At 39.5% G+C, this 576,716-nt stretch overlaps 17 protein-coding genes across 22 annotated transcripts; 6 read left to right on the top strand and 11 right to left on the bottom strand.

Moving 5' to 3' along the window:
- Window positions 1–12,286: 12,286 nt before the first annotated feature.
- Window positions 12,287–43,875, bottom strand: LOC131084310 (cytosolic phospholipase A2 epsilon-like). Its single transcript, XM_058025668.1, has 21 exons — window positions 43,849–43,875; window positions 42,040–42,112; window positions 33,915–34,046; window positions 30,508–30,644; window positions 27,160–27,291; window positions 26,024–26,064; window positions 25,559–25,601; window positions 24,730–24,793; window positions 23,877–24,040; window positions 23,525–23,617; window positions 22,952–22,989; window positions 22,195–22,330; window positions 20,591–20,727; window positions 19,930–20,152; window positions 19,378–19,492; window positions 18,734–18,871; window positions 15,717–15,824; window positions 14,618–14,809; window positions 14,042–14,208; window positions 12,706–12,892; window positions 12,287–12,511 (listed from the first exon to the last, which is right to left on the bottom strand). The coding sequence occupies exons 1-21, from the start codon at window positions 43,873–43,875 to the stop codon at window positions 12,303–12,305; spliced, it is 2,556 nt and encodes an 851-aa protein (XP_057881651.1). The 3' UTR covers window positions 12,287–12,302.
- Window positions 43,876–48,428: 4,553 nt separating this feature from the next.
- On the bottom strand, window positions 48,429–72,101 carry LOC131084786 (cytosolic phospholipase A2 epsilon-like). Its single transcript, XM_058026509.1, has 20 exons — window positions 72,075–72,101; window positions 70,456–70,528; window positions 62,785–62,921; window positions 62,350–62,481; window positions 61,961–62,001; window positions 61,091–61,133; window positions 60,460–60,523; window positions 58,952–59,112; window positions 58,776–58,868; window positions 58,098–58,135; window positions 57,283–57,439; window positions 56,673–56,809; window positions 55,993–56,215; window positions 54,694–54,808; window positions 53,875–54,012; window positions 52,937–53,044; window positions 51,649–51,840; window positions 51,008–51,174; window positions 49,479–49,662; window positions 48,429–48,667 (listed from the first exon to the last, which is right to left on the bottom strand). Exons 1-20 carry the CDS (start codon window positions 72,099–72,101, stop codon window positions 48,429–48,431), a joined length of 2,469 nt encoding a protein of 822 aa, XP_057882492.1.
- A 3,149-nt stretch (window positions 72,102–75,250) lies between these two features.
- LOC131084472 (cytosolic phospholipase A2 epsilon-like) lies at window positions 75,251–107,867 on the bottom strand. The gene is made up of 21 exons (XM_058025998.1): window positions 107,841–107,867; window positions 107,370–107,405; window positions 101,279–101,351; window positions 97,496–97,632; window positions 96,643–96,774; window positions 96,002–96,042; window positions 89,857–89,899; window positions 89,338–89,401; window positions 87,940–88,082; window positions 87,703–87,792; window positions 86,927–86,964; window positions 85,166–85,301; window positions 83,152–83,288; window positions 81,774–81,996; window positions 80,736–80,850; window positions 79,893–80,030; window positions 79,513–79,620; window positions 78,520–78,711; window positions 77,898–78,067; window positions 76,653–76,839; window positions 75,251–75,781 (listed from the first exon to the last, which is right to left on the bottom strand). The coding sequence occupies exons 1-21, from the start codon at window positions 107,865–107,867 to the stop codon at window positions 75,573–75,575; spliced, it is 2,439 nt and encodes an 812-aa protein (XP_057881981.1). The 3' UTR covers window positions 75,251–75,572.
- A 6,373-nt stretch (window positions 107,868–114,240) lies between these two features.
- On the bottom strand, window positions 114,241–133,010 carry LOC131084471 (cytosolic phospholipase A2 epsilon-like). Its single transcript, XM_058025997.1, has 21 exons — window positions 132,984–133,010; window positions 132,607–132,690; window positions 130,636–130,708; window positions 129,865–130,001; window positions 128,983–129,114; window positions 126,026–126,066; window positions 125,479–125,521; window positions 125,092–125,155; window positions 123,714–123,880; window positions 123,477–123,569; window positions 123,087–123,124; window positions 121,857–121,992; window positions 120,761–120,897; window positions 119,895–120,117; window positions 119,140–119,254; window positions 118,107–118,244; window positions 117,533–117,640; window positions 116,894–117,085; window positions 116,176–116,342; window positions 115,150–115,330; window positions 114,241–114,479 (listed from the first exon to the last, which is right to left on the bottom strand). Exons 1-21 carry the CDS (start codon window positions 133,008–133,010, stop codon window positions 114,241–114,243), a joined length of 2,535 nt encoding a protein of 844 aa, XP_057881980.1.
- A 10,774-nt stretch (window positions 133,011–143,784) lies between these two features.
- Window positions 143,785–167,841, bottom strand: PLA2G4F (phospholipase A2 group IVF). Its single transcript, XM_058026271.1, has 20 exons — window positions 166,245–167,841; window positions 161,822–161,894; window positions 160,377–160,513; window positions 159,008–159,136; window positions 157,556–157,596; window positions 156,925–156,967; window positions 156,502–156,568; window positions 156,039–156,208; window positions 154,300–154,413; window positions 153,895–153,932; window positions 152,841–152,976; window positions 151,976–152,112; window positions 150,686–150,908; window positions 150,028–150,142; window positions 148,747–148,884; window positions 148,173–148,280; window positions 147,073–147,267; window positions 146,573–146,739; window positions 145,343–145,529; window positions 143,785–144,691 (listed from the first exon to the last, which is right to left on the bottom strand). Exons 1-20 carry the CDS (start codon window positions 166,353–166,355, stop codon window positions 144,462–144,464), a joined length of 2,559 nt encoding a protein of 852 aa, XP_057882254.1. The 5' UTR covers window positions 166,356–167,841; the 3' UTR covers window positions 143,785–144,461.
- A 1,817-nt stretch (window positions 167,842–169,658) lies between these two features.
- Window positions 169,659–193,129, bottom strand: VPS39 (VPS39 subunit of HOPS complex). 2 transcript variants are annotated; one of them, XM_058026570.1, is made up of 26 exons: window positions 192,978–193,129; window positions 191,322–191,387; window positions 190,537–190,563; window positions 190,038–190,102; window positions 189,232–189,274; window positions 188,158–188,252; window positions 186,842–186,940; window positions 186,056–186,148; window positions 184,722–184,905; window positions 184,098–184,218; window positions 183,655–183,775; window positions 182,903–183,032; window positions 181,645–181,787; window positions 180,667–180,810; window positions 179,960–180,101; window positions 179,615–179,701; window positions 177,605–177,678; window positions 176,926–177,024; window positions 176,583–176,700; window positions 175,983–176,111; window positions 175,417–175,519; window positions 174,505–174,550; window positions 174,003–174,152; window positions 173,715–173,849; window positions 173,064–173,155; window positions 169,659–171,815 (listed from the first exon to the last, which is right to left on the bottom strand). In XM_058026570.1, the coding sequence occupies exons 1-26, from the start codon at window positions 193,048–193,050 to the stop codon at window positions 171,740–171,742; spliced, it is 2,655 nt and encodes an 884-aa protein (XP_057882553.1). In that variant the 5' UTR covers window positions 193,051–193,129; the 3' UTR covers window positions 169,659–171,739. The 2 variants fall into 2 exon arrangements, with proteins under 2 accessions (XP_057882553.1, XP_057882554.1); XM_058026571.1 differs by lacking the exon at window positions 190,537–190,563.
- A 1,995-nt stretch (window positions 193,130–195,124) lies between these two features.
- On the bottom strand, window positions 195,125–219,032 carry TMEM87A (transmembrane protein 87A). Its single transcript, XM_058026523.1, has 20 exons — window positions 218,901–219,032; window positions 217,382–217,439; window positions 213,799–213,896; window positions 212,900–213,016; window positions 211,258–211,311; window positions 211,101–211,157; window positions 209,392–209,536; window positions 208,609–208,670; window positions 206,565–206,748; window positions 205,669–205,768; window positions 204,839–204,932; window positions 204,508–204,579; window positions 202,744–202,852; window positions 201,565–201,623; window positions 201,248–201,351; window positions 200,810–200,883; window positions 199,591–199,652; window positions 198,638–198,693; window positions 197,409–197,439; window positions 195,125–197,083 (listed from the first exon to the last, which is right to left on the bottom strand). The coding sequence occupies exons 1-20, from the start codon at window positions 219,030–219,032 to the stop codon at window positions 197,042–197,044; spliced, it is 1,710 nt and encodes a 569-aa protein (XP_057882506.1). The 3' UTR covers window positions 195,125–197,041.
- Window positions 219,033–219,271: 239 nt separating this feature from the next.
- On the top strand, window positions 219,272–243,980 carry GANC (glucosidase alpha, neutral C). Its single transcript, XM_058026426.1, has 24 exons — window positions 219,272–219,300; window positions 220,390–220,452; window positions 221,653–221,761; window positions 222,291–222,418; window positions 222,955–223,137; window positions 223,393–223,438; window positions 225,211–225,277; window positions 226,705–226,801; window positions 227,401–227,581; window positions 228,420–228,573; window positions 228,975–229,210; window positions 230,210–230,336; window positions 231,304–231,383; window positions 232,255–232,398; window positions 232,786–232,882; window positions 233,264–233,365; window positions 233,870–234,113; window positions 235,844–235,908; window positions 236,425–236,501; window positions 237,700–237,774; window positions 238,182–238,295; window positions 238,824–238,936; window positions 240,203–240,306; window positions 241,176–243,980. Exons 1-24 carry the CDS (start codon window positions 219,272–219,274, stop codon window positions 241,283–241,285), a joined length of 2,745 nt encoding a protein of 914 aa, XP_057882409.1. The 3' UTR covers window positions 241,286–243,980.
- A 1,876-nt stretch (window positions 243,981–245,856) lies between these two features.
- On the top strand, window positions 245,857–272,038 carry CAPN3 (calpain 3). Of its 2 annotated transcripts, none has more exons than XM_058025462.1 (24): window positions 245,857–246,147; window positions 251,835–251,904; window positions 252,364–252,482; window positions 253,064–253,197; window positions 253,564–253,732; window positions 254,325–254,465; window positions 256,818–256,901; window positions 257,875–257,960; window positions 258,536–258,613; window positions 259,062–259,222; window positions 259,763–259,932; window positions 260,563–260,574; window positions 261,732–261,940; window positions 262,459–262,495; window positions 263,495–263,509; window positions 264,598–264,699; window positions 266,031–266,108; window positions 266,778–266,835; window positions 267,427–267,491; window positions 268,522–268,590; window positions 269,159–269,237; window positions 270,715–270,831; window positions 271,295–271,353; window positions 271,968–272,038. In XM_058025462.1, the coding sequence occupies exons 1-24, from the start codon at window positions 245,857–245,859 to the stop codon at window positions 271,992–271,994; spliced, it is 2,430 nt and encodes an 809-aa protein (XP_057881445.1). In that variant the 3' UTR covers window positions 271,995–272,038. The 2 variants fall into 2 exon arrangements, with proteins under 2 accessions (XP_057881445.1, XP_057881444.1); XM_058025461.1 differs by having other exon boundaries at window positions 262,459–262,504.
- Window positions 272,039–273,987: 1,949 nt separating this feature from the next.
- ZNF106 (zinc finger protein 106) lies at window positions 273,988–314,319 on the bottom strand. 2 transcript variants are annotated; one of them, XM_058025458.1, is made up of 22 exons: window positions 314,226–314,319; window positions 306,311–306,396; window positions 304,944–305,005; window positions 300,652–300,849; window positions 296,433–298,505; window positions 294,966–295,584; window positions 294,016–294,085; window positions 292,266–292,420; window positions 292,105–292,165; window positions 291,433–291,774; window positions 287,315–288,086; window positions 286,893–286,948; window positions 286,257–286,402; window positions 285,818–285,952; window positions 284,802–284,918; window positions 284,175–284,366; window positions 283,539–283,601; window positions 281,860–281,979; window positions 281,319–281,390; window positions 279,951–280,022; window positions 279,111–279,257; window positions 273,988–278,132 (listed from the first exon to the last, which is right to left on the bottom strand). In XM_058025458.1, the coding sequence occupies exons 2-22, from the start codon at window positions 306,362–306,364 to the stop codon at window positions 278,076–278,078; spliced, it is 5,583 nt and encodes a 1,860-aa protein (XP_057881441.1). In that variant the 5' UTR covers window positions 306,365–306,396; window positions 314,226–314,319; the 3' UTR covers window positions 273,988–278,075. The 2 variants fall into 2 exon arrangements, with proteins under 2 accessions (XP_057881441.1, XP_057881442.1); XM_058025459.1 differs by having other exon boundaries at window positions 287,315–288,083.
- A 1,164-nt stretch (window positions 314,320–315,483) lies between these two features.
- On the top strand, window positions 315,484–334,484 carry SNAP23 (synaptosome associated protein 23). The gene is made up of 8 exons (XM_058027016.1): window positions 315,484–315,564; window positions 322,660–322,765; window positions 323,326–323,367; window positions 324,660–324,708; window positions 325,234–325,351; window positions 328,412–328,564; window positions 329,127–329,271; window positions 331,781–334,484. The coding sequence occupies exons 2-8, from the start codon at window positions 322,709–322,711 to the stop codon at window positions 331,844–331,846; spliced, it is 630 nt and encodes a 209-aa protein (XP_057882999.1). The 5' UTR covers window positions 315,484–315,564; window positions 322,660–322,708; the 3' UTR covers window positions 331,847–334,484.
- Window positions 334,485–337,152: 2,668 nt separating this feature from the next.
- LRRC57 (leucine rich repeat containing 57) lies at window positions 337,153–342,730 on the bottom strand. Its single transcript, XM_058026076.1, has 6 exons — window positions 342,631–342,730; window positions 341,746–341,916; window positions 340,595–340,730; window positions 339,289–339,557; window positions 338,652–338,837; window positions 337,153–338,080 (listed from the first exon to the last, which is right to left on the bottom strand). The coding sequence occupies exons 2-6, from the start codon at window positions 341,827–341,829 to the stop codon at window positions 338,039–338,041; spliced, it is 717 nt and encodes a 238-aa protein (XP_057882059.1). The 5' UTR covers window positions 341,830–341,916; window positions 342,631–342,730; the 3' UTR covers window positions 337,153–338,038.
- A 45-nt stretch (window positions 342,731–342,775) lies between these two features.
- HAUS2 (HAUS augmin like complex subunit 2) lies at window positions 342,776–347,387 on the top strand. Its single transcript, XM_058026263.1, has 6 exons — window positions 342,776–343,066; window positions 343,230–343,322; window positions 344,983–345,052; window positions 345,841–345,973; window positions 346,619–346,727; window positions 346,857–347,387. The coding sequence occupies exons 1-6, from the start codon at window positions 342,776–342,778 to the stop codon at window positions 347,025–347,027; spliced, it is 867 nt and encodes a 288-aa protein (XP_057882246.1). The 3' UTR covers window positions 347,028–347,387.
- Window positions 347,388–350,126: 2,739 nt separating this feature from the next.
- On the top strand, window positions 350,127–441,370 carry STARD9 (StAR related lipid transfer domain containing 9). Its single transcript, XM_058025513.1, has 34 exons — window positions 350,127–350,175; window positions 362,203–362,272; window positions 363,567–363,683; window positions 381,958–382,074; window positions 383,885–383,917; window positions 384,006–384,067; window positions 384,535–384,647; window positions 389,690–389,759; window positions 392,524–392,596; window positions 393,466–393,533; window positions 394,508–394,605; window positions 394,823–395,008; window positions 395,406–395,503; window positions 397,279–397,356; window positions 398,059–398,133; window positions 398,633–398,812; window positions 402,629–402,680; window positions 404,266–404,403; window positions 405,850–405,932; window positions 406,962–407,065; window positions 409,192–409,239; window positions 416,275–416,465; window positions 418,846–419,326; window positions 420,194–431,326; window positions 432,121–432,318; window positions 433,466–433,649; window positions 434,160–434,306; window positions 434,947–435,052; window positions 435,643–435,785; window positions 436,025–436,089; window positions 436,178–436,383; window positions 436,784–436,863; window positions 437,247–437,405; window positions 438,487–441,370. Exons 1-34 carry the CDS (start codon window positions 350,129–350,131, stop codon window positions 438,586–438,588), a joined length of 15,105 nt encoding a protein of 5,034 aa, XP_057881496.1. The 5' UTR covers window positions 350,127–350,128; the 3' UTR covers window positions 438,589–441,370.
- Window positions 441,371–442,241: 871 nt separating this feature from the next.
- Window positions 442,242–474,030, bottom strand: CDAN1 (codanin 1). The gene is made up of 28 exons (XM_058026585.1): window positions 473,899–474,030; window positions 470,613–471,313; window positions 468,862–469,068; window positions 466,339–466,532; window positions 465,786–465,905; window positions 464,842–464,920; window positions 464,335–464,455; window positions 463,233–463,342; window positions 462,447–462,536; window positions 461,308–461,383; window positions 459,072–459,280; window positions 458,333–458,447; window positions 457,386–457,529; window positions 456,603–456,769; window positions 455,935–456,016; window positions 455,167–455,256; window positions 454,064–454,118; window positions 452,921–453,054; window positions 452,158–452,261; window positions 450,546–450,695; window positions 450,080–450,143; window positions 449,509–449,587; window positions 448,345–448,502; window positions 447,353–447,460; window positions 446,913–446,976; window positions 445,594–445,796; window positions 444,799–444,906; window positions 442,242–444,048 (listed from the first exon to the last, which is right to left on the bottom strand). The coding sequence occupies exons 1-28, from the start codon at window positions 473,992–473,994 to the stop codon at window positions 443,923–443,925; spliced, it is 3,954 nt and encodes a 1,317-aa protein (XP_057882568.1). The 5' UTR covers window positions 473,995–474,030; the 3' UTR covers window positions 442,242–443,922.
- Window positions 474,031–474,334: 304 nt separating this feature from the next.
- Window positions 474,335–477,915, top strand: LOC131084322 (uncharacterized). Its single transcript, XM_058025683.1, has 2 exons — window positions 474,335–474,788; window positions 475,594–477,915. Exons 1-2 carry the CDS (start codon window positions 474,335–474,337, stop codon window positions 476,250–476,252), a joined length of 1,113 nt encoding a protein of 370 aa, XP_057881666.1. The 3' UTR covers window positions 476,253–477,915.
- Window positions 477,916–479,757: 1,842 nt separating this feature from the next.
- TTBK2 (tau tubulin kinase 2) lies at window positions 479,758–560,969 on the bottom strand. 3 transcript variants are annotated; one of them, XM_058025725.1, is made up of 16 exons: window positions 560,856–560,969; window positions 538,582–538,741; window positions 534,605–534,752; window positions 528,997–529,070; window positions 527,839–527,979; window positions 525,983–526,087; window positions 514,369–514,434; window positions 513,711–513,803; window positions 512,599–512,724; window positions 509,488–509,645; window positions 508,322–508,538; window positions 506,705–506,916; window positions 504,958–505,546; window positions 499,566–499,814; window positions 488,531–489,792; window positions 479,758–487,536 (listed from the first exon to the last, which is right to left on the bottom strand). In XM_058025725.1, exons 2-16 carry the CDS (start codon window positions 538,648–538,650, stop codon window positions 487,068–487,070), a joined length of 3,978 nt encoding a protein of 1,325 aa, XP_057881708.1. In that variant the 5' UTR covers window positions 538,651–538,741; window positions 560,856–560,969; the 3' UTR covers window positions 479,758–487,067. The 3 variants fall into 3 exon arrangements, with proteins under 3 accessions (XP_057881708.1, XP_057881709.1, XP_057881710.1); XM_058025726.1 differs by lacking the exon at window positions 560,856–560,969 and adding an exon at window positions 560,013–560,100; XM_058025727.1 differs by lacking the exon at window positions 499,566–499,814.
- Between the last annotated feature and the right edge of the window lie 15,747 nt (window positions 560,970–576,716).

Raw genomic sequence — 576,716 nt, 5'->3', positions numbered from 1 at the left:
ACTCCTTCAGATTTTGAAAAATAGGTCTATTTGAAAACTGCAACTGTTCAACTGAATGTTCAAAATTATTTCCATATGTAAAAATGTATCCAGAGCAATAGGATAGTCCACTCATTAAAAAAACCTCAGCGTCTTTTTATAGTGCACTGCCCTCCCTAAGTAAAACAAATATGACAGAAAAAAACTAGGCTGAGCATGAAGCATCTGAGGGTTGAGACTCTTTACACCTAACTCCAGGTAGCTGTAAAATTAGTGTTTGTGTCTAACAGCTGTTTAACATTTCTGGATTCTCATCCTAAGGTAGACATTACCACAGGACATGCATCACACTCTGAAAATCTCTCTTTCTGACTACTAATTCTCAAGGGCATTTATGGGGCTATCTCAGGTACAGATGTTTTGCACTTTTGTTCACATTACCGAGCCCAACCTGCACCAGAAGCAGATGTCACATCTGGCTCTGCAGTGTGGCAGCTCCCCACCCTTCCCATGATCTCAAGAGCTGCTTCCAACTTCCAAAACCCAACAGGAACCAGAGCTCCTGTTTTGCACAAGGGTCAAAGCTTAACCTGTCCCCCTTCTGTTTAAGGGCTGCAGCTGTCCCAGCTGCACAACCCTGAAAGAACAAGAAGCCCATGTCTGGCAGGGAAATGAGGTATGACTTGACCTGAGATACGATGCATCTTAGCCTTATTAAAACATGGCTCATGCTGAATTTAGAACTACGCATCCAATTGTTCCCCTCCCCTTCCTTCACATGCATTATTATATGAAACCTGCTGCAATCCTTAAATATTTTAGTACAAACACTAATGTCTGAAATACCAGAGCTGGCTCTGCCTGTTACTGTAGCATGGGCTTAAGTACCAGCCAAGGCCCAAATAATACAGATTTCTTAATGCAGATAAAAATCAGCACGTTGGTGTAAAGATATATGCAGTTGCTGGCAAACGCTGCCAAGAGGTTTCTAACAGACAATCCCTCTGAGCAGGCAGAGGCCTCATATTTAAGTCTTCTGGTAGTTTCAGAGATGAAAAATTAATATTTGAGAAAAAATTATGAGGACAGAAAAATACATATGCATTCTTTACGTGAATGAATGATTGTTGGTGTAGCCAAATAATGATCATACAAGTGCATAGGCTGAAGTGTGGAACTCTGAACACATTTGAAAAGAGTCCTCTGTAACCACATGCAAAAACAACTCAGTCCATCACCAATGCATTGTCAGGAATTTTGTAATTTTATAATGTAAAAAGTAATCCTTCAGTGTGAGACAGTGATCTAGCGGTCTAGAAGAAGGTTATGGATATATCAAATTATTCTTTTGGTCTGCTACTGTCACATCTGTCCCCTTAAATTTCATGACTCTTAAATGTCATTGATCTAAGTCTGTATCCTGAGCACACAATGGAAAAACAAACACATCCCTATGTGGGATTAAGAAATGGAGACAAGAAGTTACTTGTCATATGTATAATTATCCTAAGTAATTATAACCCGGGAGTTCAAATCTTTTTTCTTTCTCTCATTGTGCTTTAAAGTTCCTGACCCCTTGCAAGGAACAGATATTATACCAAAAATTGATCAATATTTTTTTCCACCTGTTTTTACTATCTACAGTATTCTTCATCCCACACATGAATATTAGTATCTTCCAGAATATTAGTATCTTCCCAGGCTGGAGATACGAGACATTGTAACTTAAATATTTGCAAGATGAAATGCCACAAAGACCTTAGACTTATTATATAATATATTCTGTGAAAATACAGTATAATTTTTTAACACCACTATTTTTTTTAGTAATAATCCTAATACTGAGAAAACACAATAGCTAAACTTTGAAGAGTGCATGTGAAAAAACAAAAAATTCAGTGAATATGAATAAGAATTTGTTTAAATTTGTGAGCATCCAAACTGCAGCAGAACTACACAGCTTATCACAAAGCTCACCTGCCTGCCTGTTCACAGTATGATTTCAACTTTCAGACTTTTCAGTTTCATTTTGCCTCCGTAGAACTTGTCGGCATAGACTACACTGCAAATTTCCACAGAATTATCTGCCTCAGAAGCAAACACTTCATGGGACAAAATTGTTATATATGAATTACTCAAACTTCTCCATTGACAGATAGGAAATAATGCCCAGACTCACCACACAATACCAGAATGAAAACTCCCATCAAAACCAGTAATTTCTAACAAAAAATAAATCTTTGACTGGCACTCATGCCCCAGAAATAGCCCTAGCACATTCAAGCATCACTCCTTTTACAGAATCCCACTACAGTTTCTTTCCTGATGGAGCGCAGTGGTCGTGAAAGATCAGGGTTCAATAATCCAGGACTCCCTCATAAATTGCAAGGATGGAGATCGTGCTACCAAACCCATTGCAGCAGAGCTGCAAGGTCTCACTGTTACTTCTGGCCCTTTAATTTACAAAAAGTATTGTGGAACAGAAAGCTCACCAGTGGATTTCTTGTACAAGAAAGTGAGACATTAAAATACTAAATATTCAGCCTGTTCCAAAGAAAATGTAACAAGGAATTAAACAATTATGGAAACTGAGCCACCTGGTCCACTTGAAGGTGTCTCTGCTCATCGCAGGAATTTGGAGCAAGGTGGCCTTTAAAGGGGCCTTCCAACTCAAACCATTCTATGTTCTATGAAAATTATAAACTTAAGAGGAATAAAATTATTCAAGCAATAAATTTAGGGGCCTTTCCCTTGTAACACTCAAGCTGTGGCCGTCATTCTTTATCCTGCTGCCACCTGAGCCTTCTCCCCTTTTGAGAAAAACAAAACCCTTGGCAATCTTTGGTTCTAAATTATCTTGGTCTTAATACCTTGAAATCACCTTGGTCTGCCCCAGTACCATCGTCTTGCCTCCTTTGCCATTCACCATCTCCCCAGGAACCGAGGCCTGAGTTTCCATCCTGAAGAAAGGAAGAAAGAAACAATAAATGATAACGTTAAAACAACAGCAGCAGCATTGTCAGGATAGATAATTAATTTCTACTTGCAACAATTTATGATGAAACCTCGATTAGAAGGGCTGTTGGCTACACCCAGCTGCGTTACCGCACTCGCATTAATGAACAAACCACCACATGTTTTGTTGCACACTGGCACAAAATCCATGTCAGGGGTACCCTTTCAATGAGAAAATTAAGGAAGACCATCACAGCTGTAAGGTACCCAGAAGGTGTCTCTATCCAGTAAAAAAGGTTTTGCTTTTTGTTTTGAATGTGATCTTTTGGCAATCTGCTCTTACCAATATTATACCTCAGTTTAAAACACCCCAGAACATCATCTGTGATTTTGAACACAGAATGTGATACACTGCAGTTGCAAAATTTTAAATCTAATGTTTCAATCTTTTTCAGGAAAGAGAAGTTCCAAAATACTTCTGCAGTGTAGGGTGCCCCCTTTTGAAGCACTTCATAAAGCAACATTAAAGGACAGTTTCTACAAAAAAATGTTGAAGCTGTTCCGCTTCTAAGTCCAAAGCTCTTCCTGAAGTGATGTGCCTTCATCCAGACAGGGAGCACATAGAACAGTGCATAATGTACTGAATTTAAAACTAAATGCAAATCTTGAAACAATGCAAGGAATGGAAGCAAAATTTTAAAAATTCAGAACAAAAAAGGGAGTGTGTAAGTGAAACTGAATTCTCTATTCCTGGTCACTATCCTGTCCTTAACGCATTTTCAACAATAAAAAAATGGGTTTGACACATCATTATACATGCCAAAATCTTGCTATTTGTATAGAAGTATGAAATTTTTAATAAAAGCAGCATTTAATTGCAAAAAAAAAAAAAAGCTGACAATTCAATCCCCTGAAGAAAGTTTCTCCCCTGTTCATTTTTTCCCCGTTCTTATCTTTTTTTGTCCCCTACTACTCTGACTTCTCTCATTTTGTATATGAAGATAAGATCTTTGACTTCAGTGGATTCAGAAGGAGTTTTTCCACTGACAGCCTTGAAGAGAAAATTTTACCTTAAACTCCTTCAGGCAGAGGAACTGCTGTATAGTCCCATCAGACAGCAAATTTGCACACTAGCTTGAATACAAACACACTCACAAAGCAGGACTTTGTTTTCTGTCAAATGCAGAGGACATTAAGTGAAACTTTAAAGCTATTTTCTTACCTCTAGTGCATTTGATGGTATCATGGTCTTCCCTTTCATGTAGAAGAGTTCTTCTGGCAACTCCATGGGCTGCAATTCTTGGGACATATTTGTAGAATATACTTCTGGCTCCTCCATGGGCAGGCATCCTTTAGACATGCTTTCAAGATATAATCCTGGCTCCTCCAGGGGCTGGAAGCCTTTAGACATGCTTTCAGGATATAATCCTGGCTCCTCCATGGTCAAGAATCCTTTAGACATGTTTTCAGGATACAGTCCTGGCTCCTCCATGGGCAGGAATCCTTTAGACGTCTTTTCAGGATATAGTCCTGGCTCCTCCATGGGCAGGAACCCTTTAGACATGTTTTCAGGATCTACTGCTGGCACCTCCACAGGCAGCAATTCCAGAGATATATTTTCAGGCTCTGCTCCTGGCACCTCTGTGGGCAGTGGCTCTAGAGACACATTTTCAGGATTTACTCCTGGCACCTCTGTGGGCAGTGGTTCTAGAGACATGTTTTCAGTATCTGCTTCTGGTACCTCCACTGGCAGCACTTCCCAAGACATGTTTGCAGGATGTATTCCTGTGGGAGTCAATGACTTGTTATTTTATAAAATTACCCGAGGCCCCACCCATCTCATCTAAGTAGAGGACTGCCCTCCCACTGCGAAGGCAGTGGAGCACCAAGGGTAGAGTGCTCCAGGGAAGGACCTTGCAGCACCAGCCCCACAGCCAAAAGGAATGTGGCACCTTCCTCTGGCTGGGAACCTCTCCCAGCCTGCGCCTGCCCCACGGGTCCTGCCCTGCTGCCCTGCCACCCTTCTCTGTGTGTGGAGGTGCTGCCACCGAGGCCTGCTCCTTCAAACCCCTGCCCTGAGCAAGGACAGCTCCTGTGGGGGAGCTGGACCCTGAAAAAGGCCTGTGCATCTGAATAAGTGGCAGTGACTTCCCTGCATGCTGGCACAGCCCTGTGCACTTTGGTGAATGTCTCCCCACAGGTGGGGGGACCTGAGCCCAGGGCCTGCAGATGGACATGGCCATCCCCAGATCACTGCATGGGCATGCAGCTCCCAGCTCCTCCTGGGCTGCTCCTGTTCCCTATTCCCAGGGGAGAGAGGCCGTGGTGTGGGTGCAGGGCTGGGGCTTTATTTTGCAGAGGGGAGCTGAAAGTGGAGGAGGAGGCTGGGAGCAGCAGCACCAGGGTGTGACAGGAGAGCAGGGGAGAAGGACAGACACTTCCAGGGGGTAGCAGAGGTCTTGAAGTCAGTGCTATGGCTCCAGGCATAACCCAGGACCACCGCTGCACCTTAAATATAGCAAAAAAGGCACGAGGAAATATCCAATAGCTGTGCAAAGCAGGTAAGAGTTATGCTTTTATACATTTTCCAGAGAAAGGCAGTTGAACTTCAAATGTCAACTGTGGGAAACTCATCCCAAGATGAATGCAATATAGGATCCAGTGGTTAAGTTTTATCACTTTTATTTTACAGAGATTTGTTCAACCAAAGAACATGAACAAAAGAGCAGCTGAACATCTCCAGGCTTACCCAATGGAAATTACCATCTTCAACACAGAAAAACAAATGAATAACAAACTAGAAGTCCCAGTAACAGTAGGCTTTGTCATAGCATCTGCATTCCCAGCATGAAAAGTAGCTCTGGCCACACTGGAAGTACAAGAGCATCTTTTGGCCTCAGGTCACAGACACTCGGAGCTGCATCCTGGAGAACTCCTTTTGCAGCTTAATTTAGAGAACAACAGTCTTCAGGGATTTTTTTTGATGCTTGTTGTTTTTTATTTGTTTGTTTGGGTTTTTTTTTTGTTGCTCTTGTTTTGGTGGTTTTTTGTTTGGTTTGTTTTTTTGTCGTTTTGGGGTTTTTTCCTTTAAATCTGGTCAGAAAAGAAGACCTGGTTGACCTTGGAGAACCTGCTATGTGATACTAAAAATACCAGGATACTTCTCATTAGAGCACAACTTTCCCAAGGCTGGTTAGTTCAGAGAACCATTAGCATAACTGAGGATAAGTGATAGAAATGCATCTAAAGTTGGTGAATCTTAAGAAAGCTGAGATTCTCTGTCCTCAAGAAAGCCTGTGGACAAGAAGGATGGATCCTATTTACAGACTTCCATGTCTGCAGAGTGAATTCCCCATTACAGGCACACTTGGCTATCTATAATAATCTGGACAGCCTTCAGCTAAATCAAGGTACTCTGCTCCCATCTGAGTCACTCCACAGGGAGCAACATAAAGAGAGAAAACTGCAAGGCACTCATTAACAACTGAATTAGTGCCATCTCATTTAAAATCTGAATGTTCAAAGCTGGATGGTTTTCAGCTCAGAGAATGAAAAGCAGATGCTTCAAATGGAAATACTTCATGTGTTTACATTGCATATTTCAGTAATTTAAGGATAGATGAAGGAAAATAACCCACCTGTTTCAAAGATCTAAATGTAGCTGCCCTGGCAGCAAATTGCACACTACTCCTTTAGCATAGTGATATCAGAGTCTTATCTGTTTATCACACAATGTGCCAAAAGCAGCACAACCTTGTACTTCCTCCACTGCTTAGGTTTCTTACTCACCCTGCAATGCAGTTTGTAGAAGCATCACTCACCTGGCAAAGGAACCTGTATTACATCTGACTGCAGAGACAAGCTGTGGAGAAATGGATCTACATGACAAAATTTTCAACAAGTTCAAATGTAGCTTTGCAATTCCTTTTAATCAGAGACTTGGACTGGACCAAAACCACAAACAACCAGTGCCCTCCTAAATGCCTTGCTACAATATATGCTTGCCTAGCCTCAAACAGGCCAGGCAAAATGAGCCTGAGATTATTCTAACAAGGCAGAAGCACAACCAGGACTGGCTGTGACCACCTCACTACTCTTAGACATAAAAATACTTCTATGCAAAAAAAACAGCACTGGAGAGCAGAGTCAGATGGGAGTTCTGGCTCAGCCACATGCTCTTTCTGCAGGAGAGGAGTGGTGTATTAGGCCATCACTTGTGCAGTTACTGAAGGAAGGAGATTTGGAGCAGAAGAGAAAACTCATGGGAGACAGGGGCTGTTTGTTATCTTACCCCTGCAACAGGTAAAAATGAATCTTCTGGGAAACAAATTTTAAACTAAAAAGTTTAAAAGTACTAGAATGTATTATTGTTAAGCTCATAACAGAGAAAAGTATGTATCCATTGCATAGATGCATCAGCATTTGTATGCATCTAGCATATATATAACTAGAACAAACCACTGATACTGAGAAGTATTCCTTTCCCACTAGGGAGGCTACCATCATTAGTGATTTTGTGCATCTCTGCACTCACAGTTAAACACCTGTGTACTTTTCTTTCGTATTACAGTTACTGATGCATTGGATAAAGCCCAAAACATAACATACCAGTTTTTGAGCTGCCTAATTGAAGTGTAAATTTATACTCTGTTTTATCTCTCTCAGATTTTATGCATGTTTCAAATGCAGAGTGCTCAGTGGTTACTTGTAAAGTGAGAAAGTCCTCTGTGCCTGGAGTTCTCTCTTTGGAATGTTTTTCTGTACTTGGAGAAAGTTTCCCAGGACTTCAACTCTGTGAGAGCAGTTCCCAAAGGTGTTGAATCACTGCTCATTCTCCACATTTCTGCAGACTACATGCAAGTTTATCATATCCCCATGAGCTGAAAACCAGCACAAGTGCAGTATGATGAGCACAGTTCTTCCTCCCTGTGCCCAAACCCAGCAGTGGGTTACAGGCCATCAACTCCTGCACCAGCAGAAATCATGCACTAGAGAATATGAGTGACTAGAAAAGGTGTTTGTTAAACATCTGTGAAGGATTTTCTGAATTATTTTTTGTATATGGGACCAAAGCATTTAATCTTCAACAAATTCTAGACTATCAGACAACCTGTTAAATGTCAAAAAGAATTTATAGTCTATATTAACAAAGTAGATATTAAGTAAAGAGAAATGCAGCTCAAGGAGGAGTTTGGAGCATGAGTTGCTTTTAAGACTGGCTGTCATCCAGCTGAATAGCAGAAATTGCAAAATTGAAGAAACAACTTGCTCAAGATTTAAAAGTACATATTAATGTATGTAGAAACTTGCAGCTCCTTATCTGATAGTCACAAAGGATGCTCAATTTCCTCAGCAGAAGAAAAGAAATAGGAAGGGAGAAAATTAATAAACAGATTATTAGCTGGAAGAGAGAAGGCTGCAATAAGCAGTAGTTGGCAGAAAAAGTTAGACTGCTAGGGGCCAAGGAACCATCTTTTCCCAGTGTTTAAGGGCAGAAAAAAAAAAAGAGAGCTGGGAGTTAGGAAGTACTCACAGTGTGCATATCAAGTAAGCCCAGATGGTCAGAACCATGGTCAGAACCTCAGCAGTAAGATTTAGTGCCATGAAATTTTAGAGATTTTTAGTTGCTCTTTTTTAAAAGGACAAGCTTTGAAAAAAAAATAGACGAATGATATACCTTTATCTCTGTTTTCGTCTACCACCTTCTAGTTCCTGATTTCCTCTTTCTTTTCCTCTTTCTATTTCCTGCCGTATTTTCTTTGACTTTTTGGATTACAAAGTATGTTTTCTTTCTTTTTTTATCTCAATACCTCATAGCTAAAATGTAATTTTTCACTTTTTCTCAGTTATTATAATTTGTTTTTCTTCTATCCTTTCTCCCTCCTCACGTCTTATACTATCTTAATCTTACTTAATCATTCTTAATCTTTCCCTTTTGTCTCATATCTCCTCTGTACTGTAATTGTTTCTCCTGAAGCTTCAGGTTTGAATGATGGAGGTTTGGCCATATTTGGAACAAGCATGAATACTACAAGAATTAGGGTAGCTGATATCAGGCTGTGACATCTGGATGAAATGTCCAGGCTGCACGGAGAAAAGGAGATAAATGATAGTGGGTTGGAGGGAGTGCAAAGACCACCTCAGGACCCAAGGAGGAAAAAACATGAGACGTGACAAGATGTCACGTTGCAGAGTTTTGATATCATGAACTGGAGGTGTGGGAGAAGTGCTGAAGTACTTTATGAAGACTGTAGGAGTGCTGGGCTCCAGCAGGAACCCTACAAGGGAGAGACTTTCAGGAGGAATTCAAAGGTACAAAGCTTCAGTGGCATGAATAACACAGAACTCTCAACCATTTTAACTGTTGACCAGTATAAAATGACCAGGACATGAGGAAATAAGGCCCTGATGGCCTCCTCTGCAGTGTTATCACTCTAGCAAGACAGTGGGATATTGCACGTGGACAGCAGAGCTGTACATGTGAGCAGGTTTTAGCACAGGGTTTCTAAGACAGGACTGCTGCTCAACCACCCACATTCTCCTATATCTGCTGTGGCAAACACATTTCCCATCACTCACGTGGTGCAACCTGTAGTCTCACGAATGACTAGTTCATTTCACTCAGAATGTTTGCAATAACCTCTTGTTTGGTCACTCCTTGCACTATAGAACAAGACAAAATGCTGCTGCCAACCATCCCATCAGCTCCTATTTCTCCAGTGGCACTCACCCAGTAGGACTGCCCAAGTTCTCACCTGCCTGCTGAAGAGTTAAAGAATCCCCCTGCTGCTTTCCTTAGGTTCCTGTGGTCTGAGTCACCTCACTGAGCTGCCCAGTTCTTCATGCACCTTTGTGATAATCAGAAGGGCTGTGGCACAGCTGCAATTGCATGCTAATCCCTTCACTGACTATAGATAATGAATAGGTAAGAATGAAAAGACAGACACAGAAAAGATTCAAAACATATTAATTACAACTAAGGAGGTCATCGTGTTAGTGTTTGTAGCTCCTATTACCACATGAACCAAGAGCTCTATCTTTTAAAACATTTAGGAAAAATCAAGTGAACTGCTTGCTGGTATTAACACCATGATACAGCATGGGCCTAGATTTTTGCAGTGCTTCTCTCCCCTCTAGTTAGTTTTCTTCCTCAAATGGATAATTCCATGAAGTCACTCCTCTTTCCTGTAAAAAGGGACACTCCCAACCTGTAAAACCAAAAAGCGTTTTTAAATGCCCACATCTGCAGCTGTTACCTACATTCCTGAAATGCTTCAGTACAACTCAGAGTCAGAGCATAGGAAACATAGCCCATTAAATGCTGAACCAGAACAAAACAATGCCAGCAGACAAAGCCACACAAAACTTCCCTGCTGGCCTGCAAGGAAAAATGACAAGGATCTTCTGCAGGTGTTCTCCTGGAAGGTGGAACAAACACCCTGGCAGGTTCAGCAGAGAACACCTAAGTGGCACACTGAGAGTAAATGGAGTTTACTCTCAGTAAACTCTGTTAAACCAGCAAACCAGAGAACATCAAGGGAAGCAAAGGGGTATAGTTAAAGGCAGGAACAGGAAGAGAGAAGCAGGCTTCTTGAAATTTGGTGTCATCAAAGACTTGGATGGCAGGGGTAGGAACTCCATTTGCCGCTCTTGAAGGTGCCTGAAACCTCAGCAGTAAGATGAGCAGTTGGGAGAAGTAGCAAACACATGTGTCACTCCAAATGGGGTTGCCATAATGATAACCAGGGAAGCCTGGGAGGGAAGTAGAGCTGGGACAGAGGAAAGGCAATGCCAGGAGGGACCAGGTGACTCAGCAACAGAGATCACAAAGAGGGGAGCCCTTGATGAGCACCAACAAGTAAACAGCCATTTCAGCACACCGGAGGTTTGAACCCAGGCTGCAAATTGGATGAAGGTGTGAGGGCCTGGGAAAGCAGCTGGGGTAAGGACACAGCACCCCTAAGGGGGCTGAGGTCATCAGGGGTGAGCATGGGAGACCCAGGACAGCAAAAGATAAGAGGAAGACAAGGCATAAAGGAATGATTGAAGGAAGAGAGGTCATGATAGCAAGAAGGAAGAGAATTTTTTAACCTTTTAGAAGTTCATATTTCATTCTGAATTAAAAATTATTTTCTATTTTTGCTATGATGCATTATTCATAGCTCTGTGTTTGCCAATACATGTTACTTCAGCACAGACAAGCTGCTGCATTTTATTTAAATTTGAAGTAATTAAGGGCAACCGATACTGACTGAAGCATTATATCTTTTTATTTTAGATTAGTATCTTTGTTGCAATGAAACAGGTTTACGTTGTACTTGTCTTATTAAAATTCTTCCTAAAGCAATTATTTTGGTCTTCATCTGAAAAATAAGCAGTTTCAACAAATTACCTTGCGCAATTTATAGTAGTTACATATATCCTAACTTGCTTTTAGACAGGCAGGGACTGACAAAGTCATGTGATTACCCATGAATTACCCATGGATATCAGTGTAAAGTACTTAGCTTGCCTTCTGACCACAAAACCTGTCTCTGTTTTTGATGTTTTAATTCTCACAGCATCTCATAATAACAAGAAATACTGTGAAAACTGCTGAAATTAACAGGATGTGGATACTGAGCTGGATCATCTAAATACCATGAAAGGTCAGTGGAAAGTTGAGCTGTGGATTAGATAGTTATACCTGCACTGGAAGAGCTGATCCTGACTCACGTTATGGCTTGAAACAGTAGTTTCCAAGAGATTTTCAAAAAATAAGTACTGCTGGTGTAATAAAACTTTTAAATTCAAAAGTATAGAAAATGTGTATTTTTCATGTGAAGTCCCAGATTATCTATTATGTTTAGCTTGGTGTGTTATTTCTAGCAAAAATTCCTTGCTGACATTGTAGGAATAGACGGTTTTCATGTTCTTTGAAATTGTCCACATTTATCACGTATTTTTCTGTTGCACTAGATTTGGAATAAATTAAATATCCATAGCTCATTTGTCTTCACTTCACATACAATTTCTATTAGTATAACAAATTTTGAAAGCATTTGTGCTGCTGTCCCAGATTAATGCATTTCAAAAACTTTTCAATAAATCCAATGTCTTCTGACCTTCAATTTACTGCATATACATGTATATGCATGAAAAAAAGTTCACTGGCAGTGAAATCCAACATAAATAAAGCACAAGTGTAAACATTATTTTGTTTGATTGGTTGATTTAAGATCACCATATAGTAGAGAGGAACCACAGCCTGAGACAAGTCTTTACTTTCCAAAGTCTATGCTCATTTGAAGACAACTCTTGATTCTTCTCCAGAGAAGAATAAAAAAACCAAAATCATGCAGATATCTTTCTGAAACTCATGCGAGTGTTTATTTTTTGTGCTGTCGTTTCTGCTGTATGGCTGAGTTCAGCGCCTGAAGGATCAGATGCTGGTTGTTCTGAATGTTGTAGCTGGTCAGTTCTATCAGCTTGTCAAACGCCTCCCCTGTGTAGGTAAAGCTGTTTAAGCAGTAGGGGGAAAAAATGGTGGAAACATCCACGTTGCCCTGAGCCATCTCAGCAGGGCTGCGCTCCACACCTGACAAATAAAGAAACATCATCAGTGGGGTAGAGATACGGTTCCACCTCCTACTTTCCAGGGAGGCACAGCATTTCTCCTTGCTCCCTTGGAATCTGCATTTCTCTGCCACGGGAGGAGACCAGGCTACACCATGTCTCCCATTCCACAGCCAAAGGGCTGCCAGGCGGTGGGAGAGCCATCCCATGGCTTACCAGGCTCTTTGTATTTTCTGAAGGAGTCATTCACCAGCGGGAAAAACACCACAGTTGGTGCCTCTGGGGTCTCTGTGTCTTCAAAGATGTAGCACTCCTTTAGATTTTTCTTCTCTCGTTCGCTCATTTGGATTTTGGGAAATGGGATTCCCTGCTTTTGAAAGTATTTGGAGGCTTCTTCCAAAGGCTGAATTCAGACAGAAAAGAAGAAAAGTCAGAAGTTCTGTCACACTCTATCACTTTTCCTAATGCATCCATCAAAAGACCTCCACAAAGATTTGGGAGCAGGGTTTGCTGTCAATATTTCTTCTCTCCTACATGAGATATTAAGTACTGTTAACAGAACAATTCAATACTCAGCCTCCAACTTGCACTCCTGATTGGTGTTCTACCTTCTCCTTTTCCTCATTAGCCTTTATCTCTAGAGGATAGGTAAAATGTCTGTGACTATGGGAAGGGTGGCCTAGCAGCTTAGGATACAGAAAGATGACTTGTCTGGAGAAGATCCTGAAACAAGTAGCATGGGCAAGAATCTGAAATAGTACAGTTTTTAAATGCAAAATCACAATTTTTTTTTTTTTGACTTGGCATAAAGTATTTAAAAACCCCTGTCTTAGATGCCTTAGGATGGTTCTGAAAAGTGATGTAAGCAAACAGTGATCTGGGAGCAAATAGTATCTTAACTAAAAGGTTAATCTTGCAGGTGTGTAATCAATTTTTGAAAGTAGGATTTTTCTTCCTGAGTCTGGTTGGCATGTATGAAAATTTTAGTCCTTAAGAATTTCTGTCTTATCCATATCTAGTAACAGGAATTATAGACCAGATTATTAGATGGTGTCTGAAAGAGCAAATGTTGTCAAAGGACGATTCTTTTCCAAAACTTTGAACAACAACAAAAAAATCCAGTTACTGTTCTAAAAACAACCGGACAAAATATTTCTAATTATATGGCATGTGGGTAACTTTATATGAACATCACAACACAACCATAATGAGTTCATCAGCGGTGGTAACTAGAACTAGATAAACAATGTGAGTGAAATCTAGATAGCAAAATGGAGATCACAGGCACACATAGGTCTAGGAAATAGCATTTAGCTATTAGAGGGTTAGTTCAAATAAAATATTTAGAAATCTGATATTACATCTGTTCTCAGGGATTTACCTGAGCATCACTTGCAAGACACTTGCAAGTGTCTGCACAGGGAGCTGTAGACCAAGGATACTTTTCTCCCAGAATCAGTTTATTCTACATAAATGATTCTGAATCTTTAGGAATTAAGGAGGGCTAGAAGGCAGCAGTTATTTATCAAAGAAAAGAGAGTGTTTTTCACACCAAGGTCTGCGATCCAGAAGAATAGTTTAAGTGCAGGACAACATCCACTTTCCTCTCTGGTCTCATGAGTGGTGGGTAGCTAATGTCGATGTATCCCGCTGTGTCTGCCAGGCACATGAACTCTGCTGTTTCTGTCAGCTGGTTGGGGAAATGCTCTAGTACAGTATCTAAAAGGAAATATTTGTTATGATGAGTGATTCACTGAAGAAACGGTACATCTGTTGCTTGACTAATAAGGAAAAGTTGGGAAAAATGCCTCTTGGCTATCCATTACATTTACTTTTTCTAAAAGATCCTTAAACACTGCAGATGTTCAGCCTTCACACATGAAAGACAGACCTGTTCAAGGTAAAAAGAGGGTTCTTTCACTTCTTGTGTTGCTATCCTTCCACCCCAGATGAGCAGTAATTTTCTTTCCCTGGAATCAAGGAAATTCCTGAAGCTGATTTAACTGCATGAAATTTAAATAGCTATCTTGAAATATTAATTTCCAAATGTTCATCATCTGCGTTCTCTTCACTGATGAAAACACCAACCATCTAAGAAGGTACAAAAATTATATTCAAGGATGTTTACCTTTCCATCTACAGAAGTTTTTGTTCTGAAGGTATTCATTGTGCAACTGGAATCCCTTCAGGAAGTTGTAGAACTTTGAAACCATCACCCGCTCTGTCAGGATCCGCCGAATGATGCCCATGATGCCACATTCAGGGGTGACCAAGTAAGTCTCCAACTCATGTCTCCTGTCTGATGGAGAAGGCTCTTCTCCTGAAAGACAGAGGAGATGAACAAATTGTTGTTTTGAAACAGTTCTTTTCAATACTTAAAATAATAGAGGGCATCTCGTATTAGCTAGGGAAAAGATCCTAATAAGACATTGCAACATACAAATAAATCAATATCAAAATAGGAAAAACAAGAAAATTAGTCTTCAGTAAAGCCTATTCCATGAGAAACAGAGTGGCAACAAACTTGCTAAAACTGGAAAAAGTGATCCATTCTTTGATAGAACTCACAGATAGATTCCCTGTGTGAAGGTTAGGGTAGATTCAGAATCTGGACCTGTTCCTTTCAAAATAATAAATATCAGCTTTTCAAGGAAAAAAAGCTGTCAGGAGACTGAGACATCCACAAAAGAACAAAGAAATAGGGTTGTGCTAAACAGTACCTCATGAGATGGGGAAGAGAGGCAATGACTTTCTATCACATACATTTATTGATTTCTTGAGCTTAGGGCTTTGCAACACTTCCACAGAGAAAGTGATAGAAACCCGTAAACCAAACTCACTAACTGCCCTTAAACACAGGAAGGACAACCAAGGCCTCTTAAAAAAACACAGGTTTATATCAAGATCAAAGAACACTGAAATGGCATTGGATGCAATTGAAGTCTTCAGCAACAAAGTATGAAAAGCACCAGCTGCTGAGGCAGACAGAGCACAGCACAGAGGTGCTTGTTACAACGTGGAGGTTCACCAAAGGGCCCTTGGCAAAGACAATCTGCTTAAAACCTTCAGTAGTTTTATATTTCCCTAAATTCAGTATAAGAGAGATTAATGGAAATAATATTGCTATGAATAAATTCAGAGAGGAAACCTAGTTAGATAGAGCTGACAACATGAAGCCTCTGGATTTATGAGGCACCAGGTAAAACAGAAACAGAAACATAACTGACCAGTATCAACAGTGCTGTGTTGGGTACACCTCAGTGAGTGCCTCTGTGTAGGGTTTGATGAATGCCAGGCATCCAAGAGGTTGTACGAAAATACATTGCTCCACAGGCCTGTGCAATGGTAGAGAACAGGGAAGCTTCTTCAGAAACATTCCAATGGAAAATATCCCTTTAAAAAATAATCTCTCAGCTTTGAAAGGAGTATTGGAAAGCCTCAAAGTTTCCAAATTATCACCAAAACCTATATGAAGTTCTGTTCAGCAATTAGCATTCTGTTGTCAAAAGAGGAGCCTAAATAGTTTAAAACATTGTGTGAGGCTTTCAGCCACTGTAATTCCTTGCCACATACAAACCAACATTTTCCATCCTATAAGCACCTGTCATAAGTGAGCAAAACCATGCCATTTCCTATAAAATAAGGATCTGGTCTACAAAATATGTCATATACAAGTGGATAGTCAGTTAAATGTTTGGAAGCTTGTTCTGGACAGTCAAGAATCAAATGGTTAGAGTACAGTCTGGGATAGTCTGCAGAAAAGTTCTCTAAATAAAAGACATCTTTGCTGTCCCTCTAAAATTTCTCTCTGCACAAAGTCTTTTGAGGGAGACCCTTCTCCTTCTATTTTTTATTCCCATAGTGCTTCTCCCACTTTTGCCATCCCATGTAAAAGAACATCTGAAAATGTCTTCACAGTGCAGAAATCTCCAGAAGTCTCTTGGATTTTGAAAAGCATCTCTTTCTCCACAGCACCGTCACAGGCCCCCAGAAGAACTCTAGCAGAGAAGGCAGGGCTGTGCTTTGCCTTGAAAATCTCTACCAGTGAAAGTTTTGCAAAAGCCATACATTGTACAGGATGCAATAACTTGAGTTGCACAACGAAATAATTATTCATCCCATAAATTATTAAGAGAAATACAACTCCCTTTAAAACATGGCTTGTTTCTAGAGTGAGACAGAAATCCAAGAGCCTTCTTTTTTAAAGGAAGTCCTTGTAAGAATAGACTCACTTAGGAAATATTAGAAATGCATAATAAGAAATCAGGTTCTGATCTACACTTAGTTGTCAAGCAGAGTTCATTTGCACATAATGACTGGCCAGTTTCTGTCAAGACAACCTCATCTCCCAGCAGCTTGAGAAGCTTCTTTCTAACCCTGCTACGAGAAGACATCTCTGGTTTCTCCTGTCTTGGCGTCTTCTCACTCTGTAACTCCTCTGGTTCCCTCACCCCTGGAGTTACACACTGTTCCTGCATATTAACAACTTTCAAACATTGTTGTCTCCTCAGAACTTGTTTATAATTACAGGGCAATGTTGCCCTAACCTCTTGCACTGAATTTTCTTTGTACCTATATTGGCTGAAGTAAGAACTGTGATGAGGGATGCTGTCTTTTACTGGGCCATCAGAATTGAAGAGAGTAAACAAGTTCTTATGCACCCCAGCCTTTCATCTGGAAACATGAGGGTCTTGTATCCCTGTGAGCTCATCCAGTGTTTCCAGCTCTAGCCACTGCTCTCAGAAAAAGCCTTTCCTCTCCCCGTAAATGACACCTTGCTTTTATCTTTAAACTATCAAGCTGTAACTAGCAGCACATTTTAACAGTAACCCAAGAGGGCATTGCATGTGGTATCACTAGATGGCAACATTGCTTTAAGGCTCTGCCTTTTCCTTCATAAAGATACCACTACCCCACTGCTACTGAGGAGCTGCAATGGAGGCTCAACACGCTCAGAAGAAGGCTCTGCAGCCCCGGCTGGCTCTGCCACCTGCCTCCTACCTCTAACAGGCAGCAGAGAGCGCTTAATGGAAGAGTAAAAGAAAAAAGGGAAGAATGAAGGGATTTCTCCAACGTACTCTCCAGCATCTCAAGCTCCTGGATTTAGAATTTCTGCTACTGGTGGCTGCATCTGAACTACTGGATTTCAGAGCCACCAGTGGTATTTACTATGCATTAATTTCTCCTGCCCTTTTCAGATCTATTAATACTCTTGGATACTGTGTTTTCTTCTGAGTCTTTTCCCTCAAACAACTCTTTTCTTAATTCATGACACCACTGAAAGCTTTATTAGCTATGCTAATAAAGCTGTAGGATTTAGTGCTTGTATGACTGAGCACAATCTTTTCTTTCTTATGCCCAGCTATTGTCTCATGTTTGGAATAATATGATTCTGGAGTCCTCCTGCACAATACAGACATTCACAGCTTCTCTGAATACCAAATAAGGAATACCATGAGGTGTTGGTGGTTGTATGGATTATTCACTTTCTAAGTTAGCCTTTGTTTACCTGTATCCTTGGTGTCCTGTTGTGTCTGGTGATTATTTTTATGCAAAATATCTGTTTAAGAGCAGATGGACCTGTCTGCAGACAGCTTTACCCCAGAAAACCAATGTACAAAGGGACACAGTAGAAAGCAAAATTAAAACAAGAATTGCATAAAACCTGCAAAACTGTTTTTCATATATTACTGGGTGCTACCCAATTTACTGAATTAAGAATGAAAAATTGCAATTATTCATAATGGTAGCAAAATTACAGAGGATTTAGGATACTATTAAACTTGCAAGAGTATCAGTAGCAGTTCACAAAACTACTCTAAATTGCTGTATTTTGTAATAAACTCAGGAACAACATTGCTTTGGCATCTCAGATCATGCCATTCATAGACAAATTTGATTTTGGGATTTTGGTTTCAAAATACAAATATTTTTCATGTGGAACTCTGCTGCTGGTTGGTTCAAAATGAACCTAGCCTCTTCAAGCAGCCCTGAAACTTCAGGCACGAGCATCACTATTCAAGACAAGAGCAACAGTGAATAGTGTGGTTCGAAATTTCCTCTCAGTACTTTTAGCCCATCTCCATTGTCTAAGGAACTCAGTCAGAGGGGAGAACAACATGGTGTACAATTGGTTTCAGTCCTGCATGATGCAGGGCACTGGTTGTAATATGCAAGGTTTGCATTACATTAAAAATAAAGAACATATTTATGCAATTCAAATTTTTGCAGTAGACCACATCACCTTTCATGAAGCAGATTCGGGACTCTGGAAGCTTCTTCATCAGGCGACCCATGAAGAACTCACTGCCAAAATCCTCAGCACGAATGAAGGCACCATATTTCAAGAACCCAACCTCATAAGGGGTGAACTCCACCCATTCTGCAGAGACATAAAACAAACTTTTAAATCTTAATCTTTTCCCTACTTCCCTGCTAGAAGGGCTACGAAAAGGCAAAAAGGCAGCTGCAGGATAAACCCTGTCTGTGGGGTGACCACAGACTGGCCTTCCTCAGGGTAAAGATTTATCATTCAGCTGGTGTCAGCCACTCATCAGTAACCTTTCGCAGTGTTCTTCATTCAGAACTTTCCAATTACCCTCTCCAGAGAGAACATAAGGGAAGTTTACACCAAGATGGGTCAGTCTGAGTTACCCCAAATGTAGAGGTAAGGCTTGTGAGTATTTGGCTGTCCTTAAACACCTCCCCAGGATTTCTCCTGCCCCGCAGAAGGTCCTCCCATAGCCTAGGCATAAAGTCTGGAAATGGAAAAGGAAGTTAAGGAAGAAAAGAAACTGTTTATAAATGCTATGGGTCAGCTGTAGAAGAGGTTGAAGTACTGATAATGCAGATAGCTCAAACACCAAATGAGCCCATTTTTGCCATCACCTTTGAACTCTGAAAGGCTGTAATCTTCTTTCATGTTGAGGATCATGTAGATAGGTAGGGGATTTTGACCCTGACTCAATGCCTCTTGCTCATCTGAGAGCTTGTGGTTATTTTTCTGTGAATTGATGAAAAACAAAGAGCAAAATCAAGGGACCTTCTTGGCATAGTTTATAGGCTTCCAAGAGTACAGCAAAATACATAGCTGTTTCCCCTCTTAATTTCACTATTCTCTCAACTCATTTTGTGTCCAAACATTTTTTTAACCCAGGAGTCATCTAAACCTTTACACATCCACACAGGCTTATTTAATTACAGGTAGAGTTGTAGGACACTTTTTTAAAAAAAATGGTCTCCTATTCTTTTTAGTAAATACATCCACTTCACATGGAAATTTGTTCTCACAGGGATGAACAGAGGAAAATGAACCAAGACTCTTTAGTTAGGTACTCAGATTCTCATACTTGTAGAAGGAGACATAGGTTTTCTTCCCTACAATATTTTCCATACAATAGTTTTCAGCAGCTGTTTGAGAAAACATAGGAAGAACACTACCCCATCATCTAATGCTTTTTCCAGCAGAAGGCCCCAAAAATCAACACTAGAGATCTGGTATCCCTCTTGCTTCCGCAGTTTTAGCTCCTTTGCATAGTATTGCAAGCTCTCCAGGGAAAAGCAGCTTAGCTTGCACTTGGTCATGTGTCTGCGGACTTCACTAATCGGTCTTGATAGATCCTCGTGCGACCAGTCGGCACTCTGATACAAATGTGACAAAGTCCTGGGGAAAAGAAAGGAAGTGCATTGTCATGTACAGAGAAGCTTTCACTTTTTAGACTCAGATTTATGATCCACATCAAATGAACTAGCTGAGTTTCTTTAAAAGCACCTTTTGGGCTTAGTATGCTATTGAAAAGACTTTTTGATTTAGAGGAGTTCCCCAATTCACTAGTGAAACTTGAAGACTTGGAAAAAAAGCCCCTTCTTGCTACAAAAGTTGATGCACAAGGCTGTGATTTGCACGCCAGTGACTCAGTAGGAAAGATCCTAGAGCTGAAACAAAGCAGCACCTGGGCCATTCACTGGCTTGGGCAGTGTGCTCCTAATGCAGCAATAAAAAAAGCTTGAGACTGCCTTTCTTTACAAAAATGAAGAGAATAAACATCTCACAGCAGACTAGAGAGGTGATGAGTGATGTCTTCATTCAGGGTGTCCTTACCATGTTGAACCAGATGACCCAGTGATGAATGAAATAACATCCAAGAGACCCAGCTTTTGAAGACCCAACAGGTTGCCTAACAGAGATGTCAGTGCCCGGGTGCCACCTCCTGTTGTCATCACTGCTACAACTGGTACCTGTTTAATCATCAACACAACAATGGTAAGCAACACTTTGTTTACCAGCACAAGTGATCAGAGCTGAGTGAAATGTAGCATGCCAGTACCACAAAAAATTCCAACATTTCACCATTTCCCCAAGCAGGGATGAAAAAAAGAAAACTGTGTATTTTGCAGAGGAAAAAGACAAAACAAAACAGATTTTGAGGATTTTGAATAAAATCAATCATTTTTGATTGTAAATTTTTACACGCTGGCTTATCAAAGCTTATTTTTCCAAGGCATTTCAATATTACACTGCATTTTCCTTAGCAAAACATCTTCTCTTGAGAGGTCTATTCTGATACCAAGCAGAGCTTATCCTCTCTGTAAGTCAAGCATAATAGCTAGATTACATTTCATACAAAGTACCTAGAGAATATAATTGCAGTGATGAAACCTAATTGGATGGAAATCTAAATTGCGTTGCAGGAAGACAAATTTCTCTAAGAAACCCACTGAGAGAAGAGGAGCCCATTGACATTTTCCACACACATTTCCAGACAATTGCATCAAAGAAATACTCAATAGTTTCCTGATTCAAATTGAACATTTCAGGTCAAAGCAAAGTATTCTGATTTGGATTTTCCTGACTATAAGGAAACATTCCCTTGCTAGAAAATCTCAAGTACTTCTCCTAAAAATTCTCATACTTAAGAAACTGTCTGGGTTTTCTCACTATTGTGCCAATGAGAAACAATGTGGTAATATGTTCAGTTTGTGAGCAGGGACATAATTTATAATGTCTAAAACCATGTTGTCATATATCACCTAATATGACTTTGGTCCAACTGTCCTGGACAAAGGAGAAAACATAGGTGAAAAAAATTAACCAGCTCTCAAGTTGCTTCTTCATTTCTCAAGTTCCTGATCACAGACCATGCTCCTTCCCTAAAGCACCACCCATCCTCATGCTAGCATTGACATGAACAAATGTGAACCCTAGCTCAGACAAGCAGATTAGAGAAAAAATGCTGAATGTCTTTGTTCTCTTTGAGGAACTACAGCTGAAATTATGAGCACCAGAGGAGAGAAGATAAAATAAGACACTTCTCATCGGCTGGTATTATGCATCACTTTAACTGTTAGATTTTTCTCCCTCCAAAAATCCGATAAAATACATTATGAGGTCTTGGTCTTCTTCTTGGACTGAACCAAGACTGATCAGCTAAAACAGTCAGACTATCCAGGTCTATAATGCACAGATGAAAAAGAAATAGAGAAAAAATTCTGATTTATGGCATTATGTTTTCAGGAAAAATGTGTATCAAGAGGGTTTGATGCTGGCTCTTCATCTAAAATAGAAAATGTAGAAAAGCATTCCTCAATGCTTTACATGGTGTAGTGAATGTATCAGGGCTAGTTATGGAACAATATGCAAAAGGCTATGAGCATAACATTTTCCTGTTACATAGCATGTTACTGTCCCTGGGGTGCTCCCCATACCTCATGATCTTCTAGGTCTTGCTCTAAATGTAGTGCTTTTTTCAGAGCAGAAGCCACAAACTTCTTCCTTTTCAGTAGGAAGTTTTTCTCCTCTGTACATAGATCGAACTCTAAGCGAACATCTAAGTTTCTGGACCTGAAGCAAAGTCCAGGGTTAAACAGGGAATGCACAATAACTTAAAATTAATATCTGGATGCTTGCCTACAACTTTATTACGAGGTTTAGAAAAGCTGCTACTGTGGCCCCACAAAAGCACATACCACATGGTATAGATAAGGTAGAGAAAAGGCTGATGAACTGCAACGTAGCAAAATCTTACAGAAAGAAATATTCCTTATTTCTACACTGCTTTTCAGGAAGTGTCTAAGATAAATACTGCAATCGATACATGGATACTATAAACATTGGAATATTTAGGATTTCTTGCCTCAGAACTGCCAGATTTTATAAATAGAAATACTTTGTATTTTTTACAAGTAAGGAAAGGAAAGATAGCTTTTTCTAAATATATATCTCTACATATGTTGCAACCAGAAAATATTATTCTCCCCATCTAAACTGAACTTCTGTATAGCAGCATAACAGGAAATTTCACCTAGCACAGTTAACCATCTTCTGGACATGGGTATTGAACATAGGTGAATAAGGAAATATAGTAATTGACTAAATACTTTCCCTTAGTTACAGAAATAGACTAGGAGGCAAAAAAGCATTTCTTTTTTCACAATCACAAAACCCTAGGATAGAATTGCTTACCAGTCATTTGACTTCACATGTAAATTGATTGTCTCATCCTAGGAAAAAAAACCCAAAACACAATATAAACACTGGATATAAACAGTGGAGATCATTTTATGTTCTTTCTTTACCATCACCTCTGAAGCCCTTCTCTTTTTCTAAAAGCTACATTGAGCCAGAAAGCCATAATAATCAGAAAATCCATCAAAATCTTAAAATTTGTCCAAGTCCACTTTATTTTCCTTAAATTGTTTTATACTAAAGATAAAGAGAGCAGTTACACAGTAAAAACCAACACCGGCTCTCCCAGTGTGATCCATCCTGCCTCATCATTTGCATTTGCTCTGATCTGCATTAGTGCCTGAGGTGGTCACAGAAATCCCTTTGACCTGTGTTTGGCTGTAATATTTTTGTTCTGCTAGATTCATATGAAAATGTAGAGGTCCATGGTGTTAGGAATTGCTAGGAAGCTAAGGGCACTAACAGTTACATATCTCAATCCCTACCTTCCTACACTGATCTAATTAACTCATGCCCATTGATCTTTGGTCTATAGCTTAACAATTATTCTAAGAAGTTGGTATCAATCACCTTTGCTACTGCCACTTTCTCACTGAATGGAAGTGAATCCAGAGGAATACTCAGGGATGCATGGCAGTCGTTTTTGTCTTCACCTGAAGTACACTGAAAAATAAATAATAATGTAGAGAAATATTTAATGTATAAACCATACAAAAACACTTTGCTTTTTTTAAATGGGGTCCCTGTCCAGCAGTTTTCCAGTTGACATCAAATATTTGTATATCTTAGAGTTTACAATGCTGTTTCAGAGCTGAGTCCATTAAAGAACTTCTTTATTCAATATACAAACTCTTTCCATTTGCCTCAGTAAATGTAGAAAACCATGAGTTTACTGTGCTTACTCAAGCTGATGATGACATACCGGGCAGAAATGAGGTTTCTTCTCTGCTAGAGCCATGCACAGCTCTGACAGTCCGTATTTGATGTAATGGAAGTTCAGGGGCTTCAGAGGTTGCCAGAAAGAGCCCAGTGACAGGGTCTGGCTCTTCTCATATGATCCCTTCACTGAAAACAAGAAGTCTTTTTCTGAAAAAAAAAAAAAAAAATCCAAACATGAAAAATATACAAAGAAGTTAATGACTATGATCCCAGAAATGGAATATTAAATGGTCTTTCAGAACCTTCAACAATGCTTAAAAGCTTCCAAACTCTATTTATCCAGCAAGGGAACAGTACAAGAAGTAAGAGGAGAAAAGCAAACAAGCAAATCAAAAACAAACCACAAAACACCAAAAAGCTTATAAAGCTGCAGTAGATGTTTTAAAAACTCAGACATACAGGCAAATTGGATAAAACCTAGTTGAAATAGAAATATGTATTTTCTTTTACTTTACAGCATTTATAAGATTCATTCCTTTAATTTCAAATTCCAGTTTTTATAGTTAGTTAGCACAGACTATAACTGTTGGATCTGTGAACCTGCATATACACTCCTAACTATCCAGTTCCTGTGCTCTAATTGTAAGAACAAAGTATAAAAATTGCCAGAGAAGAAAATGACAAAACAAACAACAAAGAACCAAAAAACCCAATACACACAGACAAAAATCCAAACAAAACCCCCCCCAAAAAACTAAAACCAAAAAATAATTGAAAAAAAAACCAACAAAAACCAAAAACAAACAAAAGCCCCCAAACCAACCAACCAACCAACCAACCAAGATAAGTCAGTTAACCTAAAATAAGGGGGTTTTGCTTCTAGTTTGAGGTCTAACCTGAAGGTTCTTTTTTTGTCCATTTGCTGTCCACTAGGACTTCCAAGCAGGAAATTTCACGAGACTGTAGCAGGGATAAAAAAATGGGAGGTTAAAGTATATGCCATATCTGGGTGACTTCATTGCTGTCTCTCTTTGGTCACTTGAGCCCCTGGGGTCTGGAAAACAGTCCACCCTCTCTTTGTTAGGCTGATAGGAGAAAGACTTGGTCACTCTGAAAATATGACAGGTTTCAGTTGAAAGAAAAGTTGGTGTGGTGGTTTTGGACAGGATTGGGAAGAGAAAGAGAAAAGTTGGTGTGGTGGTTTTGGACAGGACAGGGGGGCAAATGGGAGTGTGCTGAGACCTCCTGAGAGCAAACTGATGGGTTGGCCAAATCACAGTGATGTCCTTGCTTCCCTGCTTTGGTGAAGCTGGACAGTCAAGTTCTACCTCCTCTAAGTAATGAGTTAAGGGCAGCTGAGAAAGCAACTTCCATATCATCCTGTGGAAGAGGGGAGAACAGGATGTCCATGAGGGAGTCACAAAAGAAGTTTCCCAAAGGAAAGATAGAGCAGCAGTGAGTCAGTGAAAGACCACTTCAGGCTTTGTCAATAGGCTTGGTTTCAGCCTGTGGTGGTGAACAGGTCTCTGAGTATCCCAAATGAGTGTGCACATTCTTTCCTAACACATCCTCCCGCAGGGAGCAGCACAACAGGATGGCTACCTGTGTTTGACCCCCATCTCCCTCCCCTCCAGCCCTGCCTGCAGGGAGGTGTTGGGGCACCTGCCAGATTCACCATTCCTATCACTATTATGAAAACAAAGAAGAGCAATAGTTTAAAATTACCACTAATACACCATTAGTCACAAGCTTTTCAGGAGGAACTGGACTGAAAGAGAAAAAAAATGCAATCAGAAGTAGTAACACCTAAGTACATCCTTAAATGAACATCAAGAAATGATACCTTCCTGGAAGTTTGTCTTGTCCAGCATGATCTCAAACATGTCACTGATTTTTAATTTAGGGACACATCTGAAAGGTGGTTTTCCCTTTTTTTTTAACCATAATGGTAAAGAATAGTTGTAATAAGTATGATGACTGCAATTCTTATTATCCTCCCTCATTCAGTGAGTAATAGGATAAATTAATAATTAGGATGATTCTTGGTAGATAAGGAATACAGAGTTTTAGCCAATATGCAACTAACTTCATCAACACCAGCTATGCTGAGTATTTTAAACTTTATAATACTAAATGCTAGCATATGTTTTACTGCTTCCAAAGGGGCATTTTCCTGTGGATGTTACTCACATGCTCTCCGATGTAAACTCAACCTCTAGCATCTCCTGCGTCTGCAAAAAAAATAATTTATTATAAGCATCTGAATTAATTTTCTTTCTCATTAGCTATGGCTGTCAATTATTATTCTGGCTCCTGAAAGAGTTCTTCAATCAAATCAAATTTCCTTCCTGATCCAGGATATAGTGTGAGGAGTGAAAGCATTTGAGTTAGAGTGATTTTGAAAGTGTTCTCCCTCCTTTGTTAACCAGCAGTCCTCAGGCCAAACCGCCCTATTCTTTTTGGTGGTGAGGCAGAGTAGAAGGGCAGGCAGTCCTGCAGCAGTAACTGTTGGTTTAAAACTGTCCAAAGGCTTTGCTTTTTGCTGTGTAATGTTATCTGAAGAGGGATGCTGCTGAATAGAAGAGGGCATTTGCAATTCTTCTCATCAAAAGGACTCCTACAACACAGACAACACATTGACCAGTGCCCGGAGAAGTTAAGGCAGACTGCCTGCCAAAATCACTGTGCAGCTGAACACCTACATGTACTGTGTAAGAAAAGTCAGTGAAATAGCAAATCTATGGAAGTGTCTAAATTGAATACCCACATCCCACGTTGAAGTCATGATGTTTTCAGTTCAGGCACACTGAAACAATGAAATTGCTTGAGCAACTGGCCATCAGCTGGTTTTAGCGCCTCAGTATTGATCTTTGGATTATTTTCAGGTGTATTCAAAAGAATAAAAGGGCAAGGAATCAGTTTTTAAGGGACACTGCAGCATCTGTGCCAGAGTATGCCCAAACTCACAAGTGCTTGTGCTGGGAAAAGAAATTCTAACAAAGAAACTTTGTGCAATGGTGATGAAGTTCTGTATTTCCAACAAAACCTGTTTGAGCAACAGAGTCAAGAAAGAGGGGGGGAAAAGGCAACTCTGGTGTCAGAAAAAACCATCTGCTAAGTGGTTTGATGAGCTAGCAAAAGCCTTCAGGATCATGCCCTTGTCCACATTGCTGATTAGATTTGGAAGGTTCTTCACAGGGTATATGAAGTGCATACCAAGAGGAAACAAACTCTCCTACCTACAATTGCTTTAAAAGAACTTATTCATGAGGTAATATAAAAAAAATGTATTTTCTTCCTGTGACCAAGGCAGTTTTATCACTCACCTTGGGATTTAGCTGAAATGTCAAGTGAACTGTTTCTCCAAGCTGGATTTTAGCAACATCAAAGAGAACAGTGAAGAGGAGGTCATCTTTAGTGACTGCATTTTCATCATAGACTTTCATCTCAAGAATATTCTGTGAACAGAAGTTCATAATTAGGATCCTATGTGGAGACCTTACAGAGACACAAAATGATGCTGATGTGGTCAGCATGTTAAGAAAAGCAGGGAAAGTGTGGGGAGAAGTGAGAGAGCATGCAGAACCTTTGCATCCACACAGAGATGAAGAAAGATATTCTGAACCTAACACAGAGTCAAGTTGGTTGTTCAGTTTTCCTGCAGAGTAATTTAAACAACAAAAGCTAGTAGAATCACTGAATATTGAAAACCATGTTTGGCCTCCAATTTGGTTTGAGGTCACCACTTTTTCCTGAATTGTAGGAAACCAGCTAGTTGTCAGGACTTTGTTTTTGGTAGATTAAAAACCCTTGGATATAAGCAGCAAATAAAATACATTAAGAATGTACCATATAATTACTTCATGGTTGCATAATTTTATCCTGTAAATTATTAAACAGATATAATTACCATGGAATCTACAGAAAGCAATATGCTTCTGCTAAATTGCACAAATACCACAGTATAAATCCCCTCCTCTCCCTGCTCTGTCAGCCTGTTTGGATGGGTAACAGCCCCTCCTGTGCCTGATTAGTAGCTCGACATGGGCTGGCTCAGAGATGCCTCCCAGGTGCTGAGCCTTAACTCAGTGGGGCAATAATTCAGGCCTCCCTCAATATATTCAGCAGCTCATTTTCATGCAAATTACAGGGAGCGCTTATCTCAGATTCTTACTTATGCATCAGATTTAACTTGCTAAGAGGCTTGATGTTTATTAAAGACACACAGGTTCATGGTCTCACACACAAACACATGGATAAAAGAGAGTGAGCATGTGAACATTGTTGTCTTAGAAGTTCACAATTTATCTCAGAATGGTCCATACCTAAATGTAATAAGTGATTGACTAGACAAATAACACTGAAAGAAAGCTGCAAGAAACTACCAAGGGAGAGATGGCAAATAACCTTGAGTTTGCAATTTACTGTCAGAAGACAGAAATGTTGTTGACCTTTAAGGCCATCTACATAAAAGTATTGCACTGAGCTCAGCCCTGTCCATGACAACTGCTAATAGAAACATACTGTCAAGAGATAATCAGCCACAGCACCTTGGTTTATAGGCCAGCCATAAACAGCCTGTAAAGGATTATGGAAAGTGATGGAGATGACATGCCTAAAAACAACAGTCTGCAGTTAATAGAAGTCAGGCTTGCACTGAAAACCAGATCAGTTTTTCTAGCTGTGATACTGCTCTGGGATATCCTTATCTGGCTTAAATGCCTGACTTATTTTCTGAGTGACCGACTGATTTGCAGTCCCAGCTACTCCCAGCTGACCAGGAGAGGCATGCACAGGGTGCTGGCTGGCCAAGGGAGATCTCTGGCCATGCCCCTAGCATGCTGTAGGGGAAGCAGCCAGGGATGTCTGGGCAGCTCACTCTTTCTAACTCTCCTGACAGAGAATATCAGGGCAGCATCACTGGGAGCCAGGTAACGAACAGAGACAGCCCTTGGCAGGGCTGTGTGCCACCAGCTCTGGGAAGGGTCACCCTCCTGGAGCTGTGGGAATTGCGCCTATAGCACAAGCCTGGGAAACCCTTTCCAGCCAACTGTTTGTCAGACATTCATCAAAACAGATGCCCATCAGTAAACACTGCTGTTCCTGGGAAAAACCAGCACAAACATGCCCAAGCCATGCCCTGTCTCCTTTCTTCCACAGCGTCAGTATTATATGGTTTTACTGAGCTCTGGCTACCATAATTTGGGAAGATGAATACCTCAGCAAAACACAGGACAGGAAAGAAGAAAATAACCAGATCAGCAAACTCTGGTTCTGCTCAGAGGATAATGAGCACAGGAATTGCAGCACGTACAGAGAAACCTGCAAGAGCCTTATCTTAACTGCTAAGCTTTGGTTGTCCCAGATCCCTAGGATACATTTTTGCAGCCTACACTCAAGCCACAGCCACCAACACCATGCTGCAGTTGCCACACACTGAAAACTACTCCAGCTAATGCCACATATCTTGTCTCTTGCTGCAAATTTACTGAAATTTAAACATAAGGTCTTCCCAAGCACTACTTCTGAAGAATTAGTTCAAGCAGCTTCCATGGCCAAGGTATTTTTTTAGCTGTTCTGTGTGGTATTGCAGTCTTGAAAAATCTTTCAGGAAGAGCAGGTGCTCCTGTGCAAGAGTTGCAGATCAGTAGGTGTTTGTTCCCATGCTGCAATGTTTGTCCCTTGCCTTTCACCTCCCTAAAAACCCTGCAGGGCTTCATGCAATTGTGCCTCACTGGAATTTTGAAAGAAGTTGGAATTTTTTTAGGTTTACAGGGAAAGCACTGGCTGTAGGCCACAGATGGGCAGACGTGAAAGGTGATAGTTACCAAACAGGGCCAGTACCACCTAACTGTGGCAGAAAGCCTGAGAACATGCATCATGGGCAACTTCTGCAGTCAAAGGCTAGAGGGATTGTTCACTGGAGATCCTGTGGTGTAGGAGCACATTGAGCTGTTCCAAATGCTCCTTTGGAGGATTTTATCAATTCTTGAGCGAGCCAAAGGACTGGCCTGCTGATTTGCCTTTTTAGAGAGTCCTGATCTGGCCCCAGCACTAGGAAATGAACAGTGCAAACTGTAAAGCAGAGATTGTTGCCCCGTGTGTGAAATAAGCTTGGTTTGCTTAGCCTGCCACAATCTTTGTGGACTCCTAGACCCTGATGTTGATGCTGCCTTTTGGAGGGAGAAGACAGTGGGACTTGCAAATCTTCTTAAGCTTTAATATTTATCATCATGATAAAAGTTCATCAAGCTCTCTTTTGCAAATTTCAGCTGTTGGTTTGTGACTTTTTTTATTTTTGGTCATTACAAAGGAATAATAAAAAAGTACCACCCTGTGATGTTTTCACTACCTAGCTCATACATATCTTTTACACTATTCAATTTACTCCGAAATTTTCACATTTATTAGTGAAAAGACATGATTAAAAAAGGAAAAGAAAAAGTGAAAAGTGATAGAACACCATAGGAATGGTTATGAAGTATCTTGGTTAATTTTTACATATCAGAAAACTAAATTTAATTTTGCTGCTACATTTTATTCCAAATCCCCCTACCAAGCATCCTTGCAGTCCTTCACACATATTTATTTCTGGTTTTATTTTGCTGTACATGTTGATCACACTATGATATCTCTGCCCCAAAAGAAAAAAAAAAATGCACTCTGCATCTTACCTTTACTTGGCTCTGGATCCTGAAGCAAAATGTTTCATTCCACACTGGATCTTTGCAGTTCTTGATGGTTTTGGTCCGGACAATCTCCGGGGAAGCAGTGGGCAAGGACAGGCTTATGTAGCAGTCAGTTTGGCTAACTGTATTTGAAAAGGTATGTTGCAACTAACAAATTACTACAAATATCTTAAAGCATAGCTTTATAGCACTGCATGTATACGGCAAATTGCAAAAAGGATGTGTTTCAATAATTTTTCTGACAGCTTTTTATTCAAAACCATTCATTACTATTTGTTGCCTTCTGAAAGTGGGAGCTCAGGTCATGAATGGCGATTCAAAGAAACTGCTGCAATACATGCAACTGGCAAGAAAAGAGCACACAGAGCTAGTTTGACTTAACAAACCCATTATTGATATGTGCCCTGTTGGTTGTAAATGAAGAGATTTCTGTGATGGAGAAGAAAATTGCCTACACATTTTAAGAGAACCTTTTTTCAAGAGTAAAATACTTTCTTAACCAACTTTCCCATCTGGTCTGGTGCCCCCACATATCTGTAATCCAGTCCATGTAATGAGCTGTCTCACCCAACAGGTGATCACATACCTTCACCATGAAAAACAATATGCAAAAATAGCAGTGCACTTTTATCTTACTGTGATTTAAACTCTGAGCCCCGATAGAGAGGAAAATTCTAATTTCTGACAAAGGTGGTAATGTCACAGAAGGTTGCACAGTGAGCTACAAATATGGCATTGAATCTTAATGCAACAGCAGTGGCTTTGGGTTTGTTTTGTCTCCAGACCCGCCTGGGTGGGCACAGCTGTCACAGAATCATAGAATGGCCTGGGTTGGATGGGATATGAAAGACCACCCAGTTCCAATGGGATATTAAAGAGCACCCAGTTCCAGCCCCTTGCTGTGGGCAGGGACGCCTCCCACTAGACCAGGCTGCTCGGAGTGCTGGGCACGGCCACACGGTGTGAATGAATTGTCTCCTGAGCCTTGCCAGAGTTCAGGTGAGAGGCGGGTTGGGTGCTCAGGTATCTGTGCAACCAACGTTCCCGTTGTGTGTCAGTCTGATATGTGTGGAGAATTTGGCGGTGGTTAGGAATGTCTTTGATACCGCTAAGGAGATAATTGATTTTTAGCAGGGAGCCATGCAGGGCATTTGCTCCTAAGAGTGTAGAACAGTTGCCCTGTGAACCTGTGGTGATGAATTGAGACCCTGACAATGCAGTGAAGAATGCTGGGACTCAGTCTCTCTACACTGTCATCCACCCTTTCCAGCCCTCCCATTTTGAGCAAATCTGCTGTCCTTTCAAGGGAATTGACATTTCCTTTGTTCTCTGGGCAACTACAGCTGTCTCCAATGTCTCCAGCTCTAAAAATTCGTGTATTCCCACTATAGCTCAGATTTGGGTATAGTAACATGCAGTTTGGTACTGTACATACAGACATGCTGAGAGGCAGCATGACCAATTGGGTAACCTGCTGGAAAAGGTCTCATAACAGGTTGGTTCCATTCCCAGCCCTGTCACAGACTGCTAAATCACTCTGGGCAATTGATTTCATTTAAATTTATCTTGCTTCTCCATCTGCATTTCCCCACTAATAACACAGTGATAACTATCCTTTCCACTTTTGTAATCTGCTTGGATGTGACCCAGGAAGAGTCTGATCAGTAATTATATTATTCTTTCTCTACCAATCTCTTGGGTCTCCTTCCACATTTTTCTTTTAACTTGTGGCGTGAGCCATGCTGCAATGAATAGGTGTTACTTAAAGCAACTTGTGCAATCAGTGTACGTATGATTTATCTTTCAAGTCTTATGATACTGTCTGAACATGAAACATCTTCGAGTTTTTCAGCATGCACTTGATTGTTACACCCTTAATCCTATAGTAGGTAAGAAATTACTTTAACATGGCAATAATGTTTAAAAATATCCTAATATTACACACAATAATGAGACATCTGCATTTGTAATTTTAAAATGCAGAATGTATGCAATACATCTGTTGATAATAATTTATTGGTAATGAAACTATTTGTTTAGCTGTCTCCCACACACTATTTTCGAAAACTCTTTCATTGATTTTTAACATTTGAAAAAGAACTTTGCATAGTTAGTGGTACCAGAGGAGCAGGCTGTTCGTTCATAACTGCAAGTTACGCACTAATGATGTATGGGTGTTTTAGGGAATTTGTTCATTTATGGTCTGGGATACCTCTTTGTTGTACACACGAGCTGACTCCTGGTTTAGAAGAAAGACACTCATTATTTTCAGAGTGTCAAAGAAGTGATAAACTTATGACTTACACGCTTGTATCTAGATAGAGCTGTGGTAGGTTCAGTTCTTCATCCTCCCTGAACATAACAGACCTATACCAACCTGAAAGGCTAGCTCAGTCTTTAGCAAGGCTGCTTACCCTTAATAAGAGCAAAAACAGAGTCCCACAATCTGATGATCCACTGATTTAATACCAAGTAGGTTAGCAACCAGTGAGGTCTCAGTCTCAACATAGCCTAAGACAAGAATGTAGGTGGAGACAGATATTTGACTCTGAAAGCAAGCAATCAAAGGAAGGACACTGCATGAAGAATAAAAAATTATACCCCAGAACTAAAATGTTGCAGGATGCATCTGGCAAGTTACATAAACAACACAAATTTAATTACATTTTTGACCAGATCCCAAACACACAATGTTAAATGTCAGTGCAGGTGATCAGATTTAGCACTGAGATGCTTTTGCATACACTTTTAGCCCTGGAGAAGAGCATGTGGATGCTCACTCAGTGTCTTCCATGTTGTACTCTCTTCCACTCTTTTCCTCTTTCCACTATAAAATGCTTTAACTCTTACCAGCTATTAACCATACCCAAATTGAGAGGATTGAGTTAGGCAGCCTGGCATATGAGAAAGAGCTGAAAGACTTGAGTTTACTAATTAAACAGCAACAAAAACGTTGTCAAATAATCAGTTCTGTAATGTCCAAATGATTGATACAAAGAGGATAATGATATGTGTCTCTGTGTGAACGGAGGCAAAAATTAGAATACTGCTCCAGCTCTTAGAGGATTAGCTCTAGCAAGAGAGATTTTATAAATTTTTTAGGTAACTCACTTCAGACTGTTCTAGTACTCAGACATGTATGAAACTGTGACAGACAAGCTAAATTTCATCCTGCTTCAAGAGATGAGGACCAACCCAGGTGAACCTGTAAGGTGTCATATGGAAATGCTGCCATTTCCATGTTTTTGCTGGAAGGCAGAAAACAGGATAATCATGTCAGGCCAATTACAGTCACGGAAAACAGCTAAGCCATTTCCCTGCCAGGGTTGACTATCAGGGAAAGAAGCAATAGGACAACTGTATATGGTACACCAGCCCAAGGGATCAATTACCAGATAGCTGGGTGCTGTCTCCAAAACAACTCCAAAACTCCTTCTTTGACACACTTGAAATAAGACTGTAAGTTCCTTGGAAGAGTTGCCCCCTTTTCATTCTAAAAAGATACAGTGTCTGAGGAACAAGGTCTAAATCCATACATAGAGTCTCCAGGTACCATCACAATACAATCATCAAAATGAAACAACACAAAAAGCAGCACAATGTAATGCAGAGAAGCCCATGCACAGCTTAACTACAAATCATGCATTTCTGTAGGCATTCCCTTTTCAGACTTTTTAAAAGTATTGCCACTCTTTCACTGTTCCAACCTCAGATAATCAGCCAGTAAGACCCAAAATGTCATATATTTTTGGAAAAGTGGTATTACCAAACATTCAGATTTTCTTTGTTCCACCTGAGACCATCTTGGGGTGATAATGTGGTGCAATCTCAGCTCTATTGCTAGCTAGGATTTTTAGGAAGGTTCTTTAATTTCCTTTTAAAAATAAACTAGCCAAAACTAAGTCTTGCTCAGACATCAATGCAGATACAGAGGGTAGTAACAGCATCTAAAGAAACCATTATCAGAAGAAAACATCATAGAAACAGATTTGGAAACAGGCTGCAAGCAGTACACACAAATGCTTTGGATTTCAAAGAAAACAGGAGTGGGAACAAAATCAATACCAGAAAGAGCTAAACCACCAAATCAACACTCACAAATTTTCTTTCTTCAGAAAGTGTTCACAAGAATTGTGTTTACTCAATAAGGGAATAGAAACAAAATTGTTTTAAAAGTTTAGCTAATACTTTTTGTTTCCTTAAGCATCATTATTTTGACTCAGAAATGCCTCTGACAAGGCATTCTTGGTCGAGATTGATCCTAAACAAGTAAGAAAAGATGAGCACTTTTGTCAGGAAAATATTGAGGACTACTGTCAATTTAACTGCAGAATATGATGCAAACAATAGCACCAAAATTTGGGAGTGAATCTTACTTTTAACCTTCACTGGCTACTTACTGCAGCACTACTTTATTGTCACCTGCTGAGGATACAGTCATAGAAAGTGCCCAAGAGAGGAGCCATAGTCCCATGGGGACATTCTCATGTATCTTCTCAACAGTGCCAACAACCACAGCCATGTCAAATCTAGCCTCTCTACTTTGCACTGGCCTCCCACATAATAGCAAATCACATCTGGGTTCTTGGTCCTTATCTACAAGGTAATCAGTGTCTTCCATTCAGCAAAAAGGTTGCCCACAGCTCCGCAGAGCATCACTGATGAAGGACCTCAAGCTCTGAGAATCTTGCCTATGGGCAGGGCTTTCCCTGGCACTGCTCCAGGTGTTCAAAACCTCCACAGTGACCAAGACATACCACAGGCCTTATTGCATTGTGCCTTTATTGTGCCAGCCACCTCAGCAGTGTTCATCTAAGTTCGTTGGTAAGGAGGCTAAGAGAGAGATGCATAAAACAAAACATGTCTGCTCAGAGGGCAGAGAAAAAATGAATCCCCAATGACAGATATCAGTCACACTGCATAATACATAACTGGATGAACTGCAGATGCTGCTGTTTTTGATGAAACAGGAACAACCAAGACTGGTACTGAGGTGGAAAAAAAATCTATTGGGATTCAATGAACAAAAATGTATTTTTCATAATATCAAACTTGAGAAGCTCTACATTTGCCCTGTGTTCTTGTTCCAGCCAGAGCAGGGTTAATTTTTGCAGTAGCCAGGAGGGGGTATGGCCAGGACCCAGAGATTATTGCCTGGAGATGGAGGAAGGGAGTCTCTTCATTAATATAGTTGCTGTTACTGCTTCCTTTCTTATCTCATTGCTGTTTCCAGTAAATTGTTCTTATCTTAACCCATAATCTTTACCTTTTTTGGACTCCAAGTCTCTTCTCCAGCCCACCCAGCAGGAGAAGCAAGTGGCACTTTGTAGGAAGAGTCTTAGTGGGAGCACTAAATTGGGAAGTACATTTCTAAACCACAACAGACCATCATGCAAATACCAAAAAAAATCCTGAAGCATTCCTATAATGAGTAAGCCTTTATTATCTATTGTCTGTTTATTTATGAATTATCAATAGTTATAATAATTGAATAATTTAATTATCAATATCTGCTACTTATGAATTCTTTGAATATCCAAATAGCAAGTAATAGTACTGTAAACACAGGTTTATTGATATTCAGTTTGTGGTTAATGTGGTTAGTGTCAAGCTAAGTATACTTTGGTCCTAGACTCAATACACATCTGTGCAACAGTAGGGAGGATATAGAGTAGAATATGTCCTTATCAAGGATGATCAAAAATTCCAAGGTATAATAATTTCAAAGAAGATGTGGGAGACTATAAGTATGGGAAAAGGCAATGCTCAGCTCATTTTCTTAAATGGTGAGAAGGTGTTACTCAGCTCAGCCCAAGGAAATGTGTAAACAGAAATCCTATTCAGGAATCAAAAAACACACTTCATAATTATCTGTTTTCTGAATGCAAACTAGAAAGGTACTTCCTGAGCAATGTCTGCCACTGCCTTTTAACTCTGAAAGCGAAATGGCAGAGGAAGAATGAAGGATCTTGGATCACCACATGGACCCGTGTCCTCTCAAAGCACCGTGTGGTTCTGCATTGCTGCCATCACCACCTACTCATTCCAGCCTCTCTTCTCCACCTAAGCTTCTCCCTTGTTCATTTCCATTGCCTCCACCCTTCTCAAACCTGTTTTAAAACTGGTTTTGACATTTTAAAATATTTTGAAAGCTGTTTCAACCACTCATTAACGAGAAGCCCCCACTAAACAAGATGATAATGAAGCCTACTAGGACCACATCACAGTCCTTAAAGTTCATACCTCTTCAAGGAAGGACAGGAGATGCAATGCCACCTGCACTGGTGCAGTATTAGAGCACGGTAGCTGATCTCACCTTTCCTTTTGAGACAGAGATGAGCATACCATTTACCTAAGGTTCTTTACTTTCACCAGTCTCTCAGTCAGTAAATCAGTTCAACTTCCTAATGCTTCTGTGAGGCTTCTGGTGTCCTTGCTGAAGCCCTGGCTCTGAGTTTCTTTGAGAAACTCTTCTGCTTTAAGACTACACCAAGAATCTAAAGGAAGCCATGGAGGAGCATCACACACAATCCCTTTGACCACCAGAACAGTTTTCTGTTCCTGCACACAGAAACACACAGAAGCCAGCATGGCTGCAAGAAGATGCATGTACACCTACATACAACCCATTGATACCTAGCAGAAGAGATGCAATTATTCCCAGAGCTGTAAGGAGGTGTGCAGAGCAAGTAAGGATCTGCTTGACTGTAAATAGCACTGTCCTTTTTAGTGGCAGCTTATGCTGCTATCAAGGCACAGAGAAGACTTGTCTCCACACTATTTACCATTAATACAATAGAGTAAAATTGTATATAGTACAATATAAGCTACATTCCATCATGGCCACCAAAGACTTGGAAAAAAGGAAAGAAAAAGGAATTAATCTTCTGGTTTAGAGAATACAAAACAGGTGACCTGAGGGAAACTAGGTTTATATACGTGTTTGGTAACAATGAACTCAGCAAGAGCATGAGCAGGCTTGGGTCACATGAGTTGATGAAACCAAAAAGAAGACTGAATAGAAAGGAACAGAAAAAATGCTGCTGTGAAACTGATTCATGTCATACTCACTGAGATTATCCATTCAGTTGGTACTCCTATTATTAACTGTGGTTATGACTTCATTACAAACATCAATCGAGACCAGGCCTTCATTTCAACAGGTACCTCAGTAGTTGTGCAATAAGTTCTTGAACTTGATCTAGCAGCTTACAATTACAGTAAAAAAGCCCTGCTCCGGGATATGACATCACAGGGAGGATCTTCTTTGTGATTACTGGCTGTTTTTATGCCTGTTTCAGTTTCCTAACCAGTTAGGAAATCCCTGTTTACAGGATTTGTTGCAACCTGGCAGTTATCCATATAACGACTTCTCTGTCCTTGTGCAGATTCTTCTTGCCAAGCATTTGTCTTTGGGCTCTTTTAGGCTTTCCTCTCCACTGATGCAAAAGCAGCCTGTCTGAGGAGGCAGTAGCATCAGGAACCTAAATGAGGTGCCCTGAAAAGACACTAACACTCTTTTTGAAAGGATCACATCCCAGGATTATTCTCAACCATTGCAAACATCAATGACCACAGGAAGCAATTTTACCCTAAAGTGAGAGTGCCATTAGCCCTGGCCAGCCCAGTCAGCTGCCTGTTGGCACTGACCACGTTGCCTGACTGCCCTCTTGGCACAAAGACTGCTGCTACCTTCTCACACCAGTGGTACAGTCAGAGATGAAGTAAAAGGAAATATACACAGCACATTGTGAGCGAATCTTCAGTCGGTCCTTTCCACACACACTTGTTTCCTCTGGAGAACATGGCTTTGAGAGGGGTTTTGTTGTTTTGATGGTGTTACACGGGCTTTAGGTGATATAAGGAAAAACCTTGCAACTTTTAAAATCAATAGGTAGGGTAGCATTGTGAGCTTGCTATGAAATTACATAGCAACAGGCTCAGATTTAATAAGGCCCAGATTTAGTACTATAGCTAATGAGGAGCCTAAAGTTTTATCGATTGAGAATGCTGATTATCTTTTCAGACTAATGAAAACAAACAAAAAAAAATTAGCTGTAGACTCTTCCAGGAAAAACTTTTTGTAGCCTTGGACTTTTTGAAATACTAATTAGGATGTGCCACCAATTCTAAAGATATGTTTTTGTTTTCTGAATGGAGTATTTCCGTTAAATATATATATGTATAAAATGTTAAGTTTATATTTCACTTGTAGCCCATGAAGCAAACAGGTTTCTCTTCCATAGATGCCAATTTGCAGTGAAGAAGATATTTTATCTCCTGGAAGATCAGTGAGCCCAGCCACTGAGAAAAACTAGATTTGCCAGCTGTGCCAGCCCATGGCCTGCTGTGACTGCAGTGGTGGCAGCCTCTGGGATCAGTGAGTGCTGGGTGTGCTCCAGTGGGGCTGTACACAACAAGGCAGGTCTGGGCAGCCACGCTGAAAACAAGATCTGCTCTGGGGGATCTGCACAACACACATCCATCTCTCTTTATAAGCAGCATATAGGGTGAAATGCAGTGGTACTTTGACAGTACTTGGCTGGCAGACAAGTCTCTCCAGAAAGTAACTGTGCCATGGTTAAATGGTGGAAATGCAGAGCCCGGCATAAAGCTGGCTTCTGTGAAATAAATGTGGGATGTGAACAGAAAAACTGTGCCCTCTTCCAGTGATCTTCTCTGGTGGACAAGCTTTTGGAAAACAAGAGCATGGAGAGCCCAGACACCTCAGCTTGTGACTTTTGCTCCTGATGCTGTCAGTGACTCCCCATTTTTCTGGTGCCACAGGTAAGTCGTGTTTGACAGTTGCAGAGAAATTGCAACCTCCAGGCAGATTTTGCAGAAATGCTGGATGTATTTATGAAGATTTGTGACAGCCACAAAGCTGTCTCAGTTTTAAAGCAGTCATATAATGATAAGCATTCTGCAATTCTTGAGATAAATACAAGGGGGCAGTTGTCTTGGTGTAAGAGCTGACATATCTAATATGCAAAAAAGGCCTTTTCACACCAGCCTGAGATGGACCAGGTTTTCTCATGCAGGCATTTCTGCTGGCCATGCGAGGCAAAGAGAAAAAAGAAATGTCTGTAATTATTTAGTTAGCAATATAATCATATAAACCTCCCCAAAGAATAACATCCTGAAACTGGGAATGGTGTTTTCCTGTGAAACTGAAAATGAGTATCTGTGTGTAGAGCAAAGTGAAATGACAAGTATCAAAATAAGATCCCTTAATGGCCTCCAGAAGCGAATAATCTGGGGTATGACAATTAAATGCAAACACTACTGTTGACTCAGAAGCCAGATCTCCCAGCCACAGACCTCAAGAACCACAGACCTTTTGAAAGTGGGGCAGGAAAATGCATGGTTCAGTGTTTGCCATACCCCAAAACATTTATCGTAAGCCAATTCTGGGGACACGTTCTCAATTCAAATGAGACTTTGGACTGGTCTGGTATCACTATTATTTTAAATTTTCACTAGGAAAATTTAGCCAAACTCAAACATGACTAGAAGTTGCAACAGCTATGTCTTCATTATACATACTATTTAGATTATAGTTCCCTGATAACCTTCATCATTAGCGAGCCATTCCTTCTGGTTCATAAGTAAGCCTTATTCCTAACAGACTTTAATGCATATTAGCAGCCTAATCCTTGTTATTACGCACAAACACAACCTTTTGTCTGATACACAGGGAAAAGATTATATGTGATTGCCACAGCTAAGCATAATAAAAAATAAGTCCTATATTGTATGTCCATGTACCAGAAGACATGGACACTGTGGGTAGCAGCCCCTCTGCACAAAGAGAGCCCATGAGGGGTGCAATGCCACAGCTGAAGGAAAGCAAAGTGTACTCATGCTTGACAGGCAGTCTTCCAAAACCAGATTCTGACTCCAACAGAACACCAATGGCTCTTTGCAGCTGTAATTATTTCTGTGCCATCTTTCAACTCTCTGTCCTCATCTCTGTCTCTCTTAACAACTTTAAGATGTACAGAAATAGTAATTAAAACAAATAAATGTGAGCCACATAAAGAAGTGTATTACACTCTCACACTGGTTTTCTTATTCAATATAATGCTTTTTAACAGTCTCATTTCTTGTGCTGTGTGTATCACACCATGTGGCATGGCTCTACTAACAAAATTATTAGCTCTGAGATTGTGTATGTACACAGGGGAGATAAAAACTCACTGACTCTCTGCTGTGATACTGGTAACTTGGTCCTGATTCTCAGAGGGTAAACAAAATGTGATGCTCTCTTGCACACAATAAAAAAAAAAAGCAGCTGGAATAGGGAGTGAATGAAGCAGCTTCTCTAAGACCCTGTCACCTAGCACTGCTTCTTCTGCTTCTTTGTATCCAAGACCTTCTTCCACATCTGGCTTTGGAAGCAAATCTCCAGTGTTATAGCTTCAAACCTGAAGTCAGGTAATCAATCATCTGCTCAAAATGAAGATACAGGATAAATACTAATAAAAGATAAGCAGCTAAGATAAATAGCTATGGATTTCTGGAAGTTCTGTTGTCTGTAAGAATGCAAAGATCATAATTTTGAAACATTTTAAAGTGCTGAGAAAGAGAGAAACATCCCTCATTTTAAGGCCAGAGGTACACATTTGGTTATCAGCTCTGCAGGTGGTTGTCTTGATGCTATTGCCTGTCAGGGCAGCTTAGAAATTCCCTTGGGGTGGCAACATGCCAGAAAACTGTTCACCTGAGATGGAAATGACAAAGAGGAAATTGAAACATCCTTTCACTTTTTTCTAAAGATTTGCTGTTTTCAAATAAAGACAGTATCCCTGTGCTAGACACAATGGCAGAAAACCAAGAATTAAATAGGAAACTCCATGGAGGCAAATACAGTTGCTGTGTTCACTTGGTCTTATTTGATACACAAAGATTTATATTCACTTCCTTTCATTTTTGTTCCTGACTTGTTATTTCTGAGTCAGGAATTTGAGATATTGACCTTTCTTTCTCCTAACTGAGGAACAGCTGATATTTTTCTCTCTTCACTCCCACTTTTACCCATTCCAAGTCCTCAGAAACATTTCAGTGGTATTTGTTTATCCTGAAAAGTCTAATTTGAATACATTTCAGTGAAATTTTGACAGAAAAAGAAGCTGTTTGACAATAGGACATATAGTGCTCCTTCTACCTTTTATTTTCTTTAAAGTAAAAAGAAATTCAAAAACTGCAACTGAGAATTAACACCTGAATTTGTTCATCAGTCTGGCTCTGAACCTTGTTAGCAGTTAAGGTACTTTACAGTACACCACAGTAGACATTTATTATTTCCATTAATAATAGTAACATGCTATAAACCAAAAAGTATTGTTTATATAAAAATGTATTCAAAGCATTTTCCAAATTCAAGTATTCATCAATATTTGAAACCATAGTGTCACTTCATACACAGATACTAGTTACAATGCCAGTAGCAAGCACACATTCTCTGCTTTCAGAACCAAACTACTAAAAAGTGCAAAGAAAGACTGCAATACTCACACAGATCTGCCTTTCTAAGATTTTTCATTCTTATGATTTTCACAAAGAATGAACAGCAAGGGCATTCATCACTCTGCAGAAAAATGAAAAAATTTATTACCTGCATTAATATTAAATTGCTTATGCTTCATAAAAGATGCTCTCCCACAAATTCCTGTTGCAATTTTCAAAGCCATGCAGCAAAATTGGACTATGAACTGCTTGCACTACTTTGGAAGTTAAAATCACATATACATAGAGTTTAAAAAATGGAAAAATTTTGAAGGACTACCACTGTGTATGTATGTCATTGACACAAGAAATATTTTTTTTGTGGCACTGTTTAGTGAGCGAGGCACCATTAGCACAATGCAGCACAACACAAAAAAGTAGATGCAAGAAATCAGCTTTGGAAGAGATGTTAACAAGACTTCCCCAATCAAACCAGATGTTGGATATCTGCAGAAGGATCATTAGCTGAAATGTCAAGTGCAGAAGGAAAGGCAAATAACAGACCTGACTCAAAATAATCATAAATTCTTGCAGATTTTAGTACCTGAAATTTTAGCTATTGCTTCACTGAAAGCATTACCGAGTTCCTCTCCTATTCTCTACAAGCAAAATGACTCCACCAAATTCCTTAAGGGAGTTATGTCACTCCTCTCTTTTTATCTAGTTAGGAATTGATCCAGGTGAGAAGTTACAAATTCTCCCATCGCTCTCAAATTATGATAAGCTGACCTTGGTATGTTTTTATGTCTAACTCCAAAAGAGAAGGGCATGTTTTAATGTAATCTGTCTGGGTTTAGGTTCTGGGTAGAAAAAGTCTCCCCTCACTCCCCTGTCTCTGAGAAGTCTCTACTTTTATTCTTGATGCTGTGTCAGTGGTTAAGGGAAAGGGGAAGAGCAGAGAGGACAGTCTCTTTCCTTGCTTTCTATGCATACTTTCCACACAAAGACCATTGCCAGGTTCTGTTTAAAAAGATGAATTTGTAGATGCTTAGTGTTTCTTTGACTAGACTGGTTAGACGCTCATGTGTGTTATTTCTTAAGCCATGGGGATGCCCCATTTGAGATCTGCAAGCATCCATACACATTTATCTCAACACATATCCATGTATATGGAGAGAAGCTCCATAATCTCCATTATACAACCAGGGAAGCAGGGCACAGAATAATCAAATAACTTGTTCATAGCAAACTGAAGGTTAATTTCAGAACTGAGAAGGAGACAGAGTATGTTCATTCACTGGAACCCAACAGTCAGTTTTAGGGTTTTCTCTTCCACTTATGTTCCATCAAACAAATAAACAAAAGAAAAAAAGACCCATGCCCCAACTTCTTAGACAGATCAAGATTTTTTTTGTGCATAAGTCATGGACCAATGTGAAACTAAGACCATCACCATTAATCACTGGTTTTAGGCAGTGACCTTCCTGAGTGCATCACTACTGTGGTTGCCAGCACAGCTACCTGGACACCATATTTTTATAGTCACAGCTGGCAGATGCTGCACTGTGAAAGAGCACAGCTTACATAATGCTTGGGTCAAACCACAGATTCATCCCAAATTCACAGAAAGCTCCTCTGAGGCACTCAGAAGCTTCCCAGCCTCCGTGTCCACCACCCATTGTGGCTGAGCTTCACTACCAAGACTGCCTTCCACAAAGCAACTAATACCAGCAAAGGTACAAGTCATCCTTACATAAATAAGTAAATACATGCATGAACTTAGAAAGAAAAGCTCACGAGTCCTCTTCTCCTGACCAGAATCCCAGCCACAAACACACCTCAGGCCATCTTCAGTTCCTAGAGCTTTCACACTCTTACCTCAGGAGCACTCCAGTATGAGCCCATCCTGCTCCCAGCTGCATACAGGTCAGGGATGGATTGTCACTTCACTGTCAGAGGCAACAGCTGTGATTCACAAACTACCTATGCAAAATTTAAGGAGGCACCTGGTGAGGAGCAAGTGGTATATCCAAGCCCCACCTTCCTCCTTGCATGGAAGGGAAAGTATGAGAAGAAAAGGGGAGGGAGTTTGCTGGGTTTATTTGATGGCTAAATACCAGAGATGTGTGTTTGGGGAAGGCTGTACAAACCGAGGTGCCAAGAGTTATCAGGCATTCAAGATAAGGGTGTGATAACACACAGCGCTTATGCATGGATATCTACGTTCTAGAAGCCTCAGCAATTACCAAACCAGAGAAGATAATAGCAGCTACATGTAGGCACACAGCACCACAATCAGCAAACAAAAGTGTCATAAATAAAATAACTTTAGAAGGCCTTTTCTTCAACCAAATTGTATTTATTTTTCTTTTCTTGGAGATAGAGGGGCTGAAGTTGCTTATTGGTAGATGTTTTCCCTATTTAATTTGTATATTTGCTAGTGGGATATAAATTTTCCTGCTTTCAGAAGACTTGCACAAACACAAAACTTCAAGGCACACATTGATTCATCTTTAATATTAACATCTTGATATTTTAAACACAATGCAGTGTCATGCAATTGTGATTTAAAAATGACACCAAAGTCTTCAAATTTATGTCAGAAAATTGTGCAGGAGCAGATCAGTAGCCATTGTATGGGTCCAGTTACTCACATGCCCAGACATCTGATATGAAACCACCTCTTCAGAGCTGCAGGAGGTGATACTGTGTGCTCAGAGCAGCCACAACCTCTCTTCTCCTTCCACCCTCACACTCCAGGAACATATGCAATAGAGTAATTTCTGACCTTAGAACTTTTTTTCTGAATGAAAATTACTTAAGTAAACAACCATTTTAGGGTTAGGAATCTACTGTGTATAACCTTTCAGTTAAAGAGATGCAAAAGAAGTGTGGCCAACAGGTTGAAGGAGGGGATTCTGCCCTTCTACTCTGCTCTTGCTGGGGTGAGACACCACCAACAGTGCTGTACCCAGCTCTGGAGTCCTGGCACTGGAAAAATTATGGACCAGTTGAAGCAAGTCCAGAGAAAGGACAGGAAGATGATGAGAGGGCAGGAACACCTGTTAATACCCAGACTATGGAAAAATATGTTTTCCCCTTAGGTAAACCCTTCTGCCCCACACTCCCCCAAAAAAATTCCACAAAAACACACACACAAAACAACATAAAAAACTCCCTAAAATGCCACAAAAAAAAAAAAAACTCAAAACCCTCAACAAAACACAACCAAGCAACACTGAGAAGATGTGGTGGTTTGACCTTAGCTGGATAGCAGGTGCACACCCAACTCACTTTATCATGTACCCCATCCTTTCCAGCTGGACAGGGGAAGGAAAACTTAATGAAAGGCAAATGCATTTAATTAAGGGCAGGGGGAGATCAGTCACCAATTATCATCAAGGCAAAACAGACTCAGCTTGGGGAAATAAGCCTACTTTATTACAAATCAAATCAGAATAGGATAATCAGAAATAAAACTTAAATTGTAAGACACCTTTTCTCCACCCCTCCCTTCTCCTTGGGCTTTATTTTACTCCTGATTTTCAGTACCTCTTCCACCCCGGCAGCTTCACTTTCTCCAGTGTGGGGTCTCTTCCACAGAAACCAATCCTCCATTAACTTCTCCAACCTGAGTCCTTCCCAGAGGCAGCAATTCATCACAAACGGCTCCAGGGTGGGTCCTTTCCATTGGGGTGCAGTCCCACAGAAACACACCCTTCCAGTGTGGGTCCCTGCCAGCAAACCTGCTCCTTTTTTCCTTTTTTTTTTTGGACTCCTTTTTCCATGGGCCCACAGGTCCTGCTCCTTCACAGGCTTCCCACAGTGTCACATCCTCCTTCAGGCACCCAACTTGCTCTGTGTGGGGTTCTCCAGGGATCTGCTCCACCATGGACCACCAAGGGCTGAGAGGGACAGCCTGCCTCACCATGGCCATTGAACAGCCAGTTAAATAGTTATTTAACAATTGTTTAGCATCAGGGGAATCGCAGCTCCAAAATCTAGAGCTAGACCTCACTGACCTTCATATCTGCAGGCCTGCTTCTCACATGTTCTCACTCCTCTCAGTTGATGTTGCACAGGGTTTTTTCCCATTTTCAAACACATTATCCTGGAGGCAGTACAACTGCTGCTGATGGGCTCGGCCCTGGCCAGAGGTGGGTGAGTCTTGGAGCCAGCAGGCATTGACTCTGCTGGAGATGGGGGAAGCTTCTGGCAGCTTCCTCACAATGGCCACCCTCACGGGTGCACCCTGTGCTGCAGGAACCTGGCCCTGCAGAGTTAGCACAGCCGTGTCCAGCCGAGGTAGGGAATGACTGGACCACCCTGTGGTGGTGTAACACCAGCCAGAAATTAAACTCTAGATAAGCCACCCCCTCTCCTCCCTCCTGTTCGGTAAGGGAGGGACAAAAGGAGGGATTTATGGGTTGAGATAACAATTTACTGAAAGCAAAAAACAGTGGGATAAGAAACACACAGTAACGGCAGAAATATTAGTAACAAAAGTATACAAAAAGAGGTGTTTTACCCACAAAAGATGTGTTCACTAGCTCAGCTTCTTACAAGGAAGGGAAACAATGGGCCAATCTCTAGGCCTCTGTCACCTCTCCTAGCCAAGGGTTCTCTCTGCAGGAATTTTCTCCACAGGAAGTGCTGCAGGGCATGGAGCTGGAGAGAGCTCATCTCAGACATTGGCTGTCAAGGCTGTCAAATGCCTCTGCTTGAAGAAAATCTAGTAGTAGTGCCAGAACTGGCACTTGGGACAAAACAAGTGTGAACCTACGAGACACCATGCCAGTGGCTGAGAAGCTACCTTTTCTGGTTTCCTTCAGATCACCTGAGATTTTAGGGTGCATCACAGATTCTGAGATGGGACACACAAAAGGTAAAGCAGGCTGTACAAGACATCTACAGGGAGCTGTTTTCATTGTCTCAGGAATACGTGTTTTCCAACCAGTATGGGGCTGGTAAAATCAGGAAGGAGCAGGTGCTCACCATCACTGAAAAAGTCAGAGGCAAAAGTCACAGTATCTAATCCTGACAAATATTTCCAACAAGGAACAACAGCTGAGAATTGAAACTGCACCAGAGTTCCTGGGAACCTGCAGAATTTACAAAGCTGTAAATTCCAATAGGATATTGGAACTTTGCAGTCGTGGGAGGACTTTGACAAATAAAATTATATCCTCCCTGGCAGGCATTAAGGAGTCAGTCATAATACCCATTTTGACAGTTCTGGTACCTTAGTTTAAGTTCATGAGCTCAAAAAAAACAGTGAGCAGGATTTCAAAATATAAGGCAGAAATTATCCATGTACCTTGTTGGAAAATTTGTGGAATGAATATACTCTTCTATAGCTCTTGCCTACTTGTTTAGGCTCTAAGGGACTCCTGTAAGGCTTATCTTGGCTGACCCTTGACAAACTCCTAGATGCCAGCATCTGCCTTTCTTTCACAATGTTTCTTTATGTAAAACCAGTAAAAATCAACATTTTAACCAGCTCCAGATCTAGAAAAGAATACCTCTCTCTCTCCAGTTACCTCTAAGGAAGAATTCACCAGAAACAGAAGCTCCACATCTCTCTCTGCTGGACCTTTCTTGGCCTTAAGCGTGTTTGAGTGTGGGATACACTGTGATGCAGTGAGCAGAAAATTGGTATCTTACTGCATGTCCCCAGTGTTCAATTACCATACATCCTGCAATCCCCTTCACATGCTCTCTGATTTCAAAATAGTTCAATACACTGTACTAAACAAGTTCCAGATGATACTAAGCAAAATTGCATTTCAGGGAGATACCTTCAGAACATATGTGTGACCTGAGGCAGGACGCAGTTGGTTGTGAGAGGAAATAGCAATAGTCCTTCAAATCAAATTTCTAAGTTTGGTTTAACTGATAAGAATAGATGGTCAGAGACCTAAATGGCCACTGATCCATATCTCTGTTGTCCAACACAAATTTGAAAAATTAAACATGCTTCATAAAATATTGATTTCACGACAATTTATGAGCAAAAAGAAGCACCTGGGAAACAAAACTCTTTAAAGGTAGAAGCCCATTTCTTTCAGGTTATTAAAACTAAGTAAAATGTTTTAAACTGATACTGCATGGCAATCACCTTTGATGTCTGAAGAGGGCTTTATGGTTTTGCTACCAATAGTCCCAAGGCCAAAATATTTTGCATATGAAAAAATATTAGCAGCTAGGCACCAAGACCATAAGAGATTGCAGACAAGGAGAGCTAATGCTATTTCCCTATCACACACTGCTGAATCTTCATCTTTTGAACATCACAGTGAGATGGTATTAACAACAGAAACTGCTGAGTTTAATACCACAATTCTGGATAAGATTGAGAAGGTTACTTAGAAAGCTATGGCCCCTGTCAAGAATGGTGAAGTATTTATCACAGGTATGCTGTCTTGGTAAATGCTTAGTGAGGGACAGGGAAGTGCTGCTCAAGCAGAGGGCTGTGCCTGTGATGCTGGCTGGCTCAGGGCTTGTTTCTTCCGTGCCACAGCCATGCGCAAGGCCTGAAGAATCATGTTCTCGTTGTTCATTATGTTGTAATTAGCCAGCTTCAGCAGCTTGTTGAAATCTTCTGCTTTCAGCGAGACCTCCCTGGTTGAGTATGGAGAGGAGAAACTGGAGATGTCAACTTTGCCCTGTTCCATTTCAGCAGCAGTACGTGTCATGCCTGTCGAGGGAAAAAAGGAATGTGTCTGTATAGTCCCACAGAAATACCATACTTTGATAGGTCAATAATAATTAGGGAGAGATCATAGATGCAGTTACTATGAAGACAAGTGCAGTGCTATGATCTCTGAGAAATCTGCTTCAGAACAAAGCCCATTGGAATAAAACAAGTGTAATTTCCATTGCAATCAGCACCATCTACTGGCCAGCTCATGCACATCATTTTGTGAGGTCACCACTGCCCAAGGCTTACCATGCAGATTCTTTGGTACAACACAAACTGAAAGGAATAGAGATATACGGGACAAGACGAAGCAGAATATTCGTTGGCCTGGATACCATCTTAAAAGCAAAGTCTCCGTCTCAAATAGTAATCCAGAAGGACACTTTATGTACGATTGCTTTGATATTCCAGCATATTAAATCAGCATCTTAAATGGCCTAAATAGTAGGCATAGTGGCCCTTCACAGAACCAGTGACTCTCACCTAGATCTGAGTGTCATAAAACCACACATAATTTGAAAAATATGCTTTGTTCTATTCACAAAAGTAAACTCTCAGAAATTACAAGAGGAGATTATTCTTCTAGTTGAGGAACGTATTTCTTCTATTCCCTGAATTGCACCAAGACACAAATAAAAATATGCACAAGACTTCACCAGATTTTGCAGTTTGAATCGTCCCATTTTGCAATCTATTCACTTGTTTGAACAAGCAAACAAAAGGAGGTTCTGTTGGGTTGAGGGAAAAACACCCAGGGAGTGGGAAAGTTCCTTGAGTCAATAAAGTTACCTGGGTCCTGTTAACTTACCAGGTGCTACATATTTTTGAAAAGTGTCATTCACTAATGGAAAATAAAGCAGCAGAGGAGCTCCTGGGGTGTCTGCACCATCAAACATGTAGCACTCTTTCAGGTTCTTCTCATCATCCGTCAGTCCAATGCAGGGAAATGGAATTTCCTGCTCTGCAAAGTATTTGCAAGCCTGCTCCAGGGGCTGGTCAACAGCAGCAGCACAAGGAACAGAAAAAAGAGCAAAGATCAGACTGCTGCCAAAGCCCAGCAGTTCATGCAAAGTTGCATGAAACAGACTGAGAATCAGACAGCAGAAATAACACAAACACATGCAGCCCCAAGGACTGCTATTCAGTTGCCCGAGGAACCATTTGGAAATAGTCTTCCAGGAAAACACCTAATACCAAGATGGCAAAGAGAGTTTAAACCTGTACTAAGGCACATCTCTAAAATGAGAATATGATGTAGAAACAGAACAGATAAATTCAAAACACTTTACAGACCATTAATTAAATGAGAACTGAGTGAGAAAAAATATGCCTCTAAGCAAAACTATATTTGCAGTCTAAGGCAGTAGGAGTCCCAGTCCCATTATGTGTTTATATAGCAGGATAACTTGTGCATTGACCTCAGTAAACTTTAGCAGGGTTTTAAGACCAATCTACCCATGTCTATAGCTTTGAATTTTAGAAGTAACATGAGACTTTCAAATAACATGCTCTAGACCTCAAAATATAGCACTAAAAACATTCATCAGAAAGCCCATTTGTGGTGACCAACTTTGTTAAAATATCTAACAAAAAAGTATCACTTCATTTTGAATTAAGTATTTCCAAAAGATTTCAGACTGTAAGAAAGAAATATAGTTGAAGATATTATCATTTTCACTGAAGTACAAAGACAAGTATTTTTCATGTATAATTGCACCATTTAAATGTTTTCCACTTGAAAAACTGACGGAACATTCACCAGTGAACTTTGTAGTTAAATACTAAATACTGCTTTCAAAACGTATATAACCATCTTAACCAAATTAGATACCTGCAAGAGCAGTAAATGCTCAAGTCCACCATTTAGGGAGAAAAAATGTATTTATTAAAAAAGATAAAATAGAGATGAAGAAACCCATTACTCACTAGGCTGTTCTTGCTAGAAAATCAACATTAAAATAAAAATGGAAGAAAAAACTCATGCATTTATAAGCAAAATGCAGATTAAATTCAGCACTTGAATAACAGACATTTCCCAACTATATTTGTGGTGTTAAATATTATATATAAGACCATAATAAACATTGCAGCAAGGCTTTCTTAACTTCACTTTGCCCGTTTGTGTTTCACTGGTGAAGAACTTAGTGATATTTCAAAAGTAATTTGAGAAAAATACACATATTTGCCTCCCTAGAAATTTCCATTCTTTTTCAAAGGTTTGAAAACAGCATGTTGCTAAATTCCGCTAAGTTCCACGTTTCATAGACACCTGTTTGAAAGTAGTGAAAAGCAAAGCAAAAGCTGTTGTGAAAGGAAATCAGTTTTGAGATTTCTCACCAATATCTGTGATCCACCTGTGTAATTTAAGTGTATGATGACGTCCACCTTCCGCTCTGGTCTCAGAAGGGGTGGGTAACTGGTTTCAAAGAAGAAAGCTGCATCCACCAGCTCCAGGTGTTCAGAGTTGCCTCTCAGGTCATTGGGAGAGGTGTCTAGCAAAGTGTCTTAAGAGTAAAAGATTCAGAGCTATTAGGAAACTGCAAAAAGGGCATCTGTCAAGTTAGAAGGCAAAAGGAAGGTGAGCTTCCCTCCCACCCAGGATTTTCCCTTTGCGCCAGAGTAGGTAGCATGCAGCAATCCTAAAGCTCCTTCAGCCTCTCCACTCATATTTTGTTGTGTTTCTAAACCCATGAACTGCACTGAAACCTACACAAAGGTTGCCTTATATGCAGAGCTCCATCCTAGGAACTTTTATTCCTGGGAGGATTTTGAGTACCCAAGGACTAAATAATTGAACATTTGTGTTACTGAAAGTGAAAGGTGTGGGTAGCTCCTTCATTCTCCCTCTTCTCAGTGAGCATGAACAGGAAACCACAAAACCCACTCAGCTCTCTTCGGGACATGCAAACATCCCGCTAATTCCCAGCCCCCTGTGCCTGCCCCAATGAGATTTGTAGGCAGGGGAGAGCCATCCACACCTTTCCATTTCGTGAACTGCTCATGCTGGATGTACTCATTGTGCATCTGGAAGCCCCTTAGGAAGTTGTGGTACTTGGAGACAGCGGGGCGATCCGTCAGGATGTCCCGGAGCGTGGTGGAGAGGCCGCTCGTGGGAGTGAAAACGCACGTGGCCATCTCGTACGGCTTCTCAGGCAGGTCCGGCTGTTCCTCTGCAGACACACACAGCACAAATGGCATCAAAGTGAATTATAACCATAGTTAAGCAGAGGCTAGACACAAAGAAAAGAGGAGAAAGGGTCACTGGGTCTTCTGTAATCGTGTGTTCACAGCTCAGCGCTGCGTGATTTTCCCTGTGACCTGCTGTGAGTTTCAGTTAATTTTGTGGCAAAAGTATAAACTTGTGTTTTCTAAACCCTGGTTGATTACACATGGCAAAAAGAATATGTTTCTCATAAAATAATATGATATTGGTACACACTGAAGTAATTCACTTTTCCAAGCAAACAGGGAAAATAATTTTATTAATACATTTTAAGGGATTACGGCTTTTAGGTTAAATATTAAATTTAAAGCTTATTTTGAAAAGCATAGAAAAATTTCAGCATTTTAATTTCTAACTAAATATTTTTACTTTTAAAAAGCTAGATTGCTCTATTTGGTTCAGTTGTGGACACCTGAATTCAACAAAACTTGCAAATTATTTATATAAACTCGAACATAAGACTTTGGGGATATTTTATGAAAACACAGTCCGCAGAAATGTGGCCCAAGTCTATTCACTGACTTTGCTTGAATTTTGTTATGAAGATGCTCATGAGTATTTCCAAGGAGTGGTCTTTCAGCATGGAGCTGCTTCTCTCAGCTGCTGTAAGAGCTCCACCACATTGAACTTGTTTGTTGTCTACTAAGTCTTTCAGATTTTGAGGGAGGGATGTGCTGTTCAGGGCAAGGAGATATTGAAACAAACAATCAAGTTTCTTTCTGGCTAACAAATAGATTACATGAGGCTTTGACACAAGTGTTTCTTTCCCAGCTTTTTAAGGACAACACTTTAGAGACCACCATATGTGTCCATCCCTATCTCCTTTACATCAAGGCCTGTCTGATGGTGCTTTTCCTTCTTGTCACAGTCTCACTATCTAAGCAAAGCACTGATTATTCAGTAAAATCAAATAATGTCATTTTTCTGGTATATCCCATACACAGAGACTGAGAGAAACAGGATGACAGAAAAGCTCAAAAAATGGGAAATGTGAATACAATTTCCCTTTTTACGGGGGTCTGTAGGAAAGTATTTTGGTTTACCTATTTCAGTCACTTTGTCCTGGGTCCACCTGTGCCAGAAGTCTTCTGAGTTGTCAGCTGCATGCCAGGCATCCAAGAGATTTTTGGAGAAAATACTACTCCACATTCCTAGAAAGTCAGAGAGGTATAATAAGCAATGCAGATGTAAACACAAGTTCTTTTAAAACTGCCTTCTGCTCCTTCCCCAGCTCTTCTCTAACTTGTTCAAATTTCTATTCAATTTTTGTGTAAGTTCATAATCTGTTTCAGTGGTAGACTCCAAATGCAAACTTATTTAGGCAAACTTATTTCATAAAAAAAGTCCAAGCCTTTTCCCTCTCACTGCGTTTTACCTGGAAATATTTTTAATTCAATTTTCATGTTCTTATTTTCAATTCCTTTTTCCTTTCATAAAGAAATATTTTTCAGACAGCTCCTTCTCTGATTGTCCTCTTTCTCACCCCACTGATTTCTTTACAACATTTTCTTTGGCTTCCAGAGAGTATCATAGATTTTCAATTTGGAAAAGTTTTCGCAAGCTACAGGAAATGAGTGCCTCAAAAGCACTCACAAAGTTACATGACAACGTCTTTGCCATTTTAGTTTATTTTTCTCTTAGACCAAATGATAAAACCACATTTGCTGACACGGGCAGTTGAATGAGCCTCAGGAAACATAGAATCATAGAATACCCTGAGTTGGAAGAGATCTGCAAGGATCATCCTGGCCCTGCCTAGACAACCCCAAGAATCACACCGTGTGCCTGGGAACACTGTCCAGACTCCTTTTGAGCTCAGGCAGGCTTGGTGCTGTGACCACTTCCCTGGGGAGCCTTTCAGCTGACTCACCCTGTGCGCCTCTGCTGCCTTATGCTGACAGCAGCAGGTTTCCAGGGACGAATTCCTGAACCGCTGATGTTTCTATTAAAATCTTGTCACTCCCCCAGGTTGGTGAGTTACCTTGCATGAAGCAGATTCGTGACTCAGGGATCCTCTTCATCAAGCGGCCCATGAAGAACTCGCTGCCGAAATCCTCGGCGCGAATGAAGGCGCCGTATTTCAGGAAGCCCACCTCGTACGGCGTGAACTCCACCCACTCTGCCAACGCATGCACCAAGGTTAGCTCCACTACAGAAAACAGCCCAGCTGCCAGGTTTGGAATCAGCCTCTCAGACACTGGCTCTCATAAGAAAACGGACTCAGCGCGTGTCCTGAGCAAACCCTGCCAACAGCTGTTGCTGAACCAGCAATCACACTGTCCCCGGGTTTGTGGAAGAGCTATGTTGGGGCTGGAGAAAATTCAAATTCTTCTTTATATTTAGTGAGTTCAAAGTTTTCTCATGGAAAGTGGACTAGAACTCACATTGACTTCTATTGCCTTTAGCCAGCTATGAGAAACAGAGTAACAGAATAGTTTGGATGGGAAGGACTTTAAAGATCGTATAGTTCCCATCATGGACCAAAACATATACTCAGCAAACTTAAAGGTCTAGTGAATTACTATCTTGAAGAATTAATATAATCTCTGAGACTTTGTCACAGAATTATGTTGCGTTATTAGTCTGAAGTTAATACCTGAAAATAGACAATCACATGCCAAGAAATCTTACAAAATATTGAACTCTTGACATGTATCATGCCCAGTTACTCATTACATTTCTGAACACTGCTTCTCTGGGCTTGGAGTGAGAATTTAAAACAATTCATCATTATTTACTGTATCCCCACAGTGTATCTCCCTGGGTGAAAATATAGCTCTTTTTACAATTGAAACATTACCTCTGAAATCTTTGGTGGCAACTTTGTCCTTGACATTAAGGGCAAGGTAGATGGGCAGTGGGTTCTGACCTTGGTTCACTGCCTGACGTTGATCAGAAAGTCTGTGGTGGCTTTTCTGGATTTGAAAAAAAACCCAAAGAGTTAGCTTATAATCAGTTCCTTAAAAACATCAGCTTATAAAGATGAAGACATCATTTTCCTGAATTCGCTCCTAAATTTACTTCCACGTGCTTGAATAACAGAGGACAAGAAAGCAGGAACAACTTCTGTTAAGATAACCAGCCATGTTCAGCTTTCAGTATACAATGACAGCAGTGAATCACTTCACATTCTGTTCTAGCTTTGTGTGGTTAAATGTAAGTAAGACTATACTGCATATCTGGGTAATTCAGCTATTATCATATACTTCATCTGTTAATGATAAGAGCTCTTCAAGGCAGCACATTAATGACCCTTCTAATCAAGATTTCTTTTTTTAAATACTATATTGAAAGTTAAAATCCACAGAGGAAAAGTCCTTGAGCTGTCCAATACTAACAACTTATACAGGAAATGGAGGTTTTGAGTATACTTCAGCCAAATTAGGTTCTAGCAAATTTTGCTATGTAGCACTGAGGCTGGAATCACTGTGTGGAATATTATATGAAATGAGAGAATTTATTCTTATCTGTTTCATCTAAAAAGTAAACCATGTTTACATAATTTTGAAAATTTTTTCAAAAAAAACTTTCCAACTTTTTTCCAGATATCATCAGTCTGGAGAAAGTTTGGAAAGTTTTTGCTTGTATTGTTACAATAAAATTAGAAATTGAAGATTCTGGGAGATCAAATTCAAAATAGCTGAAAGGCACTCACTGTAGCTAATATATCTCACTAGCTCTGGATCTATATACTTTCTTATCACTAAGTCACAAACTGCTGAACATAATGGGTACATCTGCAGAACAATCAAGTTAAGATTGCAACTTGTGCAAATATTGCAGCAGTAGAGAGATAAAATCATAGGATCATAAAAAACACCTAAGAACCTTAAAAATTTCTTGCACAGCAGTAGTGTTAATCAGCAGTATGCTTACTTTTGAGCTAGTCTGAGCATTTCTGGCACATTCCATCACACTTCAGGCTCCAGTGTAGACATACACTCTGCCTCCAAGATATTAATGTAAATAATTGGTGTTCTGCCTACACACCAAGTACAGTGTTACTGGCCAGGTGTCTCTTCCTAGGGGTATAGTTTCTTGCAATGGTTGTAAATATTAAGTCAACAACTTTATGAGAAGAAAGATGTATAGACATTACCCCATCATTTAACATGGCTTCAATCATGAGCCCCCACAGATCAATAAAAGATGTTTTATGTCCTGCTTGGGTCCTTTGGCTCAGCTCTCTGTAATAATTCCTCAGACTTTTCAAGCAAAAAGCCCCCATCTTGCACTTGGCTGCTTGCTTCCGTGCTTCAATAATTACTTCCCCAAGATCCTTACGCGACCATTCAGCATCTTCATACAGCTTTGTCATTGTCCTGCAGACAGGAAACACAGTGGAATGCAGGGAGACATTACCAAGATGCTTTTGAAACTCAAAGAAAACCTTGTAGAGTTTTGGATGCATATAATTTTATCTTTTAGTTACTCTTCTCTTTGAGTTTACTTTGAGCAGAAATGAAAGTCTAAAGGCAACCAGAGAAAAATCACTTAATCTGAGATGCAAGACAACAGCTGTCAATGCTGTTTCTGTCAAACAGTAGATAACAATGAAAGATCATTTTCCATAGAATTAAGGATGTTTAACTTCCAATAAAGTCTCCTCTTTTGGTTAGGGATGGATCACAATGCTCAATAATTCTTTCATAGGTGACTCATAGCCCAAAGATGGAAGCAATAACTCAATTGATCACTTTTACCTCTGAAACCGCGACAGAACATGGGCTTTTCTTAACACAACAAGATCCAAACAACAGTATCAAAATGATTCCTCACCATGTTGTGCCAGATGAACCACTGATGTATGAAATACAATCCAGAACACGCAACTTTTGGAGACCCAAAATGCTGCCATACATGGCAGTGAGGGCTCTTATGCCACACCCTGCAGTGGTCACAGCCACTATAGGCACCTGTTTGATGCAAAAAAGAGCAGAAAGTATAGATGAAAGAGTGGCATTAAGGCACAAATAATGTCAAAAGATTACAGAAATGCAAAAGCAGCATCCAGACACTTGTAAGATAAAACGCATAAATTAAGAGATAAAGCAACATTTCTCTATACTGTACATCCCTGTGGGATAAACTAGGTCTTGGCACTTCAGAGAGGATTTTTAAGAAACACAAACCAAACTATTGGTTTGAAATGCCTTCAACTAATTCACTTGAAAGCTGGGTGGAAACACAGATGCTCTATTTTGCTCATCTAAATAGACAGTTTAACTCTCTAGCTGAGACTACACTGGTGGCAAAGTGTCCTGGAGAATGAGCTGATGTTAACAATCCTCACTCCTTATCCAGATGGAGGTAAAAAAATCATCCCTTATCTCCAGGCTTGAGGGAAAGGAGAGAGAAAAATCCCCCAAAAGTGCCCTTAACTAGTTACCTCATGCTCTTGCAGATCTTCCTCCAGATGAAGAACATCCTTTAGTGCAGCAGCAACTACCTTCTTTCGGTTTTGCAGGAAATTCTGTTCATCTGTGCAGAGGTCAAACCCTAGGCGAGCATCAAGGTTTCTTGGTCTGAAACACAGACCCTGAGTCCTGAGACCAGGGCACAGATATTGTGGTATTATTAGTCACTGTGGACAACTCCAGATGTGCTTGTGTGTGTTTACAGACCAGTTTGTGGACAGCATAATGTAACAAACGGGGAAAAACAGCACTACAGACAGGCCTCTGCTAATTGCTGTGGCTAAAAATGAGAATGTAAATAGGAAGGCAAAGCAAATCATGACACTATTATGGTGTCTACTACAGACTTCTGGTTTTATTTGCTCATATAATTTATTTTTCAAGTTTCAGTAGTGCTGCCATGCATCCTGTAACTAGATACAGGCACTGCAGCTGTGATATTAGAGAAATAGCTACCATGCCTTGAAGTTATTTTGTTTGTATAATTCAGAAATGTGATTTCTTTGTGGAGCTGCTTTCTCCATCTTTTGGCACAGTAGTGCACACAAATCAAGACCTCTTGCTGAGATGCGCTAGCAGCTTGGAAATTTGGAGGACAGGGGACCCATTATTTAATTTGCCATCAATTAAAAAGGAGAACCTCACAAATAAAAGCCTACAACCCATGATGAACTCACAATCTGCTGCCATCTGAGCCTGCATCGACCCCCACTGATTTCAAATGAGCTTTGTGTAGAAGCAGATGTCCTCCAGTTACAGAATCAGGTCTTGCTGGAGACTCACTTACCATTCATTTGCCTTTGTGTACAAGTCAATTGTCCTGTCCTGAAAATTGCAATACAGACAGTGTAAGCAAGCTCAGGTTGTTACTCCTGCCCCTCCCTCTCTCACTCCACCTAGGGCCTGAATTTCACTATCTTTGAATTCAGCAGTGTGGCTAGAGATTCTGGCCAGCAATGGTCTGGACTGTGAGAGACCTTCACAAGTTCCAGCACAATCTGGGTTGAATAAAAGTAAGCCATTCACCCAAGCTAGGTGGGCTTAGGGCTCTTCAGCTTCTCATAGTTTAACATTCATTATTTGGGAAGGTTGTTGAAAGCTGGACAACTGAACCATACACATATGGATGATCTCTATTTTATCTTCTACTTCAGGCATTCACTTTGCAAATATAAGTCCTAATTGCCACACTGTTAGGGTGCATACTGTGTTGATAAACATACACATTAGACATGTCCCGAGGAAGTTAGTTTAAACTCAGAACAGGATTTCCCAGGGCATGCCTGGATCCACCGCAAAACAGAAGAAAAAGTAAATGTTGCACAGTTGCAGAGCGACTGTCATTCATACCTTACACCACAGCATGCTGTGTCTGACAGGAACTGAATCACTGAGCTCTAAGACTAACTATCCACCGAACTGAGTGGTGTTGGGCTGTTTTCTGCTAAGAAAGACTTGTTCTCACCTCTCCTATTGATATTTTCTCTTGTATAGGAAGCGAGTTCAGAGGTAGAGTCACAGATTCATTCATATCCCTTTCATTTTGACTTGATACAGACTGGAAAAAGAGTTAAGACAAAAATAAACAAGTTACTGATTTGACCACAAAAAAAAAAAAAAAAAAAAGTGGTGCTCACGTACCCTGCTGAGGCGTCTGCGCCGCGGCAGAGCCACCGTGAGCGCCGACTGATTGTACTTGATGTAGTGGAACCTGGCCGGGGACGTGGGGCACAGGCAGGAGCTCAGCGTGTGCGTCTGGGTTCCTTCATATGACCCGTCCACAGTCAGTGCAAACTTTCTCTCTGAAGCAAAAGGCGTCCAAAATTAAGCTCTTCAAAAATAGTGGGTAATTTGCTTGTGCAGTAATGTAATGTATGTTTTCCTGAAGTAACAACATCAGTTTGATACCCAAATTACAGGAAGAATAAATAGACTGGTTTATCTGAGGGTTTTAGAGATGGTGTACAGAACGTGTCATGTGGTGACTATTGCCACAGCACCACTGCACTTCCAAATACATGTGATAGCAGATACTATGGCTCTGTTCATTAGGTAATGATTTACAATAATAGTTTGGGGGGACACTCTTCTGAAAGTCTGAAATGTGCAAAATACCTTATTATTTCACCAGAATAATGTAGTAATATTATATGCTATCTTATTGCTGAGATACTTTGTAAATTTTGGACTTTGGGGAGTGATGTGTTTTTTTTAATCAGACCACAGTTCTCTTTGATATCAGTTAAATCTCAGTCCCTCTATCATGTTTCTCTTTCCTTCAACCTGTAATATTTCTTTTGAAATATTTCTAGCACTTAAATAATGTCTGATGGTTTTTTCCTTTCATGCCAAAAGCATCTGATATATCTGTTGCAGTGATAAAAAAAATGGCCTTTGTGTAGAAAGATATCAATCCACAAGGTTCAAGGTGAAATATATTCTGTAAAGCTACACAGTCCAAAGTATATAGTCAGCCTTCAAAAGAATTACCTCACTAAAACATTTTCAGTCACATCTAGCAAACTTTTTCTCTGAACTCAACTGGATCATCCAGGCGCTTAAGCAGTGTGCTGGATTGGGGTCATCATGAGATGTTAGAAGAAGATAGTTGAAAAATTGAGTAGGAGGCACACAGCTCCACAAGTATGGGCTTGACATGGCAGTGATACACTGCTTTAGTGTTCAGTAAATGTCTTTCTCAATATACTGTGTCTTGTGTTTCACCCAGTGGCATGTCTTATGTTGTTACACCTAAAGTATTCTATGAAGTTAGGAGGTAAAAGAGGCCCAATTCTCATTCTGCCCATTACTTTGTCCCGGAATCCAGAGACGACAGGATTTACTTCAAGTATAGGACCCAAAAAACCTCAATTCCTTGCACAAACGCTTTGGAAAATTGTAAATATCTGGTAAGGTGTCACTAAAGAGGAAAATATTTTGTGGGGAAATTAGACCACATGCTCATGTCACCAAATTCAGGAATAATCACTATGTTTTTGATCAACTACAACCATCTCCACGGGCCACTGGCATCAGTGAGATTTTGTGTTGCGTCCTAAATAATTTTAAGACCAGCATATTCAAGTGTGAAACACGGAGTGCTTCTGCCATTAAGAGGCCTTTGCTCTGTAAGTCAGTGAAAGGCTCACCCATAGTGTCCTTCCTCAGCCTGCCATCGTTCACCTGCACGTCCAAACAGGAAACCTCACGGGACTGAAAGAGACAACAGGGCAAGAGACAAAGGCATTCCCTGTCAGCAGAGCTCAACCTCATCCACTACACTCAACCCATGCCCACAGGGCCTTGGGGCACAGACCTCAGGGGAGAGGGGGTGCCAGCCTGTAAACCCACTACCAGGTCTAGGCAGATGGGATTGGACTTCCCCACGGGAAATAACAATGCACAGAGATGAGGAAAGACAAGGGATCTGCTCGCTCTGCCTGCAGGAATGGCCCTGCAAGGGCCTGCGGGAGGATCAGCCACAGGAGAAGGCTCTCCAAACAGGGTGCCCAGCTCTCCCCGGGCAGAGGGAGGGATGTCATACCCCTGAGCCCAGCTCAGTTTAGGCAGAGGTGAGCACTCACAGTCTTCACTGCTCTAAGCTCTTCCCAGTGTGAACTGGGACCACATGGGACAGCCAATGCCAACACCAGCTTTAGGCTGTGTGTGTTGGACTTGGTCAGTGCCTCCATGCCATCACAATGGCCTGGTACCTTTAACACCAGCTTTGCAACAAGCATTCCCATACAGAAGGGAAAAGGATTATGAAATAAAAATTACCACTAGAACGCCATTAGTAATAATGTTTTCAGGAGGATCTGGACTGAAAGACAAAATGGAAAACAATCAATTCAAAACCAGCACATTCTTATTTTTCTCTTTTACTGACTCTTCTTTAAGCATTATTTCATTATCTTTTAAAGTCCATCTTTGTACAGGCAGCACAGATAAACAGAATCAGAAATTCCACATGCATATTCAATCTAATTTGTCTCTCACAGGTTAGTCTGAATTTTGCAACATTTGTGGACATCCACCAAACAGAGAAGTTCCTCAGTGTATTAGAGAGGATAATTTTCTGACACGCTGAAGACAATGTACACAGATGGCATAATCACACTGTTGCCCAAAATTGTTCAGTTCAAACTGTAGAATCAGAGCTAAAAATTTGCTGAATTCATCCAACATGTCATAAAAAAAGGGGGGGAGGAAATACCATTTGCCTTAAAAATCAGCAGCACAAGGACTGATCGACATGTTTATTCTTTCTATAAACTGTACAGTCAGCAAAGAAACAGAAAAAAAAACTAGTTATGACAGAGCAAACATCTGGGATCCCACAGTAAAGAGGGGAAACTTAAAACTTCCTCCTATGTAGAATGTGCCTTTCAGCTTGATGAACAGCTGCCATCAGGGATATCTCTATGCTCCCACTAACACCTGTGCTTGCTTCTCTGTGTGTCTGGATGCCCAGTGTAGATGCATGCATACCAGGCACCATCATGCATTCTTTCTTCATTAAACACTGTACCCAAAGTTACCTTCTGTTCTATTCAGATGTTGGCAGTGTTAGGGGCCTGCAAGTGTGAACTAATTTGTAGCAGTGCCCCTGTGTTTCCATCTTACACTTCCAGCTTTCGTCTTACACACCTGCTCTCCATTGTGAATTCAACCTCCAGCTCCTCTTTTCCCTGCAAAAGAAAATTAAGGTAGTCACAACAGCTTGGTATCCTGTGGAGAGAGATACCGTGCAGGAATCTGTGCCCTTCAGGGGTCTCTATAAACCTTTTGTTGCTTCACATGCCACAGACCTAATTTTCTTCACGTTGTACCTGAAATACTTCCAGTATCATACACTCCTAGCATCTTATCCACTAATTTAGCTGACTCCTAGTATAGGCCTTGCAGGACAAATGGAATCCATACTGCAGGGCATCTTGGTGACTGCTCCCCCCTGCTCTCTCTTGGCATGTTCTCCACACAAGCATATTCTCACCTGACCACACCCTCTTTACTTTGTCTTTGAACTTTATCCATACCTGTGGATTCAGCTGGAAACTTAGTTGAATGTTTTCTCCAAGCTGGATTTTGGAGACATCAAAGAAAACAGTGAGGAGATGGTCATCTTCAGTTACTTTGTCCTCATCACAAACTTTAAGCTCCAGAACGTTCTGGGGAAAAAAAATGAGTAAATATGAAGGGTTTTACAAATATAACATGCTACAGATATTTCATTTTAGCAGAAGAATCTTGGGAAGAAATGAAAAAACAGAAATATTGCAGTTGCTCTCGGTGTACTCTATTGACTGTGCGGGCAGATACAGTCTTAGCAAACCATCAAAATATAAATAAGTACAGTAAGAGAGTGTGGATACTGCACAAAGGATCTCAGAAGGACCTCAGAGGGGAAGGACTATATGGTGTGCATGGTATCTGGTAAGAATAGCTGTTGGAGGTGTCTGGAGCAGTCTTACCTTAACCTGGCTCTGAATGGTGAAGTGGAAGGTCTCGTTCCATGTTGGGTTCTTGCTGTTCTGGACAGTCTTGGTGCGGAACTGCTGCACCGAAGCTGTTGGCAGGCTCAGGCTCACATAGCAATCAGACTGACTTACTGTTGAAGACAGGAAAAGCAGGAAAGCAATGGTCCAATGCAACAATCTAGTCCCCCGTAAGGTGGGCATTTTTAATCTCTGTACACAAAGCAATACATAGAATTCAGGCCTGGCATTAGCTAAGATACCATCAGGCTGCTGCTAGAAAACCATCTTGCTTTACTATTGTGAAGGCCTGTGAGTGTGTTCTTCTGAAGAACTACTATTTTAGAAGTCCCGTGGAAAAAAAAGTAAACAATCAAAATACTCAGTTGTGTTGCTGAAGAGCCATCCATACACACAGGGGCACACAGAGTAGCCTCACAGGGCTGGCCACCGTGGACATTAGCAGCTGTGACAGGGGCTGCACATGGACAGAGACCAGCTCCTACACATGAACATGCCTTTCTATGTCCAGAGTAGGTCTGGATGTAAGTTCTGTCCTGTCCACTTCCTGAGCATCCTTTCTTTCCTCTAGGACCTCTGGCTGCCAGCACAGAGGAGGCAAGAGTTTCTTTCATTTAAGGTTCCCATGAAGCCAAATTTCTGTCACAGAAGGCACATCTTCTACCAAGGCACCTCATTTCAGTCTGCTTTTTTCCCTTATGAAAGTTAAAAAAGGAAACACTCAGGAACAGAGTTTTTAAAGAAAATATTTAAAAAAATTCAAGAAAAGAAGATTAATCACCTGTGGAGAAGAAAATATTGAATTTAATCTTCTCTAAAGATTATAGGAAAGGCATTGAAATGTCAAACAGTTTGATGGATGACATTTGCTTTGAGAAGCAGCTGTACTGGGGCAGAGTTTTCAGCAATAAAGCTGTATTTAAAAAAATGTATTGCCTAATGTCACTATTTTCACCTACATCTCCGTGCCTCAGCCAGAGTGGCAAAGGTATTTGCAACACTTCATGTACAGGTGGAAGCTTGTCTGTTCTTCCCAGCCCAGAGTGAGCTGACACTGCTTCTTTGCACAAAATTGCATTGCTCTGCTGTTTCCATTTGGGGCAGGTACAGGTCGTAAAGTTCACCTGTTAATTTTAATATTTCCAGATGTAGCAAGGGCAGCTTCAGTGTTTTTATTTTCCTTTCTCTGCTGAAGTGGCCACTTATAAAGTGCAGCTTCCCACGTGAACTCCACGTAGGAGCTTTTAGTTGGAAGGAGTGGTTAGCAGCAGTCTGCAGGGCTTGCACCATCAACAAGCACTTTCATTCTGAGGTCAGAATAATCTACTGACAAATATATTTGTCATCATTATTAGGAAATGAAAAAGCAAGCATGAATCATTAGATCAACGATCTTGTGGACCCACACTCAAAAGTCAGGGATGGTCTCCCTACAGAACATGATCTCTTAGTTACAGACACCAACCTACACAAGTGCCAAAGATAGCATGGGGAACATTTCCATAAATGCCAATCCCATTAGTAGATTTATGTTTCCTCTTTTTGTGATACCACATACTCAGGCATTCCTGCCATCACATAGCAGACACACCTTCATCTGAACGGCATCTGAATAGGCCTAACTCCTGTCACCCTTCATTTTACTATCAGACTTGACTTTGGGAAATGAAAAATAATTTACTTGACTCCCCATGTGTACCTCACTAATTAACAAAATCCGCCTTTTATCTGTCCCTGATTTCTCTGAGGCTTAAGTCATGTTTTCTGAGTAACTCTGAAGGAAAGAAGAGTAACTTTGACTGATGAAATAGTTTTTGTATCTATTAAGATATTTGATTTCTAAAAACACCATCAAAGCACATAGCCATCTAATAATTCTAAAACTCCCAAAATTCTGTGTGCATAAGGAAACGTCCCTACAAAAATCTTTTTTGGCACTTGGGAAGCCCTGACCCATATTAGCACAGATTGCTGTTGGCTCATGTCACCACTAGGAGAAGGATCAGAAGGATCCGAATGGGTAAGTCTATGGGTAAACCAAAGTTTATTTCATTGACATTTCCCAATTAGTAACACATGCTCTGATTTCATCTGTTGCAAAGAACGCAGTAGTATTTTGAAACTCCATTAATTATTTCTTGGTCACTGTCTGCTACTGCACTATATCATCCACCTTTGAGAAATAACTACCTGTCAGACAGCAGAATCCTGACTTCTCATTTAATCTCTGACTTTCTCTGGGAGATTTCTGACAGCCACTAAACAAGCGTGCTTCCCCCTTCCCATATGCAAAATGCATTTGGTGATGCCTTTTGCACTTCAGAAGTGTCCTCTGTAACCTAATTACCTCTTGCTTATAAATTATTTTCCAGCTGTTAAGAGGGAGGCATTTACAACACCCAGAAAACTTTTTTACACATACCGGACACCTCAGGCTGGTGTTCTGCCTGACCACCTCCAGTTATAAGCGGGTGTGTGTGTGTGTGTGTGTGAGAAATGGCACTCCACAGCCTGTCCTGTGCCCTGCCTGGGGGTCTCGCTGCAATACCCCTCTGCCTTTGCATGCACACACACACACACACGAGGCTCACACTGCCAGCCACGTGCGAGCAAACCCCCAGCACCCTGTGCGTCAGCCTAACCAACACCTGACTGCAGCAACCGAGCTCTGACAGGACACACACAGCACAGCATCACACCAGGGACCTCTCGGGTCCCTCCCCTCCACCGTGACACATTAACAGCTGTCACACATGCTTGGGATGGCAGCCGTGGTATTCCTGTGGGGCAATATCCGGCCAAAAGAAGGTGTGGCAGCAGGTATTTATGAAAGCATGGTCTCCTCGGTCCACTTATTGCACTAAGTGTCTAATTATCTTCCAGGGTAATAGCAGGCAGGACTGGATCTTAATTGTGTGTAGGAAGCATTGCAACAGCATGACCCATGCTAAAAACACCATAGCCACAGCCCCATGCTGCATCCCAAACAGCAGGACACCCACACATCTGGCTCAAGCTGAAATCTCACCTGCCTCGTTGAGAGCTCAAATTTAAGCAGGGCTCAACCAAACGTTTTCTTTTTAATTACACCTCCTTTTTTAATGTTAACAGATGCAAGCTTCAGCCCATCTGTAATCTGGGCAGAAGCCTCAAGCATCCTTCTCCTTATGGACTGCCTTTAGCTCCTCACTGTTTCTGGGAGGTAGATTTTTCATGATACTTAAGGTTTAGTTTTTTCTGATTGTGCTGCTAAAAGGACGTGAACCAAGAAAGTGGTCTCAAACCCTGTTTGCCCAGAGCATCTCCTTGACCTGGTCTCCCTGCACTTGGATCCAGTCAGGTCACAAAATATAAGCTATCAATACCAGGGGAGAGGAGCACTTTTCTTCTTTTTCTCCCACTTCATAGCTGAGTAGGTACCTTGCTAAGGGCAGGGGAGCAAGTCAGCAGCACTGTCTTCCAGAGGGCAAAATACTAGATAATTGATGGCATTGAAACTTTTAATACCATCTTTTACATAGGAATGTGGGCTACTTCTGTGGCCTTCCAGAAGGCAATTTACAGGCAGCCTTATCAGAATTTGTTCTGTCCAAGGAGATCAGTTCCTGTCCCCAGGGAGCATTCAGTATTCATCTTGTAATAGGTAAACTTAAAGAAAAAGCTTTCACACTTTCTCCCACCCTCCCCTTAACACTGGGTGGAGCACCCTACAAGTATCCCTAAAACTATACTTATGTAATATCATTTACATCCCTCTTTTAAACACTCCTTTGTTGAGATATTGCTAAACAACCTTGCTTGTTTGTCTTTATCACGCCACATCCTCTGATTTTATAATCATATTTCACGCAGCGCCTAGAACAATAGGCTGCTAGTGTGTAGTTGCCAGTGCTTAAATGGTGAAGTAAGTAATAAATAACAATGAAACAATAACAATAGTGCAAGAGCAGAACACCAGAGGAAGTCTACATGTTCCTGCAATAAATATCATGGTAGAACACAGTTCCTCAAACAATAATGTATTTTACATACTATAATTTTTTCCTGGATCTCAAGGGACTTTAACATGAATTGATCTCATATGTGGCAGAATTGCTACTGCAATTCTGTAAAAAAGTTTTGTTGAAAATATAAAATATACTTAGTTGTTTTATAAAATATAGTACCCAAATTTGTGTTATATAAAAGAAATCCAAAACTTGAAGTTTCCAAAATTAAAAAGCATAGTTAAAATAAAAACCTATAAAAGCTTAGAAAAATATAATTTTCTTACTAAGAAAATAATGAATAATATTTTTAACTCTATACTGGTCAAGGTCCATTTAGCCAAGGCCCCACATTCAATGTCCACTGAGAGGTCTTGGGCATTTGCAGAAAGCAGAGAACGATGGCTTAAAATTCCTCAACTTACCATCCCCATGCAGTAGCCTACTTTCACATTGTTTAACCCTTAACACTTTGTTTCTTTGCTTTTCCATTTGTTAACTCCACCTAAAGACTCAATTTCTCTGCAGCATCTTGGTTTTTAGTCCCCTTGCCCACTTTATTTTTTGGGAAGGACCTTTGGTCTTATCAAGGATGGACATCATGCCTCACATTTATAAATGGGTCTCTAAGGAAAGTGTAAGAGAGAAAATATAATTTACTGCTCTCTCAGTCCTCACAATTTATGATATATAGATTTCCTGAGCCTACTTTAACTGGATTTTCCTTTTTCTTCTATGAACTTGTCCAGACTCTGCCTGCAACCTGCATAAGCTTTGGCATTCGTGGTGTCCTGCCATGGGGAACTCCCAAGCTGAAGCACATGCTGTAAAAGCCATGTCCTCCTGTTTGTCCTGGAGCTATCGCGGTTGCCCAAGGTGAGCAGCTGATCTTGAAATCTGCAAAATCTCAGGAGACAAAGCTGTGCATTTCAGGGTGGGTTGGATTGGTGCACATCCAAGCCCTACCCCATCAGGGAACCAGGATGCTGGCGGGGGACACACCCAAATCTGGGAACTGGCAAGCAATCCAGGAATATCAAGAAGCCCAATGGGCCTGATGAGCTTGTGGGTGTGCTCAGTGAGAAAGGGGAATGTGAAGAGCACAAACAAGGCACTAAATTCGCATGTGTTATTAATGATATCAGATATGCATTAGTACACAAGTGGAAATTTGTGTTATAAATTACACACTAAGGGATCAGTGGGAAGGGTGCACTAAAAAGATTGGGGGTTTAAAAAGCAAAAGGAAACCCTTTAAATTGTCTTAGTTAAAAAAACTCTCTTATGCACTGAACTCCTATTAAAGGTCTTTTACTATGTATTCCATAAGAAATGGTAGTGAGGTTTCGAGATTCTCTTGTTATGGATTAATTTTCCTATCTCTATTACCTAGAAAACACAGCAGATAGACAAATAATAAAGTTAACCTGCAGCACCAGGTTGGGAGACCTTTTAAGCACTGGATGACTATTAAACAAAATTATCTGAAAACTCTACAGAAACCTAGTGCAAGGTTAGGCACTATTGGCAAGAGATAGAAGAAGCCAATTCAAAATGTCAAAAATCAGTAAGGTGAATCAAAAGTAGGTGACACTTGCAATCTTGCTCTATCTATAAAACTTTGCAAGAAAGAGAAAGTAATAAAAACAGAGCTGAGAAAATGAAGAATGAGAAAAAGTGGTAAGAAAATGGTTAAGAAAATGGAGAAGAAATGGTTAAGAAAATGGAGAAGTCCACTTTGCTGGTGATGGAGGACATGTGCTTCTGAGTTTGTAAGACTGTGTCAAGCTAATCTCTAGAGAATTGTAAAGATGACTGAATCAACTCAAAAATACTCCCCTCGTTTTACACAAACCAGCAAAATTTTGTTTGCATTTTTTATCTCAAGAAGCCCATTTGCTGCTTCTCAGTGGAAGTCCTATAAAGTTATGGACATGCAATATGCATTAGCTTTTACATTGTCAGAAAAACTAAACAGAGGTTAAATTAATTCATTTAAGCTTTTGAAATATAGGTTTATTTTATATTATACAGAGCCTGTCATTGAACTCTGTGACTTCTGTATGTCTGGCTGCATAGAAAATATGTCCTCAAACAGTTTAAATGCAAATCTTTCTGATAAACACAGCTAAAAATCTTCACACTCTGTAAAATTAAATGTTACTGGAAATAAGCAGCTGTCAGTCAAAACGAGATTTAACATTTAAATATATAAGAAAGGCAGTGCTACCTGACTGGTATGATTTTCTTTTCCTACACAATGAACAACCAAAACAAATATTCACCTTTTGCAAGTGTGTGTCCTCGGTTTTTTGTGCAAAATTTTTCCGCTCCAAAATCACCTCTCACACAAACTTCTCCTTTAGAAAGCTCTATGGAGGGGTGGGACATGGCTTGGACTGGGAAGCAGAAAAGGCTGAGCATTTCGCTCAATGTCCCATGCCCTAGAAACTTTCTAATATTGAATAGGACACCATCAAAACAAAATAAACTCCACTCAGAAAAAAAAAACCAGACAGCCTAAGGATAAAAATGAAAAGCATTGATCTAGATGAGAAAAAGGTTGAAAGGAATGTTGGTAAGCTCATTGTCATGCAGCCCTCTTAATAGAACATAATTACATAAGGGAGATATCTAAGCGTTGCAATTTTTCCACACCTCTTTTTTCAGCTCAGTGTGCATGTTTGTACATTCAAATAGGTTTTAGCTGTAGGAAGGGATTTTTCTCCAGACTATAACTGACCTTCAAATATGCTTTCCATGCTGTAGAAGTAGTCTAGTCAGAAGGTTCATATGGATTCTTATTCCCCATACATTCATCAACAACAAAGCATCTTACTGCTCTTCACTAAAAATCAGAATGAAAAACTCTTCTTCACATATCTTTGGACTCTGTACAAACTGTTGCAGAACTTGAAGCAAATAATGTTGGAAAGGCACAAAAACATCTTGTCCTGGATCTTTTTAAGTGAACAACTTTAGCTTTGTCCTGCTCATATAGAAACTTTCTGCATTCAGACCTTTCTATGTGTATAAATGAACAGATGCAGGACGATCAGCCCTCTTCTCAGATAAGAGGACATGGTTGTCATTCAAACCATTTTTTCTAATGTTTCGCAGTTATGATATTTATGGACCCTTAATAAATATTTGCATAACTGTAATTCTTGGGCAGTTTGTAAAAGTTTTTAAGAATAGAAAAAGCTAACTGTGAGCCATGCCTATTGCTGAATGAAATTTGATAATCCATAAGAGGTACCAAGTGTGCAGTTCTGAGCTCACATCAAATATTCTTTGATAGGCCCAGGGTTACACAGGGTGGACATTTCTGTAAGAAGGAACCATGGAAAGAAAGCTTTTACTGCAATCTTTCCTGTGAATAAAAGAACATTTATTTGCAGATTCAAATATAAAATATTTTATGCAATCTGTGCAAACATGTTCTGCATTACAACTGGTGCCTAGACTTCAGTGTTATATGGACAAAGTTATAAGAAAAACAATGTCTTCTAACTGTGTTGCCTCATCTTCAGCATACCAGGATGACACATCTTCTATCTCTCTCCTTTTAAATGTAGTCTGTAGTGTTTGTGTCACTTGATATATTCAGAGTAGTTTTACAAGCATGAGGATGCTCCAGGGGTATAGCCAAGATACTCACACAAGTCTGCTTTCCTGGCATTTTTCATCTGTATTATTTTTACAGTGAGCAAGTTGCATGGAGATGGTTCTGTCTGTTGAAAAGCACACAAAATGCATGGCATGAGAATGCAAAAAAGGAAGAACAGAAGTATAGCATGAGATAGAATTGAATTAGTGTTTCAGTTCCAAGCAACAACAACATTTCTGAACTGAGGCTCCTCCTTGTGCATTGCTTTCTTCCCAGAAGGTTTGTAGCCAAGTGTGACCACTGACCAGACCTCTGACGTCCTCCCTTGTCCATTCTGAGAACACTTGTGGTAAACCTTCAGCCTGAGGTATCTGACTCTTACAACCCAATCTCATAGAAAGGGGTGATAAAGAACCTTAATGTGTTATTAATACAGCTGACACACATCTTGGTCTGAGAAAATTCACAGGATGTCATATATATCCATTATATTTCACAACAAACAATCTAGCAGGGCAGGAATTAGTAACAATATCACGGTGTAATGATGCTGCACATCAGTTGATTTTTAGCTACGTAATTACATTCTTATGTCTGATATAGAGACATAAGTGATGGCTTTTAAAAAATGAGGACCTGGAAAGGGCCTTCCAGATACTATCCCAAACTTCTCAGGAGGAGTGAGTGAAAGGCACAACTCTGTAGTTAATTACTTCTCTGTGAATAATTCAGCTCACTCAATCTTCCTTTAAGCAAAGCTCTGAGGAATGTATCAAAGGAAATGTTTGCAGCTTTCGGTACTTAAAGGGGACTTTTAAACAAGAGGGAGAGTGACTTTTCCCACAGCTAGTTATACGATGAGAAGGGATGGTTTTAAACCAAAAAAGATATTTTGATCAGATATTAGAAAGAAATTCTTTACTCAGAGGTGCTGAGGCACTGGAACACTTTGCCCAGAGGAGTTGTGGGTGCCCCATCCCTGGAAGTGCTCGAGGCCAGGTTGGATGGGGCCTTGAGCAGCCTGGGGTAGTGGGTGATATCCCTCCCCCTGGGGCTGAGGTTGGAGCTAGATGATTTTTTAAGGTTCCTTCCAAACCAAGCCTTTTTATTATTTTGGGAAACCACCTAAACCTAAAGGTGGTTACCAAAAGACACTTAACAAACCTGTGAGGAAATGCACACTACCTACAGAGCAGGGAGTATCACTGCAACAAATACATAGATCAGTATATAACAGTACATTACCATTCATTCCCTTGTGCCCAAAAACTGCCACACTTTTAAAGAGAGCTATATTAAACATCTCATATAGTATTAGTTTCCTTACTTTCCCTATGCATTCATTGACATTAGTGATAACTCCTTATTTTTCCTCTGTGCATTGTTTTGCCTAGCCCAGTTAGGTGGAAGCAAAAAGGTATTTTTTTAAAATTAATTAGGAATCTCCAAAACAATAAATTACTACATCAATAAAGTTTTTGCATTCCTGAAGGCCAAAACACAAAGTAGTCACAAAACCCAGTCAGAAGGAAACCCTGCTTTGCTCAGGATAATCCTCAGAGCTGAAGGTACAAGAGGTGAAACATCAACATCCCCTCCTGGAGCAGGTCCCCTCTGCCCCCAAGGCAGCCTTCTCAGCCCATTGCAGAGCTCCTCTTGCCTTTTCCTACCTGGCTCTTGCTGTAGAACAGCCCCATCGTGGTCCTTTCCCGTCGGAGCCAGGTGTGAAACGTGCTAGTGGATGGCTCTGAAGGAGCCTCCGGCAGGCAGCTCCTGTGCTTTAAGCGGCCAGGAGCCGGCAGGCAGGTGTGTGAGTGCCTGACTCAGCGCAGCCTCACCCCGCCACCGCCACCTGAGCAATCCCGGCTCCTCCTCCTCTTCCTCATCCTCTCTGCCCGGGAGCGGAGCGCGCACCTGCACAAGGGAGGTCTCTGCACTTATTGTGAGAGGGAAATGAAGACTCGAAAGTGATTTTTTTCCCTTCAGGGTTACAGGCACTGGACAAATGGCTCCCGCTTTTAAGCATCCTCATCGCTTTTTTGAGGAGAGCACAATGCTCTTGCCCACAGGTGAGCTGTCAACCTGCAGTCCCTTGTGGGGTAGTGACTGGCAGCAGCCAGGGACCGGGACTTTGGCCAAGGGCATCCAAACGGACCAATGTGCATACAAAAGCCTTTTTATAGCTTTCATTGCTTTTAGGGAGTCGGTGTTCTTTGCTTAAAGACACATATGAAAGAAATTTTGTCATCTCCATCTCACCTTCCATTTTGCTCTGTTCAGGCAGTAAATTGTCTCTCAGCCAAGCAGATGTTGCAGTGACAAATACTGCATGAAACAATTCCCCGAATCACCTGTGGAACCTGTGAGAGAGTTTGCCTTGTAAGAAAAAGTTTTAAAAGCTCAGTTTCTCAGAAATGTTGTAACTTTGTGCATCTGAGTTAAGATGCTTCATTGAGCGACCTCTAAGAGGATATATTTGGGAAAATGAAAAAAATGTTGACATCAATGTTAATTACTCCTCATGTTCTCACATACTCTTTGTGTCTTCACATTTATAAGACTTCACTGCACAGGACACTACACAGCATGTGAGGTGGTCCCTACCTCATTGAGGGAGTAGACAAAATTAGTAAACAAGAAGTAAAAAAATGGGAGTTTGGATTTTGGTTTTGTCTTTTTAAAATCATCCTTGCTATTGTAAAAATTAACAGATAAATCAATTTCAAAATAATCTCATTTCGCTTTGCAATTAATTGAGAACCCAGTTGAGAAGGTAACTTCAATGATATGACATAATTTTATTTCCTAAAATATTTGGCACTTTAATACATTCTAACCTAAGAACTAGATGTCACCCAGACAAATTTTGAACACATTAAGAATGGGTAACTAACAGATCACAGAAGCAGCAGTAAAAGGAAGTCACCCCAAAAGGAAAATATTCCTGAAGAGACGGCAAAAGCTCGATTACAAGCCTGCATGTTTTTATCAGTCATCCTGAATATCTTGAAATTAACAATTTAATATATATATATAAAAACAATCACTATTAGTACTCTGTTTCAAAAAGACAATATTGAAACACTGGGGAAACTGAAGAGCTTGAGAGTAGTAGGAACTCTCAGAGAGGGAAAAGCAGGTTTCGTGTCAGCCAGCAGGACACAAAGAAAAGCAGCATTAATCAGTTTCAGCCCGCATATTGCACTTTCCTGGTTTTTTTCCATCCTGTTGCTGAGCAAGTTTCCCCTGTAAAACAGATTGAAACATCCTCCATCCTACTTTGTTTCATTTCCAGCGAAAAGGTCTAGGAAACCATGAGAGTAAACTGAAAGACATCTCTAGAAAGAACCCAGAAGCATCCCATGAACTAACTATTCTAGTGTACTGAAGCACAATTACAGCTGCCTCACACTTGGAGGGACAATAATCTAGATTTAAACATACAATATTGTACCTGAAATCAGGGTTACACTGTGCTCTTTCAAGAGTTTCAGGTATATGAACGCAATGAACATGCTCATAAGTGAAAAACATTGCCCTCTCATTCTCCCCCTCCACAAAAATGGCTCTTCAATGGCCCATCAGCTGGTTAATTTTTTAGGAATAAATCAAATAATCCTATTCTACCATTTATTACCTAGAACTTCATTCTATGCTAAATAAATTGTCATTTCTGAAGATAGTCAAAACTATACTAACTCTGCCCTGCTGACTGTCTGAATTTCCTCACAACAGTGGAAATTTTTATTAACAAATGGAAGCTAATCCAAAACATTTTCTGAGCTCCTGTGACTAATCTCTTCATGAATCACAGCTCCACAGTGCAAGGCTGATGTTGTGAAAGACTGAACTTGTGATCTGCCTGTTAGAGAGCTGTGAGAGGAGTCTTGGCAACTACTGTCTGCAAAGACCATTCTCCTGTAAGTGTTGTTATCATATTGTTGTTATCATATATCTAGAGTCCCATACCTTGTGGGTGGTTTTCTCACACACAGCTCTTCACAGCAGTGTTGTTCCTGCTTCTTCATCAGGGCTCCTCCAAGGCTCTCCCTGACTGGCCAACCCACACCCTTTTATCCCAGTTATCTTCATTAGCCACAGCTGCCACCCAATTAAGGACATCACAGCTGCAGCCCATTTAGAGCAACTAGGATCGGGGCAAGGCCACTTATAAATACATATATTTTACTGAGACTCATAGGCCACTTATACAATGCATATATTTCACTATGGCTCAAAGGCCACCTATACAATACATACTAAGATTCAATGGCCACCTATATGTAAGTGTTGAACAGGTGTGAAAGCTATGGAAGGGTCTCTTGCATTGCCCTATTCTGCACAAACAGCTAGCAGCCACTTCCCATCTTATGAAACACTGAGAGAAATCACAAGGTCATCCTTCAGGAACAGTGAAGGCAGGTAAAAGTGAGTGAGACAGGACAATCAGGAGAAACTCCAAGAGAAAAGTGAAGGAAAGTTGGGCAATGCGTCCACTGCTTAGGCTAAATCTAAATGGGTCTGGGAACAGCAGCTCAAAGAGGACATGTTTGATCTTCTGAAACAAAGATGATCTAATTCAGGGGTAATTCTTTATTGATGGTGAAAAGTGTATAAATTTTAACAACACTGATATTAACTTCAGAAAATTATTTTCAGACTTGTGAAGACAGTTAAATAAAAATCTCATAGTGGACAGACAATCAAATCAGAGATGACAACCTTCAATAATTAAATAAGCAAGACCAGCCCAATTAATTAGTTATTTACAAAAAAATTACAATTCAAGGGATTGTTGCCCTGCCACACAGAAAACGCACCATATAAATACTCTTTGGATACAAATTTTAATAGGCCACATAATTCATTATTATCTTCCACAACATTATAATAATTTATATTGAATATATGTAACAATTAGTAATGTAACTTGGTAAAAAAAACTAAAAACAAATTTACTGCTTTGAGGTTTGTTTTGGATTAAACCACTGGTAAATTCCAATCTGTTTTTCTGAAGAGCCATGTAAATAGGGTGGAGTCCAGAATGTCCTTAGGATGATGTGATTTCCACTGCAAGTATCACTGATAAGAATCAAACATCTTGACCTCACCAAAACACAGACGACCCAAGAAATACCACATGAAAGACTGAAGGTAGTGTGTGGTGGCTAAAAATTCCTCTGCTTCCTCCGTGCCACCGCCAAGCGCAAGGCCTGAATAATCAACTTCTCGTTGTTCAGGACGTTGTAATCTGTCAGTTTCACCAGTTTGTCAAAATTCTCTTCGCTGAAACACACCTCTCTTGTTGTAAATGGGGAGAGGATGCTGGAGACATCAACTTTGCCTTCAGCCATCTCTTCAGGACTCCTTTCCACACCTAAGGGGACAAACCACGGGGAGATGCACCAAGAAGGTTTTATTGCAGTATGTGGCTCCTATCAGTATTTACATAATCACAGGTGAAAAAGGGAGACTTGGAAGGAAAGATATAATTTGCCAGAGGCAAGTAAAAGTACTGTGCTAGTAGCACTGTATTCTTCAGCCTCTGGATCAAGCCTCTGTCCAAATATGATTTTACATCATTTGACATTTACATCACTCAAACAGCTTGAAATTAGAAGAACATCAGCAGCAGCAATGCTAGACCACTGCTGGGACAACATAGACTTTTTTACCCAGCTAGAAAAGCACAAGCAAAAAGGAAACCAGATACTCTTATACTAGACAAAATAATAGCCACCTCACTGAAAGATCAGGAGAAATAATTGCACTCAGACAGAGGACATAATTCAATTAAAATCAAAGATCTCTGCCCACTCAAACCTCAGTTTCAGAGACTACTTTTAAATATGTGAAAAAAAAACTTGAATGAATGGGTTTCACACCAAAACCAGCAGAAGGTTTTTCCTTGTCTTTGTTTGCAAACAGCAGTGCATGACAAGTCCATGTCTGTAGAGAAAAACATCTTGTTTTCAGAACCTACCCCTCAAGGTGTAGAAGTATCAGAATTTTTGCTTTCATACTACCTCTAGTAGTTCTTGTGAAATAAGTGCCTGTGCTTTAAGAAAGATTCTGGAGTTCATATAGTTCAGATGTCATGAGACAGAGCAGTTATTTTTTTCAGTAATGAGACCCATGCTGGCATTGGAAAGGTCAGAGATGACAGTGACAGACACATTAGATATGAAATTGAAAGAATTCACTAGGAAAACAACTTTTTATTAAAATTGCTATTACAGATGACTCACCAGGAGCTTTATATTTCTTGTAAGTGTCATTTACTAGGGGAAAGAAAAGCACTGTTGGAGCTTGTGGACTGTCAGCCTCTTCAAACACATAGCACTCCTTCAAGTTTTCCCTGTCTTCCTCACTTATCTCAATTTTGGGAAATGGAATTTCTTGCTCTGAGAAGTACTTCGCAATCTGATCCAGAGGCTGGATGAAAGAAAAAATATATATATAAAATTATTGCAAACAATGAAAAGTAATACAGAGACCTGGATATTTTAAACTAAATATCTTATTATTATTATCTTAAATATTTTAAACTAATATTTTAGCAGCAGCTAAAATGAATATCCCAAGGTTTGACTCTCCCTCTGGCAAGATATTAAATTTCAGATGGAAACAATCATAACCACACCAGACATTGCAGCTTATCTTATTTTCTACACGGCTTTAAGCAAAACAAGAAAGCAGTCACTTTCTCTGAACTTGAAAATTAATCTAAAACCCACAGATCTGATTTATGATCCCATTGAAAGAGGTTCAGAAGGGGAAGGAAAAGAAACTACAAGAATGGTGAAGAAACACATCAGTCCAGATTAGTCTTCATCATTGTCTTGAATTCTTCATTATTTACCACTTTCCCAGTCTTTCTGTTCTCTGCATAATTGGTGTTACCTGATAATGACTCCCTATTAATAAATACACTTATCAACATATCTTGTGACCTCATAAAAAAACTTTAACAGTTATCTTTACTATAAACCTATGTTTGTTTTTGTATTATTATCATTATACATGCAACACTATTATATTATTTCAAATTATGAATCAATCTGGCATTAGCTGCTACATTTCCATAGGACTGGTATGAGATATAAAGGCCAAGACAGGTTTCCTCATTTAGTCTGTTAAAATATTTTCAGGACTTTCCATTGCCTTTGTAGTTTGTTCAGTACAAGGATAACCAAAATCAGTAGAAGAGTTTCAGACTACTCCATCAGTTTATAATATAATCCAGAATATAATCCATCAGTTTTTAAAAGCTATTGGATCCACTGCAGTGAAGATCTTGATGATTTTGAAATGCCTATATCCATCATCATCTTCTAATATCCTTCTTAGTTACTGAGAAATCAATTGCCTAATGATCTAAATAATAAATTAGATACAATAATAATAATGTAATTCACATTCCAGTACTGACAATTGGCAGAGACCAAAAGGACATGAAGGAAAACGATTTCAGATATCATGGCTTTTCTTACCAGTGTTTGGGACCCTCCGCTGTAATTCAAATGCAGGAGGACATCGACCTCCCTGTTTGATCTCAAAAGTGGTGGGTAGCTGGTATTAATGAAAAAGCCAGTATCAACCAGGGAGAGGTCACTGTCTGCTGTTTCCATCAGTTTATTTGGGAAGGAGTCTATCACTGTGTCTGAAACATAATTATTTCTCATTACTACAAATAAAACGCAAGAATGGATTTCTCCTCTGAAGGAAGGTAAAGAAGAAATAATCAAGAATTTTGTCCTCACTCCAGCTGTACTTATTTACAGGAGTAAGTGACATGCTACTGTTTTTTCCTTCCCCCTTCCTGAGCACCTCATGCTGCTTCAGCCCTAGAGGGGTGATCTCTCGTGCTGTCTTAGGCTGAGCTCACTTTATCCACAGGAACATAATCCCCAGACAGGCAGGTATAATTTCGCTCTTCAACACCCCCCCACCAAAACTGAAATGCTGTTCAAATCTGGCTTTCATGTTTCCAATTTTTAAAGGGAGAAGTGGCATTTCAGAAGTCAGTCTCAGCTCTTTGTTGGAAATCCTAAGTGAATTCTTAAACCTAAACCTTCTTAGAATATTACTGAAAAGCATGCTGGTTTACTGTGCCTTTCCAGGTAGAAAATCCTTCACTCTCCAAGTACTTGTTGTGCAGCTGGAAGCCTCTGATAAAATTGGGATACTGTGCAATGGTTGGGCGTCCTGTTAAGACATCTCGCAGAGTGGAGGAGAAGACACTCGAGGGAGTGAAAAGACACGTGTCTACTTCATAGGGATTCACAGACAGAAAGGGTTCTTCTGCTGCAAGATGGAAAGAAGACATTTTAAGTTTAGGATAATTTTCTGAAATGACTAGTATTTTGAAAAATTGAGTGACTAATAACGACAGGTATCATCTTCCCCCACTCCAAAGTTAATCAAACATAGTTATAAGCCCTTAAGGTCTATGCCACCAAATAAAATTCAGCATTAGACAGTGAATTAAATGACCGGCTACCTGCAGGCAGCAGGCTGCCAGGCAGCAAGGATCACCTTCCACTCTAAGCTTTCTCAAATGATGCCCACCTCTACTGTAGCATGTGGTGGAGGAGAGAGAGCAGTCTCAAAATATACAGGAGACCTGTCAACAGGACACCTTCAAAATGCATGTGAGTGTCACCCAGCCTCAGCATCAAGTAAATTAGGAGACCAGTCACTACAGGTTCCCTGTGCAGTTAACAGCAAGAGCAAGCTTTCCCCGTGGGTAGTTCAGTGGAGAAATCAGCCCTCTGCAAGAGCCATTTCTCTACCATGTTATTACTGGCCAAGGAGGACCATATCCTAATTTAACAATCTCAAGATATGTTTTTGATACAACATGATTTCTATATATCTGAAAGAGACTGGGTTTGTGTCTGTATGACCTTCAGGAAAAGGTACAGCTTTTACACAACTTTTCCAAAGAAGAGCAATTTAGTTTTAAATTAGGCAGAAAAAAATTCTTAGTTGTCATCTCTGCTTTTCTTTCCTCATCTTTTACTCTCTGACAGCATTTCTTTATGCATGACACATCTTCACAAAACATAAACAATATACCAGTGGTGCAAAATTTTAAAATCTCACCTATATCTTTTACTCTGTCTCTGGTCCATCTGCACCAGAAATCTTCTGAATCAGCAGCCAAATTCCAGACATACATCACATCTATGGAAAATATACTACTCCACATGCCTATAACAGGAAAGAGGAATAGAAGCTGATTGATGGAGTGGCCTCGGAAGAATCTTAATTGATACATACCTTCAGTTCTTCCCATTGGATACTTCCTTTCTGTCTGTACAGATGCCTTTGTGGGCATACTTCATGAGTACATCCTTGCTAGTGTAAACTCACACCTGCTCAACCTGTCTGCCGGTGTATTCCCAGTGGTGTCCACCACAGACCATGTGCTCACCCTTACCAGCTCTCTCCAGTAGACCACCTTTCCCCAAGGCAACATTCACCTTGCATATAGCAGATCCGGGTCTCTGAGAGCTTCTTCACCATCCTTCCCATAAAGAATTGACTTCCAAAGTGCTCTGCGCGAATAGACGCTCCGTACTTCAGCAGACCAACTTCATAAGGAGTGAACTCCAGCCACTCTATGGCAACAACAGCCAGACCATGAAAAGGGAAACATGTTAGACAACATGTTAGATGATACTAAACAGAAGAGTTCCAGGAAGAAAACCCAATGAGAAAGATGCTGGCTAGTTGACAGCATGCCATTCACCAGCCATGGCTGTGTCTGTATTGCCGACAGTACTGATGCCATGAGGTCCTTCCACACTGGGGCAGGGCAGTTCCAGGCTGTGACAGAGCAACCTCCAGAAAAAAAAAGCCGTGGTCCGAATGAAACCACAGGCATTCCCTTAACAGACTTAATCTTACCCCAAAGTATGTGTTGCTCATGCATAACTTGTTGCCTTTAGAGCTCTAGGGACAGAGAGCTTGGCATTCACTTGGTGTCATGTTCTTAGCTGCTCATGTTAAATGCTGCGCAAACTAATAGAGGAAATAGTGATTTACCTGACATTGGTCCCAAAAATTCAAAACCTTTTCTTTAATTGTTCAAAATAAGACCAAATGGAACCATATAAGAATTTGTTTCATTCCAAGGCTTTTATGATAGGATAAATTGTGACTTTGACATCTTGAATCTGAAAATTTATTGACTTTTGGGTAGGGTTTATTTGCAATTAGAATGAAAATACTATTGCATTATTAAAGCTGTTTATATCCACATCATCTTAGTTTAGACCATTTAAATTATAAATTTGTTAAGAAATGTAGATCATAACCATTACCTCTGAATGCCTGGGCACTATAGTTGGACTTGAGGTTGATGGCCACATAGATGGGCAGCGGGTTCTGGCCATTATCCACTGCCTGACGCTGGTCCGAGAGTCTGTGCTCATCTTTCTGGTTTTGATTTAAAAGGGTAAATGGAATGAGGTGTAAAACAACTTGCATTTCAAATAATATAATGTGAATTATCAGCCCTATCCAGCCTTATCTAAGTTCTCCTTTCCATTCCCAGGTAACTGGATTGTTCTGAAATATCTGTCATGGGATATTCCAAACTTGGCAAGTATCCCATAAGAAGCAGCTACACCTTATATGGGTTCTCAGATTTTGAGATATGCAGAGAAGTTGATTGTAGATTCAGTCAGGAAAAAAAAAAACAAAACCAACAACAAACCAGTTCCAGGAAAAATCATGCAGCTAAGTGAAAGGTAAAGTTCTTTCCTTGGCTAGGTCTTGGAAAAGAATTTTAAGATATTCTGCAAATATATACATATTCAAGAATATATGCTATTGCACATGACAATTTAAAACTTTATTGTATAAACTTCAACCAAAAGGAAACTGTTTAAGATACACTATTTTTAAATTAACAAAACTTCTTAAAACTGGGTGCCATATTTAGAAAATGGTCTTTCTCACCATGTGAACCATATGCAGTCTATACCTAGGTCACTTTATAAATGCATATCATAATTTATGCTGGAGAAGCAAATTAATTCAAATTTTTAAGTGCCTCTTATAGTCAGAATATTTTATGTCCAAAATGATTTATTTACAATTCAAAATACTTTTTCTCAGGATACTTCTCTATTTAAGGGGAAAGAACGCCTTTAACTGCTATGACATGGCTCCTTCAGTTCAAGGTCAAGCTCCCTTTAAATCTAGAGCAGTGTTTTAATAATGGAACTGAATATCATATTTAATCAACTGCTAAACTAATTATTTGCATCAGTATTAGTGAATGGCATGCAGGATTTATTTTCTTCTCCACTGTAGCTCTAGAAGCTCTGCAATTATGTGAAAGAAAGGAGCAATACCTTATCATGTAGCATGGATTCAATGACGAGACCCCAAAGGTCTATGAAAGAAGTGTTATGTCCTTCTTTAGTCCTCTCCATCAGGTCATTGTAATAGTACTTCAGACAATCCAAAGAAAAACAGCAGATCTTGGATTTGGTTACTTGCTTGCGAGCTTCCTTGATTGCATCCTCCAGATATTTTTGTGACCAATTAGCATCTTCATATAAGTTTGCCATGGTCCTGAAGAAATGTTAGTAGAAAATAATGAAAGAGGCATAATGCTGTGGTTTGCTTTCAGAAAACAGATGTGCAACCTATTTGCCTGTTTCTTAATTGTTATGGGGTTCACACTTAAAAAACACTCATTTTAGGAGCAAACAAAACCTCCAAGTTTTCCTGGTTTGGATGTTTTAAAATGGGCTCAAGAATTACCTTGAAATTCAAGGGAGAAAAGAAACCAAGACCCGAGGTTTTCAAATTCAAAGGTTCTGCAAGTATTCATCTAATCTATTTCTTGGAAGGTAGGGAGTATTTTAGGGACCAGTCACTACTACTCTGCTCTGGTCCTGCATTTGTTCCCATATATCTGCTAATGACTTCTGCCACCAAGAAAACTTGGCAGTTTTGGGCATGTCCTTGTATGACCATTCTTACTTGTCCCTTGAAATCCTAACACAGGTAGATTCAGATCTCCACATATATACAGAGAAGTTAAAAGAAAAACCTACCATTGAAGTTTGGACTTACATAAAGTGACCCATAACTCAGTGAAAAAAAGCTCTCCGCTTCCAAACAGGTGTAGAGGATTGGGGTACCTAGAACCTACTTGATTAAATACTTCGGTTATTTTAACTATGGCATCATCTGCTCTATGCCCACTGGGAGAAGAGAGCACTTCACAACAAACCACTGTATCTGCAGTCTCTCCAAGGTGAGTAACTTGATATCATTTGTTGGCCTTTTGTGACAATATTAATTCCTCTAGCCCCAAATACATCTTTTACCAGAGGGAGATGCACTGTAAATCCAAAATGGAAGTGAGAATAACCAGCAAATGGCAGGCATAAATTCTTCTTCCCATCTTTCTTCAATTTCCAGTCTAAAGACAAATTTATTGTATTTAGTCTAAGGTACAACTGATATAATATGAAAAGGGAATAGAGCATTTAGATGAAGATATTAGGCATAGACCGAGTCAGCGAGCTGACAAAAGCAGTTGATGAGTGTGATGATTGATCTCTTACTCAGTATGTTTTGCTTCCTTGCTCCAGGTGGACAGAGAGTGGGCAGAACAGAAATGCTTTTGCCTTGCTAAGTGCCATGTAAGCTAACAGTATTGTACGGAGTCAACATATTGAGCAGAGAACACACAAAGCTTGTTTGCGTCCCTCTCACCATGTGGTCCCCGACAGGCCCCCGATGTAGGAAATGCAGTCCAAGAGGTTGAGTTTCTGGAGGCCCAGCAGGCTGCCATACATCGCTGTGAGGGATCGCGTTCCGCCCCCGGTGGTTGTGATGGCCACCACTGGCACCTGGTCAACACAGCAAGGCAGAAGGAGCAAAAGCTGTGCATGAGTTAGATACAAACAGCCCTTACTGCAGAAAGCAGATAGCAGGTCACGGGCATTGATACAAGCAGGGATGCTGCTTGGGATGGAAAGGATGTGATTGCTGCAGAGGGTTTGTTTGCCACCACCTGACTGCTGCAAGAAGGAAGGCTTATGTCTTACCCTCTCTGATGGGGTGAGAAGGTGTTTACTTAACATACAACTGGAAATCAACCTCACCACCCTGGAATTTTTCTCAAAGTGTATTATTAGCAGCTGTCACAGAAAAAAACACAAGATTTACCACACTGGTGCAGGTTAGGGATCCATGATTCTGCCTCTAACAATGACCAGTGTCACACAGGAATGTGCAGCACCCTGTAATCAGCCAGACCACACAATAGCCAAAGTCTTCCTGGCCCCCGGCCATCAATTACTTTATGTCCTGAAGCACAGTCATTGATAGGGTTTCCCCCTCCATGAGCCAAGTGTAATTGAAGAGACAGACTATTCTTCTCCTTATCTTTTCCTGATCTAGTACACCCTCTGCTTCCGTTAGCAACCAGAGTGTGGATGCTTACACACCCCATGGAAAATGTCTATTTATACCTTTCAAGTATTAGCTTCTAATTTGATAAAGGAATCTGTGTTCCAAAGTCAATGAATAGAGCCTGAAGGAAATAATTCTCCTCCTCTATGAAAAGAACAAAAGCTCAGAAAAGGGAGAAAACAGATGTTCTTTGTACCATAAACTCTTTTTAAATATAGGAAATTTTATAAAATAATGAGGAAAATCTCATAATATTAGCTAAAGTCAGAATAAACTCCAGAAATTATATTCTGGGGTTTACATTTTCTAACGTATTTTTTATAAGTTAAAATACTAATGATTTTTTTTCAGTTCAAATATAAGTCAGCTAATTAAGTAGAGGGGATATTTCCCCATATTTCTGAAGTTAAACACATGAATAGGAGAGCCACAGTAATTAGGCCTTTCAGAAAAGAGTTTTCTGTGTGTGGGGAACCTCTCAGACAGCTTGTAAAAATGGTTGAAAATGTTCTTTTCAGCTTTGTTGAAAACTTTGTTTCCTGTATTATTCTCTGTCCTGAAATCCAAATTAATATTTTTGAATCATATTTTCCACAGCACTCTTTTTTTTTTTTAACTGTCAGCTGAAGAGTGTCCTTTCTGTTGGTATGTGTCTACTTTTCTGATTGTCAGCAACCCAGTTAGGCATCAGCAGTTGCAAAGCTTATGACCCAATTACAGGGCAGGAACAGGGTCTAGAGTGATACAGCTAAACTTACAAACAGCTATTTCATCAACAACTCAGTGATACTGTAAGATCCACTCTTCTTTGCCAGATTGATAGCTTTATTCTATCCCTCATTTTTCCCAACAATACAGCTAATTTTGCTGCAGAAACCACTCCAAGAATTTTCATTCAGATGTCTGTGAAAATTTTTCCTTCTTCCTCAACGCCCTTTACACACATGCCATGGCCACCACCTCATCTCTATGTTAAGGCCCTCTATTTTGCAAGCAGCATTGCCCAGATGTTCCATGTCTGCCCACTATAAACTTTTCTCCTGAGATCCATGAGCAATATCCAGAATAAACAGGAATGGGCTGTTTGAGGAGCTGCTCAGAAGTTTTTGGCTCCATAAAGACATTATCCTGCCTCCCTCACTCTGCTACATGAACAGGCCACAGCTTCTCTTGCTCATGCCTTGCCCTAGGTGACCATGCCTAGCCCACACCAGCAGGACTAATTACACTGGGATTTTATTTGTTGTTTGAACTTGTAAGCCAGGCCTTGATCCCCCGAGAGCAGTTGCTACCAGGGATTGCATTGGCTTGCCTCATGCTCTTTCAGATCCTCTTCCAAATTAAGAATCTTTTTCAGAGCAGCAGCAACATATTTCTTCCTTTTCCGCAGGAAGTTCTGCTCCTCCCTGCACAGGCTAAACCCCAAGCGCACATCCAGGTCTCCTGAGCTGGAACAGACAATGGGACAAATCAATGCACACATCATTTATAGCTGATTTCAAGATCTGTAGGGCAGGTAATAAAAAAAAATCATCTGTAAAATAAGTTATTTCCAAGTCTGCGTATTGATAAAGGAAAGAAGGAAAACAAAACCACCCCATTTCTACTGCCAGCAAGAAACAGCAGTGTGGATGAAGAGGAGTTTCCAAGGTACTGTAGATCTCTTGTGAACATGGACAAAAAGACAAGACACGCAAGTCAGGGAAAGACCACCAAAAGGAGTAAATTCAGAAGTATTTTTTTCTGCACCCATTCCTGTTTATCACTATGACATCCTGGAAAATTCAAGTGATGACATTATCACTTGTTCTCGGGTTTTGACAATCCACTACCAGCATTTAAAGTGAGAGTTCTAATGAGTTATGTGATGAAGCTTGAGCTGCAGGGCAAACATCACCCCCAGCTCAGTCTTGGGAATTCCAGCCTTTCACCTGTGTCCTGAACATATTCCTAGATAAGTATTCACAAGCTTCGTCCTGCAATAATACAAGAATATCCATCGCTTTCTTTTTCACATGCGCAGACACATGAAATTTTGTCCCTTGAAAAATGTGAAGCAAAAGAAAATTCAGAAAAAAAGGTGGAAATCCAATCAAATTGCAGCTAATGTTATGTGCCTACAGCAACATAAATACACTTATTACTGAGAATAACACTAAATATTGACCAAATCTTCTGGATCACATCACCCTCTGGTGGCTGCAAACTCTGTCCGGAAAATAATTTTCACCAATATTTCACAAATACGAATGCTTCAAGGATTAATGCTGCTAACCTTTCTTCTCCAGCAAATTTGATTTATCACACAGTGTAATTTTGAAAAGAGAATAAGGTCAAATGATTTACCTTACGAGAAACCCAACTCTTTGAGCAGTATATTAACATTTTTTTCTTGCTCCCTTTCTATATGTGTGCCTGTTAAATGTACAAGTCAGATATTTGTTATGGGCTGAGGTTGTACAGGTAGCTCTCCATTTACACAAAGTTTTCTTGTGCTGTGAAAATCCACACACCTTCCTTCTGTATCTCATCCCACACGGGGATGAGATGGGGGTGCTGGCTGTGAACCATAGGAAGTTCTCAGCTCTACCATAAAATGTCACTGTCTTCAATTTTACCTTTCACTGGTGCAATTCTGTCCCTGCAAATGGGTTGGCAGAGGTGCAGCTGGTCAGGTCTCAGCTCCCATTCTGCCCAGTGAAGCAGAAGGGGCAGAAGCCAGGCTACCCTATGTTTGTTTTGGTGATTTGGCAAAGTTAGAGACTGCTAAAGGTTATTTCACCCCATGTGCAGATCTTGGCATAAACGGGGAATAAAACAATAAGTGAATGGCACAGTTTTATTCATGTGTGAGAACAAAAGGCATAAAACCAACGAATTTACTCTGAATGAAGGCTCACAGACTCCTGCAGAATGCACAGTGCTGTAAGTGCAGCAGGCTTGCACTTACCTTGGGCACCAGTGAGCACAGCACTCACACAGTACGTGTTCATCTCTGCACCTATCACAGAAAAAGCCTACAGAACTAGTTTACAGCAGTCCTGGGGGCCAGGACTAAAAGAGGCTATCTTACCATTTTCTTGCTGTCAAGCACAAGTGAAATGAATTATCCTGGAAAATGAGAAAGGTAAAGGTAATTACTACCAAATTTTAAAACATTCCTTCTCTTCAATGCTCTGACCGAGAGAGGTGGTTCTCAAATAATAAATCACATGGCTAAGGACATTATTTTTATACAATTAACCAAAGCCTCACTCCCTGCCCTGGAATCAAATTTTCGCTTCTCTAATAGGCCTGTATGTGTTTGGGGCAGGTAGTGTGCCACAAGCTTGCATGTTTACACCACTTCCCAGTTTGCACATTTAGAAGGGGCAACAAGAATGAAAAAAGTTACCTTATCAAATTTAAAAAAAAAAAAAAAACCCAAAAAAAAAAACCCACAAAAACTCACAACAGCACCCCCGATATCATTATTAAGACAAACTAAAATCTGAATTAAGCTCATAATCTGGATGGGTCTTTTTTCAGTTCTTCGCTTGTATCACCCCAATATAAAAAAAAAAAATGTGGTTTTGAACAAATGTACATTTTACAGTAATTCCTTGTTCCTTGAAACCACTTAATTCTAACAGTAGGATGCAGGTTTGCAATGACTGTTGTATTATTAAAATTATTGTTAACACGTTCTTCCTCAAAGTTGAATATAGTAACCTTAAATTTTGTTAACATTTCTAATGAATAGCTGTATAATTTCATACAGTGATTTTGTTTACTTGGTAACTTTATTTCTAGCAGGACAATATTAAGGATATTTTAAATTACGTATTTAAAAAGGTTCACAGCACTCACCTCTTCTAGTGTTATTTCCTTCTGTAAAGGGAGTGAATTCAGGGGAAAAGAAAGGACCCCAGGTTTCTCTGTTTCATTTCCATCAGCCAGCTGAAAAAATGTAAAAAAGCAAAACACATAAAAGGTTTATCATCTCTTGAACTTCTCCACTCAGAAACCTAGTTCAGTTTACTGGTTCTATTAATATTTTGTTCTAATTTCATTTGAGTAATAATAACAAACAGAAGGAGAACTTACTTCTTCTGGTAATATGATATCCAGTCTTGTCTGCTCATTTATGATGCAGTGAAATATGATTATATGAAGGCTGGGGCCAGAGTCCAGCAAAATCTTCTGGCTTCCTTCATGTGATCCTTTCACTGTAAATGTAAGCTCTGGGTCTAAGCGGAGAGGCAAGGAACAAACAGGAATTTAAATATTACAAGCAAGCAAACATAACTAATTTAAAAACCCAATCTTCACTTTTTGTTGAATTTTCCTTACACCACAATGACTAAGTAGACTTCAGGTGGCAAAAACAGACTGAAAACTGAGCTAAAATATCTTGGTGAATCTACATAAATAATGAATGTACAGAATTCAGAGATTTTTAAAATACTATAGCTTTCTATTTGTTAGATGCTTTCCATGAATAAATTAAACCAAGATTTGGATTTAGAGGAGTGTCAGAGGCATTTTGGATTATTCATGTTGCATAAAAGTCATTTATTTGATGTCAGTCTGTTCTGGTTCATAGTAAACATTTTATAATATTAAGACTCACAAATAAATCTATAAACCCACAACTCAATCAGGCTACTTGGCATGTGCCCCCACATCACAAAACTGAAACAAGCAGCAGGCTGAGTTTCTTGTACAGAAAATCCTTTATGTTTACAGAGAGGTCATATGCTGTTCTCCTGCAAGATCAGGGCCAAGAGACATATAATTTTAGGTCACTAACCTTTCCTTCCTCTGTTACATCTCAGTCTGAAACTTCCTATAATGCAACTTAGTCATTGCCACCATTTTCTTCATAGAAGTCAATTTTCCATTCACAAATTAACTCAGAACAGTCATGAGGTTTTGAGGTTTTCCCCCAGGAACAGCATTACACAAGCTACAGTTCATTTAAATCAACTTAAAAAGAATCCTGTTGTATTTGTTAGAGTTATATTTTATAGACAAAGTACTGTTTTGGTGAGTCTATGGTAGCAGAGAGCTTCCCTGCAATTTGCCAAGACCCCTTTGATGCAACTTTGCATTTGAACTTAGGTTTATTTTTTTTATTAAGGCACCAAAGGGATAAGATTCCTACATATTACTTATGAGATAATTTTTAAAGATCCCACTTAGAAAAAAATTGTTTTGAACAAACAATAAATAAAAAGAATTAACCTCATTTTTCCAAGTTTTTCAGTCCAGTATACCTGCCTCTATTTTTGCATCAGTTTAAAATTTTCCTCATAACTAAGCACTCGATGAGCTTGAATTTTGACAGATACAATCTTTCTGCAAGGTGGGGCATGGCAAACCTAAGTATTATATGACACAGATAGAGCAATGTACACAAGGGATTATTAATTTTTTTCAACATCTGATATAATGGCTGAATCACAACACAAGAACAATAGGCTAATGAAGCAATAACCTCACTTGTGGATTGCTGCTTCAGCTTCCCTGTATCCACTCTAACCTCCAAACAGGAAACCTCACGTGCCTGCAGCAAGAGAGGATGAATAATGATTGAGAGAAGTGCAAATGCCATTGCAAGTGATTCATACTGTTCCCAACCAACCCCTCTGGTTGATCAATGAGCAAGACAATTATTATCTATTACTATGTCTTCAGATAACACGAGGACAATAATGATATGGTATTTCTTTCCAAAACTGAAATAAAGAGAAACAACTCATGAACTGCTTGAACTTAGAGAGACAATTAAGCAAAGAAGATGAGCCCTATTCAAAATAATGAGTGTATTAACATATGGAACTATTTTTATGAGCATTGTAACACTTTCTTCATTAACTCCTGATAGTTCTGAGCCTATCATTTATAGAAGAAAGTAGGCAGCAGTACTGGGTTTGGGACACAGCTCAAAGTTTCCAGAGTTAGAAACATGAATATTTGTTATTCAGACACAAGAAAGATCACAATAAATATGTACTTTACCACTAGTACTCCATTCGTAATAATGCCATCTGGGTAATCCAGACTGAAAAAAAAAAAAAAAAAGAAGATAATGTCACAGGTGGAAAAGCTCAGACAAATATTTAAGTCTATGGTTAACACATTAGTTCTTACATGACTTTGACATTTCTGACTTTAACATTCTCACTCAAAAATACTTTAAAGCTTAGGATTAGCTGATGAGCTGAGTTGCAGTTTTTTCCATCCACTCAGAATATGAAGCTGGATTTACACTCCTGTGGTCTTAACCATTTGCTTCAGTAAACCATGCAATAAATACTGGTATGAGACATACTGATTTTGAGGACAGCTGCAGTTAAATCCATCTTGATTCTTTTGAGCATTACACAGTTTTACCCAGGTTTTTGTCTAATACAACAGCCTAGCTTTTCAAAATTTATAAAAAAATTTCCCTAATGGCAGGAAAAATTGTATTTACCTTTATGAAGTGATCTGCAAATCACACATGAGATTGTAATAGATCACTGTACGTATAGATGTGTTTCCACATCTAAGAGCAGGGATGAATTCACATACTGCGGCCAACAATTTCTATATTCTAAAATATTTTCCATCAGAAATATCAGGCAGTGTCTCATTAAGGATATCTCACAATTTACCATTTCGTTAAATTACAGATGTAAATTCAAATAATCTCTCAAGAACTGAGATGGCTCCAAAGGGAATATGTACATATGTATGGACTATTGACAAGGACTGAGCACTGACTCCTCAATCTGCTGCAGAGAGTATGAGCTGTCTATTCAGACTTTACAAGCCATGGATTACACATTTGGAGTTCTCATATAGTTCTATACTTGATATATGTATTTTATCTCAGCTGAAACCAAACAATATAATTCCTTTAAAATTAGATGAATGACATTGTTTTTATCCACTTAAAGAGAAAACAATTAGATTTAAGTATAAACACACATGATAGCATTCACTCAAAATTGAAAAGTTCATAAACAGTTTTAAGTTTTGTTTCCAAGTCAGTATTTTCTTTAAGAGAATATCAATATTTCCTTTAAGAGAAAAACATGAACTGGCTAAATACACTGCAGAAAATTCAGGAAAAACTTTCAATTATAAAAAACATCAACAACAAACTCAAGCAAACACCTCTGGTCAAAAATCCACAATCATAAACTTTAAAATTTTGTAAATTTTTTGGAAATGTATTTCTAAAGAGTTCAAAGAACGTTGGTCAGGAATTGGTGAAAATATACTCAGTGTTTCCATCTCTATACAGGTAAATGTGTGCAAGCACCACTCCAGTTTTGTTTCAGACACAAATTTTTGTTCTTAATTACTATTTTGTAGTCAAATAGCTCTAACATTACATGACATAGGGTGCCACCATCCTCAAATAACTCATTAAAAATCAAGGAAAACAAGAAACAGCATGACAGATATTTGAAGACCTCAGCCTGCATAGCCTGGTGAAATGAAAATTCACAGACAGGTGAAGATATCTGTTCATGGAGGTAAACATTCAGTAAAGTGTAGTGTTATTTGAGTTGCTGGTATCAGCAAAGGGTAAAGTTAGGTTCAAGGAGGTGCAAGGCATGGCCTTCAAACAGGGTGGGAGACCCTGCATTGTTTTGCAGAACGGAGCAGAGCTTGCAAGAAGAACCCCTGGGAAGAACCAGGACACCTCAGTCATGAAGGACCAATGGCTGAGATGTCTCTGTTGGGTTGTCACCTCTGCTGCCACCCCTGTAAGGAAGCCCAGCTGCTGGTACTTGTTAGTATGGTGGACCTGGTAGTCCATACCTTTGTTTTAAGAAAAGCAAGGGCACTCATCTTTCTCTGAATCTTAGGAAATCAGCTGTGGCTAGAAACATAGCTGAGCTGGGTGCAGAAGAGCTCAGGTTGACAGGGATCTTTGAATATTTTGCCTACCTTTGGAGCACTGAATAAGTTCCACTAGTTGGGATTAGCTGGTAATTTCTCTGATAACTAACCTGCTATTAGACAGCTCTCATCACACAGAGTTATGTTCCTGTTCTCTTCTCCATCACAGTTTGTGATTTGAGGGCTTTTTTTATTGCAGGCCTCAGTTTCACTAGGAGAACTAGGAGTATATTATGACCTGTAGCAGGGAAAGACAAAAACAGAGACCCTGGGCATCCTTCCCCACTCAAAGTCTGTTGCAGGAATGCCTAAGGTTGCAGTGTACTCTATGAATCCAAGGATCATTTCCCATCACCTGGTATACATCAAACTTCTGCCTTCTCCTTTCTGGATTATGCCTGATATAATGGAATGGGTAATTTTGAATATGAACTTACAGTCACACAGATTCTTATATTGCAGTTCTCATTTAGGCTACTACGCTCCATTTCACCAGAGAATCTGAATTTTTGATACTTATCTAAAAGTTTTGAATTCTTTCATGTCAGATCCAGCTTTTCCTTCCTTTATTAGCTTCCATAATAATGTAGGCTACTTTTCTGAGCTTTCTGACAACCCAGGAGAAGCATGGGGGATGGTAGCGTTTCAGTAAATAAAGCTGTAATCATCTCAAAGGTTCTTTCTTAACTTAAAACTTTTGCCTTCAGTGCTCCTCCACACATAAATACAAACAGTGCATTTGGCCCCCAGCTGATGGAGACTCAGCCTGAGGGTTTCTCAGCAGTGCCCAAGCCAAATGGCTGGCATGATCTGCTGGCTCCCCCTTCACAGGAGGGGGATTTCTCAAAATAACACAGCAGAACTACAGAAAGAAAAAAAAGACTTTTATTTTCTAAAAATTCTGCTTTTGCCATATTTCAATAATTAAATATTTAACTTTTATACAGCTTTTTGTACACCTATTTACATTTATTTCTGTTGATTGGGCTTTGTTTTAAACATAGTCTTTCACATTTGAAAAAAAAAAGGGAGAGGGAGCAAAGATGAAAGGTTGTGTAAGAGTGGTCCTTCATTCTTCTAAGAGTTGTTAGAGATGCACTTCCTCAGCTTGAGACATCTGAAAGATAAGAGAGGCCAAAAAGAGGATCAGCAGGTACAGCAAATACCCTGGGGCTCTTAGACCTTTCCTTGGAAACTCAAATCACCTTGCAGTTCAGCAGAAGCCTTTTGCGGCCCTCAGTGTCAGGCGTGGCCCTCAGTAGAAGTCGGAGGGGAGCGGGATGTTGAGCGAGCGCAGCCACCTGCTCCAGCGGGACCCCGTGCCTGTGGCAACGCGGATGGGCTCGTTCTGGTGCTGCACCCTGCCCGTGGAGACACAGCAGAAAGCCCAGGTTACCACTGAGGATCACCCGAGAACAGCTCCAAAAGCACTAAAGCACACGAACCAGCGGCCTGTGTACAACGGCCTTACCTTTTCTGTCACTGCTGCCCAAGCACAGCAGCTCTCCCGCCAGCTGGGCTCCTGTAATGGGCCCAGAAAACATTGGGCAGGCATTTGCAATCCCTTGGCTTGGTTGCTGGTGAAAAGGCACTCGGAGGAAGGAGCATGCCTTCCTCTCTGTGTCCTTAGGATCAAACATCTGGCCCTCAGTGCCTGCCACTCTGCCGCAGAGAGGTGAGCATTTGCTGGTACTGCAGCAGTGGCATAAGGGTGAGGCAAAACTAGAGAGGGTGTTCATCTTGCTGTTGTGGAAACCCACTAACAAAATGAAGCTTTTCTTCCATTTTAAATAAAATATAGCAGGAATGGATGCAGGAACAAATTATCGTACAGCCTTTCAGTGTAACATGAGGTAATTGTTATAGCGCTGTTTTTGGTAGAGGTAACACAAAGCACAGCCTTTGCAGTGAAGTTATAGGCAAACAAAACTAGGAGTGGCAAAGCCACTAGGTGCAACCCAGGAAACATTCTTGGCCTGGGGTTACCCATCATGTGTGGTATTATTCACCTGAAATGCTGGAAAGAAAGAACAAGCTAATGTAATAAACCTTGCAATTCGTAAAATCTAGAACAAAGATGGGGAAGAAATTTAAAACTGTGAATAAAGAGCATCAGGAAAAATTGCTGGTGGGAATAGTTTTAAATTTCAGAAATAAACTGCCATATCACCCCCACAAATGTAAGTTCTTCTTGTTCCCATCACAATACAGGATTTCTAGAAACTATCCCACATGCCTAGCTGTACTCCTTGTTATCAGAGGGCTCTCTTCCACTGAAAATTATCTCTAATCTCTGTCAACACTTCTCCCATCCCACACTGACAAAAAATCTTGCCAAAACCTGCTGAGCTTGTTCAACACAGAAGAGGTTGGTTTGGGTCCATAGCTTTCTGGTGACCCATCTCAACTACTTCACTTGAGTTGTTCAGACCTTTCCAGGGCTCTCCAGTTTATCAATGCAATCCATTGTCTACAATTTTAATGTACAAATCCTTTCATTAATTACTCCTGACATCACACATTCCAAAGTGAGGGAAAAAAAAACCACCCTCTCAATATCCTCCCAAGACCACATATTTAATCAATCCAGATGTGGATCCACATCCAGCCCTTATTCCAGACTCAGTTGATGGAAGAACTGCATTGACTGCCACACAGACACAAGAAATGTGAATCAGGAATGGCAGGGGAAAGGTCTATCTGCCTTCTGGCATCAAGCCCATTTTCTCAGTCCTACTATGAGCTCACAGGGACATCCCCTCCCTTATAATGCAGCACCTTCTTGCCTTTGCATGTGGAGTTCTTCATGCCATAACTGTTGCATTGGTCACTCAGGAACCACACTATGAATGAAAAATAGTAGATAAGATGCCTTCTTGCTGGAGCAACTGAGCCATGACTGTCATGCTTTTTAAAACCTCTCCCTTGAGACTGCAAAGGATCATTTTTAATGGTACAGTTCCAACCATCATCTTCTAACCAGTAGAACTCATACTCAGGCATCACTTGTAAAAATTGTCCCATTTCTGATTTTATTGAATACAACTCCAGAAAAATGCAGTCAAAAGAGTTTGGCACAGAGCTGGTTGCACACATGCTCCAAGACAAGTTCCAGCCTCTGTTCCCTTATACAAACCCACTTGTGCACAACATCAAGCCAGGAAACCTACTTGGACCTCCCCCATTAAAGACAGGATTATCAAAAGTGTGATTCTCTGTACCAACTCCATAACCCATCCTGTAACTTGCAAAAGAGGGAGGACCCTAGACAGGATATCTGCAATGCCTACTGGAGCTTCCCCATTGCCATTACTGATGTTGTGACACTCCTGCAATGTGACAAGCACCATCTGCCTTGGTATTGCTGGCCTTCTGCCAGTTCTGGTGCACAGTAAACAACAAACAATCCACCCTGATGAGTCTCCATGAGTTGTAAAAAGAGATTTTGAGACTCTTTCAGCTCTGATAGTTTTTTTTGCATGTGAACACTGAGATCTTTCCTTCTCCAGTTCTTAACACTCTTAAGGGCTAGTGTCCTTACACCAGCAAGTTCTTATTTCCCCTGCTGTCAGGAATTCAAGGTATCCACTCAAGTATTATCCTGCAAGGCCTCCTGAAGTGGCCCCAATGCCTTGAGAAGGCTCCAGCAGTACCATCTAAGAGCAGTACCTTATCTAAGTACATCCTCTAAATAGTAAAACATCTTTCAAGCCTACTAAGTGAAGCTACTGCTGTCCCTCCAGCTTTCCTGGTTCCTCAGACTCCCACAGTGGTCTTTGGACCTTACTTTATGCAGAATATTTGGTTCCTTCCTCTGCCACAGCTCCCCATGTATAGCCAGATGAATTGAGCAGATGAACTTATGGAAGTGCACTTCATAATGTTGTGCATTTGAAAAACCAGATTCCCCAAGAAGGGGGTAATTAGGGCATTTAGGCTTGGCACTCCTAAGGGTCAAAACTTCCTGAATATTTTCATTGTCCTCATACTTTCTTGTGTATCTCATTGTCTTAATGAGAAAAAAAAGAGAACAGGAAGAAGTTGCTGCCCAAAAGGCAGAATTCAAACAGGGAGAAAAATCGCATTTCAGATATTTGAAATCTAAAAGTATGTATTCTAAAATTCCAATTTACTATACTTGAATGAAAACATCTTGCTACTGCTTTTAGAGTTTGCAGGTTTAAGAAGCACCATCGCATATGAACCAGATTTTCAAACTATTTTTATATTGAATATAACACTTTATTAAGAATTCAGGACTACTCACGTGTTCTGCAGTGTGAACTCCACCTCCAGCTCTTCACGTGCCTGAAGAGAGGAGATAAAAGAAAAGAACGACTGATTACTTATTTTTCTTCACAGCTTTCATCATACCAGTTTCATATAATTTTTTAAATATGCATTTAAAATAGAACTTAGGAAAATTCCCAGGATGTAAGAAAACCATAGTTTTGACTTAAGATATTCAATTTTTAGATATTGAAGAAGCAGTTGCTAAAATGAAATTTTTTTAATCTAAATGCTTTATAAGCATATCTGCATGCTTAAGAACTGCTATTCTGCTGAAACAGCCATTTGTTCAGATTTTAATTCCCAAAACAAAAAGAATTAACCTCTTCAATACCATTACAGTGAAAAGGAGCTGAAAATTCAGAATTTACACCAAGAGCCAACAAACATCCCAGAAATATTCAGAATGAAGACTGGATAACTAGTTATAGGTGGTTCCATCCTGTATTTTCAGCATAGATATTTGTTCTAAACAAAAGCTAGCAAAAAGCACGATTTCTTAGAATTGCAGCAAAACACAGTTTAAACAGACGTTCCCTAAAAACAAAACACTGTAAAAGGATCTGTTGGGATGGAAGAGGAGAATTTCCTTTTGCTTTCACCACTTCCATTGCTCACCTGTGGATTCAGCTGGAACTTCACGCGGACAGTACGTCCCACGGTGAGCTTGTCTATGTCAAAGAGAACTGTGCAGAGTTCATCGTCCCTGGTGACCGTGTCTTCGTCACACACCTTCAGCTCCAGCACGTTCTGCACAGAGAGGTCGAGAACACAATGGAGTTACTGCCACATCTAAGAGCTCCGTAAGGCAGGAAAATCTCTAGACTAGGCTCTCTTTACTTGCTCCTTCAGTTTTATGGGAAGGAGAAAAATGAGAAAGGGAAAGAGAAAAAGGAGAGATTTGGGTTTATTAGATGTCTGATTACTGATAACTCTTCATACAAAAAAGAAGCAAGTTTATTTCTTTTCCCCAGGCAGACAAGACAAACAAGTCATGCAGAACATTCATGAGTTGGTGATAAATTATTGTATTAAACGTTTCTACATTTAATGCAGTAATTTAAATATTTTTATGGCCTTTGGTTCTAAGTGTATAAAACAGTCACAGGTACATAAAAATGGCTTAAAGGATTTTCACAATATCTAGAACTGAGTGGTTTTGCTATTTTTATGCAATCTTTTTCTTGGATTTTGCTTGTTTATGTCAAGATTTGGGACAGGATAGTAAGGCTATATTCTGAAGTACATTTTATTCCTGCTTATTGCAGTATAGTACATGTCTAAGTAACAAATAAGGGGACTAGAACAACATTAAGGAGAATGTAAGCAACAGTTTGGGGTTTTTTCCCTGAGGAATCTTTAACATCTTCTGTATTTGGAACTAGCTATGTAAGTATTGGTTTACTGCATCTCTGTGTAATCTAATGACTAATGCAGACACCAAATGGTGAAAAGGATTGATGTCAGTAACCTTGACACGGCGGTCAATCTTGTAGCAGAAAGCTTCATTCCAAACGGGGTTTTTGCTGTTCCTGATGGTCCTGGTCCGAACCTTCTCCGCTGAGGCAGTGGGCAGCCACAGTGTCACATAGCAATCTGAAAGGGTGACTGTGCAGGGAGAAGACAAGCACAGTTAAAATGTGAGAAAGAATTTCTGCACAGTGCCCATTTAACCCTAATAAGACAAAGATGGTGCAGCTGGGACTTTCTTCCTAAAACATACAGGATTAGGTGTAAAGCACTGTCAGTGAAGCACTGACAGGAGAACAGACATCCTCACACATTTGCAATGTCCATTTCCACCTTTTCAGTCTTAGTTAGACATACTTTTTTTTATTTTAATTTTACTTTGTACTTGAAATTGTGCCACCCTCCACAGACAGTAGAAGTTGCATTTAGCTTTATCTTCATGATTATCCAAATGGCTGTGACAGGCAGTGCGCCTCACAACCTTCCATCTGGGCTATAGAGAGACTTGTTTGCTATAATTTCTTCCCCAGATTTTGTACCTTAGCTTAATGAAAGCCTTTGTTAATATGCTAGCTTAACTGAAGAACAGATTTTTTTCATAAAAGGTGTTCTCGCATCAAAGCTGAAAAATTTGATTTATCACAAATCAGAATGTGCCTATTCCTTATTCATTCATATATTTGACAAAGTTTTTAGAAGTTGTGTGCTCCTCAGCAGTTCTATCAGAAAACAAAATCCATTTAATCACCATAATTAAATTACTGTGTGTTCAATTCCTTCCTATTGCTCTGTCTGCAGACTGGAAAGATGCTGCCACCACCCATGTTTGGGAAGGAAGCCATGAGTGCTAATGAAGACATCAGCTTCTCCTATATTCTGAGTCCTCAAATTGGAGGGAGCACTCCAGGGAGTGAGACTTAACAGAAGCATGATACAAGTACCAGTGGCCTTTCTCTCACACCTGTAATGCAATCTCCCTATTCCACATTAGCAGTGCTCAACCAGTCACCTGGTTCTTACAGCAACCTTGTGAGTCAGAGAAGGCCAAATAATTCAGCTCATAGTCAATCCCTGCATCATGCTCAAAATGTGTAACAGTGTTATTACATTATATTAAGAGCAATTACTTCACGTATTTCCTCTTTATCTTTCCATAGCAATCACAGATTTAGGTTTTCCTACAAGCCAAGCCATGCCTTCACTGTGTTGTTAACCATGCTATCACAACCAGCAAAACCTGGATTGTGATTGTGGGAAGGAAAGCATTTCCAGAAAGAGACCTAAGCCACACCTGATCAGAAGACTGTGACTGATCAGATGTTCAGCAGAGGCACAAATGTAGGCAGATGAAAATCCAAATGGTTAATGATGATTAAATGCCATAGTTTCCATTTTCAAAGAGGATGAGACACTCTGATTACTTCACAGTAGCACTATAAGGATTACACAAATAAGTACACCCAGAAAACTTGAATTTCTTGGAACTGTTCAAGACAATCATCCCCCTGAGTAGAGCTTAGATCAACCTGATCTGGTGGAAAGTGTCCCTGCTCATGGCAGGGGAGCTGTTTTAAGGTCCCTTCCAACCCAGACCATTCTATGATGCCATGCTTTGCCCAAGATCCCATAATGCAGTCAATGTCAGGGTCCAAAACATAGTCTAGATTTTCAGGCCTCTACTGAAATTTATTAAAACTATCTTGTTCTGAAACATCAGTAGGGAGGAGTACTTTTAAAGCATTTTTATTTTTCACTAGTAAATTAAATAGGAACGTAAGAGTCAATGAGCAAGAAGAAATGTTCGCTTCAATAAATAAAGAACAAGCACTCATGAGAAAATATACGCAAGAGAAATAAAAAGTCACAAGGAACACCAAGATTTAACCAGCAAAATTGGAAAGCTACAGTGGAGGAAATAAATGTAACTCAGAATTGTAACAAGCATTGTACTTTTACTATTAGACACAGGTAGAAAAGAGACATTTTCCTGCAGCTGAAAATACAAAGGTTTCAAGGAAAACTAGCTGAAATGTTTGCCTTATTGATGTCTCAGAAGATGTAAGCACTGCCTGAATACCCTTCCCACTGCAGAGAAAGAAATGGATAGTAGAGTTTTTTCAATACATTTTCTGTTAAGAAAATACTCTTAATGAAAAGCTTACAAATCTCTCTACCAGATACACTTTAAAAATGTCTTTGGGACGCCAAAGACAAAGAACAAAAGTTCTGAATTTGAGGCATCTCAAGGGGATCAAGATATGATATTCATCTGCTCTTGAGGCCAGAACACCAAGTAAGAAAGCCATATGGTGTGGCAGACGTACCAACAGGTTTAGCCAAAAAAGATCCTGATGATTCACTGTGATAAGGAGTGACTGAGCAAGCTGCTCTGAGAAGGACAGCCACAAGGAAATGAAACACAAACAGGCAGTACAGGAATACAGAAACGCACACTCAGTTGTTCATGTGGGTTTGTAGATGCAATTTCAGTGGTGGCCTGATCAGATCACGTATTTGGTTGGCGCAAAATACCACTTAGGCATTTTAAAATTTGGGTTTTGATAAATAAAAAGTTGTACGTACAACTATAAGCTCATGGAATGTGTGCTTCTATACATAAAAAAAGAACTTTAAGAAACCCCTAACTTTACACCTTATAAAGTGTTATCACTTTGTCTAACGAGCCAAAGAAGAAAGAGAAATAAGCAGTAATACATGTAATACAGGAGTATTACATTGTGGAAGATGCTTAAGTAACCCAGAATACCACATCTAAGTGCAGCAGAGATTTCTTCCCTGATAGTGATCATTCAAAAATACTGTTGTAAAGCACAACTTCTATGTGATCTAACCACATCCCTCCTGCCAGAAACCACCAAATCCAACCTCTGCTAAGTTTTTCCCTCTACTCTTCACCCATCACACAAGTTAAAGTCTATATCAAAATATAGAATGCATTAACCAAAATTTTCTTACAAACTATGATGTGCTGCACGAATTCTGAGCATACCAAAAGAAAATTGGTTTTGGCCATGTTCAGCAAGATTTTAGGAAAGAGTGTGACTTTTTTAATATATCTTTCAGATTTATTCATGTGGCTTAAGATTTGAATTTTCTAATTCTCTTGATCTTTATTTCACCTTTTTCTTTTGAAGTCTCAATTTGAGATATCCTTTTTTCACTTCCCTTCACTATCCTTCACTTAAACTCCTGTCAGGTGCTCAGAGTATTGCTCTGTTGATTTTTTTTTCTGACTTTTAAATGGCTCCATTCTGTAGGTTAAATAAATTCCAAGACACAATGGATTTTATCATCACTTCCTGGATATGTACAAATTCTGCAGAAGTAATAGAATGTTTTTGCTTGTAAATATTTTGTTTTCATAGGGTTTCTTGCTACTGCTGATTTTATATCTGCATTTCCGGTTCTCTCCTTTCTTCAATCCAGAAATTCTGTAGGAAATACTCAGGTTTCTTACTTAAAAATACAAGCATTTTCATTTTTTTCAGAGCAGATCTCAGATCACCAGTTAGGTCAGAAGGTTAGGAAATATATCTCAAACAGTAAGATATGAAAAAAAAATATAAAATGCATCACCTTGCTTGAGTCAGTCCCTTTAAATTTAAAAGGAGAAAGCAATGCTTCAGTATTATAATATGAAGGATTCTTTGAAACTTACAGCAATATATGCTTTTATTCCAACAAAATTTGAGAACAATAACATTGTCCAAATATTTTCTTTGAAAAGTTATAAGAACCATCCACCAATAGTAGAAGTACTCACGCAAGTCTGCCTTCCGGGCATTCCTCACTCTTAGTATTTTTACAGTGAGCAAGTTGAAGGGAGATACTGGTGCCTGCACAAAAATTAAGAAAAGGAAAAAAGGAAAAAAAAAGATGACATTATTATTCTAGCCTGTAGTCACAGACTACTGTAACCCTGAAATTTTGAGGACGTGGACAGAACAGTTTTCAAGGTTGAGACAATACAATTCATCAAACCAAGTAGAGCAGTCAAAAATCTGTACAGATTTTTGGCACAGAACTCTCTTCAGGCCTGAAATAGAAGTAATATGTTTCAAAATCAGTCAAGTTAGTGATAGGTGCCAAGACTTTGATTTGATAAAGATCACGTCTTCCGCTCACGGCTCCCTTATTATCACAACAAACACCCCTGGAGCACACTCGTGGGTGTCCTCCCCTCTCACACACCACTGCCTGCAGTGGAACAGGTTGTCTCTGGGACACTAAATACTGTCACAGGAGCTGTGAAAGTAGAACTGTCTACCATGCACCAGTACAAGCTCCGATACCAGCACAGAGTTCTGCACATAGCCAAAAATAGAAATGCAGCTGACATGATGAGATACTTCTCTTGAAGACTCTGGTGAGCCTCTGATCCTCAGCTCTGATCCCCAGCAGAAAGCTACAAAAATCATCCCAGAGTTGATCTTGGGAATTAACTCACAACCCCACTAGATATCAGAAACCTTGAACTCAGAGATATTAAATCTATAATAACTCATAACCCCCATGGCTCATACTAATGAATCTTCATATTCCTCAGGCTATAAATTAACCCTTTCCCCATTTCACCTTTGACATAACTGCTTATCTTCTTACACTCTCACACACACTAATATCTCCTCTTCCATATATACCATCTTTCATTTTAAACAAATTTATGTACAGATACCATTTCTCTCAACACTTGCTTAAATTGATATTTAGCATTCCGCTTATTGATTCTGTTTTAGAACAAAAACGGATTTTAATGTGCCCCAAATTCTATCTAATCTTTCTATCTGTACCAGCTGGTGAGAACAAGACACTAATACACTCTGGGGAACAAGATACTGGAGAGCAGTGCCCCAGGAAATGTACATGGGGTCCTGGGCTGTGGCAAACTGGATGTGAGTCTGCAGTGCCCTGGCAGCCAGGAAGGTCAAGCTTGTCCTGGAGAGCATCAGGCACAGCAGGGCCAGCCAGGCAAGGGAGGGGATTGTCCCACTCTGCTCTGCACTGGGGTGGGGTGGCCTCACCTCTAGTGCTGGGGGGAAGTTTTAGTTTTATGCACATATTGCGGCATATTTAGCCACAATACAAGAAAGACTCGAAACTATTAGAGAGTGTCCAAAGGAGGGCAACAAAGATAGTGAAGGATCTTGAGGAGAAGCCACATGAGGAGTGGCTGAGATCACTTGTCTTGTCCAGCCTGGAGGAGACCGAGGGGAGACCTCATTGCAGTCTGCAACTTCCTCATGAGGGGAATAGGAGGGGGAGGCACTGATCTCTCCTCTGTGGTAACCAGTGACAGAACCCATGGGAATGAGATGAAGTTGGGTCAGGGGAGGTTTAGGTTGCATACTGAGAAAAGGTTCTTCCTCCAGAGGGTTGTTGGGCACTGGAACAGGCTCCCCTGGAACAGGGAAGGGGTCACAGCACCAGCCTGACAGAGCTCAAGAAGAGTCTGGATAATGCTCTCAGGCACATGGTATGGTTCTTGGGGATGGTGCTGTGCAGGTCCAGCAATCTATGGTCCTTGTGGGTCCCTTTGTACTCAGAATATTCTGTGATTCTACCTCTACCCATAAGCCCTCTCTCTCTTATTTTCATAGATATATTATAACCTCACAAAGCTAATACAGCATCCTAACACAAACACATGGGTTTTATTGCTTAAGGCAGGCATCAGAAGTGCCTATATTCATCATAAAGCAGGAAAAGCAAAAACTATACACTGATGTTAGCTAATAACATATACCTTGCTATTATTTCCTTCATATAGGCTATACATTTTGCCAAATTATGCCTTTTCAGCAGTATCACAGGATTTATCCTGAAGTGCTTCACAATGCTTTGCCAGAGTGTCAAGCAACTGGGACCATAACATGACATTGGACAATAAGACAATGTAATGAAGGAGGTCCTAGTCCTCACCAACAAAAACCTCAGCACCTCTGAAAAGTCAGCAGAGAACATAAACTGTCTCCAAGAAATAACCTGAATAATTCCCAGAGGATCGTCTTGCACTTCCCTTTGAGTTGACAAGGGACCTGAAGACGCAGAGCTGAGGGGCAGTGAGACAGCAGCAGGAGGGTCAGAGCAGCCACTGATATGGGCACGTTTGTTCCACATTATCTGACCTGTCCAATCTCTCATACAGGGCAGTTTTACAGAGCACAGTTTGCAAACCCTGGGATTGTCAGGTGTGGGACATTCCAGTTGTCACAAAGACTGTATCACACCTCCATCTGCTCCATTGCTCCAAACATGTCCGCAAAGGATAACTTGGATAGACTTGAAAGAAAAAACGTTCTTTGGGGGAACAAACAAACAAACAAACAAAAAAGGATTACAGTCTCCAATCCCAAGCAACCAAAAGGTATCAAGCCCAGACTCTACAGCTGAAGTGCTACAACTAATTTTCTATATGAATAAAGTAGTAGTGGGTAAAAGTGAAAAGCCCTCCTACACACAGGGACCAGGAGCCAAGGCTTGTCTATCCCTGACATCTACTGACATGATTTTTACATTTATGTTTTGTCCCTGCTTTCCCCATCCAATAAATTGTAAGTGTTTTTGACCTCAGAAATGTTATTTCAGAAGATGGGGAACATCTCTCTTATCCAGAAAGGAGGAGACTTGCATTCCTTGATTACAGAAAAATTGACTTGGGCACAAGTTCCCGTTCCATGGAAATTCTATTAATTACTGGGCTTAACACCATTTAAAAAGAATAACCTTGGCTCAGCTATTGGAAAACAAGCACCAAGACCTTTACTTTGTGAACCTCAAGTGAATAGTGATATCTCCCTGCAGCCAAGTGCCATGTGGGGATAGGAACTGTGAAAGTTGTTCCCAGCTGTCCATGTTACCTGGCTGTTTATGCAATTTTCTGCACAGCTATTACAATTCCATTCTGATGTATCTTACTCTCCAAACTTTTGGAAATGATCCTCAGTGCTCAACTTTGGGTTGTGGAGTGCCTTCCCACACTAAAGTCCTGGAAGTCCAACCTTACAACTCCTAACTTTATGGTGCCTGAATGCATTACCAAGCCTAGCTGTCAGCCACTTACTCAAAGTCACACAGAAAAACTTCTCCTAAACTGGATAATCTCCTAGCAATTGGCAAGGACTTCCTCATCCTTGCCTTTTATGTGATGATGACCATATCACAGACTGGTAAGTTTTGAGGCCAGCTATTACAGTCAGTCATTACACACTCTTCAACTTTCAGCTTCTATATTTATTTCATCTGAGACATGAATCTTACCTCATAAACCGGAAACACAAGCCAGGCATTTTAATGATCACTTTTGAAATGACTTAAATATATGAGGTTGCAAATGCAAGACTTGGTCACACTGTCCTACGTCAGATAAAAATTCAATTAAGTCCTGTGGCACACTTGTGCAATCCTCACATATCTAGTCTGAAGGAAGGCAATAGGAGTGTTCACATAAATGAGTGCTCATCCACATGAATTAATTATATAACTGGTCTCTAAAATTGCTCTATTTTAGTAAAGTTCCAAGCTAAAAAGTCTTTCACAGAATTTTTTTCTTAAGGAGAAAAGAGTGAAACTCGTACAATATTCCCAAGTCGCGTTAAGAGATAAGGCAGTTATCAAAGTGCGTATGTATTTGGGGGAAAGCACTATTGCCTTAACCTTCTCATCAAAGAGGAATATAAATCTCATCACTACTTAAAAAGCTATGAAAAGCAACAAAGAAATCACTCACCCTGTCAGAAAGAGTAGCAGGACTTTAAAACACAGATCACTGCCTTGCTTCTGACCTGGGTCAGGTATGTGGCACCTTTTAACTTCAAAGAATTTTGGAGCCTCAAAGGCAGGCAGGAGTTCACCTCAGGCAAAGTTAAATGCATAAGAAACACTTTTCCTTATACTGCTATTTTGTATGTATTTCACCCATTTTAAAATACCCTGTAGCTGGGTCTTATCAAGTCAGTAGAAGTCCCCACGTTTGTTTCAGGATAAAAACAAATGGAGCAGCACTGAGTCAATGGCTGCTTCTTTCCAAGAGCTATGCAAAACTTCTGTGGCTTCAGACTGCAATTTTCATGTGGTTTTTTTTTTTCCCCTTCCTGTTTGCAGCTCCATAGCTGGACGTGTGTTGGAATGAATCCAAATCTGAGAAACCAGGATTCCCATAGTTCAATGTGTTTTGTTTCCTCAAGACCACAGCAGTCTTTATCAGTAATTTATGTGACCTAAAAAGTATTACTCTTTTGACTGTCAGCATGAGGGCACTAACAAATTTTTCTTAGGAGCTATCTTACATATTCTTCCTAATGTATATAGCTGCTCAAATTGAAAACCCACACATCCTTCTAGTTGCCCTGAAACTCACTCTGACAACAAAAACTCATTTCCTTGACTGAGCCCCTGAGTAACAAAAAGCAACTCAGGTATACTAGGCTTATGTACTAATCATAAATACCAACTTTCATGGAAAAAAAAGGAATAAAGTTCGAGTCCTTCCTGAATTTTACCTCTGTGAACCTTGGAGATTCAGGGCAGAAAGAAGAGGGTCTGGGTCCTGCTCTAAATTGTAGGTACTGTATTCATGTCATGTCACCCTAAATACCTTGAAGATAAAAGTAACAATCTAAAGCCATGCAATTGTACAGGTCTTGCACCTAGGGACCTACTAACAATGTAAAAAGCGCTACAGATTAAAAAAAAAAAAAAACAGATTGGTCTTCAAAACACAGGCTAGAACTCAAAATAATAATTTTTATGATTCTAGCACACCTCTCAGGGCTGCAAGATTATATACAGAGACCTCCATCATTTTAGAACCCAGTTTTTGAAGAAATTCTGCAAAGTTGTTACCACAGCATTTCACTTAGAACAGAGAAAATATGTGACTCTCAGGCACAACCAAGCATCACATACTATCAATAACAGCAAACCTCCACAAGGCAAACAGAATTTACCACCATTTAAAAGATTCTCTGTATCACTCTGGTCTCCCTAAGTTGATGGAAAGCTGAGAAGTGCCCACATCACTGAAGGAGGGGCAAAAGCCCATCTTGCAGACAGATCTCCAAAGAGTTTCAACTGATACTGGCAGCCCCAAACCCACTGCAAATGCCAGAGGACAGCCTCATCCTGCTGTCAATGCCTTTGCTCCCATTCACTGGCTCATAGGAGCTTATCTGATACATTTTCCTTTATGCTAATACCTCTTAACATAAATGCCTGCTAATTAACAGCCATTTTTAATTTGCCTGTGCAAAGAATTCATCCTCAATTCAGCTTTTACAAAACACCTTTTGCTCCCTTTAAGCCTTCAGAGAAGTTTGGGCACTACTCTCACTCCTACTAGGCTGATAAGATCAAGCTTGTCAGGAGACTGAACTCACCACATTTTTTCCACCTTTCTACCTGTGAATGCTGTGCTGCACAGAGAATTACAAGTTGTAGGACAGACCATCACACTGCAAAGAAAGGCTACAAGGAATACCAGAACACTAGGAAGACCCACATAAAAGCTCTTCTTATAAAGGAATAAACTGTAAGAAAATGGGACTATTTCATCAAAAGAAATCAAAACACACAAGAAGGGAGGAATTAATAATTTGATATAGTTGAAGTACAAACCAGCCCAGATAAAGTGCAACACATAAGCATCAGACACCAACAGCAGCCACACTATTTAAAGCTTATGGAAAGCCATGGCAATACTCCATCTACAGAGCTGAAGTTGCAGCTCAGCTTTTCAACGCTCAGTAAACTTTGCAACACAGTTTTCCCCCGAGTCATTGAATTCCTAAAATATTTTCTGGTGATCTACATTCAGCACTGGACAGCATTTAATGAAGGGCCAGCTAATTGCTACCTACCGTTCTCACCGCTGGTGCTGAGGTGCTCGTAAAAGTCTAGGAAAAACAACACAAGGCAAAGTTAAGAAAACTAAACTACATGTTAAATGCTTACTTTAGGCTGACATGCCAAATCATCTCACATTCAAGGATACATTTAGAGCTATGCTTTTAGCTGCATCATTAAGCCCTTTACCGACCACCATCACAACTCTCTTCCAGCCTATTTCCTTTTTTTTACAGGGAAGCAGAAGCACAATAAGCAATGTTTCTAGCCCTAAAATGTGGCTTGAAAAGACAAGTGCGCCATGAGGTTCTGCAAAAGCCTGGACTAGGAAAGCCATCCTTGCAACAAGATCGGAGGAACAGCAAACTCGATTTCCCTTGATTGCCCACACAACACAAACCACTCGTCCTCCTCAGTGATAAACTTCACTGGAACACCAGACTATTTTACCCACTTTACACTTGCTATCACCTTCTTTTGCTTACCTCACTTGTACTTAAATTTGATCCCATTGCAGTCCCAGTTGCATGTAAGTCCAGTGTTAAAGGCAACTGAGTCGGATGGCTGGCAGGAACTCCTCATGCAGGTTAGGGGTGGAGGAATAGGGATTTTATGACGAGGCTCTCCTGCCCCACCCCCTGATTATTTCCAGTCATTAGGCAGTCACCTCCCTGCTTCCTGCAGCCTATTAGAGCGCCTCAACTGAGTCAGCAGAATGAAGAGCAATTCCTTTTCTACCCACTGCGATGTTCGTGAGGGTGCTGAAGCCCCTTTCTGCCCAGGTATTGCTCCCTTGAAATACTACTGGTAATGAAAACTTTTGCATTTATGCAACAGCTCTAACCCCCAAGCAAAGTGCTTCTGACTAATTAAATCCCAGCTCTCTGAGTATCTCTACACTGCCACCATCATGCTGTAAGGCAGTAGAGATGTCAGCAGCTTCTTTCCAAACTATAAATTCCAATACCTGTAGCAGTCTTCCCATAGCAGCACAGTTCAGGCAGGTAAGTCCTGCAGTTCAGCAAGGTGACTGAATTGTGATGCCACAACTGGATGACTGCAGCACCCCCAAAGCTACTTTGAGCATCTCTGTGCTACATTTAGCAACCTCAACACATGCTGAATGTACTTTGCCCGGATATTTATTGTACATACAGAAAAAAAATGTTAATCCATGTTCAGAAATCTTGCAGTTTGAAATTAAATCAAACAAGAGGGAAGGGATGAGCTATTAGCAGCCGGTGAAATTTGGGAGTGGAAGGAGAGAGTGTTGTGCTCTTCTGCATGGCCTTGGGGAGCACAGCAGTTCACCCACCCTCAGAGCTTACTTCAAAGGGATCTGTGCGTGCTGGCTCTCACAGTGAGCCCAGCAGATACGCTGTGAGAAACTCCAGGGCACAAAACCCTCCCTGACTGCTCTACACCCCGGTGTACAGTGACTCACTGCCTTGTAAAGTGTGTCAGGGTAGCCCTAAACTGGCATGCATGTGCAGGCTGGTAGATTTTGGAACATGCAAGAGCAGACTCTGACTCTGCAAGACTCTTTCTGGCCACTCTGACCGATGATAGGAGGCAGCAGGTACTCAGTCTTGCATCGTGAAACTGAAATGATTATTTTAAACCAATCTTACTTGTATTGGTATTCAATACAAATTCACTTGATGCAGGCAAAGAAAACTGCAGTGGGTGCCACCTTAGTGCACTCCCCTGCGCTAGGGAGGCTGATATCAAAATAATTCTGCACAGAGGAAGAGAGGAGGTGCTGTCCAAGAAACGTCACTGGAGTAAAATTTTCAGATACAAGTGGCTTCCTTCTATGTTGATGTCTGTGTGATAAACATATGTGATGCCTCTTCAGAAGATCTTATTCAAAATATGCAGCGGTACTCTCTGGTGGTTTCTGTCTGAATTATTTAATGGCTAGCTGCTTGCTTCATAGGCACACTTTACACTGTCTTCTCAGAATCAAAGCAAAATGGCTCATAAACGTGAATCTACAGCTTCTGAAATGCTCCTTAAAGGAACAACCAAAAGCTATTTCCAATGAACATGTGCATCTCTACCCCGAAGACAAAACACCCTCTGTAACTTCTCTCTTTATATCTGTGCTAAATCCTTAGGAACAAACTCAGGTGGAGCAGTCACAGCTGAGAATCACTTGCTTGCCCTCTCACACAACTAGTTCTTTCCAGCTCCTGAAAGAATGTTCCCTGGAAATATTCCAGTATTAAAATTTAAAGTAGGAATTAATTTTCATTAAAAACATCTGCAAAACTTCTATCAAAGGAAAGAGGATAGGATATCCAGGTCACTTCGCCCAAGTTGTCCCAGCAGATATTTACAACTATACAAAGTCATATCATCCCAGCTGTTTCACAGCCAAACAAGACTCCCTGACACTACATTCTCTTAGCCACACTGTTTTTAAGATCCATACATGAGACAGCACTTCACAATTTATAAAATTATTCCAGAGTCAGTGCATCTTAGCCACTAAATCGTTTCCTGATGTTCAGACTGTTTTCCTCATCTCAAAACAATGTCATTTTTGCCCTTCCCAAAACATGTTCCTAAATATTTCTCCTTCTCCTGCTCATGACAACCATCAGGTTTTTGGCTGGCATTTTCTCCCTTAGCCCCCTGTCCACATCACACAAAAAGGTTTTGGAATACACTGTGTTTTAAAGAGCTGGCATATTTATGGAAGGCAAGAATAACAATCTCAACAGTTTCTCATTCATGCAGGGAATACATGATAGGACTAAGCACTGAATGCTCACACCTCTCTGACAGTAAGTCCTTGTCAGCACTGACAAAACTTGATGGCTTATTCACTGATGTCTACTACACCACATGCTTAAAACAAAAAATCATGAATTTGCAGTTTGTCCCACTGGACTTTTAGAAGTAGAAATGTGTCCCTAGGATCACAATTTCCAAAATATTACAACTTCCAAGGTCATGTATTATGTTGGGTTTTTTGCATTTTTGCAGACAATTTCAAAGACAATCATTAAGCATTCATTAAGCAAATTCATGTCTGAATTTACCCAAAGTCTAAAGAGCCATATATTGCCTCTTTTTAGCAATCACATTTCCACATTAATAATTTTAAATTGCCAGAGATCATCATATGCATACTACTTACACTCTTACTTGGATTTTTGAAGATTAGAGAGACTGTGTAACTGATGCAAAACACTCAACAGTCTCTTTAAAGCTCTGAACATTAACAAGGAGAGTAAAAAGGAAGATGTCATTTTCCTCTGCCATCATGCACTTTCAAGTGCACATTTACATGCACATGATCTTGCACCTATGTATTCATTAAGGCAAGGTGGAGAAAATATATCATTCTGATCTAAACTGGCCAGCTGCAAATACTAGTTTCCCCATCATGACATTCAGGTAATTGTATATCTGACTGCAATAGGTCACAGGGAGGAATAACAGCTGCTTTCAATACTCCACAATTGCCTTATGTACCACTTTTTCATCTTCTGATAATCCAGGACTACCAAAATGCATGATTAATGGGGGACTTAATCTTACTGCAAGAGCATCCTTGAACCATCCTTGGGATGACGATGGGAGCAGTCATAATTTACACACCCTGAACATAACAAGAAGGGTAAACATTCAAAGCACATGCTAAGGTGTTAAAAAATGATAGCCAGATGTCACATTAGAAAAGAATTATTCAATATTAACAAATTAAGCAATTTAACAAATGTAGTGTCATATCTGTAGCTTGGGATTTTCCCTGGGCTTTCACTTCATTTTCCTTCTTTTTGTATAATGCTTCCACAAGTTACAAAATCTACTAAGACCTCATCCTGTCAGTCAAAGAAGAGCAAGAAGCTCAAGTCCAACTCTAGTTACACAAAGGACTTGAACTCAATAATCTCCAAAGACAAGGTGTACCATGGATGACAAGCATCACTTTCCTATCCCAAGGTGTTGGATTTTAGACTCTGAAAAACTTAACTTTGACTTCGTAATTTTTGGCCTGAGGTTAATTTTAAGGAACTCTTTGGTATAAAAAACCAAAGAGAAACACTAAAACCCAAAACCAAACAAAATATTCCCCCCTATATATATATATAAGTATATAACATTCACATTAATATGATTATTATGTTGGCATTTTATTTTCATGTTTCAACATACCACACTTTCAAAACACATGCTCTTTAAAACTCTGCAATATTCTTTTAGTCATTGGAGAGAGAGATCGTGCTAGGTAGAGGGGTGGGGGATTACATTTTTGCTTGAGACACTATTCTGATTATGACATATACGAAGGAGGGCTTGTGCTTTCAAAAGACTATTGAGAAACTGCATTAAAACAACTCCACATGCCCTTGATATGTTTTGGAGAGATAAAATCTTGCTCCTCCTACTCACTCACATGAAGTAATTGGGCTGCTTTTCCATTCAAAAATCATCACTGAAGTGTTCTCCCATCTGTTAATATATGCAATCCTGCCTTCAGATTTGTTGCAACAGAATTTCAAATGCAATCCTCATCTCAAAAACCAGTAGCTCAAAACCTTTATCTCTGCCCCTCCCTGTACTCTGTAGACCTGGGCATCCAACAGCACTTCTCTTTACCTTTGCAGGAGCACTCAGAGGTTGCCTGACCTTTCCAGGTTCATTCAACACTTCAGGCACTCTTCAAGCACCTATTTCACTGCCCTAACCCCAACAGACCACAGCTGTGAGGAATACCAGCACCAGCCTGTGTCAGCTAATTACCTAATAATTAGGCAAGACACATCGCCCAGGACCTTTACAGGGAAATCTAGAGCCTATTTCAATCTGAACCAATTCTCAGAATATCAAGAAACCACCTCATATTGCCAGCTAATTAAGGGGGTAACTTCATCTACAGTCAGACTAAGAGATGTTTGAGCCCTAATAGAGACTGCAAAGATTCACAGCTAATTGTTTCCAGGATCATGACATTACATTCAGCAGAGCTTGTGTGACAGGTCACAAACAAGTGTTTACCAAAAGAAAAAAAATTGCTGCTGACCTACCTGGGTCGTAAATAGAACAATTACATCACTGCTGAATCATTTTGAAAAATCCAGCTGATATGTCACTGAGCCTAAGACTCAGATCCATCCTTGAAAAATACCACCAGTAATAATGAATGTCTCTGTTATTTTTTGATTAATAGCTGGCAAGCCACTCAAACAAATATCTCTTCCCCTGTCCTTTCATGCTGCCTTTCACTGTCACATCACAGGCAAGATTCTGAACTATCTCTGCAATGCGAAAGTCATCAATAGGTCTTTAAAGAAGCAGCCTTTCCTTCCCCAAACAAGAAACAAAATCAGTCCATTTTGGAGAAAACTCACAAGCCACCAAGGCAAGACCATTAATCTTGGCTCTTCCAGCTAAAACATTACTTTCATGCAGCGTTAGGTGCTTGGAGCCAGATCCCAACACAAGCACCAACATCTGTCTGACTTAAGTCAAAATACTGAGCTGCCAAGCTAGACCATTTAGGCAACCTAAGATTTTTTAGTGGCTTGCTAAATAGGCCCAGACTTCTGAAAGCAGACTCCCTTTCCTCAGCTCATTCTAAGCCATCCTAATTTTCCAGATCAGCGGCCAAAAGCACACATCATCACCACACCTTGGGTGAGTAAAGCTGAAGGCCCAGTGCCAAGTGTTGCAACCACCAAAACCCAGTGGGTGGAATACACAGGCACACACTGAACTGCTTATATTCATTCTTCCTGGAGCTCTAGTAATGAAACTTGAAAATCTTAAAAATACTGAAGAGATACTTTGCAAAAGAAAATAATCACATATTTAAACCTCCATTTCATTATTGTTTAAAAATATATTCATGAGCATAACTGAGCTGTCAGAGTGACACTTCCTTTTCTTCTTTTCTCACAGAAAACTATTGCAGTCTTACTAGTGACACATAACATCAAGTTATCCAAACGAAGGGCAAGGAAAGAAGGTGAAAAACTGGCTTTCTGCATAAGAGGGCCAGTGAAACAGAAAGATCTATCAGTAACTGAGGAAAAGGAAAGTTGTTGGACTTGACTGCTTTAGATCCATGAAAAGGACACATGAAGGTTACTGCCAACAGTTTCCTCTTATGAAGGGAGACTTACTGGTTTGATTGATATTGCAGCAAATCTTGACAGACACTGGCGTTATCTCCTGTTAAATGAACTGATGCACAGAAAAGGACTGGCTTAGAGGTAACAGTGTTATAATGTTATCTCCTGAGTTATCATTCCAGTCACCTGCACCCTTGAAAGCGGCATTTCCTTCCATTTTTCATTGTCCACCGTTGAAGTGTCAGCTTTTCTTTCATTTTTCCTCAAGGATTATTCACAAAGCTCACTGTTCACTCAATATTGGATTTCTTGGTATCAAAAGCAAGGATAACTTTTTCCAGAGCAACTCGCTAGCTGAGCTGAGTCCATAGAACTTAATAAAACCCCCAAACTTCAATTATTTCAACAACAAAATTCTTATTTTTAATAAGATTATGCATGGCTACTTAGTATTTGAACAGTAGCTATTACTCTGCCATGCCCCAACAGGGCATGTATATTTTTGCATACAACAATCAGAAAACAAGTTCTAAGAAAGACCAGTTAAATGTACTTTCTTAAGAAACCATTTTTTCTAAGACAAGTACCCTGTTATTTGGATAGCAGTGGGAATAAAACTGTAGCAGCAGCCACACACCAGCCATCTCACTGTTGCAGAAGTCAAAGGAGTTGGTATCACAAATTCTGTTGCCATCGCAAACATCAGTGAGTTTGCAGCAGGTGAATATTTATTAGTCCAGTACCAAAACATTTGTGTATCTCCTTCTGATGATTTTTTTTTTCCCCTAAATACACTTTAAGTGTGTTTACTCGAATTAGGTGATGAATAGTTTTTAAGTTGCTTCTTTCGTTGCACTGCAGTTCGCAGAGCCTGGAGAATCAAGTGTTTGTTATTCAGGATGTTGTAGCTGCACAGGTTAAGCAGCTTGTTGAAATTCTCTTCAGTGTATGTCAGCAGGCCAGTGCCATAGGGAGCAGCACAGTTGGACACATCCACTCTTCCCTGCTCCATCTCTGCGGGACTGCGCTCCACATCTGAAACCAGAGCCAGGCAAAGGCGTTGAGGAAAGTTCCCTGGACCATAGAAAACTAGAAATAATAAAATTGGAGCGGATGCATGCAAAAGTATTTGTAAACTGAAACTGAATTTGCCAAGTAGGTTTGTTTTTCTTCTAGTGAAACAAACATTTCTTCTATTGCTGAACTAAAGGAAACAATCTGGCAACTTATCAAAAATTATAGGTATCAAAGCAGGCTGTTACTCTGGCAAAGCCTTTGCTTCATTATGCATTTCCAGCACTTTCTATTCTTAATTTTTTCATGTAAAAAAAGTAATAGGAGAATTCCAACTTTGTTAACCAAGTAAACATTATATCTCTTCATGAGACTGTGAGGTGACAGCATAAATTACCAGTGGATATAACTTACTAGCCGTGTCCTCTTCTTTATTGTCAAAGTTACATGACCTGTTTCAGGTGCCAGAGGGGGTTTCCCTCAACGTACAGCTTGTCATGCTTTTATTTTTAAACCTCTTCATTCCAACCCCTGATTAGCTGCCCAATACTGTATGCATCACAGCTGGACTAAGACTATAATAACTTAGCCAACTCAGAAGCTTGCCAGTGCCTTGTTTTGGAGTAGGAACAAGCTCAATGGATCAACTGGATGAGATAATCTCAAAAAATGATTACTGCTGTCAACTTACTCGGTGCCTTGTATTTTTGGAAGGTGTCACACACCAATGGAAAATAGGCCAAGATTGGTGCCTCTGAGCTGTCCTCAAACACATAGCACTCCTTCAGGTGCTCCCGGTCTTCCTGGCTCAGCTCTGTGCTGGGGAATGGGATCCCATGCTCCAAACAGTACTCTGAGAATAGGTCCAGTGGCTGGCTCAACAGAGAGCAGAGATGGCAACACAAAGAGAGCTTGAAGTAAGACCACCAAACCTCATAATGTTTTGCTGCAATGGACAATCTGAGATTGATTAATTTGTTTATAAATAATGCTAACTATGCACTGGAACAAACATACCATTTTAATTTTAATATATCCTGGGTAACAGAAATTTGGTTGATTTGCTAACACTCTATATTTTTAAAGCAGGGTTACTATTTACTGAAATGTATATGACATTCGGGTCAATTTCTGTGATTTAGTGAGCACAGTAGAGGATTTGGATAGGGAAACTTTGATTATATGTGGCTTCTCAGATCACAGGTTCTTAAATATTTGCATTCAGCGCATCTAACTATGTCTTTATGTCCTCTTACAAATAAATTACATTAATTTGAATCATATAAGACTGTCAAGGTTTCTTCAAATGCAGAAAATAAAACCCTGACTAAAACTCATGTCACCAAGAGTCAAATGTACAAGCAAAACTTTTCATTCAAAAAAAAACCTTCTAAATTATGCATTGTATATTAATTACATTGTAGAAGCCATTTAACTATTGAGGAACTTATTACCAAGACAACATTGAATAGGACATCTTTTGTATGTCTGTGTTCATATGCCTGTCCCAGAAAGACACTGAAAACAGCCCTGATAAAGGCAGTGACATTATGGTCATAACTGTGAATAGTACCACTGATATGATCATTTAATTTAATAAAAACTAGACCATTTTCTGAAAGAAAATTTAAAAAGAGAGAGAGAGAGAGAGAAAGCCGTGGTGGTAATTCAGCTGCTGGAGTCATACAGATAAAGAATCACTGCTTCAAAACATCACCAGAGTCTGTGATCCTCCACTGTAATTTAAGTGAAGAATGACATCCACTTTTCTCTCTGGCCTCAGAATGGGTGGGCAGCTGGTGTTGATGAAGAAAGCTGTATCTATCAGCTTGAGGTAGTCACTCATTTCATTCAGCTGGTTGGGAGAAGAATCCAGCACTGTGTCTGAAAGGCCAAAACTACTATTATTATTATCATTATTTATTGCAGGCTCAACTCTCTTTTTTTCCAAATTAGCATGAAAGAGGAGAAAGAAAATACAACTGATGCATATTCATCTTTGACACAAAGCCCACAGTTACGTATTTGTCTTTGACACAATTTAGTATTTATTTACTAAATAAATAGCTCAACTCTGAGATCAGCGAGATGGAGCAGTTCTAAGACTCAGCTTCATCCAAAGTGATAAATTAGTCTTCTTTCTCAAGATGTGTAAATTTGTGGCTATTTAACTTCCTTGGAAGATTCAAGTCACTGTTTGATGACTTTTCCTAGGAAGATGAGAATTCAAGCAAACATGCTGTGCTTCCTCCAAGACAGGATCATGACCCGGAATAAATCATCTACGGCTTGGCAAAACCCATTCCACAAACATGTTAATCAAATAATCTTAATCAAAATTTACCTCTATGATAAAACTCATCAAATATTTGTCCTCAGCAAGTATCAGCCCTCAAATCTCCTTCCAAGATATAACTAAAACAATTTCCAATTACCTTTCCACATGGAAAAGCTCTCATTCTCCAAATATCTGTTATGCAGCTGCAAGCCCTTGAGGAAATTGTGGTACGTTGAAACCACTGGCCGCCCGGTCATCATTTCTCGCAGAGTTTTGGAAAGGTAACCCTTGGGGATGGATAAGCAGGTTGTCTGTTCATGAGGCTTCTTGGGCAGAGCAGGATGGCTTTCTGCAGGAAGAACAAGAAGAGGGTATGTGTCTGCATTCGGTCAGAGTGTTTCTCTGATGATAAAAACAACCAAACCACCCTGGCTCCCAGCCCCGTCTGTGACTGGGTGCACACGTGGACGTGCAGTGTTCTGGGCAGTGGGTTTCAGTGTCACACCATCACCTTTTTCTTTCCTCTCTGGCCTCTCCCTCCCCAAAGGGCTTTAGTAACCCTCTCGTGACTAACAAAGATCCCCAGGGATGTTGCACAGTGAGCAGCACAATGTTTTTTTCCTGTTTTACAGGACAACTGTTGGTCTCCTGCTTTTCCTTCATTCTCAAGGGCTTGGTGTCCCATAAGCCAGAAATAGGACACAAAACCAAACCCTTTACTAAATGTCAGGTTTCACATTTCAGAGAGGTGTGAAGAAAATGCAGATACAAGAGAAAAGTAATCTGAAGAACTAACCAATGTCATGCTCAGTGTCTCGAGTCCATCTGTGCCAGAAGTGTTCTGAATGACCCGAGAGGTAGACAGCATCCATAAAACTCTGGGAAAATATATTGCTCCATGTGCCTTGAAAGTTTAAAAAAAAAAAAGGCTCCACACTTAATATTAGTTTGAATAATTAGAGCACAGCTATGGCAACACACCTGAATCCACTTTCTGTTCTAGTTATGAAATACCATGAATTTTCCCTTAACTATCAAATGCCACGCCATTCCACACAATGTCTGGCTTATGACCAGGCCATTTTCGAAACTTGGCTGTCTATAAAAGTCAGGCTGCGAGTTTAAATACTTCAGGTGATCAGTTTGTGTGTGGCCATGCATGAGTTCTGTTTAGGTCATTCTGCAAGACATTCAGCAGATTAGTCACATTTGTCTCAAAAATTGGTTTCCTCTTTTGTCGCTTTTGGCTGGTTCATTTGAGATTGAAATTGTGTCAGATACATTCTCTGGTGTACTAATACTGCAACTTGCAGACTATCTCTCTGTGTAGCCAGCTCTTAAGGTGATGTTTTCTTAAGGTAGTAAATTACCTTCCAAGAAGCAGATGTGGGATTCTGGGATCTTCTTCATCCGGCGACCCATGAAGAACTCACTACCAAAATCCTCGGAGCGAACAAAGGCCCCATATTTCAGGAGACCCACCTCGTAAGGTGTGAACTCCACCCACTCTGCAAATAAGGCATCAAACTGGATTTATTTTTATTGTAAAAATCAGCTTAGAGATTCAGAAGCTGGAAGAACAAGGCCTATAGCTTCACCATGGTGGTGACAGACAGTTCAAACCACCATGATTTAAAACAAAAAGGTGTCCTTCAACATACATGAATGCAAAAGCTAAAATAATTTCCTCTGCCAAAATCCATTCAGCTTGGGATTCAGATCCATTTCTAAGAAGCAAGACCAGGGGCTGAAGGTCCACTGATTGCTAAGGCCCTGCACACAGTGTGGCATTTTGAGATCCTCTGAGTCAGCAATGACACCAGCTACCATGCATTCTAGAGGCTCTCATAATCACTGCCTTGAGGATGAAAAACTCTGACCAAATCCCCTCCCCACACAGAAAGCTTGGCTGGGTGCACTGGGACTGTAGCTGTGCCTAGGAGCAGATGACCAGGTTCAGTTGCAGGATCTCCTGCTTCATTTGTGCTGGAAACCCCACGGGAACAGTGATCAGGATCACTGAGCAGAGCACAGAGCCCTGCCCCTCCTCAGATCCTTCTCTGGCTGCTGGGATCTGACTCCTGCTCTCACCTTCTCCTTTCTCCTCCCCACTCTTGACAGCCTCAGCAGAACACCCAGCAGCTGAAAGGGCTGTGGAGGGTAGGTGGGGATGACAGAGAAAAGAGCAGCAGTTGTGGCTCTCAAGGCTGCCAGCAGAAAGCATCTCCATGCCCCCACTGAGCAGTGCCTACAGCACAGGTATCTCCCTTCCACAGAAGACAGAGGAAAAGAAATTATTTAAAAGATTTTTTTGGCTTGGACTTACAGGAAGAAGTTTTGGCATTCAATCAGCCTTAGAAGGAAACTCTTCAGAGTTATAAGAGGGTGTATGATAATCTATACCTTTAAAATCCAAAGTGCTAAAGTCATCCTTGACATTGAGGGACAGGTATATGGGGAGTGGATTCTGCCCCTGATTGACTGCTAGTTGTTGATCGGAGAGCTTGTGAGTACTTCCCTGTTCACAAAGAGCAAAAGTCATTGTAAAAAGATGAACATGATGCATGGACTTACTACAGTATCTAAGCAGGAACTATCAATGAAGTATCTGCTAAACCTCAGCAGGTTTTGTTCTGTGTACTTCAGCTGTTTGGCCACACAAGTGTGTACATGTGTTTTCTGCCGTGAGCTTTCACCAAGGCATTGTGCTTATGGGAGCTTTGGCAAGGGGGACAGGGCAAAAATGCAAGAAATGTGTCTGTACAGTCACTGGGATATGACTTGCTTTAAGGAAATAGAGATATTTAGTCAACCTGGACCCATCTCCTTCCAAACTGCTTATGGGTATACATTGCTGTGCCTGAACTTAGCTCTGTCACAGCCTTCTCTCCTCTGGGTGTTACTGGAATTATCATCTCACCCAAACGCCAAACTTAAAGATGGAAAATCAGTTTCCTTAACATCTTGAATTTTTGCATGCTCTCACACCTCTTCTAGATGCTTACACTTTAGGGATACTTTGTTACTTTTATTCTAAAAAGCCAAATATTCAGTCCTTCAGGTGTTTTCAGACCCTTTTCTCTAACTGAATCAACAACCTTAGACATGGGAAGTTAGAAATCCGGTGAAATAAGAGGGAGAGAAAGAATATAAAATACCTGATGATGTAGCATACAATCAATGAAGAGTCCCCATAAATCTGTAAAGGACACCTTGTGCCCCTCTTGCTTTCTCTCACAAAGCTCATTTTCATAGTATTTCATATGATCCAAAGAGAAACAGTGCAGCTTGCTCTTGGTCACATGTTTCCTGATATCATCAACTGGCCCTCTGAGATCCTTTTGTGACCAATTTGCATCTTCATATAACTTTGACATGGTCCTGGATAAAAGAAAGGTACTGAGGTTCATCACAGGGCACATGTCAATTCATTAGCCTATAACACACATAAGTGTTTTGTTTCAGGCTACACGAGGTTCTTGCCCCCAAACTTTTACTTGGAAGAGCATTTCAAAGCTGAGGCAGAGTTTAGACTGTGTAATGATTTCTCTTTCTGTCTCACAAACTTTTAGAGCAGCCCTTCAGAGGCAAAATGTTTTAAATCCCCTCAACCCCTCCTAGTTTGTGCAAGGCAGTCACCATTGAGTGCATGAGTGACACTCTGCGTTTCTCAGGGCTGTTCTTTAAAAGTCTGCTTTTTGGAGACATGTAAGAGTTGAGCCAGACAAATATTACAAAAGGACTTGAAGTGTTGCATGCAAGATAACAAGTTACAGGCAAACCATCCTGGCTTGTGTTCTTTTCTTTTGGCCTCTGTAAACACTTCAGTGCAGTTACAGAAATACTGTCATTCTCATTAGATTTGTTTCTTGTAGGAGGGCAGCACTGAGTGATCCCATGAAACAAGTCCAAAAGTTAGCCAAGTGCCCACATCGAGCTGAGTAAATTCATCAGTAAGGCAGAATCGTTCCCTGGGTTATCACTCTGCTAACACAAACATAAGTGCGATCCCAGCTGTCCTTACCATGTTGTGGCAGATAAACCACTGATGTATGACACACAGTCCAAAACACCCAGCTCCTGGAGAGCCAGGAGGCTGCCAAACATTGCTGTCATGGATCTCACTCCCCCTGCTGCCGTCACCACTGCCACCACGGGCACCTGCCCAACACACAGAGACGGGCACAGAGTCACTCGTCACCAGAGGAAATACAGGAATGATGGCCATGCAAAAAAAAGTAACAGCAACACCTGGTTCAGGTAGGTTTTGATTCATTCACCTCTTCAGGGCAGTGCCTAGATCTGTGTTTGAGCTGTGTAAACTTTGGTGGAATTTAGTGTATGCTGAAAGCATTTTCCTGAGCAGTGATGCTTTGGAAGGCCAGGAGCTGTAAGTATGGATCTTGTGTGGGGAAATATATTTTCAGATTTTCTCAATTTATTTAATTTATTTAAATATATTTGACTTGGTTGAAAAATGCTGTCCTGCACACATCATAAAGGGTTGAGTGTGCTGGGAACTGAGCAGAGCAGTGCAGGAAACACCCCACAGGCACATTGTCCCAGACTCTTGCCCCAAGCACCAGAGCCCCAAAACAGATCTTGGTCTTCCAGTAACAGAGCAGCTCCCTCTGAGTTCAGGGATCCCCAGGAGAGAAGCAAGCAAGAGGTAACACCAAAAAAACACACAAGGCAGATGCTACTGCACCAGTGTGCTATGGGAGAGTTGGATCCTTCCCTTTGAACCTTTTGGCAGCAGAGAAGACGTGCCAAAGCGGAGAAATGGTCTCGGTTTCAACAATCAAATTTCACCAGGCTTGGTTTTACACACCAGCATGCCAGCAAATACAGCCTTTGGCTGCCCCTGGGGGAGGACAGAGGTTGGCAGAGAATAAAGGAGTTATAACTGGCCTCCTAAAAGTTCCTCTTTCATTCTCTGTGCCAAAAATTTGGATATGGTCTTAGGTGCAAGTGACAATCTGGCCAATACTATTTAGTGTAGAATATGCGGAAGAGCTGCACAGGTAGTCATGCATGCACATCACATCCATGCACATCACATCCACTTCTCTCAAAGTGGGTCATGTTACTTCAAGTTCCCAAGACGCTGTCCCACATACCTCATCCTCCTGTAGGTCTTCATCCAGTTGAAGAAGATTTTTCAGAGCAGCAGCAACCACCTTCTTCCTTTTACAGATGAAATCCTGCTCCTCCACGCAGAGACCAAAGCCCAGCCTCAAATCCAAATCCTTGCAACTACAACACAAGAACAGCACAAGGGATCACCTGCAGCCATTTCAGCTGGAGACACTCAGCTAAACCAAAAATAATAAACCAGTTTAAAGAAATTATACTTCCATGTACATGAAAGTCCCCCTATGTACATGAAAGCAGGTATATGGGTATCCTATGTCCTATATCTGTGCCTTCCTGTGGAGATTTTAGACCAGAATTATGTCCTGAAGAATTTCACACAATCATAAGGAAGTCAAATAAATAAAATCAAGTTATTTCACATTGAACTCTGGCATTCGGACACCTCTTCACGTTCTCCTGCTGTGCATGTGTTTTCTGAAGCACAAAGGGGGCCTAAGTGGTTATTTAAACTTAACACACTTTAGTTAAAAGAGCCCTAAAACCGAGTTAGGCTTATCTTTACAAAGAATTTGTGCTCTAAGTCAGAAGGTGTCTCTTAAATTTATCCCTTCTGTACATTATCATAAATATCATGTACATGATTCATTCTATAACCTTTATTTTCACAGGGTTCCAGTTTCAAAGGTTTTTTCCAGGGGAAAAAAAAACCCCACAAAAACTTCTCTGTATCTTCTCTGAATATTATTCAATGACACCCTCTGATTAAGGCTTGCAATGGAGCTAACATACCAACAGGGGGTAATGTTGCCCTTCAGAAAATCTCAGCAAGCCCAGTCAATAAATAAATTACTATCCATGTGTTTCATTGAAAAATTACCTGTAGAGGTCTTGTAAATGCATAAAGGCGTCAGACACCTTAGAAATCTGGTATACATAAATATGTACTTATTATAGATAAAGGTTACAAGACAGAGGGATGTTCAGGTTACTAAGCATCAGCATTAGGAAAAATATTGGGCCGGTTTATACCCCATAACTAACTACCACCTATCCTATTCTAAATTCTTACCAACCAATTTAAAAACTTTAAAAGCTTTAAAGCATTTTATTAACGATTCCTCATATTTCAGTCATCTTTATTTCTTGTTTTGAAATTAGCTACTTTAAGATGAAGCTTCCTTTCATCTAACAATGATATTATGAAAGAAGAGGAGATGGCCTAAGTAATCATTCAAAAGCAACAAAAGATTTACCTATTTTCCTCATTCACAGACACCTCATAAGATTCCCCCTGAAAAATCAATAATGACAGCACCATAAATTTTAAATAGAATTGTAATTTTGTAGAAGTAGGTTTTACAGTATTAGCAATTATTCACATATATAGTATAATGAAAAAGTTTTGGCCTCCTCTCAAGCATTCAGCACACAATCTTCTAAACTACTTTTAAAGCAGCCAGAAATTCAGAATATCCTATTTTCCCTACAAATCATAGTTATATTTCTATATTTCTATGCAGAGCTAAGCATACAAATAACTCACTTATGCATTTTTAGCAACAAAATTAATACACGACCAGATTATCACATATATACAGTTTACCTTGTTGAAAGAATTGCAAATACTGTCAGAGGACACTCACTCTCATCACTGTCACTTTCTTTCCCAAGTCCAGAGAATGGAGAGGCACAGCCAGGGGACTACTTACATCCATTTCCCTTCTACCTGAGCCGGGCTGATTTAAAGAGGGAGGAAAAAATGTTATAAGAAGAATATTATTTATAGACCCTAGACACAGAAATACCAGATAAAGGTTAACTCATGATTCTTCTCCCAAAATTCAGGTTAGGTGTTATCACCAACCATAAGCAAAACCTACACAACAGAAGAAATGCTCCTTTGGCAGAGTCATGAGCAGTCTGGGTTGACTGTGCTTGATGTAGTGGAACCTGGTGGTTTCACTGCTTCCTGGTCTGGAGTGGGGACCTATGGAAATATCCTGGGTTTCTTCGTAGGATCCTTTCATTGTGAAGGTGAAATCTCTCCCTAAGAACAGGAAGCAAACCACAGGGAGATGTTAACTGTGCCTAGTTCTGAGATTAGCAAATAAAAGTGACGTTTCAGCCTTAGTGCTGCAGGCTTAGCTAAAGTTAATTTGGACCACAATGTTTTCCTTTCCCTGTGAGCAGTGTGCAGCACCTGGCCCTTGAGTTCCCCTGGGCTGCAGGGGCTCAGAACTGACCAGACCTCAAGTCTGCAATACTCAGAGAACTGATCCCAAAAGCTGATGGCCCAACCCTCCATCCACAGAGAAATGCAAAGGCATCTGTTCTGAGTATTTCACCAACCTTGAGGGGAATTTTTAGCAGGCACTTTGGTCATAATTTGTACATAATTCTTTGTGTAAAAATGTGTGTGAATTGATTTGAGTACCCCTTAGCAGGTGTAGTATGAATGTTACCATCCTACATTCATAATTAAGTTATTGTTCTGCTTATTGTAAATCCCATTGAATTGCTTTGTAAATGCTAAATTATGGGATGATTGAGTACTGCTGAATCCTTCAGACAAAGGATCAAGTCTGAGGCTAAGTTTGGCAAGAGGGCCCACTCTGAAACTCACAACTCTGTGAGGATCTTCACTCCTGGCACCCTTTCCTTTTCCCTCTTTATCCTTTTACATCCCTGGTCTCTACATAAATAATTCTAGATTTTTTCTAATCTGAATTTTGTTTGCATGTTTCATGCATTTAGTGGTAGAGCAAATCTTGCCATCAAACTTTGTCACACTTTTACAAACTTATATTAAACCTACACTTACACATTGGCTGATACCTCTGCCAATGATTAAGTGACCTAAACCATTTGTGACACCCTGCCAAGTGACAGAGAGCATGTGCTACACTCGTGGATGCCTCTAGCAGCATTCACATCCCCCTGAGCTTTCACTGAAGTCTTTCTCCTCCTGAGAGTTGTGTCTCCCTTTATTTAATTTGTTTTCACCAGAAAACAGAGGTTAAGGTGTTTCGGTTCCATCCACACCACAGTGCTGTTTCCAAATCCCCCAGCCACCTCCCTGTGGAGTTACAGAGTCATGTCTTCTTCTGAGGACTCTCACTATTAGCAAGTAGGTAATTCAGGAAATACCCAAGCACCCCTGATGCAAACAGAGACCAAAACAAACCAAATATTTATCTAGATTCAGCTGCATATCCCATAGCACAAAAAAGCAGCAACAATTTAAATCAGCACCCTCACTTTTGCAAGAGCTCTTCTTTTTTGCTTCATTCACATGTACTTCCAAACAGGAAAGTTCACGAGACTGGAAGAGAGAAGCAATAAAACCACTGGTCACAGAAACAGTTCAGGTTTCTCACTGAGGTTCTAGGGGCCCTGTAGAAACACAATGCTTGGCCATGGTGGTCTGTGGATGTGAAGAATTTGTAGAAACTGAGTATCTTGTATAAATCTTGCAAGCAGTACTGTGGTTAAGGAAGCCAGAGTAACTGGGGATCTGTCATTACACCTAAACACCATTCAGCCCCCAACAGTTAACACAAGAAATTTTTCTCCCTATCTTCCAACCACATCCTTCAGTTCTGCCCCACCATAAGATTAGCATACCAAAAAAAAAAAAAAAATTACCACTAGTACACCATTAGTAATGATCTTCTCAGATACACCTGGTCTGAAAAAAACCAAAAACATTTATTTACAAGTGTGCATTTAGCAATAAACTTTCAAAAGCACAGTTCTCTGAGCTCAGTTTTTCTAGCTGGCAAGTACCATCAGCAGTTCTATCCTTCCCCTCTATCTTGCAGCCTCTGCCAGATCACATCCATTTCCTTATTTCCTTCCTTATTTCCTTCCTTCCTTATTTCCTTCCTTCCTTATTTCCTTCCTTCCTTATTTCCTTCCTTCCTTCCTTCGCTGAGGAGAATCATCTCTCCTTAGGCTGAATCACAAAATAAACATCCATTCTCAGCTATAAATAGTAAGTGAGACTGTCACTCAAATTTAGGACAGAAAAGCAATAATGGGGATGATGCTGAGATGAGATAGCTGAGCTCAGAAGTACATGGAGCCACTTCCCCAGTGCTGCATTACCACTCTCTAAAATGCAGTTTTCTGACAACAAACTCTACCACATTTATGTTTTACTTACGTGTTTTTCCAGTAGAAATTTACTTACATGTTGTCCAGTAGAAATTCCACTTCTAGTTCTTCCTGAGTCTGAAAATAGGACTTTTTTAAAATTTATGAATGAAGAAATATTTTCCTCTGATATGACTTTGACAACTTATTTATAACTCTCGCTCCATTCCCACACCCTCTACATCATAATATAAACAGAGATTTCTGTGGCCACACTTTGATTTCACCTCTCCACTGCTCTACTATTTACAAACCAGCTGTACCATCACAAGAAAGAAAATATTAAGTATCGTTGAATAGGGAGCAAGGGTCCTATTATTAATTCATTAGTAGGATAAGACATGGGTCAATCAATGCTGAGGAAGGGAAAAATAGCAGGTGAATGATGCAGGAAAACATAATTAAGAATGAACGGACTTAGTGCAGTGAAAAGATAGGGAGCATGCCTTGGTTAAAACAAAAGAATTTGCAGAGTAAAGTCATTAAACATTAAAAAAGGCTGGGAGAAGGGTCCAGCCTGGAAAATAAAAACTGCCAGGGGAAGGGAAGAAGAGAGAAGACTGAAGATGTGAAGGGGAATCAGGGAAAGAGATGAGGGGAGACAAATCAAGAGAAAAAGAGACAGGAAAAGTACAAGAATGAGGCAGCAATAGAGTAGCACACCAACAGTACCAAAGAGACTGAAGAACTGTATTACTCCAGCCACTTGCTATAGGATACAGCCAATTCAGGAAAAACCAGACTAAAAAAAATTATATCAGAGAGATCTTCTGGATCACACATAGGGAGGAAAACACCAGTTAACAGTGATATAAATCTCTTTCTGGCAAGTGATAGTAGCATTTTTTAATTTATATTCAGAATAGCTAACATTTATTGACAAATATCCCTTCTGTCCAGCTGCACATCGTATTTTAACATTGTGAATCGACTGTCAAAAACATGCCAAATCTGACAATGCAGTTGCCATGGGAAAATCATCTTTACAGTAAAGTACAGAGCAATTTCGTATTTACTAGTTCACATCAGTAAATGAAACATCTCTGATGGCTTCTCTGATAGCTGCATCTGTGGCATGTAATGCAGGAGCAGGTACCTGTGCTTGCTTATTTCCCCCAAAGTGTCTATTCCATGAGAATTACAGTGGTTGCAAAGTTGTAATAGAATGCTGGGGCACAGATTTTAGAAAGCAGTCACCTTACTCAGATGCAAGACAGACTGTGCCAAATATTTAATTATGCCCAGACTATACTATGCAAACCAACTGATGCTCTGTTACCACTTTGTCCAAAGAACAGCAGAAACAAGGTTCAGAAGAGCCTGGCTCATACCATCTGCCCAATTCTGCTTGCCTTATGTTCCTACCCTTCTTATGCTGTTTTACACCCACACAAGTTACATTTCTAGTAAATCCCACTCACATATTTGTGGGTGAAAATTCCAGAGCATCGCAATGGAAATACTTGTTAGGCCACGGAGAGCAAGAGGCACAGCAAAGCAGCCCTGCTGCTCTGACATCACCCATCTGACCTCTTCAGCCTCCCTTCTGAGATACCTTGGTAGATTAAAGAAATCATTATGGGCAGGAGCGGCACTACAGCCTGTTATTAAGACTGCCCAGCCTGTTGCATTACTAAGACACTTCCAAAAAAATAAAATAACCCAAAGTCTTCTGAAAATCCATATAGAGACCATGATCTGTGATGCCTCAGGGGGGGCCTGATTCATCACAAACTGAAGAAGGGCAGCTTGACCAGGATGCTCCTGAGACAGCTCACCTGGTCTGACCCCCACCACTTCCACCTTGCTCATGGGCTAAGGGCTCTGCACATGCCTCAGAGCAAATTCAGGGCCTGAATCACACCTGCCATTATCTCAGTCACACGAGGGATTTTCTGAGGAAGGCTGTAGCCAGCTGGAACAGGGTTAATAAGCAGTCCTCAGTAAGGATTGGTTGTCTAAAAGAGTAATTAATAAACCTCTTCAAAGCAATAGTAACATAAAAAACAGGCAAGAGTCTTTTCCAAAGAGCCTGGCTGACACAGTGGTTTAGAAATAAATGGAGCACACCAATTCCTGGGAGCCGTAAACTGAAACTCTTGGCAAAATGTGAAAAAGCCCTGAAGTTGTTACTACACCCTCCAGAGAAGGTGTTACATTGTGCAGAAGGAAATCTGAGTACATATTCGGCTCCCTTTGAAGATGAGTGTGATTTCTCCGCCTCTCCTCTCAGCAACTTCATCTACTCAGTGTTTCATAAGATACTCTGTATCTTTATTTTGGTTGTTTATACAACTGAACACTGTATTTTTGATACACACGCAGCAAATAAAACTCTTACTCTTCTTCACTCACTAAGAAAAAAAAATAAAATACTGATGATATTCTCACTCATGAAGGTCTGCCTCTCCTGTGCTGGCTCAGCCCCTCTAAAATAATTCTGTAGCAAGGGAGCATCAGTAGACTTGCTGTAATTTTTTTCTTAAAGTTGTTTAGTGGAGGAGGAAAAAAATCCCAAAGAGATTTACACAAGAATTAAATGCTTCATTTAGAGAGCACGTTATTTGAAAGAACTGGCCAAAATCCCCAGTGAAGCTGAGAGCAGATAGCCCTAGTGAGCTACTGGCCAAAGGGTAAGAGCGACTGCCTGGAAACCGGGATAGGTTTGTTCCCACCCCTGCTCTGTCAATCTCCTACAACAGAAATGAGACCTCCTAACCAGCAGCTTCTTCATTTTTGACTCTTTTTCTCACTGATTTTTTCAAAATATCGTTTTGAAATTAAAAAAAAAAAATTAGGAATTCTAAAAGTACTTTGCATCTTATTCCAGTCACAACAGGGGTGTTTGTGACCCCTCTCCTAAAACCCAAGCATTCAACTTTTTTTCGTAACATCCTTTTAAACAAAGTCTTCGTGTGTGAGGACCAATTTAACCTTCAATAGAGGTAGCAACTTGAGACAAAATTCTAATCAAGAGTATTATTTTCACCTCACCTCTGGATTCAACTCAAAACTCAAGCGAACTTTTTCTCCAGGTTGGATTTTAGCCACATCAAAGCGAACGGTCATGAGATGGTCATCTGGTGTGAAAGTGTCCTCATCACAGACTGTCAGTTCCAGGATGTTCTGGGCAGAGAGGCAGAGAAGGATGTAAATCACATATTCTGGGACTCCTGAGCCCAAAAGGAAGGCCCAGCAAGAGCCAGCATTCAGCCCTCATGTGGACAGACTCCTGTGACAGCACAGAGCTCAGCTCTCAGCACAGAGAGCAGAGTCTGGGACTAACAATAGAGAGGCAAATCATCAGATTTGGCAAACAAAAAGAGCTCCAAAAGAAGAGGAAACATAAGGGACATATATGATGGTAACACGCACCAGGCAGAGCAGAGGTTACACGCACTGTTCTTCAGATCGTTTGTGGATTCAAAAATCACTGCCTTGAGAAATCTTGGCATTTTGTCAGAAAGTAATAATAAAGGGGAAATTCTTAACCCTTTAAAATGAAAGTTAAAGCACACTACCAATCTCTCAACAGGATTTGATCCCTTGACATTTCCTGAGGGCTCAGGTTACCATGAGAAGATACAGCTCTAGTAAACTATGAGAAACTGATCCAGTTTGGATTTTGTATCACTCTCACTCTGACTGTTCACCTATTTCTGCTAACTCTATAAACAATTTATCAGTCTTTTACGACTGTTCTGGGACACAAAGAAGCATTCAACATTATTCCAGATATTCCACAACCTTATGGGCTTAAACTACTTCTTTCAGTCAGGTTGTCCATGTGAGTCTCGAGCCCTTCAAAAAGAGTTTGCCCGCAGCAGGTGAAGATGCCCCCTTTAGAAAGCACCTGCTCACTGTCACAGATCCCACCTTTACTTCACTCTGTATCACGAAGTGGAAAGTTTCCTTCCAGACAGGGTTTCTGCAGTTGTGTACAGTTCTTGTCTGGGCTTCCTGACGTGAAGCTGTTGGCAGCCACAGCTTGACATAGCAATCAGTTCGGCTCCCTGCGTTAACAACAAGTTGCACAATTACTACAGCAGTACTTTGTTATTGTTTTATTTGCCCAGTCAGGGAAAGAAAAGATTAACTTCTGAGGAGTCCTAGATATTTCATTAGACCCAAAGAAAATATTCTGGGTTTAGAGTTTATTTAACTTTTCTATTTAGATTTATATCAGTTTCAAAAAAGTCACTTTTAAACCACTAATTCTATATGATACCAAGAGCTAAAGTATTTTATTTCAACAGTGCTGAACTAAGTACTCTGGCTCTTGTGATTTTTTAACTCCTATTTTCAAATACTTGCCACTTCCCAAAAAAATTCATGTACAACTTCACTTCTTCAAGTGGCACTTTTTAAAATTAAATGGAAATTTTCGTTTGGAAGATTTTCATCTATTTGTAATGCAAAAGATAAAGGGAAGGACAACTTCTTCAACACAGAATTTCTAGACTATTTCCTTTCTGATTTTAAGTGTTTTCTAAATTATTTTGAATTTAAATGAAAATAAATACAACTTCTTCACCCAAACCCCTCCGAAATATTACTGTAATCCAAGCAACAGGTGTACAAGAGCATTAAAATCAGGTGACAGTAGTTTTCTTGCTAAGCTATAAATGTGACATCAGTGATACTTACACAGATCTGCTTTGCGGAGATTTCTCATGCCAATAATTTTTACAGAAAGCCAACGCAACTGAGGCACTTCTGGCTGCAGAACAATGAGAAAGATACCTCCATTATTAGCAATTAACTCAGATATAAATAACATTGTTTATCCTTCAGCACCAGAAAGGCCAATCTATCATTATATTGCAGTGAATTTGATTTCAACTATTTAAGACATTTTCTAAGAAGAAATACTTTCTTGTGATTTGACATTGAGTAAAGACAGCCTGTCATTCACAGCTAGGGCCAACATTAATCAAACTGAAACCTCATTAATACAACAAGCAGAACTGATACATGAGTATAAACCAGGGGGGGTTTAAAGAACCAGAACTGAAGAAAGTGGGAATCACTAAAGCTCTAAACAATGTAAGAAAATGGAAAGATGAGAACACAAGGTAAAATCAGCAGTGTGTTAGAGAATGTAATTAAACACAAATAAGCAACAAAAAGCTATAATTGTATGTAAATGCACGTACATCCCAAAAAAAAGGCACAAAAGCACAAACAGACAATTCAGAATGTCTTGGCTGCATCAGAGGACAAACTTAGGCTGATCTGATTGATCTACAAAGGAGAAGCTCTGAGGCACAGCAATATTGACAACCTGTACTGCAGGGTTCTACAGGGAGAGAAGGCTCTTGAAGGCTCCACAACTCTCTCCATTTTTTCTGTTCTCTCTCCAATCCCTATCACAGCTACACAACCCTTCACTCGGTTACTGGGAAAACAAGACAGTGTTGAAGAACGTCAAGAGTAAAAACACTTCACGTAGAAGCAACAGCTCCATTAATTGAATTAAAAGCAGCACTTAAATACCCAAAGAACCATGATTTCTGAGAAACTGCCTGCTCAGGACCTCTTTGTGTACCTCTTTATTTTGATACTCCCCATCCTGACAAAAGCAGACTAAACATCTAGAAAGCAATAAGCCACCAAGCCAAATGTTATTTACAGCCTACTGGAACAATTCTCAACAATTTTCTCTCAGAAAGTGTCATTTGAACAAAAATAGAAGGTCTGAAAGAAGCCCATCTACCTAAGCATAATTTTTGGCAGCAGCATTTCTGGAGATGGAGGATGAAATAAGTACATGATTCAAATTGCTGAAAGCTCAACATTTCATCCAAACACAGAGGATTAATAATTCATCCTCAGATTTAGTACCATCCATATCCATGAGTTTAGAGAAAACTTATTCATGAGATGGCTTAAATACTAAGCAACTACACTGACATAAACCAAATTATTATTCCATAATGCTAGCAGTGAATTGACTGCTCTCCTAGATCTAAGAAAGAGTTAGCTTCATTCTTTTCTACTGAATACGGCTAAGGAACAGAAGGAAAAAACTCAGGGGCAAAAAAACTAATACTATTTTCATTTTTTAAATTATTTAATATATTTTTGACTAACCATTAGTCATAGAACAGAATAATTTGCAACATATCTAGAATGCACCATATTCAGTACTTTCCAAAACCAATTCATCTTCATAAAAATCAGTGTCCAGAAAAGTGTCAGACATGGAAGTAAGCCATTTTATTTGCTCATCTGCCTCCATAAAGTAAAGGAAAAACAATTTAAGGACTAAGCCTTGGGTGTTGTGAGGTATGACTACCATCATATAATCATACCACAGTAAACCAAGACTAAAATCTAGCTCTCCCAGTTCCTTGCCTAGCATTTAAACCACAAGTTCATCATCTTCCCAACCCCTAAGTCACAGTGAATGCTCTGCACTCTAAATAGCACACTCCCAGAAGTAGCAAATATTCCCTTAACTATCTGTTAATAAATGTGACCTCTCACAAAACAGTTAAGCCTGGGAGAGACTGGAAAGGCTGACAGCAGAACTGCAGGTATCATCAGGGCCATGCACTACCCTTTATGCCCTGCAGCTCTCTCCTTGCAGTCCAGAAGCTGCCTTCCATACAGTACCTCGTTTTCAGCACTGCATGGCCTTTGATGATTCCTCCTCCTGATTCCAATCTTCCTGTGTGGATTTGCGCGGATGAACCGGTCCTGGAGACAAAAAGCCAAAAGAGGGCCAGTGATGAAACCCATCAGTCAGTAATTTTCAGTTTCTGCTCAGATTCACTATGGAAGGAGACCCTAGCATGTCTCCCATTTCTCCTCTTCATGATGGGATATATCTATCTCACCAGGACCATCTACCTGCTGCTTTTACTAATATATCTGCCTACTGTAAAGGCATTTGACATTTAAGGATCAAAACTCCCCAAGCATTCGCTTTTGATCAATCCCAACCAAGACCACCAAAAAGATTCTTCTGCCCCAGCAGTGATTTCTCTTACCAAAGGTGAATAGGCTGATGATCCCATGGGTATCTTTGTTTCATAAAAGGCACCACTGTAAGGCTCCAGTCTGTGTGTCTCCCAGCTGGTAGGTGCTCCTGGACCACAGCTGTGGCCAGGAAGAAGAGTTGTATAGATTGACTCACGGCTCCACCTCCCGCTGATTTCAAAAGCACAAATGATGCACTTGTGCTGTGCCACATAAAGACATTTTCTTTTTTTTTCTTTTTTTTTTTTTAACACCACGGTGATTTGGAGAAAAAAGGAGATGGGTCAAGCATTTTATCAAAGGGCAATTCCGGAGTCATTATCCACCACCATAAGGTCTGAATAACTGCACACAAAGGGATCTCCTGGGGCAGTTCCAGCTGCCACCAGCTTCTCCAGTCAGATGCACAACAACAAGGATTTTCCCCAAGTTCACTGCAACTTACAGTCCTGAAGTGGAGGACCTCACAGGCACTGGCAGATAGTTAAAGAAAGCACCTTGTAGCTTTTCTTCTGTCTTATTGTTTTGCACAGAGGTTGTTAAGGTGTCAGCAGAGTCAACAGAAGCTTTTGCTACGGAAACGTTTTTCAGCTAAAGCGCTGCTTTCAATTGAATGATGTTAAAATCTCATAAGCTTTAACAAAAATAACTACATACCATTTTTTCAAAAGACTTTAAACATCTCCATTAAAATTGCCAAGTCTGATCTCTTTTAAATTTTATAGTAATTTCCCATTAATTTTCTGTAACAGCGCTCAACATATAAAACCAAAAGGACCTAGTACTGTTATGAAAATGCAAAAATAGCACAGAAGGCGGCTATCACACTCAACATTATAAAAATCAGTAAAAACAGGTGTTTGCAACAGTAAGAAGTTGCAGTTGAAATAAGATTTTTTAAAAACTCAGAATTTTTAGAATTCTAAAAAATAAAAAGTCAGAATGAAAACCCTTTTTGAAAGCAGCAGGACATCTTAGGAAAAAATAAAAAACTTATTTTCAACCCTTTCTAATAAAAGTATTTGAGTATTCCAACTGTCCTATAAAGAGCTACCTTAGGTGAGACCTATCTCAGATAAGGTTTCAAATTATTATTATAATTAGTTCTGCCTTTTAATAGATTCCAGCATTCAATGCATGAATGTTTCTGCTTTCGGCTGTACTGCCACTTACACAAAAAAAGCCAGATGACTTCCCACTTAAAGTTTTTTGTTGTGTTGTTTTGTTTTATTGTGGAACAGGTATTACAATAGATAATTATTTCACTTTTTTAATACAACAACATTTTTGCAGTAATGCTCTAAATGGAAACAAGAAATTCAGCTCACAGGGTTACAAGAGGCTGAGCCCAGCTGCCATTCCATCACTGAACTTTGGCCATGAAGTCATTTTGTGTCTCGGTTTGATGACAGTGGATTCTCCTCACCCTTGAGGAACCAAAGTTAGCCATCCACTTAGATAACATGCCATGCTCCCCACTTAAATTCCACCCTTTCCAGAAGGTCCACATTTTGGCCTTTTGTGGATTTCATAAATCAAATTAAGCAATTAACTGCTGAAGCTGCCATGTCATTACACTGCCCTTGCTTACTCTGCACATAGTAAGAGAAAAGAACCCAACTAAACAACTCTCCCACCCAGAAGCAGATGTAACCCAGCAATAATATTAAATTACCTGATAACTTGACACTGTGCATCACGAACCACAGTGCAGGTGAGTCACAGTCAGGAAGCCACAGGCCAGAAGACAAGGTGGCATTTCACCAATACCATCACAACAACAGAAGCCCACAGCAGTGATGTGAGGTCTGGAGTCACACAGCCCTTGGACTGGGCCACATAACTTGCAACAGGGTGCAGAGGAGCAGAGAGCTTGCAGCAGAACCAGCCCAGGCTTTGCAGCCTCTTGAGAGGCAGCTGCAAGCTCTGGAGATGCCCATTTGCCACCAAAATCCCACACCAGTTTTGACACAGGCTCAGAATCATTTTTCTCTCACAGAAAACAGAGACTGATAATAATTTCTCCAAATTCTCACAGGGTTTCCACAGATATTTGACATCAAATATTTAATATTTAATGCAAAGCAAAGGGGAAAATAGCCTTCAGAGTCTGGCTCACAAGCTTCCCAAGACCAGTAGCTTCTGAGAGGAAACTGCCATGGTAAAGAGACAGAGACCTCTTGGTCTGAGCTCTGATACACCAATGCAGACACAGGGTCCAACCTCATTTCTAAAAATACTTGTGCTTTGATCTTCATAACCTGCTAAAGCAAAGCTGTTGGGCTGTTGATTCATTTGTGAAAGCAGTACTATTAATGCTGAAGATGTGCGTCTAGACACCGAACAATTCGATATTGATCCAGTCACTGATCTGAAGACTGTGCTTGAATATACTAATTTACTTTTCTCTTAAATAATATCTCTAGATCTCAGACTTCATTTACACAACTCAAATAAGCCATCCCAAAACTTAATAATAATCCTTTTTGACCTAGAATCAGACAAAGACAGAAGTGACAGCAAATTAAATCCTTAAGAAATTAAATCTTCATGCACTTGTCATTATAAAGCATTTGGGGAAAACGAAGAACAGGGGCATTGAGCTACATTTCTTGTTTTGAGAACAGAGAAAATTCCACAGGAAACATCTCTCTTGTGAGACAATAACAAATAAACTGACTTTCTATTGTCTGCTGCACAGGAGTCGCACAACTGTACAATATCCTGTTAAAGTTTTGTTCTAATACATTATTCAATATGTCTACAAAAAAAAAAATTCACATTCACATTGCAAACTTAGGCCTTATTTACAAAGCAATTGCATCAAATTTCTCAGATTATACTGTAAGCACATCAACACAGTCTGAGGTGAGTTGACACAAGTAACAACAACAGCAAACAAACAAGCTGCTTTGTGTTACTGCTCAGGAGACATCTCCAAGGCACTGAATTACTCAAAGGGCACCTTCCCCTCAAAGGATGCTACTGGGGTGACCCCAGTCACCACCAAAGGAATATCTAGTCACAGCACCCAGAATACACCTTCATCTTCAGCTCTGACCAGAAGACATCACCTGATGTCACTGACTCAGAGGAGACAAGGTGGTCCCATATTAGAGGCCCTAAAGTTGCACCTACACCACCAGTCAAGCATGTGATTTGGTGCAGCCAAACCTTGAGTTTTGAGCCCCCCACTACAAAAAGGACATTAGGTTTCTGGAGCAGGTCCAGAGAGGGGCAACAGAGGTAGTGAAGGGTCTGGAGAGTAAGTCAGATGAGGAGCAGCTGAGGGAGCTGGGATTGTTTAGTCTGGAGAAAAGGAGACTGAGGGGGGACATTATCACTCTCTACAAGTGCCTAAGAGGAAGTTGTAGCAAGGAGGACATTGGACTCTTCTCCCAACTAACACACAACAAAACAAAAGGAAATGGCTTCAAGTTGCTCCAGGGCAGGTTTGGATTAGATATTAGGAAAAAACTCACTGAAAGGGCTGTCAAGCACTGGATCAGGCTGCCAAGGGAAGTGGTTGAGTCACCATCCCTGGAGGTATTTAAGACACATAGACCCAACCCTTAAGGACATGGTTTAGTGGTGGACTTGGACACATCATGCTAACAGCTGGACTACACAATCTTAAGCATCTTTTCCAGCCTAAATTGTTCTATGAGTCTACATGGTCTTCAGACAGTTTGCCAGAGAAACTGAGTCTTGTAGCAGCGCTCAGGTAGGCCTGATACTTCAATATGTTTGGTCATAGTCTAAAGCAGAGGGAATTAGAATTTGGAACATTTCGACCTTCTGCTTTAGGTCAGAATCAAGAAAAACCAGAATCTTTCACTCAGGATGATTCACGTTTTACAGTACTGATTTCAGTTGTTGGTGTATTTCTTCCGTTCAAAAGCCATGCAAAAAGCCTGGAGTACCTGGCCTGTCAGTCTGGGTATTGTACTTATAAGAAGTAGCTTGCCAAAATAATCCTTGCAGTGGATCATATTCATTTCCTGAGACAAAAAGCAGCTGTCAGTGAGAAGGACCACTCCTTCTGCCCACACCTTCACAACTGTGCTCTGCTCCTGTGTTTCTCTGCTTCTATGTTTCTCCCTCTGAGGAGGGAGAAGGAGCCATTCCTGTTAGCAAACTTTCAGATGTCAAAGTGGCTGCACAACAGGCATCAGTCTTGACAGCACCTCTGCTTGTGACTTACAGGCAGTGCTTTATAAAATTAATGCTTAGTGGAAAGATTATTTTAAGAGCAATAACCTTCCCAGTTGTGCTCACAAAGTCATCAAAAGAAAAAGAAGATTCTCATGCTTATCTCCTTCAGGAGCAGCAGGTGATGTGGATGAAATATATAGCAACAGTAAGGCAGAGTTGTCTTCTTGTGTTATCACTTGGTCAGGGAGCAAGTCCAGTTGCCAGCCAGGAAAAAAGACACTAGCAGAATATTCAGAAGGTTGGTTTGTTCTTGTCTTCTTTATGTAAGGAAATTGAGAGATCTCAGCCTTCCAGATACAGGGAGCCATGAACATCTGTCTCCATCACCATCCCTTTACCTCACCCTAGAATAATTCCTTAGAGTAAAACAGAGGTTTGGAACAATTTAAATTCTACCAAAGCTGAATAGGTGCCACAAAAGTGGGACTTTAGGAAAAAAATCAGCTATTCAGATAAACTTTAGTAGTTCTACAATTCCACCTTACAAAAACACAAAAGCCACCAAGAATTTCCAAAATATCAGTTTTTCCCATGATTCAACTAAACAATAACTGATAAAATATTCTTAAGTTCCTATGGGATCATCACAGATAATGACATTTTACCTTTTCGATGTAATTTATAGTGACATATTAAACTAATTAGCTCATCCAATTACAGAAGTGTGTTTTCCTTATTTGCTAAAGGATTACCACACTTTAGCTCCAGATCAACCACAACTTGCTTAATGAAGTCACAGTGTAACATCTCATTAATTTTTACTTTTCTCTTAAATAATTCTTGGGAGGTGCAGGCCTCTACCTCCTTGATCCCCAAATACCTGAGCTTTGCAGAACTGAAGGAAGCTACAGGCTGTGTTTGTCAGAGGAGCATCAGGAGCAGATGCAGGGGACAAGCAGGCGTGTCAGATCTCCAAAGAGAAAGCAGCACCACCAGGGTGCTGTGGAGGTGACGACCAGGAGCAGGCACCAGAGCTCGCCATGACCTTATTGTGATGGTCAGCCATGCAATAACTAGTTCAGAAAACAAACAAAAAACAACCACAACCAATAAGTCGGCCACTGGCCCCTGAGGGCTGACTGTGGGAAGAGAAGGAGCACGCAGCAACAAGGGTTTCCATGGGCCTCAGAGATCCTACTGAACTAAATAATTAATGAAGCAATTGCATTGGGCTGAAAAAAAAAAGTTGATAATCAGTGGATCTACCAGTATTTCAGAATACTGGTAAAGTATTCTTTACTGCAAAGACCATGGTGGTCTCCTTGGATCTGTGTCACTATCAGTGAGGGAGGCACTAATAAAACCTCAATTGTCTATGCAGCTATCTGTTTTTACAGACTTCTAAGGATATTTCTTTAATAAATAAGTTAAATTCTGCTGGGATTAGCCACAGGTTGAAAAATAGGGAATAATGTCTCCTAAATCTTGATGCCTTAAAAAAAAAAAAAAAGCCATTAAAAAAAAAAGAGAGAGAGAAGGAAAATTACAGTTCCTTGGAAATTTATTTATTAAGAAGATTTAATAAGCATTTTTATTATTATTTTAAAATAATCCTAACTGTTTTCCTAAAAAAAAACAGAGTTCACACAAAATAAGGCTTCTTGGAATACTGAGACAATTATACCAGTCCAACAGTTACCTTTCAATTAGCAGCCAATGCCTGATTCTCTGACAGAAGAGAAGTAGGGGATTTTGCCCTCAATGCCTGATCAAATTACAAATACCCTATGAGACTCAGATAGAAATCACCAAAAAGAGAGAAAACTCAAAACAGCTGTAAATTGAATGGAGCTGACTTTCATTTCCTGATGGTTACTGTGAACTCTACAACCTCAAGTATCGTAAAATCATAGAATGGCTTGGATTCAACCAGAATAGATATTTTTCTGACTTTTCTCACACACATTTCTTCCTGAAATATTGCTTTAACACTGTTAACACATTATAAATTAACTTCTGGTGTAATACTATCATTAAAACATCATATGCATCATTATGCAGATTCCAGTAATGGTTCCACAGTAAAGCCCGAGGTGAAATTTGCAGATAAAACTTGCTTGAACTTGCCATGTTTCACAATGGACTAATGAATGCAGCTGTCCAGATGCCATTTTCCAGCACACCTCATTACAAAACAGGGGCTAACTTCTGCAAGCAAAGCATTCACAAAGCACTTGAAAAGTACAGTCCCACCCACTCTGGTCCCTGTCAAGCCTCTCAGTTCCAGCTCTGATTTTAAATTGCCACAATTTTCTAACAGGAAAAAGTCAAACACACACAAAAAATCCCAACAAAAGTGCAAAAAACAAAAACAAAATGCAAACACCAACACACCCTTAAGAAAAAAAAAACAGAGTGAGTTGGGAAATAATCTTAGCAGGGAACTTCCATTGCTCTGCCACATTGGTGCTTTGCCCTGTGGTGGAATGTTGAAGGAAAAATATCCCCACACCCTACATTTAAATCATGGATGTGCCTGCAATGAGTCTTCTAATTCTGACTAGAGCTTGACACTGCTATGGTTGTGCAGTGGTAACACTATACTTTAGATTTAGGGGTTTATAGCTGCTTTCCAATAAGAACCTTTAGCAGCAGAGATGGAAAAGAATGCATTGCAAAGATATAGAGCCTGGTTAACTTCACAGAAGTACCACAAAACCTTCTTTAATTTCTACTTGTTACAAAGCAGAAGGAAATGCTTGTGATGGTTAAAGTGGGCAGGGACAGTAACCACATCTAGACTTTTATAAAGATATTTTTCCCCCATTGGGGCTATGTAAAGATTTGATTTATAGCTGAAGGTCTCATATAAAATTTAATTAACTTTATGATATTGTGGGATTTTTTAAAAAGAGAAAATCATTTGAAATTTTGTCTATAATTTTCTGAGCAGCATTTTTTTACCACACCTAGCTAATCAAGCTTTACAGCTCTTTGTGTTTACCCCTAAGGTAAACTCAGCCTGCTATTTACATCAACACCCTTGGGCTGAAAGCACATAAGGTATGAATCATAGTCTCTGTGGAATCCTCAATAGAAGTTCTGGTTTGTGTGACATTATACAACTCTTAGCTGACCTTATTGTGATGGTCAGCAATGCAATAACTAGTTCAGAAAACAAACAAAAAACAACCACAACCAAAAACTCGACCACCTGCATGTGCTGTTGAGCTTCACTGAAACCATGGATAAAAAAGTGCAATAGTCAAAAATGTTAGCATGATTACAAACTCACAAAATTACAGAAGATGGGGTACATGAAAAATAATTAATAATTCATGTTTTATCTATATAATTTATATAATGTATATATTTATATAGTAATGTTAATAATTTATGAAGCCTATAGTTTGTAACAGAATGCGTTCCCACATGTCTCCCTTATTACTAACTCCAAATCTGACTGACATATTTTGCCCTGAAATTGAAAACTCCCTCTATCAGATGCATTTGGAGGAAATAAGCCTGTACCAAATATCATTTTACAGCAAGCCTGCTAAACGCAGCAGGCTATTCTAGCTCAAGGTCTTGTCTCATGATGTTTTAAGATTATAAACACAGCAGGTGATGCCTTGTTGAGAAGTGTCATGTAAGGGGGCACTACTCCCTTTAAAGGAATTGAAAAATGTGACAGGTGTGAAGAAGCACCCAGGTGTGTGTGTCAGTGCACAGACTGTACTCCAGTCCTGCAGGAGGATTTATTGTAAGGAGAAAACAATTCAGGCTCCCGTTTCTTATATGGAGCCCAGGGAGATATCAGCATTTCCCTTCCTACCAGTTGTTGAGCCCTGATCACAAAGATGTGAAACAAGAGAACATTTCTTAAAAACATTGGCATACCAATGTTTTTAATGTTTGTAAAAATCATTTGTTCTGTGTATAAATCATTGTTCTGCTTCTGCTTTACATGTCCACCAATAAGTTAGCCTAACGATTCTCAAGGTTTTCATAGATTTCACAAAAATCTTAAACATTATTTTTATGTTCAGCCTCAGTTTATTCCTTAATATATTTCTTCTCACGCCACCATTGGCCTTCCAGCTTTATCTCCCTTCTCTAAGCTGCTCACATGTAGAACAGACGGGTCCATTCTCAATTGTTGCTGTGACAAACAAATTAACCTACAGTCATCCAGACTCCCCTCAAATGGCAGGTGTTTCCTTTCCCATACATACTCCTTCATCCACGCCTCTGCTGTGAGTTAATTTTCCTCAAATATGGGTGACATTCCAGCATAAAAACTGGTCTACATAAAACCCTATCAGAACTTCATTCAACAGTACATTTCCTTTTTCCACTGGAAATGTTTCAACCTCCCGCACCTCTAGATCTTGTTACCCTTTTCAAATCCAAGTCATATCAATATCAACTTATGATTAAACATTGTTTTCTGTGTTTTTCTTCCTTTTGAGGTGTTTAAAGTGCCTCAACTGGCAACTGAACTAATCACAAACATGTGAATAAAGTCTAGCCTGGTGTAATATTTACCACATCAAAAGCAACAGAGTTAGCAATACTTCTGTCCCAGATTAAGATTTTTAGGTGTGGCTTCAGATAAATTTTTCATCTACTGGAGTTGATAGATTCCAAAGATTTTGCACTGAACTATAAAAAAGTGAAGTTCAACATAACAACATTGCTTGGCTATGAACAAATTTGGAGATATTGGAGAAGTGGAAAAATTAATTCAACCATTCTATTCCAAGGTACAGCACCCTTAAGAAAACATCACCACCTTTTGTTCTGTTTTCCTGCATTTTCCCAGGCAGCTCTTTTTCTAGGACACCAAGACCTTTACTAAAACTCCTGCTCCACAGAACTGGCTTAAACACTCTCAGCAGCAGACCATCAGTGGTTTTCTCTCTCTGCCATCACAAGGTTCTGCTCCCTCCTTTGCCCTGGATTTCCTGTTTACCTGCTGCTGCCCTGAGCAACCTAACAAAGAAGCAGATCTTTTACCTTCACAGCATTTTGGTGCTTGCATTTTAAGTTTAATTCCTCTTAGAATCACTGCACATACAATAAGACCTGTATTGTATCTGACTGTGTCAGAAGTGACTGGAGATGCTATCAGAAGATCTGCTGCCACACAGAAGTTTGTCTTTAACACTGCAAGGGCGCACAAAAAAGCAGATATTTTCATATGAAGTAATTATTTTCTTATTAGACTATGATATCCCATTAGTTACTTTATGTTGTTCCTTCACTACTTCAGGATTCAAAAATCCACAGCAGGAATTATTATAAAAATCTTTCGAAGTTTTTTTTTTTTTAATATAAGAATTAATTGCTGATACAACAGCATCAACCAGTGAACTTACAAAACCTTAGTTGCTAAGCACTTAGCAGAAAAGAAGATTCAGCTAGAGCTTATCAGCTATGTATAACACGGTCATCATCTGCAGAGGAAAAGAAACCCATATTATTGTGAATGCAAAATGATCCTTGTCTGTGGCAATCTAGCAAGCCCACAAAAGGAAGATGACCTTACCTGCAATACCTGTGGATGTGAGTAGATGGTCTTGCAGATGCAGGCAGTGTGCTCTTTTTCCATTGTAATCATAGTTTCCATTGTAATCATAGATCAGATCAGAGGCTGAAGTACCTGGTTAACTCACTTAGTCCAACTTAAAACCAAGAAGTTTTTAGAAACTCTTCTTAAAATTATCCTGCTGTAGGGGCAATTGAAGCAAGGTGCTTGTGATTCCATTGTGAGTCAGTTGAATTCACCAGCACAACTTCCAACTCTTAGTAAGATAGCAAAACACCACAGTTCTTGACCTTGAAAACTTAGTCACTTTCAATTTCTCAGTTGAAAAAGGTTTTCCCCATTTTTAAGATTCTTTAGGAAGTAACTGGTATTATCTTGCTTATCCTCCCCTTGATTAGATGGTCTGTAGTAAACAGTAAATACAAGGTTTTCTGTCTTGGCTCAGCCGCTGATTTTCACCCACAAGCTATCAACCTAGTTGTCTCTGACAAGTGTACTTAAGAAAAACTGAAGAGCATGTGAGCAAACTAATATTTATTAAAAGAGAAACACATGAAAAAATGTATTAAGAACCAAACTCATCTATAAGCCCTTAGATAATTTCATAAGACAAACCTCCTGTCCTCAGTTTTAAATCCAGAATCCATACATTCAGCTCAATGTAAAAGCCATAAAACTAACAGTGCTCATTTGCCACTGTTCTGCATTGCATATTTTCCAACTGCATAATTCAGAACTTTTCTCTGGGCTTTATGCAAAGTGAGGTGAATCCCATCCCACAGCACAGCAGCATTTCACATTATTTTATTAATTCACATTCATAAGGTGTGCCTACCTTGACTATTGACGTTTCTAAAATATGTAGACACTAAAAATTCCTTCAACAAAGACCTGGGTAAATTACAAGCTGAAGAGTAGGGAAAAAATATCTATTTCAAACCCTTCAAAGGAGCCTTCCTTCCTCTTACACAGAAAGAGAAAGCTGAGACTTATGGCGTTTTCATCATAGTTTCATCATCTCATGATGATCAAACTATAGGAAGCAGTAACAAAATCCCACAATGTGTTTTTATTGTTAAATATTAAAAAACATTTATTTCCTTGTTTACCAAACAATTCTTTTACCAAAATAAGATACTCTGCATAGAATTTCTGAGAGACTAAAAGCCATTAAAATCCTTGAGAAGGACAGGAAGGGAATTGAAACCGTGAATGGAAAAATGGGAAGCAGGTAATGACTGTTCAGTCTTGAAAGCACATGGGCATCAGCCATAGCAAGGTGAAAGAAAAAGGAGCCATTTCCTCTCTCAGTGTGTCATTTTCATCTGTGGAGCTCTTCTTCGGATGATGTGACTTGTAAAAGTTCATTAAGGGAGGTTCACAAGCAAGAGATAAAACAACAGAAGGAAACTGTTCCCTCAAACACCAACACACCTTTGACAAAAAAGAGGTGCATCACTCAGCAGAGGCTGGAAGATTATTCTCCAGAAGCTCAAATGGTTTGTGTAGACCTCTCAAATAACCTGGAATCAGCCACTGTGATTGGAGATACTGAGCTGAGTAATTCCTCACTCTCATCCACACAAGGAAGCAACATCCATGTTGTACTGTACATTCCTTGAGTTTTCATCAGAGCACATAACCTGGAATGAGTTTTCAGTGTCAGGTGTACTACTCCCTCCCCAGGAAGAGAGTTTCTAGCCATTCACTATCACTATATTATCTTGAACCTCACAGCTTTTGCACACTGCAGCCCCTCTCTATCCTCAGCCTTGGAAACTGCTCATGTATTTGACTTATTGGCGACTTTCTTCAACTTCCTCCTTTGCAGAGCCAAGTTTAGGGTTTTGAGGAGGGTGTCCTTGTTGTTCAGAACGTTGTAGCGATTCACTTCCACTAACCTGCTGAAATCATACGGCTCAAAGGTGAAGTTTAGTGTCCGGTAAGGGGAATCGTTTGACTCGATGATAAAGTCACCAAAGGATTTCTCCTCTTCTGACTCACGTTCAACTCCTGCAGCAAGAAAGAAAGAAAAATAAAACCATAAAAAAAACCCTCTGCTGTGGTAGAATCATTTTGGTGGAATTCAGCTAGGAGAGGATCAGAGATAATGCTGTTGAAATTTAACTTTTTCCCCAAAGCTCCTCCTCAGAAATATCAGCTCCTTCCAAAATATTTGTAAGCTGAAGGGGCAAAGTATTCTCTTTCTATTTCCACTTGGCTCCAAAATACAGTGCTAAAACACATTTTCATTGTGATAAATTTTAAGGTTATCTTTTATTATTATGCTCAAAATAAGGAATATAAAGCTCAATTTTCCCCGGACGTGCTGCTCTACACTAAAGTGAAAGACAAACCTCAAGTTCAACTGGCCCTAGGAGTACCATGCCCCTTAAATTTAAATACCAGTCTTAAAAGATGAACAGCAAAGTAGTTTACTACAAACACTTTTGTGGAGGAAGGGGTGTTGTGAGCCTCTTCCCTCATCCCGCCCTTCAAAAAACTAGTGGAAACTGATTCTGCCTTAAATGTAAATAACAATTTTAACAATTACAGAGTAGTATTAAGAAGAATCAAAAGAGAAAACACTGACCTCACTGAATTTTCCCCATCAGCACACCCAAAGAATTGTTAGAAGAGTGCTTTAAGAGGCAGCTAGTTTACCTGGAGCTTTGTATTTCTGGAAGGTGTCATTCACAAGTGGGAAATGGAGTACAATTGGAGCCCTTGGATTATCATCATCCACAAACATGTAACACTCTTTTGGCTTCTTTTCATCTTCCTCTGTAAATTTGATTTTTGGGAAAGGAATTTCCTGCTCCTCACAATATTTCTGAGTCAGCTCTAGAACCTGTTATCAGAGGAAAAAAGATAATTGCAAGACAACATCAGCAACACTTCTAAAATCATCTAACTGCAATCCTCAAAAGGAAAGAGGTTTTCATTTAAAAAAAAAGTGACAGGAACTCAGCTTCAAATCAGCAGAAACAATTTCTCCAGCTGGTAATATAGAAGAACGAAGAGCAGAACTGCAACAAATATCAACAGATTGCAGCTGAAGCTTTTTATGCTTTCCTACTCTAAATTTATTCACACTGACTTTTCTGCAGTTAATAATAAACACTTGTATGTACAGAAAATAACTTGTTTGTATGAAGAAAATCACCAACAGCCACTCTTTCTTTAGAAGCACATATCTAAGTGACAATAATCTTATGGGCCAAACAAATAGTCTTATTTTACTTAATCTGTTTAGGCTTCTGAAATTTTTTTAAATCTTCTTACAGTTGTCAACTTTCTGTTTTCTCATGACCTTCACAGGAAAAAGCATAGCAAAATAACCTTTGAAATGTCTTTCCATAGGAAGACAGGCCAAGAGAGGTGGGGCTGTTCAGCCTGGAGAAGAGAAGGCACCGGGGAGACCTTGCAACACCTTCCTGTACTACAGGAGGCTTACAGGAAGGAACTGGAGAGTGACTTTTCACAAGGGCATGCAGTGACAGCACAAGGGGGAAACAGGCCTAATCTGAAGGAGGGTAAGTTTAGATTAGATATTTGGAAGAAACCCTTCACTGTGAAGGTGGTGGGACACTGGCACAGGTTGCCCAGAGAAGCTGTGGACTCCCCACCCCTGGAAGTGTTCAAGGCCAGGGTGGGTAGGAGTTTAAGCAAACTTGTCCAGTGAAAGGTGCCCCTGCCCATGACAGCAGGGTTGAAATGAGATGATCCTTAATGTCCCTTCCAACCCAAACCATTCTGTGATTCCATGAAAGACATAAGGATTTGGTTTCATTTGTTGATTTGTGTTTGTGTTCAGCTTCAAGTGATCTGCTGCCACTGAGTATGATTCTGTGCTTTTATGTCCATGTAATAATGCTCAGCTACATCTCTCACCTCAAATGGAGCTTCCCAGGAAAAATTGAATGACAGGATAACATCCACGTCCCTCTCTGGCTGAAGTACCAAAGGAAAGGGAGAGTTAATGGAAAAGCCACCATCCACTAAATACAAGTTCTCTTCCATGGGCGTCAGCTGGTTGGGAAATGCATCCAGGTGACTATCTGTAAGACACTCCAAGCAACACAAGTAACTATATAGATTCATTATACATGTATTGGCAGAAGAACAAGACAAAGCTCATATTAGTGTTATAAGAAGAAAAAAGACATTCCAACATGCACTTTCATCTGAGACAGACCTATAAAATCTGATGATCAGCTTGCCTTATATGACAGAACAAATACAGTGGATCAAAATTTTTGCTATGGTGTAAGAAGGGACATATGCTCTGGCTTCAGCAGAACAAAGTCAAGCTCACTAATGTTCTGTGACATTGGGATATTTCATAGTGTGTTAATATTTTTTGATAGTCAGAAACACATAAACTCCTTTACCTCTCCAAGTCACAAATTTCTTGATGTTTACATAATCTTTATGAAGATACAATCCCTTCATGAAGTTGAAGGTTTCCCCACATGTGACCCGGGACATGAAGAAATCCTGAAATATTTGTAACAAGGGGCCCCCAGGTATAACCAAGCGAGTCTTCAGCCGTGCTGGGTCTCGGAAATGGAATCTTTGGCAGTCATCTGCAGAAGTCACAGAAGGATGCAGAACATGCACAAAATGCCAGCTCCAACATTTCAATTAGGCCTTTTTGTACAATATTTAACCAGCTGTCCTAAGGCTGAAGTTGTCCCCTAATAAGGGTATTGCAATGAAATTTAAATGAGATGCACATTGCATAGGTGGGTGATTTACTAGCCCTGTTTAACGGGAAAAGCATTACTCATAAAACATTGCCTATATTAATTTCAAACCCACACAAAGAAACCTTTGTTACCAAGTGACAACCGCTTCTGTTACATAAGACATCAGTCAACCACACACAGTAGCATTTACAACTACACAAAACAAAAAGGGTTGGGGTGTTCTAGGGGAACCAGGGCTGGAAAGAGAGAAAAGAGAGAAAAAAAAATCTCTTCATCCACTAGTTACTATAAGGCCATAACTATGCACATGAACAAGTCCCAGCCTCTAAAACACTTCACTGTAACGGACAAATGGAGATCAATGAATGAGCACACAACCAGCTTATCCAATACTACAAAAAGCATACCATGGGGGAAACTGAAAGCCTCTTTTTTTTTTCCATTTCCAGCTTAGCAAACCAGCTTCTATTCTTCCCTTCTCAGGATTATGATGCCTGCACTTTAATATGTGTTTAAGACAGGTCCCAGAACTAGCCCAAATTTTAGTCAAAGTCAGATACCAATTCTTTTTAAAAAGAAGAGGAAGTGTACTAAAGAAACATTTTCTCTTCACTATAAGAGTGATCAAAGGGAATAACACACATAAAAGAGATCTGTCCCAATCCACTCTTTGTGCTAATCTTGAAAACTACAAACAGCACATTTTTGCATCATATTATTTGTGATCACTAGAAAATCAGTCATCTTTTGAAAAACCCAACTATTTTTATGTATGTTCTTACCTACAACTTTGATAACATCTTTGAAAGAATCTAGAAAGCTCAGTCCTCTACCAACCACCTTCAGGCAGATATCATCCAAGCTTGCAGCAAAGGCACTGCCCCACATTCCTGCAGGAAAAATGCAGAAGAATTTAACACTCAAAAGGTTTCTCACAGAACCAAAAGACCTATAATTCACCTGACATTTTTCATGGGAGAGGGCCGTCACTTGATTCCCTACTATTCTAACAGTTCTTGGTGTTAATCAGGTGACAAATCATGATGTTATGATATGATGCAGAAAATTTTCCCAGAGAAAAGCATGGAAAAGACATTAAGAGAACAGGAAGATTGACAGTAGACAGGCAATTTTTGACAGGCAGCTATAATAGAGTCATCTTGCAGACTCAGGACACCTGAATGCAACACTGTGAAACAACTATGAACCTAAAGCTCTGGAGAAAGACTGACATGTTTCACTTCTTCAAGGTCTTTTGGAAGGGAAAAAAGGCATGGACTACAGTTCATAAGTCCCCAAAGCAGCAAAGTTCCTTTCCATCTCCTTATATGATAATTTAATCATATAAATTCACACCTTGTAGAAAACAAATCCTGGGCTCTGGATGTTTCTGGACAAGCCGTCCCATGAAGAACTCGCTGTCAAAATTCTCTGTCCGAACAAAAGCTCCGTATTTGCGAAATCCAACTTCATAGGGAGTGAACTCACACCATTCTAAGAACAAGCCAACAGGATATTTACTCATCTCAGAGGAAACATAAGTGAAAATATTTATCTGATATCTGCTCACACAGGGGAGACAGAAGGGACTCTCCCCTCACTTTTCACAATCACTAGTGATTTCTCTGCCCCTCTACTCTAGTTTCTATGTACATATTGACAAAAACTCTTGTGAAGGCTTTCATTCCATCTTGACTTTGTTACTATGGAAACAACCTGCATATTTTACTTTTTATTTAAACCATTTTGATGGCTCCCTTTTCCATCCAAATTGAAGCCGCATTATTTTTTTCAGCTTTTCCCTGCACGACAAACCATCTCCCAGGAACTACCACAGTACTGGCTTGAAAACCCAATTTACCCACTGCATCAGACTTCACTGTTTGCTTAGCCAAGTGCCTCCTCATGCTTGAAAGATTCCCACAAAGAGCTGTCCAACTCCTGGGCCTGCATAGATCAACCTGACAAAACATGGCATGCATCTGGAAGCATTATCCAAATCCTTCTTGAGCTCTGGCAGGTTGGATCAAATTGAATTCACTGCCATACACACAACTCCTCAGAATAAAACAAACAAGTTCCCCAGTGGTACACAGGTGGACACAAGCATTTGTGTTCCTGTCTCACTCATCTATCCCCACGTGTTGCATCATATTTAAAGTTTCATTGAAAGACTACTTTTCATATTTTTACTGTAAGAACTCAGACCACTAAAACATACAATTTTGATGATGCATATTACAAGGTGGCCAATCCATCATTTTACATTAATCCTACACATATTTTTTTATCTAAGACTATAAAAGAAAATGGTTTCCTTATCACCAAGGCCTCTAATTCAGACAGAGGCACATGTATTACAGGAATATTCTCAGCTCCTGAAAATTTCAGGCAGTTTCTAGCAAAACTTGTGGAGTGGCCAACAGTTCTCAATCTCATTTCTCCATTTTAGCCACAAAGTAGACATTTGCTATAAGGATGATAATACTTTGCCAATCGATTTCCTATTGCCTCTTGTACTACCACCTGCTGCTTGAGCTGTATTTCCTGTTATCAGCTGCTCACTACCCAAGCAACTGGATAGATGAAATAAAGTTATGGACTTCAGCAAGCAAAAATAAATTTCCATGTTCATACCTGCAAAGTCACCACTGCTCATATTGGGTCTCACATTGACAGCTGCATAGATAGGATAAGGGTTCTGGGCCCATTTCACTGCTTCTTGCTGATCAGATAGCTTTGATGGATCTTCCTGGTCACAAGCAAGGAAGGAGGAGCCCACCTAAGTCAGGTAAATTCTGTACCCATAGTTTGATAATTGGTAGCTGTTGATTAGCATTTCTGATTAACAACACTACTAAGTCAAAGTCCTTTTTCTCCTCCACTGTCCAGGTATATGTTTAGATTTGTCCAAAATATTTCTGCAGATGTGTATTTAGAATATTTAATGTTAGTAATAAACTAGCTATCCCTCTGATTTTCAATCTCAGTTACACAGAAAATATTGCACAATAACTCCATTTTGCAAAATGAACATCATTCTGCCAGGCTTAACGTGCCCAGTACAGAAGCTGTTATTTTAATAACAGTCATTCCAAATAAAAACTGCATTTTTCTGTAACATTGATCCATATGAATTAGAAATTCTTTACTAAGGAAGATACTATATTTATTCCACAGCATTGCCTATACAAAGACGAAGAGTAATTGGTTTCTAGACTCTAAATACATGGGTCAGCAGAGTTCCCACTTGAAAGACAAACAGCAGTACACATCCAAACACGAATTCTTTTACCTCTTGTTGTAGGAAATATTCCACAATAAGGCCCCACAAATCTGTAAAGGAAACCTTCCGTCCCATGATCTCCATTGCATTCAGCTCCTGGAAATAGTACTTCAGTCGTTCTGGGGAAAATGCACCTGCTTTGCTGCTGGACACAGTGTCCTGAGCTCTTCTGATTGCATCTTGAAGGTCTTTCTGTGACCAGTCAGGGTCTCGATACAGCGTTGATAAACACCTAAAAATGCTTTTATTAATGACATCAGTAATAAAGACCTTCCTGTAAACAGTAATTTTAGCTAGTTGTAATTAGTGCTGCAGCACTTGAGAAGTCTAGCTAAAAGAGTGAAGAATATATAAATAAAAGATCTCTGAACTCTAAATTGTGCTGAAAACCCTGACACCTATAGGACATCTTTGTTCTGATTGCTAACCTGCCTGTCCAAAGACGTTCCAAGCATGCTACCCATGAACCAGCCCATAAACAAATGTTAACTCCAGAACAAAACAACCACGATGTGCTGGCTGATGGCAAGGGTGCAGTGAGCAGCAATAGAGGCTGTGGCCTTTACCAGAAGACAGGTCTGATTGAAAGAGAAGCTAGTTTGGACCATGGACTATCTGTGCAAACAAGATGCCTACATTTGTTTGGAAGTGTCTCTGAATCAGAAGGGGCAGGAGAACTAGGTACAGAGGAGTTAAATTAACACAAAAAGCTTGGAAGGAAGGATTACACTGTCAGGTTGCGCAACTCCTCTATGAGATGACTTCACAAAAACAAGGGATGACTTCACCACAAACTCCAAGAACTGAGTGACTGAGAAACATTCTAGGCACATCTAATATTTCAGCACATTGCTCCAGTCCACCAAAGGGCAGGACAGTGCTATGCCTCTCTTCAGCCTCCATGCCATTTTGGAAGGTGATGGCGTGGTGGCCTGCACGGACGTGTTCCCAGTGACTTGCACCGCCTCAGTTATCTTCTAAGCAAGAGTAGGGAAATGAGGAAGGTTTTTAAGTCAGTGCTCTGAGTTACTTCACAGCAGTCTTACTCATATAAAACATTCTAATATTTAACTGCCACACTTGCGCAAGCAGCAGATTCATAATTTTAGCCAGCAGCTGTATGGGTTGGACATGATACTGGATGTCTTAGACTGTTCAGGATCCCCAGCAGAACTCACAGGTGAAAACTGGTAAAATCCTTGATTTGCTGTCTGCCAACAAATGTAATTTTGGCCTTATTTTGCATCAATGCTACCATTTCACCTCTAAGCTCCTGAATCAAAACTGCATGTAGCTTACCAGGTGGAGCCAGAAATCCCACAGAGGTACATTGCAGCATCCAGAAGGCCCAGCTGCTGCAGCCCAGCAAGGCTGCCATAGAAGGACGTCAGCGCTCTCATCCCACCTCCAGAGCCCAGCACTGCCACAACTGGAACCTGCAAACAGCACGCTCAGGAGTCAAAACCACAGGCTTTTGATGGCCATTAATTACAGAACTAACCCCATTTCGGTCTCATTTGAACAAAAAAAATAGAACATAAAAAATAGAGATAAAAATTCCAATAGAGATATAAACTCTAACAAAAATAGATATAAACCTTCATTTATATCTACATTACAAGTAATTTTGGGTTTGATTTCAAGCTGAACTTCTTTCTCTATTTTGTAATTGAAATATTTTGCTTACTATAAAGCATAGCACAGTCATCTTAGGAACAGTCACTTACCAAAATTGTTATGTATATTATCACACATTTACTTTCTTACAATACACATGTAAGAGGCAGTTAGTCTTGTAACAGCAACCAAATACCACTAAGCAAGGCATGAGTATATGTAGATGTAAGTTTCCTCAAATAAACAATTAAAATCAATTCCTGTAGTGTCATTTTCATTTTAAACATCCTGAAACAAAATTTCTCATCACAATTCCAAGCCCAAAGCAAAGTACATACGTGCTGAAACTTCAACATCTGTGCTCCAAAATACACATACCTCCTCAAAATTTAAGAAATAGAAAAACATTTAGACTTCAGAACTGAAATATACTGTCTCACACCATAGTGAATGCAAACCGTGTTTCAAACAAGGATTCCTACATTGCCTAATTATCAACCAAGCCTAAAGAATTTCACCAATCTCACTACAGGACTGTGCTCAATACCTCATCTTTTGGAAGGGATTCTTTTAAACAAAGAGTCTTCCTCAGTGCCTCAGAAACTACTTTCTTCCTTTTGTCCAAAAATTCTCTCTCCTCTTTACAGAGATCAAAACCCAGACGTATATCAAGATCCCAAGTGCTGAAACAGAGGGAAAAAAACCTTGAAATTTTGGAGGATTTGTAATCAGTATGGAAATGCAATTTTTGCAAACACAGAATCTAGGTGCAGGTCTGAACTGGATCAGATGAAATTTTAGTGTATACATCAGCTATTTTGTACAACAACCTTTTAGAATTAAAAATTAAATGCTCCATATTGTATTTCTCATTTAATGTTTAAATTCGAAGCTCCTGTCAAACAGTACGCAGATTAGGCTTCAGGAATTTCACAAAGAAAGAAAAGATTCTTGTAAGTGAAGAAGATTGTAAGAGGAGCAACTGACATCACTACATCAATGTGAACATGAAACGAGGGAAAGAGGGATTTTAAAACAGAAGATTCTGAACTTAAGAGGAAGGAGGAGGCAGCTGAATACGAATGAACTTGTTAGGAAGCTGTAAAACAGGAATAGGATCTTCAACTGATGACTGGATACCAAATGACCCTATCAACTTACAAGCCAAATTCTTGGTTTTCTGTGGTTTTTTCCCCTTTTTACTCCTTTCTTGCAGCCTTCACCTGTTTTATAGTTCAAGCTCTTCACACACTTGTGTCCTTTCCTATCTCTCATTACATCACTTCATATTCTGGTATACCTGTGCATGACAAAACTACTTAATATTTACATCAATAGCTATCGTACATTTAAGTATTAGGAACACAAAATTTGTACATGTGTCAGCAGGATTGACACCTGTCCAATAGATAATACTGCAAAGTAAAGGGTCACAGCCTTCCAAAAATTATCAAAAAAACCTATCAAATATATTTTTGTTTAATCTATCCCAAGAGATCAATGGAGTGAACAGAGCTCCCCAGAACAGCAAGGAGAGTCACTCAGCTCCTTTACATGAGAATAAAGGCCTTTCCTGATTTTCAAGTGGGGTTCCCACTCACCTCTCTTCAGTTTTCAAACTCATATCCAAACTTTTTCCCTGTCAAAAGAGAGAACACATCTTGAAGTTGACCGTAATTACACAGGTGGAACTACAAAATAGAAGTTAGGAATTATTTCTTCTCCAAGTGTCTTGCCTTTTTCTTCCTCCTGATACTTTTCTTCCACACCCTGAAAAGACTTTTTTTCTTCAGAAAGTGATGAACTTTAAACTTCATTTTGCAAGACCCAACCATGAAAACACATTAGGAAGAATTGCACTGAGTAATCTCATTCCTGCATTCTAAGACATCCAAGAAAACTCCTGAGATTCAATCACATGTTGCCTAACTTTCCAAACACCTGGAGGCAATGGAGGAAAAGGTTATCTCATGCATGTTAAAGCAAGAGCAAAACATTGACATTACCTCTCCTAGAGAAATGATTCTATCAACTTTTTCTCCAATAGGAAGGGAATTAACTGGTACAGTCCCCAGTCCCAGAACTGTTGTGTGCTTTTCAATATCAGGGTTCACGCCATCCTAATAAAAGCAAAATCTTATGTGAGATAGAAAAAAGTTTAAAAAATTATGACTTTCATACATTGAAACAGCAAACAATTCTTAATACCATTATAGCTAAATATTTACCAAATTTCTAAGGCTTTTAAAGGGCATTCTGCTTTCTCCTTTTTTTTTTCTTTCACTCAAATAGGTTCTTTTTTGTGGTTGTTTGGTTTAGTTTTGGGGATGTTCTGTTTATTGTTATTGGGGGTTTTTTTAATATACCTGTCTGCCATAATTTAAAAAAAAATTCAAGTACAAAATTTCCCCCACAAATAGTTTTGTGCTGGCATGTGTCACAAAACCCACAAACTTGCATTTCCATCTTCCAAGCAAGATTTGGAAAAGATACCGAAAAAGGCAGCAGCATTACACATACATCAAAAATACCACAAAATAAGAAATAAGAAATAAGGCAGTTTGTCATTTTAAAAGCAGAGCAAATTAAAGCTTGCCAGGAAATATTTGGGTTTTCTGCCATGTAGCAAATGGCAAGATCTCATCATGCAGAGCTGTGTGCAGATTGCTAAATGCAAAGAGCCATATAAAAACCCCCTCATATCAGAGGGTCCCAAAAGCCTACAGAGCCTCCACGTGGGCTGGAGCCCACACACCAACGACAGGGCTCAGTACCCAGGAGGAGACCAGAAACACTAGGCTGTCACCCTTCTCACACCAAGGGCCGAAGTCAGGCCAGGAACCACCCACAGACTTCACAGGTATCCTCTGATCAGTAACTGCTGTCCTGAGACCAATGTCCCTCTAAATTCACTGTCCCCTTCCTAACAGGGGCAAATAACATGCATTTAGGCACAGGGCAAGCAACACTACAACGTTCCTGGCACTCTCCCACATCTGATGAGAGAGAAGAGGGCAGACTGAAGACTTTTGTGGTCCATGCCACTTGTTGAAGGAGTATGTTCTCCTAGCTAACAGAACTGGTTGGCAGAGGTTTACCACCTGGGGCAATCTCCACTGTTGACCTCTACAGTGTTTTTTCTTGCCTGCCTCTGAGTTTCTGACCACTCAAGCCCAGGTGTCTCTGTTCAGCTCATGTTTGCTGCCTCACAGACCCCCAGGCAAAGCTGCTCTTCCATATCCTTCTTTGTGTCCTCTTCTCCACAGCTGCCTCTACAGTAGTTAAGATCATCATTTGCAATCATGCTACCCAATTGCTCGTTGGGATAAAAAGCATCATGGAATAAAGAGTTTCTTTGCTCTCATTTTTGGAGAATGAATATTCAGTCACTACCTGGAGAAAGTGCAAAGTAAAAGACAAAGCTAAATAAACCTCAGCAAGTGGCATCTGATCTACAAATTTCTAATAGAAAAGAGTCCCTATCTCAACAGGTGAAAGTAAAGATGTCTACATGTAGCAAGCACGTGCAGAGTAACATTTTCCTAATCCTTGAGTTTGAACAGATGTTAAATCTTTGGGGAGCATAGACTCTTAAGGTAATTTCAGCTCCTTACACAACATCAAAGATCCAATGCACAGTCTGACATTTTTAAAACAAACAAAAAAAAGCACGAGTGTGTAAAAAATAACAATCGAGAAAAACTTATCTCTCTGTAAGCTTTAAGGAATGAGCATGGATGCTTACCTGTAGGACAGATATGGTTTGCTGCAGCTCCACTTGCAATTCTGAACACATTTCTTTATCCACATGAAAGACAAATGAGGTTCCACCATCCTTCTCATTGTCTGGTGTCCAAGGAATAGACAACTGCTTTTGATATGCCCCTGGGACAGACACCTTGACCTCACAGCCTCCTGTGCATTACAAAAAGAAGTTTAGACCACATGGGCCATTTGTTGAAAATCAAGTACTTATTAAGTGCAGCTGAGACTGTAAGTACACAGGAAAAGACTCTATTGTGGTACCCAGTAGAAAATACCCAATCTTACTAATTACTGAAAATAAAAGCAAAATTTACTTTAAAAGCCAAATTTGTAGTCAGTAAATTAAAATGCACTGTATAGACAGAGATTCAAATCTCCCCTCTCTCTCAAGGAACAAATGTGTTGAATAGTAGTCCTGACTTAAACCCTCCAGACAGCCCTACCTTGCTGTTTTTCTTTTGCATTTTCCTCTTTGTTGACAGTGCCTTGAAGACACAAGCAAGGATGAACCTATGAAAAAAAGAAACCAGCTCTGGTCACACAATTTTTAGCTCACTTCTTTCTTTGAAATTTAATTCACCTACTATATTAGTTGTAGGTTTACAGCTGCAAACTGCCAAAAAAAAACCCAACAGGCATTGTTTTGTCATTTCAAATAAAGCAGCTTTCTGTAAGTTGGCATCAAGTTTAAAAATTGAGGAAGATTCTAAATCAACAAATGAAAAAGAGAGAGGCAGATCTTGGAGAGAATAGGAGCTATTTGCAAGTAGGACTGTAATACTCAAAAATCCTTCTCCTCTTTCTGCTAAAAACTTATCTTCAGGAGTAAATCACAACATAGATGATTCTGGCTTCCATGTACTCACCACAAGGACTCCGTTGGTCAACACTGCTGTAGGGGCATCTGAGCTGTGAAAGCAAGAGGTTTATTGCAAATGGCAGCTGGTTTTAATTTTGCCTCATCCTACTTTACAAACCAATTGGCTGAATAAACAGTGTGATGAAAAGGTCCTCAGTGTGGGAGATCCAGGGAAACAGCAAGTATATTTCCCCTCACAAAATAATGGGGGATTGGAAAAATTGAAAAAAAATTGTCTGCAAATATAAGCATGTGCTATAGGATCTCCACATCCCAGTTATTCTGATAACCTAGAGAAAAGCTGAACTTAGATAGACTACTAGAGAGATAAAGTATATATTTGTGTATTTTGCAAGGTTAACTGAAAACTTTCCAATCCCAAATAACTAATCCAGAAAGTGTTCACTTACATCCCATGAAGTCCAGCAAAATCTTATTTCTTTTTTACCCCAAAAAATTTTGGTGACTGGAGTAATTAAGGATAATTTTGGTCAGCCATTAGTGAATCAACTCAATTCCCACAGAGAACTATAAAGTACTATCCTTTCTTGTGAGCAAGACTATCCCCACACAGAAAAAAACCCCTAACAACATATCTGCAGAGCACAAGTGCAATCAGCTCTTCAAGTAAGACTCACCATTTGTCCAAGAAAAACTCTACATCCAGCTCTTCCTTAGCCTTTGAAAATAAAAGTTGGATATTGGTGACCCTTGATCCTGAATATATAATTAAGGATATTTTTCCAAGAGATTAAGCTTTACTCATAATTCAGTAACCACTGAATTATGGCCTGGACCAGCCTTGAAATCAACACACTCACCATCCTCCCAATAATCTCAAAATCCCCCCATCCACGAGCCATTGAAGCTGCCACTAAATATTTCCTGACCCAAGCAGCTGCTTCTGCCCTTGTCTTGTTCTCTAGCATAGTAACATATTTTAACTTCCTGTTAAAATAACTGGGTTTGTTCCTTTTATAAAAGTTCTAGCTAAATTTTGAAATGGCTAAATGTAGCCTTTAGCCTTTAAATTCTCCTCTTCTTCTGGACATGCCCTATGTGACCAGACATATCTACATTTGAAGATGGACATGCACAGAAGCGAGAGGTGTCTCTCAGATCCATTACTCTGCTAGTGAGAGAAAAAAGCCTCCTCTGGCTCAAGAACCACTGCAACATCATCTCTGCAAACAGCTTCTACATGGGGCTTTGGGCTTCTTTCTATCTCTTATTTCAGCAGCTTGCACTCTTAGCTCCTTGCTGTCTTTGTCCTCTACAGACTTGGTTCTAGCCAAAGTCTTTTCTCCTCCCATAGCATATAGCAAATATCTGATATCACACCTAACAGTTTTTCAAGTAACAAACTAGAAGCTGTTTTGGGTAATTTTCTTTGCTGAAGTTGAAATTTCCAGTCTCTTAATTACAGACCAAGATGACTTAAGCATTCAGGAAATGGATAGAGCTGCTGGGAGCAATGGAATTATTAAGCCTCTTTCCATGATCACAAATGATTTGGAGTGCCTGTGGCACTGCCCAACACCTCCCTGTGAACTGCACACTAGTTAGTCTGCTTCTGACCACACCAACAGCACTGAAGCCCAATTTCTCAAGAAAACACATCATTAGCTCACCTTTAATCCAGAACTATTGTAGCAATGTGTTTGTGGCATTACAAAATAGATCAGTCTGTTGATGGGGTTTTTACCCACGTAAAACAGGCTGTCTTGTGAGTCCATGAACAGGTGAATAGGGCTTGAGAGCAGCTGATCACCAATACCATCTACATGAAGCAGAGGTTAAATGTACTGAACATAATCCAGGGAAAATAAGCATCTCTTATGCTTTTGACTTATCAGATATAGAGGTAACCTCTGCAGCAATAAACTTGTTTTTTTCAAACAGACGATGACAAACTAAATAAGACAGTCCCTACAAAGATTACTGACTGCAAATGCCTTTCACTTTAAAATCAGTTTATCTTCCTCTAAGCCTCATGAAAAACTGTTACAACATTCTGGCTTCTCCCAGCCAGATGAATGAGGGACAGGCACTGCCAGGTCTGTGCAGGAGGAGCTGGGCCAGGGCCTCACCTCAGGGTCCAGGCTGAAGGTTTGCAGCAGGGGCTCCCCCGGCCTCACGCCCCCCACGTCAAAGACAACAGAGGTGAGCTCATCACTGACAAGGACATCTTTATCATAGAGGGTCAGCTCCAGAATGTTCTAAAAGCAGAAAGAAAAAACGGCCTAGGATGAAGGGGCAGAAACACTGAGAGACCTGGGTAGCTGTATACAATGGACACTTTGTGCATTAATCAATACCCCTTCCCCAATCCTAAGGAAAATTCAGTGTTTTCAGCAGGGCTTACAGCATAAAAAATTAAGCAAAAAGTTAAGCAGAAAACTCTCCTAATGGACACCTTTTGGCTAAAGCATTTTCTCAGCTTCCCACCCAGAGGGAGGCCCCAGGTGAACTCATGTGGCAGTACTCTCCACCAGCTCCAGGCACAGATTTGCCCAAGGTAGCAACAGCAATTTCCACTCTTCCATGATGATTTAGTCCAGGATGTTATAGGGATCAATCTCTTCCTGCTCAGCACTGTGTCAGAGATGGTAAATTCAAGAGAAACTGAAATAGATACAGTGAGGACATGTGGCACCCAAAAGTTCTCAAGGAGACAAGACTGAACCTGGAGTGTTGCTGGCAATCTCCAGCAGTAACCAGGCTGAGGTCTCATGAGCCTGGAGGGAAAGAAAAAGATCCCACACCCCAAAGTTTAGCTTTCAATTTTCTTACCAGCCTAGTCAATTACCATTCCACATTGGTCACCAACCATTGTGGAAAAGCGAGGGGGATAGTTTCTTGCAATAGACACCTTATTCCAAAGCCAGGGATGTTATTCAAAGCAATAGTGACCCACTAAAACTGATTTTTTAAAGTACAGTTTCCTTCCCTCTGCCATTAGTGTCTGCTTTGTGAGTGAATGCTGACAATCTGAAGACTTTGTTAAATATTGTATTAGGTCCTACACAGTCTCTACCCAAGAGTTTGAATTTGGTTTTCTCAATCATCGGAACTGATGGCAAAACTTGACTGAATGAACTACATGGCAGTGAGTAGAAATTTAGTTCCTGTGAAAGAAGAAGCAAACATCAAATAGAAACTTGCTTAATCAAGGAATTTCCTTGAATTCCACCAGGTAGTGCCATAACTTCCCTTTCCTGAGATGTATCACAAGGATGTTTATGGAAAATTCTAGCAGCAATTTACTTAGAACAGTTAACCACAGTAGTTTGTATCACTGGACATGCATGGCACAGCTTTCTGTACCACTGAAGACAACTGTCACCTTACAAGCAACACTAGTTTTGAGGGTAATAAAGAACCCTTGATTTTGAATGGAGTATCAAAATCAAGCAGAAAAATACAAGCAGTCCAACCCACGCCACACAGTGCCCTTACCTTGACAGCGCTGTGGATCCGATACTGGAAAGTCTCATTCCATTCTGGGTTCTCAGAGTTGTCAACAACCTGAGTCCGGGAGACACTGGGAGATGCCGTGGGCAGCTTTAGCTCCACATAGCAGTCTGCCTTGGACACTGCAGCACAGAGTGAGAGACAGGCACCAGAAAAGCTTTATTCAAACACACTCTTTCCCGTGAGCTCTTCATTTGCTAGATCTCATTGCATCATAGAAAAGTGCAAATTTAGGGCTGGACTTCTAAAGCAAAAGCCTTTAATGAAGTAAATGCCTTTAAACAGGAGCAAATTGAATATTACGTACCTTTTTTCTGGTTCATCAAAATGATAAAGCCCTTAATAAAAAAGACTAGTATTTAAAATGAGGAAGATCAACTTTAAAAAAAGATTACTGCTGATACCAGGGCTATTGCCTCCTCTCCTGTCCCTGAGCATCACTGAAAGAGCTTAAACCTACCAAAGTCCAGGGAGACAACATCTACTACTGCTGTACCCTTGTTTAGTCAGGCAAGGAGCTGGGCTGTTTCCATTCCCTGAAAACAAATTACTGTCTCAGAGCCCTTCTTTCTTCGATTTAGGACCCCTTCAACAATGCAAGTATGGGGACCAGTCTTCACTCCAGCTGAATAGACAGGCCATAGAAAAGAACTCTTCACAACATTATTCTAGCCCTCAGCCTCTCAGGAGGCTTTTCTGTTCCCTGAACAGCTATTCTGCATTCCAGGTAGTTCAATGCTGGATGTCAGATATAAACTTAAGGTGGACTATCTTACTTGATCTAATCTGAAGTAATTTAATATAAATGAGTTTTAAAGATCCAAAGGCCCCAAATGGGCTTGAGATCTTTACACAGGTGTGTAAATAGGAGGGAATATACACCATGCTATCAAAACCAGGAACAGATAAAAAGCAGTTTATCTTGGAATCAGCCAACCCTCTGCTTCCTTTAAAGTCTGCAATGACAAATGGCAGGTACATGAAATAAAGTACTGCTACAACTGAGAAAATAAACCTTTGGATGCCAGAATTAAAGACTTGTGCTTCCAGTTTCAGGAAGACTGTTCAGCAGGAGCAAGGGTGAAACTTGCCATACCCAGAAGGCTGAATCCAGACAAAGGAATACAGAATGGGCCACAGTAGAACAGGAAAAGGAGTAGGGAAGCAAAACCTTACCAGGACTTATGTGATCTTGTTCTGCAAAGTAAGAACAGCTGCAGCTGCTTAATCTGCAGACTGGCCTCACAAAAAGCTTTTGAAATTCAGATAATATACTTAATATTATATATATAATGCTTTGCATGAGAAGCTTTTTTTGAGACATAAAGGCAATGAAGTATGTTAAGAGGCTCCCTTAACAATGCTCTCTGTGCTAGAGGTATGCACCAAGGAACCAACATGTTTTCATAATGCCTTGGGTAAATACTTACACACATCTGTACCCTTGATGTTTCTGGCTCGGAGGACTTTTACTGTCAGGTTGTAGTAAGGATGCTTTTCCCACTGAAAAGAGAGAAACAAGCTCAGCTTTTAGCTCAATTGCCATGCCTGCTCTGTAACCACACAAGTATTTGACCAGAGAAATGGATCAGAAGTAGCCAGCCCAAAATGAGCTATTAATGAATCAGTTTGGGAACACACACAGCACTTGCAGTGTCCTGGAGGACAACTAAAGGTGCCCAGAAGGAAACTCAATTCCCTTTTGGCAATGTCTTAGGGTAACTCCTCACAGACTTCAGCAAGTAAGCCCCTTATTTAGGGATTCCTCCATTTATAGATCGGTTTTTAATTGCTTTGTTAGTACATTCTTGCTGTGTGAGGAACAGGTGCTAAAGCTGCTCAAACACATCCATGACAGCTCGTTCCAGAAAAGTGGCCAAGGGCACATGAATGCTTGAGGAAAAGCAGACATGGCAAGAATCTTAAGAGCAGGGTCTAAAGTCATAAAAGGCACATGCTGTTTACAATGAGAAAAAAAAACCAAAATGCTTGCCAAAACATTTAATGGCAGTTTGAGTTAGAAAAGACAAAACTTAAATTCATTTTCATTCTGGACTGTTATCAGCATGCTAAGCATGCACGTCACCTTACCAGCACAGACAAAATGTAATCCTCACTCTTGAAAGCTTCTGAGAGACTATTTTTGGAAAGTAATATTAGTACTTAAATGCCAGGGTGTGAAGTGGGGAAAAAAAAGTGTGACTGGATCCTAAAATAACATGAAAGAGAAGTGGGGGGAGAGCAGGGGACAAGAGAAAACAGCTTGAGGTGATTTAGTACAGAGACTACTTAGACAGAAATAATTGTGTAAGGCTCAGGAACAGAATGGGATATTGCCTCATTTTCATCAGTTATGACACAATCCTGGCCAGCTAAGAACTTTTCCTATTCTTAAATCCCATTTTCAAAATGCTTTTCACAAATGGTCGTTACTTCACGTTCACAATTTTCAAAAAGGTTGGCTTGAGACCAGAGTTTAATTTTAGATACGCTAAGTATTCACTTACAAATAAATTCAACAAGATCTTCACTTACAACAAAATACTGCAGACTGACAAATAAGGCACTGGAAGAGGCTGCCCAGAGAACCTGTGACTGGCCATTGGAAGTGTTCAAGGCCAGGCAGGAGCTTTGAGAAACCTGGTCTGGTGGAAGGTGTCCCTGCCCATGACAGGGGGGTTGCAACAAGACTTTAAGGTCCCTTCCAACCCAAACCATTCTTCGATTTTATGATTCTTGAAATTTTATATCAAAATGTAGGGCCCACATACCACTGAGTGGGATCTCACAGAAACCAGTGAATCCTGAACTGTTAAAATCTTGTTGAATGTTCCTTATCTGATAGATTATACTACGTTTGTTAAGCAGTCACATTCTTGGGGAGTCTTCCTTATTTTTCATCTTTTGGAGGTACTTGCCAGCTTTTGCAAAACAGGGTTTGAACACAATAAATCCAAAGCATGCAGAGTATACCGAACATTTTTGTGTTAAGCAAGCACCGTCCATCCTGACCAACAAGCAAAGACCAAAAACTACAAGTCACCTAAGATTTCTTGCATGCAGGTACTAAAATAAATTTGTGCAAATAAACTTCAGTTATACTGTTACTAATCTTAAAGAGACTTACTTGCAGAAATCATTTGTTGAAGATATTCATTCCTTTATTTGTTTCTGCAAACAAGACACGCCTTCACAGTGAATTTCACCATGACTTCCACACTTCAGATGCTAGTTTCTTTCATCTTTAAACCTTTCCTAATCACCTTTCTTTTATTCAATTCCTGACATTAGTTTCTCAGGCAAAGGCTGACCACCTTTCTACTTCATCAAGCTGGGGAATAGATTACAGATGGAAATTCAAGATCGTGTCTTGTTATTCTCACCAACTTCCTAATGTTCCTGCAACTCTTCTGTTTGTTGAGACACAAAGCTACATAATCATACCCCCATGGCTGTGAAAGCAATCTTCATTCACTTCATAAATCAGACACTATCAGAGCAAGTGCAGAGTACCATGAAGATAGCCTAGCCTTCTTTTATTGCACACCATCTGTCAAAAATGTACTTACATGCTCAAAAGAACGTCCTTTCTAAAGGTCTCTAACACTTTCAATTTCCAGTCAGTCATTACACAGCTAAGGATACATTTTCCACATCCAGTTTATAATTTAAGGGCATACAACTCAACAGAAATGTCACTGGGCTCCCAAGCCTATGTGATCATGTATGCCATAACCTCCTCATATGCCTTTTTTACTTATCTTTTACCAAAGGCACAGCAAGGTCATGGCATGCTGCCAGGTGAGTTTGCAGAGTAATAAAGCATGGGAGTATCAGATATGCCTTATCTGAATGATCAGGGAAAAGGCTGGCAAGAAATCCATATGGGAAATGGACAACAAATACTGATGATATGGCACCATACCAATGAATGTGACTGGCAGAAGCAGCTAAAGCAGCTAACTTCTGCTTTGCATAATGATTTTTCAGAATCACTGCTTATCCAGAGCTCAGGAATACACCTGAAGCAAAAAAAAAAAAAAAAAAAAAAAAAAAAAAAAAAAAAAAAAAACAAACTACCAAAAAACCACCACCTTTAAATCCTAAAATAAGGGTACAAGGCTGAATTTTCACATACTCAACTTCGCAAAACTGTCTGTACCTTTCATCTAAACTGAAGATGCTGATGCAGCTGGAAGTGACTGTAGAACAAGTAATCCCAGCTATGGGACCCAGCAATCTTTACTTTCATGTAGTCCAGGATACCTGCCTTTAAACAGCAGGCAGTGAGTGCTGGGATCCACCCCCACAGGTCTCAGTGAGGGCAGAGGACTCACCATAACCCTGCCAGAATCATTACAAAAATGCTGTCATAGCAAATTGAAACACAACTTCTAACACATATTTTGTGTTCTAAGATATACTTTGTGTTCCATTGGGAAAATTAGGCAGCTCAAATAAATGCTCAGTTTATCAATGGAGCAGTTTCTCCCCACCTTGCTCCTCCTCCCAAAGAAACACTGCTGCACATCATTGCCTTCCTTGCGGCCAAAGCGTCACAAGTCTGCTTTTAAACCCCAAAGCAAATCCCTGCCTTTCCTGGGCACCCCTTGCACTGTCCCCCCTCCCTCAGGAGACTCACAGAGCCAGCCCTTAGAGCCAGGCTCTCCTGGCAGGCAGGATTTATGGCCAGCCAGGACATGAGCAGCGCCAGCAGCTCAGTAACGCGACTGCAGCGGCAAACACCAGGTTCACTGTCAGTTTATTGTTGTTTTTAGAAATGAATCTAAGGCTGAACTCTGGAAAATTAAAGCAGTCTGATCACGTTAAATTTACCTACAATAGTCTGATCACGTTACATTTACCTACAAAGCCAAAAGGGTGATCTGCTGCCCCACCCCTTGCTCAATTGCTATCAATTAGTCAATACTAAAATCTCTCCCTACAGCCTTAAAATTTTATTAAGTAATGTTAATTTTTTTTTTAATTTAAATAGCAAGTGCCTGAGGGAAAAGATATTCAGTGGTTTACAGGTTAATTGAGGTTTACATGAGCCTCTTCTAACCTGATCTCCCAAGTACTAAACAAAAATATCAAAAAGTCAACAAGTTTATTTCTTTCACACAGCAAGCAGAAGTGCAGAAAGCTGTACAAGCAGCAAGTTGTCTTGTGACAATTAATGGTCATCTCAATTTTAATTGTATACTGAGGGGCTGGTGTGATAGGATACGACAAGGGTGATCAGCTTATAGATCAAATCTCCAGTCAGAAGCTCCTTCATAAACATTTAGCTTAATTCAAAATTGCAGTTATTAGCTTGACCCTCTTATACAATGAAATTATTTCACTCCACTTAAAGGACAAACACCTCAAAACCACTTTATCTGTTGTGGTTGCACTGCATTATGAGCAGGAGCTGAAGCCATGATTAGTCTTTGTCTACCTGAGACCATTAATCCCTGTAAGGTAAGATAGAAAGCAGAACAGAAGGCAACTGTAGTCAAGGTTATTTTGCAAGAAAACACATAAGCATGATTTTGTCTCCACTGATGAAAAGTGCAATATTCTGGACTCCCCCCAAAAAAGTACTTGACATCAGCTCAATTCTGCTCCCCAAAACCTAAGGAAACACAGATCTGCTCTGGATTTCCTCAGGCAGACCCTGAATTTAATAAAAACCCGAAATCTCCATTAACATGATCATTAAGAGAAAAGTGTGGGTAGCGATAAATTTTTCGTTCCTGCAGAAGCGCAGGGCAGGTTTTCCACACATGCAGCAACAGGAAGTCCCTCCTGAGCACATCAGCCAAGGAATGCCATCTCAGATCCAGCACCACGCTTGCTTTCTCTTACCCGCCACTGGTAGAAGCCAGTGTCCCTCCTCTCCTTCCTTTGGAAAAGCACTGCCGCCAGAAAAGGCAGCACTCTGGGTGGAAACGGGCCCCGAAGCACCTCATGGAACATGGGGAAAATGTCCTGCTGTCTCTGCAGAAAATCTGACAGGGAAACCCAGAGCAAGGCGAGCCCAGGACGCCCGGCTGCCAAGCGCTGTTCGCCGCGGACTCATCCGAAGTTTTGCGCAGGACTGGGCTGTGCTCCAGCTGTGACAAGTGGAGGTGTGGCCCACACTTGCCAAACAAGCCAGCTCAAAACCTCGCTGGCAGGATTTTCCAATGTTGCTACAGGATAAGGGCACAAAGCAGCACCAAACAGGGAAGCCCTGGGCAGGAGGAAGCACCACTTGGTGATCCAGCCACGACACCTAAACCCCAATCCAGATTGTCTTTGAGAGTTCCAGCAACCTGATGTGCAACTATGGCCATCTCAAATCCTTTTCAGAGCTTCAGCACAACCTACCAGTATTTTTAAACAGAAAAATTTTTCCATCTTACAAGCCTGAAGTAAAGCAAAATTTGTCACTGACTGTAGCTGTTCAGAGCAGTTTCAGGGAGGCCAGAGTGGAGACACCACACTTTGGTCTGCCATAAGATGCTTCAGGGAATATCAACTCCCCACCACATCTCTCCTCTCTGAGCAACCTGCAGAAGTCTCCCCTTTTTCTTCATTTCCATGTAATACAGTCTTAATTCTTCCACCAAATGTTCTCAAAAAACTTTACAAGAGACAGGACAGATTTTTTTAAGAGTCTATCGCACTTGAAAAAATAACTGAATAGTGAAGGAAATAGTTTGCTAAAAAGCAATTAGCTTATTAGAAGCTGCTGACAGTTGTCTTGCTGGAGCATTTTATCAAAGAGCTCAAATTCATAAACTGGAACTGCAGACCAAGTACCAAACTTTAGAGATACAACAATTAAAAGTGGCAGAAAATGTATGAAAGCCAGTAATGCAGCATGTCATTAGCTCCATGCAAACATGAGAATGTGTCACATTCTCAGCAAGGTCCCATTCATTAATCATTTCCTGTCATTAGCGCCAGTCACCAGGCTAGAATTTGAGAAAATTAATAAAAGCACAAGCACTGACATTTCAAACATAAACAAGTCAGCACTAGGTGGGAGCCATTGTGGTGAATTCACAGAATGAAGAGTCAACACACAGGCAAAAAGCAAACATAATGCCATTGTGAAACAGCCAGCAACTACCCTAAAGCCCTTGTGTCCTACTAAATGTGATAGTGGGCTGGAAAAGCTATTCCTTTGCTTTTCTACTCACCACTGCACTGACGGTGAAGGACTGAAGCACCACCCCAAGGATGGAAGGCTGAGAGCTGAGGCTGTTCAGACTGGATAAGAGAAGGCTCCAGGGATCCCTCATAGAAGCCTTCCAGTATTTAAAGTGGGCTTTTGAAGAAAGAGAGTGTTTTTGCACTACACATAGTGATGGAACAAGGGAGGATGGTTTTAAAGAGGGTAGAATTCGATTGGATATTAGGAAAAAACTCTTCGCTTAGAAGATGGCAAGGCACTGGAACAGGTTGCCTACAGCAGTTGTGGATGCCTAGAGCAGTTGTGGTTGCCTCATCCCCAGAAATGTCAAATGCCAGGTTGGGGTCCTGGAGAGTTGAATTTAAAGTATATTTAGGGTTCCTTTCAACCCAAATCATTCTATGACTATCACATTAGGTTTTATTTATCTTCAAAAGGATTGTAGAACCGTAAGTGTACTTTTTCTTTTACATTTAATCTAATGCAGTTTGACTATAACTTACAAGAAAGCTGAGGTGACCTCACAGTACAGCACCATGGAGAAATCACATTTATTCTAGTTTATTATAGGCAGTGGATAAACCCTCTACTTTGTCCTGAGTGCCCAATTGCACATAAATTCAGCTTACCTGTCTTCTGACACTCTTTCCTCTTCCAATGAAATCTCACTCAGCACAGGGATCTCACTTTTACAGAATTTCTCTTGAATCTCTCAAGAAAAAATGAAAGCTCTTTAGAACATATGCTTGAGAATTGTTTCATAGTCAACAACAGATCACCTATTAGCAGTGTCTGTGTGCAGTTTCAGCCATCCTCAGACATTGTTGTCAGCAAACTTAATATCCAAAGATAAACTACTTGGTTTTGTTATTTCCCATCAGACTAAGAAAACAAGCAAGCACAATGGCATCAAAAGATGAGGCAAAGAAATCTTCCCACCCAGTAATTTAACTTCTGCTTTCATTAGCATGCCCACAGGGGTAAAGATAGATTCTACATTGCAGTTTTGAGGTTTTTTTATCAGAAAGCATTAAATTACATCATCACCAACTATATTATATAATATTTTAAATGCATGTAGGTATCACAAGGGACCCATTTTGGTCACATTAGCAGCACCAGGAGGAGAGCTGAGATGCAGTATACAACTAGAAGAGATGAAAATTTCAAAGGATGCAAGCAAGCATAGGATTTGATTTGTGTTTGCTGGGGATTTTTTTTAGTTTTCTCCAGAAACACCAATAGACTTAGTTGTTCATCAGTGACTTGGATGAAGGAGCAGATGCCTCCTCAGCAAGTTCACTGATGACACAAAGCTGGGAGGAGTGGCTGATACCCCAGAGGGCTGTGCAGCCCTTGAGAAGGACCTCAACAGGCTGGAGAGATGTGCAGGGAAGAACTGTCAGAAATCCAACAAAGGCAAGTGCAGGGTCCTGCACCTGGAGGAATAACCCCACAGCACAGGCTGGGGCTGAGCTGCTGGAGATGCCCCTGCTTGAGCAGGGAGCTTGCGCAGGATGATCCACTGTGGGTTCTCCCAGCCTGACCCATCCTGTGACTCTGAGAACATGGAGACAGGAGACTTCCTCTGTGCTGGTGCTTCCCATGGCTACAGAATAGAAGTGAGGATCTATATTCTACTTCCAACACCAGACTCTATGACCTACAGCCCAAGCAAGTGCAAATCTGTGAATCTAAACATTTCCTGATTTGGTCACACAGAGCTCAACATCCCTCCCCAGCACAAAGCCACTCAAACATCACTACCCAGAAAAAACTTGTCAGTAACTTTAGTGTTCTCTAATAAGTGCATATTTAATAGTATAATGGTGTAAGACTTGCAAAAACATTATTCAAAGAGATAATTCAAAAGTGGTTTTAGTAGGATTTTGAGAACATTCACAAGCAAGTATAAACTTGTAGATTTAAAAACCTACATTGAGAATTGCCACACTTGATTTACACATACTAAAGCAAGGGGAATACTGAGATACTGCACTGGGTCTGACTTCCAGGAGAAAGTGAGGTCTAACATACAAATAAAAATAAAACCTACATCAGCCCAGAGAAGTTTAACTGCACAAAGACTGAAACACACACTGGTTCACAATATTTATTACAACCTATTGCTTTAGATAAACCTGCTGTATGGTTAGGAAACCCAAAGTACATGGTATGAACCAACAAAAAAAAAAGTACAGCACAAACCACATCTCTGTAAAAGGTATGCAATGGAGATGAACAGAGGCACAACTTTAGTCTTGTAAGTAAGAGCACAATGAAGATCCTGGTTACAGATAATGAAGGCAAATAAAAATCATACTACCAGTACTAAACATAAGATAAGTAAAAATCAGAGTAGCATTGTTATATCTGTATACAAAGAATGCAAGGTCTTTTTAAATGCCCTCTCTTCATTCTCTATGACCTGTAAACACAACTCTCCCAAACCATCTTCCCTCCGTACCTGAACTAGTATATAAAGATCTATACAGCATGTGCAAATCTAGTGTAAGTATTTTTAGGCTCTCTTCTTCAAACAGAAGAAATACAAGTTTAAAAACATTAACACCACAGATTCCCTCTATCCAGCCTCTGCAGAAAGTATTCAGTAGCAATACTGCCCAAGACATCCAAGCAAAACACTGGACAAAGAAATCCAGAAGAATGCATAACAATAAATACAAACACATATGAACAAGGAAAAAACAGTTATCAAGGGAAACTCTTAACACTGGCAAATGAAAGTGAATTAGAACTGTTTTTAGCCTACAGCAGATCTGTTCCTAAAAAAAACCCTCACATGATTTAAGTAAACTTAAGATGTTAACTGAGGTTCAACTACACTTTAGGCAGACCAGATTTATTCATCAGCTTGTTCTTTAAGATGTGATATCTGGTAGTTACATGTCATGCTCCATAGCACTTAATAATGATTTATTTATAAGTATTGCTAGACCAGGATGTTGGAATTCAAACAGTCCCTCCACTGGGTTATTTGCTACTGCTGCCTTTTCATTACCACTCCACAGATTCTTTCTGCAACGAACATTTTATTTTGTCCCTCATACCAATCTGCTACTGATTAATGTTTCTGAAAAAATAAGTTAGACAAAAATATTACAGTCTAGAGTGAGTATGGTACAATTTAGTTCTTGTGTTAAGACTTCTGGCCCAAGAGTAATTTGAAGAACAGTACCAGCCTGAACAGAATGCAGTTCTAGAGCATTTCAAATACACAGATGTTGAAACAGTCTGGATTTTACTTCACTGTTGGAAAGTGAACCAGAGACTAAAGAATTTATATACAAAAGTCTCAAGCATAGTCCAGAAGCTCAAGCAGTAACTAGAGTTCACTCCTTCCAGAAATTGCTTTAGTGGGTGTTCTTTGCTTTTTCCTTTGAGTGCAGATGTGAACTTCTTCCAACAGTCTCTGAGCTTCCACTCACACTAAGAGTGAACACAGTCAGTGCAAACAACACACAAGTTAATTCAATTTATAGCTCTCAAACTAAAACAAAAAGGGAAAAAAAGCTTCTTAGTGGTATCTACCATTTCTCTAATTATCTCCTGTGAAACAACTTACCAGAAGGTCAAGCAAAACCACAGAATACCAATAGAGAGTCCTTTGGCCAGCACTTACATCATTTCTGCTGCCGAGATAAAAGCTGCACTTCCTAAGTCTAGAAACAGACACAGAAGCCTCCTTTATGATAAATACCTGGTGATCTCCATGCAATGCTGATATGGCTGCAAAGACTTTCAGGGAATTTTCTTTTTTTGAATAAATACTTACATACAAGGCCAAATCACAACATTGCCACCCTAAGAAAGTACATTTTATTGTAAAGACTTGATTTGTGGTGAACGTCCAACAGTTGTCTCACGGTTCATTTGCAAGGCTGGAGTGTGTTACAAAAGTCACTACAAAAATCAGTTTCTATTCTTCATCTGAGGACTGAGAGGTTCAGTGTACTTGCCAGCGCTGTAACAACATGGTTAAAGTAATTTTCTAGTAAATCAACACTGCTGGGTAGGTACAGTCAGTCCACAGATACAAATGATTTCTACCCAGTGTAAGAGAACCTAGCAACAAGCCTCAAAACTCTCAGACACATCAACTTCTTTAGTCATCAGTACTGAATTTTGTATAAATGTTGGGATTATTGACATGACAAGGTCAGGTGTCCAGTGTGTTGACTTCTTTGGAGCAGAAATAATGCACAACTATTGCATTAGGGTATCGAGCAAATGCGCTGTAAAGAGAACAAAACACAAACATCAGCAGTCAAGACAAACATTGTTTTCCACATTCAAACAAGAGCATCCAATTTGGGCAGAATTAGAGAGAGACACATGATAGTGACACTTTTTTAAACTATAGCCTGAATGTATTATAGAGAAAATAGAGAAAAGAATTCTATGGATATGGCAAGAGGTTTGCTTGGAGGTTTTCAAAATCTATTTTCATTTCTGCAAGCACACTTTACTTGGACATCACTGGTAGCAAGTTAAAGACTAAGGGGCATGCTTCAAAATCTTACTGATCTTAACAGTACCAGAAAAATTCTATACAACCAAAACAATATCGCATATGCAAATTTCAATGCTGAAGCTACATGCTGAATGTTAAGAACAAAAAATTTAATATGCGTAGCAATATTTAGACTGCGTATTAAAATGTTTTGGGAAAAGAACTTTTCCCTATCATTGTTAATAGTACTCATATCTCAGAAGGGCTCCCATCAAGAAGAAAATAACGACTGAATCATGTAGCATTTCCCTCCACTTGAAAGAAAAAGAAAAAAAAGCCAAAAAAAAAATAAATAAAATTTGCATTCTATATTAGCTACTAGGAACGGTAGAAGAAAAGTTCACAGATTTATAGAATATTCTGAGTTGGAAGGGACCCACAAGGATAAAAGTCCAACTCTTAAATAAATGGTCGGTACAGTGATTGAACACTCAACCCTGGTGTTATCAGCACCATGCTCTAACCAGCTGAGCTCATCTCAGGGTCACTGTCATCCAAATAATCAAGCAAACTAGTTCTACTTTTCAACATCCTATGGCATGTAGGCTACAAAACATAAATCAGTCAGGAAGCCATGAAGCCATCAGATATAGAAAAGTACACATGTATCTCAGCCTAACATTATATCTTCCTCCCCAGTTCTAGTTAAGAAGCAGGTTCTTAGAAAGGCAGTGTTCTTACAAAGTTTTCAAAATTCAGTATGAGGACCAATTTCATGCCTTCTAGAGTTATGCAATAAGAACTCTTGGGAGTTTCTGAAGGGGTTTTATTCTCCTTTGTTGCAAGGAGGATTAAACTCTTGCAGCAAATTCACTGACCAAAGCTTTAAAGTATTCCTAACCATTCGGCTAATTAATGTAATTTGTAATTCAAACACTCTTCAAACAGCTCCCTCATATTGCTGTTCTCTCTGGCTATACATACATCCAGTTTTCCAACATTCTTAGTTAAACTGTACCAGATCTCTCACCTGTTACCTATCTTCTTTTTACAAACAGTGCACACCTTCTCCTCTGTAATTATGCACTTTACTTGCTGATGCAGGATCCTCTCCTCCTGGACCTAAAGGAGGACAAAAATCCCAAGCTGCTCAAAAAGCAATGCCACACCTTGGTCTGATGAAACCGCAAAGCATCCCAGCATTTAACTGTTAGTGGCTGTATCTACATTACCAACTTGTGCAGCACAGAAGAAGCTGTTCTGTGGAGCAGAGCAGGTGGTACTGAACACCCAAAACCTACACTATATGAATCACAGGGTTTTACTTTTACCTTGGTCCACAGCCTAAGGCATTCAACCACTAAAGGGGTGTTAAGAAGCACGATTGAACTGCATTCCCCTGGCTCACTTCATTTGAAAGAAATCCAGTCCAAGCTATCTGAGATGATTCTGCATTGCACACCACAGCACAGTGAGCAAAGACAAACATCTCATCCAAACTGAAATGAATGTACACACCATCTCCTGCAAAAAGGATGTTCAAGCTACATAATTCCCATGTAATTTCAGGTGCATTACAGCCCCATCTAGAGGACACCCATCCCCTATAAGAAACAGTAAATTTCAATTTGAACATATTTTAAAACATTATTCCAATCAACAACAGGTGGTGGATGCTTACCCTCAGAAACTCTGCATGGAGAAGGTTCTTGAGCACTTGATTAAATCTTTTCTTCTGAGCATTTTCTTCAAGTACTTTCTCTAAGAAGATGCGAATCTCATTGATCTGTGTGTTTGCTGGGAGTAGGTTTATTGCCTGGAACAAAGTTAGAAAAAGTTAAGGATAAACAGAGACCAAAACAGAATAGAAACTGACACATTTAGATTGACACATTCCATTCACTGGCCTACTCCAGTACTTTCTGTAGTCTCCTGCCAACAGCACAGAGTACTTAGAGATCTGACTTACCTTAGTGGTATCCAGTTTGCTGTGGTGCAGTTCCAAAACCTGCAGAGCAGCCTGCAGATTGGCTTGAGGCTCCAGCACCTCCATCTTGATGGGTCCCAGGCAATGAACACTGGGTGGGGAGAGATACATGCGCAGCAGGGACAGATACACCTGCAGCACACACAAGGGAAGCTCTAAAACTGCTGCACCTATCCACAGCTGACAGCGCTGGTAAAACCCAGCAATGGTACTAACTTATACCCATGCCATCCAAAATCGTGCACTGCTCATTTAAAAAGCTCTTAATGTAGGCTCAAATCCAATGATACAGTAACATTCTCAAGAAAAAACACCCCACGATGATCTAGGAGGTCCTAAATTCCAAGAGATTATACACAGGTTCCTATACACTACACAAACCCTGAAGAAGTCTATACAGAGCAAGAACTTTCAAGTCCTGAATGAAGTGTGTATATATATATATATAGCCTTCTACTTCCTTACTGAACAAGAAGCTACTTACATCTTTGTTGCCATCTTTGTTTCTGTCATAATGTTTATGGCAGTAGCTAGAAGAATCAACAGAGAAGAATTAAGACAAATACGGAAACAGTTACAGGACTCAAAGAATTAGTTTACAGAAATTAACATTTAATTACTACTGAAGTCGTCCAAGTTAAGTGACTGTACATCGGATTCACGTCAATTCATCAAACTGAACATCAGGATTACACAGTTTACTCTGCATCACAATGCTGAGAGAAGCAAAGTTTTGTGCAAGTCTCCCACTTCCAATCAACTTAAAAAGCTTTATTGCAGAAGCCAAATTGAATTTAGCTGTGTAAGAAAAAAGAGGGAAAAGATATCCCCAATCAACACATCACAGCATAAAAATCTATGTGTATATATATATATATCTAATTAGTGTATCTGAACCACAAGCAACTATGTTGAACGGGTCCCTGTGTTCAGATACACCTGCCAGTATTGGGTAATTCTATTTTTACCTGAGGGCTTCTGATTCACTCAGAAGGTTCCCTGACACAAAACACACAGAAAAATGCTGTATCTTCACTAACAAGAGTTCTTTTTAATGTGGGCTAGTGAACATCTCTCCAAACAGAAAGGAAACAAAACAACACACAAGATCACAGACTAAGGACAGTTGTAAAATATTAACTCATTGATGATGGTCACATTGTTCTAAAGCACAATGAGAGCACAAAAAGGCAAACCTCAAGGGGCCAGCAAGCAGCATCTGTAATAAACAGATACCCAGAAGAGGTTCAAGGCCAATAAAATGTGAAAACACAGAAGATCCTGAAGACTTACAATGTTCATGCTCCACATATAGCAACATTTCACTACACATCCTATCCACACAGCAGTCAGCAAAATAAGTCTTGCAAAAACTCTAAAGTAAAGAAATCCTTACTTTTCAGCCATGTTGGTGTCCTTCAAAATATGAACATAAATAAACAGAGCTTGCTCATGCTTCCCCATTCGACCCAAGAGCAGAGCACGTTCTTCTAGGAGACCTAGTGATAGCATGAAGGATTAAATCAATAGCTGCACAGGGCAATTACAAAATTAGTGCCCAGACTAACAGAAGGAAGTATTAATCTGTGCTCAGGCTACTGTATAAGTTACACTGACACTCTAAGCCTACATTTCACCCTAGTCTCAGAAACCTTTCATGAATTCTTAAGTCACCTTAAGGAACAACCTTCAGATCTACTGCACAACTCAGGGTCATCACAAAGTTAGGCTAAATAGCTGGGAGATGCCACAAGGTCTTAGGTCAACAGTTACAGGAATCCTGCAGAAACTGGTAAACCCAATTGTGCCAGCAAAAACAGAGTTAGGACACACACCAGTGGCCTACAACTACAGACAGGGTCATCCTCTCTATCTGTAGTTACCATGACTCTATGATAAGTGAGGAAGTTTTGCTGCAAGCAATAAGCTAGGGTTTAGTTATCCTACAGAAACAGAACTCACCATCAAAGGGGAAGTCACTGATAAGTCGACTAGGTTCATAGCAGCTGGACTTCTCCAGAAAAAGCAGCAGCTTCTTCCTGTAATCCCCCAAGTCTCCTCCTTCCTCCCCAGCAGGCACTGGAGCTCTATCTATATGAAAGAAAACAACATTAGCTAAATTATTACAACTAACTCACTACACTAGTCTGTACTAGAAGACATACAAATCATTATGAAGAGGAACTTCACGATGATAGAACTGTTACATGGGTTGGAGCTGTCATGTACCTGCCAAACTAATTTCAGCCCCTAAAAACACATCACATGGCTGGTTAAAGCAATACTCAAGTTATCCAAAACCCTTCCCTACCCTTAACATGCAGAAGTCAGGGAGCAGTAGCTGCCATTCAACTTAATTGTGAACAAAGTGTTACTTGGTCCCTTAAAAGATCTCTTGAGAGGCAACAAACTGTCCTACAAACACACATGTTTTCCAGTTCCCTCCATCACTAAGGTATCTTATGGTGGATCTCAACAGGGAAGGATTACAACACGGTATATGAAGGCTGCCCCGTGCTCTCCCACACTCCTGGTCCTCCCCCCAGAAAAGGCTAGACATACCTGCAGGGAAAGAACTGAGATATTCTTTCATTAAGCCCTGCACTTTCTCACAGTACAGCTGGATCAGACAGTTGTGGAAATCTGCTCCAGTTTCTTCCCAGACATGAATGATGTGCTCCTGTAAATACATGTTAAGGCTCAGCTGCAGACACTTCCTTTGAGATGTAGTTCTTTATAAGGAACAGCTCCATGCTTGCCTTTACCAAGCTTGACCTCAGGATTTCGCGTATTTTAATTATGCTTTCTTTGTCCAACAGACTCCAGCTCCTGAAGAACTAAGATCTTACAGGTAACATTTTGTTTTACTGAAGGTAAAATGCAGTAGTAGAGATTGAGCTCTTACCAGGTAAGGAATAGTCAAGCTTTTAAAATTTTCTATCAAGAAACTGAGCACTTTGTCTCGTGGCAAAGCTTCCACTTCAGGGAGGTCTTCTGTAAATATCTGTTAAATAAAATTTTATTCAGATTAGTGATTTTCTTTTCTTAAGTGCCACAGTATATTTTTCTCTTAAGGCACTGAACCCCAGCAATCCATCACATGTTCCAAAGAGTAAACAAGAAATATAAAAAAAGATCTGAGCAGCTTATTCAGGCACTGAGAACTTACTTCACATCTGAAAAGACTATCAAACATCCCCACTTCTGCCCTAGTGAACACCCTTCTCTTACAGAGCCCAACACCCTCCAAATTCAGGGAGCCGATTTTATAGGGAAACCAATACCTCACATTTAAATACTCGATTAGGCTCTTGTGCACAAGTGTGGCATCAATAACATGAAATGTTCTATCAAAGGTTCCTAGCTATTTATTATAAGGTGTTCCAAGAATGGAAAAGCATAAGAAAAAGTGAAAGATTGACCTGTTTTATCTACTGCTAACATTAGCACTGAAGCCAGAAACAAAAACCAAATTATATATTTAATTGGTTTAGCATTAATGAGATTCTTACAATGACTTATCCAAATTCCATATACTGCACTAAGAAGGTCAACAACAAGGTAACTCTTTCAATCACACTAACCTTCAGTCCATCTTCAGGAAAATCTCTTAGCACCCAGACAGAGTAGGAAAATACCAAGTGCAAGTTCTCTGTGCCTGGAATACAAAAAGCAGCAGTGCTCATTGTTAAATTCTTAAATATCTATCTATTCACAACACAAGCAGATGCCTCCAGAGCCAGCAAAGCCTAATTTACATGAAGAATCCAGTTGTTGCTCAAGTCAAGCAAATCACTCATTCCAAAGCTACAATTTCATTGCTTCACAAACATGATTTCAAACCAAAACAAAAATTAACTCAAATACTAAGTGCCACCAAATGTAAAGAATTCAGACCAAAACCAAGATGGGCTGCCTTAATCATGTTCAAAGGTCTTCCCTTTCAACTTCTTTTAATTAGGGTACAGAGGCAGTGAAATTCTCACTTGCGTGACTTCCTTCAGTCCATTTCCAGCCTGTCAGTCTAATGACTTCTACAGCAAATGGTCAAATTCTTTATAACAAGTAGTGAAGCATCATAGTCCTGAAGTAACTAGCATAGAAACTACATGACAGGTAACAGCTTCTCAGCTTTTATCAAAATGTAGGACGTGCCCCTTTAAAAAGAATACTATAGTTTGGACAATTTGGTTCACAATACTAATAAAACATGTTAGGAAACAAGACTTTCCCTTCACCCTCCTGCTCAGAATCGGAGGCATTTGCTGCCTGAACAACATAACACGATATGGCAACACTATACAAGACAGAAACTTAAAGCAACCCTATAAAAAGGCAGTCATTGTTTGCTTTTCTCCATCCCACAATAATTAAAACAAGCAGCATCTTCATATCAGCAGAATTTAAAAAATAAGTTTTAAAAACGCACATGATGTGCACTGTAAAGTAGAACAACTGAAATAGTTCCCAGAAGAGCCAATCTCAAATTTCAGTAACAAAAGTGTGACTTGGCAAACGGCAATAAACTTGTGGGCCTGAATTTTGCTGAACTCTATTAACTTTCTGAATTTACAGGGCATACTGGCCTCACAGAGAACATTTTAAAAAAAGACAGGACAAGAAATGAAAGTAAGACTCTGTTTTACATGAAGACTAACTCCTTAGAAAGAAGTGTGACATCAATTAGAATAGCCCCCTGCCAAAACACTGATCAAGGTGTCTTTGCTGAAATCGCAAGCAAATCAAACATGAAGTTAAAACCTACTCAAATCAAATATAACTACCAAAGCTTACTGATCAGTATACTAAAAGGAAAACACCACACTGCCCCACAGAACAACTGGCTCCCTCAGCACATACCCTAACATTCATCTGCATGGGGATTCCCACAGGCAGGGCATTTCTCAACTTCCTCAGTAACAAATCCTTAATCTAAACATGAGCAACAATAGGAAAAGGTTCTGCATAACGTTATTTTAAAAGATAAAAAGAATAATGCAACGCAGAAAACTATCTACCACCCAAGTAAATAAACAATTCTCCTGCACACTGACAAAGCATATTGTTGATGGTCAATCACACAGTTAATATTTGCTTTGATGCAATAAACAAGTGCTTACTCTATTGACACAAGGCTAGTATTAAACACCCATCAGTAATACACACTTGACTTGAAAGACCATAGCTGCAAGCCTGGAGGAATTTGCAATTACTTGAGAACTACCTAGAATATTGCATTTAATCCCCAGAAACTGACAGAATAGAGTAGATTAAGAACATTTTCTACTTCATTCAGAATTATTTCCTACTTTGCTCTTCATCACTGGAAGAAAATTCAAATTATATGGCCTATTTTCTCCCAGTGGATATTTTAATCAGAAATAAGGAATGTTTTCCAAAAATATATTTAATTTTCAATGAAATTTGAATCCCTTGAGCTAATACTTGAAGGTTGCATTATGCCAGAAACCAAACAAGATAACAAGGATACCCTTTCAGCTTGATAGCCTCCAGAAAGCTGCCAAACAGTAGAATAACCACTAAGCCAAACAAGAATAAAAACTCACAAAAACACTGCTCTTCTTCACACTCACCTAAATGCTGCAAATATTGCACTGTCCTCTCATGACCCTTCAAAGGGGAGTTGGCTTTCTTTGACTGATCCACCAGTACCTGTAATGCTTTCAAAATAAAAGGAGTCAATTCCTTTGTAACTGCCAGCTCCAACATAAAGCACAAAAAAGTGCATTTTTCCTGCTATTGAAAAAAAACCAAAGTTTTGTTTTGAACATAGAGACCAAATTGTAACAGGAACAAAGATTTAATCACAAGATAGCAATTAAACAGCCTCTTCAGAACACTGTCTACTTCCTGAAGTCAAAACACAACACAAAGAACACATGCTTCTAGTCCTCCTCCTCTCCCAACCTCAGAATTACCTTTCTCGTGCAGACCTTTTTTCTCATACAGTATTATCAGCTCACTATACTTGTGTGCCTTCTTCAGTACATGCTCACTCTCCTCAATATGGCAGTGATTGTTCTCCAGACGCAGCAGTGGTGCCACCAGTGCTACATTTGTCTGCAATTAAAAAGGGAGCACTTAAAACTTCATTGGAATTGCACCTTCTAAGTGTACAGTACAAAACACAAAGCTGGAAGTGGGGGCAGGGGAGGAAGGAAGCCTCACAGCATAAGAAAAATAAGAAATGACAGTTTAATACCTTACAGTAAGGTCCACGGTAATTTCTGTAATTTTGAGGACAGAAAGAAAACAACACACCAAAGCTCCTCCCCTTCAACAACAGAGGTCAGGCTTTGAAAAACATCAAAACAGCAAAGATCCTACTTTGCTCTGTTTACCAGTATAAGGCAATAAAAGCATTCATTAGACCTTCAAAATACACAGCCATTTTCTTCTGACAGAGGCAGCAACCAGGGACAGACATATCTGCCTCATTCCCTGAAACTGCTTCCTGACCAGACAGGAAACTAGTTAATGCTCAGATTTTACACATTATTTTCAGATCAACAGACAGTTGTGTGAGCCTTTCTGAAGTAGCTGCTTATCCTCCTTCTTAAAAGTTTCAGTCTGAAATTCCATCAGAGCTCCCATGGCAAAGCCTCCAGGTCAGACAGAAACTCACATGCAGGTAACACTTCAACAGGGTGGTATCAATGATTTGTAACAGCTTCTTTTTGGATTTGATCGTGGGTGTTCCTTCCATGAGGGGTGAGGTACTGGACTGATGATCAGAATCATTTAGCTTCTTCACTAGCTGACTCCTTTTCTGCAGGACATCAAATGAAATTTTAACAGGAAAAGGCCATGGATTTCTACATCTCACCCTCAGCACATATAACCCACCAACTACAAAGACTAAATTAAGCCAATTTAGTAACTTATTTTAATCAACTGTTTCCCAAAAATTTTATTGTCACTAACTATTCAACACAAACCATATTCAGGTGTATGTATTTTGCACCTTTATAGTTTTGAAAAATGTCCAGAGTCTTGAGAAAATTGTCAGAAGGAAACTCTGTTAACCTGAGCAGACATTTTAGAGAAGTCAGGAAACTTTTTGAAAACTATTTAGATTTTGCACTACTAGGCTTAAAACCTATCCTACTTCAGGCACAAGCTTCCTTTTACTCTACTAAGGATGGCAACCAAACAATTCAGGTTCCAGTTATGACAAAATAAAGAGGACAGGAACTTACAAGGCTCATTAATTCCCTTCCACCTTTTACTGCATGGCCTCAACCTATCTCACGGACAGAGCGCCCTTAATAATAATCATTGAACAAAAACAAAAAAATGAAGTGCTCAAGTTTTCTTCAGCAGGATACTAGAAATAAAATACTGGACTCATAATCAGATCCACTGCATAAGGAAATTTTGTCCAATCACACGTGATATTTTCCATATATCTGTGGGGTCTCTCATGTGTTCCACTTCCCCTGCTCACTCAGGGGCTGCAGCCACACTTTCCAGCCATTAAGACAGCCCATTAAGGCCAGCATGACAGAGCTGGGCTAGGTGTACTGCTTCCAGCACACCAAAGCTAACAGAGCATGCTAGAACTGAATAATCCTGCTCTAAAACCAGGTAGAGGAGCACTCACTTGAGTTAGGTAGTCTATCAGAGCTAAATGTGCCTTCTCCAGCTCTGCCCCAGAGAGCCCTGGCAGGGGGTTGGGATACTGTAGCTGTTTCCTGTAATCTGTGGGCAGGAGGTCAGGATACAGACCCATCACATGAGTGGGATCTATGCAAAAAATAACTGGTATTAGTAACCATTCATATTATTTTTACAAACTTAGAGTAAGTTTATCTTTCTAACAGAGCAGTCTGCACTCTACTTGTACATCCACAAGATTCTAGAGCCTAAATGAAATTTGCTCATTACAGAAAAGAAGCTAAAACAATGCAAAAGAAGCTAAAGAAAAACATGTTTCGAAGTCCAAGCACAGGAATTTCCAACCTGTGCACTTGGCACACTTGGAGGACAAGCCATTAATACAATCTTACTGCTCTACTTGCAGATTCCTAGCATTAACCTGACAGTAAGACAGAATTTCTAGGAACATACAATGTTTTATGCATCTCTAACTAATGCATACTTGTTTTCACAGAGTTTAAGCAAATTCAAAATTACTATCCTCTAATTCAAGCTCAAAATATTTTGAGTTCTAAGCCCTTGTTTTTCACTGTAGTTTTGCAAAATAAAAACTAGGTGTCATGAATAAGCTTTAGGTTTATATGCACATGAGAATTCTGTCAACAGTAAAAAGAATCTCAGTCTTAAGCACTATTCTATGGTACAGTTCAGTCTTCAAGCCCCAGTATCAGAGACTACTGAGACTTCCAAGAGCACAGGAAAGCTTCCTGGTTTCAGCATCTTGGCTAAGCCAAGGGTTAAGGGTCCTCATCTGAGTCCAATGATTTTGCAAATGTACAGATGTTCCATATTTTTCATTCCAAGCTACAAGTAGGCTTTTAGCAGCTGCTGAAACATTCTGCTTTAAAGGGTCTGTGCACATGCTATTCATGCTTTAAATACCCTACAAAACAAATATATTCTGTAAAAAAGGGAAAAACTCCTGATTTAACTTAATTTACTAAGTGCAGTTTATTAAGTATTTAATTGTACTTAACTGTGTAGTTAATTAAGTTATTAAGTAATTAATCACCAGTTCCACCCAAAAATAACTAAATAGCTGCACAGGCTATTTGCTGTTCACAGGGGATTGATGTGCACAAGATAGCAGTGTTTTGAACTAAAACAAAACAGAAAACAAACAAAAAACCCCATAAAATAGCCAGCGACCTTGACTTCATTCCTCCTAACTGAAGTGATTCAATGCCAACCCAAGCATTTACCTGTACCAAGCTTGGCAAAAACTTGCATGGATTCATCAAAACGCTTCTGGCAGAACAGGTTGAAGGCAAAGAGGTTCTTTATGTGGTGGATTTGTTGTCGTTTCTCACTATCTGAATCATCTTTCATTTCCTGCATACAAATTAACAAACATTAAAAACTCTCAGAGTTTACAGAAGAGAGAAACATCCTAGAGAATTAAGAGGAGCATTATGCTGTGGAGACAGTAGGAAGAAAAAAAGATAATCTCTCAAAGTGAACACTGGTGGTGCCTGTCCATGCTTATTGTGTGTGGGAGACAACCCACAAGATCTGAAAGCTACTTCTGGTTACCTCTATACCTGCTCCATCACAGAAAACATCTCTTCATTCATTTGCCTTTTCAATTTTTTTTTTTAAAGTCAGCAATTCAAAATGTAATTAATTAAGGGGAGTTTCCAAAAACAAAAAAATTTTAACGCAGGAAGAGCAGTATAATTAAACATACTAAACATAAACAGTTAAGACATAATCTTTCATATAAGAGATGATTTCTCAAAACCTACACCACAACAGATCAATATGGAGTAATGGCAGCACAAAACTAAAACTTAAGTTTAAGAAGTCTAGAGTTTACCAGCTTGTGCAAAGTGGACAGTTGGGAGGTTATACTGACTGATTACTGGACTCATTACAGTTCAGGAGATGGCAAACATCCCTTTGTGTACTTCTGCACAATTGCATCCACTGCAAACTCAAGTTCTTGAGTACTTACTGCCAACTGCAAAGCCAACTCAAACTGTTTGTCCTGCAGAAGCTGCTGGATCTGTGTGGCTATGGACACCGGAATGAGCCTCCAAACAAAGTGATTACTTGCCACATATATAATGTTTGTGCTGTAAACAAGATAAAAAAGTCAATTATTAAGATTCAGTGCTCAGAAAGAAGCAATACCCTATCCTAAAAGAACCCCAATCCCATAATAGAAACATGCATCAATACAAGAGCAACCGGAGCATTACTGCAAAGCAGAAAGAAGACCGTCCCTCCCGCGTCACAAATTCTTAAAGACCCTCAATTCTATCCTTTCCTCCTCAAGGCATGGCCTCCACCAATCTCCACAAAAACCCAACAGAAAAGCTGCTCCTCTCCCAGTTTTCCAGCGTGCCACGTGCAGCCAGCCAGTGGGACAAGAGCGGCAGTGAGTAGCATGGGTACCCTCCGGAGGTGATGAAGCGCGGCCTCTGCAGCTCGATGCTCTGCACCAGCAGCCGGGGCTCAAAGGTGCGGATCTCCACGTACCTCGGCAGGACAGCAATGATGTAGGGAGGCTGGTGCTCTGCTCATGAAACAAGGGAAACGTTTCAGCTGTTTGGTCTCGAGCACTCCTGGAAACAAGCTATGACTTAAGGCCTCTCTTCAATTTTTCACGCCCTGAAATGTGCCCCTTTTAGACACTCAAAACAAAATTCAGTGCCTGACACTGACAGCAATTTGCTCACAGAATACTACCAAGCCTTTTGCTCATCCTTCACCATAATCAAATTCTGAGGCACCCAGATCTACAGTGCTTTAACACACTACCTTCCATTTCAGACCTTGTCCCTGTATAAAAGACATGGACTACACCTATTTTATGAGAGAAGCCCACAGACCACAAGCAAAGAAGGCTAAGAAGCGAAACCAAACAAAACCTTCCCCAGAGTACAACTCAGAATACTGTAGAACCTGTCACACTCGAAATCCAGCTGGTTTCACAATACTGCAAACACGATTTTATCACATACACAAGAGTAAAGAATTAAATTTAAACAAAATCAAAAACAAACTGCTACTTCTCACCCATGGCTATAGGAATATCTGTCCAATTCAAGGCACATTTCTGAGTACAGACCCCTTCTTCATTAAGCACAACTGTTAGATCATCTTGGCCAACTGCAACTTTTCCATCAGCTACAGGAGCTACCAATGGTTCCAGCTGCTTCCCTGTGGGAAACAGTTCTTTGATGGATCCTTTTCCATCCACCTAGGATAAAAAAAGAACATAAAAAGAAAAAAAGTGTTTTGCACAATAGCCTTTTCTTCAAAGCTACACAAGACTGAAGCAAAAACCCCTAGAGGGATTTTGCAGCCCAGGATAAACACTAACAGGACAAGTGCAAATTTAAAGAGTTTCTGCATATCATAATTCATCCTGATTACACATCATTCTGAAATAAAAAATATTACTTTTATGTCTGAGGTGATGATAGTAGCTGAGCACATCATTCACACCAGTTTATCAAATCCATTATACCACAGCAGCAAAATTATCTAAAGTGTCCAAACCCCTCATTTAGGCCAAAACTTTTAACACTCTTTTATTCTGGCATGAGTGAGCACTGCCACATAAAAAAAAAACAACTAACTTAAAGCCTAGAAGCCTAGCCATTTTCCCCTGAGCACCTGCACCACCACTTCGATTACTAGAATGGCAGGAATCAACATCTAAGAGAGCACTGCAGAAAGGCACCCCTTCTTTTGTGAGCAGCATCAGTTCCAAGTGACTGTAAAAATTATGTGTGGTTTTCCTTTTGACTACAGATCATTGTTGCCACCCATGTGCATACATGTACATGTGTGGTGCACCCCATCTTCATCCTATTTTCCTGTAATATCTGCCAATTACAAAGGCAGAAAAAAGAATAAACTATAGCTGTAAATGAAGCTCAAGTGGAAATTGCAATAGTAAATTAACAGTAAGTTCAGAGACTTTCAAACAATTACAGTTCAGCTAGAGAATGAAAAATGAAAGAATGGGTAAGCTTCACTGATGAGTGTCTTGGTCTCTTTGTCCTTTTAGTGCTAATCTCATTTCTTAATACATTAAATAAAATGCAAACTGAGCTTACACAGACTGTTGCCAAAACAAAATGTACCTTCCCCAATTCCTTTTATTTTTTTTGCAAGAGCTGCAAACACTGGTCTCAACAGCAACAAACAGAAAATGACTTCCTGACAAATATCCATTTAAAAGGACAGGCTTAGACTGCCCTTTCTAAAGCCACAAATAGCAGAAGTACCAGATGCTGTTTTCCATAAATCTGTAAGCCAAATTCCTGAGCACAGGAGCAGCCTCCATAGTGTCTGCTGCTACCCAAATCTTCTTAAAACACTATTACACAGCCCCGTCTCACCCGTATCAGGTAATAGTCCCTCTTGAAGCCTACACAGATGGAGTTTTCACACCAGGCCATAGACTTGGGTACATCAGGTACACTGAAGTCCCCCTGAGGAAAACAAGTTAAACTGGTTGTTATGAATGAAAAGCAAAAGTCAAATCTGGGAACACACAGTGTAACAGGCTGCTCTCTTGTTGACACCATATTCCCCACCACCTGTGCCCAGCATCTACTGCTCAAGGAATGGCAATATTCAGCAAAAAGGCTAGACTAATGTACAGCAAAGAGGTGTGCTCTGAGTTAACTCATCATTTTTAGTAGAAAATTTTCTAGTAGAGGATCGTAGCTGAAAAGGCTCCACCCATTTCAATTAGTTATTTTTTCTTATTCCAGTATGCACAACTGCAGCTCTCTACACTTGTCAGAAACTATCTTCTGACTTAGTGATATACTTAGAGTAGAAGTGACATACTTAGAGTAGAAGTGCACCTACTTCTATGTTTTTGAAAGGTATGCATGCTCACTGACTTGAAAGTCAAGTACTTAAAAGTGCACTACAACCAGAACAATAAAATACAGGACACAGCCCTTACTTTAACTTATGAAACTATAAATGCCATCAACTGGCATTGATTTCAAACATGCGTTTTCACTTCTCTCTGCTGTTCCATTGTTAAATTTCTGCAGAACCAACCATCGATGCTCTGAAAGTCAGCAGTGCCTCAGAGTAACATGGCAAGCAGTGAAGAGCAACGACCCTCCCTGCTGAGACATGCTGGCCACAGAAAGAACACAACTCACCTGGAGCTCATGGAACTCCCTGTCCTTCCAGAAATAAAGCTGGAGCTTCTTACGCACCGCCACACACATCCTCAGCACCTCCTCCCCTGTATCTGATTGCTGTGAAAACAGACAGACCCGACTCACAGGCACTCACAGAGAGCCAAGTCAGGTGAGACAAGGCCAAAAGAAGCCTCTGCTAGAAGCAAAGCTGTCCCCTGAAGAGCAGCTTTGTTCATCCATAACAGAAGAGAACTCCCAAAAATAGGAAGCATGGGGGAGGGAGGAAGGAGGCAGGGGAGGTGGCAGGATACTTAAAAACTAACTTTGACAGGGATTGTGACATCAAGAAAATCCAAAAAAACTAAGAGAGCACAAAAGGCATAGACACACACAAACAGAGGATAAGTACGAGCTATCAGTCCAACCCCAGAACTAGGATAAATGGCTGGAACTCCATGCAGTATAGGAGAGGTGAGGATATGGAATGCAAAGAATGTGTTATACTAACAGATAAAACCATTAACAATCTAATATTCTAACCTGTTGGAAAAGTTTCTTGACAAGAAACACTAGGAAAGCTAAGTGCCTGGACACACAAACAACAAGCCACTTTGCAATGACCAGATGTAAAGGTGCTTTGAAAGACATTCATTTTCATGTCTAGAAAACCCCAAGTACTTCCTAGAAAATATTTTAACACTAAGCTCCCATGGGGCAAAAATGTAAAAAAATTATAAAGGGCACTAAACCATCTCTTCTGATTATGCAAAAGATGTCTGAATGATATGGGCATGCTAAGAAACTCATCTGACTAGAAATTGCTCACTCAATGACCCAGAGCAAATGAACAGAGGACTGCCACACCCTACAGAACAATTTTAGGGCTTCATTCTACCACAACTGCTCTAGGAGTCCTTGAGCCAATAAAGAGAAACAAAAATTTTAAAAAACCCAGATAGAATTGCTTGCAGAAGGAAACCACAATGAGCTAGTGCACTGGCAATGCAAGGAAAGAAAATGGCTTTTATATTAAGGGGACCTTTCAAAAAAGAAGAGTCAAAGTCATAGGACAAAAATGCTTTGAAGTCTTGTATCAAAAGTTCTGTATCAAAAGCTGCAATCACAACAGGCACAGGAAAATACCTTGTGAAGCAGAGTAAGAAAAATAATTTTAAACTGTTGCCTTTAGCAAATGCAGTAGGTACTAATTTTTAAAAGCCCTGGTACCCAAGAAATTTTCATCTAACACAAAATCTAATCCATAGAGCAACATGAAAGATGAATCTTTATTACAAACAGTAAAGACATCTGTGCAGCTGTATTCCTTCCCTTACCTGGAGATCACAAGTGAAGAGAGATGCACCTTTTGCCTTTGAAATTGTGGTGATTTGTTGAAATGTCAACAGGTCATGGACGTAAATATTATTTTCTGTTTGAAACAAAACTCCAATCATTATTTAATATTTTATGCAGAGGCGTTGCTAATTCAAACAAGTTACCATATTTTATGTTCATATAAAAAAGAACTTGTGAAACAAAGAGCTGCAAGAAAGGAAAAGAAGTGTTTTCCCAAAAGCTGAAAAATGCTAAGGCACATACAAACACAATAAATGCAGCAAAGAAGACTAACAGCAGCATTGGTAGAACTACAGGAAGGTACTGCTAACCAAGCAGGGGAAGGCAGAGTGGAAGGGACAGCAAGCAGGCCAGAACAGAGCAAGCGCAAGAATGGAAGATTGCATGACAAAGATCATTCTGAACTGGCTCCTGAAATTAGTGGAAAATGAACAGCTGAAAATGCAGGGTACTGTTTTTGCATGCAGAAGGATGCAAGCAGCAGAAATCTACAAATACTGGAGCTGGAAGACTTGGGACTTGGAGATCATAAAGAAGTGAGTAGTAATGTAAGCAAAAAAAAGACACTAGAAGACCCTAAGTTAAAGAAAGCCAGAGCCAAGCAAACTTAAATCTTCCACAAGACACTAAAAGATCACATCTGAATATAAAGTGAATTTGGTGCAAGACATCAGTGCTAAGTTTGATACATGGAGCAAATTTAGTCAGAAGTTCCAGTGCCTATCCTACAGTGCACACAGATTCACATGCATGCCTATACATGTACATACAGGGGCCAACACAAACTGTATTTTACACACACACTTCAGAGCATGCACGTACATCTTCATTCCTAATCACAAATCAGCATTAATGCTTTGTTCTCCCAGCTGGCAAAGCTGCTTCTCATCTATGCTGCTTAGTGCTTCCTCTGCAAAATGCAAAGCTTAGCTCTACACAATGACTTCTCAGCAACCAGACTACCATGCTGGTGTGTGGAAAGGGTGCCACATTCAGACAAGTAACTGCATCTAGAAGAACTCATTAAATATAAAACACTTTTCTTCACTTACCTAATAGACTGACCAAAATTTTAAATTGAGAAACAACGTGGATCTGAAAGGGAGAATGCTGTTAGTGACTCCATTCATAAACCAAAACCCTCAATAAGGTTTGATTATAGTCTAAGAAAATCTCAAAATAATAAGGAAGGCAGTTTTCCATGAGCAAGCTTCCTTCAGCTACTGCAACTCTTTTCAGTTAAGAGGTTTTCAGTGTAACTTTTCACAAGCTGGCATTTGCAACCTAAGCTGATTGAAAAAGGTGTAACGTTGTTATGCTACTAGTACAGAAATACTTCTAAAGCACACACAGAGTGCTGCATCCTGAGAGATGATCCATAATCTTTACAGTGTTTTTCCTGGAATCAATATAATCATTGAATTCAAATTCTCAAAAGAAAAATGGCAGCAAGACTGGCAGTTACTTTAGTTACTTTATTTCTACATTTCAAGTACGTGGAATTACATTCACATTCCTATAGAATGTCATCTGAGAGTCAAATGATACATTACAGTCTGTTGATGTATTACCATCACTCTTACAAATATTCATAGTCAGAACAATTGAGGACCTATTGCTAACAAATGCCAAAAATAAACCTGCAAGTTCCAATTCTTTGGTTTCTGCTTTAGCAATCAAACCAAGCTTATTCTGTTATGAGAAGAGTGGGCAAAAACATCTGGCTGTTACAGCCCTAAGAAAAGCTTTAGGTCTGGGAATTTGTTTTGTTAAGCACAGCAGAGACAGCAGATGTACATTGAATATTTCATTTATTGGCTGAAAACGGTTCCCACATCAAGAAGATGGTATTTCCTACCTGTTGAATCTTCTTTGAGAAGTTCTTGTTGGATTTCTCTAGTGTCACTTCAAACCTGTTGCAACCTATCAGAAAGATTGAAGAGGGTATGTAAACTGAAGTTGCTCATGACTGTGTGTGTCTTACATTAAGTAAATTACAAATAATTATGAAAGCAAACTTGGCCACTTTAAACTGGAAGACTAACACTTAAGCACATCTGTGTTTAAATGCATCACAGGGTCTTCTACAGAGTCAGGTGAAAACATAAATTACACTTCTTGTACACAGCTGAGGGCATCAACAGTAGTTACATTTCTGCCTTGCCCAAGTTTTACATTGCAAGCATTATATTTAAATAATTTGAAACCCAGAAATACAAAGATACCCATAAAGATTTTATCCACACTATTCAAGTATCAGTAACTTAAATTCCTAGGATGCACGTCACTGCAAAACAGACAAGGAATAAAGACTACACCACAAGGGTTTTAAAGGAGTTTTAGGGAGAAAGACTTACAGACACTTTCTGATGACATAACCTCTCCTGGCATTGATGCAAAAAAGGGGGAGAAATTTACCACGTGAGATAAGACACTAGCAACTCAAGACTAGCATATTCCAACTGGACAGACAACCTACAACTTTCACAAAAATCAACTGAATTCAGTCTCTAGAATCCAAGTAGCTACAAATTAATATCTTTCCAAGAGCTGACGAACCTGGAAACTTACATTTGGTGTTTACTTTCCTGTGTCATGCTACAAAATATTACTGCATTCAAAACCATCAGTTCCTACATAATAGCACATAATGTGAAATACAAACATCTTTAGAGAAAATCAATTTTAACTAAAGCAAAAATAGAATCATTCTATTTGTGGCATTCCTAGAACAGACTACGAGCACTTAGGACTCTCAAAGAGGCAGGGAAAGGGTAAATACCAGACAAAACTGGTTAGTATTTATCCCTCTTCCCCATCCATGATGGTCATGGATCCAGTAAATGTATTTGCTCTCTCACTAATCCAGTCATTAAAAGATAACACACATCAGAAGTCCAGCAACTCATACACTGCACTGCTTTTACATATATTTGTACACTGTATTCATAAAAATTAAAATTGCTTACTATAAATTTAAACACAAAGAAACCTGAGATAAAACACATTTTACATACATGAAATCCATACAGGAAAAAAATCAGCAATTAATCACACTTATGTTAAAATCACTACAGCGCTAAAAGTGCAGGAAATAAAAATAACAATCAACTTTTTTACCCCATTTTTAAAATCAACTTACCTACATCTTTCTTGATCCTGTAAAGCAGAAGATGCCCTTGTTTTGTACCAACAAGGAGCCATTCCTCTACAAAGACAGGAGAAAAGGAGTCTAATTAGTTCAACAAAATCTGCCCTTCACAGCTGTGCTGGTTTTTGCTGGGGTACAGGTAATTTTCTTCACAGCGCCTATTATGGGTCTACCTTACATGTATCAGAACAATTGGAAACTTGCATCAAACACCAAAAAAACTTTCTGTAGTGACTACACAGGTCTCCTATCATTTCTCCAGTACAGAAGTAGCTTTAACTCTCAGGAGAGGACCGCCAAAGAGCAGGCAGTAAAACAGCACAAACAGCCTGGCCATCACATCAAACTGGCTCACAGAGAAGTAAAGACACAAACCACTGCATCTTGTGTGCCATCAAAAGAAGCAACAAACTACTCTTCAGACATTATTACCTCTCAGAGAGGAACTGTGCTACATAATGGGAAGCATTGTCAGAAAGAAAAACATCCAGTTTATGTGGGTTTGATTGTTAAGTTTTTTAAGTCAGGTTTTTAAAATGCCTCTCTGAAATAGTCAGCTTTGGTTGGACAATCAAGAATCATTCAAGATTCATAAAGGAGGGCCTTTTTATACAAACTCTAAGGCACAGTTTCAGACTCATCCTCTTTGCAGCACTTATACCATACAAAAAGCACAAAATCTTTACAGGCTCATGAAATATGGCTGAATTTCTTCCTCACTGAATATCATACAGGAAAGCAGCATACATGAATATTTCCTTCTACATCTAGTACTTCCTCGTCACCAAAGGAATTTGTATTTTAATAAAATCTTATTACCTGCAAGGTCTTTCTTCTACTACTTGGTAGAAATATTGTAGAAAGAGAATTACACATCTTTTTTACAAAACCATACTGCTGTAAGTCTGTATGTTTAGGGTTTTTTTCCTAGTTCAGCAAAATAAATGCATTCAAAGAGAGAAAAATATAAAAGCTGCAATGCAGAAATAAACTACCTTCACATCCTCTCCAGTACATAACTCCTTCATAAACCTCCATGAATAACAGGAGTATTATTATTCAGGATATAATTCTTAAAACAACTAATCAGGGTCACAATTCCATAGAGTGTGGAGTTTTTTAAATTGTCGATTTTGCATGATGGTGCTGATTTTACATCCAATGGCACCTGGTCGCAGCTTTGAAAAGCCTTATCAAGCCTAATCATTAGGACAGCTGGTGCAGTCACCTGACCAAAATCTTGACTCTCCAGTATGCCCAAAAATAAAACCCACAATTATGCATCATTAACACGTCCAAACGTATTCGAAATCTAAGACTTCAACACACCACCGGCCCTCCAAATCAGGTTTAAGTCACTACACAGCGAATGCTTTTTTAGCAATAAAGTAGGCAGCCCAGGGTTACAGCCCCGGGAGTCCCGGCAGCCTCCCCAAAGCCGGGCAGGGCAGAGCAGGGCAGGGCAGGGGGCCCGCGACCGCCGCCGCTCCCGGGAGTGGAGCTCGGCACCGGGGAGAGGCTCCGGCGGCGGCAGGGCCGCGGCCACTCAGGGCGGGACAGGGCAGGGCAAGGCGCGGCAGCCGCACGAACGCTGCCGGGACGGGGGAGCGGAGCGGCTCGGGCTGCGGCGCGGCCCCTCGGGCTCACCCCAGGCCGCCAGGCAGTCGATCTGCAGCGGCAGCTTCTCCAGGATCGGCACGTGCTCGAAGGCGTCGTGCATGGCGGCCGCTCCTCCGGCCCCGGCTGCCGCCCGGCCCAGGCACAGGCGGCACCGGCGGGAACGGCCCCGACGGAAGCGCCCCCGCGCCCGCGGCTCCCGCCCCTTCCGGCAGCGCCCGCCCGGCGCCGCTTCCGCACCGCGGCTCCGCCCGGCACGGCACAGCACCGCCCCGCTTGGCACAGCACCGCCCCGCTCGTCCCGGCTCCGCCCGGCACAGCACCGCCCCGCTTGGCACAGCACCGCCCCGCTTGGCACAGCACCGCCCCGCTTGGCACAGCACCGCCCGGCACAGCACCGCCCCGCTCGGCACAGCACCGCCCGGCACAGCACCGCCCCGTTTGTCCCGGCTCCGCCCGGCACAGCACCGCCCCGCTTGGCACAGCACCGCCCCGCTCGGCACAGCACCGCCCCGCTCGTCCCGGCTCCGCCCCCGCCAGCAGCGCCCCGCCCGCCGCGCTCAGCTCGCCCAGGTTGTGCCTCCGGCGCCCCGCGGACTCCTCAAGGGTGCTGGCGCTGTCGGGGGGGTTCCACCAGGAACGGCGCTCTGTCCCAGCCCCAAAAACGGAGCTCTGCGCCGGCATCAAACCGCCCGCCCCGGGGGCTCGGGCGCGAACGGGAAACGCGGGTCGGCACGGCATGGAGGGGACCCTGACATAAGCCTTATGCATCTTCATAGAGCCCGAAAAGTGGACAGGCTGTAGGAAACTCTCGTCTTCGCAAAACGTCACTACAGGAAGTGTCCGGTTGCTGTTGACTGCCGTAAACCATAGAAAAGTCACCCGGGATGCAACGGCAAAAACTGACCTGCATAACCAGATGAGCACAGCGAGGCATATCTTGCAAGCACATGTCTATTTTTTGAGGTCATAAGTTTTGTTTTAATGAACTTATCCTATTAACTCGGCCAGTGAATATCAGTCTCCAGGAGGAAATCTTTCTTGGTAGTCTGTCCCTTCCAGAACCGGTCACGGTTGCATTTATGTTTGTGGTGGAGAGGTGCAACGTTCACAATCACTGACCTAGAAACTAAATTAACTAAACCGAACTCAAAAAGCACATGGTACTAAATTCTACAAGCATCTTTACCAACAGAGACCACTTTTAGAAAACAGGGACTGAGGATGCTCTGTGCTGGAAGATCAAAGCACAGGAATGGGAGAACAAGCATGGCATTCTTGCATCCAACTTCTTTCCTCCTCAGGAATGAACATTTTGTGCTTAGCACAAAACTGTGCTAAGTCAGATCCCTCCTCACAGATGGCAAAACTCCAGATTTCCAAAGGTCTCATGGCTCAGGCATATAGCTGTCTTTTTTAACCAAGGATCCCACAAAAGGAAAAGGGACATGGCACCGATTAGTGAAAGGAAATGTTTCAGTAACACTGGCTAATAAAGACTTCACATGTTTGTAGTCCAGAGAGCAAATGATTTGTGAAGCATTACCCTCTTCAGACTTACAATGTAGCATACAACTAAAATGCCATATACAGTGAACATGAGGATAAATAAAGCCCACAAACTCACACACCCTACATCTGCAGAATAAGACAAACATAACCTTCCCTAGGTCTTATGATCCTGACTCAGTCTGTGCCTATCAAGCCTCTGGCATTTCTTTACCAGGGCATGTGATCTCTTACTCAGTCCCTCCTTTGGAGTTCCTAACGGGGACATCTTGTCACCCTAACAAAAAGCTGGTCAACATCATCTTCTTCACTGTGTTTCCAGTTTTCTGTATGGTATATGCTACAGATATATGCAAAGGCTGAAAGGGCCACAGTGCTATGTTTATTTTAGAATTTAAATTAATAATTGAACTATTAATACAATTAGGGAAACTGGTTGGTTCTTTTACCTTTTTTTTTTTCAGAAATTCATTATTTGCCCTCTGTCCATTAGCTTTTCAAATGACAGACTTCATTTTCAATCTTAAAAAGAACTGAGAACTTAAAAAGTTGAGACTAACTGCATTATATATACCATGGACTAAAGAGCTAAAATCAGGCAGCTTTGTGAAGGTGATAACACTTCATGTGAGAGAAGCAGGAGTAAGAAACTGGAAGGACACAATGTGAGCCTTTCTACTCTTTGCCTAGCCTTTATTAAATAGTACATACAAACTTTTGTGCTTCTAGTAGAGAACATTTTTACCTATTTGTTTCAAAAAACCCAAACAACCCAAACCAATAGGATTTCTTTAAAAATGAAAACAAAACAAAAAAAAAATTTAAATAGCAAGCTTTGTGTAGCTTTATTTCACAAAAAAATTTCCTCTCCCAAAAAGGACACAGGGGTAATACCTTTTCCATCTATATCAATTAGGCATGGCAAATTAGAAGTGTTTTCTAATTAAAGATTCTATCTGTGGTCTGAAGAGGATGGCAGAAGAGCTCCAGCAACTCTTGCAGAAGCAGTGAGGTGCTATAGCCACACTTTTTTTCTCTGCCCTTCCCACAACACAGCTAGCAGAAGATGCTGTGTCCTTGTGCCCCAGCTACTGTAAAGTGCCATGTTCAGCTTGAATTGCTGATAAAGAGGAGCTACAGCTAAGCTACCAGACCTTACAGTGGAATGAATGAAGTACAAGCACATGTTCACTTCTGCTGACATAGCTATGAGAAGACCCAGAAAACCTGATGCTCTATGCCGTTCCAGCAGCAGCCACATCTGCTTCCTAGATATCCAGCTGCTGCTTGCCTCCTAATCATCAGTTCTAAAGGTTGTGAACCCAAATTAGAGCTTTTGTCATACAGTCCACAACAGGTTTCCATGAGGAAGTTATTGCAACTTCAGCTGTTGCAGCCAAGCAAAAACCGGAACATTGTCCAAAAGCTCTTCTTCATTTAAAAAAGAGAAACAAAATGCAATTATATAGAACAGAAACCTGCAACTTCGACTGAAACACAGTGATCTCAGAGTACCTCTTGGCCACGGGGACCAGTTGGGACAGGAAAGCCCAGCATCAAATCACTTACATAGGAAGCAATTCTAAACAGACACTGGGAACAGAACTATCCCAGCACTGTGGACTCCCCATAAATCCTCTTTCAAGTAAGGCAGGCAGTGCTCGCCATCTTCTCATAGAGGAGTGCCAACTTCTTGGTGGGAGATGTTACACGCAAGGGGAGAAGAGTTCTGCTGAAACATACAGTTAATATCTGCTTAACATGTAGTCAAGCACTTGTGGAGCACTGCAGGAGTGGTTCTGGTGATCTTTGCTTTTGTTGTTTTATTTGTTGGGGTATTTTTTAAAATGAAATCATGCAACACATGAAAGGCAGGGGCAAATCGTTTTTCCAGGCATCCACCACATTGCCGGCAATGAGATGTGCCACAACAGCGAGTGTTAGCTCTAGGCAGCTGCTACCTACAGGCCAATGGCATTTAAAATAGAAAATCTTTCATACACAGTGTTATGAATAAAATTGCACTTGATTTTGTTAAAAACTCATATCACTGTAACTTTTCCAAATATTTCCTTTCTGGCATCTTCATTTTCTTAATCAACAGGAGCTTCTCTCTAAAACTCTTTCATGCATGTTGAACACACGACATGCAACAGCAGCTGTTATCTACCAGAAAATGGGTCTGTTGTTTCTTCAGTGCTTATTTCTATCTGTCCCCACCCTCCCCCCAAACAGGTAGAGGCAGTTCACCTCTAAGTGTCAATTGTAACATCGAAATATAAACTCCTCAAGCAGACATTAGGAATTTTAGTTTCACAGATTAAATATTTGAAAAGTTACAGAAGGTGCTGGAATAGTACACATGTCAATTGCTTAAAAATCCAAACTTGCAGCAACTTTAAATTCAAATTTCCAGGAGTTTTATAATGTCCTTGTGAACTTCCTCCACAGCAAGACACCCTCCACGACATTAAAGCATCAAACTTTCAAGGCTGAGATCAAGAGACAAATCAGCAGGATGCACTTGCTCCACCAAGCAACTTTAAAAGAGGTGTCTCCACTTCCAAGAGCAAAAAGCTACTTCTTCATTCCATTTTGGACCTTTCAAAGTGGGTAATCATTCTTTCCTAGAAAATAAAATACACAACCTTGTAATTTTCCCCAGTAGATTTACATTATTCAGAACATGCACATTCACAACAAACAACACTCATATGCATTTTAAGTTAGGAGTCCAACTTACATAGCAGATACACCACTTATTTTAGAACACATTTGTACTTTAAGAAGTTGTATTGTGGTTGTTTCCACTATCCTTCCCCTCTTGTAGTATTTTACTGTTGTGCTGACATGAGCAGAGTCCAGTTCTGATAAGCCAAGACCTTATCAACTGACTCATGACTCCCCTGGCATGTCAGAAGACTAATTTGAACTGAAGATTTCTTTACTGACCTCATCTGAATCCAGAAGAGCTGGAAGAGCCCTGCAGTGGGGGGAAAAAGAAGTTAAAACAATTAGAGCACACACTAAGAGCATACTGACAACCATTTTCAACCTTATGTTTTTAGGGCACAGAAAACAAACAATGAAGACACACCTTTTAATTTATAAGAAATTAGAGAAGGACACACAAAAAAGGAAGAGCCCAAGGAGTATCCTCAATGACCTTCATAGTTTTTATTCTTTTTTATTATGGTTCTCATTAACAAGTGAACAATTTTCAAGTTGCCATGAAATAAGCTGCTTCACTCACACAGGAACAGTGCTGAACTGCACTGAAGACATTTACAATATGGGACCATGTTATAAAAACATGTCCCATAAGTCAAACAAGTTCCACTGGAACTTCAGCCTTTCCAGCTACAACAGATCTCCCATTTATTGGGATCCTGGCTCTTCGCAACCCTGATCACACTCTCAGAAACAGCAAAACCTGCAACAGATTACCTCAAAGTGCCCTCTCCTAGTTTATACCAGTCTAGTCCTTTTTTGCTTAAGGAATCCTATCAGTCTTCAAAAAATAAGTACTAGGACTGGGAAAACCAAATTCAATTGAGAAAATACACTTTTCTTCCTCTTAAAACTTCACCTAATTTCTTTTTTTTACTTAAGTCCAAGCAAAGTTTCATACTTCAATCCAGATCCTCTGCCAAAATTACCTGTTCAAATTTGTGAATACACAGATCTATGAACTTCAGTTTTGTTATGGAAAACGCAGACACAGGCACTGACACTTCTAGCATGTAAAAGTTATTAAAAGCAAAAGAGATATAGACAGTGTACATAGCTGACTATATTACCAGAAGCACAAAAATCACATCACATCTTCCAGATAAAGCTGAAAACTGGATTACATTATTCTATGGTTTATATTCAGCAAGATACTCAAAGGTCTCCTCAGAGCACAAGAAAGGGGTTTGTTTGTTCTTTGTTTTCTGGATTTATGTATATTGTTTTAACTTCAGTAAAATGCAGACCAGTCTATGGTTTCACACACCAAGAGACTGCTCCTTAATTCAGCCTGTGTGCAACCCCTGCAGACTCCATACAAGGGATCAGAGGCCAGTGCCAGGCTGAACCCAACCTCTGCCCCTGCAAGTGCAGCATACAAGTGATAAAGTATTCTGATGTATTCCCATGGGAAAGGAACCTGCCTTTATTGAGACTATAGAAATACTCACACATCTGTCACTGATGAAGGAACATTCTCTTCTACCCATTTCAGGTCATCCTCTTGCTACAAGCACAGAAATTAAACAGAAAACAAAAGTCAGTTTTTCCACAATGCTGTCATATGCAAGCCTATTTCTTTTCAACTTACTTGATAAAAAAAAGGTATTTTAATGTCAGTTAAAAATTAAATAGAAACACACACAAAAAAAACCCAAACTCATTCAGTTTGATTTCTGGATTACAGAAAAGACATTTCAAGGATAAAAAAAAAAGTAAAGAGAAACCCACTCACTTGCTGTGAACTCTGTAACAGTCCTCAACACCACCCCCTTGCAAAATAGAAAAGTTTCATCTTATCTATCCTCAGGTAAGTAGTATACAGCTGCAACCAACTATTGGGAAAACAATGCTAATGACAAAAATATGATTGCTATTATAATGAATTCCTACAGGTACTTTCCACTTTTAAATTTATGGATGAATTCTTTGAAAAGATTCCAAGACATATTTTAGGCCTTCTATATAAATGTGAAAACATCTTGCTTATAACCACAAAGAAAAAAATGCAAGTCCTCCAAAGTATTTAGGTAGGTAGATAAAAATATATACATCACCCCACTCATGTAATCAATCACCAATCTCAGAATCAGAGGGCAATTTATTTAAAATATGTCTCAGTCTCCCTCTCACACTGACAGATTTGTTAAAATAATACATTAATCACTATCAGAAAATTGTATTATACAGTTCTCTCTACAGTGAATTATGGAAACATTACTGAAGAACACACTGAATTCTTACGTTCCCATCGTATTTACAGGAAATCTCATGAGAAACCTGTATCTACTTTCTTTTCAGCAGTACTGTGTTAACTTATGATACTTTGGCTCCAAGGCAAACAAAAAAGTTAACAAAGAAGAGCTTGATCTTATATTCTCTGAAGTACAGAGATCATACTCACAATTTTGTTTGCTTTTACATTCCCATTTGGTTCTTGCTTTGTACTTCTCATTTTCATTCCCTCTGAAGCCAAAAAAAGAAAAAAGATTGGGGTAACTGAATTATAATTGTTCATAGACTGTACATGAAAGTGTTTAGTGTTCATTCAGGATATTTCATCTCAGTCAGAGAGACAGAATTAGACAAGCTAATGATTTCAACTGCTTCCCCTTTGAAAGGCTTGCAGTATTTTTTCCTGACAGATGGAGTATGTAGTTTTTACCGAATTTTACAATTTTACCTAGGAAATACAAATTTCTAGTACTTTTATTTAAGCCAGACATCAGCAGCATAGAGCTCAGACATAGTTCCCAGAGAGGCTGTGGAATCTCTGCTCTAGAAGATACTCAAAAGCCATCTGGACACAGCCCAGGACAACGTGTTCTGGGTGATCCTGCTTGAGCAGGGGGCTTGGACAGAATGACCTCCAGAGGTCCCTTTCAACCTCAATCATTCTGAGACACAGGCAGCTCCTGAAGTTTACTTTGCCTACTGACTGCTCACCAGCCACTTGATTGCCTTAAAAGCTGAGAAGCAATGTGGCCTGGCAGGCAGCCATATAGTGCTGGTTTGCCAAATGCACCAAATGGATTACATACTTCTCCTCAGCTCCTGAACAAGCCAAACAGCACTGAAATATCCCAGCATAACTGATTTGTGGACAGACAGCAGTAGGCATGTAGCCCTACCTTTCACACAGCTTATAAAGAGAGGTGTTACAAAAGACAATTTCATGAATAAACATATTCACTCCTACATTTACACTGGACATTCCTATGCTAAGCCCTAATGTAAAGAATGAAGAAGATTTCACAGTTGAGAGAAGAGATAATAAATGAAAATTCTTAAATGGGATTTTAAAAGAACTGCACACTAAACCTCTGTCTAGCAATAATATCCAAGAGATGCTTGTCTTCACAACTGGATTAAAACCTAAGACATGACATATTTAATCAAACAAAGCCCACTGGACAGGGCAAAGCAACCACAGCAATGGCAGTGTTTTCAGTGTCAAGAGAAAATCCCAGAATTTAAACAGGTGATGTAAACACTAAACATAAAGCCAGTGTTTCCTCTAGAATTCTGTGTATCAATGGCAATTTTTGCCAGAGAGCAAGACACCTTCCTCCACAGAACTGCCTTCAACATTGAAATTGAGTGGAAAATTTTTTTTCTCCTACCAAAGCTTTCCTTTAACATTGGCTCTTTCTGCTCATCATCATCCTCCTCTTCTGACAGTGGTGAGAAAGCAAACCTATGTGAAAGAATAGTGAAAGAAGTGAAAGAATGAAAGCTACCTTAGTATTCCATCTCTTGTCTCCCAAGAGATCCATTACTCCAACACATACATGGCTTGATTATTCTGTGAACCTCACTGATTATGTTTAGTGTCAATCTTTAAAACAATGCTTAAGTTACTTCTTTTGGAATAAGCTGAGCACCGTGAACAGACTGGATTTTATGTATGTAACTTCTCTAGGTTTACCTTTCCCTACAAACACTGCTTAGTATCCTTATTGATCAATGGACAGCAACTAAAAATCATCCAGCAGTACTCTTTAAATAAACAACCATTCCTACAACCCAGGATTTTTAGAAAGAGGTAAGAAAAGCTGAACCTTTGGTTGTTAGCAGATGGTCTCCACAGAACCATGATGACAAAAAGGATCATTGAAAACAATAAACGCCAGATGGCATCATCCACCCATAGCTCTTGCCAGTCCTGTCAAGAAAACCAGCACAAATGAAAGATGTTGTGAAGCAAGAAAGGTCATGTCCTCATCTCTTTCCAAGGATGAACTATAAGCATCTGTCAAAGAGGCTCATTGCCACAAAGCACCATAGGCTAAAAGTATCACTGTTATGGGTAATCTCACTGCCAAACATAAACTTATCAAGAGGCAGCAATTGTAGAAAACATTTAATATAAACTCACCGACTGACAGTCCACCAGCCTGAACTTCATGGTTGTCCAGATGATGAATACAATAGATGCTGCAATATTCAAACAAACAAGCTGCTTATTACCACAAAATATGTCAATCCAAATACCCAACTAACAGGACTGTGTTTCCCAAGCAAAGATCAAAGACGTCAAGTCTTGAAATGCAATTTAACAGTTTTGGAAAACAAGAGATGGATCTATTGCACTGACCTTAGAAATTTAGGCATAGACTAGTATATTTTACTCATGTTTCTTTACAGACACAAGGCATGAATCAAATACTGAGTTTTTAACCAACTCCTAACTACTATTCATTATTCTTGTATCACTTTAAACTAGCATTCAAACCATGGTTTCATTATCACTTGACAAGTAAAGTTGACCTTACCCCTGAAGTAACTGAACAATCTGATCTGCTTGAATGCCTTAAGCATTCAGATCCTGACCCATAACAGTTCCAACACTCAAACCATGCTCTTACCACAGTTATAGAATTGACTTCCCTCCACTAAAGTATTTTAAGATGACCAAGAAAGAGGTGCTGAAAGGAATTTCATCAGAGCCAATTTTCAAAAGGAATGTACTTTTTTGATTGTTTGTTTAAATAAAAAAGCACAGTCTTTGAACTTTTGTGTTCATTGTATTTATAGCAGAGAACCTGGAAGTACTGACAAATTTATTCTTGAAATTCAGTTGATCACCTATAAATGGAAAAAGAAACTCAATCTATATTCTTGCAGAATACAGAGGGCATTATGCTACAAAACTAAGAATACAGTTTTTCTAAGAATCACTCTGATCTTCAGACATCTTAAAACCCCATCACATACAGTAGCATCACAATTTTGGCAAAAAGTATCTCTGTGAAGTTAACAGCATAAGATAGTAATAAACTTTTGCCCCTGGCAGCTTGAAGTGGGACATAAGTGCTCTGTTAGAGGAGCTGCATAGAACTACTGATCTTGTTAACATCAGGACTAATAATCCACTATCTCTGAAATATCGACATAACCCTTGGCAAAGACCCACTTTTAGAAATGGGTGAAGTGTTAGAGATACCAAGAATTTTGACTGTATTTGCAGAAAGGCCACCAAACTTAAAATTTGCAAATCAAGCCCTATATGGAAATGAAAAGTGCTTTTATTTAACTGGAAAAATTTTCTGCTTACCTGCTACTGCCAAGATGAGTGTGTTGGTGAAGTGCCGATACAAAGAGAGTTTCACAACATTCCTTCGAAGCTTTAGCAGCTTCATTGTTTGAGTTAAGCTGATGAATATGTATGGAAAGTCAAGGAAAAGTCTCTGAAGGGACAAGCTAGTCACAAACTTAGGAGGACACAAACTTTATGATCAACAACTCTCTCAATCACACACTTAACCCTCCAAAAAATTAACTATTCTCAGTAGAAGATTTATGCTATGACAAAGGTCCCAGAGAGCAAAATCTGTCCTTTTCATGTTATTTAATCATCTACACCTATAACTCTTGTCACACAAAGATGGCATCCAAACCTCTATTTTGGACTATGGCCTTTTCCCTCAGGAATGAGCTGGCTGTGCTTTGGATAAATGAAAATGAAAACCTTAACCAGAAACCAGAAAATAGTTAAGATCTATTTAATGCATATGGGTGCCTTCGCATTTTTTTCTTTATTTCCACAGTGACAAAACAAGTGGTTAGGAGAGACATCATGATAGGGGAAAACTGTGGTTGTCACAGCTGGGCAGCCAGCTATTCACATTTTAAACATTTTTTGTGATTGACTTTAGCTAAGAACACTTTAGAGGGATTTTGCCATACACAAGTTCAGCATTTGATGTCAATTGCTAAAGTCACACAAGATTATGGTTGCTTAAAATGAACACATCAAGACACCAAAAAATAAACACTGCCTCATTTTGTCACTTGACTTCAAGACTAGTTCAAATTTTACAGAGACTTTTAGGTTTGATGTTGCTAAGCAGCCTTCTACCTAAAACATAAACTGATTCCTTTCTTCAAAGACTACTGCTCTGGTGCCATGACATGCTATGCACTAGGACAAAATACTTTAATACTCAACAATGAGAGACTGATAGTAGACAGAATATATTTTGGAGCAGCTTTACACAGGCACAACCAGTTCAGCAAAAACAGCAGAGGCTTACCTGAACACTCAATTATAGAACTTCTATAACCTTTACCAGAAGTACAAAAAAATATACACTTAGATCTTACTTAAAAAAAAAAGTTCAGCCAAGAAAAGACTCAAAAAAAACCAAATTCAAAAGAAAACACAACCCATCAAGTAAAACAGTGAAGGATATCCACCAGCACAGGGCAGTATCTAGGAAAGCCAGGGGAATAAAAGCCAAGGAGGCAAGATCATTCTGGGCCTGGAGACAAAGAGAGAGCCAATAAGAACAAACTGAAAAGAAAACAAAGTAGAGAAGTAAGAAGGGTCAGGCTGTTTTATGAGAAACCAACAGTATGCCACCACAACACTTCCAAGTTTTGCTACAGAAACAGAGGGCTTAAACCAAGAGTTTTGTCCAATGTACAGAGAGGAACTGACAATACCACATTGACAGTTCTCCACCAGCAAGGCAAGAAACTGTTTTCCAGATTAAGTCACTCTAGCACTGTTAAAAGGAGCCTCTGCTGAGGCAGCTGCTGTGATTAATTGCTCTGGCCACCTCCATTACAGAAAATTAGCAACCAGCTTGTTAGAGGTGTAGTAATTAGATCTTGTACACTATCCATGGATGAACTGAAAGCTCCATTGGCAACCATGAGTTTGACTAAAAAGGCAAAACTTGCCTTTGCATGTACATCATAAACTTATCAAAGTCCTAACAGAAACAAGCAAAACACCTTTTATTCCTTTCAAGGACAAGACAGAAATAATAAGCTATGAGCAAGGTCACACATTCTGCAGCTTTTAAAAGGATATCCACAAAATAATACAGGCATCAATCATGGACAGGGCCAAGTTTGCTATCAGAGCCACAGTGTCATAGAAAAACTGGAAAAGTATCAAATATACAACAGGTTAAATACTTTAAACCAAAACCAGAATAACAGAAATCTACATCCCAAGAGGCACTTAATGAATCCAGTAGCATCACCACTCACACACACTTCCCCAGGCACAGCCTTCAAAAGTGGAGCAGTGGGAATTTGGTTTGGTTGTTGGGGAGGGGGAGGGAAAGTAGCTGCTCACACAAGTACATACAGCCAATATGTCTGTGGCATATGGGAAAATTCAAGCAATTATTACTGACCCCTGTGACTCTAAGAACACCTTCCATGCCAGAAAATAACAGATAAAGGGCTCCAGCCATAACTACTTTGTGAAGAGTCACTCCAAGGCGAGGTCTGTAGGGAACAATGTGAAATTCAGATTCAGTGGAAACAAAAAAGTAAAGTCATGTCAACTTGAATCTAAACATAAGGTATGAAGCATATGAATAAAAGGTCCTTGTAACAAGCCACATCTAGACCCAGAAATATTATTATGGTGCTTGAAACTTACTATTCATTTTGTCTCAGGTATGATGTGACTAAGGGAGAGACATGCAACAGTCCTGTTTCTTAGTTAACCTGTTTAGCTTTTTATGACCATTTCAATTAGTCTCATCCCAGTTCTTCACCAATGTCCCCAGCAAACCCACACTTGCCAAAAATTCCCACTGCCACCTAGCATGTGTTTATACCACTGAATACAGCTGTGGACAGACAAATGAGCCACAATCTTACTGAAGCAGATCCCCTCCCCTATCAATGGTTCCTGACCCTACTCCATTTATATAAGCTTCCTCTCTCTCAGAAGGCAAGGCCATAAATTTCCCATTCCAGTCAGTGGAGCATCTCAATAATGACTCAGAAAACCACCCTACAGTAGCACACAGAGGTAGATGGAAAGCAGAGTAATCACAGTATGGAACTATCTCTGTTTACTAGAGAAGAAGTCTGGATCTTCAGAGCACTTAACTAAAGCACTTACCTTTAAACAAGCAAAGTACAGGGAGATGAATACTGCCCTAAATTCTTAAAAACCAATAGTGAAAACCCTTTAAATAGATCACAAAAAGCCTGTAACAGAATTACTCACTTGACTATCCCATATCCCAGGCTGACTATGATGACCAGAGTTCGAGCCAAGGAGCGCTTCACAGCAGAAAGAAGCTCCGCCAGTATTACTGCTCCTTGAACTACCAAAAGCAAAGAGGAGAAAGGGCATTAAAATGTAATTCCTGTTTTATAAACTACTGCATGCAATTATAGTATGAGAGCAGACATAAAAGTAGGCTAATGAAGTGCATAATCTTTTTATTATCTACATCTGGAGTTAGCTTTCAGAAAATATAGGTCACTTAGCATTAAAAAAAAAAAAAGCTACAGAAAAATTTTACATCCAGCCTACTCTTTGGATACTCTTCCAAACAAGTCAACCAACAAAACTTTCTGCACCATGGGTATGGCAAATTAGCAAAGTCATAATGACATTTTACTGGCAGTGTTTCATTTGTATGCATCCAGCCTGATAACTCAAAACCAGAATAAAAGAGTTTTAGGTAAAGGGAATCACTTAAGATGAATTATTAGGCTATGGGATGAATACTAAGTTATCCACAATGCTGTCACGTTGAACAAGGAGTTTCGGAGTATCTTTCCAAGGTCACTACCAATTGTGAGAAATTAATTACAAGCTACACTGAGCAAGTCCTATTTTAAACTTAAAACCAGCATTGCAGCAACAGAATGCAGCATTCTATATACCTAAGACACTACTTTCAGGAGTCAGAGAAAGCAACAGCATTTTACCTTTAGAAGAACACAGAGCCATGTTGATAACATACAAAAATACAGAAACTCTAGTTCCCTGTTCTTTGTTTTGAAACAATCCTCAAGGAACCATATAGTTAACATGTATGTGCCACCCCAATTTAGCATAAGCTGTTAGTGCTATCCCCCTCAATCACCCTGCACAAGGCAGCTGCCACCTACCGGACTCGCCCGTGTAGCGGATGTTCTGGAACTCGGCGTAGAAAACAGCTTTCTCCAGCATTCCCAAGAAGATAACAGCACCAATCCAGAACTGGATCCTCAGGAGATCCCTCCAGTAACAGGCTGACCACGCAAGCCACAGAACCCCAAAGAACACGTACACAATGCACATCACCATGAAAAACTATTGCACAAAAAGAAGAAAGACATAGGAACTTCAGACCCAGAAAAATAATATCCTTGTTTCCATTCCACAGCTGTAAGACAACTCTATTTTCTCCTCTAGTACAGCACACTTTGGAAGTTTTTAAATAGACAAGCATTGTTTCATTTGTCTTCTCTGGACTCTTGAACAGTGAGAGTCTAATTTCTCACTACCAACAAAGGGAATGAGAGTAACTGAATTTCTGCGCACTTTCTCCCTTGAAGAATAGTCTGGCAATTTTTTCCAAGGAAGATACATGCTACTAGATTCCAAAAGGTAAGAATTCAAGCAAATAATCAAGTACTAGAAACTCTATTCGTTCTCATGTATTGTTCTATTAATAACTTCATCATACATTTACAGTACTCTGCAAATAAACTCACAGACCACCTTTAGACACCATTCCATAGAACAGAGATGAGCAACCAATGCTTGCATGCCCTGTGTTCAAATAATTTGACAACTTTTCTCAAAAGTTGATTTCTAGCAAACTCAGCTTTTTACCAAGTTTTAGGCCAGCAAAAAACCTGCAGCTGACAAAGAAATCCAGATATTCATTTAAATATTAAGATTTTGTGATTTTTTGGTTCAGTGTTACTCGCTTCAGAAGAACTTTTCATGGTGTGTCTCATACAGCAAACAATAAGCTTGACAATGTTACTCAATGCTGAATTTTCTAATCATACCAAAGAAAGGCAAAAAGAGGAATTAGGAGAGAATAGGACATTAAGTGAATAGCAGGAAGTAGTTAGCACAGGACAGTGCTTAATAATTAAGCAGTGTCCTCTTTCAGAAGTAAGATTTTTTTTTTTAGAAAACCAAGCAAACACTTAATTTCTTAGCTGCACAATCCACCAAAACTTTCACAAACTGAAAACACCTTCCTTAGTAGAGTAGCTTACTGATCCTTACACATTTTCACACCTGACCATTCCATGCAGTTCAAATGCTAGCAATCTAGGCAAGACAGCTCACATGCAGATGCTGTGTTGAGAAAACATTTAGAGATACAGATTCTTTTCTGGTCCTGTCACATGGGATATTTTCACTGATGAATTACATTTCAATAGGGCTGCTAGAGGCTTTTTGCTTCTCCAGGACATAAAATGTGCATTTCAGAAATGCTGCCAGGCTCTACTATTGACAGGCTGCTCTTGCCAAAAGAGTCAAGCAAGAGACCTTACTTGTTATTGACCCCCAGCTAAAGTCTGTCTTCACTACATAAACATTTTACGTTCCTTCATTGTTTAGCCTTCTCAACAGAAGAAACTAGAAACCAAGTCAATAACTCCTTTGAATAAAAGGGGGATTAGCTCTTTGTAGCTCAATTATGCTTTCACTGCTAAGCAGTGTTAAAGACCTCCTCATGGGGTGTAAGGCAGCTGGTGGAGGAAGCGAGATTAAGCTATAAAAGAACAAAGAAGGCAGTGACAAATGAAAGGGTAGCTGCAAACAAAAGCACAGAATAGCAGATTTTCTAAGACATGAGCTAAGGAGAAAAACAGCACCAGTAAAACTTGTCAGTCTAGAACTAATAATACTGATAACTTCAGGAACAAAAAATTAACAACCATTAATTCAAACAATCCAGAGAAGGACAACATTGGCAGCACATGCAAGGAACTGAAATCTCTGTCTGTCTCCCCTATCCTGTACTGAGTACAAAAATAAAAGCCAAACAAACAAAAAAAGCCCATCAAACCAAAAAACACCCTTGGCTAAGTAACTTTTGCTCCTGAGAAACTAGCTCTGTGTTTCCAGAAGTATAACAGCAGTGTATTTAATTGGCATTCAAATCAACCGACAATTTTATAGATCAAAGAAAAGCTGTTTACTTACAATCATCAGAGGGTAGTCTGCAAGGGAAAGATACTCATACGGCCCCTTCAGTTCTACTGTCACTGTCAAAAGACAATCCAATTACAAAAATCAAACAAGAACCAAAAGGAGGAAGCCAGGACTTAATTGACTTTCACTTAAGTGTAAAGAAATTCCACATCTTCACATGGCCTTTAAAATCTAACTTGCACTTTAATAAACCTAAATAAACCTAAGACTCATAACATACTCAGCCAAAAAGCATGCAGCTTAAAATTACACATTCCATTACCAAGTAACTCATAGTACTTAAAAGTAATTTTTGCTGGACATGCATGTCTAACAGGAAAAATTCAGAAACACATGTAAGTTCACTTCTTAAGGGGATTTTTCAATTTCTCTGAAGTTTGAATAGGTTATCAATGCACTGTTAAATATAATACAATAGTAATTGTGATAATTATAATCTTTATACTCTAAGTTTTGACTTATTAGTATAGATCACTGGATTGGTCTGCACATTTCTGAAACAAAAAAACCAAGCCTCAAAATTGAAACGCTTGGGACTGACGTTTCCTGAGTTCTATCAGTAAACTGACAGAACAGTCTTAGGATCTTCAAGAGAGAAGCAATTACCTCTTTTCTTCAATGAGCAGTAGTAATACCCTACCTATGTGAAGTGAAAGACAGTGTCTTATGAAATTAAACCATACAGTATATGCTAGGAGTACCTTAGAATACTTTGACTGGGAATACATAAAATAGTGCTGTATTTTCAGTTGACTCTGTAAAGAGCTATCTTACTTGTAAAAGGCTTGCTCTGATATGAGGAAGGTGTTGTTCTTTCACTTCTTTTAAGCCTGGCAGCAGAATCCTTTGCAGTTTGTACAATTTGCACAATAAATATATATGGCCCATCTCGCCAAGTTTTGATAACAGCATTCATTGCCTGAAAATAAAACAGCTCCACATAAACAGTGCACAGTCAAGGAGACAAGGAAAAGACAGAAGTAGACTGGGCATATATGAGTGGTAGCTTCATGTAAATACAAATTTCATCTCTTCCTAGACCTAAAACTTGTTAATAATTATCTGATATGGGAATTTTATAGGTACTTATTAGACATCACACTTAAAATTTAGTTGTTTGATTCATGAAGAATCCTCAAAGACCTGGGAGATGATCAGGACTTTTTCTGCAAATCCAACACTGGCTTACTGCAAAAGTACTCAAAGGTACTGCAAAAACTACAAAGAATTCAAGAAAGCATCACACTTTTTTCACTACAGAAACATTAGGACCACCACAGAGATTCCTGCTGAAGTCAATTGCTTGGGAACTGCAGAGCTACAGAACTCATCTCCCTGGTGAAGCCTGAATTCTACAGCATAACACAGAAGTAGCTTAGCTGTAAAAGATTTCCATAGTAGCCATTTCCTATGGACACTACTACGACAGTCCCTGCAACAGCTCTCAAACTTGCAAAGCTCCAATCTTGCTAGTGAACTAACAGAGGAGCCTTGTCCAGATAAATATTTGCACCATACATCAAATCAGAGGTATCTTGGAGTTCCAGCACACAGAACTGTTAACTCCACAAGTGAAGAAGCTCTAGATCTCTCAGAAGCTGCACTATTTATTATGAGCTTTAAAGTCAAAACTTAGATTATCTACATGTATGCCACTCCCATGACTACTCCAGAACTGCAATAAAGATTTTTTTTATAAAGGCCTCTCCAAGAGAAAGTCAGTATCAAGAGCATCCATTTCTTTTAAGAAACCTCTTGACTGCAAGATGCAAAGCAAATAGAATATTATATATATTAAAAAAAGTTTACGCTAATATTCATAAAAACACAAAACTTAGAAACACAGTAAACTTGAAAGAAAATGGATAAATTTATATACACAAATTTTGCCTTTAAAATGCCACCTCTTCTTGCTGCATTGATTCTTTACTTCGTAATTGTACGTATCTACTTATGTTTCAGCTTTACAATAAATGGCCCCTTATGTACACAAGGAGTAAAATACATTTTCTTTCTTGGTATCCAGGACATTAAAGTTGAAGTTATTTTGAGAAATGTTCCTAGTAATATAATATATAATAAAAATACTATGAAGTAATCAGTAAACTTTTTAAGTATAACGTCTCTGAAAAAAAACTGACTGAAGACAAAACCAAATGTATTCTGTAAGAATTGGTCATCATTTAAAGAAGATAATTTAAATTACTCTTTTAAATTACAATGGAAAAATAATTTTATTTTTTAATTTATACCATTGGTTGGAATTGTATCAGTTCTGTATTTCACTTACAGAAGAAGCAATTACTCTGTTTTCTGTTTTCCCAGCCCTACCTAGTTTCAAGCTAAAAAATTCCAGGTGTCAAAAAACCATAGAATATGCTACCATCAAGTTCGTACACAAAGAAATATAAATTTTAAAAAAGCAAACAAAACCAAAATAAGACTGCTGAATGACAAGCCATGCCTAAATTCAGTATACATACAGTTTTATCTGTCACCATTGTGTGATTTCCTGCACTCTCCTTCTTATCTTTTAAGCCCTTAGGGAGAAAAAAAGAACACAGAAAAATGAACAAGTAAATATGCCAAAACTACATTTTCCATGACTACACTGCATCATTAGAAGGAAAGGAAAATTACCTCTTGTTTCTCAGGTGAGAGAGGCTCTGGACGAACAAATTCTTTATAGAAAATCTGCAAGATATAAAACAGGCAAATAATTTATAGACACTTAATAGGCACTTTAACATTTATAGGCACTTCACACATTAACATGACATTATCAGAACAGCTTCCAACAAACTTCATAATTCTTTAAACAACTGTATTGGAGAGCTTTCATTTTTCTAAATCAAACAACTGTCCATTTATGCAAGAAGACTTGAATACTTAATGTTTTGTAATTTGAGAGTTACTTTTCCTCCCCTCAAATAACAAGCATCTAGTTTTAGAAACCAGACATGATAGTATGAAGTTCATTTTCTTTTTGAAACATGAATCAAGTTGTGTATGCCCATCACATGATTAATTCACCACAGACAGATACAGGGTTTTGAGATTTCTGCCTTAATCTATGCAAAGGTAAGTCCCTGGATGAGTGAGTGCCTATTAGAGATCAAATTTTTTCTAACTCTCCTGAACTATGGTGACTCAAAATCTAGTGAAACTGCTACACCACAAGGATAAGGCTAAACATTTAGAGAAGAAATTGCTGCGAAACTTCAGAAATTAGTATCTGACAAGAATATATTGTTAAGAATTCCACAGACTTTCCAGAGGCATTGGAGAAAAACTTAAAGATTTTTAAAACCTTAAGCATGTTTAGTTAGGATGCCCAAATCCACGTTACACAGGTGAACTCACAACATCTCTTCTACAAAACCAAGTAAAAACAGTAAAAGCATGTATCATTGCTTTTTTTCTTTCTGAAAACCTTTCAAGCCATCTTCACACATCAAAGGAATTAGAGGCATGCAAATAGATTATTAAAAGCCATATTTAGGCATTAGTCTTTTTTCTTAATTAAAAAACCCAAACAACCAAAAATACCAAAAAGCAACCCACAACACTAGTTTCAATAGTTATGAGACATTTCCCAGTATTTTCTATCCATAATCTTTTGTCTATGTGGGGAATGGCTGAGCACAGATGGAACACTCCATAATTTGCCTTCAATTCTTAAGTATACCATTAAATAAAGACAGCAAATTACACTGGTATTATCATCAGTCTGCTGATATACAGCTGGTGTAGAGCTGATGTCTGCACATTACTTCCCTATGCTAATTTTGCATTGTCTTGTTGCTTTTACTTGATTTTTTTCCAACATATTCTAGCACTACTACTCCATAATTGCTAAAGTAATTCATTTTTCAAAACTAATTTTCATTATTTGACTAATAAATGCCAGTCCTTTATTGATTCAAGTTTAGTGGGATTTTGACTCTGCTGCCACTTCTAATCAACTAGCAGTAGCCTCCTGTACATGAAACAAATTCAGAATAAAAAACCACAAACTAAAAGAAGATTGATCTGTACATAATTCTGCAGGATTTGGTAGAGGTTTTCTCATTACCACGAGCAAAACATTGAAGAGCAAGCCAGAAGTGAAGGAAAATTAAGAACTCATCATCACAGCTTGGTTGTCATGAACAGATAAAAAGAAGTACCTCCCATCCTACAGTGGTACTCACACAGGATGCCAACATATCTACCAGGAATTACCACCTTCTCTATATATTGTATAAGACAGCAGAGCAAACTCTGAGGTTTCTACCCATACCTGAGGCCTGAAGAGCTCAGAGCAGTTTGGAAAGAGGAGAGAAGCAGTGGCATAGTATCCTGACCAACCCGGATGCTCTTCAGCTGTAGTCCCAAAATAGTTATCTGCTTGTTCATCCTGCCAAACAGAGTAGAACTTAGGTTAGCATCAAGTACTTCAAATGGTTTATTGCAGCACACAGCTACAAGACCTGGAAAGCTCCATAGTTTTGCTCTGCACACATTCTTGAATCAAATTTAGTAGAATAAAGGCATCAAAACTACACAAGACTATAGAAATGATGGTATACAGGCTTTGAGTAAGAATTAAAAAGCAGAGATGCAGCAGAAAAAATAAACTTCAGTCTACACAAACAAACTCTGCATTATCATTTTAAAGAGTGAAGACTCAGTCCTGTGTTGGATTAGTAGTTACAACATAATTAATAATTTAAGTAAACATGGAAAAACATTAACCATAGAAAGCACAACCACGTTCTACCACATTAGCTAGAAACATACATTTTGCACAAATTGCTAATGCTTGCCATAAAGAACAGAATTTAGAGTTAATATGTAAATATTCAAATTTTTCTATTCACTGTCATTAAGCATTCCTGCAAATATTTTCAAACACTATAAACTCACTCATTTTAGAGTCACTGCATTCACTTAGGTTCTCGGTTTAAAACAATTTTGATAAACTCTTCCACCTGACCCAAAACCCAAAAAAGCCAGCAATTGCAGCAAGTTGTGGATAATTTCAATTCTATTCCATATATTTGTTATCTTCCAATGGAAGAATGTGTCTTTCAGGCCCAAATCACAACGTGGATGCAAGAGAGACATCTCTAACCCCCTCCTTCCAAAACCTGCTTAGCTCTAAAAACCATAACTTACGTTTTCCCATGGAATTCTTACCCCAAAGTTGAAGACTTCATTGTAGCAGTCAGAGTATCTTAAGTACCAAGTCACATTGAAACCCTGGGAGGCATCACAAGCTTTTTCATCTCCCTCAACTAGGAAAACAAACAAACAAACAAAAAATCAAACGTGAGATATGTAAGACACCACCTGCCTTCCAGGTTTCCAGGTTTCTTCTCCCATTCTGTGCAAAACCAACATAATTAAATTTTAAACGTGAAGCTGAAAGCAAAACGATAGAATATTTTCCTCAAGTAATTCATTACTGGTCAGTGAAAGAAAGAAGCATGTGAACAGAATTCCATTACAGCATTATACAATTCTATTAAAGAGCTGAAGAACATCTGGAAACTTTTTGTTCTGAAGACAATCAAGGATATTTCAGCAACTGCAAATACCAAATGAGGAGAACAGCAGTGACTCCAATAGACAAAAAGGGCCTCCCTTTCAGAGACAGGAGCACATGTAACAGGCAGAGAAAGCTAGGAACAGGATAATGCTAAGCCATTTCCATATATAATTTAAATATATCAATGCCATCACCAAGGAAATGAAGGTAAGATTGTGCCAGTCAACAACCAGCCTCCCAAAAGACACACAAGGTATCTACACACTGGCCCATGCTGTCTAAGCTGCAATGCCACCTAAAACAGCAGTAAGACAACTTTCCTCTGTGATTTACTTTAGTAACAACATGCATGAAAAGTGAAACACAAGACTTTCTCCCTAGCCAGGAAAGGTTGTGTGGTGTTTTGTGTTTCAAATCTCATTCTTAAACTAAAGCCCAATGAAGAGATTTTGATATTAAGAAGACAAGCTCAACCCTTACATAAAATGAGCAGTGACTATTCAGAGTCTTGGAAGAGCCACTTAGATGATTACATTTGTGTTTCCCCAGTCAGCAAATGGCAAAACTCTTTTGAGTTAACAGATACACACAGTGGCTAAGAAGTTCCTACAACTTCACAGACAACATTCATAATCAGAGGAGGCATCCACAACTTTCTTACATGTACACTTCTAAGGAATGTTTCCATACTGACCAGGCAGAAAAAGCAATTAGAAGGAAAACCCTGCCACCAGGTATTAATTGACTAATCCCACTTTATACCTCGTGAGTACTAAAACACATTTTTAATACCAAAAAATTAAGCAAAATCACTAAAAAAAAGGAGTTTCTTTATTACACCTTCTGGTAAGCATGAAAACAAGGTATATATGTTCCACATTGCCCTAGATGTTGCAGAGGGCACAATAAGGAAACTAAAGCACTGCAGTGACATGGGCAGATGCCAAATTCTTTGGTGACACAGGCTCTTCTGATAAAACTGACCAAACGAGGAGTATCTCAAAAAAAGTGCTAGCAAAAAATAAGATTCAAAAACACCTTTTAAATACTTTTTCTCCGTGAAAAATAAATAGGGAGCTACATATTCAGCGGCAGCACCCACAGAGGTAAAATAGGTCACTAGAACAAGCTGCAATTTCTGCAAACATCAAAATTATAGAAACTTTAAAAAGGAAGTACTTCAGAAAAATTATCCATGGCATTTACTGAATTCAGCAATATGGAAATTTAAGTTCCTCAGCCTTCAAACAAAAGCCAATAATATTCAGCTTGAATGCAGTCTTTGTACTCATTTACAGAGAGCAGGATTTCTATCACGATCCTATACAAGAAATTAAATGCCTTCTAGAACAACACTTCAAAAAAGTAGATAAAAATAAATTCATTATTGACAACACTGCATGCCAGCAGCAATCTTCCCAATCAGAAGCAGAAAGCATCAGACACCAATGTGCCATACAGATTTAAAAAAAAAAAAAAAAAAAAAACCAAAAATCAAGAAGAGGGAAAAAAAGGAGAAAAAGAGATGCAGGTGCTCAGGAAAGCCACGAACAGGCCATGAGCAATCATGTTTGGCAAGAACAGTCATTTTTTCCTCACAAACATCACAGTGCAGATGTAAGAGGCAACAGATAGGAAACCAAAAGAGAATAGTTTCCACACAAGCATGGGCAGAAAAAAAAAAATCACAAAGTTGAAGCTTCCCAGCATCAGATGCAGTTTAAGTTTCATCTAGTCTGAAAAAATAAGTTCCCAGCCTTTGTTCCTTCCTCTTTCATTTTTCAAGTTCACATCAATCTTTTAATCACACTGATATGTAAAACAGGTGTCTTCACTAAAGAATTTTAAGGCTTAATGCCTGTTTAAAGGTTAAAAGTACAGTGTAATTCAAGTCCACATCAGGAGGCAGGGGGTCCAATTCTTACTGACAGAACTGCCCTACAACAAATAATTTTTTCCTATGCCTTAGCTCCATCCCTCTGTTTTTTTGGCACAAGTAGATTTACCACACACATCACTTCAGAGACCTGTATCTTAGATGCCATGCCACTACAACACACTATTTATATTAAACTTTAGACAAGAAAGCCTAAAACCTACCAAAGCACCAAAATGCCCTTTCAACCCCCACTCCTCTTCCCAAGCAGCAGATTTCTAATTTTGATCCTGCAGCTGTACACTTGCAATTGTCTCACTGCAAGATGCGAATTTCAGTGGGTCAGTTACACTTGTCAAGTGGGAAAGCCCTAACACAGAAGTGATGCCCCTTCTCTAATAACCACTCAAATTCTACCCTCCTGTTTCAGATTCATGTGGGACCAAGAGAGGCACTTTAACAAACTCTCCTTGAAAAACTGTCCCAAGAAGGGCATGTATTGGAAATTAAACCTGAAAAACCACAAGTACAGAGACTAAACAGCCTTCCCTCATGGGAAAAACTGGTGCAAACAACCACTTAAAAGTGTTCAAAAAAGATTTCACACCTTTCTAAATCAACCAGTCACTTCTATAACATCTTACTGCCATCTAGATGCTGTCCTCATGTTCACAGGCAAGAGGGTATTTCATAGAAACTTTCCTTGGACCAGAAACCTACATAACCCATAGACCTGGCCAGATCAGTGAAGAGCAACACACAGAAGAAATCAGAAGGCTGCCAACATGTTTGCTCGACAGAACAAACTCCATGATCCCAATCAGGCACTGGGATCAGGAGAAAACACCTCTCAGGAGAGCTCTGCTGCAGTGTGCAACATTCCCTTACAACACCCAGAAGCACCCAGCTAATAAGGAACAAGGCTTCAAACAACATTGCCTTCTGTACTCCCATCAGTATACAAACAGCCCCTGCCCAGCTGGCACCAGATCTCTCAGACATTTAACAATCTTAGATAGAAAGAGCACATCTCACAGCACAGTGCAGCACACCCCACACATGGTTACACACTACATGAAACAAAGTGGTGCTCCCATTGCCCATCTTGCCCTCTCCACAAAGAGCATGAATAGAGCCATTCATTTCTGCTACAACCTAAGCAGACCACAACTGGGAAGCTCCAAGGCTGTTAACAGACTCAACCACATCAGAGCTGTGGCTTTCATGCAGTGCTAGATTAGCTGTCTCTGGAGCCAGTGCAGTTTAACACTTCACAGTGTTTTGAGCTCCAAATGTTAAAAACAGGAGGGGCATCAGAAAGCAGAGAGAGCAGTAAATTCCTCATAACCACTTACATCTCAGGAAAATGGTGGTGTTGCTGAAGAGAATCTTCCCAAAGCTAAACTTCTTCCCCTGCAAAGGCACAAAAGAGGAAGAGGTATTAGTGGGTTTGACACCTTATCAGCCCTAAAATCACAAGCCAAACAAGTTAGAAATGATAAAAAGCAGTTACCATTTATTGACAATGCTCCAGGTGCACTTATGGTGGAGCACGCACATGATGTAGGGCTTCAGCACTTTTCTAAGTTTAGCAAATTAGCATAATTGACAAGAATCCCCAATTAGAAGTACAGTAAATGAAGTAAATTCCCTCTTGGTTCCACCCCCTACTGGAGCCTCCCCCTTGCTTCTAGCTCCACGCTGCTTATCCCTAAATACGTGGGAAAGTGAAATGCCCTCAGTTCACTGAAGAAGCAAGATCATAGTAAGATTCCAGGAATGTGTTTGTCTAACCTAACAGGGTAGGAGAAGTACTGAAGCTAGCTAATAAATTATATAAGTATAATAGTTTATAGAACTACTAATAGATGAAAAATACATACATCTTTTGGCATCAGGCTTAATGTCATGAGCTTAAGTAAACATAATCTTCCATTTTCAGTTTTAAGTCAATACAGTAATGAAAGCAAATGTCAAATCTGGAGCCAGTCTTACTGGACTTTCCAGTCACGCTTCACCACCCTCCAACATACTCCTGAAGACGGTTTAAGAGGCTTGGGGTTTTTTGATCCGCAAGCGGAATCAACTTCACGCTGACATCTGTTGAAATGATTACAATTTTCTTGCTGATGAGATGGTCTGGACCATCCAACAAAAAAAAAAAAAAAAAAAAAGTTCTAAGAACCAATAGGAGCATTCACCGTGATCCTTCAGTTCTGTTCCTGAGGCTCAAAAGCTTCACACAAAGTACATAGTACTCTCACTGTCTGATAAAGTCCGACCGAATTTGAGGCAAAACAGCTTTCCTCCATGCAAATTCAAGCAGGCAGGGTTTATGAGAAGTGCCGGAATCCCTTCACCTGCCCTAAGGCCCACATCTCTCTCGGTCCAGCGCCGCAGCGGCCCGGCTTCCCCGAGGCCAGGCCCCGGCGCTGCCCGGCGCTGCGGGCCGCCAGCCCGGCCGCACGGGGGGCGCAGGGCGGCCTCTCCCGCACAGGGACCACCGAGGCCGGGCACCAGCCGGGCAAGACAGTCCCTCCTTCCCCATGGGCCTCACAGGGGCGGCTCTCCCTCCGCCGCCCATCGGATTATTCCCCGTACAAGCCTTCTCTCCCCTGCCGCCACCGCCGACCCGCCGAGAGGGCTCAAGCCCGGCAGCAAGGCAGGAGGCAGCCACGGCCCCGAGCCCCCGCACCAGCTCCGGGTCAGGCTCCACAGAGGCGCGGCCTGGGCGAGACGCGCCCGAGGGCAGCCGTCCCGCCCGAGGAGGACGCGTGGAGCAGCCACGGCCTCCCGCCCGCACACCTTCGCTCCTACCGTCGCCACACCGACCGGCCCGGCGGCGGCGGGCCCGGTCCCGCTCCCCGCACTCACCAGGAGCACCGGCAGCCGCCATTTGGAGCGCTGCCCGGCGCCCGCCGTGCCCGCCAGCAGCAGCACCGCCAGCAGCCGCAGCAGAACGGCTCCGGGCCGCCGCCGCTCCCCGGAACGCGGCGCCGCCGCCATCCCGCCGTACGGAAGCCGCCGCGCTGGCCGCGCCTCTTCCGCTCCCCGCGGAGGGACGCGGCCGTCGTGGGCCGGCGAGAGCGGCGCTGGGCGGAGCCGCTCTCGGCTCGGCCCGGGCTGTCACCGCCCCCGGGTGTCACTCGCCGGCCCGGTCGCGTTTGGGGCCCGCGGCGTTCCGCGGCTGGCGTGGCGGGTCGCCACCCCTTCTCTCCGCGGGGGTCGCTCGGGGCAGCTCCGCCATGGAGGCGGGGACGCCGGGGGGAGTCAGGTAACGCAGCCGGGGAGGCGCTCCTCGGCCGGTCTCTCCTCGCTCCCGCTGGTGCCGGGGAGGCTCCGCCGGTTTGCGCGGGGAGCGGCGGGGTCAGAGCCGGCCCCATGCAGCGGGTCGAGGCTCGGGGCGGGCGTGCGGGGCCGTGCCGTGCTGTCCTCGCCGCCCTGCCCGGGCAGAGCCTTCCCGCGGCGGAGCGGAGCAGCGAGCGGAACCGCAGCGCCAGGGGTAGTTCGGGCTGCGCCGCGTTCATGCGCCAAGAGAGGCACACGAACTTGGGGCAAAACCCGAAAGGACGTACGTGTCTTCAATCAAAAATGGAAAGGGCTAAGTGATCTAAGTATACGGTCACTGTGAGATCTCAAATAATAATCGACGACTTGTAATTGTGACTGAGCCTCAGTGGGTGCCGTCTGCATTTCCTATATTGCATGTATGGAATTAATAAGTATTCCGTAAGCATCAGTACTTTATCTGCCAGAACTAATACTTCATTCCCTTCCGTCTGAGCCCAGCATAATCTGGGAAATACTTTGATGATAGACACTACTGGCAGCCCATTTTCTTTCAGGCAAGTAAAAACTTTACTGTTATCTAATAAATCTAAAAGTTATTTCAAGCCTAAGATAACATAGAGCTGTCATCAGGAGCATTGGAAGCCTCCCTCCTTTGTCGGTCCCACTGAAGGTTGAAGAAAAGGATGCAGTATTACTTCTTTTCTGGCAGTCCTCCCCATTTCTCCATTCTTATTACTGGAAAATAATAATTAACCATAATGACTGCAGAGGGAGATCTGGCTTCAAAATGCATAAGAATTCAGCTATGCTGAAATCCATCTCTGTCATAGATTCAATCATTTCTCAAAATTTCAGGGTTTAAAAAGAAATGGTTCAACATGAAACTAAATGTGTAAGTAACTCTTCCCATATCTAAGCACAGTAGTTCAAGGTCCATCACATTTTATGTGGGACCAGAGTTTTCTGCACTGTTTTTAATCCTGACCTCTCTTGAAAAGGACCCCCGTCATTTGATCATTCAGCAGGTGTGTGATGGACACATCTAAATACTTCCTTTATCTGCTCTTTCTAGTGTCCAAGATGAGGCTGTGGACAAAAGCAACTTTAAGAAATGCAACCAGATTGCTTTTTACAGGTATGGAGAATTGTAGTGTAGTTACACATTGACTTTTAATCACAGCAAGTCTGCTACTTTCAGGATTTATCTTCCAAAGGTGAGCATTCCACTTACCTATCAGCAAGCAGCTATCAGCAGACTTTAAAACATGTAGTCTTACACCCAGAATGTCTTCTGTTAAAGTTCAAAAGGATCCGTCCTCTCATCTGACAAAGCCACAGCAATATTTTAATTTAAATGCACAAGAGATTGTTCTCTTGACACAGATGTTTCTTGACCATCTGCAGTTCAAAGCAGCAGAACACTCAGTAGAAATCATTTGTCTGTGACAATAGCTGACTGTGTGATTACAGTTCTGTTGAGCAAGTACCTTGCCCAGAATTCAGTGTCAAATCTAAATTCTAGCTCACTAGTCCCTTAAAGTTAACCTTCTGCTAAGTCATATTTCTCATCTCATTCCTAACTGTGCTCTCAAGTTTTTTCTTCCCTTTGTTGTAGTCTTTCCTATGCTGACTGAAAGAAGTGATTGTCTGTTGTTACACCAATTAGTCACTGACATATTTGGTTTATTAAAGAAAAAGTTTGTCTTTAAGGTAGCGTCCAAGACAGTTATCTTCAAATACTTCATAAAACCTGGGCTTGGCATGGAGAATTCTACAAACATTTGAAAGAGCCTTTATTTCAGGATCTCTGACCTAAAAACATTATCGGGGCCAAAAGCTGTAGTCAAAACTGTGTAGTCATCAAATTTATCAAGAAAGAATTTGCTTGGTGCCTATTTGAAGGTTACACATTACAAACACACAGTGTTTCATCACCCCAGAATGTAGAAGGTGTTCACTGTAAGTTACAGGGATATATGACAGCAAATGAAAAACAGATTATTCAACTGAAATTTCAGGGATAAATGAAAGAACAATAATGGAATTGTGCAGTCAAGAACTGGACACTTGAGACTATTATTGTTATAAAAAGCCATACAGAGTGGTGATGGGTGAACCCCTGAACCCCTCTAACATCTCATTCATAAGCATTTAGGAGTGCTCAGAACTATATTCCTTCTTTTTCCTCTTGACTTAAAGTGCTAATAATTGTATTTCAAGCTCAATAAAAGCTCAATAAAAATGATTAAATAAACATTTCTAACAATATAATGTCCCTCTGTATGATAGAAGCTACAAGAGCTGGGGAGACCAAAAATAATTTCTGTCTTGACAGGCGTCAGAAACTTTTACGTCCTGGAAAATCCCTGTATCGAGTTTTGTTGGATTCAGTCACATTAAGTGATGAGAATGTCAAATTCCAAATCATTCACGAGGAGAATAAGGTGAGCTACCATATAGCATAAGAGGGTGCTTACAGAAAGAGCAGTGAATGTTGTCAACATGACTAATAATATTTACAGGTTTTGAGATTCTTCAGTATAGATATTTGAGAGATAATGCAAACTATCAGCCTAAATATGTCCTCACTAATCAGCATTTTAAGTTTTAAAAAATTAATGGCTGTATGAAAAAAGAGAGTTCTGAATAGAATACTTTTTTCCTAAAAAATATTTTTAATTCAGAGTTTTCTCCACTATTTCAAGGTAATAAGTTCTTTTTTTGTAATGCTAGATATCAGATGCTTGAAGATAAAGAGTTCACTTAAAAGGCATTGCTCCTTCAAAGGGGTTAAGTAGAGTTAACTGGCGTAAATTCATAGGGATGATGAATTTTACTCTCAACAATGCTAAAGAACAATCAATCAGAGAGCAGGCTTGTTTTGTTTTTTTCCAGACAGTAAGTGTTTGGTGATGCTATGTTAAAAATAAGTAATTTTTATCCTTATGAGTTTATCTGTTTGTTTGCTCACAGGTTCTTCTACAAGTAGAAATTTATGAAATAGAAGGCAATATTTTCAGGCTTAAGATTGATGAGGCATCTCCTCTCAAAGCAAGATACAAAGTTCCTGATGTTCTTATAAAGGAGCCTACCACCCAGAGGTAAGTGATGGGTGATTTAAGTGATGATTATTTAGCACCTCAATATCTTATACACATTCCTCCTTTATATTACAGTACAGTTGTCCCTCTACAATATAAAGTTCCTACAGAAAGAGAAAACAAAAATGCACGTGGTTTATTTACTTTCAAAAATTTATGTTAAATACTTAGGAAAGTATTTAAAAAGTAGAGAAAGCTTTATCATACACACTAGAAAACTGAGCCTGTTTGATCCAATCAGAAAATAGCCTACTTGTTACAATGCAAAGTTTTTACCTAAGGCATTAGCTGTTAATGTGAAAGGAGTGCAAGCTCTGGATAGTTTTCATGGCAGTTCTGTAGCCATTTTTTGCACTATGCAGTGAACCCTGAGCACAGCATATATTTCTGGCCTTCTTTGGCTTGACATTAGCCTTGAGGTTTGTGTAATGTATGCAGATATTCTCAGCCATCTTCTGTATCTATTGTTATTTAGTTGCAGCAGATTTCATGTGCTGTTGATTGCTATAAAGCTGTTGTTGCTTTTCATTCGCCAGACTGTTCCTATCCCACAAGGAGGCAGGTATTTTGGTACTGTCAAGTGTTAATGAGGACTACAAACTTCGAGTCACAGCAAACCCCTTCCAAGTTGAGCTGCAGTCCCAGGGTGAGACTGTTATGAGTGTGAATTCCAATGGTTTGTTGTATTTTGAGCACCTACAACCACCTCCCAGTGACAGGTAGAGCATTTGTATATCACATCATCGTATATACTGGTTGTGCTGTAGCTGAAAATAAAGTGTGGAATTGCAGTTTCTGAAAGCTCTTATGCACTGAAACATGACTTCTCTTTTACTTCATTAGTACAGTAAATACAAGGGGAAATTTGTTTATTTAACAAACAAATTCTAGATCAATTAGCTGAGGACTGCTTTAATCCCTTGCAGTAGCCATTAACAATAAACTGATTATTTCTGTGTATTTGTTTTCATTAGAAAACCTACAGCACAAAACGAGGAGGCAGCAAGTGATTCCTCTAAGGTAACACATACTTACTGCAATTCAAGCAGGAATATTTTGTAAAAGAAAATTAAATTACATGTTCATTTTGTCCTATAGTATGTTTATAAATACAATCCAACCACCTTCAAAAAGGACCTGGTATAACATTTTGAGATATTTTACAAATTCATAGTTGAAGGAAGGTTTATGTGTTTTACCACCTTGTAGAAGGCATCAGTCAGGTAGATTTAGCCCAAAAAAGTTTTTTTCTATAGCCTTTTTATTACTAATTTATTTCTCTTTTGTTCTCTTATTTGAGCTGGAGTAGATGTGTAAAAGGGAGCTTTGTGGTGATATTTGTCATTTTCAAATTCCCCGTTCATTGCAAAGAGAGTTTCAAAAGAACAAGACCTTTTTTATAACAGTCAAAAAATATGTCTCCACATACATTCAGGCATAATACAGAAATCAAATTCTCTCTTAAAATAGACCACGTCCTGGCAGCACATAGAGGCGCATAGCAGTTTTCCCAGGAGGCTGAGCTGTGTCTGGGATATAATTTTAGCCCCCTGCAGAGCAGATGGCTGCTTACTCTGCTATCCTGTTATAAATGGCAGGAGCTGTGCTGCCTTCAGCATACTTATGTTTGAGCTCTGATTTCTGCCAGGGAAAGCACACAGCTGCAAGAGGCCACGTCCACTTACTGTGGGATGAATGTAGAAAAGAAAACTAGGGAAGACACTGCAAGAAGTGTAAATTCTATGACAATGAATTACAGGACACAAGTGTTGGAGAGTCTGGTTCCAGCATGGCTTAAAGAAAGAGGCCATGAAGGTATACAGCAGAGGGAAAAGTAAAAGGTAGTTGTAAAGCATTTCCCAGGCTTGATTCTATAAACAATTACTCTCTCTCAAGCACCACTTTATAAACAATAAGATTCTCAGACAGTTTTCCCATAACAGGCAAACATTCTGTCCTTGGGCTCTCTGAGAACACTGATCCTGTTTTCAGTGGACAAACCACAGGTGTTGTGGACAAGGGGAGGGGTTAGAGTTTTCTCTGTTAACCTATCGTGAGCTTGGATTTTGCAGTGTGCATGAAGTTGATTAACACTGTTGTATAAAGTGGCTGATTTAATCAATAAATCGGAGTCGATGCTGATCAATTAGGATGGGTCGACTTCCTTCGCTTTCAACACACAAGGAGGTTAAAAGTATCAGTTACAGACACTCCAGAGTGTCTGAAGAGCTTTTTCTGTGTCTGACCTTTACTCTTTGGGGGAGTGAGTTGGTTCTGTTTGTATGTGTTTTTTCTGTTTGGTTCTACCCATGCATTTCATAAATTTGTTCAACATCAAGGAGGAGCACATTTTTCACAGTGAGAATTATCAGTCACTGGAACAACCTTCCCATGGATGTGGCATAGTCCCGTCATGGGAGGTTTTCAAGATTTGTTTGGACAGGCTGCTAAATAATCTCATCAAGGCTCCCTTTTACCATTAAAGGGTGGACTATGTGATCTTTTGAGGTCCCTTTCAAACTGGCCTATTCTATCATTCTGTGATTCTGTCTAAGATCTCAAATATTATTTTTATGCTGTAGCAGACTGCTTGTTTACAGCATATGCACATCAGTTCTTCAGTGTAAATTCCTGGAGCTGAATCTGATTTGTGGTTTTGATTTATATATATTAGCCATATGTGGCCAAAAAAATAAAGCAGTATAAATCTCATGTGAACAATCATGTTTTTCTTAAAACTACATTATGTGTGCAGTTTCATTTGCTAGGCTTAGCTATTTTTGTTTGTACAGGAAAGACAAGAAGATCTAGGTCTCTGGCAAGAGAAATTTGGCAGTTTCTTGGACATCAAAGCTCATGGTAAGTCTCAGTCTAGTTCTGAAAACAGCTTTACTGTTTTGTATATAGCTCATTTGTATATAGCTCATGTAAATAGTTCATTCATATTTCTGTCTGCTTTCTGTTTAGCTGTTTAATGTTTATCAATGTCCCACTTGCTCCTGCTTTTCAGTTGCCTTAACTTTGTTTTAATGAGAAATCAGTGATGGGTAACAATTTGACAGAAACTCTGCAAATATTCATTTGATCTCTGTTCAAGAGGGAACACATTAAATGTGACCCATTGCATCAACTCACTGTATGCCATTTCTGACACAGCATTAACACTATCTGCATTGTCTGACTTTGCATGTATATATTGTATATAATACATTTTTTCCTTTTCTTTTTTTTTTTGTATTAGTGCATAACATTGACTTCACCTGTAGTTTATTCTCATGACATATCAGAAATCATTATATCTAAGCATTAATAATTGTCACAAAGAAACCCTTTTAAGTGTGGACTAAAAAAGGGAATACGGAGCAATCTTAAGTGATAAAGACAAAAGTTATAGACACATGAGAGCGGTAACTCAAATAAAATTTAAATTATAAATTACCAAAATATATGATGATCTGCTGTCCATCCCCTTGTATTCTATATTAATTAAGTTGCTTGGCTTTGTCCATTACCATTATCATGCAGACTTTTATAGTGATCAGCACTACCCAGCAACTGCAGTAGAAGAAGGGAAGTCTGAAAGCAATTTCTTTTGGTGGCACAAACTTCCTCAGTTCACAGTCAAGATCCAGAGGGCAGGAAGCTGTTGCCCTTGTTGTTTATGCTATTTCTCATGTCTTAGGCCAGCATCATGTTTTTGTGTTTTCTATGTCAGAGGAATAAAGTCCATATGATCAGATTCTGATCCTGAAGCCACTGCTTGTCAGTCTGCAGGTTCTCAGGTTGCCTGCCAAAAGTTGCTCTGGATTCAGTAGCGTGACAGGATGATATCACTGGTGGACACTCTTGTGCATGCTACTCCCCTGGCTGAGGCTGAAGAGAAGACCAGTGGGAAACAGGCAATTCAGATCCTGAAGTTTGCTGTGCTGCAAAGTTTGGCTTTTAGGTAGGGGTAGAAACAGGATATAATTTTAAGTAGTTTCACTACCAAATAAAGAAGTGACCCATGATTACATGGATTTGGGATTTTTTTCTGTTAAAGTGATTCATTTTATCTTGTTAAGAAGTTCAAAATCAAAAGAAATTTAATAAAATCTGTTTCAAATATGACCTCTATAGAACAGAAGTAATAATGGAAGTGAAGTTAAAAGGAAGCATAAAAGACTTAATTATTGAAACATTAAAACCTATTTTCTTTTGGTTTATCCAGTTATGTTGCTCTGCTTTTTTCCTTTCAGATAAGTCTAAGAACTCTGTATTCTCATAATTTAATATTATTTCCACAGGTCCTACTTCTGTAGGCATGGACTTCTCTTTACATGGATATGACCATGTTTATGGAATACCACAACACACAGAAACACTTCTTCTCAAAAACACCAGGTAAAGGTGTCAAGGCATCAGATTGCTCATGAATGCAGTGTCTTTTTTTGTTTGTTTTGTAAGAGAGAGCTATAACATAGTATTATTAATTTAACCCAGACAAGAGCTTGAGATATGTGTATCATATAGTGTATTTTTTAGTTTAATATTTTAGTAAGTTGAATTGTAGCCTGTATCCATGTGGAGTAAGGCATTCTGCTTTCCCTAGTGTGCAGTTTCATGAATGGCCCTTTCTGTTCTCTCCCAATTTTCCATGCAGTTTTTTTCTGACTTCCAGGATTGGTCATGTTTCAGCAGAACTCATAAAAGAGCAATTCTATGGGAGGATGGAAGAGTTCAGAAATAATATTTTAGGATTTAAAGCAAACTCACAGTAGTGTTCCTGGCAGCAAAACTCTCGTTTGCTTCAGATAGTGAGCACCAAAGCAAAGAAGCAGTAATCTAGGCAGTCCATATTTCAGCTCTGGATGCTAAACAAAAGACTAGAACACAGAGCACTTACTGAGTATTCATCAGGTTTAGTGAGACAGCAATAGAATTAAAATTAGCCTAGTGCAAGGTGCTAATGTGTAACAAACACATCTGTTTGTTTGTCCTAGTGATGGTGATGCCTACCGGCTTTATAATTTGGATATTTTCGGCCACAAGATACATGACAAAATAGGTATTTATGGTTCAGTACCCCTTCTCTTAGCACACAAGCCTAACAGAACTTCAGGGATCTTCTGGCTGAACTCTTCAGAAACACTGGTGGATATTAGTACAAAGGCAGTAGCTGAGGTGAGAGTTATTCACGTTCCTCAGAATTAAATTACAAAAGAAAACACTTCAGGATAAGGCCAACAGGAATTTAACACTATTGGAGATTTATCTTTTGCTCACTAATGAAGAATTGTAAGTCTCTTCCTCCTGTCCTCCCTTTTGCTAAATTTGTTGTATTAAACTAAAAGAACAAAGATCACTCCTTGCAAGAGCCAAGTTATAGATTTTGTATCTTAACAGATCTACAGGAGGAGACGGAGAGAAAATACATAGAAAAAATCTACACTGATGTAGAAGGCAGAAAAAATGGTGGACAAAAATCTTGACGTTCACTTGGATTTGAGAAATTTTTATGAGTGTTTAAATTCTTGGAATTGCCACAGATTTCTGCTTAGCAGGCTCATTCTTCTGTGGAATGTAATTGACCTTGAAGAAACATAAAATGTTCAGGAAAGGAACTCACTCTTGAAACACAAACATGAATTCTGTTAAAATTGAAACAATGACAAGCAAATCTTGCTTTTCCAGAACTGCATTATGTGGTTAATTTTATTTTTTTATTTATGATACAGATATTACTCAAAGATCATACAGAAAATTCACAGTCCTTAATTATGGAAATGCTTTAATATTTTGCAACTCATTACTCATTTTTTGTCATAACCCATTACTCTACTTTGTGTAAGTGGTATGCAAGGTAAAGAATTGTGAAGGATTTATAAGAAACATTCAGTGTGTATTCCTACTACCTGCCAGGTATGTGGTGGTGAATTTTGTGTGTTCCCCTATTTGCTCCTTCATTGAATAAAAGTATGATAGAGAGAGAGATTCAGGTTTACCTTGTTTTCCTTCTAAGCACACTCCATCCAGATGTGCTGCAGAAACTGCTAAGCAGAGAGCAGTGCCTCTAACTGATGTTCGCTGGATGTCAGAAAGTGGGATCATTGATGTTTTCCTGCTGATGGGACCCACTGCATTTGATATCTTCAAGCAGTTTGCACAACTGACAGGTACTAACTGACATAATTGGAGTCAGAATGGCACGCTTATCCAGGAGATTGTCTGAGGAACATGCTGTACCCAAGAGTGGGTCAATATTTACCTAGCCCATTGTGTTCAGGGGCCAGTTGTTCCCAAACTGCAGTGTGTAGATCAAAGGCTCGTGCTTTGTGAAGACAGGCCTCTATCCTTGTTTTCTGTAGCATTCACAGCTGGTCAAACTTGCCTGTAATTGAGAAGCCAGCATAATCACTGCTATCTGAAACTGCACCCTTAGATGAAGAGGTGAAACGCAGGGGGATAGAACGGCCAGTCACAAGACATGTATCACAAGTATCAAGACATGCCACCTTTCAATGTGAAAAGACTGAATTTATTGAGAATTTTATCTTCATTCATATATTCTTTCTAGGCACTCAAGCCTTGCCCCCACTTTTTTCTCTGGGCTACCATCAGTGCAGGTGGAATTATGAGGATGAACAAGATGTCAAGGCAGTGGATGCTGGCTTTGATGCACATGATATTCCTTATGATGTCATATGGCTGGATATAGAGCACACAGATGGCAAGAGGTATTTTACTTGGGACAAAAAGAAATTTCAGAACCCCAGAAAGATGCAAGAACACCTCAGGAAGAAAAAACGCAAGGTAAATAATATTGCAGGAAGAAAGAAAGATTTCTCTGTAGTGTGAATCTGCCCAATCTAGCTTTAAGCATGGTACATCTGATACTGGAATCAGGTGAACTTAACACATTAAATTAGACTGTGTTGCCATCTGGTCATGCTCCCAGCATGCAAGCTCCCTTGTTTAATTCAGTTCCTTATACCATTTTATTATTTAGTAGTTTGTTCTGTATCCTGACAATCCAGCTAAATTTGACCCATGTGGAACTCCATCTTACAGAAGCAGCTCACCACTGATGAACACAGCAGAAAATCTTCTTAACATGATCTTTCACCATTGATACTTTCTGTGGTTGTTTCAGCTTTTCTTTGTGTTTCTGTATTTCTGTTTTTACCGCTAAAACATTTTCCTTGGAATTATTGCGTTTTTTACCGCTAAAACATTTTCCTTGGAATTATTGAGTTGTAGAATTGCTTAATGCTTGATCTTTGCCAAAAGTCAATGAACAGGGGATTGTTGAAAACATTATTCAAGTTTTATGGTCTCTCAATTGGAGCTATAGTACTTTCTCAGCTCTGCAGTAAAGCAGCAGAATGTAACTGCAAAACACAATACTTGTTGCTGTTGTATGATACACAAACTAAAATAAATTTAACTGTCTTAAGGCATATGATTTTAAGCAGGCACATGAGCACAAAAGTCAGATATTTTCCCATTCACAGAATACAGCAATGAATTAAACAGATTGTTTTTAGGGGTTGGGGTACTTGCTTTTATCTGAAACAATGGCTTTTGTCATTTATTTCAGAAGGGTAAGTTCATGCAGTCCTTGTAAATTCAGGTCCTGTACACATGTCTAACACAGTATATAAAAAACTGGTATCTGCTTTTTAAAACTAGGGACGCAGCTCTCTTTACCTGAGATGAAGTCATTCTCTGCCTTTTAGCAAAAGTGAACTCTTACTGTTTTATTAAGCACAGCTGATCTTAATGATGTGTTTTATTTTCTTACCCTGACAGCTTGTGGTCATCGTAGATCCTCATATTAAGATTGATCCCTCATATGCCCTGTATGCACAGGCAAAAGAAAAGGGATATTTTGTGAAAGACAGAAATGGGCAAGATTTTGAGGGCATCTGTTGGCCAGGTAAAAAACACTGTGTCTTTATATTTTAAGCTGTTTATTTTAAAAATTTTGCAGAATAGTTTAATTGGGATGCATGGAAGCAGAATTGAATTCTTATATTCCTTTCAGATTCCTTACATTCCTTGCAAATTCCTTGCATTTGTTGAAAATATTAGTAATTATAATAAAAATTAAAAAACAATATCATTTATAATAATGGGGGAGGGTTGGTCTTCCCCATTATGTCCCAATTGCCTCAGCTGTATAAATTGCCTCTGCTATATCTATTGGATGTGCAGCTAGTCTCAGTGCCTAGAACTAGAAGAGCTGGATATATTGATAAGAAGAGCCATTCCTCTTCCCAGCTTGTCTTGGACGCAGAAATGCAGTCTGGTCCATTGCAGTGAGCACAGCTTATGTAGGCTGGATGAAATTTAGTGAACCCCGATCCGGAGGATTTTGATTCAAGAGAAACACAGTGATTTGACACATTATGTTTCATGAGATCTCATTGCAGGGAGGCAGAGGAGGTTGTCTCCCTTCTTTACAGACAGGAAGCACACAGTCTTGGCAAAGGAATGATTACAGGAAAAATCAAGGACATATTGCAACTTCTAGTAGCATGGTCGGATGTAGTTATTCAGCTTCTCAGTGACACTTTTCTGTTTGAGCTCAGAATACCGGTGGTGATGGCTTTCCCTGACTACTTGTTCACATGTGAACGTATTTGAAATTGCTAGCAGACATCCTTACATGGTGCTTAGCTTCAGACCTCCTGAATCTAAGTGTGTTGATCTTCACAACATGGCAAAGGGTGTGCTGAATTCCAAGTCAGCCTGGAATTTGGTCTTGAGCTTTAATTTCAGAAAAAATAGCAACTACATTATTGCTGCCTATGGAAACCACTGTAGCTTTAGGCCATTGTATATAGGTGCAAAGACAATATTCTTAAAATCAGATAAATAATTGGGATCTCCAACATCCCCAGGTTCCTCTTGTTACCCGGATTTCACCAATCCTGAAGTGCGAAAATGGTACGCAGATCAATTTGCCTTCAAAACATACAAGGTTTGTATTTATTTGCTCTGATCTACATATCCCAGAAAGCCTGAAAAGGGAGAAGAGAGAAGATACTGTTTAAGCAAGTTGTTGGCCTTTGTAGCTCTATTATTGTGTATAGGAAAATGCCTTGATAAGCTGAAGTACCACAGAAGGATTTTCTCCATGGACATGTCTACACTGAGCCAGTTGGAACCCATATGCCACCAGTGAACACACACTCTTAGTTGCAGCAATATAAGGGACAAACTGCAGGCATTTTAAGAACCCATAAGCTGAAGCAGGTGCTGCTATTCCAGCCTTTGCTACCATGATAGCACACAAGGAGTGATGTGGAAGTGCACTCTCACACCTTAGTCACTTCATCCTGACCTTCCTGCCTAGTGCTGAAAGTGTCTGGGTGACCATTGCTGCACACCTCCAGTTCCTCCCACCCTGCTTCAAAGTCCTAGTTTGCAGGAGAGTTGTTGAAATCACTTCCCTAGTAGACATACATGGTAGATATTTCCCATGCTGCTTTTTCTCTCCAGCTTTTACATCTGGCCTTCTCTGATTTTTCCTAATGGCTGTTTTATACTTTTCTTTTCCCTGCCTCTTTCCCTCACAAGAAAGCAGGAATAGCAAGTGCCTAACTGAATTTTGTAAGAATTGCAAAGATCAAGTGGGCTTGCAGGCTGCTACCCTGACTAGAAGGGCCTCTGAGAGGGATGAGATGACTAACTGGGGGCTGTCAAGTGACCTGAGAAGTGTAATTACCAAGTCTTGCTTTTGTCCTGCTGTTTCTACTCATACCCCAGACTGGCCCGACACCCACTTGAGATAAACACTCAAAATCACAGGATTGATTCTGTCATGACCTAATTGAAGCCCTGTGTCACAGGGATCCACTAATATCCTCTTTGTGTGGAATGATATGAATGAGCCTTCGGTCTTCAAGGGGGCAGAACTAACAATGCAGAAAGATGCTGTGCACTACAACAACTGGGAGCATCGGGAAGTACACAACCTCTATGGATTCTACCAGGTAGAGTATCTGGAGCCACAAACTGCAGTTATTCTATGGAATATGTGTGATGTGGTACTTCACACAGTAGTAGGTATTCTATAGCCTTCATCAAGGTCTGAAACTCTGCTGGATATTGCAGTGTTTGAAATAAACTGTGATTGGTCACAAGAAAATGTGACATCATTTGTGCCATAACTACCATAATAATGTAAATTACATTGGTGTGACTACTGAATATTTTTGTTCACATGTCTTCTAATAAGAACATGTTATTTAATAATAGGTATTATTTCTGGGAACAGAATTGCCTTAGCTTTTCTGCCTTAGAAGGGCTAAAAAGACAATGTAAAAAGTACCCTAATTAAAGAGTTTGTCTTCCTGACTTTTCTATTCATGACTTTTCAGCAAATGGCAACTGCAGAAGGACTCATCAGACGTTCTTCGGGAAAAGAGAGACCGTTTGTCCTCACACGATCTTTCTTTGCTGGATCACAGAAGTATGGTCAGTAAGGATTAGCTGAATGCCTTCCTTGTTGCTTTATTATATTGAGTTTGACGGATAGTAGTCTAGAGAGGACAGAAACTGTTTTAGAAATACTGATGTGGTAAGCTCATAAGAGTGCAAGCAATTAAAAAAATCAGGAGAAGCTGGCAAGGTGTGTATGAGTCAAAGGTAGAACAGCAATCTGTGTCCTGTGATAAATCAATAGCTGTTTTTATTGCCTATTTCAGGAGCACGGATTTATAAAGAAAAAAGAAAGGTGTAACGTACAGGAATTCCAAAGTAGTTCATGATTATTCTTGTCTTCTTTCCTTAACTACAAGCATAAACTGAGATATACATTCGATTTTCCTGCATAATCCTGAAACTGTGAATTTCCAGGGGCAGTGTGGACTGGAGACAACACAGCAGAGTGGAGTTACTTGAAAATATCCATTCCAATGCTTCTTACCATCAACATGGCAGGGATTTCCTTCTGTGGAGGTAATGAGTTTCTCACTGTGCATAAATTGTGCCATCAAGCTTGTATTCCCAAGGTAGACTTCAACACAGACAGTGGAAAGTTCAACAGCTCTCTGCATTTCCAGGTGGTTTCACAGATTAGTCTGGTTTCAGAAGCCTGAAACCTGGCTCTCACCATCATGTCTCTCTCCACTAACTTTTGTGCAGTGTTTTTGTCCCATCTGGAGTAGCAGTCCTCAGGTAGTGTTCTGTTTACAGCATCACTGTGATAGTGCTCTGTCCCTCGGAAAATCACTCACTTAGCCTTCAAAACCTCTCTTGAGTTGTTTTTTTTCAAAGCATAACTTGTTGCACTGGTGTTTTACTCTTATTTGGACAAGCAGCTGCCCAACAGGTGAACAGAACAGTGAGCAAACTGTGAAATGCATGGATTTATACCCTTGGGATGTTTGTTAGAGGAGAGCTTCACATTTTCCAGAGCAATCTCCACAACTGTGTATTTTTATTTGTCTGCGCAATATCTAGCTGATGTGGGAGGGTTTATTGGAGATCCAGAGCCAGAGTTACTTGTTCGCTGGTATCAGGCGGGAGCCTACCAGCCCTTCTTCAGAGGTCACTCTAACATGGAGAGCAAACGGCGTGAACCGTGGCTCTTTGGGGAGAAGAACACCCAGATCATCAGGAGAGCCATTAGAGAGCGCTACGTCCTCCTGCCCTACTTATACACTCTGTTCTATCGGGCACACACGGCGGCTGAACCCGTCATGAGGTAAGAGCCTGAGCCAGCAGGCCTAGAGGGTATCTGCAGGAGCTTCCTTGGAGAAGGGAGGCTAAATTACCACCTCTTAGTTTTGTAGTTCCTTATTTGGCCATTAAAAGGGAGAAAATCAGACAAAAGTTCTAATAATGAATTCTCTTTTCATGCGTTCTGTGAGCTTTGTTAGGGCTCTCAGAGGAAAATTATGTTCTGAGTTTTTCCCCCAAATGACACCTGGAACACACTAATTCAATAAACACATTGCAGTCTTTGAACTTTTTAGAGTAGTCTGGGCTTCAAACTTTTCATCGTGATAAAGACCATCACATAGTAGTCCAACCAGTACATAAAACAGTGCTTAATGGACTGTGAACTTGACCTGAAAATGTAACTGCCATTTTGCCTCTCATGAAAATATTTGTTACTGCTTAACTGTTACTGTTATAAAATCTTATTTCATATTAATAGTTTTATCACTTTTTTCTGCAGTATTGCTTATAATGCTTCTTTTAGTAGAAAATTTAATAATCTAGAACAGAAATGAAATTACAAAATAAATTATTTGTTCTGTTGCTCTCTAACCTCTTAAAAATGCACGTCTATGGAACTGAATGCAGCACTTCTTTTGGGAAGAGACTAATGTCATTAATCTCCCTGGTATAGATCATAATCTGTGTTTGTTTGTATTATAATCTGTGTTTGCAGTTGCCCTAGAACTGTTCTTTTGCTCACATTTGCCTTTATATTTTGTTATGCAGATACATCTTAAATGTTTTAGAAACATAACAGTCTTTTTGACAAGGGTTGAGTGGTTTGAGTTTTGAAGATAATTTGCATTACAGACTTAGTAGTGTGAGTGTCTGTCTGGACCTGTGTAGGTGTAAATGCACCTGTTTTATGCACTGACAGAAACAGTGGGTTTCTGTCTTCCTTGAAATGAAGCTTTTGTTTGCATGTGAACTGCCCACAGTATTAAATCACACTTCATTGTGTTGAGTTTGCTGCAGTAGGTACAGAATTAGAGGGGAAGTGTATTTTTCTCACTGAGACAAGCAGAATGGAAGGTGTATCTCATTAGCAAGCACATGAGCAGCAGGACTGCAGTGAACAGGTGGATGCCTGTGAATGAGCTGGTGAACCAGGCTTTTGTGTAAAGAAACCCACACCCTGTCTCTTAACAAGCTGTTGTTGTCACAATCTCTCAGACTTTAAATATACAACTCCTGTTCCATAACCAGATGGTTATTGCACTACACTTTTTTGAAAAAGACTGAAAATGAGCTTCTGGTGCAGGTTTTTCAGGAGTGGCCAAGGTGAGACTTTGTATAAAAAGCAGCAGGGAGCTGTTGAGAACAGGAAGGATTGTGCTCCAGGGACTAGTTCGTCAGGGGCCAGCATTGCTGGTAGACTGGGCCACAAAGGCTCACTTATCTCTCCTTTGATAGAAGGCAAATGTAGTGAAAGGTTGTAAGGAAGAAGGCAGGAGGGAAGACATTGATGCCACAGATGTAAAGATAGGTATACTGGAGTGTCTTAACCCCTGCTGTACTGGGGACTCTCAGCAGGGGCAAAGAGGCACTTTGAGTCACTGACACAAAAGAGAACCTTACCCTATATTCAGTTCTCGGTAACTGTGCCTTGTAAAGAGAGGGGAAAAATGGAGCCTGAAAATGCCAGAAAGACTTGAACAGGTTGATTGGAGAGGAAAAATGTAACTGAATTCCATTATCTCTTTTCTACAGGTCTCTCTGGATAGAGTTTCCAGGGAAAATGGAAACTTTTGATGTGGAAAATGAGTACATGCTGGGTAAGCAGGTGTCTTATTCCCTGCAACTTGAGTTAAATATTTTTAAGATGTTGCATGAGAAAAAGAAAATACTAAAACACTGCCCAAGACTTAAAAAAATTATAATTGAATATAGAACTTAAGACCTCTTTAAGGGACCTCCTTTTAACAGCATTTTGAAAGCAGAGGATATAGGAGATACAAAAACTCACTTGTATCTCACTAGTCACTTTGAAAAGACATTATTGCTTTTGACCTGAACCATCAAGTGCAGTAGAGCAGCTAAGATCTGCTTCAAAAATGGCAGTAGTAAACAACTACCACCCAAACATGATTGGTTTGTACTGTGCTGAAGTCAGTCAGCCATCAGCCCACTACACAAGCCTTTTTCTTCAGTAGAAAGTGAACCTAAGCATATGACATGCCCAAGCAAGCTCCTGGAATCGCTGTGGGAGGTTGACAACCCCAGAGCACACAGGGTCTGCTCTGGGAAGATGCAGCCTTGAGGACCATAGCTGTATTTATGTTTTTCTCCAGGAAATGCTTTGTTGATACATCCAGTCACAGAGAAAGAGGCCAAGACAGTGACAGTTCTGTTTCCAGGGTCAGAGGAGGTAAGGATGTAAATTAATTGCTCATCTCAAAGAAGTATTTTATGCAGAAACCTTCCAGCTCCCCATCTAATAACTGCTGAGCACTAATGCTGTGGCAAGTCTTTGCTGGCCATGCTGTGCCACTCTGAGCCCTTCTTTCCATGTTGATGCCTTGCTTGCTTGGCTCACAGTTAATTTGCTTCCTTGCTTTTCCACAAGCTGCTGCACAAATTTCAAGTCGCCTACAGTTTAAATCTCCCTTCAAAGCTTGCTCATCAATCACCACGAAACAGCTTCCCTACACTGTCAGTTATCTTTTTACATGTATTCCTCTTTGGGTTGAACTTCTCATTTTATGTAGGAAAAAAAGGGAACTTTGAAGAAAGGTCAAAAGGTAATCAGAGGGGAACTGTGGGGAGGGAAATGTTAACAAGTCAAGCCTCAGTAGCCTGGGACATGTATAGCAAACACTGACTCACACAGAGAGCAGTTCCTCTCTGAAATAAAGGTATTTATCCACAGGATGGCACAGTGGTTCACTCCTACAAAGAGCATTTGGCTACAGCAGCAGTGAAGTGGAGGAAGGGAAATGATTTGGGGAAAATAGTTGCTAAGGGGAAGCCTGAGACTCTAGAGAGTAAGCAGCAAAAAGGGGTGTATGAGACCATGCAGAGCCTTGTGACTCCACTAACTGCAAACAGTTAGAATTCTTCTCAACTTAAGGAGAAAAACTGACTAGGCTCTCCAGACAAGTTAAGGAAAATACTTTTGTCAAGATCTCTGTGGCAATTGAGTGCTTGGCACACTTAAAGTACTTAAACCTACTGCCAAGTGTGGTGCATGGGAGATTCAGATGCAGCTCCCTTTTGTCACCTGTTATTAGCAACTTTGTTCTTAATTTTCACTTCAATATAAATATGCTTTTTCAAGAACTATATTTAAAAAAAATTAAATTGTTTCATTGTTTTGCACTACCAGATGCTTTAAGACATACAAGACATTATGCAAATGGTAGAAAAGGTCAGATGATTTTTGTGCTTCAGAAATTACAATTTATTCTTTTCATCCAGAAGATCATTTAATTTAAAAAGTAAATGCTTTTTCTTGCCTATCAAATAGGTTGTTAGGAATACTGACAAGTTAAGGAGAGTAACTGCATCTACAGAGGGAACAGATTTTGGCATATGTGTCATGCTCATTTTTATTTCATTTTTTCTAGATTTGGTATGATTACAGAAAATTTAAGCGAATGGAAGATGCGGGCACAGTGAAGATCCCAGTAACACTGGAGAATGTATGTTTTTGTTTTAAAATGCTACTTTCATGGAGCAGAAAAAAACCCCAAGCTTTTGTTTTGTCAGTATTCAGAATCAGAAAAGTTACAATTTCATTTCCTTGTAGAAATATAATCTAAAATAGCTTTAGTATAAAACTCCCATCTCCTCTGTTGTTAGATTAAACCCTACGGTGTCTTGGTAGTAACATGAGGTGATATAACAGTTACTTTTCCAAGCAAAATTATTTTGCTTATATACATGCAGAAGTTTAATACTATTACCATTGTTAGTTGAATGATTTTCTTTATATATTTGTGGTAAAAGTTCATTTCTAAGTTAAGCAGACTTCTGTTATCTCTGATCCCCGTTAAAATTCCATTATCGGAGTGCGGGAACCTTTCTGCCCTGGCTTTGTGTTTTGCAGATTCCTGTATTCCAGCGGGGGGGTACTGTGATACCTCTGAAGACCTCAGCTGGAAAATCCACTGAATGGATGATAGATATTTCTTATGAACTCCACGTGGCCTTAGATGCAGAGGTATGCTGGGATAGTGTTCCCTTTTTACAAAGATGTCTTCTACTCCATCTGACCTTTATAGGCCCTGTTTGATCAGCACAATGGCATCTACATTTGAGTGCCCAATGGCTCTTCTCCAAGTGTGTGTTTGAGGGGACTCAGACAGCTTCCCCACTGTCCCCTCTAAGCATGACTATCTGAGTACAGCAGAGCCAGAATATTTTTCTGACTTTTTTCAGCCCTTGTCTAGTCCCTTGGAGGGAGGAGCAGAGAATGAGCAGGCCACAAACTTCCTTTTGGACACAGAGAGGGAACTTCCTACAACTGTCTTTGCTAGTAAAGAGGTGACATATGGCACCTGCATCAATTTACAAAACCAGGATGTCCAGCAGTCTCAGAGCTGGATTGCTTGAGCCTTCCAGGGATACAAGCTGCTGAAGAAAAATAAATACGCACCTTCAATATGAAGCATAGCATATAGTGAGACAGTTTAATTATTCAACACTAGAAGTTGCTGTTATATTGTGCTCTATCTGGTGTGTTTCACAGGCCTGTGCCATAGGTGAGCTCTACATAGATGATGGGCATTCATTTCAATATCTCCACAAGAAGCAGTTCCTGTATCGGAAATTCACTTTCCACAAGAACATTCTCTCTTCCAGGTAACAGCAATCATGGACAAAACCACCAACACACTGTCACTGGAAATGCCTGTTCTAGTTCATGAGGCCTTCTTACAAAGGTAGCAGTATTAGTCTCATCTATTGCTTAGTGAAGTCCGAGAGAGTGCAGAATCTGTCATAAAACTGCAGAGGTAAACAGTGTTCTACAGAAGTCTGAAGGCAGTGCCACGTGAAATACTGAGCTGTCTTATATTGTTTCAGTATAATCAGACTTGAGATTCTGCAGATGGACACAAATATAAAGGAAGTCATTAGAAAGAGTACGGCCTATCTGAGAGACAAAAAAGATAGATCAGGAGATTTGCAAGTATGCAACACCTGGAGTGTTTATATTTTCTAAGATTTGTTTTCTAACGTAATCTTTGCTGAGAGGGTGGTCAGTCACTGGAACATGTTCCCCAGGGAAGTGGTCAAAGCATCAAGCCTTTCCTAGTTCAAAGCACATCTGGATGATGATCTGAGTCACGTGGTTAGGTTTAGGTAGTGCTGCAAGGAGCAGGGAGTTAGCTTGATTCTTATGTGTCCCTTCCAACCTGAGATATTCAGTGCTTCTGTCTGGGAACCAAAACCACACCTTTGCAGTCTCCCAAAGTAATCAACAAATTCACCGTATATATTAGCATGAAGAAAAATACTTGAAGGGAGGCACAAGCAGATACCCCCTGCAAAGGTTCAGTGACAAAACCTAAAAGCCAAAGAGATGCCAAATATGTACTCCAATACTTTTACTATTGAGGTGCATTGCTAGCAAATCTAAAGTTGGAAAAAAATCATTTTGAGATTAATAACACCCTGTTCGTTAAAAAAGAGGTGCATTTTGATTTGATTTGGGGTATTTTTTAGAGCTTTTTAATAAAAATTGAATTAGTTACAAAATTAAACATAATTTTGTCTCAAATTGAAATATTTTACATGAAAAAAAAAGTTAAAACTAGCTTTATATTTAGGAGTTTTGACTACTGTTCTCTGAAAATCCAGAACTTTTCTGGTTCTCAAAGCCATGATTTTTGCTTTAAAATAGCTTATCAAACTGTTTTTCTTCTGATTCTGAAATCTGATACACAGTGAAAAAATCAGCTGACAGTGGGAGAAAGCTTTACTTGTTTTTAAGAGAAAGGTAAATAGAGGAAAGGAAACCAGTATAGGGAGCTTTCAGGATGAGACTGAAGTAATAATATTTGTGTGATACTGAATTTATTCTGAAGGAAAGAAATTGATGTATATGGAATTATTTTCTTTTTTCAGCCGCGTAGATGAAAGCGGACAATACCACACTACATGTGTAGTTGAACGGGTGATAATTCTGGGATTTGGAAAGCAACCCACTTCTGTGACAGCCAGTGCCAAGGGTAATGAATTGACTTCTATTATACTACAATTTTTTTCAAATTCTGTTGCTCTGCTGCCATTCACCTGAGGTGTCAAACTGACAGGTCTGCAGAAGAAGTGTTACAGCTTAGGAAGCCTCTTTGTTTAGCTTTCTTTGTTACTTTTTTACATCAAGGACAGAATTTAGTGAAAGGAACCAGCAGCTATTCACCACTAATACTCCATGCAGAACTGAAGAGCACTGACTTTGAAAGATGATAATACATCAGTAAATGTGGTTTGGAATGAACACATTCAGACAACATGAGCAGAGATGGCACTTCAAATGAAAGCCCATTTGCTCAGGTCTGTTAACCTGCCTAGTCTAGAACAGGAAACGTGCAGACAAACCCAGATTTACTCTTCTGTTTCCATGCTCATCCAAAACCTCTGGAGTTCCTGACTATATGGAGATCTCTAGAAGTTGTGAGGTATCCCATAGGGATAGGCAATAGCATCTAGAAGGAGCATACAATTTCTGGTTGCTTTTCAAGCATGTCCCTTCATTTTGAGAGTCATAGGGAAATGTACTTTCTGCCTCCACCTGTCAAGGATGCCTGGAGGAACACCTGTGCAAAAACCAGGGTGATTTTTTTTCAGAAAAATTCATAAGTAGTTCCATAGTTTGATGTACCGTAGTTTGAAAGATCAGAAAAAAAGAAATATTTACTTTCTTATTCCACTGCATTCTTATATGTGTGCTGGGAAGATTTGACTTCTATTTGTTTTTTAATCAGTCCTTTCCATCAGTAGCAGGGACAGTCAGAACTAAAAACTGTAGAGTGACATGTAGCTGTGTTTCAGAAGAATTCTTCTTAAATTAAATAGAAAACTCTCTTGTCCTGTTCAGATGGAAAAAAAAAAGAAGTGGTTTTCACATATGATACAAAGACCTTCGCACTGATGCTGGAAAACTTAGCCCTGAGTGTTGATCCTGACTGGGAGATCTGTATCAGCTGAAAGAAGATGCAACTTCTTCAGAGAAACTGTCCATTGAGAGGCTGAGGAGAAATAAACTGAGGACTTCAGATGTTCACTTGATTCCAATTAAATCAACAAACATATTTTCCACCAACACATCCAAACTAACATTTCTTACAGTTTTTCTTTTAAAGCACCAATTTGGACTTGGATAAATTTTCTGTTCAGCAAAAGTAATAGCACTAGGATTGTATATTTGGGGAAATAAGCTAAATACTATTTGCATTAGGCTTGTTTCTGTTAAGCATTAAGCTTCAGTTCTGCCTTCACTTACAATAAAAAATTATGAGTTGGTGGGGTGAGATTGTGGCTTGTTGGCACAGGCCTTAATGTAAGTATTTGAAAATCACACTGTTCAGAGGCTGTTGCACTTGAGGAGATCTGGGCCAGTGCAACAAGCAGCATCAGCAGGTATGGCAGACACAGAGGTTATCACCAGAGTTCTGCCTGCCAGCTGCCTTCTGAAAACAAACGCAGAAGGAGCCACCCAGTGTGATCACAGACACTTCTGCTTTCCAGTCCTTATGGCAACGCAAAATTAGCTGGTCTGCACGGGAAAGTAAACAGCAGGCTGGCCAAAGAGCTCAGGCACTGCAGGTGAGGGTTGGGTAGCTTGTGCCATTCGTTTGTGCAATAACAGAAGACAGTAATGTGGCGGTGCAGAAGGCTCCCTAACAGCCAGCTTTGAAACTTGGATTTCAAAAGGGCACAGGTACTACTTTAGAAAAAAGTTTTCTGTTAGAAAAGAATTGGTATTGATGATTGAATGCCATTGATTAAAGGCAGCCCAGTGAAGGACCTATGCTTTCCCAGATCTTCCAAGTCCTGCCAAGTTTTGGCTTCCTTTAGAAAAGTTTTAGTCCTGTCGCTTTTTAGTATCTGGCTGAGATTTGAGCTAGGCATTTATGAAGCAGAATTTAATTTTAACGGGATTAATTCACTGTGCAGGCATCCCACTTTCTCTTACAACTCAGCCTAATGTTCCCTTGCCTTCTTTTCCCACTATCTCTGCGAACAGAACTGGTATGTTTTGATGCTTGCTTTGCTTGCAAACAGAGACATCCTGAGTCTCACATCCATTACATCCTGCCTGTTCCCTCAGGCTTTTCCATCTTAGGCATCTCTTTTCACAGGCTGCCATTGCTCCACAGAATTTGTTTACCTTTCTATTTGCTAAACTTGTCAGCTATATTATTTTCAAACCAGTTCTGCTTTGAGTCAAATCTGAACATGCCATCAGTTGGGTTTCTGGTTTTTCTGGATTTCTAGTTAATTTTATTCCTTTTAGTAAGATAAGGAAGTATTTTCTAAAGACATGATAAATTAACTCATAGGAAACAGAAGGATGGTCACCATTTTTGCCAGCTGAAGGTAACATAACATTACTAATCCCCCCTGTCATTCCCACCTGCTGCTGTTTGTCCTCTGTAGGGCAGATTGCTGGGAGCAGCAAGCATGAGAGCAAACTGTGAGTGCTCTTGACTACTCAAGTGTAGTTTGTTCCCCACCAGACCCTTAGCTCCCTTCTTTTATATTCTGCAGAGCTATTTGCCAGCACCTTCCAGGAGACAGTGTGAGCCTCCACTCCAGGAACTGGCAGTATGAATACTGTTGTGCTTAAGGCAAATGTGCTAATCCGGGTAGAACAGCAGCAAACAAGATCTTTTGCATCTGTGAAAAGAGAGACAGACCCTATTTTTCTGTCAACTTCCAAGCTTTGATTGATGATTTCTTACTGTGTTTAAGTATAGCAGTGCTTCTGACAAGATATAGTTATCGTCTTGGGTAATTTAATAAAATATTTTAACTGCTATTTCTCAAATTGGAAAGTGAAATAAAGTAACAATGAAGCAAGTTACATGCCTTTTTCCTTCCAACCTTCTTTCTACTGCTAAGAATCACTAGTGAGTATTCTTCCAAGGGTAACTGGTGAATGTGAATTGACTTGCCTTTATTCTCTGGCCCTCAGTAAGATATCTGCACTGATAAGTACTGATGGGTCAGATTTTCAGTGGTATGAAGTTCCTAACATCTATGGATTTCAGTAGAAATTAGTTGCTGAAAATCTTAAGAGTTGGGTCTTTAGATCTGATAAATTTCAAAGAATATTATTTACATTGCTGTTTGTAGTAACTCACATATTTTTTCACGTATTTATGCCATAAATGAATAAATAAATTTTTAGTATATCGTTATTAAAACAATAGTTCTATTAGTGAAAACAACTGGAGAGAAAACTCCATACAAATTAAATAGCAACATTAACATTTTAGATTAATTCACTAATTCATTGCTACTGTTGAACAGGTCAGCTCTTTGAGTACTTCTGCTTACAGGAAATTCCATCACATACAGGATTTAATTCCTGAGTATTTGTTTTGCTGTTAGTATTAGACAGCACATCCATTGTCCTCTATGGAAAATTGTGTTTATTTAAAGACACCATTTGTCTTTTATTAGCAGCTCCTGTAAAAAAGGCCAAAATCCTACATAACAAACTTATCTTTCCAGTATGAAATAAGAAAAGGAAAAATTGTATTTTAAACAGGTGTAACTCCTGAACATGTCTAAAGAGCAGCATTGGTGTAGAAGTGAGAAGTGCATGTCCACCTGCCATTCCATATGCAGGCACTGGCTGATCTGTTAGCTCTAGCAGTAGCAGCAGGTCATACCCTGGCACTCACTGACAATCCCAATAAAAAAAAAAAAAACAAAAAAAAACAAAAAACAACAAAACACTGCTAATCATTCACATGATCCTCCCCAGCAGCCCACAAAGAGTTTCTCAAATGTCATACCCCTACAATTCTTCCAGAAACACAGCTCTGTATATAAGGGGTGCACTGAGCAAGAAGGGAGAATAGGAAAGAAAAAACACATGCAGAGGCTGCAAAATGAGCACTTTGCTGAACTGTGCAGTGAAAGGCCCTTGTTGTATCAATATTTGCCTATCTTGGAAAGAGTGACACATGGCTCTGCCAAGCTGTCCTGCAATGTAATGTCAGGTATGAGACCTGCAATCCTAGCATCTAAATGTAAGAAGGAAGTCATCAATTCTGCATCTGAAGAACCTACCCTAAAGCAATTGCATTCCTATTTTCACAAATGCTTGGATCTGTTTTTTTCAATTGCCCTGTTGGTGCAAGAAAGCTTGTATTCACGATAAAAAGAAAAGGATTTAGGCCACCTAAATGGCCTAAAAGACTGATGATTAATATTCCTAGAGGTTAGTCAAGCTTGCCAACTTTATATTACCTCCTTTAAAAGTTTCTCCAGGGGAGTTTTCTTTAATGAGCTGTAGAGTTTGTCCACTATACTGTTGATTTTAAATGTGTAAACTGAGCAAATGGCTGAAGAAAAAAACCCATCAGTGCTTTGGAAAATGTCATAGCCCTAGGCCAGAAGGTCAGCAATGTATATGTTAGCCAGAAATGAGTATCATTAGGCAAAAATAAAACTGATGTCAACCTGTGATTGAAGACTTCCCAATAAAGAAAAATCAAGGTATTACTGTGCTTTTCTTGACATATAAATATTGTCACCTTTTAAGGAACTGGGTTACAGAGAAAAGCAATATGTGTTTAGATTTTTGCTCACAGAGGCTGTGAATTTGTCCCTTATCCCACTGTTGTATGAAAAATACATGTGTAGAGTCAGATGTTTCCTTTAACTTTGGTATATCCTAACACATAGAGAATAGCCCAGTTTCCACACTAGGCTCTATAAATGTTTCAAAGTTTACACAAAAAGTTGCTTATTTTATGGAAGTTAGCTATTATAAGGTGAATCTTAGGTTGCCAAGCTGCTCTCCAGAGGAACCAAACAGAGCTGGCAAGTGACCTGACCTAAGTAGCATCAAATAGCTCCTTTTTCACTATTAGAAGTGTCTGCTGCTCATCTCCTCTAGTAGCAAAAAATTGTCTCTATCTTTTCTGCCACAAAGGGTAGAAACAAGTCAAGTACAACAGTTCTTTCAGTAGTGTCAGGACCATTGCCTGGCAGTACTTTGTACGTAATGTTCCTGAGCCAGCAGGAGTTTAGCTTCCAGTTTCACTGTTCCCTCTACTTAAGGAAAAGATGAACTGCTTGCACCAGGAGTCAGCCCACACACAGAGCCCGTCCCAGGAACATGCCTGGCCTCGGCACAAGCTGCACAGAAGACTGACACCATCTCACTAATGCTCCCCCTCTCATTTTCCCTCTCTCTTTGCCTGTAGTTATTTTTAGATTTCACGGTTAAAGCTTGTCCCTTCTGGACACTTACACGCACAGGACAGCACACACACGCGCCGTAGATACAACTCAGATACAGGAGTGAGCCAACTGATCATCTTGTCCCACATCAAGCAACAAATTCCAATTTCTGATGACAAAATATGGTCCTTTAGGAGGATGCAAAACCCCATGGAATTTTCTGGCTCGCAAATTTGACTAGAAGGCTTTCAACGGACAGAGGAGACGGTTTGCACGGCAACTTCCTCTTTTCTGAAATTTCCTTCCAGTTTGCAAGATCCTGCTGCCTTTCAGCGTTTGCTGTCAGCCTGACTCCCATGCCGACCGCCATAAATGCAGTGGTGGCTCAGCAAAGGGCTGCTGGGTCAGTCCCCAGCAGCACTGCTGGCACTACGGAGGGGGCAGGAGGGGGCACGGGGGGAATTTATTCTGCCATTATAAGCCGCAATCAGCCCATTATCCACGTAAAGGAGAAGACATATGAAGAGCTTCACAAGAAGTGCCTTGAGAAAAACATTCTCTACGAAGATCCTGATTTCCCCCCAAATGAGTCATCCCTTTTCTACAGCCAGAAAAGCCCTGTCAAGTTTGAATGGAAAAGACCACGTGTAAGTAACATGTTTGCTGATTGCCTTTTTCTGTAAATTGAGTACACACCCTGAGCTTACTTTCTGGCAGAAATTGTGTGTTGGAGAGGCAGGTGGAATAAACTGGAAATATATTTCCTTAGAGCTCTCCTGGGCTCTAAGGATAACTAGCTAGGGCCGTGAAACCTTAGACAATGTCTATATAATGACTAAAATACAATAGAACAGCAGCAACAAAGGAGATGGAATGAAATGTTTAGAAGGAGATATGGGGAATTTCATTTTCTTCTTGCATGGTTTGCCTGGGATTTTCTTGCCTGAAAGTACAAAAGAAAAATTCTCGTCCTTCTGCAACAAGTTACTGGGTTTGCTGAGACTTAATTTTTTTAACACTACTTTGTTTCACTTAAACCTCTATTTTGGTATTCTGCCATTTTTCTCATGTGTGACAATAAAAGGACAACATATTTGTCAAACAGGCTCTTAGTTGTTCCCTGCATTGCTTGTCCCACTTACCATTAATGTGGGCATTCTAAGCACTATGGAGACCCACTCTTGGCTACTAATCCCATTCATTTTCCTATTTTGTGGCTATTCCCCAGCCAGCCTACCTATTCTTTTTCATCTTTTTTTCCCCTATCTCTCTCACTGGCAGAGGACTAACACCACAGTTCCCAGTTGATTCTCCCTCCTACTTCAGGAGGAGTCACACATTTTCCCTGTCATATCTGCTGGGCAGTTGCTCCCCTGCAGCAAGGCAGCCCCTGGGACAGTGCCTTGGCCCTTGCCATCCCTGGTCTGATAGTGAGAGCCTTGTTCTCAGGAGCCTCCACAGCTCCATTTCTTTGGCAGGTTTTGGCCACCTCTTTTATATTTGCCATACTTCCCCTGTGCCCAAATCTGTGCTTCAGTGGGAAAGTCAGTGGTGATAGATAAAACTGACCACAGGAGTGTAACTGAATAGCAAAAGACCACGAGGTCTTGTGGGTGGCTCTTACAGAGATGGAGCAAGGCCATGTGCTTCTGTCACAACAACTTGAGCAATGTGGAGGGATCGAAACAAGTTCCCCATCTGCTGTGCCCTGTGCACTTGTCACTTGTGCCCTGTCACTCCTTCATCATCACCGTGGCTGCATCAGCCTCTAGAAATGTGTGTGAATGACTTAAATGCAGCCCCAAGTCAGCTGTGTAAAGGGATAGGATTTCCCTTTCGTCTGCTTCCCTGCAGAGGGAAGCAGTACAGCAGTACAGTGGATGAGTGCCAGCATCCTGCAGCAGACAGACTGCAAGTGTCATATTAGAAAGCATCAAAACAAAAGAAATGTACAATGTAACCTCAGACTTGTGTGTAACTGTGCAGGCACAGACCAAACCTTTGTTACTGGAAAGGTTCAGACCAGGGTCTTAGTTCCAAAGACATTTCTTTAAGTCACTCATGAAAATGTAACTTTGGATTTACTATTCATGTAGCAGCCACAGGCTGGGGACCATGTAAGACTTAAAATACAAACTTCAAACCCAAAGCTATCTGGGTTTTTTATTTACACAAACAGGAGTAATACTGGGCTAAAGAGTATTTTACTAAGAGGTTAAAGCAATCATTGGAGCACCACATATAGTCCATTGCACAGGCTGTGTTTTGTGATAGTCTGTAAAGATATGGACAATTTATGTTCCTGTTAAATTGCAATAGTTTTCCCACCCCACTCCCCCCCAAAGAAAGAAAATACTTTCGCTTATAAAATTTACTCTTAACTTATAAAGTTGCAATTTTAATCACTTTGAAATTCAGGTCAATAGTTGAATGAAACTTGATAATGTAGTCTAAAAGAAAAAAAAATACCTGAGAGAATGTCCTAATGTGACCAGTCTAGATCATTTCCCTGTGCCATTTTATGTGCCACATACCTCCAGACACAGCAAATAAACAAGTGATCAGTGTGTTCTATGATCCCACTTAAAAACGGAGGGCTGGGAAATGCACAACATATTCCTGACTCTCTGGCTTCCTGAATCACCTTAGTCACGTCACCTCATCCGTTTGTATCAAAGCCCCTCTACCCAGAGGCCAGGTCCTCCTCTGCCACCTCCCAAAATGCTTGTCCTCTGCGTCAGCGAGGGCAGCAAATGCACGAGGACTGGCCTTGTCCCTTACCCAGGGAAGGACAGGTGCTGTGCAGGGCAGCTGGCAGCCCCAGCATGGGGGCAGAAAAAAGGTATTTGTAATTCTACCCAGCTACTGACTGCCATGCCACGACATGAATGCACAGAGAAGATCTCCTAATACTCAATTCAGACAAAAGCCAAGTGAGAGCCCTGAAAGTTCCCCTGAGAAAAGTCTGCAGGACCCAAGGATCCATTCCTCCAGTGTCTCTGTTCAGAGTATGCAGACCATGGTTTAGATACATAGAGAGAAAATTAAATCCCCCTCAGTTAAGGCAAAATATTAAACTATTCACTCACCCACAGCAGGTAAGAGAAGCCCAGAGAGCTGCTTACACCTACAACAGGTCACATCCAGCTCATTGACTGGCTGTGCCTCTCACAACTATGCTGCCAGTGGGAATTTCTCACAGCTGAGAGCAAGGATGAGGCTACTGATCTTTGAGAGCTGAGAAAGTCTGTGTTATAGCATAGCACAGAATATTGAGAGGTCCTGCTGCAGTCCGGTATGGATCTAATGACACCAGGGTATTGATAGGAAGGCTCTACTGTGACACTGTGCTTTCAAATGCACCATTGTATTCTCCTCACTCACAGCCAAGTCACAACATAACCACCACATTCAATGACTTCCCTATGATGATCCTCTCCATAGCCAGAAAATCACCAGGAGGAGCTTTTTTTCATAATGAACACAAATAAAATCAAGTCAACAAACTACTGGATTTTGCTTGGAATGAAAATTAATCAGTCAGATCATCTACTGCACACATGTGAATCTGTTTGAATTTAGTCATCACAAAATGTCTGCCTGTGCAGGTCATACCACAAAGCAAAGATGGAAGTTAGTGCCACCAAGGCAGAACTTTCAGAAGAAGATAATCCAACTCAGAAGCTCTAAAAGCAGCTTGGTGTCTGACATTGAGCTGTGCCTTGAAGTGCACAGCACAGACATTTAAAAGCATGGTCTAGACCACAAGAGACCAAGAGACGATGACGCTACAAATTGTCTTAGGCTGAAAAAGATCCTTCCTCTGTTTGATAGGATCAGTTTAGGGAATTTACTTAGAATGTCATAGTTTATTAATGGCAGTTTTTAAAGGAATTAATGCCTTTTGCTGCAGCAGTATAAGCTGGCTGGCAGATTTCTTCCTGATACAGAAGAAAAGCCAATGAAAATGTAACAAAGGTCAAATGCCATTTTTAGTTGCATGCTGCCTCTGCATTTTCCAGGGCTCCCTTCCAACTGACTCGTAAGTAATCTTTTCCCAGAATGCAGCATGCACCACTACAAGGTTTTCCTGGGATTCTTTGTTTTCTTTGCAATGAAGTTACAGTCTGAACTGGATCAACCCAGTGCAACACAAAGCTCCTTTGGGTAGTACCAAGGCAGTCTGAGGCACTCAGATCAGAGGAGGCTCTTTTAAAAGATGAATCATTGCCTCAGTGAAGTGCAGCCTGTTGGGATTCTCTGTGATAATTCGACCTAAGAGATGAAGAGCAATCTCTTGCTCAGCCAGGAAGACTGGAAGGACAGACCTGCCACCAGGATCTTGACACCTGGTCATCTCGCTCTGCTGACTGAGTACTTCAGCCTTGGTCAACCTTAATACCCTTTCTCTGTAACTTCAGCTGTACTCAGCAAACTAGTGTAGCTGGAGATGAACTGAGGAAACACAAATTAAAATCATATCCACAGTGTGCTATACACACCTGGACCACATAAAGAAAGACAAGAAAAGCATTTCTGTCACAGCTAAACCATGCCACATGACAATTGCATGATTCTTTCCTTTGCATTCCTTTACCAAGCATCCTACAAAACAAATGACCCCAAGATGCAATAAATCCCTCTGAGTAACACATCGCTGTACATTAAATATTTGGAAACAACTAGGTGGCACCTGACTACTTTCAACTGAAGCACAGCATGTTGGATTTCAAAGCTAGTTACAATAAGAGCAAGATAGAGTCAAAATACAATAATAGAGTTGGAAAAAACACAAACCAAAAACCTTGCATGTAAGACCTGTTTTCAGCAGAGCACCACAGCAATATAAGGAAGAATATGTTCAAAAAGACAAGTGAGTGGAGAAAAGCATGAAAGCATCTCAAACATCTGTTTTGACAGAACTGGACCTCAACAGCTGACCAAGGCCCAAAATAACAGGACAATCCCACCATTCCTTCCCTCAAGGAAAGTAAAGTGCATGCAGGGATTGGTGGTAGAGTGGGTGGAAGAAGCTGATCTCTCTGTCGGGCTATATGACTAATCCAAATGCTTACATCAAAGCAACTCTTCTGATAACTGTGAAGGAGAAAAGAAGCGAGTTTGAGCCAAGCAAACTGATGATATTAATAAGAAGCTTTTGACTATAGAGGTAGCATCAGCTGCCTGTGTATGCTGCCACACAAGCAAGTGTCAATTGTTTGTTCTGTCTCCTTCCCACTCTTGTCCTAACATTTTTCAATAAATTGGGCTCTTGGACTATACTTCGTCTTCTTCCGAATTTGCAGCTGCTCAGGACGGTGCTCCTCAGGTTGCAATATCTTTCTTTCCTTACCCTCATAAGACATGTGTCCAGAAGTTGTTTCTTCTTATTCTTCTCCATACCAAGTATTTGAGTATGACAAATGGGATAAAGCAGGGACATTTTTCACTCTGTAGGACAGGTTAGAGCCACTGCTTTCCTTGGTTTTCCTCTGTCTGGTTTTCCACAGTCTTTGTTCATTATAGAAAAGGGCTATGTAAGCCTGCAATTGTCCCACCTCACTTGCTGCATTTTGTCTTCCCTCCCTGCAGAAATGTCTTTATTATTTATACATCTTGTATAGCATCTTGTACCCACTCTGTTGTAGTATACATACAGACAAACCCAATACGTTGTGCAATGCGCAGAATGAAAGGAGACCTTCCTGTCCTTGGAGACAGAATATATCCAAACACATTTTTGAATGCAACATTGTCAATTAAATACTAAAACATGAGGGAAAGAACAAAATCTCTTAACCAGCAACTGATTATTTCTTGTAATTAAACATCTGATCCTCTAATTTTAAGAAGGAGTAATGCTGGGGTTCATTCCCAATGAAACACATTCTTCAACCTTTTCAATGCCCCAACATGCCAGTTACTACAAATTGGACATAAGATCATTTTAAAATAATTTAGTCTGGTCATCTGATGGTTTTTTCATCTACTTTTTCTCCCGCTCCCTCCAATGTTTTGTTTTTTCATAATTGTGCAGAAAAAAATATTTTCCCCAATTCTTCTCCTTTCAGTGTGTTTACACATTTCAGTACAGAGGGAGCACCCCAGGCTCAGTATTCGACCCTGTAGGTGCATGGAGAAAGCTCTGATTGGAGTCTGGAACATCCAGGATCAAAACATTTTCATAGTGAAACTCTGCAGTTGACAACTGTGAGAGAGATTTTGATACCACAAGCTATCCTATAGGAAAATGTTCTAAAACTGACTTTACTTCTGTGCTAAACAAGCGTCATTATGGACACTTTTTGCTCATCCATCTGTTTCTGTTTTGCAGGAAATCTGTGAGAATCCACGGTTTATTATTGGTGGAGCCAACAGAACAGATATCTGCCAAGGAGAATTAGGTATGAAATTCGTACTTCAATTGCACTTTTTAAAGTCTACATCATGGTTCAGCTCTCCATTATTTTTCTTTCATTTCTAAGGTGATATCTGAAATTCTCTGTCTCACTGATTCCTTTGCTCTGTAGCAAATTGTTGACATCTGCTTAGTAGCAATCTAGGCAAGAACTTTTAGTGAACGATTCACATGCCACAGGGAATTCTTAATGCAGGTATCAGTGTTTATCAGATTTTAGGCTTTTTCCAAAGTACATGGAATATCGTCTATTTAGCCTGTGTGTACCCAGTCATGAACAATGCCCATGAGCATTTCTAGAGCACAAAAAGATAAAGTGCTAAAGTACTGCAAAACACAGACAATCATACTCCACTGAGAATTAACGTCATTTGCAATATCTCAGGTTTTCCTTTTCTAGTTGCTCTCTCACTTCATTCTGTCTGCTGCTTCTGCTCATTCACAGGTAACTGCTGGTTTCTGGCTGCCATTGCTTGCCTGACACTGAATAAAAAACTACTCTGTAGAGTCATTCCTCATGACCAGTCCTTTATACAAAACTATGCTGGAATCTTTCACTTCCAGGTGAGTCGCTCCGTCTAGTGGTGAGCATATGCATTTACCCAAAGCTCAGCTCTTCGCACGCTCTTCTCTCTTTCCCCACCCTTTGGAATCATGAGTGACAGAAGGGAGGAAAAAGGATTGAATTCCCTCACCCCAAACTGTTCCATCAGGGCAGCCACAGCAGGGCCAGCCAATAAAAGCGATTAGAGAGCATTAGCCCAGCAAGGAAGCATTTGCAGATTGCAGTGTCCTGGGTGTAAGGAGTAGCAACAGGAGCCTGCTCCTGCCTCACTGCTCAGATGCAGCGCTGCAGGTAGACAGACACACGGGCACTTGGCAAGAGCAGCTGCTCTTAGGCACACAAGTTCTCTTATTCGGAAAAGATTGACTGCTTTCCGCATTTCCTTTGGTTCTCTTAAGGAGCTTTTTGCCCAGAGGAATTCAATACAGCTGCCTCCTTCACTGTAGCCATCAGTTTTGGCCACGTTATGAAGTGTATTTCCATATTTCTCCTCTCTCAGCCTGACTTTTCAGCCAAGCTTCCTCTCCCTGCACCAAGTCGATCCAGTTGTTGTTTTTTTTTTCTGTTTGCCTTTGAGCAGTTCTGGCGCTATGGAGACTGGGTGGATGTCGTCATCGATGACTGCTTACCCACCTACAACAACCAGCTGGTCTTTACCAAGTCCTCCCAGCGCAACGAGTTCTGGAGCGCCCTGCTGGAAAAGGCCTATGCAAAGTAAAGTGCAAAGCCTCTGCCGGGGCGGTGCTTGCACCGCTGCGTACACAGAGAATATACCTGAATATACCAATGCCTTTTCCCGTGCCTTGGAGCTGGAGATGGGTTAAAGTGTATTTTCTAAGAAGTTTTGCTACCCATTCGGAAATCTACATTTGATTTTCAGCATATCTTTCTTTTTTTTTTTTTCCCTATGTGTTCAGGTGGCATGTTTTAGAAGTTCTAAATTGTGAGTTACCAGACAGATGGGTTGTGGGGTTTTAGTATGTGTGCTTGCAGAGCTGTAGTTATACACACAAGTTGGATATGAATACATAGGTAGGTATCTATCCCTGTGTAAAATATCTCTTTTTATCTCTTTTCAAGACTCCATGGGTCATATGAAGCTTTGAAGGGAGGCAACACCACTGAAGCCATGGAGGATTTCACTGGAGGAGTCACAGAGTTCTACGAGATAAAGGATGCCCCTAAAGATATCTATAAAATCATGAAACATGCCATTGACAGAGGATCCCTCATGGCCAGTTCCATTGATGTGAGTCCATATGAACTTTGCAGATAAGAAATGGCAGAGGAGAGGGACCTCTCCATTCGTAACCAAATATATACCACCTTTGGAACTGCTTGGTTTAGGCCACATAGAAAACATCCATTTCTAGGAGATGGAGTAATCCCTCCTAGAGATCCATTAGCAAACAGTGAGTACCAAAAGGGAAATAAACAGAAGTAGAACATGGAGGTGGAAAGAACAGGTACAATCAGCAAAATCAGTACCCCTTTCCCTTCAAGACCCTAAGCCAATGAAATAGGTTAGTATGAGGATGCTGCAACTCTGTTGAGACACAAATCGTCATGTCAAAGATCTTAAGTGTGAAGATTAACATTTTATTGTCCACATGGCTTCAGACTGTCTTCACTTATTGTGGTGAAAAAATTTTAGAAAAAAGAAATTTAAAAGTTAAAAAATTAGTACTTTATGGAGTACCATATTTCAGTAAAGGTGGGAGAACAGTGCTATTGACCACTGTAGATAAGTATGGACATAATGAGGGAAAAGAGAAGTAATCTGGGCTATCTTTTACCATTCATCTTCCTCCATGGTACTTTTCTCCCATTCTCTGTGCCAGGATGACCTAGGCTTTTCTTATGGATCAGCTCCTCGGAGCAACATTGGGGAACTGATTGCTCGCATGGTGAAGAATCAAGAAAATGCACAGATGACTCAGTCCACTGTAGACTACCAGGGCATCGAGGAGAGGCCAGCCTGGGTATGTCTTCTAAACAGTTGACTTCAGAATGCTTTTATCTACAAACTGTTAGAAAAACATATAACCTATGTTTTTAAATCCTTCTTTGGTTTTGCAGAATAACACTAATGAAATGTTCTTATGGATGCTGTTTGATGTGCGTGTTGAAAGACTAGAGTGCTTTCCAGCACAGTGACTGATACCAGGGGGCTTCACTGATACTGAGGCATTAAAAGGCTATTGGCTTGTGACACAGGCTTATAATTTGCAGAACAAGAAATTTATTAGTGGATTTTATCAAGTCTCTTGCTTGAATAGGGTGGAGAGTATGAAAAAACTAAAATACTAGAATAGAACAAGATCCTTGAGTGTGCATGGAATGTCACAGAAAGAAAAAGCAAGCTCTGCATAGCTCTCGCTCAAGGCAAAAAATCTCTTGGTGAACTTATTTTGAGACAGAGTCCTCTACCCATTAAGAGAGGAGAACCTGCTCTAGGGACACTTTTTTTTTTAAATTACTGCAAACAAAGTCCTCATTAAAAATGCCCAAAAACAAGGAAAAGAAAAAGTATTTGGAGTTTTATATGTTTGATGAAATACAAAGTAACTCCAGCATATCCACATAAGTATCTAGCAAAATAGAGGGTTGTTAAAACCCTCTAAGAAAAAAATCCCATACTGGACAACTTAGAAGCTTTCAAATCTGTAGAGGGACACTTTGCTGCCTTCTCTGTGTCGGGCAGCTGTCATACCTTGCCCTTTAAGGAGCTGCATTTCCATGACAATGAAATTACATCTCTTGTTTTACAGGGGTGTAGGGAAGGGTGGAGAAAAACAAAACAAAACCAAAGAAAATCGTCCACAATTACATCACTCAAAACTTTTAGTTGTGCAAACTTTCTTCTGCATTTGCAGCTGAAATAGCTGATTTTTTTCTCTTCTGGCATCCATATTTAGCTCTTCCTAAAAGACTGAAATGGTGTCATTCTTTGGGAAAGACCAGTATGACTATCTTGTTTTGCAATCATGGCTGCCCAAACCTCCCATGTCTGGGGGGAGAATTTCCTCCTCAGTGACTGTCTGCTAAAAGAAGATTGCAAAACTCATTCTACACTTGTTGCTCCAGCAGCTGTTGTGCTGCTGGTTATTACATATTCCTGAACCATCACCAGGGAAAAAAATCAGGGCTCTCAATGGAAAGAGGCAGATGAAACACTTCCAAAACTTGGACTTTGAGAAGTTGTCCAGGTCAGCAGAAGTTAATGTTCTTAAATAGAAAGAAGAGAAAAGGGTTTTGACAAGTGATGATGGCAACAACTAGAGAAGAAATGAAGAAAAAAGGAAATAGGTGTGAGGTTATAGTATGAAAACAGAATCAAGGGAAAAGAAACCAAATAGATGCTAAAGTGAAATAATGGAAAACAATTGCAACATCCAGGAAATATTTGGATGAGATTCTCCCTGTGCAAGCTGAGAACATTTCAGGGTCCAGCCCTGCCTTTTTCATGCCATTAGATGTGTCAAGAAGGGGTGGCAGAGTTACTGACAGGACTTTGCAGGCATCTCTCAGCAACAGACATAAAGAAGGAGGAGAAGTTTTGCTTTTCGTCCATGTGCACGTGGCAGGGTCTACCCCTCTTACCAATACTGGAGATCTCTCGTACAAGCACAGCAGGCTGTGTGCATCTGCCATCCTGCTGCCAATTCCAGAGCTCACAGATACACAAGTAAAAATCCATCAGACACACTAAAAGCTGATGACTAAGACAGCAAATATATTTACACCTGAGCAACACAGCTATGCCCTTCCTGAAAGTTAGATGCAATAAGATAGTATCAGTTAGCCGGCACAGTGTATTAAACACGTTGTTAAAATGTCATTGTGATAAGATAGCAGCCATGTGGAAAGATGAAAGTATTCTAGGTGTTGATTTGCTCTGATTTTTAACCAGTTCATGTGTAGTAACCTTACAGAGCCATACAAGAACACACCATCCGAGAAAAGGCTGAACAGTCCTTCTAATACAAAAAACTAATTATTTGATTAAGCATGCTATATCCTGCTATGTTCCAAGTGCAAAAAGCAATAGTCTACACAAAAAGGAAAAAGACACCAGAAAATGTCCTTTCAAATTGATATTACCAACTTTTTCCATTTTTAGTTCATACTTCACTCCTTTCTAACTATCAACATGAATTCTATGGGCGCTTAGCTTGACTGCTTTGACAAACACAAAGAGGAGAACAAGGCAAAAAATCCAGTCAGCCGAACGGCGTCTCCCTCCCTGTGAAAGCCCCGGGTGGCAGCACCTGCCCTCGAGCAAGCAGCTGAGCTTTTCGTGAGTCGCACGGGTGTTTCTCTGTGTCCCACAGACCATAATGCCGATGCAGTACGAGACTCGGATGTCCTGCGGGCTCGTCAAGGGGCACGCCTACTCCGTGACGGCCGTGGAAGAGGTACGTGCTGATGCCGAATTTTGCCCCAAAAGGCGAGAAAAACTGCTTAAGAGACTCAGCCTAAGTCAGATAAGCAGGAGGTATTTTATTGCGACGCGTCGGAGAAATCACAAAATGGATTTCTGAGTTTCCCGTAACAGAAGCAAGCTTTTATACAGTTTTGGATATAAGATTGGATCAGATCATATACATAATCATATCATTGCATGAATATTCATATGGGGCGTGGTATAGGCGGAGCGTGGGCGGGGACACCTCTTTTGAGGATCATCTTGGTGGTCGTTCCAGTTGCCTTCATCGTGGGCTGGGGTCTCCTGATGAGTCTTCCTCCTTAAACTTTTGAACTCCTTTCCTAATTTGGTCAATTCTCGGTGTACTTGGCTTGGTCTCTATGGCTTGGCAAAGTCCTTAGGGTCAGTTTCACATTGTTGGCTCTGAACATGCTTAGCCCATCAATTCTCCTATCCCTATCTCTTTCCTGTCATTGTGTTCCATGTTTTAGCTGATTAATTGCTCTATGTGTTTCCGAATACTATGCCTTCTTCAAATGCCTCACATTCTATGTTTTAACTCATTATTTCTTGAAGACTATCTGTTTTGGGGCTTCAGTGCCCCGCTCCCCCCTCCAGCTGTGCACAGCTGCAGCCGCTGCTGGCCCGGCCCTACGCACGGCAGCAAAGCCATGAGAGGCATGAGAAGCGAAACGAATTATGAGCCAAGGAAAACAAAACTATATTCAAATAAGTTAAAGTCTTGTGGACAAAGAAACCTGTCCAAGTTTTGGCTCACTTGGGCAACACCCAGTTGGGCAAAGGTGGCCACAGGCAGCCACCTCCTGGTCTTACAGCCTTCCCACAGCCACCCTGGGTGTGGCCCAGAAAAGCACCATCACTGAAAGGTGTGGTGACAGGCTGAACATTTCCTTTTGAACCAACTCTCAGTCTATTCTTGTTGCCTTCTTTTTTTCAATTAGACAGTATTTAAAGGGGAAAAAATACGTCTGGTAAGGCTGAGAAACCCCTGGGGCCAGGTGGAATGGAATGGAGCCTGGAGTGACAAGTGAGTAGAACAGAGCTTCACATGATTTGAAAAAGAAGTTGCAGCTTTATTTGCCTTTATGCAGCTTTTGCATAATCCTAATATTCAGTGATGAGGTATCTCAAATTGTCTTTGAATTTTGAAGTTCATTGAGTGCTTAGCTGAAGCTGTAAAAAAGAAAAGAACACCTAATAAGATGTTAAGAGAGGCTTTAATAAATGGAAATTAGGTTATGAAAGAACTGAATGAAGCAAGATGTCAGTGTTTTCCTTAAAGGAATTTCAATAGGTACGCCAGCATTGATAATCTGCAAACACCTTTTTCTTCAAGCTAAGTAAAATTAACACAGTTCAGCAGATGTTTGAGAGCTAATAAGAGGAATTCTAAGAGGAAGGCTGAGAGAAGTAGAACAATTGCTTCTTTTGTTGGGCATATAGAGAAGAGAATAGCATTGAGAACAAGATGTTACAAGGCTTACAAATTATGTGGAGGTAGCAAGATGACTCTTGATTTTTCACTCTATGAGCCAAAAGTGTAGAAACTATAATGAAAACTGTATTTGCAAAGCCTAAGCTAACTTGCTTACTCCTTTGAAGGTCAGAGGTGTGGGACTCTGTTAACGAAGAAGAGAAAATCCGCCTGCAGCACAAGGTTGTGGAGGATGGGGAGTTCTGGTGAGAGCATCAGTTTCTCTAGGAAATATGCAATCATAGCAAAAATGAATGCCACTGCACTACTACCAATCTGCTAAAACCATTGCAGTGATCTCTGCTCCCCTTCATATTCCCAATAAGCCCTGCTCTGTGATCCTCTCATTTTCCCACCAGAGATTATTCAGTGCCATCAGCACAGTCTTTGTAATTATGCTACACTTCCACAAGCTCTCCATCACCCTTCCTACTTAACATCCTGTCAGCTCAGTTTCCCTGAGTTTGGAGCTGTACCTGTGGTAACTCACCAACCAGCAGACCAAGAGCATTTGGAAAACATGGCACTCCCATTGCAAACTTGTCCCAGTACTGACAGTGCTATTGGGCACCGTCTTCCACCTCCCCAGGGTCTTTCAGACAACCGCCAACCATGTAAATGCATTTGGGTTCAATTTCTCCTCAATTCCTCCAGGATATCATTTCAAGATTTCATGAGGCACTTCACAAAGCTTGAGATCTGTAACCTCACACCTGATGCTCTGGAAGTGGATAAATTCCAGACCTGGACCGTGTCAGTTAATGAAGGACGCTGGGTGAGAGGCTGCTCGGCTGGAGGCTGCCGCAATTATCCAGGTGAGCAAAGGGTCTTCAGGGATACAGCCTCTTTGATGGGGACTAGGTTAGGCTGAGTCATACCACAACCTAGTTAGTGCTCAGCCACAGGAAAAGCCTTGCTTTCTCAGTGGACAAGGCATGCAATTGGTTGCTGGACATCTACTGTCACTATGCTGTAACAGAACATGGTAAGACCAAAAGGCAGCCCTGGCAAAGATAAATCATTGTTCAAGTACTTCACAGTACCCCAGGTAAAAGGGATGAATTTCACCCTAACAGTTAGATTTCACTTGGGAAATTCACTTTTGTGGATTAGGGATAGCTTTGGGAATTAGGTTTATCAGATGACAGTTCTCCATATATCCTCTTTTGCAATGCAGTTGTTAGAATGAAGTAACAGCCATAATATGTAAAAAAAACCATGTATGTCTCAGCCCAATTGCAACCTTTCCCTCAGGAGCCATAGGCAGGGAACTTAAAAGTTGCCTTTGATCATGAGCATCATTAGAAGACTGAAGCTTTACATGTTTTCTTTGGGTTGCTGATGGAATTTCACAGATACGTTTTGGACCAATCCCCAGTATCGCTTGAAGCTTCTGGAGGAAGATGATGATCCTGAGGATGAAGAGGTTATCTGCAGCTTCCTTGTCGCACTCATGCAGAAAAACAGGAGGAAAGAGCGCAAGCTGGGAGCCAACCTGTACACCATTGGCTTTGCCATCTATGAGGTAACAGCTCTAGATTTTGCTCTTTGCACTGTGGTCACAAATCCTGACAGTTTGTATTTACCAAGAGAGTCACTGAATCATTCAAGCTGATTACATCAATTGCAATTTTTGCTTTGCAAGGGAGTCAGAAAATCTGAAAGAGAGGAAGGAAATTAAACTCTTCCTAACTCCTCGTACAACAGCAATGTCAGGGTTTACCCATCTATTAAGTAAGACACTTTTTAGGTTTTTATAGTGGCCTAATGCCAGATTTTAGTATATTCTTTCACATATATTTTTCAATCTCCCTTTTGTCCTTTCTGAAACTAAGCATTTCATTGGCAGAAGAGTGTGAAAAAGGAAACAGACATCCAAGGCTCACAAATAGCAATTAACCTCTGTCCCTGCTATTGACTTGATGAAAAAGTCAATTTACTCAGTCCCTTGCACAAACATATTTGGTTCGGATTTTAGCTGATTTCATGTAGAAGTCAAGAAACTTAGAAAGGAAGAGGGAAAGTGCTTATCTGACTAAGGGCATTTTAATTACTGTGTGCTCAGATCTTTAGTTGAATACCCTTCTGTGTGACCTATGAACATGTAGTCTCCCTTTGCAGCTCTGACTGTTTCTTCTCTCTGTTTCTCCCTAAGGTGCCCAAAGAGGTATGCGCAGAACGGAGCCAGAGTGACATCTTGGTGTATACCCACAGCTAGTGTTACTGTAGTGCCTGGCAGTAAGTCAGCAGGAGACTGTCCAGTCAAGTTTGTTTTCAGGGATGTAACAGCAGTAGAACTGCTAACCCTTTCGCTTTGAGTGTTTATTAGTAATATTTTGTGAGTAATTTTTAGTTCCTTCTCACTCGCACCCCATTTTCAGTTGGACCCTTTCATCAATGCTTCTTTTCTTTTCTGTGGCGGCCTGGCCATCACTTGCACAGTTGGTCAGAGATCCGGGAAGCAGTGCCTGTGAGGGCTTAGCCTCTGCACTCCATGCAAAACCACCCTAAGCCACTTGCATTTCCCTCCTAAACGTAATACAAATGGCCTACATTCTGCAGTCACAGAGTTTTCTCTGTAGTCTTTGAATGGTTTAGAAAATTATGGTATTTTCAGACATTGAAGAAAGCTTATCAAAAGTACACAGATTACATTTTTTCTGAGCCTGACAGTAGCTGAATCATCAGCATCAGAAGTTTTGCTAACAAGCTCATCTGAAGGCTGTTACCTGGAAAACATAAAGATGACAGTCTGAATGTTGTCTTTGCCAACTATCTTACAGGTGGTTATTTCTGCAAAAAACAGCCCGCAAGTGTGTTTAGTCCACAATTCTTGGCTTAATTTTCATACTTGATCTAATGCAATGTTTGATTATCACATTTGTTCAGCAGATACAGAACTCATGTTTTGTCTAGGCAAGGACATGTTTATGCTGAAAGCACCTTCACTTTACCACTCTGCATGTAGGAGTTTGCTTACACTATTCCTGGCTATGCACCCTCCAAGGAAAGTGGCTGAGCTTTGGTTACACACAACCCGGCATCTAGAAAAAGAGTCAGATACAAGTGCCTACACAGCAGAAAGCCACACAATCTGCAGGTGGGCGCTGGAGCAGCCCTCAGAAGCCAACTAGACACAGTCAGTGGCAACTCAAAGGTGACAGACTCTGCACCTGCCACCAGCTACCACCAGTCCTCAGCTCCCTGCTTGCTAAGCTGCTGCTTCCTATGTTTTCTGTCCCAGCCGTGCACCACCCGCATGGCAACCCACCTGGGCAATGGGCAAGACTTCCTTGAAGACAAATGGACTCATTTGTTCTGCAGATGCATGGGACTAAGCACCACTTGCAGAAGGATTTTTTCCTCTACAATGCCTCCAAAGCTAGAAGTAAGACCTACATAAACATGCGAGAAATCTCTGAGCGCTTCCGGTTACCTCCCAGTGAGTACGTCATCATCCCATCGACATATGACCCCCACCAGGAGGGAGAATTCATCCTCAGGGTCTTCTCAGAGAAAAGAAGTCTTTCAGAGTAAGTTGCAGAGCCATTTATTTGGCCATATAGGTGGAGTGACCTCACTAGTCAGCTACAGTCATGTTATCAGTTTGCTACACCCTGCTTTTTATTTTGTTAACCTCATTAGAAACTCCAGGCTGCAAACTAATTTCCACAAGCTTACTTTATAGATTAACAAGAACCTGCTTTGAATTGTCTTTGGAGAAACTTACTGCTTGCAGGATATCCTTTGCAAACTAACCATTAAGCATTTACTAAGGCCAAAGGATTTCTGTTTTACTTCCAGTTCACTGTTATAAAGGCTCTTTACAGGAGTAAGCTAGGTGGCAGCTGTCCTGGAAAAGGTACTTGGGATGTTCAGCTCAAACTGGGAAAAAACTGCTCCTAAAGCCTGCAGCTGTAATGCTGGAAGCCAGCCCACAGCACTGGCTGCTTGAAAAGTTTGAGTGGCTGCTTAAAAACCACCTAAAGAAACAAGCAACTTTGGGAACAGTCACTTTCCTGATTTTTTTTATTTTCTGCTTCCTACTTAGGGAGGTCGAAAACATGATTGAGGCAGAACGTCCATTGGTAAGTACTGTCCTGGTCCTCTTTTGTGTATAGGAGTAGAGAGGAGAGGAACATGATACCTAGGGAAACCAACAGCAGGAAATCATTTGCAGCTACATGACAGAACCTTTACCAAATTCTCATCTTTTTTCTCATTAAGATACTTCTGTTGACACTTGATTTATATATGCTACTTTCCGAACTTGATTCACACCAAAACGCTTCTGCAAATTTGAAATCTGGTCTTGGCATAGAGAAGCTGGATGCTAAGCATTGTTTTTGTCTCCATCAATGGAGATTATCCATTTACCAAGGGAGGCCTAGCTCTGTGCCCTGAGATACTTTCTTTGTGAAATTGGTGTCTCATCTAATAAAGAAAAAACTACCTTATTTTGAAGTACCTGCTTTCTGAAAAGGGATCCTAAGAGCACTCTGATTCAAAATAGCATCCAAGGCAAATTCTAACTCTTCCCTCTGGAGATTTTTACACATCTTTGTGGGAATATACTAGAGCAAACAATACAATAAGTCTTGAAAAAAAAATCAGCGGAAATGCTGTTGCACAGAATTGAGTGCCATCAAAATTTGCTCAGAAATGTTCCCCTTCTGTTTGCTGTCATAGTGAAAAACAGCTGTCCAGATGTGAGGGAATTAAATTGTCACTTCAGATATCGTTGATCTATGGGCATAGAAGTTCAATCTCCCCGACATTAGCAGGTTGGGAAAAAGAAAAGGAATACTCAGAACTAAAGAGATTTTATTCAAGCAGACAAAGCCCCAGATGAGATGAGACACAGCTTTATTATGGTTTCTGCAATGTGTTTCCTTCAGTATGCCATTTCTTGGTGGGTGCATGTTCCCTCATTTTTAGTGATTTGAAAGCTCTATAAATATAGGAAATGGGAAAATTTTTATGAGTATAGGAACTGGAAAAATAAACATAAGAAAGGGGGAAAAAAAGTTTGCCTTCAGCGCTGCATAATCTGATCAAGCACTTTTTAATTTTGTCTCTTCACACAGAAGAAAAAGGGCAAGGTAGGTACCTGTGCAATGTGCTGAGTGCCAGCAAGGCAAAAAGCATGTGCAATGCATGAGCAGGGACAGAGTTCCCTGCTATTATAATTTTCTCTGTCTGGAAATTGACCTAGCTAATGAAGGGTGCTGGATACGAGGCCATCTGCATGCAACAAAGATTTTTGTCTTCCTACTTGAGATTCTAATGAAATAGCTTTTGCATCATGTACCCCTCTCACTCAAAGGGGTGGTGAAAGGGTAATAAACTATTCAGCTCAGTCCTCTGGGTTGCTCCAACTGTTCCTCCTCCCTGCCCCTCCAGAGGCAACCTGACACCCCTTGCTAGAGAAAAGCACCCCTTCTCCAGACGTGTGCCCTCACACTTGCTCTCCACCAGCTAGTGCAGCGGCCGCTCCTCTTTCCTGAAGTTTCTGCTCACCAAAGTCTTGTGTTCTGTTTTTGATTTGGCACAACACATTTTGGACCTTGAAAATGTAAGCAGGTATTTTAATCCCAAGAGAGGCTGATTGTAATTAATACTCCAGAGTAATACATTCACATCATGTAGCAGTTTTTTCCTTCTTTTAAATGCACCAAAGCAGAACAATTGCAAATGGCTGCTTACTGCTGAGTGCTTCAAGAGTCAGTACAGATAAAGAACATATGCTTCACATAACTAACAAGCTCCTACACAAATAACTCCTTTTCTGGGTACTATGCACATTTGGTTTGTTTTCAGTGCTACTGTCCTTGAGGAGCAAGTTCATCAGTTTGTGTGATGAGAATCTGGGAGGCTTATTTTGCTTACAAACAAGGGGAAGAACCACACAAAAAAACAAAAACAAAAACAAAAACAAAAACAAAAACAACCCCAAAAAACCAGAAAACAAAACCAAACCCAAAAACAACTAAAACACCAAAACCAAAACAAAACCACACAAAGAAACCCCAAACAAAAACAACAAACCAAACAGATTCAATGACTGTCTTTCAAGAGCAGGAGTTGTTGCTGCATGTATTTCCACAGAATGCTTGTAACCAAATATTTTCCTTTCCACTATTTCTCCTGTAATTTCCACTTCTCTTTTGCTCTCTTCTTCTTCTTCTAGCCTATCATCTTCGTTTCTGACAGAGCAAACAGCAATAAGGAGCTGACAGCAGATGAAAATGCTGGCAAAGATGGTGAAAAAACCCAAGCAGATAAGAAAAAGGTTTCTGCAGCAAGTGGCAGAGGGGGAAATAGGGCTTGGTCTGGCTAGCATGAAAGAGTGGCTTTGGAGAGCACAGGAATGGGGCAAAGAGGTGCCCTGAGATACTAAACAGCTTCTCATCAAATCTTTACATGACTCTCATCTGGTTTATGTGGATCTAATGAGCACAAGCACAGAGAGACTGTCCCTTCAGGTATTTAACAGCTCTACAGGAGGATTTAGTTGCTTGAAAAATCTCCTGGTTGCTCTCTCACACAAGAATCCTGGTTGTGAGAGATTCCTTTCCCACATTTAGCTCACCCCTGCTCAGCCCCCTGAGGTGGTACCCCTTTAGAAGGGCACATGCACAAACTGCACCCAAGGGGCTGCAGAAGCTCCTGGCAATGACCACAGCCTCTTCTGCTACAAACACACACCTCTGTCCTAGTCCTTGTTGGCCAGAGGATGAAGGACAGGTAAACCCAGGAGCTCCAGCACCCCTCTCTTCTCCCTCGCTACCAGGGAGGAGGAAAACAGAGTAGCAAATTCAGAATTTCTTCCTGCAGGTGGGTGAGACACAACACATCTAACAGCCAGATCCCACATCCAGGCTTGTGGCATCTGGGGGCATGGCTGGATCATCTGCTTACAGGGAGGGTGCTGCATGACTAGAGCATGCAGGGGGTGAAGTGAAAACCAATCTAAACTTTCCTCTGCATTTAGACAAAGGAAAACAAGAAATAAGCCTAGAAATCCACTTTGTTACCTATAACTTTCATTTCCCCTTTCAGTATCAGCTTCAGAGTTCAGGGTTGCATTTTCCACGTGTCTGAGAAAGCCTCATGTTCCTCGTTTTCCTCTGTCTCATATGCTATTTGTCTTCAGCAAGGGCCCCTCCCCGTCATGGTAAAGAGCTCTCACATGGTCATTTATTGCCAATAGAGCAGCTGTGAGGCAGATGCTGTGTCCTTGCCCATGGCAGGGGGGCTTGAACAAGATAATCTTTAAGGTCTCTTTCAACCAAAACCGTTCTTTGAATCTCTGATAAGCCCCTTCTGCTCCAAACTTCTCTCTGGCAATATTTTGGAACAAAAATTTAGAAGATAACTACCAGTGTTATTTAGGCACCTTCAAATAGAAGAGAAAACAATGGGATGAAGTTAAATACTTGGCAGTTTTAAGGAAGAGAATTAACAAAAGCATAGGGAAAGAAGTGGGAGGACAACCCATTCCTCCAAAGGCCTCCAGATTCACTAAGATGATCCCTCACACAAGGGTAAATGAGCCATCCAGGCCCTTTTTCTTTTCCACTGGGCTCAGGATGTATCTCTTCTTTGCTTGTCTTTTTTCAGCGTTCTTCAACAAAAGCTCATGAGGAGAGTGAAGAGCAAAAACAGTTCAGGAATATTTTCCGACAGATTGCAGGGGATGTAAGTATGCAATCAATCAAAGCAGCCTGGCCACAACAGCCCCTAAATCAACTATTCCATAGATTCAAAACATTGAATATCAAAATTTCCTTTGAATTTCCTCCCATCAAATTCTCTTTGTGATTTTGAGATAAGTAAAATCAAATAAAAACCCCATTAAGTACACAGCTATCCTCATATGTATGTATAAACTATTCTCACTGTGTCTGAGGGAGTCTTACTTAAATTCAGTTTTTTTTCTCCTATCTCCTACAAGATGCTGTTTTGCACAGCAAGTATAAACAAGTTAGAAATGAATGCCCTCTGGTATATGCTTAACAAGGGAAGTTAAAGATAAAAACAGATCAAGGAACTGCATAAATCAAGTGGCTGCATATGGGATACAGGAATTTTCTGATTTTAGTATTTTACTTATAGACTGGCTTGAAATTACCAGTCATTCTTCTAGTTGTAGTTTAATGAGCACTGTATGGTAACTTCAGGGCTACCTTGTACCTAAGCCTCAGGAAAGGGCTGGACTAATGTTCACATGAAGTAGAATGCCCTCTGGTTTGAAACATGTATATGTCTAATTGGAAAGTGACCAAAGTCTTATAGCATATTCAGCCATAAAATTGTTTTTCATAAAGAATTCTTTAACTAATGATATTCTCACCACATTTCCAACAGGACATGGAGATCAACGCTGAGGAACTTAGGAATGTTCTCAATAATGTCGTAAAAAAACGTGAGTTTGAGCATGTTTTTTACTAACCCTGGACAAAGAAATCTGTGACAGAGCATAACTGCCCTCCCCGAATTTCTAAAAATTATTGATGTTTTCAAACTCAGAAATTTCATAGTTACATTTCCATGGACAATGCATCTGAGACTTTCACAAGCTGAACTTTTCACGGAGATTATCTCTACAGGTTGTTAGTACTGATAATGTAGAAATGAGCAGATGCATTCATTGGAATTACCACTGGGACAATAATGCAATTCTCACAGTCTGCAAATGCCCTTTAAAAATTTCTAGTGGAGAGGCAAACATTTCTCCCTGTTTAGCAAACTTTAACCAACAGACCCTGGACTTCCTTAGTAATTTAGGAATTAGTTTAGAGTTTTTCAGAGTTTTTTATTGTATGTAACAAATCAAGAAAAGTAAATCTAATTCACAGGCAGTAACATTACTGAGTCTTTTCAGATTTCTCTACCACTCATTTCTTACAGGACAAAGGAAGTAGGTTTGGCTTTTACTTTGATTAGAGTTACACTTGAGAGGAAAATCATTTGCTGATTTGCATTATTTGTATTCACCTGGCATCATTTGTTTCAGATAAGGACCTAAGGTCAGAAGGGTTTGAATTGGAATCCTGCCGCAGCATGATTGCTTTAATGGATGTATCCTTTCCTGGTGAAAAGGGACTGCTTGAAACCACTCGAGTTCACCACTTCTCACCACCATGCCAGTTAGCAAGCCAGGGAAACAAAACAGCAAATTGTATTCCGTGGTCAAATAAAAAAGCACTCCTGGTTTGGCACATCTTAATTCCAGCCATCTCAATGTTAATATAATTGGCAGAGAAAGATGTCCCCAAAAAGAAAACTACAGAATAAATCAGTCAATATGACATTCTTCTTTTGGTATCAGACACTGGCCACATTAGGTACTAAAGCATGATTTTTTCATTATTATATTTGAAATAGAGTCAACATAACTATAGATCTTGCCAATAAATTTACTATATTTATCTCTTTAAGTTTGTAATGTATCACATATTCTACAGTGCTCAGCTTGCAATGCAGGCAGAACTTGTCTGGAACAAGTGCAATAAAACACACTATAAGATGCCATGTGGTTACCTCTGCTACAACCACCCTAGGCTTTCCAGTTTGAGATAACACAATTTTCAGAGAATGTAAGTGCATTCAAATATAACAGAACAAAAGTGTAACTACAACCCACAGCCATAATGGTTGGAGCCTAAACACATTTTTGAAAAGAGCTTTAGTCAACATTTTGCTTATTTCTTAATTCATTTTAAGCAAGGCAGAAAGAGATCCATGCCAGAGTAAAGCTCAGTTGCCTTAAAAAGCATTAGGCGAGCTTCACATTTGGAGGTATTTCAGGGGATCCCACTAAAGCATCCTACTCGTGCACTTTTAGAATAATTCCAGAGGCAAAGCTGTGTCCTGTACCAGAAGTTTACTTCTACACAAAGTAGAAGTAGTACTTCACACTCCTGAAGCACTATGCTATACACAATAACCAAAACGTTTACAAATGTTTTACTGCAAAGGTGAATCAACTCTTTATGCTGAGGAGATCTCCAACCCAGTTTTACATTCATCATTTTACCAGTAATTGCAGACTTAATTAATTTTATCCTAAAAGTATTGTGGGTTTTTTACCTGAATGTTTGCGTCACAGACAGATGGCTCAGGGAAGATAAACTTTGATGAATTTCGACATCTCTGGGACAAGATTAAAAGCTGGCAGGTATTGCTGGTATCTTCACAGCTCCTCTTCACAGCTTCTGCAGTGCAAGTGTTCTACAGAAGAACTAGAACTCTCCACATATGTTCCATCAAGAATAAAAGCTAAAAAGTAATTGTGAATTAGCTTCAAAAATTAAAAGTAATGTTTCTCTTCATCCTACTTCACAGGCTAAGCAAATAGCCTGAATATCCCATGTACAGCCTTCCCCCATGAGAGTAGCACAGAGGCATACAAATTAAAGGAGGAGAATGATGGGAACTAGAATCAGGCCTCAATAATAGCTTAATTAGGGCAATCAAGAGGGAGGATTACCAGCATAAACTCAAGTCAAACAAGGAGAGTCTCAAGGGGAGAGTTTTTTTTGGCTTCCCAGAAATTGGATCTAAATTATTTTACTTTGCAACTGAGAGGAAACAGTTATTATATATATTGCTAGCAATGGCAATATAAGGCACATGGCAAAGCCTCCAAGTGCCCGAGGCACACGCCCCACATCCACTCAGTGAGTGCATTCAAGAGCAGTAAAAGCTTTTATTACTGTTTTCTGTGGTTTTTTTTCTTTTTCCAGAAAATTTTCAAGCGCTATGACACAGATCATTCAGGAACCATTAACAGCTACGAGATGCGCAACGCAGTCAACGATGCAGGTACTGTCCCTTGTGCAGTGCCCACAGCTGAAGAAACTTGGTTTTGTTTTGGTGCATCACAGGGTGAGATCGCTGAACACTGTGCTGCCTTTTAAAGACAGATCGTAGAGAAATGAGAAAATATTTTTTTCCCCCAGCAGAGCTTCTCAAATATCCAAATGGCAAGACTTGTATGTCTTGCCAGCCAAAGAGATCTCTTCAGCTCCTCTTTAATGCAACGAGTGATGCTTTGCTGCCTTAAGGATGTCCTACTCAGGGTCCTGCTATTCAGGGAGACCAGGGAGTGCTGAAGGCATTTACTCTCATTTAAGCTCTGGATTCTATACGTTTGTCTAAGTAAAAACAAAGAACAGTGGAAAACCTTCAACCTAAGTGTACAGGCCCTGAAACTGGGATGGAGCAGGTCTATGTCCAAGTGTGCATTACAGGCAATTGGGTGGGCATTTCTTAAGTCATGTTAATGTTTCTTCCATACTGAGCCACTGTGGGGTCAGTCTCTTTTATCTGCACAATGATAAGAAAGTATTTTTGCAAAACTTGCAGTTAATGAAATTCATTCTGATAAGAGGGACTTTGGACTTTTCCTGCTTGTCTCAGACACACCAGTATGCTTCTTCCCCTGGGGAGCAGGCCTCTCCCCACAAAAGGTCTCTAAGGGAGTGAGACAACCACTTTGATCAGAAAATCTGTAGTATCACTATTCAACTAGTTGGGATGATTTCAGTGACACCTTTTTTTCAGTAGTATTTTGGCAGGTCAAGGAACAGAAACAAATGGCTACCTTGTACTTTACAAAACCTCAGTGATTCTGGAGTCCTTTGCTGAAGACAAAACTACACCTGGATTTGGACTCCTGCTGTGGTAGAAATATGGGTCATTTTTATTTTTCAGGTTTCTGTTCTCACCAGGGAAGTTGTCATTGTAAAAAGAGAAAATACTTAAATACCTCCTGCCCTGACTTTAGATCTGAGAACATTTCAGAGCCTTACAGCACATAAGCTGTGCATGACCTTGCATTTGGCCAACAAACAGCTGTACCCAAACCATGACAGACCTTTTCAAGGCACAGCACAGGCTGCAGCATTCAGTGCCAAAGTTCAGTCCTACCACACCAAGAAGTTGCCTCCTTGTCTATTTTCTGACCACTGCTTAATTGTGTTTTTATAGCAACTTCCTCTTGCATTTCTGTCGCCAGCTTTAGCCGATTTGCTTTCAGCAGGCCCAGCTGAGTCATCAGGCCTTCTGGGGCTACAGCTCTCCTCTTCACACTTACAGCCTGAGGTAACTCACTCTCTCACAGCATTGCTCCTGGCTTGGGAAGGCAGCTGGACACACTGAAGCTCCTTTCAGCTTCACTTGATTTTGTTTAGCAGTTGCATCAGGACGCTGCAGCCTGGGCCTCAGCTGGGCCCACCCCTCATGGAGCAGTGCCTTCCCCACCCGAGGCCCAGCTGTGCCCGTTTTTGCTTCCCTGCAGGGTTTCGGCTGAACAACCAGCTCTACGACATCATCACCATGCGCTACGCCGACAAGAACATGAACATTGATTTTGACAGCTTCATCTGCTGCTTCGTGCGCCTGGACGCCATGTTCCGTGAGTGGCTACTCCAGTCCCAGGGCACTGCCTCCCCTCCTGCCCCCAAACACAGCCCTGCATCCATGGAACGGACTGGGTTGAGAAGGATCTCAAGGATGATCTGGTTCCAACGCCCCTGCTGTGAGCAGGGACACCTTGCACTGGACCAGATTGCTCAGAGCCCCATCATACAGCAAAGTTTGTTCGCAGCACTACTGCCTCTATGTAGTGTGTTAATTATAACAGACATGTTCTTAGGGAATCTAAGATGACAAGTTGTCTCACACAAACACGGAAGAAACCACTGTGTTTCCCCTTGAATTGACTAAGGAAAAACACATGAGAAAGTGACCCCACAAGTGAAGACCTGTGCAAGTTGGCATTTCACAATGGGAGCGCTGTTTTGATTTCCTGTCTGGGAATCATCTTTACTCACACAGTAACCTAATCTACCCCCCATATTTTTGTTTCCTTACTTTAGGGGCATTCCACGCCTTTGACAAAGATGGAGATGGCATCATTAAGCTCAATGTCCTGGAGGTAAACTGCTTTATGAGAGTATGTCTAACACAACGTCACAATACTAAATTTTAATTGTATTAATCATTGCACATGTTTTCAAGGGAGAATTCTATGAATAGAGAATTGCCACCCAATTGGTAAGAAACCCCAAAACCTCCTAAAATTTTGCTACCAATTTTACATGGAAAACATCCATGATCTGCCAACAACAGTTGCTCTGTAAGACTCCAGTTGGTGCTGAAGGGCATGGCTGCAGTCTCTTCATATCATCTTTAAAGTCCATAAAAAATTTTTGAGTTTTTTTTTATGAGGCAATTAAGATCAAACACAGTGATATGGTATTAAATGATAATGGGGCTTAGCATAGTTCTTTACCTTTAAAAAAATCTTGTTAAGAAGAATTAGAAAGTTTCAACTTCATGTCCTCTGTTAGGGAGGACATTAAAAACACCCATCACTTTTTGCAATGGAAGGAGAAATAGGAGTAGGAGCAAGAGACTCAAGAAAATTCCCCACTGCCACTCCATGCTAAGTGACAGCAAGCAGCTGCCTTCCAGCTAGAGATGGTGGTGTCTTCACACAATTTGTGGGAGGACACCAACAACTCATCCATCCTTTAACTCTTCTTTCAGTGGCTGCAGCTCACACTGTATGCGTAACACCAGAGCCAGTGTCCACCTCTCAAGATCACACTGAAGATTTCAAGGACTAGCACCATTCATCCCAAGGGCAATTCCTAATAATGTCATTCACTCCTCAAGATGAACAGCACATGGGAAGAAGCCCTTGGAAAAAGAGACAACCACGCTGTAGTGGACAGCACAGTACGCATATTTCCTAACTACGTTTTATAGCATCCTGACATTTTTCCTTTGGGCAACAAAGATTAATTTATTAATGACTGAATTAAGCTTTGTCTGCATGGTGAAGACATGGAGATTACAAAATTGTTCTGCTTGTGCTGACAACTGGAAAGGTCTTCCCTCAAGTGAGGTGAAACTGGGACTGTATCTAACTATGAAAGTCAAAGGTGTTTACTACTACCTTGTAATTGGTCATTAACTCTTTGTCCTGCTCTTGGTATTATCCTTTCATCTCTTTGTAATGTTTACTGAATAATTCACATGAGATTGTGCTAATTGCATTAATATTATGCAACCCAATGACTCAGTTACAGATTTGGCTGTGCAGGTTGGATCTCTGCTATGTAGAAATGGGAGAGTAGGGCACAGCAGACTGCAATACCAGAGTACAGCTTGATGTAATGCCTCAGCAGAAGTACCAGAACTGAGCAATTGGCTCTCATTATTAGTACTTATCCTGATTACAGATGTGGACATTGTAAATGTTTTTCATTGTAACTGCATTCCCCATAATATTGAGAAACTTATTTGCCATTTGAGGCAGACAACCTCTTATACATACAAATATATATATCTACACACACGCATTTCCCCTACTGCAGGTCCTATTTCCCAACACTAGCATGCATGTCTTTATTGCAAGAGGTGACTTGTAGGAGAATCTATGTCAGCATGACCACTTTGGGAATATTATTCCAATTGGCAAGTACAATTAGTTTAATGGAATCAAAAATAAAACCAACTGGATTTTGGCCTAGGCTTTTTGGTCTTATTCTGAAAGAACAGATGAAGATGAAATATTGAGCACTCTTCCATCATTCCCCTGAATATAGAGCAGCTTTTGGAGTTTATGGCAAGTGTGAAATTAGCTTAATATCTCAAATATTTGCCTGTTTATTCCTTGAATACATTAAAAAAGAGGGAAAAAAAGCACTTGAGAGGTTCCCTTGCTACCAGCTTAAAGGATAACATGTACAATATAAAAAATGGAAGGGCAAACAAAACATGCAAGGAAGACCAGACTTTGCCAGGAGAACCTTTTACTTAGTGGCAAAAAGTAGCAAAGCAATCCACTAATGTAAAGTAAAAATTAAAAAACAAATTCTAGCATGCACTGAAAGTTATTCCAGTGAGTAGTACATTTAACTGAAAGGTCACTAAGTAGCAGAAAACCTTTTGACTATAAAGTTCTTAGTGTTGTCTTGCACTGTAACTTACTCTGAGAGAGGAAGAAAATCCTATAATTTATCTAAAGAAAAGTTATTCTCCTTCTTAATTCGACTGTTTTTTAACCCAAATAAATTTTAGGATGACTGGAACACCTGGAGCCCTGGCTTCCAGCCATGCCTTACCTCCACAAAGCTATTATTTTCCACACAAGTAGTGCAGAGATGCTCTTGGCTGGGATCTTCAGAGACAAAACAAAATCTATCAGTCAAAAGACCAAAATCAGGATTTTTAATTGGCAACTCAAAACTGGTCCTTATAGTACTGATGACTGAACTACCAACAAGCTCTAGAGAACTTCCCTTGCAATGGGCCATGAAGCAAGACAGGCAGTGCATCAGCATGGAGGCATCAGTTGGATGGACAGGTTCATTTCTTTGCCAAACAACTGGGTCTGAGGTTTTCTGCACACCTGTAACATTCCTGCCAGTGCTGGAGCTTCAAAGTGGCCTGTCTGACTTTATCCAGCACTCACAGAACAGGAAAAAATCCAGAACTAAGTCAAGTTCTACCAAATCATATGAAAATCATTCTATTTAAAACAAAGGAGAAACAGACAAACTGTAACAATATAAAGAAGTTTATTTTTTTTTTATTTCTTCTTTTGTCATGTAAAGTTTCATTATTACACTCACAGCTTTGTACCAAACTGAGAGAAGAAAACAATGATCAGTCTGTGCACATGTTCTACACAGCTTAAATTACTAAATATTCAATCAAGTCATTTCATTCCATTCTTTCAAAAGACTGTTTAACATTACAGCAAAATGAAATCTGAGAAGCTGGCAGGCACATAGAATATATACCTACACAGTTTGCTCCTTGATGATTAATAATTTTACAAACACTAGCTGAAACAATTTCCTTATCCTTCCTCACATATTCTGCAACTCTGGACAACTTAAACTGCTTGAATTATAGTACCATACAAACCTGAAAACAAAGATTCACCTGTACCTGTGTTTTAATTCAGCTGAAGGCAAAAGTATTTTCCCAACAAAAACATTTCCCCTGCCATTTATTGCAGTTTGCAGTTATCATTTACCTTGATCCAGCTGATTGTACTGTTTGAAAATGTGCATTAAGAACTGCACTACTTCAAACACTCCACACAGCCAAGCTCCTGCTATTTTGCAGAAGCTAGCTTATATGCTGATAATATGTTTAAAGTCTGTAATTTACATATAAGTGACACAATGTAAGCAGAAGCCTGGATATTTAATGCATCTTTGTACCCAGAGATGCAGAAGTTTTCCCTCCATCCCCTTCCACATACAGAAGCAGCAGCAGCAGCATTAGGCCAGAGTGTTTAGCACTGCCAGATATCTGTTATTTTTCTCTGAAATTTGAAGGAGTAAGGAGAAACTAAGCTAGACCAATCCCAAAAGGGCTGCCATATATAATTAGCCATCCAGCAAGTGCAGAACTTGTTTTTAAACACCTGACTAATCAAAAAATCCACAGCTAACCACAAAATAAATCCTCACTCTACTCACTCTTCCACTCACAACTTTTTACTTGCATAAAAAACCAAACCAAAATCAAAAATAAATAGTCTCGAAAGTGGCTTCAGATGTGCAGTACTGCTTTTCATGCAAATATTACTGTGTTAAGTGTCACAAACAGCCCACCTTCCCAAAGCTACTACATTCTTCAACTAGAAGTATATCAGGAGTCAAAACCCTAATTGCAAGACCATAGAGGATCTTTAATGAATACCAACGAACAAACATTAGTTTGGCATCTGCAATTGCCTCCAGAAGTAAATGGCCAGTTGTGAAATCTGCACCAAATTCCAGCTGAACAAATAGGAAACCTCTCCACAGAACTCCAGAGAAGCTGGGGGATTTCCATAACTGCACAACTTTACAGCAATTCCTTTTAAGATATCCTTGTGACAAAATAGTACAGCATTTTTCTCTGAACCTCTGAGGATTTTAAAAAAATGTTTCTGATTTATGAAGCAAAATTTTTCACTCAGGCAGCTCTATTTTCCCACCTCTTTCCCATTTTAGGATTCTTACAATGTATCTGAAATGACCAACAAAGTAGCAAAAGACACCACTGCCAAAGCTGGACTTCAGAAGCCCAGACTTTTCAGGAGGACTGCTTTCAAGACAGTTAAGGAAATATCATGGACCACATACAAAAAAAAAAAAAAAGACTGCTTCCACCAACTAGAAAAGATAAACCCAACAAGCAAATGGGAATGCAAATAAAGTGTAATAACTCTGTTGTACCATCTAGGGAAAAAGATCTTTATATGTTCCTGAAAACAGCTGAAAGAATCACAAGAGAGAAGTAACAAAATCTATTCTCACACACATTTTTCAGAATGCCACTATTGCCCCACGGGCTTGTCCTCCAGACACTGCTCCACACCTTCACTTGCAGCACAGCCCATGAAGGATACACCTTAGGACACCCACCCTGTTTATGCCACACTTACATGCTCCCTCATTGTGGTTCAAAAAACTCCCAGAAGAACTCCTGAATATCAACATCTTTGGAAATGGTTTAAGTATTATGCAGTCTTCTGCTTTTAGGTCATGAAAAAACCCAAACAAATGCTCTCAGACTTCAGAGCAGTACACTGTCCCTCATAAAACATCTACACCACTTAAAGACTTCCCCAAACTTGATTCTCTATTGAATTGCTTCATCCACAGCCCATAGAAAGAAAGATTAAAAAAGCCCAACACCAAAACCACAAACACACATCCCCCAAAAACTAAAACAACACCATCCTCAGAACAGCCTGAGGTCTGGGCCACATATTGGGGCTTTTGGCTATGCACAAACAGCTTAATAAAAAGTAAACAAAAAAAATCAATCACCACAAAAGCACTGGAATCTCAGAGATTCCCATGTCTTTGACGGAAGATGCTATTGCATCTCATCCTGTCTCACAAAAAATATTCATCAGTGTAAGAGCAATTCTGCTTGTCTGGTAAGCTAATACAAAACCAGTGTGCTCCAGAGAAGGCCTTGATGTTCCTTGATTTGATGGCAGTCAAACATCCATGGGATTTCCTGAATCATTCACTTTCTTGGCCTAAAAAGGCTTCTTTACAGTCAAAGAATGAGGCTATAAAACTTACTTGGTCTGTGGTTGACAAGTCTGAAAGTAGTTGTGAAAAAGATACCCACTAAAATTCTACTCAGGTTTTTTGAAAAACTGGCACTGGATTCATGTGTAAGCAACTCAGTTTCACCTTCACTTACAGCTTAGGAAAATCTCTGCTTATTTTATCCTGAGCAGCAAGCTAGGCAAAAGTGAACGCAAAGATCCTTGCTAGATTAGTCTCAATGTTAAGAGGGTTCTTTGCTAAATTAGTGTCATTAAGGGAGAGAGGATGGCTAGTGCCAGAAGGGCATTGCACTGGACTTGACAAGGTGAAGCCATCCCACTCGAGGGAACACTTGCAGGGGAACCCTGACAAGCTGAAACAGTCTTCCCTTCTGCACTGGCCTCTCTGTGGTACTTTCTGTGCATTAGGAGAAATAAGACTTTTACATGTGATATGCATTTCATATCCTCAGCTTCTGCTTTAGAAATTTAGGCTTTAAAATCCTGCTCCATTCTTTCCAGTTGAGTTTTTGTGAACTTTTTATAGCCCAAGCCAATTAAGGCAGTTCACAACAGAAACAAAACACTACCAAAGTGGACACACTCAGACACACAGTGCCTTTGCAGTTCTCTTGCTTTGCTATGCCTAGAGAGTATGGGACTGCAAAGCTCAGTCACTAAGATTACATAAAATCAGCAATCCAATTATGGTGTTTTATCAAGACAGCAGTAGTGGTTATGCTGCTCTTTAACTTAAAGAAAAACAGATACCACTTACTTCTTTCCCATACATTAGGATCTATACTGAAAAAGACTAAGATTGCAAAGCCTGTGAGTAGAGCTGTTCTGGCTGTTTTGCTGCTACTGGCATCTCTCTCAAGAAATAATCACTTTCCTCAAAATAAACAAAATATCTCAAGAGGTATGGTATATCTATCACTGTATATATTGTGCCAGTTATAGCAACTTTTACACAAGGAATAAAAAATAAGTTACAATTAACATTAAAAAATTAGTTTATTCCAGTCCCCATAAAATAACTTTTCTTTATATGAAGAAAGTAAAAATGTACACTGGATATTCAGGTTACATTGTTAGAATTTGTGATATTCTGGTTTGCAGAATTTTATTAAAATCAGCTATAAAACTGGATACAACAAAACCAGACATGTCTTAGACACATAACAGGATTCCAGCTGAGTTTGCAAACAGCAGCACCTATTGTAATCTAAGTTTTCAACACCCCTTTAGGCTTCCCAAAGACTATGCTTCTTAAAAAAACAAATAAAACCACCTGAAAAAAGACAAACGACAAAGAAACAAGGCAGACAAGAGGAAGGAATATTCTTGTCCACCAATTAATTAAAAACTTGCAAGAACTTGGGCTAAGTCTTAATTACCAGCCTTATTTCTGCAGAGTGCAACACAACCTGTAGTCTCCACAGCAATGCATTTCAGCCCCACTCAGTTTTTGCATTCCAAGTGGGAAAAGAAAAAGGAAAGACTGGAGTAAGAAACTGATGCTATTTGGAATAATTCTGACATACAAAATTACTTCCCAATGTGGGAGGTGAAAAGCTTCATGAGTCAATCCTGCTGTCATCCTCAGCATGTCTTTCAATGTGTCCTACAGCATCCTAGAAAAGAACCAGAGAAGTCAATTTAAAAAAAATCATTATGATCATCACAAAAAAAAAAGCACTAAAACCTGGAAAATATTCCAGAAGTGTCAGTGAAAGTGACATTCTAGATAACATACAATTGTTTGGCTTAAAGCTTCTAAATATTATCATTGTCAAGCTATTAAATCACATATATAAAGTGTTTCACATAGCACAGCATTAAAGGCAAATAAAAAACACTTTTCTTTTTGATTAGAAGAGCAAATTACACAAACACATCATATCCAAAGCAGCACTTAAGGAGAAATAAAGGATTCTACTGTTCATTAATTCTTGAAGAAACCTCCATCCTTCCCATATGTTGGAAAGCATTCAAAGGAAGGCAGTTTATATTGCCAAGGACTAAAATGTAGATTTTACCAGTCAGTCTAGAGGTAACTGCCCTCCTTACACCCATCCCCCAATCCTTTCCACATTACTTCATCCAATGCCTTCTTCATTTTTTCCCCTTTCTGTGGTAACTTTTATCCAGAAGTTTATGCACTACTTATTTAAAGATTGTTTGTAAAACCAATTTCATGTGAAAAATAAACAGTGAAAGAGATAGCAATGGATAAAAATTAAAAGGATAAAAACCTGTTTTCAAGGCAGATGTTTGTTCATCTTATAAATACATTTTTCCTTCAAAAATGTCCTAATATCTTGAGTAGAATTTCTTTAATATTTTAAGAATTGTACCATTTCCATGTAATAGTTTAGGATCAAACTGTTTTAAATTGACCATAATGTCAATTTACCATAGCTGCACTGTTCATCTGCCACAGGCTGAACTGAACCCTGTTAGCCTTGGATGACTGTAACCACATGCAGTTAAGCCTGCCAAGGCCAGAAAAATTTAACCCTTTTTAAGAGAAATAGGATCAAGTCCCACCATTGTGGTGATATAAAGTACTTTATATTACCAAATACAATCATGTTATTTCAACCACGTACCTGCTTGGAACCTTTCCTGGAGGTAAAGAAAGCATCACAGTTCTTCCAACGACATTTCAGGGTCTGAAAATTTGGATTTGTGTGGTCAGTTAACAGGTGTTGTTTCAGATGGTCCACAACTCCAAAGATCAGTGAACATCCATGCCACTGGGAGAAAAAACAACACACCAGAATAAGCCAGGAAAATACAATTTTTGCTAATGCTTTTCTTTGTACAATTTCACAATATTCTGCCTAGACTGTAAACATGCCTGCCAACTTCTGTAAGTTTTTGATCTTATTACATTTCCATTTTCCATGGTCTCTCTTCTTTTAATTACAGCTTTACAGAAATTTTTCCTGCCTTTAGCCAAGCCAAGACCATCACCAGGAATGGTCGGAGGAAGAGAGGAAATAAGCCTTTACAAGATTTAAGCTTACCTGTGACAAAGTCATTTGGAATTTAATTAAACTTATTTAGCACAGTAAATCAGCTTTTCTATGTCACTCATCCAAAGTTTTAGGTGTTAAACAGTTACACATCTAAAAACAGCCAGAAAAAACAGCAATTCACACTAACGACTTGCCCCAAAGCACATATACACATACATACATATATACATACATAGATACATATATATACACACACACATACACACAGCAAAGACAATTAAAAAATGAAACTAGTGATAAAAACCTAAGTGATATATATTTTAATACACATACATACATATTTTTAAAAAATACACATTTAAAAAAAAAAAATCATGAATCATCTAAGTCAACCTACCCAAGACTAAGTGACTAGAGACCACCCCCAGAAAATTCAATAATGAAGGCTAAATACAATTTGCTAGTTACCCAGCATCGATAATTTTGCATCAGATTAAGCCTCACAGCTCTGACACTGCCATCATAGCATCCGGTGTAGATCTGTAAAAAAACATTTATGGATAAACAAGCTGGGAATAAAAGAAAAAAAAATGTAAAATTTTGAAAGAGACTTCAGTGTAGGTAAAAGCAATGAAATATCAGCATGCAAGGCTTCTATATTTAAAAATAGGTATAACCAAACTCTTTTAGTATTTGCATTCATAGTTCACAAAAAGCTACACATGAATAAGAAATGCTTCCATAACCCCTATTGTTGATAGTGTCATGTGTGTAACAGTTCAGAAATGTTTAAATTACAGTGCTATCCACTAAAGTTAAAAAATATGTAGGTGTAAATGTCAAGTTGAAATTATTTCCAGGACCTAACCAGTTCTACGTATATCAAAAAAGGATGGAGAGGAAGTGTGTGAAAAAACATGAGAATTTCAGAAAGACTAATGCAAATCCTTTCACTCATCACTAAACTTCTCATCTAAACCCTTTGATTTGAGAATGTCCCCGACAGACACTGCTGGGGCACAGCTCAAGCCTCAGGCTGGACTCACATGAGATGTGATGCTTGGGCAGAAGGTATTCCAATTAGTAGGAAATCTGTTCCTTTGGATTTAACTTTTCTGTTATTACAGATCACTACAATACCTTTCCTTTTACAGTCTCAAAGTAACTTTGCAAACAAATTCCTAGACATGCAGACAAATAAGTGCTTTTAAAGACTATTTTAAGAAATATTTATCCAGAACTGCTTCTGAAACTTATCTTGCAGGGCAGATGCATGAAGAAACCTGTACATCTGAATAAACTGCACAGCTTTGTTTATGTTCAAATTCCTAGACATGCAGACAAATAAGTGCTTTTAAAGACTATTTTAAGAAATATTTATCCAGAACTGCTTCTGAAACTTATCTTGCAGGGCAGATGCATGAAGAAACCTGTACATCTGAATCAACTGCACAGCTTTGTTTATGTTCTGTCAAAGGTTACTAGAGGTTTGGCTGTGGGTGAAGTTTTTCTCCAGTGAGATTCCCTTCAGTAAAAGTCAAACAGGACTGACATTTGAAAAAGCAGAAGTATTTTACTATTTCTAGTGTCTTCACAGTCATCATAACTGCAAAAAGAACTATTGTTTTAAGACTGCAGTAAGCTGAACAGTGATTTTTCCCCAGACAGTAATATTACATAAAGCTGTTATAGCCACTTGATTTTTTGACTGAGAACAACTTGGAAATGCAGCCAAGCAGCAGGCTGATTTCTTAATCTGAAGAAATTTAACTGTCTTGTATGCACCTGTGGCAATTACAACCTTCTCTTTAAGAACAGTGAAAAGAAGGGAGTTACCATGCTCTTATGGATGGTCATACACATGATCATATCTGAGTGGCCTCCATAGACTTGCAAGCGGTCGTGTGACTTGAAAGAAATAGAAACAGACATTTGTTAGCACAACATTTTTTAAGAGCCATTTTCCATAGACATGTAAATGATAATACTTTCAAGAGAAGTTTCCTTGGTACCAACTCAACTGATATGGTGGATTCCAAACTTTATAGCCACCTTGAAAAGCTCACTTTTGCTTACATTGCTTCTGGGAGTCTTTTTGCCCAACTAAACTCTTGTTCTTTCAGCAGACAAAACTAACATTTCCCCACTTTTCTGAGCTGTCATTGTCTTGGAATAACCCAGGTTCTAAAAAATGTTTCAGGTTATATTCTTTAAAACCGATGTATTTTGACTGGTGAGACAACTACATATTCAGAGTGATGGGAAAAAGAGAGATGGGCTAGAGACCAGAAAGGACAAAGATGACTTCTATTTGACTTCAAAATCACTAATTAACACATATTCGATAAATGTCATTAGTAACCACCTATTTTCTTACCTGTAGTTCATAAACACGAACAAATTTATCCAGACATGCTGTCACCATGACTTTCCCAAGAATGTTCACAACCGTTACTGCATGGTTATGGCCCTTATAGATCCGTACCAGCTCTCCGGTCTGCATCAAGAAGAAGCAATGGTAAAAAAGGTGTTGGGTTTGTTTTTTCTTAAATAAAAGTACAAGATGGTTTTACCTAACCTGTACAGGGTAGCTAGCTTCAATGCTCACTACTCAAAAACAGAAACACCTGTTATTAGAATTCCATTTCCTGTGAAGGCACTTCTAGATTATGATCAAATACTACTTATCCTTTTGTTTGCCCATACTAACACAGAGCCATCTCAGTACAATAGAAATGCATGGGTCTGTGTAAAGTTCTCTTTCTTCTCTTCTGTTTCTGAACATGAGCCACCAGTGTGCCCAGGTGGCCAAAAAGCCAATGGTATCCTGGCCTGTCCCAGGAATAGCATGGCCAGCAAGACCAGGGAAGTGATTCCTCCCCTGCACTCAGTACTGGTGAGGCCACATCTCGAGTGCCATGTGCAGTTTTGGGCCCCTCAGTTCAGGAAGGACATTGAGGTGCTGGAGTGAGTCCAAAGAAGGGAAAGAAGCTGATGAAGGGTGCTGGAGCACAAGTGTAATGAGAAGCAGCTGAAGGAGCTGGGTTTGTTTAACCTGGAGAGGAGGAGGCTCAGGGGGACCTTATCACTCTCTACAACTCCCTGAAAGGAGAATGTGGCCAGAGAGGAGTCAGCTCCTTCTCCAATGCAACCAGAAACAGGACAAGAGGAAATGGCCTCAAGCTGCACCAGGAAGGTTGGACACTAGGAAGAAACTCTTTACAATTGAATTTTGAATGGGCTGCCCTGGGAGGTGTTGGAGTCACTGCCCTGGAAGCCTTTAGGGAAAGATTGGATGCTGAAAATTCCATGGTATAGCTGATATGGTGGTGTTTGGTCACAGGCTGTTCTCTATGATCTCAGAGGTCTTTTCCAACCTAATTGATTCTGTTTCCATCATTAGTTACATATTCCCACCCATCCTGAAACTAGTACCATGCTATTAGTATTAGCAATATTTATGCAACCACAGGGATCAGTTAGCAAAACACACAGAAATATACTAAATATATATACAGCTAAACACACAGAAATAAACTCTTTTTGTATCAACTAAAATTTCCCTTTGATAAGTTTCTTAATCTAACTTATTGCATAGCTGCATGAATACTTCTGCTAGGACTAAGGGAAGATGGTGTAAAAGAGGGAGAGACAAAGCATTCATGATGCTTTTGAACAATCTAGCTTGGAGCACAGTGTTCCTCAAGTTCTTCCACTAATAAAGAAACTTTTTCTCCACCAGACTATCTCACATGGCTTTTCTTTGAACCCTTTCCATATGATCAGCATGTTTGTAGTTATATTTGCAAAAGCAAGATGGCCAGATAAAAAGGCATTGCATATCATGTGACAAGAATCAGCAGGTTTATGTAGCCTCTTCATGCTTCCAGAGTTACCTATAGTGCATAGTCATATTCACAAAATCATGAGACTTCCTTTGCTGGAAGCAATCAGTCCTACCAGTCAGTCAAGTATTCTGGAAATGCTGACTTTATAGCATAGGAATTCAGTGCCTTAGTAGCAAAAAGTCATTCCATCATTTTATATGAGACTTACATGAATGTTGTGGGCATGGACAGACTGATCACTGGATCCACTGAATACCAGATCATTCACAACCTTACAAAAAAAAAAAAGTTTTATATTTTGTAACATATATGGAAATGAGCAAGCAAAATATTAAGACACTGTTCAGTTTAAAATTATACTCTAATATTTCCTAAATTTGAGAGCCTTAAAACCAATCAAGAGTATGAAAGAAAAAGCAAGCACATGCACAGTAAAGCCCAATGTCTCTTGGAAATTTTGGACATGCTGCATATTTATATGCTGCTTATGTAAGAAAAATTATGCTGCTGACCCCTAAAAAGTGACAAGACAAGAGGAAACAGCCTCAACTTGCACCAGGGGAAGTTTAGAATGGGTATTAGGAAAAGTTTCTTCACTGAAAGGATGATCAGGCATTTGAAAAGGCTGCCCAAGGAAGTGATGGAATCACAAATTCTGAAATGTTCAAAACAGAGACGTACATGTGGCAGCTGGGGACATGAGATATGGCAGGCAAACAGAGAATTTCCCTACCAAATTACTCAGTTTTTATAATTTAAAATAGAGAAATCCTCCATTTCCTATCACAATCTGCTCATCATTTTAAGCATTCTTTGTCCAAAATGTATTTTCAGAGACACTTGCCTTCATGCAGAGAATAGTCTTGCTGTGACCTTCCAGGGTTCTGAGGAGCAGCCCATTCCGCGCGTCTCGCACGCTGATGGTGCAGTCATAGGAGCCCACTACCAACAACTTGCGTGCTCCTTCCTGAGCTGTGGCTAAACAGCTCACTGCTCTAGGGCCATGGCATTCAAAGGTATCAACCTGTTTATTATTCTGGTGGGGGAAGAAAGAAATGGAAAGAATTAAAATTTTGCTATGACACTGATTAGACCACTGAGTCCTTTTTGTGCTATGCTTGTTATGGCATCTGATTTCAGCTTAGTAACACACAAAACAGCAGTGGTAAGAATTGCATCTTAAAAATTAAGTTTCCAAATCAAAGAGAAAGCTCCTTATGTAGACCAGGAGGCACCTTAAGGAAAAATGCAACAATACAGCACCTAAAAGAAAGGTAAACAAAGAGACAGGCAGATAGGACAGCTTCATGCATGGACAAAATAAACATCCAAAAGGGGTCAACAAGCAACCATTTATACCCAAATATGTTTATTACAAATACATTTACTACTGTAGATAAAGAATAGAAAGAAACACAGAGGAAAAAACCAGAATCACAACAGGCATTCAGGTGCCAATAGTTAAACTTACCTTTATGCTGAAAGTAACCACTGTGCCATTTGCAAGACCTGCATAAAGGATCCGCCATCTACTGTGTAAACAGAGCACTCGATCTTCCAATTTAAACTGTTCCATGCACTCTTTGGTCTAGCAATGGAAAAAAGTACTTAAACATTTTTATTAACTGAAAACAATTCAATAAAAAAAAATCTGAAATGAATGATGATTTTCACTTTTTAAACCAACAGAACTGGAGAAAAACATCTGAGAGTCTGGTGTCACATGGCAGTTTGAGCTTCACTTTAATCAGGACCATCTGTAAGGCTTGACTGTAGTTCAGCAACCAGTTATAACCCTAAAGACTTTGTTCTAGTCACAGCCTTTAATGTGTATAGAAATTTAGACTACTGACTAAATATATATATATATATATACACACACACATGTGAAAAGAATCTGTTACATGGTCGACAATTCCCTATAAAGTTTCCCATAGGGAACTTAAGGGTTTAAAATCTCTGGCAGTTTGCTTTCTGAAGCAGATATTTGCTTTCTAGTCCTTCAAGTAACAGGTTGGGTAAGTCTTTTTATCATTTAGTCTCAAGTATCCAGCTTCAGGAAGCCTTAGGTCTGCTCTTTCACGTACCCTCAGCATAACAGATACCTGTTCTCTCTAGAGCTGCTCTAAAGATACAGCAGAGAGCAGTGCCTTCCATAAACAATGAAGTTAAAAATACAGGAAGAAAAGTAAGATTCATGGCCAAACAGCTATCCTGCACTTTGGTGTTCCCAACATTTGGGACTATGCCACACTGTTCCAGCAAAAACTCTACTGACAAGCTAGTCAAAAGATTAGGGTAGTAAATCCATTAATGGTTTGCTGTTTTATCTGTGAGGTTTTTTTTCCTGCTCTGCTCTAAAGAGGTAGGAACTGCTGCTTGTGTCCAGATCATATAGGTTTAAAAGGCTTTTAAAATATATATTTGTAAAGAAACACTTGTATAAAATGCAGCATACGTAAATAAATCAACACAGAGTTTGAGTACCTTGATATTGTAACAGTTGATAGTGTGGTCGCTTGAGCCAGTGTAGAGGGCAGCATTCTTGCCATTTGTCTGAGTGACCAGAAGGCAGTTCACTTTAGAAGTATGTCCTTCAAAGATGGCCACACACTTCCTGCTCTAAAAAGGAAAGCACAGAGTCTGTCAGCATAAAGGCCTATAATATCTCTTGGAATAGGCACTTAACAGAACAGGGTAGGACTGTTAAAAAAAATCAGGATACATGCAGCAATCTATCTCCCCTTGTCTCTCTCACAGGAAGAAGGGGTTGGAGAGGTGGAGAAGAGAGGTTTGAAGAAAAGAATAGTATAAAAAAATTAGGGGCTTGAAAAAGCAGCTGCTTCCTTTACTACATAGCAAGGCATTACAAAAGACAACCTTGTGATTGCAATTAATGTATCACTACTCCCACAACCTTACTTACAACGAGATTGTAGGCACAAACTGTTTTGTCTGCTGAGCAGGTGTACAACAAATTCCCAAAAATCTGAATAGCATTCACTGCAGCCAAGTGTCCCTCAAAAGTTCCCTCAGTAGGTTCTTCATCCTCACCTGGCTCCGAAGACACTTCTGTAGGACAGAGACACACTTTTGACTATGGGAACACAGTCAAGAAAACACACTGCTGTGGTTTGTACTGCCAATCAGCAGAACTACTTCATGGGTTCAGCACCTTTAAATCAAATTTCATTGTGGATTCCAGCAGGACTGTGAATGTGACAGAGGGCAACATAAAGTGCTAAAAAGACCTTCATATGACTAAGTTCAGAACTATCTTTAGAATTAAAAAGAGAGTGTATTATTGTTTGTCCTAGAGCTCTACAGAGACTGTGGAACAAAAGCATTCATGTGGGAGGGGAAGGAGGATGTGGAGGAGTCAAGACACAAAGCATTCATTGCAAGATGATGTGACTATGTGTCACTTCCCACTTTAGTTGTGAGTGCAAGCTTTTATCTTCAGGGTAAAGTTCTCCTATGGAAGCAGGTGGATCAAGAATTAACTCAAAGTCCTGCAAGACACTACATACAAAGCATTGGAAAGAAAGCTTAAAAGATATACCTGAGGAGTTCTTTGATCCTCTTAGGAATGATATGGAAGTCTGTGTCTCAGCCACACTGCAAGACAAAAATAAACAGTAGTGAAATTGGACTTTGCAAGTTCATTTTCAGACAAAATAGTGAGGTAAGTAATATTCCAAAACACAAGACTCTGGACTTAGAAAATATGCTGTGACAGGTAAGCTTAAAACCAAACAGGGCAGCCCAGTTCTATTAAGTGAAATTAGTAGGTAACAAGACACATTCACTTGTTGACCAAAAAAGACAAGTCCGTTTTTATTTTCCCTTTTATTTCACTCCTGAAGTCACTAATGCAAGACTTTGTGAATTAAAAAAAAAAGGAAAAGGAAAGAAGGAGAGGTCTCTTATGAATACTATGTAATATTAATAATTTTAATTGACAGAGGTCTACAATAATCTCACCTTTTTTTCCCATCATTCCTATGATTTGTGTCAATCTCACTGGTGGAGCTCACTTCATCATACCCAGAACAAGATGCCTCTAGGACTGCTTGATCCACAGAGTTGCATGACTCCCTCTTTGATGGACTGTCTGGTTTCTCATCTCCTGACGCTGATGAACCAACATCAACCACCTCACACTGAGGTGCTGGAACTTCCACTAGTTCCAGAGAAGCATCGCTGTCATTCTCATCTTTGTTTCTTGCTGCTTCAGCAGTAACTCCACCCTCCTCTCTTGGAGGAGTAACTTTTTCTCCTTTAGGAATCTTTCCACCCTTGACTTTCCGGACAGGTTTGAAGTCAATCATATCCTGCTCCGTATCGCTGTTGTCTGGCACATGGGCTGCCCTCAGCGTTTTCTTCTTCCTTAACTTTCGCCTCCTTCTATTCCCTTTCTCTGCTGGGACTGCAGCCATTGTCAAGTGTTGCTCAGGTGGTTCTGCTGACAATTTGGGAGTTTTATCCATTGGCACTTCGAGAAGGACCGAATGCTTTGAAAGAGAAGTGCTACACTGATCCACTAAAAGTCTTTCAGCAGCTGGATCATTTGCTTCTCTCTTGCTGAAAACAGACACTGAAGGAGGAGAAGAGTTCTCAGGAAGTCCAGACTGTCCCTCGTCTGCAGCAGGCTCGTGGACATCTTGATCAGTGTGTTGGAAACAAGCTGCCAGCCCTGCTAGAGATATGGTTGCAGTGATAACTGGATACACTGAAGTTTTCTGGTTGGTCTCTTCTAAAGAAAACAGCATAGTGTTACATTCAATCTGTACAGCAGTAATTATTTATGCAAAGTGTCCCTCCCTGTATTTTCTGTTTACACTTAATTGTGCATGCAAAGTACATATTCCTACATGTTGAAAACCATGTGCACATGTAGATCTGCTATTCAGTCAGCTATTCACAGCCTTTAAAAAACATAACTGAGGAATAAAATGTTCATCCACGCACATAGAAATAAAGGAATGGGGCAATCATTCAAGCTGCTGGCAGGCTATTTGCTATATGCTTTTAAAGTTCTGACAATCTTTGGTGAATCCTACATTGTTGACTTCAGATGCTACCATCCCTCTCTGCACGCTCCCTTACCAGCTGTCATGACTTCTGTAGAAATTATATTAATCAATGCATGCCAAGTATGACTCAGCTGTTCAGTGACAGTTTGAAAATTGTGTGTTCAACCCATTTGAATTATTACAGCTGATATATAGAGTTATTTCTACCAAGTTACTTGGACCTAATTCAAGGTAGACAGTTATGCACAACCCACTCTGCAGCACTGTACCCTTATCCTGGGAACAGCAGCACTGTAAGCTATGAGGGTAGGCTTTATTTAGTTACTTTAGTTTAGTTAGCTCATCTGTGGTGGACTATGCAATGGGGTCAACACACTCTCCCTATCATTTGTGACTGAATTAATATGAACAAAATGATCCAACCTCTCAGCTGAGACAGACCAAGGGCAGCATCTCACAGCTGTTTCCCACACTCTAAAATTGCCTAGTTACACTTGCAATAACTGCAATCCAGAAGAGGATATTTCAAGCTCACTGCATTTCTGGGGCAGGATCATGCAACGCAAATGGGAAGTTGGCAGTATCTGAAACACTCCCCTCTTCCAGCCTCTCAGAAGCCAGCAAATTAAACCTACACTAATGCTTGGCCAAAAGTACATTACACATCACAGGACAAATTTGATGCTTTGGAATTACACATCCAACTAGAAACAGCTAAAATGAGAACATCTCTCACCCACACCTTCCTCAGATGGGGAATTCCAAGATAAAACTAGAATTTGCTGACAGCATAGGATATGTTGCATTTAAAGTAAATCAATGGAGATAGGTTTTTCCCTGGACATGTAACTGCCATGCACAACTGCAAAACCTGACAGAAAAACCTCTGTATAGAAAAAATTAATAATTAGATGAAGTTTGAATGAGTTACTGTGTTCAATTATACAGGGAAGAAGGCACACAAAACTTTAAATTCTGAATACGCCTCTAATATCATATGTCACTCATTTCTCACTGGAAAGGGGAAGGAAGTAACTTGGTCTCTTCATAACAGGAAAACAATAGCAACCAGCCACTTAAACTGAAACTTCTAAATCCAAAAGTCTTTAATTCTCAGCATTTGAAGTGCTGTGGGTATTAGAAAAAGAAGTAGGAAACCACCATGGCAATGAAAGAAAACTGAATCACTCAGTACCACTGCTGGCATTTGGGGGAAAACAAATGCAATCAGCTCCCTCAAAACAAGGCTGAGCTAACCTCAATGGGCAGCTGACAAGCTAAACATTCAATCCCAAAAAGTAAACAGTCTGCCCCAGAGTGAATTCTTCTTCCTCAAATTACAGAATTTACCTCAAGACAAATGCTTATTTCCCCCCAAATTACAAAACTGATCTGAAGGCAAACTCGTTTTAAATGTAGCACATACAGAAGTTCATCAATACCAAAACTACGGTAACTTGACAAATGAACATAAAAAGAAGATTCTTGCTTTTAATACACCAAAATTAAATTTGTAGGAAATGGAAAAATAATGTGATTGAGAGCTTTCTGAAGTAATTAGTCAAGTCACAAACGTATACACTGAAGGTTCATCTTCATAAGAAAAAAATAAAAAACCTCTTTCAACTTCTCTGTTGTGAAGTTTCAAGATTCTGCAAGCAAGACACTTCATGCCATTGCAGCTAGTGATCACTAAATCTTTCCTTAGAGTTGGAAAACTGAGAATAAAATTAGCACTGATACAAAAACATCATTGATTTTTAAGCATAACAGTATGGCACATGCCAATAAAAACAGGAAAGCAAAGGTAGTGGCTTCCTAAAAGTTGAGTCTTAACAATGAAAACAAACAAAAAAGCTGATTCTTCCCCTTCCCCAAGTTTACTTTAGTGAATACCTCCAGAGCTTCACATCCCTTGTCAAATCCTCCAAAGAGAGATGAAGCAAAACTCAAAATACTGCATTAATGTATTTCAACAGAATGTAATACAGGAAATGCAATAGTGACTAAAAAAACCCACCACTTATATACAATTCTACAGCTGAAGCAAACTAAAAATAGTAAAAAAAAACCCAATTTTTTTTTTTATTAAAGAGGTGTAAACTTCAATTCAGCCAACATTCATCTTGTGCTTGAGGGAAAAAAATGCTTAGAAAGGTGGAACATGAGGGGAAAAAAATTGTATTGGCTATCTTGAACTAGGATCAATCTTATGAATGTTTTTCTCAAATTACCTAGGTTCAAGGTCTGAGTAAGTGACATTAGAGTCACCCTGCTTCACTTCACAGACTCTTAAGAAAGTATGGGATGAGCTTTTAATCTTCAGTTTTTACCTTCAGTCACAGTAGCAAATTGCAGAGAAAACTACCAATAGTATCAAAGCCTTTGACCACAGTGCACAAGTTTGATGGGGTTTTAACTATCTAAATAAAGAGCTGGCTATTTCAGCTGTAGTCATTATCATCTCACTTTGCTGAGGCAAGAGCTCTCCCATTAGCAGTTCAATTCATTCAGCAGTTTCTCCTCCAGATAAAAGTAAACCCCTATCTTCGTTGCTAGCCCTCCCATGCCCCTCACATGAATGAATAGTGCCTAACAGCCAATTAGTAGAAGATGGATTGTTACTTCCAATATTACAAATTATACATTTTGTGCTTATCTAGCAGAACCCAAGAAGAACACAAAATAATCTCAATGTAGCTGTTCATAACTTTTTACAAAATGTTTTCAGGCACATTTTTTTCCTTTGTAGGCAGACTTTCTGCTACCAGTGCTCATTAAATGATACAGAGTAGAAGACAAAAATTACAGAGGAGGTTCTCAGGTTTGTTGGGTTGTGTCGGTTTTAGATTTTGTTAGTTAACTAAATTATTATAAGAGGATGTAACTTTCAAATTCATGCTTGTTCTATTTTCAAAGCAGAACTAGAAAGTCCTACACAAGTTAATGAGAGTTCACCCCTGCCTGACAGACTGCAGGTTAAGGCACGATTTAAACTCTTTTGGGGAAAAAAATAATTTCCTTATTTTCTTCAAGCTAATTATCTCAAAGCAAAACTACAATTACCATCATTCTGTTGCACCTCTTCTGTTTGTGGAGGACATGGAGAGCTCTGGAGTACAGAATTCACATTTAGTTCTGTGCCTTTTGGAGACACGGGTTCTCGTTTAACTTGCACTGAGGAGTCAGGAGTATTGGAAGGTGTACTGCCAGAAGACTGGAATGGTGATGGCACGGTTATGGGAACAGCAGCTCCTCGAGGGGGTACAGAGGAAGACAAAGTGTCCAAAACAGGCAGGAGAGAGCTTGAAGGAATTGAGTCAGCTGCCATCTGAGATTTGCTGTTTCGTCTCTCAGTTAGGGCACTGCAGGAAAGTTGCTCTGAGAGTTCAGGAGGTTCATATGTTTCTAATGGCAAAAGAAGAGATACATTAAAGAAACAAATAAATAAATAACAGAACAAAAATATTTCTATTTTACAATAAAATTTAGTGGTGCCAGGAGCTCATTTCTTGTGGACACAGAGTCAAGGAAAAGAAAAATTTGAAAAAAAAGACACTAGAGGGAACTAACAAAACTGACAGTTCACACTTGATGATAAAGGCCTCATTTTGAAAGTCTACAATTTTTCGTAGCTTAAATGAGCAGATTCAAGTTAAACACAGTTTTTAAAAGATTCTGAGTTCAAAGAATATAAGAGTAAGCATTGCACTGTTGTAGCTCTATGGTATCCTGTACCTTGTAGCCCCTGCAAGATCTGGATTCTCTGACTTCTCAGTGTACTCATTTCCATGGTTATCTGCAAAACAGTTGTGGCTTATATCAGTCCCACTGATTTAACAGGCAGTTCTTCATGATGCTAAGCTCAAGCTCAGAGAGTTTCCAAAGCCCACTGTTACCTGTTGCTTTAACACAAGGAACCGTTGAACCTCAACATAGGCAGCCCTCAGGGCAGCCCTTGCCTGCAAGAGGCTGCTGTCCACATTCTGCAGAGACCTGCTTAACTCTTCTTCCCTCAGAGAAATAGCCAACAGCTGGTCTACCTGAGAACGTTCTGAAAAAGAAATAAAATGTGGAGTCTAATAGCACTGAACCATACATTAAGATATCTTACTTGTGATATCACAACAAATAGCACCGCCTCAGAATGCAAAAATCTCATAAATTAGGTCAAGCATTCAAGCATGGATAATTATACAAACTAAATAGGAGTATTTATGGACAGGACTAGCCACATCCACATGGATAAACTGCAAAGTCAAGTATTCCTCTTTAAGGAATCTCAACCTTGACTCTAGTAATTAATTCCATCACAGCTTTGCCAGCACTGATTTAGTTAAATAAATGAATTATCTTCCACAAAGACCTTTTCTTGAAGAACATGTGTGCAAGACGTACAAATACACACCTGCCACTAATGTAATCAGAAAGGAAAAGGCAAATTTAAGCTAAACAAGATTTAAATTATTCCGTGAATGCAAAAGCCAAGGAAAAGCTGTTTAGGAGAAAAGGAACCCAATGATTGAAAAAGAGTTGACTACTCAAGATGATTTTGGGCCATGAGACTGGTGTTTGCCATCTCTTGAGAAAGAGTTTCTGACCACTGTACTCAGTAAAAGATCCTCCTTTACTCCCAGAGACTTCTGGCATTACAGAGATTGTCCAAACAAACTTCCATTTGGGCACTGCTTAACTGCGCTCAGGTTATAGTTTCCTCCAGCAAATTTACTACAATAACAATCACATTAAAACAAAGCAATGGGAAAGAAATTTCACAAAGTAGAATGCATTATTAGTCTCTATAACAGACACTGGTCATTGGAGAAAGAGGATGATTAAACCCCCACCTTTTCAAGTAGTCAAATATTCATTGCCACAGAAGAGTCATATTATTGCCCTATATTATAAACAACTGTTAATTTAAATAAATAATGGGGGAAAAAAAAGTGATACAAAAGCCATCTTCGGAGCTCAAAGCTCCTGGCAACGGTTTAGTTATCAAAGAAAATATTCTGCCTAAAACAAGATGGTTGGATGATTCATTTTGAGACATGGTGATGAGGATGTTTTAGGCATGTTTGAGAAATATCTGTCTAATGCCAGAATAAGAGTATTCTTTGGTCAGGAGCATGAAGGAGAGAGGCATTTCACACTCCTTTCCACTAAGGACATTAAAAAAAGTAAAAAGCATTGTCAGAGATATCAAAAACAGAACAGAGACCAAATTAAACAGAGTACAATTTTTCTGGTGAGACCACCCAGAAATAGAAAGGGAAAGCTGCATGGCAAATTTGAAGGAAATTAAGTGTTGACCTCTCCCTTAAGAACTTCCATCCAAAGAGGCAACAAACCTCACTACCCTGTAGAGGGGGAAAGCAAAGGTCCCATCTGTAGAATCAGGAATATGAACTGCAGGCAGAAAGGCTGCACATACCCTTCTCTTAGAAATAACTTATGACAAATTAAGATATAGGTCTTCAGAGAAGAATGTGTTGCACATTAGTAGTTTGTAGTCCACACTACAAACTTCAGTAAAAGCCCAAGAAGCAGCATAGTAACATTAAGGAACTACTACCTCAGCCAAGTCAAAATACTATTGGGTCTTTATAGCTTCTACACCACATGCACACATGTATGATATTCACCCACCTTTTTTACCTTTGATTTTTCTTCTTTTATTCTTTCTTTCTAGACTAGGGATTTCAGGAGAAGATCCCTCCTGCAAGTAAAATCATCTATTAAAAAGTAACAAGAATAATTTTGCCCAAATCAAGAAGTTGAGCATCCTTCATCTTTTCAATCATTATTGTAGGCACAGAGAAGAATCCATCATTTGCTTGCACATTCTTGCATAACTCATCATTTGCTCAGCTCTCAAAAGAGGGAGGACAACAGAGTGCCATGTTTTCACCTCAACTGAGAAGAAATATTAAATATGACAACAGCCTGCTTCTTGCTCAGATGTTTAAGATTGCACTTGAATTACAGTTTCTGCTCTACAGTTTTAGTTGAAGGTGTAGAGGATTAAACAGTGAAGAATTAGAATTATTGCTTTCTGCAAAACCATTCTGTGAAACTGATCAACAAGATTTTTTTTGAACCTTTGGATAAGCCTAAAACCAGACTCTGAAACAAATTCAGATTTAAGAATATAATTTTAGGTGCGTAATTTTTTCAAAATGTTTTTATTTCCTTGCTTTACCATAAAACCAGAAACATCTAAGGGAAACAAATTTCTGCTACAGGCTACCTTCCAATTAAATTGTGCTGTGAAGCACCAAGATTCTTGCTAAAAAACCTAGTACTTCCACAGAAATTTTTAACATCTCTTGTTTATCAACAGAGTATGCCAGGTATCAAATCAAAAAAAGAGCATTTGTCATTCCTACTAGTTACAAAAAACTATCAAAAGTCCTACACTATGAAAGCAGAAATTTAAAGAAAATCAAGTCAAACAAAAAATGAACTTGATATTATCAATGTACAAGACTATCAGATGGGGAAAGTCCTGCCAGCATAGATCATTCCAAAGCTGAATAACCACTGACAGACAAAGAACCTTTTCAGCAGATCAAAGCTGGACAGAAATGCACACTTACTCCAGTTGCTCTTCGCTTCTTTCCAATTCCTTGGCTGTCATTCTGTTCAGTTCCAGATGTGCAGCTACTGTCTGTAGCTGCATCTATGTTATTGGACATTGCAAAAAGTGAAGCACTATTTGAAGCTGGACAATTTTCTTCTGAGACCTCTAATTCATTTTGTTTTTCAAGAAGAGATGTTCTCTTCTCTGGGCTCTCCTGGTCTTGTTCTGTGTGGCCTGGGATCTCAGAGGTGGCCTGTAGGCTGTGACTTCTGCTGGCCTCGGTTCTTTCAGACATAAAGGGTGACAAAGCAAGGGATGGTGTCCCCTCTTTCTGATCAGCCTCAATGTCAGTGCTTGCCTCATATCCAGATGTTATATGATGTGGGTGGCTGGCTGCAATTACTTGCCTTTGCCCACTTTCTTTAATTTTGGCTTGTTCACTGAAAAAGCTGTAAGCAGAAGGATTTCTGTCTGCTATGACACTGCTTTCAGAAAAGCTACGTTTTCTGGCTGAGCCAGACACTAAGGAAATTCCTTCCCACTGGAATCCTTCTAGAGCAGTTGGATCAGATTCTTCACTGAGTTCTAGACCCTCTTGCTCATTTTGAACAAGAGGCACCATTTCTATGCCAAACCTTTAACAAGATAAAAAGAAAAATAAACAAACAAGTTACAAGCCTGCTGCACATAGAGAAAAGCCTCCCCCTTCCCCAAATGTAGATTACTGCTTTAAGCAGTAAGTTTAATCCCATTACAGTGGTATTCTGTGCTCATCTGACAATGAAACATCTCCTGTGTATCACATAACCAGACTTAGTGGCTAAGAACTGGCAGCATGATTTTCAAGTCAGAAATCACGTTATTATAAATTATTCCCAAGCAAGGTTGGAATAATCAAATGTGACATTTGTTCAAGACATTTCAAATTATTCAGGTTTAAAGCAAGTTTCAAAAATGCAGTACTATAGAATTGCTTCCTTAAATGCAAAGGCAAACTGTGCACCAGAAAAAAAGATTAACAAATGAAGAGTGAGCATTTACACTGCTTGCAGCACTACAAGCATTTCTTGTAGTCCTAAAAAAATGAGGAAATAGGGAACTGTCATAGCATTGTTCCCATCCTGATTGCATTTTTACATTCTTCCATTACTAGAACTGCAAAAGAAACGACAGAAACTACATTGTTACCATCCACATTCAGATATTAAAGCAACCATTATGAACGGATCAGAATCTTTTCTGAGCAGATTACTTTTACTTATCTATGGACAGAAATTCATTCATAGCATCAATCAATAAAAACTCTGCATTATTTGCAAAAAAAATTGCATTTTCAAAAAACTCTGCCAAAGATCGTGGCATAGCAAGCTTCATTTTAAGCTCTTACTTGAAGGATTCTGGAATTCATTTCACATATGGGAAAAAATAACCCTCCTCCCTCAGCATGCCCTGAGAGACATGGTTAGATCTGAAAGGTACCAACCTTGGTAAACCTTTGCCAAGTTCCTGTTTCTTCTTGGTTACCTGCTGGATGACCTGATCCCAGTTAACATTTCGCCGGGAAGCACTAAGAATCTGCCTGAGGGTAGGTTTAAGCCCCGACTCCTTCTCTGTCTCACTTCTCCGAAGGCAATTCACATTCCGAATGCGACGTGCATTATTGAGATTGGGCTCTGGGAGATGTGTCCCGACTTTGCTCTTCAGACTGATATGCCGTGTCAGATCTCTTTGCAGAGAAGCAGGCAGGCCAAGTTTGCTTAAATCTGGAAGAAGGAGGCCTCCTGACTGGCTTCCTCCTTTTTGAAGCTCATTATCTGAAGGATTTTCAAAACCTTCAATTTCAAATTGATCACGTGACTTGACACACTCTTCATTCCCTTCCTTGTCCTGTGAGCTTTTCAAATCCACATGTAAATGGTCCTGACTGCTTGACGAAGAAACTTTGGGTTCTATACGAAATGTAAAATTTTTTAGCTCAGCAGAAGCAATACTTGAAGCAGATGGCTTTTTATCATCTTCCCTTTCAGAGGTGGTAGTTTTAGCTTCAGGGGTGTCACAGGGTAAAGAAGAATCCAACTTTTCAACTTTTGCTTCTGACTTCTCACTTCCCATTAAATCATCACCACTTACATCTAATGAATCTAACTCCTTCTCTGGCAATGCCTTCCCAGTTTCTTCCCTATTCTGGTCACTTGTATCTTTGCAAGAGCTTAAGGGAGCATTTTGCAAGGAATGGTTGCACTGGATACCTTTGGGATTTTGTTCTGCTTCATTTAAGTTATTAATACGCTCTCTAAGATTACCAGCAAGCACATCTTTGTTGTCTTGTAAGTTACCAACACAAGCAGCATGCAGTTTTGATGAATAAGAGGAGAAACTGTTTGTTTCCAAGTTCACCGCATTCAAATGATTCTGCTCTTCACCACTAGCTGAGGATAACAGAAGCCTGACATTTTTTAAGAGACTGTTCGTGTCTTGCTTTATCAAGGATAATTTCATATCTGTGATATTGAGAAGGGGGGATTTCAGTGATGGCATCCTACTACTTCTGCCATCATCTCTGTCAGGCTTTTCACCACTGGAAGGGTCTTCCATAACCTTGCAAGAATCAAGGTGATCAGAGGTTCCATTAGAAGGGGAAGATGCTTCATGGTTTTTAAGTTTTGAAAGGCTAACATTGGCTTCACAAGTTTCTCCTTTCATTGATGAATCACTAAGAGGTGTAAGTACAGAACCCATTTTCTCTGAAGGTTTTGAAACATTATCTTCAGACCGTGGTTGCTGCTCTGCAGTTTTCTGGGATGGGTAGGGACTCCAGCGATATGTTTTATCTCTGGAAGGACTGACACTTTTTCCACTGGCTCTTGAAGTTTTGCTTTCTGGTTGTTTCAATGTACTAAATTCTAACACTCCCTCAGCAGCAAGCTCATCACTAGTAAAATCCAGACGGTCACCCCTATTTCTTCGATTTCTACGTGGCAGAACATTGCCTTTCTCTGGCCGCTGCCATGCAGACCTTTCTTGATTGTATATATTTGGCTCTGATGAATATGAATCTCCTGAGCTTCCAAAATTCCAGCCATTTGCACCATGAGGACTTGGCTTCCAGTTTCCTCCATAACTCTTGGAATTCCAGCTAGAAAAATGACCCGTTTCTTCTGAGTGCCAAGTAGAATTTCTTTCCCTGGCACCATGATGCCAATTTGACGCTCCTCCTCTCCGCCCACTCAGATGCCAAGCGTTTCCAGAATTCCCATAATTATGTCGATTCAAAGGGTTTCCTGAAACATTCTGGTGCCGCGCAGAGCGCCCCTTTGCACTACCTGAATGTCTGTTTATATTAAGGTTCCTCTGAGAGTGTGAAAATTTGCCTTGTCTAGGAGTAACATAATCATCCTTTTCCCATTTCCAGTCCCTTTGTGATGCATTATGATGATGCCACGACAACTGATCATAAGCTTCTCTTTCTTTGTAAGCAGCTCTTTCTTCTCGCCTTCTCTGTGATCTCCTATCATCACATTCTAATTCTTGGCTTGCACAACTTGGTTCAGTTTGCCTACAAAAGAATTGAGAAAAACCTAAATTCTGATGCTATTATACTAAAATCCAACAGTCCACAAGCTTCATGAATTTTATTTGCACTGAGAAGAAAATTTTTAAAAAATTATTTATTGTAGAAAGAAACAGATACTTTTTTAGCAGCTTTGTTTTTCAAGCTTCACTAATGTTTGACTTTCAAAACTAACATTGTACCTTTACTTACACGTGATAAGTTCAAAATTTCTCTCACATGAACAAAAGATTTGGCATAGGGACAGGTCAATAGACTGATTCTCAAATACTTTTCTCTAACTTGAAAGATAATATTCCTTTATATTTACTATTGGACTAATAAGAAACTAATAAAGTTTCTTAATGTTATAGAATCTTTGTAATTTGATCTATCTTAGTAGACAGAAAACTCATTAGTGAGATTATTTTTTCTGAAGACTATTCTGCTGGTGGAACTAGAGTGAACTGATAGAAAACAGAGGAAAGTTAGGCTGAAAACTCCATTATTGTCCTTACTGGAGGGAACAAATGACATGACAGCTCCATTTATAAAGGTTAAGTTAAAACACAGATGTAAAATATCCACAGAAGATGCACCTCAGATACGAAAGTAATTTGTCTTCTTTTAATCAAGAGACTGGAACAGTCCACAGCATGCAATCCTGAGTCTGTATGAGCCTCACAGCAGCACTATCAACTGCCCTTTGGATAGCACTTGTGCTTGGCAACTTATCACAGACACGTGGCAAACTATCACATGTACATTTAAAGATAAATGCTCCCTTAACAGCTACAGCTATTCCCAGGGTCAGCAATCTATCCCACCAAATGAGGAGTTTTAATGAAAAGTTTTTTCCAGGAACTGATCACAAAAATACATCCATTCTAAATCCCTGGACAAGAAAGACAGTAAATTTTCACACTACTACTCAAAAACAATTGATTTGAGTAAACTGAACATTCATATTGTATCACCCTTTATGTTTTTGATACATTCCAGTTCTGCTAAAAGATTCGCTAATAGCTACTCTCTAATGGAAAACAGTCTACTGTGCAAAATAATCTGAGCTCTAAAATGAGAATTCAAAACAACAATATCTAAGTGATATAGTCATTTCTAAGAGCTGATTGTGATCAACTAGATCGTGATCTAATGGAAATAATTTTGCTGAATTAGTAACTTAAACCTTCTGGTTTTCTGACTCTCCAAACCAGCACCCAGCAGACAGAGATTTTCTACAGTTTTAGTTGCCTCAGAACAACACTGCACTGATAGTATTACTCTTTTTCCATAAAACAAAAAGGAAAAGTAACAATTTTGCTACCTACATTAACCAGTATGAAAACATTACCATTGTGCAGTGCAGAGACACACTAGTACAACAGAGTGATGCCAAAACCTACCTAACAGTCGTCACAGATTTTAACATCTGGAAACACTAATTTAAATTTCTAGCCACAGAACACAAGAGCTTCTTTTAAGAATTATATGCCCCTTTAGTACCATCACCATGCCATAAATCTATTCAAATAATATATTCCCAACTGGAACATCACACAAGCAATGCACATGTGCAGATTTTCATGTAAAATAAAAGGCAATATTTGTTACCTTCTGCAGCCCTCTATTTCATAGTGAGCCACTGGAACTATGTTTAGCTAATGGTAAGCAGCCAGATACAACAGGTAAGAAATTTCATTCAAGGACTAGGGGATTTCACTTGACATTTACAGAATAATCCAATTGGTTTTATAAAAGAAACATGTTCAGCAGCAGTTTCTTAAAGGCCAGGTTCCTACAGGCAACTTCCACCGTAAACAGTATTAGCACTACTGTCCATTTATTAAGCCTTCAGTTAAAAAGGTATCAAATATTAAAATAAAAACATTAGGGTTCTCAAAACTCAAGAGTGTTTTTACCCATAATAGAGAATGATTGTATTTCCACACTAGTAGTAGAGGAACAGGACAAAACATTCAGCAGAGTCACATTTACATGTTGAAACTATGATATCCACACAGGTCTCTTGGATTGCTCTCACAAGTATGCTGGCTACAGGAAATTTACATTTTGTGAGCATGTAAGCCTCAGGAGTGCATGCATGTGTTAAAAGCAATTCTATGATCTAAGCGGAGAAAGGAAAACTCACCGGTTCCGTTCCTTCTTTTGCTTGATTAGTTGAATGAGTTCTTTGTCAAGGTCGTCCTCTTCTGCCACTTCTTTCTCTTCCTCTTTTCTGTCATGGGCATTAACGTTGTCTTTGTGCAGCTGACTGGAGATGTGCTTGGCATATGCTGACAAACCCACCAGCGTCACCCTGCACACCCGGCATTCGTGGCTGCTATCCCTAGGAAGAGAGGCAGAGGGTGGGCTTTCAACTCTGCCAACTGGCATGGCAGGTAGTTCTGGTCTTACTTTGTTTCCTCTGAATGTGTCTGAGTTCAAGGCAACTAGGCTTTGCTCAGTATACTTATTTGAATTCTCTGGCTTTTTCTTTCAAGGTTTTGTTTTATGATGGTCAGTTTTTACAAGATTTTTTTCCAACAATCAAGAGGTAAAAGACTTGGTAATGAAGATACATTAAGTGGGAGGAGGAATTCTTCTTGAATTGTTGTACTCAAAATCTATTCAGAGGAAACATAGTGAGCGAGGAGGCAGAATGAAAGGCTTCCAGAGCTAGCAGGAGCTCTGAAACCCATCCATGCTGCCAACTGCACTGGGGAAGCCTGGTGACAGCTTCTACATTTAATCCTTGCCTTGAGCCTTCCCCCAGTGAAATTTAGAAAAGGGAGGAGGCAGTACATGGATACAGCCAATCCTGATACAACATAACCTAAACTGGGACAGCTGAGACTGCTGCCTGGAATCCAAAGACTCCACAGCACAGTGAGTGATGGGAGGGTGTCTTCAGTTTCCTGTACTTTATTTGGTTCAAGTGTGCATGAGGTCTGCTTTCTACTTTAGAGGACTTGTCTCAAAAAACATAGAAATAATTTCAGCTGGAGAAAGTTGACAGCTGTATCAGACAAATGGCTTTACTCATATTACTGGATTAAGACTGCAAGACTTGAACTTTTTTTTTTCTTTTTAAGAAATTCAGATTTTTAAAACCACAACATTTGTTCTTCCGACAATGCCTTCCAATAATTCAGTGTTAAAGAAGTACATTATTAACTTCCTAAAAAAGAAAATATGTGCACCAGATTAAAAATAAAACCACACAGATAAAAATTATTTAAAGCATAGTCCAGTGCAAATAACACGGCAGGACCAAGACAGGATTCACTGACTGCCTCCACAGTGCTTCTTTCAATTCTGCCAGTTAATTCATAAAAGCAGATATGTATGTCCCCATGGAGCACCTGACACAAAGGTCTTAGAACAGAAGCATCATAATACAACACACAGTTCATGACTAGTGTCAAGAAAATGGGATCCATAAAAGAAAATGACAAACACGAATCCTTGTTTTTAGTGAACGGTTAAAAAAAAAAAAGAGAAAAATCAAAAGATGCGCATTCACTCAAGGTATTAAGGCAATGTCCTCATCAGAGTGGTTAATCAAGTGTCAGCAGCTATGTTTTATTTATCCTGGATATCTGTGGTTTTCCCTACTAACATACTTCAGATATTTAATCACTGCAGTCATTCAGACACACCTAGAGACAGCTTTATTTTAAACAGCCTAAGTATTGAAAATGAGAATTTTTTTGGTTTAATTATTCTGTATGTTGCAGCCTAATTAATTTCAGATTAAACATTAAGATAAATTTCATTTATGATGTCAGTAGCCTCCAAATTTACCCTGTGTTTTCAAGAACTAAATGTACTTAATTTCATACGTTTCACATTGGCTAATAAATATTCAAAGCCCATATCCTATATATTGCACTTCAGGCTATCTTAATGCAATAAAGATAACCAAACCAGTGGATTTTACTAATGTCGTTGGAAAAATCCTGTTCACACAAATAAATGGCACAGCTGTGCATAGCTAATAAGACTTATTTTTAACTTAGGTCATCACACAAGGCAAGCTGCAAATAGAAAGTTGGCTTCTCACTGTAAAAGATGTTCTTTTACATAACGTTCCACTTTACCCATACAGACTCTCAATGAGAAGCACACCCCAGTGGTTCTAATGTGGTAGTAATTAGGTTTTAAAGAACAATCCACATCCTTCATAAGACCCATGTTTCAATTATTGCATAAAACTTTTACCATCCTCATTTATAGACTGATTAACTAAATGCAAAGTTTTATTTATTTTGAACAAAGCCAGTGAGTTAACAGCTGGACTGAGGACAAAGAACTTGTTTCTATCACTTCTAACTTGCAAGTTACTAATTACAAAGCTGTGGTTCTTGTACCAACTGACAGTCTGAAAAGGCAAGACTTCTTTGACCTGCTGTTAATCTATATGAGCCTAAAGAAAAACACAACACTTTTTTTTCTTTATGAACAACTGCTTTAACTGAAGATAAACCGGCTAGGAGCTCAGATAGCTACCCTTAGGGGAATTTATATTTCCTTCAGTTCTTTACTTTTCTTACACCCATTAAAGCTATCCAGAACTAGCACAGTCTGTGGCACACACTGATCATGCCTACACATGCCCCTGCCATACAGGAATACCACACAATCTTAGCTGTTAAACAAGGCGGCCAAAAGAAGTTTGAGGTAAATGCAACAAAAGTACTCTCGGTATGAAAGCACTCAAGAGCTTTATTTACTGCGTGTATACTTCAGACTGTAGTCTCCATGTCCCATGTAACAAGAGCACTATTTCACTTTCAACTAAAAACAAGCAAAACCCAAATATGCTACAGCTTTGTACTTGGCATCCAATTCTCCTTATACATCACACAGAATAAGACTTCAAGGAAAGGAGAAGAGTCTTAAAACATTCCAGAAAATTATTCTAGCCCTTGAGATAGCTAACTTTAAATGGAAAAAAAAAAAGGATGAATCAATGTGTGCATTTCCTTTACCTCTTGCATACAGAAAGTCTGAAAAGTGACTTCTAGTCAGATACTAAGTTTCAAGGTAGTAAGATGTTGATACTCCACATACTTTAATGGTACTATCATCTGTTACACAATTCAGCCACACTCATGAGGCTGCTGCTTGTGCTTCACATTTTCTTCTTGAAGTACATGGCTGTAAAAGACTCCTAAAAACCTTCTAATTAAATTGAAATGGAAGAAGGGGCACAAGAGAGAGAACAAGGCTGCTGTTGCACAGTGAAAAATTAAGTTCGTTATTTTGAGAACAAGCATCTTCCGTGCATTCTTCTGAAAGAGTAATGAAGACAGATAGTTACATTAGTAATAAAAAGTGTAATGATGATGAAAGAAATTTAACTTAATATCAGTCCTATGAAGTGGAAAACCAAAAATTGTCCAATCATTTGCAAGCCACTGCAGACACAATATATAACTTCTAGAAATTAGTGTTACAGAGCCATAACTAAACTAAAAAAAACCAAAAACAAAGTAGAAGGCCCAAAGTAAGATGTCAAAATAAGTGAAATTTCAGAATCACTGTCAGAAGACAACATTCCAGAACAGAAGTGCTCAGCAAGGTAGCTGACCAGAAGCCAACAGCCAGTTTCTAGGGCAGAGAGCATTCTGGTTTTTTTCCTTGGGTATGAGATAGATGTCTGCACAAAATGAATCCCCCACACCTCAAAGAGTGGAAAGATGGTTACTTTTAGTTCTTTAAGAGATGTTGAAAACAGATTTGTATTTTGTTACAGTTTCTGCTGCAAGATAATTAAAAATTAATTTGTAGATTAAATATTCAAGTGTTTGACAGTATGTGATATCTGTGGCTACCTCAAAATCCATACACCTGAAATCACTTTAAAGTGTAGTCTGGTTGGAACCTAACTCCCTATTATTAGGATCACGTTTGAATACCCTTAACTCCCCCCTTCTACTTTCCAAATGTTTCAAATAAAACAAGGAAACCTTAAAGGAAACACCAGCCAGCATGGTTAGATCTCCTAATCAAGCGACTGTGCTTTAAAAGATCAACAATTGTTTTTACATTATTGAAAACTTACCAAAATCCCCAAAAAACTTTAAAATAAAAGTACCACTGTTCATAATTCTAATTTCTGATTATTCTGTAAAAGGCAGAAATCTAGTGCTTGAAAAATACCCCCCACAAACATGAAACTGCCAAGAATGAAGTAACTTTATTTCACTGCAGTCAAAGCAATGCAGGTGAGCTTTCTTCCACATCATTGTTTGCCTCCTGGGTTTCTGACATCATGAAAACATGTTCATTGCCAGCTGTATGACAAGGCACGCTACTAATGTGAAGTGTAAAAATAAATTGTGCAATTCAGCTTGTATGGGAAATAGGTCAGGAGTCCTTCCAAAAAGTGACATACAAAATGGCACAGGGAGGAATGATGGAAGATTGCTCTCATACCTTCCCTTCAGGTTTTCCAGTTCTCTGTGGTGAAGCATGCTTCTCTTGTGTTCTTCCATCTCCTTCAACATGTAGAAAAAAAAAAAATTGGTCAAAACAAAACAAAATGCTGTATCATATCTGAAAAGCTCATTTTTGTGAATTCTCCTGCCTTGCACAAGGGTGTACTCTACTTCTGCAGGGCTGTAGTAGTTGCCATTCCTGTTTCTGTGACTATGAAAGCACAAGTAGGCACACCTGCAGGAAGTTATGTTACCTTTCCCAAGAAGAACACACGAGTCATTAAAATTCAACACAATGGAAGCAGAATTTCAGAAGAAAATCAAATAACAGTCTATGTAGCAAAGTTTATTAGACTGATTTTTGACAAAACACTGTTGAAAATCAGGTTAATTAAAAGTCTCATTAATACCATTCTTCAGAATCACAGTACTTAAAACAGTTTCCCTGTGCAATCTGAGCAGTTTCTCTGCAATTCTATTGTAAGACAGCTGTAAATTCACCATCATATGCTATCTTACTTGGCTAGACACTTCAGAAACTGAGATGTCCATGACAGTTTGTTGTTTACAGCAACCCTGATCTATGAACTACAGTACTGTTATAATTATTTACTTTTGAAAGGGAGCTGCCAGAAGAGAAAAAACATTCATCACTCAGCAAAAGGAAGCAGTCCAGATGATTTAACTTTCCTTTGGTGTTTGAGCCAAAGTGTTCAGAAATCTTCAAAGACCAGATAGTAATCACAATCCTCTCTAGCCCTTGAAATCCTATCTGCAAAGGGAAAGGAACATCTTCCACCTTGAAGAGTTGTGTGAATTAAAACATATGGCACATCTCCACATGCCATGTAGCTAAAAAGTACATGAAGGTCCATTAAGAAACTCCCAGATTCAATGCAGATTTTGCATAAATACACAGCACACAGAAGATGGACACCAAACTGACACACTAATGAAAACACATGCTGTGTTATGTGGAAAACACAATTCCATTTGGTTCTTCCATATGGAAGCACAGACCTTCCAAAAGGAATCTATAAAATCGTGTATTACAGTATTCTTCCCATATCACAATTTAAGTCAAATATGTGTGAGTGCTTTTCACTTTAGTACCTTTATAAAATAATATAAAAAACCTCAAAGACCTCACTATTTTTAACATTCAGAATCAGGCATACTGCACAGCTCACTTCAAGAAAGATACTCCAAAGCACACAGAAATATATTCTTTGATTTGAGATAGACTTAGGGCAATATATTCCTGGTAAAGGGAAATTGCACTTTGCACAATTTTAAAATGAAAGCCTTTCTCATTCACATTTCATATTAATATCTACTGATGCATGTCAAGCAATAGTTATTTACCTTTTTTGAGTTGTACACAATGTGACATAATGCACATTTTCGTTGCTGAACCATGCTTATTACTCTGGAAATATCTTATCCCATACCTGCAAATAAAAACAATTTAAAAATAACCAACATTCAGGATTACTTGTTTCATTAATCTATCTTGCTAAATAAAGTAAGCAAAGTTACTGTTCATGAAAACTATTGTGCTGAGCTTAAGAGAATACATGCCTCTCATGAATAGTCAATACTCTTCAAAAAAAAAACATAAGGTAGTTTGAACAGTCATCTAAAACATCTATCATAAAAAGTAGCTTTCCCTTTCTTTCATTTTGGTCCTGGTCATCCAAGACATGGTACTCATTCAACAGTCAGAGATCTGTACAAATCCTCTTAGCTACTCAAATCAGATTAACAAAACACTTTTCAACTAGGATGATGACAGGGAGATAAGGAATTAGGAAAACCAAGCAGGGCAAACTCAGATCTTTATTTTAGTGCACAGGGCCACTCAAGGAACATATTTAGGGCCCTAGGAAAATGAAACAGAGGCCATTTATGATATCAAAGACCACTAGTCTTCAAGTTTTATTGATCCATTTACTCACCATAAAATAAAACCTGAAGTAATTTAAATTCAGTATTTGTCTCATTAGCCTTTGCAAGAAATGCACATATCCATGTACTTAAATACTCAATTTAGACAGCATATTAACACTAATCTACTGAAGATTTGCATATATGCAAAAAAAGCAGCAGCAGTTAATAAGATGTCATATGCATTTTATCATAATGTTTAACTCATAAGGAGTGCACTGAAATTAGAGTCTAGGTTATAATGCAAAAACAGATATGTCTGTTTAAATAACAGGGTACAACCTTTGCACTTTTCTTTCTCTTAAAATACACTAAAATGCACAATGATTGAGCATTACTGTCATTTTTTATTGATTTGGCAGAGGCAGTTCCTTGCCCTAAATTTAAAACAAATGTATTTTTTCAATACTCAGCATTTTTCTATCTGCACAGAAAAATACAAATCCTTTCAAGTTTTGCTATCTTACATTAGGCAACTTCAGAGCTAACTTGGCTAATAGCATCAAAATTAACCTGCAAGAACCTTCTCCAAGAACTCTACTTCACAACTGACCCTATAAAGTTAATTCTAGTTATTCAACATCAACCTTACCTGCGGCATCAAAATCTCTAAATCTGGTACTGACTAGGAGCTGTGAACAAAGGGCAGGAACAGGATTTTTACCAAATCCAGATTACCTAGAGTTAAAGCAGCTCTGATATTCAGTGGTTCTGTCCAACTGAAAACAAAAATGAGCAAGTAAAAGCACAATCCCTTAAAGTCCAAAACGTAGTTCTTTGACAAGTAACTCTTTCCCTACAGATTTCCACGTCCATTTACACACGAGGTACCAGCATCTGTCAGGGTTAAAGGGGAGGAAACTGAGAGCTACAATAGCACTTCCACCATTAGACAAGAGAGAAACAGTTTTCTCACTAAAAAAATCCACATCATCATACTAAAACAAACACATTCAAAACACAACAAGAGATTCAGTCATCTTGTGTTCCCTAACCACCATTCTTGATCTCCCTGAGATACCTGATAGTGTTTAAATATGCATTTTCTAGCTTGATCACATGGGCACCTAATATATCTGAACCATTAGTAGCAGCTGTTTATTTTGACACATAAGCCCCAACAAAGGTTTAAGATTATCCAAAACTTTGCACCAGCCTGCATATAAATTCATATGGTATCAGCAATGTCCATGCAAAAGTACCTGCCTTCATGGAAGGTCAGGATTCAGAAACACTATCTTTCACAACAAATTATTTTGAAAGCATTTATAAAGATCATAACTTGTTTTAAAACCTATTTCAACTGAGACAGCAGTTAAGGAAAGTTTAAGCTAATACAAGTAGAGACAGAAAATGAGATATTGCAGACTCCTGATTCTCTAGTGAGTTATTAGGTGAGCGCAGTAGCACATCATCAATCTACTGTTTATACACAGATCTGTGCAGCTACAACAGATCTAAAGGAATTATTAATGATCATACACAAGTGACAAATGTTTAGATGCCTATCCAACATAGTACAGCTGGTTTAATGCAATTAATATGGAAGTACTCATGGAAAGCGAGGCTGCTAATCCTTGCACCAATTTCAGACACTTCCTTTTGCATTAAAATATTCTGTACACCCCCAACATTCTTTGTTGGCACTACTTTGTAGTTCAGCGGAGTAATACCCTACATGTGCTCAAGATCACCCAAGTATTTACAGAATTCGTTCTGCACTGGGCTTAAAGCAGCACAGGACTTAAATCAGGAGAAGCAGGCCAGTTAGCACGGAACATTAAAAAGCTTTCACCAGCAGAGCTAACATTACACCTGTTTTGGCTAATTAAAACATATAGTAACTACACACGATTACAGGAAGAGTTTTCGGCAAACTGCCCAATCAGCTGGGCATTACTTATGACAGAGTACTAAAAATACTGATAGAATTCAAATACTATTGGATGTCACTATGAAAAGGGAAACTTTCTCAGTGGCATGGACTCAGAAATAAAGAGACTCAGTAGATGTTACAGGGACTGGGAGAACACAGACACACATTCTATTTCCAGATCACCTCTTGACTTACTGTGTTACATAGATATAAACCACTTCCCATCATCCTTAGCTTTCTCCCAAATGCTGCTAAACCTATAAACACTGGGGTTCATTTTAATTAAGTACTTCAATTTTACTGTAAAAGAACTGCTATGAAGTATTTTGAGTAACATAATAAATCAAAGGCATTTCCTCAGTGACCAAGTAAAATCAGCAAGAATCAGACAGCTTTTGAGCCATGTAGACACTGCATTTCATCTCATCATATACTGGTCTGTTCAATCTCAAAACTTCCATTCTTCATGAAGAAACTTCAGAAACAGAGCCCTCTCTAGATAAATGCAGGCACATTTGAATTCTTGAAAAAAAACCCCACATACTTTAAACTTCAACAACCTTCAAGCTTTTATCAGCTTTAACACCTTGTGCTTTTGAAATCCTCAGCTTGCTGTATAACATAGAAAATTACTTTTTGTGGGACTTGAGCAGGAAGATGAGCTACTCTAAAAAATGAGCGAACTGCAAGCAAAGATAAGATTTTGCCAAAAAAACCCCACCATCATATAAAAAGAACGTTACATGTTACAGAAGAAGACGTTAAGAGCAGAATGCAAAGCCTTTGAAACAAAGGAGAAATTACAACAACTTTCTATTTTGAGGGAATGTAACTGTTCAATGGGTCATTTATTATTTGTTTGTTTTAAAAGGAAGGGATGTGCTTTACAACTCGGTGATGTAAACACAACTTGCCAATAGTCTACACCTGTACAGAGCTTAGAAATACCACAGAGCTTTAATTAAATTAAGAAAGCCTGCTACTGAGACTTTAGAGAGCCCTTCTCACAAATAAAAATAGTCTACAAAGAAAATTAGGCATTAGACTACTTCCTGGTACAACACCCATTTGTCCACAGTTATTCAACCTTACCGGATAACATACATTAAAAATGTACATCAAGATTAAATCTGCTACAGATTAGTGGCTGAACACTCTGACTATATAAAGCCACAAGTGCCATGGAGTGGGGTGTGCAGCCTGGCATTCCAGCTGCCTAGAAATCCTCAGGAGGCTTCAAAGAGATCAGCAGCGCTGGCCTGTCTAAAGGCCTGCCTAGTGCTGCATGCCCCTAGAGAGAGCAATGGAAACTCAACACTTGAGAAGAACAGGAGGCTACAAATTCACTGTGCAGAATGTTCTGCAGCAACATGCTCAGCACATGCTCAGCTCCTTGCAGAGATGTCATTCCTAGTGCCTTCAGTGACTTCTGTCCTGCAGCAACCAGCTGCACACACACCAGCTGAACTGTAGAATAGTAATAATAATACTGAGCCCTGTGCTCCAACTTACAGAATTTACATGGAATAAAGCAATATCATTCACAGACTGTCTTCTCTTCCAAGATTCATTGCCCCTCAAGCATCTGAATTTACCACACATCCCCGCTAGACAATAACTTCTATTAATTACCTTAACTCTCCTTCTGGGCACACATGTGAGGCACTAACTTTCCTTCTGAGATGTTGATCTGTGCATCCTAACACAGGCAACAAACAAAAACTTAAGGACTTACTAAAGTTAAGTCATGACTAACAGCATGATTCTCCCCCAGCACACTGTCAGCCACTAACTACTTTGTAGTTGGTTTCTTATTTTTACAGGGCAAAGGAGAAAACTATATTACACTCCAGAAGTTCAAATACTTATACCAGAAGTAAAGCTTTTAAGGTAAATTTCTCCCTGCTTTCCAGATTTAATTTTATCCATGTGACAATCTAAGGGGTAGTCTGGACCCCTGAGCACTGAAGCAGCACCACTAGACAGCAAATGGTATAATTGGGCAGACAAGTGCTTAACTGTTTTGACATTAAGCCAGGAAAGAAAAGTTATTTCACAGATCAAAGTTCTTTAAGCTCCTGTTTAAAGCAATAAAATTTACTTCACTATCTGGCCTAGAAAACACCTAGCAGAAACAGAGTGCTATCTCATAAGTATGACTGGGATTTTTACAACATACAGGGAAAGTCTGCTGGAGATAACGACACCACAGAGAAATATCTTAAACAGACCGGCACAGGCACAGAACACCTGGCAGGAACACAGAGTTTTCACTGACTTCTGTTTTTATTTCATGTAAGTCTAAGAACAGGGCACAGACCAGAAGAACATATACACTTTAACCCACAACCAAATTGCATCTTTCCAACTCCTATACATAAGCAATGGTAATAATCTCTTAATATACAAAGTAAGTTTTCCTTGCTGTAAATCAAGGTGATCATTTCTCTCTAGTGAAACTAAATGCCTTATTTCTTTCTTATTCATGACAGCTTTTCACACACCTGAAGATTCAGGAATATATTCTTTCCAAACTGGAATGAAGAACTGTTCAGCATTATTACTGTAGGCTGTCACTTAGAACACCTAAAATCCACATACCTGGAAATTCCACAAGCTGGAAAGCTTCTGTTTTCTCCCATACTCCCTACTTGGTTTAAGGCATATGCAAGTTTTGTTTTCTTCAGATGTTTTCCTCAAACATCACATTTCCTGGGCTTATTAAAATAGCCATTTCCCTTTTCAAGCTGCCCAAAGCACTCTAAAAGGATTGTTCAAAACCGGACGCAGTACTTTGGCTAACACCCCTATTAGCACCCTTAGGAGAAGGGAGTTGTCTGTGCATCCCTACTACTGCTCCAGCCTCAAACACAATTGATAATGACTGAGACAAAGTCTTACTAAAAAGCAACATAGCGATCCACAAGATGTGGGCAAAACAACTCAATTAAATTTTAGGTTTAAATATCTAAAAATTTAAATATTACTGTGACTCTCAAAAGAATTCACATCAGATTATTCTGAGTCACTTTATAAAGGGTCTTCACTTTACAGACCCTTATAAGAATGATAGAAATATCCAACATTTAATTTTACACTTATTTCTGTAACATTAAGTTGTATCTTTTTTCCCCCTTCCTAGGCTATTTAATCTCATTGTATCCTTCCCAGGTATTCATATGCCATCTCTTTCACTGATAAGGACAAGGACTCAAAAGCCACACCAAAACAGATTATTCTATACATCCTATCTATTGCAGCTCCACAGAAACAGGTACCTGACCTTGTCAAAATAACTCAGACTCCCTAAGAAAGATCTGTATAGACACAAGAGAACAAACAGGGAGAGCATTCAGCAAGTAATTGGGCTTCTTCTATTTATACTGTCATTACAGAGTATGAAGAATCACTGGAGGGTGATTTGAAGCATTCAAACCAAGATACTCAAGTCACTATTCAATATAAAGAGCTTTCATACCAAGAAAAAATCAAGTTAAGGATCTCAAACATTAAGATTGTAGTAATTAATGACCAGGTAATAGAAATACAGGGCTCTGCCTAAATTGTCATATCTCTGTAGTTTGTCCCAGGGCTGAACACAAGCAGCTCTACCACAATAGGATCCAAATGTAAAATAGTAGGTTTTATAAAACCTACTATTTATAAAAAGTTTTATAAAAACAAAACAAGCTATTTGTAAGATATAGTATCCACTGACTTTGCTAGAATCAGCTTGAGTCAGATAACACCTCAAATCTTATGACACCATCTGGTGGCAGAGTTCACAAAAGATGATTACCAGATGTTAAAAAGAGTTTTAACAATTTAAATTTTATTCTGAAAAAAATTAAACTTTATTCTGGATATCTTACAATTTTTTTTTTTCTTTACAAGATAAGGTAAAAAGAACATGGATAGAAAAATACTTTCATTTTACCTAGATACTTCAAGTTGTATCTCTGTACACAATTTAGGTAGGCATGTAGAGGACAGTGACTGCTGTTGCCCTGTACTGGATTCACAATCCTGCAGAAATTAAGGTCTTTAGTTCAAATATGTGACATTTTTGAACCTAGGGAATAGAAGCTACATGAAGCTTGGTCACAGTGACCAAACAGACTTAGGTAAAATGCAGACATACTTTGGGTAAAATCAACTGAAAATGCCAGAGTGTAGCACCTCTTTAGCTAACTTTACATACAAAAATCAGTCATTAGTGGAACACACAAAGTAGTGCAAGTGCAGCTGCCTTTTACTGCCAGTTCAGCTGAAGTCAAGCAAGGACTTAAAATAAAAAAAAAACATAATTCAGTTGCTTTTAATAGGAGAGACTTCAGGATAGAAATCTATTTTCCAATGTAAAAAGTTACAGAGATACATTGCGTTGGTCCTTAGAGCCTGCAGTTGTAATCCCAAACACTGCAGTACTAATGGGAATAAGCTTCTAAACTTCTGCAAAGCTGTTAATCAAATTTTTGGAACGCTTAAGTGTTTGGTTTTTTTTTTTTTTAGGCTAGGATCTGTCAGTTCAGCAAAACAGCCAATTTGCTAAATACAGTAATTGAGGTTTAACTGAAAGAAGTAGCAAATACCTGAAGAACAGCAATAAGCAACAGAGATATAGGACATGCAAGCTTGGAAACTCATGTTGAAAACAAAGTCCACAAATTCTCAATTATCTTCTCTCTCAGGACACACCACCTCAAAACCTGTCTGTTCTTTAAAGCTGCACCTCCTCAGGTGCAGAAGGGAAGGTGAAAAGGTTTATACTTGCATGAGAAGATTGTTACCAAACCTCCATCAACAAAGTATACTGAAGCAGGAACTTTAAAGCTTCATCAGTGCTACTTGTATCCAATGTTTCGTAAACTTTTACGAATTGACATTCACATGCACCCCCGAGCAGTTCTTAATATAAGTTTGGATTTCAACTACCCTGTGTGCAATGATGAATGATTGCTTTCAAATACCTCATATTTCATCACACTATTATGACTTGTCTCACGCTGTCAGTCCCACTCCTTTTAAGTTAGCAGATATTTATCACTAAACTCATGCATGCTTTCACTACAACACATTTTTAGATATTGACTCATGAGGAAGGCAACTAAGCAACTCTGCACTCAGTTACACTTCATCCCCGGAAACACTCCCGGCAAGCACGAAGAGGCAGCAGGGCAGCTGTACACCTGGGACAGAGAGTCCTGCACCCTAAGCTGTCCTCCAGCAGGGCATCGAAGTGCAGGGATCCCTACAGCAATCGGGGATGCTCACAAGGCAAAGCAAGGCGCATGCCCGCCCCGAGGCGAGGAGCCGGCAGCCGCAGCCCCCCTCGGCCGGGCTCGCCCTGCTGCCCTCCACAGGCCGCCCACTCCGCCAGAGCCGGAGCAGCCCCCATCGCCCCCGGCCGCCGCCGCTCTCCCCAAGCCCTCTGCTCCGTAGAGCCCCGGTACTCACGGATCGCACCCCTGCCCAGGCCAGCGGCCCGGCAGCCCATTCCCCTGTGGGACCGAGGAGGCCCGGCCAGCACCGCCCCGGGTCCGGCCGCCCGCACGGCGCCCGCACCGGGCCCACCCCGCAAGAGCGCGCGCGGTTTGGCGGGGGCACAGCGCAGCCCACCAATGGGCCGGCGGGAGGGCGGCCGCGCTGCACGCTGGACGGCACGCCTGCGTGCCTGCGGGGGCTGCCGGGAAATGCAGTCCTGGCGGCGGCGGGACGATCGTGGACAGCCGACAGGCGAACGAACTTCGTGGCGAGAGCACCAGCACCGGCCAGCTGGGAGCATTTACCAACAAATAATGATAATGGACGTTATTGTAGTTATGTGTAAACACAGCGCTTTAAACACGCATAGTGCTACGTGTTACCCTTCTACAAATCAGAAGCTCCAGACGGCGGGTACCTCAGCAGCGAGATGCCGTGGACATCACGCCTGCCAGGGTGGCCATGACTGGGAAATTGCTCCAGGGGCGATTTTTAAGGCAGGAGGAGAAGGGCGCGGGTTGTGCTGTGTGCAATAAGCCTTACTGACCGGGACCTTTCACGAGGACAAAGTCCACAGGGACTTGGAGCATCCCGAGATGCTGAGAGAGGCGGGGGAAACCAAGACCCAGCTCTGAGATCGCAGCAGCAGTTCCACTGGAAGAGGGGCTTTAGATGCAGGACCTGATGCTGTGAAAGCTACCGGCTGTGCTTTCAGTGCTTACAGCCCGACAGCAGCCTCAGGGAAGAACTTATCCACACCCGAGAAGGAATACACCTCAGGAAAGGCTGCGCGGTCCAGCTGCAAAGGATAAGGTCAGTAATAGCGAGGAGCAGCTTTCTCTTTCTGCCCTCCTCTCCGCTGGTGGCAGAAGGGCGCTGACACTCATCGTCCTAGTAGAGAGTAAACTGGAGAAAAACCCCACCGATACAAATAGGGCCACTTCTGTACTGCGTTGTTTGCTGCCGCAGCTCCGGTAAGCACGGCGGGACGGCGGGCGGCCACATGCACACCCACACCCGGCACTGAGGCCCCCACACTTCAAGGGGGAGGGAAGGAGGCGCAGCACCTTCGCACGGCGCCATGCCGGCTGCACACAGGCCGGTGTTCCGGCCGGTGCGCGGGCGCTGAGGGCGGTTCTTTCCCGCCGCCACCTTGGGAGTGGCGGAGGAGCGGGGCGGGCCCGGCCCCGCTTCCGGGGGCGGCGGTGACGCGCGCGGGACGGGGCTCGGCCGTGGGGACGGGCGGGACATGGGAGCCTAAAGGGACGGCCCGGCCCGGCGTAAGGGAGCGGCGGCGGCTGTGGCGGTGCCGGTAGGTGTGTGACGGGCTGGGCTCTGGCAGCTCGCAGCGCCCCCGGTGAGGCGGCAGGCTGTCTGGTCCGTGCCGCGCAGCGCCCTGTGCGGGGCGGGCTGTGGCTGCCGGGGGCCTCAGTGGGGCCAGGCGGGCCTGGCCCGCCGCCGTTGCCGTCCTGTGTCGGCTGCGCGGGGCACTGGGCCCAGGTCCTCCGAGCCCCCGCCTCAGCTGAGGGCTGCGCCCGCCCCCGTGTGCGAAGAGGCCTCGTGTGCTCGCCCGTAGCGGGGGCGGCAATGCCATGTCCAGGTGGTTTTTATTTGCTTGGTGAGAGCCCGTGAATTGCGCTGTTAGTAGGGCCCAGGAGAAAACCCGCCTCTTGTTGCTTCTTATTAAGCTTATGTATTGTGTCCTGCTGCCTTTAGACTAATCTGTGAAATGCTGTAGTGTTTATGTAGTAAACAATAAGAATCGAAGTGCTTTTTGTGCTTCTTTCACTTGTACATTTCGATGCCCTTGGTGCTTCTGGGAAGCTACTGATGAGTCACCTTTATTTTTCGCTTTTTTCACTTTTTTTCTCTTTCTGTTTCACTTAATGTGAAGTCAGCACATGACACTCTAAGTAAACGATCTAAGGGAACTTGGGGAATTTCTTTATGCAACCTCTCTAACTATTTGCCTTACTTTTTGTTTTGTTCTCTGAAAAAGGTTACTAGATGCTCAGCCTTTAGAACTAAGGGTGTTATTATACTTCCCCTTCATAAACAAACGTGATTCTGTACTGTAGAGGGAACAGCTATGTAGGAAGGTGTTTGGGGACAAAGGCAAAGCCACTTGTGATATCAACTGCTTGATGCAATTGAGCACTTTTTTGCCTACTGGCAGTCTAGTAGCCAGTCTATATGCCTGACCTCCTCTGCTCCGCAGTTTTTGAAGTAGGGGCACAATTATATAAGCACAATTTGTGTCTTTAGGAGAAATGGAGTCTGTAACTCAGTAAATGATCAAAGTTGGACTGTGAATTTGTATTGGCCAGTATGTGATTTGGAGGAGGTTTCATGAGGCTTTTTCAGGGGCAAAAATGGATTGCTGAGGTGAGAGTAAAACTGAGCGCAGTGCGCACAGGAGGTGGCATTGGTAGCGCCTATTCTTTGTGCTATCGCCTCTGTGCAGTGTGTTCAGGAAGCTGATAAGGGAAAGCAGGAAGCATGCAGGGTAGTGTCTTGGTCCTGGGCCCTGCCCTCTTCCTCCAGGGCCACAGATGCTTTATTCATTTATCTTGTAGACATAATAATTTCTGGAGGAGTGCATTCTGGTGCTGATGCCTTGTACCACCCTGTACTAGCTGGGCTGAATTTCAGCTAACTAGCAAGTAGGATAGCTGTTTTTGTTAAGGAAGGGTTTTAAAAACCCAATTTTTCTGTATTAGTGATATGAAGAATTTGAGAGAACAAAAAAACCTCCATCACTAAACACAAACGTGTCTAATTTTGAGCTTTGTGAGTATGCACAGGAAATTCATACTTAACATTCACATATCTAAGAATATTGTTTCATTAATTTTTCCATCTTTTGGGGAAGGCAACAGCTCCCTTAAAAAGAGAAGGAACTGAGAGCATCTGCAATCACCTGGGGCTGCACTAATTCACTGACAGCTCAAAATACATCTCATGAGGTACTGGCTTCCAGTCAGTTGCTGCAACAGCTGGGTTGTATCAGCAGCTAGTTCCCATCTTTGTGGTAAGAAGGCATAAGCTGTATTTCTCAATTATACTTGTAGATGCACCGGATAGGCTATTTCCTTCTCCCCCCCAGTTTACAAGTTAGCAGTGAAAGAGGAAGGCAAGTTTGTGATATTGATTAAAAGCATAACTTCACAGGAAAAGGGGTATGTGCAAATAGAGGACCTTCAGATACTGAGTAAGGAAGTAGTTTGATATGTAGCAAATGTAATGGATGTATCCATTTCTGAATTGCATTCAAAATTCTGAAAGGAATTCGGCCTATCAGAGGTACAAAACTGCTTCTTGCCAGCCAGAGATGCAGAACAAAAATTTTATTCAGGGTGGGTTTGTAAAAGCGCCCTCAATCCAACAATCCCATGAGACAGCAAAAAAAAAATTTATGTTAATTTTTTACCATGTGCTCAGGGAAGGTGGGTGGCAGAGGTGATTATGTTGTTGCTGTTGCTGGCTGCATACAGCAATGCTTTAAGTCTTGAGGGTCTTTCCATTCAAATGCTTTATTACCTCCCCACCGAAGTTTTTGATGTGCCTGTTGTCAGGAAAGCAGCCAGTGAACTGCTGTTGGATGAAGTGATGCTTCCGTAGCTTTCTGATCACAAGCGGGTACTTCAACCTGGGGACGTGGTCAGACAGGTCACCAAGGGCGTTCCTAACACTGAATTTGCTCCTCTCACACTCTGGAAGTTCTGCCTTGGCAGATGTTAGCTCCCAGTTCAGTAGCTGGGGACACAACTCAGTGCTTGGGACTGATCCACTGCAAATGGGGCAGTGCCAGCAGTGCTTTTCCCAAAGAAAAATTTGCACTGTGGTCTCCCGGGATCACCCTCCTGCTAATAGAGACCAAGCCATAGCTCACATCAGTTTGTCACCTTCCAGCTTTCTCAAGTTAGACAAAGAACTTCTCAAGTTGGACAAAGAACCCACTAAAATGTTTCCACTGCTCTATGAGTGTTGATTAACAAAATGAAGATCTCTAAACCAGTGATGCTTTGAATGGACAATGATAAAATCACCCCAAAAGTGCTTCTTGTGTCCCTCATTATTTTGCAATAACTTTGTTTTGTCTTTCAGTCCTCTCCAACCTAAGAACTTCACATAGGAGAGTGAATTGCAAGTTTTTCAGGGTTTTTGGAGCCATGACTAAATGGATAGTGAGTGGAAAAAAGGCTGTGCAGACATAAGTTTGTTTCGTCTTGTCCAGGAGATAGAAGTAACTTAAGCTTAATCCATCCTCAACTGTCTTAGGCAGCAATGTTGTAGTTATGATATGTATTATAGTGGTGAACTTACAGGATGGCTTAGCCCAACATGAGTAGTCTTGTGAAGAGATCTAAAGCTTTAGGTTGGAATTGGAATTTCCAAGAACTCTTTCTATCTTGTGCAATCTCCCAAATAAAGCATAGCTGTAAAAATTTGATGGCCGTGTGTTTATTTCCTTGCTGCTCTGGTTTCTCAATCTTCCTTTTTATAAGGCAGTCATAGTTAAGGTAATGAATGTGTTGTAATTTGTTTCCTAGTAGAAAGGTTTAATGAGCCCAGTTATCTCAAGAAAATACGTTTTTGTAGCAAGTTTAGTTTTGCATACTCTGCAAGTACCAGGCCTTCCTCTGAAAGGGGCAGAAGGGGAGTTGTACTGAAATGTGTTCAACTGAGCAAATACTGCAGAAAACTGATAAAAGAAAGTAAACAAAGCTGACATCACATCCTTCCTTAAAGGAGTACTACTTTGTCTTAAGGTACTTTAGATTCTTGTTTAAAGTTTGCCCATCTAGAAAGAAAATTAAAAATAGAATATTGAAATAATTATGAAATATCTTCGTAGGCTGTTGTCTTTTTTTTACTTTGCTTATTTTGTGGCTAGGATTTTGTAAATGGTAGGGGAAGGAAGGTGAAGAAAATAGACATTGAGTATCAATGTTAAAATAAATGCTTGCCTTAGCAAATATTATCATAACAAATGTTATCTTAACCATATCAAGTTTTTTCTCTCTGTATATTTTGTCTTTATTGAGTAATCTTAATGCCTTATAAATTTTGTCCTATACCATTAACATTGGAGTAAGATACCTCCAAGGATGTTTTTTGATTCCTAGGCAGAAAGATGGGTAAACAAGTGTCCTTTCTTTATGTATGTATATTGTGTTCTGTTGGAACAGCTGAGTTACTTCAATACAAATGGCCTCATCTTGGCTGTTAAAATTTCTTTTGAGGTATCTTGCATGAAGGGCACCTGCTTTGTTCAGCTATTCCACTTAATCCTGTAGCTGAGTCTGTATTCATGTCTTTGGAAACAGCCTATTTTGGAAATGTTTTGTTTGTTTTAAATTAGTGTTGTGTGCTTTTTTTAAATATTTTTAACTGCTATGTTGTGAGAAGTTTTTATTGCCTAGAGAATGTGTTTTTCTGTTCTGCCTTATGGCATTAATTGCCTCTGCAGAGCTACCATGTAGGTTGTGCCTGTGCTTGCAAAAGCAATGCTGCAAACTAACAGGAATAAAACTATGGGTTTTTGGAGTCTAATGCATTTGGCTTGGATATTCAACTTTAAACAGACATTATAACCATACTAATTCAAAGAGCATGCTTTCTTATACCTGTCTTAATAAGGAAATCTTAATATGTCTTGTTTTGTATACTCTAATGGTAATGTCTGAAAAGTGAAGGCAGATAAGCTTGCCAGGAAGTTGAAAGAAAGAAATGTTCTGTCACTTTTCAGTGACATAAGACCTCAAGAAATTATCAGAAAAGCTCAGCAAATAGCTGGACCTTTTATCTATGATAAAGGTTGTCAGAACATTTCTCTTAACCAAGTCTTCTGAATGGTTTTACTTAGCTTGCTCACACAGGTCATACCCTCACAATTATATGAGCCATCACTTTAAATTATGGTTTCATGTCACAACAGGCAAAGCACTGCAGGTGTCCGAATATGAGCATCAGAAGATAAGCACATGCATAACTCAGCTTTGAAAAATCCTGGAAGTAACTTTTTTTCCCTCTGTGTCTGCTGTGTTGGGAGGGTTTTTTCTCTACATCTTGAAGCTGGATTTCTTGATTGTTAGGTCAATTTATAAACAGTGTCAAGACTAAATACTATTAATTTAGGGCAAAAGTGAGTGGAATGCTGTGCATTTCTATAGAACTTCTTGCTGGCTGCCACTGGAGCTACTCATAAAGATGTGAGCAAGCTAGGTGAACACAAAGCCTGTCTGTCAGCTGTTAGAACTGGTTTGCTGATGACACAAAGCTGGGAGGAGTGGCTGATACCCCAGAGGGCTGTGCAGCCCTTGAGAAGGACCTCAACAGGCTGGAGAGATGTGCAGGGAAGAACTGTCAGAAATCCAACAAAGGCAAGTGCAGGGTCCTGCACCTGGAGGAATAACCCCATAGCACAGGCTGGGGCTGAGCTGCTGGAGAGCAGCTCTGCCAGGAGGAACCTGGGGGTTCAGGTGGACAACAACCGAGCCAGCAGTGCCCTTGTGGCCAGGAAGGCCAGTGGGAACCTGGAGTTCATCAGGAAGAGCACTGCCAGCAGGTCAGAGGTGATCCTGCCCCTCTGCTCAGCCCTGGTGAGGGCATATCTGGAGTGCTGTGTCCAGTTCTGGGCTCCTCAGTACAAGAGAGACATGGAGCTCCTGGAGTGGGTCCAGCAAAGGGCTAGGAAGATAATTGAGAGACTGGAGCATCTCTCTTACCAGGAAAGGCTGAGGAAGCTGGGCCTGCTCAGCCTTGAGAAGAAACAATGGAGAGGGGACCTCAATGTCTATCAGTGTCTCAAGGGAGGGTGTCAGAGGATGGAGCCAGGCTCTGCAGTGGTGTCAAGCAACAGGACAAGAGGCAAAGGGAAGAAACTGATGCACAGGAAGTTCCACCTGAATATGAGGAAAAGTTTTTCATGGTGCAGATGACTGAGCACTGGAAAAGGTTGCCCAGAGATGTTGCTTAATCTTATTCAGTGAAAATAGGTACTTTCCTCCCTGTCTCAGGTTTACTGGTCCTTAGGTGTGCAAATCAGCTTGAAGAGTGTTCTCAAATTCAAGGCTGGGACTGCCTCAGATAAACCTTATGAAAGGAGCTTAAGCCTGTGAATGAAAAGATAATTTACTGATTATACACTGAAATTGGACTACTGAAAACAGAGTTAGAGGCCTTGTATGAGAATATCTTGCATTTTTTTTTATTTAATGATAGCAAAAACTAACATGCACTGTCATCTACTTTACAGAAATCTCCTAGAGCCATAGTCTCAGGCTATGCTAGGTGCTGAAGACCAAACTTGCTGAAATGTTCTTTAAATCTTTAAGTGCTTCAACTGTAAGGGATTTAGGTGTCTTGATTTCAGTTCACCATCAGAGTAATGCACACTTCTTCTGAGGAGCTGTGGGGTAACAGCTGGGCAAATCTGCATAAATTTAACTTCCTAGGAGCAATTACTTTTGTTAGATATTCTAAAATACTGATCTTGTAGGGGAAAATTAGTCAAGTCAAGCAGGATGTTTGGAATTATATCCATGAGTACCGTGAACTTAATTGCAACCTACTCATGTGAAAGATCAAGGAGTAATTTAAAATTAAGGGGCAAAATTTGCGGGGGGGGGAATATCCTCTTATTTCTCTGCTTATGTGCTATCTCATTAAATTCTTGTATAGCTTGTGAGCTCTGTTTTCCCATTGCTAGGAGAGATGGTTTTATTACCATTCCTCCAACAAAAATGCAGATTCTTAACTCTGAAAAACCTGTCTCTGATAGGAATACACTTATTGATGGGATTGCTAATTCATCTTGTCTTTTAGGCAAAATATATATCTTCTGTTTTTAGCAAAAGGTAGATCATGGTGTCTTGGGACCTCAGTTATGACCCTGTGCTTATTATGAGAAAGATAGATCAGAAAACCTTTGCTACAGTTTCAGACATACCAGTTAAAACCTTTGTGGATCCTTTTGCATTTGAGGAATTCACCATACAATAACAACAACCATTTCTGGAGTCTTACTTGGGATCATTTTAGGGGGTGTTTCATCTGTGAAAATATTTCTCCTTTTTCGGATATTTAAATTCTTCAATGGAAATGGAAAGACCTTATTCCTGTTTTTTACCTTACTAACCATAGAATTTTTTCAAAAATGTTTAGGAAGCCAAATCTTGGAAAAAAACATTCTTCATATACTGATTGTTCCTATATTTCTTTTAGCTCCTCAGTTAGGTCGTATCAGCTGTATAATTATTTTAGTGTCTTCTAGTCCTAATGATACGTTTTACTATGCAGAATGAAATGTATAGGCTCTCATTCTTTGAACTATCTTCTACTTTCAACTCAAAATACTGATGAAATGATAATTCTAATGCTTACTTGGTATCTGTTGTTACAGGGGGAAGGTTCTCTTTAACGTGATTCCTTACAAGTAGTATTTCCTCATCATGGATGAGCTATCACCTGAAGAAATTCAGCTGAGGGCCAACCAGGTCACTGATGAGGTAAATATTATAGGAAGACATCTGGGATTACAGTATTTGCCTAACAATATCTTTTAAAAACAAATACAATACGGACCAGGATAATGATTCTGCAAGGTTATAGCTGAATGGTTTAAGTTTTCTCCTTAGTTGGTGAATACTGGAGTGAAGACTACTAAAAATAAGAATGAGTTATAACTGCTGAATTTTGAAGTCACTTACTTTACTGAGTACTGATCAACCAGTTGTGATTACTGATATGATAGAATTTGGTCACCTACAGCATTGTTAATTGTATTGATACTTCATGGCTTTCTTATTTAACTAAAATTCATTTGAATATGTAATCTTTTTTAAGACTTTCCAATGGGATAAGAAAAATAATAGCAAGGACTAAAAACAAAGAAAAACTAATGTGCTGCCAATATGTTGTAGCATGTATTAAATATAGACAAGGTGATGAACTATTGGTGTACAAGGTGTATACTATTGCCTTACTACAATGAACTGACAGAGAAGAATTTCAGATACTAATGTGTGCATAAGTAATTAATGCACTCATTTTAAAATTCTCTTTCTAGTCTTTGGAAAGCACAAGGAGGATTCTTGGCTTGGCCATTGAGGTAAGAAAAAGCTTTTGAATTCTCTGGATTTATGAAGTATAAAAAGTATCATGGTAACTGTAATTTTAAACAGTTTTTTGTCTTTCTCAAGACACACACACTTCATCATTAGAAGTTGCTGCCTTAATTGAGTAGTAGCATTAGAATGACATAACCTGCATGATTTTCACATTCTATTAGATTACAGAAGAATCAATATCCTTTTTACCTGTTTTAAGCAAAAGGATCTGATCTCCAAATGTTACAGATTAGTTGTAAAAAGTCTTCTGATGGTCAGTTATGTCTTTGGCTGCTGCAAAATTTGCTTTTCATAACTTGTCATAACTTTTCATGCTTTTCATAATCTTTCGTCTGTATTTCAGCTCACTGTGTCTGTGAACAGTTTAGAAATGTTTCACTACTGAGGACAGTAGGGGTCAGCTGGGGGGGGTGGTAAAGTATGACTGCTCTTGGTTCAAACAAGTAATTCTACATACATCTTACAATCTGTTCATCAGTTTTAACTGATAAAGAAACTCTTAACACCCTTTTACATTATTTGAAACAAATCTGTATTTGGGTTTATCAAAGTGAAGTTGTATGAGGAATCTACTCCTCTGCACAGTTCTGGTTGCTGAAGATGCAGCTGTTAGCAGTAAGGCATTTGATCACTGTAGCCTGATAAATCCTTCACACACAAGCATTAAGTAAATGTCATGAGCCAACATCATTTCTCTTGGCATCGTAGTTTCCTGATTCATTCTGTGCTGCCAGTTTACAGTAAAGCATGGGTGCAACTTGCATGCTAGATCCAAGACACTGAGCCAGCAAAGAGCTCTGCTGTAGTATATTCCTCACTGCTAAATTCTTAGAAATTATTTTGCAGGCTTTGTTTTGCTTGCTTTCATTCTGGCTCCTAGCACTAAAGACCTTGTAAGCCCTTTTGAAGGATGTAGAGATGAATGAACCAAATGCTGGCTCTCAAAATGAAGCACAGCTAGGTTTGCTTTTCTAGCCAGATGTTGTCACAGTTCAATCTGAGTATTACAGTAAATTTTATCCTCTTTTGTAATGTAAGAAAAACCTCACAAAAATACCATAAATGCCCCACTAATTGAGATAGGCTGATAAGCACCTTACCTGTTACACTAACATAGCTGGTAATTTGAGACTTCTAATAGCTTTACTACAGAAATCATTTTAAGTACCGTGTTGTATTATAATCTTGGATGGATGATCAAATTTACTATCCAGACCTTCTGATTTTGCATTGCAGTCTCATTTTATATGTGCAACTAAATTTCTTTCTGCAGTCCCAGGATGTTGGCATCAAAACTATTACCATGCTGGATGAGCAAGGAGGTAAGTTCTTCCCTAACACTAAAAATCAACATTAGAATGTAACAAATGTAAGAAAAGAACTATCATAGAAGAGTTGTTGCTGAAACTAAAGGCTTATTATTAAAGACTATTTAGGTGAAAATGAGATTTCCTAGTTGGTTATTCGTAGGTATTTGTAGAATTTAAAATATGTTTTATATGTTTTAAAGTAGTTGAGAGGTAATGATAGTTACAATGTAACACAGCTCTGCTACAGAAGCTGCTTTCTTTCACTATGGCATGAATGTAACTAGCTGCATTTATTCTAAAAGTAGCAATAGAAATGCTGCTCTAAAGACGGGGAAGATATTTGCAAAGTAGTAACCAAAACCTCTCATTGAATATCTTTCTTAAAAATTAAAAAAAAAAATCCTAAAAGGCAGGAAAGAAAAAAGTCAATAGTCTTCATATAAAGATAGAACTGAAACTTCTTCCTGCTATAAAGAAATGTTAATTTTGCCCACTTCCCCAGTCCATGTTTAGTCAGGTTACTTGTTTCTCTTCTAGAACAACTAAATCGTATAGAAGAAGGCATGGACCAGATAAACAAGGACATGAGAGAAGCTGAGAAGACACTGACAGAGCTCAACAAATGCTGTGGGCTCTGTGTCTGTCCTTGCAACAGGTCAGTTATACTGGTACTTGGGCCTAGAGTTCCAGGATATTCCCAATATTAACTAATTAAAGAGCTAATTAAAAATGCTGAATCTCAAAAATGGATTGTTTTGATAAGTAGAGCTGCATCCTTTTAAAATTGTATGAGAGTAACCAAAACTAACTTGTATCTAACCAAATATTGTGCCCCTTTTACTGTAAATCTAGCTGCTATATAGCATCCTGCACAGTTCTGGCCTAATCTATTTAAGGCTTCTATTTAGTAGAAAATAATTAATATCCATGCAGATGAGGCCAAATTGAACTGCAAATAGCTATATGTAAGTGCCTGTCTCTTAGAAATTTGCTTCCAAAAATAATTTTTTCACAAAATACTTTTGTACTAATTTAAAAGCAAGATAACTTATTCATACTTTAGGGAGAGTGAGACTAGGAGAACAGAGCAGACACTGCTTTAATCTTTTCACTAGTGACTATGTAAATTCTTGCAGACCTGCTTCACATTGCTTTTAAACATCAGTGTTATGGCTAACTAAATCTAAATCAGTTGAGTAATCTAATCTTTAGTATGACACTTGATTTGTACTTTTAAACAAGTAAACAGCCTGAGCAATGTCAGAATTATTTTTGATGGTGTCCTAGCTTTAAGTAGTAAAGTACCAAACTGTTTGTGTTAATTGGATGTGATCATAACCCTTCCAAATGAAGGAGGCATAAATTGAGTATAGTGACTGAAGTGAATAGTGTGTGCATTTGTTGGTTTTTGCTCTTTAGCATGAGCAAAATCAATTATCATTCAATGGAGAAGCAGCAGAAGTTTAGGTAAATATTCCTTGGAGTAGCTAAGTCTGTTTAACCAAGAGAATAGCACTTAGATGGTCATTTAGGATAGATGTGAATGTGACTTCTAAGGCTGAAAGTCTAAGTGCTTTAGTCCCTTGAAAATGCAAATGTCCTGACTTCTGGATAGATGTGCTTACAGCTATATATTAGCTGGCTCATGCTGGTGGACTTTGAGCATTTTGACACACTCAGTCTTTGTTTTCTGTAGTTGATAGTCTTATTTCACTGAAGCTAAGCAGCTTTTTGACACTAAACAAGCTCAGAATTTGTGAACTCTTGTGGCATTCCAAGGACACAGATAACAAGAACAGAAGTGTTGTGTACCAAACTGGACAGTAATGTATAGGAAAAAAATGGGTAAGTAGAGGGCAGCAAAGAGTGAGTGTCTTTCATATATCTACTGGTACACCAACCCTTTCTCAATGTTAGATTTATTTGTCAGTTACCTCCACAGCTTTTCATATTTTTCATAAAAGCATAAAGCTATATAATCTAAATCAGAACTCTTGCTGAGTTACTGGTTTTTTTTTTTAATTTCTCCTAGGTTTAGATTATTTAGAAAAGCTTTGTGAAAACAAAAAATACTGTTATACAATCTATGTACTATTAACAATTTATCTTTTTGTTGATCTTTACTACTTTCTTCTCCATTCTTTCCTAACACTGATGCTTGCTTTCTAAAAATGAAGACTAGGATAAGAAGCTGTATTCACTTAAACTGGTGAAAGTGGATTTTAGGACAAGGTCAGTGTTAGTAGTGCAGATGCATATTTAACCAGCTGTCAAAAGTGATGTTCTATTGCATTTGTGCTTGCATGTGCATGATGTCTGTCTGCATGTGGTTCTCCTTGTGATTGTGATGTTTTGTAGTACTGACATGAATAGAGAATGTCCATTATTACAGAGGGTATTTTTAGCTGTGGAAATGGTGAGCAACTGCTTGAGCCATTGCTGGTTTGACAGGTTGTGTAAATTGCCTTAGTTTTGCAAAAATGAAACTTGAGAAATGTGAATGTGTAGTAATTTGAAAAACAGCTCTTAAAATCAGGTGATGAGAAGTTTTCTTCTTAACTGTGCTTATTTTGAACAGTAATTCTTTTTCTGGCTGTCTACTTCACAGGTGCAACTAGTCCTCAGGACACTTGTTTTTTGTTAATGCAGTCCTCACATTTGCCTCTGGCATCTAAGACTTTGCTCCTCCAGAGGCAAATCATACAAAGATCTCTTCCATTTATGGCTTTAGTATAAATGAGATTAAAATACAATGCTCAATCTAGTTGCAGTAAACTTAGACATCTTTAGGCCTGTGTATGTACAAGGAGCTAGAATTGACTGGTTTAGGTTTCTTCAGGGTTTTGTTGGGTGCAATATTTCCACTATTAACAGCGAAATTATTCTGTTTTTTCCCCTCAATATGTTCATTTTAGATTACTTCTTGTAGGATCTGACCTATGAGATGTAATTTCCCATATTGAATACATAAACACCCATAGATAAGTTTATTTTGCTAGGTTTTCTTCTCCTCATGCTTTTGTGGTTCTGTGATTCTTGAGACTGCTTTGTGTCAGTGTGCTTTCTTTATTTTTTTTTTCCTCCTATGATTTACATAGAAAAAGTATAATGCCAAGTTGGCTTATTGATTTAATGGAGTTAGTACAATTGAATTGCAGAATGAAAGAACTACTTAAACATGATTACTGTTAGTTCATAATCAAAGTTAACATGAAAAACATTAACTTCTTCTGTTGCCAAGTAATTTTTTTAATGTTTGATTTTAAAAAATTATAGCAATTAATGGTTTTCTTGCATAATATAGGTATTTATTTGAGTGAGTTTTTGCATTCATTCTTATTTCCTCCTGAAAGGTAACTAATCTTGTCTCTAGATTAATTCCAGTTATAAGTGCAATTCTATTTTATGACAGGGTAAGCTTTCTTGTGACTGTCATAAGCTTCTGTCCTCTGTTAAAATATTGCTTTAAGCAAATTACTGTTCTTTTATTAAAGCTTAAGACCAAAGTAATCACTGTCCTTAGAGTAACTCAGTTGTGTTTGTACTATCAAGATACAAGAACTTGTATTATATATACAAAGTTTTATCTCTACAAAATTTCATCTCTTTTGGGCACAAGACAAATGTTTATGAAAATTCTAGATTAATACTGAACTTCAGTCAGGAAGCTATATTTCTGATGTAGTGGTTCAGATTTCTTATTTTTATGGAGTAGGACAAAGAACTTTGAGGCCAGCAAAGCATACAGAGCAACCTGGGGAGATGGAACAGAGAACTCAGCAGACCATGTGATATCCATGCAACCAAGAAGTATAAATCAGCGGCAGCCTCAGACTTCTGGAGGACCAAGTGGTGGATATATTACAAGGTTTGCTAGCTCACATTCCTCAATCTCAAATGCACAAATCCTGTTACTAGTTGTCAGCTTCTTTCACAGATGCATTTTCGGTCAGGTTGCTAAATCGAAAATTTTAGTATTGTTTGGAGGAATTGTTGTGTCTTGGAGAGGTGATGGCAGACACCTACACCTTCAGTATTGTAGTGCTCATCCTGCACTTTTTTTTTTTTACATAGTGGTGGTATGGTCAGTCTGTTTCTGGATGTGAGAACTGTAAGGCTTAGTACTCAGTTATTGAGGGGACTGTTAAAAATATCAAGGTCTATTACTGTCATAAAGTATATTTGAGAGAAACTCACGTCTTAAACTTCAGGTAACTATTTTAATTTTTAAAGCTATTTTTGTAGTAGTGGCTAGCTTAGCACTCTTTTATTTGATGAATGCTTGCTTGAAGTACAGGGAGTTTTAAAAGGGGGAAAAACATACCTTGGTTTGAATGCATAGTGCAACAGTCAAGTTTTACTAGACTAAATCTATGCTAGACAAAAGCAAGTTATTTATTCTTGAAACATTGTCTTAATTATTTGAACAGGATAACCAATGATGCCAGAGAAGATGAAATGGATGAAAATCTTGCTCAAGTTGGAAACATTCTTGGGAATTTGAAAAACATGGCTTTGGATATGGGCAATGAGATTGATGCCCAGAATAAGCAAATAGACCGGATAAATATAAAGGTAAATGTCAAAGGTGTTCTCTGCTCTCAATTCAGAGGTTGTAACTCAGAGGTTATTAGGAATGTGCTCACTGTATTTGCAGCAAATACATGATAAGTTTGTGCTGTCCTCGAGGTTGCAGTGATTTGAACAAGAGATACACCTTGATACATACAGGGTATATAGCTTAAAATTCAAATGCTTGAGTGCCAGGAAACCTAAATATACAGCACAGATGACTACTTACTCTGAAAACTAATAAACTTCATGGAATCAAAAGTACAAATATTTACTGGAGGTATACATGGTGGATTGTTACTCACAGGAATTTTTTTTTCTTGTGATAGGGAATAGGTATTTTTAACAATACCAAGGCCCTTCAAAATTCCTAGGAAGTCACTATAATGAATGTAAAGTAAAACACAAGTTATTCATTGCCCTAATTCTTGTGGATGAATTAATATTGGACCTGGGGAGACTGTGGAATAATGGAGTTTGTAGGTGCATGGGGAAATGGCCTGCACATTAAGTTAATTATAGTAACTTTCTTTTATATATATAATTTAGTTATTTAAGTGTTAGGTTGTCCAAACAGATTAACCGTATATGAATATATTTTGGGAGGTTTCTTTCAAATGGAAGCTTAATGAGAATGCTAAGTCTATTTTAGAAATGTCTGTATTCTGAAATGAGTAGAAGTTGTTTTATAGGCATCCTGGTTGAGAAAGGAAGCAAAACCTTTAATGCATAGTGTGTATTAGGGACTTCAAAAAGTAGAAGCAAACACTGATTACTGTGAAATTATAGTATTAAGACAAAATGGGATTTTAAAAATCTCACTGAAATGTTGCAGTAGACTTCAAGAAAGAAAGAGGAATGGAATTCTTCTGATGTGACAAAAATGCCAGTTGCATGTGTGTCAACAGTTCAATTTTGTCTAGTAATTTAGTATTGATAAGGCAAATCAACATGATTATATGGAGGATGCATTAACTGTTCCCTGAAACTGCACATCTGATTACCGTGTTAAAAAAGTCAGACACTTGCAAGTACACTAGAAAATTTCTTTGAATTTAAAATGAGGTGTGAAATTCTTATAACTTATAAAGCAGACTGAAAACTGCCTGGTCAAATAAACTGCTAGTGGGAATTACTGTTTTTAGTTATAGTGTTTCTAGTAGATTCAAGCATCTCTTTTTGGCCTGATGCTCCTTTGGTTTAGTGATTTGAATAAATCTTGCTGATCAAGTCTTACTAATAATTAAAATGGGGTGTATACAAGTTAGAATTGCTTTGCAGACCAGAATAAAAATGCAAGTGCAATTCCTGGCTTTGAGACTGGCAACTTGTCTCAGGATATTTAAATTAATCCTATGTTGATAACTTCTTAAATGTAGTGAACAGTATGGAAACCAAACCAAATGTTGTCTGTAAATCTCCAAACAACAGTATCATGTAAAGAAACAGAATTTAACTTCAGAATATAATTGATACTTCTATTTTTTAAAGAATTCTGATTCACCTTGGAAATAGGCTTGATTGGGTGACTTTGGGTAGTATTATGCAAGACTCGTGGTCTGAAGAAACCCATAATGAAACTTACATTACTGGATTTTTCTTAGAAGAAGATCTAGTAACTAGATTAGTATTTCCAAAGTGTTGTTAACAGATTAGAGTCTCCCTTTTCCATAGTAGGTTTTTGTCCCTCCCCTTGCCTTGACCCAAAAGGCAGGAAGGAGGGAATGGGAGGGAGGGACTTGAACTGCAAGCGTGCTCTGCCCAGCCCATTTCAAGACAAAGGTGTGAAATGGCCAATACTTGGCACATAAACCTGTGCTAATACTTGGCACAGGTTGAGCTTCTTAGGGGTTTCACTCATGGTGAGGGCAGAGGCTGATTTTGTGTGTATTACACTTCCCCACAAGACACTGCATAATCGGGGAATTACTTACAAACTCCTTATCATACCTTTCAGTAAAACTGTATTTTCACACTTGTTCAACCGAGATACTGTGACCTGACTTTTAATGCTTTAAAAAATAATAAAATCTGAAGCTTGTTCTTAAAATACCATATTGTTACAGCACTAGTACATTGGAGGGGATGTGAATGAAAATTATGGATTTGCACTAAACAAAATAAATCTGACTTCATGCCCATAGGCTCAGTTTTCACTATTACTTCTAGTTCAGAGCAACCTTTTTTCTCTGTAGAGGTTCATAAGATGTCTAAACACTGGGAGAGAATTTTTATTCCCTTGTTTTGTTAACATGCTTCCTTACCAGCTGAGGAAAGCTGATGTGTTTTGAAAGTCAGCTAAAGAGTAAAACCTTTTTCTCTTTGTTGTTTCTACCAAAATTGACACCATATGCTCTCTAGGGAAAAAAAAATTACTTCCAGCATACAGAAGTTGCTCCCCTTCTCTCTACCACAATGATGATACCTTGCAATTCAGAAGTTCATGTCAGTTTAAATTTTTAAATTGTTTTGCATTGAGTCTGCAAATGACCTGTGAATTTCTCTCTTTCAGGCTGATACAAACAGGGAACGCATTGAGCAAGCAAACATCAGAGCCAAGAAACTAATTGAAAATTAAAGCCTGCTGTCATTGTTCAATGACAGCCTCTCCAGCTGCAAGCCACCATATTCATGGATCTGTGAAACTTCTATTCTGAAATAAGAGAGGCTGGGACAAATGAAGCAGTACCCCTTCTGTAGGGATTAGTTATCTTTTATTGCTTCATGTAAACATGGTCTTGACTCCAAGAAAGCAGCCAACTTCCTTCTACTCATCTGCCTTCACTTTCTTTAAACTGCTCAGGGCTAAAAGTGTTAGGGCTTTGAGAATCTTCTTGCATGTTTGATTCCTCTTCCCAGTTTCTTTTTTTTTTTTTCCCTGCACCAGAAATTCAGTCCTTTATTTAAGTTGAACAAGCAGGGTAACCTGAATTCACAGCTGTGGAAAGTTGGAGAGGGCACTTTGCACTGTTTGAAATACCTCATAAGTTGAGTGTCTTCACTAAAACAGGGACTAGGTGAATGTTGTCTGATTTGTATCTCTAGCATCTAACCATAGTTTTACAATCCAAACCACATGATTGGTTTGGAGTTGAATTTGTGGATCACAGAATTGAAGAGGCCCATTACTTACAACTTGTGGGTTGAGGGCTTTAAAACACTTCCTAACCACATGAACTTTAAGGTAATGGTAGCCAGAGGGATATACAGGTTTCCATTTCTTTACTGTAAATTGACATCAGTTTGGAGGCCATGACTAATCATGCTGCACTGTTCTGATAATATTTGTTGTGTGTATATACATATCTGATCTAAGCCCCATGCACACAAGTAGAAGAAGATAAAACTATCTCCCTAAGGTATTTATTTGATGGAAAATTTTACACCTCTCATCTAAAAGCTAACTTTGAAGTGTTTGAATGAGGCATCTGAACTGGAAGAAACTGAGTAGAAAAGCATGCAGCTTGCTTGCATCCCATATCTTACTCTCTTTTGGCCACTTTTCACTGGAGTTCAGTTTATGCCTTTCTCCAGTGCAAAATAATGATTGAGATCTGGTGCAGAGTTTGCTCTCAGCAGTGACTTTGAGGGTGCTTCTAAAACCTACCAAAACCAGAGAAGCTTATTGTGAAACTTCTTTGTCACAAGTCTGGAGGAAGCAGTAGCTATTTATGAACTGTATGCTAGTTCTAAATAAACTAGTTCTAAATAGATTCCTGACTGGTTTATTATTGAAGACATTGGGACTGGCAATTGGAAATATTACATGTCCAAGTTGCTTGCAAATAAAATGCTCTTACAGGTGAGGTAAACCACTCTCCTGTGAAGAAAAATAGTCTGGTTTTACTGTAATATAAAAAGATTTTCTTGAAATCTTAATAATAATTAAATTCTAAGTGACTTAGGTTATGTCAACTCCACCCAGCAGTATATTATTCTGTTTTAAAGTTGAAAATTATGTTTTGGACTAACCTGTGATACCCAGTGTTGGATGGCAAAAATCTTCAAACCAAATTGATCAGACAAATAATTAAAACTTAATAGCATTATGGGGTGCTTTTTTGAAGGACAGTCCACAAATGCCCTGTGGCTACTAATATTGAATCCCAGAGTCAGAGATGACACTAATCCACCAAAATGCAGGACAGTGTTTAAGTGTTCTATTTTCTTTTTAGTAGAAATAACAGTCAGTGTTACCAGTATATTTTCAGTTGGGTCCCGGTGCAACTTGATATTTAAAGAAAAAAGAACCAAAATCAACAACCACACGCACAAAACCCACAACCCCCCACCAAACAAAAACCCAACCAAACAAAAAAACCCCAAACAATTGACCAAAGGATGGGGCAGCTGCATGTAAAAATAGGCCAGTGGTCGTTTGCCTTATGTGAATAAGGTAAAGTCATTTTTAGGGGAATAGATACTTGAGTAGTGTGGGTTGGCTCCTCTCTAGCTTCCGGTAATTGTTGGAATGCTACTGAATTTCAAAATCTCACTAGCTACCCACTCAGTAAATTAAGATAATGTGCTTAAAAATGCAAGTAGCAAAGAAGTACTTTTAAGAACATTGCATAATAAACTTCGAACAGCCACCTGCATAGAGACTTTGTATGTCTTTTTTTCCTTCTTAAAAACTTCAGAGTATCTTAATGAATATTTGCTGCTAGTTGTGAAAGCAAAAGTATATGTTATTTAATTATGATTGTCTCCTGCAACAGAAGACTGAAGTGGTTACCTTATTCTGCTTACACAGTGCAAGCCTGCTCTTTAGCATTTGGACATTCCAAACATCGGAATGTTTTTCTCCCTTGCCATTGTTCTTGTCCTTGACTTGCCTAATCTCTACCAATAAATGAGCATGCTGGCTGATAAAATGCTGTGATTGGTATATCAAAACTGTAATATTGTAGTGAATACCACACAAAATAATTTCTGAGACTCTTGAGTATTATCTAAGTATCAATACTATTTTCTGATGCAGCAAGAGCCAAATCTGTGAGGGAGTTGGTGCCTTTATATTAGTCAAAAACAGTTTGCTTCTTGGATGTCTTACTGTTGTCTATAGAGTAGATGCTTAATTTACATATCTATGGTATGAAATCAACACTTGTACGTCTTTGTATGTCTAAATGCTATTAAGAATGAAGGTTTACAGTTTCTGCTTTTGATTGTTACACTATATATTGTACACAAAAATACATACTTTTATAACTGAATGTGTTTTAAAACTATTTTCTCTAGAAATGTCTTTGTTTAGTTTCCTGTCCTTGAAAAACTTGGCAGAACTATTTGCTATTATGCAACTAGGAAGTTCTCATCTATTTTTATTTCACAGAAATCCCGGTGTTAAAAAAAGAATAGGTGTGGTTGGGAGGAGAGGAATATTGTGGTCTTTAACACTCTGGTTTTGATTCCTGCATAATCATCTCCTAAATGCAGACTATGAACTGCGTCCATCTCTTCTTTGAAAGACTGTGACATACATGGGAGTATACTTGAAGATGATAAAGGAACAAAGTAAAATAACTTAAAACTTTCTAGTTAAGTATTGCTAACAGATACATAGTAAATAACTAGTCCAGTAGATTAAACGAAGAGATTTAGCCTACTGCAAAAGCCATTTTATTTGTGAGGCAATTTAAATTGTATTTTCTCTAGTACCACAGCCTCAGATTCCCAAAACACTCTTAACAGGGAGGAGCTATGGGGGGAAGTAGAGACTTTTGTGACTTGCAACAGTTCCTGACCTGCAAGACAGACTAGCATACCTGGAAAGAGCTTGAAAGAGGTACTTCTAATATACTATCTAATATCTACCAGTAACCAGGAAAATAAAGTAGGGACAGCCTGCTTACATAACTATTATGAGTCGGCAGCACATGTCCCATGGGTGTCAGGTTGTTTTTTTTTTTCCTGCAATTTCAATTCTTGTCTTTCTCTTCTGTGTCTTTGTTTCCCTTTCATTCCTGATTTTAGGGATTTCAAAGGGAATAATTTTCACTACTTTTGGTCTATTTCCCTATACCCAACTTCATCTTGGTACAATTGGTTGTAGTCACTCCATTTAAAATTTTCTGGATTTTTCGATTTCAGTTTCAATTCACCATATCCCCTTTCTGGAGTGTTTGTTCAGCTCTGTCCTCTGATTTCAAGATTTCATTCCGTTTCCACACTTTAAAGACAATAATTGGTAAATTCACGCTAGTCTACTCCTTGATGAAAGACAGCTTTTTAGCAGAGCAGTAACTGTATTATGACCTGCAGGACATGCTTGTGCAGCTACTTGCAGAACTAACCTCTGTGAATGCTCATGGTGAAACAACTTGCTGTTCACCCCATACAATGACCTGCAGTTGCTAATTCATCTTTGCTGCGTTCGAAGCAATGCAGTGTCTAAATGCTGGTGGATTAGATGGATGAAATGTGTGTCTTACTGCAGTAGAAAATGAGAGCAAGGGATGTAGGTCTGAAACAAAATACACAAATTGTTTATATTGTTAATTAGGGTAATGTTCTACCTCAGCAATTCCAAAATTAAAAAGCTGCAAGCGAAATTGTGCACAGAAATAAAATTGGTTTGGAGCTTCGTTTGTTGCAGGGTGGGGGTGATGAGAAGGGAAAATACAAAGTCCCAATATAAAACTACTAATAGGTTAGAGTGCTGAAATGCCTAAAACAGCATTCTACTATGTGACTTAGTCACAGTACATTGCTGCGAGTTAAAACAGGCAAGGCATCAGCCAGTTAATTTTTCCTTGCAACAGAAATATGTCTTCTTCTGTTCTGGAACAAGTTTAGTTAATTAGAACTAACTTGGTTCCAATCAGTATTTTATGTGGCGCTTTCTCCATTTTGCTCTAAAAAGCTTTGATAGCTGTCATAACTCCAAGGCAGCAAAGGAGACTAACAATGAGCAATTGAAAGGTTTCTAAATGTACTAGTGATCACAAAAAAGAAATAATGATTTAGTGAAATTCTTCCCACAACTGTAAGATTTTTTTTATAGCAATCCTAACTCCATAATTTTCAATGGTTCTGTTCTAGCATCTCTTCTTGCACATTGTTGCTGAATAGCAAAGAAGACCCCTGATAAACACATGTTAAATGAGAGAAGCAGTATCTCTGAGCACAGATGCTTTCAGTTAAAAAATTGTTAAACCAAAATGCCACTGCAGCACAGTGCTGCCAAGTTTGTACATACTGATGGTAGACCACTTCTTTGGTGAATGCTAAGGGGGAATCTGCTAACTGCTAATTTGTTCTGTTGATGTCTCAGCAAAACTCTAGAAAGAAAAAAGCTGAATGGGATTTAGGTATCAAGTAGAAGGAGCTAAAATTTAGAACGTGTGTGAAGGCTTTATTCACTATTCAATTTTCATGTCCTAATCTGTGGAATCTTAGTATGAAGTTGAATAGATTTCTATCTATACAGGATCTTGCATCATGGTAAGACATAAGTGTTCTTAAAGCACTTCCCTAGTTATGCCTCCCAAAACAAAGGTCAGCTGTCAGCTACTTCTGTCAAGAAGCTAGTAGGTTTTTTTACTATGGAATAGCTGGAATGGGGAATCTTAGTACAGCTGATTCCCTGTTAAATGATGAATCATATCCATCCTTTGAATAAGGAGCTGATGTCCCCTAAAACACTCTTCTTCTACACTACATATTGCTATGTAAGAACTGAAATAAAATGGCAACAGGGTCAGGGAAATAAATGCTTCTCTGTGCATCTCACACAAGAAACACTTATTGCTAATCATAATTATGGGTGTAATGTTGAAGTGTAGCTGTTACCAACAACTGACAGACTCAAGTAGCTAAGTGAGGGCTTTCAGTGGCATCTTAGTACTACCAAATAAAATGACAACAGTTACAGCAAAAAAATTTGAACTGATTTTTTGAAAATAATTTACTAAAATATACAAGTACATTTTCCTTTTCAGTATAAGTTACATAATTGCATACATTTTTAGCTCTTCCTAGGTGCTTTTGGTAATAAGGCAGCAGCAGTGGGCTGACGACTAAAACCTTCAGCATTGCTCTGTACACAAGGAGTCAGTGCAAGGATATATTTTCTAGCAATATACATATTTACTGAATACACTGAAGATGAACCTAATTTTTATTTGATACAGCTCAAGCAAAAGTGGACTGTAGTGCAATTCTTGCTTATGGGAAAAGAAAGCCTGTATAGTAAAATATAAATTAAGGATGCTCAAACCACAATTTGTTTACTGGAAGCTGTTAATGAAACATTTAACTTAACCACAACTATTTGTGCTTCATTTAAAAAAAACAAACAACTTAAGTTATAAACTAAAACCTTATTTGTAAAAGTTCTCTGCAGAACAGTGCTTACTGCAAGACATACAGTGCTTTGGTGGTAGAGCTTCCATGTGCTATCATGGAAAAATGTTTCTAGAAGAAATAATTCTCTTACAAATCAACAGCTTCCTGACAAAAGGGAACTGGCAACTTTGAAATGCTTGTTCCCTTTCTCTGTGAAAGAACAAGCCCTGACAAAGGAAAACATGTACTGTGTTAAAAGCTATTGTGGCACAAAAATCAAAACTGGCCCCTGGGCAGGTTCATCAGTTCAATACCTATATTGTCTAGTTCAAGTTTATTCAATGTGGCCTTAACAGGCTGTTTCAGATTACTAGAAGAGGAGTACTCTGATCATTTCCTTCATCGGTCTTGGTTCAAGTCAGTGAAGCAGATGCTTCTAGTCTAAGTCTTCTTATTAGTAGTATAAGGATCAGAATAATGATCATGCAAACTTCTTCTTTGTAGCAGTAAACCGTTCCATGTACTACAAACAAAAAAAAAAAAATCTATGATTTTTTTCAGAAATTAATAGAGGATTCAAAACTACTAAAAGCAGCTGAGCTTCTGCTCTCAGACTCAAAAACAGTCTGCATTAAAGCACATTTTTAAATGCCGGGCATAGCTATTAGAGCTTTAATTTCAAACAAAGACACCCCCAAAACATTTCTGGCATTTGCTGCAATTCAGATTAATGGTCAGATCTCCAGTGTTAAGGATGAACTAATATTAAATACTTAACAAATGCTGTATAATTCAAAGCATCCTTTATTTTTTGTCACATCTAAGTGAAGACACGCTTGTCATTATTAGCTACCCTTCAAAAGATGCTGATGAAAGAACACTGACCCTGAATCCTACAAGGAAATTACCTTTGAAGAACTCCTGGAGACGTTTTCAGAGGTTAGTTATGAATCCAGTAGCAGTGACACCACCAACGGACTATTTGGTGCTTTTATTCACCAGCATAAATGCTTAGTATTCTGAGTAAGGACTTCACCAGAAGTTTCTTAAAAGAAGACAAAATACCCCAAAACAAAACAAAACAAAACACAAACCTTGTCATAACCTTCCAGTTCTCTGAGTTTCTTGATTTCAAAAAGGTTGCCTTCTACTGCAAGCAGTGAGATCTGGGAATCACTGAGGATACTCTGAGGCAGCATGTTGAGTTCTAGACAATTTTCTTCTAAACGCAAGACTTTGAGGCGTGGACAGTGGGAGATCTGCATCGAGATCTGGGAAATCTTGTGAAATAAAAAGAAAAGAGAAATTGGATTAAAATGGTAGTGATCAATAATTATTAAGTGATCTGTTTCCCACTTACACAGAACAACTACCATATTGTAAATATAAGGTACATTAACAGCAAGTACTTAAAAGTAATGCATAAGTAACAAATTATCAAAAACCAAAATAACTTTTTTTATTCCATGATGACAAGCAACCTACACATATCTTTATCACATTCCTACTCAAGAACTGCTCAAATATTTTTCTGCGTGACTAGATTCAGGATTTTTTTGTTCATCAAATCAGGCAGTTGATGTATTGGTACAGAAAATCCAGTTATGATTCCTCATTTGAGTTGTGTCCAGGAGATGTCTTTTAACTGTAAAGTTTTGATGGTCTCATCTTATATTCCATGGCTGTACTAAGTCCTAAATCTACATTCCCACAACATCTCAGTTACCAGACCTGATTCTGATTCAAATTGAGTTCGATAGCCTGCAGTTCTCCCACAGTGTCGGGGACATTTTGGATCTGGTTTTTTGAAAGATCTACCACATCCAAATGGCGAAGACCAGAGAGTTGTGTGGGCACAGTCCGAAGCTGGTTTCCAGAAAGGCTCAGGGTTTTGAGAGCTGAAAGTTGTCCAAATGCAGCCGGTAGCTGCCTCAAGTGATTGCCATTCAAGTGTAGTGTTTCCAGTTTTTTCAGTTTACACAGCTCCTCAGGTAAAGCCGCTAGAGAAAAATGACAGAAAAACGTATCACCTCAAGAGCAGTAAACATTCATACCCATTTAATTCAAATGAGCTTCTGCAGGGAGAACAGTGCTATATTAAGCAATTTCTCACTACTGAATTCCTCCCCAATTTCCAGTGAAGGCACAGATCCCTGCACAGAACCTTAAGCCCACAGACAACATGTGCTTTTTAAACCATCATCCATAAATGTATCAAAAATAATCTGCAGACAAGGCAGACCTTCAAATCACAGTGTGAAATCACTTCAGTTCTGAATATTTTAGCCTGTCAGTTACAGTCTTAACTAACTTAAGGACTAAAGTTAGGCCTTACTTCTGCCAATGACACTTGAAATACCACAAAATTTACACATTTGCCCTTTAAAGGTATTACTCAACTTATAGAAGTAAGTTAGAGACTATTCATACTGTGTCATACCAGCACACAAACACCACCAGGTAAGGTCTGCTGGCATCCATTCATCTCTCTTTACACCTACACATGTGCATAACCTCTAACACTCCTGAGCTGCACTATGGAGTCAATCAGGTTTGTAAATTATCTTTGTTCTTTCAAAAAGCCAGATAATACATAATTAATGCATAAAACCCCTAGTTTCCTCATTGTGGTTTTTCCATAATGATGGATGTTTGTTTAACAGGAACAGTAACAACAGCTGAATGGCCAGCAACGCTGTCTACATGTCATCTTCATTACCTGTTCTCTAGGCAAGTACTAAACCATCTGGCACTGTTAAATCCTCAAGTCAGATTAAGTCACAGCACAAAACCTCTATGGGTTTAAGTACTCATGTGTCATTGTAAAATTGATAATACACTAAGCAGCAATATTCTAGTTTTGTAGAATTTATGATTGAGAGTTTTTCATCCTGTACAAAAATTCCAAAGATTTCAGTTTAGGTGACTAAACTCCCCATTTACATCTTGTGAGAGTTAAATAATTAAATTCAGTTTTGGATAGAGAAAATTAGTTATTATTTTAAAAATCAGTGGAGATATTAATTAGCAGGCATACTCAGTTTGTTGTTGTTTAGAGCAAGGCTCTTCAAAAAGGAAAATTTTCCAATGAGAGGTGGCAAGAGCTCTATTTTGTTGTTTGACAAGTCTATTGTCCTTAAGTTGCTTGTTAGCTTCTGCAGATCTTCAGGAAACTATTGGGGGGAAAAAGATACAGTATTTAAAGAGTTAATACAAATTTGAATGTTCAAGTCATACAGATAAAATTTTAATTGTCTCACTGTTGCATACTGTCATATGTATCACAATGTCCAAGCACCACAGTGTGATTAGCAAATTTGTTTATCACATATTTTGTAAAATACTCTATAGCCAGTTAATAACTCTATATTTTAGCAGAGTAGATATGAGAATTTTTCTCCTGCTTTCCTTTTTAAATAACTATGTATACCATTTCCCTTATTCTTATTTACATCCTGTACCATTTTGGTACTGAGTCTTGGCCCTCAGGTGAATAAAGAAAACCTGACAATCACCATCAAGGAGTCCTGGTGAATAAGCCAGTGGTTTTGATCCTCCTTTGGCTTGACAGAGAAAAAGTGAAGTGAGGAGGTAGGACAGTGGAAGAAGATATGTTAGAAAAGGCTTGGAAAGTTACTGTAATATAGAGTTATTTTTGGCTATCCTGTGAATTGTTGCTTGACTTATGTTTCCACGACATTCTGGCTTTTTCTGCAGTTGTGTCTAAGTTAAGATAATTTCCAATATAATAAACTTTCAGGATGCTTGCTGCCAGCCCAATGAACAGCCTGTACAGACTATTCATATGGCTATAACTAAATATAGCATAAGCACCTAAATGTGACAAATTGTGGAGTATCTTTCTAAGTTATAAAATGGTTATAAAATTCATATTTTCCCCCTCGAGTTTACAGCCATTTTCTAAAAGCACAACATCATAGCTAGTATTTTTTGAGCATATGTGCACTGTAAAGCATACGCTGATACAAGTGCCCTGACAGATAAATCCTCAATCAGAAGACAAGGCAAGCAAAAATGGGAAAAGCAAAAACAAACTTGAAATATTTTTCATGACTGCTTATAGGAAATACATGTATGCAAGTGCATTACAACCACAAGTGTGAATTTCTCTCTGAAAGTGTCAATCATACACACAAATGATTCATGTTTCCCCTCCCAGTACATTACCTCAGTAAGTCCCTTTCCCGTTAGCTGAAATACACCAGTTTTCTGTGCTGTCTCCAGGTGGGCTTTTAGTGCACTATTTCCCATCCTAACAGTTCTCTGTCAAGCACACGGCGTTCAAGTGATGGTGTCAGCCAGTTTTACTCTGTGCTAGAGAACTGCAATCCAAAGTCTCTGTGATAAAGCAAATTAAAAAGTCATTTTTTGTAGTGCACTGTCCCCAGCACTACAAGCATTCTGACACAATGAAGCATTTTTTCACGGCTTTGTTTTCATCTCCCTCATAACTAAAACCTGGAAGTATAAAGGTTTACCTAGGTTTACCTAGATTAAGTTGTATTCCTTACAGCAGTTTGATTACTGAAACCATGCAACAAGCACAGTCAAAACTAAGTGAGAAAACTGCACATTTCTGTATTTTCCCTCTTTCGAGGCCCCGCGCCTAAGGAGATTCTCCACGGAGACGGGTTGTGATTTCTTTGGCATCTACCAGCGCTGGCCTGCCGACACAGCTATTGTTTTACTTGGGCTTTTTTGAGACCTTTACCCTATTTAGAGAGCGGACTCCTCTGCCGTGCATATCAGCAGAGACACGACGCCCACCTCCGTAACCCCAGCGGGGTTAAATCCCAGGGCGCACGGGTCACAGGCCCGGGATTAGCGCCGGGTTCGCACCGGGCGGTGGGCGATGAAGCCTGGGGGACAGCACGGAAGCAGCGGCGATGGGAGACGCGCTCCCCGCCGCCGCGGGCCCCCCGGCAAGCGGCGAGGCCAGCCCTGGCCCGCAGCAGGCCGCGCTCCCCCCGCCCCAACCCCGCCCGGCCGCTCCGGCCCCGATCCCCGCAGGGCCGGGAGCCGCCGGGCCCGGCCCGGCCCGGCCCAACGCACCTGTCCGGGCGCCGCTGGCAGACGCTCCGCGGCGGCGGAGCCCCGGCCCGTCCCGTCCCCCGCGCTCCGCCCTTCCAGAACCGCCGCTCCCGCAGCGCCCGCCCGGAACCGGACGCGTGTCAGCACCGTTCCTGCCACGCCCGCCATGGCGGCCTTCAAGCGCCCTATGCTCCTGCGGGTCGCCGGGCGTCCGTCCGCGGCCGCCGCCAGGCTCAGGCACAGCCTCCGCCCCCTGCCCCGCGGGGCGGGCGAGCCCGAGCTCAGCTCCGATTCCGACTGGGATGGCGATGACGAGCTGGACCTGGAGCTGGAGTGTCTCAGCGAGGAGAGCGATGAGGAGCAGGGCGCCGGCGCGCCCCGGCCCTCGCAGCGCTCGCAGCGCTCGGCGGTGGCCGCGCTGCTGGAGCGGTGCGTGGCGGCGGGCACCGTGAGCCAGGTACCGCCGGCACGGCGCCGCGGGAAGCGCTGCTCTCCTGAGCTGGGCCGTGATGCCGAGCGCGGCAGAGAAACAGCTTTAAACTACTACAAGTCACTATGGAGCGTTTGCCCGGTGCGTTCGTGCTGCTGATTGCATTTTTCCTGTTGTCTTACTTTCAAAGGAAACCTTGGATTTAACTTGCAGAAGAATGCCGTGCTTTGCAAAATTCGCAGAGATGGAAGAAATGGTAAACATGGAAGCTGAAATTAATGAGGTACAGCCTTTACTATTGTCGGTGTACACTCAACACTTCAATACCTGGAGGTAATAGAGGGCCCTGATGAAATATCAGACTGCCACATGGCATGTTGTTTCATGTTATGAGGGATTTGTTAACAGTTCAGCGGTTTAACAGTTGGCATTTTTTCTTCCCAGTGGACTGAGTTGTCATAAAGAAAATAAAACTATGAAACAAAATTTTAGGATGTAAGTAGAAGGATTCAGTAGGCTGCACCTTTGACTAAGGTGTTACCTGAATTTTTTTCAAGAAACTGAACAATAAAGGATAATTTGTAGTTTACTTCACTACTCAAAAATGTGTCTCTTTGTAGGCAGTTTTGTTGGTTAGCAGGCAGTAACCTCAGACATTTCGTACTGCTTTAAGCGAGGCTGATTTTAGGCTGTCGCCTTGTACTTTGTAATGTTGCTTTAGACACTACACAGACTATGAAACTGCTTTGTAAGAGATACAAGTAGGAGAGACATGGGTTTGAAGGGTAGACTATTCAGTGATTAAGGAATTGGCAGGAGAAGAGCACTGGGCACAGCAGAAGGATGGGATGCCATCCAGAGGGACTGGGCAAGCTTGAGAAATAGGCTCCAAAAAAAAAACCTCATGAGGCTCAACAAGACTAAATGTGGGATCCTGCACCCGGGTCAGGGCAATCCCAGACACGAGTACAGGCTGGGAGATGAACTCATTGGGAGCAGCACTGTGCAGAAAGGAGTTGGGGTTTCTTTCTTGTGGATGAAAAGTAGGACGTGACCTGGCAATGTGCCCTCACAGCCCAGAAAGCCAACCACATCCTAGGCTGCATCAAAAGCAGTGTGGCCAACAGGGCCAGGGAGAGGATTCTCCTCTTCTGCCCTTGTGAGACCCCACTTGAAGTGCTGTGTCCAGGTCTGGGATCCTCAGAGCAGGAGAGAAGTGAACCTGTTGGAGCAGTTCCAGAGGAGAGCCATAAAGATTATGCAAGGGCTGGAACACCTCTCCTACAAAAACACAGATTCAGAGAGCAGGGATTCTTCATCAGCCATCTGGTACATAAAGGGGGCTTAAGAAAAGCAGGAGAGTGACTTTTTCCACAAGCAGAAAATGCTAGGACAGGGAGCAATGGGTTTCAACTAAAATAAAAGAAATTAGATTAGATTAGATTTTAGGAAAAAAAATCTTTACTGTGATGGTGGTGATACACTGGGACGGGTTGCCTAGAGAAGCTGTGGATTCCCCATCCCTGAAAGTGTTCAGGGCCAGGTTAGAGGGGTCTGAGCAACTTAGTCTGGTGGGTGATATCCCTACCCATTGGCAGGGACTTGAAACTAGATGATTTTTAGTGCCCTTTCAATCCAAGCCATTCTATCATAAGTTCTGCGGTTTAGGAATGAGTTACAGGATCTGTCTTTTCCACCACAAATCTCCAAATTATTTAGGTTTGTCTTTTTAAACAGCCCTTTTTTTTATTGACCAAAAAAGTCCCACCTAGTAGTAGAAATTCTCCAGAGAGCAAGGCAACATGTTCCTGTGCTGATGCTCACCCTCTTTCACACACATGCTCTCCCTATGCTGCCGCTTTCTCCTCCACCCCAGGAGAGTCAACAGTGTCTGGATAAGTATGTTAAAAATGCATTTTCATTTGATGTTATTGCTGTTGTAGATAAAACTGAAAACTGAAATGCTGCAGTTGGAGAATGAGACAGCAGACATTACTCACCATTTTTACTTAGGTAAGTGCAGTTGTACCGTAGACAAACCAAGAGTCTTAAATTAGCAGCAGAATAATGTTTTATCTGAGTACATGACACTTCCAGAAGTTATTGCAGCAGTCATCTCTGAATAACTTGTTAGAGTTGGTAGGTGTTTTATTAAGACCTAAAGCATGTTTCCATACTAGTTGAGCTTGCACTCTGCTGTCTCATAGAAGGTCCATGTGTAACTCATTCTCCAAAAAGGTGTGGGAGGTGTGGTCAGCTCCCCAGGGTCAGTGCATCATCAGTTCTGAGATCATCAGTAACCATTGACCTGCATGTGCTACTCTGCTTCTTTTCCAGAAACTCAGTGTATGGCTGTTGCATCTCTGTCCTCCCAAACTTGCTACATTTTTAATTTAGCAATTGGGGAGCACGTGCATTGATTTCTCTGTTATTGCACATTTTGTCCACTGCAATTTTATGTGTGCTTAAAAATATTCTAGCTTGCTACTGTTGTGCTACACCAGTGAAATCTGTCATGATACTTCACAGTGCTATGGTATAGTTGACTTTATCTCACAGAGAATTTACTTAGAGCTATAGATAATGTAAAGCAATTATATCAATCTCTAAAAAGTAGGTATTGTGACTTTGAGTCACAAATGCTGGTACTAAAGTCATACATGCTCCAAGAAAAGCCATTCTGATTAATGTCCCTTGAACGTCCACTGCAATAGGTCAGTGTTTTCCTTTCTGTCTTCAGGAGAAATCTTTCTCTTGTTTTAGCAGGACAATAGGTTCAACTTTGCAATTTTATTTTATAGGGGAAAAGTGCGAGATTTTGCAAGATATGAACAGACACCTGGAAGCCATACTGAAAGAGAAGAGGGGTCTCAGAAAGAGGTTGCTCAAACACAGATGTCAAGAAAGCCTACCTATTGAGGCTACTTATCACAAGTAGGTACACAGAAAATCCTTTTTCTTGTTTGCAGGAGGCCCAGTTAATTCGAACTAACAGACAGTAAAAATCATATGTTTTCAATAATTTTCCACTGGTAGACATTAAAAATGGTAGCAAAACCTCATCTAAAGGTGGGTAGTTTACTCATTGGTAAATTCATAGAAAGGAAGTGATACATATTTTATGAATATTTACTGAGGTTATTGGTCTTGTCTTTAGAAGTCCACAGAACAAGTTGTGATGTATTGTTTTAAACAAATGTGCTACATGCTGGGTTTCTTATGCTTCTCCCAAGCAGGAGTTGTTACTTTAGCATTGGGTGTCTTTGTTCCACTGTTGCTTGCTTGGAACTAAACATGACTAATTCCCAGACGTGCATAGTGCATGTTATAAAAGTAAAGTCCTTCTTCTTACAGTCTAAAAATCTAGCCCAGGTACTGAAGGAGTTTACTTCTGTAATTCTTGCCCTGCTTGTTGCTAAGTGTCATACAAGAAGTGTGATTGCAGAAAAATTAATTAGATCTTTAGGAACTTGCATAAAGCTGTAAAAGGGATTAAGAAAAGCAGGGCAATGAAAAAGAACTTTTAAGTATTAGATTTTTGTTGTTTAGCACAACTTTTGAGCTCATTTTTGGTTACAGGTCTATGGTAGAGTTGTTGAATGAGGCTGTGACTTTCATTGAGAAGCTTGAAAGCCATTTGCAGTCTGTGAGAAGCATCCCTCAGGTGCCACATATGATGAGCAACATGGTGAGTAGTAAAAGAATTGAGCCAGCTGTCTTCTCCAGCATGAAAAATGCAGTGCTGTTTGGTTGTTTAGGTTACTTCTATGTGCTGACAGGATGTATAGAGACTAAATCCACCCCTTTTCTGTTTCAGGACACCACTTTGTCAAAAACAGAGGTGCTCATGATAGAATTGAGGGAGCTGACAGAGCAAATACTGAAATGGGAAGAACTGCAGAAAGAAGTGTATTCTAACAATGTATGCAATACTGCTAACTTGGACTTTGGCTTATCTTTAACGAATCCTTTTCCTCAACTTGGATGACTACTCGAAGAACTACATTCTTAGACTCTTCTGTGAAAACTGAAACATAGGTCTCTTTTAATCCTACAGAGTCTTTGTAGGAAGTTATATTTCTGTTATTAAGTAACAGTTCTCCAACTATTTACTAAAAAAAAAAGGGCAATGCTCATAGGAAGATAGGCTACTGAGAAACCTGTTAAAGAGTTCCTTTCTGGAATAGTTTGATAGGGGTCCCTTGGAGCCTGTATCTTCAATGGAAAATTGTTTCAGTTTTTTTTTGCACTTGCTATAGTATCTCAATTCATTTTTGTAAGCATCTTGATAAAACACTGTATTTTGTATGTTGCCATAAAACTTTAATAAAAGCACTAGATTTCAAAAGGTCAGTTTCTTCAGCTTTTAATTTTGTTACAAAATCCTATAATTAAAATTACGGAGCAAAGTCTTAGGTCCAAGCTTATGCTTCTATAGGAATTCCAATCAAGAAATTAAATAAGTTTTAAATTACAGTTTATTATGACTGATGTGGTTTTGTGGGAAAGCAGGAAATGGACTTGCTAATATATGACAGATCTACTGATTTGGAAACCATGCTTCAATGGTAATGATAAATATATTCTTCAGATTCTCTTTTTCTGCTGTTTGCCCGATTTTCAGTGTCCCACTTAGAATAAAACTCTTGTTCCATGAGTACGATTGACAGTTTATCAAAATCATTGATTGTCCCAATTTGTAGCCCTCATGAAGAGATGGGTTGGTACAATGTCACCCGCAGGACATCTACAATCCAGCATAGCTGGTTGTCTTTGGAGGGTGCCCGGTTTTGTATTCAGGATGTGAAATAGACACAGAAGTGGTGCAGATGTATTCCTTTCTACTGTTGTATCATTTGTTGTGTGAACATCCACCTGTTGATTCCTGCTGCTGAAATAAGAACATTTTGCTTTCTCAGAGTGACCACTGGGTGGCTCAGTAGCACAAAGTTCACAAGTTTATCTGATTATTGCATATAAACTTAAAGTAGAATTGATGAAGAACTCTTTGGCTCTTTGTTGAGCGCACTCTATTAAAACTTACTTGTATTTGGTCTATTTTATATTTAAACTTTTCTGAGAATCTCATTTTAATCTTCGCAACCATTCTGCAGAGTGTGAATGCAAGTTAACAATTTAACAATTCTCTAGCATACTGTGTAAGCTATACAGTACAGCTGTTGAGGAACATCAGCTGATGCTCCTCTGCTGCTGCTGAGAAAAGTTAAGAGGATAGAAAAAATTTGAATTAGGTTTAAGCAGAATGTCACTAGATAGAATCTAAGAATATAAATTGGTGTTTGAGTCCCACAAGCATTAATGGGGATCTTTGTGTCAACACTTGCTATACATTGTTACAGGATTTGAGTCCAAAGTCCCATTTCACTGTTTTTTCAGATGTGGAAATCAAGGTGTTCTTCCACACAACTGCAGAGAACCTGACATTTTTAATAAAAATGCCTTGCACATTCTGTGACATGGGAGAAAACAGAACAATAGATGATCATAGGTTGGACTCAATGAGCTGGGTCTTTTCCAGCCTAGTTGATTCTGTGATGTTTGTAAATCAATGTCCTCTATACATATTCTAGGCTTAGACTCTCACCCTCCGTGTCTTACAGTGATGATTTAGATCAGGCACATTAAAGCTGTTGAAATTTAATAATTTTAAAGCACAATTTAATAATTTTAGAACACAAAGAGTTACAATGAACAAACTGACTACAAAACATTGTAGTCAGTTTGTTCATTGTAACTCTTTGCCATTTCCCAAAGAGTTGAGAGTATTTTCTTCTTTTACTGTATCTACTTTTGAAGAGTTGACTGGAGTTGGTAGAGTTTAGCTAATTGCCATTTGCCAGTGATGTGTCAATTAATTCTTTAGTGTGATTTAAAGGGACAAATCGAAGTATACAGTGATTCACAGCTTGTAGGTATTCATTTTAGCATCTCTGTGGTGAATGGAGTATTGGGACCCAAGGATTTATGGCATTCTTCACTTGGGAAAACTTCTGAAATGTGGTACCTTTTTCCTTTAGATATAACATTTCTGGACTTAAAGACACACTGTTTAATGAAAATAACTATACATAAAGTACAAAAAAGTAGTTAAAAATCAGTTAAAACAGAAGTTGTTTAAATATAAAAACAACATAAGACTCTAAAACTCTCATATATGATATTCAGATATGGCACAGTTTATCATATTTTGAAATGCAAAACCAGAAGTCCATTTAAAAATTTGCATTGGCAAATGGAATTGTCAAAATCAAACAGGACTTGCTTATTGAGCCTGACATCTTCTTTATGCCAATGCTATTTGCTCTTGCATCTTCCTGTAACATCAGTAGCTGACAGAGACAGTATCCTAAAATAAATTTTTTTAAAACTTTCCGTGACTTTTATATTACTCCAAGTACAAAACTTCAATCAATGCAACAACTATATCTTGATTTCAATTAAAGTTCTTTGGAAGTTTCAAAATTTTCTTTTAGATCCTAAGTACGACCCACATGAAGATTGGATGTTTCCAAAGGAATCTAAAACACTTGAGACCTTTCCTTTAGCACTAATAAGGAAGGGATATTTGCCTTCCCTAAATTCCTGTCTAATTAGTGTGGAAGGCTTACAGTGCTCGTCCCTAGTGATGCTTTAAGGGCATCACCCTTAATCGGGCTGGTTTTGCCCATTAACTCTTGGGCAAAACCCGCGCTGGTTTGCTGCTGCAAAGAGAATTTGAGGAGGAGCGCGGAACCGCCGTCCCTTTCTCCGGGGGTGCCGCTCTCCCGGGCAGACCCGTCCCAGGCGGAAAAGCGCGGTTTGGATGCTGGAGAGGCTGCGCCCGGCTGCTCCGGGCAGGCTTTTATCGAAACGCCTGCTCTCTGCCGGGGGAAGTTTCTGTGCATTCCCTGCGCGGGCGCTGCCTGGGCCGGGCTCTCTGCTGCCCTGCCCTCCCCGGCGGGGCGGGACGGACGGACGGACGGACGGACGGACGGGCGGCTCCGCTCCGCTCCTCCCGCTCCGCCCCGCTCCGCCCGGGATGCGGGGCCGGGGCGCGGGCGGCCGCAGCCGCTGGGCGTGAGCCGAGCCATGGCCAACGTCAAGGTGGCCGTGCGGGTCCGGCCTCTGAGCAAAAGGTGCGGGGCGACGCGGAGGGGCACGGGAGGCTCGGGAGCCGCGGCAGCGGGGGTGAGCGGGCGCCGCGGGTCCTGTGCGGGTGTCGCGGGCCCTGTCCGGGTGTCGCGGGTCCTGTCCGGGCACCGCGGGTCCTGTCCGGGTGCCGCGGGTCCTGTGCGGGTGCCGCCGGTCCTGTCCGGGCACCGCGGGTCCTGTGCGGGTGTCGCGGGTCCTGTCCGGGCGTCGCGGGTCCTGTGCGGGTGCCGCCGGTCCTGTCCGGGCACCGCCGGTCCTGTGCGGGTGTCGCCGGTCCTGTGCGGGTGTCGCGGGTCCTGTGCGGGTGTCGCGGGTCCTGTGCGGGTGCCGCCGGTCCTGTCAGCCGGGGCGGGATCAGCCGCAGCTGAGGGAGGCACGGCAGCAGGGGCGGCAGCCTCTCGCCGCCTCGCTAAGTAGCTTGGAAAGTTTGCTTGGAAAAATCACCAGTGGAGCTGTTAGGCTGACTTCCCTCTTCCTGAGGGAATTGAAACAGGCCAATTGTTACACAGGGTCCAGGAGTCTTCCCTTCCCCTTCTGTTGTTGCTGTTTTTTCCACGGGAGGCAGAGCCGGATATTCCCATTGTCGCTCAGCCCCGCTCCCTCCCCGGTTTACTTGGCTCCAATGGAAATCCCAAAAGTTACATGTTACAGCTGGAAGACAACTCCCGCAAACAAGAAGATGCCGTAGCACAATGCTCTGGTGTTATTTGTAAATAATACGTGCTTAAAACCTTCCAGACTTTGGAAATTCGGAGCAGAAAAGAAAGAGAAAAAGCCAGCAGCCCAAATGTCAGCGGCTGGTGATTTACTCCTCCTGTTAAAGCAATCCTATAGCACTCCAAACAGGAATGGTTTGAAAAGTGGTACAAGCTCTGAGGGCCAGTCTTTGATTTGATGCTGCCTTTCTTTTTGGTACGAGTTCCTCATGTTGTCTTCTGACTGCACAGACTTTTGTGATAAATAACTCTTTCATGCGGTAGAGAAAATGATTCTTGAAGAGTTGCCCAGCCAGAAAACTAGCCTAGTCATTTAGCCAGCAGTACACTAGCGTATTTTGGAGTCTTTTGTTCTTATTTGGCTATGGATTTTTATTTTATTTTCAAGAAAGGACACCAGAGAGTTTTGAATAAAATTTAAAATCCCACCCAAAATAAGCCTGCAAGTATTAATAGAAAAGAGAAATGTGCAAACTAATTTGCATGTTTTCAATACACTTTGCCTTTAAGTCAAAGCTAACTGATTGTAAAAATACTCTGTCCATAATTTTAGTTAAAATCATGCTTGGGTTGTATAGCTCTGATTTGTTGTTCAGTGGTGAACAGAACAGATTTTAATAGATACTGGCCTATTTTGAGAAGAGCTGCAGCATTGAAGTAAGCTAAGTGTAACCTTTTATTGCTTGGTGTTGCTTTAGCCATGGATATATTAGTTGATTTTTATCGTGACCTTCCCTCTCACTAGATCCTCCTTGGTGAGGAATGTTGTAGCACATCTGTCTTCATGTTTTTCTGGGGTGGGTTTAAATAGCACATAATATTGAATATGTCATTATAGCAACAAACAGCACCTGTAACTGTCAGATAAGGTGAGATAAACAGGAAAGCCTTTGGTGTAGTCAGTGTGGGCCGGCTGTTTGGAGAGGAGGCCAGGATCAGAGAGGTGGGCAGCTTTCTGCACATGGGAGGAATTAATCTGAGGCTGAAACAGAAATGTTTGTATGAAGGTGAGAGCGGAAACTCAGGGGGTAATGGAGAGAGAAACTGTTAAGTAATTCCATCTATTCAACTCGTGGGGGTGTAACAGATGGGATGGAAAGGGAGGCAGAGACCAGTCTCACGGTGTTTGACCCCAAAGGCAATAGGCCAGTTGATCCTTCTACTGTGCTGCCTCAGCTGAGGTCAGCAAAGGCATTTTAAGATGGATTTTTATATTTTATAAATGGGAAAAGGAAGTGGTTGTATATCCTCTGTGAATAGGAGAATTTGCTTTCTGGCTTTGAACAACATGGTTCAAATGTAATGACTTAGAGGCAAATACCAAATATATGAATGCTTTGAGTAACCTTGATAGACATGGAAAAAAAATTCTCAGTGGGCTTAAAAGTCTGCTCTCTTCCATCTTATACTGTTTCCATACTGTCCTCACACAAACCTCCTGCTACCTTTGTACACACCCTCTGCAATTGCCCTAACAGGGTACCCATATTGCCACAGCTTCTATGACCTTTTGGGTGTTTTAAAAAAGGAGACTTCCCACAGCAAAAATTTCAGTTCAACTGGATTGAAGTACTGTACTCTATCTACTTGTACATTTTCTGTTACAGCCAAAAAATACTAAACCTGCCTTTTAAGAGTATCAGAAATTGGAAAGCTTCAGGCAAAGTCTAGAACTCATGGGTCCGTTGGTTTTTCTAATGCAGACATCCTCTCTGCTGCTCTTTGTTTAATTTACAATGGCAGATGAACGTTGGTTTTGCATCTGAAAAATTACTTCAAATTCAGACATTAAAAAAATTTTAATGCAGGAGCTGTCAAAATTTTTGTTATTTAGCACAAGGCAAAGAGTGGTCTTTTTGCTCTGCATCTGTATGGCACCTATCACAGTGCATTCTTGGACGGACAACTCCTATGGCCAAATAATCCATCACAGATATAAAACAAACATGGTTACACAAAATGCAGGTTTTTCATTGCCTGAAGTTTAAACAGCCCATAGCCAGTGTTCTTCATAATGCTATCAGTCATTCTGTAACAGACTAAATGTGTTTTTTATCACCAAAATATACTGTTGGGTGTAAATTTCCCCAGAGTAACATTTTAAAGTCTTTATTACACATTTACTATTCTACATACTAAAAAAGATTTGTTACTTTGTGGTTACATGGATACTTGCTCTGTGTAAATATGTTTCCCCATTGGAATGAAATATGGAAGCTTTAATGGGTACATTAAGTTGTCTATAGCCATAGGTAACAATCAGGTATTAAATAGGAGCTGGGAACTGATGAAATCTCTTTATGGTTTATTTCTGGACATCCTAATGCTTCATCTATTGGATGTCAGGCTTTTGTAAGGAAAGCGTAATGTTATTTTGGCTGTCAGTCAGAAGCTGTGGATGGAAACACTCTGAATGCTAGCTTGTACCTAGGTGAAAGTGGAATGTTGTTCCTCTTTCTTTTTTGATTGCTCTGTGGAGGATGCCAACACTGCAATCTGCAGTGTGGTGCTGTGATAGGACACCTTACCCTCCAGACTTGGAAACAATGTGACTTGCTGAGAAAGTATTCAAGTATTTCAGTACTGTGTCCAGGGCTCTCCTTGTGCTTGAGTAGCTCACTTAATACACGCTGGGTGTTTGTATGCTACAGAAACCCCTGCAGTATTCAGCAATAGTACCCTGAAGTTTGGGAGTTACTTGTGCAGGACCAAGAAAAACATAAAACATATTCTGCTGTTGAAAATATCATCTCCACTTTTCAGCTGCTTCTCTGGCCCAAAAAGGAGAGAGCTCTCATTTGAGAGAGTCTTTTCTGGTGTCTTTACTGACTCACAAATGAACTTTCCCATCCACTATGACCCTCAGAGGCATGTCACCTGAAAGAGCTGCTAAACATCGATCCGAAAGCTGCCCTTTGTCTTTTTTCTGCTTTGTGTTGCTTCTGAGATGTAACTTGAAGCCTCCTGGCCAGTTATGCATTCCCCAGTCCTCTCAGGAGTTCTTGGCCTTGTCCTCCACGCTCTGGCAAATGAAAGCAGCAAAGAAACGTCTGGGCAGTCCCAGGTAGCAAAGCTGAGCCACACTTCCAGCTGTGCAGGTGTTTGCTGTCACAGTCTGAGCTGCAACAGTTGTTTTCCTTGTTACTGCTGCTCTGCGCGACATGTTCCTCTAATTGCCTTCCTGGAATGCAGCAGTTAATGAGGCTTGAGGACAGGTTGGGATGGAGGAGTTAAGTTTGAGGTCTTAGGAGCTCAGGTGAGCTAGCCCATGCCTGGGAGGGAATTTTAGGGAAGGTTTCTCACGCAGAGTTTCCAGAAAATGGCTTGGTGTGGGAGGCTGACCTGAGCAGTGTGCTGACCATAGCTTCACTAAATAGCAGAGAAAGGAGCTCAATAAATGGGTGCATCATGATATGAGTATTTTAAATCCATTTATATTTAAAAGGAAACGTATGTGGAAAATTAAGATTAATTTCAGGTCATTTTTGAAATGATACAAAGTAAATCACTATTGGTTTTTACTTTGTTAGCTAGTCTCTGCTGTGTTCTATCTCCTTTGTTCTTTATAATTCTATTATAGTAAACAAAGAAAGGATTATTTTGCAAGGAAGACTTATGGCTGTTTTATAGATTGTGTTATCAGCTGTTTTTCATGTTCATGTGTAACCACAAGAACTTGGTGGCAATGTGGTTTACTGCTGACAAGAGTGATAACTTGTAAATTTTGTAGAAAACATTCCTTGAATCTTATGCATAACAGATGTTAAATGCTTTATCAAAATAAAATTAAAGTAATAGCAGATTGCAGCTTGTTGTTCTCCTTCTTATATATTTTCATATATATATTCCTTGTGACTTTGGTGCTGTTGCCCTCTCACACATAGAGAAATGGCAGACTTTTATCTACTTTTATATGCTGTGGTAGTTGAGTAAGTGTTGTTCCTCTCTCTCCCTCTGTTAAACATGAGTTTTGGAATTGGTACCTGATGGTGGGACAGAGTTGTCTCCAGCCTCCAAGACTCTTTTGCTGTTTAAAAATCTCTATGAACTGCATTAGTTATGCATTGCTAAGGATTTCAAGTTTCTTTTCCACAGTAGAGCTAGGATTTTTAAAAGAAAAGTTGAGATTTTAATTTTGGTTTTATAAAGGAAATCCCTCTCCAAACAAATGTATTTAAACATTTGTATATCCTGTTAAGGTTATATTGACATACTTTCCTCCCTCTCTTAAATTAGTTATTTTCTTTACTTAGTCCATTATTAAAATTTTCATGTAAGCTATCACTGAGGTGGCTGCCCTTTTCTCTTAGCATCTGTACTTGGCATTAGCAGGTGGTTTCTATAAGCCACATCTGTTACTTAATAAAGGGTACAGCATCAGCAACTTTTCCCAGATGTATTTTTCTTGAAGTTGCATGAACCAGGTTTTCAGAGTTTGATAAAGGGCAGGCTTTCTAGCTTCCTAAAAGAGCAGAACTCTGCATGACCCTGAGATGAGATCAGCTGGTCAGAGCATGGTGCTGATAGCACTGGGCTTGTAGGTTTGATCCCTATATGGGCCATTCACTTAATAGTTGGTTTCAAGGAATGAAAACTGACTTCTGTATCCACATTCTGGTTTGCATGGAAAACATGGCATTTGTAAAGGATTCCTTTGATGCAAAAGTCTGAATTATACTATGTCATTGCTCAGTAAACAGCTGTGAAATCAAGGGTAGATGAAATTGCACTGACTGGAATGTAGCCTTGTTTTACATCCTCCTTATTTCATGCTTTTTTTAATGCTGGTGGTATGACAGATGAAAAAGACTTTTTCCTCTCCCCTTCCCTCCTCCTGTCCACGTCTCTGCATGAAAAGAAAACATCACTATTCCACAATTCAAAGCACTGCTGTATCAGCAGGAGTATTTCTGACTTGGATTTATCAGGGAAGATGCCTCGTGTTTATATCTGCACAAAATGTTCATATTTTTTTTTTGCTATATAGTATTTGCAAAGGAGAATGAGGAAAAGCACACAAGAATAATACTAATCACTAAGACTGGTGATTTTTGACTTTCAGATTTGTTAGGCATTCTGAGAGGCAATGAAAGCTCCATGCTGCTGGGAGGAGCCTCAAAAAATTACTAGAGCAGCCTGTCTCATATAGCAGCGTGCTGTCTTGGTGAACTCTGTGTACTTGGCTTCAGTAGAGAGTTTGGAATTATTTATAAACATCTGTTCTGAATTTGGTAGGAGGATTGCTGACCAGCTGTGCGCTCCCATTTGCAAGACGCAGTGAAACAGTTTTGACTTTAAAGAGAAATGTCCAAAATGGTATTGGGTAATGAGAATAATGAGAAACACTGAAAATGAGTCTTAGATTATTGATACTTATTAAAAAAAAATCCTGCATTGATCAAAGTGAGGATGTTCATACTATTAACACCTCAGCTTTGATGGGTTACAGCAGCAGGTATAAAGGATACACATTAGCCTGAATGCTGTGTTTGGGAAGTTGTGGTTGGAGGTACCTTGACTTGTCAGTAGAGTACAGAAGCTCTAATGGCTGAAAACTTTGACATTTTTTATCATTTTTGATGGAGCAGCATGGAGTCTCAACAGGTATATCCTCAACCCATTTTCCTGTGATAGTGTTCTCTGGAGACTAACAAAGATGATAATAAGCCATGCATAGTTCCTCTGGTATTTTTGTTGGTCAATCACTCCAGAAGTGCGAAGATGGCAGCTGCTCAAAGATACTTCTGCCAAGGCTGCCAATAAACAAGAGTGAGGGACAGTGTACAACATACTGTTAATGGAAAGAAAAGAGAAATCTGACCAACTAAAGTTTTCCCCATAAAATCTTTAGACTTCATGACCAAGGGAAGAGTTGGGCTTGACTTCTTTCAGGGTTATACACAAGCTGCAGGCATGGTGCTTGCACAGGTGTGCCATTAGATGGCACAAAGTGTCCCCAGGTACAAGTGGTAAATGTCCATCTTGCTTGCAGGCTGTCATAGATGTGGGTCATGTCCTGGGAAGTGACAGTGCAAGAGCCATCAGGAGTAACTGCTGGTACACATCCTGCCACAGAAGGCTACTTTTTTTTCTGGAAGAGCCTCTGCAAGAGGGGAGGGATTGATATTCCTGACATTACTTTTGAGGGACTGTTTCAGTACAGATTGAGATTCGGTTTGGAATTAGCTTGAGTGGTGGGAACTGGCAGGAAAGCATTATGTACTTGCAGTGATTACCTTGCATGGTTATTTTTGAAGCTTCTTTAAAAAGCCATTTAAGACTTTTCTTGTACTTGAGTTATATATATTGGCTTTGGTATGTTTGTTTACTTTGGTGAGTACTTTGCTGGGCTCTATTTTAAAAGCTGTTTTGTTGCATGACATGTCTACTCCTAATGACTACAGTATTTTTGCCTTATCACATGTACATGTTCCTAAAACAAACAGGCAACTTTTTTTAAAAGTCAGCTTCCTTTGTTCTCCAAGTGCCTGTTATTTGAGAGGGCGGAGGAGAAGTGTGGCAAATTTTAGGATGTATAAAAAAACCAACTTCCCCCTTTCTTTCCACCCACTGCTTCCTCCAGCTCTGCATACCTCCTTGCACTTCTGTGTCTGAACTCATCTCACTGAGATTCAGCAAGCTGTGGAAGTGTCCCTCTAGAGGGTCTTGATCCTTCCATCATTCTTTCCCACCACTCATTCTTGCAGTGTCTTTGTCCCTGGGGGTTGCATTAGGTTTACATCCTGTCGGCAAAAGTGATTTTTCATAGCAACAGCAAATGATATGAGATTCCCTTTGGGCTGCCTGTATTTTCTGGACTGTTGTAGCAGCTTTTTTTCTGCCAGGTCTCCCTTGTAGCTCCCCATTACAGCCCTGCCTCTCTATTCTGTATTTATGTCAATGTTCTGTTGCTGGGTCTGCAATTCTGTAAAGCTTTGTATGACTGAGAAGATGCAGGTCTTTCCTGGGTCAAGCACCATTAAATGGTGTTTCTACAGATTTATCTTGGTACCAGGTAATTTGTTTTAGTGGAAAATAATTTAGGAGAGGTATTTCCCAAACACAGCATGCATTTTTCAAGAAGTGGGGGAGAGGAAAAGATGGGGAAAATAAATGTTAGGGCCACAGTGACTTCTGAGCAGCAGAAGTGAAATGTGTCACTAGAGAAGTGTAGTTTGAAGTTGATTTCATTGGTACAAAAAGTACAGTTTTCATACCTGTGGAGCAGAGCATCCATTCCTAAGCATGATGGGTTGCTTTATCATTCAAATGCAAGCTGTTGCACTTGTGTGTAAGACTGTACTGACAAACACAGGTTTTGCTGAGAGAGCTTTTGTACCGTTTGCAATTTGGAGTTAAGGTCAAAATACCTAGAACAGCTGCGAGTCTGTTTTTCCTCCTGGGCTTTGTTTCCCCAAGTTCTCTGTTTTGTACCTAAATGGAGCACGCTATAAACATGTGTTTACAGAGAGCTCAAATGCAGAGTCCGTAGGGTTGGTGGCTGCCCCGGGCAAGGCTGCTTGCTTTGTGCCCCTGGGTCTCTGGCTGCAAGCTGCAGCAGAAGGGAAGGGTCTCCATTCCCATTCCCACCACCTGCTCCTGCCCTGTCTCTTGCTTTGGCTCAGCAGGTTGTGTGATTGCTGGGTTCAGTGCTCTGAAGGGCTTGAGAGGCCTGTGACACATTGGTTATTTATTTTGGTGTGAGGGTTGTTTTCCTGATCGCGGCTGATCTGAGTCATTGCATGGGCGTGTGATTGCTAGAAAGTAGAAACACATGTGGGAGGCTGGAGCAGCAAAGAGGAATTGCATCTTTTAGCAGCAGTCTGGGGTTAAGGTAAAAGTCTGGATGCTGTAAATGTGCAGAGCTAGGGGAGATTTTAGTTCTGTCCCTGTTTTCTGGTGGCTTTCTTGTTTTGTGAGACTCAAACAAGGGCACTTGATTGCTGCATCATGCTTTATGGCTGCATAGTGTGGAAGCTTTGATACTATCTGGTGAAAGGCAGCAATTTCATTTTATGTTATTTATATTTTACTGGTTTATGTTAATTTTAATGTAAGTATATATGTAAATATGAGTATAATTTTTTTAAAATTCACTATTTTTTTTGTATCTCAAAGGTTTTATATTTGGAATTTCTTCTTTAATCTTTAGTGATGACTGTAGCCTGTGAAAGCATCAGTCTATAAGGACTCCCAGAGTAAAGTCACTTTGTCATAGGGTTATGTGTAACTCATGTGGACTGAGGGGAATGAGTTTCATGTAATTATTACAGCTTGGGTTGAAACCACTCTTTGTTGTTGAGGTTGCCTTACTTCTCCAACTAGAGTATCCTGGCATTTAAAATGATTAAAATCTTCTCCAGATTTCACCCCTTTGAGCACAAATGCTCTATTCATTAATGCCTGTTTCAGACTTAAGGTTGCTTAAGATTATTTTTAAGCTTCACCCAGAACAGTTCAGCTGCTGCAGGAGATAAGGCTATGGGGGAATTTTGTTCTAAAACATGTAAAAGCTACATAAGAGGACCTTTTATTTGAATTCCCCAATTTATTTTAAAATTTGAAATCTGATGTGATTCCCATCTCAATCTACCCATTTCTGCCCAAGTTCTAAATAACTAAAACTCTTTACTGTGCTCAGTGAAGACTTGTAATAGTGTAGCAGGTAAAAATTTTAAGGGAGAGAAATGCTTTCTCTCAGCTGGAATTCTTCAGTGTTGACCAAATAATGCTTGCATCATCCCCTAAAGTAAAAATAACACATTGTTTGAGCATTACTTCAAGAAGTTGAGCTCAGTGTTGTACAAGTCGCAATTGAAGCCCAGGAATGGGACCTGAGAACAAGATCTTCTCTCTGATTTATTCTCAGTAATCTGTTTGCTGACCTCAGCACGTGTCCAGGAAGAAACACTGGTTTACTTGTGGAGTATAAAAGTAATCTTGGGTTAGACACTGGAAGAACTGACAAGAGGAGCAGGATTATGAATCTTTGGAGCAGGGACATCAGCCTATGACTGGCTACAGTGCAGCAGGAGAAGGGACACAAGACATGCAGAGCAGCTGAAGACTGCCCTGGCCAAGGGGGACATGATGTCACTGAGAACACACAGAACACACCTGCAGGGAATGATGTGTGTGTGTAGGAGGAGAAGGATAGGAACTCAGTGAACTATTTAGGCTGGTAAGAATGGAGCATTAAGAACTGAAAATTAGGGATGCTTATGGGATTGGGAAGCAGGACAGGGCCAATGTCATGCTGGGGCAGTGAAGGAAAGGGTATATGTAACCAAAGCAAGCTCTCTTCTAAACAATCCCTCTGGTTTTCTCTGTCTGCTGCTGCTCTTAAGAAATTGTGAAATTCTGTCAAAATGTCCCATTGCCTCTTAAATCAGATCTGCTCTATAGGGTAAATGCCACTTTGTCCATTAGCTCACCTGGCAGAGATTTGTGCACGGATATCAAGTCCCCTAAGTAACTTACAGTGGAAAGAACTTGCCTGTCAAAACATTTATAAAGTTGCACATGTCCAGGATGCCAAATGCATCAGTTGCCCATTTCTAGCTTAGGTACTCCCTGCCTGTATCCCTAGGCACTGTTCCTTGTTCATTTGTTCTTTAGGGAGCCTTGTGAGACCTTGGTTCTGTGCTCAGCTGTACATAATGCAGCATTTGGTACCCAGCTGCACATAAGGTGTTTCCCTTTCTCTTGGGGTCTGTCTGGGGCTCTGGTGACTGATGTGCTGAACAGCTGAGCACTCATAGCTTAACCAAAATCTCTGGGAGCCGTCCTTGTGTTGTCTATGTGAGGAGTCACGTGTAAATTTGTGCTGCAGGAAATACCAAGTTCAGTCTGTCTCAAGGAGGGTACCTCAAAAATCAGCGATGTGAAGCAAGAGACTTCAGGGTAAAGCACTATTTCTGTCTGCAAAATGGGAACAGCTATGCTCAGAAATGTGCTTAAAACCTCTTTATGCTTGGTAAGCTCAAATGCCACAGTGATGGTCTTCATGGAAGCCTTAAGTGTCCTAAGGCAGTGTTTTGAATCAGAAAGCATGGGGTAAAAACTGAGAAGTGGAGAGACCCAAAGGCAGGGGATGATGTGCTTTTGGCCACCTGAAGTCAGAGCCCACAGTGCAGGCAGATTGTAATTGATGGGGGACTAAATACTTCTGCACACATAGAAGGGAATCTGTTAAAAGTCTGGGGCCAGGAGTGAGCAGCTGTCAGCTGGGCTTCAATTTTCTAATTCTTGTTTCATCTGACCTCATTTTTAACTGACCTCATGATGCTGATCCAGGTGATTATCAGGAGATGCATATACATCTAACGCCAAATGACAGTGTGTCTTCACCTTGATTTTAATAAAATTTGACAAAAGTGCACTAAGGAAAAAATTGTTTTTATTTCTAAACCAATTTCTTATACCTTTACAATGATATTAGGCTTCAACAAAACTTCATCAGAAAGTGTACCACAAATATAAAAATATAGAGGAAATATAAATCATCTTTGTCTTGCTCTTAGTTTCTTAAACTTTGAGAAATAGGACACTGACCTCTTCTTCCTCTGTTCTATCCTACTATTTATAAAAAAATCCATTATAATTATTGAGAGGGATAAGTAAGAGATAAGAGCATCCTTATCTTCAGGTAGCTATCCTGCTGTCAGCCCAGAAATAAAATGAATTTGGTTTGGGGGGATTTTTGTTTGGTTGGTTTGGTTTTTTTTGTTTTGGGATGTTTGTTTGTTTGGTTAGTTTTGTTTTGCTTTTTCCACATCCTTTTCTCATTCTTTTCTAACGTGACCCATTTGGATGTGGAAGTTTTCTGTAGTAGTCAGTCACAGCTGATTCCAGTGACAGATTTAGACAGTATATATGAGTGCATGGTCCTTTGCACATGAGGAACAGTCCTGTTCATTTTTATTTCATGACAGTTCTTTGGTTTTATTGTTTGTTTGGCACTTTTTTCCCTAAAGAGTACTTTTTGAGGACTACAATTCTTAAATAGAAATAAAATCCCAACAATGTATTTAGGAAAAACACTTCAAAGCTCTTTAATCCCCACCTTATTGGGGTTTTTTTTAGCCCCCTGCTTTTGGGATACCTGAATGCAGATCTGCAAATGCTATTTTATGTCACAGCGTCTCATCTACGTATATCTGAAGTTTCTGTTTTATAGCTCTGATTTGCAATTTACTAAAGTAAACATAAATTTATGAAGTTTAGAAATTTGAAATGCACCTTTCTGTTTCTTTGTATTTTAAATGGATTTTTTTAAATGTGTTCTGTTTCCAGAGAGAGAGCAGAAGGAGGAAGAGTGATTGTAGAAGTTGATGACAAAGTGGCAAAAGTCAGAAATATAAAGGTATGCTTTTTGTTGTCTCCTCTTTCCCATAAAAGAATCCTGATATCCTGATAATTTTCTCAGTTTGCTTGCCTATTGGATCATTCTAACAGAAATATTAAGGGAGAAATTTAAACTGGCACAGCCCTAGAATTATTGCAGCGAAAGTGTGGGGAAGGATTGTTTTGGTTTGGGGTTAGTTTGTGTGTTTTGGGGGAAGAAATTGAGAAGGGACATAACAGGCAGCTATCTTGTCTGGATGTTATATTTATCAAAGCCTCTGCAATGCTGTTGCATGCCATCATTCAAAGCTGTTGGTAAATTGTTTAATAATTTTTGCATATCTTGCTGTTACTAACATCTGGATAATTTCTTTCCCTGTATCTCCTCCTTTCATATTTCCCCTCAGCATGCAACTGATTTACATGAAATAGAGCAAATTGTGTAAAGCTGCACTTCAGGCCTTGGTAAAAGACCAAGAGCTATAAGAATAAACTGAGTGTAACCATCATCTTCCTTGAGAGCTCTGGAGCCTGCGTGCTTTTTTTCTGCTGAAGTTAGTGTGGATCTTGAGGTTCTAACAAAGTTATGAATTAGATCAAAACTACATGTATATGGTGTTAATTTTGTATCATGTTTTGACTCGTTACTCTCCTCCTTTGAGTGTTCATAAGCTTATCTGTTTTATTACCAATCACTTGGGCAAAATTATATGGAAAGATTTATACAATTCCTTTAATTTCAATAATTGTTGACTGCTGGGCTAGAAAGGCTTCTCTGCCATTGTTAGCAGCTCATAAAGGTTGAGTTTGGATTGTGCAGTCCCAGTGACAGAAGCATTAGCTTGCAACCGTGACAAAGCAAAGGGGGAAACTGGGGAAGAGATCTGCATATTTAACTATGCAGTGGTAAAATTGTTTTCTTCTTATCACTTGGGGCCTCATTTCTCTCATGTGGTTCTCTGTGAAACAGAAGAATTTCAGAGAAATATCAAAAGGTTTATAAAGCTTTCCTGCTAATACACGGAATTTATGAAGAATTTATTTAGCTGAATCATGCCTATTGTATGTGTCTTGGGGAACCTTAGCTGTAGTAAATGAACCCTTCAGTAAAAATGCTCTAGCAGGTTTGTCATGGGTTTATCCACCTCACTCTAAGCACCAAAGAAAATTAATTGAATAAAGAGGTTTAACTCTATGCCATTCCTTTTCCACAAGATGGATCCTAGATAAACTTCCCATTAAGTTGGAAAATGTATTTTTGGGCTCAGCTTCAGAGTGACTTGATCTTTCTGTGTTTTTTCTTTCATTGTCAGGTCGACAGTAGACTTGATAGCAGTTGGGACTCTAGAGGAAAAACTGTGGCCTTCAGCTTTGACTACTGCTACTGGTCAGTTGATCCTGAGGATCCAAAGTATGCATCTCAGGAAATGGTGAGCGACGCCTCGTGTCCACATTCCCATCCCGTTTTGTCCTTCACAACCATGTCTTCGGGAAGATACTGAGACACAGATAACATGAGAGATCTCCTTTTCTTTTCTGCCCCCACCTTTTTCTAATTTTGTTTGCAGTACCACAGTGTTCAGGCCTCTGTCTGAAACAGGTGCAGTAGGAATGCAATACCCTTGTTTGTCAGCCAATGCACGCTTTCCTTAGATGTGTTACGTTTGGCAGTGATCATTAATGGTGATGATCTGAGGACTCTAGCTTGGAAATGAGATTTTTTTCAGGAGCAGGTGCCATGATCTAGTGGGAGGAAGCTCTGAAAGAAAGTAAGAGTGATTCTCTGAGAATCAACAGTGAAGTAATCACATCTTTAATGGTAGAACACTTTACTTACACCATATTGTTCAGAGATATTTTCCTTGATAAACCCTCAGAAATCTCTTGTAACTAATGGAGAGTCCTTCTGTCTTCAGAACCAAGCTTTGGTTAATTAATAAAAAAGAAGATTGAAGGATTTGGAATTGAAATATGATGTTATTACAACTCTGTTAATAAACAGGAAATTATTAAATTTTCAAATAAATACAGCGCACAGCAAAGCTATCCAAATATGTCATTATATAAGCAAACATATTTTGGCATTAAAATCAGGTTTTACTGCTGTTTTGTCTCCCAAATTATGCAAATTTCATTTCTGTCTGTTGTGAGTACAGCTGTCCCTGAAATTTTGACCTGTATAATTGTGTTGTTTTTCACAGAAATTATTATTTAAGACTGACTTAGTCCTGTAAAATTTGTATTTCTGGTAGTGATGAGCACAGGACTGTTTTTACTTTTGGGAGTCAATTTTTGAAAAACTATCACATTTGGAAATTACCATAACTTTAGGTGAAGTTCTTGACTGTGCTTCATTTTCTTCCTGCTACAGTAGTGTGGAAGATGCTTTGTGAGCTTGGGAAGTATTTTAGTGTTTAAAAAATAAAATGGTCTTTCTGAAGTACTTGGCACTAGATAAACTTCTATTTTAGGGATTGCAAAAAACAAACATTTAAATGTTGATCTATTTGGGTTCCCCCAGACCCTTTTATATTTTCTTGTTTGTTTTGATTTTGTGTTCATTATGAGTTTGTCACATAATACAAGTAGAAGCTTGCTTCTTAAAACTGTTAACAATATGGTGGCTTTCTAGCTGGAATGGTTTAGCAAATGAAATGCTGATAAGTCCTGCTTGCCAAGTCAGTTTTAGCTCTACTCTGTGAGAGAAATTATCAGAACTGCCAAATGGAAAATACAAATATTGGCTACAAATGTAAGCTTTTGTTCTTGTTGTTATTAAATACAAGTGTGACTGAAGAGGAATGCAAAATGCAATATAAACAGTGCAGCTTCCTTGCTGGGTTTGAGTAGCTGTTTCAGACTCTGTGGAGAAAGAACTCTGTGTATTTTCATGCAGTACAGTTTTATCTGACAAAAACAGTGTGGGGGAAGGAACCATGAACTCCTGGGCCATAGAAAATGGAGAAATGGGCAGTAGTTTCTTTACTTGTGCCTGATGCTGACTGAAAGGACATCCAAGGCTGCTCTGTGGAACTGCTGGGTTGCTGAGACAGATGCCTTGTGTGAGATAAGGAAAGTCCAAAGATGGACCGGTGCTTTGAAAGGCCCGGAGCCATGAGGGAATTGCTTGGGCTTTTTGCCTGTCTTTGTGATTGTGGAACCAGTAAAATGTACTTCAAATGTCCTTGAGAAGAGGCTGCTGGGATACTGCAATCTCACCATGCTTTTGGGCATTTTCTGCCCTCTTACACTGCATGAAGGAATTTATTGTACTAATGCCATGTTTGGAATCGTTGCTTCAGTGCTGAGCTGACAACAGTGATGTTATCAGCAGCCAAAGGAGGTTCAGCACCACTGTCATCCTGTAAAAGCTTTCTTTCACAAGCTGACCTTGGATTACTTTTCTCTTGAAGATGTCCTGCCAACTGTTATCATATGTGATTGGTGTATTGGTTGAGGATGAAAAGTAGATAAAAGTATCTGTCTTCAGATTTGTTTTTGTAGAATGCTGTCTTTTAGTAAACTATTATTTTTTTCCTCTTGTAGATGGATGTAGAAAAATCAATCCTAACAGTCTCTTCAGTTAAGGACTCTGTGACAGTGTAACAATAGTGTGAGGACTGCAAACCCTAGTGCTTTAAGTAGGATTTTAAAGATACAACTCTGCTTCTCTGAATACTTCTTACAGTTTCTTCCAGATATTAACATTGTACACTTCAGGTTCCTGTATCCTGCATTTCACACAATGCATTTTATTTCCTATATACTTTGATCAAATACTTCAAAGGCACTTGTAAGAGTCTTAAGCCACATGTCTGTAAGTACTTTCAAATGTTTGGAAAATGAGTTTGCATTCATTCTTCTGTTTATAAAGACTGTTCTTTCCCTGCCTCCTGTACTTTATTTGTATTTTCCAAAAGGGGACTACGTGTTGCCCATCTTATATGTTTTTCCCAATACATTCATGTTAGTATTTTTTTGAAGTAGGGAAAGTGTTTTTTCATTTTAATTTGGGAAAGGCAGACTTTGCAATACAGTAAACTGAGGAGGAACTGGACCAATGTAGTAAAATCTATAGTGTTCATGTGACAGATTACATGCCTTTACTTTTATTTTTTTAATAGCACTGAAAGAAGTCCTATTAAACAGAACAAACAGAAACAACAACAAAAAACCCTACAAAAAAGTGTAATCATTCTTGAGACAGAGTGTAGATTTCCTCTGTCACAGGTTGATACAGAATTAGTTCAGTCTCACAGGGGAAAATGCTGATTGTCTGCACCTGGGCTTTACCACTTGCAAACAATGAAGTAGTTTCATCGTGTCTCCCCATATCCTTGTACTAAGTGTTTTTTGGGAAGTGATTTTGATTTGGTACAAAATCTTCTTTAGTAGAGGGGGGAATTTTGTGTGATTATTGCTTCCTTCCCACTCCCTTCCTCCCCAGATGTCTTCAGATACCTGTGTGTAGCTCAGGATTGTTTTCCAAAGACAATGTTGGAAATCCATCACTCTTTGGCCATTATATAATTATGGGACTATTGCATGTTCAACTGCAAAAGCTTAGAAAAGTTACACAACAGTATTGTTCAGAAGGAAAATATTGCAACATACTTTCCAACTCTTCATCAAACTAAGTCACTGTATTCCTTCCTTTTTTTCCTAAAGTGCAAACAAAGTCATGTGCTGAACAACTTTACCTGAGAGACCATTCCTCACTAAGCTGAGTTTGTGACACCTCCGTGCCTCTGTGCATTCCCTGCAAGATTAAAATTTTAAATTATCTTGTAAATGATCAGGACAAAATCAAAATCTGTTATCTGTCATATGAGACTAATTATAAAAAATACAATACAATTAACTTTTAATTTAGATACCTTGAAAAATTATTCCAGTTTTTTCTCTCTCTGTCCTGTTCCCTTCCTTGTCTTGTAAAAGAAGGGAGAAAGAGAAGGCAGCAGCAGCTGTGGGTGTAAAATGGCATTTTCGCACAAAATATTTGAAAAGCAGTAAGCATTCCATCCACAAGATTTTTTTTTTTCTTCAATCCAGAGTGAGAGAGAAGTGAAAAGGAGAATGTGCTATAAGAAAAAGGCTTTTTGTGCAATAATTGGATCCGTACATATCAGATTATGATGGAGGCAGGGAAGCACCATGAGTGCTTGTTACAGATCTTCTGCCAGCAGCACAGCTGCTGTGTTCAGTTTGTGATCAAATAAGGTCATTCTTTCTGACTATACCAAGACTTCTTTGCTGAAAACTTCTCTGGGAGCTATTGGGAATAATTGCAAACTTCAAAGCGTGCTTTGTTGGAAGACAAAAAGAATCAAGTTGATTTTCAATTTATTGAGGCATTGAATTAATTGATAGAAATAGTTGTATACATTCAGAGGCAACTGTGGCCTAATGCAGATACAGTTCAAATATGAAGCCAAAACAAGAGTGAAGCCACACAAAACAAAATATGAAGCCACACAAGAAAGGATTAAGCTGAGGGAAAACAGTAAACTATTTAACAAACAATGAAATGAGACATTTCTAATGCTCATGCTCAGTGATTTTTTCCCTGCTAGGCACTGACCATTGCTTACCAGATACACAGAGCACATTCTTTACAGTAGGCACTCAGTATAGCTCACAAAATGCTATTGAAAGGATCTGTGCCTTCAACAACTTAAAAGAAAAAAAGAATCAAGATCTTTGGGAGGTCAGGTGTTGTGCATGTTTGCAGTGAGCCTGCACATGAGCAGTCTGAATTGCTTCTACAAATCTTGTGATTCTTGCGTGTTTATAAGTAAAACCATGAACTTGTATAATGATCTGCAAACTTTCTGAAGTCACCAGCAAAGTATGCTTATTTAGATGGATGATATTTTTTATCTTTTTAAATTAAGTGGTTAAGATGTGAGATACAGATATTTTTAAGAAAAAAATCTTCTATATAGATAAGCTGTATGTGGATGTTGATTGTTCTTACTTGCAGATGGGCATTCACAGTTTAAATTCCTCTGTGTAATCAGACCACAGTTTTTCTTCCATGTTCATAAAATAGTGGCTTTTTTCCTCCTTCTTTTAATCTAAGGGCTATTCTATACTCTTTCTGTTTTGCAAGGAGGTTCCCTTGTTCCTATGTAAGAATTTCCACACCATGGCTACTCACAGAAGGGAAGGTCATATTCATGGTACTTCCAAGGCTGCAGATTGATCCTAGATTAGTCTTTAACTTGGAGTGGTTTTTCTCCAGTCTTATCAATGCTCTGTGAATAACTTTGGTTAGACTTGTTTTTTGGGAGGTGAAATTACTGAAAAATTAGTCTGAACTTCAGCTAACTCTCCAAGATCATGTAGGTCTGTGAGTTCTGTAGTCAGTGGATAGAAGGATGTTTGATAGACTTTTGCAGGGAGACTGGTCCAGGTTTGGAGATTTTTATTCTCTGGGGGTGAGGTTTTATTTTCTTTTAGTGAGCAGCCTCCTTCTGAAAGATTTTGTTGGACAGAACTGTGCTAGTATTGGATAGTGAGATATATTATTGCAACACCTGTGATCGAGTTCCACACAGCCTATTTGTTTATCTCTGAAAATGAGCCATGTTTCTGACATGTTGGAGGCATGAGACTGGGCTTGCATGCATAAGTAGCTGAAGTCTGATAAACCTAAACAATATGCATGTGTCCAGTGTCACTGTTTATTAAAGTGTCTGGTATGAGCAGCAGTAGTTTCTTTATATTATAGCAAAAAGCATCTCTTCCCTTTTGTGTAAATTTGTGCTCACTTTATCTAGCTTCAATTGTAGCTGACTTTTACATTTTTCTATTAACTAAGATGATACGCCTCAGGGAGATATGTGTGTGTGGCCTTGAACACAAACTGAATGAATCATCATTTTGCCTGTATCTGAGCACCTGCATGTTGACTCCCTATTCAGCTTCATTTTTAATTTTTAATCACCAAAAAAGCATGCCCTTGAGAACTTCTATGTGAAAAGCAAAATTAACAGCTCCATTCACTTGTGGCTTTTCTGACAAATTTCTTACTTTGTGAATGGCAGTTCCTTTATGTTGTGTAAGACAGAGTGAAGATGAATAAAATGAAATCAGTCTAGAAATGCTTACCAGTAGCCCCAGCACATCAAACTCGAAATTCTGAGCGTCAGTTTATGTTTCCTCATCCTCAGATGTACACACCAGTATGGGTAAGTTCTCACTCTTTATAACTTCAGCGTTACAATGTTAGGACATTCTCATCTGAAGGAGGGGAGACGATGTTCTATATTTTAGAGTCGCAATTGTATTTTGAGGGATGTCTACCAAATTGCATCACTGTCACATTAAATAGTTGATTAATAAGTTTTGGAGTGGACCATTTCAATCAGTTCTTGCTGGATAGGTCTTATTCCTGAGATGCTGAATGGTAACAAATATTTTCCAAATGGTTTCTTTATGCGTACCCGTAAGGATTGATTGCTTTCAAAATTACACCTAATAATGTTAAAATAGATCTCAGCTTCTGTTCTACTGTTATTGCAAGTGTTTTCCATTTTCAGCCATCCCCTTCGTGCACACACACGTGCCTAAGAGTGTGTACATGGATTGTACCATCAGTAGTTAGTGCTTTTATGGTGCTGCTGGCAGGTTTTCTTGTGAAGGGTCAAGTCTCTCTAAAGAGTATGCACCTCATCCCACCCCGTGTAACAGACCAACAAATAAAACACCAGGTCTGAACAATTAATCTAACAAAGTGTGAGGATGCAGACCAGAATTAATTAACAAGGTCTATATTTTTGTATTCATGGATTTTTATTTTTTTAGGATTTCATAGATAAAGGTGGATAAGGGAAGCCTTCTCTAGTTAGCATTGGAGAACTGGAAAGAGAAAATGGTAGGGAATTTTTTTATTCGATGTAAAGTAGGCATATTTCAGGGACGTTTATATTTGTCAGTTTCACATGTCATTTTGAAGAACTGTCTGCATCTCTGGACTTTGTTTCATTTGGAATATGACTAGGTGGGAGAGCCCAAATGACCAAATTTCTTATAGCTGTTTTGAAGTAGGAGAAAAGATTGAATCATGTTAAAGATCTAGAGACAGAGTTGATAAGAATTTATCATTGAAGTAATGGCGTTTTTTTTCTATTCTAGCACATTCAAATTCCAATCAAATGAAAGGGTTTGTGGAGCCAGTTATAATTTTGAAGTCTAAATTAATCTAATTTCTGTAATGATTGCGAAATGCTTTAGTCCACAACTTGAGGTTGTTACTTGTTATTGTTTGGGGGTTTTTTGACAGCTAACACTGCTGTATCTCCTTGTTATTTTTAATGTGTCTCATAGCTCTAAACCTGGAAATTGAAACTGAATTTCCAATTCATATTCAGAAAATTAGCAACTGTTTTGATTTTTGAGTGGAAAATAAGATAATTTAAAGCCTGGGCTCAGGTAGCTTTTATATTTTTAACTTAAACTCAAATTCAGCAGAAACTCCAAAGAACTGTCAATGTCTTGAAGATACATTTAGTCCAAAACAAAAATTCTGGAGGATTGAAGAAACTTGCTTTCAGCTATTCATGTTTTCCTTTACATCATTTCTGTGTGTTTGACTGTGCTCAGTACACCACAATGCTTTTATTGTCTCGCTTCCTACTGCTTGTCATTTGCATAAATTTGCTGCTTATTACAATATATGGAATGTAATCTTTTTCTATTCCATTTATTATGAGCGCAAGAGGCTTTTTGCAACTGAATTTCATTGGCATGTTGAGTTGAAAGAGGAACCAAAAGAGATTAGAAGTTCATTTGATTAGAAGGTCATCTTTTGCCCCTGATTTTATCATCTAAGGGTAGTCCTGTGCCATATGGGCTGGGCATGTTTAAATTGCTGCTGATGGGAGCTGGCTGAGGCTGAAGAGTTGTGGTTGTGAGTTGGGGGTGGAGAGTTAACTATGGGGACTGAAGTTTGTTGCATGCAGTTTGGCACCTTTTTTTGCATAGCTATGCTTCATAGTGAGTATCAAGAAATGAAGAATTTTTTTTTTCTTTTTTAAATATGTGGTCCACAAGACAACTAGCAGCATGTACATTGTAATGTTTTTCTGGGGCTGATACAGTTGGGAAAGAATCTCGGAGCCTGCCTTTCTTGCAGTCAGACTCTGGTTAACAGATTAATTTCTAAAAATGAGAAAAAGAACTTGGGGAGAGAAATTATTTGATAACAGAAATAGAAGAAACAATCTTACACATAGAATAATATTATAAAAGTATGCTTTTCAAGTCAGGCTTTGACTTTTTCAAAGTGATCGAGGGACTAATAAAAAAAGGAATGTTAGAAGTGAAATGTTTTAAATTGCTGTACTGTGTGCTATTTTGACCTGTTTGGGCAGCTTTGATCAAAGCAGGCAGCCATTTTTAAAGAATTTGCAGATGCTGTGGCCTTCTTTTGCTGTGAGAGCAGAGCATACAGATCCTGAATCTAAGAAATACCCAATGCTTCTGCTGAAGTGATTACACTGAAAAGAGAGAGTCTGCACCCAATTCCCAGGGAGATGCATGGTGATCTTAAACAGCACAGCTGTTTGGAAATCCCCTATTGACTTCAACACAGAGTCATTATATTCTATAGTCTTTTGAAACAGAAACAATATTCTCTAGTATCTGAATCTCTAGCTGAATCAATGATGTGACTGTTCTCTACCTAAAAGAGAAAGTAGTGCAAGCAGAAATATAGATTAGTAGGTTGGCATATTTGAGACCATCCTGAGGTTTTATGTGAATCTTTTTCTGAATCATTTATTGTAATAAGTTTATTGTAATAAGACACTTGTATTAAAAAAGAGTTGAGACATGTACTTAAAATTTATTGATTTAGCATATACTCAATACAATAAATTGTATGTTGGGGTAGAACTGACAATCAAGTTGCAACCAAAAGTGACAAAATTTATACCTCATTATAGAATATTGTAGCAATAAGCTGAAAAGAATATGAAGAAGCAACCTTCAGCTAGCTAAATCCTGCAAATGCATTAATTTCCCACATTTCATCCTTTGTAAATATGTTTTCTGAACATCCATCTGGCTCTGCTCTTTGCTTGTTCATTTCTTACCCATTTTAGTGTGCTGCATAGCATAAAATCCTAATTTGTAAAGGAACAATATTTAATGCATCTTCAAGAGCTTTCGATGCTGATGAATTTTTTCATTCTGTGCCATTTTTCTGTATCACAACTTTTCATGTATTTTATTAGTTAGGGAGAAAAAATTCTGGTTTTCTTATACAATCAGATATGTTCCTCTGAATATTTTAAAAGTTTAGGTTTTGTTTTTTTTTACCCCAGAAAACATCATGTCTGAGAGGGAAAACCAGTATTTTCTTCACAGGCAGTGCCTTGCCTTTATACTATGAATTGTTTTCTTTTTGACAGCTTGCCAAAGGGTCTTTGTTCATCTTGGTAATACCAATGATTTGGTTATTACTAGGCTTGTAATGACACACAAATATGTGACCTTAATTGAGACATGGAGGTTCCCTGGTTCTGGTTCTGATGCCTGGGGTTTTTTACTGATTTTTTTAGAAGATCTGCATCTTTTAATTTTTGAAAATATACAGTGTTAACTTTTGCCCTGGGGGAGTATTGGGATAGTTGGGTTCTTCTAAATTTTACAGACGCTTTTTAGAAGTTTTACTGATGATATGAACCATCTTGCTTTTTTGCATTATGATAGCTAAACAAAGTATAGTATGAACTACTGAACCATCTTCATAGTGTGCCTTGCCCAGTTTTGAGGCTGGTGTGGGATGAAGTGAGCAGGGAAGAGAATGACAGTATGAAACAGTAGCTCTGTCCAACCTGAGTAATTTCTGCCCCTAGGAGAGCTGAAATAAAAGAAACTGATACTCTGCACCTTTTTTTTTAGTGCAACATTTCTAGTTAGGTGAGCTGTGGCTGCTCATGGCAGCTTTGGCAGTTAATATGCAGTCCTTGTAAATTGGAAGTGAACGGAGCTCCAATGACCTTGAAAAAGAGCAGAAATAACAATTTACTGAACCACTAGCTCTGTCAAACTTCATTCTTAATATGTTGTTGAGAATAGGATGCCAAAACCTCTCTGTGAATTCATGAATCACCTTAAATTACCTCCCATTATTTGGATTCTCCTGGAAACTGCTAAAAACCATACAAATTTAGAAAGGACTTTTTTTCCATAGAATTTTGTACAGCTCCAAACCATTTTTTATTTTAGTTCTTTTTCAAGTTGGAGGGTTTTCTTTCTTCCTGTGAAATAGAAGTAGAGACAACTGCTGTGTTTTGTAACAAGCATCCTTCTCATCTCCCTAGTTATGGAGGCGTAATTTCTTTTAAACAAGAAACTGTTGCAGTAAAGTGCCAATGCTTCTAGTTTGTGCAGTAACAGCATATTTTTTTTAATAGATAATAAGCATTGCTTTATTAACAAAATATACTGCTACATCTTGTTTAACAACACAATTTACAAATGTCTATGTTGTAGTGTAGATTTAGCTTATAGGTTTGTTCCAACAGTCTCATCATTGCAATTGTGAAAAACTGAAACCTGAGGTGAAGTTAAGAACAAGCACCAGTGAGTTCCATGAGCATTTGCAAGGTTACCCCAGATTAAATAATGCCAAATGCAGAAAATTTAGTTCTAGAAGCATGATGTGAAGCATATTGGGTTTGAGTACCATTGAAATGCAGCCATTGCTGATAGTTTTATAAACAGAATATGCCTTGTAGAATTTCTGCTGGCATTTTAAAAGAATTATTGGTAAAAATAACTATTTCCAATGTCTTGTCATCTCTTTTGTTTAATTTTTACTTTCTTTTGGTCTCTTGCATGAAGGTTAAAAATAGAGATGATGACTAGGAAAGTACATTTTATAGGCTTAAGAATTGTTTTCCAGTACTGTAATTTTAAGAGTTAGTGATCTAATAGCAAAAATATCAAATTGAGCTAGATGACATATGAAAAGAGAGTACCCATTCCCAGATGAAGGGGAAAAAAAGCAGAAATCTGTCTTGATAGTGTCATTGTGCTGTTGTCTAAGTATTTCAAACAGTTGTTAGCCCTTACTGAATTACTGAAAAATTTAAATCACTACCTTTTCCTTCTACCTCCTGGTAATAAAGTCAAGGAACAATCTTTTTTCCATCTGCATCCTCAGTTTTCTCACAAAATTAAGGGGCAGTTATTTTTAGAGACACAGATGGGTATTTATCTCTGCTGTCTTGTACAAAAAAAATTGGTAATTTCATGTTGTTTTTCTTTACTTTCCTTTCACATGGAATCACAGACATCCACTAATGACCTGGGATCTTAGCCAAGAGCTAGAGGCAGTGGGAGAAAATGCAGGATATTTATAACTTCATTATAATCCATCATTTATTCCTTGCTGTCCTCATTGTAAGAGGGGTATCATTCAGTATAAAAAAACCACTTAACTCTCACAGTATTTATTTTGCTTATTTTAAGAGTATCAGTAAAATTAACCGCTCTACTTTTTTTAATTCTTGTTTCTTTTCAGTGGTCATTCAGGCACAGATAACAATGGTATCACAACATTTAAAGTGACAGCTTACATTATTTTTCTGGCATGAAGTAATATCAGGGGCAGGGGAATGAGATGTCTAAAACATCTGGCCATGGAGTAAAACAGGTGTAACTGTAGATAATATTGTGTTGCTTCTCCCAGCTGTGACATTAACCTTTGCTAGACCTTTTGAAAAGCTGAAGATTTCAGCTTCCCTCACAGTTCCATTATTGAATGGTCTGGTCCAGAACTCAATCAGGAAAAATTTTTCTTCCTGGGGTATTGCTGGCACTGGTCTGAGTCCCAGTGTTACTGTTCTGCTGTTGAAGATGCACAGCACAGAAATTAAATCTCTACCTCTAACATCCAGCCCAGCACTCAAACCTGTAGTCTCAGGTTCTTGGGACAGAGAAATGAAACCACTTCATTTCTCATCTCCTCATTAAGTGGTTTGTAGAAACTGTTGCAAGTTGTGTGTAGCTAGCAATTTATTTCCAATCTTCTTCCTCTCCCTAAGGATGTTTATGGAAGTTTTCATCTATTTTAAAGACCCCAAAACCACAAAATGCTATGTGTGAATCTTAAAGTATTCATTAATAAAGCCAAAAATTGTCTGGTGTTTTTCGGTGTAGAAAGCTTTATTATGACAAATATAGCTGGGCTAAGCTAAATCAATATTGATGCAGTGTCAAATGCTGTAGAGTTTGGATTATGTGGCTATTACATTAAAATTCCTCTTCTATAAATCAGTGATAACACAATAAGAATCCCTGTTGGAAAGGGAAAGAGATGAGTGGTATATCCTTTTGTACAGGTAGATGAGAATACACACACACAATTTATAAATTGGGCTGATGTGGTAAGCAGAGATTTTTTTCCTTTTTTCAAAAGGTGAGATTTTTTTTTAATGAGTGAATAAGATGTGTTTTCATGAATGCACCCTATTCATGGTGCTTATTGCTGAATTTTATTTTATTCAGCAATAAAATCGCAGGAATGTAAAGCTACCACTCATCCTAATCAGAATCCAATATTCTCCCTCCTGCTCCCCCCAGAAAAACAATAGATTTGACAAATACTCTCTAGTGTTTTTATTCTATGGTTTCCCCTAAATACCTTAAGCTTGAACTTTCATGCTGTTAAATTTAGTGTGTGTCTGTACATGACAACACAGACCAGACAGTTTTTCCACTGGAAAAAAAAAAATTACACCTGATAAGAAGAACAAGGAGACCACTGTTGTCTCTCACAGGGAGAATTAAAGCACAAAGGGATTTCAGGACACACAGGAAGCCTGTTGGCAGAGCCAAGAGCAGAGCTGTCTCTTAGGTTCTGCTGCGAGCGCCTCTGCCAGGGGCCAAGCTGCTTGAGCTGGAGAGAAGCCGTCCCTTTCACAGCAGCCCTGCTTCCGGTCGGACTGGGAAAAAGGAATTAAAAGGCAGGGCAGAGAGAAGGAAAAGAAATAATCCTGGTTGTGGAGCTGCGGCCTCTTGTTCTGAGAGAAAAAGCGTTCCCAAACTAAGCGACCGAAGCTTCCCCCCCTTCCGCTCTGTCCCTTTCAAAGCAAGGAGTAATGTTGCTGAAGTAATCCAAATGTCACAGTGGAGGGTTCTGTGCAACTGATCGGCACAATGTGCTTCCCTGTGCTTGTGCCTTCCCTGCCCGTGTGCAGAAAGCCCTTCGGCTGACGTTTGTGTAATATTTGTTAAGACAAAACACGCGCGGAAAAAGCCTTGCATTATTGCAACAACCTCCTAGATTTGTTTTTACGTATTCCTTCCTTGCATTCTCTTTCTGCCTTTTTATTTTAATTAATCTTGAGGATTTTGTAAAGATTGTGGGACAAAGGCTTTCATTATTTTGGTGGGAATTGCTTAGTCCTGTATAATTCTATTTAATGAAATATTTTTTCACCTTAAATCTGAGTCTTGGCAGCTACATTCGAGATGTAGCAGCAATTTAACTAAACATGATTTAGTTGTAACCCAAACAGCAACAGCTTGAGGTGAGCAAGACTCTGGAAGGAAAACACACAAAATATGAGATACAGCATGTCTGTAATTCATATTAGGGACTGTGGCAAACAGATACTGCAGGACTGAGCCTCTCGGACTTCATACAGTTACTCAAACTGCCCTGACCTATTGGCTGAGTGGGATTTTGTGGGTGTAGTAAATAAGAGCACCTCTTTAATACTTAATTCACTTTGTAGCTGTGTCTGCTGCAGTTATATTGATACTCTGAAGCTTTCTATCTACTGATGACGAGGTTTTCCCTTATCTTGCTTGCATGGCAAATATTTAATGGAAACCAGGCTGTTGAGTTTTTTCAGCCTTTGTAAAGTCACTTGTTGGTTCTATGGCCAAAAGTAGCTTTTGGCTGTGTGTCTTGCTTCAGTTGAGTCTTTTCCACTTTCATTAAACTGGGGTGTTTTAAAGGAAATTTTAAAATTGTGCTGTGAAAGAAGATAATTTTTTTTATATTGGTCCTGGTTATTAGCTGTGGGAATTTATCTTAGTATTCTAACTTTAGCCTAATGTTTTTCAGTAAAACTGGATTGCTTGTGGTGAGTTGTCAATGTTGTTACTTGTGGACTATGCCAGTAATAAGTAGCAATTTCATTTATTCAGAAATCCTTTTATATTCCTTTTTTTTTGCCTTTATCAAATAAACTCTCTTGAAATTTCTGAGATTTCCAAGTTGGGCTTCATGTCCTAATGTTACTATCACACATTGACCATTTCAGACACTGGCAAATAAGAAAATACATGCTGTCCAAATAAGACTGAATAAACTATTCTATTAACTTGTTGCTCCTAAAAGTTGTAGCTTCCTCCTTCTGCTTTCTCCTCCCCTTTCCTCTGCTTCAGTCAAAGTTGTTCCTTGCTTGTTCATTGTTCTCAAAGCAAAATGCAAGTCTTATTTTCCAGAAGGTACTTAGGGGAAAAAAGCCCTGAGTGCCAGAAAATGCTTATTTATCAATATTGATCCCTTACATTTGTAAACTTGGCATTACATGCTGTACCTGAAAATTTACTGGATTTTTTTTTATGTGGCTCTGAGACTTGGCTTGAGTGATTTGGAAAAAAATTCAATTTCCCAAATTATTAAACCCCAAAGCATAACAGTCAATTTACTGTCATTTAAAACTATTGATTTAATTTATTTTTTCTTTCTGCTTGCAATCCAGGTTCTGGTTGGATTGAGAAAGAAAAGCTTTATGCTCAGGAAATTTATATTGCCAAACCTTAATTTCTGATAGAATGACCCCATCTCTGATAGAATGACCCCATTATCTTCAAAATTAAAGCATTTATTAGTCTAAGAGGAATACTCTCATATAATAGAGAGCCTCTTCCACTTACAATGTAAAATATCTATTTGTTGTCATCAGCTGTGCTAGGTGTGTATGTATTCAATGCATTCTAATTCAAAGAAAAGTCAAAGGTACTGACTTTAACTGAGCCTTGTGTTACAAAGTCAGTAGCATTAGTTTGAGCCTCATGCATTAGAGAACAGTTTAATTGTCTCCAACCTTTTGGAAGAACAAAAAGAAAAACTGACAGTCAACACACTTGTGTCTGTCTTAGTGTGTGTCACAGAGAGGTTATAGACTGAAGGGATTATCCACAGGCCGTTGGTTTGATAATAACTAAGGAGTCAAAGAATATAAAAGAAGAAAAGTCTTTATTATATACCCAGGCAGTTGGGAGAAATAGAACATGCTTAAACTTTTTTTCAAAAATAAATAGGCCTTTTTAAAAAGAGGAATTTGAAAACAAAAGGCTTTACACTTTTAATATCTGAGAAAAAAATTCAGTGTAAACTAAAGTCCCAAATCATTACTGTTAATAAAAGAAATCTGAAAATTCTTTCACTTTTGTTGAGTAACTCCATGCCATATTTTACTTCTTAGCAGTAGAAAAAAATATATTTCAGAAAAAAATAGTCATCTGTCTGCTAATGCATACTTATAGACAGACATGCAGGTCTAGTGTGATAAATTGTGATACAATCTTAGGCTAATAAATAAGGTATTTTCCAGTGTCTTGAAAATTCGTTATTTAAGAAAGACACAAAAAAACCATTATAAATTCTGGCACTTAAGCAAGCAAAGGAGAGCTGAGAGAAGATTTCTGATTCTGCTGTCCAAATGGGAAAGAATCAGAACAGATTATTGCTCTTATAAATCTCCTGGTAGTGAAAAATGTTGTTATGCTTATTACTCACAAATCTAATTGCAAAACATGTTTGCAATTTCTAAAAAGGAAGAGTTTTACTACTTTAGTATTATGAAACTCACCTTATAAAAGTTCATGCAAAGTGGAGAAGAAATGTCTTTTGTCACTTGGTCGTCACTGTTTCTTAGGACAGGTGGTATCCTTCTTTCAATCTCCCAGACTCCTTCAATTTTCTAATCTTTTGGTAAGACAAGGTGCATTTCCAATTGATAGTCCTTATATATAATTTTTAAAATGGACTTTGTGGAAATGTTAAAATACTGAGGCATTCTTGAAGAAGCAACCCAAAACCATATCGCAGTTTGTTCCACCAATTTTTACTTTGTTTTAATTGAGTAAATGTTCTTGTCAGGAGTGACCTGATATAAACTGCAGGTTTTTGGAGTGGATTTACTTTGTTGTCCATGCTGAATTCAGTTTATACTTCATAATTTTTGTTTTCCAAAACAATTTCAGAGATTTTTTTGCAGAGTGGCGCATTCATTTAACCTCTAATACATTTCTATTTCAAAAGAAATAAATAGTCAGTCTTTTTAGTCTTCAGTTTTAAATAGGATTAACTCAACGGTGATAATTCAAGACTTTTCTTAATACCTTCTCTTAGCTTTTTCAGAAAGACAGGGGTTTTTTTCCACTGTTAGGACTGTTGACAAGTGATGAAGTGTAGAATACTTCAGGGATCACCACGGGACATGGACCACATACAGCTGGGCAAGTGCAGGGAGCAGACATGGCAAGGGCAGTCGGGGCTTTGCTGAAGGGCTCGTTCTTGCCTGGAACAAAGTGAGCAGTGCCAGCCACGCAGAGCAGCCATGCAGGGAAGACAGAGCTGTCTCAGCCAGCTGAGTGTGCTCTCTGCAGGAAACCATATCCAACTCATGTTCCTTGAAAAGCCTCATCTTCCTGGAGTTTCATTTCAAATGTCGGACTTGGAAGGCTCCCAGAAAATTCTTCTTTTTCCCTGCCATCCCCACCTCATGATCAGCAAAATCTGTGATTCAATTTATTGTATCATGAAATATGTTAGTGTGTATGCCCAGAAATTAATTAGAGGATTTTTTGTATAAACTGCAGCTGTTATTGCTGATGGGTATTTGGACTAATGCCTCTGATATTAGAAAAAGCTTTGATTTCAATTACTCTCCTCCCTTTTTATATGTAATGAAGTAATAAATTCATTGCTGTGCTTCACTTCTCCATTTTTTCTGCAGTACACCAAAACAAAGAGGCTTTTCTAAATAAATTGAGGCTTTATTCAATTAAATTAATTGTAGTTTATCCTCACAGAAGGAGAAAGAGTAATTTACTAGAAAAAAAAAAAAACAAAAACAAAACAGTACAAATCAGCTTTTACTAGAAGTTGAGCAAATAATTTTTTTGAAATTATGATGCGTCACCATCCTAGGGTTATGTCACTGTTTTTAGAATATCTGGCTGGCTGTGAAGTCCAGGTTGGCCCCCTCCAAAGCTCTGCTTCATTTTCTTAATGGCCTCCAGTAGCAACTGGAGAGTTTGTCTCTGTATTGTTTTAGTCCTTTGTCTACAACATTTGTATCCCTGTGTTTTGTTCATGGCTTTCTCTGTATGCTTTGAATGGAAAAGTTTCTGGAGCTGATAATCCTAGTGAAGCAGATGCTCTGACATGCCACATACCTTTACAAATACAAGCAGGGGTAGTAAAATTTTGCCAAATAGGAATGTTATTGATTCTTCAACTGGAAATTAGCATCTTGTTTGAGTTTAAATATGATCTAGTTTGAGTTTAAATATGGTCTGATAACTGAAGTCTCAGGAGAGGATTTTCAATCTGCTTTCTGGATAGTTTAGGTAAAGTAGTGATATCTATGATTTTTTTCTGTTGATTTTTGTATCCGTTTTAGTGCATTTATCTGTCCATTGGAGAAGCAAATTACTTGGCAGTGGATGAGATTTCACAGCATGAAACACTGAAACCCCATATATCTCTCAATAGATACTAACCACCTTTCTATGTGAACAGCAAAACCATTAATGCTTGTAACATCTCTTTTTCAAGGCCAAAGTGTGCAGAGGGGTTGGCAGCCTGCCTGCTGGAACCTTTTGATCCACAGTGCACTTCCTGGCAAACCTTACTAGAGGTCCTATCAGCTGGTCTAGGGCAAGGCTTTGCTGTCCTGAGAATGTGATCACAATATGAGTCACCTGAGGATCAAAAATAAGAACAAAAAAAAAGGAGCAGGGAAAGTAGGAGGACAAACTGGTCAGAACTTCCTGTATGGGGAGTTTGGCAGTGTTGGCCCAACTTCAGCAGCAACAGCAGGACCAGTGCAAGCTCTGGAAGTCCTGAGAGGCTGGCAAGGATTTGGTGGTAACAGGTCCTGACTCTGTAATACAATGAGCAGAAAAAGACACATCACTGTGTGTTTGGTGGGAAGAGAAGATAAAAGCGTGTGACCTCTGATGGTGTCACTTACTGACCAGATGGGCCAGGTAGAATTATTTCTTGGCTGAAATCTGCATGCAGGTTTGACTTTGCTTTGCTTCTGTTCTGTAATTCTGATGCTGAGTTTATCTAATTGCATAAAAGAACCTTGATCATGTCTTTCAGTCACATTTATGATGACAACTGTAAATGCTCAGGGTCGGAAAGATCCTCAAGAATTCACATAGTCTGAATATAAAATAAGAGATAGCAGAGAGGGAAGCACTTAAACGCTATTGCTCCTTGTCAGCAGTGTGCTTGGCATACCAGTGTCTTAAGGATGATCTAACAAGTGGATGCTGGACATGCAACATTGAGTCTGATAACACAGAAAGACAAATGTGTGAAGATTCTTGTTCCCATGGAGTTATTAAAGGGGCAAGATCTGCAAGTAATGAAGACTGTTTGCAGGGAGACAAATTGTTCATGCGCTGTTTTATTTCTCTTGGTCTTTTCAGGTGTTCCAGGACCTTGGCACTTCTGTGTTGTCTGGTGCTTTTAGAGGATACAACATCTGCCTCTTGGCGTATGGACAGACAGGTTCAGGAAAAACTTACACAATGATGGGAACACCTGTGAGTTACACCATTCATTTTCAACTTGGGGTTGAGGGCAGGATGTCTAGCAGAAACATTGCTTCATTTTAAACAGTGGTTGTGGTGCTTGATGAGCAGAATGCTTACACATGTTTTATCCGGTTTTAAACTTTTGAAATGTGAGCCTTTGCATTTAGGTAAAAAATAGAGTATCAGGTAAAAATATTAGAAAGTGTGGTGCAGTTTAAATTTTTATTACTTGATAATCTTCTTCTTACTACATATGAATCTTGTCACAGAGTTAGATGACAAAAAAAATCATCTCAATACTCAGGAATAGTTCTGGATTTTAGCAACGGTAACCCAAGATAATACAAAGTATTCATTTCCATGTGATATTTTGGCAAACTGGTCTATGCTGAGATTAAATTGCTTTCACAAATAAAATTAGATACAATTCACGGCAATGGTTTTGTAACAGGCTTGATTATTACTTGTAATATTGACCTGTGGAAAGTAATACTTCACTTCCAGTTTTGACACTCATTTGAATGGAATTTACAGAAGCTGTTACATTCTGAGTTTGTCTACCAGGCACCACCTAAAGTGCATTTTAATCTTGCTACTCAGATTGATGGAGCCAGTTGATGATTTCCTGTGTTTTGTCACAACAGAAGGCAGTTTGATTTTTATTCATGAATATTCTTAGCTGTTGGTCAAACATACTGCTAAAAAGAAAAAAAAATTAATAGTTTGCATAAGTGGACCAGTATTTTCTACATCCATGGGAATCAAATTTTAAGGTGAAGTAAGGGCAAAATGTGTTTAAATTCTGAAGATAGGAGGCCTGTTCTAACATAGTTTGTTCTTTTGATGAGAGTTTGGATTTTTAAAATTTAATTTTCTCAATAGACATCAGCAATAGGATTTAGTTACATTATTACCAGATTTTTTCAAGGAAATTTCTGGATCTTGTGTTTCTAAGAGATTTCTTGCTTTAAAACTAATTTCTTTCTCCAAAGCAATACTGCTTTGGGCTGATCTTTAATGACAAGTATTCACTGTGAAACAATGTTCCAGTGTTTGGTGTAAACAGAACTTTGTCCATGGTGGTCCGCTTGGTGAATCTGGACTTTCTTCTTTCAAAGAACACAGTTTCAAGTGTGCCTTCTTTCAAGGCTTTCAAAAAAACCTTTCATGCCATTCAGCAAGCAGAATCCACCTAAGCCCTGGTGTCTTTCCCAGGGTGTGTAGGCACTGCTAAAGTGTGAGCAATCATATCATAAGGAGAGTTCATCACACAAAACCACACTGTTACCTCAGTGCTGTGTAGACTGGGCAAAATTTACATCACCTAGTCTGGGTGTTGTTAGCAGCTCCGTATCCTGTTCTCTCTGAGACACAAAATTTATAAATCTAGAATATAAAGATGTTCTAAGGCTCCTCAGTGATGCCATGGCATGAAGAAATAAAACTAGGATAAGGAAAACCCCAAAAATATTAATGAGCAATCTAGCTAGCTTCAGTGTTGGCCTGCCTGGCTTCATCTCGTCTGCAACACCTCTGACATAGACATGTCCAATATCATTACATCAAACAGCTTTTGGATTTAACCCAAGCCCCTAAACTTCTCATCAATGCTGTGTACATTGCTCCAAAATTACTTTTGGTATAATTAGTGATGCTGTTATGAACTACATTGCATGGCTGTTTGTGTTGTAATCCACCATAGTCATTACTGCACTATGATTCTGTCCTTTTCTTAAAACTTGGCTTTTGTTAAAAAATAGATTTTGCATGAATGTTAGGAAATATATTATTTAATTTTTTTTCTGTTTATTATTTGAAGGCATCCATTGGGCTGACACCTCGTATATGTGAGGTATTTTTTTTTTCTGCATTTGAATTTGTTTAAGCAGTAAGATTTTCTTAATGTATTTTAAATTGACATAAACTTCTCATTTGTGAAGGGCCTCTTTTCTAGGAAGGATGATTACTCAGACCAAATGGCATCATGCAGGGTAAAGGTCAGGTAAGTGTGTTACTGTTTTGGACAACAATATGAAGGCTTTTAACAGCATACTCTTGTGACTGAACAAAGTAAAGACTAGTTTATTTTGTTTCTGTTTTCTTAGATTATATTAGTTTTGGAATGAGGGGGAAAACACAGAACATGATGAGGAAGTATTTGGTTTAGTTTTCCATCTAAGTATTGTTCTTTGGATGCTGTCTGTTCACTTTTGTATAAACAGCTGAAATAGGAATGCAGTGAAAATTTACTTGCTCTGTTTAACTCCTAAATTGAGCCATAATCCTACATTCTGGTCTTATTCATCATTCCCTTGGACCTTATAAAGCATTGTGTTTGGAAATCTGGGGATTTGAGCCCACCAGCGCAAAAGAAATCTATGTAAGAGTCAGTTACATGGTCTAAATATACAGTTGCTCCTTTTGTTTTGTTTTTAGCTGAGTGAATTTAGCTTTCCTTTTTCTTTTCAGTTTTCTTGAAATCTACAATGAGCGTGTCCGAGACTTGCTGAAGCAGTCAGACCAAAAGAAGCCTTACACCCTTCGAGTTCGAGAGCACCCTGAAACAGGACCGTATGTCCAAGGTGAGAGTGGCCTTCTCAGCCAGCAGCACAACTGCAGGTGGACGTGTCCTAGGCGTGTTTGTGTCTTTGCATGTATTCCTGCAGTGGTCAGAATTGCCTCTGCCCTTCAAGGGTTACTTTTTTCAAATGTTTTTCTTGTTGTATGATCACTGAAAGCTTTGCCTCTGTTATCCTACTGGTTGGATACCCTGCACTGTCTGCCTTTCCGGCCGTATTATTTTTCTTCCTTTTATTTTAAAGAAATATTAGCTTAATCAAGAAGTCCACCAACATTAGCTCTAAATGTGTTCTCCAGGCCAGCCTAAGGTCCCTTCAGACCTGTTTCATACCTTGGCAGCAGAATATACATAAAAAAAAAAGAAAAAAGTAGATAAATTTAACTGTTTGATGTTGCAGGGCAGGCCGTGAGAAGCCATGAAAATCTCACCCAAGTGAAAACCTAATAAGCTTGATTTTCAATTGCCAGCTTTTTCAGTTGTCTGTCTTACTTTAGTTCTTGCCTTCTCTCTCATTTTTTTTTTCTACTTCCATTTTACTTTCAGTTTTGATTGGTACTTTTACCTCAAGGTCTCATCCAGCTTTAAATTGCAGTTTGGCCTTTGGTATTTCATGAATTGATTCGATCCTGGTATAAAGTTTGCCAGCTACATTTCCGTGTATCTGACCAACAGCTGACAAAAATCACATCTCAAAACCAGTGCAAAATCATACAAAGATGTACAGTGGACGTCAGAAGGAAGAGTGTTTTCCAAGCTGGGGGTTTGTTTAGAAAGTAAATGCATACATTTCCTTTTCTTCATGCCTTATATCCAGTGGGTGGAATTCCAGAGTAGCCTCTGGTATCACTGCCTCTGCAACTGCTTGGCTTGCCATCAGGTGAGCAGTAATACCTAGGGTAGTACACAAAACGCATATCACATAGGATGTTATGGATCCTGTCACATCAGAGCAAATACTGATTGGTCCCAGCTTCTAAATAGAGTCCTTGTCTCTGTTTAGTGGATTTCTCTTGCTCTCCCTGACTGATTTTTCTCCCTGTTTTTCTTTATTACGGCATTACTCATCATATGGTTATCCTTCCTTCAGAGATTGAGGGAAGATGTGACAATAGATAGAGCGACCTGACTGTGTGATTGGATGGAGCCTGATTGAATTGAGCCCAGCTCTGATTCCTTGCACACCTGCTCCGTTGGTCACAGTGCATCTAACAGGCCATGGTTATCACCAATTCCTGCTCTCAAAATTTGAAATCAGCACTCGCAAAGTGTTGAACTCACCTGGTCCTGTACACAAGGGTCTATCAGACATTCTGGTTGTCTCAGCTGTGCTTTCCCAGCACATCAGCCTCCTGTTTTAATGAGACTTGGAAAATAATAGATTAATTGATGGTCTCATTAGTACGGCAAACATAATTCTTTGAAAAGTAAATTCATAGACATTTGGCTTTTATTGAGGGCTTTCCAAGATTCTCTTTCTACCTGCTTGTAATTGAAGAACTTCATTGTTGATGGAGTCCAAAGACTAAGTATTTTCTTTTAGCAGCTGCTCATTCAGCACGCAAGAAAGGGTCTTTAAACTGCTTCCTTCCTTGGCAATTTCCATCTCTTTTCTCAGGCCTTATATCTCCAGTGACTCCTTGGCTGGATATAATGGAGTTTCCCTGTTTTAAAAGAAAACAAAGTTATAACTTCTGCCAATGGGCTGGCTTGCCTTTTGTCACTGTTTTGTCTTCATCTGGAATCTTTCAGGCCAATTCTGTCACTTCTTTTTAAATTCTATTGTGGCTTTTGTTGTTGTTGTGGGGTTCGTTTGGGGGGTTGGTTGTTTGTTTCTATTGTGCTTTTTTTGTTTACCCATTTTGAATAAGGATTTTATTCTTGTATTCCAAATTTTTTTGACTGGAAAAAATTTATGCTAGAGTTCTGAAATATGCCAATAAAGTTCCCAGTTGATTAGATTTTGTAAACTAAGAGAAGAGATAATGGCAAAATATTAGTCTAAATAATATTTGCCGCTTTTGACTACAGTTGTAAATTTATTTTAGATTATTCACTCTCTCTGTATATTACGACAGCCTCAAAAAAAAATTGTATTAATGCCTGTAAGAAAAAAAATATTTTCAATGGTAATTGTGATTAATGTTTTTTTAAAAATGCATGAAAAGTGAAATAATTTCTCTGCTGAAGACAGCATGGGGTGCAATTGGATGCTGTTTTGGGGCCATGTGACCTGAAGTAATTTCAGCCTGATGAGTCAGTGGCAACAGAGTTCTTTTATTTTAGATATGTGTATACAATATATATTAATAAATTTGCCTATGCAGTTTATGCAGTTGAGAACTGTGACAGTTTGCTTTACTTGAGACTGCCCTAGTGTCTGTTGAGGAGAGGGACTAATAAAATGTAGTGGAACTACATTCATTAGCTCACATCAAAAATAAGCTGCAGTAACTTAAACGCAAGTTTGAAGTATAGGTAGCTTGATTTCAATAAGATTGAATTCAAGAAAGCCTCTTGTGAAGAGGTTCACAACACTGGTACAAAATTCCCTTCTCAAGTGCACTAATGTATTGCTGCAATCAAAAATTGGTGAGCTCTGCAAGGAGGGTTTTCTATGTGCTGAAGCAGACTTTGATGATTTTATATGTAGTCTCTCTGTCCAGGATCAGAGTGCAAGAATAATATTTCCAACAGCTAAGATGAAAATTATCAGCAAATTTACTAGGAGAGCTTGATTTGTGCTTCACTTCCAGGCAATTTACTGTATGGGAGAAATTAAATTGATGAGCATCAACAAAGCTCAGAAATTTTCCATTGTTTTCCATACACCAACAAGTTAAGGACTAGCATCTGTATTTGCATTGTACTTCTTGCAAGCAATCAGCAATTTTAAGGTTTGCCGACTCTTAGGAGGAACTCCTCAGTGTGCATTAGTTTTAGTTGTGTGTTTGCTGTCAATGGCATCCAGAGTACAGTTAGCTGTGGATGAAGAGTACAGAGAGAGGGGAAAATCAGAAAACTTTTTCCCTTTAAGGACACTTAGATGCCCTGGGCAATGCATTTTCCATTTTCAAGTCCAGTCAGAAAGTCCCAGCTCTGAGCATTAAGTATTTTAAATGTTTTCCAACCCATTGTTTTTTCACGTAAAGGCGGAGAGATTGTAGCCTTTAAAATGCTGAAAGTGTTTCAGTGCTTTGGATTGGAATCGTTTCAAACTTCCCCCTCACAGATGGTTGCACTGTTAAGGAATCGGCCCCTCTTAAATCAGGAAATGATGCAATCTATTTTATTACTCTGAGACAGATTTCTGGGGGAGATCCTTTCTTACTCCAAGGCAGATTTCTAGACAAGAAAGTGGTTTTGATCTTTCTATGGGGCTTGAAAATGACCTTTCTCTTTCTGGCAGCCAACAGAACACTTCATCATTTCTTTTCAAGCAGCATTTAAAATATTTCATTAACCTTATTAAAAAGCTAATTGTTTTAAACTCTCAGCAAGATTCACAAGTACAGTGCTTAGGGAAATGTAGACAGGTAAGAATTTCTTCCATGCCTCTTTTTTATAACAGTATTTTTATTCAGTTAAATAAGACTATAAAAATGGGTCTGGGAAAACAATGTATGATAGTTTCCATATTCTGAGCTTTGAAGATCCCAGTGCGGCTGGAAAAATAATGGGCCTTTTTCTCCAATGGAAAATATGACGACTTCTGGAATTAATGTGTTGCAAAGAGACACTAGAGAGCAGAAGAAATACTTTTGTTTGAAAATCATCCTATACTGTTTGTGTGTGTGCAATTGTTCATGCACGCACACTGCAGTTAGAGTTTTTTTTATAGGTGTGGGTGATCCAAAAATCTTTTTTTTCCCCTTAATATGTATCAATTATTAAAGGACTAAAGTTAAATCTCTTCTTTGTCTTAGGTTTTACTTTCATTTAGAATAAAGCAAGCTGTTATCATGAAAGGATAGACTTGAACAATATCAAAAGTACCTATTTCAGTCTGGTTGAATTTCATATTAATCTTGACTTACATTTTAACAGTAGACAAATAAATCAATATTTTCTGCAATACTTTCCCTTCACCCACACTTTTGTGGCCTGTAGTAAAACAAATCTAAATCTGTGGAGGGGGAGGGAGTTGCCCTGGATTCCATCTGTGAGATAAAACATTCTGCACCGGCACGTCCTTTCTAGCGGTGGTATGACACAGACTTGCTTCACAGCTCAGGTGTTTTTTTAAGGAGTCACTGCAGTACAAATGACAAATAATCCTTGGACACACATTGGAGGCATATTAAGCTGGATTTGTGGTGAATCCACGGCCCAGCCGCGCTCCGCCTCCCGCCGGGCCCCTCGGGCCGTGCCCGGCCCTCCGCGCCGCCGGCTCGCCGTGAGGGGGCCTTCCTCTTCCTTGCCGCCATGTCCCCGCTTAAAAATAGAACCAGATTTAAAAACGAACGCGTAAAAACCAACCGAAGACAAGAAAAGGCCAGATGATTCATGTCGTTATTCAGGGAGATCCTTCAAAGTGCCTCCTCTGAGGGGAAAAGTGCATGAAGATCGCAACTGCAAGCTAAAGCCTATTTAATGAAGTGATGAATATTCACAGGGGTTGGTTCCTGGTTCAGTTAGTTGCATGAGCAAAGCCATCATCCTGAACAATGGCCAAAATCTTTTTTACAGGATCTGTACCCAAACAGAAGCAGTGACATAGCTGAAAATTTATTATGGATTTATACTATTTCTTAAGTACCATTGTTGTGCAGATGGAAAAGTTCTAATCTGTGAAGGTATGAGGCATTTTTTTATACTAATGTCACTGCATCAGAAAGATGAACTAGAATTTTTTACATAATTTTTTAAAAAATTAAATAGTTGTGTTTTTTTGTAAAATTAACTCTAGTCCAGAGACTACTTGTATAACAGACTGCCATCTCAGCAGAACATTCTTATTCTCCTGATGTTGGGTAAATTGTTGGATGAACTGAATGAAACTTTCTGAGAAAGCTAAGTATTTAACTCTTCTTGAATCCTTGGCAGGTTTGACTCAGCATTTAGTTACAGACTACAAGCAAGTCGTAAAACTTCTAGAAGAAGGAATAGCTAAAAGGTATTTTACATAACAAACCAGTTCTATCTGTATTTAACTCTTCTTTCACTGTATGTTTATTTCACGGATGTTTATTTTACTGACTGGGTTGGCAGTGCTTTGTGATGACAGGATGTCACATTTGGTGGTCTGGTGATATGAGACACACATGAGACCTTACCTATCATCATATTGTCCAGAGCAAGAGCTACAAGCACTCATGAAGATCTTTCTTCAACACTGACCCTGTGCTGACTTGCTCACAAAATTCCACCATCTGTCAGTGACAAAAAATGCAAGCCAAGAAAACATTTTGCTGTAAACAGACATCTGTTTTCCCCCTTCACTTGCTCATGATACTTTAGACTGGATAGCTTTCAACTCCCTTTGTTGTATAATTCAGTGATTTAAAAATGCTGATATTATAATGCATACTTACTTATTTTCTAAAACTACTATGTTTACAATTATTTGGTTTTATTTCTATAAGTTCTTAGTCCAAATTGTGTGTTTGCTGCCAGTTAACTATGGGGTTTGGAACACTGGTGAAGCCAATGATTTTGGCTCTCATTAGTTAGACACTTTTTGACAAGAAACCTTGAATATCTTTACAGGTGCCATTGCAGTAATGGAAAATAGTTATATTGGTAAGAATTGCCCAAATCCTAATCACAGTTCCAAAATTAATATTAAGTCTTATCATAAGAGTAGTCAACATTTTAGAATAACAGTGATGCTGGGAAGTAAATAAAAGCTAAGCTGCATTATCACAAAAACTCCCATAGAGTATACATAAGGATTAAGTTTTGCTGTTTCTGCTTGTAGCAATTAACAGATGCAGCTTTATGGTAAAACAAAGACTAAGTATAACAAAATTCCAGGTGAATGCATGGGTTACATGTGTTGTGAGTAATTGAGATGTTAATTTGCTCTGCAACTACCTTGTGTATTGTTGGAGGTGAGGAGTACTAACACTTCCTCCTCCAAATCTTGGAGCACCATCTTTTTCTCTTTTACTTTATTAACTTTGGTGCTGTGCCCTTACATTCTCTGCCCACTTATTGGAAAAAAGGCTCCCAATATTACCTGTGAGATTGTGCCTGGGCCAGTCTGACCCTCGCTGCCGGGCCAAAGGCAGCAACTGCGGTGTATCACCCCAGAGATACCTTGGCTTGCTGCAGATTGCAGCTGGGCACTGAACAAGTCCAGGCTTGTTAGGAACCCAGTTTACCTCAGGAGGAATGGCTTCAGGCGATGGTGAAGAGAAAAAGGCGAGGATTCTGCTGGAGGGTTTAATGTCCAGAGGTTTATTCCATGGTTACAGAGGTCTGAACGTGAGGACCTGCTCCAACAGAACTCCTGGCCGCATGGTCTCATTCACCTTTTAAGCTCAGGGACAGGGGAGGGGAGGTACAGGTGAGCCACCAACCAGGTGAGAGGGGCAGGGTCTCAGGGGAAGATGACACCCAGACAGGCCAATGACCTCTGGGCATAGGGGCATCCTTTGAACTTGACCAACCACACGACGCCTTGCTGGAATGTTCAGCCTGATTGACAGGACTCACTCAGCATGGGGGCAAGGGGGAAGGGAGAGAGGCACAGGCACACCTGGGGGAATGACCTGGAAGGCCAAAATAGGACATTACAGCACACCACAACACCCACTGTAGGGCTGTTTTCTGTCTTCTGCCCTTTACCTAATTGTTTGTCCCTCTCCAGCATCTGGAGCCCAGTTCACGTTCTCCTGCTTTGGCTTGCTTATAATCACGTTGTGCTCAGCTGCCCATAGCTTTTGGCAGTGGCCACTCAGGACTGTGGAGGAGGTGGAGGAAGCAGAGAACAACAGGGAGGAGAGTCCTGGCTTTGCCCTGGTGCCCTGGGCACTCAGCAGCACACACACAGCTGCAGTTCTCTGCTCTCTGCTGGTAATAAAAGCATGGTACCACAGTCCTTTTCTGCCCTGCTAAAGTTGCCCTCTGCCGTGGAGGGCAGGCTTAGCAAAACTGATGATAAAGGCTGCACCTATAGCTGATACTCGAGGCAAGCTGATACTCAAAGGCAAGCCCTGGCCAAAATGCTAATTTCTTCAGGTTTTTCTAATTAAAACAACTATAAAGAAAGTAGAATTCCCAAAAGTTTGCACTGCAGAGGTAGTGAGAGAATTCTACTGCTCCTTCTGTGAGCAGTTCCTGCTTGTCAGAGTGCCCTGGGTCAGATCACAAGAGCCATCTGTCCATGTCGGAGTCACTAAGTGCCACACAGGGAATTACAGTACTCATTTAGCACTCACATGGGTGGACTGCTTAGTCTCATTGGGCTCCTCTGGCAGTGTAAAAGAGCTATACTTGAGTAAAGGAACCCCAGAAGTTGTCTAGGAAGATTTTTGAACCCTTTGGAAATGCCAAGGGATAAAAATGGAGACAAATGGAGAAGATGTGCTGGCTTGTGCACTCTGCATTGGGGATGAGCTGTTTGATGTTGTTGCTGGCTGTACTTCTCTGCTGTGCTCCTTGCTTATGCCGTACCTTCCACCTGTGCTGTGAGGCTGCTTTAAGATATCTCCTCAGAATGCTGCTGGTGGAAAAAACACCCACCTCTAATTGGTCTTCACTTTACACCTTTCCATGTTCTCTGCCAAATGCTCAGGGATCAGATCCAAGAATGCAGCCTGCCATATTCTCCAAGTTTCACATTTTTTCATTTATCTGCTGTATTTGTTGATTTTGATTTCCCCCAATACAGGGAAGTAACCCTTTGTAATTGAATGGTTTGTTCTTCTTTCTAGAATCACAGCAGCTACACATATTCACAATGCCAGCAGCAGATCCCATGCTATCTTCACCATCCACTACACTCAGGTTAGCTAAAAATAACCCAACTTCCTCACTTCCAAAAGCATTGCTCACTGTGTTGTGCATTGTTTACTTGTCACTGTTTTGTGCTGTTTGTAGTAATGGTGGAAGCTGTTACTTATTTCCTTTGGATCACACTGCAGATGTGTTGAGTGTTTGTTGAAGCATTCTGTTCCTTTGTGCAAGCTTATAGTCAGAAGTGATGCCAAAACCTCACTTTTAAAAGAAATGTTTTCAGTTTCAATCCGCCCTTTGAAATGCAACAACCCCTCAGATGCTGTGAAAATTACATGTGAATATGTTTGAGGTTATGTTTTATCACGCTGGTTTAGGATTCTTAATTGAAGTACAGCATTAGTTTATACCAAAATTTTGTATCTGCCCAGCTTTTTAGATGTGCTCATCTTTTTAGCATTTGGCATCCAGTACTCTTCCTGAGACAATGCAGCCTTTCTCTGGAGGAATTACATCCTGCCCTGGCAGGGAAGTCGTTCAGTGATCCAATAGACCTTTTCTATCTCACACTCTTAACATCCTGTAATCACAGAACATTTTGGGATATTTTTCCTTAGTTTCACAAAAGACCTTTGGAATACATTAGTGGAAAATAACTCTGCAAGGTCTACAAGAAAGCCTTTTACAGTCTCTAGGCAGTAAAGGTTTTTTGAGAGGAAATTGGCATGAGAGGGTAGTTTCTCTCTGGGGTGAGAAAGCTGTTGAGTTAGTGGTTTGAACATAGTCTGAGGGTTAAGGTCACAAACAAAGGCAGAGAGACAGTCATATGTACAACTCAGCTTTAAACAAAAGAGCACATCAATTTTATTTTCATTAATTAATTAAGGGGAATAATCTTCCTTATTGATTTTTTTTTTCAGGCTATATTGGAGAACAATCTTCCCTCTGAAATTGCAAGCAAGATCAACTTAGTGGATCTTGCAGGCAGGTAATAATATACTGAAAGGCAGAGAGGTAATTTTCTCTGAAGATGCTGGCAATACTGTCTTAAAAGATTAAGTTTAATATTTTAAAATTTCATTGAACTAACAGAAAGCCTGACTTTTCTTATAAAGTAACAGGGAATATTAAGCTAATATTGTCTTTGTCAATAGTTCTTTCGTATTGGATATTGGTTTTCACTGGGGAAGAGAATTCCTGGGTTCTCAGAACCAATAGTGTGTTTTTGCAAATATTTAAGGTAATTCCATTCAGCTCTATATTCTTATTAAGTTGCTTTTCCAGTAAGTATTGTTGGAATTACTAAATCTGTCCTTGAAGAGAGAGGGGCAAAAAGGAATGCGTTCCTCATGACTGCCTAGCACTGCCCAGCATGGGCAGGAGAAAATAGTTATATCTCACTGTCTATGTTGTTTATACTCCTAAAGTTCCTAAGCCTCTGATCTTGTGCATTTCAGTGAGGTACATGTGGTTGTGCTGGATGTGACAGAAAACAGAAAGATGGAAGTTGTGCTGGAGAAGTATAGAACAGTTAGAGAAAAGGACTTTTGTTTTCTCGAGAACATAAATTACCATGCGCGTACGGTCAGAGAAAGTGGCATTGAGGGAGTATACAGACTTTTGTACTGAGCCAGGCTACCCTTGTGGAGATGTGAAATGTATGTTGTTCTTTTAAATTCAGAAACACTCTGATTGGGTTGCCCAGTTCAGACTTGAGTTTATGTTTTGGTGAGTCTTTAACAGTACATTGCACCAACAGCCTTTGTTCATGGTTGTTTGAATTTTCTGAAATAGAGGGCAATACGAAATATTTTAAGAATATGGGTTTTTTATTTGCAAAGCTCATAATTTCTGTTTTCTTGTATTGCTTGAAAATACATAATGTTTTCATATTGACTGTGTATTAATAATTAAGCATTTTTGTTTATTTTCAATTGTCTTTTTCACACTTGCTTGCTACAGCGAAAGAGCTGATCCCAGTTACTGTAAAGATAGAATTACCGAAGGTGCCAATATTAACAAGTCATTAGTTACACTTGGAATTGTCATATCCACTTTAGGTAAGCACATTAGTTCTTTATATTGAAGTGTAGCAATAAAAGCATACAACTCACTCGCTGTGTGTTGAGTGTAATTGTTACTTGCATTTACATCAAAAAGCTCAACAGAACAGCTGTGTGTTGTCTTTATAAACTGTAATGGCATCTTAAGAAAATTAAGTAGCCATGACAGAAGAAAACAACTCCTTTCCTGAGCTCTGTGGTACTTCTCCCTCAGCACAAAATTCTCAGGTGTTCAGCAGCTGCCAGAGCATTAACACCCTCACCAGTGAAGGGGAGAGCAGCCATGTGGAGAGCCCTCCCTCGGGCAGACGGCCGGCTTACATCCCCTACCGCGACTCCATCCTCACCTGGCTGCTGAAGGACAGCCTGGGGGGCAACTCCAAGACCATTATGATTGCCAGTGAGTTTGGTTCCTGTGAACTGTTTAGCATTTGGCAACGCATTGTGCCTTTAATAAGAGCCTCTACTGCAGTGAGAAGACAGCTCTAACACTTAGACTTTGTCCTTGTAAAGATTTTCATAAATACTTCACAGAATACTCAAGGAAATGAAAATGCATGCTGATTGTGCATGAAATTATGTTTAAGAGTCTTACCAAGGTGATAGCTTCGATTTTAGGTGATTCATTCTGTTATAATTACAGTCTGGAGAAGACATTCTCTGTGAGCTGAATGAAATAATCCTAGAGTTATTTTTTAAAATTCTTTAAAGGAGCAAGACTGAAAAAAAAACCTTTTTGAAAAATGGTGGGTTAAGCTGAATATTTTTTAAAATTGTGTAATTTGTTTTCTTTCTAGCTATCTCACCTGCCAGCTCCAGCTACAACGAGACCATGAGTACCTTGAGATATGCTGCAAATGCCAAAAATATTATTAACAAGCCCAGAGTAAATGAGGTGAGGCCTTGAGTTCTGCCCAAGTAGCTTCTGCAGTCACAATTTGTCTTCCTCTCAGTACGCAAAGTAATGAACGCCTTAAATACATGGGAATAATTTTGGCCACAGAATCCGAGCTTCATTCATTGCCTGTTCTAGGAATGAGCTCTGACTTTATGACAGATTGATTTGTTTGTGTAGAGGTCCTTCACAGGCTGCACAAGTTAAAAGATGGCAGAGTATTAAGGAGAGAGTCAGGTGCTGCATTGGAGGCCTGAATTCTATTGTTGCCCCTACTATCCCATTCTGGTTCAATCCTAGATGTTCAGATGCTTAAGGCAAATTTTCAGTTGTGCTTTTTTCTCATTTCCCATCCTTACATTCAGTCCACATTTATCAAATGTGAAAAACAAAAACTCTCAATCAAAGACATAGTGTTAGAACAGATTGGATGTTTTAGATACTATATTCATAAGAACCAGCATTAAAAATAATTCACAGAGAAGTGCATAATTCTGTCTTTACAGCAAAATTCAAGCAGCACATACTGATCCAGATCTACAATCACATATGCTAGAAATATAAAACTCAAGAATTGCTGTTCTGTAACTGACCATTCTTGACCTGAAATTCTGCATGAGGCCCCCTTTTACACATGATTGCATGACTTAAGGACTGAATTATAGTGCATCCATTTAAGGAATATTCAGTGAATTTAGGTTTCAAAAATAGTCTTGATTCCAGCCATTTCCTAATATTTAATCCATTGACTCTACAACTTTAGTAGTGAGTAGCTCTTTTGTGATTTGACATGAGTGTATCAAGGTTTTATATTGTAGATGTAAGGATAGAATCTTAGAGTTGTACTTTACTATTTGCTTTCCTAACAATACTATGTTAAATTTGGGCAGAAGGAAACCCTTCTAATCCTAGGTTTCCCAAATTTAATTTGCATTTTGATTAGCAGTGCCTTTAAGCTGTTTTCAGACATCAATAGTAGCAGCAATTGTGTGCTTGGTTTTGCCAGCAGCAGCATTTCTCAGCTCTGTGACAGGCTAAAGTCACATAAACACTCCTGGGTAAGTCACACACAGCCTCTCAGCCTCCCAGCTTGTGTACCCATCACTCTCCTGCACAGCCCATGGTAGACCCTTGACCCCAGCCCTTCAGTCTTCTTCCCCTCACTGCAAATTGACCTGGCAGCCCAGAGAAAGCTGATTCTTCACTCAAGAGTTTGTCTGAAATGTCTGTAAAAGCTGTTTTCCACAAGCTGCCAGTACAGAAACACTGAATCTCTGAATCTCTGAAAGTGAGATAAATGCCTGACAGCAAGCAGACAGGAAATTCTTTATGTATCAGCTTTATGTATGTATCTTTATGTGTGTATGTAAAGGCTTTTAATACCCTCCTGGATGACACTCTGGCTTTGTCTCCTCCAATCGGATTTTATATACCAGCTTTAAGTTACAGCATCTTTCTGATGTAATGTAGCTATTTTGAAGGTAAATCCTTAAAAGCAGTGATGTATCCCTCTGGTCATGATGGGAACAAATGCTATGCTAGGTCTGTGTTCAGAAGAGAGATGGAAAAATGTTTATGGTGAAAGAGAATAGGTCAAAGATGAGAACCAGCTGTCCTTAGGCAGTGCATTCAAGGGTCTGGCAGAGTGAAGCAAGGGCTACTGCTGTGAGTTTGCCTTTTCTCTCTCTTCCTGGCTGTTGGAAAATCTCCACATTGACTTCTTATACTACAGTTTAAGACTGATTTTTCCAACAGTCTGTGTCTCAATGTTTCAGGATGCAAATGTGAAACTGATCAGAGAACTGAGAGAAGAAATTGATAGGTTGAAAACTATGCTGATGAGCTTTGAACTGGTATGTAGCAACATTTCTCTACTGGAACTTTTGTGTTACTTTAGGTAGTTTACTTTCATCTCACCTGTTTATCTTTCCAAACTGTTCTCTGGGTGATTTTGTAATTATTATAAGGTTAACTGCTTTTCTGTAATTTCTCCTCTTTCTGTCACTGTACTGATGAACCTGAATTATAAGTAGTCATGTAATGATTCAAAAGGATTTCCTTGCCTGTCTTTCATAGAGTTGGATTGTTTACCTGTCCAGAAATACCATAAAATAGGATATTTTATTTTTAAGGGTATGGAAGCTTCAAGAGTTTAATTGATGTTTAACACTTCCTGCATGCTGTCTCCTCACAAAGGAGTTGTGAACATCTGGGAGCCCTCACAATACAGCTGACATCCCTGGTGTTTTTCCCTGTTGGAATAATAATACTGATTTGGTTTTCCAAGCCATGGAGAGGATGTTTTGCTGGGAGAGACAGAACTTACACTTCAGAATGTATTTACACAGAACTATCTGTCAGTTATTGCTTTTCTACCAGTTCTTTACACCCAAAAATTGCATGCAATAGCTAGGGAGATGTAGGCTAGATGCATGTGTTTTGTCTTTCCTTCTCTTGACTTCATCTCCTTGAAATGCTGGAGAGTGAAAGAACATGCCTGCCAGCTGAGCATAAGAAAACTAACCTGCAGATCTTGGTGGCTGTTGTTTGTACAGAGAAATTCCAGTCCCTCTTGGAGTGATGACAAGGATGGCAATCTGACAGAGCTGGTCCTTCAGAATGAATTGAAGGTGTGTATGATTTCATTTACTTGGTGCTGTAACTACCTCTCTCTCTAGGCATGGGGGATAGCCTTGCTGTAGTTGTGAAACTACAGTGAAAACTGTTTTGTCTTAATCCTTTCCTTTTTGCTCTGCAGAGGCAGGAAACTGCTGTCCTTCATTCATATTGAGTGTGCTCCACCAGTTTGTGACAAAAGTCTCATGTCCTTAATGGGACACAGTCCATTGTGCATCACTAAGCCCACACAATCTTGTTTGAAAGCTGTCTCAATATGTCACAGCAATCCATTATACACAGTCTCTCCCTTCTAACATAAATTCCAATTTAGTCAAATGAAATTATTGTACACTTACCAAAATTACTGAGAGGATTTGATCACTGCTAACCTGGAAGGGTTTTGCAGACTTTAGGTTTTGCCCAAAGACAGGCAAAATAATTTGTTAGCATAATCAAAAAGAAAAATTAGCCTGCTTAGTAATGAAACAGTTCTCTCTTCTGTTCTTTAAGATTGAGCAATTGACCAAAGACTGGACAAGTAAGTGGACAGACAGAAAAGCCATCATGGAGGAATACAGTGTGGACATCAACAAAGAGAAAGCTGGAGTAACAATAGATTCTAATTTACCTCATCTAATGGCCATGGATGATGATATCCTCAGCACAGGAGTGGTGCTATACCATCTCAGGGTGAGATATGGTCACTTGTCTTATTTTGTCCTTTAATTTGAAAATATTTGTTTTCTTTGGAAATGGAGAGTGGTGTGGGTGACATTACAACAACAGCTATCAAAATATGAAGGTTGCAGATCACAAGACATAATGGAGGAGAAAAGCAGAAAATAATTGGAAATGGAGAAGAATTCATATATGAATATAATTTGACCCCTTATGAATGCATGTGCAAAGTATCTGAATTATATCACAAGCAAAGCAAAATATTTAAATTAGTCCACAAAGCATGAGGGCAGTTATGTCTCTGTATATGTGGAAACATAAAGGATGATGCTTAAAGTATTCCAGACACACTGGTCCAAATTTTATTATGCATTTGTACACTTAAGACTGGAATATTTGTATATGTATAGATAAAAGTAAGGTTTAAGAAACAAAAGCTCACTTTGGCAATGACTATATGTTGCTTTTAACCCTATGAGTGATCTGCCAGGTAGATACCAGACATGTAGCATGAAGGTTAATTACTTGTGATACTGCTGGAGTGGCTATTTTTGAAGATCATGTAGAAATCCTGGCCTCATAGATACTGTTGTGTTCTGTAGCTGCTAATTTAAGGCAAGTTTTTTGCTAAGATACTTTTATAACATTGTATGTATGTCACTGAACATTATGGCATAAGAGATGCATGGCTGGCTCTGATGGTTTTAGGGATTTTTTGGTTTTTGATACGGCCAGTGCTAGGCCAGACTTCAGCATTTTAATGTTGTTTAAATGAATGGAAATTAATGAAATATTAATTTTAAAAAATAATAATTAATTAATGATGCTGCTTAATGTGAAAGGCATGTTGGATGAGTACTTCTACAGGCACGCACTCATTGCCAAAACATATGTAAAATACAGTTTAAAATCATGTATCTGTCTACTAATAAAAAAATCTTTATCTAGATTTTGTGGTAATTAACAATTTAAGGACACAGGACTTTTTTATTCCTCTTATAAATGATAGCAAATAGTTAAAACAGAAATCTTGTTGTTCTTCTATCATGTTGAAAGAGAAACTTAACTAATTTTTCTCATGCCAACACAAAGAAATTGCACTAGGTAATTATTAGGGACCAAGTATTTTTGTCCACTGCTGATCAACATGCAACTTCAACTACTCAACCCTACATTAGCAATAAATATTTATTGAAAGCAACTGCTACTACTTAAATATTTTTCCTATTATGTGCCATTGGGGAAAGAGGAAATACTTTCCCACACTAATTTTGATAACACCTAATTTAAATACATTCATTTTAATGGCATAACATGGTTTGAAGGATCACCTTCTGAAGTCATTCATGACTCTGTCACACTAACATATCTTTGTCCCTTCTTTCTTTGCTTCTAGATGCTGCCTTTTCTTTTCTTTGTGCTTTACACCTTTTAGTCTCTGGTGTCTGTTACCTTCATCTGAACAGCAAGAAGGTAAAATGTTAGTGGTTCCTTACAAACTAAGGCTTCACCATATAACAAACTCTTTACATTGTACTTCTAGAGAGGGGTCACAGCAGCATTTTCCAGATCATGCAAAATAAATATTGTGTTACTCTTTTACTCCCCTGATATTTCATAGCATTAATTGCACTAACTGATGCTGTGCCTATGCCTAATTTCTGGCTTCCATTAATAAAGGATGTATGTTTTCCTGTGATTTAGCTGACCTTTTTTGCATAGCCTAAAAATATGCAGTTTGTTTATTGTTTCAGTAAAAGATGTACTTCATAACCTTTTCTGAAAGTTGGAGTGTTCCAGAAGTGATGGGGCAAAGCAATCTTACTTTTTATAGTTCTGTAATGTACCTTAGGAATTCTAACCCTAGTGATGAGAAACAGGCAGAAGAGGTAACAATGTAAAAACACTTCTAGGGGTGTGAAGATGCATTATGGTGTGCTCAGGTCAGGTTGTGCAGTTGTTTCATCTGAAACACCTTTCCCCTTTTCAGGTGGAATACTCAGTATTAAGAAAGAGTGTAAATATTACAATTATTAGCTCAATAATAGCATTCAAAAAATTAAATCAGCATGGTCCTGGGATATGGTTATTTCTTTGTTTTCTCAAGTTGAGTTGGTTTGCTTGTATCATATCTGTACCCTTGGTCTCACCTGTAATTTTTAGTTGGACTTAAACTTACCCAGAATCACCCCACTGACTGGGATACTGTTGTGAATTTCCTGAGCCAACACTGCTGTAATACACTTTTCTTAATTAAATTGAATTACCAGAGAGAGTTAGTTCAGCAACTTGGAAAAAGTTTCTTTTGGAATTACAAAAATTATTTCATTGCCAAAGAAGAACATAATTGACAGTGAAGAAGATAATTGATAAAGAGAACTTTTAGGAGTTGGTTTACTTCTCTCTGTATAAAATACATGTTGCTAATTCACTTGATTGAGTGACATGAGTCAAAGGCCATGTGGACCACAAGTTTTCTAGGAGTTACAGCCAACCCAGGTGGATATTTTGAGTCTGCTGATCATTAAGCTCACCTGTAACTTGGTAATTGCTTCAGAGCAGAGGCACAGCCCAGCCTTCAGCCTCTCCAGCACATGAAGTCTCAGCAGGGCTCATGCCTGGGGGTCTGTTGGTTGGTTCAGACAGCTGAGCTCTGTGAGGAGCTTTGTGGTAACCATTCCCTTTCTGCCCAGTGCACAAACCCACTGTGATTTACCCATAATTACCCAGGACTGGGGCACCTTGAAGTAGTGCACAGCTTCTGTTTTCCCAGTGTTCAGGCTTCCAATTACTACTTCGTGCTTGATCTTTGAATTCAAGCTTTACTATACACTTGGAGCAGAGAATATATTTAATTTGTTCTAATTTGAATACAAAATCACGTTGCTTACTGTCCATAATTAATTTTAATAAAACTGAAAGGCTTGCCATCAAAGTAATTTTAGAGTGCATTTACCAATCACTTTACCATAACCAAATACAGTGTCTCTTTAAAATTGGGAAATTATCCTAAGGAAAAACATAGAACTGGTAATGGAAACTAATTGACTGATGGTAAATTAATTTAATTATTTGCCTTTTTTGGCATTTTTTTCCCTTGTGTTATTGTTCAAACTCTTTTTTATTGGTATTTGCAGGCAACCATAAATCTACTGTCTCGCTTCTATCCCTGACCCATAATATAGTTCAAATCTTCTTGTTCTGGAGGCTTTGGTTTCTAGGCAGTTCTTTTTTTGAAGTTACTGAATCTTCAGGTTTGGAAATTTTCCCATATACCATGAGCACCAGGAATTCATAAATGTGATTTAAATTTTAGAAAAAAGTTCTTCTTTAGTAGTTAGATTGGAGAGTTCATAATCTATGACAAAGTGCCCTTACAAATTAGGCATTCTGTTACTTTTAAATTTGAAAAGCCTGGTTAATTGAATCATCCTTTTGCAACTTCTTTCTTTCTGCATGGATATTTATTAAAATAATGATCTCATATCTGTAAACACCAAGTCTCACTGTGAAAGTGCAAAGGATCAGGATACATATTCATATCCAAAATACTTGTCTCAAGCACAGTCCAAACCTCATCCACTGAGGGTTACTTTATCTGCTGGAGTCATAGAAGCTGACATAGCTGCAGGATGAAGAGTAATTGCAATGCTAAGGGGGACAGTGGGCTGAAATATTACCAGTACACAGCATTCAGTTCTAACAGTGCAGTCATTCAGAGGCAATTTAAGTGTTTGCTAAAATGATGCACCAAAGCTTTTTTAAAGTAGTATATATAGTATTTTTTACCTGTAACCAACTTTTAAATTAGTTCTTTTCTTCTTTTAGGAAGGAACAACCAAAATTGGAAGAAGTGACTCAGACCAAGATCAAGACATTGGTAAGAGAATGATATTGCAATTTACTTTGTCATATGCTCAGGTCAGACCAAGAGGTGTACATCTGTCACGTGTAACAGCTAAGGTAGTGTTTCTTCTCGTCAGCTTTCTTTATTGAAGAAGTTAAGCAGAAGAGACTAATTATTGATGTTTGCTAAAATATGTGATTATTTTTTGTTTAAGAGGCCAAAAAGTCACTGGATTTGACCAAATGGAGATCTCTTCAGAATTTTCTTCCCACTTGTGAAATGCTACACTAGAGTTTAAAATTATCTACATCTTACATCCAAATTCTCAGATGTTCTGTCCTAAACTAGGGGCACAAGTGATCATGAGACATTGAAAATGCTTTTCAACTCTACTTGCACAGAATAGTTTAGATAAAGTGCAAATTATTTAGAATATATCTTACTTAATTTAATTTCTTCTTTTAATTTTCTCAGTCAATTTCAGGAGATAGATACTGAGATAGAGAACCGAAACTTTCTACTGAAATTGGAAAATTTGCGGGTTCCCAGCTTCGGTTAAGTTCTGCTAAGCTTGGTTACGTTTGATTATTTTCTGCCAAAAGATTAGTAAATTATAAGCAACAAATGCCATAATGGCATTAAGAAAATTCAACATAACAGACGAATTTGCACATCAGCTCACAGACCAGAAAGTGATATGTAGTTTTCCAGTACCAGAAATCAAGAAACAATCTCGCTAGTTTCAATAGTGAGTTTCACTAGTAAGTTTTTTCTGTGATTAGGTATTTACTAGCAGTATTTAATCTCCTTGTCCTGCACACGGTATGTTTGTCTGGGGTGTGGAGCATGCACAGTGTCTGTAGGGGCCTGAGTAAATATATGTATTGTAAATATATGTATGGCAGTCAACAACACCACTGCTGTGTAGATCTGCTGTGAGAAAACCACCCAGAAGGTATGAGACTCTGGAAATATGATATACAACAATATGTATACAACATCTGGTGACCCCGACGTGATAAAGAACATGCAGCTAAGCATTGAAAGAAGGTATGGAATCCTCCGGACAGCCGAGAGCTGTGGCAGCCGGAGAGCTGGGACTATAGAAGAAAAGACAGCTGAGAGCTGTGGCAGCCTGAGAGCTGGGACTCTAGAATATAGTGTGGCCTTTGAATCAAGGAGCTGTAACAGCAGAGAGCTGTAAGACTATGGCTTTTCAGAGAGCTGTAAGACTATGGCCTTTGAGGAAAAGAGCCTGGGAACATCTAGGGATTTGTATGTATTCAAGACAGCTGAGAGCTGTGGCAGCCTGAGAGCTGGGACAAAAATGTGTATTGTAATTGTATAATTGTTAAAAGAAAAGGGGGAAATGTAGGGGCCTGAGTAAACATATGTGTAGGGGCCTGAGTAAATATATGTATTGTAAATATATGTATGGCAGTCAACAACACCACTGCTGTGAAGATCTGCTGTGAGAAAACCACCCAGAAGGTATGAGACTCTGGAAATGTGATATACAACAATATGTATACAACAAGTGTCAAACAGTTTGTGGTGGTCTGAGGACAGCAGGGCCACCCCAAGCCCTTCCCCAGGTGAGATGGTGTCTGTGTTGCAGTTTTGCAGGGGCAGTGGATTGAAAGGAATCACTGTTTGATAGAGAACCAGGGCGGCATCGTGACGCTGCAGCCGGGCCCCGGCGCGCGCTGCTCCGTCAACGGCTGCGAGGTGGCCGGGTCCTGCCGTCTGTCACAAGGCAAGGTTTGCTCTTCCTGGGGAAAATGAACCCTGCACTATGGTCACCTCATCCCTGCAGTTTAGTGTGGGATCTCAGCACCTCAGGATGGAGGTGCAGAGTGGCTGAGACCACCCTTGGGGGGCTCGGGAGTCCTGGAATGTTGCCAGAAGTGTCTGGTGGCTGGACTTTGATCCTATACAGGAGACGACACCTGTATGAGGATGGGGGGATTTCACTGGGGTGAATGGTGAAGGGATAAGTTAATTAGAGTGTAGAACACAGGGTTTAGGATTTCTGTACAGGGGGGTCTAAAGAAGTAAGATGGAGGAATTGGGGCGTGTCCTGTCCTTCTTCTTCTTCTTGGCCTCCATCTTCTGTGGTGATGTTGGCACTTTGGGATTGGTTATTACTAAAAGTGCACCGGTTAATAAGGGTAAAAGGTATTGGGGAAAAATTATAAATATTGTACACGTAACTTCGAGTATAAAGATAGGTGACTGCCCCGGGGGCTCTCAGTGTGCTCATGGCTGGCTTGCTGTGCAGACCTCTGTCGGGCTGAAAGAAAATCTTTTAGATAAACAATTAATAAACACCGAGACCGAGAAAAGATCAGAAGTCTCTCCTCGTCCTTTGAAGCGCCGGCTGTCCAAGGCCATCCCTGGGCCTTTCCAGGCCACCTAAACAGCTGAGAAACCGACAGTTTAGATCTACAATTTACGGATCAAAGAAAGATGTCTCTCAGTCTGCTGCCAGCTCCACAAGTTTTGATGCGTGGCTAAATAAATTAGGGACCCCACAGAAGTAAAATTAAAACATTGGTGACAATATTCTGTCTCCTTTTGGCAACAGTAGTTTGTTGGTTTCTGAAAAGGGAAGCCATGTGTAGTCAGAGACTTTATTGTGGAAAATAGTGGAGACTGACTGTAAGCCAGCTGGCCACTGAAAGGGTTTTTTGGCAATTATATAATATGGTTGAAACAACCTTCAGCTTTTTCACTGTGTATTGAGGTGGAAGCTGGTAGCCACTAAGTCATAGGCTATGATGAATGAATTCATATTAAATGGATCAGGCTTCCACACTTTCAGGTTTCTTAAAGTAACAGTCCGGCTCCTGGGAACTTGCAATGTTCTCAAAGGTATTGTGTAAGGAGTCTTAAAGATACAGTGTAAAAACAAGTTTTCAGCAGTGGGTTGGTTATGGGTTTGGCATGAAGACATGCTGGCTTTTAATATGAAAGGGGAATTTACAGTTATGTTTACTCTGCAGAGATCTCCAAGATTAGTTTGCTTGAGTGCTGTCATTACAGATTGATAACTCTGCCATTCCATAGTGACAAATTTTAAAAATAGTTCTCTGTTCTGTGATTTACAGAAAGCAGTTGGTCAGATTTTTTTAAACCTACTATTCTATAGTAGTTTGATGAATTATGTCTCTGTAAATGTCTAATTATGTTGTTTTCACAGGGGCCCTTGTTGTCCTTGGCAAATCTCATAAGTTTAGATTCAATCACCCAGCAGAAGCTGCTATCTTAAGACTAAGAAGATCAGTAAGTTCTAAAACTGTTTTTCTCTACTATATTTTTCCTCTTTTTTTCCTATTTTTTTTCTTCTTAAAAGCCAGCCTGATAAAGATTATATTTCATCTCATCATCATATTCACTTGCTTCATTTCCTCCATCTAATGGCCTGTAATGACACTAAACCTCTTGTGGGAGGACACCAGCACTTCCTTCAGATGTGCTTAGCAAAAGATGATGCTGATCCCTTGAATAATTTAGTGTTTCCTATTTCTAGTCATGACTACAGTAGGATTGAAACAAAAAGGCAGAATGCTGCAGTGAAAAGACCAGTTAAGAATCTTTCCACATTTGAAAATTTTCTGAGTTATCTTCCTTTTTTGTCATTTCACTGTCTTGAATGAAATATACTAGAAGAAATGGAAAATTTATGGGATTAAGTGTTTAAGTGTTGTTGACTCTGGAAGCAGTTAATTGTTACATACATCAGAAATAGACAAAATATTTCTTGGTATGTTAAGCTCAGGAAAAAAATTGCTGTAAGTTATTATTTGGTTTGCTAGTTCAATAATGTTTAAGAAATGAGGTAATTCTTAAAATGACTGACAAATGTAACCAAAACCCTAACTTAAAAAATATAAGTTTTCTCATTTAGGAATTAACCATATCATCAACTGCTATTGGCAAGAGTCTACCTTTTAAAATGGATTTTCATTTATTAATATTTTCTACTTGCCACTCCCCAGTCGTTCTGTACTCACTCCGAGATAAGGAGCTTAACTTCTGTTTGTTTTCATTCTTAATTCCTTGATGAATGCAACATGCTGCACATTCAAATAGAGCTGCAAAAAGAGATGTACTCAGTAACAAACACTTAGCAATTTTGCTAATTATCAAAGACTAAGCAGAAGTGTGAGATTATAAACTCACATGGGAGGTACTATGCAGCCTTGCATACAATAGGTAACAATGACAGTACTAATGATGCCTTGGAACTTCCTGGGTTGCTGTGATTTTTTTTTTTTTTAATTCCTGTCCTATGTGGTGTGCTTTCTGTAGATTAGTGAAACCTCACCCACTATGAGTTATGGAGCTTTGGACTGGCTCAATTTGGATGGAAGTTGCATCAATTCTCCACACTATATCCTTTCTTCTCTCTACAAGTAAGTTTAAAACTGAGAAAAAAGCAACTGAACAAGCAATTTCTCTTTTGGGATGATGTATGAAATAAGGGACTTGGTTCAGACAAAAGAAAGCTGTATACAGAGTAAGTCCTACCATGTTTTTAAGTAAGTAGTCAAAAAGAATTGTCAGAGAAAATACATTGGCCCACCGACAAATATAGAGCATTAAGGTATACAAGCAACAAACCTGCAAAATCATTTCTTGATGCTCAATTAAGAAAGTACCTCAGATGAGACTGCCAGCCTTAATTCAGTTCACTTGGACATCTGCTTTACAGCTAATCTATAATTTTTACAATATTATTACTTCAATGCACAGAATGGCCTTTTCAGGAGATGATTTAGCCAAGGCAATTATTACCTATTGACTTTCACTGCTAATTTGTTCAGGAAATCAGAAGGTTTGTTCATAAATTCCCTTTAGTTCAAGTCCTCATTGAGCCCTTCATCTCACAAAGCCAGTGCTATTGCTTGCTTGTTTTTTTTAACTGAGCAGTAAATAATACTGCTTTCAAAGTGTAGAAGAGCTGCTCATACTCCGTGTTTAGTGTATGCTTTTGTAGCAGAGGTTTCATGAAATGGAAAGAATTGGTGTGATGAAGACAGTGATTAATATGTGTCAGGAAAATGAATTATGTTCTGTGTTTCAGTTCATAACATTGAAAACAGAATATTACTAAATTAAATAAAACTGTGTTCTTTTTCTTTTTTAACTCCTCTCAGCCTCGCCCATTCAATTAACCTGTTAAAGGCAAGAAACAGCCATCTTCTCATTCACATCTGCTGGTGGTTCTACTTCTTGCTAGAGTGTTTTTGGTGTGGTAACATACTGGGAATCTTTTATCTCTTTCTAGAGGAAGTATTTAATCTTGTAGCAATGAGCATAAAATGTTATCTCTGTTTTAAATATTCTTCATGCTTCTAAACAAGTGGCTTGCTTTCCACCTTAGATAGTGTGTTTTTATATGTTCTCTTTAAGGTATCTAATCTCTGCATTTGCTTTTCACTTGCTGCAGTGATACCTGCCTATACAAAACATAACTTCATTTTGTTTCTTTACTGAAGAACATTTTACACATCATTGCTATTCTTTTCTTAGGAAAAATTAGAAATAATTTCAAAATTAATGGTTTGTCTAATGACCTTCAAATGTACACAACAAGGTGCTCTTTATGTTGCTAAAAACATTAGTTGTGGAGCTCTTGTCACAAGTTTTTTTGATGAATCTAGAAAAAACTGAAGAAATCCAGAAGCATTTTGAACAGTTTATCACAAATTTATCCTTGATTTTCCCTTTTTAGCCTGACAAAACTGCAGAACATTTCTGATTGATTTTTTCTTCCCAACCATGTTCAGATATAAGACTTGTTTGTGTTGAACAATTTTTCAATCCCTTGAACAGGATATTACAAGCATATTACATTGCTTAAAGTTACCCTCATGCTTACCTAGATAGATTTCAGATGGTTACTTCAGTAAAGACGAAAAATGTTATGGTATTGATTTTCTTAGGTTTTATCAATGTCCATCTCTTATAGGACTGATCTGTAAACTATGTCTTATAATAGCTGGTTTTTCACCTTAAGTAATCCAGTGGTCCTACTGTCCTTTTGAATAGTTATTTGCCTATTAGGTAAACTGAATTGATCCACTCAGCCTTGCCTTGCAGTAACCTGTGAGCCTGTTTCTGTACAGACAAGAAGTTTTGCTCATGGAGTGGGTTATTGTTGAGACATCTAGCCTAAGACTGATATAAGAATAAATGTCAAGTACAAAAAGGTGTGTGTGACCAAACCATAATACAAGACTAAGTGGGCTACAGGGAGTGTGTATTTGATCACCAGTAGAGAAGTTCACCCTTATGCAGGGCCTTGTCTCTGTCAGTAAGAGATGCTTAGAGCAAAGCAGAAGACCAGGTAAAGCTGTGTGTGTGTCTTGTTCTCTGTCCCACTCTCACTTGAAAGTTCTTGGTGCTCTCTCAGCTGCTAGAAATCTGCATCTTCCTCTACTGAAAATGACAGTAACATTGTGTGCAATAGGCTTCAGTGAAGTTTTCTTGCCTTTTCTCCCCAAATGTTTATGATTTTCTATTTTTATTTTTGCAGTCAAAAATGTAGAAACTGTGAAGAAAACAAATGTTCTCTTGAACCAAGGTAAGACTATTAATGTGTCTAAATCATGCTGAAATTTTTGCACCTTCAGCTTTGCCTTTCTCCTGTGCTACACTGATTTCCCCCAGAAGGGATGGAAGCTAACACTTTAAGCTTTAATTCAAACTATTTTATCATATTGGAACAAGAATCTGTACATGAAGCTGAATTACAGGCAAGGCTCTGCAGCTATGTTCTTTACTCACATGAGATCTTGTGCAAATGGTGTGCATCTTTGTTGCATGTGTAGAATGCATTTAAAAACCATTAATAGAGTGAGGCTTACTCTGAAGTTGCCACCAATTTCCAGCATATATGAACCCTAAATGTATTAGATTTTGTGCCAATAGTAGGTACTCGGAATACTCATTAGTATTTTGAAAATTGCTTGGATAAACTGGGTTCTCTTCTGGTGAGAATAAAATCGCTTTAGGGAAAAGTAAAAAAAGAGAAACAATTCCTGGCATAGAATGTGGTTCATTCATGCAAAGGAGCACAGCAGCTGCAAACAGAAGTAATTCAGAAATTGTTGAGTTTCTATGGGTTTAAGAACCTTTATCATCAGGACCTGATGGTACTTTGCTTTCTTCTGGATTTTTTATTTCAGTCATGTCAATATATGTATTACAGTAATGATTATTAATGATAGGAGTCTTATCTCCCATGCTGTCAGTATGGTGACATTTTTCTCATCTGCCTTTTATGAATTACAATATTTAATGTACAATTAAAGTTCAACCTTTAATTGTACATTAAATATTTTGATGAATGAGAGGAAAAACTATTTTCTACCACTGCACACAAATATTAAAACTTCAGGCATTGTGAGTCATTATACTCTAATTTGGTTGCTTGTTCATACACCCTGCATATAATAGCCCCAGCACTGCAAATTTCTGGTGTTTGCTGTCAGCCAACAAACACAGAAGGCTTGTGAATGGCACCAGTCATATTACAGCATCACCACAAATAAGTAGATAATAAAGATCTTTCTCCTGCCATTGCTTTAATGCCATACAGCATACAAATAAAAACTCTGATTTTATTGTCTTGCTGGTTTCAGAAAAAAACCCATAGGAGTTTTTCCATTAGAGTTCAGTGGTATAGCAGTGCACTGAATTATTTAGGTGCTTGGAACATGCTTAAACTTCCTTTCCTTGAAAATGCCAAAATTGGTAAACTGGGAGGGGGAGAAGGAAGTCGATACAGCATAACAAACATATTCTAATGTGGCATAGTTCACTTGTCCAACTACCATCTGTAAAATATTCTGACTTCTCACTAACAGCTTTCGTTTGAGAATTTCAAAATGGTCTACCAAAAAAACCCAAAAAGGTTAAAGAAAACTTTTTCATCTCTTAAAAGATACCTCAAATATTCTGTTTCACAGAGAAATGCACTGTGTCAGTTACAGCAACTCTATGATTTACAGCAGAATTCTGTGAAGGGCATTAGCAGGGTAGCTAACTAATTCTATAGATAACTGACAATGTGAAGTTAGCTGAACTGTGTTAGCTGAACTAGAGTTTAAAGAGGCAACATTGGCCTTTATTGGACAATGTGCTGTGTCTTGTGCCGGTGACTCTTGGCCAAAAAGAGATCTGGTTTAGAGATATATTTAAAGGGGTGCCTTAAATAAGTCGTTGCTTTACTGTTATTTTGGGGGCTTTGGCAAAGAAAAAGAGGTTTTGCATAGAAAAGCTAAAAAAACCACATATGAAACAGAACAGTGTGATTGTTCTCTAAGCAAATCAGTTAATCAGAAATCTAAATTATACTCATTTGATGGTAACGTCTGTGAAGGGGATTACTATGTGTGTGGATTTCCAAAGATCCCTTATTTCTAAAGGTTTCTGACTCTGCTGGCCATTTTGACTGATTTCTAGCTCCCATCTCCTGCCCACCACTCCCCAGATTTTGGGTTGAATTCTGTGAGTGGCATTCCTTCGGGAGGCTGAAGGAGGTGACAGCACAAGGTCTTTGTATCTCCTTTGTTGCTCTTCCCTTTGCTTTAGGGAACAGGAGGGAGAGGTTTGGCCCCTGTGTGAGGCAGCAGCAGATGTAGAGCCTGTGCCTGCGCTTGGTGCTGCTGCTGCTGCTCTGAGCCCCTGGGAAGGGCCCCGGATTGGACACGGCAGGAGGGGGAGGATGGAGCTGGAGAAGGTGGGAGCAGTGGTGGAGATGTGCATTAGTGGATAGGCTTGTAGCTCTGACTTGTGACTGCTCCCAGTGTGGGGTTTGCAAGGGCACAAAATGCCTTGCCAACATCTTTTTTTTCTGCTTTATTTTTAACTCCTTTTCCCTCGGGAAAAATAATTTGTAAATGGCAAATAGGACTTGAACGCTAGGCAGTGAAAAAGATGGGGATGCTAACTTGGCTGATGTTTTCTTTGAGAAAATGGAGAATTTCAGCTTTTACCACAAGTCATTATTTTTCACTGTAGTGTCTCTATTTGAGCCTTAGGATTTTGTTGCAGCAGGTATTCAGAGCTACTGCTGCCATAGTTACTGGAAGCTGCATTATGCTGTAGCAGCCGCCAGCCTCTGCATCAGCAGCAGAAGTGTTTGGGGAAGAGGGGAGGAGAATTGCACAATAGGATCCCAGAGAGCTGACAACAAAACCGGCTGGAAAAAAATGTGGATTAACAGAGGGTTTGTTTAGCATGCATCGTGCAAACTTTGGAGAGAAAAATGAGATGGAAAAGCAACGCAGCAGAATTGGTATCATAATTATGTTTTCTCAGTAATTTGTGATTATCTTTAGTTTAGGGTTGGGTGTCTTTTTGTCGTCATTTTAATTGCAGCTTTTAATGGTTTACTTGGAGGAGGGGGTAACTGTTGACACTTCTTGCTGCATTTGATACGCCCAGAAATCTGCATGCTTTTATGAAATTCTATGCAGAATTGCTTTTTTTAGTATGCTGTATGCTAGAGTATGCTGATCCTCTGAAACCAAGACTTCATGTATGTCTTGATACCTACAGAAATGAAGCTGTTTCTCTTATGTTTCTCCTGAGGCTATTTTAATTCCTGCTAGAACTGTACTGAGTGCAGATTGCTTGTGTGGAAAAGCAGGCACATGAGCAACAGCATGCTGGGCTTTTTTCCTGTATCTCATAGCATTCCAGTGTTCCATGTCTAAATTTACCAGTATATATGATTTAAGATCTTTTAGATAAAAAAAATTAGTGATCTCTCCTACTTATTACAAAATCTAGCTAAATTCCTATGTTAACTGGATTGATACTTGGTTTAGTTTAGTCATTCAAACCTATATGACACAAACTGTGACTGTTCTTTGAATTACTTATTAGATTATTTAGCCATGAAGTGTGTGTGAATCTGTTATTTTCTTTCTGGGCCATTGTCATGTCATTTTTTAGTTTAGTTTATCATGTTATTTCCACAAACCAGAAGTGTGCTGACATGACATAGCATGTTCAAAGATAGAAAGGGAGCATCCTGACTTCATGTTCTTGGTTTCAGCAGTTTCTGTTAGAGACAGATCTGTATCCCAAACTAGCCAGTAATTCTGCTCTCACAGCCAGTATTTCACAGCCAGAGGGAAAACATCCTCTTGCATTTTTGTATTATGTAAGTGGCTCTGCATGGATTTTCATTATCTTTTTGTTCCACTCCAGAAAGCTGTCTGTAAGAAGCAGCTTCATAAAAAGCTGTTTAATGTTCGGTCTCTGTATTCAGACCTGGCTTTACTTCTCTGCCTGATTTTTGCTTTGTACTACTAGAAATTAGGAAATGAAGCAGAGACACTGAAATAACAACAGAACTTGTATATGTACCTGGAACAACAGTATTTTGTTACAGAGACTTTAACCTTACAGAGGGAGAGTTGTACCAACTAGCTACATCACCTGAACAAAAGCAGAAAGAATGCTGCAGTGGTTGCTGTGCTGTGTTAGGTTTTCCAAGGGTTAAAGTGGAGTATGTCTGTTCCTCTGGACTCTGCCTTTCTGGGGTGTAGTCACAATATGGAGCTGTGATTAATGCCATCAGTTTGGCCTGCCTCGTGTTCTGCTCTGAGTGCAAACATACAGGGCTGCTGGAAAGGATCTCACAATTTCATGTTGGTTCAGCAAAAAGCCATTACTACACACGTGAGGGAATATGCTAGTGCTGCTGAGAGCAAACAGCTCTCTGCCACGTGCATTGTTTGTATTGCTAATTCTCTGTTCCTTTACAATGGGGGGGTGGGGTGTGGTTTCAGCAGGGTTGGGAAGTGCAGGAGAAGCTTGTGACCCTCTCACAACTGTAAGCTGATGTTACCTAACCACCCCTGTGGGCATTGTTATGTCTTTCGATTGAAACACAGCTCTGAGTTGTATCATTTCCTTAAATGTTCTGGGTTTCAGTTTGTAAGCAGTTTGAAATCTAATAAGTCAATTTTATGGGAAGATTGGCTGAGAGCTAAAAGTCATGGTTAGGAAGAATGAGAGACATTTTATCAGAGGAATTTTATCTAGTTTTAGTAAACAATTGCAGAACAAAAGTTCTTTCACTACTGTTTTAGTATCATGCTTCTTTTCAGCCTGCTGGCAATGACTTACTCCATTTCCTTAGATTCATGCAGAATGATGCTAACAAAGATAAATTAATAGAAATCAGCTCTTCTGATATTTGATTTTCTGATGTTTGATAATGCTAATGGATCCCCATCACTGTCTTGGATGATTCATTGTCTTGGATGAATCTACTTTGCTTCTTACACACATGTCTCAAACTAAGCAACTTGCCCAAGGTCATGTGAGACCAGTGACAAATTTAGATTCACATTTTTCAACTTTCATACCACCAGAGGAACCAGAGCTTTCATGTGTCTGTTAGCAGAACAGGTTAAAGACTACCTCATCACCAGATTCGGCAGAGAGGCTGTTAGTTTTGGTGCATAAGCATCCAGAGGCACTCCTCATCCTGAGGACCTTGCGCAGGCCAAGGATGTGAAAGCACAGAGGTTCATGTAACTGCTCCAAAATCAGAAGTGTTTTGGCCCAGATCAGTACTTGAATCTCCAGGTTACATGGTTGCTCCATTAGAAAATACGGAAGGCAACCTCAAAGCTGTGCTTAGGGCAAGCCTCCCTGAGAGCTACCACTGAAACCTTGGGAGCTTTGCCTAGCAAGAAACTTCAGATTCAATACTGTGTTTGGAAAGTGGTTCTTCTGTAGTGAACCAGTCTCTCTTTAGCCTCTGAGTTCGTGCCCCCGTGGCTGGTGGTGTTACAAACACCTGAACACTGGAGGTTTGTAATTGCCATGGGAGCGTTTTGGTGCTGCAGGGAGGGTTCAATTCAAAGCTACTTCAGCTGAATGGGAAATGAGGCATCCCACTTCTATTTCCTGGGGATCAATTAAAGTTTATCTGAGAGCAAAAAAATTACAAATTACAGGGTACTGGCATCTTTGGAGATGAGCCAAGGACAAAGAGATCTTGGACCTGGATATTCTCACAATTTGTTTGTGTGGGTGACAAATAGACACAAACCACTTAGCAGATGGCAGCAGCAAAGTTTGTGCTGTTTGCACCATGACAGACGACTGAACAGAAGATATTCTCTCTCAGTTACTCTAAGCATTACATTTACATAAACATTAAAACAGAATTCTGTTTCTCTCATGGGAGCAAGGTTCATAGTAATATTATAAATTACTGAAAATCTTAAAGCTTTTTTGTACTGAGACCTTCCTACTACTTCTTATGAAGTGCAGTGCATGTATCATGTAAAGGTACTCCAGGAGATTTCTAGATTTTCACTGCTCAATTATTTCATCTGTTCTCTCTGCTAAGCTATCTCACAAAGTCAAGTTTTTGCTCTAGAAATGGTTGCTTTGAACATATGCTTACAGTTCTAAATTGAGATGTTAAATTATTCCTGTGTAGGAATACTGTGTAGGTTAAACACTTTTTTCATACAGATGACCTTGTATTGGTAGTGGTTTTACAAACTACAGGATATTTCCAAAGATTTCCTTTGAAACTGTATTTTTTGAAGTTTTTTAACCTTTAGGGACTCTTTAGAATTTTGGTGTCTTTTATTGCTTTAGAAGTACAATGAATACATTATTTAATTTCTTATTAACATGTAATTAAAACAAAATTTCAAGACTCAAAGGTTTAATTTTCTGAGGTTATATATACACTAATGCAGTGTTTAGCAGGCAAAGATCATATACCACCTTTAGATATAATCTAACTTGAATGTTAATAATTTCTTGATGGTAGCATGTGGAGAAGCAGAATACATATTCCTTTCAGAGGGCTAAGATATCTTGAGTATTATAATGCCTTATGGTAAGAAGAGATACCTCTGATTGTTGTTCTGTTCTTGTTCTAATACCTCTGAGATGCTTTTGATTGTTGTTCTGTGTGTGTAAAATTTTGGCACACAGTCAGAAGCCAAACATCCTAGAGAAGATTATAAAGCAGTTTTTCACAGGCTATTCACTTTTCTGATCCCAATTCTGCTCCAAATATAGAAGCAGTAACCTCATATAGTTCTTGCATCCAACAGAGATTTGGGTGATCAAGGTCTTTTGTTGGCACTGCCAGAGACAGTGGATGTAATCTTGACAATGCCTGTAAATATTTCTAGGTTGGAGTTTTTGGTCTGAAAACAAAGAATGTTGGTCATTTCTGTGAAGCACTTCGAAGCACTTAGATGACAAGTATCTTATATAGTGGTAATAAAATTTTATCATTTGAAAACAACCCACTCCCCAGTTTCATCTATGGAAGAATACAGCAGAATAAATACTTTTAAAAATTCTTTTTGCTGTTATCTTTCTGGCAATGGAATTACCTGCTTCACTGCTAGAGCTTTCATGTTTTCTGGCGTTTTTGACACATACAGGGTTGCAGCCTGCTGTGACATGCATATACACAACTATGAGTTTTTGTCATAATGCACCCTTATTGAACTAAACAATGTTTTGAATGTTGTCTGTCTTTCTTTAGTAAGATGATTGCTTTTATTACAAATAATATTTGTTTCTGGTTTAAATTCACTGACAACATTTCTAACAGCAGAGAAATAGATGCTGTGCATGAAGAGTACAAGCAGAAACTGAGAGACCAGGAAGCTTTCCACAGAAAGCAAATCCAACGACAGCAGCTCTATGTTGAGGATTTAAAGCAGCAGATTCTGAGAGGACAGATCAAAGCAGAGCAGGAACTAGAAAATGACCAAGCACTCATCAACCAGCAAATCCAAGAACGTGAGTACTTTCCTCTTCCCCTGCTTCAACTCCCTTCCATTACTGCATACTTTCATCCTCTCAACATTTTTTGTGCTAGTGATGCTTTTTTTAATGAGTGGAACTTTTATTATGGCTAATTACTGGATTTCTCCTCCAATTGCCTTTCCCTTGAGAACAGTTACTGAGCTTTGATTAACAGAGCTATAGGGCCTCCTTCACAGTGCTCCAGCAGCACTGTTTAATTAGCACTGCAGGTCATTAGCACTGCTGGGAGGGACGGCACCAGCTACTCCCCTGTGGCCCTGAGCCTCCTCTCTCAGCCTGATCCCAATCCTGCCTGCCTACAGCCATGGTTATGATGTTCTCTAGCTTGTCTTCTAATCTATTTCATCTAGGTTTCTTGATAAGCAAAGGGTGCCTGTAAAAAGGTGTCATTCCCACCTGGCAAAATCTGCTGTTTGAGCCTGGAAGAAGAAAACTTCTGTGAATTTTTGACAAGGTCTCAGACCAAAACTTATGCAGCCAGCTAACTTTTAATTTTGCCAGCCACAATGAAGAGATTAAAATGAAATTGTTTTAATGGGATAGAGCAGGAGAATATATAGATAGTACAGAAGATCCAGAGAGTTTCCCCAAAATATCTTTATTTTGTGGCTCTGTAGACTTGCTCTCTGCCTCCCTCTAGTTCTGCTATTTTCACTGTGTTCATGCAAAGCTTAGCCAGGCAGGTAGTTTTTGCCAGCCAAATACAATTCTTTACTTGGCAATCCACCAAAGTTCTTCACCTTTTCTGTGCCCTCTGTGGCTCAGCTCCTGACAGAGGCAAGTTTTTGAGTAGAGATTAATTAGAATCTTAAGCTTGCAGCTCTCTTGCAGGGAGACTGATCTACCAAATATTCTGCTTGCTGAAATCATGCTAAAGAGAACATGTCCAGAAACAAAGCTGAGAAAAAAAAGCTTTGTATGTCAAAACTAAAAATGTTATTAAGAAAAATTAACTAACATAATGACAAAAATGCTTCCCTTTTATCTATGAAGTTACTATAGAGTTAGAATTCCTACATCTGTGCATGTGCTTTCTGCAGATCTGCCAATATAAGCAGGACAGGAGACTCATTGTGGTGGGGATCACTAATGAAGTGTGTTTAACAAGATCAGTATTCATCAAGCAAGTGATACCTACAATGTCTCTGCACTAATGGTCTCTTGAACTAGGGGAAATTCCAGACCCCCAAATTCCTCTCTTGCAGCTCAGCTGTGCAGAGCTGCAGGAAGCCCTCATTCATCACATCAAACTTAAATACCTCTTAATTCCTACATCCCTGAATAAGCAATGAAACATTGCTTATTTAGTAAAGGACTGCACATTGAAAGTAAGCTCAGCCAAGAAAAATTGCTGCTAGTAAGAGAGCAGTGCTTTGGGAAACTTGGGTTCTTTGAGAGTGCTCCACTTGTAAAGGAACCTGGCCTGAAATTTTTATGTTGCTTGTTCAGCAATGGAGATTATTTTTTTGTTTGCATTGAGCACTGAATATGTATATTTTTATGGCAGCATAAAATATCTTCTTCACTAAGAGAACAGGTTCAAGCCATCACATACAAGCTGGTCACGGTGATCTCAATAATGTCTTCTTTTGTTACAGTTCATCATAGCTCAGACTGAAGCTGGTGTGCTCTGAAAAACCTCTGAGCACATCCATCCCTTGCATGGAATAAAAGTATTCTTGCATCTAGGGTTTAAAACAAATCAGCCTGGTTCTGTTCTCTACTGCATCCTCACTGACTGCAAAGATCAGGCTCTGAATAATTAGAAAAGACTTAGTGTGTAAGCAGAGGTACCATATTTTGTTATCAAATTTGGTTAATCACTTGTTGTATGAACGTATTTGGCATTTATGAACTGTAGGGATCATTAATGGAAGCAGAGAATCTAATTCTTTTTGTGGAGTAGAGTGGCAATTCTGTGAAAAATACACATCGACTGGTGGTATGAGCTTGTGTTTTTTGAACTGTTTTTCTTAATAGCTAAATGTTGTGTTGGCTTCACCTGCATCTTTGCCATGACAGTATTTGTTTTATTTGGTGCACATTTAACCGGTTGATCTTAAAGGACCTTTCCAGCCCAAACTATTTAATGATTATTTAATATTATGATTACAAGCTTATATTCTGCAGTTGCTACCTGAATCCTTAACCCAATGAAGAGGCTTTTAGTCATCAATGAAGTACAGCAACAGTACATTTTTCTTTAAATACTTTGTTGAGTCTCTACTCTACATGCACAGAAATTCTGTTCTCAAATGACCTCTAAAGGCTGATTAAATTAAGAAAGAAAATAGTAAAAAGTAATGGTTTTCCTGTGATTTTTACTTTCTCTCAATCACTGTTTTGTTTACAGACCAGCAGTGGCTTATAAATGAGAATAAACGTCTGGCTGCCCTTCAGCAGCAGCAGCAGCAGCAGAGGGAGTTTGCAGTGCAAACAGAGCCAGCGCTGTGTGCAGAGGCTGAGGTGCAGAGCACCACTGGGCTGGACGCCTGCCTTTCCCTGCTGCAGCAGAACAAGAAGAGACTGGTGCAGCTGGAGCTCTTGCAAAGATACTCCTTAAAAAAGGCCGAAAGAAACATAAGGCGGAAGAAGGTCAAGTTCCGGCTGGAAAGGATAGTCAAGAAGCAGAAGCTGTTGGAAGCCAAGCAAAACCTGGAGCAGCTGGAAGCTAGCTGCTGGCTCAGTGAAGAGTGTGTGAAACCATCCCAAGGCCTAAGTGATAATATTGCTGTGCAGTCCTCTTTGGATCACCACTTGCAAAAGAGACAGAAATTGCTGGGTTTGAGGCACAGGCATTTGTTCTGTGACTCGTACCTGCCCCAGGTACCCAGGTAAGCTGACATCTGATAAATCCTCTGCACTTTCAAAAGTAACATAAATTCAAGGTATTTTCAGGCCACCTATCCTGAATGCCTTTCAATGTATTGAAGAAAATCCCCAAATCTGCAATATCAGTGAGCCCACTATATTGTACATCACGCTGGAGCTGTTTGTCCTTTTCCTTTGGGTCTGTACAGTATATTCCCTCCTTATCTGTCTGATGTGGTCTTTCTCACTTTTTTACATTTCTCTCTCAAGCCTTTCTGCACTTTTTACCTCTTTGAGAAGGCTTTTTAGAAGTGGCTTAGCTTTTGTTGTTGCCTTGTTCAGACTGTTGGTAAATACTAATTACTGCACAATTTTATCTTATCATCAAACTCTTCTTCAGAATATTGGTATCTTTGGGGTGATTATGGAAAGGACTTTTATACTGGTCAGTCTTTCTCAAGCTGAATAAACATCTCCATGCAAAGCTAAAATGTTGGGATGCTACAGTGTCTATCACAGCGTGGTCCTTAGCTATTTCCACAGCAGGAAATAGCTAAACTCTGCTCAGTGGATTTCTGTGACTTAGAACTATCTTTTATTTTTAATTAACATTTACAGCTACTTGAGTCTACAGAGATTCAATATGAAGCTATACCTCATAGCATTGAGCTATTTCTTTGTGTGCAGGGCATCTTTCCAGATAGCAAGGGGATTTTATAATTAGTCACAGAATTTTATTTTTTTATTCCCTGCTAGAATTGAATTTTGAGAGACATTAAGATTGTTGCTTCATGAATTGTTATTCTTATTTGCAAGACATTACTGTGGTGAAAATGTCAACTACATTATTCAAGCGAGGATTGAACTTGATTTCTTCTTTATTTCCACAGCTGTTTTTTGAAGAGGGAGTCTGTCTCCAAGATATCTACCTCACCAAATATTGATCAATACTGTAAAGGTAGTAGAACAGAGAGGTTGTCACCTGTAGAATACCTTTACAAAAGTGATAAAGACATTTCTGGGAGTGATGACCTTAATGATGGAAAGGGGATCTCCTTTTCAGTCCAGAGGCAGCTAACTGAAAAACAAAAAACATCTTCAATTGAAAATAAAAAAGGAGGAGAGAAGTACTCTAATGATTCAGCTATCATGGCTTATATCAATAAAAATTATAAAAAAATGGAAAAGTTGGATGACAGTCCAGGGCAAGGTGGATCTCAAAACCAGACCTCTAAAGGCTCCTCTCCTGATCTTTTTAAGGAGAAAGATGAGCCTAAAACCTTTATTACAGGGAGAAGAATGACAAAATCAAAGGTGCTAGGAGATTTAAGTCAGCCTGCCAGCAGCAATGTAGCACAAAATAAACCTCAGGTATCCAATAAAAAGATTAGAATGGATATCAATGGAAAAGGCCATAGGTCTTCTCCAGAAAACTTTCCTAAACAAATGAAGAAAACAGTGTATGGTAACCCACCATCAGTGCATCTAAACCAAACGGTCAAGAACTGGAGGAGAGAGGCAAATTCAGCCGTGCCAAGTCATGAGAAATCATCAGCAGAAGAGAAAGAATTTCTGATGGCAGCGACATCAGTAGGAAATCTCACTAAGATGAACTCACAGACACCACTCTCTTATGTTGAAAAAAAGTGGCACAGTGCTGAGATGCTAAGTGCTGGAGTGCCCAAGACAGCCACAGATATGCTGGAGAACTGGCAAGAGGATGATGAAAATGAGATTTCTGATACTGACAGTTCCTATTCTGTCGATTCACTCTCCTGTGCTTATGCAAAAGCCATCCCAGAGAAACTGAAACTGGAAGATTTTGACAGAAATAAATGTCTTGCCAACCCAGAAGATTCTGAGAGTGATGACAGTCAAATGTCACAAGACTCTCTGATAGAAAAGGAAAATAAAGCCAAAAAGCAAAATACACGCCAATTTCACAAGTTAAAGGCCCATCATGAGCCAGCTAAGCTTTCCAAAAGCAGAACTGAGAACCATATTTCATCTTTGGTGACATCATATGCATCTCGTAGGAGACTGGGAAAGGCTGAAAGAAGCTTTTCTCTGGATAGCTTAGCTGATGGAGAAGAGATGCCAGCAGAAGATCTGGTAGAAGAATCCAAATCTGACTCATCTGATGAAATGCCAGCAGAGATTTTCTGGAAGTTACAAACTCCTAAATTACCAGCTATACAGATTGAGGAAAACCATGAATCCAAGACCTGCAATAGAGATACAGAAGGGGCAAATTATGATCAGAAGCTGAGCAGTTCCTTTTATTTGAACACCAAGCCACGCACTGCTTCCAGTAATGCTTGCAAACAGTTGCTGAAGGGAACAAAAGTCTCCTTTGCAGAGCAAGAAAGGTCTCCTGAAAGAAGACTGTATTATGCAAGTGGTCATCCTTTGCTTAATAATGATGCCTGGTCTTCCTGTGACTCAAAGGTTGACATCAGCAGCCCCAGAATAACAACATCTTCTTCCCATGAAAACTTGGAATTTCAAGATGCTCATCTGTGCTCTTCGAGCAAACCAGAACTTTGGCTAAAGAAAGATGATCTAAAGCAGTCAGCTGCTGAGGTTTCTTTTGTGTCTGGCTCTAAGCAGATTCACAGCATTACTCACAGTCCACATCATGTAATCCAAATAAATTCAGTTTTGTCCTCTGACACATTGGAAGTACCTTTACCTGAAACAACAACTGCAAGCAGGACTTCTGAGAGTGGATCATTAAATAAGATTTTAAAGGGATGGACAAACTCTAATGAAAATTCTTCCTTGGAATCTGCAAATGTAAAGTCCTCGTTTGCTAGCTCAGTAGGACCAAGTTCCTCTTTTGTTCCTACTTCAGCAGAGCATGATTATTCTGAACATTCAAGGTCACACCATCCTGAACAAGAACAACTGGGTGAATTGTCTACTTGCAGGTCTGCTACTGAACGTGCACAAGCCTTCAGCTGTTTGGAAAGCACCTCCACTGCAGGCTGTTTGTCACTGGTATCTAAGAAAGAGGAGAATTCTGTCGCCGTGTTGCCTGTGCAAATTGTGGAGCAGACGGATGGCTGTGTAGATACAGGTTTAGAAGATGGCTTATTCCAAAGTTTTTCAAAAGATGGGCTTGACAATGACTACAATAACTTGATGTCAGAGTCAAGTGTGGCAGATTCAGGCAGTGGAAATGCACCTGTCAGTGAACCTGCTGCTGAGTGTTCTATGGGACTTGCTCATAATATGACCTCAACACAGACATCTGCAATAAAACACATCCAGTTTGGAAACTGTGGGCATCTTTTTCCAGTACAAAAAATACCAACATGTTGTGATGAAGGTTTCTTCCTCAGTGACTTAACAAACAAGAGCTGCTCTCTAGTGAGCAGTTACAAGCTTCAGATGCTGGCTGGACAAGGAGCAGAGTCAGCTGATACAGAAGAACCCCCCAGGTCTGGGGAGAGTAATTTGGAAACCATGCAAGAAACAGATCATGAGCAAATACCTGCAGAAGTAACTGCAGAGACAGATTTTTCCTCACAGAAGATAACATATCAATGTCACCCTTCAGTTGTTGCTGCCAGCACAAGCTATGACCAGTCTGCAACACCAATAGAGATGTCTCAAAAAGAGACAATCTGTATGGAAATAAGCACAGATAGCTTGGCAGACATTGTGCCAGAGGTGCCATCATTCAGAGATCACGACGAATACATATCAAAGGATGAAGACTTGTCTTCACTAAATCATTATGAATTCAAACATAAACCTGATTCAAAGGATTATTCCCCTGAATGTGCCCTAGCAGACAGTCAGGTGAGTCACTTATCCCGGCAAATTTCAGAAAATTCTACATTATGCACTGATAACATAAGAGAAGAAAGCAGTGAAAGCAAAGAACACAATGTACTGAATTCTCAGGCTGTAGTTCAGAAAGAATTTTCATCCAAATATGAAAACCTAGTGGTAAATGAAGGAAGTTATTTCCTACTGAATGTAAATGGGAAAAACACCAAGTCCTTTCCTGCTGCTATTTGTGAGAATACAAATTATTTTCTCCCTGAATCTAATTCAAGCCTATTTTACAAAATTTCAACAAAAGCTAATCTTTTTCAAAGTGCATGTGAGACCAAAAATTATGATAAACTATTGGAGCATGTCACAATCGTGAAAGGAAATTGTGATGCTACATCTAATCTTAGCGTGGAAGTCGGCGTCACAAAAAGTTGTTCTGATGTACATTCTGGCTGCCTCTGCCCAACATGCTCCTCAACGTCTACAGGACAGAAAAACACTACACACAAGACAACTGACATTTCTGCAGAATTTGATGCCTCTGTTCTCTCGGAAACAGAAACGCAGAACAAATCTTTACTTGAATCTAGAGGAGAGGAAGAAGCATTTTTTGAAAGTGATTGCCCAGTGGACTTTCATGCTGAGTACAATGCAAATTCAGAGTTGGGAAAGGTTTTTGAATGTAACACAAATGCATCAGCTGCCATTTCTCAAGAGGAGAGTTCTTGCAGAAATAAAGAATACAAAATTTTCAGAGACATAGAAATGGATACAGAAGAAGCCATGGTTCCTTATCAGAATACAGGGACAGCCACAGATGAGGAAATAACAAAATCAATTAATAATGTAAGCAACCTAGAAAAAAGTGCGTTGGAAATTAAATCCAGACACACTGAAAGTTTACCTGACAGACCAGCAGCCCAAGTCCAAAGTATAACTGAAGACAGTAAAAAGGATTTTAAAGACATTGGTCTAACTCAGAACCCAAAGACATCTACTGATATCACAGCTTGTGAAATTCACTGTGAGTTTAATACAAATCTGTGCCTGACACATGAAGAGGTGCACAAAGATGAACTGCAGGAAGCCGGCACAGGGGCAGAATGCACTCAGGATTCAAAAGCGCTTGTGCATTCTGGCAGCCAACCTGAAACAAGCAGCTTTTGCAAAAAAGAAATAAGTGAGAAAACAGAAATAGGTATTTATTCAACAGAGCTTTCTGTTGCTCCCAGAACCATTCCTTCATCTGTGTGTTCCTACACAATAGATGTTATTCAGAATACTTTGGGATTCCTTGATACTTGCAAAGGGCTTTTACAGATGAATGGAACAACAGAGAATGTAGCTGAAACAGTTCTAATCCCAAGGAGGCAAGGCAATATTTCAGCAAAACTTGAAAATGAAGGACAAATAAATTCTAACAATATAATTGAGCTTTGTGTACCAAACTCTTCACCCCAGGAAGACAAGGTTAATGAATGTGAAGTGACTGGGAGTGAAGAACAAATTACCATGACAAACACTGAGGAGCTGGTTAGTACGGGGCAAAAAGAGTTATGCACAGATGAAAATGTTTACTTTAATGAACAGTCTCCAGCTCTGCGTCAAGTGTACTGTGACAGAGGTGACACAGAAGAAATTTTAGATCAATTTAAGATCCCTGAAAGGTACCTGATGGCTTCTGAAGTAGAATCAAATATACTGTTAGGGGATGATTCAAGATACCCAGACCCTACTGAAATGAGTGAGGATGGTGATTCAGTGGACTCTGCTACAGAGATAGGAAATGTAGTTGATGCATATGAATATTCAGTTGAAGATAGCGCTGTTATTGACCAATACAGAACTAAACAAAAATTTACAAGTCTTGACAGACATACGTGTATGAGTTTCTCTGTGGGATCTCCTGACCATGGCACTTCAGAAAACTTGAACGAAGATATTGTTAGAAAAAGTTTTGACATTTGTGATTTGGATCAAGTAGGCTCCAGAGCTGAGGAGGAGACAGTGCAATTGATGAAGCTAGTAGAAATGGCCAAAGCAGACAGAAAAAAGCAGATATATGTAGCAAACACAGAGGAGGTAGAACTGATCTTTTTACAAAACCTGGATGAACTCTTCCCTGAAAACAAAGGCAGTTACCAAATGACACATGATGACAGCAGATTAAATGAAATATTAAGAGAAAGCCAGTGGGTGTCTACCAGCTTTTCTGGAAATAATGAAGACATTAGCAAGCAACAAAATCCACCAGCATCACAGAAGTGTACAGAAAAAACCCAAGAGCTTCAAGAATCCCCATGCCAGTCTGTAAATCAGCCTTTATATCTTGGAGGAAGTGATGATTCCCATCTTGTTCAAGATGTTCCCACTGCACTGAGAGGATGTACAAAACCATCTAACAGCATTCTTGGAACTGGAGCTGTGCTGCCTTACTACGAAACGTTAAGGGAGAGTGAGATCAGTGTTGGTGCATCTGTTGCAGCCAACAAAACGGGAGAAACAAACAAACATCTTCCAGCTAAAACACCAAGTAAGAGTGTACCTCTTCTGCAGACCAGCACCATGCAGCAGAGGCAGGAGGAAGAATCCTTTGTATTTAAAAATGGACCTGATTATGCCATATCTGCACAACCTGTCAATGAGAACAGCTCTTTCACTCCCTACAGTGCAGGTGGCCTTGAGTGTGGAACTGTTGTACTTCAGCAAAGGGCCAAAGGAAGCTCATTTTTCTTGGAAAAATTAGATTCTTCTGAAGATATCATACAGGATATTAATAATGTTTGTGAAGAACACGGTATGGATTTCATGGTTAATGAATTATTAAAAGACTGTCCTAATTCCATAGAAGATACAGCTCAAGAGGTAAAGGATACCATTGTGCCTGATTCACTAATGTTGGATACTTCAAATCTGCTGTCTTCCTCAGAGAAAGAAGTGATGGAAGATGTAGGGGTGGGAAAACCCAACTCTTTACTAGAAAGCTCCACCCAAAAAATATTTAAGAATATTAATACAACTCAGATAGTACCTCACTTGGGGGCTTCATCAGTGCATGATGAGAAGACATTTTTAAGTGCAAGCCATCCAACAGCAAACAGTAAATGTGAAAATGCCGAGTTTCCCAGTGTAGCGGGTTATCAGCACGAGCCCACAGAAAACCAGGAACATGAAGCTTCTGAAGAGTGCTGTGTAGACCAATCAGGCAATGCTGTTTCTGAGAATTCTTCAGCCCTTTCAGAAGGCCTGAGCAAGTCTCCAAAGGAACATCCACATTATAGTAAAGACTTTCTAAATTATAATAGGAACTTGGACACTTTGGACACTTTTGAATGTTCTCCCGGTCTTCTGAATTGTCCAGCATCATCTGCAGATAGTTTAATTGTCAGCAGTGGAGACAAAGGTATAAATAATAATGTTCTCTCTGAAGAAACAAAGTACTTTGAAAGTGAATCAACAGATTTGAGTGTATCTGTAACTTTTCCTGGTGTTTCTCAAAAAGGAGACGAAAAGGAAAATAATTCCGCAGTTGCAGAGACCACATATGCTCAGAGTAATAAACTCCCCGGAAAAGTTGTGGAAACAGAGAAAAAGGAGGAAATTGTTCAAGGTTATTTCCAGAACTGTGGTGACATAAAAGAAGATAAAATTCATGAGTTCTCAGAACACTGCAGTAACACTAACAGAGTTACTGTACCAGAATCGGGTCTGCTCACTTTCCAGAGCCAAGGACAGACTGGCTGTAATGAATCAAAGTCTCTGCCATCACACTCTGCAGAAGAAACTCCCCCTGAGACACCATTTCAAAGCTCCAAGAACTTCAGTGCTTTTACTACATCTTCTTTACTTGGGGACTCAAAATCTCTAGTATTTAATCAGCTTGAGGACTCATTTCAGGACAGCTGTTCGACTGAGAAAGTGTCCCGCAATTCTGCAGATGTGTGCTCTGTAAAAGGAGATTTTCCCCTATCATTAGCAAGAGTCAATTACCCAGCCTTAACAGCATTTTCAGAATTTCCTTCAACTGCAGATATAGGTCATGGTGAAACTAGCACATATGATACTTCACATTCAAATATATTGAAACAGTCTCCATTTGGTGTTTTGCAAATACAAGACACGCAGTCAGATAAAGCTGTGGTATTTGATGAGCCAATATGTGCTTCAGGAAGTATTTTACTTTCTCTTGCAAAAGAAAACAGGCATTTTCCAGTCTCAGACATAGACTGTACTTCATATGAAAATTCTGCTATAGATGGGGAACCTGCATACAGAAGTAATAATAAAAAATCTGGCAGTGATACAGAAATTGATCAGCCTTATTGGGATAAAGTTCCACCACAAGAAGCTTGCAACAAACACATAGAGAAAATACCAAGTGATAATTCTCTTTTACTACCATCATTACCTTTTTGGGATACTAGCAGGGCAATTCTTATTAAAGAGGGACAAATGAGAAATACACTTAACAAAAGTAAGGAAGAACTACATTCAAATATTGAGGCTGAACATTTTGCAGTAAAGACAGAGCAGAGAAAAATGTTAAGTAGAGAACCTGCTGAAAAGCAAACTAATGTATCCTCAAATTCTCCAAATGAATTAACAGGCTCAGAAGTTACAGTGTTGGAAAATCTGTATCCAAGAGATGTTCAAGTGGATCCTGAATACACCTGCAATTCATTTGGTCAAGCATATCCCACATGTGGAAGCCCTGATCCCAGGCAACCATATCACGCTGCCTTGGGTTTTGAAAGAAACCCTGCAGATCTGCAAGATAACTGTCAGTATGTGCCTGCAGGTGAACATATAGAACAGGTGCCAGACAGAACAAATGCAGATGGTAGAAAAGAGATTTTACTTTGCAAAAATAATACATGTTCAAGCATTGATAGCACTGATGCTGAGGCAAACACTTGTTCAACAATGGGAGATACTACAATGAGGAATAATACCCTGAAATTAGAAAGACTCAATTTTCCTGTAAAAAATAATGAAACAACCTCCATAAAGTTTTTGCCAGAAAACCATGATTTAACTCTTCAAGAATCCAAATTGGTGCAATTCAGGAGCAAAAGATCATATTCTACCACACGGAGTACAAAGGGCTGTAAACAGAGTGAACTGAGACCTTATTTACGAAGTCACAGACTATCAGCTCCAGCTATTGCTGTTTTCTCTGACACAGAATGTACTTTGGAAGCTTCATCTAAGGCAGATCCTTTGTTGTATTCTGCATTTAAATCACTGCAAGATTTGAATATGAGTGTAGAGCCTCCGTCACCAACGGAAGATGATCTTTATGGAATTGAAAGATTTTCAAAGCAGGAATCGAAGAACTTATTACAAGTTAAATCTAAACCAAGATTTCAGCCAAAAATGGCACAAATGAAAAAGCTTGCAAACTGTGATCCCAAAAACTTACAAAATTTAGCAGCAAGAAGCCAAAGTAGCCAGTCTTTGAAAGATTGTACTAGTCAATCTCCATCATCCTTACCGCCCACAGCTCGCAGTTCTGTGTGTGCAGAAGAAAATGTCCATTCAAAGAGCAATTCTGTAGCTCAGTGTAGTGAAGGGGAAGGAGAAGAAGCTGGATACCAGCCAGAAACAGATTTATTTTTGCAAGATAATAAAGATGCAATGCATTTTAGATCAAGTGATATCAACCCATACATTCACCCATGGCAACAAGATGGAGCCTGCAAGATTGGGTGGAAACAGTATGCTTTTGGAAGTGCAAGTGATGTCTCTTGCAATCAAGTTCCTTTGAATATGGAAAATCATAAAGTTATGAGATGTTCCAGTGTAGACAATGGATTGAACTCTCAAAATTCTCCTTTTCGTTCTCATCTAAGTTCATATGCTACAGCAAAAGTTTTGTCAAGCACTTTGAGTAGCATTGAAGGTCTTCAAGAATGGGACAGTGCCAGACAAGACTTCAAATCAGCGTACTCAAGTGACAGTACCAAACAGTGCAGCAACATATCCAGCGAAACATTGGAGACTAACTCAGAAAACAACACTGCTGAACTTGAGAATCCTTCCACACAACCTGGTAACTCTTCAATGCAGGTTGATGAAATTGTACTATTGTATCCTTCAGAGTCTGAAAAACCTTCCAATAAACCTCCAGGGATTACATGTGAGCAAGGAACACAAACTGCAACTACAGGAAGGTATAAAAGGCAGAGAAGACATCAGAGAAGCTATACAGATGTTTCTGCAAAAAAGGAGGAAACAAACAGAGATTTATTTTATCAGCCTTCTTCTTGGACAAGCATGCAAAACCTGTCCATGCATCTGTCACAGCTACTTCAGAACACTTCTGAGTTGTTGGGAAACCTTTCCCAACAGAGTATTATAGACAGTGAGCAGAATGCCAAAATCAACCAAAAAAGAACTGAAGGTGCTGTTAGGTCTGATAGCTGTACTCAGACTACAGCGGATGTCGGCACTCAGACTGAGATTTTGGAAAAACCTCAAAGCAAACATGAAGAAAAACAAGTGGAGGCAAAAATGGGAAAGGAATTGAGGGCAGCTCAGGCAGTAAATGTTGATTGGAAAAAAATTGGTGCAGAAATAGTAGGAGAGATTCCCAAAAGGAAAGAGGAAACACTCACTCTTGAAGAAAGTACACAAGTACAAACAGGCATGAAACACCTGGGCAATTCTGACTTCCATGACAGTCTTGACAGCATTTTGGAAGACTCTTTTATGCATCTGCCTTCTTTACCCAAAAATTCCACCCCTATCTTACATTTTCAAAAAACATCACTAAATGCACAGCAGAATGTTGCTTTTGCTAGCACCAGAGTTTCACCTCTCACACCATCTCTGCCAAGTTCAGGGCAAGATGGTTCTTCATGCACTGTAGTTAGCAGCCCTACTAATAGCACCTCTCAATCTCCAACGTCTTACACTCAGGATAAAAGAAGTGTCAATGAAGCAGAGACTCCAGCTGAAAGAAAATTTTGGTACAAAAATACCCTGCTAGTCGACAGGGCCTCTTCCCCTATTCTTACTCTTAGTGCTAGTCCCAGCAGCCAGACTGCTTTTAGCAAGTCTGTCTGCCCTACTAAAGAACCTCTTGGATATTCCAGTGTTGCTTCAAGTCCCTTTCACACCAAGAGAAAGCTGAGGGCAGGTCCACAGTTCAGCATGCAACATCATGTGGACAATTTTTCACAGACAGAAACAGACAGTGAATCAAGCATCTCCAGAGAACACAAGAGCATAAGAAAGAAATCTGGAACTTTCTCTGATAAGAAAGCAGGCAAAGACCTTTTAGGGCAGGATGGTTCAAAAGACTTGGAACAGCAACATAGACTGAGGGTTGACACCCACACTACCATTTGTGCAGAGCGGCTGTATCACTCCAGCAGTATGCTGGAGGTGTCAGGCCACAGTGAAGTGGTAACAGGTGATGTCAGAGACCAGGGCTCAGTGGCACATTCCCTTCATTGTATGTATGTTACAAGGGGTGGAAGAGCTCCTTCAGGTGGAATCGGGCACGAAAAGTACTCTGGAAATTCTGATACTGCTTTGATTCATAACTACCCTTCTCCAAATGTTGACTTACTTTTTAATCAAAAAATTAGTGCCACTTGTTCAAGTAAGACAAATGCTGGCACAGCCTCAGAACCTCTGGTAGAAGCATCTTCTGTACAATTTCATGATTTCGTCTGGAAGAGTGAGGAAAGCTGGCCTCCTCCACTTTCTGATGTGAGCGACGTGCAGACGTCCTTCCAAGATGACAGTACAGAATCTGTCACTGGGAGTGAATGTGACACTGAGATCCCTCTCAGCAAGAACTCTGCTTCTGCCAAGCCCTGCAGGCCTCGGAGCTACAGCCTCCGTGACTTACCCATACACAACAAATTCAGCAACTGGTGTGGTGTAAAGAGCAGCACTCCTCCTGTTCTCCTCGGCTTGAGCGGCAGCGTGACCGATTTAAGGGGTCAGGCAGACAAGAAGCCTGGAAGCACACAATCCACAGAAGTGGAAGGGAATTACCTGTCTTGTGACAGCAGGAGCAGAGAGATCAAGAGACTTCAGAGAGAGCGTGCCCAGATCATGTCCAGCATCCACCTGGATCTGCATCAGCATCCCCTCACAGTGGAACTGACTGAAGCAAAGCTCAATTATGGCATTGGAGAAACAGATGCCCTGCTGAAGGTCCTTCAGAGAGGAGCTGCAGATGAGCCAGGGACAATTCCAGTGAAGCAGCAACTTTATGAAAGGTAAATTACTTTATGTACTGTTGTTTAAAGTATTTTTAAGACACTTCATGCAGCTTAAATAGCATTTAATAATGAGCCAATCACTTAGTCACACTGAATGTGAAGAGATACACTATCAAGCTTATTTTAAAAACTGTTAAGCAATGCATTTAGGACAACATTTTGGGGGTTACTCCAAGAACACAAGGAAAAGTGATTTGGTGCAATTCAAATCTAGTGTTACCTCACTCTTAAAATTTCTAGCAGCCACAAGAGCTATCCTGTGTACCTGGTGATGTGGGAATATATTTAATTGATTTATTGCGATGTAAAAATTATTGATACATCATATTTATGGAAATATCCCATTCATGCTTCTGCGAATAAATGCTGCTGTATGAATAAACAAAAATAATTTTAACCTCCCCATAAATATACAAAATAATTTTTTAAAAAAAACAAGATTGATTCTTGTGATTGTAGAATATTTTAAAAAAGCAACTTGATTCTTGTGATTGTAGAACATTTGGGAAAATGTTGCAACAAAAATTTTGAAGCAGCTACATCAGTCTTCATTCACAATTTTCCTCTCAGTTGTTACCAGCAGTAATCACAACCCTCTCTTGCATTTCCTGCGGTCAGAAAAGCAGTGGCATTTTAGAATTTCTACATCATCTCTCAGCATGTAGACAAAGAGGTATTAGATTCCTAGAAAATTTTACATTAAAAATCTACCTAATACTTAAGTCCTTAAAAAACTCAGAAAATGTAACTTTGCAGGGTGATTTGTCACTCTAATCACGTTTCTCTAACAGACACATGAGAACTATTGAAACTCTGAGGAAGGAAAGAGTAAAAAGGCTCCAAAGATACCAAAGAAGCCGAAGCCTGAGCCCCCTGAAGCATTTGAGTCTGTCCCAGACTCTGGATGCAAGTCAGAGGGATCCAGATCTCCCCAGCAGACGCCGAGAATATCTGCAACAGCTGAGAAGAGATGTGGTGGAAAACACCAGGTGGGGCATTGGAAACCTCCCTTTAGTCCTGCTGCTCATGAACAGTGTTCACAATGGGTGCACATTTATGGTTCCTGCTGACATCCCAGACTTCAGGGGCAGAATTCTTCTCAGTGTGGGTGCATTCACCTTTGGGCTAGAAAATGCTTTCAGGAAAAACACATGCCTGATTTTGGAAAACATTCATTAAAATATTGGATCTAGTTTTATTTCTGTCCATAACAAGTGTCTAATTTATTATATGTGTATGATGGATGGGGACAGCCACGTATTCTCTCTGGACTGATTAGAGACCAAACTTGCTGTGATTTAGTACTAAATTGGTATTGTTCAATTTAGTACTTCTGCTAAAATCAGTGCTGCTTCCCCTTCCCCTCCAGCTGGAGGTAGGAAAGGTAAAGATCATGGGTTGAGATAAGAACAATTTACTGGAAACACCAATGCGATAAAAAAAAAAGAGCAGTAACAGCAACAGCATTAATAACAAAATATATGAGAAAAGAAATTACTCAAACTGAAAGCCCCCTGGCAATAGACAATATGGGGTGGCTCCCTCTGCCACATCTCAGCTGGAAGGAACCCCTTCTGCCAGAAGAGTGCCTTTCCCCTACCACAGCAATGATGTGAGGTGGTACAGAATAACCTCTGTGTCCTGGCCCTGCCTCCTCCCAGCAAAATTAGCCCTGGCAGGAACCAGAACACTCCTTCACTAACTTAGAAGCCACAGAGTTCAGTTTAATCTTAAATATCAGAAAAACTCTGCAACACTTCACTTTTTAAAATTTCAGTTTCTCGTTTCCCACAATATTCCCTAAATGTTTTGCTTCCTTTGTGGTCAGGAGACAGTTGTTTTCCCAACACAATAATCTTGTATGTGATATGCCAAAGCCATAACCTTATATCATATGGAGACCTGGTTAGGAAACCACTGTAGTAATCTCAGTAGTAATTGGACTTGCAATCTGAGTAATTTTCCAAGGCTTATGTCTACTTAGCCTTCAGTGAGCAAAGAAAAGCTTTTGGGAGGCTAATGTGGTGGGGTTTAATTGCTTTTCTGGCAGGTTTTCCTGTTCTGAATTGAAATATGATTTTCTCATGGTATTTCAAGTAATTATGTGTGTTTCCTATTACTTGTCCATCCTTACAGAGTTCAAGAACCAAAAAGAAGAAGCATTCAGCACCCTTCAGACATTGAACTGCTGCTCCGGGACTATCAGAGGGCACGAGAGGAAACCAAAACTGAAATTGCAAGAGCTAGGGACAAACTGAGGGAAAGAGCAGAGCAAGAAAAAAGGCGGATACGGGAACAAATACTTTCTCAGTTACAGAAGGTGAGCATTATATTGAAAGTATACATAGTTTTGAAGTTCTCAGGATTTTCTTTGTATGTAATTTTTACTTGGTCTTCTAGCATTGAGTAGTTGCACTGGTAAAGTAAAATCTTCAGTCTTTAACAACTGTATTTGATCAGCAAGTTAAGTCAGGGGCTTGAGAAGTAGACAAAGAGCAACAAATGGGACTGAAAAGATATCTTTCTATAAACCTTCTTCCTCTTAAAAGCATCCTAGCATTATTTGATAGTCTGAACTCTTATATGTGAAGAAAACAGCAAAAGCTGCATTTTCCCAGACTGCCAAGTTCTACAGGATCATTCACTCTATGGTTTATGTGATTCCTAGGCTTTCAAACAAACCTGCTTATTTAATGCTTTCTGTATGGCAAGTTTGTGTCAACACTTCTTGGAAGAAACTGGATTTCTTTAGATTCCTCTTTCAACTTTCAGTGCTGGGGGTTTTTGGTGCTGTTTTGTTTTGTTTGCAATACAGTGATTCCCATTACAGGAAGAAGCAAGACTGAAGACTCTTGCAAGTACGAGCACTTTATGTACAGACTCCAGCCTCAGCCTGTCCTCTGGCCCAACATCTGGTTACAACAGCAGTAATACTGCCACATACACTGCAAGTAACTTCAGCAGCCAGGAAGGGCAGGTGAGAAACCACTGCTGGGTGAGACTGACGTCCCCTGGTGCTTCAAGCACAGAGGCATAGTGTAGGAACAGAGATGGTTTTCGACATTATTTGAATTCTGTCACAGCTATGAAGCAGGACAAGTTTGCAGTACCAGTACACAGAGGAGTGACGTGGGGTGAGGGAGAACTTTGTAATGTAATTGCAAAGGTCAGTGACACTTATTTCGCGGGGAGTTTTATTTGTAATTCATGGTTGAAAAATCAGATAGTTACTACTGCCTATGTAACTGTCAGAAATCTGTCAAACGTTTTAGAAATAGCAGGCTTTTTCTTGTGATAAATCTGATGGCATCTGATATTCTGAGTGACTCCCTCAGTGATACATGCATTGACTTGAGTTTCCATGTGTGAGAATGGACTTTGCTGAAGTCACTTTTGCAGTATGCACCCATGCTAGTTCCTTACACTTATTTTGCTAAATTTCCCAAGTTAAAGTATCATTTCATAACAAGGGGAAAGGCAAAGGGGTTACCTCACGATAAAGAGAAGCTTCCAGCCTTGTAAGGCAGATTTGCTACTAATATTCCATTGCCTATGTAACACAAATTATTTTTCCCACTTCAAATGAACACTCCCATTTTTGCACTTTCTTAAATCAGGTTTCTTCTGGAAATACTTTGGTTACAAGGGATACACGAGGTCGCTCAGCTGTTAGAAATAGTCAGCTTTATACATTAGAGCAATTGCATAAGGATTCAACATTTGGTAAGTAAAACATAAATTTGCTTCATTTCAGTTGCATCCCAGAGCCTAATGAGATTTATCATTTATGCAAATCAGTTTGAATCTGGATATTGCAAGGACGTCCCTACCTTTACATGAATTCAGAAAAATATCACCAACCACTAGCCAGAGCTTGCTTAGAATTTCTTTAAATATTAAATGGTGATTTGCTTCCTCTGAAGCTGGTCTTTTGATGGTGATAACATCAAAGTACAGCTTTCAGATAACATGAGGATATTTTGAATGAAGGAAGGAAGCAAGGGGCGTGGGGCCCAAATCTGTAATGAGTATAGAATTGTAAAAGCAAATTCTTATTTTGAGCCTCAAGAGTTAAGCTATTTTTCCTTATTTTATTTTCTTATATGTGGCAATAACTGTTTAAACTGACAGATATAACTGTAGTGTAATTAGCAACACACAGAATGTCGAGGCAAAGGATGTTATCACTCCTTCATTAGGATCAGATGGATTGGGGGTTCCACTGGAGAGTTTAAGTCCCTACAATTTAAGAAGAGTGTTTGGGTTACATTTTAATTTTTTTATTACCTCTCTGGCTTTTTTTTTTCCTGCAGAAGCCAGCAGAATTCAGCCACCTCTTCCTTCAAGTGGCACCAGCTGTAGGTTCACTCATGGATTAACTATTTCTGTCAACTCCTCTTCAACAAAAGGATACCAAGATTTATCCAAACATATCTTGGCTAATGCTACCACTGAGGTAAGTAAAAACAGAGTTTTCACTTATTCCTTCTGGAAGTTGTAGCAAAAATGGGTGGGACAATTCCTGTCCTACATCACAAACAGTTACCTATTTGTCAGGTACAGACAAACACTCTGAACAATTTTGAAGGATGGGTGAAAGTGAGCCAGGCTGGAGCCATGGGGTGCAGAAGAGGGCGTGGGGTGTTAGCTGGAATGTTTGAGTGAAGCTGGTGTCATTTGTCATTGTTTTCTAAGGTAATGGCAGCATGCTCTCAGAACCTGAGGAACCTCTACACGTGCCAAGCAGCAGCTGGGTGGAAGTAAGTTTATGGCAGCTCTGTGTCAGGGGAGGCCTTTCTCTGCACCTGGCCCTCTTGAGGGCAAATACCTTTTGTTTGCCTTTGACAGATATCAGTGTACAGAAAAAGAGGTGCAGGTGTACTACAAAGCCTTCCCTTCAGCAACAAGGCATGGATTTCTGGGAGCAGGAGTGATAGAAAGGCCTCTTCCCTTTGTGTGGGGACTGGTGAGAGATCCTGGCAAGAGGCATCTCTACGACAGCTCCATCAATGCAGCTCGAATACACAAGAAGGTAACCAGCCACATCCACCTGGGTGAGTATCCTCACATGTAGCACATGACAACCACCAGCACCACCCTGGCTGGATGCAGGCAGCCAGGAAGAAAGTTAAAGGCTTCTTGTTCCATTTCTTCAGGTGTAAATAAATAATTTCATTATTTAATATGGGAGCTTCAGCTCTGCAAGACTTTTCCAAAGCTGATATTAAACACATCTTGCTGTGAAGCACAGGTAGAGACAGTGGTTTGAAAGTAAAGATAAACCTGAAGTAGCTTGAAAAAGCATTTTAAATATGTATTATAGCATATGAACCAGAGCTCTGCTCCCAGGAAGCAAGTCAAAATAAAATATGTATCTCCATGTAAGGTGTGGGGAAAATTGTGACAAGTTGAAGTCATCAAAGTCTAATTCCCCTTCCTTTTTTTTTTTCCCAGTATATATAGTGACTGATACCTCCCTGTGTTACCTAAAGCAGCCCCGGGATTTCTGCTGCATTACTGCAGAAGCCAAAGAGGTAAAGTGAACATTCTGTCTGCAACACAGAGGAGTTGTTCTGATATCCTGGTTAAAGGAAAAAGGAGAGAAAGAAGTCAGTCTTCATATCTGCAGGAGTGCCAGTGTAGCAGGAAGGAAAGACATGCCAGCATCACACAAGTGAATTATGTGTAAAACCCTTGTGAATGACAATTGCCAACCAAGGCCCATCAGAGAGTAACACAAGTGTCACACAGTATATTCTGGTTGCAAACACACAGGATTTTGACAAAAGCATTTAATAGATAAGAGAGTAGTAATTTTTCATGTTAAGTAAGCATTGTGAGAAATATGCCTCGTGGCAAACAAAGAAAACATTGCTATATTTTTCAAATTGACATCTTTACACCTTGTCATGTGCAGGAGAACTTGTCTGTCCTGGCTTTTCAGTCTGTCTATGATGCATCCATGCCTCAGCCTTGTAAAGAAGCAGTGAGAGGGGAGATTTTGCCAAGTGCTTGGATACTGGAACCTGACATAGTGAATGGAAGAGAGATCACCAGAGTTATTTACATGGCACAGGTAAGGATTTTTCTTTACGTCCAACTTTGAATGCAAAAAGCTCTTACACAGCAGAACACTTAGGAGCTGGTAAGCAACAAAAAACACAATCATCATGGTATGCTCCATGAACCTTATGAAGTGACCACAAAGTCACCTCTTCCACACTTCTCAATGCAGAGGCTCTTACTAGGATTGTGTTTAAGAGCACATTCCCAAGCTTTTACAGCATTCAACGCTGCTTCCTTGGATATCAAGCTCTTCTGCAAAGGTTTATTAGCAATTTTAGTATATGCTGTGCTCATGTGGAGAGCCAATATGGGGAGTCTCGATTGCATTTTCACCTTGCTGTGGACACAGGAAGTCCACCTTGGGTTATACTATTTTCAAAATCCCTGAAAATATTTGGTGCATTTTTCTAACCAAAGTCTTTAATTCTTCACACTTAATAGATACAAAAGAGAAGTCAAGATTAGGATTCCAGTTTAAAATAAGAAAATTATAATCTTATCATCTATTTTTTAGACTTATTTGAAAAGTAGGCTCACTTCGAGGCAGGGGTACTAAGTATTTAAAAATGTCCAGAAGAGCATGTTTTAAGGTATAAAATTTATTTAAATGCTTATGTAGCAATAAATTCCATTAGTCCTTTAAACTCACCTATTTAAAACTTAAGAAACATTTTTTTTAAATATCATTAATTACCACATGGATTTTATAATGCACAGGTGAAATTTATATATGCATTTAAAAGTTTTATTTGCATTTTATGCATATATGCACATACATTGCCTTTTGGTGTATGCACACACATTTTCAGCAACACTGTGTGTTTCTAACTAGTAAATTTTAATCCAAGCTCAAACTCAAAAGCAATGTGGGTCATACCTGCTAGAAGCAACATGGAGTAGCAAAGTTTTGAAAGTCTGTGGAGCATTGAGAAGAAAAAGATACAAACCACACAGCAATAATGGCATTTGGCTGTTAACTACTTTTGTGCCCAACGCATCCTCATTAAATCAGAGCTGTTCCAGACTGGAGAAGTGCTCTGCTCAAAGCAGGCACAGACTCCAGGCTGCAGCCTTTCCTCTAATCCCTGCAGGTGGACCTTGGTGCCCCGGCCATCCCCGCCAGGCTCCTGAGCTCTGTGGCAAAGCAGCAGCCCCTGGTGATCTCTGAGCTGGCTCATCTGCTCACTGCTTAGTGCTGCTGCACCTGCGGGCACTGAAGAGCTCCTGACAGCTCACAGGGACACACAGGTGCCAGAAAGTGCCATGGAAAATGCTGCCTCCTGAGGCAGCCACCACCAAGCCTCACTTCAGGAGCCTGGTTGCTACTGCTGGACTCTATGGAAGTGCAGTTAGAGAAAAGGATCATTTGTTTTAGCCAACACCATTTATAAGAAATGCAGCAAGTTTAGTGGGGAACATCTCCTGGAAACAGCAGTGGAAAACCTCCATGGAAGACAAGAAAGGTGTACTGCTCTATAAAGAGCAGAGGAAGATACCTTGCTTTACAATAGCCAGAATCATACAGCATATTACTTAACTCCTGTTTCCAAGCAGCTTCAGAGATCAACTTCTTTAAGTAAAGTTTAGCCTGGAAGCAGTATCTGTATGGCTTGAGACCTTTTACAAGCTCTTAAGCAGAGCTGCAAAGCCTCTTTCTAATGATAAGTACCAAATGCAGAATTCCTGACTGTGTAGCTAATTCATTTATCTTAGCTGGCTGCCTGCTCCCTTCCCTTTGAAGAGGGAAGTCAAAGCAGCTCAATATGCACTAGTCATCCTACACCCGATAGATTTTTCATGAATTTTCTGACTGCTTGCAGCCAGTGTAAGGTGTTTCAGATTGCCACTACACTATGCAGCATCAGTAGACACCATCATACCTCAGGACACAGTTTTACTGTACTGCAGAATCAGGTGCTTTCAAACAAAGAAACCAAACCGTTCTACACAGTGACACTGTCACAGATAGGTTAGTACTCAGTAATCAGCTTGTTCCTAGAATTTAAGTCCTGCAAGTAAGAGTAGCTCCAACACTTTTCCATAATGGCTTTTCCCATCAGCCCTTCTACACTTGCACCCAAATGCATTAGGATCTGAAAATATAGCCTGGTCACACTTTGTTCATAATGTGACCAGCTGTCTCACTGTAGCAAATACAGACTCTTCCCATTCAATTACCTCATGGGACTTCTGTGGCACTTAGTCCAACAATGCTGCTATCAGGCTTTACATGTTTGTTCAACACAATTCCCTAGCTGGTTCACATGTTCCTAAATTTAAGCGAAACCACAACCACCTCAAATATTCAAATACCTTCATTTAATTCTTCAGCACAACAGTACAGAATCACTTTAGATATATCTAAGCAATAAAAGCTGCTGTGTTATGCTTTCATTAGCTCAAAAAGCCCACATTGTTCAAGAAGGTCTTGCACTTTGAATTTGTCAAGTGAGAAATGTGTACTCAAGCATCCACCCCACTGCAGCCAGTGCCTGCTACTTTCACACCATTACTTTCAATATAAGGTGAGTTTTTCCAGCACATGGTGAAGTTAGCTGCACTTCCCACCTTTGAGTTCAAGAGCCAAGATCTACTTTTACTCTATTTTTGCACAGGTGTAATTTTGGCTCTCAGCTTCTGTGTTACTTCCTGTTACTAATATAGTGAGTTTTAAATGAAAAGACCATAGCTATTTTGAATTGATACTTAAAAATATAGCAGTTTTGATACATACCTGCCCAAGGCTTCCTCCTCTAACTAGATCAGGGAGGGTGACAAAAGTTTTCACTTACATATTTGCTTTGTTTCATCTTTGGCTAGTCATGGCTACAATCTTAACACCAATATATTAGTGTTCTTTTTTTTGGTGAGGTGCAGCCTTTTGCTAAAAGCCTGAGTCACAGCATGGTTCACTTTGAGCATCACACATCTTACAGCCCCTCAAGCAAGAATGGGTAAGCTGTCAGAGTTTTCTGCAACTGAGCAAAATGACCAAATTTACAGATTTGTAACGTGTCAATGTCCTCCCTTCAGTGGAAACCCAGAAGGAAGAGCAGACAAGGCAGAACAGTAAAGCCCCAGGAAAAATGAGCAGAACCAGCAGCATGGGATATTGGCTGTCTCCCCAGTGCTGCTCCTGTAGCTTTCCAGAGGAGATAGGGGAGGTCTTCATACAACCCACAACAGATTTGCTCAGCGCTTTGCTTTTTTTCCCTTTTATTTTGGACATGGCACTAGTGATAAAGCAGGTTTTGTAGGAAAAACATCTCGGGGGACTCCTGTTGATCAATGATGCCAGTGCCTGTGAAGGATAGTGTCTTATTGTACAGTGCATCAGATGTTTATTTTTATATATACTTAAAATTTTTTTTCTACGTTTACAAATTAAGTTATTTATATATGCTTGGTTTGAAGCGTTTTTATATGCTATCAAAGCTAAGTTTTATTTTTATCAGTATTGTAACTTTTTTTTAATACAGTCTTCAATTGATACTAAAAAGCCTATTTATATGAATGTTTTCTTTTGCAAATACAACATTTCTTGGTACTTGCTAATGTATGGCATCGGTTTGCTTGGAAGAAAGAAACAAAGGCCCAGCAGATATCAAATTTGTTTTTCTACAACAGGCAAAAACCAATTTCCTGTAAGTTACTGCTGAGCAGCAGATGATCAAACCAATTATATTGTACCACCCAGGGTTGCATCTCTGCTCCTAAATCAAGGTTGCTATTTTCATATCCACAATAAATGGTATTTTCTACACAAGAAAATGTGCCCCACCTTATTTTGCTCCAGCTAAGATACCCATCTACGGAACTATGCTGGATAGAAAATCAACACAAAGGCAAGTTTGTGATAACAGATGTAGGTCTCCTACTTACCTGCTGAGGAATGAGCATGGAATATGAACTTTTGCCACAGGAATCAAGAAGCCAGTCACTGCTTAAATGGGGGTTCTGTGACAGTGCTTTCTCCAAGCAAAGGGGGTTTTGCTTGGTAATTAAAAAAACAAAAAAAAGTTGGGTGAAGCTTCTTCCTGAGTCCTGTTACACAACTCCCCAGAGCAGCACATTCAGAAGGAAGTTAATATAACATCATTTTTCCTAATTCTCCTTTGAGACCTTTGAGTTTGCAATAGGAAAGACTGGCAGAAGGAAGGCCACACGCTCAGAGCTGGCTCTCAGTGAGCTCCTGCTCTCCTGCCTGCAGCACCTCTGGCACCAGCAGCAGTGCCCAGAACAGAGGGACTCACCCAGAGGAAGCCGCCAGCCCGGGGCTGCAGGGCCCTGTCCTCACACATGCTCCCACAGCCAGGTGTCCACAGGCAGAAACCCTGTGCTGCACCCTGCCCCTGGGCCTTGGATACACAGCGGGGCATCTGGTTTTACACAGCAAATGTGCCTGGGGCTGTGGATGCCCAAGAACCAGCATCACTGCATTAAGTCGTAAGAAGACAGAAACAGGGGCATTGCTCTTACCTGCTGGGTCCCACTGCACAAGTGTCTCCAGCCCCATAGGGCACAACTGTGTTCTCTGGTTGCTGCAAAGTGCTCCTGGGGCTTGGGCACCTTTTAAATAAAGAGAAGGATAATCCCAGTATGCTGAGTTCATGAAGATGGCTGTGGCCATAGTAACTATGCAAGCAGTTTCATAACACACACAAAAAAAAATCCATGCCAGAATCAAGAGCACATTTTTTAAACTCTTATGGATTCCAGTTTCTCCCCCTTTCACCACCCTGCCCTGCCTTACACAGCAAAGTAGATTTCTATTTCAGCACAAGTTCAACAGGCCAGACAGGAGGTCTGTGCTGCACTTTGTCTGCCCCATGCTTTGTGGCAAGGTTCCCATTTTGTTATTCAGCCTAATACCAAGAGGTTCTCTACTGACACCTTGAACACAAGACAAGACATTTAATAATGTTTATTATGGCAACAATTTCAAATGAAATCTGCAGCAAAACATCACATAATACTCAGCCTCAGGGAGCAGGTATGGCATGATATGGTGTACTTGCTCTTCAATTTGCATTGAATTGTTCCATTTGTATTTGTATTGCAGCATGCCTACTTTTGGGAACTCTTTTCATTCAGAAAGTCCCTAAAAAGAGGAATGCAGGTGGAACCTGCCAAATCTTTCAATACAGTGCTTAGTGAACAAGACAAGAAAAATTACAATATAGGTCAGACACTAATGTGCCTCTGTGATTTCTCTTTCTGTATCACATATTTTAACAGAAGCCACAATTCTACCTAATCAGTCCTGTCTGTAGTTTTGTTTCAAAAACTAACTCCAAGATGTTACCTTTTCTCACCTTGTACAGGGAAGAGGTTAGTTAATTAGCAAGCTAAACAGCTCTGGGCTTCACCTTGTCCAGAGACTGTTCTTAAGTAACACAGAACTTGCTTTCTGGAAAAACCTACAGAAATAGGACACTCCTAGACAAAAGGAAATAATGTCCTCACTGCTTTGGGGCAGGGGGAGGCAATCCCATGAGACAGCTGATGAGCACCTAAATATATTCTGCTACTCACCAGCAGTCCCTGTGCCAAATCTCAGGTCAAGGAAATACTTGGGAAGAAGGAAATGAACAGGAGGTCACACTCTTGGTGTGACCATCTGTCTGTAAGGGCAGAAAATGCCCACTGTCCTCCAAAAAATGGGCCCCTTTCAAAACCCACTCTCCAGAGAACATCACAGTGCTTCTTCACTTTGACTGCTTTTCCAGGCTGTTGCTCTCTTGCTGCAGCACTTCCTGACTGATAAAACCCAAACTCAAGGCAAGAAAAATTATAAAAAACCAGTGAATAGCAGCCAGATTTCATGTTCACAACTACTATAAAAGTGTCTTAAAAATATGTCTTCAGTAAAAAATATAAACAGATATTTTATTCCTTATTTCTATGAAAAACCCTGGGAATTGCAAGTTCTGTTTCCAATAAGAGATGGAAAAACACTTAAGCATCCTTTAGGAATAATGCCATCAATGGTCTAGGGGATTTATCTAATATGGTTTAACTTTTAAAATCAGTCTTAAAAAATTAAAATCAAACCTTCAACACTGAGCTTACAATGAAAAATAAATATAGGCACATCTCTGTGTCATATAGGTTCACCTCTTCCTTCCTCTGACTGTAGAGGCTTTGTTAAAAGACAGCATGAGAAGTCACACTGAGTTAAGATACAGCCACCAAGAAATCATCTCTCTGATCACAAAGTAACTCGAGTTGATTCCTGGGTCTGGTCACAGCTGTTGCTGCACAAATACAAAAAGTGTCTCTGAGTCCAAAGAACAGCTGCTCTGAGATGCAATCAAGGTGCTTAAAAGACTTTTGACTTGGAGATCCATTTGCTGATGCGAATCCTTCAGCAGAGTCACCATGGCAGGAAGCCCAGTGCAGGTTTTGCACCAAGTGGCTGCTTAGCTTCAGTATGCTCCCAGCAAAGAGCTCCCAGTCCTTTCAGAAACACTGACAATTCCATGTGCATCTTCACTAGTAATTTTTGTCCACAGAGTCCACCTCTGCTAACTTTGTGTGGTCATAGTAGCTAGAGATTGTCTGGTCAGCTCACAAGGGTTAGTCCTGTGCTCCTCCATCTGATGTTCTGATACAAATACTTGGGACAGCCTTTTCAGGTCTTTCACAAAATCCTGCAACAAACAGACACAAACCAGAGAACCCTTAGTAATGGAAACAAAAGAGACTGACTTAATTTTTCCATAAAGAAAAATTTATGTTTAACAAGGTTAAACATGTTGATGGTTTTCCAGTGCAAAATGATGCATGCCTGCAATGATGAATGCCTGCAAACATTCCCAGTCTCCCCTCTGATGCCCACACCCCTTCTCAGACAAGATCACTGCCACAATTTAAATGGTTAAAACTGCTCCAACCTGCAAGTGCTCAGCCTTGGAATACTGTCCATTTTTAGCAAGGCATTTGGGTTGATTCCTACATTTTGATTGTGGCCAGAATAGTGAGGTTCCTCTAGAACGTTCCAACTGCCCTCACACTCTGGTGGTAGGAGGCACAGGGATATAAGTGCAAGACTGGTCAGTTAAGACACTCCCCAACACATTATTCTCAGCTGGAAAGCAGCAAGCACACTCAGGCTAGAACTGAGAACTGGTTAACTGAGCCAGCTGGTCTCCAAACTGGTTTACAATTCTGGAAATGCTCCCACTGCATGGGCAATGGTGGATTCACACAAGTACAGCTTTCAGCCAAACACTAGCAACAGAGACAAGCTTGTTGGAAACCAGTCCTTCCTTGGCATTAAGCAGGAACAACAGATGGGAAGGTTATGGGCCTTAGCCATATTAAATAGAAACACAAGGATATTCTGTTTACATAGCTTTACTTTTTATTTTATTTATTGTCTGTTCATATCTAATACTTACTGAGGGCCAAGGGAGCTCTTCAAGGATATGCAGGCAACTCTGGATTTCACTAGTTCTCATTAGTTCATGTTCTATAAGACCATGAAGCAGGAAAAGGAACAAATCCCACTGCACAAGAGAAGAAAATACCAACAAGTCAAAAAAGAAATGGATTGTGTGCTTATTTCTTTATCCATGTATAATTCACACTTTTCTTTTTGCATCAGAACATGGGAAAAAGGAGCAAGGATGTTATCTATCTGCAAGGGCAAGAGCAATGTCCACAATGAATGAACACAATTCCTTCAGTTCTTACATTGATTTTCTTCTGCCATAAAATAAGTACATGGTATTATAACTTCTCCATCTATGAACACACCAAGAATTTAATTCCTGCCTGGTCAAGAACAGTGCGAAAAATTATTTCTTTGATTCCTGAAATAAGCTGGGTTTAGCCTGCAATTAAATAGGGTGATTTTCAGCTTTTGTTGGAGTGTTTGTCACACCAACACACATGCAGAAATGCAAGCTGATAAAAGGCACAAGGATGAAACCAATGACAGCCACGTGTCCCACCCTTGCAATATCCCAGGCCAAATGGGCCACTTTGCCATTGGCTCCTAACCAAAACTGTGCCTTCCTGAGAGCCCCCCAAGGCAGGCACCAACCCCTGACAAGCTGTACACATCCCTCTCTTTCACTGCCCCACAGAAACAAGGCCAACCTGCTGGCCAAACCTTGCTGGCCTCAGTCACACGAGCCCCAGTGAGCACTGTGGGCTGGCAGAATTCCTACACAAATCAGAACCAGCTTTACCTCTGGCTGCTTGGCTTCTGCAAGATAACCCATGTTCTTCTTGCTGAAGATCAGCTGCACGGGCACAGATGTCCCAAAGTCCTCCTTCCAGATGGAGAAGAGCAGCTTTAGGAGGCCACAGGTGGGATTGTTCTTTACAGGCAGCCTCTCAGGGCTCTTCTCTGAGGATTTGATCCCAAGACTCAGAGGAACACGATCTGAAACTAAGAGGAGGAGGAAAAATGAACTCCTATAGCTGCATTATTTCCTTTTCTAGTGATCATCTTGGTTCAGCAGCACAATTAGGGAGAAGAAACCAGCAAACCTAAGAGGAATGGAGTTTGGAAATATTAGGTCAATATTTCAAAATTATGACCTTTGAACTTACACAGTATGACATAGGAAGAGATTTCTATTCCTCAAACAAAGAACACCAATTGGCTGGAATATAGCCCAAGTCCTGAAAATCAGCCTAATATTTAGTCAAAGAGAACCTAGGTGTTACTGCAAAGGAGAGAAGAGTAGCACAGTCAAACATTTAAGTCTATAGACAGACTGAACAGTTGTCCATAGTTTAGACTCTAGGCAGAGTTCACACAAGTGAAAGCAAATCTGAACAGTGCTAAACTGCATATGAACATAAACAGAAGGAAGATACCAGTTCTTCCTTGGTACAGTCTAATGGAATGGGACAGGTTGACACTGCTGCTCCCAGAATAAATTTCACAATATTCAGATGTGAACTGCCTTCTGGAAAGACAAATTATGTATAAAACTTCTAAAGCTGATTCTAAACCCACAAAATTAGAAGGCTGCCCGTGAAGAACACATCTGTGTTGAGATCACAAGCTCCTGCTCAGAGAAAAACTGTATTTACATATCAGAGCAAGAGAAAAAAACAGACTGAAAATGTTCACAGGAGTCATAATACAAAAAAAAAAAATTACTTCCATTCTTTTCCAAAAAAAAGTCATAAAAACATAATTTAATGGAAAAGGCCCTTACTTTTAGTCAAAAAAGCCCAAACTCCACCACAATTTTTCAGAGGCAGAAATACTGGAAAACATATCCCATATTTACCTGACGGTGTCAATAAATAAAAAACAACAGATGTGAAACAGATCAGAGGGATGGTTAGTCACTGAACAACTCTGTTTTGCAGAATGTAAATGGGAATAAGAGTAACCACCCAAATTGACAGAAAAAAATCTTCAAACTCAGTGGCACCAAAGAGAATTACATATCCATGAGCTCTTAACACTTATATCTCTGACCTCAAGGATCTAAGAGAACTCTAATAACAGATTTCAGTCTTAAATAGCTTATCATAACTTACTTACCCAGCAAAGATGCCAACTCAACCGTGCACTTGGCCAGCTGCTGTTCTGATGTGGGACATACAAACTGGAAAACACAAAAAAAAAGTTGTATTTTTTTCCCCATAGAGCAGACTGGACAAAACAGGGCTCCACAAGGGATAAAAAATATCCAAGAAGAGCAGGCAATTTACATCAAGAAGCACAGAGCTGTAATGAGGAGGCCACTAAAGACTGAAAGACAAAACGGTCATATATGAAAAGGGGATTCACAAAGGCAAACTGAAGTAACAAGCAGATCTACACAGTATAAAAAAATACAGTGCAACATTGCCATATTTGAGCTCAAATAAAAACCTCTCAACTGAACTCAACTGTGAGGCAAAGAAATTAAATTTTTACAGGTATCAAGACAGCCCAAAGTGATTCAAAGGGAGTTTATGCTGTTTTTTTACATCTTTTACCTTTCTGCATCGAAGTGTCTGACTCAGCCTCCCCAGCAAGCACTCCAGCCACACGCAGTCAACCACCTCACCCTCCTCCCGTGGGCCCACAGCAACACAGAGAACATCCTTGATGAGAAAGACAACAGTAACACACACATTGGTATCCTGCTCTTCCACACACAGATCCTTAGACTTGTGACAGAGCAGTTCATAAATAGTTCTTCATAAAACCAGAACCTAAGTTAGTATACATACATTTCATAAGACAGAGTAAAGCTGATTTTCTACAACCTTACCAAGATCTCATTTTCTAGCACAGTTCTCACTAATGTTACGAAGTAAAACTCAATGATGGCAACAAATTCATATTTCTTAAAAGTACTAGCACTGAAAGGTCTAAATAAATTTCACAGCACAGCAAGCAGTGCAGGGTAGAAGTGCTACAGAAATTCCAACCCCTCTTACATTGTCAGGGAAGCTTCAGTGCCAACCCAGAGGTTTCCTCATACAAATTGCCTTCCTTTTTTTAGCACAAGCAAGAAAGCATTAAAGGATGTGAACTCATCTTCACACAACTGCTGGGAAAGCAATGACAGTGATAACCAGCATTACTTGTCTGTCAAGCAGACAAACAGCTGCAAAAAACACAGTCAGAACACGCAACAGTAAAAGGCAAGGTGTTCAGAATTCTTTTCCTTATGGGGTGCATATGTTTAATGAATGTGAAATTGCACACAATACCATGGGGTCTGCACTGTGGTTTCCATCCTACACATGCCAAAAAAGCCACACTGCTATACTACCAGAAATCTGTATCTGAGACAGCACTCCTAGCAGGGAACTCTGATATAGGCACAGCAAGCAGGGGTTGGGAAAAACCTGAGAACTTTTCATCATGCTTCCTAAGCACTCCCCACAGCCAGCTCCTCAGAACCAGAATATTCTCTTAAAAAACCCACCAAACAATCAAAGAAAACCCTACAGAACAGCAACAAAAATAAACCACATACCTTAATCTCATTGATGATCTGGGAGGGAAATGGAGCACAGTGCTGACAGCCTGGAGGACAGTCCCTTCTCAACTCAAGAGCATCCTCGCCTGGCAAGGGAAATCCTGGCACTTTCAGCATTCTGTTGAAGGTTGCCTTCACTTCCCTTTTGATGAGTGCTATAGAGAACAGAGAACAAATCCTGCCTGCTTCAGTTTCTGTCTCCACTGAAGCAGAGAATCATTTCCAAACACTCTTAGCCTTTCATTCCAAGGGCCACAGCGTACATTTTCAACTCCCTCTCTCTGACCTCCTACTATATCTAATGTGCAGAGGCAAATCTGGAGAGGGTATACTAATCCACAGCTGTAGAAGACAGACACCCATCACTGCCAGGTACAACTGGCAATTCATCTCACTTCTCATAAAAATATTTCCATGGGTTTAACACAGTACCTAAGCCAGAAGGCAATGCCAAAGTAGAAAGCTGATTCAGTGTGATCATGCTAGTTCAACCACTGTGCCCATAAAAACCATATGTCTTCTACCAAAATACATTTTGATCAGCATCCAAAACACTAAATTCCTGTGGCTGCAAATGGTACTTGGACATTCCTCCCCAGGCTTTTGGCTCAACCTGTTGAAAAAATGGGTTTTCAGAGATTCTGAAGAGTTGCCAGTGCAGTATTACAGAATGAAAAGACTACATTTGCCTTCAGCCTGCAGAAAATGCACCCAGTCCAAGAAGTGTTTGTTTTACAGGAGATTTCAGAAGCACTCTGTACATGTGACCATAAGATCTTTTGAGAGAGCAGTTGTCTGTACACACTGGAAGTGCTAAGACAACTTCAGCCTAGATGACATTTCCAGAAGCATTTCCACACCATTTACTCTCATCATCGTACAAGACTCCATAACTAAAAATCACTACCATGGGCCAAGTCCAAAAGATCCCCAATGAAGGTTCTTAGAGCTAGAAATAATTATAATTCCTCCTAAACAAGGAGGAACGGAGCAACGGCATACTTTACACTAAAAAAAAAAAAAAAAAAAAAAAAAAAAAAAAAAAAAAAAGAATAGGACCAAGTACTTTATAACACTGTCTGTCCCTTGATCTCAGAAAAAAAGAGAAAAAAGAGCACAATGCACAGGTTAGAAGCTCCAGCTCAAGGTAAAAACACTCACCTGCAATGTTGGCAGAGAGCCAGCCACAGGCTCTCTCGGTAGCCAGCTCCACTGCAATGTTTTCTGCACTACTTAAAACCTTTACAGGGAGGATAACAAATCACTGGAGATTTACTATCAGCCACAGCACTGCAGTCAGTGAAAATTCAGAAGGAAGTCTAGAGGAAAAAGCTTAATTTTGGCATGCAACAATTAAACTGAACACCACCTCCTCTATGGAAACAGCTGGTTTGAGCAATACAACTGAGGCATTTTGATTTTCCAAAACCCTCATCAACTTTTTGTGGAAGTTGATGCTAAAACCAATGCATTATCATTGCAAGATAAATGCCATCTCTATAGCATTCTAGCCTCATTAGTCAGCTATGAGCTGGAGGATCATTTTACCCACAATATGCAAGGCAGCCCAGTAGAAGTGACTCTTCTTAGCTATCACTCAGTCCTCCCATGAGGGCATCAATAGATTTTCTTTACCTGAGCTATTAAGGGATAAGTGAAGCAGCAATGGAAAAATGGTAATGATCCAGACTTAAAGTCAAGGCTTTTAATAAGTTTTAGGGAAAATACATACTGCTGCAGATGTCTCTTCTGGCAACAACACTCTTACTGCCTCAGGACCTTTTTTTTTGCAAAATCTACAAGAAAAGGAAGAAAGTGTGCCATGGGGTTAGTCTAGGTTCTTGGACAACATTCAGAGGTTCATTATGTAACAATGCAATAAATCAGACTAAAAGAACAAGACAAGGAAAGGGTAATTACAAGCAACTAAGCTGCAATATCAATTTTCCAAAGAGGAGAAATACAATAGCTGCAGCGGATGTCTGTTTAGAGCAGAGAGACACACAGCACCTTTATTCCTTTCTACAAACACAGTATTAACTGGCTGGAGCACAGCAGACACTCACCATAAGAAGAGCAGAGGGCATGGTTTATAATTACCAGAACCTGAGCATGACAGGTCAAGCTAAATTAGGCTTATAGATTCTGCAGTAAGAAGAGATAGGAAGGCACATGTTTAAATAACTTTTCCTCCTTACTCTCTGCCTTTGATGAGTGCCTGGGCCCCTTCCTCATACAGATGAGTGCACACCTCTTCAAGCAGTTTGTCATTATTAACAACCTCCTCCTTCACTTTATCTTGCAACATGGCTTCAGCCCTTTGAACTAGCTCTGCTACCAGTGTTGCCCTGCAACAAAACAAAGAACAATCAGGCAGATTGAAATCAATACAAGAAACAGTGCACACTAAGTGCACCATCTCTTCTCCCCAGGTTAGGGGGATACCCATCTCAAATGCTATAAGTCACTCTGCTAAAAACAAATCAATCATGCTGTATCATCTACATCATCTCCTTGTTCTGTGTGTATGGAAGACAACAGCAATGAAGACACCAAAACAGTACTAAGATTCAAGAGTCAAAAGCCTTTAGGTTTTACCAAAAACTTTTTTGGTCACAGGTCTCCTTTCTGGCAGCATTACCCTTGAATGCTCAATTGATAGTGCTCAGAAGTTCAAAGATGTCAGCAGCAGCCACTGAAACCACCATTCCTTGGGGCTGATAACATCTAATGCCTTCAGCAAGCTTGACAACAGATTGCAAACTGAGCAAGCTCATGAGCTGGAGGGCAGGGCCACCACACAGGAGGGCTGTGAAAAGAGGGAGAAATGGGACTGACTGTGCATCTGTACAGGCTGGGGTCTACTGGCTACAGAGCAGCTCTGCAGAAAGGACCTGGGGTTCCCACAACAAAGGAAGGGAGTTAGGAGTGTCCACAGAAAGCCAACCTTATACTGGGCTGACAATAGCAATAGTACAGCCAGCAAGTCAAGGGAAGTTACTGCTTCCCTCATCACTGGGAGGCTGCATCTGGAGTATTGTGTCCAGCTTTGGGATCTCAGGACAAGAAAGCCATTGACAATTTGAGTAACTGCAGGAGAAAAGAAAAAAATTATTAAAATAGCTGGGATGCTAGAGCACACACCTACAAGGAGGACTCAGTTTCACCTAGCCTGGAGACAAGAAAAAGCTGAAGGGAGAAGGAAATTTACAGAGAAGACAGAACAAGACTTCCAGGAAGAGCACTGCGAAAGATTGACAGGAATATCCACAAGCTAGAACAATGGATAGATATGACAGGATACAGGAAAACATTATTCACAAAGCCTGGGAAAACTGAGCATTGGACCATGGTAGAAAGAGGTGGCTGAATCCTCATCCTTTAGAGATGGAAACTTTTCCAACTGGAAAAGGTGCCGATAAACCTGACCTAACTTGAAAGCTGGATCTGCTTTGAGCAGGAGTTTGGATCAAGTGACCTCCAGAGGTCATTTCTGATATGAGATGAGATGAGATTTTCCTATCATTAGCAAGAATGCTCTGAACAGGCTGAAAAGTCTCAATGCTGCACTGCATTCACATACAAAGTGTCCCATAGATGTATCCCCCTCCTCACTACATTCCTTCACAAATTCCTCTCTACAACAGCAGATGTTGCTGGTCAGTCCTGCACAGCCTTGGTGTTCTGCTACGCAGCACACCCCCATGGAAGCTTCTTTCCCCCATACACACAAGTTTAAAGGATCAACTCTTTGTCTAATTATAATGTAAAGTTACTTTTTAAGTCACAGAACAGGTGACCAGCACTTACTTGATGTGCTTCACACAGTTGGATCCCACCCTCTCTGCCACAAATTCCACTGTCCTCCGTAGGGAAGGAGGCTGGTTGTGGAAGAAAGCCTGTTCCAAATCTACCTGTTCAAAAGAAAGCACTACAATTGATTAGAGCACTTCACCCTCCTCTCACCAGCACAGGAATGGACAGAACTACCTTCTGGAGAGCTACTAAAAGACAGTTTGCCTCCACTAGAACTTTCTGCTACTGTAGCATTCATCATCCCAGAATAGTACTCCCTATTCCCTTCTAATCACTTAAAGCTTATTATCAGGGTTTCTGAAGCTACAAAAGACCTGTAAAGGGGAATGGGAGAGTTCTGACAGTGTCTACTAGTAGTGAGTCACCACACAGAGCTTGTTTTGGGAAGAACAAGCCCTTTTAATTAGAGGCTGATAATCCTCTAGGCTCCTACGCATGTCCTTCTCTCAGTGGAAAGCATGGCTACAATCTAACCAAAACAAAGTATGAGAAACATACCAACATTTTATGTTAAAGAAGAGGGAAATAGATAAATAAGACTAGTTGTTCCAACTGCAAGAATGTTTACTGACGTTATCTGGATTTCAGCACCCACACCATATCCCAGCCACATGACTGTAACAGAAAAACAGGGAGTGAAGATACCTGACTGTTAAACACAATGTTCCCTGGCATTAAGAGACCACTGTATACCCTGCACTCACACAAGCAAATTTCTCCTGCCCCTTTCCCCCTTGTGACTCCCTAATTTCGTTACCTGCAGCTTCCGCTGCGCGACAGAAGCCTTGGGTGCTAAGGACTCTGCAGCTGTGGGAGTGATTTTCCTCATAAAACCACCATTCTTGCCTCCACTACCAGCCACAAAAGAGGCAAGTAGTTTACGCAGCTCACCTGTGCAGGAACACATGCAAAAGCAATCGTCAACCCCATAAGAAAGGAGAAAAACTAATCCCAAAACTCAAGAAAGAAACTTTCACTTCTCCAGTCCTGTTCCCAGAGCAGATTCTCTCAGCTTCTACAAAAGCAGAAGCTTCATTGAAGCAGAGGGGGCATCCCACACGTATAACTGGCAGGGCACAGCAAGGCTCTGAAGAGGAAACTTCTGAAAAGCCCCCTAGCAGATGGGACTTGTTCAGAAGGATGAGGGAGCAGGTGTTTTTGTGCATTCCTTTTTAGCGTGGCACGCAAGAACTGTAAAGTCTACAAGGACAACAAGTTAAACAAAATTCCAAGAGACAGGAGCAAATCCTGGCAGAAAAGCTGGACAACTTATTCACCCCTAGAAGATTTTGTGAGACAAGTTTAACATACAGTTTGTGATAGAGGTTTAACATACAGTTTCCCTACTAAGCCTCAGGAAGAAGAGCACCATCTCCCCATCTGAGACTCTATTGTCTACAGAGAGGAATTTTACCATTGGCAGACAGATCCCATGAAAAAGCTATCTCAAACAAACTGACAAAACACCAGGGCACAAAAGGATTTTTCCCCTCTGCCTGGCAGCAGAAATCTGCTCAAGGATCAAGACATTTCTTGCAGCACAAACTCCTCTTCCTACACCTAGGACAGAAAAGCTGTGTTGTTGTAATGCTTCCTCACAGCTTGTGAGGGGTGGCTTCCCCTGTCCCTCTGGATTCAGACTCTGTGGATCAACTATCCTGACTAGGTAACCTCCCTCCCTCAGCTTTAGCAGATACTATCCACAGCTGCAGGAGCTTCTGCAATACAGCTTCTTATCAAGGTTCTTGCATATACAACTGGGACCTTATGTTGTGAAGAGGAGTAAGAAAGGTGATCCAAGGACTCAGTACCAAACAACAAATATAAACAACTGACTAAATAAAAATAAATACATGCTAATATATTTTATGTATATAGTAAAAATAAGTAAAATACTCACCAAGATAGGGACAGCAGGTATAAAGTAACTGCTGATCCACCAAGGGTACAAAGTCCTGGTGAGAAAATGAAGGAAATGCTGAAAGGATACAGTACAAAATAAACAGTCTTCAAGTCAGAAATCCCATACATGCAGTCACAGGCAGGTTTCAGGGCAACCTTTCCATGAAAACAATAGCTGGATTCCAAACACACAGTAAAATAATGAACTTTGCAGCCCAAGTGTTCAGTCCCCGTAACACAATGAGCTGCTCTTCATTTATTAGCCTAGCTCAGCCTTTGCCCCTGATCACTACCAAAGCCCAGCTGAAAGCTGCATTAAAGAAGGGAACCAGGACTGCTGCCACAGCCTCTACTCATGAGGGAGAAACTTCTCCATGGAGGAAAATAAATGAGGCACATCTGCTATGCATTACACCTCCACAAGTGCCTTCACCCATGGAACACCATGCCAGGGAGAAATGTCACTTCAATATTAACACAGCACATGCAGGGCCATGGAAGGAACAGGAATTTCAGATCCCATCCACCAAAGAAATGTATCTTAGCATCCACACCACTTTTCCATGGAATACTATATATCCCCTTGCATGTCTAGGAATTATCTGAAACATCACACATGCCATACCCTCACCTCCTTTCCTGCTTGCTCATACCATTTTCAGTTCAGTCACCCTTTATCATGACACTGGAAAACAGGTGATCTCACAAACAGCAACCCTGCTCTACAGTCCCATCATTCTATTTCTGTTCACCATTACTTTTGCTTTATTTCTGGGAACAGCTACAGTTTTGTCAACTCACCTTGCAGGAAAATAGCATCTCATCCTCCAGCATAACTTGGCACCTGTTCTGCAAATTATTGCAGCAGATGAGATGGCTCCTGCCTGACAGAAAACCCAGAGCTGCAACACAGAGTTCACAACCCATAACACAGATGCAATTGAGGCACTTGGCCAAACTGGGCACCACATCCATTGGCCTCCATATGCTCAGTGCAGCTGCCCTGAAGGCAAGTTCCTGATCAAATCTTACAGCTCCTGAGGAAGTGGTAGGTCCATCTTCCCTCACTGATTCAGAAGACATGCTGCTGCACTAACTCACCAGAGCCTGAGCAGATGTCACAGCGTCCACCACAAATCTCTCCTGCATGTCGTCAGCAGTAAAAAACAGTTCTTCAGGAACTGATGGAACCTGAAACAGAAAACCCAGCAGCTGCAACCCAAAATGAAGACAGTAACTTCCACTATTTCTGATAACAGGACAGTAAAATCTCACCACCCTGCCACCCACAAAAAATGACCCTACTAAAAATCTTCTTGCCCTGAGAACTTTCCATAAAATTAAAGACTTCTTTTAATCACAGTAACAAAAGCCACCTTTCTTATTCTCCCCATACAGCATCTTCCACATTTCCAACAGGTTCCTGCTAAGAAATTACCTTGCTTCCAACTGGAGGCACAAAAGAATTTTAAAAGTTCATCACACACCATCCCTCTATCCAATAAATTCCTCAGTAATTCAAGGCTGACAGCCAGCACACCATCTTTGTGACAAGAGCTTCCAGGTCTAACAGCAATCAGCTGTCAGTTTTCTTGCAAGGTTGCAGATTAGTAAATACAGAATGTATTTCAGATGCAATTACAATTCCTATTGGGAAAAAATTGTTGCTTCACACAATTCCACTAAAGGAAAATAATTCTCCACTAAAATACAGTTATTCTTTAAACCCCACAACAGGGTAAAAAATCCATGATAAAACAACAAACTACTGTATTGAATTGTTTTAATTCATTTCAGTACTATTTTGTATTGAGTTCTGTGCCTTGCTTTTTCTTCAGAGAAGAGTTACATGCACAGAGGAGACTCTACCTGAAAAAGCCAACCCAGAACTGCAAGGATCAGCAGCTTGTTCAGGAAACTCATCTCCTTGTCTTCAGAAAGGACCATTAACCTGCCATGCAGCAGAAGTAGCAAGACAAGAGTGTCAGTTTTCAGCAGCTCAATTTTCATTATGGAAAACATTCCCAAACCATTCACTTACCAATTACACTATCTATATACCATGAACACATTCCTTGCATGTCTGCCTTTTTTGCAGGTACCTGCATAACACCCTGTCTTAAGTTTACACTAGACAAGCCATTCTCTAGAATGTGCTTCAAATTTTCCTCATATATATAGGAAAGAAAACTAGAAAATTATTTAGGCATTGGAAACCTTGTAGGTTTAAGGTCAAAATTCAAGCTCCAGCTTGAAGGTCAATCACAGCTGCAGATGTAGAGTGATCAAGTGGGATTTAAAGATTTTGTTTACTTAATAAAAAACACAAATTTGAATCAAGTATTAATCCACAAGTTTAGGCTGTGTTCTCTTTGCAACTTTATGTAAGATAAACAGTATGCATGATTTGCACCCCAAAAAAAAAAAAAAAAACCCCCCAAAAAAACCCAACAAACAAACAAACAAACAAACAAACAAACAAACAAACAAACATTCACTGAAAAGTTCTTTACAGATATATTTTCCTAAGCTCTTACCTGTATACCTGCAGCAAGAGACTAAACACTTTCCTGTAATAATCAAGGAAAGGAGCAACATGATCCACAAGGGAAAGGTACTCCACAATCCAAGGAATAGTGAGGATAGAACGTTGATCCCGAATAGATTGTCTCAGAAGCTTTAATATATCCAGTACAGGCAGGGTCTTAAAGGACAAGAGAAGTTAAACCAGCAGCTTGAAGTTATCTTCTGCTACTTATAGAAAACTTTTGTCTATATCTTGACTTTTCTTTCTAGGATTTCATCTTCTGTACTGGTGACTTCTGGCTAATGAAAACACTTCTTTGCACATGACCAGAGGTAAAAACCAAACTATGACTGCAACCAAAGATCCCACTGGAAATTTTGAAAGCAAGGCTAAAAGCCTGACTACGTACAAAACGGAGTCAAGGTCTATTGCTTCCATTCGGTGGCACACTGCTGGGAGATGTGTGCAAAACTAACACAATCAATTCTGGTAGCTGGATTTTACACTATCAGTACAAGTTGTCTTAGCTAGGTGAAATTTCTGGTATGACAGACCCAGATTAGCAGAAATAACAGAAGACTGACTACCTTACCACTGGCGCATTACTCCCTCTTTTCGAGATTACAGAAATTCTTTTTTCCTTTGTTCTCAACCCCAGAATATGCAGCAGGGACACAGGACCACACAACATCATCCCAGGAACACTGGCTCGCTTTGAAAGAGCATGACCACCCACAATGCTCCCTGAGCTACAAGAAGTGCCTGTCCAGCAAAAGGCAGTGCCCTTCCTTACTTGGTTTCTCAGTGCCAGCGCGGAATCCTGCAGGTCTCTGGTTGGCTGCTCCGCAGTGCGGTAGGGCAGGAAAACAAGGAACCCCAGGAACTTGGCCAGGAGTCGGAGACTCAGCAGGGCCATGGTGAAACGCTTCTTTTCATCCTAAAATGAAGAAAAGGGAGCTGAAGCTATGCTAGCCCACACTGGCAAAGCAAATGTCTATGCTAAACCTCCACTCCTTTCACCTAAAAGGGCCATATAGCTTCATCTCTGCTTTTTATAAAGGTAAGTTTCCAAAATACATATTTATCAAGTATTTTAAATTGCTTCTGTCTCCATTGCTTCGCCTCTTCACAAGAGGGAATTATTCAGGAGCTTTCTAAGACAAGCAGCTGCTCAATCGTATCTATGCATTAAGAACTTTGGAGTCAATGAGAGACAGAGCTGATCTCACATTGCCTCCTTTATAGCACTACTACTCTGCAAGTCTCCATCAACCTTTGGCTGCTACTTTGCTAAAAGACTATAAGCTGTGACACCTCTGATATGCAGACCTGAGTGAAGAAACACCTGTACACCTATTAACAGATATATCTACAAATTCAATGTGACTAAAATCTTTCTATATGGAAAAGTAACAAGGAACTTATTGCTATGGGGTGCCACAACTGGATGTGGTTATTTCATTGATCTAACACAGGTTATAACAACCTAAAGAGGAGGCTTTCACTTTCACACTATTCTGCACTTATGACAGTTCTATGAAGCACCCTGAAGCATGCAGGTAAGGGGTTCAGACAAATAAGCAAATTGCAGAGTTATGACAAAACCATATGACAAAGCTCTTGTCCTGTAAAAACTGTGGTGGAAGCTCCAAGCAATTTACAATCAAGCCAGTAATTGTTTGACTACTGGAACAGCTCAGAGAAATTCCTGACAGATGTGTTTGCACAAAGCAAACCTACCTGTTCCTCCATATCTGCTTCCCCATCACTGTGCTCGTGCTCCACCAGAGTAAGACCATTCAGTTCAAGTATCTTCAGGCACAGACTATCCATCAGGTGCTGATTGAACTGGTAACTTCAGCAAAAGATGATGATGAGTCAGACTGAGCTGAAAACAGCAGTAAAACCTCAACTAACACACTGCAGAATTTTGAGCTTGTCTTGTGAGTTGTAACAATCAGCAGACATACAACATAACACAATGACAGACAAGAATGCAAGAGAGAAGACTTAGGACTGGCTGACCACCTTCATTTTTACTCTTCTTTTGTACTTTTTAAGAGATGCTATGTAACAAGTCTCAGCATAAGGATAATAAAAATCAATCTGCCAAATGAGGAATCTATAAAATAACTGAATTTAAGATAAAAATTTCTCATAAATTATAATTCCCCCGTGCTGTGAATTGTGAAAAACTTATTAAACAAAACAACCTGGTTTCATTCTGTACACTTTAGCTTCTTGCACTATCACACATGAAGCATTTGTCCAGTCCAGTGTCCTTGCTAGGTAGCACTGCATGCCTTGGCACTGGGAAATGCTGACACCTCCAAAAAAATACTGTGGGTTTATAGCAGAAAAATCATTACCATATCATCTAGTCCCAAACTTTCTGGATAACTCCCTGCTGCAAGAGAAACATGCTGGTGCTTCCACTGCCCACACATTTCAGAGGGAACAGCAAGCCCAGGCCACTCACCTTCCAGCACTGAGGATGAAGTCCCTGAAGAATTGTTGGCACCCTGGGAATGAAGGGGGTGGACAAGGCCCTCTGATGCTCTGAGAAACAATAAATCTCTCCTGCAGCCTCTTCAGACGGCTCAGATTATCAGAGCCCAGCATATTAAGGACATCCTGGTCTGGGGTGTCTCCCCAGCTTGCACCACCACCGACAGGACCTTTGCACATCTTCAGGAGACAGAAAGAGTAGCGAGGTGGATTATTTGTAACAAGGCATCATTTCACTCCATCTCTCACCCAGCACATTATCCCTTCTTCACAAGACTGCTTTTGGAGCAATCCACGCATGGTCTTTCCTGGTGCCCAGGAACATCCAGAACAACTCTTCCCCATGCCAAAACATGCTACCCACCTTGGCCATACACAGCCTAGAGGTCTTGTGAGATGGAATTCCAATCTTACATGTCTAACTAGGGCATACCTAGCAGACTACACGTGGATATGTGGAGAGAATGCTTATCACTCTCACAATCTTAATGAACCACTCAGCAGGATCTTTAGCTCAGCCTCCAAGGATCATGATGCTGCACTACATGTTCCCAGAGCAGGTTTTCCTGAACTTCCACAGAGTTCAATAACATTTAAAAATTAATGCCCCACTGCCTCAAACACACAGATACAACTCGAGACTCAAAAAATTACAGAACTGCAGAACTGTTAAGAAGGGGTCTCTTGGATCATCTAATCCAACCCTCTTGTTCAGTCAGGGTCACCTCCTGACCTGTCAGTGAATACTACTGAGAAAAATTTCACTCTCTCTTCTTTATTCCCTCCCAGCAGGTATTTATAACAGCCCTAAGGCAACCTGGAGCCTTCTCTTCTCCAGGCTGAATATTACCAGGTCTCAGCATTTTTTCTCATACAAAAAATGCTTGGTGCCTTAATCATTTACAAAGCCCTGAGCTGGACTTGCTCTAGTAAGTCTGTATCTTTCTTTCCTTGTGCTGGTGAGCCCAAGGACTGGACACAGCACATCAGACATAACCTAGCAAATACCCAGCAACAGGAAAAGCTGACTGCATATCCCTACATCTAAGTTGACTGCATATCCCTACATCTAAGTCATGATAGTTTTAATGAGAGAGAGTATAATAATAATAATAAGCAACATTTAAGAATATCTATCAAGTGAGCAAGTACTAGGTCCATTTATTCCAAACAGAGCCCATGTTCTGGGGGCACGTCCCCAAGGGAACATCTTGCTACACTTCTCTACCTTTAAATTTTCAGGCCTTGACACAAGTCCTCAGTCTCGGTTCATTTCTGCAAGAGCATCACAATCCACACAAGAGTCTGCAATCATTTCCCAGACAGACACATTGGATCCATTGAAGACACCAGTTTAGATCCACTTAGATTTTTGGCTACCCTTGTGAAATGCTGCAGTCTTCATTAAGAAGGCACAGATACAAAGGAGAAATACAGCACCTATGACTAATTAAACCCTACTGATGCAACAAGGTTAACCTTACCTCTTTCCCACAATTTCCATTAACACACCCATACAATCACACAGGTCACTGATGCAAACTCAGACTTGACACTAAAGGAATTTACAACATTCCAACAGCATGCAACTTCCTGGCAATGGGTCTGAGCTAACACTCAAGGTGGGGCTCTCTGGCTGTTTTGCTCTCCAAAAGGAGCCCACCAATAAGTGACAAGTCTACAGAGAATACAGCAAATCTTCTTCTTCATTTATCTACTTACAATGAAGTCAGATGATGCTTGAAATTGGCCAACCCCCCACCCCTCACCAAATTACAACAGCAATACTGTACCAAAAACCAGCCTGTTGACTGTTACACAGATTTTTTTGCACTCATGCTGCTAACAAACACAACTAGGAATCTCTGCACTTGACAAATGCCAAAATACATCCCTAAAATTTCCAGAAACTATAACTGTACTAAAATTAGAAGGACAAAGTAATTAACCATGAAGAATGAATGCTTACAGCTCATTATATTCTCAGTGTGCCTTATTCCTCATTTAAAGAGACTTCATTGGTAATTTATCACTGATTATTACTGAAGAAGGAAAGAAATTCCCATTCTGAAAACTTGTCTCTCCCAAAAAACGTTTCAATAGGAAAATCTCAAAGAAGCTCACAAGACATGGCTTTTTTTCTCAGGCTAAGGAAGGATCAAACCCACTTTGATGTATACAGTCATTAAACAACCCAAGTAATTTACCTGGATAAGCTGTTTCTGAAAGAGCCTGGCAAAATGGCTGTGGTTGCAGGTTGCAGACAGGTGAGCCATCATGGCCCTGTGAAGGAAAACATCATGATCAGATACTGACTGGAACTTTGTGGTACAAAAAACAGTGTTCTAACCTCAAACTATACCAAAAGCATTAAAAACCCTACTTTTAAGAAAGCGATCTCCAAAGGTCATTGAAAAAAAGCAATATTTTATAACCCATTTTCCCAGGCACTGAGCCCCACCTGCTGCTGACATGGAAACAAAAATTCTCCCTGAGCACCTACAGAGCAAACACAGCTCTAGAGATAAAAAGAATCTCTTCCTTTTCTTCAATAATGTTGTTATTTAGAAAAAAAAATAAACTCATTCAGTTCCCACTCTTCCCTGCCCAAAACAGTAAGCTGAGATTTCACATATATGAATTAAGGAAACTGCAATAGTGCTACTTCTGATGCCCAAAATTTCTCAGTTTAAGCCTCAGCCTTGTTTTGCTCTTGTGGTGAAATGCCACCTACATACACATTACTTAAGAAGGCTGGTGGTTGAGATTAACACAGAAACCCACAAGGCAACTGCTTTCAATGCTATAATAGTTTCTTTATATATACTGCATTTTGATAAAGCAATAAATGAATAGTCTGCTCTCCACAGAAAGACACACAGTTGTCTTGTTTTCAGAGCCAATGCACTAGATCCCCTGAAATAATTAGAAGAGTGAACAGCTGCTGAACATATAATACACTTCTCACTTAAGAGGAGCCTGACATGGAAAACATGATATGCACACACAAGTGTATATAATAACAATGTTCAGACAATACACTGGTTTTGAGAGTAAACCAGTGTACTGTCTGAACATTTCTGTGATGATGAAAGGGAAAGATCAACATCAGGATTGAACAAATTAGGCCTCTGCCACTTATGGCTTGTTTCTTTAAGGTAAAGGTTGATGCCTTTCAATGCAGAAGCAAGTGTACATGGGCAGCTTTTTCCAAGCAGCCCAGAGCACCCTGCAGAGTAGTGCAGAAGATCAGGCAGGACATGGAACTAAGGATGCCAAGTGCAGCATGATTCACCAGCAATTCAGCTACATTAAAGAGATAGCTGAAGTTGCTTAAGACTCCTACCTGATCTTGTTGCCCAGAACTCTTTCAAAGTCCCAGCCAGTTTTCTCATTGTTATCCTCCCATTCACGCAGAAGTTCATAAAATATATCCCTGTGAACCAAGATATTTAAGGGAATGAATTCCCACTCTTCAAAGTTTGAAGCAACAACAGAGCATTAATTGTTCCAAAGCTTCCCAGCAAGAATCTACCTCAGATTAAGTAACTCCAGCCTCCAATCATTCAGATACCTTTGAAAAACTCATAAATGTTAGCAGTACTTCAGTGAGTTTCCATTTTCCATGTCTTTGACAGCAAGTGCTTAAGCTTGTTATGCCCAATCTATGATGGAATGACCAAAACAGCCATTACCAGACAGACATAGTGAAGACTGAGAGGCAGCAAAGAATAAGCCACATGTAGTAATACCTATGAGAAAAAGAAAAGCACCAAGACAACTTGTCATTCTGCCCTCACCCTGTCGCTGCAAGCATGGAGGGAGGCAGCAGGAAGAATAAAAGCATACCAGATATATATGCAGAAGCAATCCAGTAGGGTGACACACTGTACTGGCATTATCAGAAGTCTCAATAACTCCTGAAGAATTAGGCTGTTCTTCTCTAAAGACATTAACCATTTAGTTCCTGCAGTCAATACGGACAAAGACTTTTTTTCATTTAATTAGAGAAAAAAAATTCAATATTTTTTTCTACAGCATGTAGCATACATGAGACATTCTTAATATCTTTTAGTCACAATCATGCAAAGGTTATACCCTTGAGCATTCAGGAACAGTAGAAGAAACTTACCTTTGTTTCTTAAATATGTGAAATGCTCTGTCACTGGGAAAGTTCGAGCGATTATCAGTTTCTGGCTGAAAAGAAACAGACTGTACAGAGCATGGCAGCAGGAGAGACACCTGTTAAAAATATAAAGGCAGTCATTAAGCTAATGGAAGTCTCTAAATGATCTGAGACCAAGAAAAAGAGCAGGGAAGAGGCAGGCTAGGAAACAAGTATCACTAGCTGAGTTGTTACTACACGTTACTTCCCAATTGCTAATTACTAGTAAACACCAACTTTTACAATCTACACTAGGCTACAGAGGCAGAATCACTCAACATTAAGAGAGAAAGTATCTGGTCCCCTTAAATCTCTGCTGACCAGATTGCAACCAGTATTGATACAGTACCCACAAACAGTTGAAATATACCTTCAATATAGAGCTTGAGAAAATTCAGGATCTTGGCTGGCAATTTCTGTTACCTTACTCTTTCTCCTTACTGTTCTTCAAGTAACAAGACCTTTATTTAAACTTTAACAACTTCAAAGCTCAGCTACTGACAAGTCCCAATCTCAGTACACTGTCCTTTCTTTGATAACAGTAATTTCCATTTTTAAAAGATGGTTGAAATGAGATACAAAATACATTTCTACCATGCAATTCCCACCAACCAAACTGGTTCCCTAACCCAGTTGATTACACAAGGGAACCATTTTTCCCAGTCTGGATTGTCTCCTGTGAAATGCTGTTTGCCTAAAGAGTCCATATGTATGAAAAAAATCCAAATCTTTGAAACTACCTTCTGATATTGCACCTAACTAATCATTCTCCTGGGATCCATGTTTATTAGAGAATTTCAAAAGCAAAATTTGACCCTGTCAAAGTCTCTGGCTGAGGTCAGGGCCTGGAGCACAACAGGCTAGCCAGTAGTGATTCACAGCCAACAATCACTGGACCCAGCAACTCACTCACCCACTGACAAGGAAAAAAGTACTTTTAGGCAGTTTCTAAAGACAACACAAGAAGATGAAATAGAAAGAATGAGATTTAACATCAAAGCCATTGAAAATAAAGGAACAACAACACAGAGGCCTGAAGCAATGTCACTTGGGGTCTGCCAAATTTTACCTTAGCTGTGCTGCTTTCATAAGCCTGCCTGAGCCTCTTGTGCAAGGTGGGAGAAAACGATGCAATCCGCTCATTTTCGGCCAAAAGCTTCAGCATGCCCTTTTCTAAATGGGAAATAATTCTGCCAAGATAATGGGGATAAAGCTCAGAGAGACAGACAGACATAAAAGCACATGAGCAGTTCTAAAGAAATGCTTATGTTTACATTTTATGATGCTGCCAAGGAAAGAGTTCTAAAGGACATGTACCAGCAGGAAATCCTACTGGTATCTGTATTTGTTATCGTTCTCATCTCACGACTCTCCAGTTCTTGCACAATTACAACAAAGTTCAGTGGACACATCAGTGCAAGGAAACCCACAGCCATCCAAATCCAGGTCAAGCTGTATGTTTTGAAAAATTAACTACTCTGTGCCTTTAACTGGTAAAGTTCTACAACCCAAGCACATTTGCTTAATCCCACACACAGCTGCAGACACAAGCAGATGAAAAAAGAATTCAACTCACTCATATTGATAATCCAAGACTTGAACAGCAAAATAAACACAGTTGTGCACACTTTCAAAATGCTGTCTCCCTGACACATCTGAGAGGAAAAAAGAAACATAAGACAACAGTACCTTTTACCATTTACAACTAAAGGATTAGCTTTTAAGGAAAGTATGAACTGACATATCCAAAACTAATCTCCCAGACTCCTATTAAATTTTCAGAAGTTGCCATTCCCTATCCCTCCTATACTAAAGGCAATTGAAGTGTTTAATGCTGTATGGGAAAGAAAAGACTCTTTCTCACTGTTCTGAACAACAATAAGGAGATACAGGACAAGAAAAGTAGAACAACTAAAAACAATTATGAAATGGTGTTCCCATAGCTGAAGATTTCATGTTCCTAATCTCAGCCCTAAGAAATAAAGAGTAGCAAAACAAAGGTCGATCAAATTGAGGCATGTGGGGTGGAGGAGGGTGTGGTGGGTCTCATCCTAAAGCCACTCTTTTGGTTGTACTATCCATATCAAAGTACTAATTGCATCAAGCTTAAAGCTGAATTTGCCAAAAATCAAATGCAACAATTCAGCTGGATCCTATGCACTCAGATCCAAACCTGAAGCTTAATAAACACATAGCAGGTCAACAGCACATTTGAGTTGTACGATCAATAGAGAAGCAACTCAAGCACGTTTGTCCTTCCCTCTAAAAGTCAGTGATAGAAGTAGCTACAGCAAATCTAGCACAATAACAGAAAACTAGATTCAAACTAGCTAGCAACCCCACTCTATCATACTGTGGAAGCACTTCCCATACATGCATGACTTTTGTCTGCATCTCAGATGAGTCCCACAGTGGTAATAAGGCATTTTTATGCAATTTAAGAATAACTGTCCAAGCTAGTCTACAACACTTTCTCATTCTATGGAAGCAAGATTTTTTCCCTTCATTACTACTGCTTACCTCTATTTCTTTCACTGATTTCAGGGTCACTATCCCCATCTTCTGCAGTAGAAGTGCCTTTAGATGTCAACAGTTGCAGAACGAAAAACAGTTCCAGAAAAATATTTGGTACCAGGTTTTCTAGGAGAGAGTCATTGAGATGTTAAAGGTGGATTACTCAATACTGTCCTGCTTTAATAAACAAAGGTAAAAAGGTAGATTCCTGCTCTGTGGTAGTCAGCAAAGAATTGTCTCCCCACAACATGATACTGTGATACAGTGTAGATCAGCATGGGAAAGATGTGTTAGGGAACAGTCTGGTTTCATATGGGACATACAACTTCAGTCTACTGCAGCTCAGAGTACTGCATCAGGCTCACCTACTTCCCCACACTTTTGCCAAGTATTCATTTATTTAAATAACAGTATTGGCTTACTTTCTTTTTCCAGATGTCATTTGTTTGTACACTACACCTATCCCACAGCCTCCACTTCCCATCTATCTCCCTCTCACAATACACATGCAAGTTCAAAGCTCAAAGAAAGGTCCGTTTCACATCTTCTGTGTCCTCACCTGCTATACAGGATGAATAGAGCTGTGCCAGACACTCCAACTGTTTCTTGCAGGAAACCTTAGCAGGATTTGCACAGGTCACCAAATGGCTTTCAGCAGGAAGGCTGGCACTGCGAGTGTAGCTAGGCTTAGTTGGAGTACAAGGATCAAAAGATATCCCTGCAGGAGAAGATGCCTGGTGCAGCAGTTTGCATCTGAAATTCAAGAGCAGCAACGTAACCATGTGACTGAAGATGATCTAGAGCAGCCATGCAGCCAGAAGAGGTCCTTCTCTTCCAGTGTAGCATGAAGGAAATCTTGCAATAACTAAACCATGTCATTTACACTGTCTAAAGCAGCTTTTAGCATGACAGTAATTTAAGTCATCTTTATCTAACAGAGAATAGATCTTGAGGTTAGCAAGCAAAAGACTAAAGAATCCCATTCAAATTGCAACTCTGTTAAAATAGTGTAGCACTTTGACCAAATTAACCAACTAGCATATGTTATTACTTCTCTCATCTGAACTGCTACCTGTTAAGGATGGGGAATCAGTTAGAGACCAGGTCCTAAAAATCTTCCTTTCATGTACAGTTTCTGACAGGTAGATATTTTAAAACATCTATGAAAATAAGGCTCACATCCATCCCTTTGGTATAGATGTAAAGTAATGGCACTCTGAGAAGATCCAATACCAGTAAGTGGAAAGGCAGTGCAACAGCTGAAGAAATCCCAGACTGGCAACGTAAACAACAGAAGGAACAAACCACTTTGACTGCTGGATTCTAAATCAAAAATGATCACTTAGTTAAAATACACAGACATTGTACAAAACTATATCTAGAGAGGTCATTCAAAATGCAACACCAGGGTAGCATATGTAACACACCTGAGAAACAGGACACCAGGCAGTAACAGCAATATCAAATGATTGTCAAAGATTCCAATGGAACATTTCCACTTGGAACATCACACTACCTCTTGCCACACTGTATCAAAAGTGAAAGATTTAAGTCACTTTAAGGGCTCTGGGAAGTCAGAAACATTTTCACCTCCAACAAAGAACCTTTTCAATTGGCTTATTTCTAGCAGAACTGCTGTGATGAAGAACAACTGGTCCCAAAATGGAAGTAGAAAGATTTCCAGCATCTTCCTTGCAATGAACATAATCAACTAACGGAAGAAAATTATTGAGTAATAGACAGAACTAAAGAAAATTATTCATTAAGTACTTTGTGATCGCACCCAAGGGATGAGCCCACTATCAAGTACTTTGTGACCTTACCCATGGCAAGTTTCCAATAATGCAGTTAGACTGTGCTTCACTTCTGCCCCAGTGCTGTCATCTACCTCAGGATGAAATTCACCTTTTGCCCCTGCTCAAAGGGATCTAAGCTGGCTGAAGACTGCCTTACTTCTGTATTTCACCACAACTGAGGACACAGCAGCAACTCCCAGCTTTCGAGTATGATGGGTCAGATGAGAACATCACTGCATGGGCAAGATCCAACCAACCACATACTGCTCCTTCACTGACTTCAGTTGATACACATTACTGGGACATTTCAGGTAGAATTCAGACTGGAATAGGTGCTAGACTTAAGCGCAGAGTGGCAGGTTTGAATCCTGAGCATTTCTGCTGCAGGTTCAGTACAAGCAGTAATTCATTAGACTCTACTGGATATGTTTCAGCCGGTTCTGGTCACACTGAAGCGAACTGCAAAACTTAGCAGGAAAAGAATTACACCCATGTGTCCTGAGGAGTTTCCCCAAGAACAAAATCTACAAAGAACAGCAACAGTTCTCTCAGCAATTATAAACAATAAACAACAGTGCAAACTACTGCAGTTTGGTTTTTTTCTAAGTATCAATCTTTACAGACTACCAGTGATACCGCTTTACAAGCGATGAAAGTCACACACTAACCAAACAGCAGAGACAAAATTAGAATATTCACTTCATCTGACAGCAATTTTCAACACATAACTGCAGTAGTAATCTTTAAAACAGAATTTCAAGTGCCCATATTCTGTTTTCTCTGACTGCAAGCTTCTGTTACCCTACCTACCTTGCAAGACCATTAACACTTCCCACACATTTGCATCACTAACTCATTTTTCCCAAACCAATGTGTTTTGGTGCAATCTTCAAACACAGTCTAATTACACCCAATTGCTTTGCCTGTGCAATCTAAGGAAAGATGCATAGGAGATAGCCACACACTCATTTCCATGAAGGGAAAAATCTCATAAAAGCAGTGAGAACTGACTACACTTTTGAAGTGAGGGTCATTGTTCCAGAGTCAGCATACCTCCAAAATGGCAAACATGAGCTAGGCGTATTCATATCCTAGTCTGATACCACAGACACATTTGGCTTTGGCAAACTATAATTTAAGGTTACCAATATCTGGTTTGGATATTCTTCTGTCATTTTCACTTTGTCCTGGCCATGCCCTCTCCTGGCTACTGAAAAATGAACCCTGTCCTGTCTGGAACCAGGACACAAGGGAATTAAGAATCAGCCCCCCTGCTCAGACTGTACCGTTCTTTCTTCAGCATCTCCCTCTCCTCTTGAAGGCTGTTGCTCATCACAGATGAGAGGTGTCCTTCCTGGACAGCAGCAAAGGCCTCGAGGCTCGAGGCTGGAGACCAGCTGACAGGTGTAGAAGTGAAACAGGTCTTTGGTTTCGAGAGGGGCCGCTCAGCACTCACAGGAGTTGGGTTGATGCGCCTCGATGGTTTGCTTTTGCTGAAAAGAACAGAAGCAATCCCACTAAAATCAAGCTAAACAATAACAAAAATTTCGGTCTGAAGACAGATGTGCAATCAACTCTTCCAGAGGAATTTAATGTTAAAACAAAATGGATGTCGAGCTGGGTTATTGAATTTCTAAAGTGTACCTGTAATTATTAATTTTATTCTATCACTGAAAAAAAAAAGTCATGGAGCTATAGCCTGCTACAAGCAACCTGCTAAACCTGCAGCAAAATTAATTATCAAATAGCAAGTCATCTAACAGGTACCACAGGGCCACACAACCCTTCCAAAGGTTTCTAATTTGCAGGACAGGATATGCCCCATTTTAGTAAGAAACTGCTGGTGAATTCATTTCTGACATGATCAGGAGGAAAAAAACCCACCAAAATCAATCAAGTTGCCATTGTCTATCAGTGGGAGTCCAGGCTGTTTAAGTTCAGGGAAACTCATCCTTCCTGCATAAAATACTTGATTTGTCCTTCAGGAATAGGCTTGGTAAAGTAGCAAAAAAAGCATTAAAAAAATGGAAATGGATACAGAAACATAAAGCACCACAGAAATGCTGGTTGCTACATATTAACTGCTAAGGTGTTCTCAAAATCGCTGTAACATTGATTTCCAAAGACCTGTAGTCTCTTTCCTTCTTCCTTTTCCTAGCTGAGCATCAATGCAATTGAGGAAGAGAGACTTGCTGGCTGTGCTGGAAACACATCTTATCTCCCTTGGCCAAAGTAGCGTCTAGAGCAGGACCCAACCCCTGCATTTGGATTTGCTGAACACTCACTCATTTTATAATTTTTAGCTGAAACTTTGTATGTCCAACTAGAAAGTCCCACTTTCAGAGACCAGTGACTGATATACAGAGCAAACAGGCTGACACAAAGGCTTTCTATTTGGTAATGAGCATTTTAAAGAATGCAAAGACAAAGATGAAAGGACTGAGGCAACCACAACACAAACAGCTGCCCCAAAGCTTAGCTGAAGTCACCAAGGAGACCAGGGCTTGCTGCAGACCAAGAACACAGCCTGCTATTTTGTCCACAATTACACAGCACAAATGAAGCTGCAGGCTAACATCTGCTACCAGAAGCCACAGAAGATCAATCCAAAAGCTTTTTTGCTAGCATCAGTAAAGCTGGAGAGCCTTCCAGGATAGCTCTTCCTTACCAATTGATATTCTGTTAAATGAGAAACGTGAGGAGCCAAGATAATGCTGACTTGTTAGAACACACAAGGACAAAGATGAGCTCAGCTTTGTATCAGCTGGGCCGTGCACTGGCCAGCTGCAGGCAGCATCACAAGTGAGAGGCAAAAGAGGTGTCTTGGATGAGCCCACGGAGAGGAAACTTGACTCCCTGTCAAGGCAATACTCCCCTCCCTACACAATGACCAGAACAAAGCAGTTCTGACCATGTTTCCCAGAAGCCAGCTATTGTGCATTACAGCCTCTTCTGCATCTGGACACCCACAACTGCTGGTCAAGGAGCTGCAACCTGCAGCAATCCCAGTGACACAACGAGGCGGACTCGCTCTTACTTTGTCCAGCCAGAGGCAGCACCCATGGGTGGAAACTCCTCCAGGTTGTTAAGGTTTAGCTGGCCGGGCGGGGATCTGGCAGAAACAAGAAGCACTTCACTCCGCTTCCTCCTCCCTCCACTCCACGATCCACCATCACTCTTTCCATCCTCCTCTTCAGCAGGGGAGCGGCCCAGATCTCGAGCCGCCTGCCGGCCGGAGGCACCGGCCGAGCTGCTGCCCTTCCTGCGGCCCCGTCTCACGGGCAGCGCCTCCGGCGTGGCGGCCAGGAAGCTCCCCAGGCTGGCCCTCTGAGAGGAACGCCTCTCGCCGTGCTGCAGCACAGGGCTGTGCCCAAAGCTCGGGCTGCTGCTGGAGGCCACGCTGGGGAGATCACCGTAAGGGCTAGACAGGTTCGAGCCAGAAAAGGAAGAGGAACCACTGGATGCTGCATCGGGAGAAAAGCTGGTATCTGTGGTGCAGGTGGTCGCTGAAGTCCTTTGAGAAAAGAGCTGCACTCGGCTGCTGGTTGCATGGCCTGCCCTCCTTTCTGATCCTGTCCTTTGGCTCCCGTGAGCCTTGGAATTAGGAGTTTTAGCAGGAGTAGGGGGTCCATTAGTCAGGATCTGGCTGGTCTGCTCCCTTAAAAAATTCAGCAGAAAAGGCACAAAATCTTTCTGAAGCAAGCTAAGAGATACCAGCTTGTCATGGATGTGATTCTCCTACAAGAGAAGTAGACAAAAAATTAATATCAAGATGCTACCTGATTCTTTCTGTCCAAGTACCCAGACACATTTAAGTAGTAACTATGGGATTTCAATACACAATAAAAACCAACATGACTTGTCAAAGTACATCACTGAAATTCAATAGTGCTGGTCACAGACCCTAAAACCAGCCTACACACAAGCCATTTTGGCACAAGTTTTCAGATGGAGTCATTCACTTTGGTCTCTGATTTGAAAATAATGAAACTGTTCCATGGAAACATCAGTAATACTCTCTGCAGCTATGACCAGGGAGGACTTGGAGCAACTGATGCCCCCAAGTTCAACATTTTGAAAACATCAATACTGAAAGCATCTAATTCTAACAGAAAATTCCACAGTCTGCAAGGTCTCTGCGCCCTGTTTTTCTGTGAATGCCGCCTGCTCCCACAGAGGGGTGCTGTAACAACAACCGCTGAAGCACCCGGAGCCCTGCGGCGCCAAATACACGACCAAAGCTGCTCTTCCATTTCAATTAAATAATTTTGCTCGAGAACTCACAGAAGTCTAAACAGAGACTGTGCAATTTTAAGGTATGTGAAGTTTATACTTGAGAAACTTAAACAAAAACCCCACCACTGACCCAACACATTTGAAATCTGACAGGTGGCATTGATCTTACAAGGGTAAATCTAGACAAAAATGACTTCACGCTACACGTGCAGTTTGAAGTTTTGTACCCTGGGTAAAAATTCTTTTGTTCCTAACACTCCATCAGGTTTCTGTTTCCTCTCGGTGGGATTCAGCAACATTTGCAACAACAGAGGAAGTTCTCAAAACCTTTTCCTCACTAATACTGAAAGCATTGCATACAAACTCCTGTAAAGTTGTATTCACAACCCTAACGAGATGAAAAGTCAAAAAAGCAAACACAATTTCTGAAGGCGGTTTCTGCAAGAAAGAAAGAAGTGAAAGTAAAATTAACATGCCTGTCTGTAACTGGACTCACACAATCTTCAACATCTATACTTAAATTCATATTTTAAAGTGTGAGACCAATTCAGCTCCTTGGAGAAGTGTGAAATTCTGACACAGCCCAGATAACAAGCCAAGCAGCCAACAATCGGTGAAAAAGCTCAGCTCAGAATACAACCCCCATGAGGTGTCAGAAGACCATGTCCAGCCCAAAACTGCCATGAGAGCTAGAGCAAGACATGGCCTAGCATTTCCTTCCCCTGGAATTAGCACAGGGGCACAAAGATGATTACAGTCTATGCTATGCATAGGGTTGGGCAGTTCCTCCAACTTTTCAGAGCACAACCTATTTTCACTCGTTTTTCTCTGTCCAAGTTAACAGAGGTTTGTTTCCTCCACAACTGGGTAACAGCAACCTGTCAACAGCTGCCAGCTGCAAACCTCTCACTTGCTTTCTCATGCTGAAGTAACTGCACTGCTCCCAACAGCAAAAGGCAGCAAGAAATTCCATTGCAAAGGCAAACTTTTTGACCTCCCCACCCCTCACCCACACAGCACTAGCTGAGCTGCCAGGATCTCAAACTTCATAATGTCCACAGGTTTGCTTCTGCAAGTCACAGCTGAAGAAATACCACACAACATAAAAGTGCTGGTCCATTCTTCCCACACATTTAGGATGATGGCAATACCCAACTAACTCATGGGGGTGACACCACTGAGTTTTGATTTTAATACTAGGTAGCACAATGCAAGGGGATCAGGTAGAAGATGCTTTAAATACCAATTGTTTCTCTGTGTCATTCTCTATGGGAAACATAAGCACTCCTAGTCTATCTACAGTTACAAAAGTTTTTATTTCCACAAGAAGCCAAATCATTCGTTACAAAACTCAGCCAATAAACACCCTCTCCCAGCCCGCAAAGATCCTCCTCGAGGTCCAGGCGGGAGGAACATCCAGCCGGGAGGCGCGCTGGCGCCGGCAGAGAGCCACCACCAAGCCCCGGGTGCTGACAGCCTCGTCCGGCTTTCACCGCTGCCTTCCCCTACAGAGATGCGGGAAGTGTCACCGCGTTCCCTCAGGACACCAGCTGTGCTGTGCCGTGCTGTGCTGTGCCGTGCCGTGCCGTGCCGTGCCGCGCTGCCCGCCCCCGGTCCCGCACACGGCGCCCCAGGCTCCCGGCGCTTCCCGTGCCCGCGGGGCCTGCCCGCCTCCCGCCCGGGAGCCGCGCGGCGCCACCGCCCGCCCGAGCCCGCCCGGCGCCGGCGGCGCTGAGCTCCGGCTGAGCTCCGGCGGGCTCATTCCAGCGCCGCGCATTCCAGCGGGTTTCACACGCCCGCCAGGCAGCTCCCGCCGGCGGCCTCGCCTTCCCGCCGCCGTGCCCGGAGCCCGCCCGCGCCGGGGGCGGTGCCGCTGGCGGCTCGACAGACGCTCGGCCGCGAACGGCACCTGACGGGGCCCCGGGCTGACCCACGCGGGCTTCACCCCTCACAGCAGCGCGGGGCGGACAAACTTTCCCGCACGGCCCCGGCCCGCGGCAGCGGAGGGTGCTGGGGGAGCGGCGCGGCTGCGGGCCCGGTCCCGCCGGAGCCAGGGCCCTGCGGGCGGACGACCTAGCGCGCGTTACCTCAGCCGTGCGGTGGCCGGGGCCGTGCCGGAGCCACCGCACCACGGCGCTGACCGGCACCTCCTCCTGCAACAGCAGCTCCAAAACCGCCGCCATTCCCGGCCCCGCTCCCGCCGAGCACGCGCACAACCCGCGCCGGGGGTGGGCCCGCCGTGTTCCCCCTTCCCGCGGGGGCGGCGCCGAGCGGGGATTCCCGCCGGGGAGGCGGGCGGGGGCCGCGCCCCCTCCCCATGTCAACACGCGGGGCACGGGGCGCCTGCGCCGGTCCGTGCGCGTCTTTTCCTCTCATGCGCGGTATTTCCTTCCCCAGCAGGGCTCGGGGCCCGGCCTAGCGGCGGCGGCACCCGCGGGTCGGGGCGCAGGGAAGAGCAGTGGCGACCGCCCCTCCCCGCGGTTCCTCGTCCGCCCGCCCGCACGCCGACACCCCCGGCGGAGGATGGCCGAGGACTCCCCCAAACGGCGCAAGGCGAACTTCAACGAGGCGGAGACGGAGGTGCTGATCGAGCAGGTGCTGAAGCACGAGCAGTTGCTGTTCGCGGCGGGACCCGGCCGCGCCTCCGCGGGCCAGAAGCGGAAGGTGTGGGAGCTGATCCGGCACAAGGTGAACCCGGTGGCCGCCTGCCCCCGCGACGTGGAGGACCTGAAGAAGCGCTGGCGGGACCTGAAGCGCCGCGACCGCAGCAAGCTGTGCCGCCTCTCGCAGGGCTGCGGGCCGCCGGCGCCCCCCGCCCTCGGCCTCTTCCTGGCCCCCGAGGAGCTGCCGCCCGCCGCCGCGCCGCCCGCCCGCCGCCAGCGCCGCCCCTACGGCTCCCTGCTGCCCGCCGAGGCCGTGCCCATCGTGGGCGGCATCGACACGCTGGAGCTGCCCGGCGCCGTCGTGGGGGACATGGGTGAGTGCGGGAGCGACCCCCGCGGCGCCGGCACGGACCCTCGGCCCGCCCGGCGTCCCCCAGCGCAGCCGCGGGAGCCCCGGTGCGCGGGGAGCGGCGCTGCCCGCCCGCTGCGTGCGCGCAGGGGCCGCGGGCACCGACCCCGCAGGAGAGCGCCGGTTCGCATCCTTGGAAAGGCAAAACGTATACGCGCGCACACAGAACTGTGAGGCTTCGTGCTCTAGGTCACAGAAGTGTCTAAGAACAGCACCAAGAATAAAAACAGCTTTTCGTAGGAGATGCTGCCCATCCACGAGGCGATAGACCCGGCCACCGATCTTCGCTATTGCCGTTATTATTCTTGCAAATGGCAGCACGCAGGTCCAGCCAGTACAAAGTGCTGCGAGCACATAACTTCATACATGCCAGCGATATTGTCCTAGCATGCTGGAATATCAAGGGATTCTTGCAATCCAGTGTTTCAGCAATGCTGAGCTCTGAGCAATGCTAACTGTTTACTGCGTGCACGATGTGGCATGAAATGAGCTTGCAGTGAACTTTGTCTCTGGCATCCTAAAGCTTGGCTTCTGTGGTGGTAAGGGAGCTGTAGTATGCAGATACATGGTTAACTGGTGAATGTGTATTTGTGGTTTTTTACCACCTCTCGAAGTAATTTGTATTCTAAAACCATCAATGATAGCATATTTTGAGAGTCTTGTTTCAAGGACTGATGTTAGTGCTTAGTGGACGTGAAAATATGTCACCACTGAGGTTATGAAGTTTCTTATGGGCTTTCCTTTGCTTTTCTTCCCTCCACCTCTTCTAGGGTTTAATGGCAGTCCTGGCCCATCTCATCAATCCAGTCTTGAGCAGATGAACCTCAAAGAAGAAATAGTAGTGAAGGTGGTGGAGCCAGAAGAAAGCTCTGGGGACATGGTAGTGGTTCCACCTAGTCAAGAACAACTGCCTTTTCTGGGGACATCAGGTGGTGGTTCCTCTGGGAAAGTAAAAGCCAAAACAAAAGGCAGGTGCCAGGCAGACCAAAATGAAATGACTGAAGAGGACCTACTGCAGATTCAGCAGACCCAAATACAGGTGATCCAGTCTGGCTTTGACAGTGTCAACCACAATCTTCGGCTGCTGCAGCAAGGCATGCAAGATCTGAGTAACAGCATCAGCATCATGGCACATACACTTGTTGCTATCAAGAACGTCTATGTGAAAAACAACACTGGCCCAACCACACATGCCACTGCATCTACTCAGACCACAGCTGGGTACCTGAGCCCAGGATCCCCCCAGCTCTCCCCTGCTAAGGACAGAGCTAGAGCACAGGTGGCTGGAAGCAGCAGCAGAAGCAGCAGCTGCAGCTCCAGCTCCATGTCACAAGAACCAGGTCCTTCTGAGTTTCCTAGGCCCCCCCTGAGAACCATTAAGAAAGAACATCCAAATGGCTGCTACTATTTCTGCTTTGCAGATGTGTAAAAACTTGAATAGATGTGAAATGACTGTGTTGTTGGGTGCTGATGTATGTTCTGCTCCGGCCTGTGACTTCAAAGGAGTGAAGTGGACTTGCCTCCCATGTTTTTCCCAGTGGGAAACATTTTACTATAGGTGGCATTAAACACTAATTACCAGCCTTCAGTTAACTCTGTTGCAGTTGGCTAATAAATTTCTTCTCTTTTCTTTATCCTCTTATTCTCTTAAAAAAAACCCCCATTTATTTTGAGTAAGACTTTTGTCTGTATCATCCTTTGTTTAATGTCACCTTGTGAAAAATAAAAGGCATGAGAGTGGGGTAAAAAAGTAACATTATGGTTACTACCACCAGGAGCTAACTTACAGAAGTTATTTGGTTCTTGGATTAAACAAGCCTCAGAAGCAGCTGGCTTTTTAAGTACTTCTCTTTTCTAATAGTTATGTTGGGGGTGTTTGCTTGGTTGTTGTTGTTGAGGTTTTAGAAGTCTGAGCTGTGCAAGGCATCACAGAAGGAGTTTAAGATACTGCTTATTCTAGAAATGGTTTAGCACTGAGCATTCACTGGCATTCATTAGTGTCCTCCTCAGAAGTCATACAGCATTGTTCCACTTGGCTGTTGTTCATTCCTGGCTTGTCAAATGCACCCTCTCTTCAGAGACATTGTGTTTTACTGCACTAGCAGGGTAGTCTCTTTTTTTTAACCAGTCACATGTTTAAAATAGAGAAATACAGAAAAATGAGGAATGGATGAGTGATGCCTGTTTCTGACATATAGGTTATATGTAGGCTGTATCTTCATCTGGTTTTTTAAGAAATTGAATCAATACCACAGTGTTTGAAATACAGAGAACAAAAAGCTTTGTATTTTTTTTACCTGAAATGGAAGTCAGATTTGCTGTTAAATTACAGGAGGCAGGGGCTCACTTCGTTCTAGACAAATGCTCCTGCATAGTTTAGAAAGTTTGGATTATCATTTCCTTTCTCATAACTAAGTAGCCAAGGAAGAAGAAAGATGAGGACGAGTTGGAGCAAAATGTAACTTGGTGTCAACTCTGAAATAAGCAAAAATCATTTTATCTTCATGCCAAAAAGAAAAATTGCCATTTCGTATTTAGATAGGGAAAACTGTTGTCACTGGCAATATTTTGTGTTTCAGGCTTACATATTCGAGCCACTCTACTTTGCACAATTCAGAAGTAGCAGAGGTGCAATGTTCTTGTATCTGGCAGTTGTACCAGAGGTCAAACAAAAACACTCACCTGAAATGTTGTCCAATGAAAAGTCATACAGGTGCTCTTCTTAAGCATTTATCACCAACATTTAAAAAGGTTCTGCAGATAAATTTGGCCTATAGCAATGACTGGCTGCTTGTAGTGTTACAGTCAGTTTGCACAAGCATTCCTGCTGCAGAAATTTAGCAAATACAAATAACATAGAGAATCACAATGAAACTGCCCCTCTCCTAGAAGCATAAGAATATGTAATCATAGCATAAGGTATGCCACTTTTGCAGTCAGCTTTGACTGAACACCACCGTATGAAAATGTTCATGTGCACCATTTTGGTGTACTGAATTAACTCATCTGCACTTCAGAAACCAGCCACTGCTGCCTACTAAAATGTGAAAACAGGGTAATCAGTTAGCAAGTGTTTCCCTTCAGAATCACAGATGGAGTAAAATGTGAAAAAATCTCACAAAAATAAAATGTATATGTGTACAGCACAATGTTCTTTGGGATTAATGCCTTGAAGAAGAGAAAGTTCTTTTTTCCAGGTTTCCCTTAACAAAAGAAGATAGTGTGGGTGACAGGTATTAAGAAATTGCTGAGTTTAAGAATGGCAAAGAATCCTTCTATGGATTTTTGGTTTTATGTTGTTAAAAGCTTTTCAAATTAACTTGTTGGAAGCATTATTTCTCCTCCATCAGTACAGATGGGCTCTCTTGAGCAGGATTTTCTGTATTTTGTTTTCATGGACACAGAAGGTAATTCATGCTACCATGGTATTCCAGGTAGATTTGGAAATGCGATCTACCTGGTCCTTCTGGGCAGCAGTTTGAGCTTGTCCAGGTTGCAACTGGCAGTTCTAACCTGTCTTTCTCTTGATGTTTCAATTCTTTTTGCAACTGTTAATTCTTGAATTTCACCTACTTCCTGGGAGAGGTGATTTGTGTCCGCTTTCTCGTGTTCCAGTACTGATTTACGTGAGAGGCAGCTACAGTGCAAGTAGAGAAGTGCAGCAAGATCCTGGGAGCAGAAGGGGCAGATTGGATCTCCTGTGTGAATGAAGACAAGCCAGGCAATGCTTGTGTGACACTGTGATGGTCAGAGAACAACCAGACCTCACATCAATGTTTGTTCTGATCTTGCTTCTTTCCCTGTGTTTCAGTTGTACTGCTAAAATATACTGGAGCCAGATCAAAGTCACTCTTCCACTTCTGACACTTTCTAGATTTACATCTTTTAAATAGAGAAGGAAACTGAGCTACCTCTCATCATTACAGAGTGGGCAAAATTGTTATTCTCATCTTCAAATTAATACAGTTGGTTGCTATTTCTTTACACACCCTTTCTGTGATCACATGTACCATCCAGAAGCCATGCCATTAAGTTTCTGGCTGCTCTTAACAGAAGGTGAAATAATTTTCTTGGACTGTTACTGAGTAAATGAATTCCCAGTTTGTTTCCTGTGAAGCTATTGATGTAAATGACAAGAGCTAATGACCTGGTCATGAAGCTTAATGAAAATGCTGCCAATTATTTGAACAAAGGCAGAGCTGGCTTTAAATTTTCCCAAATGCATGGCATAACAGTGGTAATACTGAGAAAGAGATCCAGGGAATTTTCTCAAATTCTTCTGGACTTCCCTAAAAAACTTGTCCTGCTGTGCAAAGTGCAGACTATTTTCTGGTAGCATAGGGCTAAGACATTCAGGCACAAACCACAAATACAAATTGTGATGATTTTACACTCTACTTATGCTTAATGTTACTAGAAAGATAAAAGGGTCTTGGAGGAAGCTAGAGCAACTGGTAGCTTAACACTGCATTTCCCCCATAGCACTCAGATTCAGTAACAACTTCCATTCATTCATTTCTCTGCTATCTGCTGCTTAAGTTTATTATACAGAGGGAGACAAGTCCCCTCAAGAGACTGTAAAAGCTTAGTGACTACATCCAGACAGCTGATTATCCCCAAAAGAGGTCAATTATAGTGACCTCTGACTAAATAAAAAAATACCATTTTGAAGGGAAAAATGCCATCAGCAGCTGGCATTTCAGGACCACCATATTGTTACTAAAATTGACCTGATCTGGCTGTGCCAATCAGTTATTGTTTAGATGAACACAAACAGAAGGGATAAGAACAAATAGAAAGTCAGGTTTCTGAGGTGGCCTATTTGGATTTTTCTGTAGTTATTAATATACAGCACATGAACCTACTAAATCAGTTAAACTTCCATTGATCCAATCATTTCAATTTGCAATATGAACATTTGATTCATGCTGTAGTAGTACCAACACACACTTGTTTTTTACTTTTTTGAAACAGAGAAAAAAAATCACTACTGAAGCACTTTATCCATTTAAATTACAGGGTTACAGTAGTAAAAAACACTGAAAAATATTTCAGCTAAAGCTTTATAAGTTAATGAATCATTATACAAACACAATCAAGAACTGAAGTTTTGCATGCTGAATGAATATTTTATTTAGAACCAGTTTATAAAAATAAAATACAAAATAATTTGAAAACAAAACTTAAACATTGTACAAAGCCTTGATATGGTACAAATGAGAAAATAAATAATTACAACTTTATGTACAAATGACCATTACAAGGGCATTAACTCTTTATGCTCTTGGGTGCCTGAGCAAACTTAAATGAAAAGAATGGCTTAGAGGATTTCTAAGGAGGGGAAGAGAATTGCAATTACTGAGTAAGAGAATTTGAAGGACTCAACATTTGTCTTCCTCAATGGTAAAAAACAATCTCAGAACTACTTTCCACTTAATTTAATCACACTGCAGACTTTGCTATTGAGTACTTGATTTCTTATGGGGTTTACAACATTGTATTTTTAATTAATACACAGATTTAATTCTTTGTGGTATTGCCCAGGGATTTTAGATTAGCAGCCATTGGTTGGCCACTTCAAAAAGTCAGTACTTGTCTGAAGGCATTGCTGGTGATTTCCTTAATTTACTAGTTTGGATGTTCATAGGAAAGCATTTGAAAATTGGCATCTGTTAACACAAGCACTGCAACTTGAGTCTGGGCTGGCTCTATAAAAAAGAAAGTTAAAAGCTGGGGAAGAATTTTCAATCTTGCTTCCTAGCCAATGAAAGTAAAGAGGATGCAGAGAAGGCTGCTTGGGAACAAATCCAGATCTCCAGTCAGAAGAAAAATATGTGAAATTGTCAAAAAAATCCTACTTCACTTTGCATCAAACCTTTATGACCATGCCTGCCATGCAGCAGACACTGGTTTAAAAGGATTTGAAGCCAGGCAGACCAAATTAATCATATTGCATCTTTTGGAGCAAGTTGTTCTGCTGTTACCATAGGCCCTTTACGTAAAAGGTCAAAGATCAAGTGATCTCAAAACAAACATCAACTTAATTCCAGCTGAATTCCCACAGACACTTATGGATGATGGGGGCCTCACATGAGTAGCCCACTTGGGATACTGTTTTAAAAGAAACCACATTGTACTCTTGGCCAAAGCTGGCTCTCAACAGTAATTCTGACAGAAAAGGAGAGATCCAGAGGCATGTCATGTCATGTAATAATAATAACAACAAGAAGAAAATTCGTATTTTCCAATTTAAAATACAGCAACAGCAAATTTGATATTCATAGAGTGAGTTTATCTTTTCAGTTCCTAATCAGGGGAAAGAGCCTCAACCAAACAGGACCCTATACTTATTTTAATGAAGTTGCACCTGCACAAGAACAGCAAGAACTCCCACGGTCCAAGCTCTTAATGTAGAAGAGAAACAGGAGCATAGTATTTGGACTTGTCATTATCATTGTTGAGAGAGAATGTGTTATCATCAATGGAGAGTAAAATCAGCCCAACTTGTTCAAACGTGGATGGCAAGAGTCATTGCAAAGTTAATACATCAGTCTTTGAAACAATGGACTCCTGTACATTTTTCCTTAAAAAGCCCAACCAAACAAAACCTCCTCCTTAAAGATATATATTTAAAAGCCTGATTATTTAAACCATATGAAAATGAGTGATAAAAGCTTTTTGGCATTTGACAATATCATAAGATAATTCCTGATAATTATTATATAATCCAAGCTGATTTTATATCATTTCTCTTTCACAAATAATATGTGTAGGGAAAAGGAACACTGGCTTCAAGCAGACAGGTGAGGTATTCTTATGTGATGTGCATGTTTATGCAATTTGATTAGCTAAAAAATGTATGACCTATGCCTGTGTATTGCATATAGTCAAAACACTGAACCTCACTTCTTTTACCAGCATTTCTGGTAACCAAAAATGGTACTAATTACAACCAAAGACATTTGAGCCAAAAGCAAAACAGCAAACAAACCCAATCAGTTGTTCACTGCCTACTTGATTAGCTAAAAGAAGTTGAATAAAAATATTATGTTCTGTTCTATAAATTTCAGAAAGAGGAATCATAGAACCATCAAGGTTGGAAAACACTGCCAAGATCCAAGTTCAACTGCTAACCTAGCACTGCCATGTTCACCATCCAACGAGCAGCCAAAGCTTTCACCAGCTGAAGAGAGGACTCATGGATAAAAGTCAAGGCCTTTATCCAGCTAAGAGTTCTCTGACCATTCCTAGAAGTGGAAAAGCATACAGAGAATCCACCACAGGAAGCTTAGTGTTAACCTAAGCAGACCCTGACTCACTGAGAATGACAAGACAGACATGGCTCTTGTCCCCTCACAGCATCAGTCCTGCATGAAAAAAATTCATGTATTATAGGCCTGTCATGAGAAAGAGTTTGACTTTGAGCTCTCTTTTTTTTCTCCTATTCATTTCCAGAAGACTAATCTCTAATTTAAGATATATATAAAAATTGGAGGCACATATAATTCATTTTCCATTAGACCCTTTTAAGAAATTGGAATAATTACATTCTTCTTACCAGAATTTGTGCCTCTAAGTGTTCCATAAAAATGTACAATTCATTACAGAAAAAATTTGTTTACAGGAAAAAGACTGTACTGTAAATCTGGCTTTATCTACATTCTCATCAAAGAGAAAAAGAAAAAAAAATTAGAAGCATTACAGTCAACCATTGCATAAGTATTACTGCAATAAGAAGGACCTACAGGAGTTTTGCCCAAGTAGGACTACAGGATGAGACCTTGTAATATGAAAAAGACACAAAATCAGAATTAGGGCATAGGGACATTGCAGTAGATGAAAAGGAGACCAGAGTAAATCAAAGCAAAACAGGCCTTGGCTCACTCTGGCAAATGAATTCCAGTGAACAGGATGGAATAGCTGAGACTCTTCCTATCTATATGTATATACACACATATTTATGTATGTATATATATATTTCTATATAATATACAGTATCTATATAAGTGTATATGAAGATACACTTAGGTACAAATGTGTATTTATATATATATATATATAAAATCAAAATTGTGTGTTTTCCCAGCAATAGTTATTACCATAATACTACAAATTGTAGATGATAGAGCTCCAGCAAGTCTTTTTCAGATGAAAAATATTTCAAGCTATTTTTAAATATATAGGACCAAATCCTTTCTTATACATCAAGACTGTTTAGTGAGGTATGCAAGAAAGCTTGATCTCAAACATGCAGACTTCAAGGTAAGAATATGTCCAGATTTCCCAAGACAGGATGTGGCTGGTGGCTGTAATGAATGCCTTGTGTCACTCTGCAGGGCTTTGCCTCCTGTATAATTACATATAACTAGCAGTTAAGACCTCATCTTGCTCCTGCCTTTGAGCAGTGACATTTTCTACGCTTATTGATCCTGCTCAAGCAGTAGATAGGTGCATAGCATCATACACCTTGCCAACGTTGCTCTACCGTATCACACTTTCTATTACTCTAACAGGGTTTTACCTAAGTAGTAATTGGCATTTGTAATTAATAAAGAGGTTAATTAATATTGATTTTTGAGATTGTAACTTAGATTGATTTTACCATGCAATATTGTAGCACAAAAGTCTGTGTGAAATGTTTGGTGATTTCAAGTTCTATTTTAGTTTAAAGGCTTCATGCCTCAGTTTCTCTAAAAAATGCTCCAAAGTGCTGGCCACAACACAGAATACACCATAAAGAGGAAATGAGCATGCAGCATCTGCACCTGCTACATGTCATGGCTCCATTGCACTGCTCACCAAAGAAAGGGAGAAGACAAAGCAACAGCTCCTTGAATTTTATTATTTCCCAGCTAATATTCCTATATAAACTGCTGTGTGCTATGCAGAGTAACGGCAGCCATTTTGTACAATGGAGAAAAATCTTCCCCGTCCCTGAAAATGTGTTGCAGATAACCTGCCATAAACTATTCACACACACTCTGCACAAGGGTCACACACATGTACATTGGTGGTTTTCTGCAGAGCCATATCCACATTCAAATACTGAGGCTTACAGAGTCCTTAATGATTATATAGGCCCTCTAGAAATATTAAGCTAACATTAATGTATGAGTCAATCAATTGACCATTACTTAATAACATTAACTGATTGCTATGTTAGACTACAGTAAGCATTTCTGTAAACTTTTGGGAGAAGGGTATCAAGCAACAAAAAACTCAAGAAGAGCAGGTAGTTCAAGCTAAGTTATTCACAATTGCTCCTCCATTCACATCTTCATTATTTTCTCCTTAGATCCTGTTAAATCTACAGCAAAAAAGCAACTGGGGGTATACAGTCCTTCTACCTTTTTCTCACCAAAAGAAGCCTGTGTCACCAATAATGACTGATTTCTCTTTTTCTTTTTGGCATAGTTTACTATTTTTACATTGGCAAGTAGTTCAAGTACGAGTGAATTTCTACAGCATTGGTTTATTTTACATAGTAATGTCTAACAATGGACAAGCCTGTACTTTGAAGACAACGTAACAGAGGTGTTATGTGCTTTCTCACCTGTAAAGCAGTTACCATTTCTGGATCCTGTTACACTAGAGAGAAAATATAAACACCTCAACTTCAGCATTTTCAGGCAAGGATGCATAAAGTTAGTACTTATGAAAACTGACAATGTAACATAGGAATAAACTTACATGATGATAATAAATGCTTTTCAGAAATAAGGAAAAATAATCATATGCTGCCACGCCACCTTAACAAATCATTCCAGCAAGACCCCAGGACAAAAACATCACAATGTGACCAAATTCTTTTTTATGGTATACCATAAGGAAACATGTAGAAAACAGGAAGGAAAAGATGGAATTTGTTGTTGTCACATTCAACCATTAGGTATTCATAGACTGTCACTGTTCCTAAATGACAAGTATTCACAATTTAGAACTCACATAATGAAATAAAAATGAGAAAGACCTATTTGTAATAAAAAATAAAAATATCTTTTGAGTCTTTGTTCTTGTTCCATATGCAAATGTGCACATGAAATTAGAAATAAAAAAAAAAAAAAAACAAAGCTGCAACACAAAACATTGGCTGGTTGAGAAATCAGCAGTCCTTCAATTTTGTACCAAGGTATAAAGGCTATTAGAATTTGTGCATTCCAGATTTTTTTGGCAGGGGTGCAGGGGAGAATAGAAGAGGTAAGTATACAAGAGCTAACAGAAAGGGAACTGTACTATTCGTGGTCCATAAATTACAAATGAAAAATGAGAAAGAATGAGTTTATATAAGCATATACATATATGTATATATAAATATTTATATTATATAATTTACCATGAGGACATGCAATTATTGGTATAGCACCTATTATACATTATAATACAAAGGAATAGGACTTTGCAATGGTACAGTTTCTTCAGAAAAAGCAGGTATACCCTACCTATTGCATTCATCTGTAGTGCTTGAAACCTGAATGAAATTAAGGTTCCACACTGTGCTACATTACATATGGGAAAAAATATACATAATAAGAAAAGGAAAAAATCAACATAGTCTGACAAAGCAAGTGAAATTCAGTGCAGCTCTAGGGCAGCTTTAATGCAGCATTAGAATGTGTTAGCTCAGAGACAAAATATTCCCTTTCAAATCCAAAAATATTCATTTGGCAGAGGTTAAATAAAAAAACACAGATGCTGGCTGGAGAGGCATATGACTACAGCAAGCAGATCAGTAATTGACAAGTCCTATGCATCCAGAGTCCCCACAACAGGAATCATTAGGGAGGAGAGCTGGCTGCATCTTTCTCAGGCTTGTGTTCTTGTCTGTCCCTATTCTGACCCACTCTGCTTTTCTGAACGCAGCAAAAGGTGCCACACCTTTCATTCCCTACAGGGTTCCTGCAGAGCACAAGATGTTACTGAGTAACTACCTAATAAAACTGGAGGAATTAAACACCATGGACTTTACTGAGAGTCAACAAAGCTGCTCTATCAAAAACACATTTGGGAAACTGAATTACAATAATCCAATATGAAAATATCTCAGATTTCTCTCCTTGTATTTTGCTTTAAGGATTAATATTCTTATCCAGATTTTCTAAGGGTGTTAAGTGTACTTCCATCACCCCTAACCTATCACGTTCATAAAGTAGACAATTTCCTCATCTCTGTTTCATCTTTCATAATTTTAAAAAACAAATTACCAAAAACCCAAAACTTGATTGGTAATCATCTCTGCATTGCAAGATCTGTGGTTTAAGTGATCCATAAATAATGGAAAATAAAAGTCAGCAATAACAAAGGTTCTTTTTTCATTTGAATTAAGGGGGTCAAGAAAGGTTCTTATTTTCTAACTTATATTGCATTTTCCTGTAAATCTACAACACACAGTGAAGGGCATACATCTACTCCTTTCTCTTATTTCCTAGGAGAGAATGCTTTTCCAAATCCTATCAAATGTTGTTTGAAAAACCCCACTATGACTCCCAAAAAACTTATGATATAGAACTGAGAATCAGCTTCTTGGATCCTAATTACTGCTAAGAAAATCTCTAAATAATATTGGTACAAAATCTTCTTGTCAAATATTGATTTTTTAAATTTCATCAGTGTCAAGAAGGGGTAAGGTATATGATACTAAGGTAAGAAATCTGTGCCACAATAGATGACAAAATAAGCACTCAGTGACTCAGAGGTGAGTGCAGCTCAAAATGGAAGAAATTTATAAGGCAGAAATATCATCTTCTAAAGTGTGTGCTTTTTTAAAACTGCAAAGAAATGCTTGAGCAGTACTTATCTCCCAAGTAGTGACATCATTTTGGGAATGCCTATTTCAGGCTTTCTTACATACCCCTCAAGTACACAAGGTGTTAAATAATTAGGCCAAATCTTCTCACTAGGGAAACTAAACAGATCAAGATTAATACCATTTTAAAACACCCACCTTCAAGATACCTTTTCCCTCTAAATACATTGCACCTCTTTGACTACCCAGCCATTCTTACCCTGGCCTCTAGTTCCCATTTTGTGGATCTGCTTGCTGCCTGCTCTAAGGCAAAGCCTGGCCACTTATTTACATAGAATGCTTTCTCATGAATAGTTTACAATGGCTACTTTCTTTAAAATGTGCAGATTCAACACCTTTTTTTAATATACTTTTTTTTGATTATTTTTTTAAATACACAGTACACAGACACAACATGCATCAGATTTAGGAGGAGATTTTATACCTGTCAGGACTCAGTTCCTATCTGCTAAGCTTAGTAGTTGATTTGCTCTTTCCTGTGGAAGTCTTAGTGTTTGAGGAATGGTGGAAAGAACTGCCAGATCCTTTCAGACCATTCTTGCTCGTTTTGTTGCAGCAGTGCTCTTGTTGGCAGGACCTCCTAGAAGATGAAGAGCCTGAATGGCTAGGAGGTGATTTACTCCTCCCAAAATGTGGGGATGAACTCCTCTGATCGTGATGGGATCTCCCAGCCCGGGACGGAGAAGAACTGGCAGTACGGGGTAAAGAAGAGCTCCTAGGGGAGGCACTGGGACTGCGGCGGGGGATGACAGGGCTCTTGGGTGGCGTTTTTGGACTATGAGGAGATCCTGGACTCTTACACTGGGTAGAACTCCTTGGTCTTTGAGATCCATTCTGCAGGATTTGAGCCAGACGAGAGATAAGATCTGAGTCCGAGCTGCTACTGCCTAGGACTCTGTATCTGCGCAACCTTGAGAAGAAACGAAGAAAGATTATTTCTATTTCCATCTATTCACTAAAATTCAAGTAGAAACTCCATATCACTAGAAACTAAGGAGGCGGTTGCATTGCTGAACAGATATGTGGACCTCAACTTTCCTGTTAGGTACAGGTATTTGGATCTAGGCTTTGGCTTCTGTGTTGTTCAGCTCAACATAGTATTTATATTTATATAAACTCACTCCCACAAATAGCCTCAGTGTTTACAGGATAACAGGAATTTCCTGGTGGTGTTGGAAGAAGTGCGCTGAAGAGCAGTGCTTATTGCCATTTCAGAGGGGTACATCCATTCCTGCACACCATCAGTGCACTCCCATACACAATTTTAAGGGATGACAAGGCCCACTGCAGCTTCCTTGAAAGGATTTTGCACTACTGTATCAAAATTATCCTTATCTTGGGAATGTAGACAGAAAAACCTAGATTGTGGTTGTCTGCATATAGACGTGGCAAATGGGAGGTATTCTAAAATTCATTCTGCCCTACTTTAATTAGTTGGTTTACTTAGACATGATCTGAGCATTAATTGACTTAATGGTGATGGCTGGAATCTCCAAATATTTACAATGTCTACATTAAGGACAGATTAATTTTCAAGGGAGCTGAATACAAGAGCTCCTAAAAATTTCTATGGGTTTTTAAATAACCAGCAGTTCTGGAAAAGGAACCCCACTTTAACAAAATGTGTAAAAATTTAGTTATAGATTGTCACGTTTCAAAAAATTGAATGCACATCTATCGATGTATTAGTTTTAACAGTGAACCAGGCTCATTTTGTGTATCAGCTTCTCCTCATTCATTCTCCAACATTGTAAGGTTCCTCAGCGAATTCAAGCCCAGTATTTTTTTTTTTAATTAGTTAGAGGGTGGAACTTTTACAGCATTACATCCTGCACAGTAACTGCAGTCTAGCTCCTGAAAATCTATTTCAACCTGAAAATCTATTTCTATTTTCTCTGCATTACCTAGCTTCTACCCCAGGTCTAGTAGGCGGTTTTCCTGGTGGTGGCCGAGGAAAGAACTGAGCTGAACTTGAACTGGTAACTTGATCAGACGTTGCCCAAGACACTGGTCTTGGAATCTTGCTTTTTCTGGACTGAGGGCTGCTTGGAGATAAAGAGCTATCTTCATTCTGCTTGCTGAAATGAGAGTCCAATGTCAATTTAGAAAACGAAGCTAAGACATCATCCTCAGAAAACGGTACTGGAGCAGCAGCCATTTTTTCCTCTAGTGACTTATCAGAGGCACTTGAGAGGTCACCAAGGAAAGATTTGAGCTGTCTCTTTTCCATAAGTAATTTGACCAAGTCCGTCTGATGGGCCTTTTTTAGAAGAAGCTTTTCCTTTGCAGAAACAGAAGCGGAATCTGACATTGAGTCTATCTCTTGTGCTAAAACTGGGATTCGACTCTGCCTGAATACAAAAGAAGATTTAACAGAGTCCTTCTTAGATCGATAAGAATTCTCATTTTCTGAAATGCAATGGAATAACTCTCCATTTCTGGGAGCATTTTTCTCTTTTTTATTCTCCTGCTGCAAAATAGTAGTAAGGGCCACTTGGTGGCATTTCAGGTCTTGGCTATGGACTTCCTCCTTATCAGAATGAAAACCATTTTCCTGAATGGTTGCTATTTTGCTTCCCTGTCTATTAACATGTGCGTTATTAGGTCTTGAGGGAGACAATTCTGATGTTTTAGGTGCTATTGACTTCAGAACCTCATCTTGATTTGGCACCAAACAGATAGGCCTTGACTTTGATTCTTGAGCTGCTTCAGTATTTGTTAGAGGTTCCTCCTCTGCAGATTTTGAGTTTCCTGGCAAAGAATAATTCTGTTCTTTGCTAAGCATTTCAATGGCATCCTCAGAAACCAGTGGGAGCCCTTCTTCCTCAGCCTCCTCCACAGGAATATTTCCAAGCTCTTTCTCTTCCTGTATCCCATTGTGTTCAGGTAGGTCCTTTTGGTCACAATCCAGGACAGATTCTTTGACAAGTCCTCCCCTGTCAAGCACCTCTTGGTTAATATTAAGTACCAAATCTGGTCTGTTCGCACTAGCTGGAAGTGCATCCTCTGTCCCAACCAAACCTGGCAAACTTTCCTTTGGAGAGGAAAGTTCCATGGTATGTTCCACAGACTGACCATCCTGCTCTCTTCTCTCCAGCTGATGACCATAGTGAAAGCTCTCTGAAGCAGACTGTGTGGATGCCACTGAAGGTCTGGGTATTGTTATCTGCATTGGAAAATTAAAGAAAAAGGTGAGAAACTCAGGAATGTTATACAAGTAACATCCTTTCAATAGCAGCTTTGGTTCCACATCTTCAACATACATTATATAATGATTCCTATGAATCACAATATTCAAATAATACCTAACTTCATAGTGTACATGTAGATAATCCGGAAAAAAAATCTATCCTCTCAAGATAGAAATATGTATCAGGTAAAAAAAACATGTCAGTGAAAAATGTTGCAGTTAGCAAGTATAACCCCCCGGGAATGAGATCCTAATGGGCACTTTTTGGTGTTTTTTTTTTTTTTAATCTTAGTTTGAATACTCCTAGAATAAGTTGTATATAAATGTAAAACTTTTACCAAGTACACAGCAATATTTTTAGACAAATGCAGAAGACAAAGAACACAGTGACATTTAGATTCATAAATTCCACGCTCTTAATATATTTTTGTCTGGAAAAAGAGCTTTTCTCTGTATCCTGTATTAGTTATAGCTTTTCCTACTGAAGCTTATGCCCCATTTTAACTAGGTAACCTGGTTAGGATACCCCCTTACCTACGGTGATTAAGACATTCAAAAAGTAAATACTTACATCTCTAAATCCCCTAACAGGTCTGATCCAATAGATACACATAAAGCACTCCTAAAACCTGTATATATCATTAAGTCAGATACTCTTTGAAAAACGGTTGGTTATGATGAGTGCTGTCTTTGGCACACAGCATAATTGTTAGAGTATGTGTCCAGGAAATGGGAAACCTGCATTCATACCTCTCCCTATTTGGTGGGTATAGACCCACTTCCTCTAGTTCCCATCAAAATGGGAAAAAACCCAAATGGAGTTGTTTCTCACCTTCCCCATTGAAGAAAGGCAAATATACAGACAAAAATGCAAGAATCATGAGGTGAGAGGGTGAGAGAACACATACACAAGAGAGAGCACATACACAAGTTTTGTCTCTGGAGACATGGGAGGAATGCACTCTCACATGAAGAGGAGTCCAGCATTCTGGCTTATAGATATTGGTTCGAGTAAGTTGGTCTAAACAGCAAAAAAAAAAATTAAAAATCAAGGGGATACCATTCCATCTTTTTCTACATGGACAGAGAGTTCAGCTCTGTGTCTCTTTCTATTCTATAGCTTCATGAATCTGACACAATCTGTACTCAACAGAAAGTGGAAACTGGAGTCTGAGTTTGGCTAAAAACACTTTCTTGATTCACTACTGGTAGAAGAGAAACCAAGTGGAGCGTTGCTAGCATTCTGCTATGTTATAATACAGATTTTACTTGATTTTGTTAAAGAAATTGTACACAGTGCTGAGCTTACTAGGCTTGTGCAAGAAGCCTAGTACATTGATATTACTGGCAGTAGAAACCAAACGAAACAAAGAAACAATCACATAGAGACCTGCAGTAAGAGTCTATTTTTTGTTTCCTTTATAATTTGTTTTCAAGTTTGGGCCAATACAGTCCTCCATGTTTGCTGAATTAAAATGGTACATTGAGCAAAAATCTGAGGTTACTTAGTTTGGGAAAAACAGTCTTACTCATCTCCTCTTAGTCCAAGTTGTTTCATCTGAAAGAAACACTATTTCCCTTTTGAGTTAGTGAAATGTTTCTTAGTGCAAAAGACTTTTTCTGAGAGAATCCAAGACCATCAGTTCAGCTACACAAAGAACAAAGGAAATAGAATTGTCTTTAAAGGCACCTTTCCATTATTAGATCATTTAGTGCCTTAATCTTGAGTATTAAAAAACAGTTTAGAGAGAACTCTGCACAGAAAAGAAAAAAAGAAAAAAACTGGAGAAGAAAAAAAAATAAAAACAAAAAGATCTATGAAACGGGGGAGCTGTCCCATAGGTTTTCATCCAGACATAGGAATTTGCCTGAAGACAACACTGCTCAAGGTAGCCTATATATTGAAGGACTTGCTTTCATACAACAGAGGGACTTATTTTGGCCTGTCAGACAAAAATCATCAGCTTGCTTAAAAATTCTGATCTACAATCTGGGTAAAAGTGAGTTCAGGAAATTTTAATGCATTATTATCCTTGGAAGTGGAGGTTCAAAATTTGGAGACCTCACTTGGGCATTTGATGTCCACTGAGCTCTGTCTTGTTTCAATAGTTTGTTTCAGTACCTTGTTCTCCAGGGCTGCAGATGCATCTCAAAAATAAGCATGTGTAAATATTTCCTTTTTCAAACTTTTCACTGGGTGAGCTAATCCAGTTGCCAATCCAAATAATTTAGGATTAAAACACCACAGTTATCTTCCACATATCTGAAGGATGACTTCCCTCAGAACAGAATGATCGAGGTGTCCTCTCAACTTACAGAGATGAGACAACCTTATGCATTTGCTTTCAGAAGGGTATTTATTTGATATATTTCTAGAAGAACTGCAACTGCATTTAAATCCTCCTTTGCAAAAATACATTTACATTAAAACTCTCTTTTCCTTGTGACACCTCTTTCATATGTCAATTCTTTGCTAGAAGAAAGCAGTTCTGATATGAAGGTAATTTACATTTTTCAATAGACTTCATATCCTTTGCCACATGTGGAGAGAGAATTTTCTAGTCTTTCCACCATATCTTGGCCATAGACATTCAACCCTTACATTCAAGAAAGAGGAGATTAGGTTTGTTGAACCACCTACAATCAAATAGGCAGGAGCTATTTGTGAAAAAGAAACATTGAACAAATGGAGAAAAGAAAAGGATACTGGATGACTAAGTATCAATTAAAGATCTGGTACTACTAAATAATTCAAACTTTCAGAAAAGGCTTTTTGAACACATATATCACTTTCTTGATTTTTATTCACTAACAAACAAAAATTTGTTTTCTCACATGGTCAATAAACTTCTTATTGGTCTTCTCAAAGTACAAGAACTAGATCCCTGTTGGACTTGACCCTTCACCTATGTGTTCAAGAAATTTAAATGGGTAGTCATTAACCTCATATTTTTATTTCTTGTGCCGCTAAATCCACTCTTATCCTATGAGATTCTTACGGTTAATTATGCCAATTATGTAAAACACTGAACCTGAGGAACAAAGATTACAATTAATCTAAGTGAAATATGGGGAATACAACTTAAAATCCTACCTTTCACCTCAACATGACAACTAGTTTATAACACTGATTTTGCAATTCCCACACTTCAACAGGAGTTATGTGTCTCAACAGATCACTAAAAATGGCTGAGACAATATATGGAACAATTAATTCAAGGTTCTCCTTTAACTCCAAAATATTCCAATTAAATTACTGCCACCATAGTCTTGAATCTTTTGGCCTTCCCTAAATAATTTCTTAATTCCTTTCTGTTTCCTCAAATTCACACTTGAACCAAGATGAGAAATTACCCTGCATTTCTTCAGGAAATTTTACGAGAGGGAGTGAGATGTCAAGAAGGAATAAGAACAAAACAACAACATAAACAACCTCTATGGCATCTGATAAACTTTCCTCCTTTTAAACCATTGACAGGCTGCAATAGTAAGCGATATGCTTGCATGAATGCCTCTGTGTACATATACAGCTAATTGTAGAGGAATGAAACACTGAGTTTAGCTCTGCAAAATTGCTAAATGAAAGACATAAAGGAGTGAATATGGATTATTTTATAATATCAGCAATAGCTTCTTCATTTCACTCATGGTGTCTGATACTTCTGAATGTCAAGGGCTGTCAGGACTTTGGGCCTCTTAGAGACATGGTGTGTAGCTCTGTTTCCTGCTAAACCTTTCATTATTTGGAGTTTTTCATATTAATACACCATCATCATTATATTACTGGACATTCTGAAGACACTTCACCTAATCAGTTTACTCTTCAGAACATCTTTGCTACCTTTGTAAACCTTGAAGCTTTTGTATCCAAGAGAATAAACCCCCCACATCTTTTCTCTTTTCCCTGCTTCATTTTCACCTATAGTTAGCTCTACAGCCAGTAGGAACAAAACCAATATTAGTACAAGTCTGGAAGTGCAACTCTAATTTGCAAGACCAAAAATTCTCCCTAAATCTTTCCAGTTCACCAGCTTCCTCTTACTTCATGAGCTTTTCTTTACTTACAGTACTTACTTTCTATTTCTTCACACAATATTATGCCTCTGCAAAGAAATTTGAACTGCAGATTGTATGAAAAAGCCGAAGTTATATAATGCACTGTCCTGTAATTTACTGCCAGTGCCATTCTCACACAAGTAAACCAATGCTACACCTCACATCTTGGGAGACAGCTCACAGCTACCTGTTCAGAACAGACCCACCTCCCAAAATCCTCCCTCCCTACTACTGTCACTCCTACTGACTTTCTAGAATGTGGTCATTGTATCCCTTACATTCCATTCCCAGATTACGCTCACAGCAGGGAAGTTAAAGATAATTATTTATATGTTTACTAAAGTATATTGGCTGTTTCTACAAATAGACTAATATGGGGATAAACAGGAGAAACATATGGCTCTAATTCAGTGTGTTGTGGAACACTAGACTAAATTTTGATACTGAATCCTTATCAATAGTCCCGTATATATAGTACTGCAAGCATTGCAGGCATTTGTAGGAACTGCTGGGCCTCAGGACACCATCATTTTTTAGTAAAAACTCACATGTGGCAGGCCCTAATCCTAGACTAAAGAGAAGTGACATATTAAGAGACACATGTTGCTCTCCACAGCTCTTCAGATACATTATTTCTTCTATAATATTAATTTTGCCATTGATTTACATGGAAGTTGTGAGAAATGGGAAGAGGATGGAATAAACGCAGAGCTATAAATGGACAACTGTGTTTTCAAATTGTCTAATGTGATAGGTAGCTTTTGAGGATACAGAACATAGAGATCTGTGTGTACAGGCTTTCTCTAAGGCTTATTAGCCATGGTTTAACTTTTGAATTCTTTAAAGAGCTTCACTTTTCAGTTATTCCTACACCACTTATCAGACAAAATTCGACTTTTTTTTTGTTGTTCTAACATAAAGCTATATCCTATACAGGGAAAATATTGATTGCTCTAAAAATAGTAATTTGATTCCTTTTAGAGAATGACCATGACTGTTAAAAAGTGACTAATTAATTTGGTAACATGACTAAAACAGGTACTCATTCAATTTGAAACTACTTCTATATATTGCATAAACCAATTGAAGAACATTCCTGAAATTTACTGCTGAAAAGGAAAGCAGAAGCACTTATAGACTATTATTTCATAACACTCACATAATACTCCTGTGATACTGCTATTAAAATGACCAGTATTGTAGTATTTTTCTTGAGTTCCAAAGAAATGGTTCTTTTCAAAGAAAGCATTGATTTGCCTCAATGCACAGTTCAGAAGTGCGAATTTTTTCCCTGTAATTACAGTTGCACTAGAATCATATCTGATTTTAATAATAGAATACAATTATTTTAAGAAATAAATACATCTAAATTAAAGATTATCTTCTGAATGATACTGTAGACAGTATGTAGACCTATCTATAGGCACAATGTTAATTATATTAATTAGATCAATTATAACTTAATTACAGGAGAAACAATCATGAGTCATTATGTCCTGAACTGTAACCACCTATTTATTTCAAGATGATTATAGTATGAAGTGTCATCATGGAAACAATTGTTGACCCCAGAGTTAATCAGCTCTCCATGGGAAATCCCACAGACCACTTAGCTTTCCTGAAACATCTTTACTTATTTTAGGCTAATTAAATTATAATGTTAGAAAAATGTAACAAATCACACATGTTTTGGATAGGATGGGTATTTTAAAGAATAATTAAAAAAAAAAAAAGATAACTTCAAGGACAGACAAGACTAACTGCAAGTTGTGATTCCAAATTTTGGGAATCATAAAAGCATTGCAGATGCCAGAAACACAAACATGTTAAACAATTATAACTTTTTATATTTTTGGGTTTTTTTGACTCAATGTATGCAGATGCTATTACCACTGCTCAGTCCAGACTTTCATCACTTTTCTGCTGCTTCTAGTAGAGAAACCTGCAGAAGCAGAATGGCCAAAATGGTTCTGTCACTACAAATGGAAATCTTCTCTACAGCAACACACTATTCAGGAAAAATTAAGTCATTCATGCTGACTGCTTGTCCTCAACTCTTAATTACTTAATTTACAATGTGGAAAGTTTCCATTGTTAGAATTTAACATGCTGTACTTTTAGTTCTTCTTTACACCAAAGGCAGATGAGAAAAAAATATGCCTGAAGAATTTCCTTCAAACAAAAGACTGCTCTGAAAAGGCAGCATTTAGATTTCTATGTAACAACCAATTTCCTCTGACACTTGGATAAAAGTAAAAAATAAAAATTTTTACTTGCTCACATTAGAAAGAGTGTGTAGACGAAAATTCTTCTAGAAACATCATTATCAATATAGAATCCAGTTGCTTAAAAGAATGTGAGTAAGCCAGGGTAAAATTTTTTGAAAAATTAACACTTATTAACAATTACCCCATCATGAATGAGATGGTAAGCATCTGCACGTTTTCCCTACTTAACAAAATCAAACCTTCTGTGTATCAAACAGTTCTCATAGCTACAAGCTGGACTAACTCCTTGCATTTCTGCCTTGAATGAAACAGGTAAGAACCTAACTTAAACCTCATGCTGACTCCATATATTTTCCATCGGGATAGGTAACAAGAGGCATAACAATTCTGTAAAATCTGAAATTGGAACCTTTTTTCTACAGACAAACTTAACTTTTCAACTCAGATCAGTATATTATTTCTCATCTTGGATATGAATATGAAAGTGATGGCTTGCATTTCAATAGCTTCTTGTGTGGGAAGATTTCAGAGCATTTTGTAACTAATTATATAGTATATAATTTTAAAAATATTTTTTAAATGTTCCAGTAAGGTAGAAATTTGAGAATTTTAAGACAGAAAATATTTGTATAAGTGCCAACTAACTCTAATTGCTTAACCTGAGAGACACAGATTAGCCTTCCCTAACACCATGAATAACCATAAAATAATAAGATTTAAACTAGCCTCCCTGCACATATCTGATTAAGCAGACTGAAAAAAGAAACATCTGAATGACAGACAAAACTGGAATCCACCTTTGTTAAGGGCTGTATATCATATTATAAAGCAGCCAGTTTAGAAGTATTCTAGATTGCTGCCATGGCTAAAAGAGGTGTTCACTCTTATAGGAGAATTAGAGAAACCAGAGATAAAAATCTGCACTCACTGATTTTGATTGTTTCCTAAGACACAGCTGCACATTTAGCACTAAAACTACTTAAGCAGTATCTTCACACACAGCCCTGGCCAGTAGTTGCTGCACTCACATCACCTTTACCATTGACCTCACACAACACCCAATGCCGCTCTCTAAATAAGCAGACAACTCATCTGGTTGGAAAAGAAAGAAAGAAAAATGTTAGGTTTCAAGAGGATTTGCTGTACAATTTGACCATGCTGTAGATGAGAAGGATACTAATAGCACTCCAGACACACTTTTCAGACCCAAGTACAAAGAATTCATCTGGGTTTTTTGAGAGCTATAATGCTGTCACACTCTTTTCTTTATGCTGCAAGTTGAATAACTAAGGAGAGCTGAAGCAAAACACTCCAATTCTCTTTCATAATTTATGTATGGCAAGACAGGAGTCCTGTATTGAGCAAATATAGACCAACCTACATCTGCACTAGTGTGCAGAGAATATACAGAGATTTCATGACCTCCTCTATCTGATACCAAAGTACAGGAAGATAGGTTAGAGCTCCTGAACCCACATTCATCAAAAATCTGGAATGAAAGTCACTTTGCTTGATTTCAGAAACAAATGTATAATTTCTTATTTTTTAATACATGAAACTAAATTCAACAGTACAGATCCCTGACCTGTGCAATACATTAGTTATGAATGCTGAACCAAATTGCAGACAGCAGGAAAGACATGAAAATATATTCAGTACCAAATATTTGTAGAGATTAGCATGAATGACATTAAAAATCTTTTAAATATTTAAAATATGTCAAAAAGAGAATGACTTGCAAAAGTTTTTGAATTCTTCAGTGAGCCATAAAGTACACGAGGCTTTCATTGTTGGAATGAAGTAAACAATCACGTGCTTGTATTTTCCATGGAAAGTGAAAAACTGATCATTCTTAACACAGTTATGACTTTCAAATCACAGCTCAAAAAGCAACACAGCAGTCAAGCACTTACCAGGAAAAAGGAAAGAAGAAGCTTAATGTTCACTCCACTGAGCAGCAGCACCTGGCACAATGCCAGGTCTTCTCCACATGACAAAGTACATCACTTTGCAGCCCTTATTAATATTGCAGCTGTATTTATTTTTTGGGTACTAAGGAAGCCAGAGAAGATCCTCTGTGCCAACTTGCTTTTTCTGAGCATTGTGGACATTTTACTAAGTTTGCTAATTACATCTGCAATAGATTCTGATTGAAAAATTTAAATCATAGCTATAGGGACCAAAAAAAAAACCAACCCAAAAAAACTCCAACAACCAGAAATTAAGGTCATCTTGCATCCTAGGATACAAACCAATGCCAAAAAATACTGAAACTTAACTCCTAATGAGTTATTTTCTCCTAGAACCCTTTCCCCAATCAGTATGTCAGCCATCAAGATGTGGTATTTTGGTATCCCATCAAGTTCACAGTCACGAACATCGGGGAGCTGCTGTTTGTTTTTATACATCAAACACACATATTTTTTTTTTTTATATTCAGCTAAAAAACAGTCAGGGTTTTACCTTGTTATTACATACCAATGGTCCTACAAGATTTTGAAAGTAACTAAGCTTAATGAATTACTTTTAATATCAATACTCCTGTTCATTCTTCCTTGAGAAAAGAAAAACTGTAATATAGAACTTTTTATACTGAAAAATACATTGGAAATGAAAGGCAACACAAAGTATAATCCAAATGAAACATTAATGGTAAAATGATGATGATATGTTAGTCTTATGCATTAATGCTATGTCATACTGCTTTACCCAACAATGCAAACTCACACTACTTAGCAGATCTCAATATTTTTGTAATACAAAAATTACACTTAACTTCAATAATGACTGCAAACCTTCATCTTTCATATTGAAATGAAACTGGAAATACAAAACTACAAAAAGTCTCCTTTCTTTAGTGGCATTTTCATTATCTGTGACCCCTGATAATTGCCATCTTTACTCTAAATACTGTAAGCAGGGGAAAATTTTATTATTTGCTAATTTCCAAAGAAATGTTCTGACTATTTCTAGATCTCTTTTTGTCACATTAAAATCATTTAGGGCAGTCAAAATTTTAATATGTGATCCCAGTTTGAAATTCAGCTAGTACTGTGATTATAGGAATCCATTATTCTTAGCTTTAAATTAAGCAAAAAAAAAAATTTCTATATTTTATAATCCTATCTTTTTTCAAGAGAAAATATCTGAGGAAGTGAATCTGTCCTTCAGAACATCCAAAGACGCTTTGTGCTCCAGATCTTAACCTGAATAACAGCTCCTTAAATATTCCCCTCTTCTAAGTGGGACAGCATTATCTTCCTCACAGAGTATTCCCAACTCTATTCCTGGAAAAGATCCATTCTTACTCCCCAACTTGATTTTTCAAAACATTTTTAGGATGCCGTGTATAGCAGTATGACTAGCACATGCCTACCACCAGACTGTGCAGAGCAACTGAAAACATGAAACATTACAGATGACTGCTACAACGCAGTCATTTCCATGAAGACAAGGCTTATTCACCTGCTCAGCTTGTGCTTTTGAGATGCGAATGACAGGGGGGAGCTTGCTGCCACAGGGAATGACAGGAAGCTGCCTACGGCCAGTGGAGCGGGAGGAAGAGGAGTGGCTCTCAGCTGACTGACTCCTGGGCAAAGCAGCCTCCCTCAGAGGGTCCGAGTGGATGGACAGATAGGCTATAGGGCTCATGGTGCGGAGGATGGGACTTGAAATTCTTGGAGTGGAGAAATGCAGCATATGACATGAGTTGAGCTGTGAGAACAACATGGCGGGGAAGAAAATAAGGTTGAATATATTTTAATAATTCTTGTTTATGTTTCGCCTGTATGCATTCCCTCAAAAACCATATTCACAACTCCCTAAGAGGCTGAAAGGTCATAAATTAAGAGGTGTCTTAAGTCTAATCTTCACATTTTCCATAATTTTCAAAAATCCAGTATCAAAATCAAGAGTAATTATAATTTCTCTAGCTGGACTCTTCATTCACTCAGTCTTAGAATCATAGAATCATTTAGGTTGGAAAATAAAATCAGATTCTTTAAGTCCAACTTCTGCAACCGTAATAACTGGTCAGTAACAATCTAGGGCTTTTAGGGCTTTAAATGTATTAACTATCAGAGGCTGTTTCAAGGACATGGCGTACATCAGTTGATAACTTGCTCGCTGATCATTGACTGATCCTTTCAAACACTTAGCACATCCGCACAACTTCGTATCTGTGTTTCTGAGATTCCTACAGTGATAGCATATACACCCTTTGAAGGCTTTACTGCTGTGCCAATAGCAGCATCCATTAAGAACTGCCCCTGACAGGATTAATCACTAAGGTTAATACTAAACAATTCTGATGAAATTTCCCAAATGTGAGACCAAACTAGAAGGCTATGCTGGCCTGGAGAATCAAGGAACAATTGCTTCATCTTGAACTACATTAATTAAAGCATTTAGATAAGAGGTAAGAAAAAAGAATAGGAACTGCAATCTCTTCCAAATGGTTAATTTTAGACAAAGTACATTTTTAAATTGCTTATTGATGATTCTAATAAACCTATAGCTTTGATATACAAAGCTAAAATCCACTGGTTTTTTGCAAGACCTTTACCAGTACTGAATAAATATCTGATAGTGACACACTTAAATACCTGTAAATGAGATTGCTATACATAGTTTGCAATTCTTTGTTCCAATTACAGTTAGAGAAAACCATGAAGAGTAGAGATAAGGAAATTTTCTGCAAGCTTCATGCTTCATGAAGGTGACTTTTTGTTTTATACCATTGCAATTCTAACCTATATCCTTTGGAAAGCAAGACCATCTAGCAAGCATTTCCATTTCTAAGGAAAAGGTATCTTTTAAGTGTGTCAATGCTAAAGCTTCAGCTCCCACAATGCATCACTGACTTGCAACTGGAAAAAAAATTATTTCCAGTGCCTCATAAAAGCAGCAAATGAGAAGACAAGGTACATGAAAATTTAATTACTTACAACTCAGAAATAAATAGATATTTAAGAGCAAGCTTTTGATAAACATAACCTTGACATACAAAATTTTCATTTCAGCAATATTTCTAAATAACAAAAATAAATGGATTCACACAGTAAACCCTCTTCTATAATACACACATACACATCTACACAAATTTGTGTTGTCAGCCAAGTGAGATCAAAGCAAACTGTTGTTTAATTTAAACTGAAAATGAAGATGGAAAGATCTGTTACATGCTTAATTACTTCAAATCCATTATTTCTTATTTACTGAAATATCTGCTTGATAAATATATGTTGCAAGGATTTGTGAAAGCACTGTATAGAGTTCTTTGCAATTCAACACAAACACAGAAAATTAATGAAGCTGTGGGTCCATAACACACAAAGTCCAGCTCTAGCCTGTTAGTACCAGGTGTAGGAAAAGAAAACTAGAGCTGTATGATGCAAAGTGCTGCTCCAGTATAAATTCACTATTAGTGTAGATCAGCTCAAATTCTTTTGACAAATTACCTTCATACCAGTAGATATTACAGTAAATCCCACATTGTCTGTCCTGCAGCCAAAGCCAACATAAAGATATTATTAAAGCATAAAATCAGCACATATACCCTTAGCATACTCTGAGTATTCAACATATATGTGATCATGTGCCCACAACTAAGCCAGATTAAACTGGTCTTTGCTGATTGCACACAGAATTTCTATTGCAACTGGAAAACCAAGACCGATAACATGAAAAATTCTTCTCTTACCTGCAGGCCTTTTTTTTCATAATAGACAGCATAATTTGATGTAATTTTTTATGCCCAAGACTTTCTCATCCCCAAGCCAATAACTAACACATTTTTCTCTCTTATTTTTCGAGTTCAAGTTTCCTTTCTTAACTGGTGCAACTCTACATTTTTTATAGAATGCTGATGCTGTGTATAACAGGTGAGAAGTGATATTATCAACAATTACAGGAAGTCCACATACACAAACAATTTCAGGAAGAATATTTATCTACCAATGGAAAGACTGTAGACTAGAAATTTCTTTCCTTCAAAAGAAAATAAAATTCTGGGTGAGTGTATGAAATATTAGTTTCTCATACAGAAACATCCATGCTAGTAGTTAATGAAACAGTGCACAATAAAGCTCTGAAAGAAATGAAGAACAAAGAAGAATCACCAAAGCAAAAAGGAAATATTCAAAAAAATACTTGACTTATGATATGAAAACTATTTTATGCTTTCACCACTGAAGTAATTGCTTGCATATTTAACAAACCTATCAAAATAAGCCCAAAAAGCAAAACCATACTTTGTTCTAAGTCACAGTGAAGCAGGTCAGTAGAATATATATACCCATATGAGAGGTATATTCATAAGCATGATGATCACGAATGCTGGCATGTCCTAGAGTTTCAAGCTGTCTGAAATGAGTGAACTACTTCAGTAATTCTAAGTTTCTAAATTACTACAATTTCAACATCTATTTTAACCCCTTTTAGTAACATAAATTTAATTTATAGTTCTAAAATTAACATTCTTGGATCCAAGCCTGCTCTTAGTAACGGGCGGAATATAATTAAATCAGCAGAAAAGTAAAGTATCACCTTTGCCTATTATTTTTATTGCCAGGAATGTGCTACCTAGAAAAAAAATACTAAAGAACAAGAACATCTTATGCACAATCAAGGATCACATTGAAAAAACAATGTGTAGTTTCAGGGCAAGTACTGGGAGGAAGAAAGAAAAGGAGTCTACCAAACAGCTCTCAGAGGTCACCAGGACCTTTGAACAGAGAGAATGGTGAGAAGAAGAGGCATACACACACACTTGCTCCCAGTGAAGTGACAAGAACACTCACCTAGAAGAACTAGGTTCTAGTGCCCTTCATAGGGAATATTTAACTATCCTTTATAAAGTGGAATGCATCAATGAAGGCCAAAAAGAAAAACTCACCCTGAAATAGCCTCTTAGGCTTTGTGTGGCTTTCAAGGGCTAATGAGGTAGATGGAAGACTACCCCAAATTGCCATCACAGTTGGAGGAGACACACTGTATAGGCACACTCTGTTCCCAGCTACTAAACTGGCTAAGTAATTTCCATTTTTTTTATTCTCAGGTCAATTTATATTTTCTATTGTACATCATTCACCTTTGAAACACCAAATTCCTTCCTGCCATTCATCTTGCACTCACAACACTACTTGATCTTCCAGCATAAAATAAACTATATTAATTTCCCCCTTTTTTGAGGTAGTGACAAATGCTACTTATCTCCCTGCAAAGCAAGAGTAAAATATAATTTCACTCGAGTTTCTACTTCAGCCAGTATTTCTTCCAATGCATTTTATAGTAATTAACTTTGTTTGCAACCATTTCTGCTCCCATGTTCTGAAGCTTCTTCCTTCACAGACAAAGATATTGTCCATTTTTTGCACTGTAGTACGTAATATTTGTACCACCTCTACTTTTAGTTTAAAGTAAAACAGCTATTTCCCCTAAAAGAGCCACATTTGCATAAAGTGTACAATTGTATAGTGCATTTAATTAGAAAATTACAAGCTGTTTTTAAGGGCTCTTGAAATAAAGACACTTGATAATTAGTATTTTTTACAGGACCAAGTGCTGCTTTTTCTTGTTTGTTTTACTAAAACTGACCTTAAAATACAAAAACCGAACAACTTAAAAATTTAAAATAATTTTTCACCTTTAAAGGTTTCTAACCATCAAAAATTCTTTCATGCATCTAATATTTCAAACTAAATCTCAAAAATCTGTTGTTTAACACAGTTCTATATTTTCTATTATACAAAACAAATCTTCTATAAATGACATTATTTAAAGTATGATGTCCATACATCTTGCCTTTTCCATGAGAATCTAGGCACAGTTGAAATTTTACTGTGCTGCTATAGTTAATTACATTGGGTAGCTCATTTTCACTATAAAGGATATTCCACACCTGATAATAAATGACTAGTCGGTGACAAATTTTTCTAATGAGCTGGCAGTAACTTTCACAAAAAGTGGTGATACAAGAAGAAAAATATAGCCAGGTTTCTTGGCTCAAGGGAACTTCACAGAACTGACCTTTAGATCATAGATGCCACAGTATCTACTTTAAAAAGGGGAGAAATAAAACCATGAGGTGATTCCCAATCACTTAACCATTAACCTCACTTACTCCTTAAGTAAAGGCAAAGAAGTCTCTGTTTAGAAACAGTGACAGGAGAAAAAAATAAATGTTCAAAACTGTGCAACAGAGAATTCTTCAGAAAAGATGGAAAAAGAAAAACAAGAATATGCAACAAAAGCAAAGCAATCTCTTTTGGCAAAAAGTATGAGTAAAGTAGGATTTGCAAAAGTATTTAAGAAGTGAAAAGCAGCAACACTTTATATAAAGGCAACAAGTTGTTTGTATAGGGACCATTAGAAATCCCTGAAGTAACAGGGAGAAACAAAGTGAATTCCAGAAGCAAACACTGCAGGAATAATAGCGAGATATGAGAGCAAGTAACTGTTTCTTTAATTTCAGCCACTTAGATTTTTCCTGGAGCACATGAAACATGGTAGCACAGTATTTTACATATTCAATTGCAATTTTATATTTATGTACTGCAAACATAATAAATATGTGTTTGCATGTGTGTCCTTCACTGATTAGGAATTACTGCACAAGGAGCTTCTTTAGACAGACAGATATATAGATAGATAACTCTTTGTAAAATGTGGCCAGTTTTGTGGATCACGCCTGCAGAACAATTAGCACTTCCATGGGTGACTGTAAACAGCTGTGTAACAGAATATGGAAGATCAGTCTTCAAGAATCAAGTCCCATACCTGCTGAAACTAGAAATTTCTGCTACACCACCCTTACCATTTCCTCTTACAATTCTGAATGAAGAAGAGGTTTTCTTACCGGAGTGAGTGCTCCTTCTGCTTGAGCTTCCATAGGACTTGTAGGGGTGGCTGCAAGAAGCTGTCCTGCAGCTCCAGACAGAAGTTCCAATTTATCTGTAAGCTGTTCAGATGCAGCAGGGTGACATTCCGCGTCGAGAACAAACTCCACACCTGAAGTTTGGTTCTTGGCATGGATATTGTTTCCCGCCCAACCACCCTCTTTGGACTGCTCTTCTGGAAGGGACTCCTCTAGAACTTGTAGTACCTCTGGCTCTTCATCTGAGGGACTTCCAGTCATTTTGTGCCCTAAAGCCTCATTTGTCCTGAAGTCCTGCAAGTCCCGTTCCTTATCTATTATCACCCATTCCTTAGAATCAACCTCCTGCCTGCAGGAGCTTAGGTTAACAGCTACAAATCCATTGCTCATAACACCATCAGCATGGTCAGGAGAATTAGCTGACACAGGCTTTGAAGCATCTGGAAGATACTCTTCATCATAGTGCCAAACATGGTCCGTGCGGGCAGGAAGAGATGTTTTCTGAGAAAGAGGAGGAACAGCAGCAACAGGAGTCTCTGCCACTTTCAAGTCTTTCTGCTTCTTCTCCAAACTTAGAGAAAAAAAGTTAATATCTGAATTAGTTAAGAATTAATTAAATCATTTATATTACATTTGAGTGTTTTCAGAGAAGAAAATTAGATTTATATAAAAATTTGTTGTCATATTCTAGAACAGCCTACAATGGTTCAAAGATCCACAATTTGAGACAAATAAGTATGATGTCAAGTAAATATGGATGGCCTTAGAAATGTACACATTTTTAATTTTAGTTGTAATTCATGACATTGTATTGTAAATATAATTACCAGAAAGGAGAATTGTGAGAGAAAAAAACTCAGACGTGAGGTAACCACAGATGTCCAGTGTACTTAATTTGTTACAAAGCAGAGACTCAAAGAGGAAGAGAAGAAACGGATGTCTCCTGCAGAAGTTATTATATTCTTTCAAGAAGAATTTGATTGATTCCTTACTTATACTTTGCATAATTTCTTTCATCAAACAAATTCAAATTCCTAGCTCCCCTATGAAGTATTCAGAAAGATTTTGCCACTGTCATCGCCCCAGCTCTCTTCTACTGTCCCCACTCAGCCTCTGCCTTTCAGTCAGACTTCACTGTGTCCCTCTCCCCTTATTCTTCTAGACACAGGCAAACTGAATCCATTTTCATACATCTGTCTCTTCTCTACCTTCAAATTATATTTTAAGTTATCTGTCTTCCACCAAGATTTTTTTATGTTGGTGTAAAACATTTGGACATAACTAAGCCTGCTGCATGCAGGTAGATTTCTAACTTCTTCACTCCACTTCCTGTAAACTTCCCTTCTCATATCATATAGCCTAATCTCATGCTACCTCTATTGGGCACCTGATGTCAACTTTCTTATTCAGAATGACTTGTACTGATTGTCAAGAGTATGCCATCGAAGAAAAACTTAATAAATACTAGGGTTACAACCACTAAGTTTGAAATAAAAAATTCCCAGGTGAGGGACTCCAACTTCAACCGTATTCAAGCACTAAGAATTTTCTAAAGCAGTTAACAAGTAGTGGAATCCATTAATTGTGCAATATTATGAAAAATATTTTGCAGTAACTTGCATAAGCATACTCAACAGGTCCATTCCTGTTCTTCACACAGCATAGATAACAGTATCCTAACCACATATCCTTAAAAGATCCTAGCAAAATGATACCATAATTTCTTTACCAGGTCTCAAGAAACTTATCAGTGTCGGGCTTGGACTCCAAGGTCATACGCTTCTCCAGTTCAAAGCTGTGAATGGAGCGCAGCTTTCGCACCAGTGGAACATCTCTGTCTAACTGGGTGGTCTCTGAGCGAACTCGAATTGGAGAACCAAGACTTGGGGCATTTAGCATTCCATTCCCTGGTCCATGGCTGTTTTCTTCCTCTGTGGCAGCCTGTGCAAAATGTAAAGTAAAAATGTAACTCACTAGGAGAGGCAAAACAAGAGGAAGACAAGGTACTACATGGGAAATACACGCCAAGTTTTTAGACTGTGAAAAGCCAATTTGTGTTTGGAATGGTCCTTAAGTTCATGCCATAGTTAAGTTATGAGTTTAGATATACTCTTCAGCACACATCTATAGCTGACAAAATCCTGGCAATATATTGGTTCTTGTAAGTCTGAGAACAGGAGTATCAAAGACACAGTAATACAGTTACATTTACTCTGATACTTCAAACCCATCTCTGAAATTTTCTTCAGTAATAGTGTGAAACCTAGCATTTGGTAGCATCTTTGGTCTGCTTCACAATCAAGTGCTCTTATTAAAGAGAAGCTAGCTTTCAGGCTGTCTTTTTGATTCTCTGGAGCATATAACACTGTTATACACTAAATCTACTAAATATTTCTGTGACTTTAACCTATGTATTAACCCAGCTGCATTCTATCTTAATAATGACTGAACATGATTTAGAATAATAACTGAACATGATTTAGAGCTGGGAAATCATGATCATCCTTGGTTTCTACTGGTGTAACAGAAAGTACCTTTGTTTGAACTAGAACAATCTCCTTTCTCTCTCTTTGGTAAAAATAAACAAACAAACATGCACATTGGAAAGCAGGCACCATGCCTTGGTCTTTCCCACAATACATTTGTTTTCCTAGCAAATAATGAGTAACAGCTTCAAAACTAGACAGCCCTCCTAGATAAAGAACATTTTAGTACCAGATCTGTTTTCATGTTAAAAACACTGTTATATTAAGAAAGAGGCAACATATGTCCAAGTATGAAACACAGTGATTGTGAGTAAGGAAGAGAGGGACGAATTCTCAGCAACCACTTTGGAAAATAAAACAGTATTCTCTTCTAAAGACCAGCCAATGAACCTCTGAATCAGTACAAATGTATCACATCTTATGGAGACAAAACCACCAAGTGAATTAAATGGATACTGCCATTCACACTGAGGATTTGTTGACTGGAGAACATTAAAATCATCTTTTGCACATTTAGAATCTAGCTTCTACACATGCAAGATGCAGGAAAATTGCTTTGATTTCACTCAGTGAGCAGGAATGAAGATAATGTCTGAAGAAAACAAATAGGAGTAAACTACAAAGAGTCTCAAATTATCAGCAAGCTATTAATCATAAAGACCTGATAAAGTGACACAAGTCTCAAAAATCTGCCTGCTTTTTTCAGTATATAAAATGTGTTATCTCCAACATAAATAATTTTCTTAGGTCATTCTGGTTAATCAGTATAAGTACAACTGCCTTATTAATTACATCTTATGGGCACTACAAGAACATGAAGCTGTGCGAAGATGGTCTTCACAATGCAGATTTGAAAGTACCTTACAGATCCCCAATTTTATTTTGTTTCTGTTTGCATCCATTTCTTCCCAAACATCTTTTTCCTGAGGACGCTGATGTCCAGGGGATCCAGGTATTTTCTCTGGTGATACACCAACAGGAATAACATTCTCTCCATCACTGAGCTGTTCATCAGGGAATACTTCATCTGTATTTTCCCGCAGCAAATCTCCTGGGATAGGAGTGGCATTGGCAATTCTACAAAAGCAGTTAAAAAAAAAATCAGAAAATTAAAAATTTTTATACTCTCATGTGTTTATAGAAATTATTTTCTATTTTAAGAGAAAGAAACAAGCAAAAACTTACAAAGAAAATCACATTTCTGCAGAAAAATAAAGCTTGGAAATTATTTAATATAACACTTCCAACTTCTTGGCTTTCACAATTTATTTAATTTAGGTACATAACAAAATGCAAATAAAAAAATACTATCACATAAAAGTTGTTTATTCAAATGTTTGTGAAGCCATTTCTGAGAAAATTTGCTACAGATCATGTCCAGGCTCAACTTCTCTCCTGATTCTTCTCTATGTATTCTTCTATTAAAAAAAAATTAATGGCACCTATAAACACTTCTTAAGTTCATCCATAAACACCTCCTATATTCTTCAGTCCCCTGAGATGAGTATGGGTGTTATTGAACATCACATCTTGTCCAACTTACTTCATTACAGAATGTCTCATACAGCATATTAAATATTATTTCAAACACAACCAAAATCTACTTCCAAATTTCTTATAAAGATCCAGTCATTTTTCAAACTTATAAAGGAAATTGCAGCTAGAATTTTATTTCAAGATTACAGAAAACAACAGGTTTATTTCCAGGCAGTTAAATTTCCAGGCATTTAAACTCAGGACACATTATTTCGTTTCACAAAATACAATTTAGCAAAGGATGGATGAGGAAATTTACATGCAATTTCCTGGAGTACTATTTTTATTGCTATAATTTTAGGACTGCAGTGCTGGTCTTTTAGGACAGTATAAACTGGAATCCTAAAAAGGGAAATACTTCAAATGCTCCCAAACCTCCCTTCCTCTATGCATTCAAACTCCTGCAGCAAAAACCTGAATTATGGAGGCAATTTCCCTTTGGTAGGAAGCCCCTCTGTGGCTGCCACTGAAGAGACCACATAGTGCATACCCAATTGCAGCCGGTGTGAGCCGAGTGTGCAGCTGAGGGGTGGTTGAAGTTGTTGTTGTTGTCAGAGAGCCATCAGTTCCACTCTTCTCCCAGTCAAAAGGGTCGCTTTCAACAACCCCAAACGTTTTCATGCTGTTGTCAAACACAGACATGAGAAGCTGAAAATAAAGAAAAAAGTTAATAAGCTTGATTTCTGTCTAAGAGACCAAGTAATTAAGAAATATCCTGATATTTATTATCAGGATATTTATTTACTTATCTTGAATATAATACTGAAGACAACAATAAAGAGTTTTTTATATTAAACACTTCTCATTTTTTCAAGACTTTGAGGCCAAAATATACAAAATTACATTTTATTGAAACAGAAGAAAAAAAATCCATGCACATCTGTGTTTTTAAGTGGCATGAGGCAAAGATACACCATAGACTTTAACAGAAAGACAGAAATACACACAGAGAAGCGTAACTACATTGCTGCAGAATACCATACAATGGCTCTCCAGCAGAGGAGGAGAAAATACTACATTTAGTAACACTGTGAAACCTAGGAAATTAATGAGATGTAGAAAAGGATACTGATCTGCTAATTCATAATACCTTTGTGTATTAAGAACCACAATAATTTACTTCATATAATGCTAATATTTACACTATATAAATGTCTACGTGTTCAACTCCCATTTTATGCTATGAAAAAGCCTTTAGTAAATTTGTGTCCATGACGGAGAAAAAAATGGCATCACTTTCCTCTCTCTGTGAAACAAACTTTGTCTCATTCTAATAGCTGACAGGAAGGCTGTGTCCATATCATTCTCTTACTCTGCAGCATTTCTAAGGTTTTTTTCCCCTAGAAGCTAAAAATCTGGGGTTTCTTCCAATCCAGGATGCTGAAAATTCTTCCACACTCTCCTTTGCCATACCCTTTGGCAATTTAAAATAGATGGAAAGTTTGGATCATTTTTCTTGTATAGAGTGGTCTCACCCGTGTAATTTTTACTCTCAAGAACCTTCTGTGTGCCACCTGTCCCAGTCATTTTTGTAATCCTACTGAAGAGCACAAAGCCATAGTTCACTCTGTCCCTTATGTACTGTGTTTAATTCTTCTCCTCCTCTAAACATTAAGTAGTGTCTCTGAAGTAATTTTTAAAGCCATTCTCTTTTAAATCTTTTCAACAATTTCTGCTATAAGCCAAATGCAAACTCAAATGCTTATTGATATCAGGAGGCTGAGGCACTGTATGCATAAATACTTGAAAAAAATAGACATCTGATATTGCCAAATCAAACATGGCTTCTCGACCTTGGTGATGAACATTTTAGACTACAAACCCTTTGAAGCAAGGATACATATACATTCTTTTTCAGTGCCCACCCAGAAATACAAGGAGTATAGTAGGTAGGAATAACACCACGGCAAACACAAGTTAAGAGAGACCAGAATTTAAAAGAGCATTCTCACTGCTCTAAATAAAACCACCCGGTTCTGCTCTAAAGCACATGAGCAAGACTGTGTTGTAAGGCTCAGGCTGCAGCTACACAACTGCAAATGTTCCATGAATAGCCACAGGATTGTAAATTACTGGGCTTTCTCTATCATGGAAAAACTCTCTCCTGGTATCGTGTTAATTGCTGAGTGCATGCGCTGTGTTAGATACAAACAGACCATAGAAAAGGATTTGCAAAAATATGACTGTCTATATGCTTTATCATTCAGATTCTGCAATGTAAAATGTATTTATAATCAAGTCTATAATCAAGTTTTTCTATGCAACATCAAAATTTCTGCAATAGTACTTTTTACCATAGGAAAAAAAATCTGATACATCTTTATAACTGGCGCACAAAACATTGAAAATTTTTCCTCATTTAATTGTAAACTATAGGATAAATTTCATGGAAATTTGTAATGGAGAAGAGGAAAAAAAATCAAAGTATTTATTTTTCAGCAATACTGAATATTTTTTGTATTGGTAATAAGGTTTTTTTTTTAACATTCAAATTTTTTCACAAAAAATTATTTATTTGTTTTGCAAATGTGCAGAATCATATACCAGTAGATTTAGAGAAATCCACTTACAACAGGAAATCAGTTATTCCTTGAGATTTTCAGCTCTTATTCCAATTCTTATATATCTTGATTTCTTTGTTCTACCAAGCAAAGTAGACAAGTTGCTCTCATTAAAGTTACAATTCCAGAATTAGTCAGATTTATTTATTCAGTTGAACCAATTACACTTGAACAGCATCAGAAACTCATTCCTTCTGATTTCACTGATTTAGGGAGTTGAACACAGGCACAGAGGCAGATAGGTCCTGCAGGTGGGAAGCAGGAATGCATGTCTCTGGTAGCCAGAAGGAAGGCACACAGGGATAGCTTGCCATGGTGTGCAGTTTGATCAGTACAACTTCTCACAGTGTGTGAGGCTGAATAAAATGTCAAGTCTTTCCCTCCCTGCTTCTCCTGAGCACTCCTCTGCTGCTTTCCACAAACTGGGAAGAAGTTCTGCATTTATTTATTCTTTAATCATAGGTCAACACTGAGTGAGTTAAGACACATTCTACAGCATATGCTCTCAGCACATACCACCTTACCACTGAGCAGAGGCTGACCATTTCAGCAGGCAACACTCTCTTAAACAAAGAAATATGACTGGTCTTCTGTGATCTCTATATACAATACTTCAGTTTTTTTCCACTCATACGATGACTGTATGTTGTGCTCTAGCTGTAGGTGTTGAGTTCCAGACTTTGGAAAACTGCCAGAATGACAATCCCGGAAAGAACAATCTGATCAATTAACTTACAGAGCACATACTATAGGCTGTGATAGTAGGATAGCTCCCAGCCCTAACAGAATACTGACTGAAAGACAGGTGTCAATTGTTCTTAGAAACTTTAAGGGAAGTCTTAACCTTCCCAAATGGAAAAAAATAACATGTTTGAACCACAGAGTTTCTGTGGCACTAAATGGTCATTAAATTAACTTTGTGGTGCACAAACCATAATAACTATCAAGACTACACAATGAAATCAAAGTAAATTGAAGATGAAACAGCATAAAATTCTCTTCTTTATAAAACAGAAAGACAAAATAGTACAAGTGTTTACCTGGTAATCAGGCTTTGTGAAGTAATCCAAATTAGAAATGTGATCCAGAAAAACGTTGAATTCTTGAGGAAGATGTTTCAACATAAGTCTGTGTTCATACCTTTCTTTAATGGAGCCCACTTGCTCCTAGGAGTGAGTAACACAACAAACATTGGCACATCTTCCTTCTCTGTTACAACATACTCACATTCTCTGTTACAGCCATTAAATACACCACTAGCCAGAGAGACAGGTCTCTACATTACACTGAATGGTAGTCAGAAAGGCCATTCTACACCTGATACCAAGACAGGAGATTCTATAGGTTTTGGCCTCAGTACACTTGCAAAATAATGTGCAAACTCCAAATTCAATATGAAAAGCCATTTAGTTTTCTACTGTGTTTTTGTTGTCTGTGTTTGAATGCTGACTGATACGAAGAACTGTCACTAAACACTCCAACCCTTTCTAACAGTATGTTTTAAAGGTTTAAACGTGTTGTTGCATCATGTCAAGCTCAGTCACTTTTTAGTGTATATTCAGTCATGTAAGATGCACAAATCCAAACCAAAAAGGAGATGCTACCTATTCACCACACTGTTATCTACCAATACACAAACCACATCAGAGAGCAACCTGGTTTCAATATGATTTCAAAAGAAGCTGCAAGAAGCAATAACAGGTTGATTAGATACTGTTTCTTTGCATACTTCACCTATGACATATGATTAAAGCACTACTGCATATTGCCCAATCCACTTTCATTCACGATCAAATAAGAAATACCTATTTCACAGATAATCAAAACAGGTTAGATATTTTAAGCGTGTGATAGCTGAAATAAAGTACTCAAGTGGTAACAGGAATAATGAAGTAAGTGGCAAATATACACTTACTTCTGCCCTTCACAATAATTTCAATCTAGAAGTATAACCTCCTTTCTTCCTAGAACACTTAGTAAAATTTGATTGCTTTTTATACCATGACACTAGTCACAAGAACTAACACTAGAAAAAACTGGAAAATGTAATGTTAAAATTATTTAATGATTCTAAGAGGAATCTTTATCACAGCATTTCCCTGGAGTCCAGAAGTAAACCTTCCTTTTGCTCTGGTTTCACCTTCAGCTTTACCTTATCTTTTATTTTTCTCCAAGGCAGCTGCCCAACCACAAATTCCACCAACATGTAGAAGAGAGACCAGAGGTCATCATGCCGACCCATTTCCTGTAAAAGGAAGTATTATTTTAAAGCATATTACAAATACCTAAACAAATGGGAAGATAAGTTCTTTACTGCTCGAAACTTAAATTATTGTATAAAATTTAATATAACCTATGCTGCAAAACAAGTTAATTAAATCCAGTGGCTATTTTAAGGAGAAACATACAAGTAAATTTCCACAGAAGACAGAGAGAAATACAATAAAAGTTGAAGTGTGTTAAAATAACAGGGTAAATCTCTGTTAATTCAGATTTCTTTAGAGTATGATGTTAAGACAATATACTGGGCATTATGTACCTCATAAAACTCAGTAGCTTCACTTTTTTAACTTATTAACTTGCAATACAACTGAACACCAAATATAAGTATTAGAATCACTATTATACATACAAGAACTTTTTTATCCTCAACTACTGTAAATTACATTATCCTTTCACAAAATGTATAGCTGTTAATTTCTACATAATAAAAGCACAGATAAGAATACAAAAAAGGAAATTAATAGTAACTGTGTTACTGACTGCTTCCAGCTGCATGAGACGGTTTAGGTCCAGACTGTGATACTCACTCTGTTTCTATGTGCGTTGATTGATGCGTATCGTACCGTTCCTCGAAAACCAGCAACAGCTCGTGGCTGCCAGAGAACAGGAAAGAGACTCATTGTCAGAAATAAACCCTCTGACTACTGAACTTGGCATCTACAAAGTGAGTACAGAGCCACAACATATCTCGTTTGAGATTTTATTTCGGTTTACTGTGCTGCTACAAGTTCTCAGTGGAAATTCAAGTGGGCACTAACTGGCTGACCAATATATAGCAAAGGTTGCATTAGACACCAATTTAAAATATTTATTTCTTTCACTTTCTGAAAACCAGCATTTCTTCCCTGACACTCTAGAGATCTCGTGATCTTAAGTCAATTGATGTTTTATAATCAGAGAATGTATTTTCCCATCCTTTTCTTTTTATTCAAATAAACGTATTACAGAAGGAATTATATAATTTATGACAGCCACAATTAGTAGATATTTAATTTTTTTCATTCAAACTGTGATATTATTACTTTGCCTAAGATATCCAGATATCCGATCCATGCTACCCCCTTAATTAATCATTATATATAGACAAAACTGCCAGGACTATTAAATTGGCTTTCTTTTATGCAGTCTTATCTTCCCAATAAATAGTTGTTTTTGTTTCCTCTAACAACGAGCATAAGAAGCTTGAATTATTTACCTCACCTCTGACTTGTACTTAGAGAGGTAATGGTGATTTATCTGGTCTCCCAAGACTCACGGCAATTCTTAATTTATTTTTTTTTAATTTGCACAATACATTGAAAAGTCTGGTTTGATAGACACACAAAGACAACCACAATACATAATTGATACCTTATGAAGATAAAACATTTCCACCTCTCTCTACCTATATATATATATATATGTATATCTTTTTCTTATCCACCAACAAATGCTATACAGAGGTATCATTTAAATAAATCAAGGGCTGCCATTACCATCAATAAATCTAATTATTGAATCCAGCAGGATTACACAACAACATCTTTTAAAAAGGATTCAACAGCCCATATAATCAATATCTGCTAGAGTAGTACAATGAGACCTGAACCAGCGTTAGTTAGGGCAGAGAATATTTTATAGGATGTTCATAACAAGAAGAGGAACTCAGATGATATTCCATAGATCTTAGACTTTGCATGTCATCATACAATTTAAATGGTGCTCAGATCACATTTCATGTTCAAGCAGGACAGACTCAACTGTCTGTCTGCCTTATTTTTAATTCTACATCATATTCCACACTGAACATTACCCCTGAAACATTACACTGTAGTTGCAGAAATTTCACAGTACCGTGCAATTAGAAAAAGAACAGCTCAAAATGCTTTGGAACTGCTAAATTTAGGCAGAAACATTTTTTTTTTAAAAAGCACCTAAATCTCCTTAGTAGTTCTGCAGGTTGGTAAATCATCCAACTAAAGGTAATATAGCATCACTGCCAAGACAATGAAAATGCAGATGAATTTCAAAAAATATGCAGTTTAATGAATAGTATTTTCTCAGGAGGGCACTGAGAGCTTAAGTTTAAAATAGTTGCAAATACAAATTCCATAAATCTCAAGAGCATATAGTTTCAGAAGTGAAATCAAATGTTTGCTGTCTTTTGCCTCTGGCATGAATGTTAAAAAGGAAGGACTATATTCAGTTTTACTTAGTTAAATATTTCTGTTCTTCTGAGCATAATAGAAAATATGAAACCGAGGATGAAATGCCACTTTCATTTCTAGCATCACGACTTCAATTTCTACTTGATAACTAAGACAAAAATGCTTCAGTTGCTGGACAAATCAAGAAAAAAGACTAAGAAATTTCATATGATAACTAAATTATCCCACCCAGTTTACAAAAACTAAAAATCTGACCTATTCCACTTCTGTCCTGGGGAAGAAATGTCCATATGAGGAAATTCACTGTGTACCAATTCAAATGTTTTTGAATGTTAAAGTCACAGCCATCCTTATCTGCCCTAACATGATTTCAATTATCTGAGAATCACCTGGATGGGAAGGAAAAAAACAAAAAAAGAATGAATACTGTTTCTATCTATGAGCTTATAATGAAGTAAATTCTGAATTCTTTATTCCAGCAAGGGCATCTAAAACCTTTCACTGTCTCTTGCCTTAAAGTATCATTTCTATAATCAGAAGTAAAAGCATATGTCACTCTGTTCTATTTCAAGATGCAATAAAATACCTTTACTAATGCAGCTGGTCACTTTTCAATAGCAGTATTACAATGCCACACAACAATAATAAAATAATTCTATCATGTCTTTCTTGGCATGAGTGATGTTCTGTAGGTCAAATCAAGTTTGCCCAATTCAGAACAGAACTTATAGACTTCTGAGCATTTGCATAACTTCTGAAACTGTTTCAGAAATTTTCATGCATCTCACAACATCTCATGTAGCCAAAGAAAAATACTAAATCCTTCAAATTTAAGTTAAAAAAATTTTTTTGAAGATACATGCAGATGAATTAAGCTTATCCAGAGACGACAATGAATTTTTCTACTTATAAAGGTACTTTTTAAATGTAACATCAGTTTTCTTTGGAGATGTCACTGCCCTGGAAACACTTGGCAAGGTCTCAGATAATCTGCATGCAGGAAATTAGCAGTTCCTAGCAAAGTGAACTATTTCCACTAAGCACACAGCTTTCAGACTCCTGGGAGACAGTATGCTTACAAACCTATGAAGGTTGCTTTTTTGGAGTGGCTGTGGAGGAGGAAAATCACTCTCCTTAGTTCAGTTCAGTGTCTCTAGATAAATGCTCTGGGTTTATTGCTCGAGGCAATATTGGAAAGGTTACACAGAAAAAAAAATTAATTTATTACCGCAGTCACAGAAACCAGAAAATCAACATGAAAAAAAAAATCAATACTTGTTCTTTACATTATATCTGAGACACACCATGGTTCTCCCAATCAATCAGGCCATGACTGAGTATTCCCAAGTGTCTAGGTTTTGCACTGAGAAGTCAGCAATGCTGCCTCTAGAGTAGGGTTCAAAAGCCATAGGGGATGGGTAGAGAAGCAGCCAGCTACATTATCCCTATTTTCCTTTGCTAAAGGTAGACTTCTCCTTTTTCATATTTTCCCTCAAAAAAGATAATTTCTTAGTTCAAATTCCATCAGAAATCTATTTCCTTGATTGGAATTACATACAGTTTCAATTCTTTGAAACCTTTCTTCATAGCTTCAACAATTCATATTCCAATCCTCCCCTTTTTGAACATATAGACTTTGCAGTCTAATGTAATGCCTAGCATATGTTAGCACCAGTTTAGAACAAGTGAAAATTTCAGGGATCACTTGAGTAAGGAAAGATCAAGCAGCTGAAATACAATTGCCATTACAATATATTACAGTTCTCAATTGATTTTCACTGCATATAAGCTCTTCAAACCCACACTTTCAGCTCTATCTTAAAATCCACATCAGACACTAATAATTGAGTACATGGCCTTAGAACTTTTCATCAACCCATCTCCTGCTAGTTGTTGGTATGACACATTACTTGGCCTCAGATACACTTAAACAAATGTTGTGATTTCCAAAAACTCACTGCAGCTGTCTGATCCTATGCTACCTAGTTCCAGCAGAAGCTGAGTATCAAGGTAAGTTAACAACTAACAATACAATTAAATTTCACTATTTTGAGTTCTAATAGATATGTGACAAATGAAAATTTATCGCCTACTGCATGTGCAATAAAGAGCAACACCATCTCTAAGACAGCAGTATTTAATACACAAAACATCTCCTGAGCTACTCAGTTTTCAGTCTGGAGTACTCAGCCAAAATGATGCATGAGCTAAAGACTACAGTCACTCCACAGCGCATTTATGAGCAGACAAAAAATCTGGTGGGCTGAAGAGGGTAACAACCTACTAATGTCTGTCACAAACCTAAACTTACTGCAGTGAAAAATCACACAGGATAAGTCTGCCACATGTGTTTGCTTTGCTCCCTGGAATCTTTCTTCTTTCTCTTATTCCAGGAACTGAAGCAGAGATTACTGTAAGAAGAATACTATCTATATAAACCAGCTATGCACTGGCAAATAATTTCCCCACAGAGCAGAATATTGTTTTATTTATCTCTGTAAGCAAAATTTTTACAGTTGTTCTGCACTTAGCTGATTGGAGAATGGAGACCTTATTTTTTTAATGTTTTGTAGTTATTTTTTATGTTTTGTACATATCTAATTTATTATTTATAATGATAATATCATATATTAAAGAGTTGCATAAATCCAGAAGTAGACTGTTTGAGTAGTAGGCTTATTTAAGCTATGGATGGAAAGCAAAAAGTCTCAAGGAAGCTAATGTACATACATGTACCTTCTTTCCAATTCTCTTCCCTATCCCACAGGGGCAGGAAGGGGGTGGGGGAAATGAGCAAGAAGGTTTGTGGTACTTGGTAGCCAGCTGAGATTAAACTATAAAAATAAAATAACACATTTTCTTCCTTTTAAATGATTCAAAGTATTTTTTCATAACTCAGGAGAGAATTTAGCCCATAACTCAGAAAGAACTGGAAACCAGAGTTTCTGGTTTGATTTTCATTTGCTTCTATTTTCACCAGAAAACAAATTTTACTGGACCAAACCATCTGTCTTTCCACCACCATAGCTTTTAATTTCAAACAAATAGGACAGCTCTCAAAGACTTTCAGTTCCTGCAAATTTAATGAAAATTGGTGATTAAAGACAGAACCCAAATTAGTACACTGACACAGAGACAGACAGTTAAAATTCAATTAAAATGGCTCACATCCATCTTAAGAGACACCAATCAGCTGGTCAACCAGCGTTAGTTTTACATGGCATGTAAATACAAGCTCAGTCCCAAAGGTGCAACTAGGTAGTAATCAGAAAGGTAAGCTGTAGCCTGAAGCTGAAAATACTAAGAAATTTGGAGGGCATAAGGGAAGCAGTGCACAAAAGAACAGAAAAACTGTAAGTTTCATCATTCATAGAATAATTTCTTTCAAAACTAAGATCAAATATCACTAGAAAAATTATTTCTTTTCTTTGTTTTTTTTTTTTAAGGCTGATACAGCCCATTCCCCTGAGCATCTATTAGCTATACAGAAAATAAAAGAACTGCTGCATCAGAATATAGAACAGCTATAAGCACCTTTCAGAATGTCAAATTTAAATTTCTATAGTTAAATTGTTTAATGATTGTTTGGATATGATACCAGTGTTCTGCACACAACAGAAAAGAAGGAAAAAAAATAAACAATATACCCTAACTAAGTATTCTCTTATCATAATTTTTCATATCTCAGCAATTAATCAAACTGTTTGTTCAGGCAGGATATCATGTATTTAGCTCTATTTTTTGCCCCAAAACCCTAAACTACAGGTCATCAAGAATCTTCCTCTCAAATATAACCACACTCGTTTTCCTTAAGTTTTTGTTTAACTATTTAACTCCAAGATTATTCCACTGAGGTGTTACAAAACAATGTCACATGATATGAAATTTGTATATCCATTCGGCTTTTGTCACCAAGTCGATTGATAATGCTCTTTTTTTCATCTTTTGCATTAATTCACCACCTGCATTTTTCACCTTGTATTACCACACACAAGACACCAGCTGTCTGTCTCGGTAACACTGATTTACTTCATTACTTTGTCAGTAATACAACCAAACTTGCAAGGATCACATTGAGTGGATGCTGAAAATGCTACTTATATATACTACTATATCTACACTGTATATACATATCTAGCTACTATATATACACTATAAGCTTGTGCCCTTACTAATCTCCTTCTATGTCCTTGAATGAGGTTTTAGCACACAATAATTAATGTTACACTGGCAGGTGTAACACTGCTGTATCATTATCGCTGTACGGGCCGGTCACTGGTAGGTGTTATTACAGCTATGCATTACTTTAAAAACCTTTAAAACCAAACAGTCTAACAATTACTTTAATCTCTGTCATAATTCTTTCAACTCACGCATACCACTTATAAATCAACATTAATCAAATAAATACAAAGATGTACACATTAAAATTATTTAATTTTTTTTGTTTATGATTTCTTGCTCATTCTATGCCTTTCTGCTGATTTATAGAGAGTTCAGTACAAATGTAATACATATTTTTAATGCTTTACAATCCCAGCTGTTGCATCTTCACATGAAGTCCTGAAGAGAAGTAGAAAAGGCTATTAAGAAAGCTGCTCTCAAAATACATGGTTAAGATACCTGTCCCTATGTCTGCAGAAAGTTGGTAACAATGAAAAATTGGACTTGGTTTTGCTTTGTTAGGAAGAAATTCTTTTCTCAGAGGGTGGTGAAGCATTGGAACTGGTTGTCCAGAGAGGCTGTGGATGCCCCATCACTGGAAGTGTTCAAGGCCAGGTTGGGTACGCCTTGAGTAACCTGGTCTATGCAAGGGAGTGGGAACCAGGTAATCTTTAATGTCCCTTTCAACCCAAACCATTGTACAATTCTATGCGTTCACAGCTTCTTCTCATTACTTTATGCCTTTGTTAAACAAACAGTGAAGAAACTAATAAAAAAAAATTATTTTGGGATTGCCCAGTTACAGACATTTGATCCTGGGAACTTCTAATGACAAATTTCAGCACACACATGTCTTTGTTTTGTAAGCATTGGAGCAGAGGTGTCCAATACATCACGCATAGCTTCCATGCAGTTGAGGAGGAAAAGTAACTTTTTGTCACAATCTTGTTCCAAACAGTTATGTTGCAAGCTAATGGTGTATTTATAAAAAGTCCCCTTTGAAGTATGTCAATGGGTAAAAGCCTCAGTGAACTACTACACAGAAACTTATTAACACGTTTTCCAAAAAGCTCTGAGGAAAATGAAAAATATTTCAAGAGGAAAAATAAATACTCTGTTCCTTGTTTAGGGGTACACATGTAATCCTCAGCTAATCATATCCCTCTGTAACGTACTGTTCAGCACTGAGAGAGGCCATTACTGAGAAGAGATAACATAAGGTAAATGCCAGCGACAAAATGCTTCTCAACAGGATGAAAGAGCAACTGAACAGTGCATTTAACAAAATGACATGCACCATTACCCTGCAGCACAGCGCTTTCAACAGTTTTGGTCAGGTATGGAAGAGAGGCCTCTTTAGAACAGTGGACATATTTGAGCTAATTATTTTTTATAGTCATGATACGGTGCCCAAAGATATCAAACAGCTCCCTGGAACTCTCCTGTACTATTTAATTATTTTCCATTAAATCTGCTGCCATTTAATACTGTACTCATAAACATATCCTAGTTGTCCTTGGACTTTGCTTTAACCTGTGTCACTCAAAACAAAGGTGTGTCAAGGAACTGCTAAAGAAAGTCTACATCTACTACTACATCTTCGTGTTCTTTAACTAACACCAAAACCAGATCAGTTTCACAATTTTCTTCAGATTGAGGTGCTGCCAATCATTTAAATTTAATGGGTGGTCTCATTTTATTCCAAATTTTATTAGGAATGCCATCAGTAACTATTCTTGAACAACTTCCAGTATACAGATTTTTATTTATAATAAATTCACACAGTCAAGGGATTATTCAGTAGTTACCAGCATAAATTCTAGATCATGAAGAGCACTGGGGCAAACAAAAAAACCTGCACCAGTTTTAGTCAACACTATCTATGGACCACTTATAAGTCTTATTACCTAAAGTTGTATCAATGTTTGCTATAACAGCATTTACTTAAAAAGGAGATTGAGAACTTTAAGCTGTCCAGGGGTCCAAACATATTTCAAAGAAGACAAAAGACTTGCAGTGACCATTTTGTTTACAATAGTCTAACTTCACCATTGGCTCCTTTAGTTCTCAAAACTATCCCACTCCTTTTCCCTCATCATAAAAAGCATTTAATATAGCTTTTGGATATAGCTATAAAAACAATGCTCTCTTCCAAATACAGAAATGAACAACCTGCAATTCTTCTGCCAAGATGAGAGGAGGTAGGGCAGAACAACATGGAAGTATTCTCTAGACTTCCTCAGCAATCAAGATAATCCAGAATCTTACTAGAAGAAGCATCCATGCAATTCAAATGCATAACCATTCCCAAATTTTCACAAGTAAAAAACCAAATGAAAATTCCAGTATATAAGAAATTTATACCTTCTGTCCCTGTATGTAATTGAAGTACAGTAGACTTCCAAAGCTTTCAAAATGGATATAACACTCTGCTTTTTTATCTACCAATACATTTTTTGTGAAGTATTCTGTGGAGGATTGTTTGGGGTTGCTTATTTGTTTGTTGGGGGTGTGTTCCATCGTTTTATTGGTTCTTTGTTTTGGTTTTGTGTTTGTTTTCTTTTTAAAGTATTCAGCTTCTTATACTACATTTCTAGGACACCATCCGTACGTTAAAGTGAAACTTGAAGATAAAACCCCATTTGCTGGAAAATCCTCAGAACCTGGGGGCACTGATGAAAGGCAAGCAGCATTTAGCTGATTTGTACAGAAACACCTGATATGGAATGACATGCATTGTTTGATGTGAACAGCTTTGTAACTGCTTCCCTAGACAATAAAAAATCTAGACATTTGCATTCACAACTGCTTTCACAGCATTTTTAAGGGTCAGACTGTACAGCAGCTGGTGCATCTCCTGCTTTAGCAGAAGTCAAAGACAATTTTTGTCACTGACAGGTCACCAGTAAAGAGCATGTGTAGTGCCTCAGAAAATTTTGGTGGATACTCTGTTGCCTTTGGATTTGAATATTTCTGTTAATGTTCAGGGTAAGTACAGTAAAATACTTTAAATCTACTTAATGTTAAAAATAATGCAATTTTGATTTTTTTACTTGTTTTCAAATAAATATAGGAAAATTTAGACACTTGAAATTAAGGTCATGCTGTATATATGACAATGAGATTTCTGATTAAGCTCTTCATTTTATTCAAGTAACCACTGAAGAATGACCTAAAACATAGTCACAGGGAAGAGCAGGAGATAGGTGGGGAGATGGGAGAATGCAGTCATAGGGTAGCTCTCCCCTTGACCTAAAAAGTCTTATTTATCAAAAATACAACAACTTCACAAAAAAACTATTCTCCTCTGATTACATTTCAACCCACTAGTCACAATAGTCTCAATAAAGGAATCCCACATTCCAAACTAAATACCAAATTGGGCAAAAGGGAAATTTCTCCTTCAAATCTCTTTGCTGAGTCCAAATCATCACATTCAGGGGACTGGCTGTTAAGTTGAACAATTCTTTAGGCTGCCAGTCAGTAAGACCTGTATACCAAGTAGAAAACCACTGGTGTTTTAGATGAAAAGGTTTCATCTAAATGCCACCTTCTTATGGATAGGGTTTTAATTCTGTTACTCCCTAGCTTTTTCACCTCAGCTTGCATATATATGTTGCACTATCTTCTTTGTAAAAAAAATGAAATTCACCTACTTATAATTTGCAATCTACATAAATAAAAGACCACAAAACTCAGGAGTATGATAATATATGATGGCTGAAATTATGGACTTTTAAAGAACTATGACCTAAAATTCTTTTTTAAAGGTTAATCTTTTTAACAGCAAAGACTAATGGCTTATTCTTTTATTTTATTTTGCTTTCTTTGTATTAAATTGAGTAGTACCTCAGAAAACAGTTGTGGTTAAGGTTCCCTTTAAAACAGGAGTGATGACAACTGCCTAAGAGCTGGCTGCAGTACTGATCATGTTAAGAATGCAAATGTCCTTCGCATTTTGTCCCTCAAGGTTTTCTATTTCTGTACCACAGCTGACACCCTCACTTTCCATTTTCAGCATGTAAACAGAGACATGGAAATTGATGGCTGTATGAAGTTAGGTTTACATGCAAAAAGAATCATTTATTCTTTGCCTCCATTAAAAAAAACAAAAATATGCTAGTATTTACTTCAGCTATCTTTAAGACAATAGCAAACAATAACAAAAATGTTAGGTACTACACCCTCAAAAAGCAATAAACAGTAGACTATGAATCTCATAAATATACTAAATTTGCATCCTGCTAAATGTATTTGCTTGATGATTAGAGTATCCCTACAATTAAATTCTGATTACCCTGCTTTGAAGTAATCAATTCTCATCTACATCATTAATTCATTTATTGGCTTCCTCTCTCCAACAATTTATTTGCTTGCCTGTGCTTCATCCTTCCTTCTTTTAACAGCCTACATCATCCCCAGCAGTTTTTGTTCCTCCCACACTCAGTTTTCTCTCTTCTGATCCTTTCTCTTCCCAGAGAAGGTTCCTCCCACCAATTAGTAGTTCCTTATCAAACTCCATTTTATCATTTAATTCTACATGTATCCCAAATACCCGCATCCTAGTATTGTCCCCACCATATAGAATTTAGTATCAGAAGCTGTTACCTTTCATTCATCTTTCACAAACATACAAAATGCAATAAATGTTTGTTTCTGATTTTTAAGTTTTAGCCAGGTAATAGCATCAGATCATACTACTTAATAAAATGCAACTCTTCACTACTCTCTTCAACGTGTTTATTCACTTTATAAATATCTTATTAGTGAATACAACAGACATATCCCTCTCTCCTTGAAGTCAGCTCCTCACAAGCATAGTCATTCAGACAGCTGGAAGACAGGGCAGCTTTGGTAAAATGAATCTGTCAAAATTAGCAGTTAAAAATGTTTTATTTTACAATAGTAATTCTGAGAGAGAACTATCCGTAGCATGAAAAAGTCTGCAAAGCCTTGTTTTTGTTTTATGCTTTACGTTTTTCTTTCAGTTTTGAAGATTCACATAGACCACTATAGTAAAATGATACTACAAGAAGAAAACTGCAACTATGACAAATTAATTTTAAGGCTAATATCTGGAACAAGTGGGAAACTGTCTCTGCTAACTGAATAACCCAAGATAATGTAAAATCCCTGGATCCTTCAGATGAGCAATAAAGGCATTTGCTTTTGACAGCATGCTCAGACACTGGGGCAGACTAATAAAGCTTGAACACATTTTCATTATGTAAAATTGTCCCTCAAAACACTCCTTCCTGTAATTTCCTGAAATGACCTTTTACCACTCTTTATTAAGAGGGACAATATTTTCCTGTAAGGAAAAAGCTAAATTTGAAATTACAGTCCCAATAATTATGTGTCCTATCACTGTTTTAGATTTTCTCTTTCAGATTATATGTATTCAGTTTAGTGTCTGATTTTACATTTTCTCCTCAGTTTTTTTTTTGTTGTTGGGTTTTGGGGGTTTTTTAAAAATATAAATATAATTATATGCAGTATAAAACAGCAAGTGAAATTCAGCTCTGGTATACTTTTCTGCTATTTAATGAAGACCTATTTATCATTTGATTTTCCAAACCAAATGACAGATTATCCCAAAGTATCTTAGATGTACACCTCTGTCTCAAGCCAAAAACCAGAAACCCGACTCATTCCCTACTGCAAATCTTTAAACATAATTAATAAATCATATGGCATTTCTGACTGGGGATGGGGTTTGTCAAGCTTACAACAGTTACCAGTTCAATGCAACTCCAACACTTCTCCAGAAGAAAAGACAGCATACTACCACACTCAAGAATTTGGGTTTCAACTGTGAAAAAAATCTTACTGGTCTGACATCCCCACATGAGTTGGTAAATTGCCGTGCTAAGCCGAAATCCAGCATAAAACACTTCCTACAGGTGCTTGGAAAACGTCCCATTGCGAAGTTTGACTAGGAAGAAAAAGAAATACAGACAGCTAATAGATGAATACACACATGTTTCAATATGTTCACATATTAATGCAATAACACAACCAGAAAATTAATATTCCATTTCTCTATTCTTCCGTGTTTTAACTACTACTGAACTCCCAATAAATTTGAAGAAAATGCTGTAAAGAGAAACAGGCATCCAACTTAGCATATCTGAACAGTGGCCTAAATTGTCCAAAGAACTTGTCATCTTACTTTATCATGTAGAATATATTAATTTTTAGCAAGAATTTTCCAATCATGTCACCTACTCACAGAATTTCAGTGTTGCCTAATTGGTCTCAAGGAAAACAAACAGTCAAGGATTTCAAGATCGGAGTTCAGCACAAAGCAGAGTTAGCTCCAGCTAATTTTTTCTCTCCAATTTCACTTGACATTCACTGCCTCTATGCTCTTTTCCTATTAAATGAAGGCTTGAATGGGGATGGGTCAGGGGGAATACAAGTTTTATAAAAAGTTGCCAGGATGAAGTGATGGAAATGAAATTTTCCTAATGTACAGAAACTTGTTGGAAGTTTTATGTAAGCATCATTCAGCTGACAGGAAAGTTAGCAATATATTTCAGATATAACAAACTGTCACTGTCATATTTTCTGGAAAAATCTCCTTGCCCGGGATTTTGCTCCTAGGAAGCTGGGAAGCCTCAGAGAAAAACGAAAACAATAATTATTTGATTTGCTTCTCCTGTGCTTTGCTGCTTTGGAATGTGTTTGGAAATGTTTACCAACAGGTGATTGTTCCATTGGTTTCATGTGAATTGTTTTGACCTAATAGCCAATCACAGCCAAGCTGTGTCGGGGCTCTGGAAGGAGTCATGAGTTTTCATTATTATCTTGTTAGCCTTCTGTAAGTATCCTATTCTTTAGTATAGTTTAGTTTAGTATTCTTTAATATTATATAGTATCTTAAAATAATAAATTAGCCTTCTGAGAACATGGAGTCAGATTCATCATTCCTTCCTCCCTTTGTCTGGGAACCCCTCAAATACAATAACAAACTATATTTGCATCTATTGAAAACACAAAAATTTGCTTATTTTTCCTCATTTACAAATTCTGGCACTTCAGAGTTCTAATTATATTTGTCATACAGAGCAATATCAAAAATAGGTGACTGAATTTCAGGAATAAATTCAAAGAAAAATAGAAAATAGTAAGAACAAAAGCATGATACTACCAGGAAGGCAGTCTCCTGATACTAACCTATTAACAATAGATCTAATAAGAATTTCACCATAAAAAATAGTTTCCTCATACAGTCTGTCTTTCACGTTCTTGTTTGTTGAAAATATATTAAATACATAAAAACTGCTATTGAAGGACTTATAAATACACTCTACAGTTAGTATCTATTCTTTTAAATTTATTATATGACAATATTAATTGCCATTAGTCAAGGACATTATGTTATATCTCATGGCAAATACTCTTGGTTACATAATGCTAAAGATAAGGGTTGGAAGTTTTAACTACAGCAAATTGCAAGGAGGCCTAAACTGGAGACAAAGACTGAAAAATACCAAAGTTACTCTTGTTGCAATCCAACATTAATTAATAGCAAAAATCTGCCCTATCTGATGATTAAACATTCAATTTTCCATCCTTTTTCATTTTTGCATTTTAGCAGCGAGTATAGAAGCTATTCTTACTTATGCAGCCATCTAATGACCACATCTTACTTGCCTGTTTTGATTTAATGGGCAGACTTACTGGTTTTATGTCCCTGTGCAGGAATCCCACAGAATGAATACTTTCAATAGATTCCAAAATCTGCTTCCCAAGCCGCAGAGTGGTACTAATGGTGAACGTCCCTCGAGACTGGCTACGACGCAGGTCTGCCAAGTTCCGACCCTGATAAAATTAAAAGGACATTTTCATAAAAAAATACTAATACCAAGATTCACAGATGCTGTAAAGTCTTCCTACTTCTTCTTTAGTGGTTTATGATTAACCATTAAATACTCTCAATACCTATTTTCACACTCACAGGTAACACATCACACCTAAATGTAGTGACTGTATGTCCGCAAGTATCTCCAACACTAAGTTTAGAATTTGCTTTTGAAAATGCAAACTTAGTACCTGTCTGTTCCTGAAAACATGGAACAAACTAATCTCTATTAGAAGACCAGTACAAACACAATTACTTAAAGTTGTATTTTTGTCACACCCAAAAAAGGCCCCTGAGAAAATGCTCATGAAGACTTCTTCACACTCACTTTTTTAAGGAAAAGTACATAATTTAATTGCACATTATATCAAACAGATGAAAAAAATATCATGTAGGAAATGCAACACCATGACATCATAAAACTGTTCTTCTACAATAACAGATGAACAACAGTAGGCACTAGAACACACTTTGTTCACTATTAATATTCACCAGGATGACAAAGGACATTACCCCATAACTCTAAGTACTAAGCACCTATTTTATACCTTTTTAATGAACAAGTCTTTTAGTAAAATGAAGTGTTTTCTTTTACTTGCATAGGATAATTTTTCATTTTTATAAAAAAGCTAACAAAATACAGAGACTCATATAATACATTTTAGACTATCTTCAAGTGAAGACTAAAAAGGAAGGTAAAATATCTCAGAAGACATCACAGTTTACTCTTCTAACAGTCTGGTCTTTCTCAGGATGCAAGCTTTCTCCCTTTTGAGAAAATTATGGAAAGGATATAAAAGGAAAAAGATATAAGGATATGCTCAATTTACATTCACTTACTACAATGCATTTGTGATCTTTGGGGTGTCTTTTGTTTGCTTGTTTAGTATCCTCTAAAATTTCATTTCTATATTCATATACACTTGGCTAATAAACCTAAAGACACTAGCAAACATTGAACACTTTGATACACTAACCTGCAACTGCATGACCACATAGTTAAATCTGTCATTCCGTCCACATCCTATGAATCTACAGACATGATCTTTTCCTAAGAGAAAAAAAAGCAAATTAGCCCACAATAATGAAATTTTGTGGTTTATTCCTGTAAATAGCTAGGAAATTACTGGAAAATATGCAAAATAATAAATTAAGCCCCACACAGTTCAACAGCAATAAAACCAAAGTTAGTTCTACCTGCAATTAAAGAGAAGCTTTCTCCCATAACCACAGCTCTCACTCTTCCATAAGAAAAAATGCATAACATCATGCCTAAATGTCCACAAATTGGAGACATTTCGGACTGGAAAAGGTTATTTTCTTACAAATCTAATGGTTTGTAATACACAATATTCCTAGCCAATATTCCTCTTTTCTGTAAGTTGCAGATGCCATGATGAAAGAAAACAGTAGTACTACCTGTGAGTTATGTTTTGTATTAAAAAATTGTAGAAAATGTAATTCAACTAAACTAATTTATTAATATCTTTCTCTAGAACACAATCATTGCTGTTTAGCTACAAAAGATAAATTCAGCTCAGGTATACTGAAAAAGGGGGGAAAAAAAAATCAGAGTTTTGTTTAAGCCGATTTTCTTTAAAGCCTCCTCCTGTCCTAGGAGCAAACTGCAGAGAAGACAGGTCAAAAATAATCTCCTTGCTATCCTGCAGTTGTAAATCAAAGCAGAAGATTCCCCAGGTAAATACAGAGAAAAAGGCAAGCCAAAGGCTGCAGCTGGAAACAGAATGGGAATGCAAACCTCTTGTCATTTTGGTACCAGTGTTCATTGACTTGGAGAAAAGCTGTGACCCCTTATGATCCCGATCTGCCCCATTCGATGACAGAACAGCGAACTATAGGATTAAAGTTCCTCAGGCCATTTACCTTCCTTTCTCACACCAATGGAAGCTACAGCCCACAGAAAGCTGATGATCTCAAGTGGTTGCTAAAGATGTGTAAAATTTGTCACCTGTTATTTCTATCATCAATATCTTTACCCTTAGGATTACAAGAATGCCATAACCAGGGAATCTCCATCCCACTCATGACTGTTTTCAAAACACCCTAATGTCTAGCTACAGATCTGAGGGCACTTTTTGCTACTGCTGCACTGTAGCTCCATCAAAACCCTAAAACTTGACCCTACAGCTTCTAAATGGTTTCAATTCAATTTCAAACTTGACAGAAAAGTGGTCGCCTGTTCCTTGCTTCCTCAGGAAGCTGCCTGCCACATCCAATTAAAACGGGTTGGTAGGCTCTCTTAAACAATGAAAATCTGACAGGATTCATCAAAATAATTTATTTTAAAAGATATCTCTACATTTCTGAAAATATGTAAGTGCTAAACTTTAAGCATCACCATTTTTTCTCCACTTTTTCCTTCCACCCATTTGTTCAAGACAGGCAATATTACAGACAGTATAATTTTATGAAGAAAAAGGATTAGTAGCAAATTTATCAAGATGAAATTTTGTATATTCATTCCTGTAATTTCCATTAATGAAGTCTCATCTTAAATAGTTATGATTAATTTTACAGCCACTTGTGGGTATTGTGAAGGAACATCTTCAGAGAAAGGTATATTAGTCAGATTTTATCTGACTAATTCAGTAAACGTCTAAAACTCAGTTTAGTCAGAGAAATCCCACTTTGACAGGAGCACCAACTCAGTTTGTGTGGTAAATTTCCTAGAAATTTTTACATAAAATTGAGAAAAGAGGAAGGACAGAAGTAGAACATAAATATCTTATTCAAATAGAATGATCCTCCACCACTCCAGTGGGGCTATGCACACCTACTACAGCCTTTTCCTCAGCAGGAAAACAGTATTTTCTTACACCTGTGAGCTACACTGCTGAGCTACAGAGTGAGAAGATGATGTTAACAGGCTGCAGGGAACAACTCTGCCCTTGAAAAATATCCTAGGGAGGGTGCTAAGCCTGTGTGCCATTCCTCAGGCTGCTGCAGTGTAGCACTACAGCAGCTTTACAGCCTACACCAGACACAGCCCATAACTAAATTACACTCCAGAGCTGTAAATGAGTGAGGGAGAAGTCTGTAAGGTTGTGTGAGACAGAAACCAACTGAGTGAGTCTCACTCTCACTGAGTGAGATGTGATAAATCTGTCTTCTCCCATCTGATGGTGGGAACAGATGGCTTCAAAACATGCTTAAACAAAACAACCATCTGTTGCAGCAGATTTCTTTCTTTTTTTTTTTTTTAGGCAAAAATAAGAAACTTAAAGAGTTAAACAATATTCTGCAACAATAATTAGGAGACAGCAGGGAGAAGAAAAATTAAGATGTAATTGATGACTAAGCTGCAATAAATGGCCGTATCAGTGAGCCTAGTCCTCCTTCACAATTAAGAGAGAAGTCATACAATTGCTCACATATTCCAGCAGGTTTTGCTAGCTCAGAGTCTTAAAAAGAACTTATTTGAAGTTTTTCATTAGTCACTGTACTATGTACAAAGATACTACTTTTATATACTTCATTATACCACATAGTTATTACTCATTTTACCCCTGCAATAATGACCACACTGTTTTAATTTCAAAAGTTTCTGTAAATGAAGAATGGTAAGAAATAGTGCATCCCTACTTCTGCAAACATCTATTCCTATATCAGTTTCACAGTTTCTGTGAAGACTCTAGTACAGATACATTCAAAAGCATGTTTATAACTATAGTAGTCCTAGGGATATTTATAAAAATGTCCCTAGGACTACTATACACTAGAAGAACACACCTGTTGATTTATTCTCTTCTAAAAGCCTGTTTCTTTATAATATTCCACAAACTGTGCAATATTTTTTAAAACTCAGATCCAAACATGAAGAAGATCTTCACCAACACTGCAAGCTCATTGTCTCTTATTACAGAGGAAATTTTCCAAAATTTGAAATAAAAAGGATTTTCATGACAATTCTATTCCTTCCTCTCTACGACCAATGTAACTAGAACACTTTGCAAGAAGAGAACCTAAAGCCATAGAGAAGAGAAGAGTAATTATATATACTCATACATACATACACCAAAAAGGGGTAGAAGAACAAGATAAAAGTTGGTCTTAGAGGATGTATGATAATATAAAGTTGTTACAAAAATATCCTAAAAGAACTGTTTACAATTTCCCTGGTCAGAATCTTCATGAAAAGAAAAAAAATGTCAAAAATAAGACTAATTTCTACATTATAAAAAAAGCATTTTGGAATAATAATAAAAAATCTTTAAGAAGTAATTATAAAGTTGTTTTCTATTCCCCATTCTCATCCACTTTTCTTCATTTTCCCTATGCTTCAAATTTTAAGCCCTTCCATAATGAAACTTGTGACGGTAAAGAAATTAATGCAAATGGCTCCTAGGAGAAAAAAATTTCCTATAAAACATAAAATGGTCCCTACCATAACCTTATTTAATAAAAAACCTTCCAAGTATGGATAAAAAAAGCTGCATGTAAAACTAAAGTACTGTATCTATGCAAATTATAAATCACAATATATGCAAAAGGTTCATTGACCCATCTCTTCACTAAGTTTTCTTTACTGATCACTGACAATATTCCTTGTCTAAAACCAGAGCAGTAACAGTGTCAGGTGTAAACTTCCCCAACAATGACTGGAGGTCACCTCTAGTGTTACTATCACCACCAACTTCTTTTTTCTTTTTTTGTGGTGCAAGAGAGCAACAAGTTATAAAAGGTAAGGAATAATATATTTAGATTGTTTTCTCATAAGAAAGATTGTAAAAAGTGTTATTTTTAAAGATCTCATATAAAATCTGATTTTCAGTTATACAAAAGCTTCCATTTATTATTTGCTCAGAGAAATAATACTGAGAAAATAAGTAACATAAATATTTGGATTACATATTTTGTGGATTATTTGTCTCAGTGGATCTGTTGGTCATGTGTTTCATTGTTCTGTTCTTTTTATCTAGATGTTTCCCATTATTGAATAGAACCAAAGACTCTTCTGTAGGAAGAGTTGGACTGTTTGGAATTATAGTTTCCTAATTATTCCTGGGAGAGCATAACTTCTGTAAGGCCCTATGGCAATTTTTCGCACATAAATATTTTATTATTTCATCAACTTTTTTCTGCATGTATTTCAAAAGATAAAAAAAGTTTTGACTAAGAAAAAATCCATTTTCCAATATCTTAACCGAAATTCCACCATACTGTAATTAACAGTGGAAAGTTAAAATGCACTCCAGTTACACAGTCCTATATAAGGTTATGATTTTATAAATCCATTGGCATTGTAGTGCTACCAAATTGCAGTGTTTTCTTTCGGCTCTACTAATTTCCTTATCATCTAGTTCTTTCATCTATTCCATTTTAAGGACTCTGGGTTTTGTAAAATAGAATCAAGCTCCTGTGTACAGACAAAGACCCACAAACTCTTGGAAAAAATTAATTCTGAGCGTTTAAAAACCCCAGGAGTTACAGAGTATTTTGTTCTTCAAAACTCATTGTCTTCAGGATAATTTCTTTCAAGAATCCTGACAAATATTTTCCAAACTTTCAAGTGGCAATATTGAAATTTCCTATTCATCTCTGGACTAGAAACTTTAAAATTCTAAGAAAATCTCCTTGCTCAGCTATATAATAGTAGATGTTTTAGTGAAATCCTTGAAACAGACAAAAGCATAGGAACAGTTTGTTACCATCATAACATGTGACATGCTTGCCCTCTTAAATCTATAGAGGCTGTCAATTCCTGCTGCAGTGTGACCTTTACAGCACATTAGGCAGCACCATATGTCACGCAGACTTTGTTTTATACAAAGTAAGACTTTGGAAAAAATTGGGCTGCTGACAGGAATGCATGTATTATTCAAAACCTTCCAGAATAAAAAGAATAATTTTTAAAGAAAAGTAATTGTTTAAACTATCTTTCTGTAATCTTGTGTTGCAAAAACCAATGAAGAGAAGTCACTGCATATTTCTCTGTATTGATAACTTCATTAAAGTATCTAAACGTACAGAAAGTGTGACTATCCAAACTCTGGTTCAAGGAATTGAACCCTGGAAGTATTTCAGGATTTTATATGCCAGTAGTTTTCTCATACAAGTTACAGTATTTTAAAGCTGGGGCTTTTGCTCATGGGGATTTTTTAAGTATGTTTCCTCTTTCAATATTAGAAATCTCAGCAATACCTGCAAAGCAAAACAAACAAATATTCTTAACGCACATGCTACGTGAAGGACCCTCAAATATTCAATGCTACATAGTACAGAAAAAAAAAATCTTAGAAGAAAAAATAAAAACAAGAATAACAAAGTCTAGAGCAAAAAACAAAGAGAAGATATGGATTCGGAATAAACTAAATCTGAACCAAGATTTTTGCAACAATTGAATTATTGTTCGTTTCATTTTCATCTCATCCCATTTCAAACAAAAGCTTCACTGCAGCAAAACTTTCAGCATCTGAAAGAGCTTCTATTCCACTTTTAATAATCATTTACCAAGAACCTGCAGAATATAGGAAATATTTACTAAAATATTATTATAATGACAATTATTTTTTAAAGAAGATACACTGACATTCTACTTCTCACATATTCAAGGTATAGCCCTACCTTGCAGCTTCTTCAACACAGCTACTTCCATTTTCAGCACTTGCTTTGGCTGCTGAGCTGATTCGACCTTCAGTGCAACATTTTCCCGAGTAAGCAAGTCCAGGGCATCGTAAATTTCTCCAAATCCTCCACCTCCTATTTTCCTCAACTATATTAGGGAAAAAGAGAGAACAAAAACATATTTTAAAGAGGGGAGAGGAAAGAAAATAAAACAGCAATACTTCTTTGTTCTGCCTGTCATACTGCAAACGCTGTTTTATTACAAATAGATTTTAAAATAATAATTATATTCTTCAGTACATAAAAGAGCTACTGAATAATTGACCAAGGTATGGCTAACCACAGTTTGAAAGAGAACACACCTGATCCCCATCTGCACTATTGTATGTAGCATAATAGAAGAGTGCAGTAGTATTCCCAGCATGAATCTGGGCAAAGCCAGCATGCTGAATAAAGTCCTTCCTCAAATAGTCACACACAGCCCAGAGATCTTTAAATACAAATGCACAGTGACATTTTTAAAATATACCATCTTTTTGTCCTTTCAGAAATAAGCACACTGAATAATAACGGTATAAAGTCATACCAGTTTTTGGACTTCCTGAAAAGAGGCAGTATTATCTGTTATGTGGAAAGACTTTCATACAGCAGCTAAATCATAAATTAAGAGAAATGACTAAGATTATCTTTGAATATACATCTCAAATGTTACTCACATTCACTTAAAATTCACCAATATCATTCTTATTAACAGACAGACTCAAGAAACTTGCAGCACTGAAAGTTTCATCTGTGCAAGAAAGAGGTAAAAAGAATGCTCATAGCATACTAATTAGTTTGCACTACCTTCAGAGCAAATATTAAAAGGTGTCTCTTTCACTCTGCTTTAAGTGGTCACGGGGAACAGGCACCTCTTTGGTTTTCAATATCAAAAAATGTCAATGCTGTTTCACAAAATGCCTCCCCTGGCTAACATTCTAAAGCTGATAAAAGAGAAAAGGAGACAAAAAAGAACTTACCCTAAGACTAATATGGTTTTCTAAATGTCATCTGAAAGCATACAGTTGCTAACATTATATGACTACACTGTATAAAATGTCATCTAAACTGTCCAGGGTTCTAGAGAGCAGCAATATGCTGACCTATCTTCAGATTCTGAAAAGTAATCTAATGTCTCCTAATTAACACCATCAGACATTTGACTGAGCAGGAAAAACATTTTTTAAAATAGCCTAGGCTTTATGAATAAAGAAGGTAACAGATAACACATGAATTTTCAGCATAGTACAAGCACACCAGTGAGAATACACGGTGAAAAAGGTGAGAGGAAAAGGAAAGAGGTGACACAGCCACCCTCACCCCCTTACAAATGTAGACACATTTATCATCTAACTTCATTTGCCAGCTTTGAGAAATGGCCAGACCACGAAAAACTGCCACTGAAAGTATTGTTTCTCAACATATGTGCTTAAAATAAATTTAAAACAAACAAAACCATCACTACAGTAACAAAATAAACAGATCAATTTATATCTTCAGCTAAAGTACACAAGAATCATTAACATACACCCAATAATTACACCACTCAGTAGTTCCAGGCACAAATTAACCTCTCTTTGAATACAGAAAAAAATACTTTCCATGTCATTTGTCATCGAGTCACACAGATTCAACAATAAGTCCATGTTTTCTTTGCGTTTTTTTTTTTTGCTGCCAGCATCCCTATAGAAGCTTTTCTTGTTGCTTTTCACATCCTTCACCAGTCACAACTGCCAACTGAGCTCTGGCTTTCCCATATATTCATCACACTGAGGCAACATTTCCAGCATAATCTTGGGCAGCCCATCCCTGCTCCCACCTTCTGTTAATTTGCATTTTGCTGTCCAGTTCACACAGGTGGTGACCACTCAACCATACTGGTCTCCTGCCACACCTGCTCAACATCTTTTACCTTGATGAAGACCACATTGTCCTTGTTTACACCAGCATTACAATTTCCCACTTTGCTCTTTAGTTTCAGCCTTCTCTTTTTGCATTTAGCATCTCACACCCCAAACTCTTTCTCTCCATTCTCTCTTTGACTTCTGTGCCTTTATATGCTTCCAGGCTAAAGCATACAATTTTGAACAAGTTTTATCTTTTTGCTTACACTACATATTGAATGGCATTCTTAAATATATCTAAAATCAATTATCATTACAAGCAAGTCTCTCCAAGAAGGGATTGTAATGTTTCAAAAGCAAAAAAGAGGCGCAAGGAAAGGCATCAACAAAGAACAAAAGCAAAAGCTAACAGACAACACTAGAGAAGGGGGTTGTCGCTGGGGAAAAAATATTTTATAATTTTTTTATGCTTACTTTTCAAAATAGAATCACCCTAATTAATGTCTAGGTTAAAATTAAACTAAATTGAACATGGTTTTTAAAAACGTTCATGTCCAAAAATTTTAGATTTGGTTTTCACAACTGCAATGAACAAGGTCCTCAACAATAAAAAAATCCAAAAACCACACTTCAGTTTCTTCTGCTGGGAGCCACTCCTATGAAATCCTGAATTCAGTAAGTCTATTGCCTTAGATGCCATCAAGAAATCCTTAATGTTTGCTACAGAAGATAAGAAATTGAAGAGCTACCCACAGGAAATGCTTTGCACTCATCTACCTGTAATACTGTATCTGGAAAACATAAAAGTGAAAATGTGTAATTACATGAAATGAACTTCAGCATACTTGCAAAATTTTCCAGAAGACAGTAATGTCATCAGCAGTCTTCATTACATAGGAAAGAAAATAAACCTGAAGAAAACACAGCCGCTCTTGCATAGATCAGACAACTAAGTGGTTTTGTGGCTAGAGATATGCATGTTATTATCTATTATATTTTGTATATTATTGTATTTTAAATGGTATTTTATACTATTTGCTCTGATTCAAGACTATGCTTTCTGTTTTTACTTCACTGCTGTATTGAGATTAAATATAAGCAGGTATTTTACAAATACTTATACTCCAGAGATAGCTATTTAGGTTCTATTTACCTGAAAGGAAATATAAAGATTTCCCACACAACATTAATATCAGCTTCCTGCATATTTAAATGAAACATAGGGTACAAGACAGTTGAAATCATTCTTTCTTATGAATTTAAAATTAATGATGAATTTGTATCTTCTATGTTCAGTCTTACAGTTCTGAAAAACTTGAAATAGGAGAGTAATATAAAGTGAGCAATTCAAAATCCATTCACAGTCCACTACACGCACACACAGATACTCTAAATGTTCTATTGTGAACTGGTCTTTTTTTTTTCCCTTTTTTAAAATTCTAAGTTAAAAAACCAAAGTGATCAAGAGGAATGGAGAAGGAACTACAAGAACTCAGCCTGTTTCTCCCAGCAAAAATAGCTTCAACTGGACACTATTTCCCTCAAGATGCAAATCAAGGATATGAACAGCAAAAGGGAACAGAGCTATTTATGGCAAAGTCAATGCTGGCACACAATCAAATGAATACAAATCAGCTGAGAATAAATCTATGCCATAAAATCCAACAAACAAAAGGAAGAGCAGCAAGGCCCTGAAAAATCTTCCAATAAGGAGTAACAAATCTCACAAACCTACTGGTTTCAGGGGAGGGCATCTGACTCATCTCCAAAATGGACTGATATAATCACTGGCTCATTGGGTTCAATATACTAACAGTACTCTTACAATTGTGCTTGGATCAGGCACTACATTGGGATTTAAGAGCTCTCCTAGGTCCTTATCAGGAAAAAAAAAAAAAAAAACAAACACTCTAAATCCTCATCACTTTTCTTTAAAGTAGGGTAAGAGAAACAAGTAGTTTTAAAGCTCATTCACAATTAATTTAATTACTTAGCAAAATATATCTCATAAGAATTTTCAAATTAATTTCAAAGCACAAACCACTTCTTTCTAAAAAGAAAAGAAGACACAGAATTGCAGGAAGGCATACTCACCACCTTCCATCTTTCTTTGACCAATATTCCCACACTGAGGATGTCAGGCTGATCCCCTCCTCCACTCATTGCAACCTCCTGAGGTGATGGAGCCGCTATGCAAAGTCTGTGTCAGTAGAAACCATCCAGATCCCAGGAATGGCTTCCATTTAACCAGTCACTGCAGAGATAGAGCAGAACTCAGTGATTAACAGAATAGCAAGAAATAGAGCAAAAGTTTTGTTTCTCATCCAGCACCTTAACTAGTTTTTGTATCCCACAGTGACTAACATTGAAAGTTTAGTCAAACGGTTTCCAGTACAGAAAAAAATTCAAGGATAGCCTTCCTTAATTTTCCAACTTGCTCTCTCCCAAATCTCCAATACCAATCTCAATATAGAACTAATAAACTTAAACATTTTCAGAGGTATATTCCACAAGCAGTTTCAAATTGCTGCAAGGCATAATTACATTTAAACCTAATTTTAATAATCCCTTTAAAAATTAGTAGCTAATTAAATAATCTAATTAATAACTTATTCAATAATTGTTTAATTAATTTATAGAGATATATAACAACATTGAAATAATATTAAGCAAAAAATTACTATGTTAGAAATAGATACTTAAGTTTCAGTTGCACTGCATACAGACTACTTCACATTTTACAATGTGTTTCACATAGCTAGGATTATTTCTGATTAAATACATCTTAAGTACAATTATCTCAGGCTATAAACAACCGGTTTTGGTAAGGGAAGAAACCCTGTCTTTGGTAATTTTGACAGTTCATTTTTTATTTTATTTTCTGGTTTTAGCAATCATTGCTGAATTGGTTTATAGATAGTATTATAAAAAATTGTACTTTGGAAATTAACATATCCATAATGGCTCCCATCAGCAACTACTACAACCAATTAAAAGTTTATTTCAATTTTTTGAGCTTTTCTAGAACTGGGCTTATTGTTACACTGGTGTAATTATACAAATGTAACTGTTTGTATAAGCCCTCTTATCCAAAGACAACACTCTTTGAAAAGTATGTTTGCTTTAGGCTATTTCCATGGCTTTCAAAATAGCATAACTACAAGTGAACAATGCCTCTCTCCCTGAATCAACACACAAATGATATGCAAAATCAGTAAAATCATTCTGATTTAAATCAGCAGTATGGCCTTCCATGTGGCTAACTGCCAATCTTACTACTGGGACTATAAGATGCTTTTTTAGTAAACATTCCACTGCTTGAACAACCTGGCTTTTTAAGACAAACGTTTGTTTGACACAACAGAAACTGTGGCTGTTTTCCATGGTTTTTCGATATTTCTTTTTCATGTTGTATTTATGCCTTTTTGCTTAAATTGGACATGATGACAGTTGAACCAACTCCAGATAAAAGAAATCCCTCTGGAGAAACATTAATCTGGATTGGCTGAGGATCTAAATTTACACCCAATGAGAGTGCATTATGTGCCTGTAAAGGAGTGTTCATTCAAAATACATAGCCTAAATTTATTTAATTCAAACAAATGAAGGGAAAACAAATTAAGATTGTGTATTATGAGTAACAGCATCCATCCTGCAATTTAATCAGGTTCAACTAAACAAATTCAAATTCTACTGGTGATAGTAAATTCTCCCCTGCAGATAAGGTCAAAGTTCTAAAAAGAACTAGAGCCATTTATGTGAACCCCTTAACATTACTAACCACGGACCACACTCACTGTCTTTTCTAACAGAATTATCATAACACAGGAACAAAGATGAAACAAAAACCCACTAATGAAGGGGCAAAGATCTATTTCCAAAATTACATACTTAAAGCACATACAGTGGCCTTTCCCCTTCTCCCCATTTTAACTCAAATGTTTGCTTTTCTTTCTACCACCTGTCAGTTACATCAAAGCATGGGTTGGTCTTGACAAATTGTTCACTTCTATACTGGAATTCCAAGAAGGTTTTTTTTTTTTCCCTGATATTTGCTTAAAACAAGTAATGGTGAAACTATTCATCTCACCAGAGCAAAATCTAAAATTGCAAGTAAGATTTTTGCTGAAGCTTTCAAACATGAACAAAATTCATCACCTGTAGGAAAAGTGCTTTATTAAATCAAAGATATGACAGTTCAGAGTTTTTTGTTAATTCTGCTATCAGCCTTGAGTCCTGATTTGATCCTTATTTTTTTCTTTTTTTAATACATTTAACTTTACAATTTATAGTCACAACTCTGACAAGTATTTCTGGCAGCTGTGCATTTGTGAATTCTTGAGCAGACTAAGAGAGCATCAGCAACTGGCCCAGAATGCAAAGGTCCAACACATACATTCAAAGAACCACTCTGTATTTTAAGAATTGTTGTAGAAGTACTCTATTGCTGTATGTAATATCTGCATGGCCAAGGTAACAAAAACTTCATTTGTATGCAATTTCTCAATCCTATTCTAATACACTAATTCCTTGTTAAATCTCTTTCATCCTAGATCATTACAAAGCAACCATATCTATTCCATATCATCAAAACCAGGTATTCACAGCCATAAAACACCAGGATCCATTGAACTGTCCTGCATGGGAGGCAAAAGTTCTCTCATGAGCCCCTGAAGACAAGGTGCTAAGCTCCTCCTGAAGCTTAATAATCAACTGCAAGCATTACAAACATGTTGATGTCAAATTGAAGAATCCTATTTTTTCCAAGACTTAAGTAAAGCAGAAGAAGGATTCAGTGATGACAAATTTCAAGGCCAGAAGGCTTGAAATCGGCCCAAACCTTTACCTGATCAGGCTGCTTCATAGCTTCAACCCATTTCAGTGAATTAGCACACACTAATATGTAAGACTCCAATTGTTCTTCACTGCTAACACGTTCCAGTATGTTTCTTTCCTCACAATAAACATAATTTGCTTTGTTTCAAAGTTTAATGCATTTAATTTTAACTTTTTACCACAGGTTACAGTTTTGGTAACCAAATTCCATTTCCAGTAATTTCACTTCATTTAAACACCTAAATACATTTAGTTTTAAGCCTTCCTTCACAGCCATGGGTCTTTTATATGGTCCTCTTTCAAAACACCCCTCTCCTTGCTCCACATTTTTCTTGTGGTGCGGACAACAACATTGAGTTAGACATCCACACTGAATTAGACTCTATCATACCAATTCCTAATATGGAGAAAAGTTTTTCTTATTACTTCTTTGTGGTAGAAGTCTTATTTCGCTAATTTAAGTCTGAAAATGCTTTATACTTTTGCTAAACCACAACACTATCAGACACTTATATATTTATACAGTTATACCCTATAACACTTAAATACCTCCATCCTTACACTCAGACATATTCTTGCTACAAGAATATGGTTTTTAAAGACCTTATTCACAATCTAACCCAGGCAGAGTTTCATTGCTCTGATGTGTTCTCTAATGGTCTTAAAACTGTATAATCTGCAAATCTGTTAATTATTGATGTACTGCAGTGGATAAATATCTTTATATTCCTTACCTAGTAACAGATAACATGTATTCTAGTACATGCAATTTAGACTACAATCACCTTCCCAAATTTATACAGAAGAAAAGGACATTACTAGAGATGACTACATTTAAAGGACTTTTGGACAGATATAAATATGCATTCTTTGGAGGTGGTTCTCAGGTCAAGATTGAAACTGAAATTTCTCTGAATTTGGAAGGATTTGAATTCAGACTGACTGGCCCATTCCAAATTTCACAGATGAATTAAAGACTCATATAAGTAAATATCATTGCATCTGTATTACTGAGATACATTGTTTTCGGCACAGCTCTTTAACAGGCTATAATACTGTTAACAATTTAAGAAAGCTGCAGCATGTTCTGTATTCTACTGAAGCAGATGAATAATTAATGACACACAGTTAAGGTGCAAGCTTTCCCTTACTCATTCAGCAGATGAATCCTTTAGCAGTGCAGTTTTTTAGGTGGCAGCAAGGCTATTTTCAGCAAAACAAATATGTCTTTACAATTCTCCTAAAAAAGTAACAGTCACTCTAATTGCAATAGATATAATTAAATTCTGTATTCATGAACTCATCAGTTTGTCACTTCAGAGGCACTTTTCAAGATAACACAACTACAATGAAAGACAATTAGCCCTCTGTCAAATTTATTTCCAGGTGAGAGGTCATGGAGTAACTAGGACAAGAGAATGAGGATAGACTGTTCCATAACATAAGCCTTTGATGGGAAATGATTACAGTATAAAACAAGAACAGGTAAAGGAGCATTAGAGCTAATCTCCAGAATGCTGTACAGACATCCATTATTTAAAACCTTTCTATTCACTTTAACTGATTTTAACTACACATTAGCCTTGCAAAAGATGAATTTACCCAATCCAAGTACACTAAGAGATTATATGGTATTTGAAAACAACAGTGCAAAAGTTCCAGTAAAAAGGGCAATCCTTGAAAGTAATTTGTGTACATGTCTAGAATTCCCTTAGAGATAGCCTAAACTGAAGCCAACCTCTGCTTACCAGCCTATATAGATGCTTAAATTCAGACCTAAGGTTGAAAAAGTAGCACAGACAATTTTGGCCTAATGTAGATACTGTAAGTTCCAGGACAAAGCAAGGGAGCACAGAAGATTACTTCTGTTCCATAGAAAGGAACATATGTCATGTTGCCTCCACTATGGAATAGTATTGACCTTTTGATATTGGGAACTCTCTGAGCATACTAGGAGCCCTACCTGCCTGCCTTCAACTCATTCAAAAAATTAGTAAACCAACTGAAATCTGCCTAAGATGGTTTCCATTTCTGTATTTTCTAATTTTAATCAGAACTTAAAGAACAAAGAACATTTTAAAAGGCCAGCATAAAGGGAAAATCAGGGCAGGAAATGTTCAAAGGTCCTAATTTCACCACATTTACAGCAAAGCCCACAGTCTTAGAAAGGCTAAGAACATGTTCAAATTGTTAATTCCAGGGACAGAAATTATTTAAATGCGTCTATTTGAACATCCAAACTAGAAAGCCATCCTACACTTAAACCTGAATATTTTCTAAATACATCCATTAAAAGCTGGTGTTTTGAAAAATCATCATTCATCACATCAATGAGAAAATTGAATTTAAAATCTTGACTTAAATTTCCAACTGTACTGGTTGTGATGAAAATCTTTTTAAAAATTCAACACAGAATATGTAATTTTAGGTTTTTCTTTCTCAAATGCTTGGGTGCCAAAAATACTCATCACCATTTGCAGATTCCAGGTGTGAAAAGCTCCCAACTGCCTTGTGTGCTATTGCCAAAGAGTCTGTATTTCCTTCTGGCAACTTCTGCAGTTGTTATTACAAAGGTGGTGAAATTTTCTCAGTTGGAAGATGGAGTTAAAAATATAACATTTAGTTTCCAGTTTTATTTTAAAAATATATATGTTTCAAGCTACCACGCTCTTTTCAGTTTGCAAGAGAATTCAGTACCAAAATATTATGAAAACCCAAGTAAGGCAATGTTTATCAAAGGAGTGTATTATCTCTCACTAAACCAACTAATTCATGTAGCAAAACCATACAAGTTTTAGGCTCACAAAACCCTCTTCAAGTCCAAAATAGAATTTACAACTTGAAAATTAAATTGGACTTAAAAGCATTTGCATTGAAGTAAACTTCAGTGTTTCTTGATCAGACCAACTAAAATAAGGGGACTCTATATCTTGCCATAGAGAAAGGAAAGCATCTGCATGCATATGATAGGAGGAGATTATATGGTTGTGACACCTATCAGAGAAGCAGAATGTAATTTATCACCTTTAGAAAAACAGAAAAATTCAGTCAGGGGAGAATTAGAATGAGTTATATATCAAAAACTCTATTTAATCCATGACCTTTTTACCATGACATTTTTCAGATGCTTGAGTTAATTTCCTAATTTGATCTGTCCCACTAGAGCACAAAGGCTTATGTCAGAAAAAGAGAAAGAACAGAAGTTAGCTGTAGGGAACAGGGAAAGGCTGGACAACTGTGTTGCTTTCAACTGAAACCAGTTGATGAACTTCAACCTCAGGTGCAAAGCCTTTAGTACTATTGTGGGAACCTAACCTGTGGGAAAGTGAAATTCACTCTCAATTTTTTCCCACAACTCCGAGTGAGTTCCAAATCAAAAAGCAGATTGTGAAACCTCATTAATTACTCAAAAATTAATTTTAAAACCCTAAAAGTGTCACTTGTTAAAAAAAAAAACCACTTGTATTTCTCTGTCTTAGATTCACCAAGACTGTTGTGGTATTGACAACAAACCTAAATAGAACTAGAACCATGGACTTTTGCAATAAAAATTTGTTTTACTTGTCAAGCCTTCTTCAAAGAAACTTGAAAATTCTGTTCTGCAATTACCTTAATTATGCAAGGTTTTACAATAATAATTTTTTAAGATCCTAAGAAAATTTTCATTGTAGGAAAGTGGTAGTGAAGTGTGGTTTTGAACAAAGACAGCTTGAAGTCAAACAGTTAAGATATTTTAAACAGTGGCACAGTGTTATAATATCAAACTAATTATTATCTGGATTTACCAGCAAAATTAAAATCTTTGCTTCCAGTTTTTTGAAATGTCAGAATACTAAGTCATCCTTTTAGGATAAACTCAGAATATTAATAGTTCACCATTTATATTCCAAGGAATAACAGAAATTGATCTTTTAAGATGCTCCAAACTATTGACCTTTTGACTAGTACTATATATTATTTCATAAATCCATTTTCTGAGAAAAGAAAAATATAAATGCCCAGCACCTGCATACAACACACAACTAGGGGAGACAAGAAGGCAAGCAATACACTGCTCTGAAGAACTTCTGCCAAAGCCTATGAAACTCTTCAGAGTAGATACACAGCAATGTACAGAGAAGAGCTGCTGCTAAGGACTGTGTGAGAATGATGCAAGGGAATATATACAGCTAAATGCTTAATCCAAACAACTAAAGTTCAGGGCAAACTCGAATTATAAATGGAAATAACACAAGTTTTTGGAAAATACAAGAAAATTGGCAGAGAAACTTTGATGAGACATTCAGCTAGCATGTGAATAGCAAAATGTTGTCTGCACTGACACATTCAAGTGATCAAGAGGGCTGCCAGTGGCACAGAAGCAGCGCAGCTGGCAGCCACATGACTGCTCTCGCAGCACTGTGCTCAGCCTGCAGCACCAGCCATGAAGTGACCTGGACTCGTGAACAAAACCTGAGCATTCTCTTGATGTATCAGTGTATAAAGCACATCACAAAGACATGGTGAGTGAAGCCTGACAGCTTGCTAAGCAGAACAGGGAAAAGAACAGAGGAAAAGATCTTTTTTCAGTCTGTTATGTCTGATCTCTTAGCATCCTTATCTTTAGGGCACATAACTAAATCTGCTGCAGTATTGTGATAAAGAGAGGACACAGGCTGTGAGTAGATAGGTGTGCCATCTCCTTAAATACAGCTCTTAAATAAAGCTCTGCTTTTTGCTAATGTGTGAAATGAGGTCAGCAACTACTACACCAAGCAGGATGACTCCAAAAGAGCCTAGCTGACAGGATGAACATGAGGGAGTCCACACAGTGCAGGACATCTACCAAACTCTGACAGGACTCCTCAGTGAGGGGAACACACACCCATCCTGCCACGCAACACAGCAATCCCTGACAGAGTTAAGGAGGGAAGACACAGCATCACGTTACAGTTTATGCAGTAACACCTCAGTTGTTCAAGGAGCATTGTACTTTTCAGCAGCAGATCAAGAACACTAAAAAAGTCAGGCACAAAGATGAAAAACCACAGTGACACTCTTGCCAAGACCAATTCAACACTGCTGTCAACACCCCTAGCACAGAGAGTAAGACACAGCCACATAAGTGGGTCCTTATGCACTGCCAAATGACAGGAGAGGTGGGAAATAGCTTGGTGTCTGGCTCTGGTGAAGGAAGGAGGCACTAAGGCAGGTGAATAAACATATGATATACTGCCAGCAGAGCAGCACAAGTTGCTACTTTATCTTCAGTTTGGCATGGCTGTAGAGAGAGGTTCTGTACAGTGCCAGGAAGTCTCTCTTGTTCACAGAATATTTCACAATCATCACATGGGCTCAGGCAACATCAAATCTACAAGTACAATACACAACAACAAAGGAGATGGCTGTATCTCATCTAAGACTGCCTAACCAGTTTGTCCCTAAAAAATATTGGTGCTGGAAACTACAAAGGTACAGGAGCTTCAGTCAGCAATGTGGCTTGGTCAGAGTATGCACTTGTTTTACAGCTGCAGTTGAAGGTGGCTTCAAGCAACAGTGACTGAAACTTGAGCTCCTAATCCAAGGTCCTTCAAGGTTTGAAATGGAAGACATGCATTAAAGAACCAAAATGGAACTTTGGCAAAGGTATTTAAAGTTGGGACAAATCCAAAAATATCAACTTAATTTGCAGCAGAAAAAAAATTAGGTCAGACAGGAGAAAAGCAGATAGCATGGACAGCTAATCAGAAGAGGAGACAGGCTGCATCAGACCAAAGATCCACCTAGTCCAATCTTCTGTCCCTGACTATTGCCAGCAGCTGATGGCTAGGGAAAAATACAAAGACACACAAAGCATGTGATTACCCTTGCCAGAATATTTTCTGGGGATATAGCAAGCTGGGACACAAAACGCCAAGTGCCAAGGATGGTATTTAACTTTTTTTGTCTCCGAGTTCATCAAAACTTTTCTGAACCATAAAAACTTTACCACTCCTAATGCTCATAAAGCAAATTGTAACCTAACTCCATGCTGTAGGAAGAACATCTTTGTTTCCAGTTTGCCTTTCACTGGTTACATTTGAGATTCATTAACCCTTGTACAGGAAAGCAGTGTATGGTTGCTCCCTGTTCACCTTTCAGTCCTACACAAGGAATACACCCCTACCATATGCCCCCTCATTTACCTCTTCAACTATTTGGTCATTCACTGATTTTGATCATCACCTGTGTATTTTTCCCAGTTGTACTATATCCCCTCTGAGATCCAGAGACCAGCATTGTTAGTAAGCACTAACCTATTATTTTCACAGAACCTGCAAAACCACATTCAAAAGAATGAAGTTCACCATTGAACATTTTAAAATTATTTATCCTATGTCAACTGCTTTATGATTATTTTCATTCATCATTACCTCAGAGTAGCAAGGTCTTTCTCCAGTCCTCCATCTTCCTTTTTGCTAATTTTAATACCCTTGTATCACCAGACTATGTAATTTCAGTATTTGCCTCGTGTCGAGATCATCTGTAAATATACAGTACAGTACAGAGAGCTACCCTTTTTAGGCTGATGAGTTATCATTTATTAAGATCAATATTTTCACTCAAGTTCCATTAAAAAATATTTTTGCACAAAGTGTTCACATATAGAAAACCTGACTCACCATTTTCCATCTGGATCATTAACAGCTCTGCTTTCAAATTTGGAATGGATTCCTTGGGTACCTAAACACAATGCTCCCTCAAAATAAGGAGATGGACAGGATGGGGCCTTGAACAACCTGGCAACCATGGCAGGGGCTGGATCTAGATGATCATTAAAGTTCCAATCCAAACTATTAAAGGGACAATTGAGACAAACTGCTGGGTGACTTCATGGTACTGTATGACCAGGAGATAAAAAGGCAAATGAGGTTCTATGTGTGTACATATAAAATTATGTGTATCAGAAAAATAATAACTAACTGTTATCATTAAACACATGAACAAATCTTAACTGTTCACTAAACACATGAGAAACTATTAGCAATCAAGAATAAGATCTTGTTATTATGATATAAGAAATATTGTAAGTAAATATTCAGAAAGAAAAGATGGCAGCTCAATGCTAAATAGCAGTCCAAAAAAAAATCAAATCTTAGGAATTCAGACAAAGCAGATGACAACATGAAGATCGTGTGTATATCCATGGTTCACTAATATATTGAGTATTGTATACAATAGCCCTTCCTATCTAAAAAAAAAAAAAAACAAAGGAAAGAAAAAAGAAAATAGAACAAGATAATCAGGGCTACAAACTAGTTTCCACATGAAGTAATGACTTACGATTTTTTTCAAAGGATGATGGAAAGTAGAGAGAGGTACTTGACAGAGATCTACAAAATTATTAGGGAGATATAGAGTTTAGCTAGGAATCAGCTATTTATGATGTCATTTAATAAAGGAAGAAAAAAACAAAACAAAATAGGTCAGCAGGAGCCAGACTCAGAGAAAACTAATCTGTGAAACTTCTTGCAAAAGGATACTGTGAATACTAAAAGTTTACAATGGTTCAAGCGAACAACAGTCAACTACATGAAAAAGAAAACTACTGTAGGTTACCAAAAATACACATTAAATATATTTAGTGCAGGAAGTCCCTTACTAAAAAACAGAAAAGAACTAGAGGGAAGTATAATTTATATTATCTGTGGTCTTGTACTTTTCCTTAGGCATCCATGCATGACTACTGCTGAATACACATCTACCCTACTCTAGAATTTTACATTCACACATTATGTTTGGGAAGATGGAGAAAGGACAGAGAAATTATTCTCCCTGTACAACATATATTTAAATTATTTGAACTGATGAGATGCAACCCAAAATATTGTGCATAATTTTCTGTCAGTTACTTGAAAGAAGCTTCCACCCTAAAAGTGTTGACTAGCTAGCTGTTACGGGAGTGGCATCATAAAGCAAAACAATTCAACTCAAGTAAACTCTTCTTCTCTGGCACTTATGTGAAGTTATTTTGAAAAAATATATTATAAACACTCAGGAACTCCAAATATTATTTGTTCTATCACTTCAACTTCTATTTTACACATGTTCTCCCTTCCACTTTGTGTTGGGTTTCGTGCTGTCTCAGTGTTTCCATACAGATTTTCTTCCCTCTGCCTCACTTCAGAAATACTTGGAAATGCCTCTAATCTTTATACTCAAATAATTTGATAGCTTGAATGCAGAGAACTAATATATTAATACACATTTCCTAACCTCAAGACTATCTCTATCTTAATAAAGTTGGTGCAGATATCCAGGGTCAGATTTTTGACAATGAAAATTCACAGAATACATTTTAAATCACTGACAGTCAGATACAGCAAGGTTACAGTTTGAATAGAAAGAAAACTTTAATGTAAAAACTAATTATTACTTCTGGCAGTTGCAAAACATAGGACAGTAATTTTTATACAGGTGACAGGACAAAAATTTTAGACTGCTAAATGCCCAAGCTTCAAGAGAAACAAACATATTAAAAACCACAACAAATGTGAATTTTGTATCTACTTTGTTACTTCAAGGAACTCTCAATACTTAACTTTACCACAAAAAAAAAAAAAATTAAATCTCTTAGGAGTAGTCATAAACAATTGCTGTAAAAGAACTGCAAAGACTTATGACTCTCTTTCCACTAATAAGTTTCTATGTAAAACTGATGAAAAAAAGGACAAAAATTCCAAAATCTTGCTGCCACTTGATACAATATTCATATCTCTTAATATACTTTTCACTTTTCTAAATGGTTTTGGTTGGATATTCCTCAACATTTAACTAAATTCTAGTATTTTCTACCTTTCCCATAGAAAACACATTACAAGCAAATCCTGACTACATCCAATACCATGGAAGCTTGCTTTGTTTTGGATTAAAGCATTTTTTCCCTCATTTCATTCAGCACATATACACCTATTTATGACATGGCACTACTTGCATACAAGAAAGAAGTCTACAAAGATTTCTACATTGTTTGCTAGAGAAGTGATCACACACTTTTAGTGACATAGAACTTCCTTCCCCAAGGAGACCAGGCTTTTACCACATCATGAAATATTTAAAACCATACAAGACCCTACAGCATGCAGCAAAAAACAGGGCAAAAGTATGCTTTTTAATCCATTTGTTGGTCACTATCAATTGTCAAGGCTGATAAAAGGACAATCTGTTCCTGGGCATTTTGTTGAGCTGGTAGCTGGTGATGGGAACAAGAGAAGAGATTCAAGTTTCAAGGGCATTTTCAGAAGTTTTTTTTAAGTGTTGATGGCTGCAGTATTGAATTGCAAAAGTGACTTTAATTTGCTTCCATCCAACAGCTTTGCTTCAGTCTGGCAGCTAGTAAATAAGATTTCCATAACCACTAACAATTGTTCAGTAATAATTTTAAAGCTGAAAATTTTTTAAAAAAGCATGAGAGGCTTACATTTACTTCTAAGAGAAAAAGCACTCATGGATAGAGCAATAGTCATATTCTCAAAATATTAAAATAGTTCAATCAACTAGCTAGAGATTTCTTTCTTTGTGTGTGTGTGAACTTAAATTGCCATGCATATGATGATGCATAAGAAATTAGGCATATTAATCAAAACATGCAACAGATTTTAAAAAAAAATCATGGAAATTACTTCCCATCACCATGTTTAGACTATAACATACAATTCACACACATGAAGCCTAAATAAATAAACAAATCCTCTGGGTTTGCCTTTAATACATTAACAGCTGCCTCCTTCAGGTTCTGTTACATTTCAGGTCCAATACTCTGCTCTAGCCTTCACCTTCACACAGCACAGAACAGCAGCCATGTCAAGAAATCCCAGCTCTTGCCTGAGAGCCAAGCAGCACAGCAGAAGGGCATCCAAACCTCTCACCAGAAAGGGCCTGAGGAAAAGGAATTAAATGGGAAAAGGGGAGAGGAGGAGGATGGTGCTACATGTTCTAACTAACACCTTCATGCTTCTCTCACATTTCTTGTTTCTACTTCCTCATAATTGCTGAGGCAGCCATCAAAGAGCTTCTTCTCTGTTCAAGATTCTCAGGTATAACTACATCAAAGCAAAAATTAGTTCAGGGAATCAGAAACATAGATTATATATAATACTACTATGCTAACATACTTTTTTATAAAGAATATGACACAACACTTTTTGATACATATCTATATATATACATTACGTGCATGTGTGTTTTTATGCTATACACATATATGCTTACATTATTTACATATTTATTCCACTGCTATATTTTTTACAGAATATATATTTATACACTGCTATATTTTTTACAGAAATACAGAACTTTGTAACTGTATCAATGAGGATTCATGTCTTCAACCACAACTACTTACAAAAAATGGCAGCAAATTTGAGAATATAGCTACATATAGATTCAAATGAGTATGCCCTAACACTTACCAAATGGGTATGATATTTTAAAAAGTGAATTACTAAAGTAATGGGAGAGGGGTATGTTTAATAACAATAATTTAAACCACTGCTATCACTGATCATCTTTACAATATTAAAAAAAAAAAAAAAAGTGGTGCAGACAAAAAAGCAGAACTTTGTGGGTCATGGAGGAAAAACTTAAACTAATATCTGCAATAGTACTGAAGTTGTTTATAGATGTTTAGTGCTACTTTCCAGATCCATCTTTGGAGGCTGCTCTATAGGATTCTCTTGAGGCACTGGGTGAAAGGTGTTAAGCTACAGGCAGAATAATGTTTTTTGCCATTTATACACTGTCTGAAAATTCACCATAATGCACAGTGAATGCTAATGCACTTATAAAAGTGCCTTGCTTGTGGGTGGTATAGGTGCATTTCGTATAATTTGGACAGCAAAGAATCTGGTCCCAATGATGAATTTATCATGACTGGAAATGTTAAAAAGCCAGCAGCTGTGGCTCAGGGAAAACTTTCACAGTAGAGTCTTTTTCTGATATAAGCAGCAAAGGCATCCAGGCTGTCTGTGCAAGTGCCAGGAGGCAGCGATAGAAGACGGGACACTCCTGTCAGGGGCAGCCCCCTCTCAGTACCGAAGCCATCAGGGCTGGCCGGCGGCTCAGCACCCTGGCCAGCTCCGGCCGGCAGCGAGCGGGGCCAGGACGGCGCCCCGAGCCCCACCGCTGCCTTCCAGGGGCCCACAGATATCAGTGAGATGCTGCCAGGTCAGACAGCACGTTCACAAGGACGCATTTGAATAACTTGTATCTTAATAGGAATTTTCAAGGAGATCTATGATTTAAAGGTTCCTGAAACATAGAACACTCCAGATGATAACGGATATTAAAGTTTGGAAAGGATAAATTAAACCGCTTTGGTAACTATGGGTCACTAGCTCAACATCAATTCCAGACAAATAAGGGGACTTGACTAATAAAGAACTAAAGGAAGACACTATAGCTATGGCCATTTAATTAAGTTCCCCGTCCTATCAAACTAACTTTTTACTATGGCATTACAAGTTTGGTCTGTAAGGGTAATAGTTATTATTCTACTTCTGTAAGACATCTAAGTTCCTATCACACTGTAGTGTCTTTCTGCCAGAAAATCAACAGATCATACACAAAATAATAGGTCCCAAAATATAAGTGAACTGAACAAATACCTCTCTAATTACTCCCACAGTAATCAATTTCCTACTTAATACTGAAACATTTTTTACTCAGGAAAAAATTATGAAGTTTGTAGTTGATACTGAGATCAGGAAATGATAAAGGACAAATAGCATCAAGAGGTTGCACAGATGGCAATCAAACTACACACGTGCCAGCTTAGATAAAACAAGATTTTATCCATCAAGGACCAAAGAACAAATGGAAACATTACCTAACACAAAGGAGTAATCCATTATTGCTGATATATGTATTTGTTGGATTACTAAAGTTATGGAAATTATGGATGAATAGGCAAATAAATACTAAGAGAGATCATAATACCTCTCTATCCTCATTGTAGGATTGCTGCTACAATATTATATCCCATTCTGGTGTTCAGAATTATGAAGCTCAGTTCCTTCAGATTATCTAATACAAATTGCTTTAGTCAAGAAAATTGCAAAAGATCTTAATTCTGACACACAAATCATACAAGTTAAAAGTCAAATCTTTAGATTCCTTCAATGCATACAAATATCTCCAAGATCTTTAGCTTTCATTAATAAAAATACTCTACTAATAGAATATCTCATTAACTCTTTCAATGGATTTCTCATTACTGACAATTCTTAAAAGACAGCACAATGATTTTCTACACTATATACTCTTAATCAACTACTACTAGCACACACAATTCAGAGAAGCCCTAGGGAAGCTGGTTTTACACATAAAGTTAGCCTCAACAATCACAACAATTCCTTTGGTCTTCACACGGTCAGACTGAGTAAAGTGATGAGGCTTTTGTCTTTGGAAGTTAATTATACAAGCATATTTCATTATGAAAATACAATTATCCTAGGCATATTTCATTTGCTGGGACTGTCTTAAGTTCAGATAAAACATTCCAGGGATCAGTTGAAAAAATAAAACATGGCAGAACGATGAGGCATGAAAATCAGTAAGTTTATATATTACAAACATGGGCTTCAAGAGGCTCTCAAAAATTATAGGAATTTCCTACACATCAGAAGAGTACAAGATCAGATTTTAACTATCTTCCAAACAAATGTACAACTATTCCTAAAAACAAAAGAGCAAAGTTTCTGAGAAAACCTTTACAGGCTTTCAGTTTATCCCTTACTTAAATAACAAATAGTACTGAATAACAGTTTTACATGTTTTAGGAAATATGGGCTGTATGTAAATAAAGACATGAAGTTCCAAATCCCTCCAAATTAAAGCCAGGCTACAAAAATAATCCTGATTGCATTGTTGATCTATAACCTGCCATATTTGTATATTTTAAATGTTTGAACACTTGATCTATAGAAATAATTTGTCTAACACTGGAAATTTTACTTCAGATTGACTGAGAGGAGATTTAACTTTGTAGATATGGAAACAGTTACACATGACATCATTATGGCAAAGTGTAATAACCCTACACTGATACCAGTATTCTCTAAATTCTTGAATTTACATAAAGGAAATACAGTTCTATGGTGGTTTTTTAAACACCAACAGTCATTACATTTGCTTGAAGCATATTCAGCTTTAAACTGTGGTGAGATACTTCTGCATTTTAAAATTATTATTTAAACAACAACTAATTTCAACTCTATAAGAGCATAATGTAGACACACAATCATATGGCAAGCAGGGTTATGAGATTTCTGCTGAGGAAGACGACACATTCAATGATATGGCTGAAATCTGTGTACAGTCGGTGTTTTTTTTTTTTTGTAATACCAGAAGATAGAATAGAAATAACACAGTTAAGAGTAGTAATAACTACATTCTTATTTATTAAGATCAAGATTGAGTTTTTATGTGTTTCAGAGTAAGAAATATAAAAGCACTTCATAATATGCCAACACCAAATATGACCAACATCTACTGCATGGCTACTCATATGTCAATCACAGTCCTGATTCAGACCATAAATCAATTCTGTCCAAACCTTTACTCCAGGAAAAAGAAATATTTCAGTGAGCAGGGCCTTACAATAGAATTGAAGTATTAACTGCCAGTTCCAACAAGCCAGACGAAGTACAGCTGCTCCCTGATTACGAGAGGAAAATGGGCTGATCAAGGAAAGATACTTACAGAAGCACTGCCACATGACTGAGGTATCCTGGGCTCAAAATTAATGAAATATATCAGAACAACAGGAAGAAATGTCCAGTCTGAAATTAGCACGCTGCCCATATTTCCTTCAAATTAACAGAGAAGAAAGTGCACCATCACCTCAAAGCAGCCTTTCACATAAAATGTTCCTCTTTCTCTTGTGTCCTCCCTGAACTGACAATAGGCAGGAAAACCTGTCAGCTGAGCATGCAGGCTACAGTAAACGAAAGGATCTGGTTATGACTATCTCAGCTATGCATTCAGGGTGAAGTTGCACATAATAGCATGACCTAGCAAGAGTTACAAACAGATATCAGCCAAAAAACAATACAAACAACTCCGTTTTTACAATCATTCTCTGCCAAGTTAGTGAGTTGACTCGGTGTAGCTCAGAGATCAAAGGGCACTAGAAAAGGCTCTGGCAGAGAACATAATTTTCCATTTAAAAGGAGTAGCCAACTGCTAGACTGGTTTAACAATAATGCACATTTTCTACTGCAGGAGCTAATGTGTGAAAAATATTCTTATATCCATGTTCATCCATATATAAATAACAAGTATCACCAGTCAGTCAATAACAGAGCTCCTTTCCAGCACACATCTCCTTCACTGTAAGAGGGGTAACCCTTTACTGGGGTTTGCTCCTCAGCTTCAGCATCAATTTCTTAGTTCTTGGCTGGTCAAGACGAGACCTGACTGGCTTAGCTAGCACGTTGCTCCACAAGATCAGTCAATCCTTTCTTCATACTAATCTATCCTGTGAGTCTTTCAAGATTTTTCTCTAACCAGATGAATTATTCAACTGGCTTTCTCACTGGATACATTGTCTTGCTCAAAACTGTAGAACTGTAATTTCACCTAAAACCATCACAATTATCAGAATAATCTCTAGATCTTAATGAAAAAGCACAAAACGTCACACAGAAAAAGAACAGTGATCCAATCCTCTTCTTTAACTCTCAGAGTGCAACATGACAGTTTGTTCTAGGCTGACTTGACTCAGGGAATTATACTTTGATTTTATTTATAGACTACTGCAGATGGAAAATCAAAGCATCACATATGAAGAGGGCATTTAATTCAATCAAACTCAAGGAATACAAAGTCATGCTTCATCTGATACATTTTCTATCAGTTTATAATGCCCATTCTAGATCTATTAAGCTCAAGATGCTGATAAATGAAAGGCAAGAAAATAATTATTTCAAGGCAGCATATAACTCAAGAATACAAATACCTTCTAAAAAGTCACCAGTTTGATGCTGAAAAGTATATTCTATTTACAGATCACTGTCTCCCTTCTTTTCTAATTCTTCAACACTGCAAAGCTAGAGTCATACTTCATGCGCTCAAAGTCACACTGCTTGCCACGAGTGGCATTTGAAGCATCACTATGGCAACAAGTAAATTGACAGCTGCAAGATCCATCCTGCTGATACACCATGTAACCGAGCAATCTAATTCTTACTGTGTTGAACAACATTGTATCCAATAAGTGCGGTTAAAACCCTCACAAAACGTCAGTACTCGGAGACAGAGCATGACAAAAGCAACAAATACTATCTAAGAATTATCTGGGAAGTGACAGAGAGCAGAACTAACCCCCTCTCAGAATCAATAGGCAGCTGTTGACTGAAGGCAATTCCCAACTACTAAAAAGACGCAAGCTCTGAAAGGCAAGATCTCTCCTAACTGTGGATGAGACTAGTGGAACAAATTTTGTATAACTTCAGTTTGAGAGAAGTGTATCAAAAACATAAGAAAATTATTTCTGTATAAACAGACCGGGATGACACAAAATCTGGTTTTTTACATTTTTCTGCGTGCAAACTCCACATTAGTAACCTGTCCCTGCAACAAGTAACAAGTCCCTTTGTAACACCCTAATAGAAAAATATGGCTACATATTAAAGAAACTTGACATCGTCTACTATCTCTCAAAGCAAGTTCAGCATATTTTACTCTTCCTTTATGCATCAGACAACTTTGTACGGGAAAGAAAATTACTCTCCTCATCAGTACCATCAGTGATCTGGCAAATTTCATCCCTGAAAGAGGCCTTCATCTCTTCCAACTGCACTTAAATGCAAGGCTAAGCTACATACAGTTCTCCAAAATAAAGAATTAGTGGATACAGTTCCTCATCAGTGCAATTCTTAATCGTTGATTAATCTCTTCAGACAATAAGCAACACCACAAAATAACATTTAAATGATGCAATTCTATGATGAAAAGTTCTCAAACACACAGGACAAGAACCACAGAAAAACATGCCTGAACATAACAATAAAAATATTTTTAACTTTTTAACTAAATAGTTTCGTTAAAAACACCCGAGACTTCTTCAGTTTCTCAATCTGCCCTCCTTTCCTCACTCCTCTCAGGTTAAATCTTTCCCTTCTCCCCAAAAACCTTCTCAAGTTTTCCAGGATTCATCTCCATTAATTGAAAAATAATTTTAAAAATAGCTGTTCAAAAGTTATTACTTGTACAACATCTCAAAAATAGGAAAAAGTATTCTCAACCAGATCAAGAGGCGAAGTATCAGAAAGCCAGATTTTATTGCTTGAATTTTCCACTACTTAGGTTTCAAGACTAGTGACCTATAAGCTCCTACAGAGAATGATAGACTATAAATTTAAATGGCAAAGAATGGCATCTCAATTTCACAAGCAGCTTTAAAAAAATCCAAGTTACTAGATTCCCTCAAAAGAACACTACTGAACACCTAGCCCTGAAGCAAGGAGAGAGGAATATTCTGACTCTAAAATGTAAATAAATAATTAAAGTTTTAAAGGATAAGTAAAGACTGGATGATATTCTCAAAGAAGTTATTATGAAAGAACATACTAGATATAGTTACTAAAATCCACATGAAATAGTACTCAATATTTCTAACAAAACAAGGCAAGCCAACTTCTCTCTTTCATTCTGCCACTGCATGACAGAGAATACAGTACAAGCATTAGAGCACTCTACTTGTGCATGGAAAGCAGAAAAATTAAACTGCTCCATGTAGCTGTACTCTCTTATCCAACTGAAATAGATTTTAATTCCACTTCTAAAAATTAACATGTTTAATTACCACTTAACTACCCTAGATACTATACTCTTAAAAAGAAAAAAAAGCCAAGTAAAAGATATGAGAAAGTTTTTTTCACCCGAATCCTGAACAAGAAGTCAAGTTCATAACAAGAAAATTTTAAACACACATGACCCGTAGCTGTTAAATTCCTTAAGATAAACCTTGTATTTTGGCAATTTTGCATGTTTTAATTCTTGCCCACCAATGCTTTAACAATTGGCCCTTCAGACTGATCTGCTACAGATCCATGGCACAACTCGCTGCTCTGAGGGATCAGCCAAAGGAAGCTCTCCTTTGAGGTGAGAGCGTTTTCGCAGAATGAAGGAGGAAGGACAATGGCTGGTCCGTGTACCACAGCATCCCTGGGAGACCACAACTAATCCTGGGGTCTCCTACTGAAAAGGCAGCTGTTTCTCCTCCCCTCCAGCCTAACACAAAGGCTTGGTGTAGTGCTTCCCCAGAGAAAAAGAAACAGACAAGGCAAGACACAGGAACACACAGAAACTGTCAATCTCCTTTGTAAAGTACCAATTCACTCCCACTAGATAAACAAGCCCTTACTAAAATAGAAAACACAGTAGTATATTAACATACCATACACTGCAACTTGACACGCTAAACAAATGCTTAACCTTCTGTACACAAATATCTAGCACTGGTAGAAACTGATCGTTTAGAAGCCAGTTTTGAACAAGGAAAACCCCACTCATATCTCTCATCTGTCATACTCAAGAATCTTCTTGATATAATCAACCAGATTGAGAAAAGCCTCTCTGGAATTTGTGATGTTAGAAGCATCAGAGCCTGCAGTATGCAGCAGCAGTACAGTGACCACACTAAACAGAAGCAATGTCACGATATTTCAGTCACTCAATTTGTTCTTCTTATTCTAACTTCATCCTTCTCAAACAGGAAGTTTAAAAAGATGCTGAGTTTCAAGTAAATAATCGTACATCAGGAATATATTATATTAGAGAAGAACAAAGTATTTTTTAGGGATAATTGGTTCCATCTCCACATTTTTTAAACTGCATCTTGATGAACTGTTTTCAAAATAACTTTTGACAAATGACTACTCATACTATTGCAGTCAAACTTTCCTATATATAATTTCATTGACAGGCCAAACAAATGTTAACAAGTATACCTCTGGCTTAATAAGTTAAGAAAGTTTGTTACCCATAATTCACTCTGTAAAGCAAATGAATTATCATCAAAAAAGTATTCAGGACAACATTAACACAAAATAAAAATGCTGGGTATCTTTTTGTCATGAATTCATACAATAAAGACTTCAAAAAACATTACCAAAATCAAACAAGAGTAGCAAAATACATCCTAACCTTTTGCTTTCTCAACCCTTCTGTTCTTAAAATGAACTAACATACCTACAAGCATAGCTAGCATGTGTTCAACAGAGGCATGGCATTAACTACACAGAATGAATTTTAAAAATCTACTCATTCTTTCCAGAACCATAACACAAAAACTAACCACACACTTTAAGGCTAACAAGATACTTAAATAAACAGAGTATGATTTATTTCAAGGCTCTCAACATTCCCGCAATATAGTTTATTAATTAAGAACATTTAAGCTGAAATTACACTGGTTCTGCACATAAAGTCTAAGTGAGCCACTACAGGCTATTTTACAACTAATTTTCTATAGCCATTTTCAGCTTAACTATAAATACAGTAGAAGGTTCTCAAAATGCTGTGGTATGCCCCAGGGTCATTCCTTTGTGTCCATCTCTCTCCGCCCCCCACGACACTACATCAATATTATAATTATTTGCACTCCCACCCCCACTTACACTAGCAGTTGTTTCCAACTGCTCTGGCTCACAGCAGAGGTTACAAACCTCGTAGCAAGCTTTGTCCTCTCATTGCTTTTGCTCTAGAGTGACAACAGAAGCCTAAGGATGCCGCTGCAGCTTCAGAGATCATCAGAAGACTTGGGAACCAGGTGCTTTTCCCACTTCCTCTTTGTAAAGCTAAAAGTAGGTGCAATAACGTCTTTTTAACGCCGTTCCACACGCAGTTTGTGTTCCCCGGAGCGCCGTGGTGCGCGCACCCGCGGCCTAGCCAGGAATATCTGTATGCACGGATCGATGCAAGTGCCGCTAATGGCTCCAGCACTCAGAGCGCCAGGCGACAGACAGCCCGCTTCCCATCCCGCCGTGCCCACACAGCAGCCGTCACACGCATGCCACAACCCAGAGCTGGAAATACAGACGCAGCTATTTTAAAACAGAGATCTTTCGCCGTCAGAACACGCAGATTTCTGTATACCATTTGCCTTCTTGCACCAAGTGGGAGGGACAAAAAAAAAAAAAAAAAAAAAAAAAAAAAAAAAATCTCATGCCTATGAATCTGAGTTCTCCGTAGAGGCCGGGACAGCGGTGACTGCTACTGGAGCCTGCCAGACCTGCCGACCTAACTCCACGGAGGGGATCGCCCCGTCCTGCCCCACTGGAATAAGCCCTTCCCGGGGCGGGCCGTGGTTCCCGGAGCTCCCGCGCCCGGCAAACTCCCTCTCCCGCGGGGACAGAAATCGCGACGCGGCTCCCACGCAGCAGCCGCTGGGGCCGGGCCGACGGCCGCCGGAGCCCGCGGGCCGCGCCCCGCCGAGGCGGCCAGAGCGCCCGCGGGGACGCGGCGCGGGGTAACGGCGGCGGCCGCGGCGCAGCACCGCGAATCCTCACCTGGAATGGGGCCGAGGCGGCGGCTCCTCGAGGCGGGGCGGCGAGTCCCGGCGGCGCCCCCGGCCCCACAGGAGATGGTGTGCGCGGCGCGGGGCGGGGGCTACAGCGGCGCCCCCCGGCCCAGCCTCCGCCCCATGGCGTGCGGCGCGGTCTCTATGGCGACTGCAGAGCCGGGCCGGCCCGCGGGGAGGGGTAACGGCAGCGCGCAGGCGGAGGGCGCTCAGCGGGTCACGGGGCGGCTCGCAGCGCTCCCCATGGGGGTTGAGCCCCTCGCCGCGGCCGCCGCCATCCCTGCGGCAGTGCCGGCCGGAGCCCGGCCGCGCTCGCCCGCGCCGCCGCCCCCGCGCTCGCCCTTCCCCGGCCGCGGCGCCACCGAGCCCGCTGTCCCCGGGGGCACCGCCCACATCCTATTTCCGGAGCGGTGATTGGGCAGCTGGCGAGATTCGTCACGGGCGATTGGCTCTCAGCGCTGTCAATCCGGTCGCCGGGGGCGGGCGCACCTGGACGCGGCGCTGTGCAGTGCGGGGCTGGCTGAGCCAGCGAGCGCCGGTACAACCGTGGCCGCCTCCCCGCAGCCCCAGGACCGAGCTGCGGGATGGGCACCGGAGTCCCTGTTTCCGACGAGCTTCCGAGGGGCAGTGCCCGTGCGGGGGTCGGCGCTGGCCCTGGGCCCTCGCCGCCCCAGGGCTGCCGCCGGCGGACAGCTGGATCCTCGTTGCAGTGCCGCCTCCGCCTCATCAGCCGAGGCTTGGCCGCCTTCCGCACCTGGGCGGGCTGCCCGGGCCCCGATGGGCGCAGGCCGCTGCCCGGCCGCGGGTAGGGCTGAGGAAGGACAGGCCGGGGCGGGGCAGGCGGGTGGCCGCGCGTCTCCGGGAGGAGCTCTCTCCCCTTCGGGACGCTGCAGACGGCTGTGTTCAGGCTCAGCCCAAATTTGCCCTTGAACATAAATGCCATTCACCATTTGGCTGTAGGCCTAGGTTTTATTTATCTTGAGTTCTGATGGTGCAGCTCAGTGTTTCAGAGGAGTTAAAACACCACCTGAAAAGTCATGTGCATCTCCGTTGTGCGTGTCTTCTGGTTGTCAGAGAAACCACCCCAGGACTCCTGGCACCAGACTTCATCTCAATAAGTGATGGAAACACCACACGTATTGGTCCGGCAAGCACCTGCCAGCGGGTGCTATTCTGGGAGCAAATCAATGGATGAGATTCTCTTCTCCCAGCAGCTCTGAAGCTGTGTGAGAGTTTGCCTTTGTCTCCCCACAGTCCTCTGGCAGTTTCTCTGGCTGAGAGCCATCCTAGAGATGAGGCTATTAAACAATGCTCTCAAGGTACAAAAAAGCCTTCAAAGCACTGTGGTAAACCTGTCTCTAACTTTCCTAAAGTCTGGAGTGAAGGCTAAAAGTTATTAGGAGAAGAAGATGGTAGCCTTTGATTCAGATGAACACTCTTTCTCTTCATGTACCAAAACTCTACATAAGTGTTTATATTTACAGCCTTAAATTAAAAAAAAATAATAATTGCACATTTGTAATGGATTTGTAATGAATTGTCGTTAAATATTCTCAAGATGTCGATTGAGATCTCTGGTCATGGGAATGACAGAACACTGTGGTTATGGCTCTGGGGTCACTTGTGAGGGCTACAGGCTGTCACCCAGACTGAGGGTCAAAGTGCCCCTGCTACGTTCCCAAACTGAGTTTGTCCAGAAAGTATCCAGAAGTGCTTTATTTTCAGGAAGAGGAAAGTAAAGCTTTCAATGTCATTGGGGATGCTTATAGGGAATGACAGAGCACGCTGGAAGAAGGTTACTTGAATGCTAAGGGGAGAAAATAGGACATGATAATGAAGAAGACACATGGTAGGAAGAGAACTAAAACTGTGAGGCACAGCTGAAATGGATTTGTAAAATAGGGATTGTTAAGCTGGGGATGGGGATGAAAGAACTATAAGAAATGTCACACTGGGGAGGAATGGGTGTGGACAATTGGAAAACCAAGAACAGGGAATTTGTGGTGAAAAATGGAATGGCCTGCGCTGTCACAGGACTGCATGGTGTTTCAGTTTGAGGGGAAATGCTTAGGTAGCTCAGAGGGGACAGCAAGAACTTCAGAGGGGAGGAATGGGATTCCCTGGCATCATCTGTAGGGCAGGGGATCAACATTTTGGGAGTAAAATTGAGGAGTTTTATATCCACTGGACAGTGGCAATGACTGCAACACATTTAGCATACATTTCTGGTGGGAAAATCTAAGAGAATCTCTAGGGGGAATAGTTGGTTTTGGGAAAAGGCGGGAAAAGTCTGAGGTAACTTGGGAAGGATAGCTGGATAAGAAAACAAAACTCTATATTCAGAGGGCTACAGCGCAGGTGTTTGTTTATTCAGCTGGGAGTGAGGTGAATCTCTCTTCCAAACCTCGCTCAATGTTGTTTTGGCTTCTGTTTGATTCTAAAATGTAACGTCACCGTTACAAGGTATCATTAGGATACCCATATTTGTGTAAAGCTGTGTCATGGTTCTATGAGACTTTGTTGATTTCACACCCGCATCAGTTTCTTTGTGATCCTCAGTCTTCTGGCCGTCTTTTGATGAAGACTTCTTAGTCTTCCTTATGTTTGAACTTTTAACCTCTGTCTTCAGGACATGTCTGGTGCGTCTTGGGTTTTTTCAGTCTATTATGGTTTTAGCTCATTTTGCAGTTTGCAAGATTTATTAGGATTTGCTGTTTTGGTCTTGATGGTGCATGCTATCTCACTGGCTTTGGTGTCTTGCTTGTTTCCCTCACACATCTTTTATCTATTTATTAAGATAAAAACTACTCAAAAGTATCTTAATCAGAAATATTTACACTACCATAAAGACGCAATAAACTAGTGCAGTATAATGTATAATGCCTTATCTGAAAGGAACACTAATTATATTAAATCTACAAAAAAAACCTAAACAATGAAACGTAATATAACACACCCATGCCAAAGAGAGGAAAACTCTGATCTACAAATATAGGAGACAGAACTGAGGGGTGTCTACAATCAGAGAGGGATCATTACACACAGCGCTCCAAAAACAAATATCTTGAAAAGCCAACTGCTAGTAATTCTGGCTGCATGGCTTGGAGGTGACCAACTGGGGCTGTTGGGTGGCGGTTCCCTGCAGGCACGGGGTCTGGAGCTTCTCAGGCCTGAGTGTGTCGTCGTGCATTGGCAGAAGCCGTGGGACGACGAGGCCAGAGCGACAGCATCTTCGAGCTGAAGAGTGGAATGGCGAGGCAAGAGCGACCTGGGAGCTGAAGAGGGACACGAGGGGCCCTCTGGGCAAAGGGCTTTTCCAGGCCAGGGCACCTTCAGGGCGCCGCGGCCGGCTTTGCGCTGGGCGACCTCCCTGTGTGCAGGGCTGGTCTTTGCTGTGCTTGGGCCTTTTGCCCTTGTGCTCCTTTGGCTGCCCAGAGAGAGGGGCAGCCCTGTAAAGGAGGGTGAGAGCCCCTGTCTCCGCGCCGCAGGGGGGAAACGGAGCTCTCCCGGCCCCCAGCCCAGCTACCCTGCAAGCAGGGCAGGGCTTTTCCCCAGCCCCTTTCTGCCTGCTGCTGGCCCCTGGCCAGCGTGACCCCCTGTACTCGGGGCGTGTCACAGCCCGTGTCCCTGGTGCCGGTCCTGAAGCGCTTCAGCGCGTTGAGGCCCCTGTGGCCTCCTCTCAGTGCAGGGGCAGGGCTGACGCTTTCCTCTCCCGCTCAGCATTAGCAACGGCTCCCTAGAGTAGGCTGGCTGCACAGAGCTTGCTCCCTCTTCTGGGACTGTCTCCCCATCCCCTGTCTCCCCTTCCCCTGCCTTCCCCTTAGCTGGTGTGAGTGAGGAAGTGTGTTTGTGCTTTAGATACAGAGCAGTGTAGCTTAGACTTCCCAGGAGGGAAAGAGGAGCTCTGTGCAGCCACAGGCGGGTGCCCAAAGTGCACGGGTGGAGAAAGCCTCCGGCCTTGCCCCTGCTTTCTGAGGACGGCGCGAAGCCGCTCAGCGGCGGCGTGGGCAGCGTGACCCACCTGTAGCCAGGGCCAGGGTGTGTGCCCACGCTGCCGGTGGTGCTGGTGAGCTGCCAGCGTGCGGGCCCTGTACTCGGGGCCCGTGTCAGGACCTTGGCGGCACCCTTTGTCCCCAGGAGCAGCCCCGCCCCGGTCCCTGTAAGCAGGGCTGGGGAGGCTCCTTTAGCCAGGCAACAGGAACGAGCGCTCCCGGGCCCTTGCCAGGGGGCAGCTTGCAGAAGTGCTGTGCCGCAGGGCACGCTCCCGCCTTTGGCAGTGCTTCGGGCTGGCGCCACGTGGCTGGCGGCCTCGTACAGGAGGCTCCCGGGGCTCTGCAGACGGCCGTGTTGCCGTGCTGCGCTGCGGCCGGGCTCCAGCCTGTCCCTAAGTGGGGCGCAGGCCGGAGCCTGGGCTCCATAAGCTTGTCGGGGGGTGCCGGGCAGCAGGGGCGGCCCCGTCAGTAGGGGTTCTGTGCGTCCCCTGGCCTCGGCGGGCGGTTGGAGGGACAATCAGGCGGGTGTCCCTGGCCCCGATCTTTCAGAGGCCGGGAATCACGGGGCCGGGCGTGTGCCCTCCCTGTCCTCGGGGCTGGGCTGGTGGCCCCTCGGCTTTAGGCCGTGAGCTGGACTGCCTGACTCTAGAGTCAGGTTCCTGTTGCCTTGGGGGAAGGCCGAGCTCTGTGGCTCCCTGTGTGTGGACCGGCCTGTAAGCAGGCTGCGGGTCTGGGAGCCTTTGTGTTCCCTTCAGCTGGCAGCCTGTGTGGGGCGCCCGCCCGGCTAGTGGGGAGCGCCCCGCAACTGGAGTGAAGGTATAACCGCAGCGCCAGGGCCGAGCGGGATGGGCAGCGGCAGCCCCCTTTCCGACGAGCGGCCGAGGGGCGGCGCCCGTGCGCGGTGGTCGCTGCCCGTGGGCGCTCCCTGCCCCAGGGCCGCTGCTGGGTCCTCGTCGCGGTGCTGCCTCCACTTCAGCAGCCGGGGCTCTGTCGCTCTCCGCACCTTGCCAGCGTGCCTTGGGCCCGATGGGCGCAGGCCGCTGCCCGGCCACGGGTAGCAATGAGGAAGGGCAGGCGGGTGACCGCGCGTCTCCGGAAGGAGCTGTCCCTTTCGGGCATGGCAGGGTTGCCACCCCTGGGCTCTGCACAGTGACAGTAGGAAACGGTGGATATATGATGTGTCCCGTGCCTGGGTGAGTACGGCATTCGAATGGAAGGCTTCCTGCTCTCACAGGTGACTCCTCACTGCAGGCGCGACTCTCGAGGCCTGTGTGGGCACGGAGCGGGTACTCCTCGTTGGGGCCATCATCGCAGAGCAGCCCATAGGACGCATTTGCAGGCCACAGTGCCAGCGCAGTGGCTTAGTCTGCCTGTGGGACCAACCCCTGCAGGAGGCCTGCGGGAAGGAGGAAGAACAGTTTTGCTGTGCTCACAGCAGCTTGTATGAATTGAGTAAACACACCGTATAAGCAGGAAAAAATAAAAGTGCCTTTATTTCCCTACTCCCGGCTGGATAAGTAGATAGTGTGAATAATTTAAGCCCATTCTTCATTCATCACTAGGAGATCATCATTAAAAAGTAGGGTTAGGAAACAGTATCTCCTCCTGCTACTTCATGAAAAGGAAGATTTTAGCTCTTGTAGTTTACAAGTGAATTACCCAGAAGTGGAAGCTGTGAACCAAACCTAGCGGTGAACCCAAACAGTTGCGAGTTTCTCCATGTCAGTTTCAGGAAGAATTTATTCATTATCAAAGGGAATTGCCTCAACCAGTGGGCCACCAGTCATAGTGGTGTGGGTGAACACTGCTGATAAGCATACATTTCTCTATATGTAGTGAATGCATACGTGTATTATGTGTCCTAACAATTGAAGCAGGTAATAAGCAAGCTGATGGAGTGAAGAAATGTTCATTTTGTGAATGGAAATGAACCAATGTTGATGGCAATAGATGGAGAGAGTTGCTTTTTTTATACACAATAGTAGATCTTTTCCTGGGTTACAAAAAGGAGAAAAGGAGTTACGGGTTTTGCTTACCTTTGAAAGGCACTTACAATTTTTCAGATGGAAAATATTCGACTGGAACTACATATTCCTTCAAATCTGCCATAAAGGCACTGCAAAGGTGACAGTAATTCTAGCATAAGCACCTTTTCTTATGCACCAAACAAATAATTTTTTCACATTCACTCTAAAGTAGGCAGTACTTTTCCTCCCAGGGTAGATAAACACCCTAACCACCTCTTAATTTAAGTAATAAATTATGCCAAGAAAACTTGCCACGTGCTAGATGTAATGAGGAGCTCATGAGTATTAATCCATTTGTGAAGAGTACTTTATTGTGCCCCAAATAATTGACATGTTGCCTGCGGTGTACAATTCTTCAGGAGAATTTTCTGATTCAATTAAAGAGAATGGAAAGACCTTAACAAACTTGTTTATCTGGTTTGTCTGTTTACCTGTTCATCGTTTCAGATCCAGGGGACATAGTTTCTCTCATCACTTTGGAAGTTAATTCATTATCTAATACAATTGACATGCACATCATCATGGGAATCACACCAGGTGTACATATCTTTTTGCACACTGAAAGCTCTAAAAGACCAAATAGCCTTTCCTTCATCATCACTTGAAGTCTAGTGAGCTGTAACTTTCCAAATTACCACATGCTCTTTGTAAGCAGACAAAACCTGGATGGTTCAAATAAAAGTCAAGCAGAGAAAAAAATAAACTAAAACTGAGTCTTTTCAAAAGGAAAATCTGTTTCCACTTATGTGAAGGAAGCCCTTAAAGAAAAGATCTAATCTTTTTTAAGTCACTACTCCAGAAATAGACCAAGAAGTTCTTCAAGGCTTTCTGTTCTACTATTTTAGGTTCAGAGATGTTGGTAAGCACAACAGATCCCAGCGTTTCCTCTGTCAGTGCAGACTTGCAGAATATCTTTGCGACGCACCAAAATAAACCCCAAACAACCAAGCCCAGAAAACCACCAGCACATTAAAATCTCTTTGTAAATAAGAATATGAAATTGAGCTAGTTTCTTTTTTCCCCCCTTTCTTTATTGTTTTTTCTCTTTTTATTTTGGATAGTACATGTAGTTAAGCTCAGATGCATTGTGTTGATTTCCCTTGGAAAAAGTTTCCCTGAGCCAAAACCTGTCCTATGCCCTTTGTTCAGCTCTTACATTGTTAGCTCTAGTTGTCTCTCTCAATGTTGAAGTGCGTCTCTTTTTGCAGCTGTTAGTCAGCAGTTGTGAACCACAGCAAACGGGCACCTCTCTGTTTGTTCTGGAGGTTTTTAAGTATCCCAGGTAGTGCAAGATAAATCAGTAAAGCAAACTGTCCTGCTTTCAGATAGGATAGAGTTAATTTTCTTTATAGTAACTGCTACATTGCTGGATTTAGTGCGAGAATAATGTTGGCAGCAGGCTGATGTTTTAGCTGGGTTTGAGTTGTTCTTACTCTAAATCAAGGAGTTTTCAGCTTCTTGCGCTCTGCCAGTGAGGAGGTGCACAAGGATGGAGGGGAACGTGGCCAGGACAGCTGACCCAAACTGTCCAAAGGGATATTTCATGTCACAGAACTCCATGCCCAGTACATTAATGGGGTAGGAGTTGGCCATGAGCTATCAGTGGCTGCTGGGGGACAGGCTGGGCATCAGGCAGTGGGTGGTGAACAATTGTAGTGGGCATCTCTTGTTTCTCTTGGGTTTTATTTCTCTCTCCAATACAATTGGTAGTAGTAGTGTCTAATTAATATCTTTCATATTTTTTTCAATTATTAAATTGTTTGTATCTCAGCCCATGAGGTTTGCCTTTTCTATCCACTTTTTTCCTCACTGGGAGAGGGGTGGAGGAGTGAATGAGCAGCTGCTGGGATTTAGCTGCTAACCGGGGTTAAATCACAACATAGTGTGTTGTCTTAATTCAATGTCTCACTTGGCTGTAGACTGCAAGAAGGAAAGTACTGCACATCAAAACTCTGAAATTAGAGAGCAGGAGGATTAATTACAGAAATTACTCCAAATCCCAAAAGGCTTGCCAGACTAAACTTTATTATAACCACATAGTTGCTATGAAAATATGTGGTTATAATAAATTTTAAAAAATTTATTATAACAAATTTTAAATATTTTAAAATATTTTTTAAATATTTTTTAAATGTGGTTATAATAAATTTAAAAAATTTATTATAAAAACAAAAAAATTTAATTATGCTGGCATGTGCATGGCCATGAATATGATTTCCCAAGAAGTTTGGCTGTATGAAAAATAATCTCCAGTCATGTAAAGATATTCTTACATCTTAATATGGATATTTTATATTTAATAATTATTTAAGATTAAATGTAATAAATGTTAAATCATGTAATGGGGCAAAAAATAGAATTGGTCTGAATTTTAAAAAAATATAGAAACAAGCCAGTAAAGACCAAAGTGACAGCAAACTATTTCTGGGCATGACTAGACATAGCTTTGGCTTTTGTTTTTTTTTTTTGTTTTTTGAACAGCAATGAGAAAATAGTCACATACCTAATGAGGTACCCACTTCTAATATCTTTTTTGTTTGAAGAAATAGATCAGAATTTCCAGGAATGTCTATAGATGGAACACAACTTTCTAATGCTACCAGCTACTAGGCTTCATAAGGTGTAGCAATGGAAAAATAAGTTTGCTTTCCTGGAAATCTTCTTTTTTGTGTAGTAAGGGAGATGTGAGAATTTTCATCAACAGTTTTTATCTGAAAGGTATGATCAAATTTTTCTTCAAGGAATCTTTAAATATTTAAAACTGCACCTGTACACAAACAGTCATAGGTCTGTGATGAAGAAGTGATGGTCTGTGACATGATTAACAATGTGGAAGAACTTCTGAACTCTACTGTTATTTTCTTCAAATCAACATGTATGGCAGTAGATGACTCATCCTGCAAAGTCCAGACTCATTGGTTTCAAACACTCCCATTGGAACCTCCTTGCCTGGACTTTGGGGTCTTGGTGGTACTTATTTATTTCTGTATGAGTCAGAAGTTCTGAATAATGTTTCTGCTTTGTTGACTACAGAAGACAAAGCTCCACAAACATTTTTGGAGAGTCGCATGTCAGGAAAAAGAAGGGAGAGAAAGAAAGAAAAAATAAAAGGAGGATGTGGATAGCAGGATGATCAGACCTTAGAGATGGAAAATTCAGAGGTTTGGTTAGTCAGTAAGTTAACATATACCGTATCCTAGAATTGAAAAACCGTTGAAAATTTTAACTAAAATTAATATATAAATGGAGGCACAAACAATGCTTTCACTGAAGAGTAGAAAGGTAAAAACATTTCATAAGCTCACATTTCTGGCAAAAGTCAAGGAGCAAAGGAACTATCAGCCAAAGACGAAAAAGCTCTTACCAAGTTTTGTAGATGTTTAAACAAGTATCTAGTTAATTGCAAATGACAAATCACAGACCTTGAGACATTTAGCCCCTTTTCCAACTGTCTCTACAACACTCCTGGCCAGTGTTAATCAACCTGTTGTAAAAGTACTTTGATGAAATCAAGGAGTTTCTTAGGGGCTGTTTTGCTATTCTCACTAAATGAATTATTTCACCCATTATTCTACTCATATCCTATCACTTAAAGGAATTTATTCCTTTCTTCTGTGCAACCACCTATAAAATTATTTGTACACTATGTTCATCTCTACACTAAGGCACCTGAGTTCCTTCAGTCTTTTTCCATGAATTGTGATTTCTCAACACAGTGTCAATAAGCATGAAGTCACCATTCAAGGGACAGAGGGATCTTGGAAAAGTTCTAAGAGCACTGTGTCTGGGTTCTGGCTTCTGTCTATTTGACAGCTTCAGAAATGCCCATGAGTTTCTTTCCCCCCCCATCCTTGGTAACTGTCTTTTCTTTCCAAAAGAATCTCCAATTCCCTACAATATGAGTAAGTAATATTGTCCAGTTCAAATTATGTCTGGAGTGTGAAAAACAGAATCAACATCAGGTTTATAGTAAGCTGAGAATAGGTACTGATTAATTTAGGAGGTCTTTGAGGAGAAATATGACAGTGTGTGTCTGCCTACTTTGCTAGGAGAAGAAGGGTCAGTTGGTAGTATAGTGCACCAAAGTATTGATGCTAAGAGATATGGAATTTAAAAAGGAAAATTTTACCTCATTATATAAAGAGAATTCTGCTGCCAGGCCTCTTAGTATGTGTATAATTCCATTCTGCAAAAAGCTTCCTGATACCTGGCTTGTGAGGAGAAGATCCATAGTGAATAAGGTACAAAAGTGAAAAGTAAGATTGCTGCATGGTCTCATTAAGTTGTAAAAATGGATTCTAGTCTTCAGAAAGAAGTTACAGCCAGGATGGAAGTTTTAGGTTACCAGGCAATATAAAATACATGTTCATGTCCAGCTGTACTATAGACTGCTGGTCTGATTTTAAGGTGAATACACTATTTCTGTGCCTTGGTTTTCCATTTGTAATGACTCATTGTGAGTCATGAGTGGATGACTCAGAGATGTGGACAGTACAGCTCCTGTGGATTGAAATCAGAGCCAGCCTGAAAGGTACTGATATGGATTTTCCTGCAATGCACAGGACCCTGAATGACAAGCTGTACACATGCGGTGCAGTTCGTGCAGGTCTGCTATAATTTCCTTTCCTGCCTGAGAATGATTTTCAGCATCCTTATTGTTACAACCTTTACACATCTGAAAAATGTAGTACTTTGTTTTCTGATTTGTTGCATCTGTGGTGTTCTTCAGGCAATTAGATGAGCCACAGTTATAGCATTCACATTTTTTATGGAACATAGTACAGCAGATCTTCTGGTACAACTGTAGTACAGCGTAGAGCTGTAGTTGTAAAAAAATATAAATTACTTCATTTTCAATAAGCTTTGTGTCATTTTAATGTACAAACTGGGTCCTTTTAAATTATTGACTAGTGCCATTACCTCTTGCCTTTAAATTTCGACATTCGCTCTGCCAACTCTGCAATTCCATAAGAATTTCAGATGTTGTGACAACCATAATCATCTAAATACCACTATACTTCCTTCCTAAAAGTTCAAAAATGTAATAGAGGATTAAGTTATTAAACAAATAGAAGTAATTGAGTCTTTGAAGAACATTAATTTCTCAAAGTGTCTACCATGTGGTTCACATCTTTACAAAAGCCAAAAAGAGCAAATTGTTGCTCATGTCCTCCCTCCATTATCACATATCAGTAAGAATCTCCTCCTGAATATGGACTTGCCCCAGCTCAGAAGAAAAGGTTGTTTAGCTTTTAGTTCCATCAGACTCATCAAGTGCCTTTTAATCTAGTACTCCAAAATCTCATATCATTAGTTATCATTTACATTAAATACAATGTAAATCATATTTATTCATTTCACCTTGTAAATGTACATTTACAAGGTGAAATGAAAAGCCATCCAAATATTTAAAAAAAAAATTAATTTTTGGAAACAATGTAAAATTAAATGTTGCAGCATCCCAACTAGTTATTTCATTAAGCTGATTCATAACACATCTGTCCTTGCCTGGGGACTTATATATGAATGGTACTAAATAGGTAAGTAATTGGGCAAACATTTGTTAAATTTACCTGTTTTGGATCCACAGCAATCTCCACTGCTAGCAGGAAAGTGTGTGATCTCTTTCTATACCACTGGGTGACAGATGCAATCCCCCGTGTACTCCTGCAAGTTACAAAATGCTATTCTGTGCTCATCCAGGCATCCCAAAGGTCTGCAACAAAGTGCATCATGGTTAATTATAAACTGCCATGACACAGAACTAATTCCTGAATAATTCAACTTTTGATATTACATTTGCAGCTGAAGCCATTTCCAAATATGAGATGGAACAAAAAATACAGGTAGCACTGGCCTCTAACTGCATTACAATTGGATTTAAGTAATTTCTTACAATGGGGCATTCTTGAGTTTCCATTAGCTGTGTGAATGACCTCTAATCTCTAATGCAAACTGAAAAAAAAAAAAAAAAAAAAAAGCTTCTTGCTCTGTATTGTACAAAAAGCCTTCATACAGCAGCACTGCCATCTGCTGCTTGTTTGCTTCTGTGCATGCCAGTACGTGGTTTGTGTTGCAAAGCAGCCACAGGGAAGGTGCAGTTTTCTGCTGCTAGGTAACTGAGGCAGTAACATTTTCTAACACTCAGGGATAACGCCTTTGTAGTTCTGCAGATGGGTACAATTGTCACAAGTGAACTTTTTTTTTAACATAGGAAAGTACTACAACCATTTGTCAGGTCTGATATATCACAGTCCAGCTGAACAATAGCTCAAAATGTGTACATTTGTGTGCTTGTGCTATACCCAAGGAATACATTATACCTTTGAATATACTTCCGTGGAGTTAATCTGTACACAAACCAACAGCTTTGAACAGATCTAAAATATTCCCTGTGGTCTGCAGGAGTGCTGCAACTCCAAAGCATGAATGACTCGTGCCCAGGATTAATTCGATGCTATTGGGGTGTATTTGATCATGTGCAAGCATTTGTGTGGCCCATATGCAGTTGGTCCAACAGGTCCCAGATGTGTCACAGATGCTCTGAATCATTTGGACACAGGCAGGATAAAGCAGGTACTGCCAGAACACCGAGTTAGTATCACAGTCCTGTCAGGCTGCTGGTTCATTGCTTATCATAAGCCAGGAGATGGCAGTTTATGCTTCTGAGAATATTTCTACACATTTACAGTGTAGAATATTCTGAGAATATTTCTACACATTTACAGTGTAGAATATTCTGAGAATATTTCTACACATTTACAGTGCCTGGTGCAGGGTCTCTTGCAGTTAGTCATGTGCCCACTGAACTCTCTGTGCTGTGCTAAGCTCAAGCCTACAGCTCAAACCTGGTCCTGCTTAGGGATTCAGTTCTGGTACTGACATCACCTCTAACTTGACCAAGTCCTGCTGCAGACTCAGCTTGTTGCCACCACTGCTGCGGGTTCAAACCAGCCACGTCTGTCCCACAGATTGCTGCATGCTGTGCTCAGAAACGCCAGAGGACATGACACTTCTGCTTTTGCTTCTGGTTTGGAATAGAGCTAGATAAGAGACTAGGACAGAGGTTTCTACTAGAATGTTCTTGAACCTGGAAAGCTTCCTAAGCCAGAACCTACCGTGAATCATACAGATGATCCAATTGCTCTTGGATACTTGAATCCTTTTCTAGGACAATCACATTCAATGCACAGAGAACAGAAAATTGCATCCAAAACAACAAAGTATGGAATGGTGGGTAAGGAGCATAATAATGGATATAAATAATAGTTGCCTAAGATAGATTTTCCCTTCCCACAGAATCACAAAGTTTCATTATTCTCATTCTTCCCTCCTTTGAAGGCATATTTATTGTTAAAAACAAGTTAAGAGCTATTGAAGACATTGGCAGGTACTGAAAAACAGTTCTGTTGCTTACTAGCCCAAATCTCCAGCAGGGTAAAACAGTCAAAGAAAGTCCTATAAACCATTTTGTTGGTGAGATCTCAGTTCACACTCAGTTAATTGGCCTGTTTTGTAGGATTTAATCTGGTGGCATTAGAACCTTGAAATAAATCTCTTACCTACGATTAGAGATGAAGGAGAGATTACCACAGGCAGGAGAGTTGAAGTGGTTTTCTCCATCTTCATTGGTGAGTCAGTGTGAAGACAGAGCAACTACAGAAACATCAGGAAATCAGTATTTCAGCCATTCTCAGGATGTCCAATTCAGGTATTTTCTCCATTGAATTCGACAAGTTACCAGTTTCAAGATCCTGTTCAGTCCTCTGAAGCAGGTTAGTGGTTTCTTTTATAATGTCACAAATGGCAATGTGTGTTTAGTTAAACAGCAGATTTTAGCAAAATCAGTAAGATAAGATGTGACTTGTTTATGACAAAACTGCAAAATTTCTGTGAACAATTTGTATCTAATAAATAAATATTATTTAAAAATAGCTATGCTATGTCTTCTTCAATATAGTTAGGGGAATTTGATAGCAAAGGAACAGCTAGGCGACATCTTGGAAGCAAATTGTATGGTGATGGAAGCTGTGTTTAAAGTTAAATCAATTTTAATTAGACAAAGAAAGCTTGAGAACAGTATTGATAGTATGGGAGAGATTTCCACATTTATTTGTCTTCTTTTGTTGAAAGAAATATTTCTCCCTTTATAGAATAAAAGCCAGTTTACTGTCCCATAGCTGGGGAAAGTATGTCTGTGTGTATATGATTCATAACTCTGAAGTGGCTCACATGCACAGGTTTTTAAGAACCATGACAGAGGCGTTAGTTCCACTGAAATGCTGGGAGCATTTGTGGCTTTACAGTAACCCACTGCCAACTATGACTTGGAGAAGAACAGACACATGTTGCAGAGCAAGACTGACATTTTTAGCTCATAACTGCAGTTCAGCTCTTTCAGCTGGAAAAACTTTCTTCATGGTGCTCAAAAAATTATACTGCACAGCTGTGCAAGTGTTACAATAGATCTTACACTGATAAATGTATTCAATACTTTGTTAAACAGGGAAAGAATAATGTTATGATGCATTTATAAAATTCTTCCTGATGTGAAGAGAGTCTTATTATCAGAAATAAATTCAGTAAACTGTTAGCACAGGTGAAAATCTTAACATAAGTATCCATGTAGAAGGCTAGGAACAAGGAATGGAATAGATCACTTGCTCTTCTGTCCCAGACTCAATGCTCTCAGGATTTCATGAGAAGTAGTGTCTCCCAAAGATCAATCCCAAGCATATCAGTGACAGCCAGGGTCAGTCAACAAGTGGCCTTTGAACTACAACAACCAGTCATTCCACTCCTTTATCTGCACAAGGACTCCATGAAATCACAGATCTTATGCTGCTGGTGTGGGTAGCACTGTAAGATAAATGTCAATATTCCGTGAAATATGATCCTACAACAATACTAAAAATTCACAAAGGAAGCTAAGAATACCTTATGAGAATTTCTGGAGACAAGGAATTACTAGGAGAATTTTTCTTGCACGGAGGTTTTTAACTTTTTTTAAACATCAGGCATCTGAAAATTGGGGATGGAATAGCTCCATGAGATTGAATGTATCCCCGCTGATGGAACTCAACTTCAAATTTCTTTACAGCTAGAATATGACAAAGTCTCAAATCTATGTCTTCCAAAAGCAACAATGCCTCTGGAGTAGATTAATTTTAAGTAGAGTAGAACTATTTACAACTTTTGTCCAAATGGTAAAACTAAATATGTTTAGCAAGTAGGGTGTTTTCAGTGACACTGTAGCTAAATGTGTGCTGAACAATTTTGAGGCATTGTTCAAATATGTGCAGCATGTGTTTCACAGAAATGAACAGTGAGCCATGCATTCATGTGTGCTGGCCATTGAACATGAGCTGTGTGTCAGCAATCAGTAAATTTCACAACAGATTCTCGCTGTTGTGAGCTCTGAGGCCTGGGCATCAGGGGCAAATCGATCTATTAGTAGCCATCATTTACAGTTATTTAAGGTCAAGTCACAAACTGCTTAACTGGTGAAGCAATCAAAGATACTGTCTCCAGGCTTAGCAGGCTTATTCAGGCTGTCAGCTGAACTCATAGGGAGGCTTAATTCTGTACCACCAGAGCATGATCCCTTCAAATAGGTCTGAACAGTACTGGAGAAAAATGGTGTGAAGCAAGTGGTGGAATTTTATAAATGACTATTCTCTGGACATTTCTGTAAGGTGTCTATCATTTATATGATTATCACAATATGATCACAATAAATATTCAGTCATAATTAATAATCAACCTTAACAATCATTACAATTAGGACCATATTTCTGAATTTTAAAATTCAGAAAGCTGCTGGCCTCAACA

This window comes from Melospiza georgiana, chromosome 6 (assembly GCF_028018845.1).
Source record: "Melospiza georgiana isolate bMelGeo1 chromosome 6, bMelGeo1.pri, whole genome shotgun sequence".
Classification (NCBI taxonomy): domain Eukaryota; kingdom Metazoa; phylum Chordata; class Aves; order Passeriformes; family Passerellidae; genus Melospiza; species Melospiza georgiana.
Note: the sequence above shows the minus strand (reverse complement) of the source record. Positions and strands in the feature narration are given on the sequence as shown.

Excerpts from the sequence above, each read along its gene's own strand:
- LOC131084310 (XM_058025668.1), bottom strand. The coding sequence starts at position 43,875 with ATGGGCTCATACTGGAGTGCTCCTGAG. Across the intron at positions 27,292-30,507 it reads GGATCCAGAGCCAAGTAAAG|AATATTCTTGAGATGAAAGT; the intron begins GTAAGATGCAGA and ends TTCTGTTCACAG. Across the intron at positions 12,512-12,705 it reads CAGAAAATACAAAGAGCCTG|GTGTGGAGCGCAGCCCTGCT; the intron begins GTAAGCCATGGG and ends TTTATTTGTCAG.
- LOC131084786 (XM_058026509.1), bottom strand. The coding sequence starts at position 72,101 with ATGGGGCTGTTCTACAGCAAGAGCCAG. Across the intron at positions 58,869-58,951 it reads GGCGCAGACGCCTCAGCAGG|TCTGTATCAAGTCAAAATGA; the intron begins GTACGTGAGCAC and ends CTCTTTTTCCAG. Across the intron at positions 57,440-58,097 it reads TACACAAAGGCAAATGAATG|GACTCAGGGTCTGTGTTTCA; the intron begins GTAAGTGAGTCT and ends CCCTGGTCTCAG.
- LOC131084472 (XM_058025998.1), bottom strand. The coding sequence starts at position 107,867 with ATGGGATCAAATTTAAGTACAAGTGAG. Across the intron at positions 88,083-89,337 it reads GCTGAAGCAGCAATCCACAA|ACCCAGAGCTTACATTTACA; the intron begins GTGAGGTTATTG and ends CTCTCCGCTTAG. Across the intron at positions 86,965-87,702 it reads AGGAAATAACACTAGAAGAG|GATAATTCATTTCACTTGTG; the intron begins GTGAGTGCTGTG and ends CTCATTTTCCAG.
- LOC131084471 (XM_058025997.1), bottom strand. The coding sequence starts at position 133,010 with ATGGGATCATCAGCCTATTCACCTTTG. Across the intron at positions 125,156-125,478 it reads TTACTAATGGTGTACTAGTG|TCTCGTGAACTTTCCTGTTT; the intron begins GTAATTTTTTTT and ends TCTCTCTTCCAG. Across the intron at positions 119,255-119,894 it reads ATTGTATGCTACATCATCAG|GGAAGTACTCACAAGCTCTC; the intron begins GTATTTTATATT and ends CTTTGTGAACAG.
- PLA2G4F (XM_058026271.1), bottom strand. The coding sequence starts at position 166,355 with ATGTTCCATGAGGTGCTTCGGGGCCCGTTTCCACCCAGAGTGCTGCCT. Across the intron at positions 156,209-156,501 it reads TGCAAAAGAAAAACAGCAAG|GAGGCTGTGAGGTCAAGGTG; the intron begins GTAGGGCTGTCT and ends TGTAATGCACAG. Across the intron at positions 153,933-154,299 it reads GAATCATTTCTCTAGGAGAG|GGAAAAAGTTTGGATATGAG; the intron begins GTAATGTCAATG and ends CTCTTTTGACAG.
- VPS39 (XM_058026570.1), bottom strand. The coding sequence starts at position 193,050 with ATGCACGACGCCTTCGAGCACGTGCCGATCCTGGAGAAGCTGCCGCTG. Across the intron at positions 180,102-180,666 it reads TGTTGAAGTGTTACCTGCAT|ACAAATGTAGCACTGGTGGC; the intron begins GTGAGTTTCTGT and ends TTTTAATTGCAG. Across the intron at positions 177,025-177,604 it reads TTCCTGAAGATGGACTGAAG|ATATTTACAGAAGACCTCCC; the intron begins GTTAGTGTGATT and ends TTTATTTAACAG.
- TMEM87A (XM_058026523.1), bottom strand. The coding sequence starts at position 219,032 with ATGGCGGCGGCGCCGCGTTCCGGGGAGCGGCGGCGGCCCGGAGCCGTT. Across the intron at positions 201,352-201,564 it reads GGCTGGTGGACTGTCAGTCG|GACTGGCAAGAGCTATGGGT; the intron begins GTGAGTTTATAT and ends TTTTCTTGACAG. Across the intron at positions 199,653-200,809 it reads AATGTTAAAGGAAAGCTTTG|AGGGAATGAAAATGAGAAGT; the intron begins GTAGGAGAAAAA and ends TTTTGGCTTCAG.
- GANC (XM_058026426.1), top strand. The coding sequence starts at position 219,272 with ATGGAGGCGGGGACGCCGGGGGGAGTCAG. Across the intron at positions 219,301-220,389 it reads GGGACGCCGGGGGGAGTCAG|TGTCCAAGATGAGGCTGTGG; the intron begins GTAACGCAGCCG and ends TGCTCTTTCTAG. Across the intron at positions 230,337-231,303 it reads TGAGGGCATCTGTTGGCCAG|GTTCCTCTTGTTACCCGGAT; the intron begins GTAAAAAACACT and ends CAACATCCCCAG.
- CAPN3 (XM_058025461.1), top strand. The coding sequence starts at position 245,857 with ATGCCGACCGCCATAAATGCAGTGGTGGCTCAGCAAAGGGCTGCTGGG. Across the intron at positions 254,466-256,817 it reads TCGAGGAGAGGCCAGCCTGG|ACCATAATGCCGATGCAGTA; the intron begins GTATGTCTTCTA and ends TGTGTCCCACAG. Across the intron at positions 268,591-269,158 it reads ACAAGATTAAAAGCTGGCAG|AAAATTTTCAAGCGCTATGA; the intron begins GTATTGCTGGTA and ends TTCTTTTTCCAG.
- ZNF106 (XM_058025458.1), bottom strand. The coding sequence starts at position 306,364 with ATGGTTCAGCAACGAAAATGTGCATTATGTCACATTGTGTACAACTCA. Across the intron at positions 300,850-304,943 it reads CTGGAAAACCTGAAGGGAAG|GGATAGCAGCCACGAATGCC; the intron begins GTATGAGAGCAA and ends CTCTCTTCCTAG. Across the intron at positions 286,949-287,314 it reads AGGAATGATGGGAAAAAAAG|TGTGGCTGAGACACAGACTT; the intron begins GTGAGATTATTG and ends TTTGTCTTGCAG.
- SNAP23 (XM_058027016.1), top strand. The coding sequence starts at position 322,709 with ATGGATGAGCTATCACCTGAAGAAATTCAGCTGAGGGCCAACCAGGTC. Across the intron at positions 323,368-324,659 it reads TTCTTGGCTTGGCCATTGAG|TCCCAGGATGTTGGCATCAA; the intron begins GTAAGAAAAAGC and ends TTCTTTCTGCAG. Across the intron at positions 324,709-325,233 it reads CATGCTGGATGAGCAAGGAG|AACAACTAAATCGTATAGAA; the intron begins GTAAGTTCTTCC and ends TTTCTCTTCTAG.
- LRRC57 (XM_058026076.1), bottom strand. The coding sequence starts at position 341,829 with ATGGGAAATAGTGCACTAAAAGCCCACCTGGAGACAGCACAGAAAACT. Across the intron at positions 339,558-340,594 it reads TCTAAACAACAACAAACTGA|CGGCTTTACCTGAGGAGCTG; the intron begins GTATGCCTGCTA and ends ATTTTTCTCTAG. Across the intron at positions 338,081-338,651 it reads AACTGGAAGGTTATGACAAG|TACATGGAACGGTTTACTGC; the intron begins GTTTGTGTTTTG and ends TTTTGTTTGTAG.
- HAUS2 (XM_058026263.1), top strand. The coding sequence starts at position 342,776 with ATGGCGGCCTTCAAGCGCCCTATGCTCCTGCGGGTCGCCGGGCGTCCG. Across the intron at positions 343,323-344,982 it reads TGGAAGCTGAAATTAATGAG|ATAAAACTGAAAACTGAAAT; the intron begins GTACAGCCTTTA and ends TTGCTGTTGTAG. Across the intron at positions 345,053-345,840 it reads TACTCACCATTTTTACTTAG|GGGAAAAGTGCGAGATTTTG; the intron begins GTAAGTGCAGTT and ends TTTATTTTATAG.
- STARD9 (XM_058025513.1), top strand. The coding sequence starts at position 350,129 with ATGGCCAACGTCAAGGTGGCCGTGCGGGTCCGGCCTCTGAGCAAAAG. Across the intron at positions 384,648-389,689 it reads AACAGGACCGTATGTCCAAG|GTTTGACTCAGCATTTAGTT; the intron begins GTGAGAGTGGCC and ends AATCCTTGGCAG. Across the intron at positions 432,319-433,465 it reads GATGTGGTGGAAAACACCAG|AGTTCAAGAACCAAAAAGAA; the intron begins GTGGGGCATTGG and ends CCATCCTTACAG.
- CDAN1 (XM_058026585.1), bottom strand. The coding sequence starts at position 473,994 with ATGGCGGCGGTTTTGGAGCTGCTGTTGCAGGAGGAGGTGCCGGTCAGC. Across the intron at positions 456,017-456,602 it reads CTCTTGCTGCAGGTATACAG|GTTAATGGTCCTTTCTGAAG; the intron begins GTAAGAGCTTAG and ends GCTGCATGGCAG. Across the intron at positions 447,461-448,344 it reads AGATCATCAATGAGATTAAG|GATGTTCTCTGTGTTGCTGT; the intron begins GTATGTGGTTTA and ends TTTCTCATCAAG.
- LOC131084322 (XM_058025683.1), top strand. The coding sequence starts at position 474,335 with ATGGCCGAGGACTCCCCCAAACGGCGCAAGGCGAACTTCAACGAGGCG. Across the intron at positions 474,789-475,593 it reads CGCCGTCGTGGGGGACATGG|GGTTTAATGGCAGTCCTGGC; the intron begins GTGAGTGCGGGA and ends CACCTCTTCTAG.
- TTBK2 (XM_058025725.1), bottom strand. The coding sequence starts at position 538,650 with ATGAGTGGAGGAGGGGATCAGCCTGACATCCTCAGTGTGGGAATATTG. Across the intron at positions 508,539-509,487 it reads CTCACACCGGCTGCAATTGG|AATTGCCAATGCCACTCCTA; the intron begins GTATGCACTATG and ends CTGCTTTTGTAG. Across the intron at positions 489,793-499,565 it reads CAAAAGCACAAGCTGAGCAG|ATAACAATACCCAGACCTTC; the intron begins GTGAATAAGCCT and ends TTTCCAATGCAG.